Source organism: Drosophila pseudoobscura, chromosome 4 (assembly GCF_009870125.1).
Source record: "Drosophila pseudoobscura strain MV-25-SWS-2005 chromosome 4, UCI_Dpse_MV25, whole genome shotgun sequence".
In the NCBI taxonomy this organism is placed as follows: domain Eukaryota; kingdom Metazoa; phylum Arthropoda; class Insecta; order Diptera; family Drosophilidae; genus Drosophila; species Drosophila pseudoobscura.
Window position 1 is genome coordinate 879,739 of NC_046681.1, and position 535,181 is coordinate 1,414,919.

Here is a 535,181-nt window from a genome sequence, read left to right on the forward strand (position 1 = left end):
AATCATGTAATTGGATGATTCGTTGGACTCCATGCACCTCTTCCCGACAGCTGACAGAATTTAATGCTTCTACTGAGACAACCGTACAGTCCCACAGTCTGACAACGCTATGCCCTGGAGTTATGCTCGGACAGCAAGGAGCTTCGTAAAAAATCTAGACCTTAAGTCTCCGAGTATTAGGCGACAAGACAGTGTGACAGAATTGGCTATATCGACTAATAATGTTTATCAAGAATTTAGTATATAGACTGTATGGGGTCGGTAACGTGTGTCCTCATGTTCATTAAATAAATCTACACGGATTTAATATCCCCCTGTACTCGTTCAGTACAAGGAATATATAAAATTTCAACTATAGAACCAGAAGCGGATAGTGTGGATGGTGAGTAGCACAGACTAATAGGATAACATTGAGGTTTTGGGTTTTTATTATAAGTTTTATTTAGACTCCATTTGGCTTTTAAAATTATCAGAGTCGTTATAAATATTATTTGTAAATTGGTTTGGTGTTATGTCCTGATGAGTGGAAATTAATTGGACTAAAATAGAGTTGTCAGTTATAATGTTCCTTACTAATTCTTCAATTTTTGAGGACGTGTTCCCCAGATTAGCCAGGGTCGTATTTTCTAAGTTTACAAGATATAGTGGGTTATCAGAGCTCATTGCCATATCCATTCCATTTTTATTAAAAAGATCCATTATCCAGGAAACCACAAAAAAGCAAGCAGCGTTCATTGGAAAAGCTCTTATCAGAGTAGAGTTCAATCCTCTAAAGAAAAAGAGAGTACCCTCTTTTTCAAAGCCTTTTTTCGCACAGTCTATGAATCCATTGTATTTAGCATTTTTTCCTAGGGCGTCCGCTTGCATATGCGTTTTAATTACATCAATTGGATAGCAGGCTAGCCATGAGGCTATTCCAGCACAGCCTCCGGCCATAAGAGTATATGGGATATTAGGACTATCCCTTTGCCGCATCAAATACTCATAAGATACAAAGTAGCTGGAAAATCCTAAGATAATATGAAAAAAGACAAAAAATAGTATAAGTGCTATATTCAGAACCAACTATCCCATTGATATTTACTCCAAGAGGAACTATGTATTTTATCTTTCAAAACATTTCTTAAAGTTGAAAAAAATAATATATTGTTCATAACTTTTTTTTGTGTTATATCTACAGTGGCGAGCACGTATGGATACATGTTTATCACTTTTCACTTTAAGCGCCTGTAAAATCTTTAAAAATCAATCAATCCTTGTGATTTTTTTTTAAAGATTCATTAATTTATTGAGAATGAAAAAAAAACAACAATTTCAATTCAAAGAGATCCTTTTCCTCAAGACATTTTAATTTGTTCAAAAAATGAGCATGTATCAACTTTTGCACGTTTCGTACTTTTCCAATGTTTTTTAAACAGAGCCCATTGATTTTCAATGGGATTTAGATCTGGACTATTCAGCAGGCCACTGGATTAAGTGAAAACTCGAATTATTGGGACGATTTTTCACGAATTTAGCCGGGCTACCGTCTGGCTGGAAAGTGATCTCGGATATGGGGAAGTCACATTTCTCTATAAAATTTGACAAAATGGGTTCCTAAATAATAAGATAATATTCTTTCTTCATTATTCCATCGATTTTAACCAATTGGAGAACGTCCCATGAGTGGAAGCTCTGCGTACGATCGGCCTGACACCGGCAGATAGCCAGAAAAAACCTGCCCTCTCTCACAAAAAGTGGCTGCGCATCTTATATTTACCGAGGAGCATAGGAACTGGACCAGGGAAAATTTTAAGAAGGTAATTGGGTTAGATATACCAAAATAAACCGTTTTAAGTCTGATCGAAACGAAAACTACTGATACCGCTCATGTGGAAAGCTAAAAAATCATCAGGTCAAGGAAACAATAAAGCATGGACGAGGAAGACTGACGGTGTAGGGCTGCTACACTGCTATGATAAATACTAAGGCCCTTTGGAACAAATATTTTTAAAAAATTATTAAAGTAAAAAAATTTGAAACGTGCAAAAGTTGTTACATGCTAATTTTTTGAACAAATTAAAATCTCTTGAGGAAAAGGATATCTTTGAATTCAAATTGTTGTCTTTTCTCATTCTCAATAAATTAATGAATCTTTAAAAAAAAAATGACAAGGATTGATTGATTTTTAAAGACTTTACAGGCGCTTAAAGTGAAAAGTGATAAACATGTATCCACACGTGCTCGCCACTGTAGATTAAAAGCTTTGTAAGTTTATGAATACAGCTATCAATCCGTCTGTTGCGTGACCTTCATCTAATCGTCATACTACTTGAATTGTTTATTTTTATCGGGAGCGCAATAAAAGCTCGCTCTCTTGCTCTTGGCGATTTCGTCCCGCTTTGCCACCGTAGGTTAGCTAGAGTCAGAGATTTGAATTATGAAGAAAATATAGTTGTTTGCTAATATTGAAGGAGATCGAGCATATTCATTTTCGCCCCGCCTATAAATAATTAAATTACAGCCACCCAAAGTTCTCGGTGATCTTCATTTAGAAAAACTCTTCTAATTTTTCAAGGCGCCCCCGGATGGACTGTAAAGTTAATTGTAGGCAACAACAAAGTGTGACAGTAACACAAGAAATTGCAGTATATGCAAACACAATCGTTGCCCGCGTCGTGGTGTTTGTGTCCTACCAATCCATTTGCATAATCATCGCGTCGGTCGCGCCAATATTAATTTTTGTGCAAATTTCTGCTACCGCCGAGGGATGCCCTGCGATAAAGCCAGGAAAGTAGCAATTGGAGTAGTAGCAAGTAGCAATCCAAAAGAGGAATCAGAGGTATTTGCACATCGATTTCAATTCAAGGCACAGACGTATGATACATAGTGGAGCTAGATTGCATGGAATTTATTAATGATTTCTTATAAATATAGCAAAATACACATAAATACATACAAATCGACACATACAGACATATGTGAACCGCTATTTGGACGCAACAGTTATATGTCGATAATCGATACTGTTTCGTCGATTTACGGATCGTTACTGTCGATCGGAGACGATACAAAAATTTCGAATGTGTTCAGAGCAGAAGCTGTAACAGGGCAACCGAGCTGTTAGCACACCAGGCTAACAGCCTGTTATCGCTGCTGGGTGCCGCGCTCAGTTAACAGCCAGTTACATAGCCCTCTGCCTCGCTCTCGAGCTTTCGGTTCGGTGCGCTCCTACGATCCACACGACGCTCACGGTAGTCTTAGCATGTAAGCTACAAGGAGTTACGTTTCCCACCCCGCTACAAGCTGCCGTCGTGCACATACGCGCACCTACAATCTACATATATACATAAATACATGGAACATATTTATTGGAAACACTCTGACTTCTTCATTTGGAGAATGCAAACAGAATGCAATGCTTATTCATCTCGTTTTGAGACTTTGAGAAAGTCTTGAATCGTCGATACCAGCATCTGTCTGCTGAAGAATCGACGAAGCCAAGGCGGGACAAAGTCAAGCAACATAATTGCAGTTCATTTGCTTGTTCTTCCACTTCCACCAACAGTAGAACTCAGCGAACTTGTAGCTACTGCAATTCAGGAGACCATGTAGTGTCAAATTTCCCTCCATTTTCGCGTCTCTCGGTGATGCAAAGGTTTGAGTTTGCCAAGTCAGCATCCTTATGCATTAACTGTCTGCGAAAAGGCCACGCTGTTGTAAAATGCAAAGCCAATAAATGTCGAGTGTGTAGCCGCTCACATTATACATTATTGCATCGATACACAGTGTCTCGCGTTGCCACCACCCCAAGAGAGTCCTTCTCCTCCATCAAATCAGAATCAAACTTCCACGTCACATGTTCTGCATGCGACAGCGTTGGACAGGGTAATTCTGGCTACGTCGATTGTAAGCGTCCAAACTAAGAGCGATGAACACATTCTGGCCAGAGCTCTGCTCGACTCTGGATCACAAACAAATTTCATTACCGAGGACCTCGCTAATTGCTTACAGATCCGTAGAGAGGAGTCCTGTATTAACTTGCTTGGAATTGGTGAATCTAATTCTCAAGTAAAGGATAAAATACACACAGTGGTGAAGTCGCGAATAAATGGTAGTGAGTTCTCCTTTGATTTTTGGATCCTGAAATCAATTTCAGGTTATCACCCTGACCAGTCAGTGAATGTGACTGACTGGCGAATCCCAGAGAACCTACCTGGCAGACCCTTATTTCTACAAGCCACAAAGAATATATATGTTAAATGGAGCAGAATCGTTCTTTGAATTATTAGCTGTTGGTCAAATTAAACAAGGTCCTGACTTTCCAACTCTTCAGAAAACCCTTCTTGGTTGGGTTGTGTCGGGAAAATAAGTTTCCAGGAGTTCTGCTCCTCAAATTACAAACAGTTTGAGTTGCAGTAAGGAGTTGCTAGTATCCATCGATAGGACCTTGAAAAAGTTTTGGTCACTGGAAGAAATGTCATCTACCAAGAAAATTGCCACACCTGCGCACAAGCTATGTGAAGAACACTATCGTAAGACGACTCAGGTACTATCTTCAGGTCGGTTTGAAGTAAGGCTCCCGTTTAAATCAGATCCAAATTGTTTAGGCAACTCCTTTGAGGTTGCGAAACGGCGGTTTTTGTCGCTTGAAAGACGATTGCATCGTGACCCTGAGTTGAAGAAAATGTACTTGGAATTCATGGAAGAGTACCTCCCCTTAGGTCATATGTCTCCTACTGACAATACGATTCCTTCTACTCCACACTACGTAATCCCTCATCAGTGTGTTCTGAGGCCCCAAAGTACGTCTACCAAGCTCCGAGTCGTGTTCGATGCTTCGTCCAAGACGTCCTCACAGGTGGCCTTAAATGACATTCTGATGGTGGGACCTACCATTCAAGAGGAATTATACTCGACACTGCTCCGTTTCCGTCTGCACAGGTTTGCCCTGACTGCTGATGTTAAAAAGATGTATCGCCAAGTGATGGTGAACGAAGCGGATCGGCAGTTTCAGCTCATAGTGTGGAGAAGAGACCCGTCTGAGTCCTTGAGAATATACCAGCTCAACACCGTAACATATGGGACTGGACCAGCCCCATTTTTGGCAATTCGGTGTTTGAAGAGGTTGAGTGAGTCTGCGAAGCTCTCATTCCCTAGAGCTGCTAACGTTATTGGGTCCGACTTTTACGTCTATGACTTGTTGACTGGTGCTGCATGCGTAGAGGAGCTAAGGGCAATTAAGTCCGAAGTGTCTCAGGTTCTTCAGACCGCAGGGTTTGAGTTGACTAAGTGGTTTTCAAACTCACCCGAGATCACCGCATCTGAGAGCACAGCCAAACCCATAACAATCTCGGATTCTGAGTCGACAAAGGCGTTAGGAATCTCATGGTAACCTACTGACGATGCCTTTAAGTTCAAAATTGACAATTCAGCTATGGGTCTCCGAGCGACAAAACGTAACATACTATCGGTGACATCAAAGTTGTTTGACCCCCTTGGTTTATTAAGTCCTATCGTTATAAAAGGCAAGATCCTATTGCAGGAGCTTTGGCTTAACAAACTAGATTGGGATGAGTCGATCCCGCTGCATTTGGAAACAGCGTGGAATAAGTTGAAAAATACACTATCTCAATTGGAAGACATATCCATATCTCGGTTTGTGTATTCCGATCCGATGTCACCGGTTCAAATACATGCCTTTGCTGACGCCTCCATGAGAGCGTATGGAGCGTGCGTCTATATACGTAGCAGAACTGCAGAAGGTTTAAAAGTATCATTGTTGACTTCGAAATCCAAAGTAGCGCCGCTCAAGACCAAAACGCTCCCAAGGCTTGAGTTATGTGCCGCTCACCTTCTCGCAGATCTCTGTCACAGAATCAAGCCCCTATTAAACGTGCCCATTGAACGAGTCGTTTATTGGTCGGATTCAGAGGTAACTATTCATTGGATTTCGTCTCATCCATCGTCGTTGTCGACTTTCGTTTGGAATAGAGTGGCTGTTATTCAAGAGTGGTCAGATGATGCTACGTGGCGTCATGTACCCACGAAACAGAACCCAGCAGATATTGTCTCAAGAGGTTCTGACGTCGACGAAATCGTTGTCAATTTGGTTCGAGGAACCATCATTTCTGAAAGAGGATGCACAAAACTGGCCCAAGAACGCTTATTTCGAACCTCTCGAAGATCTTCAACTGGAAAAGAGGAAGACTGCGGTTGGACTGACCACTTCTACGTCAGACAGTTCGATCGTGTATGCGCTGTTTTAAATGCAAACCTCGATTGTTGACGCAAATTATGGAGAATTTACCCACAGATCGATTCCGTGCTCTCCGCCCATTTTCAATTCACGGGGTTGATTTTTGTGGACCAGTGCACACGACATTGAAAACTCGCGGAAGGCCCCCATACAAGTCATACATTGCGCTTTTTGTTTGTTTTGCGTCCAAGGCGGTTCACATACAAATAGCTTCATCTAACCTCTGATAGTTTTTTTATTGGCTTTCCAAAGGTTCGTCGGGCGCCGAGGATATACCCAAGTCGTCTATTCCGACAGCGGGACGAACTTTGTCAGAGCGAGCCGCCACCTCAGCGATCTGCGGATTTGGCTCAGGGAGCAAGGGGACGTACATACCGCCGCGAACAGGTGAAAAGCTGCCAGGAGCCTACTCCTACGGGCGGTAGGCAGCGCGCTCCTAACCGCCGAAGAGCTCGCCACAGTCCTTGTCGGTATCGAGGCAATAATGAACTCGAGGCCGCTGGGAGCCGTCAGCCAAGATCCAAGCGACGGCCAGGCCCTTACACCAAGGCACCTGCTAACAGGCGGGTCGCTTATCGCCCCCACAGCACTGTGGGCTCCGTACCAGGAGAATCTCAGTTGCTTGCGGCGATGGTGACTTGTCTCGTCAGTCAGGCAAGTGTTTTGGTAGCTATGGTCCCGCGAGTATGTGCTGGGGTTGCGAATTCGGGGCAAATGGCACCAGCGGCAACCGAACCTCGAGGAAGGAGACCTGGTCATCGTGGCCAAGGACAATCTGCCGCCTCAGGAGTGGCTCGTGGGGAGGGTCATCGCCAAGCACGAAGGATAGGACGCCATGGTCCGGGTGGTCGAAATAAGAACTAGCACTGGAGCGGTTTTTCGGCGGACCATACACAAGCTTCCGTCGCTGCCAATGTGTTGAAGCCGTGCAGGCTTTCAACGAGGCCGGTGTTTCGTGACCTTCATCTAATCGCTTGAATTGTTTATTTTTATCGTAATTATGAAGTCTAGTTACAGTTAGGCTAGGGCAAAGCGGGAGCGCAATTAAAGCTCGCTCTCTCGCTCTTGCTACCGTAGATTAGCTAAAATAAGAAATTTAATTGTGAAGGATATAGTCTATCTTTAATATTGAAACAGATCGAGCGCAATAATTTTCGCCCCGCCAAATACACATAATTAAATTACAGCCACCCAAAGTTTTCGGCGATTTTAATTAATAATTTAATAATTATAATTATAAATTTGTTGCCCAAGCTTACCGACTGGGAAATATTACGTTTTTATACGCAAAGTTTATGATTTATTGTGTTACTCCTTGCTCAAATCTTTGCAACGAAGGAGTTAGGGTGTTATGGATCACAATACTGTATCGAAAACGAGCTAGAACATTTTGAATGGCAAGGCCCGTAGCTTTTCTTCTTTACCCGATACGAATTTATTCGTACGCGCCAGAATTGGTATCGGAGACGATGATTGCCGCATGGTTTTTCTCTCTCAAACTTTTGGTATCGCTGCTTGGAAAACGGAAGAATTTTGTAACAGTGAGATCTAACAGAAGTTTGGATACCAAATTTGGTTGCTCTAGCGCTCACTTTTAGCAATAGGCAAGGCCGACCATGAAACGTGTGTGTTAGAGGGAGATAGAGCCAGAAAGAATGAAATTGTTTTCTTCATTCGGACTATAATATTAATACGATCAGGTTCCGATTTTGCAGTCTAGAAGGTATGTTCATTCTTTACGATTTTGCGTTTTTGGCTTTCTCGTCTCTTTGAAATTGTGAATGCCACAGATTTTCGTCCGTTGTGGGGGCGGGGCGAAGTTTTGAAATACACTTGTAACAGTGACATATCACAGAAGTCTGGATACAAAATATCGTTGCTATAGTTCTTATAGTCTCTGAGCACTAGGCGCTCATAGGGACGTACGGACGGACGGACAGACAGACAGACATGGCTCAATCGACTCATCTATTGATGCTGATCAAAAATATATACACTTTATGGGGTCGAAAAAGCTTCCTTCTGAAGATTACACACATCCACTTTAACCACAAATCTAATATACCCATATACTCATTTTGAGTATTGGGTATAAAATGAGGTCCTTGACGAACTAAAGTGTTCAAGACGCGTCTTTGGAGATACTCGATACTCACATGTACTGAGATTCCTGATCACGAAGCCGATCTAGACCTACATGATGGCGTAATTGCAAATATGATTCACAGACCGAGAGGCGTCATCAATCCCCAATCATCTAGCTTGGTCGACGACCAGTTTTCCAAACGATATCCGCAGAGATTAATGGCGGAGACCTTCACTGGGAACGACGGTTATCCACTGCATCGGCGCAGATAACCCGACGATAACGGTCGAACTATCGCTTTACTCGGAGATGTCACGCTATTACACTTGGAATGCTGCATCGAAGATATTTAAACGACGAAAGTATGGCGATGCAGTTCCTGGTTATCCGAATGTGCGTTCTACTGATGGTCTTGGTCGTATGTATACATTTGCTTCTACAGCTTATATTTTGCGGTTTTTGCTGGTTAATGTGCGTGGGTCAACGTAATTTGAGTCACTACCCACTGTGAATGGAACAATATTCCCAACATATTAAAAACTCCCTCTTTTCACCAGTCAAGGTTTCTTCGGGTGTACTACAGGGCAGCCATCTAAGCCATATATGTAAGAGCCTTTACACTATTTATTAATGACTTGCCTTCGGTGTTAAAATACTCTCGTATTTGGATGCGGATGACATTTCACTTCATTCTCGCTTGAAATCCGATCTCAATAGCTTTCAGTACAAGGTATTTGACGACCATAACGAAGACTCTCTATACCTCGCTAGTTCGTTCGATCATAGATTACGGCTCCTCTGTACGGCCCTCAGTACAAAATACACCAGGACCATATAGAATCAGTCCAGAAAAACTTTTTACTCTTTGCTCTGCGGAGCCTTAACTGGGATGCCATCTTACTCTAGTATACTGCTATTAGTAAACATGCCATCTGCCAACTTGATCAAGAGTGTCGCATAAACGTCGTAATTTCTATTAGATTCATTAGAAACTATATATTGTTGTCCCTTCCACTTTTTAGATCGAATTATTCCTTGCATAAACCTTTTAGGGTCTTATGCTCGGATTATAATTCCGTCTACCACATTATATCCACCACTAATTCCCTTCCTCTTATTAATTTACTAATACTCACATACCTTTCTCGTTAGAATTAATTATAGTGGTATTTGTACTTAAAATGCATGCTTAGTTTTCTTAGCAAGTTAATACTTGCGCCCCTCGGTCGGTTGGCCGGGAGGAGGGCTGCGCTTTGCCTGGGACCGGCGCGTCACACGGGTCACTTGATGGTGCAGTAAGTGCATCGCATCTTAAAAGATGCAGTTATGGAAAGATACGTCCAAGATCGTGCAGCATGTGAAGAACTCAATTTACTAGAAAACGATACACATTGGGATACGACATTAAAACTGCCGTTAAATCTTTAAAATATTCAAGACCCTATTTATAATATTGCAAAAAACTCCGCAGTGGCAATAGTTTTGTCAGCATCGAAAATCATAAACTGCGACGAATGCATAATGGCGCAGTCAAAAGCAGTTAACGGCGCATTAAAAGATATACGCAATAACTCGAGATATTTTGCAGGCACTATGATTCTACTGTCTTGCTATTTTCGCTAAACACACATTACAAGATCAACGCCTACCAATAAAATAAACGCATGCCTAAAATCATCGAATCTATGTGAAGAAACTTCAGTTGACAATTTTGCATTGCAAAATTATACATCTGCTGAAGATTTCTGAGTCGATGAATCGAGCGAATTGATTTCATTTCCTCAGAATTTCTCAAGCTTTGTCAAAAGACATAATCCGAGCATAAGACCCAAAACGGTTCATGCAAGGAATAATTCGATATACAAAGTGGAAGGAACAACGGTATAAAATTTATAGTCAGTCTAATAGGAATCGTGAAGCTTATGCGGCTCAACAGATCAGGGCTGTCTATGTCACCCCTGATCAAGTTGTGGCCCAGTTAAGGCCCCGCAGAGCAAAGAGTAAAAAGTTTTTCTGTACTGATTCTATACGGTCCTGGTATACTTTGTACTGAGGGCACCATACACAGGAGCCGTATTCTAAGATCGGACGAACAAGCGAGGTATAGAGAGTCTTTGTTATATAGGGATCGTCAAATTCCTTTGACCACCTCTTTATAAACCCAAGCACGCCCATGGCCTTATTTACCATGGTAGAAATGTGTTCGGAAAACTTTAACTTGGGGTCTAACATAACACCCAGATCATCCACCAGGGTAATTCTCTCAAGAGAACCACCAAATAGGGTGTAGGGAGCCAACAAAGGGTTAGAACGATGAAATGTCATAACTTTGCATTTCGAGGCATTAAGGTGTAACAAGTTTGCACTACACCATGACTGGAAGCTATTGAGATCGGATTGCAAGCGAGAATGAAATGAAATGTCCTTGTACTGGACACAGAGTTTAACATCATCCGCATACATAAGTACTCGAGAGTATGTTAATACTGAAGGCAAGTCATTAATAAAGAGTGTGAAGAGTAAGGGGCCTAGATGGCTGCCCTGTGGTACTCCCGAAGAAACCTTTATTGATGAAGAGAGGGAGTTTGTGTAGAGGACTCTTTGAGACCTAGAACAAAGATAGCTAGAAATCCATCTCAGGAGGTTAGGCGGAAAACCTAAAAGGTCAAGTTTATGCGCTAAGTGGGAATCGTTTACAGAGTCGAATGCTTTACTGAAGTCGGTGTAAATAACATCCGTCTGTAAGTTACCTTGAAAGCCTTTAATAATGAAAGAGGTAAACTCTAACAAGTTCGTGGTTGTTGATCGCCGCCTTATAAATCCATGCTGAGTTGGAGATATAAGTGACTTGCAGAGATGTTGCAAGTGCGGAGTTAAAACCTTCTCAAACATTTTGGGGATAGCGGATAACTTTGCTATTCCCTACAAGTGAGTAAGAATCCGCTCCAGAAACTCCATCAAATATAAGCCACTCATCGTTGTATTGTCTTTATTTTAATAAATGGTTACAATAAGTTTCTTTTTCTTAACACGTTCTTCTCTGCACGTCTACTCGCTCCCGCAGTCGAACTCTTACTTACTATCGATATATCTTCCTCTACCCTTGACTATCCCTAGCGATAGATCGATACTCATTAAAGGGCTGCCAACCCTACATTCGGCCGTCCTGACTCATCATTCGACCCGAATGATTGAGACCACATCTTCATATACTCTGCCACCGTATTGGTCTTCAAAGGCCCTTCACCATCACCCACTTTCTCAACAATGTACCGTCCATGTCTTAGTTTACGCGTCACAATATAAGGACCCAAGAATCTTCCCTTTAGCTTCAATCCGGTTCCAAATTGGGTACGCTTAATAGCTACCATATCATTAACTTGGTACTCTTTTTCTGGTTTCCTGGACTTGTTGAACGACTTGCAATTTTCATTTTGTATCTGCACTATGTTATCTCTGGCTATCTTGCGAATTTCTTCTTTCTCCTGCTGCAGCTCTAAAATATACTCTTCCTCTACAAGCTTTTCTAAGTCACTGTCATACTTTGTCCTCATTTTTATGCCTGTCAAAATCTTAAATGGATATCTTGGTACTTCTCGGAGGAGTGGAGTTTATAAACGATTGTACCCTACCAATATGCTTGTACCAGGCTTTCGGATCTTCTGCGCAAAGCTTTGTTAACATAGTAGTAACGACCTTATTAATTCGCTCTACCTGTCCATTACCACGCGGCACTCCTGTCGCTATCAGCAAATGTTTGATATCCTGTTCCTTACAATATTCCTCGAAAACATTAGCAGTAAATGCAGTGCCTCTATCCGTGATCACACGCTTCGGGTTTCCAAAAACTTCGCCCTGTTTCTGCAACCTATCAACCACATCATCAGCGCCTGTACTCTTTGTTGGATAAAGCCAGACAAATTTAGAAAAAGAGTACCAAGTTAATGATATGGTAGCTATTAAGCGTACCCAATTTGGAACCGGATTGAGTTTCTGGAGCGGATTCTTACTCACTTGTAGGGAGCCCACCAAGGATCCCTACAATTTGCTATACCTCTATAATTTTTTGCATCAGACTTGCTACCTTTTTTAAGGAGAGGAATTATAAACAATTCCTTCCAGATTGGGGGGAAGCAAGAGGAATCAATGGACAGGGTGAATAGTTTAAGCAAAGGTCCACACAGAGCCTCGGCGCAGTACCTGAGTACACAACCTGGAACCCCGTCTGGACCCGGTAAAAACACCGGCTTAACTAGTCGAAGATCATGAAGTAGGGAACATTCATTTAACAAGGGACTGAAAATGCCGTTCGACCTCGGTAATCCGTATGGGTACGGTTGACCAGAGTAGCTTTCCTCAGAATAGGAGGTTTGGAAGAACTGGGAAAAACTTTATTTACGATTATTTGCAAAACAAATTGGTATCAGACCAATGTGCCAGACAACGCTCAAAGCAGAATTGGTAAAAAAGAGAGCAGAGTGGAGAGAGGTTATAGCGAGAGCTACTAAGCAGAGAGCGCTATTGCTCAGAAAGTTTAAAGAACGAGAGAGAAAGAACAGTTATTGAAATTGAGGTGATAGCGAGAGAGTGATAAAAAAACAAAAGCTACCAGACGAGAGTGGACTGCAATGCAATGTAATGCGTACTCACTCACTGCAACAACACAATCACAAGCACAAGCCGACGCCGAAAAATAAAAAGTTAAATAATGTTTTAACACAAATCAAAAGGCATGCACTCGCGTAATAGAATATGTTTCCAGATTGTTGTCTGGTTAGGAAGTATAATTAAAATTTAGTTAGGAAAACACCGGCTGTTTATTCAAAAGAAAAGGAAAAAATGCGGAGCGCAAAACAAAAACACGTCTTATCACTACGAAAGAGAACGGATTTTTTTCAGATTTTTATAGTGAGATCTAACAGAAGTGTGGATACCAAATTTGGTTACGCTAGTCTTAATAGTCTCTGAGATTTGTGGATGCCCCAGATTTTCGTCCTTTGCGGGGGCGGAAGGGGGTGTGGCGAAATTTTGAAACTAGCTCGTTAAGGTCCGATATCACAGGAGTGTCCATCAAAATATTGGTTGCTCTAGCTCTTATAGTCTCTGAGATCTAGGAACTCATATTTTGCAAAAAGGGCAAAACCGACTATGAAACCTGTGTGTTAGAGAATGAAATTGTTTTCTTGATTCTGGCTATACTAGTAGTACGATCTGGTTCAGATTTTGCATCTTAGAATATATAATCATTTCCTACGATTCAGAGTTTTCTGTTTTCTCGTATCTTTAAAATTGTGGATGCCACAGATTTTCGCTCTTTGTGGGGGCGGAAGAGGGCGGGGCAAAGTTTTGAAATATTCTTGTAACAGTGACACATATCACAGAAGTCTGCTTATGAAATACCGTTGCTCTAGCTCTTATAGTCTTTGAGCACTAGGGGCTAATAGGGCTAATAGACAGACAGGGCTCAATCGACTCGGCTATTGATGCTGATTCCTTCTGGACGTTACGTACATCCATTTTCACCACAAATCCAATATACCCCAATACTCATTTTGAGTATCGCGTATAAAAACACTGAAAACACAGACTCATAGAGAATAATCCTTTAATAAATGTGGATAATTTATACCGAAAAATGTTTAGATGAACCGGTGAACTTTTGAGTTTTATGTGTCTATTTTTGTAATTTTACGATTCTTTAATGGGTTTTTTTTATACCCGATATTCAAAATGAGTATTGGGGTATATTAGATTTGTGGTGAAAATGGATGAGTGTAACGACCAGAAGGAAGCGTTCCGACCCCATAAAGTATATATTTTCTTGATCAGCATCAATAGCCGAGTCCATTGGGCCCTGTCTGGCTCTCCGTCTGTCCGTACTTATCAGTGCCTAGTGCTCAAAGACTATAAGAGCTAGAGCAACGACATTTCAAATCCGGATTTCTGTGATATGTATCTGATACAAGAATGTTTCAAAACCTTGCACTGCCCACTTTCGCCCCCACAAAGGGCGAAAATCTGTTGCATCCACAATATTGCAGATTGGAGAAAACTAAAAACGCACAATCAGAGAGAATGACCATATCTATCCGGTTGCTGAATCTGCACCAGATCGAATTATTATTATGGCCAGAATCAAGAAAACAATTTCATTTTTTCTCGCTCTGTCTCTCTCTAACACACAGGTTTCATGGTCGGTTTTGCCAATTGCAAAATGTGAGTTCAAGGATCTCAGAACCTATAAGAGCCAGAGCAACCAAATTTGGTGCTGCGGACACCGCAACTCAACATTTATACCCGATACTTAGTCAGTATGGCTCTCCTCCGGCAGACGCAGCTAATATTGAACGTGGCCACTGCAAATTGATTTGTTGCTTTTGGATTTGATCTGATCTGATCCAGATTCAGCAATCTGATAGATATGATCATTATCTATGATTCTGCGTTTTTAGTTTTCTCGAATCTGCAATATTGTGGATGCAAAAGATTTTCGTCCTTTGTGGGGGAGGAAGGGGGTGGGGCGAAATTTCGAGATATACGTTTTGTAGTGAGATCTAACAAAAGTGCTTATACCAAATTTGGTTGCTCTAGCCTTAATAGTCTCTAAGATTTGTGGATGCCCCAGATTTTCGTCCTTTGCGGGGGCGGAAAGGGGTGTGGCGAAATTTTGACACAAAACGGTCAAGGTCCGATATCAGAGGAGTGTGGATACCAAATTTGGTTGCTCTGGCTCTTATAGGTTCTGAGATCCTTGAACTCATATTTTGAAATTGGCAAAACCGACCATGAAACCTGTGTGTTAGAGAGAGACAGAGCGAGAAAGAATGAAATTGTTTTCTTGATTCTGGCTATGATAATGTTACGATCTGGTTTAGATTTTACACTTAAGAACATATAGACATCCTCTACGATTCTGCGTTTTCAGTTTTCTCGTATCGTCGAAATTATGGATGCCACAGATTTTCGCCCTTTGTGGGGGCGGAAGTGGGCGGGGCAAAGCTCTGAAATATACTTGTAGCAGTGACGTATCACAGAAATCCGGATTTGAAATGTCGTTGCTCTAGACAGACGAACGGACAGACGAACAGACGGACGGACGGACAGACAGACAGGGCTCAATCGACTCGGCTGTTGATGCTGATCAAGAATATATATACTTTATGGGGTCGGAATCGATTATTTCTGGATCGTCCAGAGGATCCATTTTCACCACAAATCTAATATACCCCAATACTAATTTTGAGTATCGGGTATAAAAATGTGAAATGAATAAATCCCAAAAAAGTCTATCTGGTCTACCTAAGCATGTATTTATCCACAACACGACGCATGACCTCTACCAAGTAGTTGCTGTAGCAGGAATTCATATTAATGCCCATAGTTTATTTTATTTGATCTATCAATTGTATCCATCGAATTGGCAATTCTAATTCGCAAGTCACGATCACGGCAGACGCCACTGGCTGTTCAAGGTCGGTAAACCAACAACGACAACGACGCAGCAGTGGCCGAAGAAATACGAGGAAACACCGAGAACCAAAAAACCCATCAACAACGAAGCAGCTGCAGCGGCAGAAGAGAGACGAGGAAAACACCGAGAACCAAAAACTCAACGACAACGACGCAGCAGCGGCAGAAGAGGAACGCCAAAAACGATAAGCCAACGACAACGACGCAGCAGCGGCAGAAGAGAAACGCCGAGAACAGCGAGCCGACCGCACCGATGCAGCAACGGCAGAGGAGAAGAGCGGAAAACGATAAGCAAACAGCATCGATGCAGCAGCGGCAGAAGAGAAACGCCGAGAACAGCAAGCTGTCAGCATCGACGTAGCAGCAGTAAGCAAACAGCATCAACGCAGCAACAGCGGAAGAGAAACGCCGAAAACTAAAACCCAGCAAGCAGCGACGCGCCAGCAGCGGAAAAGAGAGCGGAAACAACGGCGCCAGCCGCCAGGCGACGCTGGCCTCCCACGGTGACGCTGTATCAGCAGAGCCAGCAGAACGCCTGTTCTGAGCTGGGAAAACGTGGAGAAAGGAGAGTGGATCAGAGAGTGCCGAATTGAATAGAAGTGTTCGCGGAGAAAATTATTAAGACCGAGTGGCTGCTGAAAAGAATCAGAGTGTAACGGGAAGATTGCAACCAGTGGAGGAAAAGGAAGGATCCTGTACTGACTACTGAGGAGAGGAAGCTGCCGGAAACTATAAGCGTGGGAATTCACGGTAAGCGAGTCTCTAGTCATGTAGCGGGCTGCTAAGCGGTGCGATAGGTAGGGCAATAAGAGAATAAAGTGAAAAATAATGGATATAACGAAAACATAGCTTGGTCACCAACAATCTATACACTAGGGAAACTGGATGTCCGGGGCTTCGCCTTCTCTGTACATCCTTACGCCTCTTGCCCGAGTCGCTTCTTGCCCCACCCACGTGGTGATCCGTATTCGTTACAGATGTCCGTCGCTACCCCGCATGACTCCCTCCAGCAGTTCGTAGCCTGGCAGGATCCCGAGGCCGCTGTCCGGCGATTGCCTAGGCGCTCTCGATGCCCCCTGTCGGCGCTCCCGCATGTCATCGCCTCCCGTAGTTTGTAGCCCAGAAGGATCCCGAGGCCGCTGACCAACGGCAAAGGAAGTTTCTCGGCTTCGGCGATTATAATTTCACTCATTTCTTATGCGTTGCTGTTGCATAGACTGTTTGCTTTTCAGCGAATCAAGTCGAATGAATCTTCCCTATTGAACCGCACGGTTCGATCTTCCAAGAGCTCTAAATTGCGCAAAAGATCGAATTCGGATCCACTATAATTCTTTGCTTCAGACTTGCTACCTTTTTAATGGAGAGGAATTATAAACGATTCCGTCCAGATCGGGTGGGAAGCAAGAAAAATCGATGTACAGGGTGAATAGTTTAAGCAAGGGTCCATACAGAGCCTCGGCACAGTACCTGAGTACGCAACCTGGAACCCCGTCTGTACTCGGTGAAAACACCGGCTTAACTAGTCGAAGATCATGAAGTAAAGAACATTCATTTAACAAGGGACTGAAAATGCCCTTCGACTTCAGTAAACCGTATGGGTAGGGGTGGCCAGAGTAGCTTACAGTAGTAGATCGCGTGATCATTATTTGCCGACGTATTACAAAATGATAGCGAGGATGGATGTGCGGACGTTTTACGCTTACTGTTTACGAAGCAGTAAAACTGGTTAGGATCCTGGGAAAAACGTATCTTACATCAAGATACGTCGTTTTTATAGCATTGAGCCATAAGAACTGAAAAGTTTGACCGAGCTATTACATAGCGAGAGTGAGAAGTAGGACAAGCAACTTCTTGAAATTTTTTAAAAAGTCTTGATTTGAGGTTTTTATGCTAAATAACTCTTTGGTAAACCAAGAGTTCCAGATCTAATCGGATAAGAAAGCGGGATACAAAAATCAAAAAATTTGCCAAGAGCATTGTAAAAAATGTTTGTGCCCTTTATGACATCAGTGCACAAGTACAAAGCTGACGAAACAAAATCCCTAATGAGGTTATTAAGATTCGCAAACTGGGCTTTACGAAAGCAGTGGACACGTTCAGGTAGCATACTCGGCCGATCCAATACAGTTGGACCTATATCTAGCGACTCTTCGAAAGTAGGATGGTAGGGGTCTCCAGGTATAGTGAGCGGAAGTGGTCGGGTTAACAACACTAAGGTAGGATCCGATACAAAGCACAGATCAAGCAATCGACACAAGGAATTTTTCACATGGTTGACTTGAGACAGGGACAGATCATGCAAGCCGTCAACAAATTCATGTCGTGACATGGGCACTAGGTTACTAGACTCGTTTACCGCAGACCAAAAAGTTCCTGGCAAGTTGAAGTCACCTAGAACTATCATATGATCCTTATCTGATAGCGAGGAAGAAACAGCAGCTAAAGAGGACAAGTGCTGCTCATAAATTGAAATATCCGAAAAAAGTGGGATATACTTGCAAGCAATGAATATAGCGAAAGCGGAAAGAATCAGTTTTACACACAGGAATTCCAGTTCCGGTTGAACTTGGACTGTGAAGTGTTCCGACGTGAAGTAAGAGTTCACTGCAATCAGAAACCCTCCTGCACGTCGAGACGAACGGTCTTTTCTAAAAGTTGTTTACCGGCCTGCCAAAACCTCCGAACTAAGAATGTCGGGCACATTGGGATGATTTTTAAGAGTTATGGTGGCCCTTAGCCTTGGACTCCTTCACCATCAAATGGTGCACAGTCTTGCTCTCGCAAGAATTTGTCAGAGAAAATGGTGTTAAGAGAAATTAAATTTCTCCACCTTTAAGCCGACGGCTTTTATTTTGCTTTGCTTTATTTTGCCACAGGCCTAGTACCTGTGGTGGCAATATCCGGAGGTCCGGAACGTCTATTTACTGGTGGGATCGGAATATACGGGACAACTAGCGAACTTGCGGACACCACGGACACGGACGCTGCAGACGCACTTGGCTGCACATTCTCCGAGGCGATGAATTCGGCTACTGAATCTGCATCGCCAGCAGCTGTCGTTGCCCTTGAAGTGGCAAACGAGATAAACTGCTGCATACTTGGATTGGTCGGAGTCAATTTTTCGACTGAGTGACGGTTGGCACTTGCAGATCCCGCGGAGTGACCCTTTTACGCCTCGGAGACTCAATCAGCAGTTGCAGACTGCCAAATTGAGACTCCGAGCTAGGAGCCGATCGTATTGCTTTTTAAAGCCAACGGTCAGCTCCTTAAAGCCCTTCCGCGTCTGCCTCATAAATATTACCATGTCAGTCTCAACCGCACGACATGCTTCGCAACTGTAGTGCAAGCCATTACGATTTGACATGGCATTGCCCACGAGGCCCGTTAACCCAGCGCATTTTTCGTGCACTACGCTATCGCAGAGCCATCAGGAGATACTCGGCTGATCTGCTTCCGACAGAATTTTTTGGCACAATAGAAAACTCTCTAATAAAAAATTTGAACAAAATTAAAATCAAATTATTTTTCAAAACAAATGGCTATCAAACCAGCGAGCCAGACAAATGCTAATAGGAGGAGAGGAGAACAGTTGCAGCAGCAGCTAATGAGAGAGAGAGAGAGCTACTCTCTCCTCTTTGTTCCAGGTCTCAAAGAGTCCTCTACACAAACTCCCTCTCTTCATCAATAAAGGTTTCTTCGGGAGTACCACAGGGCAGCCATCTAAGCCCCTTACTCTTCACACTCTTTATTAATGACTCGGCTTCGGTATTATCATACGCTCGAGTACTTATGTAAGCGGATGATGTTAAACTGTGTGTCCACACATTTCTGAACACATTTCTACCATGGTAAATAAGGCCATGGGCGTGCTTGGGTTTATAAAGAGGTGGTCAAAGGAATTTGACGACCCCTATATAACAAAGACTCTCTATACCTCGCTTGTTCGTCCGATCTTAGAATACGGCTCCTGTGTATGGTGCCCTCAGTACAAAGTACACCAGGACCGTATAGAATCAGTAAAGAAAAACTTTTTACTCTTTGCTCTGCGGGGCCTTAACTGGGATGTGGGTGTGAGACGCCCATCTTACTCTAGTAGACTACTATTAGTAAACCTCCCATCCCTAGTTAACCGTAGAAAAATGCTTAGTGTGATTTTTATGCACATAAACTTCACGATTCCTATAAGACTCACTAGAAAAATTTCTACTGTTTACACTGTTGTTCCTTCCTCCTTGTAGATCGAATTATTCTTTGCATGAACCGTGTAGGGTCTTATGCTGGGATTATTATTGCCTCTACCATATTATATCCACCACTAATTCTCTTCCTCTTATTAAATTACTAATCTGTACACACCTTTCTAGTAATTAGTAACTGTAGTGGTATTTGTATTTTGAATGCATGCTTAGTTCTCTTAGTAAGTTTAACGCTAATTTACCTCGAATATTTGTCTAACTGCTATCTTTCCTGCATGCAGACTTCTGCTGGTTTCAGACGGGCCACTTGACGGTGTAGTAATTGCATAGCCTCTTGCAAGATGCAGTCATTCCATGTCAACGTCCAAGAATAGAGGTACAAGGTACCGATATGGACCCCCCCGAAAATTGACCAAACTGGGCTTAACCCAGGAGCACAGGTGAAGTACCTAGGCACAGTACTGAACAGCAAGTTGGCATGTAGACCTAATGTAGTGGAAAGGGTGAAGACGGCCACCATTGCGCTTTATGCATCCAAGAAGATGCTCAGCAGCACATGGGGTCTGTCACCTGCTCTAATGCTCTCGGTGGTGCGAGCAACTCTGCTGTATGGAGCCTTAGTGTGGTGGCAGGCTACTGAAAAGAAGACATACCATAAGCTTATGGAAAAGACTCAGCGACAGGCTCTGCTGTGTATTACAGGGGCGCTGAGGTCAACCCCAACAAAAGCACTCGAAACTGTACTCGGAATCGACCCCTTGGCAACACAGCACCTAATCGCACCAGGAAATATGTCGCCACAGATATACGGGCACAGTTCAATTGGCAGGGACATAAGCAGATCGACTGATTACATGATCCCCCAAACTTGCCTCGACATCAAAACTATCTCATCTCTGGGACCCGAAGACTGGAAAAAGGAAGGGACCAAGTTAAACACCTCAACATATATACGGACGGCTCCAAGATGGACGGAGGAATAGGAGAGGACTTATTCTGCACACACCCTGAGATATGGGTCAAACTACCAGACCGATGCAGCACATTTCAGGCGGACGTTTTCATGAGTCCTCCTACTTCGCCAAAGGTTTAATTTGATGCGATCTAGCTCCTGGGTCCCGATCTAGTTCCCACAATCATATATAGCTGTCTGTAAATAATATTCCTACCTCTTCCAGCTACCAGCTGAGCTTTCGTTGCTGCTGTATATGTTACAGCTGCATACAAACATACATATATGTAAGCAACGCAATACAAGCGGCTGGCAACAAACATAAAGCCATATTCTTGCAATTACTTTGTAGTTTAGTCCGGGCATGCTCAGCGTTCCATAGTTTGTCTGGGTTTTATAAAGATGTGATAGACCTATTTCAGGCTGAGGTAAGCTCAGTCACGTCCAGGGGTCAATGCACAATAAATTTGTAGAAATAGATGGAACCTTAATCCTAGAGAGGTGGATCGGGGCTAGAGTGGGCGTCGATCGTCGTGTATACGAAACGGCGAACGTGGACTCGGGGTGGGGTAGTGTCGGTGCCTCGGCTAGTTGTAATGAACTTACGCGATTGGGTGTTACTCTGATAATTTGGCACTTTATTATAATTCTTAGTACTTTTAAATGAATTTAGTTTAATTGGTCGTCTTTTCATAGGCCCGTATTGCTGGGTCCGCGGGCTTGAAAGTGCACTTCCGCGTCGGGGTGCACTTCGCCGTTGGTGACCGTCGCAGACTTTCGCGGTGTCATCTTTGTGCAGTTGATGAGCCCGGAAGACCGCACTTGGCCGATGGCTTGGCCTGGAGTGGGGGAAGTCCGCGTGACCTGATGTCTTTGGTCAGCGTTATGGAGTCGCGGCGTGTTGATCGGTGGCTGCGTGTGGAGAGGAGGCGTTGGTTGCGGGGTGTGGTGCGATACGCTCATTATAAGTCGGGGGACGGATTGTATCAAACCCTTTTGGGTTCGTTACACCCTTCCCTTTCTTTGCCGGCGAGAGTTACGAGGACTCGTGGGTTCTCTTCGCTTCGTCAGCGGATTTGTGGGGTGCGCGGGTTTCTGCGGTGCCGTGGTTGGGGCGTCGGGTTAATGTCTTGTTGCTTTCCTCGTCGATGTCAGCATTCTCAGGTAGGTCAGTGGATTTTTCGGATTCGTGATCGTGGAACTCTCTCAGGTCATTGATATTTGCGGTCTTCTGTTTCCGGCTTTCGCAATGTTGCAATTTGGCGATGGGAAACTTTTGACCAGGTTGGGGCCGTTGAACTTCAGGGCTAGCTTTGCTGCAAAGCCCTCGGCGGTGTTTGAGAGGTGGTGTTGTCGTAGTAGTACCATAGTCCCGTATTTTCGGCGCGATGTCGGAAGGCCATGGGTCGGAGATTCGTTCCGAACCGTCCTCGGGTGGGTCGTCGATTCCTGGGTCGCAAGTGTGGTCGGGGCTCTCGGGGAGGATCGTTGTGTCGAAGGACACAGGAGGACGCGGGAGGACGCGGGAGGACGCGGGAGTAGCGGGTCGGTCGGTGTCGTAGGGGTCGTTTTCGCGTCGAGGGCGGTGTCGACGTGTTCGTGGGCCAGGGTGGCGGTCGGGGGTGGTACCTCGAGCGCCTGGCTGCTGCGTGGCGGCCGTCGTTGCTGGGGCCGGGTTGTCTTCTGGAGGGGCGTCCTGGGTTCCTTTTCTCTTCGTTGGTAGAACCGCGTCGGTGCCCTCGGGAGACCGGCTAGCTTTCTCCGTTGCTTTGCTTAGTTTTGGTTTTCTCGGAGTGGCTAGTGTGGCTAGTGTGCCTCGTCGTGTCCATGGGCTATGTATTCCTTGTTCCTTGTGCTCTTCTCTCGTGTCGTGGAGGGGAATTCGTTGGCGGCGGAGGTCTCGAGTTCGTGGGTCCGGGGGCGTGTATTTGGCTGGCGGTGATCATCGGCGTGTTTGGGATGGGGCGTTGGGAGCCTTGGAGATGAAGGCGCGTGGTGCCACATTGTATTGTGGTTTCAATGGTGCTCAGGAAATCCATCCCTATGATGGCTTGCTCTAGTACCAGGGTAGTATCAGGAGTGGCATCTGTACCTCTTGCTCGATGGCAACAGCCCACGGTGCGCGTTTCGCGCTTGCCGCACTCCCAACAGAAGAGGATCGATGGGTTGGTGCAGTCGCGAGAAACATGTCCAGCCTCTCCGCAGTGTCGAGAAGCTGCGTGTGGGTTGGGGATGGGTGTGGTGATCATTCGATGTGCCGTTTCCTGTGCTGGAGCGCCGGCCTGGTGCGGCTTCCTTGCGGGTTCCGAGGTGTTCTAATGAGGTTTTCGGAATTGGGCCCGATTCGTCCTGCTTTCGTTTTTACAGTTGTTGCGCCGTTGGCCGCTTGTACCTGGGTGGTTGTCGAGGGGGGATGAGGGTCGCCGGTACGTTTCGTTCCTGGATACTCTCGAACTCTGTGGCCAACATTGTTAATTGCGTCAGACTTCTCAGTTCGTGTCTTCGCACGTACAGCTGGTACGCCGGGAGGGTGTTGTCATAGATCCGACTAAGTTCCTTGGCGTGGTGCATGAGCAACTGGAGCTCGATGACGAAGTCCTTGAACGCTTGTTTGCGGTCCCTGATTTGGTCTTCCATTTGCTCGAAGTATCGGAGAGGCAGGAAAAAGGCTAGGAATTCCTGGCGGAAATCGGCCCATGAGGCGCTCTGGAGTCGGCTGGTGCGGAACCAATGGATTGTTCTCGTTCTTGGTGACCGTCGCAGACTTTCGCGGTGTCATCTCTCCGCAGTTGATGAACCCGGAAGACCGCACTTGGCTAATGGTTTGGCCTGGAGTGGGGAAAGTCCGCGTGTTGATCGGTGGCTGCGTCCGGAGAGGGGGCGTTGGTTGCGGGGTGTGGTGCGATATGCTCATTATGAGTCGGGGGTTGGATTGTATCGAACCCTTTTAGGTTAGTTACAAAGATATAAAATAACACATCACTGCGTTTTTTTTATTTAACTAATTATATTGCCAATAACAATAACACACGATTCCATCCATACGGCACATATGTATTTATCTTACATATACGTACGCATTTTATATTAGCATATTCTGGACATCCGTATATATGTATATATGATGTATATGAAACGGTTATACACCGTTTTAAGCGTTGTTTTAAATCTCGCCAAAATGGTAGTTCGTTACACAGCACTTGCAGCTATACACACATACAAGCAGCAGGAGCGATTCATTCTTTTCGTTTTTCTTTTCGCTTTTGCTTCTCCACCGTTTGCTTGCACTTTAGTTGTTTGGAGGCCGTCAGCCATCGGGTGCTACAGGGGGACAAACGGATGACGGGTCGGCTCGCACAACTGTGAACACGGAACTGAGGCGCAGCCGCTCCAGTTAGTAATACCCGGTGCGACCTGCGTCCCACACCCCTAGGACACGGAGGGTTGCGAGCGAACCGTCACCCGCCGTAACTGTACACACCGGTGGAAGTGCGACTATAATCTCCCCGTGAGGGCGGCTGGAAACAGGTCCTGGCACGGTCATGTCTCTGCCAGGATGCTGGCGAATGGTAGTCGGGCGGAGAGAAGAAAACTCTCAGTGAAATTACCCCAATCCAAGGTGACAATGCCCGGTCGCTAATATGCGGACTCTGGATACCTGCCGACCTCCAGTTTAAATTAGGCTTCCCGGGGCAAGCGGGCTATGCCTCGGGTGACCAACCCCTTCCCGCCTACTCGTGGGAACAACAATGCCAAATAAATAAGATATAAAAAACAAAAACACCGCAAAGGAGCTCGGTACTCTGTCCGGAGGGACAAGCCAATCCCTCTGCACCAGCGCCTGGGAAACCAGTTCCAAAGAAGACGGGGAAGGAGAGGGGGGGGCGAAAAGCCAATCGGGTTCTTTCAAGTCGAGTGGCTCCAAGGGCGAATCGGATACCGGTGTGGCTGCCAAGCAGAGCGTAATCGCGGCTGGAACCCATGGAAGCCCCGGCGAGCAGCGTCTCTGCACCACGGGGAGGAAAGCCGTCGTACCAGGACCAGAGACGAGCGGCTTTCATCCTGTCCAACGAGGACCCGAACTACAGTTCGTCGGCCGAAGGAAAGGAGCAGAGGCTGTGGGCCTCCTCAATCCTGCCACTGTTCCAGCAAGCAAAAGCCGGAAAGAGCGCAGCCAAGGCCCCCAACAAGCGGCAACGCTCAGCGGAGGACCCCACTAATCAGCCAGTCCAAGCCCAGCAAGCCAAGCGGGTGAAGACCCACCTCACAACCGGTCGTTCGCTGAGGTGGCGAGGAGCAAAACCCTGATCGGTGTCTTGGACAGGGGCGCCGAAGACGGTCATGTCCTTCGCGACAAATGGCCCCTGGTGGAGAACGAGCTCCAGGACCGGTTCCTACTGGAACTGGAGGAGAACGGTGGACCACCGCCAAAGTGTGAGGATGCAGGATGGCATCAAGGCAAGGTGAAAGCCATAGCCTGCCAAGACGCTCGCTCTGCGGCCCTCTACATGAAGGCGGTGGCTGCTCTAAAAGAGGTCTATGCAGGGGCGAAACTGGAGGTCGTGAGATGGTAGGATGTCCCCAGTAGTCCGAGAGCCAGAGCATGGGTCTCGGCTAAACCTGCAGACCCTGTGAAAATCCTCAGGCTACTGCAGGTCTGCAACCCCCATCTTCCCACAGCCAACTGGAAGGTGGCCAAGGTAGAGGATATCCAGGGGCAGAGGCGCCAGATTATCCTAAAGGAGTATCCTGAGGAGTCGCTAGAGCCCCTCGCTAAGACGGACGGTGTGGTCTTCTACGGGTACAAAAAGGTCACCATATCCACCTATAAGTCGGATCGCAAGGGCAGGCAAGCGGAGGGGGCCTCGTGCGAGGAAGACAACCCGGCGTCGGATGCGGCGTCCATGATATCGGACGACATCCTGGACGACTACGCGTTCGACTAGAGCGACCTAGCCAGAGGTCTCAGCCACATCGTTGTCGGGGAGGAGCCGGAGTCTCCTGACAGCGATCTAGAAGCAACAATGGTGGAGGCGAGCCTCAGGAATGTCGCTGACGCTCCTGCAGATAGATCTCCGCCATTGTAAGGCGGCATGCGCTGCTCTACTGCTCCACCTGACCAAGGGTGGAGCCGATATAGTCCTCATTCAGGAGCCCTGGATCCTCGGAAACAGGGTCTCCGGTCTGAGGACTTCTGACTACAAGCTATACGTAGCTGAAACCGCAGGTAAAATTCGTACCTGCATTCTGACTACAAGCTATACGTAGTTGAAACCGCAGGTGAAACCGTGCCTGCATTCTTGCAAAAAGAGAGTAGCACTTATGTTTGCTCCCAAATTTCAGCAATGAAGACCACACCGCAGTGTGCCTCGAAGGCCAGGAGCGCTCACTGAGGATCTGCTCCGCATACATGGGGCATGATCACCCAGCCCCCTCCACACGCGCCTCTCCGGGCTCTAATCGCAGACTGTTCGGCCAAGGACATCGGCCTAATTGTGGGGTGCGACGCCAATGCACATCACATCACTGTCAGTGGGGAAGCACTGACACAAACGAAAGGGGTGAGTACCTTTTCAGTTACTTACTGAACACTCAGATGGTCTTATTAAACCGGGGTAGTGATCCCACCTTTCTTATTAAAAACCGCAAGGAGGTCCTGCACCTCACGCTTGCCTCTCATGAGATACAGAGTAACATTGTATCCTGGAGGATCCGGAAAGAGCACTCCTACTCGGACCACAGGTACGTGGAAACTGTTTTTTCCTTCTCAGTACCTAGGCCAGTTCGATTCCGGAACATCAGGCGGACAAACTGGACTCGGTACTCTGATTACCTCTGTCGTGTTCTCACTGAGCCCCCGTCTGAGGAGGAGTTCTCCACGGAGGCCACGACCCGACTTTTTAAGATCTTTACCGACGCCTGCAATAAGGCGCTCCACAAAGCATGCCGTTCTGGCAAGAACAGAGGCCGGTGGTATCCGAAACTGGGTGAACTCCGGAAAGCCTCCCGGAGACTCTTCAATAAAGCTAAGGCTGAGAACGTTGAGCAAAACTGGGCCCAATACAAGGCCAGTCTGTCAACCTACAACAAAGAACTTAGAAGCGACTAAACGCACCTCCTGCCATAAGTTCTGCAGCGAAATCGAGAGTAACTCTGAAGCCTCGCGCTTGCGCAGAGTTCTCTCGAAGACAACACACACCCTGGGCTACTTGAAGAACACCGACCAGTCGTGGACTACGTCCAGCGATGAGTAGCTCCTTCAGCAGCGCCTCCTTCTGTCGTCTCAAATGCCCTCCTGAGCCTGCTAAGCCAGGAGAACATTTCCTGGGCGATCAGAAGCTTTAAACCTTACAAGTCCGCGGGGAGAAACGGCATTTTCCCGGCCCAACTGATTCACGCGGGAGATAGAGCCATTAATTGGCTGAAAATAATTTACGAGGGAATTTTCTCACCTGACACCTGGCCTCAGACCAAAGCCGTATTCATACCCAAGGCAGGCAATCCCTCGCACACTGCCCCAAAAGATTTCAAGCCCATTAGTCTATCTTCTTTTCTTCTAAAGGCGATGGAACGGCTCCTGGGGCTGCATCTCACGGCGTGCATTCCGTCCAGTCTGATCTCAGACTCCCAGCATGACTATCGATTACATCGTTAACTATCGAAGCGTCCCTTAACTTGAAGGAGTACACCCTAGTAGCCTTCCTCGATATAGAAGGCGCCTTTAACAACATCCTTCCGACCGACATCACGGGCGCACTGACGGATCTGGGGGTTGACTCCAGGACGGTGACCCTGATCGATCAGATGGTACAATGCAGGACCGTTGAGGCATCATTGGGGACGTCAACGTTCACCTGATTTGTCAGCAGAGGCACACCGCAGGGCAGAGTCCTCTCGCCTATCCTATGGAACGTGGCAGTGAACACACTGCTGCGGGAGATAGAGGGGGGCGGCTGCCGTGTGGTGGCGTATGCGAACGATGTTGCTATAGTACTCGCCGGAAAATTTCCGCAGACCTTATGTGAGTGCATGACCAGTACTCTCACGAAAATGTCGAAATGGGTAGAAAAATGCGGGTTAGGCGTCAACCCGTCTAAAACGGAACTGGTGCTTTTCACTAGGAAGTACAAAGTTCCGGCACTGATTCCCCCAAGACTATGTGGGAAAACGCTAGTCTTCAGCAACAACGCCAAGTATCTTGGCCTAATCCTCGATAGAAAGCTCGATTGGAAATTGAGCATAGAGGATAGAGTAAAGCGGTTGGGCACTCGGGAATCCTGATGAGACTCCCGCAATTACCAGAGAGGACAGATTACTGTATCCCCAGTGATCACCTCTCGACGCCCTTCCAGGTATCAATCCCATCTAGGGAGGACTGGGAGATGGGCGAACTAGACCTGCAAATGCGGTCCACGTCTACACTGATGGCTCAAAGCTAGACGGCAGCGTGGGAGGCGGAGTCTACTGCAGCGAGCTGAACATCAGTCATTGCTTCAGGCTCCCGGATCAGTGTAGTGTGTTCCAAGTAGAGATGGAAGCCATCAAGGAGGCCATTTCTATCGTCTCCAAACTACGTCTAGACACGCACTTAGTGTGCGTCTTCTCGGACAGCCAAGCAGCTATTAAAGCTCTAGGCTCAATATCGTCGAACTCAGCGACTGTAAATGACTGCCGCAGGTCTCTGCATGAGATGCCAGAGCAGTTAGATCTCTTCCTTATATGGGTCCCCAGCCACAAGGAAATCGAGGGGAACCACGCCGCCGACGAGCTAGCCAGGCAGGGTACTACGATTCCTCTCCTATCGGAGAGGGAGCAAGTAGCGATGCCCTTGGCTACAAACCGTTTCCTGTAAAGTCTCAAGATTGATATGGCCATATCGATCGAAGAAGCGCTCAGCAGAGCTGTATAAACTCAGCAGAGCATAGTACTCTGCAGTTACTCGAGCAATTACGGGACACTGGCAGATCGGCACTCATGCCTCCAGACTGTCAATACCTCATAACGACTTCTGCAGGAGTTGTCTCGACGAGGAGGAGGAGGAATCCCCACTTCTTCTGCCACTGCCCAGCCCTTGGAAATCGTCGTCTTCGTATTCTCGGGGCCGCTTTCCTCACGGACATTTCGGACCTGTCCGAAATCAAACCAGGCACCTTGTCCAAATACATCCAAGCCTCCGGATGGGACTGCCCTTAACCTGTGGTAGTCTGCTCTCACGGTTCAGGCAACGAGAAGGGGAACATGCGCATGCGGAAACACATCGGACCTTTTATATGTCCAAGTGAGCTCGGGGGCGGGAGGCTCACATTCCCCCTCCCGGTTACCGCCTTAACCTAACCTAACCTAGTTGTTGGTAGAATATTTTGCGGTGCCGCGCTTGACCGTAACGGAACGTCACGCTACCCTGCATTTCGGAGTATATTTTTTTTTTTTGAACGGCCGTTTGACTATTATTATATATATAATTGCACACAAAACTGCATTGGAAAAAACGTAGCGTGAGTGACCCAGAAGAATCCTTCGCAAAAAAAGGACAGGCCAAATTTTGAAAAATCATATAACTACTAATAAAGCTTCATATTTCGTATTTATGTCAAAAATAATTCAAGTTCAAAATTTGCACACAATTCGCAGAGTTTGAAGTATTTGAAGTCGCGTGAGTGACCGCTCTTTTGTGGCTTTTACCTCAAAAGAAAAAAAACGGAGGATATAGTTCAGTTCTATGCTAACCCCTCTGCGCATTGGTTGCATATCGATCTCACATAAATTTTATCTGGCAATAGCAAGCAATCGGCTTACGCTAAGCCACCAAGATTAAATACGAATTATAAAGATTAACCCAAAACCTCTTTTCATTTTTGAAACACATAGGTGCCAAAAAAGCTTGGCATCTCAAACATTGGTGACCCCCCGACGTGATATAAAACCATTTCTTAATCGCGTTCCGTTAAAACACTTATTAATTATACAATATTGTGTTGTTGGGTAGTTTAACTACCAACAAATACATTTGTGTGCACATTAAAAACAGTTTAAAGTGCAAATTCAGTGAGAGTGCGGCTGGAATATTTATAGACAAATTCCGGTTCTTTAAGCGTCGAATCTCTCATTCTCTGCGCAGCTGCAGCCGCGGTTCTTGACTTTTCGTGTCTTGCATTCTCGCTCTCGCGTCTATACATCGTCGCTTAAGCGGTATTTCATTTTCCGTTGTTGTGTCGATTGCACAACGGTTAACATGGACAACGATCCAAATACAGGCGCGGACGGAAATATTGTGGAGGCGGATTCCAGACTGAGTCTGTATAAGCGTAAAAGTCAGTCATTATATGATCGATTGCACAGGCTTGGCGAATCCTTCGCGGGGAATAAAATCGATAAGCTGACCGCCGCGGAAGTCGAGGTGCGCCTTGATATGTTGGCAGAAATTCGAGAGGAATTTAATAAGGCCCATAATGAGTTGGAGGCTCTCGATCAAAACGAGATTGGGAGTGAGCTGCGCGAAATCTTCGATACTCTTTTCATATCGTTGAAAGCTGAGTTGCTGGCTGCTGTTGAAGTAAGCCAGTCACACGCCGCTGTCCATTCTACGACTCTGCCAAGCCATTCCGGACATAGTACCATCATCATGGCTCACAAGCAGCGACTTCCTGAGCTGAAGGTGCCGAAGTTTTCTGGTGGATACATCGAGTTCTCGGATTTTATGGCAATGTTCAAATCGGTGATTGAAGTGGATGCGGATCTCAGTGACATCGAGAAATTCCAGCACCTTCGCTCTTGCCTCGCTGATGCGACTTTGGATTCGGTTCGATCGTTGGAGCTCTCCAGTGCCAATTATCGTGCGGCTCTGGATATACTTAATAAACGCTTTAATAACAAAAGACTTGTTTTCCAGGCACACATCAAGAAGATTCTTGGGCTAAAGAGGGTAGACTCGCCTTCTGCTAAAAGGCTTCGGGAGTTTTCGGATGCAGTCAATTTACACATGCGAGCGTTGCAGACATTGGGAACTGCTGAGGAGATTTCGGGACTCATAGTTATCAACATGCTGCTGCAGAAGTTGGATTCGAAGACGCAAACCAAATGGGAGGAGCACACATCGTCGGATGCTATACCTACCGCAGAGGAATTCTTCGAATTCTTGCAGCAACGCTGCCAGAAAATGGAGCGATTGGAATATGCTACAGCGACACACGCTAGTAGCGATCAGGTGGGAAAAAACCATTCCTATACGCATGTTAAGAAAACGTTTGTAGCTTCAAACTCTTCCGCCGACCCGTCTGTATGCGTCTTTTGCCACTCAGCGGGCTCTCTCACCGTTGCTGCGCCACAAAGAAGTGAAGAAGCTTTCCCTATGCTTCAATTGCCTAAAACCGGGGCACCGGACCCGCGCATGCAATAGTGGAAAATGTCGAGTATGCGGCGGTAGGCATCATAGTTTGTTGCACTTCGATAGTATACAGCCCACAACACAAGGCTGCCCAGGTATTACTCCTCCCGATCTGGCCGTTCAACCGGACACTCTTTCCGTTGCTCAAAATTCTGCTAGCAGCTCGTCTCTACCTTCGTCTACCTCTCTTGCTGCCCAAGGTCTTCACTCTGATGTCGTGCTTCTGGCTACAGCCGTGGTTCTCGTGAAGAATCGGTCTGGCTTTTTAGTTCCTTGTCGTGCCATCTTAGATTCAGGATCGCAGCTGCATCTCGTCACATCCAGGTTCGCCCAGCAGCTTCAGCTTAGGAGAACTCAATCGTCTGCACTTGTGTCTGGGCTGGGCGATATCAGCGTTTCTACTGAGGGATCCACCATAAGCATTTGTATGCATTCTCGCACCTCTGCTTACACAACTACACTTACTGCTGTCATCGCCCCCACGATTACCGATTCTCAACCAAGTATGACAGTAAATGTAACCGATTGGCGTATTCCATCTAACATTCAGCTCGCTGATCCTGCATTTTTCAATCCTCAACGGGTTGATCTCTCTGATTCTCATTGGTGCGAGCGTTTTTTATGATCTCCTCTACGTAGGGTAAATCAAACTCACCGATGGACTGCCTCTTCTGCAGAAGACCCGGCTTGGTTGGATCGTATCTGGTGGTGGACAGAAGGTATCAAGCTCGGCGCTTTTGGCCACACACAATTGTCCAGATTCGATAGCTGAGATGGAAGCAAGGTTGGATAAAACTCTTCGTATGTTTTGGGAAGTCGAGGATTGTGTGGAGGCTGGGTTGAATACCAACGAAGAAGACGATTGTAAAGCACATTTCGTAAGCAACCGGTTGCCATCCGGGGAGTATGCAGTTCGTCTGCCGCTAAATAACAATACTGATCGTTTAGGAGAATCTTACGCTCAGGCTTATCGACGGTTCATCAGTCTGGAGCAAAAACTGGAGCGTAATCCTACACTCAAGGAGCGGTATTCCGCCTTTATGAGGGAGTATATTGATTTGCATCATATGCACCAAGTCAACCCTGATTCCCGTAGCCTCTGCAAATATTTCTTGCCTCATCACTGTGTCCTAAAGGAGGACAGTACGACGACAAAACTCCGTGTCGTTTTCGATGGATCCGCAGCTACATCAACTGGATATTCTCTAAATGATGTGATGATGACAGGCCCTGTTATTCAGCCTGCATTGTTTAACATATTCAGGCAGGCTCCGTTTTTCATTTACTTTTGCGGATTACGTTTTCAGCCAAAACGTTTCGTTTTCGTTTTAAGGTGTTCCATTTTTCACATATTTTTTGTATCGATATGTTACATTTTGAAGTCCGAATTAAATTGGGCGGGAAACAGCTGTGCTCACCCAGATTTTCTGTTGAGCGCATGTTACAAGCACAGTCTGAGCTGTTACATGCACATTTGTGCTGTTATACGCAAAAATTTATTAATTGCCAACGTTCCGATAACTAAATCGGAATGCGTCAGCTGCTTACACCAAAACGAAATTTGTTGTTGCTGTGGCCAATTTTTTCCGAGTCAAATTTTAGGTTGGGTTAAAATAAAATTATTTATAAAGAAAGCACAAGTTAACTTATCCTGATATAGGTATCAAGTTTATGTTAATGTTAAGCCGTTTACTTTTCATTTCGTCAACGAAAATGTTTTCGTTTTGAAAACGAACAAATCTTGCGGAATGGGAAAAAGAGAGCCCCAATTTATGTGATTTCAAAAGTAAATCGGAAAACTTTTGTGAATGTGAAAAACGGAGCCTGGCTGTATATGTCTAATGTTTAGAGTTCAACTATTTACAGTTAAACTGTATATAAATAGGAATATACATATTATAAAATTATCACAATACAAGGAAGAAGAAAGTTAACTTAAATTATTCATTAAAGAAGATTTTACTTTAGGAGCTTAAGTATCAAACGAAAAAAACATGGAAAAATGTATTGTAGTCGCGGCAAAGGCTACGGAAAGATTAGAGTAGTTTGAAGGTCAGAGATCTGGTCTGATGAGCTTGTGAGGTAGCTCAAAGGGGGCCTAGCTGAGGCCACCGGACGGGTCGCGGGTTGCGGATAGCGAACGGCCTACCTCGGTAGGTCAGCTGCGAATAAGCGGGCATCCCTCACGGGAGAGTACCGAAATAAGCAGTCCCGGACAACCAGCGGGTGTTCGCGAAGCAGCAACACTGACGATGCGCTTGTGGTGCCGCCTCAATAAGTAGCTCACACACTCCCATCCATACACAATACCTACCCACATCCCAACCCCCACATCCACCTCACACCGGGCCGGACTAAGTGTGTTACTCGACCCGTGCCGAGAGTCAGCCTGGCTGGGGGCCCGGTATAAAAAATAGCCCAGTCTCTAACGGAGGGCTCAGGGACTTGGCAGCCCCCTGTTCTAATGATGCCTTACCCGGGCAACGTGGATCTCTGCCCGGGCTGACCTTTCCCTTTCTCTGCATCTCGTGGGAACAAGATGTATAACAATAAAAACAAAAAAACCAACAAAAAAACAAATGAGTGCGGCGCTCCCCAAATGCCAACTGGGAGCAATCCCAAGCTCGGGAAGGCAGCGGCCCAAAGGCCTGGCCCAACCGGCTCTATAGTGGGGAATACCTACAAGGTGGAAGGTGCCTGTGCGAACCCGAGGGGGTCCCATCCCGAATCCGGTGTGGGTGGCAAGGTAACTCCCGAAGCTGACACCTTGGAAGGGAAGCTAAGCAATATTGCGGCTGCCCGACCTTCTGGTAAAGCGGAGGGGGTTGACTTGCCGTCGACAAGTGCCCAAGCCAGACGATACTCATATGCCGAAAAGAGGAGTGCAGGGCACATACTCCGTCGGCAACACGCCAGCAGTGAAGCCAGCCCATCAGCCGAATGGCTGAAGAAGGTGGAATGGGCTTCGGCCGTACTTCCGGAGTTCACCTTAGAACAGAAAAAGGTGGCTCCCCAAGCCAAGAGGCAGCGCTCGCAGGAGACACCGGGACCGGTAGCAAAGCGCTCCAGAGTGCTGCCAAATGTCTCCTTTGCGCAGATTGCCAAGGAGAGGACGCTAATTGGTGTCCTCGACAAAGGCAGCGCAGAGGGGAGAATCCCAAGGAGTCAGTGAAGTGGGTGGAAGCGGCATTGGCCGACTGCTGCTTCGAGCTCCTCGACAAAGACCCTGGACCTCCGCCAGTCTGCAAGGACATGGGATGGTTCCAGGGCAATTTAAAGATAATTGCCTGCGAAGACGAGCGCTCTGTGAAGCTTTACAAAGCGGCGGTAGCGCAGGTCGGCGAGGTTTATGCTGGGGCGAAACTCGTCGCAGTCGACTGGAGCGAGGTGCCCAGCAGACCGAGGGCCAGAATTTGGGTGCCGGCTACCTTTAAGGAGCCAGAACGCATCCTCAAGATGTTGCAGAGATGCAGCCCAGGACTACCAACCTCCGATTGGAAGGTAGCCAAAGTTGAGACGACACAAGGGCCGACTAACCAGGCAGTTCTCGTTCTCAATAAAGAGTCGCTGGCCCCGATAGAGGCAGCAAAAGGAGAGCTAAACTTCGGCTTCAGCTTGGTCACCATCAAGGTGTACAAATCGGACGCGGCGGCCGCGGCGCTTCCTGTCGTCAACCCAGACGTGCAGGATGTCGTTGCGGAGATCGAAGCGCCTGACGACGAGCTGGAGCCAGACCAGGAAGGCTTCTCCTCAGAGACAGAACTGATGCTCGACTTCGAGTCAATGTGCCGAGAGAGAGTCTCAGATGACTCGGACGCGGACATCACTGTGGTGGAGAATCTTGAAGATGGTCCTAAGGATCCTTCAAATAAATCTCCACCACTGTAAAGCAGCATCGGCTGCTCTCATACTCCGCCTAGACGCAAGCGGAGCCGACGTAGTCCTGATCCAGGAGCCTTGGGTGGTAGGAGGCAAGGTCTGTGGATTGGGGACGAGGGAATACAAGATCATTGTATCCCAAAATGAAGGTAAAATCCGTACCTGCATACTTGCTAGAAAGCACCTAAATATCTTTCTGCTCCACAATTAGAGCGATGGAGATAACACGGCGGCAAGCCTAGAACTAAGAGGTCATCATCTCAGGCTGGTGGCATCCTATATGGCCCACGAGGAGGATGATCCTCCGAGCGACCTTGTTCGCAAAATAGCCAGCGACAGCGAAAGGACGGACAAAGACCTACTTATAGGTTGCGATGCCAACGCCCACCACACCCAATGGGGGAGTACGGACACGAATGTAAGGGGTGAGTCACTGTTCAGCTTCATCCTGAACTCAAATTTATTCATATGCAATCGGGGTAATGACCCCACATTTATAATTAAAAATCGGCAGGAGGTCATTGACCTCACGCTAGTGTCAAGCAAACTGCTGGACGCAATCAAGAGCTGGAGAGTCCTAGGAGACCACTCCTTCTCGGACCACAGGTATATCGAGACGATATTATCCTTCGATATTCCCAAACCAACCGACTATATCAACCCCAGAAAAGCCAACTGGGAAAAATATAGCACAACGCTGGAGGAGCTACTCCCTCCTAACGCCCCTAACTGCCCGAACACTGAAGACAACCTAAACCGTCTTGTGTACAGGTTTACGGATGCGTGCAACAAAGCCTTCAAGGCAGCATGTCCTTCTACCAGACCAAGGGGAAAAAAGAAACCCCCCCTGGTGGTCAAAGCAACTAGACACCCTTCGTAGAACTTGCAGGACTCTATTCAACAGAGCCACAAGAACTAAGGAGGATACTCACTGGGCAGACTATAAAACCAGTCTAGCACTATACCAAAAGGAAACGAGAAAGGCTAAAAGAGCCTCCTGGCAAAAATTTTGCTCCGAAATCGAGGAAACCTCGGAGGTCGCAAGACTCCGGAAAGTTCTCTCAAAAACCACCCCCTCGGTAGGGTACCTCAAAAAGAATGATGGCACGTGGACCAACTCTAGTGAGGAGTCCCTGCACATTTTGCTCGACACGCACTTCCCCGGATGCACATCCACCGAGCCGTCATACCTCCCAAGAGAGGGATCGGTAGTATCGATGGACCATATCCTTACAAAACGGAACATAAGTTGGGCAGTAAACAGCTTCAACCCGTTTAAATCGCCAGGCCCGGACCAGGTAATCCCGGCCCAGCTTCAGAGGGCCGGGGAGACGGCCATCAACTGGCTACATAGTATCTTCAGGAAGATACTGGCGGTATGTACAATAACGCAAGCGTGGCTTAAGGCTAGGATAGTTTTCATCCCTAAAGCAGGCAAAGCCTCACACTCAACCCCAAAAGACTTTAGACCAATCAGTTTATCGTCTTTCCTACTCAAAACCTTTGAGAGACTTATCGGGCTACAATTACGTACTACCATAAGTCCCCAGCTGTACTCAAGTGCGCAGCATGCCTACCGGAAAGGAAAATCCACAGAAACGGCACTTCACGAAGTGATCTCGAGTGTAGAAAAATCCCTGCATCTCAAAGAATACTCACTAATAGCTTTTCTCGATATCGAGGGAGCCTTCAATAACGTCACACCGGGCGCCATTACAGAAGCCCTGACTGACCTGGGGGTGGACCGTCACTTGGTGATGCTCATTGATCAATTGCTCATACGCAGGACGGTGACATCATCGATGGGATCGTCCACCCAGTCAAGGTATGTCAACAGAGGAACCCCGCAAGGGGGAGTTCTGTCTCCTCTTCTATGGAACACTGCAGTCAATAAGATTCTTTGCGACCTGGAAGAGGGGGGCTGTAAAGTAGTGGCATACGCGGATGACGTTGCAATTATCTTTGCTGGGAAATACCCCCAAACACTATGCGACCTAATGACTGTAAAGCTTGCTCGATTGTCCCAATGGACAGAATCGCGCGGATTGGGACTAAATCCCTCGAAAATGGAACTCGTGTTATTCACACAAAAAATACAAGGTCCCGCCCCTCAACCCACCAACACTAAACGGATACAGGCTCTCCTTCAGCGACAGTGCCAGTTACTTAGGGTTGGTAATTGACAAAAAGCTTAGCTGGAACCTGAATGTCAAGGATAGAGTGAGGAAGGCAACGACAGCACTCTATACTTGCAAAAAAGCTATCGGCCTAAAGTGGGGCATGAACCCAAGCATAGTCCGATGGATATATCTGGCAATAGTCAGACCTATAATACTCTACGGAGTTACTGTCTGGTGGCCTGCCCTAGCGAAAAGGACAATAACCAATCAGCTGGGCAAGGTTCAGCGAACAGCCGCCCTCTGCATCAGTGGAGCTCTTCGAACTACACCAAATGATGCGCTAAACGCCATGTTATGCCTTCAGAGCCTTGACTTTGCAGGAAAGGAGCGGGCAGAAATGGCAGCAATACGTCTTAGGGACTCTGAACAATGGGTACCCCAGAACATAGGTCACTCATCTATACTAAACAAAAACAACAAGGTCCCAGCAAGAACGGACTATCAAGTTCCAATGGAGCACACGGAGACTCCATTCAGCATAATCATCCCTCATAGAGACGATTGGCTCGAGGGACCCCCCGGCCCAGACGGGGCCATAAGCATCTTCACGGATGGCTCAAAACTGGACGGCAGGGTTGGAGGAGGAATCTACTCTGAACAACTTAACATAAGGCAATCTTTCAGGCTTCCGGATCACTGTAGCGTCTTCCAAGCGGAAGTTACAGCAATCAGGGAGGCTCTGTACTGCCTTCATACGGTTACCACCACGGCAACCAATCTAAACATCTACAGCGACAGCCAAGCTGCGATCAGATCACTTAACGCGATCTCCTCGAACTCGGCTACTGTGGCAAAGTGCCGCAGATCTCTTCACGAGATGGCTCAGCAATTTGCTATCAGCCTTATATGGGTCCCGGGTCACCGGGATATAGAGGGCAACTGCATAGCGGACGAGCTGGCCAGATCTGGCACTACAACCCCCCTTCTCCAAGATAAGGAGGATATCTGTATGCCTATGGCCACCTGCAAGCTCATCATAAAAGAGCAGTACACGCTACTGATAGAAAACAAGTGGCAAACAGGGCCACGTTGTCGCACAGCTCGGCAAACATGGCCGACCATAGATAAGAAGCGCACCTCAGAGCTCTGCAAACTAGGCAGGGAAAGGTGCAGCGCAGTCATACGTTCCCTCTCAGGACACTGGCTAGTAGGCACCCACGCAAACAGGCTGGGTGCCCCATACAATGATTTCTGCCGCAGCTGCAGAGACGAGGACGAGGAGGAAACTGTGGAACACCTGTTCTGTTCCTGTCCAGCCTGGCGGCCGTCTCTACCTAACCTAACCTAACCTAAGGTCAGAGAGGAAGACGGAGAGGAAAGTAATGCCTAGTCGGGCGGGATGGGACAACAATGCTGAGAAGGCTAATGAGGGACGAGGATTCAACCTCGCCTAGGAGAAGTTTGTGGAGAAAGAGAACTCCATGACAAGTCCTACGGCTTTCAAGAGCGTGCAACTTAATGAGACGCAGCCGACTCTTATAAGAAGGAAGATGACGAGAGGGGTCCCAATTAAGACCGCTCAGGGCAAAGATAAGGAATATATGAGAATTAAAACATAAGTTAGGTACAAAGATAATGTCTAAGTCATAAACTTTGTACAGGCGTTCCAAGGAAATTGTATTAATAGTGAAGTCAAAAAGGTAAGGCTTGTTGCGATGGAAGGTGATGACGTTACATTTGGAAATGTTTAGAGGAAGACCGTTAACAGTACACCAATTGTTGAGAGCGTCTAGATCCGATTGAAGAAATAACTGGGACACCGGGTTGTTGTAGGACAAACATAGCTGGACATCATCAGCATACATTAGGACTCGAGAATTAGTTAAGACTAGGGGAAGATCATTGATAAAGAGGTTAAATAATAAGGGCCCGAGATGGCTACCTTGCGGCACACCCGAAGAGATAAAAACTGGCTTAGAAAGAGAAGATTGGAAGCAGACACGCTGAGAACGATTGCAAAGGTACGCATTAGTCCAAAGAAGAAGTTTGGTCGGAAATCCTAATAAAGATAGTTTGTGGATGAGGAGACAGTGATTAACTGAGTCGAAAGCTTTACTAAAATCAGTATAAACTACGTCACTTTGGCATTGCTTTGCAAGTCCGGCAGTTACATAAGAGGAACATTTAAGGAGGTTTGACGAAACTGAGCGACGTTTTAGAAATCCGTGCTGTGATTCTGATAACAGGGAACTACAAAAGTGTTGGAGCTGAGAAGTAATGGTAGATAAATTTTAGATATAGACCCCTTTTTATGAATAGGAATTATGTATGACTCCGTCTAGACAGTGGGAAAATCACCAAACTCGAGAGAGAGGTTGAAGAGTTTTAAGAGAGGCACGCAAAGTGAATCCACACAAAGTTTAGCCACGGCACTGGGAACCAAATGTGGATCAGTGCTGAAAGAAAATTTACACGATTTTAAATTAGTTAGAGGGCCATCATAATCGATAAAGGGGGGATGGATACAACTTGCGCTATTTAAAGGGATAGGATATGAGTGCACGGCAGGATAGTCGTTAGGTGAAGCGAGAATAGAGGGCATGTTATTAGAAGGAGCAGAGCAGTAACGTTGAAAAAATTAGGCAAATAGGTTAGCGATATCGGAATTGTTATCTGCATAAGTACCATATAAGTGTAAAGAAGAGAGATATTGTGAAGAAATACGTTTAAAGTTAACAAACTTAAAGAATTGTTTGGGATCTCGTTTAAAGTTAAGCTTGCATTTAGAGAAATAACTGTTATAGCATAGGATATTACAAATGGAAAATTTGAATTTTGCAATTGAATACTTAGAAAAATCTGACTGCGAGCCAGAAAGTATAAACTTTTTATATAAAAGAGATTTTAAATTCCTTAGCTTTATTAGCCGCGGAGTGAACCAAATGGGGCCAGAAAGATTTCTGAGAGGGGAAGAGTTAACAAACTTAAAGAATTGTTTAGGATCTCGTTTAAAGTTGAGCTTGCATTTAAACAAATAACTGTTATATCATAGAATATTAAAAATGGAAAATTTAGATTTTCCAATTGATTTTGCTTCATCTCTTGATGATGGTCTCTCTTCGGATGGAGACCAGGAAATATTTGGAAGATTGAAATCTCATTAAGTTGGGACGAAACAGTTCGAAAATGGGCTGCGTGAAGTATGTAGGTTGAACATTCAGAGGACGGTGGGATGTAGGGCCACGATATAAATAGATTTATCGTGGAGAGTCGAAGTTTAACTGCTATAATTTCAATATTGTTATGAGCTTCGACAGAAAAAAAGTTGGGATGTTATGTCAGAGCAGACAGCAATCAGAACACCTTTACCGCGAGATGGACGCTCCGATCTCTAAATGTTAAATTTGTTAATAAGGATTTCGGAATCAGAGATTGAGAAATGAAGCCAGGTTTCGAAGAAAGCTATAATGTCGGCCCCAAAAGTTGCACTATCAGTATGTAACTTGTCGAGTTTGCTGCCCAAACCACGAACGTTCTGATAGGCAATCTTTAACGTACTAGGAGAAGCTAGTTTTTTGCTAGAGAGGATGTAGCAGACGGAGATGGAGTAGGCAGAATACTAGCTCGATGTTCAGGGCTAGTGGGACGATTTGTAATGGCCGCGTGCACCGGCCAGAAAGAGGAGGCAAGCAAACTATTTACATGCTTATCCGGGACGAGAATTGTAAAAGAGTCTCCTCGTTCGCTTGACCTTGAAGTTAAATTTGGTAACTACAAGACCCGAAGAACTATCTTTGTTGAGCTTAGACAATATGAAGTTCCGAACCATGACCTCCGTAGCCGATGACATTAGTCGAAAAACGAAAATAGGTTTTAGAGGAGCAACCGCAGTAAGAACAGAGGGAGGGGTCAGAGAATTATTTGTTGAGACGGGAGCAGTGGACGTAGAGGTGTTAGTTGGAAGAGTAGTAGTTACGGGAGTTGAGGTTGAGGGAACCTCGACAATCCTCCGGACGCCAGCGTTAGCGGCCACGGTGTACGATTTCCATAATATTTATATTCGCAGTTTATACTTGCAATAAATTCCAGCAAAACCACATATCTACGGTTCGTAGTTCAGAACTTCCACGTCTCATTTCCGCTCACCTGCCTGTGAGACTCTGATACGAGTTATCGTTAATCCAAGCCAAACATGCCCACTGCTGAGAAGTCTCGCAGGAAGTTTAAGCGGGTGGGTTCGCTGAGTTTGACCCATCCGCCCAGATCCAACGGCTCAGTCACTACGCCCACATCTTCCCGTCCGGCCCCAGTTTAGCGAGGCCCGACCACGTCCAGGGGTATCAGGCCAGCTGCTTTCGAGACCTTGTTGCTCGGTAGTCCCTCGCACGGTTCCTAGAACTTTGGCCCAATCGGCCGCCAGTTGAGCAGGAGCTAAGTTTGACTTGGCTGCAAGCAGACTGACCTGCTTCGACCAGAAGCTCAGAGCTCCAGAGGGCCGTTTACAAGTGCCTCACGGCACTCAACCACTCCGAGCTCTTCACAGACAGCTCTCCACTTGACACAACTCCAGAAGCAATCCTTTTCAGTTCCAAGGAAGTCCTTATCCAAGGAGGGTTCACTCGTGATCTGTGCTCCAAACAGAATCATCCAATCCTCACTTCCTTCAAATTCCCGCTGACGCTCGCTCCGACTACATTAAGCAAAAGCAGCTTTGTTTGAACTGCTCTGCAAACCAATCCAGCAATCCAGCAATCTCCAGCGTGCCGATTTCCACAACGGTACAAAATTCCCCAGCTTAGCCCGAGCTAAGTCTACGACTACCAAGCTCACAAAATCCAAGTTTGTCTGAAGCTCAGATAAACGTTCAATATTGTTTCGCCTCCGGTACAAGTGCTGTCCTTCTAGGCCCGGCAATCGTTAATATTTGTCACCGCCGTCTGATTGACTCTGGCTATGAGGAAACGTTCAATGCGGAACTTCTTGTTGAACTGATCAAATTGCCATTCCAACGTATCCAGGCAAAGGTCTCCGGCCTCAATAACGCCTCAAACTGGTAGAAGACTCGGGGTCTTACTACGAAAGTAATTTCCTTCCAGCTTCCTCCGTAGAATTTTTATACCCGATACTCAAAATAAGTATTGGGGTATATTAGATTTGTGGTGAAAGTGGATGTGTGTAACGTCCAGAAGGAATCGTTTCCGACCCCATAAAGTATATATATTCTTGATCAGCATCAATAGCCGAGTCGATTGAGCCATGTCCGTCTGTCCGTCCCCTTCAGCGCCTAATGCTCAAAGACTATAAGAGCTAGAGCAACGATGTTTTGGATCCAGACTTCTGTGATATGTCACTGCTACAAAAATATTTTAAAACTATGCCCCGACCACTTCCGCCCCCACAAAGGGCGAAAATCTGTGTCATCCACAATTTCGACGATACGAAAAAACCAAAAACGCAGAATCGTAGAGAATGACCATATCTTTTAGACTGCAGAATCTGAACCAGGTCGTATTATTGTTATAGCCAGAATCAAGAAAACAATTTCATTTTTTCTCGCCCTGTCTCTCTCTAACACACACGTAGCATAGGCGGCTTTGCTTAGAGTAAAACATTAGCGCCTAGATCTCAGAGACTATAAAAGCTAGAGCAACCAAATTTGGTATCCACACTCCTAATATATCGGAACGAGACGAGTTTGTTTCAAAACTTCGCCACGCCCACTTCCGCCCCCACAAAGGGCGAAAATCTGTGGCATCCACAATTTTAAAGATACGAGAAAACTAAAAACGCAGAACCGTAGAAGATGACTATAGCTTACAGAGTGCAAAATCTGAACCAGATCGTATAATTATTATAGCCAGAATCACGAAAACAATTTCACTCTTTCTCGCTCTGTCTCACTCTAACACACAGGTTTCATGGTCGGTTTTGCCAATTGCAAAATATGAGTTCAAGGATCTCAGAACCCATAAGAGCTAGAGCAACCAAATTTGGTATCCACACTCCTGTGATATCGGACCTTGACCGTTTTGTGTCAAAATTTTGCCGCACCCCCTTCCGCCCCCGCAAAGGACGAAAATCTGGGGCAACCACAAATCTCAGAGACTATTAAGGCTAGGGTAACCAAATTTGGTATCCGCACTCCTGTTAGATCTCACTATAAAACGTATATCTCAGAATTTTGACCCACCCCCTTCCGCCCCCACAAAGGACGAGAATCTGTTGCATCCACAATATTGCAGATTCGAGAAAACTAAAAACGCAGAATCATAGAGAATGACCATATCTATTCGGTTGCTGAATTTGGATCAGATCAGGTCATTTTTATAGCCAAAAGGAACAAACCAATTTGCACTGGCTACGCAGCGCCCGACGTCACGCTCAAACCGATTTTCTGTCTCTCTCGCACACACTCTTTGTCGTGTCGTTTAATATTAGCGGCGTCTGACGGAGGAGAGCCATACTGACTTAGTATCGGGTGTAACTGTAGAGTTGCGGTGTCCGCAGCAACTCACAACGTTCCCCCTCGTTTTTTTCTACGCTCAATTTTTTTTTCCTCCAGACATGGACCCACTTTTACGCGCCAACCGCACGACGGAGAGCCGTCGTGCTCGATGGTTTACCTTTTACCGTTTGCAGGTCTGCTGAGGAGTCCATCCCCTACGGACACCATTTTCTTCGGCTGAGCCCCGAGAAGAGACTCCGTGCCGTCCTAATTAATAAAAATTGCCGGAACTGCCTGGCTCGTACCCAAGTTTCAACGTCCAGCCCGCTCGGCTCAGGACCATCGTTGCCATCTACAGTGTCCCGCGCCAAACAACGCCCTCGTCGTCCCGTCCGCAACACCATCGTCTGTGACTCCAGCGTCCCAAGCTGAGCGCCACCCTCGTCTCTCTGTGAGCCGCCCTAGGAACCCCAGCACCATCAACAAACCCCAAACCTCAACATCCTCCAAAAACTACGAGACGGCGGCGCTCATCGACCCATGCACGCCGGTGAGCTGCATCGACGACTCCTTGGCCAGAGCCTTTAAGTTGCCCACCACTTGTGTAGGGGACGAGAAGGTGTGTACCGCGATACACCCCAAAATGGGCGACTTCCAGATGGAGACGGTGCTTAAGATCGAGCCCGCTTTGGAAATCGGCACGCCAATCCGACAGCTGAGCAATTCCGTCCGGGTGTGTTTCGGCGACCTGAGGCTTACCGATGAGCAGTTCCATGACCGGCATCAAGCTCGCTCATCTTGGGAGCGGGCGTCTACCCGGAGGTGCTCCAGCCCAGGTTCCTTGCCGATGGCCCAGAGTACCGTTTTCGGATGGATCGTGTCCGGGGCGTGCACTAAGCCATAGGTCCTCAACTACACTTTTGCAATCCCGCATGGGGGGGGGGACGATTTTCAGGGCAGCAGCAGATAATTGCCGCGCACTGTGCCAACTCCGTGCGCTCCGGACCCAACTCGCTCTCGTGCGGTCGGGGGCGCTCGGTGCACGCTATCCACGTGGCGTTCACCGCAGCGTAACGCTTAAGCTAAGTTTTAGTAACGATTTCACCCCCGTTTCAACCGGTCAACATACAACACGAATGACCAAATATGAGACATATATACATATGCATTTTTTATTACGACGAGTGCTTGGTGTTATTCTACAACACCGTCCTCTTCGTTAGATAATTACGTCTCGATCAGCCCCGCACAAACAAGTGCTTTAGACGAGTAGGACTGACAGATTGGCTGGCGGAAGGGTCTAAGCAGTAGAATATAAGAAATAGGAACGTTGCATATGTGTGTGCTTGTATGAAATGATAGCAAACATGAGATGAGCGCAATAATAGAAAGCTTAAGAGAGAGGTTCTTGACGTTACTTAAGAGCAGCCGTTAACTGCTGCTCCGAACATCATTCACCCTGTTGAAAGACGTTCAACAGGATCCTCAATTAGAAGGACGCACAGCTTGTTGACGGTTCGACGAGTGGTTCTAGATGGGGTCCGCAGGATGGCACCTCGTACAGCGCCATTTGCCGCGATAGCCTTCATCACCCATCCATTTTGTCCTTGATACCGACGACGTCATTGACCCGGATCGACGATTGTGGTGTGCGCCATTTGGTACGTTGTTGAAGCAGAGATAAGAGGACGAGAATGAATTCTGGATTTGGCAGACCAGTGTCCGCAGCTCGTCGAATCCAAAAAGTGACGATCCCAAGGCCCAATGCTGTTTGGCAGTCTTCAATGCTGCCCTACCACAAGCCGCCAAAATGCGGCGAGCGGGGCGGTATGAATCTCCAATCGAAACCATTGTTGATGCAATGATTATGAACTTCAGCACGATGGTTCTCGCCCATAAATAGTCACCGAAGGTCCTCTAGCTCGTTTCTTGCACCCACAAAATTGTTGGGATTATCCGACCAAATGCATCGGGGAATACCGCGCGTGGCAACGAAGCGTTTGAGGGCGCAAAAGAAAGCATCAGTGGTTAGGTCCTTCACCAATTCCATCCAGACGGCCTTTGTTGCAAAACAGATGAACACGCAGATGTAACATTTATTCGGCGTTCGACTGCGCCCATCTGACTTATAGTAGAAGGGACCGCAGTAATCAATTCCAGTGACGCTGAATGCCGGCGAATCCTGTACTCGATCCTTCGGTAGGTCAGCCATCATTTGTTCCACACGACGAGGACTTGACCGACAGCAGATGACGCATTTTCGCAAAGCGCGAGTCACACTTTTCATGCCGCCGATGGGCCAAAACTGTAAGCGAATCGCTCCAAGTAGCGACTGCGGACCAGCATGGTGATGATTCCTATGAAAGTGCGAAATGATTCCGAACGTCAATGGATTCAGTGGCGTGCTTCGAAGCCGAGAGTTGAGTGACGCAGGCTGCCATCAACACGAATTAGACCAAAGTCATCTATGAAAGGCGAGAGCGAGATGCTTCTGTTGGAAGTCTTTTCGCATTTCCCGCAGAGCATGGTACTCAGGACACAGGTGGGCTCGTTGAACACTGCGACAAATCAAATGCGATCCTTTGCGAAGGTGCTCAGATGAGAGATACGATGACTTCCTACTGATGAACTTCTGAATGTAGCCAAAAGTGTGCATCATGACTCCAAATGAGTTGATTGCTTAAACGAAAGCGAGATGTCAACACGCTCAGACGAAAGCAATACCCTATGTCGAATTTCGGGAAGATTGACTTCTGGCGAGCACCGTTGAGGCACCGTTCTTCCGCCGTGGAAGAAGGCAGGTCCATTTATATACAAATTAGAATTCAAGAGCTCCTGTGGCGCGACTCCCCTCAGTTGGTACATAGCGCCAATTCATGCCCCTCGTAAGTTGTTGTATGGCCGAGATCTTGTTAGAAACAAAAACGTTCAATTTGGATAGTTCCTCTCGTAGCCAAGACAGGACCACAGTTGAATCCAACCATCCGACAACAAATTGGCCAATAAGAACGCTGCCCATAGTTAAAGCATAGGCACCGTGATGTTTTTCAGTGGGGCAACCCTAGCCCCATATAGCTGGAGGCTGGCATCACAGAAGGCATATGGAGAAGTCGAAAAAATCTATTGAAAGAAACGCACGCACTCCTTTTTTCGTCGTCGTAAAATACAATAATTTGCAGTCACCCAAGTTTTTCGGTCTCTTTTATTTAGAAAAACTATTCTAAATTTTCATGGCGCCCCCGGGTGGACTTGCAAATTAAACGTATTAATTAAAAGTGGAAGGCAAAAGTGACAGTGACACAGTGGAGAATAGATCAATAGCCAAAATCTATCATACCTATGTACATGCATATGTGCTACAGCTAAATTGCCAAATTGACCGCGACATGTGTGCCAAGAATACAACAAACAAACTGAAAATCACCGCGTCGATCGTGCAATACTCTGTCTGCAGCTATATACCAAAGGAGATATACGAGTATATACCATCTACCAAAGGAGATCCAAGTGGAGCATCCAGCATCAGAAGAGGAGAGTACAGCAACTGGAATTTCCAATCTGATAAAGAGGTATCTGTGCAAAAAAATGAAAGCTCGAGTGAAGACGCAAATATTAAAAAACTCGCAATTGTGTCTTGTGCTGAAACAATTGCACCTCGCTTTCAATTCTTGGCACATACGTATGACATAGTAGAGCTAGATTGCATGCTGTAGTTAGAGTTGAGCATACATATACATATATTAATACATATGCATACACCTAACCATCTTGGACGCAATACATATATGTAACTCATTTAACTGCAATCGCTGTCACCACTTCCCTCTTTCTCGTTTTCGTTGTGTCAAATATACATATTTTTAGTTGGGTCGTTGGCCACGAACGCATACCAATACGCAGCTGCAGCGGTGAATTTTTCGATTCGCTTTCGCTCATCGCTGTTGCTTATTGCTGTTCTTTTTCTTTGGAGAGCTTGATCCAAACCAAACACCAAGTGACGCGCTACCCTGTTTGTATCCAGTTGTATCGTCTGGTATATTCGTTTGATGTCAGTAGGATCCAACTATCAATTAAGACAAAGTAGTGCTTCGCAAATCAATTTAGCGTCGATCGTCGTCGGTGCATACGTATTAACAACATCCAGTTTTCAGAACTACAGCGGTGAATTTTTCGTTTCGCTCCTCACCGTTGCTTATCGCTGCTCCTTTTGTATGGTTTTCGTTTACGCGCCAGCCAAGCGACGCTCTACCTCAAATTGGTCGGGTATATTGATTTTCAGCTCGTTGGGTACAACCACGAACTAGATACGTAAGCACTTGAGCTACGTGACGCAATACCCTAAATTTTTCGGGTATATTGGTTTTTTACCTCGTTTGGGTACAATTTCCCATTATTTCCTTGAGTGACTCGGCATTGAATACGATTATTAGAAACGACCTTTCACCTTCAGTTGCTTGTATTGAGAATCAATTTGACCTCAAAAGCCACCAATATCGCCCTTGAAAAGCGCAGATGCCGTGTCAAAGGCATTCGTTTATTAGCGGACCGCTTAGAAGCGGGGGATATTCCGCTGGTATTGACGGAGCTCGAGTGCAGACTCGAAACGCTGATGCGTAGCATTGACACGGCACGCGAACTTCAAGAGAAAATTGAATTTGACGATGAATTTGGAGTCGAGTTGGAAGAACTCTCAATTGTCACAAAGGCAAAATTAATATCTCTCATTTGCGCATTGAAGGCAGCTGATGAGACAAAACCGGCAGTACCAGCTTATGGTGGCCCAACTCGTGCTCGCCGAAGTTAGCTCTGCCGCAGTTCAGCGGCAACTTTTCGGTCTTTAAAAACTTCATGGGTTTATTTGAGACTCTAGTTCACAATGACGAAAGCATTCCAATTATCGAAAGGTTCAACCATTTGATTTCATGTCTCTCCGGTGAAGCGTTGGGAACAGTTAGGGCTTTCCAAGTAACCGAGACCAACTATGACAAAGCAATGGCTAGCTTAAAACGGGTCTTCGATAATGATTGTCTGATCTTTAAAAATCACATTGATGCCCTATTTAGTCTTCCCAAAATGAAACAGCAATCAGCATCGTCCTTAAGGAACCTTATCGATACCGCCTCATCCATATATGGTTCATGTCGATAGGCGATGATAAAAAGATCTCGAATTCGATGATTATTCATCTCGTCTTGAGCAGAGTCGATCCGGTGACCAAAGAGAAATGGGAAGAACAGCTCGATTATGACAAACTGCCACTTTGGACGGACTGTGAAAGGTTGCTTAATCGCAGACATCAGCATCTTTCGGCCGAAAATTCGGACAAACCAAAGCAGGAGCAGAAAGCTGTGCCAAGCAAGCCGCATAATCGGAGCTCATTCGCGTGTTCCACCGCGAATACTAAAAATCAACAATGCAGCTACTGCAATGCGAAAGGCCATTTGATGACAGATTGCAGTCCATTTGGTCGGCTAGCAGTAATGCAAAGGTTCGAATTCGCAAAAACTGCATCCTTGTGCATCAATTGTCTGCAGCCAGGCCACTCTGTAGTACGATGCAAAGCTAAGAAGTGTCGAGTGTGTGGCTGCTCACACCATACCTTATTGAATAGGTACACAGTGGCGAATAAAAGTCTAGCGTTACCATCACCCCCAGAGAATTCTTCTCCTCCTCCCAATCAGAATCAACCTTCTACTTCGCATGCTCTCCATGCGACAGCTATGGATAGAGTTATTCTGGCTACGTCGATCGTAAGCGTCCGAACAAATAATAGTGAACATGTTTTGGCCCGAGCTCTGCTTGACTCGGGGTCTCAAACCAATTTTATAACTGAGGACTTAGCACAGCGCTTACAGATCCGTAGGGTGGAGTCGTGTATCAACTTGCTTGGTATTGGTGAATCCAATTCACAAGTCAAGAAAAAGAGACATACGGTGGTGAAGTCGCGAATTACTGGTAGTGAGTTTTCGGTCGATTTCTGGATTTTAAGGTCCATTTCGGGGTATCACCCTGATCAAACACTAAACTTGAGTGACTGGAAAATCCCGAAGAACTTACCACTTGCAGACCCATATTTCTTCAAGCCACAGAAGATAGATATGTTGATAGGTGCAGAAACATTTTCGAACTTTTATCTGTTGGTCAAATTAGACAAGGTCCTGACTATCCAACCCTGCAGAAAACGCTTCTCGGCTGGATTGTGTCGGGCAGATACACTCCAAGGGTGACTGCCACCCAAGAAGCGAGGAATTGTTTGAGTTGTCGAGAAGAGTCAGTGATACACATCAACAGCACATTACAAACGTTTTGGTCACTGGAAGAATTGCCGTCTTCTCAAGAGTCTTTATCTCCTGAACACAAGTTATGTCGGGACTACTCAGGTCGTGCCTTCAGGTCGGTTTGAAGTAAAACTGCCGTTCAAATCAGATCCCAGTATCTTAGGCTACTCCTTTGAAGTGGCTAAACGGCGGTTTTTATCGCTTGAAAAAAGATTGTCTCGTGACCCCGAGTTACAGAAAATGTACTTGTTCATGGAAGTTCATGGAAGAGTACCTCTCCTTGGCTCACATGTCTACCACAGACAACACAATCCCTAAAACTCCACATTATTTCATTCCACATCAGTGTGTGTTGAGGCCCCAAAGCACGTCGACCAAGGTCCGTGTCGTTTTCGATGCGTCTTGTAAAACGTCCTCTCAGGTGGCCTTAAACGACATCTTGATGGTCGGTCCTACGATACAGGATGAGCTGTATTCGACATTGCTCTGATTCAGACTACACAGGTACGCCTTGACAGTTGATGTCAAGAAGATGTATCGCCAAGTCTGGGTCGCAGATGCGGATAGACAATTTCAGCTCATAGTGTGGAGAAGAAACCCGTCTGAGTCCTTGAGAATATACCAGCTCAACACCGTAACATATGGGACTGGACCAGCCCCATTTTTGGCTATTCGGTGTTTGAAGAGGTTGAGTGCGTCTGCAAAACTCTCATTCCTTAAAGCTGCTAAAGTTATTGACTCCGACTTCTATATCGATAACATGTTGACTGGTGCTGGTTGCGTAGAGGAGCTAAAGACAATTAAGTCTGATGTGGCTCAGGTTCTTTAAACTGCTGGGTTTGAATTGACTAAATGGTTTTCGAACTCACCTGAGGTCACCGCATCCGAGAGCACAGTTAAACCGATAACGATCTCTGACTCAAAATCAACTAAGGCGTTAGGAATATCGTGGCTGCCACACGAAGACGTCTTTTAGTTCCAAACTGACACGTCAGTTATGGGTCTCCGAGCGACAAAACGGAGCATATTATCGGTGACATCAAAGCTGTTTGAACCCCTTGGCTTGTTAAGTCCTTCAGTAATTAAGGGAAAGATCCTACTGTAGGAGCTTTGGCTTAACAAGCTAGATTGGGATGAGTCAATTCCAATGAACTTGGAAACAGCATGGAACTTATTAAAGGAATCCTTGGGTCAGTTGGAGAAGATTACCATACCTCGATTTGTGCATACTGATCCCATGTCACCGATTCAAGTACACGCCTTTGCCGACGCATCCATGAGAGCTTATGGAGCCTGCGTCCATATCCGTAGAATGACTGCAGAAGGTTTCGAAGTCTCCTTGTTGACTGCAAAGTCGAAAGTAGCGCCGCTCAAGGCGAAAACTCTGCCAAGGCTTGAGTTATGTGCCGCTCACCTTCTTGCATACCTTCTTGTCACCGAAGCAAATCGCTACTCAAGGGTCCAATTGATAAAATGATATACTGGTCAGATTCAGAAGTTACTCTTCATTGGATCAGATCCCACCCTTCGTCGTTGTCAACATTCGTTGCGAACTGAGTAGCGGAGAGTTAAGAGTGGTCAAGTGAAGCTACGTGGCGGCATGTGCCAACAAAACAGAACCCAGCAGACATAGTTTCGAGAGGTTGTGACGTAGAGGAAATCCTGCAGTCGATCTGGTTTGGTGGACCAGCGTTCTTAAAGTTTGAAGAAGAGAGCTGGCCCAGAAATCCACACTTCAAGCTTTCCGAAGAAGAGCTACAGATGGAAAGTCGGAAGAAATCGGTCGGACTGACCGTCGCGGCCAAGCCAAATTATTTAGTGGATGTAATCGAGGGATACTCGTCACACCTCAAACTGCTAAGAGTGTTCGTTTTCGTGTTCCGCTTCATTCGAAAATGCAAAGACAAAAGTCTCAACTTTGGAACAATTCCGTCATCCGTAGATGGCGAGGGCGACTAGTTAACGCTCCTATGTCATATAATGCCAAGTTTGCCTTTTTATTGACAAAACGCTCGCAGTTTGTGCAGACATACGTTCGCTATCTGCATCAAACGAATTTTCATGCCGGCCCACGAGCACTCGTGAGTATCCTTAGACAGCGCATTTGGATAGTGAATGCTCAGGCGGTCTGCAGGGCGACAGTTAGGTCGTGTATTCGTTGCTGTAAATGCAAGCCTCTACTCCACACCCAAATGATGGGCAACTTACCCGCAGACCGGCTCCGTGCTCTCCGCCCATTTTCAGTATGTGGCGTTGATTTTTGTGGCCCAGTCTATACGACTCTGAAAATTCGTGGAAGGCCCCCTTATAAGTCCTACATAGCGTTATTTGTCTGTTTTGCGTCCAGGGCGGTTCATTTAGAAATTGTCTCCGATTTGACGACTAATTCCTTCTTGTTGGCATTCCAAAGGTTCGTCGGTCGTCGAGGATGTCCGCAACGCGTGAACTGCGACAACGCGACAAATTTCGTCGGAGCAAGTCGCCACTTCAGCGAACTGCGGATGAAGATCGAGGCGGAAGCGGACGCGATACGCGAATTTGCGTCAAGAAGCGGGTGCGAGTTTGCCTTCACACCGCCTCGAGCACCGCACATGGGCGGACTTTGGGAGGCCGGTGTGAAGTCTGCCAAGGGCCTACTCCTACGGGCAGTCGGAAGCGCTCTCCTCACCGCACAGGAGCTGGAGACCGTGCTGGTCGGGATCGAGGCGGTACTCAACTCGCGCCCGCTAGGACCCCTAAGCCCAGACCCAAGCGACGGAGACGCGTTGACTCCCGGGCACCTGCTGACAGGCGGGCCGCTCATCGCACCCCCAGCACCCATGACCCCGGACCAGGAGGGTCTGAGCTGCTTAAAGCGATGGCAGCTTGTCTCGTCAGCCAGGCAAATGTATGGCTGCGATGGTCCCGGGAGTATGTGCTGGGATTGCAAATAAGATGCAAGTGGCACCAGGAACCAAACATCAAGGAAGGCGACCTCGTAATCGTCGCCGAGGACAACCGTCCCCCCTCAACAGTGGCTCCTCGGAAGGGTGGTCGGAACAACCGCCGGGCAGGACGGAAGGGTCAGAGTGGTCGAGCTAAGGACGAGCAGCGGAGCCACGTTCAGGAGGCCAATTCACAAGTTTGCGCTTCCGCCACTGGTTTGAAGCCTTCCAGGCCTTCAATGGGGCCGGTGTAGCGCCATTTGGCGTATAATAATTGTTATTAGGATCGAATTTTATGAAGTCTAGTGTAAGTTAGGCTAGGGCAAAGCGGGAGCGCTCGCTCTCTCGCTCTTGGCGAATTCGCCCCGCTTTGCCACCGTAGGTAAGTTAGGCGAAGACGAAATTGTTTTGAATATATGGAGAAGTCGAAAAAATCTATTGAAACGAACGCACGCACTCCTTTTTTTCGTCGTCGTAAAATACAATACAAAATACAATAATTTGCAGTCACCCAAGTTTTTCGGTCTCTTTTATTTAGAAAAACTATTCTAAATTTTCAGCATGCATTTCAAACGTTAGGTTGCCTTAGGTTGAAGTATGTACGGAGGAAATGTAGCGTAACCCTCAGTAGCGAAATCCTTGCAAAACTGAGTCCATGCCGAATCCAAAAGCTGAGGAAGGCTTTCATCACAATGCAGCTCGTCTGTCCACATGCGCTGCGTGATTATGTTCACTTTAGTCAATGTAGGTCCAATAAAAGGATCATAGCAGTAGTGACAACATCGAACGATTACTAAGCTTACCAACCCCGAAACGAGGAGCAAATATATACAAAAAGTTGTCCTTATGTGGCTGTCAAATGAGCCCAGCCGCTTCAGAAAGTGAAACCTTTCGGTCTCTGGGAACCTTTGTAGAAAACCCCCATCAGGGGAATTGGAACACCATTTTCCCAACTCAAAATTCCCTTGAGCAAGAAGATCCGTAGCTTGCCGCATAATATCCACCAATTCCCGAATTGTCTCCGATTTCACATTGTGTGAAATAGCTTGGCGTAAAATCGTTTGTTCTCTTTCGCAGTGACCAGACGTGTTTTTGTTTTGCGCTCCTCTTCTTTTCATTGAGTGTTGCCCGCTCTTATCCCGGAGCCTTTGCTGTAGCTATCACTCTCTCCCTATTATCCAAACTCAAACAACTGTTCTTTCTCTCTCGCACTTAAAACTTTCTGAGTAATAGCACTCTCTGTTCAGTAGCTCTCGCTATAGCCGCTCTCCTCCCTGCTCTCTTTTTTTTACTAATTCCGCTTTGAGCGTTGGTCTAATACCAATTTCTTTTCAAATTTGTTGTTGCAAATTTTTAAATATAACAAGGGGGAACGTTGTGAGTTGCTGCGGACACCGCAACTCTACAGTTATACCCGATACTAAGTCAGTATGGCTCTCCTCCGGCAGACGCCGCTAATATTTAACGAAACGACAAAGAGTGCGTGCGAGAGAGACAGAAAATCAGTCTGAGCGTGACGTCACGCGCTGCGTAGCCACTGTAAATTGATTTGTTTCCTTTGGCTATAAAAATGATCTGATCTGATCCAGATTCTGCAATCGGATAGATATGATCATTATCTATGATTCTGTTAGTTTTCTCAAATCTGCAATAATGTGGATGCAACAGATTTTCGTCCTTTGTGTGGGCAGAAGGGGGTGGGGCGAAATTTTGAGATAAAGGTTTTATAGTGAGATCTAACAGAAGTGCTGATACCAAATTTGGTTACTCTAGTTTTAATAGTCTCTGAGATTTGTGAATATCCCCAGATTTGCATCCTTTGTGGGTGTGGCGAAATTTTAAAACAAACTCGTCTCGGTCCGATATATTAGGAGTGTGGATACCAAATTTGGTTGCTCTAGCTTTTATAGTCTCTGAGATCTAGGCGCTAATGTTTTACTCTAAGCAAAGCCGCCTATGCTACCTGTGTGTTAGAGAGAGACAGGGCGAGAAAAAATGAAATTGTTTTCTTGATGCTGGCTATAATAGTAATACGATCCAATTCAGATTCTGCAGTCTATAAGATATGGTCATTCTCTACGATTCTGCGTTTTTTGTTTTCTCGTATCTTTAAAATTGTGGATGCCACAGATTTTCGCCCTTTGTGGGAGCGGAAGTGGGCGGGGCAAAGTTTTGAAATATTTTTGTAGCAGTGACATATCACAGAAGTCTGGATCCAAAACATCGTTGCTCTAGCTCTTATAGTCTTTGAGCATTAGGCGCTGAAGGGGACGGACAGACGGACGGACGGACAGACGAACAGACGGACAGACAGACATGGCTCAATCGACTCGGCTATTGATGCTGATCAAGAATATATATACTTTATGGGGTCGGAAACGATTCCTTCTGGACGTTACACACATCCACTTTTACCACAAATCTAATATACCCCAATACTCATTTTGAGTATCGGGTATAAAAATATTAAAAATGGAATTCGCTGCGGTCTGCGCCAAAAAGAAACTTGTACGAAGCAGATCACCCACGATCAGCCGAATGTCCCCTGCTAGATATAGGACCAACTGTATTGGATCGGTCGAGTAGACTACCTTACTACCTTTCGTAAAGCCGAGTTTTCGAAGCTTAATAACCTCATTAGGGATTTTGATTGGTCCGCTGTGTACTTGTGCACTGATGTCATAAAAGGCACAAACATTTTTTACAATGCTCTTGGCACATTTTTTGATTCTTGTGTCCCGCTTTCTTGTCCGATTAGATCTGGAAAAACCCCTTGGTTTACCAAAGAGCTATCCAGTCTAAAAAAATTAAAATCAAGACTTTATACAAAATTTCAAGAAGTGGGTTCTCCTACTTCTCACTCTCGCTATGTAATAGCTCGGTCAAACTTTTCAGTTCTTAATGCTCAATGCTATAAGAACTACCTATCTCTATGCAGGATGCGTTTTTCTCAGGACCCTAACAGTTTTACTGTTTCGTAAACGGTAAGCGTAGAACGTCCGCACACCCATCCTCGCTATCATTTTGTAATACGTCGGCAAATAATGATCAGGCAATCGCCGATCTTTTTGCACAATTTTTCCAAACCACCTATTCTGAGGAAAGCTACTCTGGTCATCCGTACCCATACGGTTTACCGAGGTCGAACGGCATTTTCAGTCCCTTGTTAAATGAATGTTCCTTACTTCATGATCTTCGACGAGTTAAGCCGGTGTTTTTACCGGGTTCAGACGGGGTTCCAGGTTGTGTACTCAGGTACTGCGCCGAGGCTCTGTGTGGACCTTTGCTTAAACTATTCACCCTGTCCATTGATTCTTCTTGCTTGCCCCCCGATTTGGAAGGAATCGTTTATAATTCCTCCACAAAAAAGGTAGCAAGTCTGATGCAAAAAATTATAGAGGTATAGCAAAGTTATCCGCTATTCCCAAATTGTTTGAGAAGGTTTTAACTCCGCACTTGCAACATCTCTGCAAGTCACTTATATCTCCAACTCAGCATGGATTTATAAGTCGGCGTTCAACCACCACGAACTTGTTAGAATCTACCTCTTTTATTATTAAAGGCTTTTAAAGTAGCTTACAGACAGATTTTATTTACACAGACTTTAGTAAAGCATTCGACTCTGTAAACGATTCCCACTTAGCGCATAAACTTGACCTTTTAGGTTTTCCGCCTAACCTCCTGAGATGGATTTCTAGCTATCTTTGTTCTAGGTCTCAAAGAGTCCTCTTCAAAAACTCCCTTTCTTCACCAGTCAAGATTTCTTCGGGAATAACACAGGGCAGCCATTTAGGTCCTTTACTCTTCGCACTTTATTAATGACTTGTCTTCAGTATTAACATATTCTCGAGTACTTATGTATGCGGATGATGTTAAACTCTGTGTCCAGTATAAGGACATTTCATATTATTCTCGCTTGCAATCCGATCTTAGTAACTTTCAGTCATGGTGTTGTTCAAACTTGTTACACCTTAATACCTCGAAATACCTATATAACAAAGACTCTCTATACCTCGCTTTTTCGTCTGATCTTAGAATACGGCTCCTATGTATGGTGCCCTAAGTACAAAGTACACCAGGAACGTATAGAATCAATAAAGAAAATCTTTTTACTCTTCGCCTTTCGGCCATATGGCCATATCCACCATTAATTCTCTTCATCTATTGAGTTACTTATCCTCACACACCTTTCTAGTAATTAGTAATTGTAGTGGTATTTTTATTTGTATTTTGATTGCATGCTTAGTATCTTAAGCTAGGTACACACGATGCAAACAATTTGCAGCAAGTTGATTGCTGCGATCAAATTTGCACGTTTGAACACGAGTGCAAACACTTTGCTGCAAACAAAAAATTTGCAATAACTGTTTGAGGCAACTATTTTCGTCTGTATACAGAATTTTACGGTTAACTTGGTTGCGTCAGTTGCTTGCTTTCTTGCATGTGCTGTTTGCTTTCAGTCGAAATATTGCAGCAAGCAAAGAAACATGTGGGATCGCGAGAAAACGATACAATTAATTGATTTGTACGAGAATTATTCTGTTTTATGGGATGTGTCGTCAGCAGACTATAAAAATAAGCATAAAAAGCAAAATGCTTATCGCGAAATTGCTGAAAAATTAGACAAAAGTGATGATGAAATAAAAACAAAAATTCATCATTTGTGCACTCAATTTTTGCAAGAAGTGCGCAGAGTGAAGCAAAACGAGGGGGAACGTTGTGACTAACTCTACAGTTATACCTGATACTAAGTCAGTATGGCTCTCCTTCGGCAGACGGCGCTAATATTAAGCGAAATGACAAAGAGTGCGTGCAAGAGAGACAGAAAATCTGTCTGAGCGTGACGTCGGGCGCTGCGTAGCCAGTGCAAATTGATTTGTTCCTTTTGGCTACAAACATTATCTGATCTGATCCAGCAACCGGATAGATATGGTCATTCTCTATGATTCTGCGTTTTTAGTTTTCTCGAATCTGCAATATTATGGATGCAACAGATTCTCGTCCTTTGTGGGGGCGGAAGGGGGTGGGGCGAAATTCTGAGATATACGTTTTATAGTGAGATCTAACAGGAGTGCGGATACCAAATTTGGTTACCCTAGCCTTAATAGTCTCTGAGATTTGTGGTTGCCCCAGATTTTCGTCCTTTGCGGGGGCGGAAGGGGGTGCGGCGAAATTTTGACACAAAACGGTCAAGGTCCGATATCACAGGAGTGTGGATACCAAATTTGGTTGCTCTAGCTCTTATGGGTTCTGAGATCCTTGAACTCATATTTTGCAATTGGCAAAACCGAACATGAAACCTGTGTGTTAGAGTGAGACAGAGCGAGTTAGAATGAAATTGTTTTCGTGATTCTGGCTATAAGATTTATACGATCTGGTTCAGATTTTGCACTCTGTAAGCTATAGTCATCTTCTACGGTTCTGCGTTTTTAGTTTTCTCGTATCTTTAAAATTGTGGATGCCACAGATTTTCGCCCTTTGTGGGGGCGGAAGTGGGCGGGGCGAAGTTTTGAAACAAACTCGTCTCGTTCCGATATATTAGGAGTGTGGATACCAAATTTGGTTGCTCTAGCTCTTATGGGTTCTGAGATCCTTGAACTCATATTTTGCAATTGGCAAAACCGACCATGAAACCTGTGTGTTAGAGTGAGACAGAGCGAGTTAGAATGAAATTGTTTTCGTGATTCTGGCTATAAGATTTATACGATCTGGTTCAGATTTTGCACTCTAAAAGATATAGTTATTTTCTACGATTCTGCGTTTTTAGTTTTCTCGTATCGTCGAAATTGTGGATGCCACAGATTTTCGCCCTTTGTGGGGGCGGAAGTGGGCGGGGCAAAGTTTTGAAATATTTTTGTAGTAGTGACATATCACAGAAGTCTGGATCCAAAACATCGTTGCTCTAGCTCTTATAGTCTTTGAGCACTAGGCGCTGAAGGGGACGGACAGACGGACATGGCTCAATCGACTCGGCTATTGATGCTGATCAAGAATATATATACTTTATGGGGTCGGAAACGATTCCTTCTGGACGTTACACACATCCACTTTTACCACAAATCTAATTTACCCCAACACTCATTTTGAGTATTTGAGTGTACCTAGCTTTAGTAAGTGTACAAATTTTCGTCGAATATTAGTCTAACAACTATCTTTCTAGCATGTTCGCGTACGGTTCGTCATGCGACAGCGCCCCTCGGTAGGTTGGGTGGGAGGAGGGCTGCGTTTTGCCTGGGATTCGCGCGTAACAGCCTTATGCTGGTGTCACACGGGCCAATTGAAGGCGCAGTAATTGCATAGCCTCTTGAAAGATGCAGTCAATGCATGTCAACGTCCATTTATAAAAAAAATGGTTGGATTAGACATAAGCAGATTATTTAACGAAAGACCAGATATGGTAGCTGCAGAGCCGTCGAATACGACTATCTGCTTTGTTGTGGAGTTGTCCTCTTTGATGACGCAGTGACGTGGCTAGAAATATTTGCACAGGTGCCTATCTTCCTTGGGCACCAGAGACATATGATCGAGGTACAGGTACTCCTTCATTAATGCCGAATATTTGAACTTGCGCTTTTCTTGCAAATCGCCCAAGGACTCTCAACTCGATTCATAGGCAAGTGTACAGAGTATTTTCCTGAGGGTAAGCGAGTGTGATGGTTGACGAAGTGTTCCTCGCAGTGAAGTTCCTCCTTTGTCGGCCTATCGATTGGCTCAAAGATGTGCTCCACTTCCCAAAATTGTTGAACCAAGTCATCGAGCCGAGTTCTGTGATTGGTGGCATCCAAAGATTGTGTTTCGATAAACGACGAGGAGAGGGGGCCATTTCTGCAGCATATGTAATCCAGGCGCCAGCTGAATTGGTCCCTCACACAGCAACTCAAAGAAAATTCTGGCTCTGATGAGCAGATCAATTCGCTGCGGCTTATGGAATGAAGGGTCAGCAAGCTGAATATTCACAGGTATAGGCAAATTAGCAGTGTTAATTGAGACGCAAGGTTGACTGTCTGTTATCTTCTGGGCAACGACGGCAGTGATGATAGTGCTGAAATCTGAAATCCGCGATTTTAGAACGAGATCCACCGAGATACCTTCAGTTGAGAAGCAAGCATCTCCTATGCCAGGGACTGCAGTTAGCGTTAGTTTTGCAATGCGAATTGCGAGCACGAGTCCAACAGTGCGCGACATGACATGAAAGTTACAGCGCTGTTTTTGACGAGAACGACGACGGTGAGCTTGCGGAGAGGAGGGCGACAATGCAACCATGGCGGTATGATATGGTTGTGGCTTGTTGAGCTGTGGCTGTTGAGAAACAGTATGGAATGTGTCTGTTGGACGAAGGAAATGCAGAAGAGTGTGGTGCTTCGATTGGCAAGTTCGGTTGGGAAGTGATTTACCATCTTGCACGTGATGATTTCGTAGAAAATTGACGCATTACAAGAGCCTCGCTGCTTTCTTGGGACGATCGGCGAGAGAGTTTTGAACCGTTGAAAATTGGCAATTGGTTCGTGCAAAATGCTACAGATTTTCGATTATGCGTACGCACGGTTTTCCCTGATTTGCCAACCTGACCATCTTGCCCTTGCATGTAGTGATGAATGCCTTCAAGGGTACGACATCTTTGTTCCAGAAATGCAGATAATTTCTCCCAGGATGGAAGATTGTGATTCGACGAAGCCGCTGCCCATTTAACTTGAGTCTGCCTATCCAAATTCTTCCAGAGTGCGTGGACGATGATGCAATAAGGTATTTCCACCTTAGTTGCCAGCGCATCCAACGCGCGAAGATGTGAGGTGACGCCCGCAGCGAAACAACAGATGAGTCCCCACGCGCCAGCCCAAATATTTCTCTAATGTGTGCCTATAGAATGAGACGTTTATTAGCAAATCGTTTTTTGAAAATATCTAATATTGTAATTAGCCTCGCTCATCTCCAACGAACTAATTGTGTACAACCCCGTTCCGCTCAAACAAGACCGCAAATGCTGTAACTCCTCGATAGAAGTCAGCTCAGCTTCACTATCAATCACAGCTGTGAACATGGAATAGAAGCTTTTCCATTCTGTATAGTCTCCGCTGAACTTGGGCAGCTCCAGCTGTGGCAAGCGCGATCGATTGGCCATGTACATAATGGATTGGGATTCACTTGGGTTCATGTGAAACGTGGAGCAATACGTGGGCTGTGAACGCTTGCCCAACTCATGCTCAAATATAAGATGGAGGAGTCAAATTTTCATGGCATTTCACTGGACATAGACTCAAAATCCACTTCCTCCAAACTGGTGTGTGCCACAATAAAATTAGATTTCAGTTACGTCGATGATTCCAACAATCCTCGCAGATCATATTCAACCATTTGGCGCAGTTTTTCACTATGCGTCTCTGTGCGTATGGACTCTAGCCCTTTCACCAGATTGAACATCGCCAACTGTCACAGTATCACTATCATTGCCCGTAGCCACAATCCACTCCTATTATTTTTCTTCTTGACCATGGTTTCAGTTATAGACTGTTGACGGGGAGTCGATCACAGTTAAACATAATGATGTTACGCGTGAGTTCAGACCAGTTCAAAACGTATTTGCGTTCACTTTTGCGGCACTTTTTATGTATGTATGTCTAAAATGTATGCGCCGGCAAAACAACGAAGCGACGACCGGAAAAGAACCAACAGTTATACAGAAGCGAACGATCGAGATGTTCTGTACTGTTTCGAGTTCGAATTCGAGAGAGAGATATGTGCATCCGACCACGAATGCTAGCTGAAGCAAACAACGAAAGAGGAGAAAACTAACGTACCACACAGCCCGTCTCGACTGTGCGCTATGCAGGCTGAAGATGACGGCGAAAAAGATGCGAAAACGAATAGCGGAACGCCAGAGCTGCCAATTTCTGCCACAGCGATTTCTGGCTCGCTACTTTTCGGCAATTGTTACGTTAAACCTTCGGATTTGATTTAACGAACTACATGAAACACACGACAAGCCTACGGCTATCACGTCGGGGTCACATTTTGTTTTTGTTAGACGTCGTGGTCGTGAACTTAGCTTTCATCATCAGCATACATTAGTGTAGTAGAGTATGTTATAACTTGAGGAAGCTGGCGAAAATCCTCTAGCTGAACCCTCCACGAGGGTGCCGGCTGGGCAATGGACACTGCATTACCCCGGACAAGGGTAATGCACTGTCGCTTGCTCTGTCCGGGGTAATGCAGTGTCTAGCTAAGGCTATGGTCCGGCGTCTTCCCGATTCAAAGTCGGGGGAACCGAACCAGGGCCATGGCTAGAGGTGCCTGGCGGTCAGGCCTAAAACGCTAGGGGGTGGTCCCCCCGAAAAATATTAACCAGTATGGACCCTCGGGCCAAATATGGAGGCGAAGAAGGATGAAGCACGGATTGGGATGTCAACCCAAACGTCGGTGGAAAGCGTGACTGCTACCTCCGGCGGGCACGGGGAGGAGCAGTCCTCTCTGCGTGTCGCCAGCGGTCACACCTCAGACTTGGCGGGAGCAGGCCAGGTCAGTTGTAAAGCTACTGCCACAACAACAACAACAAAAACAACTCACTCCGTGCCCTGCAAGTTGAGCCGCACAGATGCCGTAGTCGATACAGACACGGATCTGGAGAGCGTGCTCTCTCTAAGCAGGACGGACGAAGAGAGCCTTCTCCGCTCGCCGGAACCAGGCACCAGCTCCCTGCGTAGGGAAGGGCCGAAGCGTTCCAAGGAGGGGATGAAGGCCAAGGCGCAATACAAAGCGGCCCTCAACATAAAAAGCCGGCTGCAAGGCAAAGCAGACATCTCCCAGGAGGAGAAGGTCAAGCTAGCCTGGGCCGAGCAGAGAGTAGAGGAGGGTCGGCTACACTATGCCCAGATGCCACAGATGAGGGCGTCGAATGGCGAATATGCCAATAAGGTGGAGGAGATGATGGCCACCAAGAGGCAACGCTCGACTGAGAGTGCCATTAAGGACACTCCAGCGAGCAAGCGGCAACGCGGGCCCAGGAGTGCAGCCCCTCCACCGAAAGCGGCCAAGAAGCCGAAAGCGAAGGTCAGCGAGGTGACCAAACGACACCTGATCGTGGCACTCATTGACCGCAGCGAAGAAAACGGCAAGATGTCAGCGGCACAGTGGAAGCTGGTGCACGCGCGTCTTGTCGACGCACTCTTTGCACAGATGGAGGAAGACCCCGCGGCCCCAATGCCCACGTTCGATGGTGCTGGGTGGCTAAATGGGGTTAAGATCCTGAAGTGCAATGATGACCCAACCCTAAGGTGGCTGACGCGTACGGTCTGCCAACTGGAGGCGATGTGGGAGGGGGCCAAGCTGGAGGTTGTGGACCGGGAGCTTATCCCGTCCAAGCCTAAGGCGAAGGTACTCTTCCCCATCACGATCCAGGGGGACCGAGCGCTGAAGCTCCTTCAGCGGCAAAACGCGGACGTGCCAACGGCCGACTGGAGGATCCTACACATTGGTAGCCCACTACCCAACGAGGGGGGCCAGTGTGTGATCCTCCAAATAAACAAGGAAGCAGAGGATCTGCTATACCCCAAGTTCGGGAAGATGGCGTGGGGCATGGGTAGCGTCTACCTGCGCCTCAAAAAGCGCCACCCTGAGGACAAAGACGCGCATACCCTGCAGGCAGGCGAGGTGGAAAAGGACCTAGGTCTCGAGTCCATCGTGGAGGCCGCCCAGGGTCTTGCGCTTGAAGACGAAGAAGAGGAAGACGGTGACCTGACGCTGGTAGTCAACCCGTCAGGTGCAAGCGAGCCAGCCACCCATGCTGAGTGTGCTGCAGCTCAACTTGCATAAAAGCAAGGTAGCGTCGGCGGAGCTCCTCATCGCCATGGAGCAAGGGCTCGCCGACATAGCTCTAGTCCAGGAGCCCTGGATTGCGACAGGCAATTCAGTGGCCGGACTAAAGTCCTCAAATCATAACCTGTTCTACTCAACATCGGTAAGCAGGAGCAGAACCGTCGTACTCGTACGAAAGGGAATCCATGCTTACCTTATGTCTCATTACAGCACGGATGACCTGACGGTTGTGATGCTGGAAAGTGAGGAAAAGCGCCTTCTGGTGGCTTCCTGCTACATGGCTCACGACAGACCCGCACCACCCGACGAACTCAGGAGCCTGGTGACAGAAGCCGGCACCAAAAACTATCAACTCGTCATCGGAACGGACGCCAACGCCCACCATAATGTGTGGGGAAGCACCGACATCAATGACAGAGGTGAGTCACTCTTAGACTTTATACTAGCAACTAATCTATATATAGCAAACGTTGGGGAGGAGCACACCTTCGTAGGTCCGACCTCATCTAACGTGCTAGACCTAACACTTGCAATGGGAAACAGTACTACGGTATCTAGCTGGAGGGTCCTCGATAGACCATCCTTCTCAGACCATAAGTACATTCAGTTCAAGTGCGAATTCAAACACCTTTCGAAGACAACAGTCTATAGAAACCCCCGGAACACAAACTGGGCAAAGTTTAAAAAGACAGTTACTTCGAAGCTCGCGAATCCGGGCTCAGTGAAATCCGCGGAGGATATAGAGAAGTCCCTAAGGACCCTATCCAACGAGCTACTGAACGCCTACCATGCATCGTGCAAACCCTCGAGAACGAAGAGGAGGTCCAAGCCACTCTGGTGGAACCGAGATCTCTCTCTCCAAAGGAACAACCTCAAGGAATTCTTCAAGATCGCCAAACAAGCGAACGAGGAGATTGTCAATGAGGAATATAAAATCCTACTTAGGAGCTACAAGAAGGAAATACGTAAGGCACAAAGGAACTCGTGGAGAAACTTCTGCTCCAACATCGAGAAAGTGCCCGAAACCGCCAGGCTTCGGAAGCTGCTTTCAAAGCAGCCCACAGTACAGAGCCAACTAAAACTAGACAACGGACAGTGGACAGAGGGCAGCAAAGAAGCCCTAACAGCACTAATGGAGGCGCACTTCCCTGGATGCACCGAGGTCACTGACGCCAAGGAGCATCAGGACCTAGCAACCGAGGAACAACACCCTCCAATAGGTCTGTTAACCACTAAGAGAATACACTGGGCCATAGACTCCTTCGCGGGCATAAAAGCACCAGGACTGGACGGGATATTCCCAGCCATGATGCAGTTGACCAAAGAGGTTATCACCCCATGGCTCCTCGCAATATACTCAGCATGCCTAAGTACGGGCTATATCCCCATCCAATGGAGAACCTCGAGAGTTGTCTTCCTCCCTAAGGCAGGAAAGTGCAGCCACGTGAGTCCCAAGGACTACAGACCGATAAGCCTTACCTCCTTTATGCTAAAAACACTAGAAAAGCTGTTGGATTTGCACATCAGGAATGAGGTAGAGGGACTGATGTCAACAAACCAACACGCCTACACTAAAGGGAAATCAGTGGAGACGGCACTACACTCGCTAGTAGCCACCATCGAGAGCGCCCTTCACAACAAAAAGTATGCTTTGGGAGCATTTGTGGACATCTCAGGAGCATTCAACAACGTGGCCACAACCGCAATAACAAGTCGCCTAGAAGCGAATAACATACACCCTGCAATCAACGTCTGGATCAAAAACCTCCTAAGTTGCAGACGGGTGCAATCGGAGTGGGGCACTGCTTCCATGGTAAAGGGGGCACACAGAGGCACACCTCAGGGTGGAGTCCTGTCGCCACTACTGTGGAATCTGGTGGTCGACGACCTCATCAAGAGATTTGAAAGGAAGGCCCCAAAGATATCGGCTTATGCAGATGACATAAGCATACTTATTACGGGTGTATGTCCATCGACCCTCAGCTCCTTAATGGAACGTACACTCAGGGAGATACGTGAGTGGGCGGAAGAGGTAGGACTCAGTATCAACGCGGACAAGACGGACCTCATCCTCTTTACCAAGAGGTACAAGGTACCGATATGGACCCCCCCGAAAATTGACCAAACTAGGCTGACCCCAAAATCACAGGTGAAATACCTAGGCACAGTACTGGACAGCAAGCTGGCATGGAGGCCCAATGTAGTGGAAAGGGTGAAGAAGGCTACCATTGCGCTTTATGCATCCAAGAAGATGCTCAGCAGCACATGGGGCCTGTCACCTGCTCTAATGCACTGGATCTACATCTCGGTGGTGCGACCAACTCTGCTGTATGGAGCCTTAGTGTGGTGGCAGGCTACTGAAAAGAAGACATACCATAAGCTTATGGAGAAGACTCAGCGACAGGCTCTGCTCTGTATTACAGGGGCGCTGAGGTCAACCCCAACAAAAGCACTCGAAACCATACTCGGAATCGACCCCCTGGACATTCAAGCTCGCCTGATTGCGGGAAAGGCAGCACAACGCCTCATAGCATCAGGAAATCTATCGCCACAAGGATACGGGCATAGTTCAATCGGCAGGGAAATGACCAGATCAACTGACTACATGACCCCCCAAACTTGCCTTGACGTCAAAACAACCACATCTCTGGGACCTGAAGACTGGAAGATTGGAAGGGACCAAACTGAGCACCTCAATATATACACAGACGGCTCCAAGATGGACGGAGGAGTAGGAGCGGGCCTATACTGCACAGACCCCGTGATAAGGCTGTCGTATAAGCTACCCGACCCATGCAGCATATTCCAGGCAGAAGTTTTTGCCATCGGGAAAGCAGCGGAGGTCGCTCTCCGCACAGAACGAACACACGATGCGGTCAACCTATTCGTCGACAGCCAAGCGGCGATAAGATCCATGCAGTCGTCCGTGGTCAGTTCCAGAAGTGTCTTGGCGAGCAGGGAGGCATTAGACATCCTAAGCACGACAAAGACAGTGCGGATCTATTGGGTTCCCAGCCACCAGGGCATCGAAGGAAACGAAGCGGCGGACGTACTAGCTAAGGAAGGCGTCGGGCTGGAGAATAGGAGAACCGAGAACGTGCCTGTCTCCCTCAGAACGCTGCAAGGCGATCTAGAGAAGCAGGCTAGAGCACAGACTGATAGCAGGTGGAGGAGTACCACCACCTGCAGAACCTCGAAGATAATGTGCAAGGAGCGCAACGAGAAACTTAGCCACTACCTACTGCACCTACCACGAAAGGACTGCAGACTGATGGTGGGAATACTAACAGGTCACTGTCTGGCTGCTGCACATGCAGCAAAGCTAGGCATCACCAACAGAGACAGTTGCAGGAAATGTGAGGAACCTGGGGCTATCGAAACCCTGGAACATCTCATCTGCAACTGTCCGGCTCTCTCAAGGGCAAGGAGGAGATACCTGGGCGCCCCAGTGTTGGCATCACTGGAAGATGCCTCCAAAAGGACGCCTCAGGAACTGCTGGCCTATGCTAAAAACACCTCGATTCTCGGTGACTTTTTAAAACCACATTAACACTCCCGCGACGGTTCATACACCCCCCCATCCGGATAACTAAGGGCCATATTGGCCTATGCGCGGCCCCGCTGAGGGCCGTCCGGGTTAACCTAACCTAACCTATAACTTGAGGAAGGTCATTAACAAAATAAAAAAAATAAACAGACGCTGGCCCAAATGACTTCCCTGTGGCACACCTGAAGTAGGATTAACAATATTTGAAAACACATTAGAAAACAAAACACGTTGCGGACGGTTAGAGAGATAGGACAAAATGCAATCTGGAAGATTCGTTGGGAACCCTAATAAAGAGAGCTTGTGAATAAGCAGAGCATGGTTCACAGAATCGAATGCCTTGCTGAAGTCCGTAAAAACTATATCCGTCTGCAAACTACTTTGAAAACCACGGTGGATTAGGTTAGAAAACTCAAAAAGGTTAGTCGATGTTGAACGATGTCTGAAAAAACGGGTGACCAGGAACTCAAGAAGCTTCGGGATGACGGAAAGTTTTGCGATACCACAATAGTTTTCAATATTTGAACCTTGAACCTTTTTTGTGAAGCGGAATGATGTAGGACTGATTCCAAATTACTGGGAGAAAAGACTGTTCTAAGGAGAGGTTGCAGAGAAAGGTCAAGGGTTTGCAAAGGGACTAGGCACAGTGTTTTAAAATGCAACTTGGTACCCTACAGTTGCATCTATGTTCGGTAATGAATAAAGAAACGACCAATCAACACGCGAGAGATGTAGGTCTAAGTCGAAAGTAGAAACTTCTAGACGAAGCCGCCCGCACGCTTACTTTGTACCGCAGTAGAAACTTCTAGACGAAGCCGCCCGCACGCATACTTTTTACCGCCGCAGAATCGAACCCCCCGCTGTTCTTGTAATATAATTGTACTATAACCACCAATATTAAATAATCAACAAAACTAAATAAGCTCAAGATATAAACGATTATACAGTCCACTAATTCATAACCATAGCAAATTTTGGTCCTTCGAGCCGGATCTCCGCGTTTGAGTCTATTTATATACATATTGAGTGATACCGTTAACCGCTGTTTGCCATGAAGGCCCTAGTGCATCGTCTAATTCAGCAACGTGGTGCCTGCAAATCCCAATTAACTCGCGTGGCTGCGGACGCTCAAGAGTTTGTACAGTCATGTACTTCTGTGCAAACATTAGAGCATAAGTTGGACCGACTTGTTGCAACTTTCAACCGCTTTATGGAGCTGTCTGAAGAGCTGGTCCAATATAATGATGAAGATGAATACGTGGATCCGGATTTGGACATCCCCGAATATGAGAAAAGGTTCTTTAGTGCGCATAGTATTTTCACTGAAGCCATACGTGACCTGAGCAGTCACGATAATGAGCACGACAACTCAAATCTACTGCTATCGAACACTGTGGAACGCTTGTTTGAGGGACAAACTCAACTTCTGGAGAGGATTCGGGACTCATCGGGAACCACAGAGCTGCAGTTCGAGAAAATACGCATTCCGACGTTTTCGGGCAGATACGAGGATTGGTGTCAGTTTAGTGACTTGTTCTTAGGCTCAGTCAACAAGAAGAGTAGTCTGTCCAAGTGCCAAAAGTTTCATTATTTGAAATCCTATCTGGATGGTGAAGCTTTGTCTCTGATAAAACATATTCCCGTATCGGATGCCAATTACCAGGACGCATGGGAGAGGCTCGAAAATCGCTACAACAAGAAGTCACTGATTGCTCGTTCGTTCATTCAAAACTTTCTTTCGTTGCCAACCGCAAAGGGTTCAGACATCGCCGAGTTGCGTAAGATAGTCGACACCGCTGACGAAAGTATACGTGGTCTACGCTGATCTGCGACAGCCGCGATGTGTGGCTAATCCATATCTTGCTCTCAAAGTTAGACCCGGAATGCAAGGAAGCGTGGGCCACCTTCAGTGAATCGTGCAAGGAAAATGTGACCATAAATGACCTGTTCGGCTTTGTCTTCGCCCGTTGCGATGCACTTGAGTCTTGTCAAGATCCAAAGCTAATCCAGGATACACACACGGTGCTGAATAAACGTCGTGCAATTTCTCATCATGTGGACGTGCCAAATACGTCTGCTCGTGATTGTGTATATTGTCACGAGCAACACAGTCTTTATGCGTGCACTCAATTCACGGCTCTGGATGTTGTGGACCGCCGCAAGTTCGCAAGGGATGGTAATTTGTGCTTTAATTGTCTAAGCCGATCTCATCAAGTCAAGGAGTGTAATTCCACAAACACGTGCCGTCTGTGTAAGCTGAGGCACCACACTCTTGTTCATCCAGAGGACATACGCTCTGTCACGGCTTCCGCTGATGTCAATACATCCGCTGACTCACCCGTCCGCTCGTCCAGTTTCCCTGCTGATGCTGATCCTGCCGTGGTCAGCCATCATACATTGGAGAGGAAATTCGTGACCAAGAGTCAGGCCATATTGCCAACGATTTTGGCCACTATAGTCGACTCCTGGGGCAACGAGACCACCTGCAGGATACTGTTGGATACTGGTTCAACTATAACGATGGTCGCCGAATCATTTATTCAACGAATTGGATTGCCGCGCACCCATGCTCGTATACCAGTGGTTGTCTAGGCGCAAATCCTGCTGGGGTTACTAGAGGTCGCGCCACATTCACGCTGCGCTCCCGCACAAGCTCGGCCTCAGTAGTGGTAACAGGTCTGATTATGAACACTTTAACCTCCTCGATTCCAGCCCAGAGGATCGAGTCTAACACACCGATGTGGAAAAGGATTCGTGATCTACCATTAGCATTTGGTACATTTTCTAAACCAGGCGAAATCGACGTGATTTAAGGAGCTGATCAGCTTTGGAACCTCTACACTGGAGAACGCAAAGACTTTGGTTCTGACTATCCTATTGCACTTCATACTAATTTTGGTTGGGTCATTACAGGCAGCTACCATCTCAGTAGTGATGCTCACAACCACGCACTAGCACATCACGCGCACGAGGATCTGGACACTTTGGTTCGATCTTTCATGGACATGGAACGAGTAGTGATCCCGCTGAGCAACACTTCGTTCATACGCACGCCCGCAGAAACGATGGCGTGTACATCGTCCAATACCCGTTCAAGGAATCTGCCCCTCCGATGGGGTCCACACTGCCACAAGCACTACGCCGCTTTCCTTCTCTCGAGCGGAAATTTCGAAAATTTCCTGCGCTCAAACAACAGTATGTCAACTTTATGGAGGATTATATACAACGAGGACACATGGAGGTGATTCCTTCTACTACCGTAGAAAACGATCCCGCCAATCACACTTACTTAGCACATCACCCAGTTTTTAAACCACATAGCACCACCACGCAATGCCGAGTTGTATTCGATGGCTCTGGGGAGGACTGCAATGGATCTTCACTTAATTCACGACTACACATCGGACCACCTATTCAAAGGGATTTACTTGAAGTATGTCTACGTTTCCGTCAGCATCTCTATGTGTTTTGTACGGACATTGAGAAAATGTTTAGAGGCATCCTGGTTTCAGAAGATCACACGCATTACCAACGGATTGTCTGGCGAAAGGAGGAGACTGCTACACTCGATCATTATCGATTGCTGACCGTGACGTATGGTTAAGTGTCGTCACCGTTCTTGGCTGTTCGAGTTCTCAAGCCGATCGCGCAAGATCATGCCGATTTGTATCCGAAGGCTGCTGCTGTGCTTGTACGAGACGCTTACGTAGATGATATTCCTACTGATTGCGATAATATCGACGATCTCATTGCACTCAAAGATGAATTAATTTTGCTATTGAGCCAAGCTCAATTTAAACTTCGAAAATGGAGTTCAAACTGTTGGTCACTACTCAAATCGCTGCCAAAGGACATTTGTGAGTATCCACTTTAAGCCCTAGAGGGAGATAGCCAAACTCAATATACCAAGGTTCTTGGAATACGCTGGGAATACCCGGCTGTGGACGAGCTTTCCTTCAAGTTGACCATTCCTGACGCCACAAGGGTTCTGACAAAACGGATTTTGCTGTCCGAGCTTGCCAAGATCTACGATCCACTGGGGTTGCTTGCCCCCACAACTGTATTCCTAAAGGTTCTCTTTCCAGATAGTTGGCTACTATCGCAGCTATGCACACGGTGGCAACAGTTTGTAGCTGAAGTTCATTTACTGGAAAGCTGTCGCAAACCTCGCTACCTATCCTCGCCACTTCAAGCAACGGAGCTGAATGGATTCGCCGATGCTTCATCTCATGCATACGCCGCTGTAATCTACAGTCGCGTGAGATTCAATAATGACTATGCTGTAACACTGATCGCTGCAAAAACCCGTGTGGCACCCATCAAACCTATCTCCATCCAACGGCTCGAATTGAATGACGCCCATCTTCTGTCGAAATTGATGTCTCTGGTTAAGCAAGCTCTAACTATTCCTATTTCCAGTACTTCGTGTTGGTCAGACTCCGACTCAGACATTGGCTCTCATCACCCCCACGGACTTGGAACACTTATGTTTGTAATCGCACTGCTGAGATTCTAGAAGCTTGCCCACGTAGCTGCTGGCAACAAATTCGCACTGAGGACAATCCTGCGGACTATGCATCACGCGGACTTCTACCAAAGGATCTGGTAGAACATAAACTGTGGTGGAATGGACCACCGTGGCTTTCCCAATCACATCGCACCTGGCCACCTGCCAGGCCAAGTTCGCACTGTCGACTGAGGACGCTGAGCGGATGGAAGTAAAGTTAATCTACACATTTCCAATGAAGGAAATGATCTTAACTGTATGATCAACAAAGCTTCCTCCTGGTCACGTCTCTTGCGGACACGTAGCTATTGCTTTCGTTTCGTAAATCGACTTCGTTGCAAGGACCGCCTGTCATCATTTTTATCGTCATGGGAGCTTCAATATGCCCGCTCTAGGGTAATCAAACATGTCCAGATGGAGTTCTTCCAAGTGGAGTACAGACAGCTGAGCACTGGACAAGCCCTTTCTCAAAAATCCAAGTTGATTCACTACACTCCATTCGTTCAAGACCAAGGAATTCTGCGCGTAGGAGGACGCATTGGAAATTCGATGGCAACCTATGAGGCAAAACATCCCATACTTCTTCCAAAGGAATCACCAGTCGCTGTTTTATTAGCTAGACACCAGCACGTCACATCGTTACACGCTGGAGTCGTCTTTATGTTTCACACGTTGAGACAGAAGTATTGGATCCTTGGAGCCCGTAACATAGTCCGCAAAATTGTATTCAACTGCAAGATATGCTTCCTCCAGCGCAAAGGAACGAGCACACAACTCATAGCTGATCTTCCCGCCTTTCGCATTCAGCCCACCCGCTGCTTTCTGGATTGGATTACGTTGGACCAGTTATCATCAAGACGTCAGCAGGTCGGACACCGAAGTTTGGCAAAGCTTGGTTTGCCATTTTTGTTTGTCTGTCCACCAAAGCAATTCATCTCGAGCTCGTCAGTGATTTGACGACCCCTGCATTTATCGCCGCTTTCAAGCGGTTTTGGTCTCGACGGGGCCCTATATCCGACTTGTACTCGGACAATGGCACAACATCAAACTCCACCTTCGCCGAGTAATTGGTAGCAGTTCGTTGACTTTCGAGGAATATTCAACAATTTTAACTCAGATTGAAGGGTTACTCAACTCTCGCCCACTGTGCGCGCCCAACGATCACAGCTTGGATCCCCTTACCCCCGCTCATTTTCTTACAGCTCAACCTCAACCTAGACGTCAACATTAACAGACTGCAGCGTTGGAGACAACTGCAAGCCAAGGTTCAAGGATTCTGGAAACGTTGGAATCTGGAATACCTTACTTCCTTGCAACCTCACACGAAATGGCAGCAGGAGTCCAACGACATAGCCGTGGACACTCTTGTGGTACTGAAGGAGCCAAATCAACCGCCTAGCAAGTGGCTGCTTGGGCGAATCACCGAAGTTAATCCTGGCCAAGACGAGAGGGTTCGAGTGGTCACCGTCAAAACAGCCCGAGGAGTGTACAAGAGACCTATTACCAAACTTGCTGTGCTTCCCTTGTTCTGAACAGTCGTTCAGGGGGGCCGGTATGTTGAGAAATGAGCCTCGTAGTTTTTAATTCAATGTTCATGTATATTGCGATTGACCTATTCACACGCTCATGATTGTAGTACACCGCCTAAGTAACTATTTTTACGCGCATAGCTGTGTTGTTGTTTGCTCGGGTCCAGAACATAGCTGTAATGTTCTCACACGCATGGCCAGACCCGCAGCTGCGCACGCACACAGCGATGCGTTCCGTTGTTTTTGCATTGAGACCGTCGCGTCGAGTCGTATCGCGTGATCTTCCAATTCCCTTTTGCTCGACTTCTTTTCGCGGAGTTGAGTCAGTAGAAACTTGTAGACGAAGCCGCCCGCACGCTTACTTTGTACCGCAGTAGAAACTTCTAGACGAAGCTTCCCGCACGCTTACTTTGTACCGCAGTAGAAACTTCTAGACGAAGCCGCCCGCACGCTTACTTTGTACCGCAGTAGAAACTTCTAGACGAAGCCGCCCGCACGCATACTTTTTACCGCCGCAGAATCGAACCCCCCGCTGTTCTTGTAATATAATTGTACTATAACCACCAATATTAAATAATCAACAAAACTAAATAAGCTCAAGATATAAACGATTATACAGTCCACTAATTCATAACCATAGCAAATTTTGGTCCTTCGAGCCGGATCTCCGCGTTTGAGTCTATTTATATACATATTGAGTGATACCGTTAACCGCTGTTTGCCATGAAGGCCCTAGTGCATCGTCTAATTCAGCAACGTGGTGCCTGCAAATCCCAATTAACTCGCGTGGCTGCGGACGCTCAAGAGTTTGTACAGTCATGTACTTCTGTGCAAACATTAGAGCATAAGTTGGACCGACTTGTTGCAACTTTCAACCGCTTTATGGAGCTGTCTGAAGAGCTGGTCCAATATAATGATGAAGATGAATACGTGGATCCGGATTTGGACATCCCCGAATATGAGAAAAGGTTCTTTAGTGCGCATAGTATTTTCACTGAAGCCATACGTGACCTGAGCAGTCACGATAATGAGCACGACAACTCAAATCTACTGCTATCGAACACTGTGGAACGCTTGTTTGAGGGACAAACTCAACTTCTGGAGAGGATTCGGGACTCATCGGGAACCACAGAGCTGCAGTTCGAGAAAATACGCATTCCGACGTTTTCGGGCAGATACGAGGATTGGTGTCAGTTTAGTGACTTGTTCTTAGGCTCAGTCAACAAGAAGAGTAGTCTGTCCAAGTGCCAAAAGTTTCATTATTTGAAATCCTATCTGGATGGTGAAGCTTTGTCTCTGATAAAACATATTCCCGTATCGGATGCCAATTACCAGGACGCATGGGAGAGGCTCGAAAATCGCTACAACAAGAAGTCACTGATTGCTCGTTCGTTCATTCAAAACTTTCTTTCGTTGCCAACCGCAAAGGGTTCAGACATCGCCGAGTTGCGTAAGATAGTCGACACCGCTGACGAAAGTATACGTGGTCTACGCTGATCTGCGACAGCCGCGATGTGTGGCTAATCCATATCTTGCTCTCAAAGTTAGACCCGGAATGCAAGGAAGCGTGGGCCACCTTCAGTGAATCGTGCAAGGAAAATGTGACCATAAATGACCTGTTCGGCTTTGTCTTCGCCCGTTGCGATGCACTTGAGTCTTGTCAAGATCCAAAGCTAATCCAGGATACACACACGGTGCTGAATAAACGTCGTGCAATTTCTCATCATGTGGACGTGCCAAATACGTCTGCTCGTGATTGTGTATATTGTCACGAGCAACACAGTCTTTATGCGTGCACTCAATTCACGGCTCTGGATGTTGTGGACCGCCGCAAGTTCGCAAGGGATGGTAATTTGTGCTTTAATTGTCTAAGCCGATCTCATCAAGTCAAGGAGTGTAATTCCACAAACACGTGCCGTCTGTGTAAGCTGAGGCACCACACTCTTGTTCATCCAGAGGACATACGCTCTGTCACGGCTTCCGCTGATGTCAATACATCCGCTGACTCACCCGTCCGCTCGTCCAGTTTCCCTGCTGATGCTGATCCTGCCGTGGTCAGCCATCATACATTGGAGAGGAAATTCGTGACCAAGAGTCAGGCCATATTGCCAACGATTTTGGCCACTATAGTCGACTCCTGGGGCAACGAGACCACCTGCAGGATACTGTTGGATACTGGTTCAACTATAACGATGGTCGCCGAATCATTTATTCAACGAATTGGATTGCCGCGCACCCATGCTCGTATACCAGTGGTTGTCTAGGCGCAAATCCTGCTGGGGTTACTAGAGGTCGCGCCACATTCACGCTGCGCTCCCGCACAAGCTCGGCCTCAGTAGTGGTAACAGGTCTGATTATGAACACTTTAACCTCCTCGATTCCAGCCCAGAGGATCGAGTCTAACACACCGATGTGGAAAAGGATTCGTGATCTACCATTAGCATTTGGTACATTTTCTAAACCAGGCGAAATCGACGTGATTTAAGGAGCTGATCAGCTTTGGAACCTCTACACTGGAGAACGCAAAGACTTTGGTTCTGACTATCCTATTGCACTTCATACTAATTTTGGTTGGGTCATTACAGGCAGCTACCATCTCAGTAGTGATGCTCACAACCACGCACTAGCACATCACGCGCACGAGGATCTGGACACTTTGGTTCGATCTTTCATGGACATGGAACGAGTAGTGATCCCGCTGAGCAACACTTCGTTCATACGCACGCCCGCAGAAACGATGGCGTGTACATCGTCCAATACCCGTTCAAGGAATCTGCCCCTCCGATGGGGTCCACACTGCCACAAGCACTACGCCGCTTTCCTTCTCTCGAGCGGAAATTTCGAAAATTTCCTGCGCTCAAACAACAGTATGTCAACTTTATGGAGGATTATATACAACGAGGACACATGGAGGTGATTCCTTCTACTACCGTAGAAAACGATCCCTCCAATCACACTTACTTAGCACATCACCCAGTTTTTAAACCACATAGCACCACCACGCAATGCCGAGTTGTATTCGATGGCTCTGGGGAGGACTGCAATGGATCTTCACTTAATTCACGACTACACATCGGACCACCTATTCAAAGGGAATTACTTGAAGTATGTCTACGTTTCCGTCAGCATCTCTATGTGTTTTGTACGGACATTGAGAAAATGTTTAGAGGCATCCTGGTTTCAGAAGATCACACGCATTACCAACGGATTGTCTGGCGAAAGGAGGAGACTGCTACACTCGATCATTATCGATTGCTGACCGTGACGTATGGTTAAGTGTCGTCACCGTTCTTGGCTGTTCGAGTTCTCAAGCCGATCGCGCAAGATCATGCCGATTTGTATCCGAAGGCTGCTGCTGTGCTTGTACGAGACGCTTACGTAGATGATATTCCTACTGATTGCGATAATATCGACGATCTCATTGCACTCAAAGATGAATTAATTTTGCTATTGAGCCAAGCTCAATTTAAACTTCGAAAATGGAGTTCAAACTGTTGGTCACTACTCAAATCGCTGCCAAAGGACATTTGTGAGTATCCACTTGAAGCCCTAGAGGGAGATAGCCAAACTCAATATACCAAGGTTCTTGGAATACGCTGGGAATACCCGGCTGTGGACGAGCTTTCCTTCAAGTTGACCATTCCTGACGCCACAAGGGTTCTGACAAAACGGATTTTGCTGTCCGAGCTTGCCAAGATCTACGATCCACTGGGGTTGCTTGCCCCCACAACTGTATTCCTAAAGGTTCTCTTTCCAGATAGTTGGCTACTATCGCAGCTATGCACACGGTGGCAACAGTTTGTAGCTGAAGTTCATTTACTGGAAAGCTGTCGCAAACCTCGCTACCTATCCTCGCCACTTCAAGCAACGGAGCTGAATGGATTCGCCGATGCTTCATCTCATGCATACGCCGCTGTAATCTACAGTCGCGTGAGATTCAATAATGACTATGCTGTAACACTGATCGCTGCAAAAACCCGTGTGGCACCCATCAAACCTATCTCCATCCAACGGCTCGAATTGAATGACGCCCATCTTCTGTCGAAATTGATGTCTCTGGTTAAGCAAGCTCTAACTATTCCTATTTCCAGTACTTCGTGTTGGTCAGACTCCGACTCAGACATTGGCTCTCATCACCCCCACGGACTTGGAACACTTATGTTTGAATCTGCTGAGATTCTAGAAGCTTGCCCACGTAGCTGCTGGCAACAAATTCGCACTGAGGACAATCCTGCGGACTATGCATCACGCGGACTTCTACCAAAGGATCTGGTAGAACATAAACTGTGGTGGAATGGACCACCGTGGCTTTCCCAATCACATCGCACCTGGCCACCTGCTAAGGCCAAGTTCGCACTGTCGACTGAGGACGCTGAGCGGATGGAAGTAAAGTTAATCTACACATTTCCAATGAAGGAAATGATCTTAACTGTATGATCAACAAAGCTTCCTCCTGGTCACGTCTCTTGCGGACACGTAGCTATTGCTTTCGTTTCGTAAATCGACTTCGTTGCAAGGACCGCCTGTCATCATTTTTATCGTCATGGGAGCTTCAATATGCCCGCTCTAGGGTAATCAAACATGACCAGATGGAGTTCTTCCAAGTGGAGTACAGACAGCTGAGCACTGGACAAGCCCTTTCTCAAAAATCCAAGTTGATTCACTACACTCCATTCGTTCAAGACCAAGGAATTCTGCGCGTAGGAGGACGCATTGGAAATTCGATGGCAACCTATGAGGCAAAACATCCCATACTTCTTCCAAAGGAATCACCAGTCGCTGTTTTATTAGCTAGACACCAGCACGTCACATCGTTACACGCTGGAGTCGTCTTTATGTTTCACACGTTGAGACAGAAGTATTGGATCCTTGAAGCCCGTAACATAGTCCGCAAAATTGTATTCAACTGCAAGATATGCTTCCTCCAGCGCAAAGGAACGAGCACACAACTCATAGCTGATCTTCCCGCCTTTCGCATTCAGCCCACCCGCTGCTTTCTGGATTGGATTACGTTGGACCAGTTACCATCAAGACGTCAGCAGGTCGGACACCGAAGTTTGGCAAAGCTTGGTTTGCCATTTTTGTTTGTCTGTCCACCAAAGCAATTCATCTCGAGCTCGTCAGTGATTTGACGACCCCTGCATTTATCGCCGCTTTCAAGCGGTTTTGGTCTCGACGGGGCCCTATATCCGACTTGTACTCGGACAATGGCACAACATCAAACTCCACCTTCGCCGAGTAATTGGTAGCAGTTCGTTGACTTTCGAGGAATATTCAACAATTTTAACTCAGATTGAAGGGTTACTCAACTCTCGCCCACTGTGCGCGCCCAACGATCACAGCTTGGATCCCCTTACCCCCGCTCATTTTCTTACAGCTCAACCTCAACCTAGACGTCAACATTAACAGACTGCAGCGTTGGAGACAACTGCAAGCCAAGGTTCAAGGATTCTGGAAACGTTGGAATCTGGAATACCTTACTTCCTTGCAACCTCACAGGAAATGGCAGCAGGAGTCCAACGACATAGCCGTGGACACTCTTGTGGTACTGAAGGAGCCAAATCAACCGCCTAGCAAGTGGCTGCTTGGGCGAATCACCGAAGTTAATCCTGGCCAAGACGAGAGGGTTCGAGTGGTCACCGTCAAAACAGCCCGAGGAGTGTACAAGAGACCTATTACCAAACTTGCTGTGCTTCCCTTGTTCTGAACAGTCGTTCAGGGGGGCCGGTATGTTGAGAAATGAGCCTCGTAGTTTTTAATTCAATGTTCATGTATATTGCGATTGACCTATTCACACGCTCATGATTGTAGTACACCGCCTAAGTAACTATTTTTACGCGCATAGCTGTGTTGTTGTTTGCTCGGGTCCAGAACATAGCTGTAATGTTCTCACACGCATGGCCAGACCCGCAGCTGCGCACGCACACAGCGATGCGTTCCGTTGTTTTTGCATTGAGACCGTCGCGTCGAGTCGTATCGCGTGATCTTCCAATTCCCTTTTGCTCGACTTCTTTTCGCGGAGTTGAGTCAGTAGAAACTTGTAGACGAAGCCGCCCGCACGCTTACTTTGTACCGCAGTAGAAACTTCTAGACGAAGCTTCCCGCACGCTTACTTTGTACCGCAGTAGAAACTTCTAGACGAAGCCGCCCGCACGCTTACTTTGTACCGCAGTAGAAACTTCTAGACGAAGCCGCCCGCACGCATACTTTTTACCGCCGCAGAATCGAACCCCCCGCTGTTCTTGTAATATAATTGTACTATAACCACCAATATTAAATAATCAACAAAACTAAATAAGCTCAAGATATAAACGATTATACAGTCCACTAATTCATAACCATAGCAAATTTTGGTCCTTCGAGCCGGATCTCCGCGTTTGAGTCTATTTATATACATATTGAGTGATACCGTTAACCGCTGTTTGCCATGAAGGCCCTAGTGCATCGTCTAATTCAGCAACGTGGTGCCTGCAAATCCCAATTAACTCGCGTGGCTGCGGACGCTCAAGAGTTTGTACAGTCATGTACTTCTGTGCAAACATTAGAGCATAAGTTGGACCGACTTGTTGCAACTTTCAACCGCTTTATGGAGCTGTCTGAAGAGCTGGTCCAATATAATGATGAAGATGAATACGTGGATCCGGATTTGGACATCCCCGAATATGAGAAAAGGTTCTTTAGTGCGCATAGTATTTTCACTGAAGCCATACGTGACCGGAGCAGTCACGATAATGAGCACGACAACTCAAATCTACTGCTATCGAACACTGTGGAACGCTTGTTTGAGGGACAAACTCAACTTCTGGAGAGGATTCGGGACTCATCGGGAACCACAGAGCTGCAGTTCGAGAAAATACGCATTCCGACGTTTTCGGGCAGATACGAGGATTGGTGTCAGTTTAGTGACTTGTTCTTAGGCTCAGTCAACAAGAAGAGTAGTCTGTCCAAGTGCCAAAAGTTTCATTATTTGAAATCCTATCTGGATGGTGAAGCTTTGTCTCTGATAAAACATATTCCCGTATCGGATGCCAATTACCAGGACGCATGGGAGAGGCTCGAAAATCGCTACAACAAGAAGTCACTGATTGCTCGTTCGTTCATTCAAAACTTTCTTTCGTTGCCAACCGCAAAGGGTTCAGACATCGCCGAGTTGCGTAAGATAGTCGACACCGCTGACGAAAGTATACGTGGTCTACATGCGCTGATCTGCGACAGCCGCGATGTGTGGCTAATCCATATCTTGCTCTCAAAGTTAGACCCGGAATGCAAGGAAGCGTGGGCCACCTTCAGTGAATCGTGCAAGGAAAATGTGACCATAAATGACCTGTTCGGCTTTGTCTTCGCCCGTTGCGATGCACTTGAGTCTTGTCAAGATCCAAAGCTAATCCAGGATACACACACGGTGCTGAATAAACGTCGTGCAATTTCTCATCATGTGGACGTGCCAAATACGTCTGCTCGTGATTGTGTATATTGTCACGAGCAACACAGTCTTTATGCGTGCACTCAATTCACGGCTCTGGATGTTGTGGACCGCCGCAAGTTCGCAAGGGATGGTAATTTGTGCTTTAATTGTCTAAGCCGATCTCATCAAGTCAAGGAGTGTAATTCCACAAACACGTGCCGTCTGTGTAAGCTGAGGCACCACACTCTTGTTCATCCAGAGGACATACGCTCTGTCACGGCTTCCGCTGATGTCAATACATCCGCTGACTCACCCGTCCGCTCGTCCAGTTTCCCTGCTGATGCTGATCCTGCCGTGGTCAGCCATCATACATTGGAGAGGAAATTCGTGACCAAGAGTCAGGCCATATTGCCAACGATTTTGGCCACTATAGTCGACTCCTGGGGCAACGAGACCACCTGCAGGATACTGTTGGATACTGGTTCAACTATAACGATGGTCGCCGAATCATTTATTCAACGAATTGGATTGCCGCGCACCCATGCTCGTATACCAGTGGTTGTCTAGGCGCAAATCCTGCTGGGGTTACTAGAGGTCGCGCCACATTCACGCTGCGCTCCCGCACAAGCTCGGCCTCAGTAGTGGTAACAGGTCTGATTATGAACACTTTAACCTCCTCGATTCCAGCCCAGAGGATCGAGTCTAACACACCGATGTGGAAAAGGATTCGTGATCTACCATTAGCATTTGGTACATTTTCTAAACCAGGCGAAATCGACGTGATTTAAGGAGCTGATCAGCTTTGGAACCTCTACACTGGAGAACGCAAAGAGTTTGGTTCTGACTATCCTATTGCACTTCATACTAATTTTGGTTGGGTCATTACAGGCAGCTACCATCTCAGTAGTGATGCTCACAACCACGCACTAGCACATCACGCGCACGAGGATCTGGACACTTTGGTTCGATCTTTCATGGACATGGAACGAGTAGTGATCCCGCTGAGCAACACTTCGTTCATACGCACGCCCGCAGAAACGATGGCGTGTACATCGTCCAATACCCGTTCAAGGAATCTGCCCCTCCGATGGGGTCCACACTGCCACAAGCACTACGCCGCTTTCCTTCTCTCGAGCGGAAATTTCGAAAATTTCCTGCGCTCAAACAACAGTATGTCAACTTTATGGAGGATTATATACAACGAGGACACATGGAGGTGATTCCTTCTACTACCGTAGAAAACGATCCCGCCAATCACACTTACTTAGCACATCACCCAGTTTTTAAACCACATAGCACCACCACGCAATGCCGAGTTGTATTCGATGGCTCTGGGGAGGACTGCAATGGATCTTCACTTAATTCACGACTACACATCGGACCACCTATTCAAAGGGATTTACTTGAAGTATGTCTACGTTTCCGTCAGCATCTCTATGTGTTTTGTACGGACATTGAGAAAATGTTTAGAGGCATCCTGGTTTCAGAAGATCACACGCATTACCAACGGATTGTCTGGCGAAAGGAGGAGACTGCTACACTCGATCATTATCGATTGCTGACCGTGACGTATGGTTAAGTGTCGTCACCGTTCTTGGCTGTTCGAGTTCTCAAGCCGATCGCGCAAGATCATGCCGATTTGTATCCGAAGGCTGCTGCTGTGCTTGTACGAGACGCTTACGTAGATGATATTCCTACTGATTGCGATAATATCGACGATCTCATTGCACTCAAAGATGAATTAATTTTGCTATTGAGCCAAGCTCAATTTAAACTTCGAAAATGGAGTTCAAACTGTTGGTCACTACTCAAATCGCTGCCAAAGGACATTTGTGAGTATCCACTTGAAGCCCTAGAGGGAGATAGCCAAACTCAATATACCAAGGTTCTTGGAATACGCTGGGAATACCCGGCTGTGGACGAGCTTTCCTTCAAGTTGACCATTCCTGACGCCACAAGGGTTCTGACAAAACGGATTTTGCTGTCCGAGCTTGCCAAGATCTACGATCCACTGGGGTTGCTTGCCCCCACAACTGTATTCCTAAAGGTTCTCTTTCCAGATAGTTGGCTACTATCGCAGCTATGCACACGGTGGCAACAGTTTGTAGCTGAAGTTCATTTACTGGAAAGCTGTCGCAAACCTCGCTACCTATCCTCGCCACTTCAAGCAACGGAGCTGAATGGATTCGCCGATGCTTCATCTCATGCATACGCCGCTGAGATTCAATAATGACTATGCTGTAACACTGATCGCTGCAAAAACCCGTGTGGCACCCATCAAACCTATCTCCATCCAACGGCTCGAATTGAATGACGCCCATCTTCTGTCGAAATTGATGTCTCTGGTTAAGCAAGCTCTAACTATTCCTATTTCCAGTACTTCGTGTTGGTCAGACTCCGACTCAGACATTGGCTCTCATCACCCCCACGGACTTGGAACACTTATGTTTGTAATCGCACTGCTGAGATTCTAGAAGCTTGCCCACGTAGCTGCTGGCAACAAATTCGCACTGAGGACAATCCTGCGGACTATGCATCACGCGGACTTCTACCAAAGGATCTGGTAGAACATAAACTGTGGTGGAATGGACCACCGTGGCTTTCCCAATCACATCGCACCTGGCCACCTGCTAAGGCCAAGTTCGCACTGTCGACTGAGGACGCTGAGCGGATGGAAGTAAAGTTAATCTACACATTTCCAATGAAGGAAATGATCTTAACTGTATGATCAACAAAGCTTCCTCCTGGTCACGTCTCTTGCGGACACGTAGCTATTGCTTTCGTTTCGTAAATCGACTTCGTTGCAAGGACCGCCTGTCATCATTTTTATCGTCATGGGAGCTTCAATCTGCCCGCTCTAGGGTAATCAAACATGACCAGATGGAGTTCTTCCAAGTGGAGTACAGACAGCTGAGCACTGGACAAGCCCTTTCTCAAAAATCCAAGTTGATTCACTACACTCCATTCGTTCAAGACCAAGGAATTCTGCGCGTAGGAGGACGCATTGGAAATTCGATGGCAACCTATGAGGCAAAACATCCCATACTTCTTCCAAAGGAATCACCAGTCGCTGTTTTATTAGCTAGACACCAGCTTTATGTTTCACACGTTGAGACAGAAGTATTGGATCCTTGGAGCCCGTAACATAGTCCGCAAAATTGTATTCAACTGCAAGATATGCTTCCTCCAGCGCAAAGGAACGAGCACACAACTCATAGCTGATCTTTCCGCCTTTCGCATTCAGCCCACCCGCTGCTTTCTGGATTGGATTACGTTGGACCAGTTACCATCAAGACGTCAGCAGGTCGGACACCGAAGTTTGGCAAAGCTTGGTTTGCCATTTTTGTTTGTCTGTCCACCAAAGCAATTCATCTCGAGCTCGTCAGTGATTTGACGACCCCTGCATTTATCGCCGCTTTCAAGCGGTTTTGGTCTCGACGGGGCCCTATATCCGACTTGTACTCGGACAATGGCACAACATCAAACTCCACCTTCGCCGAGTAATTGGTAGCAGTTCGTTGACTTTCTAGGAATATTCAACAATTTTAACTCAGATTGAAGGGTTACTCAACTCTCGCCCACTGTGCGCGCCCAACGATCACAGCTTGGATCCCCTTACCCCCGCTCATTTTCTTACAGCTCAACCTCAACCTAGACGTCAACATTAACAGACTGCAGCGTTGGAGACAACTGCAAGCCAAGGTTCAAGGATTCTGGAAACGTTGGAATCTGGAATACCTTACTTCCTTGCAACCTCACACGAAATGGCAGCAGGAGTCCAACGACATAGCCGTGGACACTCTTGTGGTACTGAAGGAGCCAAATCAACCGCCTAGCAAGTGGCTGCTTGGGCGAATCACCGAAGTTAATCCTGGCCAAGACGAGAGGGTTCGAGTGGTCACCGTCAAAACAGCCCGAGGAGTGTACAAGAGACCTATTACCAAACTTGCTGTGCTTCCCTTGTTCTGAACAGTCGTTCAGGGGGACCGGTATGTTGAGAAATGAGCCTCGTAGTTTTTAATTCAATGTTCATGTATATTGCGATTGACCTATTCACACGCTCATGATTGTAGTACACCGCCTAAGTAACTATTTTTACGCGCATAGCTGTGTTGTTGTTTGCTCGGGTCCAGAACATAGCTGTAATGTTCTCACACGCATGGCCAGACCCGCAGCTGCGCACGCACACAGCGATGCGTTCCGTTGTTTTTGCATTGAGACCGTCGCGTCGAGTCGTATCGCGTGATCTTCCAATTCCCTTTTGCTCGACTTCTTTTCGCGGAGTTGAGTCAGTAGAAACTTGTAGACGAAGCCGCCCGCACGCTTACTTTGTACCGCAGTAGAAACTTCTAGACGAAGCCGCCCGCACGCATACTTTGTACCGCCGCAGAATCGAACCCCCCGCTGTTCTTGTAATATAATTGTACTATAACCACCAATATTAAATAATCAATAAAACTAAATAAGCTCAAGATATAAACGATTATACAGTCCACTAATTCATAACCACCCCTATGAATATAATTTGATCATTGCAACCTAAGATATTACAATATTAATTGCTGAGAGGTGTTTTAAGTACACCTCAGCATCAGAACTGGGAGGAATGTAGGAGCAGGCTAAATAGAAAAATGTAGAACCAACACGAGCTTTGACTGCAACAAATTCAAGTCCATGGATGTTATTGAATGGGTATAACACAGATGAGAAATCAGATTTGACTGTAATTATCAAAAAAAAATTCCATGATCATTGATAGATAAAAGCGATGGCATCGAAATCAAAAGACGCACTATTTGTATGAATTTGACGCAATGAGCCCAAGTGCATAGAAAAACGGTACATCAGTTTTTTTGGAGCAGAAGGTTCAGTAATTCTGGGACTCGGGTTTGAATCTTTGTGAAGGAACTCATGCATAATTGTATGCATATGCATATAATTGTATATTTAGAACTTGTAACAGATTGTTTTCTAATTCTTTTCTTTTTTCGCTTAAACGCTTCAGACGCAAATCAGCAAATGATTTCTTCAATGGGACCAGCTTCGTCTGAGACCGAAACGAGCTAAGGGGACTGCAGGAAGCGTTCAAGGAGCAGCTCCCGCCGCGGAGAAAGGAGTGGAATAGAAATTCATTAAATTGGAAATTCAATGGAAATTCACTCCAGGCCACTCACTCCGGCCAGCACAGATCCCAACGACGGATAGGTGCTCACGCCAGGCCATTTTTTTATCGGCCTTCCCTCACTGCCTCAAGGGTCCAAGCCAGATGCACTGAGCAGCGCTACCATATTTACCAAGAGGTGGCAACTACTCTCAGAGCTCAAAAATTGAGGTTTGGGCCATGCTGGTGATCCACGAAGACCACACGCCGTCGCAGCAGTAGATACCCGGCAGAGTGATCAGCGTCGTCGAAGGAGCGGAAGGAAATGTCAGGGTGGCCGAGGTGCGGACAGTTGGTGGCGTAATTAAGTGCGCAATTAAAAAATTGCACAGCTGCCGGTGATTTGAAGACCGACTTGCGGTCGTTCAAGGCGGCCGGAATGTCGGTACAGCGGTCGATGCAGAAGTTAGAATTAAATAGATAAAGCAGAAATTCGTTCGTTCTCTTTCGTAGATCAGACGCGTTTTTGTTTTGCGCTCTGCATATTTTCCCTTTGTTTTACATAAACAACCGGTGTTTTCTTAAATAAACATTAAATACCTTCCTAATCCACCTACTATCTGGAAACATATTCTATTCCGCGAGTGCATGCCTTTTGATTTGTGTTTAATTATTATTTATTAAACTTAAAATTTTTCGGCGTCGGGTTGTTGTGTTTGTGTTGTTGACGTGAGTAAATTACATTGCATTACAGCTCTCGTCTCTAGTCTTCTAGCTTTTGTTGTTTTATCACTCTCTCGCTATCACCTCAACTTCAATAACTGTTCTTTCTCTCTCTCTCTTTAAACTTTCCGAGCAATAGCGCTCTCTACTCAGTACCGCTCGCTAAAACCGCTCTCCACTCTGCTCTCATTTTTTACCAATTCCACTTTGAGCGTTGTGTGGCACATTGGTCTGATACCAATTTTTTGTGGAAATTTTCTTTTTTTCTTTTTCGTAAATTTTCTTGAGCAAATAATAAATAAATAATAAAAATGGAATACGCTGTGGTCTGCGCCAAAAAAACCCTGTAAGAAGCACATCACTCACGATCAGCCGAATGCCCCTGCTGTTTCTGCGACAGCGTAGTGCACGCAAAGTGCGCTGGATTTTCTGGCCTCGTGAGTGAAGCTACAGCTAAATGTAATGGGTTCCATTACAGTTGCGAGGCATGCCGTGCGGTGGAGAAAGACATGGTGGCTTTCATGAGGCAGACGCAGAAGGTCTTTAAGAAACTGACCGTTGGCTTTAAAAAGCAATACGATCGGCTCCTAACCATGGAGTCTCAATTTGGCAGTCTGCAACTGCTGATCTCGTTTGCCACTCCAAGGGCAACGACAGCTGCTGGCGATGCAGATTCGGTAGCCTAGATTGTGCAGCCAAGTACGTCTGCAGCGTCCGTGTCCGTGGCGTTCGCAAGTTCGCTAGTTGTCCCGTCCATCCCGATCCCACCAGTAAATAGACGTTCCGGACCTCCGGATATTGCCACCACAGGTACTAGGCCTGTGGTGACTAAACCACTGGTGGGAGTCCCACCAAAACGACAAGTTTTTGTTTCACGGCTGGCCCTGACCTCACATCTAATGATGTAATTGCTTTTATTCAAAGCAAAATAAAAGCCGTGGGTTTAAAGGTGGAGAAATTTAACTTCACTTATGCCAGGTAGATAGCCTCGTTAAAGATAAGCATCTCCCCAACTCAATTGGGGAAAATTTTGGCCGGAGCATTTGGTGGTGAAGGAGTTTCAGGCTAAGAAGAAGAATAGGCCCCCCATATCCCTTAAAAATCTTTCCAGTGTGCCAACCTCAACCTCAACTTCCTCTTCCTCAACTTCCCGTCTTGCTTCCACCTTTCCAAAAAACTAACTTCTCTTTTAGTAACCTATCAGAATGTAAGAGGCTTGCGTAGTAAGCTCAGCATTCTTTTCCGGGATAGTGTTGCATTTGCTTCCCACGTTATTGTGCTTACCGAAACCTGGTTAAAGCCGGACATTCTTAGTTCCGAGGTTTTAACAGGACACAACTTTTAGGAACGATAGTTCGTCTCGACGTGCAGGAAGGGGTTCTAATTGCAGTGCACTCTTACTTCACGTCGGAACTCTTCGCAGTATAAGTTCAACAGGAACTGGAATTCCTGTGTGTAAAACTGATTCTTCCCGCTTTCGCTATATTCATTACTTGCTCGTATATCCCACCTTCTTCGGATATTTCAATTTATGAGCAGCACTTGTCCGCTTTAACCGCTGTTGCTTCCTCGCTATCTGATAAAGATCGTATGATAGTTCTTGGTGACTTCAACTTGCCAGGAACTGTTTGGTCTTCGGTAAACGAGTCTAGTATCCTAGTGCCCATGTCACGACATGACTTTGTTGACGGCTTGCTTGACCTGTCCCTGTCTCAAGTCAATCATGTGAAAAATTCCTTGGGTCGATTGCTTGATCTATGCTTTGTATCGGATCCGACCATAGTGTTGTTAGCCCGAGCCCTTCCGCTCACTATACCTGAAGACGCCTACCACCCTACTTTCGAGGTGTCGCTAGACATAGGACCAACTGTATTGGATCGGTCGAGTATGCTACCTGCGTGTCCGCTGATTTCGTAAAGCCGAGTTTGTGAAGCTAAATAACCTCATTAGGGATTTTGATTGGTCCGCTTTTTTTGCACTGATTTTTTGCACTAAAAGGCACAAACATTTTTATACCCGATACTCAAAATGAGTATTGGGGTATATTAGATTTGTGGTAAAAGTGGACGTTACAGAACGTCCAGAAGGAATCGTTTCCGACCCCATAAAGTATATATATTCTTGATCAGCATCAATAGCCGAGTCGATTGAGCCATGTCTGTCTGTCCGTCCGTCCGTCTGTTCGTCTGTCCGTCCGTCCGTCTGTCCGTCCCCTTCAGCGCCTAATGCTCAAAGACTATAAGAGCTAGAGCAACGATGTTTTGGATCCAGACTTCTGTGATATGTCACTGCTACAAAAATATTTCAAAACTTCGCCCCGCCCACTTCCGCCCCCACAAAGGACGAAAATCTGTGGCATCCACATTTTTAAAGATACGATAAAACCAAAAACGCAGAATCGTAGAGAATAACCATATCTTTTAGACTGCAGAATCTGAATTGGATCGTATTATTATTATAGCCAGCATCAAGAAAACAATTTCATTTTTTCTCGCCCTGTCTCTCTCTAACACACACGTAGCATAGGCGGCTTTGCTTAGAGTAAAACATTAGCGCCTAGATCTCAGAGACTATAAAAGCTAGAGCAACCAAATTTGGTATCCACACTCCTAATATATCAGACCGAGACGAGTTTGTTTCAAAATTTCGCCACACCCTCTTCCGCCCCCGCAAAGGATGCAAATCTGGGGATATTCACAAATCTCAGAGAGTATTAAGGCTAGAGTAACCAAATTTAGTGTCCGTAACAGGATTAGATCTCACTATAAAACGTATATCTCAAAATTTCGCCCCACCCCCTTCCGCCCCCACAAAGGACGAAAATCTGTTGCATCCACAATATTGCACATTCGAGAAAACTAAAAACGCAGAATCATAAATAATGACCATATATATCAGATTGCTGAATCTGGATCAGATCGGATCATTTTTATAGCCAAAGGAAACAAATCAATTTGCAGTGGCTACGCAGCGCCCGACGTCACGCGCAGACTGATTTTCTGTCTCTCTCGCACGCACAATTATAATAACAATTATTCAAAAAAATCAAAAATAACAATTATAATAACAATTATTCAAAAAAATCAAGAATAACAGTTATAATAACAATTATTCAATAAAAATCAAGAATAACAATTATAATAACGATTATTCAATAAAAATCAAGAATAACAATTATAATAACGATTATTCAATAAAAATCAAGAATAACAATTATAATAACGATTATTCAATAAAAATCAAGAATAACAATTATAATAACGATTATTCAATAAAAATCAAGAATAACAATTATTCAAAAAAATCAAGAATAACAGTTATAATAACAATTATTCAATAAAAATCAAGAATAACAGTTATAATAACAATTATTAAAAAAAAATCAAAAATAATAATTATTCAATAAAAATCAAGATACTTAAAATGAGTGTAGGCGTACATACATATATTAGATTTGTGGTGAAAATGGAGGTGTGTAACGTCCAGAGGGATAAAGTATATATATTCTTGATCAGCATCAATAGCCGAGTCGATTGAACCCCGTCTGTCTGTCCGTCCCTATAAGCGCCTAGGGCTCAAAGATTATAAGAGCTAGAGCAACGACATTTTGTATCCAGACTTCTGTAATATGTCACTATTACACATACATTTCAAAATTTCGCCCCACAGGAGGCGGAAGGGACTTTGTCTTTGTCGTGCCGTTTAATATTAGCGGCGTCTGCCGGAGAAGAGCCATACTGACTAAGTATCGGGTATAAATGTAGAGTTGCGGTGTCCGCAGCAACTCACAACGTTCCCCCTCGTTTACAATACTCTTAGCACATTTTTTGATTCTTGTGTCCCACTTTCTTGTCCGATTAGATCTGGAAAACCCCCTTGGTTTACCAAAGAGTTATCCAGTTTTAAAAACTTAAAATCAAGACTTTATAAAAAATTTCAGGAAGTTGGTTCTTCTACTTCTCACTCTCGTTATGTAATAGCTCGGTCAAACTTTTCAGTTCTTAATGCTCAATGCTATAAGAACTACCTATCTCGTTGCAGGATACGTTTTTCTCAGGACCCTAAACAGTTTTACTGCTTCGTAAACAGTAAGCGTAGAACGTCCGCACACCCATCCTCGCTATCATTTTGTAATACGTCCGCAAATAATGATCAGGCAGTTGCCGATCTTTTTGCCCAATTTTTCCAAACCACCTGTTCTGAGGAAAGCTACTCTGGTGACCCGTACCCATACGGTTTACCGAAGTCAAACGGCATTTTCAGTCCCTTGTTAAATGAATGTTCCTTACTTCATGATCTTCGACTAGTTAAGCCGGTGTTTTCACCGGGTCCAGACGGGGTTCCAGGTTGTGTACTCAGGTACTGCGCCGAGGCACTGTGTGGACAATTGCTTAAACTATTCACCATGTCCATTGATTTTTCTTGCTTCCCACCGATCTGGTAGGAATCGTTTATAATTCCTCCACAAAAAAGGTAGCAAGTCTGATGCAAAAAATTATAGAGGTATAGCAAAGTGATCCGCTATTACTAAAATGATTGAGAAGGTTTTATCTCTGCACTTGCAAAATCTCTGCAAGACACTTATATCTCCAACTCAGCATAGACTTATAAGGCGGCGATCAACCACCAAGAACTTGTTAGAGTTTACCTCTTTCATTATTAAAAGCTCTCAAGGTAATTTACAAACGGATGTTATTTACACCGACTTCAGTAAAGCATTCGACTCTGTAAACCATTCCCTTCTAGCACATAAACTTGGCCTTTTAGCGTTTCCGCCCAACCTCCTGAGATGGATTTTTTGCTATCTTTGTTCCAGGTCTCAAAGAGTCCTTTTCAAATCTCCCTTTCTTCACCAGTCAAGGTTTCTTCGGGAGTACTACAGGGCAGCCATCTAGGCCCCTTAATTTTCACACTCTTTATTAATGACTTGCCTTCAGTATTAACATACTCTCGAGTACTTATGTATGCGGATGATGTTAAACTCTGTGTCCAGTACAAGGACATTTCATTTCATTCTCGCTTGAAATCCGATCTCAATAGCTTTAAGTCATGGAGTTGTGCAAACTTGTTACACCTTAATGCCTCGAAAAGTTAAAGTTTTCCGAACACATTTCTACCATGGTAGATAAGGCCATAGGAGTGCTTGGGTTTATAAAGAGGTGGTCAAAGGAATTTGACGAAATAATTTAAAATTAAAGAAGTGAATTCGTTACCGCCTAAGATTTACCGCCTAACATCTGTACATATGAATTCACACTTGAAGCACCATAACGATGTTGAGCAACATAAAATATCGAATTGATCAGAAACGGTCGTGTTGGGTTGGCCACAGCTCTGGTTTACCACGAGAGTCCCTAGTATCCGAAGCCTGATTAAAATCAACTAACATAAAAATTACCGCAAAATTTTACAAAAGCCAAGGCCAAGCAATATAGCAGTATACATCGTACTGATAAGCTCCAGTGCGGTAGCTAAAAATTTTATTGAACTTATTGAAAACAACGTAATTCGCCAATAAGGTGTTGGAGATGATGGCCACCAAGAGCGAAAGATCGACTGAGATTGCCATGATGAAAACTCGGCGAGCAAGCGACGACGCGGGCGCAAGATTGCAGCCCCTCCACCCAAAACGGCCAAGAAGGCAACAACAAAGCTCACAGCGGAGCTCAGTGATGTGACCAAACGACATTTGATCGTGGCACTCATCGACCGTAGCGTTGAGAATGGCAAGATGACACAGTGCAAGCTGTAGGGGCCGAATTCAGGGAAAGAGTATGTAACATCACGGATAAGTACAGTTTTCTTTTGGTAATGCTTAAAAGTGCAGATACATAGTAACTCCGAAAGTGGATCGTAAGCTGCAAGCTTTCCGAAAAGCTTTCTAAAAAGAGTCGGCGCGCAGCGCACGCATTTAAGCGAAAGACGTCACGTTTACCTTGACCCAAGAGAGTAGCGTAGCGTAGGGAGAGCATATATTAAAAGCTTGATCAAAATCTCGCTCAATTGGGCGAAAGATCATCCGATTATGCAGGTAAAGTTCCTAAGATCATCCGATTATGCAAATATTATGGAAATATATTTCCAAATTTTATCCGATCTTCGAGCTTTTGGTTCGGTACCGCTTAGCTGAACTTGCAGAAGTTGGGCTGGAGTTATTGACTGAGAATCGATTGATTAAAGCGGACGTGTTTGTGCTATATTCGGGAATAAATAAATATATATATATATATATATTTAGCCAACGAACAGTTCTGGCATCTACGCCATACCTCGTGAGCTGAGTTTCAATTAAGACCGAGAACCAGGAGATTTACCCAGATAAGCGGTATAAAGAAATCCCAGCTGGTATGTCCGTGATTAATTTGGAATGTGTTCGTGGTAATATATATATATAAGAATTTGTGTTATAGGACGGCGGCCCGTAGCCACGGTACTGCTCGTGCGATCATCAGTTGCATAGGACTGCATATACGGTGTGGTTTACGAGAGTTGTGGGGCGGATCGAAAAGACAAGTAGTGAACCCGCGGGAAAACACCGAACAGCGAGACCTGCAGCTTGACGTCGTCTGTCGAAAGCCTCAACAACCGTGTGGATGCACGGCGAAAACCAAGAGGTTCCTCCGAAACTTTTTTTTTGGCGTCATTGATGCCACCCGTTATCTAGCCTCCAATGAAAGTGTAGTCCGCAGACCGACGTCGAATCAGATCGGCAACCTGAAGTCAAGCTAAGGGGCTAATGTACCCCATCGTCAACTGATTTAGCTGTGCCAGCGACACCCAATAATGAACTCGAATTGAATAAGCGGTACTAGCCTACCAAAAGCGCTGTGAGTTTGTAAATAAAAACAAGTACATATATGCACTGAGCTGGGAAGTAACCTGCGTGTTACATATATTTTTCTATTGATATCACCTTTATATATCCGTAACCATAATGTATTGGTACCACTCACCCCTTTAGAATCTGTTACCCATATATGATGGACATTTTTTAAATATTTATTTTTCCTAATATTTCTTCTAAATTTGTTTACTAATATATTAACCTATCGAGACACAGCAAAAATGAATTTAATTATAAGTTAAGAAACTTCCCGCTCCAAGAATTTAATTATATGATTAGGGATTTATTGAAATATATATATAATGATATTGATTTTGAGGTACAACCATAATATGAACTAAATTCAGGAGTCCGTCCTCAGAAAGGCATGATCGAAGTGGTGGGATGATAACTGCTTAACGTTATTCAAGGGTCTATACGGTCAGGTTACCTGTATAGCATAGGTTGGGAGGGTAGAGAAGATAGAGATTCTCACTAACACCGGAGTTTCTCATCATTTGAGTAGAGTAATTGATAAGTATGTCCACATTTTCCACAACCAACTTGTTAGTCCCATAACCAATTCCTTGCTCCGGTTAAACCTGGATTCTGTTGTTAGTTTTATGTTTGTTTCTTGATTCTTCTTTTTTTTATTTTTAAATGTGCACCTAAAACATTATGCGAGTGTGTGTCTGTATGTGATAGGAGAGAGTAGAACGAACCCCGACAATCCGGCGAGCTTAGTCAGAGCATAGCTAGAGATGCACACAAAATCTCTTCATACTAGTATGGGTAAACGACAGCTATCCCACACCTGCACGCTACAAAGCAGGTGCATGGGCGCCTCGCCAACTGTTCGCTCGGATGAATGAAGACCCCGCGGCCCCTATGCTCACCTTCGATGGTACTGGGTGGGGTACAAATCTTAAAGTTCAACGACGACAAAACACTTAGGCTGCTGATGCGTACGGTTTGCCAACTGGAAATGCTGAGGGAGGGGGGCAAGCTTCCCCACCATAATGTGTTGGGAAGCCCAGACATCAATGACAGAGGTGAGACACTCTTTTAGCCTTCTGTTAGACGATTCATTATACATGACATTATACATATGTATATTTGTTGAAAATTTTAGTGCTTTAGAAATTATTTTTTTGCAATTTTCACAACATTTTTACTAATTTTTCCCAAATCTAGCAATTTTTGCTTAGAAGATTCTGGCAGCACTGATTCAAAGGAACAAACTCAATCAATTCCTTAAGATCGCCAACCAACCGAATGGATATACACATCAGGAATGAGGTAGAGGGACTGATGTCAACTAACCAACATGCCTGTACCAAAGGGGAATCGGTGGAGGCGGCACTACACTCGGCAATAGTTACCGTTGAGAACGACCTTCCCAATAAAAAGTATGCGCTGGGAGTATTTATTAACATCTCCGGAGCATTTAATAACGTCGCTACGAACGCAATAAAAATTCGCCTGGAAGCGACTAACATACACCCAGCAATCAACCTGTGGATAAAGAGCCTCCTAAGTTATGGAAGTGTGCACACCACAGTGAGGAGTCCTGTCGCCCCTCCTGTTGAATCTTGTGGTCGATGACCTTAGAAAGAGATATGAAATGAAAACCCCAATAATAAATGCTTATGCAGATGACATATTTATTACGGGTGTATTTCCATCGACAATCAGCTACATAATGTAACCAACACTCAGGGAGATAGGTGAGTGGGCGAAAGTAGTAGGACGCAGCAGCAGCCAGGTCATTATTTGGTCCCGCAAACACCTTGAAAGTAGTCTCCTTTGCAACTGCACTAAAAACAGGACTAGAAAAGCCTACCCAGCCGAATATTGTAAACTCTCAGCAGCCCAAGGAGAAGCAACAAATACCTATTGAAGTGATGATATTTACAAAGTATGAAGGACTTTATATCATTCATGAGAACAACTATGTAAAGTCTTATTCAAAACCAAACCTAATTCCTCTACGACAAATATATCGAATTAGTACTTCTTTCAGAGACGCACTTCACCTTTAAAGCAAATACAACTTTCAAATAAGGGGTTATTTGTACTACAGATCATTCGTGGAAAAGCAGAGGCTGGAACAGGCATCTTAATTAAGACCTGCCACCGTGATTTGCAGTAATTTCGACTTAGTCTATGAAATTCGATACACGTTAAAAAACTCGCTGTCTAGATAGAACATGTTTCGAAATAAGTCAGCCAGGAGGCTGGACTTTAAGAACGAAAAGTCGTTTTTGAATTTTGGCGCCCTTAGATCCCTTGATCCAGCTTATCAGAAGTTCTCGATCGACTGAACTTGGACCGTCGAAAAAGAAGAAGAAAATACATTGAAGGAAAAGTGTAAGGAACAGGTTACGTACAAAAATAAATAAGCCGGCAAGACTTAGAGAAGATTGAGTGTTTTTCTTACGGACGGATACCCTATCGTGGCTGCCCTGCCTCATCTGTTCTACCATCCCCCCAACCTCAAAGGAACATCCACTCGGCACGCCTATTATTCTGGATCAGCGTCAATAGCCGAGGCGAAAGAGCCACGTATGTCTGTCCGTCCGTCTTGTTTGATGCATAGCTCTCAGAGACTATGAGAGCTAGACCAACGAAATTTTGTATCCAGACTCCTGTGATATCGACTTTGTTTCAACGCCCCTATCCTCCCTCAAAAAAGACAAAAATCTATGGCATCCACAATTTTAAAGATAGGAGAAAACCAAAACCGCAGACTCATAGAGAATGACTAGACTGCAGAATCGGAATCAGATCGGATAATTATTATAGCCAGACGGAACAAAAGAAATTTCAGTGGTTACGTATCGGGGCAACGCAGCTTCCTCATTTTCTGTCTCTCTCTCACACACTCTTTATCGTGCATTATGTTCGCTCTATGGCGGAGGGGAGCCCATACTGGAGCCCTTCGGTCAGGCAGTCGTTCAGTCCTCGTTGAGTCGGTCAGCACTCTTCAAGACAGTCGGTCAGTCCTCTTCGGGCGAAGGCACATAACACCAAAAAAGACAGTCGGTTTTCACCCAAATAAACGCCAAATTGTAACCTTAACAACGGAACAATTTTTAATTTATAAATGTGAAGTCAGAGTTACCGAAAAAGCTCGGCAGCTTCCAAAAGTAACGAAATACAAATTTTCAATTTTTAAGAACCATCAAATTTGTATTTCCCGGCTATCCCAAAAATTTTATTTACGAAATAATATCTGTTCAGTTGCAGAAATATGCTTAAGCAATAGTTTATAATACACGTCGGCATAACACAGTGGCACCGTGACACAGTGTTCTATTTAACATGTAATATAATACCTCACGACAACACACTGGCCACTGCAGTGAGTTCTGCTGACAATGCACTCTCTCCGCAGACGGCGAAGACAGCGGGGCAGTTGCTGACCATCAAAATATCGCAATTGCCCACCAGACACTAAAATTATCCATAATACACAAAACATATATTTTACAGACTCAGCACTTTTGTACCTTTTATTACCTATAACTAATAATCAGTTTTATCAATAAAATCAGTATCAGAAACAGTACCATAACTGGCTGTCACTCATCTGTCGCCGTTTCTTCAGACCCTCCCTTGCGCACCGTAGGATACCCACTCCGCAGTCTAACAGGTTCAAGTTCTAGTTTCGACGACCAAACTGTAGACGGTTTAGGTACCGTATGCAGCCCAGCTTCCTACACACACACACACACACATTAACATATGGTGACCCCGCCAGCCCAGCCACGCGAAGCGGGGTCGGCAAAACCAGGACGACATGCAGTTGATTCAACTCAACCTGAATCACTGCAGGGCCGCACAGGATCTCCTGACACAGACGGTGCGCGAGCTTGGCTCTGATGTGGCACTCCTCAGCGAACCACATAAGGTGGGCAGCAGCAGCGACTGGGCCACGGACCTTACTGGCAAAGCGGCCCTGTGGCTCTGTGGCGTCGACGCACCGCAATTGAGCGACACCAGGTCGGCTGACGGATTCGTCCGAGGGTATGTAGGCGGCATATGGTTCTACAGCTGCTACCTGGCACCCAGCCTCTCACTGGAGACTTTCAGCCGCATTATGGACGAGCTGAGCTGCGATCTGCGAGGACGGAACAACGTCGTAGTCGGAGGCGACTTCAACGCCTGGGTCCTGGAATGGGGGTCCTCCCGTACTAACGCCAGAGGCCGCACGGTGCTGGAGGCTTTTGCCTCTCTGGACGTCGTCCTTCTGAACGAAGGGTCCCAACAAACTTTCAGCAGGGCAGGTGTAGGGTCGGTCATCGATCTCACCTATGCCAGCAGCACGCTGGCCCGGCACGCCCGATGGAGGATCAGCGACGCATACACTGCCAGCGACCACGAGGCCATACTATGCACCCTGGGCACCCTTGCCCGATCGAGAGGTACCCCGTTCCGGCATGGGAAGGCGTACCGCCAGGACACGCTGAGGGCCCAAGTCTTCGCAAGCGCCCTTGAGGGCTACTCTGCAAACGATGCAGACGGAGCCAACGACATGGCGACCAAATTTGCGGACGCACTTGAAGGCGCCTGCGACCAGAGCATGCTACCGAGAGGGACGTTCCGGAAGCACAAGGATCCAGTTTTCTGGTGGAGCGAAGCGATCGCGGCTCTCCGTAGAACCTGCCACCGGGCCAGAAGGCTGCTCCAGCGAGCCAGAGGCACACCGCGCTTGGCGCGATGCAGCGAGTCCTATAAAGCGGCGAGGAAGGAGCTGAAGACCGCCATAAGGAACAGCAAGAGGGAATGCTTCCTTAAGCTGTGTGATGCCGCCGAAGAGGACCCCTGCGGAGGCGCGTACAGGATGGTGGTGAAGAGGCTGAACGCAGGCAGCAAAGCTCCAACGGATCCAGAGGCACTGAAGTGTATAGTCAGGGTACTGTTTCCTCGAGGACGGCAAATCCCTAGCTCCCTGCAGTTCGAGCATAGCCCAAGCGACATCTGCGAGGTTACGGAAGCCGAGGTGTTGCAGGCAGGCAGAAACCTGATACCTAGGAAGGCTCCGGGTCCGGATGCGATCCCCAACAGCGCGTTGAAGCTGGCACTTCTTCTACTCCCGAGGGAAGTTGCGGGCCTTTTCAACAAATGCCTCCAGGAGGGGACGTTCCCCGAGAGGTGGAAAAGGCAACGGCTCCTACTACTAACCAAGCCGGGCAAGCCGCCAGGGGTGGCCTCTTCCTACAGGCCCATCTGCCTTCTGGACTCCATGGGAAAAGTCTTCGAAAGGGTGATCGGTGCGAGGCTGAGCGCAGCCATCGAAGCAGCAGGCGGTCTCTCCCAGAACCAATACGGGTTCAGGAAAGGGAGGTCGACGCTGGACGCCATCTTGAGGGTCGTACAAACGGCGGAGGCAGCCATTGCTGGGACCAGGTGGAGAGGCGGAACCAAGTCCTATTGTCTGGTGGTGACACTGGACATAAGGAACGCCTTCAACTCGGCCGACTGGACCCGGACGCTGGAGGCACTGAGGTCCTTCAACATCCCGGGCTACCTACTGAATATAGCGCGCAGCTATTTCAGCAATAGGGTGCTGACAATGGACACATGTCAGGGCTCTAGGGCATACGAAGTCTCAGCCGGAGTCCCGCAGGGCTCCGTTTTGGGACCTCTGCTCTGGAACGCTATGTACGACGGGGTCCTACGGCTCCCGATGCCAGCCAACACTAACCTGGTGGGCTTCGCTGACGACGTCGCAATAGTGGCGGTAGCGAAGGAACTTGCCGCAGTGGAGGAGCTTGCCAACGTCGCCATACAAGCCGTCGAGGCGTGGCTATCCGCCGCGGGGCTGGAGCTGGCGGCCCAAAAAACGGAGGCGGTCCTGATATCCAGCCGTAAAGTGGTCGAGACCGCCAGAGTACAGGTTGGTGGGACCACGATCGAATCGTAGAGGTCCATCAAGTACCTTGGAGTCCTCATCGACACGCGCCTTTCCTTCAAAGAGCATCTGGAATACGTCCACACGAAGGCCGGTGGGACCGCGGGAGCGCTATCCAGGATGCTGCTAAACACCAGAGGGCCAAAGCAGGCAACGAGAAAACTGCTGACGAGCGTCGTGACGTCGCAGATGCTCTACGCCGCTCCGGTGTGGGCAGAAGCCGCGAAGGTGAGGAGCTACATGCGAGGAGTAGAGGCAACGTACAGACTGTGCGCCATTAGGATCGCGTGCTCGTTCCGGACCATCTCAGACGAAGCCGCGTTAGTCATTGCCGGGCAAGTCCCGCTCAGGGAGCTGATAAGGGAGAGGAAGGAGATCCATGATGCCATGACGGACAGTGCAGCCGAGGCACGGTCCAAAGCAGAAATTAAGGACGCCGCCAGAAGGACCAGCATAGACAGATGGCAGACTCGATGGGACCACTCACCCAAAGGCCGATGGACCCACACCCGCATCCCAAGCATAGCATGCTGGGTTGAAAGGAAGCACGGCCAGGTGGATTTCTACCTTACCCAGGCACTGAGCGGACATGGCTGCTTCCGCGGCTACCTCAAGCGCTTCGGCCACGAGACAGAGGACTGGTGCCCCGAGTGTGGCACAGGCATAGAGGAGGACGCTCGCCACGTCCTCTTCGACTGCCACAGGTTTGACCTCGAGCGTCAGACATTGGAGACAGTAGCAGGGTCTAGGGTCAGCACCGAGACTCTGGTGCCGCTGATGCTGGCAGACCCGAAGGTGTGGGATGCGGCCGCGGAGTTCGCCTCTAGCGTGATGCGCACGCTTAGGTCCTTGGAGAGAAGGCGGAAGGAGCAGACGGAGTAGGAGTCCACGCCACTGCGAAGCAATGCTTTGCGGCAGTACCGCAGTCCGCGGGGCCCCTAGTCCCAACACACTCTTGTCCGATAAATATAAATTGTAAATATTATAGAGCAAATAAATAAGTATATGAATATAATAAAAAAAAAATGGTGACCCCGACCTTGGTCATCCTTTCAAACTATCAGACAAGCTACAGTGAAAGGATTCGATCTGGACATCAGATTGAAGCAGTCAACAGGACATCTTCAATAAAAATTTGGCACCAGGCCATAAACTTACGGTAGCATCTCCTACCAATAAGTATCACTTTGGCAAATCTCACATATTCAGGTTATCATCCAACAGAAAAACAGCTATAGAATTCGACTACCACCAAAGTAATCAATATTTGTTGTTCCGTGCGTTACACTGATTGGAAACAGCACAAATCCCTCCATCCAACACATCACCTGTACTATTATCTTTCTGACCGACAAAGGTTGCGATTCGGAGCGTATCCAGCTGCAAAGCAAATAAAACACTCCCAACGGGTCAAAACTAATAAGTACAAACAGATATAATGGATACACATATGGAGGCAGAAGCTGCCGCTACAATATCTACATGGGATCCGATATTGATTGCCATTATCAGAAACAAACTGGATGGAACAAATAAGGCCTTTTATGAGCAATCATTGGGAAGCTCAAAGGACATTCAGGCGCAGGATACGATGCTTCAGTTCTTGGAGCAAAGAATTCGGGTTCTAGGAACCAGTAAGAAGCCACCAGCATCAAGGAGAGAGCCAAAAGGCACGACATGTGCATCAGCAAACACAGGGAGAGCGCGAGCACCCTTATGCACATTCTGCAAGAAAGCAAGCCATTGGCTCTACGGATGCGAAGAATTTCGCTCCAAATCTCCATCAGAACGACTAAATTGGGTACAAAAACAAAAAATGTGCGTTAATTGTTTTAGAACAAATCACAAAACAAACGCATGCCCTGGTCGAAACTGCTTCAAGTGTGACAAGAAGCACAACACGATGATACATTTGGAAACAGCATCAGGCGCAGCTTCAGAATCAAGAGGCCCGACGGTTGGTGCAGCAAGTAACAATAGTTACAATCTTCTGGCCACAGCAAAGGTGGCAGTAGAACCCAACAACTGGCAGGTTGCTAATTTCAGAGCACTGCTAGATTCAGGATCACAGATAAACTTGATCTCTGAACGAATGGCATCAATGTTGTCACTCAAACTAAAAGACACAACATTACGGATCGAAGGAATTGGAGGTTAATCAAAGACCAGCAGAGTACGAGTAAATGTACTCATGAAATCCCTTCACAATGGTTTTACGCAAAGAATTGAAGCTTTCGTATTACCACAGATAATAGCTGATCAGCCAGCTCAGGCACTCGATTCAGAGAGCTTAAACGTACCAAGCAAGATCTCACTGGCAGATCCAAACTTCCATAAGCCAGGCAAAATCGACATGCTAATCGGAGCCGAGCATTACTACTCGCTGCTGCTACCAGATCAAAAGCAGCTAAGGACAAGAGGCCCGTTGCTACAAAACACGAAACTGGGATGGATTGTGGCAGGAAAAGTCAAATCTGCCCACAATTCCTCACCCATTTGTGCAACGGGAGTAAACGAGCTCATGGAAAGATTCTGGACTCTGGGCAATCTAGAGACGGAAGACCAACCACGCACTCCAGTGGAAGCACGGTGCGAAGCTCATTTTACAGAAAATCTTCAGACAGCTGGTCCTTTGAGCCGAAGCGTTGCGAAGATCCATTTATTTGGATGCTGAGTTTTTAGCCACACCGTATCAGCCTTTGTGTGTGTTACCTGTCACAGTGTTTCTGTTTTATTGTAAAGCTCCCATTTTCCGAACACCCTTCAACCCTGAAGGAGTCGTTGAAAGCCGCAACAAAAAGATTCCTAGCGTTGAAGCGGCGAAGCTCAACAGAAACTTGGAAGAGTTATGTGAACTTCATAGAAGAGTATGAAGGACTAGGACATATGAAGATTGTGCCAGCATCAAAAGTTCCCAAAAGGCACTACTTCATTCCACATCATTGTGTACTCAAACCTGAGAGCACCACCACAAAGCTTCGGGTAGTATTCGATGCCTCATGCAAATCAACAAGCGGGAAATCTTTGAACGACATTCTGCAGGCTGGACCCACCGTTCAGAGCGAACTTATGTCCATTCTGCTACGATTTCGAATTCATAAGTACGTATTCACTGCGGACATAGAAAAGATGTACCGGCAAGTGTGGATCAATCCGGAGGATCAATTCCATAGTACTTCTTTCAGAGACGCACTTCACCTTTAAAGCAAATACAACTTTCAAATAAGGGGTTATTTGTACTACAGATCATTCGTGGAAAAGCAGAGGCTGGAACAGGCATCTTAATTAAAACCTGCCACCGTGATTTGCAGTAATTCCGACTTAGTCTATGAAATTCGATACACGTTAAAAGACTCGCTGTCTACATAGAACATGTTTCGAAATAAGTCAGTCAGGAGGCTGGACTTTAAGAACGAAAAGTCGTTTTTGAAGTTTGGCGCCCTTAGATCCCTTGATCCAGCTTATCAGAAGTTCTCGATCGACTGAACTTGGACCGTCGAAAAAGAAGAAGAAAATACATTGAAGGAAAAGTGTAAGGAACAGGTTACGTACAAAAATAAATAAGCCGGCAAGACTTAGAGAAGTGTTTTTCTTACGGACGGATACCCTATCGTGGTTGCCCTGCCTCATCTGTTCTACCATCCCCCCAACCTCAAAGGAACATCCACTCGGCACGCCTATTATTCTGGATCAGCGTCAATAGCCGAGGCGAAAGAGCCACGTATGTCTGTCCGTCCGTCTTGTTTGATGCATAGCTCTCAGAGACTATGAGAGCTAGACCAACGAAATTTTGTATCCTCCCTCAAAAAAGACAAAAATCTATGGCATCCACAATTTTAAAGATAGGAGAAAACCAAAACCGCAGACTCATAGAGAATGACTAGACTGCAGAATCGGAATCAGATCGGATAATTATTATAGCCAGACGGAACAAAAGAAATTTCAGTGGTTACGTATCGGGGCAACGCAGCTTCCTCATTTTCTGTCTCTCTCTCACACACTCTTTATCGTGCATTATGTTCGCTCTATGGCGGAGGGGAGCCCATACTGGAGCCCTTCGGTCAGGCAGTCGTTCAGTCCTCGTTGAGTCGGTCAGCACTCTTCAAGACAGTCGGTCAGTCCTCTTCGGGCGAAGGCACATAACACCAAAAAAGACAGTCGGTTTTCACCCAAATAAACGCCAAATTGTAACCTTAACAACGGAACAATTTTTAATTTATAAATGTGAAGTCAGAGTTACCGAAAAAGCTCGGCAGCTTCCAAAAGTAACGAAATACAAATTTTCAATTTTTAAGAACCATCAAATTTGTATTTCCCGGCTATCCCAAAAATTTTATTTACGAAATAATATCTGTTCAGTTGCAGAAATATGCTTAAGCAATAGTTTATAATACACGTCGGCATAACACAGTGGCACCGTGACACAGTGTTCTATTTAACATGTAATATAATACCTCACGACAACACACTGGCCACTGCAGTGAGTTCTGCTGACAATGCACTCTCTCCGCAGACGGCGAAGACAGCGGGGCAGTTGCTGACCATCAAAATATCGCAATTGCCCACCAGACACTAAAATTATCCATAATACACAAAACATATATTTTACAGACTCAGCACTTTTGTACCTTTTATTACCTATAACTAATAATCAGTTTTATCAATAAAATCAGTATCAGAAACAGTACCATAACTGCCGAACACGACATATGCATAAGCACACCTTTATTTCGACGGACCGTCGACCTGGCAAAGTTCCATTCGTTGCCTTGCATGTGTATTACATATAGGTAATCGGCTACCAATTTAAAAGTTTAGACAGAAGCATAGTTGTTCAACGAAAGACAGCTATCCAAGACAGGTTCAGGGCTTTCAATGCAATCATACGACTTCCTAAGCCAGGAAAAGACAAAACGCAGCCATCGTCGTCCAGACCAATAAGCCTGCTTAAGTAAGCAGGTAAGTATCTTTCAAAGCTATTTGAAAAAGTCATCCTGCTGCGCATCAGCTCAGACATCCAACATAGCAACATAGCAACAACTAGCAACATAGTTCCATCTCACCAATTCGATTTTCGAGAGAAGTAAGGAACAATTGCGCATGTCAACCGCATCACGTCAGAGATACCTACAGCGTTTGAACAACGGGATTATTTATTTATTTATTATTTACCGGCACTATTTCTATTCGTCGCCCAAGAATTCGACCGATAATGGGTAACAAAATTGAAGTACTTATTTTCTCTTTGAACCAAACCGACTTATAAGGAGGGGGAACGTTGTGAGTTACTGCTGCGACCTCAACTCTACATTTATACCAGATACTTAGTCAGCATTGAGCGAAAAAGTGTGCGCGCGGGAGAGACTGAAAACGTGCCTGAATGTGTCGTCGGGCGCTAGCAACTAGTACAGTATTGTCATTCTCTATGATTGTACATTTTCATTTTTCCCGTATCTTCTAAATTGTGGATGCCACAAATTTTCGTCCTTTAAGAGGGCGGAGCTGGGCGGGACGGACAGACATGACAGACAGAATATATATATACTTTATGGGTAACGCTTTCTTCTGTACGTTACACACATCTACATTCACCACAAATCTAATATACCTATACTCATTTTTAATACCGTGTATAAAAGTTCAAACCGACAAAACATGACAATGCTTGTTGTAATAATTATCCGATTATCTTGTGCTTGTTAAATACATACTTCTCTCAATCTACGAGTAACTGGTACACAGTCTTACCTGGAATATCTCTGAAAATGGTGGCCGTTAAGCCCTTAAACGCTCCACGTACACCTTCTGTTTTTATTATATATCTAATGCAGTTGATGGGCCCAGTGAATTTAATTCCACTGTCAATCTGTGACGATAATTGAAGCCTTGTTTTCGCCAGCTCCATCGGTGCACATACAAAGCTTTGCGCTAGTCCGGCAATGGAACCAGCATAAAAGTGTGAAAGGAGTGAATTGGGGTCATCTGACAAACGTTGAATATTTCCATATACTCCGAAAACGATTGAGTTTACTAATCCAATTCCTGACATTGGACTGCTTATTCCTCTATATAAACCTTGAATATTATCTTTTTTTATTATTTTTTTTAAGCAATGAAATGTTCCTTTATATTTCGGATTCTTAGGGTCATCAGTTTGCAAATGAACTTTCACAGTATCCAATGGGTGGCCAACAAGTACTCCAGCAGCACCTTTAAATAAAAAAATGCAAATTGTATTTATTCCTACACTATAAAGTCCTAATCAATAAATAAACTATGCATATAAATAAACCATATTAACTCTGAGTGTGGATACAAAATTTCGTTGGTCTAGCTCTTATAGTCTTTGGGAATTAGGCGCTCATAGCGACAGACGGAAGGACGGACAGAAGGACAGACAGACATGGCACTATCGACTCGGCTATTGATGCTGATTAAGAATATATATACTTTATGGGGTCGGAAACGCTTCCTTCTGGTCGTTACACTCATCAATTTTCACCAAAAATCTAATATACCCCTATACTCATGTTGAGTATCTGGTATAAAAATACATAACCAGTGCAGTCCTAAAATAGCACTAATATAAACATGCACTCAAATTACTGCTTAAACCACTTATACAACAGTCAAAGGAAAACAATTTATTATTATTACCAACAAGATGGACGTTAAGGTCCTTGGCGATGTCCCGGTTACGGATATACCACTCAGCTCTTTCCTCTGGAATGTCATGATCCTCGCAAGGTTAGTTTTGGCGGCAATCCCATACACCTGAATGTCGTACTTCCAGGCAGGGGGTAGTATGGCTTTGTAGATTAGGACGTTGTTATACCGGATACTCAAAATGAGTATTGGGGTATATTAGATTTGTGGTGAAAATGGATGTGTGTAACGTCCAGAAGGAATCGGTTCCGACCCCTTAAAGTATATATATTCTTTATCAGCATCAATAGCCGAGTCGATTGAGCCCTGTCTGTCTGTCTGTCCGTCCGTCCGTCTGTCCGTCTGTCTGTCCGTCCGTATCAGCGCCTAGTGCTCAAAGACTATAAGAGCTAGAGCAACGACGTTTTATATCCGGACTTCTGTGATATGTCACTGCTACAAGTATATTTCAAAACTTTGCCCTGCCCACTTCCGCCCCCACAAAGGGCGAAAATCTGTGGACCACAAATTCAGAGATACGAGAAAACTGAAAACGCAGAATCGTAGAGGATGTCTATATGTTCTTGAGTGTAAAATCTAAACCAGATCGTAACATTATCATAGCCAGAATCAAGAAAACAATTTCATTCTTTCTCGCTCTGTCTCTATCTAACACACAGGTTTCATGGTCGGTTTTGCCAATTGCAAAATATGAGTTCAAGGATCTCAGAACCTATAAGAGCCAGAGCAACCAAATTTGGTATCCACACTCCTGTGATATCGGACCTTGACCGTTTCGTGTCAAAATTTCGCCACACCCCCTTCCGCCCCCACAAAGGACGAAAATCTGGGGCATCCACAAATCTCAGAGACTATTAACGCTAGAGTAACCAAATTTGGTATCCGCACTTCTGTTAGATCTCACTATAAAACGTATATCTCAGAATTTCGTGTGTGTGATTCCTACGCTGCTCCACGATATTCCCAAGCAGGAAGACACCAGAGCTAGAGCCCATTCCTAAAGTGTGCGTCACCACTGAACACTTATCAGGGTTTATGGAGATGTTCCATCGACAGGCCTAGTTTTCAAACAGCTTGATGTATTGCTGTAGGTTGTCTGTGGCATCATAGACACAGCTATGCAATAAACTCAAACTTTTTTAAACAAAACCGACTTAAACAAATTTTTTATTTATGGATTTATTTGAAAATTAAAAACAAACAATTTTGTTGTTTTGTATGTATTTGAATGTAATGTCTTTGCAGACGTAAGCTTCCATTTTTCCATATAACATAAGAATTCTGGTGAAATACTGAGCTTCTTCAGCAGCGAAATATTTTCTGTCTGAATAGGGGAACCCGATTACGGCCTGTGGTTAAGCGATAAGAAACCGAGTTTTAATTTAGTTTATGACCGTTTGGAATATGAGACAGACAGGCCACTATTCCAGACGACGAAACATGTAATTCCGGTGATGATCGATCTTGATGTGTTTACTGCTATGCAGACGATCCTCCCTCGCAGCTTTTGTCGGACAACGAACGTCGAGAAAGGGCGATACAACAACTAAAATCTGAGGGAGAAGCAAACAAGCAAAAAAATGCTACACCATCTGGGTGTTTAAGAACTTCAATTCTGTAGAGCTAATGAATCGGCCCTTAAAGCGTTGTAGCTTCGGTTTTAGCGTTGTAGGTTACCATCCGGGAAAACTCTAAGCTTGAAAATCCAAGCCGATACCTTTTGACTATTTTATTTGACGGAATTTACATTAGTGTCTTGTTGTTTTATATTTTATTCATACATCTATATCTATTTTAGGCTGGCAAAAACCCTCTAGCTGAACCCTCCACGAGGGTGCCGGCTGGGCAATGGACACTGCATTATCCCGGGCGAGGATAATGCACTTGCCTTGCCCGGGGTAATGCAGTGTCTAGCTAAGGCTATGGTCCATCGTCTTCCCGATCTAAAGTCGGGGGAACTGAACCAAGACCATGGCTAGAGGTGCCTGGCGGCCAGGCATAAAACGCTAGGGGGTGGTCCCCTCGATAAACATTAACCGGTATGCACCTTCGGGCCAAATATGGAGGTAGATAAGGAGCAAACACGGGTTGGGATGTCAACCCAAACGTCGGTGGAAAGCGTGACTGCTACCACCGGCGGACACGGGGAGGAGCAATCCTCTCTGCGTGTCGCCAGCGGTCAGACCTCGGGCATGGCGGGAGCAGGTCATGTCAGTTGTAAAACTGACCACAAAAACGACGCGTTGCAGGGTGAGCCGCGCGGGTGCCGTTGTCGATGCAGACTCGGACCTGGAGAGCGTGCTATCCCTTAGCAAGACCGAAGAGGAAAGCCTTCTCCGCTCGCCGGAACCAGGTACCAGCTCCCTGCGTAGGGAAGGGCCGAAGCGTTCCAGGGAGGGGATGAAGGCAAAAGCTCAGTATAAGGCGGCCCTCAAGTTACTGAGCCGGCTACAGGGCAAGGCGGATATCTCCCAAGAGGAGAAGTCCAAGCTAGCCTGGGCTGAGCAACGGGTACAGGAGGGCCGCGAATACTACGCGCAGTTGCCGCAGATGAAGGCAACAAACGGTGGATTCGCCAACAAGGTGGAGGAGATGTTGGCCACCAAGAGGCAACGCTCGATCGAGATTGCTGCCAAAGACACTCCGGCGAGCAAGCGGCAACGCGGGCCCAAGGTGGCCACCCCCCAGCCGAAGACGAGGAAGCCGAGGCAGAAGGCCATGAGCGAGGTGTCCAAGAGACATCTCATTGTAGCCTTGATCGATCGCAGCGATGAGAACGGGAAGATGACGGCGGTGCAGTGGAAGTTAGTCCACGCGCAGCTCGTCGAGGCACTGTTCTCGCGAATGGAGGAGGACCCTAGCGCTCCCATGCCCACGTTCGATGGAGCGGGATGGCTGAACGGGGTCAAAATCCTCAGGTGCAACGACGACCTAACGCGGCAGTGGCTGGTGCAGAAGGTTTCCCTACTGTAAGCTCTGTGGGAGGGGGCCAAGCTGGAGGTGGTAGACAGGGAGCTGATCCCATCCATACCAAAGGCAAAGGTGCTCTTCCCCATTGCTGTCCAGGGGGAGCGAGCATTGAAGCTGCTGCAGAGGCAAAATCCGGACGTGCCAACGTCTGATTGGAAGGTTCTGCATGCCGGTAGCCCACTACCCAACGAGGGGGGCCAGCACGTGATCCTCCAGATCAGCAAGGTGGCGAAGGACATCCAGTATCCCAAGTTCGGGAAGATGGCGTGAGGCGTAGGTAGCGTATACCTACGGCTGAAAAAGCGCCACCCCGAGGATAAAGATGCGCACACCCTCCAGGCAGGCGAGGTCGAGAAGGACCTAGGTCTGGAGACCATAGTCCCAGGGTCTTGCACTGGACGACTCGGAGAAGGAGGAAGACGGTGACGGTGACCTGACAATCAAAGTCAACCCGTCATGCGAGGTTGAGTTAGCCACCCATGACACTAAGGGTGCTGCAACTCAATCTCCATAAAAGCAAGGTAGCGTTGGCGGAGCTCCTCATTGCCATGGAGCAAGGGCCCGCCGACATAGCTTTAGTCCAGGAGCCGTGGATTGCGTCAGGCAACTCTGTGGCCGGACTAAAGTCCTCAAATTACAGCCTTCTCTACTCAACATCGGTAAGCAGGAACAGAACCGCCGTACTCGTACGGAAGGGAATCCATGCTCATCTTATGTTTCATTACAGCACGGATGACCTGACGGTGGTGATGCTGGAGAGCGAGGAAAAGCGCCTAATGGCAGCTTCCTGCTACATGGCACACGACAGGCCCGCCCCGCCGGAAGAACTTAGGAGTCTGGTGACAGAAGCCGGCTCCAAAAATCTCCAACTCCTCATCGGTGCTGACGCCAACGCCCATCACAATGTGTGGGGAAGCCCTGACACCAGCGATAGAGGTGAGTCCCTCCTAGACTTTATCTTATCCACTAACTTAGATGTAGCAAACGTGGGGGAGGAACACACCTTCGTGGGTCCCACTTCGTCAAAAGTGCTAGACCTAACTCTTGTCACGGGAAAGAGTACCTTGGTATCTGACTGGAGAGTCCTCGAAAGACCATCCTTCTCAGACCATCAGTTCAAGTGCAAATTCAAACACTCTTCGAAGATAACAGTCTATAGAAACCCCCGAAACACAAACTGGGTAAAGTTTAAAAAGACTGTTACTACGAAGCTCGCGAATCTGGAATCTGGCTCAGTGAAATCCGCGGAGGATATAGAGAAGTCCCTAAAGACCCTATCCAACGAGTTACTGAACGCCTACCATGCGTCATGCAAACCCTCGAAAACGAAGAGGAGGTCCAAGCCACTCTGGTGGAACCGAGATCTCTCTCTCCAAAGGAACAACCTCAAGGAATTCTTCAAGATCGCCAAACAAGCGAACGAAGAGATTGTCAATGAGGAATATAAAATCCTACTTAGGAGCTACAAGAAGGAAATACGTAAGGCACAAAGGAACTCGTGGAGACACTTCTGCTCCAACATTGAGAAAGTGCCCGAAACCGCTAGGCTCCAGAAGCTGTTCTCAAAGCAGCCCACAGTACAGAGCCAACTAAAACTAGACAACGGACGGCACTACACTCGCTAGTAGCCACCATCGAGAGCGCCCTTCACAACAAAAAGTATGCTTTGGGAGCATTTGTGGACATCTCAGGATCATTCAACAACGTGGCAACAACCGCAATAACAAGTCGCCTAGAAGCGCATAACATACACCCTGCAATCAACGTCTGGATCAAAAACCTCCTAAGTTGTAGACGGGTGCAATCGGAGTGGGTCACCGCTTCCTTGGTAAAGGGGGCACACAGAGGCACACCTCAAGGTGGAGTCCTATCGCCACTACTGTGGAATCTGGTGGTCGACGACCTCATTAAGAGATTTGAACGGAAGGTATCAGTAGACTGGCTATGACAATTAGTAAACGGAAGATAGTACCAAGTTATCTTTTTCTTTAAAGATTATTTATGTATTTCTTGATTACTTTTTGCTGCAACACCGGTCCACACACTTGAGATCACAAAAGAAGAGAGAGAGTCGACACTTCAAGTGTGACCAGACTAACTCATAATAATAATACCTAACATATCGATAATATTATTTAATGTTATTATTTGAATGTGGGAATAGGCGTATTCCAACACGCCCCCCTCAAAAATAACATTAATTATCAAAATCATAAAAATAAAAAATATAAAAATAAAGTTTTCATCCTTAAATCAAAAAGGTAACATTCAATTGTTATTCTAATGTGGTTGGTGTGCATTCTGGGAAGAGTTATGTGATCTAGAATTTGCTATAAGGATACGGGGAAAACCCAGAAAAACCCGATCAGATCACTTTAAAATTAAATTACTTTAACAATTCATTGGTTCTTTTGGTTCAAATCAAAAAAAAAAAATAATAATTAAATATGAATTAATGTAATAAATTCGTTAATAAAGCTTCATGTTCATGTTTTCATTAAATTGGAATCATTCTTCTTGTAGTAGTCCTAATTTGTTCCGCAGTTCCGCAAATTTTCCAGCAGGTAGTGGCTTCGTGAAGTTGGTTGTCTGTATTAATATACTCAAGAGAAATCTCATTAGTTTCTATCTGTTCTCTTGAAAAATGATATTTTATATCAATATGCTTTGCTCTTTTATGACATGAGGGATTATTTGCAATGCTAATACAGCCTTGGTTGTCTTCATAAATTTTAATGGGTCTGTCGAGTTTAAGATTAATACTATTTAGAAGAGACTTTAGCCATAAAGCTTCTCTTACAGCTTCAAATAGGGCCATATATTCAGCTTCAGTTGATGAAGCTGCCACTGAATTCTGTCTTTTTATATTCCAACAAATTAAATTGGAATCGAACATTTTAAACAAATAACCCGTTGTACTTTTTCTATCAATCTCATTACTACCCCAATCGGAGTCTACATAGCCAACTAATGTATATATATACATACAAGCTATACAATATAAGCTTCATATCAATAGTTTCCTTTAAATATCTAATAACCCTTTTTAAACATTGCCATAACTCAGCATTGTTCTTGCTACTATATCTACTCAAGATATTTACAGCGGTAGCTAAATCTGGTCGTGTACACAGCATTATGTACATTAAACAGCCAATAAGGTTACGACATGGAACATTCAGTCTTCATCTGAGTTAAGTAACTCATAATTTAGTTTATTTAGTAATGGAGTACTGACTGAATTGCAACTATCCATGTTAAATTTATTTAAAATTCTTTTTACATATGCAGCTTGACTCAAATATATTTTGTCTTCAAACATTTCTACTCTGATACCGATAAAATGTTTTATCTCATTTAAGTCAGTCATTCTAAATCTTTCGCTTAAATAATTTTTGAAATTATTCATTCTATCCATATCTTTTGTCGCTATTACTACATAATCAACATATAATAATACATATATGTTTTTCTTGATGTCACCTCTATCAAGAATATATATGCAACGATCCACGGGAGAGTTTACAAAATCGAATTCTTTCAATGCTTGCTCAAATACTTGAAACCAGCATCTAGCTGCTTGTTTGAGCCCATAAATGGCTTTGTTCAGTTTGCATACATGCCCAGCACCGCATAATACGCCCTGAGGAGGCCGCATATATATCTCCTCACTTAATGTACCATTGAGGAAAGCTGTTTTAACATCCATCTGATGGACTTTCAAATTAAACTGGACTGCCAATGATAGTACGAACCTAAAACTGGCAATTCTAGCACCGGGAGCAAATGTTTCTTCATAGTCTACTTGGTACTTTTGAGTAAATCCTCTTGCAACCAGTCTAGCTTTGTATTTTATTGGGACTCCTAGTTCATTATATTTAATGGAAAATACCCATCTACTGTCTACAATATTTTTGTTTTCTGCCTTCTTTATAATTGTCCAGGTGTTATTAATTTCATGGGCATTTAACTCTGTATTTATTGCCTCCTCCCAATCAGATTTATCATTCCTAAAATTTATTTCATTAAAAGAATTTGGATTGCCTCCTCCCAATCAGATTTATTTTTTTTATTTTTATTTTTGGACGTTGACATGCAATGACTGCATCTAACAAGAGGCGATGCAATTACTGCACCGTCAAGTGGCCCGTGTGACACCAGCAGAAGGCTGTTACGCGCGGATCCCAGGCAAAACGCAGCCCTCCTCCCGCCCAACCGACCGAGGGGCGCTGCCGCATGACGCGCAGTGCGTAGCCGAACCAAACGCGAGCATGCAAGAAAGATAGATATTAGACTAACCTTCGAGGAAAATTAGCACTAAACTTATTAAGAAATTAAGCATGCAATAAAATACAAAATACAAATACCACTACAATTACTAATTACTAGAAAGGTGTGTAAGGATTAGTAATTTAATAAGAGGAAGAGAATTAGTGGAGGATATAATATGGTAGAGGGAATTATAATCCGAGCATAAGACCCTAAACGGTTCATGCAAGGAATAATTCGATCTACAAAGTGGAAGGAACAACGGTATAAAGTTTCTAGTCAGTCTAATAGGAATCGTGAAGTTTATGCGGCTCAACAGATCAGGGCTGTCTATGTCACCCCTGATCAAGTTGTGCATAAATATCACACCAAGCATTTTTGTACGGTTAACTAAGGATGGGAGGTTTACTAATAATAGTCTACTAGAGTAAGATGGGAGTCTTACACCCGCATCCCAGTTAAGGCCCCGCAGAGCAAAGAGTAAAAAGTTTTTCTGTACTGATTCTATACGGTCCTGGTGTACTTTGTACTGAGGGCACCATACACAGGAGCCGTATTCTAAGATCGGACGAACAAGCGAGGTATAGAGAGTCTTTGTTATATAGGGGTCGTCAAATTCCTTTGACCACCTCTTTATAAACCCAAGCACGCCCATGGCCTTATTTACCATGGTAGAAATGTGTTCGGAAAACTTTAACTTGGGATCTAACATAACACCCAGATCATCCACCAGGGTAATTCTCTCAAGAGAACCCCCAAATAGGGTGTAGGGAGCCAACAAAGGGTTAGAACGATGAAATGTCATAACTTTGCATTTCGAGGCATTAAGGTGTAACAAGTTTGCACAACACCATGACTGAAAGCTATTGAGATCGGATTGCAAGCGAGAATGAAATGAAATGTCCTTGTACTGGACACAGAGTTTAACATCATCCGCATACATAAGTACTCGAGAGTATGTTATTACTGAAGGCAGGTCATTAATAAAGAGTGTGAAGAGTAAGGGGCCTAGATGGCTGCCCTGTGGTACTCCCGAAGAAACCTTTACTGGTAAAGAGAGGGAGTTTTTGAAGAGGACTCTTTGAGACCTAGAACAAAGATAGCTAGAAATCCATCTCAGGAGGTTGGGCGGAAACCCTAAAAGGTCAAGTTTATGTGCTAAAAGGGAATGGTTTACAGAGTCGAATGCTTTACTAAAGTCGGTGTAAATAACATCCGTCTGTAAGTTACCTTGAAAGCCTTTAATAATGAAAGAGGTAAACTCTAACAAGTTCGTGGTGGTTGATCGCCGCCTTATAAATCCATGCTGAGTTGGAGATATAAGTGACTTGCAGAGATGTTGCAAGTGCGGAGTTAAAACCTTCTCAAACAATTTGGGAATAGCGGATAACTTTGCTATACCTCTATAATTTTTTGCTTCAGACTTGCTACCTTTTTTATGGAGAGGAATTATAAACGATTCCTTCCAGATTGGGGGGAAGCAAGAGGAATCAATGGACAGGGTGAATAGTTTAAGCAATGGTCCACACAGAGCCTCGGCGCAGTACCTGAGTACACAACCTGGAACCCCGTCTGGACCCGGTGAAAACACCGGCTTAACTAGTCGAAGATCTTGAAGTAGGGAATATTCATTTAACAAGGGACTGAAAATGCCGTTCGACCTCGGTAATCCGTATGGGTACGGTTGACCAGAGTAGCGTTCCTCAGAATAGGTGGTTTGGAAAAACTGGGCAAAAAGATCGGCAATTGCCTGATCATTATTTGCCGACGTATTACAAAATGATAGCGAGGATGGGTGTGCGGACGTTCTACGCTTACTGTTTACGAAGCAGTAAAACTGTTTAGGGTCCTGAGAAAAACGTATCCTGCAACGAGATAGGTAGTTCTTATAGCATTGAGCATTAAGAACTGAAAAGTTTGACCGAGCTATTACATAACGAGAGTGAGAAGTAGGAGAACCCACTTCTTGAAATTTTTTATAAAGTCTTGATTTTAAGTTTTTTAGACTGGATAACTCTTTGGTAAACCAAGGGGGTTTTCCAGATCTAATCGGACAAGAAAGCGGGACACAAGAATCAAAAAATGTGCCAAGAGCATTGTAAAAAATGTTTGTGCCTTTTGTGACATCAGTGCACAAGTACAAAGCGGACCAATCAAAATCCCTAATTAGGTTATTAAGCTTCGCAAACTCGGCTTTACGAAAGCAACGGACACGTTCAGGTAGTCTACTCGACCGATCCAATACAGTTGGTCCTATGTCTAGCGACACCTCGAAAGTAGGGTGGTAGGCGTCTTCAGGTATAGTGAGCGGAAGGGCTCGGGTTAACAACACTATGGTCGGATCCGATACAAAGCATAGATCAAGCAATCGACCCAAGGAATTTTTCACATGATTGACTTGAGACAGGGACAGGTCAAGCAAGCCGTCAACAAAGTCATGTCGTGACATGGGCACTAGGATACTAGACTCGTTTACCGAAGACCAAACAGTTCCTGGCAAGTTGAAGTCACCAAGAACTATCATACGATCTTTATCAGATAGCGAGGAAGCAACAGCGGTTAAAGCGGACAAGTGCTGCTCATAAATTGAAATATCCGAAGAAGGTGGGATATACGAGCAAGTAATGAATATAGCGAAAGCGGGAAGAATCAGTTTTACACACAGGAATTCCAGTTCCTGTTGAACTTGGACTGTGAAGTGTTCTGACGTGAAGTAAGAGTCCACTGCAATTAGAACCCCTCCTGCACGTCGAGACGAACGGTCCTTTCTAAAAGTTGTGTACCGACCTGCCAAAACCTCGGAACTAAGAATGTCCGGCTTTAACCAGGTTTCAGTAAACACAATAACGTGGGAAGCAAATGCAACACTATCCCGGAAAAGAATGCTGAGCTTACTACGCAAGCCTCTTACATTCTGATAGGTTACTAAAAGAGAAGTTAGTTTTTTGGAAAGGTGGAAGCAAGACGGGAAGTTGAGGAAGAGGAAGTTGAGGTTGTTGAGGTTGAGGTTATCATTCCTAAAATTTATTTCATCAAAAGAATTTGGAACTTCATCAAACATTATATGGACATTTAATATAAATTTGTTAAAGCTTTTATCATGTTCTTTATAAGACACCATCGGCTTAGACTTTAACCTCTCACTTTTTCTACTAATTATATTAGTATCCTTATTTTCTTCATGACAATTATCTGATCAGCCAGTCTTTTTCACAATCCTTACTCTCATTCGGGATATATAATTGCTTACTATCATTCAGGAAATCAGTTTTTCTTTTCCTACTATCATTCGGGAAATTAAGCTGATCAGATTCCTTACTCTCTTTCAGGAATTCTTGTTGACTTCTTTCCTTACTCTCTTTCGGGAAATCTGTTTCAAATTTTACTTCTCTAGAATAAAGCATATTAGTCTCGTCTACGACAACATCTCTTTCAACAATAACTTTTCCTTTAATGACATCCCACAATTTGAGTCCATTTTGTTCATACCCTATCAAGATAGCTTTGAATGATTTTCATCAAATTTAGGTTTTTTAATTTTGTTGTGCACATACACGGTTCAACCGAACACTCTTAAAAATTTTAAATTGGGCTTTCTATTGTGGCACAGCTCATATGGGGTCATTTTACAATCACCAAGTGCTTTGCTTGGAATTCTGTTGATTAGATATGTTGCAGTTAGCACAGCTTCACCCCAAAAACTTTTGTCTAATTTTGCACCATTTACCATAGCACGAGCTTTCTCTGTAATGGTTCTTATCATTCGCTCCGAAACACCATTCAACTGAGGTGTATGTGGCACTGTCAAATGATAACTTATTCCTTTATTAACGCAGAACTCACGCATTTCATTCGACAAGTATTCTCTACCGTTGTCAATGTACAAATTGACAATCTTGAAATTAAAATAAGCCTCGCTCTTTGCTACAAAATCTTTAAATACATTGAATACATCTGATTTATATTTTAACAAATAGGTTACACAATAATGTGTAAATTGATCTACGAAGATCACAAAATAATTTTTATCGTCTAGTGTAACTGGTTTAATGGGGCCACATACATCTGAATGTATTACAAACAAGGGTCGTTTTATATAACTTTTATCTTTAGATTGCTTAAATGGCAACCTAGCCTGTTTCCCATTTAAACATGACTCACAAACTTCATCTGATATTTTTAAATTAACAAGAAGATTACTGTCATTAAATAAATTATTATTCTTTATTTCAAGCAATTTTGCATTGCTTATATGCCCCAACCTCTCATGCCATAATCGATAATTATTTTTGTTCCTAGCATCTACACTGTATGCTTGGAATTTGACTACAGGTATATCCAACATACCTGTATGTTTAACAACAATTACTCCATTTTTATACCCGATACTCAAAATGAGTATTGGGGTATATTAGATTTGTGGTAAAAGTGGATGTGTGTAACGTCCAGAAGGAATCGTTTCCGACCCCATAAAGTATATATATTCTTGATCAGCATCAATAGCCGAGTAGATTGAGCCATGTCTGTCTGTCCGTCCGTCCGTCTGTCCGTCCCCTTCAGCGCCTAATGCTCAAAGACGATAAGAGCCAGAGCAACGATGTTTTGGATCCAGACTTCTGTGATATGTCACTGCTACAAAAATATTTCAAAACTTTGCCCCGCCCACTTCCGCCCCCACAAAGGGCGAAAATCTGTGGCATCCACAATTTTAAAGATAAGATAAAACAAAAAACGCATAATCGTAGAGAATGACCATATCTTATAGACTGCAGAATCTGAATTGGATCGTATTATTATTATAGCCAGCATCAAGAAAACAATTTCATTTTTTCTCGCCCTGTCTCTCTCTAACACACAGGTAGCATAGGCGGCTTTGCTTAGAGACTATAAAAGCTAGAGCAACCAAATTTGGTATCCACACTCCTAATACATCGGACCTTGACCGTTTCGTGTCCAAATTTCGCCACACCCCCTTCCGCCCCCGCAAAGGATGAAAATCTGGGGATATTCACAAATATCAGAAACTATTAAGGCTAGAGTAACCAACTTTAGTATCCGCACTCCTGTTAGATCTCACTATAAAACGTATATCTCAGAATTTCGCCCCACCCCCTTCCGCCCCCACAAAGGACGAAAATCTGTTGCATCCACAATATTGCAGATTTGAGAAAACTAAAAACGCAGAATCATAGATAATGACCATATCTATCAGATTGCTGAATCTGGATCAGATCAGATCATTTTTATAGCCAAAGGAAACAAATCAATTTGCAGTGGCTACGCAGCGCGTGACGTCACGCTCAGACTGATTTTCTGTCTCTCTCGCACGCACTCTTTGCCGTGTCGTTTAATATTAACGGCGTCTGCCGGAGGAGAGCCATACTGACTTAGTATCGGGTATAACTGTAGAGTTGCGGTGTCCGCAGCAACTCACAACGTTCCCCCTCGTTTGATATGGAGACACCACCACAGTCAAACTTAATTGACATCCCTGCCTGTTGCAGACGCTTGACAGACATGAGGTTTCCTGCTGCCTCCTTGCAGTAGAGCACATCCTCCAGTGTGATATTGTGTCCATTGTGCAGCCGCAGAATACCACGCTTAGTGGCATATAAAAACTCGCCTTCTTTTGCCACAGCGATTTTAATTGGCTGCTCCAATTCGATGCAATCGGCGTACAGCGAGTTATCATTGATCAAATGATCCGTTGCACCAGAATCGAGTATAAAACCGAGTTCATTATTTATTTGATCACTCTTTTTCATTTTCCGCATCATAAATGCGAACCCGTGGCCCGATGCTGCAAGCTGAGCTTGTTTATTATGTTTATAATTTTCTTTGTTTTGATTTAACCTTATAAACTGGTAACAGTCTTTTTTCATGTGCCCTTCTTTGCCACAGTGATGGCATTTAATATTACTTCTAGCTTTTCCCTTAAATAATATCTTTTGCCCTGTGTTTCTAGATCCAAACGTTTAACGATTATTAAAATTGTTATTATTTCTTATAACTGCCTTTATGACTTTACTACTTGTATCAGTACTTTCATTTCTTAATTTGGTCTCGTAGTCGAACAATTTATTTTTTACAAACGCTAATGATAGTTTCATCTGACAAAGTTTCGATTGCCGTGATGACACCATTATAGGTTGAAGGTAGAGTCTGCAGCAAATGTGCCACTTTGTCCATCTCATCCATTTTAGCGCCCCCCCCCCCCCCCCCCAACAACTCACTCACTGTTTCATCAAAAATAACAAAATGACTCGAAAGTGTCATTTCACTTGAGAGTTTGAGTGTTATTAAACGTTTACGGGCAGCTAATTGCGACGCAAGGCTTCTACGCTCATATATGGCGTCTAAATTCTTCAGAATATCACGTGCCGAAATGTCGCCTGCCGCGAAGTTTAGAAATGCGTCGCCTAAATATTGAATTAAAATGCTCTTCGCACATCGCTCTGCCTTTTTCCAATTATCATCTACTTCGTTAGGCATTATGTTATCGAATACTTGGAGCACCTCTAATTCAGCAAATAAGGCTCTGATTCTAAATTTCCATATAGAATATTTCTCGCCACAAAAAGGCTTAATATGTTGCTCATTTCTTTCCATTTTCAATGTATGTATATATTATATACACACACACTGTTCGGGCCAGCCGCTGAGGAATAACCGTAACTTTAGCATTATTATTATATGAGCATAGAGAGCCGCCTACATATGTTGTAAAACGTTGACTTTCTGCAGAGCTGCTGCGCTCTCTCGCTAAAGGGGCTCTCTGCCGCCGCCACTTCGGCAACTACTTTGATCTGCTGCCGCCACTTCGGAAGTCACTTTGATCTGACGCCGTCGTCTATAGTTTAGTTCTATGCTAACCCCTCTGCGCATTGGTGGCATATCGATCTCGCATAAAGTACATCTGGCAATAGCAAGCAATCGGCTTCCGCTAAGCCACCAAGATTAAATATATTATATATTATAAAGTTTAACCCAAATCTCTTTTTATTGTGAAATACATAGGTGCCAAAAAAGCTTGGCATCTCAAACATTGGTGACCCCCCGACGTGATATAAAACCATTGCTTAATCGCGTTCCGTTAAAACACTTATTAATTATACAATATTGTGTTGTTGGGTAGTTTAACTACCAACAAATATATTTGTGTGCACATTAAAAACAGTTTAAAGTGCAAATTCAGTGAGAGTGCGGCTGGAATATTTATAGACAAATTCCGGTACTTTAAGCGTCGAATCTCTCATTCTCTGCGCAGCTGCAGCCGCGGTTCTTGACTTTTCGTGTCTTGCATTCTCGCTCTCGCGTCTATACATCGTCGCTTAAGCGGTATTTCATTTTCCGTTGTTGTGTCGATTGCACAACGGTTAACATGGACAACGATCCAAATACAGGCGCGGGCGGAAATATTGTGGTGGCTGATTCCAGACTGAGTCTGTATAAACGTAAAAGTCAGTCATTATATGATCGATTGCACAGGCTTGGCGAATCCTTCGCTGGGAATAAAATCGACAAGCTGACCGCCGCGGAAGTCGAGGTGCGCCTTGATATGTTGGCAGAAATTCGAGCGGAATTTAATAAGGCCCATAATGAGTTGGAGGCTCTCGATCAAAACGAGATTGGGAGTGAGCTGCGCGAAATCTTCGATACTCTTTTCATATCGTTGAAAGCTGAGTTGCTGGCTGCTGTTGAAGTAGGCCAGTCACACGCCGCTGCCAATTCTACGACTCTGCCAAGCCATTCCGGACATAGTACCATCATCATGGCTCACAAGCAGCGACTTCCTGAGCTGAAGGTGCCGAAGTTTTCTGGTGGATACGTCGAGTTCTCGGATTTTATGGCAATGTTCAAATCGGTGATTGAAGCGGATGCGGATCTCAGTGACATCGAGAAATTCCAGCACCTTCGCTCTTGCCTCGCTGATGCGACTTTGGATTCGGTTCGATCGTTGGAGCTCTCCAGTGCCAATTATCGTGCGGCTCTGGATATACTAAATAAACGCTTTAATAACAAAAGACTTGTTTTCCAGGCACACATCAAGAAGATTCTTGGGCTAAAGAGGGTAGACTCGCCTTCTGCTAAAAGGCTTCGGGAGTTTTCGGATGCAGTCAATTTACACATGCGAGCGTTGCAGACATTGGGAACTGCTGAGGAGATTTCGGGATTCATGGTTATCAACATGCTGCTGCAGAAGTTGGATTCGAAGACGCAAACCAAATGGGAGGAGCACACATCGTCGGATGCTATACCTACCGCAGAGGAATTCTTCGAATTCTTGCAGCAACGCTGCCAGAAAATGGAGCGATTGGAATATGCTACAGCGACACACGCTAGTAGCGATCAGGTGGGAAAAAACCATTCATATACGCATGTTAAGAAAACGTTTGTAGCTTCCAACTCTTCCGCCGACCCGTCTGTATGCGTCTTTTGCCACTCAGCGGGCCATGGAATATACTCGTGCAAGATATTCGAAAATCTCTCACCGTTGCTGCGCCACCAAGAAGTGAAGAAGCTTTCCCTATGCTTCAATTGCCTAAAACCGGGGCACCGGACCCGCGCATGCAATAGTGGAAAATGTCGAGTATGCGGCGGTAGGCATCATAGTTTGCTGCACTTCGTTAGTATGCAGCCCACAACACAAGGCTGCCCAGGTATTACTCCTCCCGATCTGGCCGTTCAACCGGACACTCTTTCCGTTGCTCAAAATTCTGCTAGCAGCTCGTCTCTACCTTCGTCTACCTCTCTTGCTGCCCAAGGTCTTCACTCTGATGTCGTGCTTCTGGCTACAGCCGTGGTTCTCGTGAAGAATCGGTCTGGCGTTTTAGTTCCTTGTCGTGCCATCTTAGATTCAGGATCGCAGCTGCATCTCGTCACATCCAGGTTCGCCCAGCAGCTTCAGCTTAGGAGAACTCAATCGTCTGCACTTGTGTCTGGGCTGGGCGATACCAGCGTTTCTACTGAGGGATCCACCATAAGCATTTGTATGCATTCTCGCACCTCTGCTTACACAACTACACTTACTGCTCTCATCGCCCCCACGATTACCGATTCTCAACCAAGTATGGCAGTAAATGTATCCGATTGGCGTATTCCATCTAACATTCAGCTCGCTGATCCTGCATTTTTCAATCCTCAACGGGTTGATCTTCTCATTGGTGCGAGCGTTTTTTATGATCTCCTCTGCGTAGGGCAAATCAAACTCACCGATGGACTGCCTCTTCTGCAGAAGACCCGGCTTGGGTGGATCGTATCTGGTGGTGGACAGAAGGTATCAAGCTCGGCGCTTTTGGCCACGCACAATTGTCCAGATTCGATAGCTGAGATGGAAGCAAGGTTGGATAAAACTCTTCGTATGTTTTGGGAAGTCGAGGATTGTGTGGAGGCTGGGTTGAATACCAAAGAAGAAGACGATTGTGAAGCACATTTCGTAAGCCACCTTTCACGGTTGCCATCCGGGGAGTATGCAGTTCGTCTACTGCTAAATAACAATTCTGATCGTTTGGGAGAATCTTATACTCAGGCTTACCGACGGTTCATCAGTCTGGAGCGAAAACTGGAGCGTAATCCTACACTCAAGGAGCGGTATTCCGCCTTTATGAGGGAGTATATTGATTTGCATCATATGCACCAAGTCAACCCTGATTCCCGTAGCCTCTGCAAATATTTCTTGCCTCATCACTGTGTCCTAAAGGAGGACAGTACGACGACAAAACTCCGTGTCGTTTTCGATGGTTCCGCAGCTACATCAACTGGATATTCTCTAAATGATGTGATGATGACAGGCCCTGTTATTCAGCCTGCATTGTTCAACATATTGATTCGCTTTCGAACATATCCAGTCGCACTCACTGGGGACATTTGTAAAATGTACCGCTGCGTACGAGTGTCTCCACCCGACAATTTGTATCAATGCATCCTATGGCGAGATTCCATCGAGTCCGAGGTTCAAGTCTACACATTAGACACCGTCACATACGGGACGAGGGCTGCATCATTTCTAGCGGTCCGCGCAATGCACCAGCTGGCCATCGACGAGGGTGAATCCTACCCTCTTGGCTCAGCTGCTCTGCGGCAGGAGTTTTACGTGGATGACCTCATTTCGGGCGGTAATTCGGTCGCACAGGTCATGGAAAAGATGCACCAAACATCAGCTTTACTGTCCCGTGGTAACTTTAGACTTAGGAAATGGTGCTCCAGTCACCAGGAAGTACTTGAGGGAACCCCTGAAGATGACATAGAGAAGTTCCTAAAGTTTAATGATGGAAGCGACATAGCCAAAACTCTCGGCTTAGCGTGGGACCCTGCTTCGGATCAGCTGCTTTTTGCCTTGTCCGCACTGGACACAACCTCAAAGCCATCAAAGCGGTCGGTTTTATCTACGATTGCGCGGTTCTACGACCCTCTTGGATTGATAAATCCAGTCATTGTCAGGTGCAAAATCTTCCTTCAGCAGCTTTGGAGAGAAAATTTGGATTGGGATGAAAGCCTACCCTCAGCATTGCATTCAACTTGGATGGACTTGAGAAATAGTTTGGCAAGCATTTCTCGGATCTCATTTCCTCGCTTGGTTCTTCATTCTAGTGTGGCTACAGAAGTTCACGGATTCTGTGATGCCAGCTTAGAAGCATATGGCGCTTGCGTGTATGTCGTGTCCAGGGAAGCCCAGTCTTCGAGCCACGTTTTGTGCTCAAAGTCGCGAGTGGCGCCGCTAAAGACTATATCGATTCCTAAGCTGGAATTAAGTGGAGCCCATTTGCTTGCAAAAATCATGCAAAATGTAAAGGACATGGGAATCTTTACAGGTCGGTTCTATTGCTGGTCGGATTCGTCAACAGCATTATCTTGGATTAGGGACGAGCCAGCTAAATTTCAAGTTTTCGTGGCAAATCGAGTGGCATCAATTCAGGAGTTGACGGCAGACATGGAATGGCGCTATGTTCCCACACCTTTAAATCCTGCTGATATTCTCTCGAGAGGCTCGCTTCCCAACCATCTTATCCAGTCAGAGCTATGGTTTCACGGCCCATCCTTTTTGCTATGCTCCAAGGATAAGTGGCCTGTATCTCCTACTAACAACATAGCAACTTTGGAGCTTCGCAAGAGAGGATTGCTAATCACGTCTCCACATGCCGATCTCACGTCCGGATGCAAATTTGCGAATTCATTCTTTCGCATGCAGCGCACATTCGCCTACATGCATAAATTTATACATCGTCTTAGGCATCCAGGACTCACCGTTTCTGATATTCGGCAAGGAACGCATCTTCTAATTCGACACATTCAGCTGGCAAATTTGTGGATGGACATAAAGGAGATTCGGCGCAATGGTCAAGTCATTAAATCCAGTTCTATTAGTTCGCTCAACCCGTTCATCGATCATTCTGGACTACTTAGAGTTGGAGGTCGTCTTGGCAACTCATCGCTAGGATTTAATGCTCAGCACCCGCTCATTCTGCCAAAGGGACATTCCATTACCTTTGCGCTGATAAGATATTACCATGAAAGAAACCTCCATGCCGGACCTCGCGCCTTGCTATCCAAAATTCGGCTGGAATATTGGCCCATTGGAGGTGTTAAGGCAGTGTCAAGGGTCGTCAGCAGATGTGTGAGATGCTTCAGGACTAGGCCGCGCATGGTCGAACACATCATGGGAGACCTACCTAAGGAACGATTGGAAGGATCTCGAGCTTTTGAAGTCACTGGAGTAGATTACTGTGGACCTTTTTTCTACCGATCAGAAATCCGCACAAGGCCTCCGATCAAGTGCTACATTAGCGTATTCATCTGCTTCACTTCCAAGGCTATACACATGGAGCTCGTAAAGGATTTGACCACTGCATCGTTTCTAGGCGCACTAAAGCGTTTTACTTCCACTCGAGGAAGGCCAAGTCAAATTTGGTCGGACAATGCGACAAACTTCGTTGGCGCCAAGAACGAGCTTCTGGAGCTAAAGAAGCTCTGTCTGAGCGAACCGCATATGAAGGAGGTCCACGAATCCTGCTTGGCTGACTCGATCGACTGGCGTTTCATCCCACCTCGCTCTCCGCATTTTGGCGGGTTGTGGGAAGCGGCCGTGAAGACCGCAAAATATCACCTGTACCGCTCAGTTGGACCATCTGTGCTTAGCTTTGACGAGCTGCGCACTCTGATCTGTCAGATCACTGTAATTGTTAACTCTCGCCCTTTGCTCTCGCTTTCAGAAAATCCTGATGATTTAGACGTTTTGACTCCTGCTCATCTGCTTTTAGGCGGCCCCCATGAGCAAATCCTCGAGCCTGACCTAACGAAGCTGAACTACAATCGTCTGGATGGCTGGCAGCGGGTCACCCAACTACAGCATATATTTTGGAGCCGTTGGCGCGAAGAGTATCTCACTCTTTTGCAAGAGCGCGCGAATTGGCGTACCCCCGCGCAAAACATCTGCAAGAACGACCTCGTTCTGGTGAAGGACGAAAATCTTCCTCCAATGCGTTGGCCACTGGCTAGAGTGGTCGATGTCGTTTTGGGCAAGGACGGAGTGTGTCGCGTCGCTGACCTGAAGACATCCTCAGGAAACATCAGGAGGGCCGTCACTCGGCTATGTTTGCTGCCCCTTAAGGAATCTGTTGAGAGACTAGCTCCCAACGGGGGGAGTATGTTCGGGCCAGCCGCTGAGGAATAACCGTAACTTTAGCATTATTATTGTATGAGCATAGAGAGCCGCCTACATATGTTGTAAAACGTTGACTTTCTGCAGAGCTGCTGCGCTCTCTCGCTAAAGGGGCTCTCTGCCGCCGCCACTTCGGCAACTACTTTGATCTGCTGCCGCCACTTCGGCAGTCACTTTGATCTAACGCCGTCGTCTATAGTTTAGTTCTATGCTAACCCCTCTGCGCATTGGTTGCATATCGATCTCGCATAAAGTACATCTGGCAATAGCAAGCAATCGGCTTCCGCTAAGCCACCAAGATTAAATATATTATATATTATAAAGTTTAACCCAAATCTCTTTTTATTGTGAAATACATAGGTGCCAAAAAAGCTTGGCATCTCAAACACACACTACAAAACAAAACTACACAAGAACGCACGCGGAACTAATTTCACAACTATTTGTTATTAATTTAATTTATTTAAATTGGCGTGGACTGGGCCCATAACCTATCAGTAGACTGGCTATGACAATTAGTAAACGGAAGACAGTACCAAGTTATGTTTTTCTTTAAAGATTATTTATGTATTTCTTGATTACTTTTTGCTGCAACACCGGTCCACACAATTGAGATCACAAAAGAAGAGAGAGAGTCGACACTTCAAGTGTGACCAGACTAACTCATAATAATAATACCTAACATATCGATAATATTATTTAATGTTATTATTTGAATGTGGGAATAGGCGTATTCCAACAGAAGGCCCCAAAAATAACAGCCTATGCAGATGACATAAGCATTCTTATTACGGGTGTATGTCCATCGACCCTCAGCTCCATAATGGAACGTACACTCAGGGAGATACGTGAGTGGGCGGAAGAGGTAGCACTCAGTATCAACGCGGACAAGACGGACCTCATCCTCTTTACCAAGAGGTACAAGGTACCGATATGGACCCCCCCGAAAATTGACCAAACTAGGCTGACTCCAAAATCACAGGTGAAATACCTAGACACAGTACTGGACAGCAAGCTGGAATGGAGGCCCAATGTAGTGGAAAGGGTGAAGAAGGCTACCATTGCGCTTTATGCATCCAAGAAGATGCTCAGCAGCACATGGGGCCTGTCACCTGCTCTAATGCACTGGATCTACATCTCGGTGTTGCGACCAACTCTGCTGTATGGAGCCTTAGTGAGGTGGCAGGCTATTGAAAAGAAGACATACCATAAGCTTATGGACAAGACTCAGCGACAGGCTCTGCTCTGTATTACAGGGGCGCTGAGGTCAACCCCAACAAAAGCACTCGAAACTATACTCGGAATAGACCCCCTGGTCATTCATGCTCGCCTGATTGCGGGAAAGCCAGCACAACGCCTTATAGCATCAGGAAACCTATCCATACAAGGATACGGGCACAGTTTAATTGGCCGGGACATGACCAGATCAACTGATTACATGACCCCCCAAACTTGCCTTGACGTCAAAACAACTACATCATTGGGACCTGAAGACTGGAAAATTGGAAGGGACCAAACTGAGCACCTCAATATATACACAGACGGCTCCAAGATGGAAGGAGGAGTAGGCACGGGCCTATACTGTACAGACCCTGAGATAAGGCTGTCCTATAAGCTACCGGACTAATGCAGCATATTAAAGGCAGAAGTTTTTGCCATCGGGAAGGCAGCGGTGGTCGCTCTCCTAACAGAACGAGCACACGATGCGGTCAACCTATTCGTCGACAGCCAAGCGGCGATAAGATCCATGCAGTCGTCCGCGGTCAGTTCCAGAAGTGTCTTGGCGAGCAGGGAGGCATTAGACATCCTAAGCACGAGAAAGACAGTGCGGATCTATTGGGTTCCCAGCCACCAGGGCATCGAAGGAAACGAAGCGGCGGAAGTACTAGCTAAGGAAGGCGTCGGGCTGGAGAATAGGAGAACCGAGAACGTGCCTGTCTCCCTTAGAACGCTGCAATGCGATCTCGAGAAGCAGGCTAGAGCACAGACTGATAACAGGTGGAACAGTACCACCACCTACAAAACCTCGAAGATAATGTGCAAGGAACGCAACGAGAAACATAGCCACTACCTACTGCACCTACCACGAAAAGACTGTAGACTGCTAGTGGGAATACTTGCTGCTGCACATGCAGCTAAGCTAGGCATCACCAGAGACAGTTGTAGACATCTGCTACTGCTGCCCCCCATTATCCCCCATCGGACCATTATTATCGCCAGAATAAAGAAAACATTTTCTCTCACTCTGTCTCTCTATAACAGACACGTTTCATGGTCGGCTTTGCCTATCGCTAAATATAGATCTCAGAGACTATAAAAGCTGGAGCAACCAAATTTGATATCCACACTCCTGTAATATCGAACCTACACAAGTATATTTTCAAAATTACGCCCCATCCCGCAAAGTACGAAAATCTGTGGCATCCGCAGATCCCAGGGACTATTAAAGCTAGAGCAACCAAATTCTGTATCCACACCCCTGTTAGATCTTACTATTACAAGTGTATTTTTAAATGAGCAAAGCCTCCTTCCGCCCCCAAAAGGGACAAAAACCTGTGGTATCCACAATTTAGAAGATACGATAAAATTAAAAACGCACAACTTTATAAAATGATCATATCTATCTTGATTGCCGAGTCTGAATCAGATCGGATCATTATTGTAATGATCGACGCACGACTCGAACATGCAGGAAAGACAGCTGTTTCAATATCATTCGAGGAATATTAGAACAACACTTGCTAAAAGAACTAAGCATGCATTCAAAAAGTATAACTACTGATTCTAACTACGGGAAAGGCATGCTACGGGACAAGGGTATATAGTTTCAAGTGAGTCTAAAAGGAATCGTGAAGTTGTGCATAAAAATCATACCAAACATTTTTAAACGGCTAACTAAGAATGGGAGGTTTACTAATAGTAGTTTACTAGCGTAAGATGGGAGTCTCACGCCCGCATTCCAGAGCAAAGAATAACAAGTTTTTCTGTATTGATTCTATACGGTCCTGTTTTACTTTTTACTGAGGGCACCATACACCATACACCGTATTCTAAGATCAGACGAACAAGCGAGGTATAGAGATATAGGTATTTCGAGGTATTAAGGTGTAACAAGTTTGCACAACACCATGACTGAAAGTTATTGAGATCGGATTGCAAAAGAATGAAATAAAATGTCCTTATACTGGACAGAGAGTTTAACATCATCCGCATACATAAGTACTCGAGAGTACGATAATACCGAAGGCAAGTCATTAATAAAGAGCTTGAAAAGGAAGGGGCATAGATGGCTGCCCTGTGGTACTCCCGAAGAAACCTTTACTGGTGAAGAGAGGGAGTTTTTGAATAGGACTCTTTGAGACCTGGAACAAAGATCGCTAGCGAAAACCCTAAAAGGTTAAGTTTATGCGCTAAAAGGGAATGATTTACAGAGTCGAAGCCGGTTGTAAATTACCTTGAAAACCTTTAATTAGGATAGCGGTAGAATCTGACAAATTAAAACTTTTTCCAACATTTTAGGAATATCGGATAACTATTATATACCACTATAATTTTTTGCATCAGACTTGCTACCTCTTTTATGGAGATGAATTATAAGCGATTCCTTCCAGAACGGGGGGCAACAAGAAGAATCAATGGACAGGGTGAAAATTTTTAGCAAGGATCCACACAGAGCCTCGGTGCAATAACTGATTATGCAGACGGAAGCTTCCTAAGGAACTGGTGAAAACACCGTATTAAGAAGATGACAAGCATAGAGCTTTCATCTACGCTTACTGTTTACGAAGCTTTAAAACTGTTTAGAATCAAAATCAAAGAATCAAAAATGTGCCAAGTGCATACTAAACGAGGGGGAACGTTGTGAGTTGCTGCGGACACCGCAACTCTACGGTTATACCCGATACTAAGTCAGTATGGCTCTCCTCCGGCAGACGCCGCTAATATTTAACGACACGACAAAGAGTGCGTGCGAGAGAGACAGAAAATCAGTATGAGCGTGACGTCGGGCGCTGCGTAGCCACTGCAAATTGATTTGTTCCTTTTGGCTATAAAAATGATCTGATCTGATCCAGATTCAGCAACCGGATAGATATGGTCATTATCTATGATTCTGCGTTTTTAGTTTTCTCAAATCTGCAATATTGTGGATGCAACAGATTTTCGTCCTTTGTGGGGGCGTATGGGGGTGGGGCGAAATTCTGAGATATACGTTTTATAGTGACATCTTAAAGGAGTGTGTGAACCAAATTTGGTTACTCTAGCCTTAATAGTTTCTGATATTTGTGAATATCCCCAGATTTTCATCCTTTGCGGGGGCGGAAGGGGGTGTGGCGAAATTTGGACACGAAACGGTCAAGGTCCGATATCACAGGAGTGTGGATACCAAATTTGGTTGCTCTAGCTCTTATGGGTTCTCAGATCCTTGAACTCATATTTTGCAATTGGCAAAACCGACCATGAAACCTGTGTGTTAGAGTGAGACAGAGCGAGAAAGAGTGAAATTGTTTTCGTGATTCTGGCTATAATAATTATACGATCTGGTTCAGATTTTGCACTCTGTAAGATATAGTCATCTTCTACGATTCTGCGTTTTTAGTTTTCTCGTATCTTTAAAATTGTGGATGCCACAGATTTTCGCCCTTTGTGGGGGCAGAAGTGGGCGGGGCAAAGTTTTGAAATATTTTTGTAGCAGTGACATATCACAGAAGTCTGGATGCAAAACATCGTTGCTCTAGCTCTTATAGTCTTTGAGCATTAGGCGCTGAAGGGGACGGACAGACGGACAGACGGACAGACGGACGGACGGACAGACAGACAGGGCTCAATCGACTCGGCTATTGATGCTGATCAAGAATATATATACTTTATAGGGTCGGAAACGATTCCTTCTGGACGTTACACACATCCACTTTCACCACAAATCTAATATACCCCAATACTCATTTTGAGTATCGGGTATAAAAATGTTTGTGCATTTTATAACAGCAATGCACAATTACAAGGCCGACCAATCAAAATCCCTAATGAAGCTATAAAGATTCGCAAGCTTGGCTTTACGAAAGCAGCGTACACATTCAGATAATCTTCTCGACCGATCCAATACAGTTGATCTTATATCTAGCGACATTTCGAAAGTAGGACGGTACGCGTCTTCAGGTATAGTGAGCAGAAGGGCTCGGGTTAACAATATAATGGTCGGATCCGATAAAAAGCACAGATCCAGCAATCGACCCAAGGAATTTTTCACATAATTGACATGAGACAGGGATAAGACAAGGCCCTCCATTTTTTCCTATTGTTGAAACATGAACATATTAACGTCAAAACCATGCCTTTTTTGATCCTCTTGCAGAATGTACACATTTACCCATGCAACCAAAAAACAGAGCTCTAAAGAAACCACATAAAGTAGACAAGTTATGACTGCTTGGGTGTAAACAGCGATCTGTAAAGATAATTATAGATTGGAAAAATTTGGAAAAAGAAAAATATGTTCGTGACGTTCGAAAAACGCCACGTTTTCGAGTCAAAAAAATCGAAAGAATAATATATATAACTCGCAATATCGAAAATTCTTAATAGCCGGAAATTGATGAAAATTAAATCGGCAATAACTGTGACTGTGGAAAAAAAAAAATGGTTTGTAGTGTGCCCACTATGCCAGCGACAATATTTGCAGCGACCCTAGCAGCAGCGACAATAATTGCAGTGACCCCAGCGACGGCATCGATATCAGTAGCATAGACAATAACAGCAGCGATATAAGCAGCAGCAACCCCAGCAGTAGCAGCAGCAGCGGTAACAACTACAGAAGCAGAATTCATCATCTAAGTCAGATATTTCATATTGTTGTTTAAGCTTAATTAAATAAATGGCTGGCAAAAAACCTCTAGCGGAACCCTCCACGACGATCGGGAAGACGATGCATCATTACCTTAGCTGGACACTGCATTACCCCGGACAGGTAATAGGCATTACACCGGACAGGTAATAGACATTACCCCGGACAGGTAATGCAGTGTCCAGCTAAGGTAATGATGCATCGTCTTCCCGATCTAAAGTCGGGGGAACTGAACTAGGGCCACGGCTAGAGGTGCCTGGCGGCCAGGCATAAAACGCTAGGGGTGGTCCCTCCGAAAAATATTAGCCGGGATGGACCTTCGGGCCAAACATGGAGGCTGAAAAGGAGCAAGCACGGGTTGGGATGTCAACCCAAACGTCGGTGGAAAGCGTGACTGCTACCACCGGCGGGCACGGGGAGGTGCAGTCCTCTCTGTGTGTCGCCAGCGGTCACACCTCGGGCATGGCGGGAGCAGGCCATGTCAGTTGTAATACTACTGCCACAAAAATTACGCGTTTGTAGTGGCGCCTGTCCAACCAAAAATATCGGATAACCGTCCCGCGGTTTCCCCTTCCCTTAGACATGCACCTTGCACCTTTTGGCAGTTACGCGCAAGAAAAAAATGACATAAGTTAACAGCGGCTACTGTCAAGGTGTGGTGAAAAAAGGGGAATGAGAGAACCAAGGGCTCAAGCGGAAGGTGAGTGGCTTGGGCATGTTCTTTCCAATTTTACTCACGATCCCGACGTCTGAGGAAAATACTCAAGTAGTGCAGTGAAAGAAAAAAATTCTAACCTCGACCGCAATTACCGCGTGTCCATCGTGGCTAAGATCTAGTCAAAAGATCAGCCGACCATTCCTACGTTTATTAAGCGAAGGCCGAACCCATCGGGTGAGTGAAAATTGTATCCCAACTGCCGGCCAATAGAAAATTAAAGTTCGTTTTTTTATACCCGATACTCAAAATTATAGTATATTAGATTTGTGGTAAAAGTGGATGTGTGTAACGTCCAGAAGGAATCGTTTCCGACCCCATAAAATATATATATTCTTGATCAGCATCAATAGCCGAGTCGATTGAGCCATGTCTGTCTGTCCGTCTGTCCGTTGGTCCGTCTGTCCGTCCGTCCGTCTGTCCGTCCCCTTCAGCGCCTAGTGCTCAAAGACTATAAGAGCTAGAGCAGAAAACGACTATATCTTCTAGAGTTCAAAATCTGAACCAGATCGTATAATTATTATAGCAGAATCACGAAAACAATTTCACTCTTTCTCGCTCTGTCTCACTCTAACACACAGGTTTCATGGTCGGTTTTGCCAATTGCAAAATATGAGTTCAAGGATCTCAGAACCCATATGAGCTAGAGCAACCAAATTTGGTATCCACACTCCTGTGATATCAGACGTTGACTGTTTTGTGTCAAAATTTCGCCACACCCCCTTCTGCCCCCACAAAAGACGAAAATCTGTTGCATCCACAATATTGCAGATTTGAGAAAACTGAAAACGCAGAATCATAGATAATGACCATATCTATCAGATTGCTGAATCTGGATCAGATCAGATAGTTTTTGTAGCCAAAAGGAACAAATCAATTTGCACTGGCTACGCAGGGCCCGACGTCACGCTTAGACTGATTTTCTGTCTCTCTCGCACGCACTCTTTGTCGTTTCGTTTAATATTAGCGCCGTCTGCCGGAGGAGAGCCATACTGACTTAGTATGGGGTATAACTGTAGAGTTGCGGTGTACGCAGCAACTCACAACGTTCCCCCTCGTTTTTTCTTAAAAACCTAACCATAGGTTTGGACGTACGTAATACCGTACTAAACGCTTGTCGTAGTACCGTAAGCCGTACCCACTACAGTCTCGTCACCTTACCACACATATAAGTATCCATCGTACCGATCGACTACTGTATGTGTTAGCCGTCTTCGACCCCAAATCTGCTTTCGGCGTGGCGTCTGCATACATGTGAGCATCACTGTATTTACCGCAGCGTGTACCGGCGTGGGTCCACACACATACCAGCCTTGCTCGGCCTACCCCAGTGAAAAACGGTCGATGGGCTTTTATCTACGAGTGCAGTGACATACATATGTACATATGTGTGAAATTGACTATTCCCTCTTCGGTGAATTTCGTCATTGCTACGTCGCTTACGCCGCCCGCATACGAACAGTAACGCTAAAGGAGAAGACAATTACCGGTGCCGTTATACTGTTTGCGTTGCTGATGAAGTCATTCGGTGTCTCGAACATGATGGCTATGCCCATGCATTTCTTCATATTAGAATAATACTTTGGAACCCCACTATTGTACTGACCCTAGGATTAACATTAAAAGTTAATTTCGTGTGATTCGGTTTGGTTGGATTATCATAAAGAAATGTGCAGTTAGAAGGAAAGGAACTAAAACTAATACTCGCGCATATCGCTTATCTACTCTGACACACTGATATTTACAAGTTTTCAGCCTCCCTCATCGACCACATGGAAGCGCTTTCATCGTTGGATTTGATCGTAATGTGAGTGATAACCTGTGAACGTCTGCTATATGTGAATTCAAAATTTTACGCAAGTCGAAGCAACATTAAAGATTCCATGCCTCGACCGTAAACTTCCCAGCCGTACTGTAACGCTGACCAATCTAATTGTTCACGTGTTTGTTTTGTTCTGCTCTTTCGCAAGCAATGTAACTTTCTGCAATTCCGAATCTATCGACAACCGAACTTATGGTTGGGATTACCCCACAAGCAATTACTGTGCACTTTAAAGATGCATCCATCCGTCCCTTGTTTTTGCATTTAAACTGAAAACCATTCGAATATATTTCTATTTGTGTAACGTAATTACCATTATTCCTGAATATACTCTTTATAATTAGTTGACCCTAGTCTAATAAGATCTTTTATCATGATATTTTTATACCCGATACTCAAAATGAGTATTGGGGTATATTAGATTTGTGGTAAAAGCGTATGTGTGTAACGTCCAGAAGGAATCGTTTCCGACCTCATAAAGTATATATATTCTTGATCAGCATCAATATCCGAGTCAATTGAGCCATGTCTGTCTGTCCGTCTGTCCGTCCCCTTCTGCGCCTAATGCTCAAAGACTATAAAAGCTAGAGCAACGATGTTTTGGATCCAGACTTCTGTGATATGTCACTGCTACAAAAATATTTCAAAACTTTGCCCCGCCCACTTCCGCCCCCACAAAGGGCGAAAATCTGTGGCATCCACAATTTCGACGATACGAGAAAACTAAAACGAGAAAACGCAGAATCGTAGAAGATGACTATATCTTCTAGAGTGCAAAATCTGAACCAGATCGTATAATTATTATAGCCAGAATCACGAAAACAATTTCACTCTTTCTCGCTCTGTCTCACTCTAACACACAGGTTTCATGGTCGGTTTTGCCAATTGCAAAATATGAGTTCAAGGATCTCAGAACCCATAAGAGCTAGAGCAACCAAATTTGGTATCCACACTCCTGTGATATCGGACCTTGACCGTTTCGTGTCCAAATTTCGCCACACCCCCTTCCGCCCCCGCAAAGGATGAAAATCTGGGGATATTCACAAATATCAGAAACTATTAAGGCTAGAGTAAAAAAATTTAGTATCCGCACTCCTGTTAGATCTCACTATAAAACGTATATCTCAGAATTTCGCCCCACCCCCTTCCGCCCCCACAAAGGACGAAAATCTGTTGCATCCACAATATTGCAGATTTGAGAAAACTGAAAACGCAGAATCATAGATAATGACCATATCTATCAGACTGCTGAATCTGGATCAGATCAGATCATTTTTATAGTCAAAAGGAACAAATCAAGTTGCACTGGCTACGCAGCGCCCGACGTCACGCTCAGACTGATTTTCTGTCTCTCTCGCACGCACTCTTTGTCGTGTCGCTTAATATTAGCGCCATCTGCCGGAGGAGAGCCATACTGACTTAGTATCGGGTATAACTGTAGAGTTGCGGTGTCCGCAGCAACTCACAACGTTCCCCCTCGTTCAGTCGTAGGTATACGCTACCTACGCCCCACGCCATCTTCTCGAACTTGGGATACAAGACATCCTCTGCCTCCTTGCTGATCTGGAGGATAACATGCTGGCCCCCCTCGTTGGGTATTGGGCTACGCATACAACACCTTCCAGTCAGCCGTTGGCACGTCCGGATTTTGCCTCTGCAACAGCTTCAATGCTTGCTCCCCCTGGACAGCTATGGGGAAGAGCACCTTCGCCTTTGGTATGGACGGGATCAGCTCCCTGTTTACCATCTCCAGCTTGGCCCCCTCCCACAGAGCTTCCAGTAGGGAAACCTTCTGCACCAGACACTGCCGCGTTGGGTCGTCGTTGAATTTAAGGACCTTGACCCCGTTCAGCCATACCGCTCCATTAAACGTGGGCATGGGAGCGCTGGGGTCTTCCTATATTCGCGAGAAGAGCGATTCGACAAGCTGCTCGTGGACTAGCTTTCACTGCGCCGCCGTCATCTTTCCGTTCTGGTCATTGGGCCAATCAAAGCGACAATGAGGTGTCTCTTGGACTCCTCGCTAATGCCCTTCTTCCTATGCTTCTTAGGCTGTGGCACCTTGGGCCCGTGTTCTCGATGGAGCATTGCCTCTTGGTGGCCAACATCTCCTCCACCTTGTTGGCGAATCCACCGTTTGTTGCCTTCAGCTGGGGCAGCTGCGCGTAGTGTTCGCGGCCCTCCTGTACCCGTTGATCAGCCCAGGCTAGCTTAGACTTTTCCTCTTGGGAGATATCCGCCTTGCCCTGGAGCCAGAACAGTAATTGAGGGCCGCCTTATACAGAGCTTTTGCCTTCATCCCCTCCCTGGAACGCTTCAGCCCTTCCCTACGCAGGGAGCTGGTACCTGGTTCCGGCGAGCGGAGAAGGCTTACCTCTTCTGTCATGCTAATGGATAGCACGCCCTCCGGGTCCGAGTCTTTGTCGACAACGGCACCCACGCGGCGCCCCCTGCAACGTGTAACAGATAACGAAGAAAGAGGCTAGGATCTGAAACGGTAGACGAGCAGATGGAGGGTATGATCGAGATCCATGCACGCGTTGCTGCCGGTCTCATGGTTAGTCGGGTAGAGTGGGGGTGGGGTAGGGAGAGATCGCGTCACGAGCTCGAGCATTAGGAGCAAAGACAATAAAAATATTCAAGGTTCAGACGGAAGAAATTTACAGAGAAATGACAGTCTAGGGAGATGAGTCAGCGGAACGAATTCGAGCGGGAGTTGCTTGCGGTGTCTTGCAATTCGGTATGCCCACCCTTCCTTGATCGCACCAGTCCAAATAGGCTGAGTAATGGGTAACGATCCCTAAAATAAACGCTCTACTTCTGCTAGGTTACGTCATCTCGGCGCCACATGATCCTTTAATAACGGCAACAATCAACGGGAATTCATTACAAACAGTTTATTCATTAAACTTTCCTACAAGCTCTCATGGCTGCTAAGAGGGTAGATATATATATATAAAAGCTATTAAAGTAATAAGGATAATATGTTCAAATAAGCTGCAACACCGCAACTCTACAGTTATACCCGATACTAAGTCAGTATGGCTCTCCTCCGTCAGACGCCGCTAATATTAAACGACACGACAAAGAGTGTGTGCGAGAGAGACAGAAAATCGGTTTGAGCGTGACGTCGGGCGCTGCGTAGCCAGTGCAACTTGATTTGTTCCTTTTGGCTATAAAAATGATCTGATCTGATCCAGATTCAGCAATCTGATAGATATGGTCATTATCTATGATTCTGCGTTTTCAGTTTTCTCAAATCTGCAATATTGTGGATGCAACAGATTTTCGTCCTTTGTGGGGGCGGAAGGGGGTGGGGCGAAATTCTGAGATATACGTTTTATAGTGAGATCTAACAGGAGTGCGGATACTAAATTTTTTTACTCTAGCCTTAATAGTTTCTGATATTTGTGAATATCCCCAGATCCTTCCTTTGCGGGGGCGGAAGGGGGTGTGGCGAAATTTGGACACGAAACGGTCAAGGTCCGATATCACAGGAGTGTGGATACCAAATTTGGTTGCTCTAGCTCTTATGGGTTCTGAGATCCTTGAACTCATATTTTGCAATTGGCAAAACCGACCATGAAACCTGTGTGTTAGAGTGAGACAGAGCGAGAAAGAGTGAAATTGTTTTCGTGATTCTGGCTATAATAATTATACGATCTGGTTCAGATTTTGCACTCTAGAAGATATAGTCATCTTCTACGATTCTGCGTTTTTAGTTTTCTCGTATCGTCGAAATTGTGGATGCCACAGATTTTCACCCTTTGTGGGGGCGGAAGTGGGTGGGGCAAAGTTTTGAAATATTTTTGGAGCATTGACATATCACAGAAGTCTGGATCCAAATCATCGTTGCTCTAGCTCTTATAGTCTTTGAGCCCTAGGCGCTGAAGGGGACGGGCAGACGGACGGACGGACAGACGGACAGATAGACATGGCTCAATCGACTCGGCTATTGATGCTGATCAAGAATATATATACTTTATGGGGTCGGAAACGATTCCTTCTGAACGTTACACACATCCACTTTTACCACAAATCTAATATACCCCAATACTCATTTTGAGTATAGGGTATAAAAAGCGCCACCCCGAGGACAAAGATGCGCACACCCTCCAGGCAGGCGAAGTCGAAAAAGACCTAGGTCTCGAGACCATAGTGGAGGCCGCCTAGGGTCTTGCGCTGGACGACTCGGAGGAGGAGGAGGACGGTGACCTGACAATCATAGTCAACCTGTCGTGTGAGGTTGAGTTAGCCACCCATGACGCTAAGGGTGCTGCAGCTCAACCTCCATAAAAGCAAAATAGCGTCGGCGGAGCTCCTCATTGCCATGGGGCAAGGGACCGCTGACATAGCTTTAGTCCAGGAGCCGTGGATTGCGTCAGGCAACTCTGTGGCCGGGCTAAAGTCCTCAAATTACAACCTGTTCTACTCAACATCGGTAAGCAGGAACAGAACCGCCGTACTCATTCGGAAGGGGATCCATGCTCATCTTATGTCTTATTACAGCACGGTTGACCTGACGGTAGTGATGCTGGAGAGCGAGGAAAAGCGCCTTATGGTATCTTCCTGCTACATGGCACACGTCAGGCCCGCCCCACCGGAAGAACTTAGGAGTCTGGTGACAGAAGCCGGCTCCAAAAATCTCCAACTCCTCATCGGTGCAGACGCCAACGCCCATCACAATGTGTGGGAAAGCCCCGACATCAATGATAGAAGTGAGTCACTCCTAGACTTCATCTTATCCACTAACTTAGACGTAGCAAACGTGGAGAAGGAACACACCTTCGCAGGTTCCACCTCGGCAAACGTGCTAGACCTAACTCTCGTCCCGGGAAGGAGTACTTTGGTGTCTGACTGGAGAGTCCTCGAAAGACCATCCTTCTCAGACCATAAGTACATTCAGTTCAAGTGCGAATTCGAACACTCTTCGAATATAACAGTCTACCGAAACCACCGAAACACAAACTGGTTAAAGTTTAAAAAGACAGTTACTTCGAAGCTCGCGAATCCGGGCTATAGAGAACTTATTAAAGACCCTATCGGAGATCTCTCTCTCTCCAAAGGCACAATCACAATGAATTCTTCAAGATCACCAAGAAGGAAATACCCAAGGCACAAAGGATCTCGTGGAGGAACTTCTGCTCCAACATCGAGAAAGTGTTCGAAACCGCTAGGCTCCGGAAGCGGCTTTCAAAGCAGCCCACAGTACAGAGCCAAGGAAGACTAAACAACGGACAATGGACAGAGGGCAGTAAAGAAGCCCTAACAGCACTAATGGAGGCGCATTTCCCTGGATGCACCGAGGTCACTGACGCCAAGGAGCATCAAGACCTAGCAACCGAGGAACAGAGAATCCACTGGGCCATAGACTCCTTCGCGGGCGTAAAAACACCAGGACTGGATGGGATATTCCCAGCAATGATGCAGTTGACCAAAAAGGTTATCACCCCATGGCTCTTAGCAATATTCTTAGCATGCCTAAGTACGGGCTATATCCCTATCCAATGGAGAACCTCGAGAGTTGTCTTCCTCCCAAAGGCAGGAATGTGCAGCCACGTGAGTCCCAAGGATTTCAGACCGATAAGCCTTACCTGAGGAAGGGGGACTGATGTCACTAAAGGGAAATCAGTGGAGACGGCACTACACTTGCTAGTAGCCACCATCGAGAGCGCCCTTCACAATAAAAAGTATGCACTGAGAGCATTCGTTGACATAGACGTAGACGGGTGCATTCGGAATGGGGCACCGCTTCCATGGTTAAGGGGGCACTCAGAGCACACCTCAGGGTGGAGCCCTGTCGCCGCAGCCGTGGAATCTGGTGGTCGACGACCTCATCAAGAGATTTGAATGGAAGGCCCCAAAGATAACAGCCTATGCAGATGACATAAGCATATTTATTACGGATGTGTGTGTCCATCGACCCTCAGCTCCTTAATGGAACGTATACTCAGGGAGATACGCGAGTGGGCGGAAAAAGTAGGACTCAGTATCAACGCGGACAAGACGGACCTCATCCTCTTTCAGAAGAGGTATAAGGTGACCAAACTAGGCTGAACCCAAGAGCACAGGTGAAGTACCTAGGCATAGTACTGGACAGCAAGTTGGCATGTAGACATAATGTAGTGAAAAGGGTGAAGAAGGCCACCATTGCGCTTTATGCATCAAAGAAGATGCTCATGGGGCCTCCCATCTCAGTGGTGCGACCAACTCTGCTGTATGGAGCCTTAGTGTGGCGGCAAGCTACTGAAAAGAAGACATACCATAAGCTTATGGAAAAGATTCAGCAATAGGCTCTGCTCTGTATTACAGGGGCGCTGAGGTCACCCCAACAAAAGAACTCGAAACTGTACTCGGAATCGACCCCTTGGCAACACAGCGCCTAATCGCACCAGGAAATATGTCGCCACAGATATACGGGCACAGTTCAATTGGCAAGGACATAAGCAGATCGACTGATTACATGATCCCCCAAACTTGCCTCGACATCAAAACTATCTCATCTCTGGGACCCGAAGAGTGGAAAAGGGAAGGGACCAAGTTAAACACCTCAACATATATACGGACGGCTCCAAGATCGACGGAGGAGTAGGAGCGGGCTTATTCTGCACAGACCCTGAGATATGGCTGTCATATAAGCTACCGAGCCGATGCAGCATATTTCAGGCAGAAGATTTCACCAGGACGAAAGCAGCAGATGTCGCTCAGCTTATAGAGCGAGCATACAATGCGGTTAATCTATTCGTCGACAGCCAAGCGGTAATCAGATCTATGCAAGCGTCCGCGGTCAGTTCCAGAAGTGTCTTGGCGAGGAGGGAGCCACTAGATACCCTAAGCACTACAACGTCAGTGCGAAACGAGGCGGTGGACGTACTACCTAAAGAAGGCGTCGGGCTGGAGAATAGGAGAGCCGAAAATGTGCCTGTCTCCCTTAGAACGCAGCAAAGCGATGTAGAGAAGCGCACTAGATCGCAAACCGAAAGCAGGTGGAGGAGTAGCATCACCTGCAGAACCTCGAAAATAATGTGCAAGGAACGCAACGAGAAACTTAGCGACTACCTACTGCAGCTACCACGAAAGGACTGTAGATTGTTAGTGGGACTACTGCTGCCCATATTAGCCTATGCGTGGCCCCGCTGAGGGCCGTCCGGGTTAACCTAACCTAATTAAACGAGGGGGAACGCTGTGAGTTGCTGCGCACACCGCAATTCTAGAATTATACCCGATACTAAGTCAGTATGGCTCTCCTCCGGCAGACGGCGCTAATATTAAACGACACGACAAAGAGTGCGTGCGAGAGAGACAGAAAATCAGTCTGAGCGTGACGTCACGCGCTGCGTAGCCAGTGCAAATTGATTTGTTCCTTTTGGCTACAAAAATGATCTGATCTGATCGCACTAACAGAAGTGCGGATACCAAATTTGGTTACTCTAGCTTTAATAGTCTCTGAGATTTGTGAATATCCCCAGATTTGCATCCTTTGCGGGGGCGGAAGGGGGTGTGGCGAAATTTTGAAACAAACTCGTCTCGGTCCGATATATTAGGAGTGTGGATACTAAATTTGGTTGCTCTAGCTTTTATAGTCTCTAAGATCTAAGCGCTAATGTTTTACTCTAAGCAAAGCCGCCTATGCTACGTTAGAGAGAGACAGGGCGAGAAAAAATGAAATTGTTTTCTTGATGCTGGCTATAATAATAATACGATCCAGTTCAGAGTCTGCAGTCTAAAAGATATGGTCATTCTCTACGATTTTGCGTTTTTGGTTTTCTCGTATCGTCGAAATTGTGGATGCCACAGATTTTGCTCTAGCTCTTATAGTCTTTGAGCATTAGGCGCTGAAGGGGACGGACAGACGGACAGACGGACGGACGGACAGACGAACAAACAGACATGGCTCAATCGACTCGGCTATTGATGCTGATCAAGAATATATATACTTTATGGGGTCGGAACTTCGGAAGGAAGGACTTCGGTCCTTCTGGACGTTACACACACATCCACTTTTACCACAAATCTAATATACCCCAATACTAATTTTGAGTATCGGGTATAATAAATAATTAACGCAACATGCTATCGGAAAAACCATTAAGCTATTAAAAGCTCAGGCCACGATAGCGAAAGAAATTAAAAAGATTAAAGCTGATCATTTGACGGGGTTAATCCAAAGGTGATTAAAAAACCTTAAGAAAAATGTTGCAGGCAATAATTTTGCACTGGTAGCATATGGAGGATTCAATCTACTATAAGAATAAGCAGTACGAAAAAAACTATAGAGGACACACAAAATTATTTACACCGACTTTAGTAAAGCATTCGACTCTGTAAACCATTCCCTTTTAGCGCATAAAATTGACCTTTTAAAGTTTCCACCCAACCTCCTGAGATGGATTTCAAGCTATCTTTGTTCCAGGTCTCAAAGAGTCCTCTTCAAAAACTCCCCCTCTTTACCAGTAAAGGTTTTTTCGGGAGTACCACAGGGCAGCCATCTAGGCCCCATACTCTTCACACTCTTTATTAATGACTTACCTTCAGTATTAACATACTCTCGAGTACTTATGTATGCGGATGATGTTAAACTCTGTATAGAGTATAAGGACATTTCATTTAATTCTCGTTTACAATCCGATCTCAATAACTTTCAGTCCTGATGTTGTGCAAACTTGTTACACCTTAATGCCTCGAAATGCAAAGTTATGACATTTCATCGTTCTAGCCCTTTGTTGGCTCCCTATACCCTATTTGGTGGTTCTCTTGAGAGAATTACCCTGGTGGAGGTTCTGGGTGTTATGTTAGACCCCAAGTTAAAGTTTTCCGAACACATTTCTACCATGGTAAATAAGGCCTTGGGCGTGCTTGGGTTTATAAAGAGGTGGTCAAAGAATTTGACGACCCCTATATAACAAAGACTCTCTATATCTCGTTTGTTCGTCCGATCTTAGAATAAAATCTCCTATGTAAGGTGCCCTCAGTACACAGCACACCAGGACCGTATTGAATCAGTCCAGAAAAACTTTTTACTCTTTGCTCTGCGGGGCCTTACTCTAGTAGACTGCTATTAGTAATCCTCCCATCCTTAGTTAACCGTAGAAAAATGCTTGGTGTGATTTTTATGCACAACTTGATCAGGGGTGATATACTATACTATAGACTTACTATAAATTTTATACCGTTGTTCCTTACACTTTGTAGATCGAATTATTCGTTGAATGAACTGGACGGTTTTCTAAGGGCTAAACTACAAAGAGAGTGAGAGCGCTCTAACTGCGATTGCCCACTCGGAGAACGGCGTCGTTTCATGCTAGGGCGGCGTAACCTCGTCTCCGATCACCAAGAAGAGTCTTCGTTTGCGTGTCGACGAAATCACAATGACAATTAGCAGTTTGCAGCCGGCCGCGCTTAAACCCGTATTACCCATTACATTGTACTCTATACGCGATTACGATTAAAGTTTAAGTTGATTGAAGTCCAAATGAATAAATCTCGAATTGTCTATATCGTGTAGTACCTTATTAAATGCAAAGATTCCCCAGAGCATTTCTGCTCAACATTGAAATCTCGTATCGAGGATTTCACAACATTTTTGGTGGCCCATGGGAGGAACGCGTTTAATTCGTACTATCCGCATATGATTCTACCTCGTTCCGCGTTCAGTTAAATGTACAAATAAAATCATATTTTATCGGCTGCAACTGTAAACGGCAAACACACCGCAAACCAATGGTTTATCCAACAGCCGCTATCTCTCGCACGAAGCAGGGACAAAGAAGACCAGACGATAGCTCTGCGCCTGGACAGTAGCCTCACTGCAGCACACAAAAGGCAACTCAAGCCGACGGTTAGACAGCAGCCTCTCTCTCGTGCAAAGCAGAAACCAAGAGACCAACGAGCGTTCTGTTGCTGCACATCATCTCTAGACACAAGGCCTCAACTCAACGCTCACAGTAGCACAGTTTCTCCGTTCCGCTCGGACAACACCAACAACAACGACTCGCAAGTTCTCTTAAGCTACGCTTTAAGCAAAGAGAAGCACTCCCGAGTACCAGAGTAAGTGTTTCGTTGTGGGTATTTTGTACAAGGTCAAAGAGAGTGCAACTAAGGATGAGAAAGTACATACACATATAACAGCAACATGTCAACAGCCGAGTCCCACGATCTCGAAGCCGATCCTCAGGTAGAGATCGACAATCTCAGTGTTATTCAGACAAATCTCATTGCGAGGGTTAATCAAACGGTGCGTAATTTCAGAAAGGATGGCGCAGATCGGAAAACAAAAGCTTATTTTCAAACGCGCTTACAAACTTTGCAACGGTTCTTAGGTGAATTTGAGCAAAATCATCAACGTTTACTAATACTTCGATGTCCAAGTACGCATAGTTATGTGTCCAGCGAAGTGGCCTTTCGCTTTGATGAAGACTATACAACGGCATTCAGCATCATATCAGAGGCCTACGAAAATGTATGTCCAAGAGCACCACCGGTACAGCAGAATCCAGAGCCAGCAAATCCATCGGTATCATCAGTGCAATTGCCCAAGCTACCTGTACCGACATTTACAGGCAAGTTTGTGGATTGGCCGGCATTTCACGATGCATTTGTTCAACTCATCCATAACAACCAGAAACTGTCCGACGTCCAAAGGTTTCATTTCCTGAAGCAAGCTCTTCCTTCGGATCGCGACGAGGATATTCAGCAGATGGCGCTTGCGGGAAATAACTATGCAACAGCTTAGAGTCTCGTCCTCAAGCGATACGACAACAAACGGCTGCAGTTTATGTACCATAGGAACGGTTTGCATGACTTGCCACAGTTGACAAAGGAGCAGTCTGCTGATATAAAACATATGCTTAATGTTGCGACGGTTTGTCTCAATGCTTTCAAGAATCTAGATGTTCAGCATTGGATAGCTCATCATCTCACTTCCAGACTGCCAAGCCCGACCCTGCAAGCTTGGGAGCTCCATCTCGGTAGCTCTGCCGAACTTGCCACATTTTCTCAGCTACAATCATTTCTCAACGACCGTCTCGTCAGCATCGATGTGTTCGAAAATCGAGGCCACTCCACGACGCGGACACCTATGCCGGAGCCTGTCAATCAAAGGCACCCGAAGAAGTCAGTTGGCAACGTAACATACAAGGGCAACAGTTTCCACGCCAAGGCTGCGGTTGCCGAACACACTCGCTGCCCTCACTGTAGCGACAGTCACAATCTTCGGCATTGCCCGGACCTTTTGTCCAAGGACTGCTTTGCAAGGAAAGCCATCGTCGATCATGCAAAGGCATGCCTCAACTGTCTGAGCCGTTCCCATGCACTTTTAAAATGTACCAGTAAAAGGAACTGCACGCAGTGTGGTCAAAAACACCATACACTGCTGCGATTCCCAACTCCTGCTCAGATGGCAACACAGCCTCACGCAGCCTCCCATAGCGCTCGTTCCGGTAACTCCTGGCAGTATACAACGAGCGACTCATCTGGCAGGGCTACACCTACGCAACTCTACGCTAGGACCCCACTTCCTACTCAGAGCACTGCACAGCCTCTCCCAGCTGTTCCCAACACTAGTTCCGGTGGTCATCCACAGTCTGCAGCGACCGATTCGTCTGTGAGAACACACTCTGCGCAACTAGTCTCCGCTACGGCAACGCATCGCGGACCCAGCACTGTCCTTCTGGCCACTGCCCTGGTCACAATCCACAACCCCCACACTGGCCAATCAGCCGTGGTACGCGCGTTAGTGGATTCAGGCTCGGAAGGAACACTCATTACAGAGCACACAGTGCAGGCTCTCAACCTCAAGCGGCATCCAATTTCAGCAGAAATTGCTGGAGTTGGGACCACCTCCAAGAACAGGTGTACCTACACTACAGAATTGTCATTAAGTTCTTGTACTTCGCAGTTTTGTACTACCATTGATACTGCGTTTATACTTAAAACGGACGTAATCCCACAGATCCTGCTTTCAGATATTCGCAGAGGAAAGGAGAACCAACCAATTGCACAGCACACCCAGCTTGGCTGGATAGTCTTTGGTCGAGCCACTTCCACACGCTCACACGCTGTCACCATTAGATGTCACCACAACAGGCTAGAGAATCTCGTCCAGAAATTCTTCGAAATAGAGCATCTCGGTTCTGCAAAACAGCTCACACCAGAAGAGCGATGGTGCGAGGAGCATTTTAAACGAACTCACATCCGTCAACGAAACGGCAAGTACTTGGTACGGTTACCACTTAAGCGTTTGTTTGACCCTTCGCAGGTGCTAGGCAAATCACGTAAAACGTCAAACGGAAAATCGCTCAATGACGTCCTTTGCACCGGACCAGCGCTCCAAAACGATCTAGCCGGCGTGGTCCTGAATTGGCGTTTCCATCGTTTTGTTTTTGCTGCCGACATTCAGAAGATGTATAGATGCATTGACATGAATGCAGAGGATTCGCAATATCAACGCATCTTTTGGCATGACGAACACAACCAAGTAGCTGAGTATTATCTCAACACAGTTACGTTTGGAACCGCTTCAGTTCCTTACACAGCCATTCGCGTCATACATCAACTGGCGCAGGATGAACGCGACCGATATCCACTCGCGGAAAGGGTCCTTCGACACGAAATATACGTTGATGACGTACAAAGCGGAGCTTCCACTCGCGAAGGAGCATTAGAAATTCAAAATCAATTGATCGGAGCCTTACGATCAGCAGGAATGGAACTTCGAAAGTGGTCTGCGAATGACGCTTCTCTGCTACAAGACATACCTCCAGACCATTTATCTCATAAGACACTATTAGAGTTTGAATACCAAGATCCCGTTAAAACCTTAGGCCTCTATTGGCATCCACATCAAGACTATTTTGGGTTCAAGATAAATTTTGAAATCAGTCACGCACATACTAAACGTTCTTTACTTTCCACAGTCGCCCGACTGTACGACCCATTAGGTTTCATCACGCCCTGTGTCATGACCGCGAAGGCGATACTCAAGGACTCATGGATGGCCCGCATCAAACGCAACGATGGCAGCCTAGCACAACTGGACTGGGATGAACCGCTGCCAACCGAACTGCTTGATAGATGGCAGGGATTCATACAGAACTTGCCATATGTCGAGCAAATTCAAGTACCACGATGGCTGCGCTTCAACATCCACGAGCTTGCGTCATTACAGCTAAATGTTTTCTGCGATGGATCATCACTGGCGTATGCAGCATGTGCATATATTCGTGCAGAGCTACCAAACGGAATGATTCAAACTCATTTGCTAGCTGCACGCAGTCGAGTCACACCCACGAAACCGATCACAATTCCACGAGTCGAACTTTCGGGTGCGCTGCTGGCAGTTAAACTGGCAAAATGGATCCGGGACCAACTTCGCACTGCAGGACCACCTATGTCAACCTTCTATTGGTCAGATGCTACTATCGTTTTGTTTTGGATAAATGGAGATCCACACCGATGGCAAACCTTTGTGTCAAATCGCGTTGGACAGATTTTGGAGCATAGTATATCAACTCAGTGGAGATATGTACCTACTGCGGTTAACCCAGCGGACTGCGCAACTCGTGGCTTAACACCACAAGAGTTAGCAGTACATCCATTATGGTGGTCTGGACCATCATGGCTACAGCAGCCGGAAAGCCAATGGCCGGCAAACGGAGTTCCCAGTCAGGACATCGACAGGACTATAATCGAGGAGATTGCTCGTATATCCCACCTTCTTCGGATATTTCAATTTATGAGCAGCACTTGTCCGCTTTAACCGCTGTTGCTTCCTCGCTATCTGATAAAGATCGTATGATAGTTCTTGGTGACTTCAACTTGCCAGGAACTGTTTGGTCTTCGGTAAACGAGTCTAGTATCCTAGTGCCCATGTCACGACATGACTTTGTTGACGGCTTGCTTGACCTGTCCCTGTCTCAAGTCAATCATGTGAAAAATTCCTTGGGTCGATTGCTTGATCTATGCTTTGTATCGGATCCGACCATAGTGTTGTTAACCCGAGCCCTTCCGCTCACTATACCTGAAGACGCCTACCACCCTACTTTCGAGGTGTCGCTAGATATAGGACCAACTGTATTGGATCGGTCGAGTAGACTACCTGAACGTGTCCGTTGCTTTCGTAAAGCCGAGTTTGCGAAGCTTAATAACCTAATCAGGGATTTTGATTGGTCCGCTTTGTACTTGTGCACTGATGTCACAAAAGGCACAAACATTTTTTACAATGCTCTTGGCACATTTTTTGATTCTTGTGTCCCGCTTTCTTGTCCGATTAGATCTGGAAAACCCCCTTGGTTTACCAAAGAGTTATCCAGTCTAAAAAACTTAAAATCAAGACTTTATAAAAAATTTCAAGAAGTGGGTTCTCCTACTTCTCACTCTCGTTATGTAATAGCTCGGTCAAACTTTTCAGTTCTTAATGCTCAATGCTATAAGAACTACCTATCTCGTTGCAGGATACGTTTTTCTCAGGACCCTAAACAGTTTTACTGCTTCGTAAACAGTAAGCGTAGAACGTCCGCACACCCATCCTCGCTATCATTTTGTAATACGTCGGCAAATAATGATCAGGCAATTGCCGATCTTTTTGCCCAGTTTTTCCAAACCACCTATTCTGAGGAACGCTACTCTGGTCAACCGTACCCATACGGATTACCGAGGTCGAACGGCATTTTCAGTCCCTTGTTAAATGAATATTCCCTACTTCAAGATCTTCGACTAGTTAAGCCGGTGTTTTCACCGGGTCCAGACGGGGTTCCAGGTTGTGTACTCAGGTACTGCGCCGAGGCTCTGTGTGGACCATTGCTTAAACTATTCACCCTGTCCATTGATTCCTCTTGCTTCCCCCCAATCTGGAAGGAATCGTTTATAATTCCTCTCCATAAAAGGGTAGCAAGTCTGATGCAAAAAATTATAGAGGTATAGCAAAGTTATCCGCTATTCCCAAATTGTTTGAGAAGGTTTTAACTCCGCACTTGCAACATCTCTGCAAGTCACTTATATCTCCAACTCAGCATGGATTTATAAGGCGGCGATCAACCACCATGAACTTGTTAGAGTTTACCTCTTTCATTATTAAAGGCTTTCAAGGTAACTTACAGACGGATGTTATTTACACCGACTTTAGTAAAGCATTCGACTCTGTAAACCATTCCATTTTAGCACATAAACTTGACCTTTTAGGGTTTCCGCCCAACCTCCTGAGATGGATTTCTAGCTATCTTTGTTCTAGGTCTCAAAGAGTCCTCTTCAAAAACTCCCTCTCTTTACCAGTAAAGGTTTCTTCGGGAGTACCACAGGGCAGCCATCTAGGCCCCTTACTCTTCACACTCTTTATTAATGACTTGCCTTCAGTAATAACATACTCTCGAGTACTTATGTATGCGGATGATGTTAAACTCTGTGTCCAGTACAAGGACATTTCATTTCATTCTCGCTTGCAATCCGATCTCAATAGCTTTCAGTCATGGTGTTGTGCAAACTTGTTACACCTTAATGCCTCGAAATGCAAAGTTATGACATTTCATCGTTCTAACCCTTTGTTGGCTCCCTACACCCTATTTGGGGGTTCTCTTGAGAGAATTACCCTGGTGGATGATCTGGGTGTTATGTTAGATCCCAAGTTAAAGTTTTCCGAACACATTTCTACCATGGTAAATAAGGCCATGGGCGTGCTTGGGTTTATAAAGAGGTGGTCAAAGGAATTTGACGACCCCTATATAACAAAGACTCTCTATACCTCGCTTGTTCGTCCGATCTTAGAATACGGCTCCTGTGTATGGTGCCCTCAGTACAAAGTACACCAGGACCGTATAGAATCAGTACAGAAAAACTTTTTACTCTTTGCTCTGCGGGGCCTTAACTGGGATGCGGGTGTAAGACTCCCATCTTACTCTAGTAGACTATTATTAGTAAACCTCCCATCCTTAGTTAACCGTAGAAAAATGCTTGGTGTGATATTTATGCACAACTTGATCAGGGGTGACATAGACAGCCCTGATCTGTTGAGCCGCATAAACTTCACGATTCCTATTAGACTGACTAGAAACTTTATACCGTTGTTCCTTCCACTTTGTAGATCGAATTATTCCTTGCATGAACCGTTTAGGGTCTTATGCTCGGATTATAATTCCCTCTACCATATTATATCCTTCACTAATTCTCTTCCTCTTATTAAATTACTAATCCTTACACACCTTTCTAGTAATTAGTAATTGTAGTGGTATTTGTATTTTGTATTTTATTGCATGCTTAATTTCTTAATAAGTTTAGTGCTAATTTTCCTCGAAGGTTAGTCTAATATCTATCTTTCTTGCATGCTCGCGTTTGGTTCGGCTACGCACCGCGCGTCATGCGGCAGCGCCCCTCGGTCGGTTGGGCGGGAGGAGGGCTGCGTTTTGCCTGGGATCCGCGCGTAAGAGCCTTCTGCTGGTGTCATACGGGCCACTTGACGGTGCAGTAATTGCATCGCCTCTTGTTAGATGCAGTCATTGCATGTCAACGTCCAATATAAAACCATCAGTTTTGTTCCAAAATGCTGTGCAAGTGTCGGAGGCTCCAGACGCCTTCATCCAAAACTCGTCCTCATACGACAGGTTAATATCAGTCATGGCATATGTTCTACGGCTTATACATAACATTCAATCCAAAGGGGGCAAACTGTCTGGACCACTGAGTGTGCAAAAGCTCGACAACGCTTTAATTCATCTCGTTCGCAGCATTCAACAGGAGGTCTACGCGACAGAAATATTGAGGTTGAAGGGAAACAAGGCGCTATCGGGCACACACAAGCTGTGTCAATTATCCCCATTTCTAGATGACCAACAAATTCTACGAGTCAGAGGTCGACTGCGAAATACAATGCACCTTCCAATAAGCCAGCGACAACCAATGATCATTCCCAATCATCATCATTTTACCGATCTCGTCGTGCGTAATGCCCACCGTCTCGCACTCCACGGCGGCACCGAATTAACGCTGGCCACTATTCGACACAAATTCTGGATAGTCAACGGAAAACAAACTGTCAAACGCATTCTTCGACAATGCGTCCGATGTTTTCGTCACCGACCGAAACCAGCAGCACAATTGATGGCCGATCTTCCCCTACATAGAGTCAATCCGCCAACTCGTGCATTCATCGCCACCGGAGTGGACTATACAGGCGCGTTCGAAATTTAAGCATCCTGATTCCGTGGACACACAAACTACAAGGCGTATATCGCAGTTTTCATCTGTTTGGCTACAAAAGCAATTCATCTTGAAGCGGTCACGGTCTTAACCACCGAACACTTTCTCATGGCCCTACAACGTTTCATCACGCGTCGGGGCTATTGTCAACACATGTATAGCGACTGCGGCACGAACTTCATTGGTGCCGACCGGGCTCTTCAAACCTGGCAAATACATTTGAAACGAGAGCTCCCCACAACTGTAATACCTGCTTTAGCGGCCCGAAACGTCCAATGACATTTTAATCCACCGCATAGTCCTAATTTCGGAGGCCTTTGGGAGGCAAATGTAAAGTCTGTCAAAACACATCTCTATCGAGCTTTTTCAGGATATAAAATGACCTACGAACAACTTGCTACCGTGCTAACACAAATTGAAGCCTAAGCGCGGAGCCGGAGGACCTAGCTGTCCTCACCCCGGCACATTTTCTTATTGGAGATTCATTATTAGCTCCGCCGGATGCAACGACAAGGGATGTTCCACTCACAGTCCAATTTCTGGAAGGACAGAAAATGATCCGGCAATTTTGGAAGCGTTGGAGTTCGGATTGGCTATCACATCTTCAAGCCCGTCCAAAGTGGCGACATGAAACCGACAATCTACAAGTCAGCGATCTAGTAATTGTCAAGGATGACCGACTGCCACCCAACGAGTGGAAACTGGGAAGGATAATAGAAGTTCACCTGCTGACAGTTTAGTCAGAGTCGCAACTGTTAAAACAGCATCAGGCGTATACAAACGATCGGTCTCTAAACTATGTCGGCTACCGTTGCCACAGACCTCAGAATAATCCTTCCACCGTTGCTAGCTCCATTCGACCATACATGTACCATAACGAACACTTTATTTATTCACAGAGCATTCACATGTGACATCCTTTGGTTTCTAATACTGGTCCCAGTATTGGGGGCGGCATGGACGGTTTTCTAAGGGCTAAACTACAAAGAGAGTGAGAGCGCTCTAACTGCGATTGCCCACTCGGAGAACGGCGTCGTTTCATGCTAGGGCGGCGTAACCTCGTCTCCGATCACCAAGAAGAGTCTTCGTTTGCGTGTCGACGAAATCACAATGACAATTAGCAGTTTGCAGCCGGCCGCGCTTAAACCCGTATTACCCATTACATTGTACTCTATACGCGATTACGATTAAAGTTTAAGTTGATTGAAGTCCAAATGAATAAATCTCGAATTGTCTATATCGTGTAGTACCTTATTAAACGCAAAGATTCCCCAGAGAATTTCTGCTCAACATTGAAATCTCGTATCGAGGATTTCACAACATGAACCGTTAAGGGTCTTATGCTCAGATTATAATTCCCTCTACCATCCACCACTAATTCTCTTCCTCTTATTAAATTACTAATTTTTACACACCTTTCTAGTAATTAGTATTTTTATGTGAATTTTTAATGCATGTCAAGTTCTCTTAGAAACTTTCGTTCTAATCTTCCTCGAATAATAGTCTAACAGCTATCTTTGTAACATGTAACAGCCTTCTGCTGTTGTCAGACGAACCACTTGACGGTGCAGTAATTGCATCGCCTCTTGAAAGATGCACTCATTGCATGTCAACATCCACAGAAAGAGAAGGTAGAAATAGCAAAGTTACAAGCAGTGGAGACTGGAACTTTAAATGAAGACATAGAACCTAAAATTTAACATAGCTTGGAAAAAGTATCTGAAGGAATCGGCAGAATAGTGGAAAACCTGAAAAAGTGCTTAGAGCAAATCAAGCAGAGTTTAGATCAGGCTAAACAAGGAGAGTGTAGAATGAGAAAGGGAAAAATTGAGTTCCTCAGTAGCTGAGGAAAACAGCGAGGATAGTAAAGCGGCAACGATAAAAAAGAAGTAAGCACATTCTCGGGAGAAGAAAATGAGGGGGAAGGCTTTTCACGGACGCTGCTCCAAGGAATTCGACTTAGTTCCTTGGAGAACGTGCAGCCATGTACGTCTGCAGCGTCCGCGTCCATGGTGACCGCAAGCTCACACTAGCTGCCCAGTCTATTCCGATCCCACCAGTAAATAGAAGTTCCGCACCTCCGGATATTACCACCACAGGTACTTGGCCTGTGGTGCCCGAACCACTGGTGGGGATCCTACCAAATCGACAAGTTTGGGTCTCATAGCTGGCCCCAGACCTCACATCTAATGATGTAACTGCTTTTATACAAAGCTAAATAAAAGTCTTCGGATTAAAGGTGGAGAAGATTAATTCCTCTTATGCCAGGGAGATAGCTTTTAGCATTTAAAATAAGTATCTCTCCAACTCTCTAAAACAATTTGCTCTGTCAAATTTTGCCCAGAGCATTTGGTGGTGAAAGAGTTTAAGGCTAAGAAGAAGAAAAGCCCCCCCCCCCCCCCCCCTCAAGAGTTATGACTCTTGAAATCATCCCAATGTGCCACCCTCAATCTCAACTTCCTCATCTTCCCGTCCTGCTTCCACCCTTCTAAAAAAACAAACTTCTCTTTTAGTTAGAGAAGAATGTTAAAGGCTTACGTAGTGAGCTCAGCATTATTTACCGGGATAGTTTTGCATTTTCTTTCCACGTTATCGTGTTTACTGAAACCCGGTTAAAGACGGATATTTTTAGTTCCGAGGCTTTAACAGGTCGGTACACAACTTTTAGAAAGGACTGTTCGTCTCAAAGTGCAGGACGGGTGCTGATTGCAGTGGATTCTAACTTCACGTTGGAACACTTCACAGTCCAAGTTCTCTAGAATGACCCCTGGACGTGACTGAGCTTACCTCAGCCTGAAATAGGTCCATCACAAGTGGCGCCCGAGCAGGGACCGAAGGGAACGTCAGTGAGGGTATGTGGAATGAAACCCCACGGCCACTAGAGCAAGAACACAAAAGAACAACCCGAAGAAAACCCCGACCTCGCGCAATACCAACGGCAAGAGTTGCGCAACGAGCGGACGAAAGTACGACACAGCGACAGAGAAACGCGTACAGTGCCGGCACCCCGAGAAGAAATTCGAAGAGTCAGCCGCGAAGCTCGACACAGTGCCCTAGTGAAGGAAAAGCGCAAGCCCAGCGAAACAGCCAACTCAAGTAACGATCGGAGCGATGGAATCCCATACAGAGGAACAGCCCAGTGGGTATTACCCTGGAGAATTCGTCGCCAACCCAGGGGTGAGTACCGGCTGGATACACAAACGCCGCGGAAACGAGCTGGAGTCCTTCGCGGAGGAATTCGGATTCAGCCGAGAGGGTAACGTGGAAGATTTGCGGAGAAATTTCGCCGAACTAGTCGCCGGGCCCCGCCAGGACGAGCCAGATCGCCCCAGCCCGACATCTCAGCACGAACAGAGAAGCGGAAAACGGACCCCAAACTCAGCCTACAAGTTCCAGGAGTCATGGATGGCAAAGCCAGCACCTCACCGACATCGATAACCGTCGAAGATCTACCGAAGCCCCTGCCACCGGAGCCAAGGCCTTCGCCCATGAGAAGGATCTTGCCAACAGCAGGAAGGGATGGCCCCATAGACGGTCATTACTACAGTCACGCCGCACAGATGGCGGAACGGATCCGAAAGTGGCGAATGCAGTTCGCCGGACAGGACGACCCACTGTCGTTCGTCGAAATACTGGAAGAGCGTACCCTCTCGTAGTGGGTAGACGTGAACTACGTTCCGCGAGCCATGGCAGAGCTCCTCACCGACCGAGCCAACCGTTGGTTCCGCACCAGCCGACTCCAGACCGCCTCTTGGGCCGATTTCCGCAATGAATTCCTAACCTTTTTCCTGCCTCCCCGGTACTTCGAGCAATTGGAAGACCAGATCAGGGACCGCAAACAAGCGTTCAAGGACTTCGTCATCGAGCTCCAGTTGCTCATGCACCACGCCAAGGAACTTAGTCGGATCTATGACAACACCCTCCCGGCGTACCAGCTGTACGTGCGAAGACACGAACTGAGAAGTCTGACGCAATTAACAATGTTGGCCACAGAGTTCGAGAGCATCCAGGAACGAAACGTACCAGCGACCCTCATCCCCCCTCGACAACCACCCAGGTACACGCAGCCAACGGCATAACAAAACGAAAGCGGGACGAATCGGGCCCAATTCCGAAAGCCTCACTGGAACACCTCGGAACCCGCAAGGAAGCCGCACCAGGCCGGCGCTCCAGCACAGGAAACGGCACATAGAATGATCACCATCCCCATCGCCAACCCACACGCAGCCTGTCGACGCTGCGGCGAAGCTGGACATGTTTCTCGCGACTGCACCAACCCATCGATCCTCTTCTGTTGGGAATGTGGTAGGCGCGGAACGCGCACCGTGGGATGTTGCCGCCGGGACCCGTCCGTCCCGACCCGTCCCCAGCTGACACGGGAACAGCCGGGCACGATGCTCCCTCAACCAACTAAGAAACCCGCTACAAGTACACGAAGGCCGGATAATGGCGAGAGTGACCATCGGAGGACGGCGCGCGGAAGCCACGGTCGACACCGGGGCGTCCCGAAGCTTCATCAACGCCGACCTCGCCCGCAAACTCGGCCGCGACAACGACCTGCTACCCGCATGCGTCCCGATACGCCTAGCTGATGGCTCAGCTCGCGAGATAACTCAGATCTTGCTAGCGCGCGTCAAACTAGACGAACAAGAGGTACAGATGCCACTCCTGGTACTACCTAATTTGGTAGAGCAAGCCATCATAGGGATGGATTTCCTGTGCGCCATTGAAACCACAATATAATGTGGCGCCACACGCCTCCATCTCCAAGGCTCCCGACGCCCAACCCCAAATACGTCGACGATCACCGCTAGCCAAGTACACGCCCCCGGACCCACGAACTCGAGACCTCCGCCGCCAACGAAGCCCCCGCCACGACACGAAACAAGTGCACAAGGAACAAGGAACACAGAACCCATCGCCACGACGAGGCACACCAGCCCCAGGCCCACTCCGAGAGACCAAAAACGAAGTAGAGCCACGAAGAAAGCGAGCCGGTCTCCCGAGGGCACCGGGAGGGAAAGGAACCCGCCACGCAGCAGCCAGACGCTTGAGGTACCACCCCCGACCGCCACCCTAGCCCACGAACGCGTCGACACCGTCCTCGACGCGAAAACGACCCCTACGACACCGACCGACCCGCTACTCCCGCGTCCTCTCAGGCAGGAACCGGGAAAGGCGATCACTGCCACACGAGGCACCCATCGGAACCCCGACACACCTGGAGCCGACACACCATCGATCGTCCCCGACATCATTAAACGCCTTCCGGGCAACACCTCGTACGGCGCCGGCATGCGGCCCAGCACCACGCCTGGAGCCATGTCGGTGAACTTCGTCGCCCAAACTAGCCGTTGGTCAAACGCTACGATCGGCACCGATTACGCTGAGTATAACGTCCGGCTAGCACCCCCCAGGACACACACGAGCCCCCTACTCATGATCGAGGCACCCGCCGTCGTCGCCAGCATAAGCGAATACACTCGCGAAGTCGAGCGCATTCGGCACAACGATCCTCCCCGAGAGCCCCGACCACACTTGCGACCCAGGAATCGACGACCCACCCGAGGACGGCTCGGAACGAATCTCCGACCCATGGCCTTCCGACATCGCGCCAAAATAATACGGGAATTTTTAGACGAGGAACTGCCAACACTCGCGAGCCTCCGAGGGACGACGGGCCTAACGGAACACACCATCGTCATGAGAGACAACCGACCCATAAAACAGCGGTACTACCCGAAAAATCCAGCCATGCGGCGGATCATCGATGAACAGGTCGACCAACTGATAGCAGAGGACCTAATCGAACCATCCCGGAGCCCCCACAGCGCGCCAATCGTACTGGTCCGCAAAAAGGACGGGAGATGGCGCATGTGTGTAGATTATCGGCAGCTAAACGAGCGTTCCATCCCGGACGCGTACCCGCTACCCAGGATCAACTACATACTAGAGCGACTCCGAAATGCCCACTTCATCACGACCCTAGACCTGAAAAACGGGTATTGGCAGATACCAATGGCCCGCGACAGCCGGGAAGCCACGGCATTCACGATACCCGGCCGAGGATTATACCAATGGAAAGTAGTGCCTGTTCAGACACAGACATGTATTTAATGAATATTAGGAATATACAGTTCAATCTCATACACAAATACTCATAAATAAAATTGTTCATGTCATTTCATGTAACTGAATATGACGACACGAAAAATACATTAGCAACTAAGAATAGACAATAGCACTTGTAAACTCGAACACACCAAAAGGGATCAAGTAATAAACTATCTACTTTATTGCTGCCAAGTACCTAAGTAAATACACTGAAATATAACCCCCGCACAGAGTAAGTGTACCCAATCTAAAAATACACTCACAAGGAGCCTGTGCGGTCCTTCCCATAGAATAAGAATTCCACTGTTAGCTATATAAGGAGATGCATTTGTTCAATAAAGTCAGTATCAGAAACAGTACCATAGCTGCCTGTCACTCATCTTCCATCGCAATCAACAGAGGCTGTCGCTGTGTCTTCAGATCCTCACTTGCGCACCGTAGGATACCCTCTCCGCAGTCCAACTGGTTCAAGTTCTAGTTGCGACGACCAAACTGTAGACGGTTTATGTACCGTATGCAACCCAGCTTCCTACACACACACACATACACATTAACATTTGATCTGAATGCCTGGATAAGCTATCACAGACTACGAGTGCTCGTGGGGAACGTCAAATCATCTTTAAAGAAAAGCATGAGAATCCTCCAGTAGATCCCAGGAAAGCGGTCTGATCCAGCAGCCTTCAAAGGATTACAGCAAACTGCTTTCACTATGTCGCCGACAAAAGGCCATAGTAGAGTCCGTTAAACTCAATCTGGAACAACTTTCAGAGGCGGATGGACGCACATCAAATGATTTGATAAAATCACTATGGACTCAAGCAAAGGAAGTCCACTTCACAATTCATGAGGAATATGAGGATCCAGTGGAAGGAGGGTATGATATGGAATCCTACCTAACACTGGAAAGTAAGGTCCAAAGAGCATTGGCAAAATCAGCCACACCAAACACGGATAACGTGCATCTTCCACGCATCAGCATCCCAAAGTTTGATGGGGATCTATTAAAATGGACCCAGCTCTTCGATCTGTTTTCATGCATGGTGCATGAGACCAACATGCCTACGGTGAAAAAGATGTGGTATCTTAAAACCACCGTTACCGGCGAGGCAGAAAGATTGATTCGACATATCGATCTAAAGGAAGAAAATTATGAAGCCGCTTGGGAAAGCCTAGTTGACGCATACAACAATCCCAGAGATGTTTCGAACACGGTACTGAACCGCTTCCTCAATCACCAAACAATTAATGACGATCCAAAGTCATTAAAAGAATTGTATATAACAACCATAGAATCCCTTGCATCACTAAAGGGATTGGGCATCAATATATCTACATGGGATCCGATATTGAGTGCCATTATCAGAAGCAAACTGGATGTAACAAATAAGGCCTTGTATGAGCAATCATTGGGAAGCTCAAAGAACATTCAGGCGCTGGATACGATGCTTCAGTTCTTGGAGCAAAGAATTCGGGTTCTAGGAACCAGTAAGAAGCCACCAGCTTCAAGGAGAGAGCCAAAAGGCACGACATGTGCATCAGCAAACACAGGGAGAACGCGAGCACCCTTATGCACATTCTGCAAAAAAGCAAGCCATTGGCTCTACGGATGCGAAGAATTTCGCTCCAAATCTCCATCAGAACGACTAAATTGGGTACAAAAACAAAAAATGTGCGTTAATTGTTTTAGAACAAATCACAAAACAAACGCATGCCCTGGTCGAAACTGCTTCAAGTGTGACAAGAAGCACAACACGATGATACATTTGGAAACAGCATCAGGCGCAGCTTCAGAATCAAGAGGCCCGACGGTTGGTGCAGCAAGTAACAATAGTTACAATCTTCTGGCCACAGCAAAGGTGGCAGTAGAACCCAACAACTGGCAGGTTGCTAATTTCAGAGCACTGCTAGATTCAGGATCACAGATAAACTTGATCTCTGAACGAATGGCATCAATGTTGTCACTCAAACTAAAAGACACAACATTACGGATCGAAGGAATTGGAGGTCAATCAAAGACCAGCAGAGCACGAGTAAATGTGCTCATGAAATCCCTTCACAATGGTTTTACGCAAAGAATTGAAGCTTTCGTATTACCACAGATAATAGCTGATCAACCAGCTCAGGCACTCGATTCAGATAGCTTAAACATACCAAGCAAGATCTCACTGGCAGATCCAAACTTCCATAAGCCAGGCAAAATCGACATGCTAATCGGAGCCGAGCATTACTACTCCCTGCTGCTACCAAATCAACAGCAGCTAAGGACAGGAGGCCCGTTGCTACAAAACACGGAACTGGGATGGATTGTGGCAGGAAAAGTCAAATCTGCCCACAACTCCTCACCCATTTGTGCCACGGGAGTAAACGAGCTCATGGAAAGATTCTGGACTCTGGACAATCTATAGACGGAAGACAAACCACGCACTCCAGTGGAAGCACGGTGTGAAGCTCATTTTATAGAAAATCTTCAGACAGCTTCAGACGGCCGTTTTATTGTAAAGCTCCCATTTTCCGAACACCCTTCAGCCCTGGGGGAGTCTTTGGAAACCGCAACAAAAAGATTCCTAGCGCTGGAGCGGCGAAGCTCAACAGAAACTTGGAAGAGTTATGTGGACTTCATGGAAAGTATGAACGACTAGGACATATGAAGATTGTCCCAGCATCAAAAGTTCCCAAAAGGCACTACTTCATTCCACATCATTGTGTACTCAAACCTGAGAGCACCACCACAAAGCTTCGGGTAGTATTCGATGCATCATGCAAGTCAACAAGCGGGAAATCCTTGAACGACATTCTGCAGGCTGGACCCACCGTTCAGAGCGAACTTATGTCCATTCTGCTACGATTTCGAATTCATAAGTACGTATTCACAGCGGACATAGAAAAGATGTACCGGCAAGTGTGGATGAATCCGGAGGATCAATTCCATCAGATGATAGTCTGGAGAAACAATCCATCCGAAGAGATCAGGTACTATCGCCTGAAAACAGTAACGTATGGAACAACAGCTGCTCCTTTCCTAGCAACGAAATGTCTGGATCATTTGGCAATACAATACAAAGACAGACTACCAGTAGGATCAACAACATTAAAAACAGATTTCTATGTTGACGACTGTCTAACTGGAGCAAACACGATTCCAGAAGCAATTCATGTTCGACAAGAACTAAATAAGATATTGCTACCGTCCGGTTTCAAATTGCGCAAGTGGTGCTCCAACAATGAGCAACTTCTCCAAGGAATCCCCAAAGAGGATATTGTAACCGATGTAAAATTAGGAGAGACACTAGAGCACTACAGCGTGAAAACTCTGGGTCTCATCTGGATGCCGAAGAAGGATACATTGTGTGGACGAACACAGAAAAGCCAGGCTACACGCATCACCAAACGGGTGGTATGTTCCGAACTGGCCCAAATCTTTGACCCACTAGGACTCTTTGCACCGGTGGTAGTAAAGGCAAAAATCTTCATGCAACAACTTTGGGAGCTCAAACTGGATTGGGATGACGAATTACCATTACAACACCAAATCGAATGGAAAGAATACCGGGACGACTTACAAACATTGAACAAAATGCAAATTCTCCGGCATATCTACGATGGTAAAATTCCAGTTACCCAAGAACTCCATACGTTTGTAGATGCATCAGAACGAGCATATGGCGCAGCTGTATATGTACGCGCTACATACAAAAACAACCAAGTGTCAGTAAGACTGCTCTGTTCGAAATCACGTGTGGCACCGACAGCCAAACAATCGCTACCACGGTTAGAACTTTGTGCTGCAGTCCTCGGTGCCGAGCTCACAAACCGAGTCCGACAGGATCTGCACATGGACATTAACACGGTTTCAGGATGGTTTTGGAGTGATTCTACCGTTGTGTTATCCTGGATAAACGCATCGTCATCAACATACCATACCTTTGTGGTAAATCGAATAGCCAAAATCCAGGCATTAACAAACCAGTCACAATGGCGTCACGTGTCATCGGCCAACAACGCAGCCGATGTCCTGTCGAGAGGAATCGCAGCAAGCAGACTGGCAGATCACAATCTGTGGTTATATGGACCATTATTCCTGCACGGATCTCGAGACAACTGGACGAAGGCACCCAACATAGAACCCAGCAATCTTGAGAGAAAAGCTAAACATGTAAGCTTGCCAATCACACCCAGCGCACTTGGGGATGAATTATATACAGCAACAAGCTGCAACGCATTGTGGCATATATGTTACGCTTCTGCTACAAAACCAACAGAGCGAACACCACGACGCTCTGCGCAGAAGAACTGACTCACGCCCGCACTATAATCCTGCGAACCATACAACAAGTCGAGTTTACAGCAGAGCTAAAACAGTTCCAACGATATAAGACTGTGGATAAAAAGAGCTCGATCATATCGTTATCTCCCTTCCTAGGAGACGATGAGCTCATCCGAGTTGGTGGTAGACTTGAAGAAGCTCTACTTCCATACAACGCAAAACACCCAGTCTTGCTGCCTTACAATGACCCAATCGTCAAAATGATTTTGCGGGAGCTACATGAGGAGAACATGCATTGTGGTGCTCAAGCATTAAGGGCAATCGCAAGACAACAATATTGGATTATCAATGACAAGACAATGGCTAGAAGCATCATCCACAGCTGTGTTAGATGCACCAAAGCTAGGCCAAAGCTGATGCACCAAATCATGGGCAATCTCCCAGCACAACGAGTCACACAAGCACGCCCGTTTCTTAATGCAGGCGTCGACTACTGTGGACCAATCTCGATCCACCATAAGATCCGAGGCAAAAGACCAGATAAGGCGTACATCGCCGTGTTCTGCTGCTTTTCCACAAAGGCAGTACACCTGGAGCTGGTAAGCGACCTGACCACAGATGCATTCTTGGCCGCCCTGCGTCGATTCTTAAGCAGACGTGGGAAGTGCCAAACTATTCATTGCGACAATGCAACGAACTTTGTGGGTGCAAACAATCAGCTTAAAGAATTAGAAGACTCTATATTCAGCTCAAAGGCAAGTGCTCTGATCACGAATCATTGCAACAAAAAGCAAGTGGATTTTAAATTCATTCCTCAAAGGGCTCCATCGTTTGGCGGTCTCTGGGAAGCGGCGGTAAAATCAGCAAAAAAGTTGTTGATAACAACCACCAACACAGCCTCATTGACATTTGAAGAACTAAACACAGTAATAATCGAAATTGAAACAATTCTCAATTCTCGACCCATCACTCCAATGTCAAATGATCCCACTGATACAACAGCGCTCACCCCAGGACACTTCCTGATTGGTGAACCATTAACAACGCCTCCTGACGTCAATACTGATCATCAAGGAAGAACATTGGTCAAGCGCTGGGAATTGGTATCGCGCCTAAAGCATTCATTCTGGAAACAATGGTCTACAGAATACCTCCAAGAATTGCAAGCTCGGCATAAATGGAAGACCGCTTCACCAAACGTACCTGAAGGATTATTAGTTTTGGTTAAAGAAGACAACCTTCCTGTAATGAAGTGGCCAATGGGTCGCATCATTAAGACATATCTTGGACAGGACAACCACGTACGAGTGGTTGACGTTAAGACAGCATCTGGCGTATACAAGCGCCCGATCACTCGTCTAGCGCCGCTCTTTCCAGAAGATGTGGCAGTCAAACGTTCCCACAACATGATCAGTGACACCACGGAGATTGATGAGCCACCCACACAGCGAACAACAAAAATTTCACCTACATTAACGTCAACATTAGTGGTGCTGTTGCTCATGCTTCCATTAGCATTGTCACAGTCAATAAATGTGACACAATTCGCAAACAAGCCAGGAATATTCTATGAGAAACTTGGAACATCAAGAATAGCAACGTCTGAGTGGACCATGATCGTATACTATGACTTGGACCCATATTGGAAGGATATGCAACTAATGTCTGCTGGAATTTCAGAGTTACGATACATGTGCCCTGAATTAAAAAATGTTTCGGCATGTAACTCCATAGTTCAACACTTTCAACATGTGCATAACGAGCTACAAGCAGGAAGCGTTTTAATGAAAACCTCTCGAAAGTAATTGAGAAAGTGAAAACCAATGAAGACTTTCTACTACATCTGCTCCAAAACCAAACATCAATTATCGACGCGACAATAAACGTAGTCAGAAAAGACAAAGTAACAACTGATAATCGCCTAAAAATTTTGGAACAGCATATGGCTACCATCAACCGAGAAAGAGGGTCATATCACAGCGATCATCTGACTCAAGCGTACTTAGGACTAATAGCACAATTAACCCTGCTCACAACAACTCTCCAACGAATGCAGTCCGACATATCTGATGTCCTAATCGGTATTCATCATCGGAGAATAAGCTCCACGCTGGTGTCTCCCGAGCAACTAATAGATCAACTAGACCAGATACGGGATCATTTGCCACAAGATCAAATGCTGCCGGTCACAACGAAGGAGGTGATTCAGCTATACAGAATCATGCGAGCCGAAGGAACCCCGACTGCAAAACACGTCATCTTCAAACTGACGCTACCGCTGGTTTCAACAGCTTAGTTCGAAGTTTTCAGCATCATCCCAATTCCGTTTTGGGATTCAACAAGCTGGAGTCTATTTGACCTCAGAACCACCATAATAACGGTGAACATCCACCGAGACCAGTTCATGGGCACTACCCAAGAGGAATTCCGACGTTGTCTTAAAGTACACAACGATGAGTTCATCTGCTTTGACCATCAGACGATCTTCAATGTGGACAATCGCTGTGAGTTTCAACTGTTTAACAATAAAACAGAAACACTGTGTCAGGTAACACACACAAAGGCTGACACGGTGTGGCTAAAAACTCAGCATCCAAATAAGTGGATCTTCGCAACGCATTCTACAACCAAACTTCAAGCAGTATGCAACGGAGTTCCGTCAACCATAACACTGGAAGGAACTGGTCTACTCTCCATGTCCCCTGGTTGCACTGCTCGCAATACTGAAGTAAGCATCAGCACCTTCAGCACCACAATCAGCGAAGTAAAATCGACTTACAATCGGTAAGTCTTGCTGCTCTACTTTATTGCTGCCAAGTACCTAAGTAAATACACTGAAATATAACCCCCGCACAGAGTAAGTGTACCCAATCTAAAAATACACTCACAAGGAGCCTGTGCGGTCCTTCCCATAGAATAAGAATTCCACTGTTAGCTATATAAGGAGATGCATTTGTTCAATAAAGTCAGTATCAGAAACAGTACCATAGCTGCCTGTCACTCATCTTCCATCGCAATCAACAGAGGCTGTCGCTGTGTCTTCAGATCCTCACTTGCGCACCGTAGGATACCCTCTCCGCAGTCCAACTGGTTCAAGTTCTAGTTGCGACGACCAAACTGTAGACGGTTTATGTACCGTATGCAACCCAGCTTCCTACACACACACACATACACATTAACATTTGATCTGAATGCCTGGATAAGCTATCACAGACTACGAGTGCTCGTGGGGAACGTCAAATCATCTTTAAAGAAAAGCATGAGAATCCTCCAGTAGATCCCAGGAAAGCGGTCTGATCCAGCAGCCTTCAAAGGATTACAGCAAACTGCTTTCACTATGTCGCCGACAAAAGGCCATAGTAGAGTCCGTTAAACTCAATCTGGAACAACTTTCAGAGGCGGATGGACGCACATCAAATGATTTGATAAAATCACTATGGACTCAAGCAAAGGAAGTCCACTTCACAATTCATGAGGAATATGAGGATCCAGTGGAAGGAGGGTATGATATGGAATCCTACCTAACACTGGAAAGTAAGGTCCAAAGAGCATTGGCAAAATCAGCCACACCAAACACGGATAACGTGCATCTTCCACGCATCAGCATCCCAAAGTTTGATGGGGATCTATTAAAATGGACCCAGCTCTTCGATCTGTTTTCATGCATGGTGCATGAGACCAACATGCCTACGGTGAAAAAGATGTGGTATCTTAAAACCACCGTTACCGGCGAGGCAGAAAGATTGATTCGACATATCGATCTAAAGGAAGAAAATTATGAAGCCGCTTGGGAAAGCCTAGTTGACGCATACAACAATCCCAGAGATGTTTCGAACACGGTACTGAACCGCTTCCTCAATCACCAAACAATTAATGACGATCCAAAGTCATTAAAAGAATTGTATATAACAACCATAGAATCCCTTGCATCACTAAAGGGATTGGGCATCAATATATCTACATGGGATCCGATATTGAGTGCCATTATCAGAAGCAAACTGGATGTAACAAATAAGGCCTTGTATGAGCAATCATTGGGAAGCTCAAAGAACATTCAGGCGCTGGATACGATGCTTCAGTTCTTGGAGCAAAGAATTCGGGTTCTAGGAACCAGTAAGAAGCCACCAGCTTCAAGGAGAGAGCCAAAAGGCACGACATGTGCATCAGCAAACACAGGGAGAACGCGAGCACCCTTATGCACATTCTGCAAAAAAGCAAGCCATTGGCTCTACGGATGCGAAGAATTTCGCTCCAAATCTCCATCAGAACGACTAAATTGGGTACAAAAACAAAAAATGTGCGTTAATTGTTTTAGAACAAATCACAAAACAAACGCATGCCCTGGTCGAAACTGCTTCAAGTGTGACAAGAAGCACAACACGATGATACATTTGGAAACAGCATCAGGCGCAGCTTCAGAATCAAGAGGCCCGACGGTTGGTGCAGCAAGTAACAATAGTTACAATCTTCTGGCCACAGCAAAGGTGGCAGTAGAACCCAACAACTGGCAGGTTGCTAATTTCAGAGCACTGCTAGATTCAGGATCACAGATAAACTTGATCTCTGAACGAATGGCATCAATGTTGTCACTCAAACTAAAAGACACAACATTACGGATCGAAGGAATTGGAGGTCAATCAAAGACCAGCAGAGCACGAGTAAATGTGCTCATGAAATCCCTTCACAATGGTTTTACGCAAAGAATTGAAGCTTTCGTATTACCACAGATAATAGCTGATCAACCAGCTCAGGCACTCGATTCAGATAGCTTAAACATACCAAGCAAGATCTCACTGGCAGATCCAAACTTCCATAAGCCAGGCAAAATCGACATGCTAATCGGAGCCGAGCATTACTACTCCCTGCTGCTACCAAATCAACAGCAGCTAAGGACAGGAGGCCCGTTGCTACAAAACACGGAACTGGGATGGATTGTGGCAGGAAAAGTCAAATCTGCCCACAACTCCTCACCCATTTGTGCCACGGGAGTAAACGAGCTCATGGAAAGATTCTGGACTCTGGACAATCTATAGACGGAAGACAAACCACGCACTCCAGTGGAAGCACGGTGTGAAGCTCATTTTATAGAAAATCTTCAGACAGCTTCAGACGGCCGTTTTATTGTAAAGCTCCCATTTTCCGAACACCCTTCAGCCCTGGGGGAGTCTTTGGAAACCGCAACAAAAAGATTCCTAGCGCTGGAGCGGCGAAGCTCAACAGAAACTTGGAAGAGTTATGTGGACTTCATGGAAAGTATGAACGACTAGGACATATGAAGATTGTCCCAGCATCAAAAGTTCCCAAAAGGCACTACTTCATTCCACATCATTGTGTACTCAAACCTGAGAGCACCACCACAAAGCTTCGGGTAGTATTCGATGCATCATGCAAGTCAACAAGCGGGAAATCCTTGAACGACATTCTGCAGGCTGGACCCACCGTTCAGAGCGAACTTATGTCCATTCTGCTACGATTTCGAATTCATAAGTACGTATTCACAGCGGACATAGAAAAGATGTACCGGCAAGTGTGGATGAATCCGGAGGATCAATTCCATCAGATGATAGTCTGGAGAAACAATCCATCCGAAGAGATCAGGTACTATCGCCTGAAAACAGTAACGTATGGAACAACAGCTGCTCCTTTCCTAGCAACGAAATGTCTGGATCATTTGGCAATACAATACAAAGACAGACTACCAGTAGGATCAACAACATTAAAAACAGATTTCTATGTTGACGACTGTCTAACTGGAGCAAACACGATTCCAGAAGCAATTCATGTTCGACAAGAACTAAATAAGATATTGCTACCGTCCGGTTTCAAATTGCGCAAGTGGTGCTCCAACAATGAGCAACTTCTCCAAGGAATCCCCAAAGAGGATATTGTAACCGATGTAAAATTAGGAGAGACACTAGAGCACTACAGCGTGAAAACTCTGGGTCTCATCTGGATGCCGAAGAAGGATACATTGTGTGGACGAACACAGAAAAGCCAGGCTACACGCATCACCAAACGGGTGGTATGTTCCGAACTGGCCCAAATCTTTGACCCACTAGGACTCTTTGCACCGGTGGTAGTAAAGGCAAAAATCTTCATGCAACAACTTTGGGAGCTCAAACTGGATTGGGATGACGAATTACCATTACAACACCAAATCGAATGGAAAGAATACCGGGACGACTTACAAACATTGAACAAAATGCAAATTCTCCGGCATATCTACGATGGTAAAATTCCAGTTACCCAAGAACTCCATACGTTTGTAGATGCATCAGAACGAGCATATGGCGCAGCTGTATATGTACGCGCTACATACAAAAACAACCAAGTGTCAGTAAGACTGCTCTGTTCGAAATCACGTGTGGCACCGACAGCCAAACAATCGCTACCACGGTTAGAACTTTGTGCTGCAGTCCTCGGTGCCGAGCTCACAAACCGAGTCCGACAGGATCTGCACATGGACATTAACACGGTTTCAGGATGGTTTTGGAGTGATTCTACCGTTGTGTTATCCTGGATAAACGCATCGTCATCAACATACCATACCTTTGTGGTAAATCGAATAGCCAAAATCCAGGCATTAACAAACCAGTCACAATGGCGTCACGTGTCATCGGCCAACAACGCAGCCGATGTCCTGTCGAGAGGAATCGCAGCAAGCAGACTGGCAGATCACAATCTGTGGTTATATGGACCATTATTCCTGCACGGATCTCGAGACAACTGGACGAAGGCACCCAACATAGAACCCAGCAATCTTGAGAGAAAAGCTAAACATGTAAGCTTGCCAATCACACCCAGCGCACTTGGGGATGAATTATATACTTGCAGACATAGCAACTCGTTTCACAAGCTGCAACGCATTGTGGCATATATGTTACGCTTCTGCTACAAAACCAACAGAGCGAACACCACGACGCTCTGCGCAGAAGAACTGACTCACGCCCGCACTATAATCCTGCGAACCATACAACAAGTCGAGTTTACAGCAGAGCTAAAACAGTTCCAACGATATAAGACTGTGGATAAAAAGAGCTCGATCATATCGTTATCTCCCTTCCTAGGAGACGATGAGCTCATCCGAGTTGGTGGTAGACTTGAAGAAGCTCTACTTCCATACAACGCAAAACACCCAGTCTTGCTGCCTTACAATGACCCAATCGTCAAAATGATTTTGCGGGAGCTACATGAGGAGAACATGCATTGTGGTGCTCAAGCATTAAGGGCAATCGCAAGACAACAATATTGGATTATCAATGACAAGACAATGGCTAGAAGCATCATCCACAGCTGTGTTAGATGCACCAAAGCTAGGCCAAAGCTGATGCACCAAATCATGGGCAATCTCCCAGCACAACGAGTCACACAAGCACGCCCGTTTCTTAATGCAGGCGTCGACTACTGTGGACCAATCTCGATCCACCATAAGATCCGAGGCAAAAGACCAGATAAGGCGTACATCGCCGTGTTCTGCTGCTTTTCCACAAAGGCAGTACACCTGGAGCTGGTAAGCGACCTGACCACAGATGCATTCTTGGCCGCCCTGCGTCGATTCTTAAGCAGACGTGGGAAGTGCCAAACTATTCATTGCGACAATGCAACGAACTTTGTGGGTGCAAACAATCAGCTTAAAGAATTAGAAGACTCTATATTCAGCTCAAAGGCAAGTGCTCTGATCACGAATCATTGCAACAAAAAGCAAGTGGATTTTAAATTCATTCCTCAAAGGGCTCCATCGTTTGGCGGTCTCTGGGAAGCGGCGGTAAAATCAGCAAAAAAGTTGTTGATAACAACCACCAACACAGCCTCATTGACATTTGAAGAACTAAACACAGTAATAATCGAAATTGAAACAATTCTCAATTCTCGACCCATCACTCCAATGTCAAATGATCCCACTGATACAACAGCGCTCACCCCAGGACACTTCCTGATTGGTGAACCATTAACAACGCCTCCTGACGTCAATACTGATCATCAAGGAAGAACATTGGTCAAGCGCTGGGAATTGGTATCGCGCCTAAAGCATTCATTCTGGAAACAATGGTCTACAGAATACCTCCAAGAATTGCAAGCTCGGCATAAATGGAAGACCGCTTCACCAAACGTACCTGAAGGATTATTAGTTTTGGTTAAAGAAGACAACCTTCCTGTAATGAAGTGGCCAATGGGTCGCATCATTAAGACATATCTTGGACAGGACAACCACGTACGAGTGGTTGACGTTAAGACAGCATCTGGCGTATACAAGCGCCCGATCACTCGTCTAGCGCCGCTCTTTCCAGAAGATGTGGCAGTCAAACGTTCCCACAACATGATCAGTGACACCACGGAGATTGATGAGCCACCCACACAGCGAACAACAAAAATTTCACCTACATTAACGTCAACATTAGTGGTGCTGTTGCTCATGCTTCCATTAGCATTGTCACAGTCAATAAATGTGACACAATTCGCAAACAAGCCAGGAATATTCTATGAGAAACTTGGAACATCAAGAATAGCAACGTCTGAGTGGACCATGATCGTATACTATGACTTGGACCCATATTGGAAGGATATGCAACTAATGTCTGCTGGAATTTCAGAGTTACGATACATGTGCCCTGAATTAAAAAATGTTTCGGCATGTAACTCCATAGTTCAACACTTTCAACATGTGCATAACGAGCTACAAGCAGGAAGCGTTTTAATGAAAACCTCTCGAAAGTAATTGAGAAAGTGAAAACCAATGAAGACTTTCTACTACATCTGCTCCAAAACCAAACATCAATTATCGACGCGACAATAAACGTAGTCAGAAAAGACAAAGTAACAACTGATAATCGCCTAAAAATTTTGGAACAGCATATGGCTACCATCAACCGAGAAAGAGGGTCATATCACAGCGATCATCTGACTCAAGCGTACTTAGGACTAATAGCACAATTAACCCTGCTCACAACAACTCTCCAACGAATGCAGTCCGACATATCTGATGTCCTAATCGGTATTCATCATCGGAGAATAAGCTCCACGCTGGTGTCTCCCGAGCAACTAATAGATCAACTAGACCAGATACGGGATCATTTGCCACAAGATCAAATGCTGCCGGTCACAACGAAGGAGGTGATTCAGCTATACAGAATCATGCGAGCCGAAGGAACCCCGACTGCAAAACACGTCATCTTCAAACTGACGCTACCGCTGGTTTCAACAGCTTAGTTCGAAGTTTTCAGCATCATCCCAATTCCGTTTTGGGATTCAACAAGCTGGAGTCTATTTGACCTCAGAACCACCATAATAACGGTGAACATCCACCGAGACCAGTTCATGGGCACTACCCAAGAGGAATTCCGACGTTGTCTTAAAGTACACAACGATGAGTTCATCTGCTTTGACCATCAGACGATCTTCAATGTGGACAATCGCTGTGAGTTTCAACTGTTTAACAATAAAACAGAAACACTGTGTCAGGTAAAACACACAAAGGCTGACACGGTGTGGCTAAAAACTCAGCATCCAAATAAGTGGATCTTCGCAACGCATTCTACAACCAAACTTCAAGCAGTATGCAACGGAGTTCCGTCAACCATAACACTGGAAGGAACTGGTCTACTCTCCATGTCCCCTGGTTGCACTGCTCGCAATACTGAAGTAAGCATCAGCACCTTCAGCACCACAATCAGCGAAGTAAAATCGACTTACAATCGGTAAGTCTTGCTGCTCTACTTTATTGCTGCCAAGTACCTAAGTAAATACACTGAAATATAACCCCCGCACAGAGTAAGTGTACCCAATCTAAAAATACACTCACAAGGAGCCTGTGCGGTCCTTCCCATAGAATAAGAATTCCACTGTTAGCTATATAAGGAGATGCATTTGTTCAATAAAGTCAGTATCAGAAACAGTACCATAGCTGCCTGTCACTCATCTTCCATCGCAATCAACAGAGGCTGTCGCTGTGTCTTCAGATCCTCACTTGCGCACCGTAGGATACCCTCTCCGCAGTCCAACTGGTTCAAGTTCTAGTTGCGACGACCAAACTGTAGACGGTTTATGTACCGTATGCAACCCAGCTTCCTACACACACACACATACACATTAACAGTGCCTTTCGGCTTACACTCCGCGGGAGCCACATGGAACATGGAACCATTCGCGTTCTAACCAATGTCACTGCTGCTGAAGAAAGGGAAAGCATGGACATGAGGCCAAGAACAAAACGCCTTCGACGAGTTGAAAACACTACTCACCACCGCACCGGTACTCGCCTACCCAGACTTTAACGTCAAATTTTCCCTGCAGACGGACGCTAGCAACCTTGGAGTAGGCGCGGTCCTCACCCAAGAGATCGAAGGGAAAGAGCGGGTCATCGCATACGTCAGTCGACGCCTCAACAAGGCAGAAGAAAACTACTCGGCCACCGACAAGGAATGCCTCGCCGTCATCTGGGCGATCCGAAAACTGCGATGCTATCTCGAAGGCTACCGATTCGACGTCATAACCGATCATTTCGCACTAAAGTGGCTGAATACCCTCGAGAGCCCTTACGGTAGAGTAGCAAGATGGGCGCTCGAACTACAGCAATACCAATACGACGTGCACTATCGGGCCGGCAACCAGAACGTAGTCGCTGACGCGCTGTCAAGACAACCATTGGAGACCCTCTCCCGCATCGAGGGAGACGACACAGCATGCACCTGGCTCAAACACAGGATCCAACAATTCCAAGACGAACCCCAGAAGTACCCGGACTACACGCACGAAAATGGACAGCTATACCGCTATCTGGGACACGGAGCCGACGACGACGACCACATACCGTGGAAACTATGCGTGCCTAAAAACGGCCGGACGAGAGTACTCCGCGAATGCCATGACGAACCAACGGCAGGACACCTTGGCGTCCGGAAAACCATCCTGAGGACAACACAACCATACTACTAACCAGGACTACACAGAGACGTGCGACGGTACGTGCAGGGCTGCGTAAGCTGTCAGAAATTCAAAGCCACGCAGCGCAAGGCCGTGGGCAGGATGCTCACACGTAAACCCGAAGAACCCTTCGCCACCCTATGTGCCGACTTCGTCGAACCATTACCACGGTCGAAGCACGGGTACACCATCTTACTGGTATTCTGCGACACTTTCTCCAAGTGGGTGGAACTGGTACCCCTCAAGAAAGCGACAACAGCAAACCTCGAAGGAGTTCAGAGAACGAATACTGAGCAGCTTCGGCGTGCCAAAACCATTCGTCTGCGACAGCGGAACAAAGTTCACCAGCCGATCATTTAGAACATTCATGTGCAAGTTGACTGTGAAAACGATGATCGCCCAGTTCGTCGACGACCACCAGAATACCAGCCCCGACTTCCTCCTGCAAGGAAAAGAGCCCCGACTCCCCGGCGCCCTCTACGATGAGGCTGAAAGAAGTATTCGCAATCGTCCGGAATAACATCCAGAGAGCCAGTCAAGAACAAGGGAGACATTAGAACCTCCGTCGGCGACTATGGCGCCCCGCCGTCGGGTCACTGGTACTACTACGCCAACACCACCTCTCGAACGCCGCCGAGGGCTTTGCGGCAAAACTAGTCCCGAAGTTCGACGGCCCCTACCGGGTCAAGAGTTTTCCATCGACAAACATCGCCAAATTACAACATTGCGAAAGCCGGAAACACAAAACCGCAAATATCAACTACCTGAGAGAGTTCCACGATCACGAGGCCGAAGAACCCACTGACCTACTCGAGAATGCTAACATCGACGAAGAAAGCAACGAGACATTAACCCGACGCCCCAACCACGGCAGCGCAGAGTCAGCAAAACCCGGAACACCCGGCCAAAAGACAGCACCGGCGAAAAACGAGCCCGATGGCATAATACCGCCGAGAATGCAAGCGCGTCGAACCGCGCGACCACCAATTAATCGAACAGCGCTGACGCCAGCGAGAGAAGTAACGTAACGCTCACGACTGCGCGCCCCACAACTCCGTTGACGAAGCGAAGAGAACGCGGAAACCCCAACGCAGACCACAGAAGAAACCACAAGAGCCCGACCCACGAGTCCTCGTCAGACGGCGACGAGAGCCAAAGAGTAACTTAGGCAGAAATCCGGCTCACAGTACGGTCGTTGTACCAAAACTCACGCAGAAAACCTAGCTCGGAGTACAGACGTTGTACCCGGAACTTACAAGAAACACCGGCGATCAATTAAACTAAGTTTATTTAAAGTGCTAAGAATTATAATAAAGTGTCATATTATCCAAGTAAACACCCGATTGCGTAAGTTCACTCCAACTAGCCGAGGCACCGACACTACCCCACTCCGAGTCCACGCACGCCGTTTCGTATGCACGACGAGCGACGTTCACTCCAGCCCCGATCTACCTCTCTACGATAGGCCGCCCCCCCGACGCCACATTTAAGGTTCCATCCATTTCTACAAATTTCTTGTGGATTGACCCCTGGACCCTTACCTAAGCCTGAAATAGGTCCATCACACAGTCATGCTGTTGTGCAAACTTGTTAGACCTTAATGCCTCGAAATGCAATGTTATGACACTTCATCGTTCTAGCCCCTTGTTGGCACCCTATACCCTATGTGGTAGATGATCTTGGTGTTATGTTATTGGTGTTTGAAGACGCCTTTATAACAAAGACTCTCTATACCTCGCTAATTCGACCGATCTTAGATAATTCCTTGCACGGCAGAGGAGCCCTCGGTCACAAAGGAATGGCCACGGCCAATATAAGGCGGAGCAGGAACACGAGTCAGAGAGTTACCACCGGACAGTCAGACAGTTAATACCGAGCAGTCAGAGAGAGTTATTACCGAGCTTCCACAGGGAACCGTTCCCTGTACCATGCCACGTATCCTTCGACAAGATCATCCAACCCAGTGCTGAGTATCCTAGTACAGGATCAACGATCGAGTACCGTGCCGCGTGTCCTTCGAACAGGACCCCCCACCTCAGTGCCGTGTATCCTAGCATATGAGCCCTGACCCAGTACCGTGTTGATAACGACTCGCACCGGTGCCCCGATTAGTCGAACAGGATCAGGATGAACATCCGCTGGATAGCGTCCCGCAGGAAGCACGAGCTGCAGAGCCTGGCTAGTGAGCTTGGACTAGGAGAAACTGGGACTGTAGAGGATCTACGGAGCCGGATCACCGCATTCATCGCACGCCGAAGCCGTGCAGGCAAGGCTGGACGTCCAGCAAGAACCACGAGCCAGGACCCACTGCCACTGAACCCCTGGCCACGCCTAGCCACCAGACAACCACGGAAGGAGAACAGCCACGTTTTCCTCAGGGACATCGGGTCTCACGCCCCGAAGGGGGTAAGATCTCGTTACTGGCGGACAAACTCCGGAAATGGGGATTTACTTTCGACGGCCACGCGGACCCACTAGCGTTCATCGAAAGGCTCGAGGAGCGATTGGAATCATACGGCGGGAGCCCACAGCAGTTTCCGCGAGCCATCTCCGGTCTCCTTACAGGTAAGGCCGAAGGATGGTTCCGAACTTTTCAGATGCAGGAACAGAATTGGACAGATTTTCGGAAAGAATTACTAGAATTCTTCCTGCCCCCAGATACTTCCAGCGACCGGAAGACACCATACGAAGTCGGGAACAGAAGCCCAAGGAATACTTCCGAGACTACCTTATCGAATTACGTCTGCTGATGCAGCGAGCCCAGTACACTCGGGAACAGGAACTCGAGCGGATCTACGAAAATCTCCGCCCGGAGTATCAAATGTACAAATTTTCGATCCCTCACAGAATTGACCCAGCTTGTCTCTGCCTACGAAATCGCGCGGGACCGAGAAGCACTTCGCAGCATCGGGACTGCGCAGAACCATCGACCCCGTGCCGCCTTCACCGGCAAACCAACAGGCGAGAGGTGAGGACCAGGATCCGCCTGGCAGATGGAACCAGGAAGGAGATTAACCAAGCGATAGCAGTCACCGTGCGCCTGGATCAACAAGAAACACAGGTATCTCTTCTTATACTCCCCACGGTATTAGACGACTCCATCTTGGGACTCGACTTCCTCTGTGGCATCCGCGCAAGGATCCACTGTGGACGGGCATATCTACAGCTGAAGTTGCAGCAGAAACCCGCCGGGACGATACCATCATGTACCGCCCAGCCACGCCCACGGGCCGTCACGTTTGCGGACTCCACTGCCATCCGAGACCAGCCCAGACCAACACCCCACAGCCAACCACGAACCATCCAACCGCCGCGACAACAAGACCTTACCCGACAAGATCAAGCAACAACCCCAGGACTACGCCACCACAACAGGACACGAAGAAAGCTACGACGGAAAGAACTGCGACACCGATGGATCCAACCATGGCCAGTTCCCCGGCACGAATCCCGACACCAACAGGACAACGCAACACAACAAGAACTTTGGCAGAGACAGTTACGGCTGCACTGGATCAATCCAGGGCCAGCTCGTCGAACCAGGAGTCACCAACAGGACACAGCAGGAAGCAAGGGACTTTGGCAGAGACAGCTACGGCTCCACTGGATCAATCCAGGGCCAGCTCGTCGAACCAGGAGTCACCAACAGGACACAGCAGGAAGCAAACGACTTTGGCAGAGACAGCTACGGCTCCGCTGGATCAATCCAGGGCCAGCTCGTCGAACCAGGAGTCACCAACAGGACACCGCAGAAAGCAGAAGACTTCGGCAGAGATAGCTGCGGCTCTGCTGGATCAATCCAGGGCCAGCTCGTCGAACCAGGAGTCACCAACAGGACACCGCAGAAAGCAGAAGACTTCGGCAGAGATAGCTGCGGTTCCGCTGGACCAACCCAAGGCCAGCTCATCGAACCGGGAGTCAGCAACAGGACCATGGAATCACCAGGATACTCCAGCAAAGATAGCTGCGGCCCCGCGGGATCAATCCAGGGCCAGCTCATCGAACCGGGAGTCACCACGTAGTAACCCAACACTGCAGACATCACGCAAGCCACGAACCCCGATACCACAGGACGAGATCACAGAAACTCCAACGACGGACTACCAACTGGAGCCATTAGCCGACGCCGAGATAGCTCGGTAACGCAACCCGTTTCGCCCAGCCGACTCGGACGACTACGAGAACGCGATCTATGCCGCCATTACCGCCCTGGACCTGGAGGACCTTTCGCCGTGGCAGCAAGATCCCGAACCGCCCCCCACGCCGTGGGCAGGCAAGTTTCTGCAAGAAGAATTGGCGAAATTCTACGGACTAGCTGGAGTCTCCCCCATCGCGGAACCCCACGGAAATTCGTATGCGACAACGGGACCCAATTCACAAATCGCTATTTCCGAAAGTTTTGCAAACTAGCAGGCATGGAATTGGAGTATACGGCGCCCTATACCCCACAACAAAACCCCACGGAACGAGCCAACAGGACGATCAAAACCATGACCGCCCAGTACATCGATGGAAACCAACTGACATGGGACGAGCTGCTGCCCGAACTCAGCCTAGCCATCAACAGCAGCACATCGGACACCACAGGCTCAAGCCCAGCATTCATCGTACTCGGCCGGGAACCTAGGGTGCCTGGAGCCTTGTACGAAGAGGCGACCCCAGGACTAGGCGAAGTGACAGAGATCCCAACCGACAAAGCCAAGCGACTCAAGGAAATCTTCGCCATCGTACAGGAAAATACCCAGCAGGCATCACAGACGCAGAGCAGGACCTACAACCTACGTTAACGCGAATGGAGACCCACGATCGGGACGCTCGTGATGCTACGCCAACATCACCTGTCCTAAGCGGCGGACAACTTCGCTGCCAAACTGGCTCCCAAATATGAGGGGCCTTACAAAGTAATTAAATTTATTTCCCCCACCAAAGAACGACTCCAGAAGCATCCGGGAAGACAACGACGAACGGCCGGACAAGCCGACCTCAATGCCTACCACGACCACGAGCACACCCTCACCAGCGACGAAAACGAGCACACCCTCACCAGCGAAGACGAAGAAGACAACGATGAGGACGATCCCAGCACCAGGAAAACCGCAAGTTCATGAGGACCACTTATGGTAGTGCACTGCCATAATGTCCTCGCCCCATAAGGGGCAACCGCGTACACACGCAGTAAGATAGCTTAACTCCCCTTAAGGGATTAGAGTAGGGAATAGCCAGAAACTAGAAAACGCACCGATCAGGGAAACCCAGGGCCCAGGGCACACCAGTGTCACAGGTCAGGTTCTAACCAAACAAGGTTTCTTCCCCCCACCAGATCCGACATGGACAACCCAAGGACGAGCGACACACAGCCTCTAGAGGCAGAGGATGGCACGGAGGGGCATCCTAGGGGTGCGTCGCCGCCCAGCTCAGGGCAACCACGGTCCACGACCAGCCAAACACAAACGAGACACCGCTCCCCGACCCCGCAAGCAGAACCGGGCAACACCACGCAGCAGGGCCCATCAACTGAAGCGATACCGCGACCACCCAGGCCGGCCTAGGCCATCCCGACGTCGGGCCCGCCCCTAAGGCCCACCGTCGCCCCGCCGTGCGACAACCATGACCTGCGCATTGCTCAACGACATCGTCCATCCGAGCACGTCGCGAGACAACCCGTCTGGGATCATCACAATGGAGGCGATGCGAACATCGGACTCAGACGAGGAGGTCCGAGCAGGCCGGGCTCAGCAAGAGCCCCCAGACGCCCACGCCGCCGCAAGCATCCAGGCCAAGGAGCAGGCACCGCCGTCACCCCACGCGCGACTCGAAGACGCTTCGAGCCAGGACACGTCGACCTGGACCCCAACTCCGAGGAGCAGAACAGCTCCCCAGTCGCGCACAAACTGCGGCTGCGGTCCCCACCACCACCGCCCTATTACCTGTACCGCATGGGAAACCCGCAGACCCCACGACCAAACTACGACAGCAGCTCCGACGAGGGGTTCACCAGCCCGACTATGGAGGCCGATAAGCACTGGGAGCCGACCCACCTGGCAATCACCGATGAAGAGGTCTTGCATGACCAACGTTTCGGAAAAGCGGGTGGCCGCCCATGGGTCAAGCACTCCGTCCTGGACCTAAACCGCCAACTGGAGGCCGAGCGGGCCACGACGGGCCCATACTGGGCCGTTTGCGAGGACGAAGATGGACCGACCGATTGCCAGAAGAGCGCTCTAGCCAACATCGCGGTTGACGTGGCACCCTGGACCACCTGGAAGAACGCCAACAAGACCCTGCAGCTGCTGCTCGCCCATCCACGACCCATCACCCCACCCAGGCCCGACAGGGAGGTCATCCCTGCGTCGGACCACGACACAGCAAGCAGCGACGAGGTACAGCTCCTAGGAGAGGACGACACCACTCCGCTACGGATCCGCGACAGCAGTCTGGACGAAGCCTGGCCCCGACGGCTCCGGAACATCGCCCTTCAGGGCGAGGACGAGCCACCGAGACGCGTAACCGGCAATGAGCTGCCCCAGCTACTCTAGGAACTCGGCCTGGAGGACGGACCCGTGTCCCCGATACCCAGGGATGACGGGGACGAGGAGATAGCCCGCATTCTGGGAGGGCAGGAGAACCCAAACGGCCCGATCCCGGACACCAGCTGGGACGACGGTTGGCACACCCAACTGCAGGAGTAGGACGCGCAGGAGGAGGCGGCAGCCCCGGAAAGAAAGGAGAATAGCGATTGAAAGCCGCTGGACTACGCACCAATGAATTGGCTATTGCCAGCTCCCACCGACCACGACGCCCCGAACCCGGACCCGACGAACTGCACGGCCCGAGAGGCCGAACCAGGAAACCCGAGTCACCCAAAGGAAGACAGCGACCTGTCATTGGGCTTGGAAGAGGCAAAGGCGGGCGTACTGCTCACAGCGTTCGAGGAGATGCCCGAGCTGAACGTGTTGCAGGAGGAACAGGCATGGCCAATCGCCCCAGGCGCCTGGCGGGTAAGCACGCCTGACCGCCGCATCCCGCAAAGCCTGCTGGAAGGCGCCAGCGCTCAGGCAAACGCGGCGCGACATAGGCGCAGCCGAATCCGCAGCCTAGAATACCACGACGGCCAACGCTTCCGCGTATCCATTAGCGGAAATTTGGTGCGCATTTCACCGCGCCCACCCCGAATTAGGAAGGGAGTGTGAAGGCATAAGCCTCCACAAAAGAAAAACCTGACCACAACACCTTCTCCTGAAGGGACAGCCCCGGGGGGCTTATTATCTCATTATTACTTCATTTTTAGTACTACTATGATTATCATTATAACAAAGACAACGCTGAAAATCTTTATTTTCCCCAAATTAAAGTAAGAAATAGGCTAAGAGGACCCCAAATAGTGAGGCCTTTTTTTTATACCCGATACTCAAAATGAGTATTGGGGTATATTAGATTTGTGGTAAAAGTGGATGTGTGTAACGTCCAGAAGGAATCGTTTCCGACCCCATAAAGTATGTATATTCTTGATCAGCATCAATAGCCGAGTCGATTGAGCCATGTCTGTCTGTCCGTCCGTCCGTCTGTCCGTCTGTCCGTCCGTCCGTCTGTCCGTCTGTCCGTCCCCTTCAGCGCCTAGTGCTCAAAGACTATAAGAGCCAGAGCAACGATGTTTTGGATCCAGACTTCTGTGATATGTCACTGCTACAAAAATATTTCAAAACTTTTCCCCGCCCACTTCCGCCCCCACAAAGGGCGAAAATCTGTGGCATCTACAATTTTAAAGATAAGATAAAACTAAAAACGCAGAATCGTAGAGAATGACCATATCTTATAGACTGCAGAATCTGAATTGGATCGTATTATTATTATAGCCAGCATCAAGAAAACAATTTCATTTTTTCTCGCCCTGTCTCTCTCTAACACACAGGTAGCATAGGCGGCTTTGCTTAGAGTAAAACATTAGCGCCTAGATCTCAGAGACTATAAAAGCTAGAGCAACCGAATTTGGTATCCACACTCCTAATATATCGGACCGAGACGACAACCGAATTTGGTATCCACACTCCTAATATATCGGACCGCAAAGAATGCAAATCTGGGGATATTCACAAATCTCAGAGACTATTAAAGCTCGAGTAACCAAATTTATTATCCGCACTTCTGTTAGATCTCACTATAAAACGTATATCTCAAAATTTCGCCCCACCGGCATCCGCCCACACAAAGGACGAAAATCTGTTGCATCCACAATATTGCAGATTTGAGAAAACTAAAAACGCAGAATCATAGATAATGACCATATCTATCAGATTGCTGAATCTGGATCAGATCAGATCATTTTTATAGCCAAAGGAAACAAATCAATTTGCAGTGGCTACGCAGCGCGTGACGTCACGCTCAGACTGATTTTCTGTCTCTCTCGCACGCACTCTTTGTCGTGTCGTTTCATTTTAGCAGGCGTCTGCCGGAGCAGAGCCATACTGACTTAGTATCGGGTATAACTGTAGAGTTGCGGTGTCCGCAGCAACTCACAACGTTCCCCCTCGTTTCTTAGTAGTATAGTTAAGAGAACCAACACGAAAGAGAGACGCATACTACGCAGCAAAGAGAGCCAGCATGGAAGAGAGCGAAGCGGCAGAGAAGCCGTCGATCGGTCTTACGCCCACGCAGCCGAGGGAGAGAGCCGACGGCGAACCATGCAGACACTCCCGAGCCGAGGCCGGCAGCCGAAAGCTGCGCAGCATCGAAGCGGCAGAGAAGCTGCGAAAACGAAAAGCAGAGGCCTGGCACGGTCCAGCGCGGGCCAGGCTCGGGAGTGATCTCCGAGCGCTGAGCCAGAACGGTTGTAAAAAATAAACAGTGCCCCGACCCCGCGAGAAGTGGAAAAAATAAGTCGTGACCACCGTGACGAGGATCCGCCGCAGGACCCAACGAAGGGAAAACAAGGGTGAGCCACCTCCCGTATGTGAGCTCTGGGGGGATAGATCGGTGCAGAAGTTTCCCAAAATGTTAAATGAAAGCGATATCCACATGGTTTTTATGATATTTTTGACGTATTCCCTCAGAATAAAGACACCCACCTCAACCCACCGGTTTCCGAACTTTCGACCGTAGGAGTCCCTCACCCCCTCCCCCTCTCTTCCCTATTCCCTGGGGGCCCGGCGAAGTGGATGTGAGTCGTAGATCATGCGGCATCCACCAAGCTGGGCTTCCCTTTCCCATACCTTTCTCCCCTGGAGACCCGGCGATGCTGGATGTGAGTCGTGGATTCACGCGGCATCCGCAAAACTGGGTTCCCTCTCCTACACCCTCGCCCTGGGGACCCGGCGACGCAGATGTGAGTCGTGGAACATGCGGCATCTGCAAAGCTGGGCTCCCCTCTCCCGTACCCTTCCGACCCCTGACCCAAACGCCCTCCTCCCGCCACGCATGAACACCAACGCGCGTCCCTGCAGCTCCCCAAGCACGGGTTCACCCACGCCTCGATCCACCCCACGGGTGCGCTTTCGCCACGAACGGCTCTCCCCTTAGGTCCTCACCCAACAAATTTTGCTGTGTGGAAGGACCGGGCCCTGGACAGACGAAGAAGCTGTACCTCGGCCTGAGAACTTCCTTACACATGTTATATCCACCACTAATTCTCTTCCTCTTATTAAGTTACTAATTAGTGCGCTTCCGCACTTTTCAAGTAATTAGTAATTGTAGTGGTATTTGTATTTTGAATGCATGCTTAGTTCCTTAATAAAGTTAGTGCTCATTTTCCTCGCATATTAGTCTAAAAGCTATCTTTCCTGCATGTTCGCGTTGGATTCGGCTACGCGCCGCGCGTCATTCGGCAGCGACCCCCCGGTTGGTTGGGCGGGAGCTGGGCTGCGATTTGCTTGCGAGCCGCGCGTAGTCATTAGGTTTATTAGAATTATCGAACTCATCAGTTGTCCCAAAATATCCACCTCCGATACATATAGTCTGCAAATATTGATCACCGAGGGAATAACGTTTAGGACAACGATACTATGCCAAGCTGCGTATGGATCAAAATTTGAGCTAAAAAGAAGCAAAAAGGTTTGCTATACCACTATCCGTATTAGCGCTCAAGCTACCCAGGTTCCTCTTATGCTGCGAGGGAGTTTGCTTTTTTAAGCAAGTTTTTGTATAACCAGTCTTTGCCGACGTAGAAAGGGGACTTAAAATCAATCCCAGGTTGTTTTAGTATTTCGTAAATTCTGAAAGGTCGACGAGGTTTCTTCCCTCAGTTATGAATGGGGAATGAATATAGTTCGGTGGCTATACACCGCCTTCATACGACCAATCATGCTCTATGGAGTGGTAGTACTTTGGCCAGCACTATTGAACTTGTCTCAACAGAGTCAGTATAGTTCAACGCTTGGCAGAGCTATGCATAACTGGCGAGCTACGAAGTTGTTTGGAGACAATATAAATGGCCTCCTTGATGGCCACAACCTCCGCTTGGAACACATTATAGTGATTCGGGAGCCTGAAGCAATGACTGCTGTTCAGCTCGCTACACACTCCGCCCCCCAAGTGGCCGTCTAACTTTGAGCCATCAGTGTAGAAGTGGACCGCATTTGCAGGTCCTGGTTCGCCCATCTCCCAGTGCTTTCTAGGTGGGATTGATACGTGGTGTAATCAACGTACAATCCTTTCTCTGATCTTTGGGAGTCAACCCTCCGATCTGTTTTATTGGTTTTTATATTCTGAATTTGACAATTGTGTTTTGGGCTTTTGTAAGCCAAAAGCCGCGGAGCTACGCTGCCAGTGACGCCGGCAGCGGAGCGGCAGAACTATGTGTTCTTATCTCTTATATGTTAGTATGTATATGTGTGAATATGCTCAGCGCTGTTGGCAGCGAGAGCGCGAGGGAAGATATATGTGTGTATGCATGTATATTAGTGCCGTCAAGTCATGGGAACATGCTGACGCTGCACTTGGGTCGCTCGAGGCATTCTTGAGTGAATCGTAATACGATCACCCAGAATGTCTGGGACTTTATTGTTACGTAAACACTGACACAAAGTGTTACAGTGTGTATTCTTTAAGTACCGTCGGTACCGTGGTTATTCGAAACAATGAATACTTTACGTGAATGTGTATATTATATTTAATTTAATATGAGCATACTAGAGTGGAGTGGTGACGAGAGGTGATCACTAGGGATACAATAAAATGTCCTCTGCGGTAGTTGCGGGAGTCTCGTCAGGATTCCCGAGTGCCAAAGCGCGGACGCTTTCCACAGTTTGGCCTCTCTCATTCTAAGGGCGGAAAGTGTTGCCACCTTCTTTCCGATGACATCCACGGGGAGGAGGTCCAGCACGGTATGCAGGGCATCCCCTGGAGTAGTCGTAGCCCGCCAGTTATGCATAGCTCTGCCAAGCGTTGAAATCTACTTAATCTACTCAGTTGCAAATATGAGCAATAGCTGCCAGATCGCAAAATTACCTTTGAGGAGTGAAATTGCGCAAAAAGTGAGTAGAGAACAAGTGAACAAAAATGAACAAGTGAACAACAAAGAACAAGTGAGCAAAAAAGAACAAGTGAACAACAAAGAACAAGTGAACAAAAAAGAACAGCTTGGAAGGAACATGTTCAGTTGCTCACTTAAGTGAACAACTCTTTTTTGTTCACTCACTAATGAGCAACACAACACTAGAGTCTGTTCAGACAAGTTCAATAGGGCTGGCCACGATACTACCACTCCATAGAGCATGATTGGTCGTATGATGGCGGTGTATAGACACCGAACTATATTCATTCCCCATTTTAGTCCGATTGCTTTCTTGCATATATAGAGGGCCACTGTGGCCTTCCTTACTCTATGTTTAGTTTCTAATCGAGCTTTCTGTCGAGGATTAGGCCAATGCACTTCAGACTTTAACCTCTTCTATTCCGTTGCATCTCTCCTCTCTCGAGGTTCGAAGGACCATTGCGGCTCAGATCTTTATTAATGACCTTCTAGTAGGTATCGATTGTCCCGACCTGCCAAGTAGGATTAGCTTCAGAGCGGCTAACAGGAGCCTAAGGATCCAAGCACCCTTTAAAGGGTGATCTCCATCGGACCAATTATGGCCTTGACGACCCCATTTGTAGGGCGCTTCGGCGGCACAATGCGCTGCCAGCTGGGATGCCAGGGAAAGGGAGCCGTCAGACGGTTGTTTGTAGATTTCTTCCTTTTCTTTAATTAATTTTGTTATTTTCTGTTACTTAAGTTCTCTGTTTTCTGTTCTCTTAAGTTTAAAATAAGTTAGTCTAGCCAGATAAGGATTTTTTGATTCCGTTGGCTCCAGAGGACAAGCGAAGTGGTCAATCGAAAACATGAACAGTTCCACTTCGATATATTTGGATCCGATGGGCGACGTTGAGATAGTCGTGTCTCATCTTGAGATCTAATTGTTTATTAGAACATGGACCCGTGCTTTTAAATGATAAGAAAGTGAAAGGAAATCGTTTGGGATAAAGGAAAGTATTTCAAATTGCGTTAATAGAAAGATAGCAGAGACAGAGTCGAATTAGAAAGGCAGGGTAGTTAGGCCTTCAAAGTTCTTCTAAACACTAACGCTAGAATTCAATGTAGTAACTCAAATAAAGAACTAATTGATCTTCCGCAACAAAGAATTTTAACAATAATACATGGTTTACTGTGCGAACCGATGATAAAATACTAGAACCTCATCACAGCATTCAAATGGAAAGCTACCAGAAAATTGTATCCTACCCGAACAGCCTACTTTATGTGATTACTGTAGAGCTCGGTTTAGAGCTCTTGCTTACAGCAGTTTCTTCCTAAATTTTTCTCCATTGTGCTTTCTTCCTCTTCTTCGTCGGTCTAAGCTCAGCCGATCGCAACACACGAACGCATATTTAACGCTCCAACAATAGATGAAGTTGCCATCCTGACTGTTGGTGAAAACATGGAAAGACGCGATATTGTAATTGCACGTCGTGATAATGGGCCACTGCAAAAAATATCTAAACCCCATTGTTCGGAGAAGCAGCCGTTAATAACTCTTAAGTCACGTCTCTCTTAAGATTTCTGCTATCGCGTTCATCCTATGTACGCTCTCAGTGCATACACGCACACACCTATGTAAAGTTATTACTTGTTATAAGCCAGTGCTTCGACCCTTTCTTCTGTCTAGTCGGTCGTTCCTCTTCGACGCAGTCGGTCAGCAGTACTCTTTGTCGCCCAAAACGCCTAACACCTAAATCTAAGTCCACGGCCACTGCCTCGAACAAAAAAACACACAAACAATAAACAATAAACACACAATAAATAAACAATAAATAAACGCCAAATTGTAACCTTAAAAACGGAGCAATTTTTTTCTTGTAAATTTTGGAGTCAGAGTTGCCGAAAAAGCTCGGCAGCTTCCAACATTTTGGTGACCCCGACGTGCTCGCCGTGGACTTGTCGTGTGTTAGTAGTGTTTCAAATAGTTCGTTAAATCAAATTCGAAGGTTTAACGTAACATTTGTCGAAAAGTAGTGAACCAAAGAGCGTTGTCGCCGACAGTTCTAGCGACCCACTGTCAAGACTTGCAGCATAGAGTTCCAAGCGTGGTCCGTTAGTTTTCTTCGTCTCCTCTTTCGTCGTTTTGCTTCAGCCAGCTCTCGAATTCGAACTTGAAACAGTGCAAATCATCTCGGTCGTTCTCTTGTGCATAGCATAACTTTTGGTTCTTATTCGGTCGTCGCTTCATTGCTTTGCCGGCGCATACATTTTGGACATACACAAATACACAAAAGTGCGGCAAAAGTGATCGCAAAAACATTTTGAACTTCTCTGAACTCTCGCATTGCATCATTTTTATTCAACTGTGATCGACTCACAGAATTCGCGTCAACAATTTATAGCCAAAACCATGGGAAAAACGAAATATAATAGAAGGAGTGGAACGTTGGCTATGGCAGTGATACAGTGACAGCTGCAGCTGCCCAAGTTTAGCGGAGCCTATACAGAATGGACAAGCTTCTATTCCATGTTCACAGCTGTGATTGATAGTGAAGCTGAGCTGACTTCTATCGAGAGTTACAGCATTTGCGGTCTTGTTTGAGCGGAACGGCGTTGTACACAATTAGTTCGTTGGAGATGAGCGAGGCTAATTACAATATTAGATATTTTCAAAAAACGATTTGCTAATAAACGTCTCTGTTTGACATGCCTAGCTTTTTTGGCACCTATGTGTTTCAAAAATGAAAAGAGATTTTTGGCTAAAGTTTATAATTCGTATTTAATCTTAGTGGCTTAGCGGAAGCCGATTGCTTGCTATTGCCAGATAAACTTTATGCGAGATCGATATGCAATCAAAGCGCAGAGGGGTTAGCATAGAACTAAACTATAGACGACGCCGTTAGATCAAAGTGATTGCCGAAGTGGCGGCAGCAGATCAAAGTAGTTGCCGAAGTGGCAGCGGCAGAGAGCCCCTTTAGCGGGAGAGCGCAGCAGCTCTGCAGAACGTCAACGTTTTACAACATAGGCGGCTCTCTCTGCTCATACAATAATAATGTTAAAATTACGTTTATTCTTCAGCGGCTGACCCGAACAGTCTCATTCTATAGGCACACATTAGAGAAATATTTGGGCTGGCGCGTGGGGACTCCTGTAATTTTTTTTTTTTTTTTTCCTGTAATTGGACGTTGACATGCAATGACTGCATCTAACAAGAGGCGATGCAATTACTGCACCGTCAAGTGGCCCGTGTGACACCAGCAGAAGGCTGTTACGCGCGGATCCCAGGCAAAACGCAGCCCTCCTCCCGCCCAACCGACCGAGGGGCGCTGCCGCATGACGCGCGGTGCGTAGCCGAACCAAACGCGAGCATGCAAGAAAGATAGATATTAGACTAACCTTCGAGGAAAATTAGCACTAAACTTATTAAGAAATTAAGCATGCAATAAAATACAAAATACAAATACCACTACAATTACTAATTACTAGAAAGGTGTGTAAGGATTAGTAATTTAATAAGAGGAAGAGAATTAGTGGAGGATATAATATGGTAGAGGGAATTATAGTCCGAGCATAAGACCCTAAACGGTTCATGCAAGGAATAATTCGATCTACAAAGTGGAAGGAACAACGGTATAAAGTTTCTAGTCAGTCTAATAGGAATCGTGAAGTTTATGCGGCTCAACAGATCAGGGCTGTCTATGTCACCCCTGATCAAGTTGTGCATAAATATCACACCAAGCATTTTTCTACGGTTAACTAAGGATGGGAGGTTTACTAATAATAGTCTACTAGAGTAAGATGGGAGTCTTACACCCGCATCCCAGTTAAGGCCCCGCAGAGCAAAGAGTAAAAAGTTTTTCTGTACTGATTCTATACGGTCCTGGTGTACTTTGTACTGAGGGCACCATACACAGGAGCCGTATTCTAAGATCGGACGAACAAGCGAGGTATAGAGAGTCTTTGTTATATAGGGGTCGTCAAATTCCTTTGACCACCTCTTTATAAACCCAAGCACGCCCATGGCCTTATTTACCATGGTAGAAATGTGTTCGGAAAACTTTAACTTGGGATCTAACATAACACCCAGATCATCCACCAGGGTAATTCTCTCAAGAGAACCCCCAAATAGGGTGTAGGGAGCCAACAAAGGGTTAGAACGATGAAATGTCATAACTTTGCATTTCGAGGCATTAAGGTGTAACAAGTTTGCACAACACCATGACTGAAAGCTATTGAGATCGGATTGCAAGCGAGAATGAAATGAAATGTCCTTGTACTGGACACAGAGTTTAACATCATCCGCATACATAAGTACTCGAGAGTATGTTATTACTGAAGGCAAGTCATTAATAAAGAGTGTGAAGAGTAAGGGGCCTAGATGGCTGCCCTGTGGTACTCCCGAAGAAACCTTTACTGGTAAAGAGAGGGAGTTTTTGAAGAGGACTCTTTGAGACCTAGAACAAAGATAGCTAGAAATCCATCTCAGGAGGTTGGGCGGAAACCCTAAAAGGTCAAGTTTATGTGCTAAAAGGGAATGGTTTACAGAGTCGAATGCTTTACTAAAGTCGGTGTAAATAACATCCGTCTGTAAGTTACCTTGAAAGCCTTTAATAATGAAAGAGGTAAACTCTAACAAGTTCGTGGTGGTTGATCGCCGCCTTATAAATCCATGCTGAGTTGGAGATATAAGTGACTTGCAGAGATGTTGCAAGTGCGGAGTTAAAACCTTCTCAAACAATTTGGGAATAGCGGATAACTTTGCTATACCTCTATAATTTTTTACATCAGACTTACTACCTTTTTTATGGAGAGGAATTATAAACGATTCCTTCCAGATTGGGGGGAAGCAAGATGAATCAATGGACATGGTGAATAGTTTAAGCAATGGTCCACACAGAGCCTCGGCGCAGTACCTGAGTACACAACCTGGAACCCCGTCTGGACCCGGTGAAAACACCGGCTTAACTAGTCGAAGATCTTGAAGTAGGGAATACTCATTTAACAAGGGACTGAAAATGCCGTTCGACCTCGGTAATCCGTATGGGTACGGTTGACCAGAGTAGCGTTCCTCAGAATAGGTAGTTTGGAAAAACTGGGCAAAAAGATCGGCAATTGCCTGATCATTATTTGCCGACGTATTACAAAATGATAGCGAGGATGGGTGTGCGGACTCATCTGTTGTTTCGCTGCGGGCGTCACCTCACATCTTCGCGCGTTGGATGCGCTGGCAACTAAGGAGGAAAAACCTTATTGCATCATCGTCCACGCACTCTGGAAGAATTTGGATATGCAGACTCAAGTTAAATGGGCAGCGGCTTCGTCGAATCACAATCTTCCATCTTGGGAGAAATTATCTGCATTTCTGGAACAAAGATGTCGTACCCTTGAAGGCATTCACCACTCCATGCAAGGGCAAGATGGTCAGGTTGGCAAGTCAGGGAAAACCGTGAGTACGCATCATCGAAAGTCGTTTGTAGCATCGTGTGCTCCTGTTTCCTGTGTGTTTTGTGAGGACGCGAACCATATGATTGCCAATTGTCAACGGTTCAAAACTCTATCGCTGAATGTTCGTTACAAGGAAGCACAAGGAAGAACAAGAGCACCCTTGTTATGCGTCAATTGCCTACGAAAATGGTCATCACTTGAAAGATTGTAAATCAAGTCCCTGCCGTACTAGCCAATCGAAGCACCACACTCTTCTGCATTTCCTTCGTCCAACAGAGCCCTTCCCTACTATATCTTCAATTGAGCCGCAGCCAAATCATACCGCCATGGTAACATTGTCGCCCTCCTCGACGCCATCTCATATATCCCAGCGTCCGTCTGAGCCTGTTCTATTAGCCACCGTAGTCGTTCCCGTCAATAAGAGCGCTGGAACTTTCATGCCATGTCGCGCATTGTTGGACTCGGGCTCGCAATTGCATTTCGTAACTACTCGTCTAGCTAATCAGCTTTAACTGCGAAAAACCAACCAAGAGATGCTAGCTTCTCAACTGAAGGTATCTCGGTGGATCTCGTTCTGAAATCGCGGTACTAGCATCACTGCCGTCCGTCGCCCAAAAGGTTGCGGACAGTCAACCTCGGGTCTCAATTAGTATTGCTAAATGGCGTATATCTTTGAATATCCAGCTTGCTGACCCGTCGTTCCATAAGCCGGAGCGAATAGATCTGCTCATCGGAGACGGACTTTTCTTTGAGTTGCTCTGTGTGGGACAAATTCAGCTGGATTGCCCTTGCTGCAGAAGACACATCTCGGATGGATTCTATCTGGTGGTGCGCACTCGGCCTCCAACTGCTCGTCGTTTATCGCAACCCAATCTTCGGATAACACCAATCGCAGCACTCAGCTCGATGACTTGGCTCGTCAATTTTGGGAAGTGGAGCACATCTTTGAGCCGATAGCTAGGGCAACAAAGGAGGAACTTTTCGTCAACCATCACACTCGCTTACCCTCTGTCCGCTTGCCATTGAAGCGAAGTTTAAAGTCCTTGGGACATTCCTATTTGCAAGCAAAGCGGCGCTTGGAAAACTTGGAGCGCAAGTTCGTGCGTAATCTGCTCGTGCTCTTCATGAAAAATATTCGGCATTAATGAAGGAGTACCTGTCCCTCGATCATATGTCTCTGGTGCCCTAGGAAGATAGGCACAAGTGCAAATATTTCTTGCCACATCATTGCGTCTGCAAAGAGGACAGCTCCACAATAAAGCTGAGGGTTGTATTCGCCGGCTCTGCAGCAACCACATCTGGTGTTTCGTTAGACCAAGTCAATCTTCCGGAAATTCGACATCGGGTATTGCTTTCGTATGAGCGACATTTCAATTTCGTTTAAGCACATCAACTCATTTGGAGTCAGGATGCAAATTTTTGGTTACGTTCAGAAGTTCATCAGTAGGACGAAGTCACCGGATCTCTCAATAATTTTGGCCAAGGATCATCCAATGACGTTCGCCATCATTACGCACTTTCATCGAAATCATCACTATACTGGTCCGCAGTCGCTACTTGGAGCAATTCCCTTACAGTTTTGGCCCAACGGTGGCATAAAACTGTGGCTTGCGCCTTGCGAAAAAGCGTCATCTGCTGCCGGTCCAGACCGCGTCTTGTGGAACACATCATTGCTGACCTACTGAAGGATCGAGTACAGGATTCGTCTGCCTTCAGCGGTCCCTTCTACTATAAGCCAGATGGGCGCAGTCGAGCACCGATGTGGATGTGTGTAACGTCCAGAAGGAATCGTTTCCGACCCCATAAAGTATATACAAATATTCTTGATCAGCATCAATAGCCGAGTCGATTGAGCCCTGTCTCTCTGTCCGTCCGTCCCTCCGTCCGGTCGTGACACTATTACGAGAATATTTCAAACTTTGCCCCGCCCACTTCCGCCCCACAAAGGGCGAAAATCTGTGGCATCCACAATTTCGACGATACGAGAAAACAAAAAACGCAGAATCGTAGACGATGACTATATGTTCTGGAGTGAAAAATCTGAATCAGATCGTTTAATTATTATAGCCAGAACCAAGAAAACAATTTCATTCTTTCTCGCTCTGTCTCTCTCTTACACACAGGTTTCATGGTCGGTTTTGCCAATTACAAAATGTGAGTTCAAGGATCTCAGAACCTATAAGAGCTAGAGCAACCAAATGTGTTATGCACACTCCTGTGATATCGGACCTGCACAAGTGTATTTCAAATGACCAAAAAGTAGACTTAGACGAATCGGATAACATTTGGAGAAACTCCTATCAGAAAATTGTACATAATCAAAGGGAGCTATCGGATGTTTCATATTGCCGTTGTGTTTCCAACATACATATCTGCCATTCCTAAACTTTTTGAAATAATTATTACTTCTAATCTTCATAACTTCCGTAGTTCATTCTTTTCGCAATTTTAGCCCGTATTTGTGAAACGTCCCTCTGTCTCTACACACCTGGTTGACTTTTCCATCCTTTTAACTTCTGGATTCCTAAAACAGTGTAAACCTGATAAAGTACATTTTTTAGATTTTAGTAAAGCTTAACCCATAATCATTATATCCATAAACTATCTCTTCTTTAGTTTCCGACTAAACTACTTTTTTGGATTTATGCTTATTTATGCAATTGTTCTCAGGGTGTCTGCTTTAATTTCTCTCTTCGGAGAAGAGAGAGAGTGGAGAGGACATGGCCAAGGCTATGATCCCGAAATTTTGTATAGCAGTAGCCGTGCGATCGAAACTAGAAAGCTTAAAGCGAAATATACAAATCTTACTTAACGGATTGTACTAAGCTCTGTAATGTAATTTTATTATTCTACGTTATCTATGACTTTATTGTATATTCATATCTATTACTAATAATGACGATTTGCAAATCTTTTCTCTCTAACTATGTTTCGAAATTCTACGTAACTACGTTAATTCGAAACTGAAATTATTTCCCTTACAATTCCTTGTTGTGAGAAAACAAAGATCTGTCCAAATTTTTGGGCGACAGGGAGGCAAACTAAGGCTTCGGAGGCAAAAAACGCTGGCAGAGGTGGTAGAGGAGACAGCGAGCATATGCGCGACGCCAGCAACGAAGCTTAGCGACGATTACCGATGAGAGGAGAGCGGATGCTCTCGGTCAAAAGCAAGGAGTATCGACGGGTCATAGGTCAGATGAGCGGTCAGGTCCGTGAAAGCATGTGGGCGGGTCTAGTCGGCGGAATCCTGGGCGTTTGCTCGAAGTTCCGAAGGCATGGAAGGCTAGCGCAGCGCTAAGGCGCTAAGATTGAAAGGAGAAGCAAAAGGCCATTGATCAACCCATCCTAGCACACTAATTGAGTGAGGAAACGATCACGGAGCCTTTCCAAGTTTGCCAAGTTTGGATCAACGCAAGCGTCACGATCAATGGATCCTTAGCAATCTGATGATACGAATAAATGTGCAGTTAACCACGACCGTGTACTTAATTGTCGCCGAGGAAACATTATAAATTGATTGAATCGAGCCGAAAAGGGCCACACAAAATTTCCATAACATTAAGAATTAAATTTATACAAACAAGTGAATACTTACCTCCCATGAGGCCAGCAATAAAATCCACAAACATTCTTTGTGTCCAGACTTCAACCAAAGATTGAATTTATTATCAGTCCTCGGGGGTTTTTTGTTAAATATATTCTGAAAATTTGTTGAAAAATATTTAAAATAATTAAACGAGTGACATAATAATAAGTATTCAGATTACGACACCAAAACGAGTTGGTACATTGTGTAGCATAGTAATCATTTTTAACTACTGGCTATTGTGAAGAGTTGTACATAATCGATTTCTCTGATTTGTCTGATAATGTGTTTTGTTTAAAATTAATTTCGACCTAGGCAAAAACGCCGCACTCCTCCCGCCCAACCGACCGAGTGGCGCTCTGCATGACGCGCCAGGCATTAAGCGAATCAAATGCGAACATGCAGGGAAGATAGGTGCTAGACTAATATTCGAATAAAGTTAAAACTAACATTACAAAAATAACTAAGAGCGCATTCAAAGTACAAATACAATTACTAATTGCGAGAAATTTGAGTATTAGGAATTTAAGAAAAGGAATGGAATTAGTGGTGGATATAATATGGCAGAGAGAATTATAACCAGATCATAAGACCCTAAAGGTTCATGGAAGGAATAATTCGATCTAGAAAAAGGAAGTGACAGTGATATGTAGTTTCAATCGTATCTAAATGAAATCGATTCGTTAATGCGGATCAAGAAACTAAGGCTATCTACGTTACTTTGATAAAGTTTTGCACAAAAATCGCACGAAAAATTTTAAGATTAACTTTACGATTAACTAAGGATTCAAGGTTTATTAATAGCAATCTACTAGAGTAAGATGTCAATCTCACACATGCATCCCAGTTGAGTCCCCGCATCCGGTTTGATGAGCTGGTGAGGTGGCTCAAAGGGGGCCTAGCAGAGGCCACCGGACGGGTCGCAGGTTGCGGATAGCGAACGACCTACCTATACTTATATAGATCATATAGGTAGGTCAGCTGCGAATAAGTGGACATCCCTAGGGAGAGTATCGAAAACAAGCAGACCCGGACAGCCACGGGTGTTCGCGAAGTAGCAACACTGACGATGCGCTTGTGGTGCCGCTTACACACTACCTACCCACATCCCAACCCCCACATTCAGCTCACACCGGGCCGGACTAAAAGTGTTATTCGACCCGTGCCGAGAGTCAGCCTGGCTGGGGGCCCGGTATATAAAACTAGCCCAGTCGATAACGGAGAGCTCAGGGACTTGGCAGCCACCTGTTCTAAGTATGCCTTATCCGGGCAACGTGGATCTCTGCCCGGACGGACCGTACCCCTTCTCTGCAGCTCGTGGGAAAGAATGGAAGATTTTAAAAACAAAACAAAGGAGGGGGAACGTTGTGAGTTGCTGCGGACACCGCAACTATACAGTTATACCCGATACTAAGTCAGTATGGCTCTTCTCCGGCAGACGCCGCTAATATTAAACGACGAGCGAGACGTCGGGCGCTGCGTAGCCACTGCAAATTGATTTGTTCCCTTTGGCTATAAAAATGATCTGATCTGATTCAGATTCAGAAATCTGATAGATATGATCATTATCCATGATTCTGCGTTTTTAGTTTTCTTGTATCCTCAATATTATGGATGCAACAGTTTTTTGTCCTTTGTGGGGGCGGAAGGGGGTGGGGCGAAATTTTGAGATATGCGTTTTATAGTGAGATCTAACAGGAGTGCGGATACTAAATTTGGTTACTCTAGCGTTAATAGTCTCTGAGATTTGTGGATAGATTTTCCCCAGATTTTCGTCTTTTACGCGGGCGGAAGGGGGTGTGGCGAAATTCTGACATAAAACGGTGAAGGTCCGATATCACACGAGTGTGGATACCAAATTTGGTTGCTCTGGCTAATATAGGTTCTGAGATCCTTGAACTCATATTTTGCAATTGGCAAAGCCGACTGTCGGGTCAAGCAGCTTAAATATTTTAAATTATTGCCAGTGGTGCGGCCCAAAGGAAATGCATTTTGGTGTTGTCGTTTCCAATGCCCCCACTGCAAAGATCATTTGGTACCGCATATGCGCATGCAGCGGAATTTGGGCACTTGGGTTTGGGCACCACTGAGCAGATCGCAGGATGCATCATCGTGCAGGAGCTTCTCCGAAAACTGGATCCAGCGAGCCAAGAGAAGTGGGAAGAACGACCACGCATTCGCAAACTTAATTCCGTCGTGGGAATCTATGGCCTCGTTCTTGGAGCAGCGATGCAGATCATTGGAGACGATGGACTTTTCTATGGCAATCTATGCGTTGAGCAATCAGGTGGGCAGAAGTAGAAAGCATAATAATTCTAGGTCCACATTGGTTACAACGAACCAAACCGTAGCACGCTGCGCGCTGTGCAACGATGGTGCTCACGAGGTCCAGCACTGTCAGAAGTTTAAAGCGCCCACAAATCGCCATAAAGAAGCCAAGCGGCTTTCGTTGTGTATAAATTGTCTCAGAACAGGGCATTGATTACTTCAGTGCACCTCGAGCAACTATCGTACCTGCGGGGGTAGACACCATAACCTCCTTCATTTTGATAGCCCTGAAGATACCGCAGTCTAAGGGAAATCAGCGCCGTATACTCCATCTCAGTCTGCGCTGTCTGAGTCTACGCCGTCTGAGCATACCACTGAGCCCTCTACTTCAGCGGCTACCTCGTCTGCCCTTATTGCCCAAGATCTCAGGAATGGTGTTGTTCTACTTGCCACGGCCACGGTCTTAGTCAAAAATCGTTCCGGAGTTTTAGTTCCCTGCCGAGCGTTGCTGGATTCCGGCTCCCAGTTGCATCTAATAACTTCTCGTTTCGCGAATCAGCTTCAGCTTCGAAAAATGAAATCATCGACTGCAGTCTCGGGAAAAGGCGACTCTAGCTTCGTCACGGATGGATTTTCGGTCAACGTTAGCCTGCACTCTCGCTCATCGGATTATCTCAACTCTCATCACTGCCATTGTAGCCTCTAGCATAACCGATCGACAGCCAAGCTTTGGAATTTACACTCAAAACTGGAACATTCCATCTAACATACCACTAGCTGATCCGGAGTTTTATAAGCCGCAGCGCGTCGATCTGCTAATTGGCGCAAGTCTGTTTTTCGAGATCCTGTGTGTTGGTCAGGTCAAGCTACTGCCAGGATTGCCTTCAATTCAGAAAACGCGCTTGGGATGGGTCGTGTCTGGAAGTTGTTCGCGTTTAAAAGGTTCCTCGTTAATGGTCTCTCGCGCTCGGGCCGTAGCTGCTGAGGATAATAGTCCAGAGGATCGGCTTGAGGTGCTACTTCGGAGGTTTTGGGAGGTAGAAAATTTCATCGAAACAATAATAAAGTCTACCAAAGAAGAGCTAGATTGTGAAGCACACTTTGTGCAGCATTTCCGTCGACTACATAAAGGCGATTATTGTGTTCGGCTGCCAGCAAAATATTATTTGGATCTCCTTGGAGAATCTTACAATCAAGCGCTTCGTAGATTCCTGACCCTTGAGAGAAAGTTAGATCGTCGCCCTGATGTTAAATCTCAGTATGCAGCATTTATAAAGGAGTACCTTGATTTAGGCCATATGTCTCAGGTTCCTACCCAGTCAATCAGCAACTGCCGATATTTTTTGCCACACCATTGCGTCATGAAGGAAGATAGTTCTACGACCAAGCTTCGCGTCGTTTTTGATGGATCCGCTTCAACCTCATCTGGATATTCCCTGAACAACGTTTTAATGGCTGGTCCCGTAATCCAACCCAAACTGTTTCATATTCTTGCTCGATTTCGGTCATACGCCGTTGCGGTTACGGGAGATATCTGTAAGATGTATCGTTGTGTAAGAGTCTTGACCGAGGATAGAAACTTGCAGTGTATTCTGTGGAGACACTCCAGGGAAGAAGACTTGCGTGTGTTTCAATTGGACACCGTTACTTATGGGACGAAGCCTGCCTCCTATTTATCTGTGCGAGCAATGCATCAGTTGGCAATGGACGAGCAGATGGCGTTTCCAGTTAGAGCTGAAATCCTTCGCCGTGACTTCTACGTGGATTACTTGATATCTGGAGCCAGCTCTTAGGAGGAGGCTATCCGAATTCGTGAGCAAACTACTGGAATTTTGTCTAGAGGTCAGTTCAGATTGAGGAAATGGTGTTCGAACGTCCCTGCTGTGCTGGATGGAGTTCCGGAAGAGGACAAGGAAACATTTTTGAAGTTCGACGATGGCAGCCATGTCACTAAAACTTTAGGACTTGCGTGGGATCCGGTTTCTGATCTACTATTATTTTCGTTGTCGGCCCTTCAATCTTCTTTGAATTCTTGCAGGCGCTCTGTTTTGTCATCCATAGCGCGATTCTACGATCCTCTCGGACTAGCTGGTCCCGTAATTACTAAATCCAAAATCTTTCTCCAGCGTTTGTGCCAAGAGAAGTTGTCCTGGGATGAAAGCCTTCCAGTCGCACTGAACACCGAGTGGCAAGAAATATGCACCAGTTTTGGTCAGATTCGTCGACTTGAATTTCTTCGGCTTGTACTCCTTCCAGACTCTACGCTGGAAATTCACGGATTTTGCGATGCCAGCATCGAGGCTTATGGTGCATGCATTTATGTCGTGCCCAAGGGTCAGCATTCCAGCAGTCACTTACTGTGTGCCAAATCTCATGTGGCTCCTTTGAAGACACTTACAGTACCAAAGTTGGAGCTTTGGGCTCATCCCTTTGGGCTCATGGTCCTCCATTTCTTTGCGGCTCCTCAGATGACTGGCCACCCACTGTGCTACCTGATAAGCCAGCCCTTGAACTTCGTCGGAAGGCTCTTCTGGTTAAATCGCCCTACATGGACGTTATTGCTGATTTCAAGTATGCGAATTCAGTTGCTTCTTTGCAGCGCGTTTTCGGATACATTCACAAGTTTTGCAATCGAACTCGGCGCCCCGGACTCACTGTCTCAGACATTGAACATGGAACCCAGGTATTGCTACGACTAGTCCAGCGTACTCAGCTATGGGAGGACATGAAGTCACTGCGGGCAAGGGGAGCAGTCTCCTCATCGAGCTCAATCGCATCGTTATCGCCATTCATGGATCAGTTTGGACTTCTCAGGGTAGATGGTCGACTGAAAAACTCTTCGTTGAATTTTGATGGCCGTCATCCAATCATCTTGCCCAGCAGCCACCCACTTACTCTTGCAATAATCTCCCATTTTCATGAGCGGAATCTGCACGCTGGTCCTCGAGCTTTGCTTGGACTAATTCGATACCAATATTGGCCTATTGGGGGGAGGAAGACGGTAAACAAGGCAGTAAACAAGTGCGTAAGATGCTTTCGACTGAAGCCCAGGGTATTGGAGCATATTATGGAGAATCTTCCAAAGGAGCGGCTCGATGGTTCTCATGCCTTTGAGATCACAGGCGTGGACTTCTGTGGGCCGTTTTTCTACAAACCGGAGGCACGCAACAAGGCTCCAATCAAGTGCTACGTCTGCATCTTCATTTGTTTCGCTACCAAGGCTGTTCATCTGGAGCTTATAAAGGACTGTAACGAACCCAAAAGGGTTCGCTACAACGCCTCTCAACGCCAAACATAAAAACCCGTCTACTAAATTGCAACACCTCTCCCAACGTAAATTGATTTACTACACGAACACCCCCCCCCCCCCTCCACACATAGCCGCCGATTGACACGCGCCGTCTTCATAACGCTGACCAAACACTCCAGGTCACGCGGACTTCCACCACTCCAGACCAAGCAACCGGCCAGGCGCAGTCTTCCGGGTTCATCAACTACAAAACGATGACACCGCGGAAGCCCACGACAAGCCCCCAACGGCAAACCCGCCGGCTCGCCAAAAACACGAAGAGACAGAACTAGTTCAACCCGCGATCGCCAGAACGGCGAAGTGCACCCCGACGCGGAAGTGCACTTCTGAACCCGCTGACACAGCGCCCATTGGCGTATAAATAGATGCCGACTGAAAACCAGAAGGCAACTTACGCAGAGATCCGGCTCACAGTACGGTCGTTGTACCAAAACTTACGCAGAGACCCAGTCCGGAGTACAGACGCGGTACCCGGAACCCACCAGAAGACATCGGCGCCCAATTAAAAATAAGTCATTTAAACCGCTAAGAAATACAATAAAGTGTCAAATTTGCAAAGTAAAAACACCCGATTGCGTAAGTTCACTCCAATCAGCCGAGGCACCGACGTCGCCCCACACCGAGTCCACACGGTCGTTTCGTATACACGACGAGCGACGCCCATTCTAGCCCCGATCCACCTCTATACGACAGGCCGCCCCCCTGACGCCGTCCTTAAGGTTCCATCACCTTTCTGCAAATTTCTTGTGAACTGACCCCTGGACGTGACTGAGCTTACCTCAGCCTGAAATAGGTCCATCACAAGTGGCGCCCGAGCAGGGACCCAAGGGAACGTCAGCTAGGGTTTATCAACGGCAAGAGTTGCGCAACGAGCAGACGAAAGCGCGACACAGCGACAGAGAAACGCGAACAGTGCCGTCACCCCGAGAAGAAATTCGAAGCGTCAGCCGCGAAGCTCGACACAGTGCCCTAGTGAAGGAAAAGCGCAAGCTCAGCGAAACAGCCAACTCAAGTAACGATCGGAGCGATGGAATCCCACACAGAGGAACAGGCCAGCGGGTATTACCCTGGAGAATTCATCGCCAACCCAGGGGTGAGTACCGGCTGGATACACAAACGTCGCCGAGAGGAGCTGGAGTCCTTCGCGGAGGAATTCGGATTCAGCCGCGAGGGGAACGTGGAAGATTTTCGGAGGAGTTTCGCCAAACTAGTCGCCGGGCCCCTCGAACACGATGCCTGGGTCAGGTTGGCGGAGCTCGAGCGGCAGTACGCCAGATCGCCCCAGCCCGACACCTCAGCCTACAAGTTCCAGGAATCATGGAAGGCAAAGCCAGCACCTCACCGACTTCGATAACCACCGAAGATCTACCGAAGCCCCCGCCCGCGGAGCCAAGGCCTTCGCCCATGAGAAGGATCTTGCCGACAGCAGTAGGAAATGGCCCCACAGACGGCCATTACTACAGTCACGCCGCACAGATGGCGGAACGGATCCGAAAGTGGGGAATCCAGTTTGACGGGCAGGACGACCCACTGTCGAACTACTGGAGGAGCGTGCCCCAGAGCGCCTCATGGGCCGATTTCCGCCAGGAATTCCTAGCCTTTTTCCTGCCTCCCCGGTACTTCGAGCAATTGGAAGACCAGATCGGGGACCGCAAACAAGCGGTGGGCGAACCATTCAAGGACTTCGTCATCGAGCTCCGGTTGCTCATGCACCACGCCGGGTACGACGAAGCCAAGGAACTTAGCCGGATCTATGACAACACCCTCCCGGCGTACCAGCTGTATGTGCGAAGGCACGAACTGAGAAGTCTGACGCAATTAACGATGTTGGCCACAGAGTTCGAGAGCATCCAGGAACGGAACATACCGGCGACCCTCATCCCCCCTCGACAACCACCTAGGTACACACGGCCAGCGGCACAACAAGTGCATAACGAAAACGGGGTGAATCGGGCCCAATTCCGAAAGCCCTACTGGAACACCTCGGAACCCGCAAGGAAGCCGCACCAAGCCGGCGCTTCAGCACAGGAAGCGACACATCGAATGATCACCACCCCCATCGCCAACCCGCACGCAGCCTGTCGACGCTACGGAGAAGTGGGACATGTATCTCGCGACTGCACCAACCCATCGATCCTCTTCTGTTGGGAATGCGGCAAGCGCGGAACGCGCACCGTGGGCTGTTGCCGCCAGGACCCGTCGGGAAACGACTCGCGTCCCCAGCTGACACGGGAACAGCCGGGCACGACGCTTCCTCAGACTAAGACTAAGAAAACTAAGAAACCCGCTACAAGTACACGACGGCCGGATAGTGGCGAGAGTGACCATCGGAGGGCGGCGCGCGGAAGCCACGGTCGACACCGGGGCGTCCCGAAGTTTCATCAACGCCGACCTCGCCCGCCAACTCGGCCACGACAACGACCTGCGCGACGCGTGCGTCCCGATACGCCTAGCCGACGGCTCGGCACGCGAGATAACTCAGATCTTGCTAGCGCGCGTCAAACTAGACGAGCAAGAGGTACAGATGCCACTCTTGGTACTACCCAACATGTTAGAGCAAGCCATCATAGGGATGGATTTCCTGTGCGCCATCGAAACCACAATAAAATGTGGCGCCACACGCCTCCATCTTCAAGGGTCCCGACGCCCCCTCCCAAACCCGCCGATGATCACCGCCAGCCAAGTACACGCCCACGGACCCCAGAACTTGAAACCCCCACCGCCAACGAACCCTCCGACACGACACGAGACACGAGCACAAGGAACAAGGTACAAGGAACACAGAACCTATGGCCACAACGAGGCACACCAGCCCCAGGCTCACTCCGAGAAACCCAAAACCAAGCAAAGCAACGAAGAAAGCGAACCGGTCTCCCGAGGGCACCGACGCGGTTCCAGCAACAATGGGAAAAGAACCCAGGACGCCCCTCCAGAAGACAACCCGGCCCCAGCAACGACAGCCGCCACGCAGCAGCCAGGCGTTCGAGGTACCAACTCCACCCGCCACCCTGGCCCACGAACGTGTCGACGCCGCCCTCGACGCGAAAACTACCCCCACGACACCGACCGACCCGCTACTCCCGCGTCCTCTCAGGCAGGAACCGGGAGGGGCGATCACCGCCGCACGAGGCATCAATCGGAACCCCGCCGCACCTGGAGCCGACACACCATCGATCGTCACCGACATCATGGAACGCCTCCCGGGCAACACCTCGTACGGCGCCGGCATGCGGCCCAGAACCACGCCTAGAGCCATGTCGGTAACCTTCATCGCCCAAACTAGCCGTTGGTCAAACGCTAGCATCGAGCACGTTCGTACATCTAGCTGAGTACAACGTCGCGCAAGCACCCCCAGGACACACACGAGCACCCCACACCTGAGCGACGCACGCGCCGTCGTCGCCGGCATAAGCGAATACACTCGCGAAGTCGAACCACCAAGCGCATTCGACACAACGATCCTCCCCGAGAACCCCGACTACACTTGCGACCCAGGAATCGACGAACCACCGGAGGACGATTCGGAACGAGTCTCAGACCCATGGCCTCCCGACATCGCGCCGAGAATACAGGAATTTCTAGACGAAGAACTTCCGACACTCGCAGGCCTCCGAGGGACGACGGATCTAACGGAACACACCATCGTCATGAGAGACAATCGACCCATAAAACAGCGGTACTACCCGAAAAATCCAGCCATGCGGCGGATCATCGATGAACAGGTCGACCAACTGATAGCAGAGGACCTAATCGAACCATCTCGGAGCCCCCACAGCGCGCCAATCGTCCTGGTCCGCAAAAAGGACGGGAGATGGCGTATGTGTGTAGATTATCAGCAGCTAAACGAGCGTTCTATCCCGGACGCGTACCCGCTACCCAGGATCAACTACATACGAGAGCGACTCCGAAATGCCCACTTCATTATGACCCTGGACCTGAAAAACGGGTACTGGCAGATACCAATGGCCCGGGACAGCCGGGAAGCCACGGCATTCACGCTACCCGGCAGAGGATTATACCAATGGAAAGTAATGCCTTTCGGTTTACACTCCGCGGGAGCCACGTTTCAACGGACCCTCGACGCCGTTATCGGCGCAGACATGGAACCATTCGCGTTCGCATATCTCGACGACATCTTAATCGTCGGGAAAAGCGTAAAAGAACGTAAACGTAAAAGAAGTTTTCGCACGACTTCGAAAGGCAAACCTACGGGTCACGGACAAAAGTGCCTTCTTCCAGCGCCGGATAAAATACCTGGGCCACGTGATCAGCGAAGAAGGTATCCACACGGACCCCGACAAAATCGCAGCCGTAAAGGATCTGAGGCCGCCGTCCAACCTGAAGGAGCTACGACAATGCGTAGGCATGGCCGGTTGGTACCGCAGATTTGTCCCAAACTTTGCCACCGTAGTCCAACCAATGTCACTGCTGCTGAAGAAAGGGAAAGCACGGACATGGGGTCAAGAACAACAAGACGCCTTCGACGAGCTGAAAACACTGCTCACCACCGCACCGGTACTCGCCTGCCCAGACTTTAACGTCACATTTTCCCTGCAGACGGACGCAAGCAACCTTAGAGTAGGCGCGGTCCTCAGCCAAGAGATCGAAGGGAAAGAGCATACGTCAGTCGACGCCTCAACAAGGCAGAAGAAAACTACTCGGCCACCGACAAGGAATGCCTCGCCGTCATCTGGGCGATCCGAAAACTGCGATGCTATCTCGAAGGCTACCGATTCGACGTCATAACCGATCATCTCGCACTAAAGTGGCTGAATACCCTCGAGAGCCCTTACGGTAGAGTAGCAAGATGGGCGCTCGAACTACAGCAATACCAATACGACGTGCACTATCGGGCCGGCAACTAGAACGTAGTCGCGAGACACTGTCGAGACAACCACTAGAGACCCTCTCCCGCATCGAGGGAGACGACACAGCATGGACCTGGCTCAAACACAGGATCCAACAAGTCCAAGACGAACCCCAGAAGTACCCGGACTACACGCACGAAAATGGACAGCTATACCGCTATCTGGGACACGGAGCCGACGACGACGACCACATACCGTGGAAACTATGCGTGCCTAAAAACGGCCGGATGAGAGTACTCCGCGAATGCCATGACGAACCAACAGCAGGACACCTCGGCGTCCGGAAAACCATCCTGAGGACAACGCAACGATATCACTGGCCAGGACTACACCGAGACGTGCGACGGTACGTGCAGGGCTGCATAAGCTGCCAGAAGTTCAAGGCCACACAGCGCAAGGCCGTGGGCAGGATGCTCACGCGCAAAGCCAAAGAACCCTTCGCCACCCTGTGTGCCGATTTCGTCGGACCATTACCACGGTCGAGCGACGAGACTAAAAGAAGTATTCGCCATCGTCCGACACAACATCCAGAGAGCCAGCCAAGAGCAAGGGAGACATAACAACCTCCGCCGTCGACTATGGCGCCCCGCCATCGGATCATTGGTACTACTACGCCAACACCACCTCTCAAACGCCGCCGAGGGCTTCGCGGCAAAGTTAGCTCCGAAGTTCGACGGCCCCTACCGAGTCAACAGTTTTCCATCGCCAAACATCGCCAAATTACAACATTGCGAAAGCCGGAAACGGAAGACCGCGAATATCAACGACCTGAGAGAGTTCCACGACGCGGAAGTGCACTTCTGAACCCGCTGACACAGCGCCCATTGGCGCATAAATAGATGCCGACTGAAGACCAGAAGGCAACTTACGCAGAGATCCGGCTCACAGTACGGTCGTTGTACCAAAACTTACGCAGAGACCCAGTCCGGAGTACAGACGCGGTACCTGGAACCCACCAGAAGACATCGGCGCCCAATTAAAAATAAGTCATTTAAACCGCTAAGAAATACAATAAAGTGTCAAATTTGCAAAGTAAAAACACCCGATTGCGTAAGTTCACCCCAATCAGCAGAGGCACCGACGTCGCCCCATCCCGAGTCCACACGGTCGTTTCGTATACACGACGAGCTACCCCCATTCTAGCCCCGATCCACCTCTCTACGACAGGCCGCCCCCCTGACGCCGCCCTTAAGGTTCCATCACCTTTCTACAAATTTCTTGTGAACTGACCCCTGGACGTGACTGAGCTTACCTCAGCCTGAAATAGGTCCATCACAGGACTAATACACAGTTGCTTTTCTACATGGACTAAAGCGCTTCATATGTACCAGACGAAAGCCTCGGCAAATTTGGTCAGACAACGCAACCAATTTTGTCGGCGCTAAGAATGAGCTGATGGAATTAAAGCGCCTGGTCCTCAGCGATGACCATCAGAAGGTGCTGCTGAATTTTTGCTTGGTCGAGGCTATAGACTGGCATTTCATTCCTCCGCGCTCCCCTCATTTTGGTGTTCTATGGGAGGCTGCAGTGAAGACGGCCAAGTACCACTTCTACCGTGCGATAGGCAACTCGGTTCTTGGATTTGACGAGCTGCGGACGCTGTTGTGCCACATCACGGCAGTGATTAATTCAAGACCTTTAGTTTCAATTTCAGAGAGCCCTGCCGATCTAGATGTTCTAACTCCAGCGCATTTCTTGAATGGTGGCCCTCCTGCTTCGTTCGCTGAGCCTGACGTCACGCAGCTAAACTTCGATCGCCTGGACGGCTGGCAGCGCGTTTCGTACCTGCAGCAGCTCTTTTGGTCCCGGTGGGAGGAGGAGTACATAACTTCACTGCAGCAGCGCTCAAAGTGGCGCACTGCGAAGCCTAGTTTAGCTGTCGCAGATTTGGTTCTTGTCAAGGAAGAGAATCTTCCTCCCATGAAGTGGCCACTGGCGAGAGTGGTCGAGCTTTTGCCTGGACGAGATGGCGTTTCCCGAGTTGCTGTGCTGAAGACGTCATCTGGAATCACCAAGCGCGCCGTTAACAAGCTGTGCCTGCTGCCCCTTAAAGATGCTGTTGAAAGTCAGGCTTCCAACGGGGGGAGTATGTCGGGTCAAGCAGCTTAAATATTTTAAATTATTGCCAGTGGTGCGGCCCAAAGGAAATGCATTTTGGTGTTGTCGTTTCCAATGCCCCCACTGCAAAGATCATTTGGTACCGCATATGCGCATGCAGCGGAATTCTTTCGTCTCCTTATGTCGCAATCTCTCGTACTCGGCTTAACAGCGTCCCCGAGCAGCTCTAACGCTCTCGAGCTATCATACGCTATCGCTCGCGTCTAAGCTTGCTGCATAGGGCCCGGCAATTTGGCCCGTCAGCCCTTGCATGGGCAGTCTTGAGCTAATCGTCGCAGCTATTAGACTAACATCCTCGCATCAATCGTTCGCCCCAATCATTCCCATATGTACATACGCGATAAGTTGGTTTATATATACACAAATAAATTGTGAATTATAAACAGCCTCTAGACTTTCATTAACTTCAAATTGCAACAGTTGTTAAAAACGCTTATTAGCTTAACACCGACTATGAAACCAGTGTGTTAGACAGAGACAGAGCGAGAAAGAATGAAATTGTTTTCTTGATTCTGGCTATAATAATTATACGATCTGATTCAGATTTTGCACTCTAGAACATATAGTCATCTTCTACGATTCTGCGTTTTTAGTTTTCTCGTATCGTCGAAATTGTAGATGCCACAGATTTTCGCCCTTTGTGGGGACGGAAGTGGGCTGGGCAAAGTTTTGAAATACTTGTAGCAGTGACATATCACAGAAGTCTGGATCCAAAACATCGTTGCTCTAGCTCTTATAGTCTTTGAGCACTACGCACTGAAGGGGACGGACAGACGGACAAACAGACATGGCTCAATCGATTCGGCTATTGATCAAGAATATATATACTTTATGGGGTCGGAAACGATTCCTTCTGGACGTTACACACATCCACTTTTACCACAAATCTAAAATACCCCAATACTCATTTTGAGTACCGGGTATAAAAAACAAAATGAGTCTGGCACTACCCAAATGCCAACAGGGAGCAATCTCAAACAGGGGAAGGCAGCGGCCCAAAGGCCTGGCCCAACCCGCAAATCAGCAGGGAAATCATGCACTGCGGAAGTCGCTAGTGAGATCCCAAAAAGGTTCCATCCCAGATTCGGGGTGGGTGGTGAATCAGCTCCCAAAACCGATACCTTGGCAGAGTGGCTATACATTGCTGCGGCTGCTCTGCCTGCTGGTAAAGTGGCGGGGGACGAGTTACCATCTACAAGCGTCCAAGCCAAGACATTCACATATGCCGACAGAAGGAGTGCTGGCAACATACTCCGTCGGCAGAACGCAAGCCAGATGTCCAACCCTACGCATAAATGGCTAAAGAAGGTGGAGTGGGCCTCGAAGGTGCTGCCGAACTTTGGCAAGGAAGCACCGAAAAAGGAAGCCCCTCAGCCAAAGAGGCAGCGCTCGCAGGAGACTCCTGGACCAACACCGAAGCGCTCCAGAGTACTGCCGAATACATCGTTCGCGCAGATTGCCAGAGAAAGCACGCTGATTGGCGTCCTGGACAAAGGCAGCGCGGACTCCCGAATTCCCAAGAACCAGTGGAAGTGGGTGGAAGCGGAATTGGCCGACCGGTGCTTCGAGCGGCTGGAAAAGCTGTCTGGAAACCCGCACCTGCATTCTGGCCAGAAAGCACCTTAATATCTTTCTGCTCCATAATTATAGCGATAGCGATAACACGGCGGCAAGCCTAGAGCTGAAAGGGACACATCTAAGGCTGGTGTCGTCCTACATGGCCCATGAGGAAAACGATCCTTCCAACGACCTTGTTAGCAAACTAGTCAGCAACAGCGATAAGTCGGACATAGACCTACTAATAGATTGCGACGCCAACGTTCACCACACTCAATGGGGGAGCTCGAACACAAATGTAAGGGGTGAGTCACTTTTCAGCTTCATCCTTAATTCAAATCTAATTATTTGTAATCGGGGCAACGATCCCACTTTTATAATTAAAAATCGACAGGAGGTTATTGTCCTCACCTTAGTGTCTCACAAACTGTTGGACATAGTCAAGAGTTGGCAAGTCCTTGATGACCACTCTTTCTCTGACCACAGGTACATCGAGACCACACTATCCCTCGTCCAAAACATAAGGACTATATTAATCCCAGGAAAGCCAACGGGGAAAGATATATCTCAGCCCTGGAGGGCCCACACCCCTCCAAAGCACCAATATGCCCGGACACAAAAGACGACCTAGATCGTTAACAGGTTAACAGATACATGCAACAAAGCCTTCGCGGCAGCATACCCCTCTAGCAAACTTAGGAGGAAAAAGAAACCCCCCTTGTGGTCAAAACAAATAGACATCCTACGTAAAAGCTGCAGGACCCTCTTCAACAGGGCCAAAAGCGCGAACGAGGAGAACCACTGGGCAGACTTCAAAATCAGTCTGTCACTATATAAAAAGGAAACAAGGAAAGCAAAAAGGGCCTCTTGGCAAAAATATTGCTCGGAAATCAAGCAAACGTCAGAGGCCTCAAGGCTTCGCAAGATTCTTTCAAAAACTAACACCTCGGTAGGGTATATTAAAAGGAATGACTGCACGTGGACCAACTCCAGTGAGGAGTCCCTGCACATTCTACTAGACACACATTTCCCAGGATGCACAACCATCGAGACGGTAACATCTCCCAGAAGAGGGACCGGTAACCTCGATCGATCACATCCTCACAAAACGTAACATAAGCTGGGCAATAAACAGCTTCAACCCGTTCAAATCGCCAGGCCCAGACCATGTAATCCCGGCCCAACTTCAGAAGGCCGGGGATACGGCCCACAACTGGCTACAAGGTACCTTCAGGAAGATACTGGCTGTGGGTACAATCCCGCGAGCATGGCTTAAGGCAAAGACAGTCTTCATTCCCAAAGCAGGGAAAGCCTCGCACTCAACTGCAAAAGACTTTACCCCAATCACCCTATCGTCCTTCCTCCTCAAAACCTTTGAGAGACTCGTCGGGCTGCAACTGAGGACAACTATACACCCTCAGTTGCTGTCAGGCGCACAGCATGCTTACCGGAAAGGAAAATCCACGGAAACGGCTCTTCATGAATTGATCTCAGCGGTAGAGAAATCTCTGCATCACAAAGAGTACTCACTCATAGCCTTTCTCGATATTGAGGGAGCTTTCAACAACGTTGTACCGGGTGCCATTACAGAAGCCCTGACTGACCTGGGGGTGGACCGTCACTTGGTGATGCTCATTGATCAATTGCTCACATGCAGGACGGTGACATCATCGATGGGATCGTCCGCCCAGTCAAGGTATGTCAACAGAGGCACCCCGCAAAGTGGTGTCCTGTCTCCTCTTCTGTGGAACATGGCAGTCAACAAGATTCTATGTGAACTTGAAGGGGGGGGGGGGGGGGGGGCTGCAAAGTCGTGGCATATGCGGACGACGTTGCGATTATCTTCTCAGGGAAATACCCCCAAACACTATGCGACTTAATGACTGCGTGAGCCCGGCAGCCACCTCAACCTAACCTAACCTAACCTAAGTCCTCGCAGAGCAATAAAGAAATATAAAGTAATATATAAAAAATTTTTTGTGGACTGATTCTATACAGTCCTGGTGTACTTTTTTAGGCAAGAATTAAAGCTCTACTTATCCATATACGCAATAATCAGTCAGTATATATGTGGAGCAAGTGTTCCGCTGTGACGCTGTTTTTCTTTTGCCTCATAACATATATGCCTATTATGGAAACATATGTGTAGGACTTAAAAACTAGAGGTCTAGAGGTTTCACTGTCAGTGAAAATAATATGTTGATTCTGTTAAGACCTTAAAGAAAAATCTAGACATTTGCGAATTGAATTGTAAATTCTGACCAAAATGTTATTATTAAAATCAGAACCTTATATGTGATTTGACAGTGAAACATGCGATACAATTCTATTCTATTATTATCGTTAGACCTGCATAAAGGATACATTTTTACTGCGGGCGGCAATTTGAGTGCATGTTTATATTAGTGCTATTTTAGGACTGCACTGGTTAAGTATTTTTATACCCGATACTCAAAATGAGTATTGGGGTATATTAGATTTGTGGTAAAAGTGGATGTGTGTAACGTCCAGAAGGTATCGTTTCCGACCCCATGAAGTATATATATTCTTGATCAGCATCAATAGCCGAGTCGATTGAGCCCTGTCTGTCTGTCCGTCCGTCCGTCCGTCTGTACATATCAGCGCCTAGTGCTCAAAGACTATAAGAGCTAGAGCAACGACGTTTTATATCCGGAATTCTGTGCTATGTCACTGCTACAAGTATATTTCAGAACTTTACGTCCCCTCCGGCCACAAAAAGGGCGAAAATCTGTGGCATCCACAATTTCGACGATACGAGAAAACTAAAAACGCAGAATCGTAGAAGATGACTATATGTTCTAGAGTGAAAAATCTGAATCAGATCGTATAATTATTATAGCCAGAATCAAGAAAACAATTTCATTCTTTCTCGCTCTGTCTCTCTCTAACACATAGGTTTCATGGTCGTTTTTTCCAATTGCAAAATATGAGTTCAAGGATCTCAGAACCTCTAAGAGCCAGAGCAACTAAATTTGGTATCCGCACTCCTGTTAGATCCCACTATAAAACGTATATCTCAAAATTTTACCCCACCCCCTTCCGCCCTCACAAAGAACGAAAATCTATTGCATCCACAATATTGCAGATTCTAAAAAACTAAAAACGCACAATCATAGACAATGACCATATCTATCCGGTTGCGGAATCTCTATGAGATCGGATAATTTGTATGGCCAAAAGGAGCAAATCAATTTGCACTGGCTACGCAGCGCCCGAAGTCACGCTCTCTTTGTCGTGTCGCTTAATATTAGCTGCGTATGCCGGAGGAGAGCCATACTGACTAAGTATCGGGTATAAACGTAGAGTTTCGGTGTCCGCAGCAACTCACAACGTTCCCTCTCGTTTCCACTTGTATTTGTTGACGTATTTTGTAATGCCTTTTAAGATCTCTGCTGAAGGCTGAGCAGTCATAGCTTATCTACTTTATTTGAATACTTAAGAGATCGGTTTTTTTTTTTGGTTCCCTGAGATTCCATGGTTCGTGTACAATTATATGTTAATGTTCGAAAATTCTGGAAGTGGGCCGAAAGTAGCATGGTTTCGACGATAATATGTTCATATTTGAACACTTTGCAAGGGGCCGAAAGTGGTATGGTTTTGTATTTAGAATATTCTGAATCTTTTTATGTACATTTTCTTATAGCTATAATTACAAGTACGGAAAATCGTTTACAGTCAATTACAGTGGATAGGAAAGCAACGAGCTACTTTTATTATTCCTGTAGCGCCATTTGGCGTCCGATCTGGATTATAATTTTTATTAGGGTTGAATATTATGAAGTCTAGTTTAAGTTAGGCTATAGCAAAGCGGGAGCGCAATAAAAGCTCGCTCTCTCGCTCTTGGCGAATTCGCCCGCTTTGCCAGTGTAGGTAAGCTAGGCTAAGAAGAAATTGTTTGAATACATTGGAGGGAAAACGAACGCACGCACCATTCTTTTTTCGTCGTTAAATACAATAATTTTCAGCCACCCAAGTTTTCGGTCTTTTCATATTTAGAAAAACTATTCTAAAATTTCCATTCCTATGGCATAGATTATTAATATTATTATTTTTATGATTCCGATAATAAAGGCCGCATGTCCACATATATAATGGAACTTAAGTCCATTTAAATCATGATGACCTTCTTTTAATAATTTACTTTTAGTAATTTACTTATATAAAATGATGAAATTGGCTCGTGGCTTTGTTTTGGAATACTGTGATCAGGTACTAGTATTTTACCATCGGTTTGCACAGTAAAACCATGTATTATTGTTAAAATTCCTTGTTTATGATGATCAATTAGTCTTTGATTGAGCTAATACATTGAATTCTAGCATTAGTGTATACATGAAATTTGAAGAGCTAACTGGTAGTTATTTTCTATTTCGAAACAAACTAACCTTGTCTTTGATATCTTTCTATAAACGCAATTTGAATGACTCTTTGGTTTGAAAGGAGCTTTCTCACAAGCATTATCATTGGGTTTGCTCCAATGCCAAGGATTATTCCACGGAATATTTCACGTTAACTCTACCACTGATGTTTGATTCTTAATTAATTCTAAATCTAGAAAACTTCCTTAGCTTACCAAAGAGTTATCCAGTCTAAAAATTTAAAATCAAGATTTATTCAAAATGCTACAGGTCTCAATGAGGCGTCTTCAAAAACTCCCTCTGCTCGCCAGTAAAGGTTTCTTCGGGAGTACTACAGGACAGCCAACAGGCCCCTTGCTTTTCACACTCTATATTAATGACTTGCCTCCGGTATTATCATACTCTCGAGTACTCATATATGCGGATGATTTTAAAATCTGTGTCCAGTATAAGGACATTTCATTTCATTTTCGCTTGGAATCAGATTTCAATAACTTTCAGTCATGATGTTGAGCAAACTTGTCACACCTTAATACCTCGAAATGCAAAGTTATGACATTTCATCGTTCTAGCCCTTTGTTGGCTCCATATACCCTATGTGATGGTTCTCTTGACAGAAATACCCTGGTGGATGATCTGGGTGCTATGTTAGACCCCAAGTTAAAGTTTTCTGAACACATTTCTACCATTTTAAATAAGGCCATGGGCGTGCTTTGGTTTTATAAAGAGGTGGTCAAGAGGTGACGACCCCTTTATAACAAAGACTCTTTATACCTCGCTAATTCGTCCGATCTGAGATAATTCCTTGCATGAACCGTTTAGGATCTTATGCTCGGATTATAATTCCCTCTACCATATTATATACACCACAAATTCCCTTCCTGCTGATAAATTACTAATACTCACATACCTTTTTCGTAATTAGTAATTGTAGTGGTGTTTGTATTTGGAGTGCATGCTTAGTTCTCTTAGTAAGTTTTGTGTAAATTTTCCTCGCATATAAGAATAATAGCTAACTTTCCTGCATGTTCGCGTTGGTTCGGGTTGGTTCGGCTACGCGCTGCCCGTCTTGCCTCAGCGTTCCTTGGTCGGCTGAGCGGGAGGAGGGCTGCGTTTTGCCTGGGATCCACGCTTAACAGCCTTCTGCTGGTGTCACATGGGCCACTTGATGGTGCAGTAATTTCATCGCCACTTGGAAGATGCAGTCATTGCATTATCATTACAGTCATTGTATCTTTTGGAGTCATTTCTGAGTCTTGCTCTTCTGACTCAATTCCAGCTAATGGACAAATTTTAGTTATAGGTCGTTTTATCACCCCCTTTTGATGTTTTTTTTTGGTTACTACTCGGACTCTACCGTCCCTACCTTTATGTATTTCTTATATTTTTCCTGTGGGCCATCTAGATGGGTGACAGGTTTTATCTTTTATTAATACAATCTGTCGCTTTTTAATATTCTGCATTCCTATTATCCATTTATTTCGTTGTTTCAGAGTGTGTAATTAATCTTTCCATTTGATCCAAAATTCTCTTTTTGTTTTCTGAATTAATCTTCAACTATCCAGATTCCCCATTTGTTCCTCTGAAATTGTCTCAATCGGGCCAAATAGTGGCCATCCAATAATAAAATCACCTGGTGTTAATACATCCAGATCGTCCATATCTTCAACTGTTTACAAAGGCCGTGAATTTAGTACCGCTTCAATTTGACATAATAGAGTTGCCATTTCCTCATATGTTAAATTATTGTCCCCAATTACTCTTTTTAAGTGGTAATTTACTGATTTTACCCCAGCTTCCCAAATACCTACGAAATGAGGTACTGCCGGGGAATGAAATGCCACTCGATCTGTTCTCTTTCTAATATTGACACCACTTTTATGTTGTCCTTAAGGGCTGTATGGTATTCCATATAATTGGTATGGTATTCCGTCTAATTTGTGCGAAGCTCCCACACCCACACACATAAAGTTGCACACTCTTTAAGTTTTTTCTTTAAGCAATTTCTTATCCCACATATCCAAAACTTTCGCTGGATATAGTTTCGCATCAGATTAATTCCACCGTGCAATGTTTCTTTATGTGCATTCTTGATAATTGAAGACGTCAAGTGACACTTATCTAAGCTCAACTGATGTTTAACTTCAAATTCCGCGTTGGAGTTTTGCAATCTACTTTCAACTCGTAAAAATCCATCTTTATCTAAGAACGGATTTAAGCTTAATAGTTTATTTTCTGTTTCTATGTGCTTTTTATTAATTAAGCTAGCTATTTGGGAACTGAATTGGATAGCTTGTTCTTTTTTTACATGTAACACTTTGGCGTTCTTAATATCCTTCACTCTCAAAAATGGGGAAACTCTATCTTTTTGGTTTTGATTTCGAATAAACCTCAATACACATTCAATGAGACTATTTCTCAGAGACTATAAAAGCTAGAGCAACGACATTTTGTATTCAAGCTTCTGTAATATGTCACTGTCACAAATGTATTTCAGAATTTCGCCACGCCCCCTTCCGCCCCCACAAAGAACGAAAATCTGTGGCATCCACAATTTTGAAGATACGAGAAAACTAAAAACGCAGAATCATAGATAATGATCATATCTATTAGGTTGCGGAATCTGGATCAGATCAGATCATTTTTATAGCCAAAGGAAACAAATCAATTTGCACTGGCTACGCAGTGCCCGACGTCACGCTCAGACTGATTTTCTGTCTCTCTCGCACGCACTCTTTGTCGTGTCGCTTAATATTAGCGGCGTCTGCCGGAGGAGAGCCATGCTGACTAAGTATCGGGTATAAATGTAGAGTTGCGGTCTCCGCAGCAACTCACAACGTTCCCCCTCGTTCTTTATTGGTTCAAAATTGAATCTAAAGTAGTCTCTAACCGATTTCCACTGGAGTCCTCTTGTTTTGACGGATTCATTCTCCTCAATGATTAATTCTTTAGTTTCTTGGTCTCTAACGCCTTCTATAATTTCTGGGATATTTGTTATCCACTTTTTTAGGTTAAACCCAACTGTTGTGAAATTTATTCTTGGACGTTGACATGCAATGACTGCATCTTTCAAGAGGCGATGCAGTTACTGCACCGTCAAGTGGCCCGTGTGACACCAGCAGAAGGCTGTTACGCGCGGATCTCAGGCAAAACGCAGCCCTCCTCCCGACCAACCGACCGAGGGGCGCTGCCGCATGACGCACGGCGCGTAGCCGAACCGAACGCGAACATTCAAGATGGATAGCTGTTAGACTAGCATTCGGAGAAAATTAGCACTAATCTTACTAAGAAACTAAGCATGCAATCAAAATACAAATACCACTACAATTACTAATTACTAGAAAGGTGTGTAAGGATTAGTAATTTAATAAGAGGAAGAGAATGAGTTGTGGATTTAATATGGTAGAGGGAATTATAATCCAAGCATAAGGCCCTAAACGGTTCATGCAAGGAATAATTCGATCTACAAAGTGGAAGGAACAACGGTATAAAGTTTAAAGTAAGTCTAATCGTGAAGTTTATGCGGCTCAACAGATCAGAGCGGTCTATGTCACCCCTGATAAAGTTGTGCATAAAAATCACACCAAGCATTTTTCTACGGTTGACTAAGGATGGGAGGTTTACTAATGGTAGTCTACTAGAGTAAGATGGGCGTCTCACACCTTCATCACAGCTAAGGCCCCGCAGAGCAAAGAGTAAAAAGTTTTTCTGTACTGATTCTATACGGTCCTGGTGTACTTTGTACTGAGGGCACCGTATACAGGAGCCGTACTCTGAGATCGGACGAACAAGCGAGGTATAGAGAGTCTTTGTTATATAGGGGTCGTCAATTTCCTTTGACCACCTATTTATAAACCCAACACACCCATGGCCTTATTTACCATGGGAGAAATGTGTTCGGAAAACTTTAATTTGGGGTCTAACATAACACCCAGATCATCCACCAGGGTAATTCTCTCAAGAGAACCGCCAAATGGAATATAGGGAGCCAACAAGAGCTAGAACGATGAAATGTCATAACTTTGCATTTCGAGGCATTAAGGTGTAACAAGTTTGCACAACTCCATGACTCAAAGCTATTGAGATCGGATTGCAAGCGAGAATGAAATGAAATGTCCTTGTACTGGACACAGAGTTTAACATCATCCGCATACATAAGTACTCGAGAGTATGTTAATACTGAAGGCAAGTCATTAATAAAAAGTGTGAAGATTAAGGGGCCTAGATGGCTGCCCTGTAGTACTTCCGAAGAAACTTTTACTGGTAAAGAGAGGGAGTTTTTGAAGATGACTCTTTGAGACCTGGAATAAAAATAGCTAGAAATCCATCTCAGGAGGTTGGGCGGAAACTGTAAGAGGTCAAGTTTGTGCGCTAAATGGAAATGGTTTACAGAGTCGAATGCTTTACTAAAGTCGGTGTAAATAACATCTGTCTTCAAGTTATCTTGAAAGCCTTTAATAATGAAAGAGGTAAACTCGAACCAGTTCGTGGTGGTTGATCGCCGCCTTATAAATCCATGCTGAGTTGGAGATATAAGTGACTTGCAGAGATGTTGCAAGTGCGGAGTTAAAATCTTCTCAAATATTTTAGGAATAGCGGATAGCTTCGCTATACCTCTATAATTTTTTGCTTCAGACTTGCTACCTTTTTTATGGCGAGGAATTACAAACGATTCCTTCCAGATCGGGGAGAAGCAAGAAGAATCAATGAACAGGGTGAATAGTTTAAGCAAGGGACCACACAGCGCCTCGGCGCAGTACCTGAGTTCAAAACCTGGAACCCCGTCTGGACCCCCTGAAAACACCGGCTTAACTAGTCGAAGATCATGAAGTAAAAAACAAAAACACTTAACAAGGGACTGAAAATTCCGTTCGACCTCGGTAAACCGTATGGGTACGGATGAAAAATTGGGCAAAAATATCGGCAATTGCCTGATCATTATTTTCCTGCGTATTACAAAATGATAGCGAGGATGGGTGTGCGGACGTTCTACGCTTACTGTTTACGAAGCAGTAAAACTGTTTAGGGTCCTGAGAAAAACGTATCCTGCATCGAGATACGTAGTTCTTATAACATTGAGCGTTAAGAACTGAAAAGTTTGACCGAGCTATTACATAGCGAGAGTGAGAAGTAGGAGAACCCACTTCTTGACATTTTTTATAAAGTATTGATTGTACATTTTTTAGACTGGGGTTTTTCCAATGCCAAGAGCATTGTAAAATATGTTTGTGCCTTTTATGACATCAGTGCACAAGTACAAAGCGGACCAATCAAAATCCCTAATGAGGTTATTACGAAAGCAGCGGACACGTTCAGGTAGTCCACTCGACCGATCCAATACTGTTGGTCCTATATCTAGCGAAACGTCGAAAGTAGGGTGGTAGGCGTCTTCAGGTATAGTGAGCGGAAGGGTTCGGGTTAACAACACTATGGTCGGATCCGATACAAAGCATAGATCAAGCAATCGACCCAAGGAATTTTTCACATGATTGACTTGAGACAGGGACAGGTCAAGCAAGCCGTCAACAAAGTCATGTCGTGATATGGGCCCTAGGATACTAGACTCATTTACCGAAGACCAAACAGTTCCTAGCAAGTTGAAGTCACCAAAAACTATCATACGATCTTTATCAGATAGCGAGGAAGAAACAGCGGTTAAAGCGGACAAGTGCTGCTCATAAATTGAAATATCCGAAGAAAGTGGGATATACGAGCAAGTAATGAAAATAGCGAAAGCGGGAAGAATCAGTTTTACACACAGGAATTCCATTCCTGTTGAACTTGGACTGTGAAGTGTTCTGACGTGAAGTAAGTGTCCACTGCAATTAGAACCCCTCCTGCACGTCGAGACGAACGGTCCTTTCTAAAAGTTGTGTACCGACATGCCAAAACCTCGGAAACAGGAAGCTTTAACCAGCTTTCAGTAAACACAATAACGTGGGAAGCAAATGCAACACTATCCCGGAAAAGAATGCTGAGCTTACTACGCAAGCCTCTTACATTCTGATAGGTTACTAAAAGAGAAGTTAGTTTTTTGGAAAGGTGGAAGCAAGACGGGATGTTGAGGAAGAGGAAGTTGAGGTTGAGGGTGGCACACTGGAAAGATTTGGAAGGGATATGGGGGCCTATTCTTCTTCTTAGCTTAAACTCCTTTACCACCAAATGCTCCTGCCAAAATTTGGCGGAGCAAAAGGTGTCAAATTGAGTTGGGGAGATGCTTATCTTAAACGAGGCTATCTCCCTGGCATTAGAGAAGTTAAATTTCTCCACCTTTAAACCCACGGCTTTTATTTTGCTTTGAATAAAAGCAATTACATCATTAGATGTGAGGTCAGGGGCCAGCCGTGAAACAAAAACTTGTCGTTTTGGTGGGACTCCCACCAGTGGTTTAGTCACCACAGGTCTAGTACCTGTGGTGGCAATATCCGGAGGTCCGGAACGTCTATTTACTGGTGTGATCGGGATAGACGGGACAACTAGCGAACTTGCGGACACCACGGCACGGACGCTGCAGACGTACTTGGCTGCACATTCTCCGAAGCGATGAATTCGGCTACCGAACCTATTAATACTGACAGCTAAAAAATCTTTTTATTCTGTAAGGTTTCAAAGTGCAATATTAACAAGAAGGACATGGAGGGAGCTCAAAGACTTGGGAATAGGGAAGAGGACAAATAACACCAAAATTGATGTAGACATAGATGAATTAAATAGAAAATTTGTGATAAACGGGGTACCTGAAGTAGCACATAATCATTATCTTGACAATATACCGAATAGTTCCTGTGATAATAACTTTAGCTTCATGTGTGCCAGTCAGTGTGATGTCCTTGAATCTGTGCTTAAAATTAAGTCAAATGCAATCGGACTGGATGAAATACATCCAAAATTTCTAAAAATCTTACTTCCAAAAATATTACCACATGTGACTTATATTTGCAATACTGTCTTAACAAAATCAATATTTCCAAGTACATGGAAGCTTGCGAAAATAACACCGGTCCCTAAAGGAAAAAATGAATATAGACCTATATCAATTCTATCGTTTTTATCAAAAGTCCTTGAACAAGTAATGTCACAACAAATTCGAACTTTTCTAGATAACAATGCACTACTAAGTGACAAACAGTCAGGTTACAGAAGACAAAGAAGCTGTACTACGGCAATAGTAAATATAACGGAAGACATTAGATTAACACAAGATGAAGGAAATGTGACGCTATTAGTACTACTTGACTTCAGTAAAGCATTTGACACGGTTAACCACGAAAACTTATTAAGTAAATTAGTTAACTTTTTCAATTTTAGTAAGGTAGCTATAAAGCTATTAAAATCGTATTTAACGGATAGAAGACAGGTAGTGGTAAGTGGAAGTAGAATTTCTTCAATGATGAGCACTGCACGTGGTGTGCCTCAAGGTTCAGTTCTTGGGCCGCTTTGTTCTCATTATATGTGAATGACCTGCCAGACGTCCTGTTAAATTGTAAGTCATATGTATGCGGATGACGTCCAAATGTATGTTAGTCGTCCATTGAGTAAAATTGATGAGTGTATAAGTGTGTGTAACAGTGATTTGCTCAATGTGAGTAGCTGGGCGAAGCGTAATGGTCTGGCACTTAATCCAGATAAATGTAAATGTGTAATTATATACAAGAAGCAATTAAATACGATGGCCTATCCAAAACTTGAAATTGAAGGAAAACAAATTAATTACGTAGATCAGGTGGAAAACTTAGGATTAACATTTAACAATACGCTTTCTTGGAGTAGCCAAGTAGTGAAAGCTACTGGTAGAACATATAGTCTACTAAGAAAACTCGCACCAACACAAAAATACCTGCCAGATAAACTCAAACTAATGATAGCTAAGACATATTTGACACCCACCTTATTCTATGGTATTGAAATATTTGGAAATTGTGACGCTGAATCTCAAAAAAAACTAAAAGTAACATTTAACAACATTGCCCGCTACATATATAATAAGAGACGAACCGATCATATCTCAATCTTAGCAAGACAAATATTCAAAATGGATTTAAAGACATGGATACGGTACAGAACACTTATTTTTCTACATCGAATAATCTATACCAGACAGCCGAGCTACTTATATGATAAATTAACCTTTGCTTCATCAAATAGAACGTTGAATCTGGTAACCATAAGGTACAAACTTGCCAATTCAGGAAAACAATTTTTAACAAATGCTATTCGGTTATGGAATGAGTTACCTTTCAATATTAAAAATATTAGTAGAGCAACGCAATTTAGGGATAAACTAGAAAAACACTTGATAAACCCATAAAAAAAAAAAAAATAAATAAATAAGTAAATAAAAATAAATAATAAAAATAATAATTAAAAAAAAAAATAAAATAAATAAATAAAAAAAAAAAAAAAATAGGAAAAAAAACAAAAAAAAAATTAGAATTAGTATTAGTATTAATAATACAAATATTAGTCATAATAATAAAAATATTAGTCATACCAAAAATGTTAGAATAAGAAAATCATTCTGCTTAAAGCATACAACTACATACATATGTGAACTCCATGTGACTAGCGCTTTAACATAAAGTAGGAATACTGTTGCGTTAGGAATATATATACAAATAAATACAAATCTGCATCGCCAGCAGATGTCATTGCCCTTGGAGTGGCAAACGAGATCAACTGCTGCACACTTGGAGTGGACGGAGTCAGTTTTTCGGCGGCGCACGGCTGAGTGACGGTTGGCACTTGCAGATCCCGCGGAGTGATCTTTTTGCGCCTCGGAGACTCATTCAGCAGTTTTAAACCACTAAACTGAGCCTCCATGGCTAGGAGCCGATCGTATTGGTTTTTAAAACCAACGATCAGCTCCTTAAAGACACTCCGCGTCTGCCTCATAAAATCTACCATGTCTTTCTCCACCGCACGGCATGCCTCGCAACTGTAATGCAAGCCATTACGTTTGGCTATAGCATCACACACGAGGCCAGCAAATCCAGCGCATTTTGCGTGCACTACGCTGTCGCAGAGCCAGCAGGGGACATTCGGCTGATCGTGGGAGATCTGCTTCGTACAAGTTTTTTTTTTGGAGCAGACCAAAGCGTATTTCATTTTTATTATTTATTTAGTTTAAAATTTGCCAGGCAACGCTCAAAGCGGAATTAGTTAAAAAAGAGAGCAGGTTGGAGAGCGGTTATAGCGAGAGCTACTAAACAGAGAGTGCTATTGCTCAGAAAGTTTGAAGAGCGAGAGAGAAAGAACAGTTGTTTGAGTTAGGGAGAGATAATAGGGAGAGAGTGATAGCTACAGCACAAGCTACGGGATAAGAGCGGGCTAAACTCAGCTTGAGCGTACTTACAGAAAGCAAGAAGGCCCTGGTCCCCCTGGTCACATCTTTTGCGGACAATTAGCTTTTGCTTTCGCTTTGTACATCGACTTCGTTGGAAAGACTGCCTGTCATCGTTTTTATCGTAATGGGAGCTTCAATAAGCCCGCTCTAGGGTAATCAAACATTTCCAGATGCTGTTCTATTCTAAGTGGAGTAAAAGCAGCTGAGCACTGGACAACCACATTCAAAAAATTCAAGTGGATTCGCTACACTCCATTTGTTGACGACCCAGGATTTATGCGCGTAGGAGGACGCATGGGCAATGCCCAAACTCCTTCCAAGGGAATCACCAGTCGCCATTTTACTAGCTAGACACCAGCAAGTCACATCGCTACACACTGAGACAGAAGTATTGGATCCTTGTAGTCCGTTACATAGTCCGCAAAATTGTATTCAACCGCAAGATGTTTCCTCCAGCGCAAAGTTACGAGCACACAACTCATAGCTGATCTTCCCGCCTTTCGCGCACCTTTTGCCCACCCGCTGGTTTCTACATACTGGATTAGCTTACGCTTGACCAGTTACCATCAAGACATCAGCATGTCGGACACCGAAGTTTGGCAAAGCTTGGTTTGCTATCTTTGTTTGTCTGTCCACAAAAGGCATTCATATCGAGCTCGTCAGTGATTTGACGACCCCTGCATTTATCGCCGCTTTCAAGCGGTTTTGGTCTCGACGGGGCCCTATATCCGATTTGTACTCAGACAATGGCACAACATTCCATGGATCCAGAAAGGAACTAACGGAGAAGCAACGGAGAGCTGTATCTCAAAGTCAGGACGAGGAAATTGCTAATTTTCTTTACGAGTCAGGAAATACACTGGCACTTCATTCCGCCGTCTGCCCCGCATTTTGGAAGTATTTGGGAGACCGGCGTATGATCTATCAAGCTCCACCTTGCCGAGTAATTGGTAGCAGTGCGTTGACTTTCGCTTGGATCCCCTTACCCCTGCTCATTTTCTTACAGGTCAACCTCACATGTCGGTGCCGGAGCCGTCATTGTTAAGCGTCAACATTTACAGACTGCAGCGTTGGAGACTGTTCAGGCTAGCCGTAAACAATTTCCGCGCACTGTGCCAACTCCGTGCGCCCCGGTCCCAACTCGCTCTCGCGCGCTCGGAGGGCCGCTCGGATCCATAATCCATGATCCACACGGCGCTCACGGCAGAAAAAGCACCATAAGGCATAGAGTTAAGCAGTTACGATTTCACACCCGCTTCAGACGGCCGATCTACCGCGCGACCGTCCAACCAAATACACACTCATAATTATATATATACCACGAAACATAACGGTTTTCATTTCTTATGACGGCTACATCAATTGCGTTGTGGGAGAGTTGAGCTTCGATCCGCCCCTTGCAAGCCAAGGTTCAAGGATACTGGAAACTTTGGAGTCTTGAATACCTTGCTTCCTTGCAAAATCCCACGAAATGACAACAGGAGTCCAACAACATAACTGTGGACACTCTTGTGGTGAAGGAGCCTTATCAACCGCCTACCAAGTGGCTGCTTGGACGTATCACCGAAGTTCATCCTGGCCAAGACGAGAGGGTTCGAGTGGTCACCATAAAAACAGCCCGAGGAGTTTAGAGAAGACCTATTACCAAACTTTCTGTGTTTCCCTTGCTCTGAACAGTCGTTCAGGGGGGTCGGTATGTTGAGAAATTAGTCACGTTTTAGTGCAATGTTCATTTATATTACAACTGCCCTATTCATATGCTCATGATTGTATTGCACCACTTAAGTAATTATTTTTACGGGCATAGCTGTGTTGTTATTGCTTGTGTCCAAAACATAGCTGTAACGTTCTCACACGTATAGCTAAAGCCCGCAGCTGCACACGCATACATCGATGTGTACCGTTTTACATTGGACTGTCGCATCGCATGATCTTTCAATTCCCTTTTGCTCGACTTTTTTGTGGAGTGGAAGTTAGTAGGAAAATATAATCATAATCAACTGCTCGCATATCGCTGTACCGCCGCAAATCAATTCCCGCTATTCACACATAACTAATCGCCGATATTATATAATCATTAAATATATTAAATAAAACCTAGTAATATGTATACCTCATTCATAGCCACCAACCCTAGAAAGCTCCCGGGTAACTTCCTTTACATGTCGTCCATATAAAAGTCATTCTTTATGATTTTCATAATTGCGTGATTTTTGCTAAGTAGAGGGCTGAAGCTGGCTGTGTCGTACGCAACAGTTGTGCGTTTATACTCTTATGCAAATATTGTTGATCGTCTTTATCAATATTAATTTGCGGGTACATTTTTTCAATGTCCGCAGATATTACAAATGGCCGAAGATATCTTTTTGGACTCTTGGCCAAACCCACATGATATCATTTTTAATTTTGTTTGCTCTGTAGTTTTTGCTGAAGCACCGAAAACCACCCTCAGCTTTGTCGTTAGACTGGAATCTTTTATGACTCCTTGATTGGGCAATAATCTTTCCTATCTTCTTTGGACTCTAGCATGTGTCCTAAATTTTTGAATTCAAACTTTATGTACTTTTCTTTTAAAATGTTATTATTGCTGAGCTTTCTTTCTAAGTTTAATATTTGCGTTTTTGTTTTTTGCAAACTGGCCTCTATCTATCGGACTTGTTCTCTTAAACTTATAGCAGTGAATTATGGTATGTCCTGCCATTTTATATACCGGACAATTTTCTTTTATGCCGACATATTGCACTACTTTTTCTACGGTTTTCCCTCTTTATTCTGCGAGGTGTAAAGAGAAGTACCGTTATTCTAAAAATTCCATTACATCTGGTAAGTACATCCAAGTACTGATCTCTTTTGTTCAACACTACATGCGCGACATGTGACTTTAATTTGATTACATGTATTGCCTCATTTATTTTTTTCCTCAGCTACGGTTTGCATCCTAACTAGTCGAAGGTGTCGTTTGTTTCATAGCTCCTCAATTTTTGAGCTCACTTTTTTACTGAGGAACTCAATTTTTCCCTTTCTCATTCTACACTCTCCTAGATTAGCCTGATCTAAACAATTGTTACCCAATTTACATTTAGACATAAGCGCAACATCTCCTCCATTAAGATTCGAACCGAAAACGATCATCAACGGCAGACTTGTTATACCCGATACTCAAAATGAGTATAGAGGTATAATAGATTTGTGGTGAAAGTGGTTTTGTGTAACTTCCAGAAAGAAGCATTTCCGACCCCATACAGTATATATATTCTTAATCAGCATCAATAGCCGAGTAGATTGAGCCCTGTCTGTCTGTCCGTCCCTATCAGCGCCTAGTGCTTAAAGACTATAAGAGCTAGAGCAACGACATTTTTTATACAGACTTCTATGATATGTTCGCCCCGCCCCCACAAAGGAAGAAAATCTGTGGCATCCACAGTTTCAAAGATACAAGAAAACCAAAAACCGAACCAGAGCGTATTATTATTATAGCCGGAATGAAGAAAACAAACAAAAAATGTGGCAATTTTGGGGAATACCACACTGGCAACTGTAGAGATTTCCCTGTCTATAAAGTGGGTAAAAAAACGCCAAACCAACAGTCTTCCAACAAAACTTGTATACCAAACCGTGTATACCATCAACTACGACCCCAGGAGTTTCTTCTGCTAAGACGTTAAGCTATACAAGCGAGCCTACGCCTCAGTCTATAAACCAACAGTGGCTAATTGGAATTGAATCAATGCTGGTAACTATAACAAATAAAATGGGTAGCAATACAACAAACGATACAGAAACTTATGCCCAATCAAAATCTCCTCTTGGAGCTCCTAATCAAACAGAAATCTGCTTAACTGGTTTTTCGCATAACATCTTTCTGAAATGCCATCCGTATTTCACAGTTGCAGTTCCTCAATCGACATGACATTGAAGCCATATACGAGACTCACCTCAAAAACAAAAATTAAATGCCAAGCAGACCCATTGGTGATCTCGACTCAGCAACCCAGGAAAATTGTGGACCTATTTCAGGCTGAGATAAGCTCAGTCACGTCCAGAGGTCAACCCACAAGAAATTTGTGGAAGTAGATGGAACTTTGAGGGAGACGTCGGGGTTGGCTTATCGTAGAGAGGGTGGTTCGGGGCTAGGGCGAGTGCTGCTCGTCGTGTGTATTAAGTGGTGTGTGTAGACATGGAGCGGGGTAGTGTCGGTGTCTCGGCTAGTTGTATTGAACTTACGCAGTTGGATATTGTTCTGATCATTAGCCACTTTATTACGGATATTTCAGCACTTTTTAATTCATAGATTAGTACGATGGTTTTTTGTACAACGTCTGCACTCGAGGCCGGGTTTCTGCGCAAGCCGCTCTTCTGGTTCTGGCTGGCACCTATATATATGCCTGTCGTTGCTGTGTCAGCGGAGGTCACGAAAATGCATTTCCGCTTAGGGCTTGCTTTTTGCCAGTTTGGCGATTGAGGTTTGACCCGGTTTCGCTTCTGGTGTTGGCGTTCGTCGGGTGTCGAGTAGTTATGTGTGGAAGGGCGGTGTTCGTGTGGTATATAATACATGCAATCAATTTACGTTTGGCGGGGCGCTGTAATTTAGTAGCCGGTTTTATGCATATAATACTTCGGTGGAAGGATTGTATCGAACCTTTTTAGGTTCGTTACACTATATTATGCTATAATCACATCATGATCCCACAAGCTATACTTTTTTTCCCCGATTAAGCCTACATATTGGCCCACAGATCCAAAGAAACAACGACTTGATTTATTTTTCTGTTAAAAGAAGAGTGCCGCAGGCACCAATTTTCTAATTTCTTGCAAAAGCCCAATATGGTAGATAAGGTTGTTCTTTACGATTCCACGTTCTTTGTTTTCTCTTATCTTCAAAATTATGGGTGACACAGTTAAACGGATTTGTGGGGTAAGCGGGTGGGGCGAAATTTCGAAATATACTTACATACACGTATAATAGTTTAGAATGACAGGAGTCTGGATATAAAATTTGGTTGCTCTTGTAGTCCTGAGATCTAATGGTCATCGGGATGGACGGCCGGGCAGGCGGACAGGCAGACGTTGCTATATCTTGATGCTGGTCAAGAATATATATACTTTACGGGGTTGGAAACGCTTCCTTCTGGGTTTTACACACATCCCCTTTCACCACAAATCTAATCTACCTAATATACTAAAATGAAAATTTTTGATTGCAAGTTAGGCAGCACGGACGCCATCGTCGACTTAGCCTTAGACTTGACTTAAATAAATAAATAAAATAAACGGCAGATCCGCCAATAAGGTAGCGGAAATGCTGGCCACCAAAAGGAAAGTCTCGACCGAGAGTGCTGCAAAAGATTCTCAAGCGAGAAAGCGGCAACGCGGGCCATATTTGGCAGCCTGTCAGGCGAAGACGACGAATACACGAAAGATATATAGACTTCCCTAGAGACTCTATCCAAAAAAAATACAGGACGCTTACCACGCATCTTCTTCACCCACGAGATCAAAAAATAAGATAAACACACTCTGATTGATCCGGGACCTACATATCTCTCCAAATTAAAAACCCCAAGGAATTCTTTAAGATCGCCAAGCAAGCGATGGAAGAATTATCAACGAGGAATAAGAAGTCCTACTCAGGAGTTTCAAGACGTAATACAGAAAGTGGACTGAAGCAAAAAGTCCTAAGAGCATCAATACCTAGATATCAAGAAAGAGCATCGACAAAAAGATCTGATAACCTCTGTGAGAATCCAGTGGCTTATATACTATATCGTGGGTGTTAGAGCAACTGGATTAGACGTGCTTAAGCACACGGTAATGTTCTCGCCAACAACAAAAACAAAAAAAAGATACAATCACATGTTTTTGTGAGAACAAACACATGCAAAACGGGCTGGCTGGCCCATGATGATGCGGCGGCCCATGAATACGAATGCCAGAGCCGATTACCCTCGGATCTAATCCAGAAAGTTCGTTTGAGACATGTTCGCTGTATGAACTGGCACACTTATATACTGTATGGTTAGTGCTAAGACTCATAATTTAAATATGCACACACCTGCAACGAATCCATCCGCGCTTATCGTCTTATCTTTATATCGTCTCCTTTTTATACACTTTTTTAAATTTTTGAATCTTCTTCCTAACATTTGTCTCACTGCTAGTTTTCGTACCACGTTCAACGTGTCCAGCAGTGTTTTTTCAATAGCTGATTTTGTATCAAATCAGTACGATTTTTCCGTAAAATTAAAACAATGTACATTAACTAGTGGTAGTTTTTCCATGATATTTCATGACATTCCAATAAATTTCCAGTGTTTATACATACATCTAAAAATTAAGTAATAATAAATGAACCTTAAAATTTTGAAATCAGCTATTTGCTATTTCTAAAACTCACAATCCTTACATTAAATTCATGGGAGAATAAACAATAAGAATACGATACAAGCAAGGTTAAAAAAATCATATTTTGTAGTAAGTTACACCATTTATAACTCAAGAGAGGCTGAACCGATTTGACTGAAAATTGGTGGGTAACTAGATTAGATTCAGTAGACTGCTTTTCATCCCATTCGATCACGTTCCTGTGTGGCATGACATAAACGTCAGCACAGTAAGCTGTGTGTCACAAGTCACAGATACGGAACCATCTCAAAAATTCATAAAATTGTTTTGAATTGATTTTGAATCAAAACTAAAACATGTCATTTGTTGTTTTTATTTTTTTTAAATTCATCTTTAAAAATGCCACTACCAAGACGATCAAATCTTTACCGAAAAGGCCGCAATTCAAGAAGGTTACGATATATAGCGAATGAAACTACTGAAGAAAAACAAAGTGACCGCAGAGCGCAGAGTTGGTATGGCTCGAAATCGTGCTTCTCAAACACAAGAGCAAAGGGAGCCCTTGCAACGCCTTGGTTGGCAATGCGAAATCGTCGAGCGAAGAACAGAAATCAACAAGTAGATAATTTTCGACGCATAAGAAGCGATTTATCATGGGCTGATTTGAATCGAACAGCGGTTCGATACAATTGCAGCAATTGCAACAATTGCTGCTATTGCTTGCATCCTAACGTTGGCATTGGGAAAATGGATGTTGTTTGGGAATATTGTGGAACATTGAAGTTTTGAAGTGAAATTTGCATTATTGACTTCGCCACCTGAGCCACTGCGATCATTTCTTTCAGGCGAAACAGCACTCAAAACACTCGAAATACTGAAAAATACAATGGTAGTTTACAAGGACAGATTCACTATCGAATTGGATCATTGCAAAATACTACTTCATGAGAAACATGGAAGAAAAACTTAATCGATGTCAAGAGATAAATGCAGCAATAAAAATATCAATTTTAAAAGATCTGCAGCAACTACTTATGAACATCATGCTTTGGTCAGGATGTTCAAGAGTGCATAGGAGCGTATGCCAAATGATGACTACAAAGCAGTGATCAAAGCGGATAAATGACCATTTGAAACACACGAGCGCACATTTAACTCTCCAACAATAGATGAAGTTGCGTGAAGTTCCATGAAAACATGGGAAGACGTGATATAGTGAATGCACGTCGCGATACTGGTCAACTTCAAATAATATCTGAAACATATCGTTTATATAACACGTTACAGTTCCCGCTGTTTTGGCAAGGAGAAGATTAATATTATTATACTCGATACTCAAAATAAGTAAAGGGGTATATAAGATATGTGGTGAAAACGGATGTGTGTAACGTCAAAAATGAAGCGTTTCCGACCCCATAATGTATATGTCTACTTTGTACTGAGGGCACCATACACAGGAGCCGAATTCCTAGATCGGACGAACTAGCGAGGTATAGAGAGTCTTTGTTATATAGAGGTCGTCAAGTTTCTTTAGCCACTACTTTATTAACCCAAGCACGCCCATGACGTTTTTTGACGTGGTAGAAATGTGCTCAGAAAACTTTAACTTGGCGTCTAATATAGCACCAAGATCATCCACCAGGGTAATCCTCTCAAGAGAACCACCACATTTGGAACTGTAGCGTCATTTGAATATTAATAATTGTTATTAGGATAGTATTTCATGAAGTCTAGTGTAAGTTAGGCTAGGGCAAAGCGGGAGCGCAATAAAAGCTCGTTCTCTCGCTCTTGGCGAATTCGCCCCGCTTTGCCACCGTAGGTAAGGTAGGCTTAGAAGAAATTGTTGGAATATATTGAAAAGAAGTCGAGAAAAACCCTTGAAATCGAACGCACGCACCCCTTTTCTTTTCGTCGTATTAAATAAAAAATTGCAGTCACCCAAGAACTTTCGGTATTGTTATTTAGAAAAACTATTCTAAAATTTCATGGCGCCCCCGGGTGGACCCGCAATTTAAACGTACATATTAATTCAAGTGGAAAGGCAAAAAGTGACAGTGACACAGTGAAGATACATAAATAGCCAAAATCTATTGTACATACATACATACATGTATATAGCATATGTGCTGCAGCTAAATTGCCAAAGTGACCGCGACGTGTGTGCAAATAACTAAACAAACCAAACTAAAAATCACCGCGTCGGTCGTGCAATACCCTGTCTGCAGCTACATATACAAGAGGAGAGTACAGCACCTGGAATTTCCTATCTTCCCAAGAGGTATTTGTGCAAAAAATTGAAAGCTCGAGTGAAGACGAAAGATTAAAAAACTCGCAATTATTGTCCTGTGCTGAAACAATTGCACCTCGCTTTCAATTCTTGGCACATACGTATGACATAGTAGAGCTAGATTGCATGCTGTAGTTAGAGTTGAGCATATATATTAATACATGTATACATACATATGTACATCTAACCCTCTTGGACGCAATAACTACACATATACATAACTCATTTTTACTGCAATCGCTGTCGCCCCTTTCCCCTTTCTCGTTTTCGTTGTGTCAAATATATGTATAGTTGGGTCGTTGGCCAAGCACGCATACCAATACGCAGCTGCAGCGGTGAATTTTTTCGTCTCGCTTTCGCTCTTCACCGTTGCTTATCGTTGTTCTTTTGTTTGGCGCGCTTGATCCAAACCAAACACCAAGTGACGCGCTACCCTGTTTTCGTCGGGTATATTCGTTTGGTGTCAGTAGGATCCAACTATCAATTAAGACAAAGTCGTGCCTCGTAAATCAATTTAGCGTCGATCGTTGTCGGTGCATACGCATACACAACATTAATTCTTCTGAACTGCAGCGGTGAAATTTTTCGTTTTCGCTTGTCACCAGTACAGTTCGTTGGTATTCTTGTGTGGTTTTCGTGTACGCGCCAGCCAAGCGACGCTCTACCCTAAATTTTTCGGGTATATTGGTTTTTCACCTCGTTTGGGTACAATTACCCATTATTTCATTGAGTGCCTCGGCATTAAATAAGATTATTAGAAACGATCTTTCGCCTTCAGTTGTTTGTATTGAGAATCAATATGACCTCAAAAGCCAACAATATCGTCCTTGAAGAGCTGAAGAAAAAGCGCAGTTGCCGTGTCAAAGGCATTCGTTTATTAGCGGACCGTTTAGAAGCGGGGGATATTCCGCTGGTATTGACGGAGCTCGAGTGCAGACTCGAAACGCTGATGCGTAGCATTGACACGGCACGCGAACTTCAAGAGAAGATTGAAGATATAGACATTGACGATGAATTTGGAGTCGAGTTGGAAGAACTCTCAATTGTCACAAAGGCAAAATTAATGTCTCTCATTTGCGCATTAAAGACAGCTGATGAGACAATACAGGCAGTACCAGCTTATGGTGGCCCAACTCGTGCTCGCCTTCCGAAGTTAGCTCTGCCGCAGTTCAGCGGCAACTTTTCGGACTTTAAAAACTTCATAGGTTTATTTGAGACTCTAGTTCATAATGACCAAAGCATTCCAATTATCGAAAAGTTCAACCATTTGCTTTCGTGTCTCTCCGGTGAAGCGTTGGGAACAGTTAGGGCTTTCCAAGTAACCGAGACCAACTACGAGAAAGCAATGGCTAGCTTAAAACGGGTCTACGATAATGATTGTCTGATCTTTAAAAATCACATTGATGCTCTATTTAATCTTCCCAAAATGACCCAATCAGCATCGTCCTTAAGGAACCTTATCGATACCGCCTCATCCATATATGGTTCGTTGTTGTCGATAGGCGATGATAAAAAGATCTCGAATGCGATGATTATTTATCTCGTCTTGAGCAGAGTCGATCCGGTGACCAAAGAGAAATGGGAAGAACAGCTCGATTATGACAAACTGCCACTTTGGACGGACTGTGAAAGGTTGCTTAATCGCAGACATCAGCATCTTTCGGCCGAAAATTCGGACAAACCAAAGCAGGAGCAGAAAGCTGTGCCAAGCAAGCAGCATAATCGGAGCTCATTCGCGTGTTCCACCGCGAATACTAAAAATCAACAATGCAGCTACTGCAATGCGAAAGGCCATTTGTTGACAGAGTGCAGTCCATTTGGTCGGCTAGCAGTAATGCAAAGGTTCGAATTCGCAAAAACTGCATCCTTGTGCATCAATTGTCTGCAGCCAGGCCACTCTGTAGTACGATGCAAAGCTAAGAAGTGTCGAGTGTGTGGCTGCTCACACCATACCTTATTGCATAGGTACACAGTGGCGAATAAAAGTCTAGCGTTACCATCACCCCCAGAGAATTCTTCTTTTCCTCCCAATCAGAATCAACCTTCCACTTCGCATGCTCTCCATGCGACAGCTATGGATAGAGTTATTCTGGCTACGTCGATCGTAAGCGTCCGAACAAATAATGGTGAACATGTTTTGGCCCGAGCTCTGCTTGACTCGGGGTCTCAAACCAATTTTATAACTGAGGACTTAGCACAGCGCTTACAGATCCGTAGGGAGGAGTCGTGTATCAACTTGCTTGGTATTGGTGAATCCAATTCACAAGTCAAGAAAAAGAGACATACGGTGGTGAAGTCGCGAATAACTGGTAGTGAGTTTTCGGTTGATTTCTGGATTCTAAGGTCCATTTCGGGGTATCACCCTGATCAGACACTTAACGTGAGTGACTGGAAAATCCCAAAGAACTTACCACTTGCAGACCCATATTTCTTCAAGCCACAGAAGATAGATATGTTGATAGGTGCAGAAACATTTTTCGAACTTTTATCTGTTGGTCAGATTCGACAAGGTCCTGACTATCCAACTCTGCAGAAAACGCTTCTCGGCTGGATTGTGTCGGGCAGATACACTCCAAAGGTGACTGCCACCCAAGAAGCGAGGAATTGTTTGAGTTATCGAGAAGAGTCAGTGATACACATCGACAACACATTACAAAAGTTTTGGTCACTGGAAGAATTGCCGTCTTCTAAAAAGTCTTTATCTCCTGAACACAAGTTATGTGAAAAGCATTATAGAAGGACTACTCAGGTCGTGCCTTCGGGTCGGTTTGAAGTAAGACTGCCGTTCAAATCAGATCCCAGTATCTTAGGCAACTCCTTTGAAGTGGCTAAACGGCGGTTTTTATCGCTTGAAAAAAGATTGTCTCGTGACCCCGAGTTGCAGAAAATGTACTTGGAGTTCATGGAAGAGTACCTCTCTTTGGGTCACATGTCTACCACAGACAACACAATCCCCAAAACTCCACATTATTTCATTCCACATCAGTGTGTGTTGAGGCCTCAAAGCACGTCGACCAAGCTCCGCGTCGTTTTCGATGCGTCTTGTAAAACGTCCTCTCAGGTGGCCTTGAACGACATATTGATGGTCGGTCCTACGATACAGGATGAGCTGTATTCGACATTGCTCCGATTCAGACTACACAGGTACGCCTTGACAGCCGATGTTAAGAAGATGTATCGCCAAGTCTGGGTCGCTGATGCGGATAGACAATTCCAGCTCATAGTGTGGAGAAGAGACCCGTCTGAGTCCTTGAGAATAAACCAGCTCAACACCGTAACATATGGGACTGGACCAGCCCCATTTTTGGCAATTCGGTGTTTGAAGAGGTTGAGTGAGTCTGCAAAACTCTCATTCCCTAAAGCTGCTGAAGTTATCGACTCCGACTTTTATGTCGATGACATGTTGACTGGTGCTGGTTGCGTAGAGGAGTTAAAGACAATTAAGTCTGATGTGGCTCAGGTTCTTCAAACCGCTGGGTTTGAATTGACTAAATGGTTTTCGAACTCACCTGAGGTCACCGCATCCGAGAGCACAGTTAAACCGATAACGATCTCGGACTCAGAGTCAACTAAGGCGTTAGGAATATCGTGGCTGCCACACGAAGACGTCTTTTAGTTCCAAATTGACACGTCAGTTATGGGTCTCCGAGCGACAAAACGGAACATATTATCGGTGACATCAAAGCTGTTTGACCCCCTTAGCTTGTTAAGTCGTTTAGTACTTAAGGGAAAGATCCTACTGTAGGAGCTTTGGCTCAACAAGCTAGATTGGGATGAGTCAATTCCAATGAACTTGGAAACAGCATGGAACTTATTAAAAGAATCCTTGGGTCAGTTGGAGAAGATTACCATACCTCGATTTGTGCATACTGATCCCATGTCACCGATTCAAGTACATGCCTTTGCCGACGCATCCATGAGAGCTTATGGAGCCTGCGTCTATATCCGTAGAAAGACTGCAGAAGGTTTCAAGGTCTCCTTGTTTACTGCAAAGTCGAAAGTAGCGCCACTCAAGGCGAAAACGCTCCCAAGGCTTGAGTTATGTGCCGCTCACCTTCTAGCAGACCTTTGTCACCGAATCAAATCCCTGCTCAAGGTTCCAATTGATAAAATGATATTCTGGTCAGATTCAGAAGTTACTCTTCATTGGATCAGATCCCACCCTTCGTCGTTGTCAACATTCGTTGCGAACCGAGTAGCGGAGATTCAAGAGTGGTCAAGTGAAGCTACGTGGCGGCATGTGCCAAAAAACAGAACCCAGCAGACATAGTTTCGAGAGGTTGTGACGTAGAGGAAATCGTGCAGTCGATCTGGTTTGGAGGACCAGAGTTCTTAAAGTTTGAAGAAGAGAGCTGGCCCAGAAATCCACACTTCTAGCTTTCCGAAGAAGAGATACAGATGGAAAGTCGGAAGAAATCGGTCGGACTGACCGTCGCGGCCAAGCCAAATAACTTAGTGGATGTAATCGAGGGATACTCGTCACACCTCAAACTGCTAAGAGTGTTCGTTTTCGTGTTCCGCTTCATCCGAAAATGCAAAGACAAAAGTCTCAACTTTGGAAAAATTCCGTCATCCGTAGAATACGACGAGGCGTTTCTAAAAATAGTCGAAATAACACAAAAAAATGAGTCTCAAGAAGATATTGAAAGGGTTCGTAAAGGCACCAAGTTAGGCCCCAGTCTTCAGCGCTTGAATCCCTTCATCCATGAAGAGGCTGGGACATGGTGCTCGTTTTCGTTGTTGCGAGTTGGGGGGCGACTAGTTAACGCTCCTATGTCATATAATGCCAAGTTTCCTTTGTTATTGACAAAACGCTCGCAGTTTGTGCAGACATATGTTCGCTATCTGCATCAAACGAATTTTCATGCCGGCCCACGAGCACTCGTGAGTATCCTTAGACAGCGCATTTGGATAGTGAATGCTCAGGCGGTCTGCAGGGCGACAGTTAGGTCGTGTATTCGTTGCTTTAAATGCAAGCCGCTACTCCAGACCCAAATGATGGGCAACTTACCCGCAGACCGGCTCCGTGCTCTCCGCCCATTTTCAGTATGTGGCGTTGATTTTTGTGGCCCTGTCTATACGACTCTGAAAATTCGTGGAAGGCCCCCTTATAAGTCCTACATAGCGTTATTTGTCTGTTTTGCGTCCAAGGCGGTTCATTTAGAAATTGTCTCCGATTTGACGACTAATTCCTTCTTGTTGGCATTCCAAAGGTTCGTCGGTCGTCGAGGATGTCCGCAACGCGTGAACTGCGACAACGCGACAAATTTCGTCGGAGCAAGTCGCCACTTCAGCGAACTGCGGAGGAAGATGGAGGCGGAAGCGGACGCGATACGCGAATTTGCGTCAAGAAGCGGGTGCGAGTTTGCCTTCATACCGCCTCGAGCACCGCACATGGGCGGACTTTGGGAGGCCGGTGTGAAGTCTGCCAAGGGCCTACTCCTACGCGCCATCGGAAGCGCTCTCCTCACCGCAGAGGAGCTGGAGACCGTGCTGGTCGGGATCGAGGCAGTGCTCAACTCGCGCCCGCTAGGACCCCTAAGCCCAGACCCAAGCGACGGAGACGCGCTGACTCCCGGGCACCTGCTGACAGGCGGGCCGCTCATCGCACCCCCAGCACCCAGGACCCCGGACCAGGAGGGTCTGAGCTGCTTAAAGCGATGGCGGCTTGTCTCGTCAGCCAGGCAAATGTTCTGGCAGCGATGGTCCCGGGAGTATGTGCTGGGATTACAAATCAGATGCAAGTGGCACCAGGAGGAGCCAAACATAAAGGAAGGCGACCTAGTAATCGTCGCCGAGGACAACCTGCCCCCTCAACAGTGGCTCCTAGGAAGGGTGGTCGGCACAACCGCCGGGCAGGACGGAAGGGTCAGAGTGGTCGAGCTAAGGACAAGCAGCGGAGCCACGTTCAGGAGGCCGATACACAAATTGGCGCTTCTGCCAATGGTTTGAAGCCTTCCAGGCCTTCAACGGGGCCGGTGTAGCGTCATTTGAATATTAATAATTGTTATTAGGATAGTATTTCATGAAGTCTAGTGTAAGTTAGGCTAGGGCAAAGCGGGAGCGCAATAAAAGCTCGTTCTCTCGCTCTTGGCGAATTCGCCCCGCTTTGCCACCGTAGGTAAGGTAGGCTTAGAAGAAATTGTTGGAATATATTGAAAAGAAGTCGAGAAAAACCCTTGAAATCGAACGCACGCACCCCTTTTCTTTTCGTCGTATTAAATAAAAAATTGCAGTCACCCAAGAACTTTCGGTATTGTTATTTAGAAAAACTATTCTAAACCAACAAGGGGCTAGAACGATGAAATGATATTACTTTTCATTTCGAGGCACAAAGTTCGCACTTTGTATTACAAAATCGTTCGTTCTCTTTCGTAGATCAGACGCGTTTTTGTTTTGCGCTCCGCATATTTTCCCTTTGTTTTACATAAACAACCGGTGTTTTCTTAAATAAACATTAAATACCTTCCTAATCCACCTACTATCTGGAAACCTATTCTATTCCGCGAGTGCATGCCTTTTAATTTGTGTTTAATTAGTATTTATTGAACTTAAAATTGTTCGGCGTCGGGTTATTGTGTTTGTGTTGTTGACGTGAGTAAATTACATTGCATTACAGCTCTCGTCTTTCGTCTTGTAGCTTTTGTTGTTTTATCACTCTCTCGCTATCACCTCAACTTCAATAAGTGTTCTTTCTCTCTGAGCAATAGCGCTCTCTACTCAGTACCGCTCGCTATAACCGCTCTCCACTCTGCTCTCATTTTTTACCCATTCCACTTTGAGCGTTGTCTGGCACATTGGTCTGATACCAATTTGTTTTGGAAATTTTCTTTTTTTTCGTAAATTTTCTTGAGCAAATAAATAATAAAAATGGAATACGCTATGGTCTGTGCCAAAAAAAACCTGTAAGAAGCCGATCACTCACGATCAGCCGAATGTGCCCTGCTGGCTCTGCGACAGCGTAGTGCACACAAAATGCGCTGGATTTTCTGGCCTCGTGAGTGATGCTACAGCTAAATGTAATGGGTTGCATTACAGTTGCGAGGCATGCCGTGCGGTGGAGAGTGACATGGTGGCTTTTATGAGGCAGACGCGGAAGGGCTTTAAGGAGCTGACCGTTGGCTGAATGAGTCTCCGAGGCGTAAAAAGGTCACTCCGCGGGATCTGCAAGTGCCAACCGTCACTCAGCCGTGCGCACCACTGGTGGGAGTAACACCAAAACGACAAGTTTTTGTTTCACGGCTGGCCCCTGACCTCACATCTAATGATGTAATTGCTTTTATTCAAAGCAAAATAAAAGCTGTGTGTTTAAAGGTGGGGAAATTCAACTTCTCTTATGCCAGGGAGATAGCCTCGTTTAAGATAAGCATCTCCTCAACTCAATTTGACACCATTTGCTCCGCCAAATTTTGGCCAGAGCATTTGGTGGTGCAGAAGTTCAAGGCCAAGAAAAACGAGGGGGAACGTTGTGAGTTGCTGCGGACACCGCAACTCTACAGTTATACCCGATACTAAGTCAGTATGGCTCTCCTCCGGCAGACGCCGCTAATATTAAGCGACACGACAAAAAGTGCGTGCGAGAGAGACAGAAAATCAGTCTGAGCGTGACGTCACGCGCTGCGTAGCCACTGCAAATTGATTTGTTTCCTTTGGCTATAAAAATGATCTGATCTGATCCAGATTCAGGAATCTGATAGATATGGTTGTTATCTATGATTCTGCGTTTTTAGTTTTCTCAAATCTGCAATATTGTGGATGCAACAGATTTTCGTCCTTTGTGGAGGCGGAAGGGGGTGGGGCGAAATTTTGAGATAAAGGTTTTATAGTGAGATCTAACAGAAGTGCTGATACCAAATTTGGTTACTCTAGCTTTAATAGTCTCTGAGATTTGTGAATATCCCCAGATTTGCATCCTTTGTGGGTGTGGCGAAATTTTGAAACAAACTCGTCTCGGTCCGATATATTAGGAGTGTGGATACCAAATTTGGTTGCTCTAGCTTTTATAGTCTCTGAGATCTAGGCGCTAATGTTTTACTCTAAGCAAAGCCGCCTATGCTACCTGTGTGTTAGAGAGAGACAGGGCGAGAAAAAATGAAATTGTTTTCTTGATGCTGGCTATAATAGTAATACGATCCAATTCAGATTCTGCAGTCTATAAGATATGGTCATTCTCTACGATTCTGCGTTTTTTGTTTTCTCGTATCTTTAAAATTGTGGATGCCACAGATTTTCGCCCTTTGTGGGAGCGGAAGTGGGCGGGGCAAAGTTTTGAAATATTTTTGTAGCAGTGACATATCACAGAAGTCTGGATCCAAAACATCGTTGCTCTAGCTCTTATAGTCTTTGAGCATTAGGCGCTGAAGGGGACGGACAGACGGACGGACGGACAGACGAACAGACGGACAGACAGACATGGCTCAATCGACTCGGCTATTGATGCTGATCAAGAATATATATACTTTATGGGGTCGGAAACGATTCCTTCTGGACGTTACACACATCCACTTTTACCACAAATCTAATATACCCCAATACTCATTTTGAGTATCGGGTATAAAAATAGGCCCCCCATAACACTTACAAATCATCCCAATGCGCCATCCTCATCTTCCCGTCCTGCTTCCACCCTTCCCAAAAACTAACATCTCTTAGTAACCTATCAGAATGTAAGAGGCTTGCGTAGTAAGCTCAGCATTCTTTACCGGGATAGTGTTGCATTTGCTTCCCACGTTATTGTGTTTACTGAAACCTGGTTAAAGCCAGACATTCTTAGTTCCGAGGTTTCGGCAGGTCGGTACACAACTTTTAGAAAGGACTGTTCGTCTCGACGTGCAGGGGGGTTCTAATTGCAGTGGACTCTTACTTCACGTCGGAACACATCACAGTCCAAGTTCAACAGGAACTGGAATTCCTGTGTGTAAATCTGATTCTTCCCGCTTTCGCTAAATACATTACTTGCTCGTATATCCCACCTTCTTCGGATATTTCAATTTATGAGCAGCACTTGTCCGCTTTAGCCGCTGTTTCTTCCTCGCTATCTGATAAAGATCGCATGATAGTTTTTGGTGACTTCAACTTGCCAGGAACTGTTTGGTCTTCGGTAAACGAGTCTAGTATCCTAGTGCCCATATCACGACATGACTTTGTTGACGGCTTGCTTGACCTGTCCCTGTCTCAAGTCAATCATGTGAAAAATTCCTTGGGTCGATTGCTTGATCTGTGCTTTTTATCGGATCCAACCATAGTGTTGTTAACCCGAACCCTTCCACGCACTATACCTGAAGACGCCTACCACCCTACTTTCGACGTTTCGCTAGATATAGGACCAACAGTATTGGATCGGTCGAGTGGACTACCTGAACGTGTCCGCTGCTTTCGTAATAACCTCATTAGGGATTTTGATTGGTCCGCTTTGTACTTGTGTACTGATGTGTGATGGACCTATTTCAGGCTGAGGTAAGCTCAGTCATGTCCAGGGGTCAATTCACAAGAAATTTTTAGAAATGTGATGGAACCTTAAGGGCGTCGTCAGGGGTCGGCCTGTCGTAGAGAGGTCGATCGGGGCTAGAATGGGGGTCGCTCGTCGTGTAAACGAAACGACCGTGGGGGCTTGGAGTGGGGTGACGTCGGTGCATCGGCTGATTGGGGTGAACTTACGCAATCGGGTGTTTTTACTTTGCAAATTTGACACTTTATTGTATTTCTTAGCGGTTTAAATGACTTATTTTTAATTGGGCGCCGATGTCTTCTGGTGGGTTCCGGGTACCGCGTCTGTACTCCGGACTGGGTCTCTGCGTAAGTTTTGGTACAACGGCCGTACTGCGAGCCGGATCTCTGCGTAAGTTGCCTTCTGGTTTTCAGTCGGAGTGTATTTATACGCCAATGGGCGCTGTGTCAGCGGGTTCGGAAGTGCACTTCCGCGTCGGGGTGCACTTCGCCGTTCTGGCGATCGCGGGTTGACCTAGTTCCGTCCCTTCGTGTTTTTGGCGAGCTGGCGGGTTTGCCGTTGGGTGCTTGTCGTGGGCTTCCGCGGTGTCATCGTTTTGTAGTTGATGAACCCGGAAGACTGCGCCTGGCCGGTTGCTTAGTCTGGAGTGGTGGAAGTCCGCGCGACCTGGTGTGTTTGGTCAGCGTTATGAAGACGGCGCGTGTCAATCGGTGGTTATGTGTGGAGGGGGGGTGTTCGTGTAGTACGTTGGGCGAGGTGTCGCAATTTAGTAGCCGGGTTTTTATTGGGAGAGGCGTTGTAGCGAACCCTTTTGGGTTCGTTACAGATGTCATAAAATGCACAAACATTTTTTACAATGCTCTTGGCATTGGAAAAACCCCTTGGCTTACCAAAGAGTTATCCAGTCTAAAAAACTTAAAATCAAGACTTTATAAAAAATGTCAAGAAGTGGGTTCTCCTACTTCTCACTCTCGCTATGTAATAGCTCGGACAAACTTTTCAGATCTTAATGCTCAATGTTATAAGAACTACGTATCTCGATGCAGGATACGTTTTTCTCAGGACCATAAATAGTTTTACTGCTTCGTAAACAGTAAGCGTAGAACGTGCGCACACCCATCCTCGCTATCATTTTGTAATACGTCGGCAAATAATGATCAGGCAATTGCCGATCTTTTTGCCCAATTTTTCAAAGCCACCTATTCTGAGGAAACCTACTCTGGTCAACCGTACCCATACGGATTACTGAGGTCGAACGGCATTTTCAGTCCCTTGTAAAGTGAATGTTCCCTACTTCATGATCTTCGACTAGTTAAGCCGGTGTTTTCACCGGGTCCAGACGGGGTTTCAGGTTGTGTACTCAGGTACTGCACCGAGGTTCTATGTGGACCCTTGCTTAAACTATTCACCCTGTCCATTGATTCTTCTTGCTTCCGCCCGATCTGGAAGGAATCGTTTATAATTCCTCTCCATAAAAAAGGTAGCAAGTGTGATGCAAAAAATTGTAGAGGTATAGCAAAGTTATCCGCTATTCCCAAATTGTATGAGAAGGTTTTAACTCCGCACTTGCAACATCTCTGCAAGTCCCCAACTCAGCATGGACTTATAAGGCGGCGATCAACCACCAAGAACGTGTTCGAGTTTACCTCTTTTATTATTAAAGGCTTTCAAGGTAACTTACAGACGGATGTTATTTACACCGACTTCAATAAAGCATTCGACTCTGTAAACCATTCCCTTTTAGCACATAAACTTGACCTTATAGGGTTTCCGCCCAACCTCCTGAGCTGGATTTCTAGCTATCTCTGTTGTAAGTCTCAAAGAGTCCTCTTCAAAAACTCCCTCTCTTTACCAGTAAAAGTGTCTTCGGGAGTACCACAGGGCAGCCCCTTACTCTTCACACTCTTTATTAATTACTTGCCTTCAGTATTAATAATTTAGTTTAAAATGAAATGGAATGGCAAAATATTAATGCCGCATTAGTTAAAATAAAAGAAAATTTTGATAAATCATACAAGTGTCTAGCACAAAATAGGAATATTTCAAACGAAACTATAAGTAGGCACGCGACAATATTAGTTGCATATTTTAACCAAGCTCGTTCCCTGATACACGACAATAAAGAAAAGTTAAATACTCAGCATTGGTCGTATGTATCAAGATTTTTGAATAGATTAAAAACAAATTTAAATAGCATTAAATCAAAATATTCACTAGACATAACTATACCTTCGATTTTGAATACTGTCACAACTAGAATTTCTTAAGCTAACCGCTTCACTCATACCTGAGTTTAATAGAAAGCCTGAGAATCTACAAAGTTTCATTGATGCTCTTAGCTTAGTGGATTCACTTAAAGGAACACATGAAACTACAGCAGTAAACCTAATAAAAACTAAACTCAAAGGCCATATTCGAAACTTAATCAGCACTGAACAAACAATAGTGTCCATAATAGACAAACTTAAAAGCGGTATAAAATGCGAATCAGCCAAAGCACTATCAGCTAAATTGTTCAATCTGCAGCAAAAACAAAAGACAGCAAGTCAATATATTCAAGAAGTTGAACAGTTGACAAGGGCTTTGCAATCGGCACATATGATAAACGGTGTATCGCAAGAATATGCTGAAGAACTAAGCCTACAAGTTGCTGTAAAATCAATCATAGTAAACAGCACAATTGACGAAGTTAGGTCTGTAATGAAATCACGAAATTTCAATACAATGAGTGAGATTACAACTGTGTTCGTCGATAGTTGCACAGACGCAGTAGGACACCCAAATACAGTCCTATATGCTGCACAACAGAGATATAACACTAACCGAGCGTATAACCGCGGAAACTACCGGGGAAACTACCAAAATAATAATTATGGCAACAACAGAGGTAGAGGCCAATATAGAGGAAACTATAGAGGCCGCGGTAACTCATACAGAGGCCATAACAATAATAATGGCAATAACAACAATGTGAGAATTGCCCAGAATGAATCGGGAAACTCACAACAGCCCTTAGGTACACAGCAATAGACAGTAAAAAGGTTCATTCGATTAATCTTAGTATAAATATATTCGTAACATTCACAAACGTAGCTACAGGCAAGAAATTAATATTTTTGATAGATACTGGTGCCGACATATCTCTGTTAAAAGACAATTCAGACACTTTTAATGACATAAACAAAAACAACAAAATAAATATTCAGGGAATTAATCAAGGATTAATTCAATCTAAAGGAATGACATCCTTAGAAATACAAACAACTAAATATATAATTCCACACAACTTCCATATTGTCGAATCAACTTTGTCTATACCGTGTGAACTAGATTTCACACATTCAAAAGATCTGCTCATAATAAGACCAGACAATCTAACCTATCCTATTCATGTCCCCATAAATTACAGCTCTGGTACAATACAATAGTGTTACCAGCACGATCTGAAGTTGTCCGTAAAATTGAGTTAACTTCAAATGAAGATAGCATTTTAATTCCGAACCAGGAAATTCAACCTGGTATATATGCAGCAAACACAGCCGTAACAACTGCAAATGCATTATTCCATTTACTTAATACAAATAGTACCGCCCAAATTATTAATATAAATAATTTGAATTATGAACCATTAGCAAATTATGATATATCCGAAATAAATAATGAAACTAGAATGAACGATGTTATATCAAAGTTATCTAAAAATTTTCCAAAACTATTTAATAAACAATTAAAAGAACTTTGTTGTAACTACGCAGACATATTCGGACTTGATACCGAATCAATAATAACCAATAATTTTTACAAGCAGAAACTAAGATTAAAAAATAATGAACCTGTATATATAAAAAATTATAGAAATCCTCATAGTCAAAAAGACGAAATCCAAGCTCAAGTCGATAAACTAATCAAAGATAGAATAGTTGAACCGTCAGCCTCAGAATACAACAGTCCATTTTTACTAGTACCACAGAAATCCATAGATAACAAAAAGAAAAAATGGCGATTAGTAGTTGACTATCGCCAAATTAATAAAAAATTACTATCCGATAAATTTCCACTTCCTAGGATCGATCAACTAGGATCTTGGATCAACTAGGAAGAGCAAAATATTTCTCTTGCCTTGACTTAATGTCAGGATTCCATCAGATTGAGCTAGACGAAAACTCTAGAGATATAACATCCTTTTCAACGAGCAATGGCTCTTATCGCTTCACGCGATTACCATTTGGTTTGAAAATAGCTCCCAATTCATTCCAAAGAATGATGACTATCGCATTCTCTGGACTTGAACCATCACAAGCATTCCTCTATATGGATGACTTAATAGTAATCGGTTGTTCCGAAAAACACATGCTTAACAATTTAATTAGTGTTTTTGACATGTGTAGGAAACACAACTTGAAGCTACATCCTAAAAAATGTTCATTTTTCATGCATGAAGTCACATTTTTGGTCCACAAATGCACAGATAAGGGAATCTTACCAGATGAAAAAAAGTTTGACATCATATTAAATTATCCAGTTCCACATGATTCTGATAGCGTTAGACGTTTTATAGCATTTTGTAATTACAACAGACGATTCATCAAAAATTTCGCCGATTATTCTAGGCATATAACAAGATTAAATAAAAAGAATGTTCCATTTGAATGGACTGATGAATGTCAAAATGCATTTGAACACCTTAAAGCTCAATTAATAAAGCCTACTCTGTTACAATATCGAGATTTTACGAAAGAATTTTGTATAATCACAGATGCTAGTAAGCAAGCCTGTGGTGCAGTGCTTACACAAGCCCACAAAGGAACTCAACTCCCAATAGCTTACGCATCGAGAGCATTTACCAAAGGAGAAATTAACAAAAGTACGATGGAACAAGAGTTAACAGGTATTTATTGGGCAATCACCAAATTTAGACCGTATGTCTACGGAACTCATTTCATAGTAAAAACAGACCATAGACCACTAACATTTTTGTTTTCAACGACAAACCCCAGTTCTAAATTAACGCGTATGAGACTTGAATTAGAAGAGTATAATTTTACTGTAGAGTACCTAAGAGGCAAAGATAATTTTGTAGCCGATGCATTGTCACGGATAACAATATCTGAACTAAAAGACATACAAGATAAAGTCCTGAAAGTCACTACCAGGTATCAAAGTAGTAAAAAATTCTGCGCAGAAAAAAACAAAAAAACAACAACAAACAAAACAAAACATTACTAATAATGGAAATATTGACTTAGGACAACTATTTCCAAGGCTAGAAAAAGAAGCCGGTAGCCAATTGAAAATGGCACCGTGGGAAAATATCTTTGAGAAAGTTTCAATAGATAATTTCAAAATTATGGGCAATAAAATATTGAAAACATTGATAGTAGCGCTACTCAACCCGGTGACCACATTAACAAATGTTAAAGAGAAAGAAGCTATATTGTCTACACTACATGATGATCCAGTACAAGGAGGTCACACAGGCATTGCAAAAACCTTGGCCAAGGTCAAAAGACATTATTACTGGAAAGGTATGACTCGTGATACATATAACAGAGCACATCCGGAAATGTCAGGAATGTCAAAAAGCAAAAACAACAACAAATATAAAGACCCCTTTAACAATTACTGAAACCCCGATGAAGGCTTTTGACAGAGTGATAGTGGATACAATTGGTCCACTACCATAGTCAGAAAAAAGGCAATGAATATGCAGTCACGCTCATATGTGACTTGACTAAATATCTAGTTGCTATACCTGTCGGAAATAAAAGCTCAGCAACTGTTGCAACGGCAATATTTGAATCATTTATTTTCAAGTACGGTCCAATGAAGACGTTCATTTCGGACATGGGAACGGAATATAAAAATTCAATTATAAACGATTTGTGCAAATATTTAAAAATAAAAAATATAACAGAAACTGCACACCATTATCGAACTGTTGGAACAATAGAAAGAAGCCAAAGAACATTTAACGAATATATACGATCCTATATATCAGTAAATAAAACTGATTGGGACGTATGGCTTCCATATTTTGTTTATTGTTTCAATACAACCCCCTCTATGGCACATAATTATTGTCCATATGAGTTAGTATTTGGTAAGTCTAATAATCTACCAAAGTATTTTGACAGCATAAGTAATATAGAACCTATATATAACATAGAAGACTACGCTAAAGAAAGTAGATATAGATTAGAAGTAGCATACAAAGGAGCAAGAAATATGCTCGAGTTAAATAAACAGAAAAATAAGGAATTATTTGACTTAAAAACTAGGAACATAACGCTATCAATAGGAGATAAAGTTGTACTAAAAAATGAAGTAGGCCATAAGCTAGATCTTAAATACACAGGGCCCTATATAGTTGAAAAATCGAAGATAATGATAATATAGTTATTACCGGAAATAAGAATAAAAAACAAACAGTTCATAAAGATAGGTTAAAAATTTGTAATTCATAACATACACAAAATAGTGTAAAAAAAAATAAAAATAAAATTTTTGTATATATATAAAATAAATTTAAGTAAAATAACTCCATTTAATTACGTTATTTTTCAAAAGGAGGGAGATGTAGTATGTGCATATATTGAGTGTACACTGTACCCAATCGTTAACAATAAACATTGTTGCTGTACATAAACAAAACCATTTCAAGTAAGCGTGCAATATGATCGCCGCTTATGCGCTAAGCTAAGTCAGCATTCCCACTTGAAGCATATATATAGTGACATATCCATAATTCCCCACATCCCATACACATTATGTTTATGTACAATTCATCCACCCCATCCACACAAGTAACAGGACCCCACTCAAGAATCAATAACTGTTTCTTCCCATACTCCAAGCTAGGGCCCCCCATAATATAAACAATGGACCACATTGTTTCAGCAACATTAGAATCACGCCACTCTCGAGAAATCGATTCTTTAGAATCACGCCACTCATGAGGACCAATCAAAGCTAGACATAAAACCAAGGAGTATCACATTCCTAGCTCCGTCATTTAATGCAACACCGATCGCCAGCAGTGGATGCCTTTCATCAAAGCCGACGCATCCCCAAATATCGATCCAGGCACGTACGCCACCGACACGAAGATGCAGCCGAGGAAAGCAATGCCCGAAGCCAGAGTCGGGAGTTCCAAGAGAAGGGCTCATGGAAACTAGCCAGCAGCAGAGAGATCAGTTCCGTTTGAGACAAGCAAACCGAAAGTCAAGTCGGGGAATTTATTTAAATCTTGTGACATAAAGATATTTAAGTTGTAAAATAAAAGTCTTTGTTAAAAACTTAAAATCGAGTTGCGGATATTTAACTGGCGCAGTCGGTAGGATTTCGTTTAAAATTAACACCTATATTTCGGTAATGGTCAGCTTGTGTAATTTATAATTACTGTGATCACGTAATCCCGGAATCGTTAATAAAATTGTGAAATCCGCCAAAGAACCTATGTGCTGCAAGCACATACGATTTGCAAAACTAATTTAAGTGAACTGAAGTAAGCGGAGATAGTGAATCACCAAGGACAGTGAAACACTTAATACAAAATCAAAAAAACTTACAAGTGAACCAAAATAAAGTTAAAAACTACAACAAAACAAAACCCAATCAACACCAACAACATGGCGTTACCACAACTATCATTGAGCGAAATCCACTTGAACCAGGCACTGCTGTCGATCCTATGCCAGCCTATGACGGTTCATCTGGACAGCTAAGCTCATTTATCAAACGAATCGAATATGTATGCGGATTATATCCAACTGAAGATCTTCGCCAACAAAGGATCCTATTTGGAGCGACCGAGATCCAACTGTCAGGAGAGGCACAACGCATATCGCAAATGATACAACCCAACACGTGGCTCGAACTGAAGACGGCGCTGATCAACGAGTTCAAAAATCACACACCATATAAAGAACTCTTACGACAACTATACACCACCAGATTCAACGGCAGTCGTCGTAAGTTTATAGAAGAATTAGAGATAAAAGCATTATTAATAAACAATAAGCTAAACTTAGAAAACATACCAGAAAATAATGTCATTTATAAAAACGCTTTGAACAAACAATTAAAGATGTCATTACTCGAAAACTTCCTGACAGAATGTTCATGACCTTAGCAAGAAAAGATATTACCACATTGTCTAATCTTAAGAAGGCAGCACAAGAAGAAGGATTGTACGAAGCTAGTACAACAGATTCAGGTACAAATAAAGATCAATCGAAATCGTCTCAATCAAATCGAAAGAATGTTGGAAACTATTATCCAAAATATAATACTACTAACTATCACAATCAAACTCAGAGTTCATCTGGAACAGGTCAGACTAATCGAACAAATCAAAATCAAAATTTCCAAAATCCTGGATTATACAATGAGTTCAAAAATGCCTTGAATCAAGGTAGGGCTCAGAATCCATTCAATCAGCAAATATCTCAAAACCAAGCTAGTGGGAGTGGACCCAACCAACCTACTAAAAGAGGGAGGGAGAGCCAGAGTGGCCAAACGAAGATGGAAGAAAAAGAATATTAAGGTGTATCGCTGACTCGGGATCATCGATCAACATCATGAAAGAAAATTATACAGATTCCGAGATAAAAGACGATAACCTTACGGTCCATACCATCAATGGACCTGTCCGTTTAACTAAGAGTATAATGAGGAATGCGAACAAAACATGTCCGTCCGAACAAAAGTTCTACATACATAAGTTTTCCGAAAATTATGAGATCAATACTTCGCTTCCGCTCTAGACAGTGAATTAAGGGAATGTAATCAATTAAGATTGGAACACTTAAGCGACGAAGAGAGGGAAGAGTTAAAGAAGGTCTTATATGAGTTTAAGGATGTGCAGTACAGAGAAGGTGACAATTTGACTTTCACAAGTACAATCAAGCACGAGATCAAAACTCAACATGAAGACCCGGTCTACAGACGACCATACAAATATGCCCAGATACATGATCAGGAGGTAAACCAGCAAATCAGGGATATTATCAGGCAGGGAATAATTCGAAAGTCGAATTCTCCTTACTGCTCGCCCATATCTATGATTCCGAAGAAGATAGATGCTTCAGGAAAGCAAAAATATCGAGTGGTAGTAGGCTATAGAAGTCTAAATGAAATAACAGTTAAGGACAAATTCCCAACTCCACGAATGGATGAAATCCTAGACAAACTAGGTAAATGTCAGTATTTTACGACAATCGATTTAGCAAAGGGTTTCCATCCAATACCCATGGAACCTAGCTCAATCCCCAAAACTGCGTTCTCCACTAAGCATGGACATTACGAGTTCACTCGTATGCCCTTTGGGCTAACCACTGCCCCAGCTACCTTCCAAAGATGTATGAACAATCTGCTAGAAGAGTTAATCTTCAAAGATTGCTTTGTATACTTAGATGACATCATTATATTTTCCACTTCATTGGAAGAACACTTGTTGTCACTAAGGAGAGTATTTGGAAAGTTGAGAGACGCCAACTTGAAGCTACAAATGGATAAATGTGAATTCATGAAAAAGGAAACTGGATTCCTAGGTCATGTAGTCACTACTGAAGGAATAGTACCAAATCCAGGCAAAATCTCTGCCATTGTCAAATTTCCAATACCAGAAACGACTAGACAAATAAAGTCATTCTTAGGTCTGTGCGGGTTCTACAGGAAATTCATTCCTAATTTTGCAAACATAGCAAAACCCATGACACTCAAACTAAAGAAAGGAGCTGTCATAGACCGCAAGGAAGACAAGTACGTCGAGGCATTTGAGAGACTAAAAGTACTCATCACCTCAGACCCTATCATAGCGTTCCCAGACTTTGAGAAAATGTTCACGGTAACAACCGACGCTAGCAACATAGCATTGGGAGCGGTTTTGTCACAAGAACACAAACCGATCTGCTACGCTAGCAGAACCCTAAATGAACATGAAATAAACTATTCAGCCATCGAAAAGGAATTATTAGCGATCGTATGGGCAACCAAGTATTTCCGTTCATATCTGTTCGGTAGAACATTCGAGATACAAAGCGATCATAAACCCTTGATTTGGTTGAACAACCTCAAGGAGCCAAACATGAAATTACAAAGGTGGAAAATAAAACTGAATGAGTTTGATTTTAAAATGAAATATCTACCAGGCAAAGAAAATCATGTAGCTGATGCCTTATCAAGGGTAAAGATTAATGAAAATCTCCTTGGAGAAGCTTCCAAGAGCGTTGGTGCAACTGTACATAGCGCACAGGAAGACAATCTAAATCACATTGATATCACGGAAAGACCAATTAACTATTACAATCGGCAAATTGAGCTAATAAAAGGCAATGAAGATAAGGTAGAAACAATTCGTTATTTTCACAAGCTAATCATCAAGATCACGTATAAGGAAATGACTAACACCTTAGCGAAGGATATAATAAAGGAATATCTATGCACCAAAAAGAGCGCATTATATTTCCATAACGAAACAGATTTTCCTCCATTCCAAAAAGCGTATTTAGAAATCATTAATTCTAACAATATAACCAAAGCTATTAAATCAAGCACGAAACTCCTAGATATTCAGAATTACGCTGAATTTAAAGAAACCATATTAAAGAATCATAAAGGCTTACTCCATCCAGGGATAGAGAAAACCGTCAATTGGTTTAGGGGAAAATACTATTACCCGGATTATCAAAAACTAATCCAAAACATCATAAACGAATGTCCTACTTGTAATATTGCCAAAACAGAGCATAGAAATACGAAGTTGGCATTCGAAACTACACCGGAAATACTGAACATCAGAGAGAAATACGTCATGGATTTCTATATGGTTGGTAACCAACAGTTCCTATCATGTATTGACGTATACTCGAAGTTTGCCACTCTTGTAGAAGTAAAAAGTCGTGACTGGTTAGAAGCAAAAAGAGCCATCATGAAAGTTTTTAACGAGATGGGCAAACCAATTGAAATCAAAGCCGATAAAGATTCAGCTTTTATGTGCACAGCATTGCAAGCATGGCTGAATGCGGAAAACGTCAAAATAGAGATCACTTCCAGCAAAAATGGAATATCTGACGTAGAAAGATTTCATAAAACAGTAAATGAAAAATTAAGAATAATATCTAGCGAGGATAACACAGAAGATAGATTCACGAAGTTTGAATTAATTCTTTATACTTATTGTTCGGGCCAGCCGCTGAGGAATAACCGTAACTTTAGCATTATTATTGTATGAGCATAGAGAGCCGCCTACATATGTTGTAAAACGTTGACTTTCTGCAGAGCTGCTGCGCTCTCTCGCTAAAGGGGCTCTCTGCCGCCGCCACTTCGGCAACTACTTTGATCTGCTGCCGCCACTTCGGCAGTCACTTTGATCTAACGCCGTCGTCTATAGTTTAGTTCTATGCTAACCCCTCTGCGCATTGGTTGCATATCGATCTCGCATAAAGTACATCTGGCAATAGCAAGCAATCGGCTTCCGCTAAGCCACCAAGATTAAATATATTATTTATTATAAAGTTTAACCCAAATCTCTTTTTATTGTGAAATAAATAGGTGCCAAAAAAGCTTGGCATCTCAAACATTGGTAACCCCCCGACGTGATATAAAACCATTGCTTAATCGCGTTCCGTTAAAACACTTATTAATTATACAATATTGTGTTGTTGGGTAGTTTAACTACCAACAAATACATTTGTGTGCACATTAAAAACAGTTTAAAGTGCAAATTCAGTGAGAGTGCGGCTGGAATATTTATAGACAAATTCCGGTACTTTAAGCGTCGAATCTCTCATTCTCTGCGCAGCTGCAGCCGCGGTTCTTGACTTTTCGTGTCTTGCATTCTCGCTCTCGCGTCTATACATCGTCGCTTAAGCGGTATTTCATTTTCCGTTGTTGTGTCGATTGCACAACGGTTAACATGGACAACGATCCAAATACAGGCGCGGGCGGAAATATTGTGGTGGCTGATTCCAGACTGAGTCTGTATAAACGTAAAAGTCAGTCATTATATGATCGATTGCACAGGCTTGGCGAATCCTTCGCGGGGAATAAAATCGACAAGCTGACCGCCGCGGAAGTCGAGGTGCGCCTTGATATGTTGGCAGAAATTCGAGCGGAATTTAATAAGGCCCATAATGAGTTGGAGGCTCTCGATCAAAACGAGATTGGGAGTGAGCTGCGCGAAATCTTCGATACTCTTTTCATATCGTTGAAAGCTGAGTTGCTGGCTGCTGTTGAAGTAGGCCAGTCACACGCCGCTGCCAATTCTACGACTCTGCCAAGCCATTCCGGACATAGTACCATCATCATGGCTCACAAGCAGCGACTTCCTGAGCTGAAGGTGCCGAAGTTTTCTGGTGGATACGTCGAGTTCTCGGATTTTATGGCAATGTTCAAATCGGTGATTGAAGCGGATGCGGATCTCAGTGACATCGAGAAATTCCAGCACCTTCGCTCTTGCCTCGCTGATGCGGCTTTGGATTCGGTTCGATCGTTGGAGCTCTCCAGTGCCAATTATCGTGCGGCTCTGGATATACTTAATAAACGCTTTAATAACAAAAGACTTGTTTTCCAGGCACACATCAAGAAGATTCTTGGGCTAAAGAGGGTAGACTCGCCTTCTGCTAAAAGGCTTCGGGAGTTTTCGGATGCAGTCAATTTACACATGCGAGCGTTGCAGACATTGGGAACTGCTGAGGAGATTTCGGGATTCATGGTTATCAACATGCTGCTGCAGAAGTTGGATTCGAAGACGCAAACCAAATGGGAGGAGCACACATCGTCGGATGCTATACCTACCGCAGAGGAATTCTTCGAATTCTTGCAGCAACGCTGCCAGAAAATGGAGCGATTGGAATATGCTACAGCGACACACGCTAGTAGCGATCAGGTGGGAAAAAACCATTCATATACGCATGATAAGAAAACGTTTGTAGCTTCCAACTCTTCCGCCGACCCGTCTGTATGCGTCTTTTGCCACTCAGCGGGCCATGGAATATACTCGTGCAAGATATTCGAAAATCTCTCACCGTTGCTGCGCCACCAAGAAGTGAAGAAGCTTTCCCTATGCTTCAATTGCCTAAAACCGGGGCACCGGACCCGCGCATGCAATAGTGGAAAATGTCGAGTATGCGGCGGTAGGCATCATAGTTTGCTGCACTTCGTTAGTATGCAGCCCACAACACAAGGCTGCCCAGGTATTACTCCTCCCGATCTGGCCGTTCAACCGGACACTCTTTCCGTTGCTCAAAATTCTGCTAGCAGCTCGTCTCTACCTTCGTCTACCTCTCTTGCTGCCCAAGGTCTTCACTCTGATGTCGTGCTTCTGGCTACAGCCGTGGTTCTCGTGAAGAATCGGTCTGGCGTTTTAGTTCCTTGTCGTGCCATCTTAGATTCAGGATCGCAGCTGCATCTCGTCACATCCAGGTTCGCCCAGCAGCTTCAGCTTAGGAGAACTCAATCGTCTGCACTTGTGTCTGGGCTGGGCGATACCAGCGTTTCTACTGAGGGATCCACCATAAGCATTTGTATGCATTCTCGCACCTCTGCTTACACAACTACACTTACTGCTCTCATCGCCCCCACGATTACCGATTCTCAACCAAGTATGGCAGTAAATGTATCCGATTGGCGTATTCCATCTAACATTCAGCTCGCTGATCCTGCATTTTTCAATCCTCAACGGGTTGATCTTCTCATTGGTGCGAGCGTTTTTTATGATCTCCTCTGCGTAGGGCAAATCAAACTCACCGATGGACTGCCTCTTCTGCAGAAGACCCGGCTTGGGTGGATCGTATCTGGTGGTGGACAGAAGGTATCAAGCTCGGCGCTTTTGGCCACGCACAATTGTCCAGATTCGATAGCTGAGATGGAAGCAAGGTTGGATAAAACTCTTCGTATGTTTTGGGAAGTCGAGGATTGTGTGGAGGCTGGGTTGAATACCAAAGAAGAAGACGATTGTGAAGCACATTTCGTAAGCCACCTTTCACGGTTGCCATCCGGGGAGTATGCAGTTCGTCTACCGCTAAATAACAATTCTGATCGTTTGGGAGAATCTTATGCTCAGGCTTATCGACGGTTCATCAGTCTGGAGCGAAAGTCTTTAGCGGTCCGCGCAATGCACCAGCTGGCCATCGACGAGGGTGAATCCTACCCTCTTGGCTCAGCTGCTCTGCGGCAGGAGTTTTACGTGGATGACCTTATTTCGGGCGGTAATTCGGTCGCACAGGTCATGGAAAAGATGCACCAAACATCAGCTTTACTGTCCCGTGGTAACTTTAGACTTAGGAAATGGTGCTCCAGTCACCAGGAAGTACTTGAGGGAACCCCTGAAGATGACATAGAGAAGTTCCTAAAGTTTAATGATGGAAGCGACATAGCCAAAACTCTCGGCTTAGCGTGGGACCCTGCTTCGGATCAGCTGCTTTTTGCCTTGTCCGCACTGGACACAACCTCAAAGCCATCAAAGCGGTCGGTTTTATCTACGATTGCGCGGTTCTACGACCCTCTTGGATTGATAAATCCAGTCATTGTCAGGTGCAAAATCTTCCTTCAGCAGCTTTGGAGAGAAAATTTGGATTGGGATGAAAGCTTACCCTCAGCGTTGCATTCAACTTGGATGGACTTGAGAAATAGTTTGGCAAGCATTTCTCGGATCTCATTTCCTCGCTTGGTTCTTCGTTCTAGTGTGGCTACAGAAGTTCACGGATTCTGTGATGCCAGCTTAGAAGCATATGGCGCTTGCGTGTATATCGTGTCCAGGGAAGCCCAGTCTTCGAGCCACGTTTTGTGCTCAAAGTCGCGAGTGGCGCCGCTAAAGACTATATCGATTCCTAAGCTGGAATTAAGTGGAGCCCATTTGCTTGCGAAAATCATGCAGAATGTAAAGGACATGGGAATCTTTACAGGTCGGTTCTATTGCTGGTCGGATTCGTCAACAGCATTATCTTGGATTAGGGACGAGCCAGCTAAATTTCAAGTTTTCGTGGCAAATCGAGTGGCATCAATTCAGGAGTTGACGGCAGACATGGAATGGCGCTATGTTCCCACATCTTTAAATCCTGCTGATATTCTCTCGAGAGGCTCGCTTCCCAACCATCTTATCCAGTCAGAGCTATGGTTTCACGGCCCATCCTTTTTGCTGTGCTCCAAGGATAAGTGGCCTGTATCTCCTACTAACAACATAGCAACTTTGGAGCTTCGCAAGAGAGGATTGCTAATCACGTCTCCACATGCCGATCTCACGTCCGGATGCAAATTTGCGAATTCATTCTTTCGCATGCAGCGCACATTCGCCTACATGCATAAATTTATACATCGTCTTAGGCATCCAGGACTCACCGTTTCTGATATTCGGCAAGGAACGCATCTTCTAATTCGACACATTCAGCTGGCAAGTTTGTGGATGGACATAAAGGAGATTCGGCGCAATGGTCAAGTCATGAAATCCAGTTCTATTAGTTCGCTCAACCCGTTCATCGATCATTCTGGACTACTTAGAGTTGGAGGTCGTCTTGGCAACTCATCGCTAGGATTTGACGCTCAGCACCCGCTCATTTTGCCAAAGGGACATTCCATTACCTTTGCGCTGATAAGATATTATCATGAAAGAAACCTCCATGCCGGACCTCGCGCCTTGCTATCCAAAATTCGGCTGGAATATTGGCCCATTGGAGGTGTTAAGGCAGTGTCAAGAGTCGTCAGCAGATGTGTGAGATGCTTCAGGACTAGGCCGCGCATGGTCGAACACATCATGGGAGACCTACCTAAGGAGCGTTTGGAAGGATCTCGAGCTTTTGAAGTCACTGGAGTAGATTACTGTGGACCTTTTTTCTACCGATCAGAAATCCGCACAAGGCCTCCGATCAAGTGCTACATTAGCGTATTCATCTGCTTCACTTCCAAGGCTATACACATGGAGCTCGTAAAGGATTTGACCACTGCATCATTTCTAGGCGCACTAAAGCGTTTTACTTCCACTCGAGGAAGGCCAAGTCAAATTTGGTCGGACAATGCGACAAACTTCGTTGGCGCCAAGAACGAGCTTCTGGAGCTAAAGAAGCTCTGTCTGAGCGAACCGCATATGAAGGAGGTCCACGAATCCTGCTTGGCTGACTCGATCGACTGGCGATTCATTCCACCTCGCTCTCCGCATTTTGGCGGGTTGTGGGAAGCGGCCGTGAAGACCGCAAAATATCACCTGTACCGCTCAGTTGGACCATCTGTGCTTAGCTTCGACGAGCTGCGCACTCTGATCTGTCAGATCACTGCAATTGTTAACTCTCGCCCTTTGCTCTCGCTTCCAGAAAATCCTGATGATTTAGACGTTTTGACTCCTGCTCATCTGCTTTTAGGCGGCCCCCATGAGCAAATCCTCGAGCCTGACCTAACGAAGCTGAACTACAATCGTCTGGATGGCTGGCAGCGGGTCACCCAACTACAACAAATATTTTGGAGCCGTTGGCGCGAAGAGTATCTCACTCTTTTGCAAGAGCGCGCGAAGTGGCGCACCCCCGCGCAAAACATCTGCAAGAACGACCTCGTTCTGGTGAAGGACGAAAATCTTCCTCCAATGCGTTGGCCACTGGCTAGAGTGGTCGATGTCGTTTTGGGCAAGGACGGAGTGTGTCGCGTCGCTGACCTGAAGACATCCTCAGGAAACATCAGGAGGGCCGTCACTCGGCTATGTTTGCTGCCCCTTAAGGAATCTGTTGAGAGACTAGCTCCCAACGGGGGGAGTATGTTCGGGCCAGCCGCTGAAGAATAACCGTAACTTTAGCATTATTATTGTATGAGCATAGAGAGCCGCCTACATATGTTGTAAAACGTTGACTTTCTGCAGAGCTGCTGCGCTCTCTCGCTAAAGGGGCTCTCTGCCGCCGCCACTTCGGCAACTACTTTGATCTGCTGCCGCCACTTCGGCAGTCACTTTGATCTAACGCCGTCGTCTATAGTTTAGTTCTATGCTAACCCCTCTGCGCATTGGTTGCATATCGATCTCGCATAAAGTACATCTGGCAATAGCAAGCAATCGGCTTCCGCTAAGCCACCAAGATTAAATATATTATTTATTATAAAGTTTAACCCAAATCTCTTTTTATTGTGAAATAAATAGGTGCCAAAAAAGTTTGGCATCTCAAACACTTATAATCATAAAACCAAACATAATACCACAAACAGGACTCCAGCTGATATATTCATTTATGCAGGCTCTCCTGATTATGACACCCAACTAAATAAAGTGAATAAAATCACTCAATTAAATAAAAACCGCATAGAGTATGAAGTAGATACCCGCTATAAACTATCACCTCTAGTTAAGTCTAAGGTAACAAATCCTTTCAAAAGGACGGGCGAAAATAGACAGGTACACGAAAAACATTATGAAGAAAAGAATAGGGGTAGGAAAATAACTCATTATAAATCAAAATTCAAGAAAAAGAAGAATGTGGAGGTAATGTTTTTTATCCCCAATCGGCCGACTAATTATTTCAATTAAATAAAACTCGGCGCAGAAATAAAATTGCGATATGTTCTTTAATGCGTGACATCCAAATTGCAAGTGTGGCTTGCCTGCCCTTTACATTGCCGCTCCGATCGCTAAGCGCAGCTTCGCTCGGCCGACGTCGGTAGGCAGACGCAAAGCGGAGATAGCGAAGAGCGAGCTGGCAGAGAGCGTTTAGCAGGGCAAGCAAGCGCAAAGCTTTAACAAACAAATGAGTGACATAGACATAAGTAACAAACAAAATAAGCGGCTGAGGGCCAAGAATTAGGTGCTATTTGGTAAGCAGCTAATCGGCTGCGTTCTGCTCCGAACATTCACCCCCCGTTGGAAGGCAAAGACTTTCAACAGATCCATCCTGAAGGGGCAGAACCGCTATTTTTCCAACGGCCCTCTTGAAGATGCTTGCTTGGGCGCAGCTGGCGGCTACGCTGGGATGATCGTCGAACGCAGCAATCGGCGCTTCTTTACGAAGGCGGCTTGTCGTGATTACGTCTTGATCATCGGGAACCTCTGTAATTGCATAGAATGGCAGGAAATTTGGCAATGTAGAAATTGTTGAAAGTTGAATTTCATTTAGCGTGGATATGTAGGTTTTTAATATATCGAAAAGTTCGCGCTGCAGTTCCTGATTCTCCGATCGCAGTTTTTCCACTTGCACCTGGCACTCGAGCAGCTGCTTCCTGCATTGCTGCTCTAAGTTTTGGTACTCCAGCGTTGTGGGCCGAAAATCGTTATTAGAGATGGAGGAGGAATTTTCAAAAGCGGCTAAAACTGCACGCTTATTCTCCGAGCTATCAATGCTTCCTGACACTATCCAACCAAGTTTTGTCTCCTGCAATGTTGGCAATTGGTCTGATAGTCGAATCTGTCCGACGCACATTAAATCGAAGAACAAACCACCACCTATCAACAGATCGATACGTTGGGGCTTGGAGAAATTAGGATCAGCTAGTTTTAGATTATTCGGCATGGGCCAATCCTTTGCGTCTAGGCCGAAGTTAGGCTGCATTTCCGTAATTGAGTTGGTGACAATTGCAGCGAAGGAAGCTCGATAGCTTGCGTCCTGGGATTGTACAACTATATGTACAGACTTGCTCGAAGGTAGAATGGAATCTCCGATTCCAGAGATGTGAACATAAGACGAGCGATGATCCAACTGCAACTGATCAGCAAGTCTAGATGTTACAAAGTTTGCCTGTGACGCAGAATCCAAAATGGCACGACATGGGATAAGTGCTCCATAACGATCTGTTACATGGACGAGGGCAGTAGGTAGCAACACGTTCTGGCTAGGCTGAGATTTCTGGATCGAGGGGGGAGGGCTAGAACACCCGCTTGCTAGAAGCACAGTCGCGGCCTCTTGCTGGATCGATTCCTCGGCCGGTGAAGAGGAAGATGAAGCACCAGTTCCCGATGGAATGTGGAGTAGCGTGTGATGTTTGGCCTGGCAATGCCTGCAAAGTCCTGACCTGCACCTCTGCAATTCATGGCCTTTGTTGAGGCAGTTCAAACACAAGCGGCTCTTCTTTGCTTCTTTGTACCTTTCAAACGCAGAGAGATTCAGGAATGCCTGACATCTAGATATGTAATGCTCGGAGGAATTGCAATGGTTACATATGGGGTTAGGATGGTCGTTACTGGAGGTGATAAGGGTGACAGGTTTGTCTTCTCCCACCTGTTGACTAGGACTTGTTGCCATGGCTGATCCCAAATTCTCCAGCATCCGACATCTCGCTTCCAAAAATGAGGCCATGCTTGACCACCGAGGCAATCCTGACGTCGGCAAGTTCTCTTCCCATTTCTCTTTTGTTTTGTGGTCCAGTTTCGAGCCTATGATGAAGATCAGCAACCCATCCGAAATCTCCTGCGGGGTCGCCAAGGTCTGAAGTGCACGCAAGTGCGAATTGATTTTGTCGCTGAGCGCGCGCAAGCCGATAGCCGAGCCCTTCTCCACCCCTTGCAGTCCGAAAATAGCCTTGACGTGTGCCTGAAAATGCAACAGTTTATTATCGAATCGCAACATTAGTAAATTCAACGCCTTGTCGTAATTCTCCTCAGAAAGTTCCAAGGAACGAATCGTATCCAGCGCAGCACCATTTAGACATCCACGCAGATATTGGAATTTTTCGATGATTGGGATACGATGGTCTTTGTGCACCATTGTCGAGAACATCGAGTGGAATTCTGGCCAATCCATGTAGTTCCCACCGAATCGCGGAAGCTGCAACTCGGGCATTCGAGAACGGCCTATACTATTATAGGCGAACAACGACGAATTCCCCTCGAGAGTATGCCGAGCTGTTGAATTGGCAACATTTACCGTGCGAGCAGCCATCAACTCCCGCGACAGCCTGGACCTAACTTTGACATAAACATTCGCAAAGTCCAGCCGGGCATCATGGGCTAACTGCAGGAAATCCAACCTTTCAAGGCTCGTTTGAGCGGCATCGAAATCCGCATTCATTCGCTCGATTTGCTCTAAGCGAGCTTGAAGTTCTGCCTCATCTAACTCGGCAAGCTCTTCCTTGGTGAGAAAGCGATCCATGGCCTTTAGTTGGCGCGCGACGGACTCGGCCTTGTGCTTGTAGAAATCAACATCACTCGGCATTGCTGCGTTCGCGACATTGGTAGGCTCAGGTGCTGCCATGTTGAGGTTTTAAAAGAGTCACTCAGCACGACCGAAAAAGACACCCTGTATACGTATAAACGTGCGAACCGAAAGCAAAGGGATTACAGCTAATGCCTCTAGCTGTGCGGCTGTGCGAGCTGTCCGATTCCGCTTTGTACTCCGCTTGTGTGTATTAGTGAGTTCGCTGCACTGCACTGACCGAATTGTCGCGACAGAGAAATTAATAGCCAGCAATGCGTGTATGTAGGTGTATGTAAGTATGTTTTAGCACCGAATTGTGCTTAACCGCCGAAAATTTGTTAAGGCTAACGAATGTCGATCGCGAATGATAATTAATTGACACTGCAACTCAGAGATCACGTCGGGGTCACCAAATTTTATGTGGAGGTAATGTTTTTTATCCCCAATCGGCCGACTAATTATTTCAATTAAATAAAACTCGGCGCAGAAATAAAATTGCGATATGTTCTTTAATGCGTGACATCCAAATTGCAAGTGTGGCTTGCCTGCCCTTTACATTGCCGCTCCGATCGCTAAGCGCAGCTTCGCTCGGCCGACGTCGGTAGGCAGACGCAAAGCGGAGATAGCGAAGAGCGAGCTGGCAGAGAGCGTTTAGCAGGGCAAGCAAGCGCAAAGCTTTAACAAACAAATGAGTGACATAGACATAAGTAACAAACAAAATAAGCGGCTGAGGGCCAAGAATTAGGTGCTATTTGGTAAGCAGCTAATCGACTGCGTTCTGCTCCGAACAAAGAAATCTAATACAAGCAAATATAATAATTCCAGAGAAACCGAGGAAGTTAATGGAATCACCAAACATAAATTTTGATATTCAATCTACAACATTTCACAGAATATATCGAAGATATAGAACTAGGTATGCAATTAACTAGGCTCGGTATATTTAATCCAAAATTATTAAAACAAGACTACCTGGAACAAATAAATTCTGAGAAAATACTAAATATAAAAACCTCCACATGGCTAAAATCCGATACCAACGAAGTTCTAATAATTTCCAACATTCCCAAAGACATTACAAAAGTACCAATCTATAAAATCGTTCCGTATCCAGACGAATTAAATAACATGTTAACAGATATGACATACGACAAGTACTACATAAAAAATGAAGAAGTATTTGTTAAAGAAACTAGATTGAAAACCAATGACAATTGTATAAAAGGAATTTTAATGCAAACTCCCACTAAATGTCCATATTCCAAAACTTTTCAAAACTTTCAAATAAACTTTATTGAACCCAATATACTAATCACGTGGAATCTTCCAAAAACAACGCTAAATCAGAATTGTGTAAACCAAGAAATCATAGCGGAAGGAAATACCATTATAAAAATCTACAACTGTTCAATCCAATTAAATGAATTTACAATATCAAACACAATGTTAGATTTAGCCCAGAATGTTTATGTCAACAACAACATAACTAAAATAAAACCACTGTCGTATGTCCAAACTAATGAAATAATTATGCAATACACCACATATAGTAACCTATTACAAATAAGTCTACTAATTTCATTTGTCATAATTATATTAGTACTACTAAGTTATGTAGCTGTTAAATTTACGAAAACTTCTAAAAGAGTCACGGTTAAATGTATTAACCCTATAATAGAAGCAGAAGAGGAACCAACCTCAGCCACCGCACTTGACACCCCGTCACTATACCCGAGGGTAATCGCCTAGGGACAGGCTAAGAACAAACGTTGGGGGAGTGACATATCCATAATTCCCCACATCCCATACACATTATGTTTATGTACAATTCATCCACCCCATCCACACAAGTAACAGGACCCCACTCAAGAATCAATAACTGTTTCTTCCCATACTCCAAGCTAGGGCCCCCATAATATAAACAATGGACCACATTGTTTCAGCAACATTAGAATCACGCCACTCTCGAGAAATCGATTCTTTAGAATCACGCCACTCATGAGGACCAATCAAAGCTAGACATAAAACCAAGGAGTATCACATTCCTAGCTCCGTCATGTAATGCAACACCGATCGCCAGCAGTGGATGCCTTTCATCAAAGCCGACGCATCCCCAAATATCGATTCAGGCACGTACGCCACCGACACGAAGATGCAGCCGAGGAAAGCAATGCCCGAAGCCAGAGTCGGGAGTTCCAAGAGAAGGGCTCATGGAAACTAGCCAGCAGCAGAGAGATCAGTTCCGTTTGAGACAAGCAGACCGAAAGTCAAGTCGGGGAATTCATTTAAATCTTGTGACATAAAGATATTTAAGTTGTAAAATAAAAGTATTTGTTAAAAAACTTAAAATCGAGTTGCGGATATTTAAGTATATATATACACATACATGTGTACATAAACGTCGAACGGCATTTTCAGTCCCTTGTTAAATGAATATTCCCTACTTCAAGATCTTCGACTAGTTAAGCCGGTGTTTTCACCGGGTCCAGACGGGGTTCCAGGTTGTGTACTCAGGTACTGAGCCGAGGCTCTGTGTGGACCATTGCTTAAACTATTCACCCTGTCCATTGATTCCTCTTGCTTCCCCCCAATCTGGAAGGAATCGTTTATAATTCCTCTCCATAAAAAAGGTAGCAAGTCTGATGCAAAAAATTATAGAGGTATAGCAAAGTTATCCGCTATTCCCAAATTGTATGAGAAGGTTTTAACTCCGCACTTGCAACATCTCTGCAAGTCACTTATATCTCCAACTCAGTATGGATTTATAAGGCGGCGATCAACCACCACGAACTTGTTAGAGTTTACCTCTTTCATTATTAAAGGCTTTCAAGGTAACTTACAGACGGATGTTATTTACACCGACTTCAATAAAGCATTCGACTCTGTAAACCATTCCCTTTTAGCGTATAAACTTGACCTTATAGGGTTTCCGCCCAACCTCCTGAGCTGGATTTCTAGCTATCTCTGTTGTAAGTCTCAAAGAGTCCTCTTCAAAAACTCCCTCTCTTTACCAGTAAAGGTTTCTTCGGGAGTACCACAGGGCAGCCATCTAGGCCCCTTACTCTTCACACTCTTTATTAATGACTTGCCTTCAGTAATAACATACTCTCGAGTACTTATGTATGCGGATGATGTTAAACTCTGTGTCCAGTACAAGGACATTTCATTTCATTCTCGCTTGCAATCCGATCTCAGTAGCTTTCAGTCATGGTGTTGTGCAAACTTGTTACACCTTAATGCCTCGAAATGCAAAGTTATGACATTTCATCGTTCTAACCCTTTGTTGGCTCCCTACACCCTATTTGGGGGTTCTCTTGAGAGAATTACCCTGGTGGATGATCTGGGTGTTATGTTAGATCCCAAGTTAAAGTTTTCCGAACACATTTCTACCATGGTAAATAAGGCCATGGGCGTGCTTGGGTTTATAAAGAGGTGGTCAAAGGAATTTGACGACCCCTATATAACAAAGACTCTCTATACCTCGCTTGTTCGTCCGATCTAAGAATACGGCTCCTGTGTATGGTGCCCTCAGTACAAAGTACACCAGGACCGTATAGAATCAGTACAGAAAAACTTTTTACTATTTGCTCTGCGGGGCCTTAACTGGGATGCGGGTGTAAGACTCCCATCTTACTCTAGTAGACTATTATTAGTAAACTTCCCATCCTTAGTTAACCGTAGAAAAATGCTTGGTGTGATATTTATGCACAACTTGATCAGGGGTGACATAGACAGCCCTGATCTGTTGAGCCGCATAAACTTCACGATTCCTATTAGACTGACCAGAAACTTTATACCGTTGTTCCTTCCACTTTGTAGATCGAATTATTCCTAGCATGAACCGTTTAGGGTCTTATGCTCGGATTATAATTCCCTCTACCATATTATATCCTCCACTAATTCTCTTCCTCTTATTAAATTACTAATCCTTACACACCTTTCTAGTAATTAGTAATTGTAGTGGTATTTGTATTTTGTATTTTATTGCATGCTTAATTTCTTAATAAGTTTAGTGCTAATTTTCCTCGATTGTTAGTCTAATATCTATCTTTCTTGCATGCTCGCGTTTGGTTCGGCTACGCACCGCGCGTCATGCGGCAGCGCCCCTCGGTCGGTTGGGCGGGAGGAGGGCTGCGTTTTGCCTGGGATCCGCGCGTAACAGCCTTCTGCTGGTGTCACACGGGCCACTTGACGAAAGGCCACTCTGTTATTGTTTTTTGATCAGTCTGCTTTTCGTCATCGCTTCTTCGGTGTGCACTGTTCTCGCGCATCAGCGTTTGCATCGCCCACACTCTCTCGTGAGCATTAGCGGGCTGCTCGCATTGTTGCTCTCACTCTCATTTCTTTTGTGTCTCTGCTTTGTTGAGTTTACTGCTCGTTTTCTGCACTTCGTTGGATCATCTGCTTTGAATTATTGACGCTGCAGCTGATTGTCTGGCTCGCTCTGCTGTCTGCTCTCCCATTTTACCTGCGCTCTCACTCTGTACTTTTATTATTGGTGCACAGTGATTGTACTGCTGTCAATAATGGCAATTGTTTACAGTGCGAAGAAATGCGAATTCGTGATTCATTCCTTAGCTGTTGGCTGTGCGACAATTTTGCCCACATAAAATGTGCTGGTGACGGAAATTTCAGCCGGCTAAACGATCTGATCTCGAAACGTATGGGCCTGTCTTTGTCTTGTCTGGCTTGTCGGGAGATTGACGCCGAAATGCGCACATTCATGACACAGACTCGAACTGGGTTTCTGGATGTCCGGATGGAATTTGTGGCTCTCAATGAGAAATTTCTAGCCCTTGGAATCACAGTTTCTTGGGCTCAAATGAGAAATTTCTAGCCCTTGGAATCACAGTTTCTTGGGCTCAAACTCTTGAGCGAATCGCCTAGACGGAAAGTTCCGTATAATGTTACCAATCTCTTGTACCCTAATCCGATTGGTACGCCTGCCTCCCACCTTCATCCATCGGAAGTATTTGGTACTCCGTGTGGTCATGCCTCGCCGTTATCTGGAAATCCGCCAACGGTGGCTCCGGTGTTCTTTACACTGAGCAATGTGCTTCCTTCAAGCATCCAAGTTCCCAACAACATCAATCCGATCCCTGCAGTTTCTGCTGCCATCACTTCTGACGTGGTGGGTGCTCGTAGTGCGGGTGTGTTGGTTGCTGCTGATGTCTTGCCAATTCCTGCTCCAGCCGTTGTTGCCAAGTCTTCTGCCCCAGGACCGAGATCTCTTTTAGGAGAGGCCCCACCATCACGATCTCGCTCGGGACTTAATTTGTTTCTCGTCTGATTCCTGAGGCTTCAACGAAGGGCGTTAAATAACATATTTCCTCTAAACTTAACGCTTCGCCTGATGATATAGTTGTGACTAAATTTACATTTAAACATAAGCGCAACATATCATCTTTTCAAATTCTTCTTCCTGATTCTTTACTATCCAATTCTCTAGAACCGTCCATATGGCCGGAGCAAACAATTATGCATGAGTTCCTTCTCAAAGATTCGAACTCGAATCCCAGAATTACCGAATTACCAAATTTATACTAATAGTGAGACTTTTGATTTCGATGCCATCGCGTTTACCGAAACCTGGCTTAACTCTTCTATCAATGATCATGAAATTTTCATTGATAGTTACACTATTTATAGAATGGACCGCAAACTTTCCCCCATACGATCTTTTGCAGGTTGGGTTCTGATTGCAGTCAAATCTGTTTTCTCATCTGAGTTACTCCCATTCAATCCATGGAATAATATCCATGGAATTGAATTTGTTGCAGTCAAAGTTCGTATTAGTTCGACATTTTCTATTTAACCTGCTCCTACATTCCCCCCACGTCTGATGCTAAGATTTACTTAAACCACCTCAAAGCAATTAATACTGTCCTATCTGCATTAGGTTGCAATGATCAAATTATTGTCATGGGGGACTTTAACCTCCCATTTCTTTCATGGCTGCCTTGCGATGATGCTAACCTGTTGTTTTCCAATTGCCACAATGACTTTATCAATGGGTTAGCCCATATTTCCCTTATCCAAATTAATGCCGTTAAAAACATTAGGGACAGACTTCTTGACCTCATGTTTGTTAACGACGCTTCTCTTGCTACGGTACCCAGAGCAAGCCCAATATATTTGTCGATACCCGATCTGGTTGTGTTGACAGTTCCATGGGTCCTTGCCACATAAAGTGTTTTCGCAAAACAAACTTTATCGATTTAGATCTACATCTCTCGCGTGTTGATTGGTCGTTTTTTTCTTCATTACCGAGCATAGATGTTACTGTTAACTCCTTTTATAGCTCTATTTACTTCGCCTTTAACACATTTGTTCCAGACATCACTGTACCTGTATCGTCCAAGCCTCCCCTGTTCTCCCTACTTAAAAAATAATAAATCCCGGCTCTATAAAAAGAACCAGAAGTCGGGCTCCACGTCGCTCTATACTCCTCCGCTCGCTTTCTGTTCCTTGTCGTCAATAGTCAGTGTTATAATCATTACCTTTCACAAAGTAGTAGTAACTTCCGTAGAGATCCTAAAAAATTCTATTCGTTCGTTAACTCTAAGCGTAAGTCAAATGCTTTTCCTCCGTCCCTTCATTATTAGAACAAAACAGAAGCTTCTGCGGATGGTATTGCAAATTTATTCGCTACCTTTTTCCAAACAACGTACTCGTCTCATATTTACAACATATCCACTCCGTAGCCGTACCAGCTACCTCAAGCTAGCAGCATTTTTCTGCCCATTTTCGAGGAAAGCGTTGTTCTGAAAGGTTTGTCATCTATGGACATATCGTTTTTCTGCGGGTCCAGATAAGGTACCTTTGCAACCCTTGACCTTTCTCTTGAACCTCTCTTTGGAACAGTCTTGTTTCCCAGTAATTTGGAATGAGTCCTACATCATTCCGCTTCACAAAAAAGGTTCAAGATCAAATATTGAAAACTATCGTGGTATCGAAAAGCTTTCCGCCATCCCGAAGCTTCTTGAGTTCCTGGCCACCCGGCAACTGCAACATCTTTGTTTCAGCTTGATATCTCCGTCGCAACACGGTTTTTTTCAGAAATCGTTTAACATCGACTAACCTTCTTGAGTTTTCTAACCTAATCCACCGTGGTTTTCAAATTGGTTTGCAGACGGATGTAGTTTTTACGGACTTCAGCAAGGCATTCGATTCTGTGAACTATGCTCTGCTTATTCACAAGCACTCTTTATTAGGGTTCCCGACGAATCTTCTAGATTGTATTCTGTCCTATCTCTCTAACCGTACTCAACCTGTTTTACTGGTGAAGAGTGAGTTTTTGAAGTCGACTCTTTGAGACCTGTATCAAAGATAGCTAGAAATCCATCTCAGGATGTTGGGCGGCAACTTTAAAAGGCAACTCTTACAGAGATGTTAAAAGTGCGGAGTCAATACCTTCTCAAACATTTTGGGAATAGCGGATAACTTTGCTATACCCCTATAATTTTTTGCTTCAGTTTTGCTTGGGTTTATAAATAGGTTTATAAATAAATATAAATAACAAAGACTCTCTATACCTCGCTTGTTCGTCCAATCTTAGAGTACGGCTCCTGTATACGGTGCCCTCAGTACAAAGTACACCAGGACCGTATAGAATCAGTACAGAAAAACTTCTTACTCTTTGCTCTGCGGGGCCTTAACTGGGATGAGGGTGTGAGACTCCCATCTTACTCTAGTAGACTATTATTAGTAAACTTCCCATCCTTAGTTAACCGTAGAAAAATGCTTGGTGTGATATTTATGCACATCTTGATCAGGGGTGACATAGACAGCCCTGATCTGTTGAGCCGCATAAACTTCACGATTCCTATTAGACTGACCAGAAACTTTATACCGTTGTTCCTTCCACTTTGTAGATCGAATTATTCCTTGCATGAACCGTTTAGGGTCTTATGCTCGGATAATAATTCCCTCTACCATATTATATCCTCCACTAATTCTCTTCCTCTTATTAAATTACTAATCCTTACACACCTTTCTAGTAATTAGTAATTGTAGTGGTATTTGTATTTTGTATTTTATTGCATGCTTAATTTCTTAATAAGTTTAGTGCTAATTGTCCTCGATTGTTAGTCTAATATCTATCTTTCTTGCGTGCTCGCGTTTGGTTCGGCTACGCACCGCGCGTCATGCGGCAGCGCCCCTCGGTCGGTTGGGCGGGAGGAGGGCTGCGTTTTGCCTGGGATCCGCGCGTAACAGCCTTCTGCTGGTGTCACACGGGCCACTTGACGGTGCAGTAATTGCATCGCCTCTTGATAGATGCAGTCATTGCATGTCAACATCCAAACATACGACTCTTGCCCTCTCGATTTTGCTGATAAGACAAACATGTATGAAGCCGCTCCGCTGTTGGCGTAACCGGCAGCGCAGCTATGCGGTTTGAGTTATAAGAAAAAATTCAATAAAGATATTCTAAAAACCGAAGTCAAACGGCACAGAAGTGCCCTTGTTATAATTGAAAAAGTGACATATTACAATACTCTCGAGTACTTATGTATGCGGATGATGCTAAACTCTATGTCCGGTACAAGGACATTTCATTTCATTCTCGCTTGCAATCCGATCTCAATAGCTTTCAGTCATGGTGTTGTGCAAACTTGTTACACCTTAATGCCTCGAAATGCAAAGTTATGACATTTCATCGTTCTAGCTCTTGTTGGCTCCCTATACCCTATTTGGTGGTTCTCTTGAGAGAATTACCCTGGTGGATGATATAGGTGTTATGTTAGACCCCAAGTTAAAGTTTTCCGAACACATTTCTACCATGGTAAATAAGGCCATGGGCGTGCTTGGGTTTATAAATAGGTTTATAAATAAATATAAATAACAAAGACTCTCTATACCTCGCTTGTTCGTCCAATCTTAGAGTACGGCTCCTGTATACGGTGCCCTCAGTACAAAGTACACCAGGACCGTATAGAATCAGTACAGAAAAACTTCTTACTCTTTGCTCTGCGGGGCCTTAACTGGGATGAGGGTGTGAGACTCCCATCTTACTCTAGTAGACTGCTATTAGTAAACCTCCCATCCTTAGTGAACCGTAGAAAATGCTTGGTGTGATTTTTATGCACAACTTGATCAGGGGTGACATAGACAACCCTGATCTATTGAGCCGCATAAACTTCACGATTCCCATAAGACTTACTAGAAATTTAATACCGTTGTTCCTTCCATTTTGTAGATCGAATTATTCCTTGCTTGAACCGTTTTGAATCTTATGCTCGGATTATAATTCCCTCTACCATATTATATCCACCACTAATTCTCTTCCTCTCATGAATTACTAATCCTTGCACACCTTTCTAGTAATTAGTAATTGTAGTGGTATTTGAATTTTTATTTCACGCTTAGTTTCTTAGTAAGTTTAGTGCTAATTTTTCTCAAATGTTAGTCTAATAACTATCTTTCTTTCATGTTCGCGTTCGGTTCGGCTACGCACCGTGCGTCGTGCGGCAGCGCCACTCAGTCGGTTGGGCGGGAGGAGGGCTGCGTTTTGCCTGGAATCCGCGCGTAACAGCCTTTTGCTGGTTTCACACGGGCCACTTGACGGTGCAGTAATTGCATCGCCTCTTGAAAGACGCAGCCATTGCATGTCAACGTCCAAGAAAAGAAAAAAGGTGTAACAACACCATGACTGAAAGTTATTGAGAACGGATTGAAAGCGAGAATGAAATAAAATGTCCTTATACTGTACACAGAGTTTAACAACATCCAAAGTCAAGTCTTCCCAATCCAAATGGCATCCCAGGTTGCTTCTAGCTCTTGCTTAAGCCGGATGTGTTTTTTCTTGGTCCTGCATTCTCCGCCCTTTGCTTAAATAACATACAACATTGCCGTCAGTTGGTTTTGATATATCATCGGATCTCTTTACTTTGAGTTTACTATGTATTAATCTCCAGTGTTTCGATTGTAAACAAGTGTTTAATATTAATTCAATATTCGCAACGTAACGCATTGGACTCGTGCAGGCAATTTGTTATTGTTTTTTGATCAGTCTGCTTTTCGTCATCGCTTCTTCGGTGTGCACTGTTCTCGCGCATCAGCGTTTGCATCGCCCACACTCTCTCGTGAGCATTAGCGGGCTGCTCGCATTGTTGCTCTCACTCTCATTTCTTTTGTGTCTCTGCTTTGTTGAGTTTACTGCTCGTTTTCTGCACTTCGTTGGATCATCTGCTTTGAATTATTGCCGCTGCAGCTGATTGTCTGGCTCGCTCTGCTGTCTGCTCTCCCATTTTACCTGCGCTCTCACTCTGTACTTTTATTATTGGTGCACAGTGATTGTACTGCTGTCAATAATGGCAATTGTTTACAGTGCGAAGAAATGCGAATTCGTGATTCATTCCTTAGCTGTTGGCTGTGCGACAATTTTGCCCACATAAAATGTGCTGGTGACGGAAATTTCAGCCGGCTAAACGATCTGATCTCGAAACGTATGGGCCTGTCTTTGTCTTGTCTGGCTTGTCGGGAGATTGACGCCGAAATGCGCACATTCATGACACAGACTCGAACTGGGTTTCTGGATGTCCGGATGGAATTTGTGGCTCTCAATGAGAAATTTCTAGCCCTTGGAATCACAGTTTCTTGGGCTCAAATGAGAAATTTCTAGCCCTTGGAATCACAGTTTCTTGGGCTCAAACTCTTGAGCGAATCGCCTAGACGGAAAATTCCGTATAATGTTACCAATCTCTTGTACCCTAATCCGATTGGTACGCCTGCCTCCCACCTTCATCCATCGGAAGTATTTGGTACTCCGTGTGGTCATGCCTCGCCGTTATCTGGAAATCCGCCAACGGTGGCTCCGGTGTTCTTTACACTGAGCAATGTGCTTCCTTCAAGCATCCAAGTTCCCAACAACATCAATCCGATCCCTGCAGTTTCTGCTGCCATCACTTCTGACGTGGTGGGTGCTCGTAGTGCGGGTGTGTTGGTTGCTGCTGATGTCTTGCCAATTCCTGCTCCAGCCGTTGTTGCCAAGTCTTCTGCCCCAGGACCGAGATCTCTTTTAGGAGAGGCCCCACCATCACGATCTCGCTCGGGACTTAATTTGTTTCTCGTCTGATTCCTGAGGCTTCAACGAAGGGCGTTAAATAACATATTTCCTCTAAACTTAACGCTTCGCCTGATGATATAGTTGTGACTAAATTTACATTTAAACATAAGCGCAACATATCATCTTTTCAAATTCTTCTTCCTGATTCTTTACTATCCAATTCTCTAGAACCGTCCATATGGCCGGAGCAAACAATTATGCATGAGTTCCTTCTCAAAGATTCGAACTCGAATCCCAGAATTACCGAATTACCAAATTTATACTAATAGTGAGACTTTTGATTTCGATGCCATCGCGTTTACCGAAACCTGGCTTAACTCTTCTATCAATGATCATGAAATTTTCATTGATAGTTACACTATTTATAGAATAGACCGCAAACTTTCCCCCATACGATCTTTTGCAGGTTGGGTTCTGATTGCAGTCAAATCTGTTTTCTCATCTGAGTTACTCCCATTCAATAATATCCATGGAATTGAATTTGTTGCAGTCAAAGTTCGTATTAGTTCGACATTTTCTATTTAACCTGCTCCTACATTCCCCCCACGTCTGATGCTAAGATTTACTTAAACCACCTCAAAGCAATTAATACTGTCCTATCTGCATTAGGTTGCAATGATCAAATTATTGTCATGGGGGACTTTAACCTCCCATTTCTTTCTTGGCTGCCTTGCGATGATGCTAACCTGTTGTTTTCCAATTGCCACAATGACTTTATCAATGGGTTAGCCCATATTTCCCTTATCCAAATTAATGCCGTTAAAAACATTAGGGACAGACTTCTTGACCTCATGTTTGTTAACGACGCTTCTCTTGCTACGGTACCCAGAGCAAGCCCAATATATTTGTCGATACCCGATCTGGTTGTGTTGACAGTTCCATGGGTCCTTGCCACATAAAGTGTTTTCGCAAAACAAACTTTATCGATTTAGATCTACATCTCTCGCGTGTTGATTGGTCGTTTTTTTCTTCATTACCGAGCATAGATGTTACTGTTAACTCCTTTTATAGCTCTATTTACTTCGCCTTTAACACATTTGTTCCAGACATCACTGTACCTGTATCGTCCAAGCCTCCCCTGTTCTCCCTACTTAAAAAATAATAAATCCCGGCTCTATAAAAAGTACCAGAAGTCGGGCTCCACGTCGCTCTATACTCCTCCGCTCGCTTTCTGTTCCTTGTCGTCAATAGTCAGTGTTATAATCATTACCTTTCACAAAGTAGTAGTAACTTCCGTAGAGATCCTAAAAAATTCTATTCGTTCGTTAACTCTAAGCGTAAGTCAAATGCTTTTCCTCCGTCCCTTCATTATTAGAACAAAACAGAAGCTTCTGCGGATGGTATTGCAAATTTATTCGCTACCTTTTTCCAAACAACGTACTCGTCTCATATTTACAACATATCCACTTCGTAGCCGTACCAGCTACCTCAAGCTAGCAGCATTTTTCTGCCCATTTTCGAGGAAAGCGTTGTTCTGAAAGGTTTGTCATCTATGGACATATCGTTTTTCTGCGGGTCCAGATAAGGTACCTTTGCAACCCTTGACCTTTCTCTTGAACCTCTCTTTGGAACAGTCTTGTTTCCCAGTAATTTGGAATGAGTCCTACATCATTCCGCTTCACAAAAAAGGTTCAAGATCAAATATTGAAAACTATCGTGGTATCGAAAAGCTTTCCGCCATCCCGAAGCTTCTTGAGTTCCTGGCCACCCGGCAACTGCAACATCTTTGTTTCAGCTTGATATCTCCGTCGCAACACGGTTTTTTTCAGAAATCGTTTAACATCGACTAACCTTCTTGAGTTTTCTAACCTAATCCACCGTGGTTTTCAAATTGGTTTGCAGACGGATGTAGTTTTTACGGACTTCAGCAAGGCATTCGATTCTGTGAACTATGCTCTGCTTATTCACAAGCACTCTTTATTAGGGTTCCCGACGAATCTTCTAGATTGTATTCTGTCCTATCTCTCTAACCGTACTCAACCTGTTTTACTGGTGAAGAGTGAGTTTTTGAAGTCGACTCTTTGAGACCTGTATCAAAGATAGCTAGAAATCCATCTCAGGATGTTGGGCGGCAACTTTAAAAGGCAACTCTTACAGAGATGTTAAAAGTGCGGAGTCAATACCTTCTCAAACATTTTGGGAATAGCGGATAACTTTGCTATACCTCTTTAATTTTTTGCTTCAGACTTGCTACCTTTTTTATGGCGAGGAATTATAAACGATTCCTTCCAGATCGGGGGGAAACAAGAGAATCAAAGAACAGGGTGAATAGTTTGAGCAAGGGTCCACACAGCGCCTCGGCGCAGTACCTGAGTACACAACCTGGAAATCCGTCTGGACCCGGGGAAAACTGATAGCGAGAATGGGTGTGCGGACGTTCTACGCTTACTGTTTACGAAGCAGTAAAACTGTTTAGGGTCCTGAGAAAAACGGCGTTACTGTTCGTATGCGGGCGGCGTAAGCGACTTAGCAATGACGAAAGTCACTGAAGAGGAAATAGTCAACTTCACACATATCTTTTGACTAGATCTTAGCCAAGATGGACACGCGGTAATTACGGTCGAGGTTAGAATTGTTTCTTTCACTGCACTAACTTGAGTATTTTCTTCAGACGTCCGTCTGGGATCGCGAGTACAATTGGAAAGAACATGTCCAAGCCACTCTCCTTCCGCTTGAGCCCTTGGTTCTCTCATTCCCCTTTTCTCACCACACCTTGACAGTAGCCGCTGTTAACTTATGTCATTTTTTTTTTCCTGCGCGTAACTTCCCAAAAGGTGCAAGGTGCTTGTCTAAGGGAAGGGGAAACCGTGAACGGTTTTCCGATATTTTTGGTTGGACAGGCGCCACTACAACTAATCTAAAAAAATGTACCCAGTAACAGCTTTGCAGTCTTCGAGGCATATTCACCAAACTTGCGGGTATTTATGTTTTCTTTGCAGTGTAAAACATTAAAAATGACACCTAATATTTTGATACCCTGATTATCTCTGCACTAATTTAGTTTTTTTCGAAGAATGTCCGTGATGAGTTTCCATCGATTGTGTTTCCAAATACTTATTTAGGGCAGTCCACCTTCAGTAATAGTTTGCATACGAATTTTTCTTGAACGATTTTTTTCCTAGTCTTTTGCATTTCCTTGACTGGCGTGCTCAAAAGATTCTGCCTCTCCCGGAATGGTATGTGGTTTACAATCAGCTCCATACATCTAATTCTTGCATGCAAAACCTGGTCAAAAAGACAGGTTAAGGTACAAATACTAGCCTGCATATTCATCCAAAATCCAACAACATAATTGAGATGGCGTGAAATTGATTCATTCGTACCTAACTTTTGTGCAGTTTTTCAATTTTGACTGGACTTTACAAAAATATATCCCTAAATTTTTCCGAGATTTTTTTTCTATATGTTCTTTGAACTATTTAATACCAAAGTCTACAAGCGCATTCGGCTCTCCGAGCCGTTTGGCCTCTATACTGATTTATCTGCTACAATCTCGCTCGAAAAACGGTTTGCGTAATTGTATCCAAAGCGTTAAAAAATTCGCCACTGTGCGGCGCTTGGCCGAGCACTCTGTTGCATTTGTTTGGTTCAGCAGAGGCAATTCAATCTGTTTCTGATGCCTCACAAGCGCAATAAAGTCCATCTGATGTTGTGCTATTAGCTACCGTCGTCGTTGTCGTCAAAAATAGCGCTGGGGCTTTTACGACTCGTATACCATGTCACGCACTATTGGACCCCGGACCGTAATTTCACTTTCGTAACTCATCGTCTAGCTGATCAGCTTCAATTACTTTAAACAAAATCTCTAAAATACAATATGCCAGATTCTAAGCTGAAAGCTTCTCATTGGTTCTCGTTCAAAAATCGCGGATTTCAGATTTCAGCACTAGAATCAGTGCCGTCGTTGCCCAGAGAATACAGACAATCTATCGTGCGTCTTGATTAGCTTGCTGACCGTTCGTACCATAAGCCGCGTCGGAGTCGGAGTCTGGAGTCGGAGTTTGGAGTCGTTGGGCGATTCTTATTTGCCAGCTAAGTAGCACTTGAAAAATTTGCAGTTCACGTAAAATCCAGTTCGTATTCAAAATTTTTGGCATTTATGAAGAAAAAAAATTAGACTGAGAATTTCAAATTATATTTTTGACCATTTGCAATTTTATTTTCAATATACATACTGTTATTCACACTTGGTTAGACATGTTAAATACACAGGTGTTGCATCTAAAAGGTCTAGATCTTCTTAAATCGCGTAATAGAAAAAAATACAAAATAAATTAAACTGAATAAAGAAAAGGTTTTATCACGCTGTTTGTTGACGAAGCAATAAGTCAGCTATTTTTGTTTGCCAAAATTGATGAGAAAATACAACATATCAATACAAAAATTTTGTGAAAACGGGAGCACCTAAAAACGAAAACGAAACATTTTGGCTGAAACGTAATCCGCAAAAGTAAAGAAATCCCGGAGCCTGACTGAATAACTTATCAAATCTTCCAACATAGATAAAATTACCTTTAAAATTACCAGGCAACGCCTCCAAATCTGGGGCCGTACGTTTGTCAAGTCTCCCACTTTTAATAGGCCTGCCGTGGTTTATTCTTCAATTTTTGCTTTTATTCAGGTGTTTTCAGTTACAAAGATCGGGGCAGGGTATTCGATTAAGGGGCTAAAAAACTTTTTCCGCTTCAGTTTTACTTTTCGCCGCTGTCTTTCTTTTCGTTCTTGTTCTTCCTTGCCCTTCTTATGTCTGCCATTCGCGCTGATTAACACTTTTCTGAGTGCTATAATGTCTGTGCTCTTAGCCGCAGTGATATTTAGAGCTGCCTATGCGGTTTCTGCCGTAACAGCTTTACTATGTTTGTCGATGTTGCTTTGTACGCTTTATTTTTAATTAAAATTTGATTTGTCAGGCTTATGTATATGAACTTTACACTGAATAACCTTATATTCGGTGGCCGAATTTGTTCAGGCTATGACATATATTTTTATTAATATTATTAAAAAATAATACATATTTAGGTAAAATACGCGTAACTAAAATAAAAATAAAAAAAAAAAACAAATTAATAAACAACTTTTTTAGTTTTAATTATATATAAGAAAAATTTTGTTCGAAACTCCCCCATGAATCTGATGGATAAATATTCTAGAATAAAAAAAAATATATGTATATATTAGGATTTGGATTTTTCTTGGCTCGAAAGTAGTATAAAACAATAAAATATAAAGTTATATATTTGAGCTGAAAGTTAAAAATACAATTTTTCTATGATTGTCCTATTATAGTAGAGCTCAATCTGTTCCGATAGAATTTATTTTATGTTCTCAAATATTAAAAAATACAAAGACCAGTCAAATTTAATTTTGTCACACAAACACAATAATGTTTCTTTGTAATTCTTTGATTAAGAATCATTAATGAAATATATTGACGGCCATGGTAATATTTAATGGGCATTACTAACTGGTAAAATTAACATTGGTTAAAATAAAGTATTCTATTTAATTTAATATAATTCATAATTCGAATTGGCTACGCAATTGCGTATAATAAGAATCCGATCTGATCTTGTTTCGGCAATCTGGTGCATATTGTAATTTTCTATGATTCTGGATGTTTTGTATCTTCCAAATTGTGGATGCCACAGATTTTCGTCTTTTGTGGAGTGGGCAGGGCATAATTCCGAAATAATCTTGTAACAGTGTGATGTCAGAAGAGTTCGGATACACAATTTGTTTTCTCTAGCTATTGTAGTCCGTAACATCTAGGAGCTCATCGAGACGGACGGACAATTTTGATTAAGAATATTGTCAATTTAAAGTTTACAATAAAATAAAAAAGAATCGTACTTCAAATTTATTGTAATAAAACTGATTCTTCCCGCTTTCGCTATATTCATTACTTGCTCGTATATTCCACCTTCTTCGGAAATCTCAATTTATGAGCAGAATTTGTCCGCTTTAACCGCTGGTTCTTCCTCGCTATCAGATAAAGATCGTATGATCCAAGTACTAGGTGACTTGCCAGGAGCTGTTTGGTCTTCGGTAAAAGAGTCTAGTATCCTAGTGGCCATGACAAGACATGGCTTTGTTGACGGCTTGATTGAGCTATCCCTGTCTCAAGTCAATCACGTGAAAAATTCCTTGGGTCGATTGCTTGATCTATGCTTTGTATCGGATCCGACCACTATACCTGAAGACACCATCCTACTGTCGCTAGATATAGGACCAACGGTATTGGATCGGTCGAGTAGGCTACCTGAACGCTGCTTTCGTAAAGCCGAGTTTGCGAAGCTTAATAACTTCATTAGGGATTTTGATTGGTACGCCTTGTACTTGTGCACTGATGTTATAAGAGGCACAAACGATTTGTACAATGCACTTGGCCAACTGGAACTGGAAAACCCCCTTGCCTTACCAAAGAGTTATCCAGTCTTAAAAATGTAAAATCAAGACTATAAAGATGTTTAAGAAGTTCGTTTTCCTACTTCTCACTCTCGCTATATAATAGCTCGGTCAAACTTTTTAAGTTCTTAATGCTCAATGCTATAACAACTACATATCTCGATGCAGGATACGTTTTTCTCAGGACCCTAAACAGTTTTACTGCTTCATAAACAGTAAGCGTAGAACGAGCGCATACACATCCTCCCCATGATTTTGTAATACGTAGGAAAATAATGATCAGGCAATTGCCGATCTTTTTGCCCAATTTTTCCAAATTTTTGCCAAATTTTTCATCCGTAACCATACACATAGACAACCCTGATCTGTTGAGCCGCATAAACTTCACGATTCCCATAAAAGTTACTAGAAATTTAATACCGTTGTTCCTTCCATTTTGTAGATCGAATTATTCCTTGCATGAACCGTTTAGGGTCTTATGCTCGGATTATGATTCCCTCTACCATATTATATCTACCACTAATTCTTTTCCTCTTATTAAATTACTAATCCTTACACACCTTTCTAGTAATTAGTAATTTTAGTGGCATTTGTATTTTAAATGCATGCCAAGCTTAGTGCTAATTTTCCTCGAAAATTTGTCTAACAGCTATCTTGCCTGCATGCTCGCGTAACAGCATTCTGCTGGTTTGAGACGGGCCACTTGACGGTGCAGTAATTGCATCGCCTCTTGCAAGATGCAGTCATTGCATGTCAAGGTCTAAGAAAATTCAAAACATTTTAAGCGCTGATAGGTTATATATTTATGACAACATTATGACCCTAGAACGCAAGGGCTAGATTTTAAGTCGAGTAATTTTTATATGCAAATCAATCTTATGTACTTACATTTGTAAATATGTGCATCCAAATCACCATCTGCCGTTTATACCCGTCTGACAAATAATAGAATTATAATTAGAATGATGTAATATAACAACTAATCTTATCTTCCAATTTTGATATATATACATGATATAAAACAGAGGTATATTAGTTATGTGGGGAAAGTGGATGTGTGTAACGCCCAGAAGGAAGCGTTTCCGACCCCATAGTGTATGTCTATTCTAGATCAGCATCAATAGCCAAGTCGGTGTAGCCATGTCTGTCTCTTTGTCTTTCGTCGGTCCAAATGAGTGCCTAGATGTCGGAGACCATAAGAGCAAGAGAAAACAAATATTTTATTCAGATTCCTGTGATATCACACTGTTACAAGTAACAAGTAACCCTTCAACCTCCACAAAAGATGAAAATCTGGGACCTCTTTGAAGGTACGAAAAATCTATAAACGCAGAAATATAGAGACTGCGAATGTCTATCATGTTGCTTGATCTAGATAATATCGGATTATTATTATAGCCAGAAGGAACCAATGAATCTCCAGTGGTTACGCAACGCCTTCCACGCGATTACTTATACTCTATCTTTCTATCTCTCACACACACTCTATTTCGTTTAGTGTACGGACTCTGACGGAGGAGAAGCATACTGACTGAGTATCGGGTATAAATGTAGAGCCCTGACCGTAGCGGCGACTTACGACGTTCTCCCTCGTTTTATAACTTTTAAACTTTTAAACTGTGGGTGCAACAGGTTTTCGTCTTTTATAAGGGCGGAAGGGTCGTGGAAAAATTTTGAACAAACTTGTTTCAGTGTGATACCACAGGAATCTCTACACCTAATTTGGTTGCTCTAGTTTTTATAGTTTCTGAGAACTAGGTGTCAAACAAGACGTCAATAACAAACATTTGTGAAAGCTGGAGCACCTTGAAACTAAGCTTTTTGGCTGAAAACGTAAATCGCAAAAAGTAAGCGACCCGGAGCCTGCTTGTACATACAAAATTTGGTTGCTCCAGCTCTTATAGTCTCTCTCATCGGGACGGGCAGACAAACATGGCTATATCGACACGGCTATTGAAGCTGATCAAGAATATGTATATTTTATGGGGTCGAAAAACATTTTGTGTGGGTGTTTTACACATTTACACAGTTCCACCACAAGTCTAAAAAAAGCCATATAACAGAAAATTATTTAGTTTTTCGAAAAACATTATCTTTCCTTTAAAAATCGCGATGAAAAAGCTTTTAAGTCAGAAGTTTACTGAAAAGTTGTTGCTGTGCTAACACTTTTGTCTGGCACGGAATGTATTTACTGCGTACGTATTAAATTAAAAAATTTGTATAAATTTCAAGTGCAATTTTATAACCTGACGCACGATATTATCGTCTTTTTCGATAAAGATCGATGACACTTAAACGTCTTCTATAAAATAAAGAAGAGAAATACAATATTGACTATTATTTTACTTTACTTCACTTATCGCTTCTTTAACTTTGTTTCACTTTTTTAAAAAACATTCCCGTCGTTGCAAAGCCACATTCAATGTCTATATTTAAAACGATTTCGTAAGCGCTGATAAGCGTCTATGTACAGGTTTACATATGTATATATGTATCAAAGCCTACGATTTATCAATTAATGAGCGAGAAAATATAGTTGAGGAGTAGCCGAGGAATTCATACCCTGTTAACTATTTTTGCTATGAAAACATTTAAAACACATATTGCACATTGTCAGTTCGATGGGTTTTTACTTTGGGTTGAACTAAAGCGCACTATTCTCCTCTTTTTAATTTTAGTTAGTTTTAATTAATTTTGTCTCTTTAAATATGACATTATTAGGGATACCTAGCTAAGTCTGTCAAAAATATACCGTTGTTTGTTATTCGTCAACGTTAAAATTAATCCTCGAATCTAGAATGTTTTAATATACACAGTATGCATTATTTTCGAAAAGTATATATTTACTTTGATACCAAAGGGTATTTGTATTTTATATAAAAAAAAAAAAGAAAATTCTATCTTTTTGATCACCAAAAGCTGACCTAGCCATTTATTCCGTCTGGTGCGAATCATTAATTGAATATAAATACTATACATTCTTGTTAAGGCAATGTCTAACAAACGATCTTGGATTAAAGATTCTACCAATTCGAGACACAAAATACTTATTACACCCGATACTCAAAATTAGTATTGTGGTATATTAGATTTGTGGTGACATTGGATGTGTGTAACGTCCAGAGGAAAGTGTTTTCGACCCCATAAAGTATATATATTCTTGATCAGCATCAATAGCCGTGCCAAAGGGCGGAAATCTGTGGCATCCACAATATTGAAGATACGAGAAAACTAAAAACGCACAATCATAGAAAATATCATATCATATCTACCAGATTGCCGAATCTGGATCAGATCGGATCATTTTTATAGCCAAAGGAACAAATCAATTTTCTACGCAGTCTACGTGTCTCTCCCGCACGAACTCTTTATCGCTCAATGTAGCCATACTACCTATGTATCGGGTATAAATGTAGAGCATAACGTTCCACCTCGTTTTTATACTCTGTACTCGAAGAGTATATTGGTATATTGATTAGTGGTAATAATGGATGTGTGTAACGTCCAGATGGAATCGTTTTCGACCCCATAAAGTATATATATTCTTAATCAGCATCAATAGCCGAGTTTATTTAGCCCTGTCTGTCTGTCCGTCTATATGAGAGCATAGTGCTCAAAGGCTATAAAAGCTAGAGCAACGACATTTTATGTCCGGAGTTTTTTGATATGTTACTCTTACAAGTATGTTTCAAAACTTTGCCCCGCCCACTTTCGCCCCCACAAAGTGCGCAAGTCTCTGACATCCAAAATTTCAAGGATACGAGAAAACAGAAAACGCTGAATCGTAGAGGATGATTAAATCTTCTAGAATGCAAAATCTGATCTAGATCGTATAATTATTATAGCCAGAATCAAGAAAACAATTTCGTTCTCTCTCGCTCTGTCTCTCTCTAACACACAGGCTTCATGGTCAGTTTTGCCTATTGCAAAATATGAGTTGAAGGATCTCAGTGACTATAAAAGCTAGAGCAACCAAATTTGGTATCCAGACTCCTGTTAAATCTCACTATAAAATGTATATCTAAAATTTCGCCTCACCCCCTTCCGCCTCACAAAGGACGAAATTCTGTGGCATCCACAATTTGGAGATACAAGAAAACTAAAAACTCACAATCATAGAGAATGACTCTATCTATGAGATTGCTGAATCTGGATCAGATCGGATCATTTTTATAGCCAAAAGGAGCAAAACAATTGGCAGTGGCTGCGCAGCTATGCGTTCGCGCTTTCTACCCCCTCTTTCACCCCCTCCCACATTAACAAATAATTTGTCTACAAAGAGATTAAATAGAGAGAGAGACACAGCATGCCCAGAAATATCACTTGTCCAAAACAAAACGATTACCGCACACCGCCCGTTACGACAAGAGCTATGTGCATACATATATATGGATGTAAATGTAAAATAATAATCATAAATATGTAAATAAATAAACATTACATAGTATGTATAAAATTTATAATTTATACATGTGTATATGTATATATGTTTCTGACAATCTGTTTGTTACTCGCGTCAAATTTAATTTGTATTCCTTATTTGACTAAATAAAATATATAAAACATATATATACATTTAAAAGTATATATTTTAAATATATATAACATACATATAGTGACATATCCATAATTCTCCACATCCCATACTCATTATGTTTATGTCCAATTCATCCACACAAGTACCCCATCCTCACAAGTAACAGGACACCACTGAAGAATCAATAACTGATTCTTCCCACACTCCAGCTAGAGTCCACTAATCTAAACAATGGACCCTATTGATTCATCAACGCCAGAATCACGCCACCCTCAAGAAATCGATCCGTTAGAATCATGCTACTCATGAGGACCAATCAGAGCTAGTCATAAAACCAAGGAGTATCACATACCTAGCTCACTCATGTAATGCAACACCGATCGCTAGCAGCGGATGCCTTTGATCAAAAGCCGACGCATCCCCAAACATCGGTCCAGGCACGTACGCCACCGACACGAAGATGCAGCCAAGGAAAGCAGCACCCGAAGCCAGAGTCGAGAGAAGGAAACTAGCAAACAATAGAGAAGTCTGTCCGTTTGAGACAAGCAGACGTAAAGTTAGGTCGGGGAATTCAACCAATCTTGTGACATAAAGAAATTAAGTAAAAAAAAAAAACTTTTTTTAAAAATTAAATTTCGAGTTGCGGATTTTTAACTGGCGCAGTCGTTAGGATTTCGTTTAAAATTAACACCTATATTTCGGTAATTGTCAGCTTGTGTAATTTATAATTACTGTGATCACGTAATCCCGGAATCGTTAATAAAATTGTGAAATCCGCCAAAGAACCTATGTATGTGTTACGAGCACTTACGATTTGCAAAACTAAATTTAAGCGAACTAAAGTAAGAGGAGATAGTGAATCACCAAGGACAGTGAAACACTAAATACAAAATCAAAAAACTTACAAGTGAACCAAAATAAAGTTTAAAACTGCAACAAAACAAAACCCAATCAACACCAACAAATACAACATGGCGTTACCATCACCAACATTGAGCGAAATCCACTTGAACCAGGCACTGCTGTCGATCCGACAAATACCTGCTTTTGATGGTTCATCTGGACAGTTGAGTTCGTTCATCAACCGAATCGGATATGTATGCAGTTTATATCCAACTGAAGATCTTCGACAACAAAGGATCCTATTTGGAGCGACCGAGATCCAACTGACAGGAGAGGCACAACGCATATCGCAGATGATACAACCCAACACATGGCACGAACTGAAGACGGCGCTAATCAACGAGTTCAAAAATAAAACACCATATGAAGAACTCTTACGACAACTATACACCACCAGATTCAACGGCAGTCTTCGTAAGTTTATAGAAGAATTAGAGATAAAAGCATTTTTAATAAACAATAAGCTAAACTTAGAAAACATACCAGAAAATAATGTCATTTATAAAAACGCTTTGAACAACACAATTAAAGTCGAATTCTCCTTACTGCTCGCCCATATCTATGATTCCGAAGAAGATAGATGCTTCAGGAAAGCAGAAATATCGAATGGTAGTAGACTATAGAAGTCTAAACGAAATAACAGTTAAGGACAAATTCCCAACTCCACGAATGGATGAAATCCTAGATAAACTAGGTAAATGTCAGTATTTCACGACAATCGATTTAGCAAAGGGTTTCCATCCAATACCCATGGAACCTAGCTCAATCCCCAAAACTGCGTTCTCCACTAAGCATGGACATTACGAGTTCACTCGTATGCCTTTTGGGCTAACCACTGCCCCCGCCACATTTCAAAGATGCAAGAACAATCTGTTAGAAGATTTAATTTTCAAAGATTTCCTTGTGTATCTGGACGACATCATTATCTATTCCACATCGTTGGAAGAGCATCTGTTGTCTCTTAAAAGGGTCTTTGGAAAGTTGAGAGATGCAAACCTCAAACTTCAAATGGATAAGTGTGAATTCCTGAAGAAAGAAACGGAATTCCTAGGCCATGTAGTAAAAACTAACGGCATAGTTCCTAATCCGAAGAAAATATCCGCCATAATAAACTTCCCAATAACCAATACAACCACAAAAATAAAATCATTCATGGGTCTATGTGGATTTTATAGGAAATAAATTCCCAATTTCGCTAATATAGCAAAACCAATGACACTCAAATTAAAGAAACGAGCAGTGGATTTTATAGGAAATAAATTCCCAATTTCGCTAATATAGCAAAACCAATGACACTCAAATTAAAGAAACGAGCAGTCATAGACCCAACCGAGGAAAATACGTCGAGGCCTTCGAAAAGTGTAAAGTACTTATCACCTTAGACCCCATCCTCGCATTCCCAGATTTCAACAAAATGTTCACGGTAACAACCGATTCAAGTAACATTGCATTAGGAGCAGTGTTGTCGCAAGACCACAAACCAATTTGCTATGCAAGTAGAACATTAAACGAACATGAAATCAATTATTCAGCAATAGAAAAGGAATTACTAGCTATAGTTTGGGCAACTAAGTATTTCAGATGATACCTGTTTGGTAGAACGTTTGAGATATTAAATGATCATAAACCCTTGATTTGGTTGAATAACCTCAAGGAACCAAATATGAAGCTACAACGATGGAAGATCAAATTAAATGAATTTGACTTCAAAATAAAATATTTACCAGGAAAGAACCATGTAGCCGATGCGCTATCAAGAGTAAAGATTAACGAAAACCTACTCGGGGAAACCATTAATAGTGATTGTGCAACGGTCCATAGCGCACAAGAAGATAATACAAATTATATTCCACTTTCAGAGCGACCAATCAATTACTATAATAGGCAAATAAAACTGATTAAAGGAAATGAGGATAAGGTAGAAACATCCCACTATTTTCACAAGATACTGATAAAAATCACATATACTGAAATGACAGAGTAATTAGCAAAAGATATAATAAAGGAATATGTGTGTACCAAAAAGAGTGCACTATATTTCCATAATGAAGTAGACTTCCCACTGTTCCAAAGGGCATTCCTGGAGATAATCAGTCCAAATCACTTCACTAAACTGATTAAATCCAGTACCAAACTCATAGATATTCAGAATACTCCGAATTTAAAGAACAAATATTAAGAATCATAAAGAGCTACTTCACCCAGGTATCGAAAAGACCACTAATTCTTTTGGAAAATTCTACTACCCCAATTATCAAAAGTTAATCAAAAATATCATCAATGAATGTCCTACGTGCAACGTTGCTAAAACAGAGCATCGTAACACCAATCTAACCTTCGAAATCACCCCTGAAATAAAAAATATCAGAGAAAAGTATGTCATGGATTTCTATTTGGTAGGCAATCAACAATTCCTATCATGCATTGATGTATATTCTAAATTCGCTACCCTTGTAGAAGTTAAGAGTCGTGACTGGTTAGAAACAAAGAGAGCCATCATAAAAGTCTTTAACGAAATGGACAAGCCACAGGGAATTAAAGCCGACAAAGATTCAGCCTTTATGTGCGCAGCATTGCAAGCATGGTTGAATGCGGAAAATGTGAAAATCGAAATCACTACCAGTAAAAACGGAGTTTCTGATGTAGAACGGCTACATAAAACGATCAATGAAAAATTAAGGATCATTTCAAGCGAGGATAACATAGAAAAGAAGCTCCCAAAATTCGAGTTAATTCTATACACTTATAACCATAAAACGGTTAATAATACTACAAAAAGATCCCCAGCTGATATCTTCCTGTATGCCGGACTACCAGATTATAACACCCAACTGAATAAAGTTAGGAAGATCAATCATTTGAATAACGATCGAATTGACTTTGAAGTAGACACACGCTACAAGAATGCACCCCTAGTTAAAACAAAAACAACCAACCCGTTCAAAAGAACAGGGGAAATTAGGCAGGTAGACGAAAAACACTTTGAAGAGAAAAATAGAGGGAGGAAAATCACCCACTATAAAACGAAATTCAAAAGAAAGAAAAAATCTAATAAAAGTAAATACGATAATTGCAGAGTACCCGAAGAGAGTACTGGGAATCCGGAGCTACAACATGATTAAGATTATAATCTTACTAATGTTCACCGTCCTACAGTCTACCGGACAGAATATAGAGATAGATCCCATCAACTCAAGGAATGGATGTCTCATATTCAAAACAAATACGATTAACATACCCATTAATTATGAGTACCATTATCTAACAATAAATATATAAAGAACAGATGAAACATATCAGAGTTTACTAGAACAGGCAACCCAATTTAATAACGAAATCCAAGTTCAATATTTAGTCGAGAAATTGCAACGTAAATTCAACGGCATAAAAATAGCCAAAAGAAACAAAAGACGCCTTATAAATGCAGTAGGCACAATATATAAATATCTATTTGGAACGTTAGATCAAGATGATAAAGTCGAATTAGAAGGGAAAATAGACAATCTGGCTAGCCACAGTGTTCAAGCTAACGAATTAAACTTATCAATTCACGTAGTAAATTCTGGCATAGAAGTTGTCAACAAATTAAACAAGGATATATTAATATTAATATTAATATTAATATATTAATATTTAACCTTCAACATTTTACTGAGTACATAGAGGATATTGAATTAGGCTGATTAGGATCTTTAGGGATCTTTAATCCAAAATCATTGAGGCAGGATTACCTGAAACACATCGATTCAGAGAAATTATTAAATATGAAAACATCTACCTGTTTGAAATCAGACACTAACGAAATACTAATAATTTCCAACATCCCACGAGAGATCAGAAATATTCCTATACTTCAAATTGTCCCATATCCAGATGAAGATAATAACATCCTCACTGACCTAAGGCAAAACAATTATTACGTTCCAGAAAACGAGGTATATGAAAAAGAATCAAAACGAAAAATAAATGACGAATGTATTTCAGGAATAGTCAAACAAGTAGAAACAAAATGTCTATACACCAAAGCACACCAAAACTTTCAAATAAGTTTCATAGAGCCCAATATATTGTTAACTTGGAAATTACCAAAAACCATATTAAACCAAGATTGCCTAAACCAATAAATAAAAGTAGAAGGTAACGCATTAATAAAAATACATAATTGCAGTGTACAATTAAATGAATTCTTAATATCCAACTCAATACCAGAATTTGCACAAAGCATATACATCAACAATAACGTAACAAAAATTAAACCACTGTCTTATTTACAAACCAAAGAAATCGTAATAGAAAATACGCGATTAAATAATGTATTACATGTAAGCTTAATACTACTATTTGTCATAATCATAATAGGGTTAAGCTACAAATTGTTTAATCTAAGTAAAAGCAATAAGCCTAAAACCGACCCGCACATAGAAACATCCTTAGACGAAGACGAGGAATGTGCCCCAGCAGGCACAGTTTTAGACGCACCTGAACTATATCCAAGGATAATCGCCTGAGGACAGGCTTAAATCTAACAATTGGGGAGTGACATACCCTTATCTATGTATATGTCTTAATACTACTATTTGTCATAATCATAATAGGATTAAGCTACAAATTGTTTAATCTAAGTAAAAGCAATAAGCCTAAAACCGACCCGCATATAGAAACATCCTTAGACGAAGACGAGGAATCCCCAGCAGGCACAGTTTTTGACGCATCTGAACTATATCCAAGGATAATCGCCTGAGGACAGGCGATCTAATTTAATCTAACAATGGCGGAGTGACATATCTATAGTCCATGCTCCGCATACCCTTGTCTATGTCTATTACCCTGCACCCACAATACTATTCACAATCCGACACCCTCAGCTTCGAACCCCCATAAACAATCTCACGCTCGAAGTGGATCACGCGTAGCCGATAGCAGGCAATGTAAACAAACACCCTAAGCTAGAAGTTAAACATAAAACAATAGATGCCGCGTATCCAGCCGCACTAGAATTACGCCACTCTCCAGAGATCAATTACTAATCGATTCTCAAGAACCGCACCATCCTAACTCACCAATCAGAGGTCCTATTCTCAGCCACCCCCAAGTAATGCAACACCGATTATACGAATCCTCCGAATCCAAATCCGAATCCCAATCCGAGCATCATAATATAAATAGTCTGCATCTAAGAAGGCAAGTCAGTTCTGTTCAAGACTAACGTCAATCGCGACACCGTCGGAGAATTCACCCAAGTTATTCCATTCAAGACATCGGGCCTCAGTCATCTTCGGGGAACTAACTAACCATTGTACGCTAAGTTTAAGTGAAAGAATAAAACCTTTTTTAAAACTTAAACTCAAGTGTCGCATATTTTACATACATATGTTTATAATATAATAATATAATATTAAAGTAAATTAAATTATTACTCCCCAAAGAGTCAGCAATCGGTGGCAACGATGAGAGCGAGAGCAGTAGCGACGTCCGTCCTCTGCCGCTATGCAGGCAGCGACGTCCCTGCCGAGCGCAGCAGCGACGCCCGCCTCAGCCTCCAGCGACACCAGCAGAGGCATCGAAAACCGCGCGAAGCAACGACGAAAGTTAGCAACTGTTATTAGTTTCTAACTAACTAACGAACTAAGCAAGCACCACTTGAATGGGATTAATATAAATCGCTTATCAAAAAGTCTCTATCGCTCTCGCTGGCTAGATATCGACTGGTCCCACTGGACCCGGTTTTTTTACGAAAGAATTTGGTGCAAGGGAGAACGAACGAAGTCAAAGCATGCGGAAAGAGACTTACAAGGTGAATTCACCAATAAAATTGCGTATGATAATCGCCGAAAGACAGCAAGTGTGGTGATGACGTCATCTTGTTAATAAAGCCATTTGTAACCATATGTAAATGTGTAAGGATGTAAACAGACAGTTGAGAGAACTCTTGTCTGAGTGGGGCAGAGAAGCATGCGGAACAAACGGACAATTCAACTCATGTTCTCAAAATAGACATACAAGGTGAATTCACCAATAAGGTGCCGTATGATAATCGTTGAAAGAGAGCAGCTGTGGTGACGACGTCACCTTGTTAGACATTTGCAAATGAAGTATGTATGGACATTTGCTCTGTTAAGAGAACACTTGTCTGAGAGACAATTCTCATTCTTTCTATGGGCATTTATAACACTTTAACACTTGCATTCGCTGGCCCCCCTCCCACTTCCTAACCATAACGGCTCATTCAAACAGCTGCATATACACTAGAGTGTCCCTTATATGGGGGAACATTTTTTTTTTCGAATTTAATCACACATACCCTCTTATTTTTTTCTTTTTGCCTTAAAGTATGTGTGTCTGAAATATTATTTGAAAATTTTGTCATTAACCAAGTCACACTCAAAGATTTACATATGTAATAATAGCCCTAATAGCCCTAATCAGTAAATTCAACAACCACACTCCATACGAGACGCTACTACAACAATTACACGATACCAAATTCAATGGGAGTATTCGTAAGTTCATAGAAGAACTAGAAATTAAATCAAATGTTATAGTAAGTAAACTTAATCTGGAAACTAGCGCAGAAAATAAGACAATCTTTAAAAACGCTCTGGAAAATGCCACCAGACATACCATACAAGATGCTCTACCCAATAGACTGTTCATTATCTTAGCAAAGAAAGACATTTCTACTATGGCTAAACTAGAAAAATCAGCTCAAGGGTTAGGAACCTACGAAAATTTCGTAAATGATAACAAGAATCACGAACACTCAAGAAACGGAAATAACAACCGTAGGAACGTTGGAACTAATTACCCTCGCTATAGTAGTAACGATTATAACAATCAAAACCCAAGTACTTCCAGAAATAATCATGGATCGAATCGAAATAGTTCAGAAAATAATGCCGTAAATAATAAAGGATTATTTAACGAATTTAGAAATTCCTTAAACCAGGGCAGAGTACAGAATCCCTAACTATAAAATCAATCAGACTCAGGCACGTAGTAGTGCACCGAATCAGCCAGTCAAACGATCTAGGGAAAGGCAAAGTGGACATATGAAAATGGATGTAAATTTTCAGCAGAGTGTAGTATAGAAATAATCGTAAATAATAAAAAATTAAGAGGTATCGCGGACTCGGGATCGTCAATAAAAATAATAAAAGAAAACTATACAGATTCCAAAGTCGATAGCGACAACCTCACCGTCCATACCATCAATGGACCCGTCCGTCTGACTCAGAGCATTACACGTAATGCAACCAAATCTGTCCGACAAAACAAAAATTGTATATTCATAATTTTTCTGAAAATTATGACATACTCTTAGGCAGAGAATATTTGATAGCCAGCAAAGCCGTCATCGATTACCGAAATGAAACGGTAACGTTGGGAGAAAGGTCATACCCAATCATCCAAAGTGGAGAAGCAATTGCCGACGGCAAGACCGCACACAAAGGTGATAAGCCATCTCCAAAGGAAGATAAAACTACACCTAAGTGCCTTGACCCATCTCCTGAAGGAGAGCAATACTTCGCTTCCGCGTTAGAGAATGAATTAAGGGAATGTAACCAGCTAAGGTTGGAACATTTAAATGACGATGATGGAACATTTAAAAAAGGAGAAACTAAAGAAAGTTCTCTATGAATTTAAGGACGTGCAGTATAAAGAAGGTGACATTTTGACCTTCACTAGTACTATAAAGAACCAAATTAAAACCCATCACGAAGATCCTGTATATCGTCGACCATATAAATATGCTCAAATACACGGTCAAGAAGTGACTCAACAAATCAAAGCTATGATCAGACAGGGAATCATTCGTAAGTCGAATTCTCCCTATTGTGAACACATTGCTATGATACCAAAGAAAATATATGCTTCAGGAAAGCAGAAATATCGTATGGTAGTAGATTATAGAAGTCTAAACGAGGTTACAATCAAGGATAAATTTCCTACACCCAGAATGGACGAAATACTAGATAAACTAGGTAGGTGCCAATATTTCACAACAATCGATTTAGCTAAGGGATTCCATCAAATTCCTATGGAACCTAGCTCAATCCCAAAAACAGCTTTCTCCACTAAGCATGGTCATTACGAGTTCACTCGTATGCCTTTTGGGCTAACCACAGCCCCCGCCACATTTCAAAGATGCATGAAAAATCTGTTAGAAGATTTAATTTTCAAAGATTTCCTTGTGTATCTAGACGACATCATTATCTATTTCACATCATTGGAAGAACATCTGTTGTCTCTTAAAAGGGTCTTTGGAAAGTTGTGAGATGCAAACCTCAAACTTCAAATGGATAAGTGTAAATTCCTGAAGAAAGAAACGGAATTCCTAGGCCATGTAGTAAAAACTAACGGCATAGTTCCTAGTCCGAAGAAAATATCCGCCATAATAAACTTCCCAATACCCAATACAACCACAAAAATAAAATCATTTATAGGTTTATGTGGATTTTATAGGAAATAAATTCCCAATTTCGCTAATATAGCAAAACCAATGACACTCAAATTAAAGAAACGAGCAGTCATAGACCCAACCGAGGAAAAATACGTCGAGGCCTTCGAAAAGTGTAAAGTTCTTATCACCTTAGACCCCATCCTCGCATTCCCAGATTTCAACAAAATGTTCACGGTAACAACCGATTCAAGTAACATTGCATTAGGAGCAGTGTTGTCGCAAGACCACAAACCAATTTGCTATGCAAGTAGAACCTTAAACGAACATGAAATCAATTATGCAGCAATAGAAAAGGAATTACTAGCTATAGTTTGGGCAACTAAGTATTTAAGATCATACCTGTTTGGTAGAACGTTTGAGATATTAAATGATCATAAACCCTTGATTTGGTTGAATAACCTCAAGGAACCAAATATGAAGCTACAACGATGGAAGATCAAATTAAATGAATTTGACTTCAAAATAAAATACCAGGAAAGAACCATGTAGCCGATGCGCTATCAAGAGTAAAGATTAACGAAAACCTACTCGGGGAAACCATTAATAGTGATTGTGCAACGGTCCATAGCGCACAAGAAGATAATACAAATTATATTCCACTTTCAGAGCGACCAATCAATTACTATAATAGGCAAATAGAACTGATTAAAGGAAATGAGGATAAGGTAGAAACATCCCACTATTTTCACAAGATACTGATAAAAATCACATATACTGAAATGACAGAGTAATTAGCAAAAGATATAATAAAGGAATATGTGTGTACCAAAAAGAGTGCACTATATTTCCATAATGAAGTAGACTTCCCACTGTTCCAAAGGGCATTCCTGGAGATAATCAGTCCAAATCACTTCACTAAACTGATTAAATCCAGTACCAAACTCATAGATATTCAGAACTACTCCGAATTCAAAGAACAAATATTGAAGAATCATAAAGAGCTACTTCACCCAGGTATCGAAAAGACCACTAATTGGTTTAAAGGAAAATTCTACTATCCCGATTACCAAAAGTTGATCCAAAATATTACCCCTGAAATACAAAATATCAGAGAAAAGTATGTCATGGATTTCTATTTGGTAGGCAATCAACAATTCCTATCATGCATTGATGTATATTCTAAATTCACTACCCTTGTAGAAATTAAGAGTCGTGACTGGTTAGAAACAAAGAGAGCCATCATAAAAGTCTTTAACGAAATGGGCAAGCCACAGGGAATTAAAGCCGACAAAGATTCAGCCTTTATGTGCGCAGCATTGCAAGCATGGTTGAATGCGGAAAATGTGAAAATCGAAATCACTACCAGTAAAAACGGAGTTTCTGATGTAGAACGGCTACATAAAACGATCAATGAAAAATTAAGGATCATTTCAAGCGAGGATAACATAGAAAAGAAGCTCCCAAAATTCGAGTTAATTCTATACACTTATAACCATAAAACGGTTAATAATACTACAAAAAGATCCCCAGCTGATATCTTCCTGTACGCCGGACTACCAGATTATAACACCCAACTGAATAAAGTTAGGAAGATCAATCATTTGAATAACGATCGAATTGACTTTGAAGTAGACACACGCTACAAGAATGCACCCCTAGTTAAAACAAAAACAACCAACCCGTTCAAAAGAACAGGGGAAATTAGGCAGGTAGACGAAAAACACTTTGAAGAGAAAAATAGAGGGAGGAAAATCACCCACTATAAAACGAAATTCAAAAGAAAGAAAAAATCTAATAAAAGTAAATACGATAATTGCAGAGTACCCGAAGAGAGTACTGGGAATCCGGAGCTACAACATGATTAAGATTATAATCTTACTAATGTTCACCGTCCTACAGTCTACCGGACAGAATATAGAGATAGATCCCATCAACTCAAGGAATGGATGTCTCATATTCAAAACAAATACCATTAACATACCCATTAATTATGAGTACCATTATCTAACAATAAATATATAAAGAACAGATGAAACATATCAGAGTTTACTAGAACAGGCAACCCAATTTAATAACGAAATCCAAGTTCAATATTTAGTCGAGAAATTGCAACGTGAATTCAACGGCATAAAAATAGCCAAAAGAAACAAAAGACGCCTTATAAATGCAGTAGGCACAATATATAAATATCTATTTGGAACGTTAGATCAAGATGATAAAGTCGAATTAGAAGGGGAAATAGACAATCTGGCTAGCCACAGTGTTCAAGCTAACGAATTAAACTTATCAATTCACGCAGTAAATTCTGGCATAGAAGTTGTCAACAAATTAAACAAGGATATATTAATATTAATATTAATATTAATATATTAATATTTAACCTTCAACATTTTACTGAGTACATAGAGGATATTGAATTAGGCTGATTAGGATCTTTAGGGATCTTTAATCCAAAATCATTGAGGCAGGATTACCTGAAACACATCGATTCAGAGAAATTATTAAATATCAAAACATCTACCTGGTTGAAATCAGACACTAACGAAATACTAATAATTTCCAACATCCCACGAGAGATCAGAAATATTCCTATACTTATAATTGTCCCATATCCAGATGAAGATAATAACATCCTCACTGACCTAACGCAAAACAATTATTACGTTCTAGAAAACGAGGTATATGAAAAAGAATCAAAACGAAATATAAATGATAAATAGAAGCAAAATGTCCATACACCAAAGCACACCAAAACTTTCAAATAGGTTTCATAGAACCCAATATATTGTTAGCTTGGAAATTACCAAAAACCATATTAAGCCAAGATTGCCTAAACCAAGAAATAAAAGTAGAAGGTAACGCATTAATAACGAGGGGGAACGTTGTGAGTTGCTACGGACACCGCAACTCTACAGTTATACCCGATACTAAGTCAGTATGGCTCTCCTCCGGCAGACGCCGCCTATATTAATCGACACGACAAAGAGTGCGTGCGAGAGAGACAGAAAATCAGTCTGAGCGTGACTTCGGGCGCTGCGTAGCCAGTGCAAATTGATTTGTTTCCTTTCGCTATAAAAATGATCTGATCTGATCCAGATTCAGCAATCTGATAGATATGGTCGTTATCTATGATTCTACGTTTTTAGTTTTCTCAAATCTGCAATATTGTGGATGCAACAGATTTTCGTCCTTTTTGTGGGCGGAAGGGGGTGGGGCGAAATTTTGAGATATACGTTTTATAGTGAGATTTAACAGAAGTGCGGATACCAAATTTGGTTACTCTAGCTTTAATAGTCTCTGCGATTTGTGTATATCCCCAGATTTGCATTCTTTGCGGGGGCGGAAGGGGGTGTGGCGAAATTTTGAAACAAACTCGTCTCGGTCCGATATATTAGGAGTGTGGATACCAAATTTGGTTGCTCTTGCTTTTATAGTCTCTGAGATCTAGGCGCTAATGTTTTACTCTAAGCAAAGCCGCCTATGCTACCTGTGTGTTAGAGAGAGACAGGGCGAGAAAAAATGAAATTGTTTTCTTGATGCTGGCTATAATAATAATACGATCCAATTCAGATTCTGCAGTCTAAAAGATATGGTCATTCTCTACGATTCTGCGTTTTTGGTTTTCTCGTATCCTTGAAATTGTGGATGCCACAGATTTTCGCACTTTGTGGGGGCGGAAGTGGGCGGGGCAAAGTTTTGAAATATTTTTGTAGCAGTGACATATCACAGAAGTCTGGATCCAAAACATCGTTGCTCTAGCTCTTATAGTCTTTGAGCATTAGGCGCTGAAGGGGACGGACAGACGGACAGACGGACGGACGGACAGACGGACAGACAGACATGGCTCAATCGACTCGGCTATTGATGCTGATCAAGAATATATATACTTTATGGGGTCGGAAACGATTCCTTCTGGACGTTACACACATCCACTTTTACCACAAATCTAATATACCCCAATACTCATTTTGAGTATCGGGTATAAAAATACATAATTGCAGTGTACAATTAAATGAATTCTTAATATCCAACTCAATACCAGAATTTGCACAAAGCATATACATCAACAATAACGTAACAAAAATTAAACCACTTTCTTATTTGCAAACCAAAGAAATCGTAATAGAAAATACGCGATAATGTATTACATGGAAGCTTAATACTACTATTTGTCATAATCATAATAGGATTAAGCTACAAATTGTTTAATCTAAGTAAAAGCAATAAGCCTAAAACCGAATCCCCAGCAGGCACAGTTTTAGACGCACCTGAACTATATCCAAGGATAATCGCCTGAGGACAGGCTTAAATCTAACAATTGGGAAGTGACATATCTATAGTCCATGCTCCGCAAACCCTTGTCTATGTCTATTACCCTGCACCCACAATACTATAAACAATCCGACACCATCAGCTTCGAACCCCCATAAACAATCTCACGCTCGAAATGGACCACGCGTAGCCGATTGCAGGCAATGTGAACAAACACCCTAAGCTAGAAGTTGAACATAAAACAATAGATGCCGCACTAGAATCCAGCCGCACTAAAATCACGCCACTCTTCAGAGATCAATTACTAATCGATTCTTAAGAACCACGCCATCGTAGCTGACCAATCAGAGGCCCTATTCTCAGCCACCCCCAAGTAATGCAACACCGATCATACGCAGCGGAAGCCCTTCATCAAAAGCCGCCTTTCCCACATATCGATCGAGTCACGTACTCCAAATCCGAATCCCAATCCGAGCATCATAATATAAATAGTCTGCATCTAAGAAGGCAAGTCAGTTCTGTTCAAGATAAACGTCAATCGCGACACCGTCGGAGAATTCAACAAAAGTTAATTCCATTCAAGACATCGGACATCAGTCATCGTCGGGGAAATAACTAATCAATGTGTACTAAGTTTAAGTGAAAGAATAAAATCTTTTTTAAAACGTAAACTGCAGTGTCGCATATTTAACTATATATATGTAAGATATTATTTAGAGTATTGTTTATTCGTATTATTATCGCGGTGGCCTGGTATGTGTGCTTACAAAAGCTCTTAATGTTACGGCTCATTTCTGCTGATTTTCTGCTGCTGCTTGAGTCCCGTCCGTATGCTGTTCTCTCCTTTTCACTGCTTCGCTCGTTTCCTCTTCTTCTCTGTCCGCTTTTGATCTGCTGCTGTTACTACTGCTGTTGCTGCTGCTGTTGCTGCTCATCAGAGGAACCTCTGCTGCTGTTATTACTGCTGTTGCTTATCAGCTGGCCCACTCATTCTTACACTCGGTCATCCTGATTAGTCATCAGTCCCTGATGACCATGCGTCCTCGTTTTCTTCAGAAAAGCTCCATAGTTTCATGTTATCATTGCTTGTGGTCGTATTGCTTGGTCCTTCGACGTCTGTTGCCTTCCGAACATTATAGCGTCCGCCTCGTTTCACGTTGGTCATTTCGTATGGTCCTAAGAATTCGCTGGCCATCTTTCTTCCGGTTACAAATTGTGTTCTACGTATGGCTACGAGATCTCCGACCTTGTATCCGTATTCGCATTTCCGCTTTTTTTCGAATTGTTCCTTGTATCTGTCCTGGGCCTGCTGAATATTTTCATTTGCCTCTTGTCGCATCTTTTGTCTCTCGTCTTCAAAATTATCAACCATCTCTTTTTTTATTAGCTGAAGTATGTCGCTATCCGGTCCACAACGCATTTTTACCCCGATCATCAGCTCAAATGGACAACGCTTTGTAGACAGATGAACAGTGCCCTCTGAACTCGCGGTACGAACTTATACCATCTTCAAGGTTCCTCCGACGACAATTTGGAAATGATGCTCAGAATAGATCGGCTTACGCGTTCAATTTGTCCGTTTCCTCTTGGTACCCCTGTGGTTCTCCATATGTGTTCGATGTTCTTTTCCTTGACAAACTCCTCAAAGCTTGAAGATGTAAATGCTGCTCCACGATCGCTTACTATGCGTGCCGGATTACCAAATACATCAGACCACTCCCTTCGTCTTCTCCTATTGTTTTTGTGGGATACATCCATATGATCATACTGAAGCTATCAACCATTGCAAAGATGTACTTGTACTGCTTTGAAGTAGCATCCATAGGCCCAAGGTGATCCACGTGTATAGTATACAGCGGCTGTGATCCTTTGTCGAATTGATGCAGAAATCCCTCTTTTTTGCCAATCTTTTTGTAGTAGATTATACATTTCATACAGTTTCCTATGATCTGCATTACTTTTCCTTCCAGATGTGGAATCCAATAGCTCTGCTGTACGGTATGCATTGTTTTTTGAGCGGCAAAGTGTCCTGCGTTGTGAGCGTCGGTTATTATTTCTTTTTCTAATGACTTCGGTATTGCCAGCAAGTCCGTGCCTTGTACCACTTTGTATACGAGACCAGCTTTCAACTTAAAGTTGTCATATGGTTTACTTTTCAAAATTTCGGAAACTGCTTTGATCATCGTATCCTCCTGCTGGGCTTTCTTAATTCTTTCTGTGACTTCCGAAGATATAATCATGACATCAATTGGGTACCTACTCAGGCAATCCACATGCTTCAGCCGTTCTCCTGGTCTGTGTTCCACTTCGAAGTCGTAGTCCTGCAAGTACAGGACCCATTGGTCCTCCCGCGGAACGTCCTTCTTGTTTAACGTTTGCTTGAAAGCAGCGCAATCCGTTACGAGCTTAAAGTTGGTTGACGAGTATGTACTGACGAAATTTTTTGCACGCTAGGAAAATTGCTTTGGCTTCCTGTATATAGCTATGCTGTCGTGCTCGGAGACCTAGACCTCGGAGTCTGAACCGGGGTTTTCTTACTCCAGAATAAGATCGGATGCAATTGTCCTTCGTGCCATTGTAACAACGCCGCTGCAAACCCGTCCTTTGACGCATCAGTGTGTACCTCGGTTTTTGCATTCCTGCGAGAAAGTTTCAAGACCGGCTCTTTCACCAATGCTTCCTTTAATGTAGCGACCGCCTGCTGCTCCTCCAGACTAATTTTAAATGGGACATCTTTTTGCAGCAGATTGGTCAGTGGTTTGGCGATTAGCGAATAGTTTCTTATGAATTTACGGAAAAACCCAGTTAATCCTAAAAACGACTGCAAAGCCTTTATGTTTTTCGGCATCGGGAACTTGCTGACGGCTTTGGTTTTCTCCAATCCAGGCTTGATTTCACCTCCTCCAACTTGATGACCCAAAATGTAATGGACGACTTCAGAAATCTGCACTTCTTCCACTTCATCTTCAGCCCGTATTCAGCTGCAGAATCAAAAACCTTCAGCTTTCCCAGGCATTCGTCGGCGGTTTCAGCGTGTAAACCGAAAGGCGCACGGTTGAACTCAAAGAGGCCTTCCTTCGTTATAAACGCCGTATATTTTTTGCTGCTTTTTTCCACAGGAACGTGGAAAAACCCATTTTCTAAGTCCATGATGGTGAACACCTTAGCATTTTCCAGTTTTTCCAGCACCTCTTCAACGATTGGAATGGGAAAGCAATCTTTCAAGACCATCTTGTTCAACTTATGATAGTCCGCGCAGACCCTGCTGCTCCCATCCTTTTTCTTGAAAATTACAGTCCAACTGGCGAAATTTGATGATTATCCCATCGTTGGCCCATTCATCGATCTGCTGCTTGACAACGTCGGCTTCGCTGATGGCCACTCGACTTGGCGAACGTCAAAACGGCGCTATTTTCTCGTCCGGTACGATCTTCAGCATGATCGGGCACACTGCAGTCTGCTTCTTTTCAGTCCTGAATCATTGATTGGACGGCATCTCTGAACTGCGATGGAATGTTTATGTCAGTATTTGCTTCCACCACGTTGTAAATAATATCTGTTTGGTGTCCTCTGTTTCCTGCCCCGGCAGGGGAGAAAACTTATATCCTCCTGGCGTTGTTGTCATTGTGAACTTGGATATAAAGTCGTGTCCAAGCAACAATTCGCATCCGACGGCATGATCGGCCACCACAAGGAATTTGTGTGCCAATCGCATTCCGTCGATCTCCACTTCTGCCGTAAACTGCCCAGCGGAGCGTGTGATGTTGTTTCCAAGTCCCCTCAAAGTTGACGAACTGGCTTGCAGATGGATACCACTCATTATGCCGAACACTGACATCTTTAATAGGGAAACATCTGCACCGGTGTCTATGAGCCCCTTGACTTGCACGTCGTTAATTTTAAGAGACTTCAGGCGTTTTTCCTCGTATGCAACGTTTACGGCAGCAGCACTCGGGCAATCCTTAGACATGTGTCCAGTCTGATTGCAGCGGAAACACTTTAATGCAGCTCGGCAATCCTTGCGTAGATGCTCCAGGGATCCACAATTGTAGCAGTGTTGCTTCCTTTCATATTTGGTGAAATTGGACTTCTTTCCGAACGGCTGTGAGTCTTTTTGTTTCGGGGCAAAACCCCCATCAACCGCGAGCGTTCTTTCGTAGATTTCGTACTTCTCTCGCAGCTGCTTGTATGAGCTGCATCCATACAAGGTGTACTTATGGACGTTGACATGCAATGACTGCATCTAAACTCATTCCATAGCCGAATAGCATTTGTTAAAAATTGTTTTCCTGAATTGGCAAGTTTGTACCTTATGGTTACCAGATTCAACGTTCTATTTGATGAAGCAAAGGTTATGTTGAGACAACGAGCTTTTTCGCTGACTATGATTGTTCAATAATTTCACAAATTATTAATTTCCGAAAACGTTATAAATTTTATTATAGGTATTTTGTGTGTTGAGGGTGGCCGAAGATGCCAGAGCCTTTTACAATAGTATTAGAGTGACACACTTGGATGAGGCAAGCGAGCCGATCTCGAGCCAAAGTAATAGATTGGGGACAAAAAGGGTCTGTTCTCCAACTATATCAAGCGGTAACTGCTAGAGCAGGCGCAGCTGCTGACGGCTTAGCGACGGCATAGGAAAGAAAAGATAACAAGAGCGAGCATAGATAAGAATAGATGATTAAATGAGAGCATGTTGCTGAGCGAGCATAGATAAAGCTGCGCTTACGTTACGTTAGTTTAGTATAATGACCAAAATAGAAAAGAAAGTGAATTGATAGGCAATAAAACAATGGTATAAAATTTACACTCGGGCTTCGCCCGAACATACTCCCCCCGTGGAAGGATCCATGCCTTTCACCTCATCTCGTAGAGGCAATAGACATAGTTTTGCAAGTGCTCTTCGGCTAACACCTGTAGCCATCCTGATCAAGGCGACTCGAGATACGCCATCAGCTCCTGGGATGAGCTCGAGGATTCTCGCTAGAGGCCACTTCAGAGGAGGGAAGTTCTCGTCCTTAACAAGAACGACATCATTGACGTGAAGCTCAGGATTCCGGGTGCGCCACTTCGTTCTTTCTTGAAGACTGGTTAAATACGATTGGCGCCAGCGAGACCAAAAGATTTGCTGAAGCTGTGTGACCTTCTGCCAACGGTCCAAGCGATCGACGTTTAAATGAACCAAGTCAGGCTCCAAGAAGGTTGTGATAGGGGCGCCAACTAGAAAATGGCTGGGCGTGAGTACATCGAGATCTGCAGGGTTCTCTGAAAGAGGAAACAATGGCCTTGAATTAATGATTGCACAGATATTGCACGCGAGAGTGCGCAGCTCATCAAATCCAAGAAGCGAGGATCCGAGGGCACGTCGAAGATGATGCTTAGCAAGCTTGACTGACGCCTCCCACAATCCTCCAAAATGTGGCGATCTAGGAGGAATGAAACGCCAATCGATACAATCGTTGAGAAAAGCTTGATGCACGGCTTCTTGATGACTGTCGCTTAGGAATAGCGACTTAAGTTCCGCCAGTTCGTTCCGCGCTCCAACAAAATTTGTGGCATTATCTGACCAAATACGAATCGGTCTTCCACGGGTGCAAATGAAACGGCGAAGAGCAGAGAGGAACGCAGATGTTGTAAGATCCTTCACAAGCTCGATGTGAACCGCCTTGGTGGAGAAGCATATAAAAATGCTCATGTAGCACTTTAGTGGGGGCCGGTTTCGAACTTCTGATTTATACAGGAACGGACCGCAATAGTCCACGCCGGTAACTAAAAATGCACGAGATTCGCTGACTCTGTCCACCGGAAGATCTGCCATTATTTGCTCGAGAGTTCGAGGCTTCACTCTAAAGCATCTGACACACTTTTGGATTACGTGTGCTACGGTCTTTCGGCCACCGATTGGCCAGTACGTTTGACGAATGATGGCTAATAGCGACTGGGGTCCAGCGTGAAGGTGCTTTTCGTGTAAGTGCCGTATCAGAGCAGAAGTGATGGAATGATTCTTGGGCAATATTATGGGATGCCGTGCTTCAAAGTCCAAGGTAGAGTTTTTAAGACGCCCTCCAACTCGAAGCAAACCGCAATCATCTAAAAATGGCGAAAGAGAGGCGATCGAGCTTGAAGCCTTGATGTCCTTTCGCGTTTCCAGGGCTCTTATTTCAGTGGATAGACGAGATTGTTGAGTAAGACGAATAAGCAGTTCGGTTCCCAAACGCAAGTCCTCCACAGTTATTCCAGACTTTCGTCGATGAATGAATTTGCATACAAGTTATCCGATCCAGCCGGATACCCCTCCCTCTGCATTTGGTTCTCGACCCTACAGCGGGTCAATGAGCTTAAACACCTTCATATGAACCAAATACAGCACATGCCTCGTCGCGTAATAGAACACGAGAGTTGCAGCGTTGACGGAAACACTTGCCCAGACGGCCCAACAACAACCATGGGGCCGTGGAACGTGGGAAACTGCCGCTGCTCAACATAACACCGGCGCGTGTGCCATGTCAGCAGATTAATGCACCGGCGACTGCGCAGCCGGCGGCCGGGGACTTAATATTAAGACTTTCATTTTTATGTAAATTTAGATTCTCTTAGACCTCCAACGAGGAACAATAAATCTCGCTTCGACGAGTAAATAATAAATAATAAATACTACAGTAAACGTCGATTCTACTTAACTGGCGCCCAACGGAATTTTATCCAACGCGAGTAATTATTTAGTAAAAATTCGTAAGCTAACGCTTCGGGCTTAACGAAAATAAAAGAAACATAAAAAGTGCTTACCCAACTCGAGGTTCTACTACTAAATTAGCGAGCTAACGCCGCAAGTGTAATAAACAACAAGTGAGGTGAAATAAATAATTAAACCTACATTTAAAGGAGCTGAAGGGCAATCCCTCGCTCCCGGCATCAACATCTACGAAGGAAAAATAGGCTGAAGGGCAATCCCTCGCCTCAAAAAACCAAACAACAAGCTGAAGGGCAATCCCTCGCTGAAGGTGAAAAAAAAACCACACCCGGAAGAAGCTGAAGGGCAATCCCTCGCTCCCGGCATCAACGTCTACGAAAGAAAAAGCAGGCTGAAGGGCAATCCCTCGCCTCAAAAATTAAAACCAACAAGCTGAAGGGTGATCCCTCGCTTCCCTCATCGCCACCCACAAAGGAAACTAATAATTAAGTCAAATAAAACACGGTATAAACCGCAGGAAACCATGTAAGTGAGCTCTTTTTATAAAATTTTATTCAAGCATTTTGGGTAATCGCGACCCAATAAAAATAAAATAATACTGAGTTGTCAGCTGAGATATTTAAAATCAAAATCAAATTCATTAAAAAAAAAAAAAAATACAATAAAATAAGAAGTGGCTAATGGGCGATAGCCCTAACAGTTCCAATAGTGACCTCAAGTCCTTTAAGCGGTCTGATAGCTTAGTTTCACTGTGTGGGGACCTGCAAGACCCAGGGGATAGCAAGCAAGAACAATCCGATAGCGACGATAGTTTACGTTTGTGTCTTAGTGGCCTCCGTTTGACTGAAAGCCACGAACGTTCCCCGGACATCATGGATCCGGCAACTTTCGCAGCAGCTATAGAGGCCGCACTGCAAAATCAGGCCTCGCGGTTCGAGACCAGGTTACAGCAATTACAAGCCGAGATTGCTCAGTTGAGCACAGGTACGCCTGCCCCGAAAGTTGAAGCGTATAAGGAGATAGAAATAAGTCCCGATGTCCAGTGTGATCAGCCATTGGACATGGTTAAGTCCGTCCCCGAGTTCGACGGCAAACAGGAAAATTATGTGGCTTGGCGCCAGGCAGCGCTGGCGGCCTATAAAACTTTCGAGCCCTATGAGGGCAGCGCTAGACATTACATGGCGACAGGCATCATCAGGAATAAAATAAAAGGTGCCGCAAATAACGTCCTGTCATCCTTCAATACAGTCCTAAATTTCAAGGCAATTTTGAATAGATTGGATAGTTCGTATTCCGACAAAACTCCAGTGAGCGTGATACAACAAAAACTGGCCACCATGCGGCAGGGAAACCTGTCCTTGGCGGAATACTATGACGAGATTGAGAAGCAGCTCTCTCTCATTACCAACAAAAACATAATGGTCCATAATGCGGTCGCAGCGGGCATTCTAAACGAGAAAGCTAGGGACGACGCTTTAGACGTATTCGTTTCAGGCTTAAGAAGAACATTGAAAACAGCAGTATTTCCGGCAAGACCGAAAGATCTGCAGACCGCTCTGGCCCTTGCCGAAGCGGCGGAATCCAGCGAGGATCGCAGCGTTTTGGCTGCAAATTACGCTAGGGCCATGGAGGAAAAGGCCCAAAAAACGGGCCAGCGCCAAACTCAAGCGCAACTCCAGGGCAATTTTAGGCAAACTAGAGCTGTGGACTCCTATAAATGTCCTCATTACGACAAAAGGCAAGACGCGTCGATCGCCCAGCAGGGAAGATCCAACCAACGATCCAATAGCGGCAGGACTCGGGCCCAGGGCCCGGAGCCCATGGATGTAGATCCTTCTTCTTCCAAACTCAGACTGCCCACTGCTTACCAAAAACCTTTCGGGTCGGGTGGACGCAATCAAAATTTTACGAGGAAAACAAACGCGTCAGAGCGCACCTCGAGAAATTGGCAGCAGAGGATAGAGCACACTACAACCGGGGACAACCAGACCGACACGGCCTACAATGGGGCTGCGGCCGAAGCTGTCGCTGAGATAGAAGCGGAGGGCGAATTAGAGTACGAGAGCGACTCAGTGAATTTTTTAGGGGAAGATCCCTGCTGCCATTGGTTTGGCGGAAAATAGGCTTCGCGGCGTCATCCCTGTCGAGACACCCTTTCCCGTCTACTCAATCAACGGGACAAATGAAATTTCGAAGAAATGCCTTCTGTCAATATTCGGCAAGACCTCCCCATTTTTTTTGTTAAAATCATTATCATCATTTGACGGCATCATTGGCCTTGACCTGCTATCGCAGGTAGGGGCGACATTGTGCTTAAAGAGCGGTACACTCAGATTCGGTAACACGACTGAGGTAATCAAATTCCACAAGTGCATAGACGTCAACCACACAAACGTTATTGACGTCGATGCTCCCCCAGCCATAAGGGCGGACTTTATAAAAATGTTAAATAAGAGGAGTAAGGCATTTGCCGACCCTAACGGGGCTCTGCCTTATAATACTTCGGTCGTGGCCACTATCCGCACTGTGGACGACGAACCAATTTACTCCAAGCTGTACCCGTACCCTATGGGTGTAGCTGATTTTGTCGAATCAGAGGTCAAGAGCCTTTTGAAAGACAAAATCATTCGCAAATCCAGATCGCCATATAATAATCCTATATGGGTGGTCGACAAAAAAGGCACTGATGAAGCGGGCAATAAGAAGAAACGTCTCGTAATGGACTTTCGGAAGCTCAATCAAAAAACAGTGGCCGACAAATACCCGATGCCAAGCATCTCAATGATCTTAGCAAACTTGGGTACTGCCAGATACTTCACAACACTGGACTTGAAGTCTGGATACCACCAAATAACCTTGGCGGAGCGCGACCGAGAAAAGACTTCCTTTTCCGTAAATGGAGGGAAGTACGAGTTTTGCCGACTGCCCTTTGGTCTACGAAATGCAGGTAGCATTTTCCAGAGAGCAATCGATGATGTTTTGCGCGAACAAATCGGCAAAACATGCTACGTCTATGTCGATGACGTAATTATTTTCTCCAAGTCTCAAGACGACCATGTTAAACACGTCGACTGGGTGCTGAAAAGCCTCTATGACGCCAACATGAGAGTCGCTCGAGAGAAGTCCAATTTTTTTAAGACGAGCGTGGAATACCTCGGCTTTATTGTAACTAACGAAGGCACGAGGACGGACCCTGAGAAGGTGAAGGCCATCCAGGAGTACGTCGAGCCAACAACGTTGTTCGGCCTAAGGTCGTTCTTGGGCCTGGCAAGTTACTACAGATGCTTCGTGAAAGATTTCGCGTCAATTGCCCGACCGCTTTCTGATATTTTAAAAGGGGAAAATGGGTCCATCAGCAAATACAAATCAAAAAAAAACACTATAAATTTGAGCGAGGTCCAACGACACGCCTTTCAGAAATTAAGGAACATTCTGGCATCAGAAAACGTAATATTGATGTACCCAGATTACAAAAAACCGTTCGACCTAACGACCGACGCCTCTGCCTATGGCATCGGGGCGGTCCTTTCACAAGGCGGCCGCCCAATAACTATGATTTCAAGGACACTAAAGAAAGGCGAGCGTCACTAGGCTACCAATGAACGCGAGCTTTTAGCAATTGTGTGGGCCTTGGGGAAGCTTCGTCACTACATTTACGGAGTCAGGGACATTAATGTGTTCACTGACCACCAGCCACTCACGTTTGCGGTTTCCGAAGGAAACCCTAACTCTAAAATAAAACGCTGGAAGGCACGCATTGACGAGCTCGGTGCCAAGCTTTTCTATAAGCCAGGCAAAGAAAACCATGTCGCAGACGCATTGTCTCGACAAAACATCAATGCATTGGAAGACAGCGCGCCACCATCTGACGCAGCGACAATACACAGCGAAGCGTCTTTGACTTACACGATAGAAACGACAGACAAACCTGTCAATTGTTTTAGGAATCAAATCGTCCTAGAAGCGGCGCGTTTTCCTCTAAAGCAGATGTTCATTCTTTTCGGGGAAAAAACGCGACACATAATAAATTTTACGGACAAAAATGCGCTCACTGGGGTCGTGAAGACCTCAGTAAACCCTACGGTTGTAAACGCAATCCACTGTGATTTCCCGACTCTAGCCTGCATTCAGCATGAGCTAGTACGCGCCTTTCCGTCGACCAAGTTCTGGCATTGCAAGAATCTGGTCACAGACATTTTCAATGAAAATGAAAGAAAGGAGATTGTCACAATCGAACACAATCGAGCACATAGAGCTGCTCAGGAAAACGTAAAACAGGTCTTGGCCGATTACTATTTCCCAAAAATGACTAAACTCGCAAGCGAGGTAGTCATGAATTGCAGGATTTGTTCTAGAGCAAAGTACGATAGGCATCCAAAAAAACAGGAGCTGGGACCAACGCCAGTCCCTTCATTCACTGGAGAAATGCTTCACGTCGACATTTTTTCAACAGATAGGAAGTACTTCCTTACATGCGTGGACAAATTCTCGAAATTTGCCATCGTACAACCGATAGCTTCCCGCACGATTGCGGATATAAAGGCTCCACTCTTGCAACTTATGAACATTTTCCCCAACACTAGACAAATATATTGCGACAATGAACCATCGCTGAATTCAGAAACCATCAGGTCACTTCTGCGAGACAATTTCGGAGCCCACATTGTGAATGCTCCTCCCCTCCACAGCACTTCAAACGGCCAAGTTGAAAGATTCCATAGTACTCTGTTGGAATTCGCGAGATGCCTCAAGATAGCGAAGGGAATCGTCGACACAGTCGACCTTTTCCTCCAGGCAACAGTGGAGTACAACAGGTCGGTACACTCGGTAACCAACAAGAAGCCGATCGATATTTTAAACGCCGCTGCAGCAGACTTTCACAGCGAGGTACAGAACAGGGTACGAAAAGCTCAGATTGTGCAGAACAATCGAGTCAACCGATCGCGTCAGAACAGAGTTTTTAGAGTAGGTGATAAGGTATTAATGAAAACCAACAGACGCCTCGGAAATAAACTAACCCCGTTGTACGTGGAAGAAACGGTAGAAGCGGACTTGGGGACAACGGTCCTAATTAGGGGGAGGGTTGTGCACAAAGACAATCTTAGGTAATGCCCCTATGCCCATACGTGAGCGTTCCACTCAGCCGACTATTTTTTACGCTCCCTTTACATTCATACTTAGAGACTCGATCACAGATTACCAAGCAACCTTTTCTTTCATTCCTTAGGTTGTTTCACATGATAATCCTTCTGGTGGCCTTGGTAAACGCTCGCATAACAGACTACTCACATTCTGACTACGTACCGATATTGGACGGCGACATACTCGTATGGGACGAAATAAATTACCTTAGGCATTCGACAAACTTAACGGATTACGAACGAATGGCGGACGAGACCGCAAATTTGACCGAGATGTTTCCACAGTCGCACATGCGAAAACTACTAGTGGTGGATACCGACCATATCCGAAATATGTTAGCCACGATTAGCGTGCACCACAGAGTTGCTAGGAGCCTAAACATCCTGGGCTCGGTCTTAAAGGTGGTAGCCGGAACTCCGGACGCGGACGACTTAGAAAAGATACGAATAAACGAGGCCCAACTTATTGAATCGAATAACAGGCAGATAAGCATAAATTCTAAGTCTCAGGAGCAAATCAACCGCTTAACAGACTCAGTCAATAAATTGCTAGAGGCAGCAAAGGGAAAGCAAATTGACTCGGCTCACCTGTACGAGACCTTGCTGGCTAGGAACAGAATGTTGGCATCCGAACTAAGTAATCTCATGCTCACCATTTCCCTCGCAAAAGTTAACGTAATCAATCCGGTCATATTAGACCATGATGACTTGAATTCTATTTTCTCTAATCAGCTCACCAATGTTATCGTAACTAACATTTTAGAAGTATCTAAAATCAAAGTTTTTCAATCAAATAGCATAATACACTTTGTCATTCAATTCCCTAAGATTAAGTACATTTGCAAAAAGATAACTATTTTCCCGGTCGCCCACAACGGCACCGTCCTTCGACTTGACGATAACATCGTCGCCGACTGCAACGACCAGATAGTAAGAGTGTCGGACTGCAAACAGACGACCACGACAACATTCTGCGAAACGTCGACAAAGGACTCCTGTGCCCAAGGATTATATTCTGGTGGCGTGGCCCACTGCCAGTGGGCCACCCAGCCACCTCAGCGCCATCACACTGGTCGACGACGGGATCATTATCATCAACGATCACCCAGCAGCAGTAAGTTTCGACGGCAGCGCGGCGCTCAACATTTCAGGGACGCATCTAATCACATTCAACGATTATGCCGTCATAAATGGTTCACGCTATCAGAATCGCAAAAACGTTCAGAGCCGATACCCAGGAGTTGCATCTTCACCCTTGCTAAATGTTACCGAGCATAAAAGGGTGCTGAGCCTGCCATTCCTCCACCAGTTGAGCGAGGAGAACCTCAACTTCATCAAGGAGATAAAGGAAGAGGTGTCCTCACGTTCCAGACCAATCTTTGCATTCTGCCTAGGACTAGGTATTTGTGGCCTAGTATGTGGCATGGCCATGCTCAGACTATATTTGACGAAGAAGCGCGACGCCCGGCAAATCAATGGATTAATGGCAAGACTAAGTGCGCCGGGGACGGCGACTGCTCAAGGGGGGGAGTAGTTATCCGATCCAGCCGGATACCCCTCCCTCTGCATTTGGTTCTCGACCCTACAGCGGGTCAATGAGCTTAAACACCTTCATATGAACCAAATACAGCACATGCCTCGTCGCGTAATAGAACACGAGAGTTGCAGCGTTGACGGAAACACTTGCCCAGACGGCCCAACAACAACCATGGGGCCGTGGAACGTGGGAAACTGCCGCTGCTCAACATAACACCGGCGCGTGTGCCATGTCAGCAGATTAATGCACCGGCGACTGCGCAGCCGGCGGCCGGGGACTTAATATTAAGACTTTCATTTTTATGTAAATTTAGATTCTCTTAGACCTCCAACGAGGAACAATAAATCTCGCTTCGACGAGTAAATAATAAATAATAAATACTACAGTAAACGTCGATTCTACTTAACTTACATACGCAAAAATTCGTTGCATTTTGGGGAAGGAATTTACAAACTTTGATTCTTCCACCAAATATCTTGACGCGCAGTTTGTAATTAGTATGGTTTTTCGTGCCTCCAAACCCGGCTCTGGAAGAGCAGGTGTACTTGGCCATTGATCCTTACTGGCTGTCAAGTATGTAGGTCCATACTTCCAAAGATGAGAATTGATGAGCTCAGCTGGTAATGATCCTCGAGAAAGCATAACAGGCAGGCTCCATTGTCGCCTTGCGAAACAGCGTAGATGCAAGCTCCATAAGCACTCATGCTGGCATCACAAAATCCATGCATTTCAAGGTTGCTGCTTCGAAGGAAAGATAGGCGCGGGAAAGAAATTTGTTGCATAGAGTCAAACTGCTGAATAAAGTTGATCCAAGTTGTGCGTAAGGAGACTGGCAGACTTTCATCCCAATGAAGCTTTTCTTTCCACAGCTGCTGTAGAAATATTTTTGCTTTAGTAATAACTGGCCCTATAAGTCCGAGTGGATCATAAAATCGTGCAATAGTTGACAATACAACTCGCTTAGTTGGTTTCGAAGGGACTTGATTGGGACAGAATGAAAATAATAGCTCATCCGAAGTGGGATTCCATGCTAAACCTAGCGTCTTGGTTACATCGCTGCCATCAGTAAATTTAACAAATGTTTCCCTATCTTCATGGGGTGTTTGATCGAGTACATATGTATCTGTGGAACACCATTTTCTGATCTTGAAATTTCCTTTGGCTAATAGTCCTGACACCTGGCGAATTATTTCCAGCACCTCATTTGTAGTATCTCCCCCCGTTAGCAAATCATCCACGTAAAAGTCCCGCAGCACAACTTCAGAGCCAATTGGATATGACGAACTCTCGTCTGCCGCTAGTTGGTGCATAGAACGGACGGCCAGAAATGCTGCTGGTTTCGTTCCATAGGTCACGGTATCCAGCTTGAATGTCCTTAGCTCCTCGAGGGGTGAGTCACGCCACAGTATGCACTGCAGAAAACTATCTTGGGGCGAGACACGGACGCATCTATACATTTTACAAATGTCACCAGTCAATGCTATACGAAAGGTACGAAATCGAAGAAGAGTCGTAACTAACTTTGGCTGAATTGTTGGGCCTGACATCAATATATCGTTGAGGGAATATCCTGTAGATGTACAAGCGGATCCGTCGAAAACTACTCGGAGTTTTGTGGTGGTTTTGTCTTCTCTTAAGACGCAGTGATGAGGAAGAAAAAATTTGCATTGTTTAAGTGCGTCACTTTTGACAGGGGACATGTGATTCAAATCGACGTATTCCTTTATAAATGCGGCGTATTGGGCCTTGAGAAGCGGTTTGCGAACCAACTTGCGCTCTAGATTGAGAAATCTGCGATAGGCTTGTTGATAAGAATCTCCAAGAAGACTGTCACTCAGCTTTAAAGGCAATTGAACGCAATATTCGCCACTTGGAAGCCGACCGCAATGTTTTTTGAAATGTTCCTCGCAAGCAATTTCCTCCTTTGTTGCTTCTGTAGCGGGACCGTGGCAGTTTTCCACTTCCCAGAACCTTCGCACTAGCTCATCCAAACCAACGGTAGGCGTTTGACTCAATTCCGTCGAACTAGAGGCAGCTAGGAGCACTGAGCTGCGGGAGTACTGACCTCCACCTGTGACAACCCAGCCGAGACGGGTTTTTTGTATTATAGGAAGTCCCCTCTCCAATTTGATCTGTCCAACGCATAAAATGTCGTAAAATAAGCTGGCTCCAATAAGTACATCGATGCGCTGAGATTTGTTAAAGTGTGGGTCAGCAAGGCTGATATTGGATGGCATTTCTCATTTGGATACATCAAATGAAGAAGCAGGCTGGTTTCCTGTAATACGTGGAGCAACGAGAGCTGTGAGACTCGTGAAGTAATCGGAAGTCCTGGATTGAATGACCAAATTAACTGAACCTTCCGTGTGAAATGCAGAATCAGCGCCGATACCCGATACTGATACCGACCCTTTGGCTCGTTTCAGCTGAAGCCTCTGAGCAAAGCGAGAGGTTATTAAATTAATCTGAGAGCCTGAATCCAGAAGAGCCCGGCAAGGAAGAAGATCACCAACTCGACTCTTTATCATAATGACTGTCGTGGCTAGAAGCACTACGTCTGAGCTAAGATTCTGAGCAGGAGGCGAGCATGGTGATGAAGCGGCAACAAGAGAACTTGAAAGATTGGGGCCTGGGCATAAGTCTGTCTGAATAGGAGACGTAGTAGCGTTTGCAGGTTCCGTGTTAACTGACGTAGGCAGCGGATTGTTGATATGTAAAAGGGTATGATGCTTTTCACCGCATGTGCGACAAGAGCCTGAACTGCAGGAGGTATTCCGATGTCCCTTCTTCAAACAGTTGAAGCAAACTCTAAGCTTCCTTGCCTCTCTAAGACGCAAAGATGGCGAAAGGTTTCCAAAGCGAGTGCAGCTGTAAATGTTATGCCCTTTATTATCACAGAACACGCATTCCAATACGATTGTATTTGTAGCAACAAGACTGTGTTTTGAATGAGTGATTCGTTTATGTTTTCCAACCTGACTGCTATGGATTTGAATCAACATAGCTTGATCCATGGTCTCCATGGCTTGACATCTCCTCTCCAAAAAAGCCGAAAAATGGTCCCATGTTGGTATGACGTTAGGGGGCGACAGCTCCTCCCATTTGGTCCTGGTATCAGAGTCGAGATACTTGTATGTGGAGTGAACGATGATGCATCCAGCTATTTCCTCCATGGTACCCATCGATCTAAGCGCTCTCATGTGAGAATGAAGCTTGTCCGATAAAGTACGTAGCTTTGTAGTTGACCCATCTTCAACCTTCTCATGCCTCAGAATCTCAGCGACGTGTGCCTGAAAGATTAAACGTTTATTATTGAAACGATTGTTTAAAATGTCCAATGCATTATCATAATTGCTCTCCGATACTTCCAAAGAGCGAACAGCCTCCAGGGCAGGTCCATCCAAACATGAGCGCAGGTGCTGGAACTTCTCAATCTTTGATAGAAAGGGCTCCTGATCTATTACTGTGCTAAACATCGAGTAAAAGTCTGCCCACTCAGTATAACCTCCACGGAAAGTGGGAAGTTTAATGTCAGGAATATGATATCGTGACCGTACATTTCCGGAGGCAGTAACGTTGAGCTCGGGTCGTATCGTTGAGTGATGCGGCATGTTCTGGGTAGTCCTGCGGAGTGCTGAGCGAATACGAACTTCGATTTCCATCGCCAAATCCTCAAAATTGTTGCTTAAGTCGCTGCCAATTTCGCTTACATCAAGCTCTTCTAAATTAGAATGAGTAACATTAAATGAGTCGGACATTTTTTCCAAGAATTTTAAATGAACACTTAGCGCATCTTCACTGATTGGGTTGTTTTCATCATTCAATATCGTCTCTCGAAGTGAAACGGCTTTGTTGTATATTGAGAGTGCCTTTAGTTTGTAAAAAGACACCCTGTTTTCCGGCACGTCATTAGACTCATCCATTTTCGACAGGCAGCAGCGAGCAAAGCACAAAGAAGAATCGAAGAACCAACCGTTTGATTTTTTTTGGTATGCAAGCGCAAGTGCAGCGAACCCGAAGCCGCTAATGCACGTAGCTGTATTAGTGCTTGTAAGCAAGCGCGCGACGAAATGGGAACTAACCGCTTCGCGTTCGAACAGTTATGTTTAGCGGATAATTTTCACTGTTTATAATTGTTTATTTCCAAATTGTTACTGACGATCACGTCGGGGTCACCAAATGTTGAGACAACGAGCTTTTTCGCTGACTATGATTGTTCAATAATTTCACAAATTATTAATTTCCGAAAACGTTATAAATTTTATTATAGGTATTTTGTGTGTTGAGGGTGGCCGAAGATGCCAGAGCCTTTTACAATAGTATTAGAGTGACACACTTGGATGAGGCAAGCGAGCCGATCTCGAGCCAAAGTAATAGATTGGGGACAAAAAGGGTCTGTTCTCCAACTATATCAAGCGGTAACTGCTAGAGCAGGCGCAGCTGCTGACGGCTTAGCGACGGCATAGGAAAGAAAAGATAACAAGAGCGAGCATAGATAAGAATAGATGATTAAATGAGAGCATGTTGCTGAGCGAGCATAGATAAAGCTACGCTTACGTTACGTTAGTTTAGTATAATGACCAAAATAGAAATGAAAGTGAATTGATAGGCAATAAAACAATGGTATAAAATTTACACTCGGGCTTCGCCCGAACAGGTTAATTTATCATATAAGTAGCTCGGCTGTCTGGTATAGATTATTCGATGTAGAAAAATAATTGTTCTGTACCCTATCCATGTCTTTAAATCCATTTTGAATATTTGTCTTGCTAAGATTGAGATATGATCGGTTCGTCTCTTATGATATATGTAGCGGGCAATGTTGTTAAATGTTACTTTTAGTTTTTTTGAGATTCAGCGTCACAATTTCCAAATATTTCAATACCATAGAATAAGGTGGGTATCAAATATGTCTTAGCTATCATTAGTTTGAGTTTATCTGGCAGGTATTTTTGTGTTGGTGCGAGTTTTCTTAGTAGACTATATGTTCTACCAGTAGCTTTCACAACTTGGCTACTCCAAGAAAGCGTATTGTTAAATGTTAATCCTAAGTTTTCCACCTGATCTACGTAATTAATTTGTTTTCCTTCAATTTCAAGTTTTGGATAGGTCATCGTATTTAATTGCTTCTTGTATATAATTACACATTTACATTTATCTGGATTAAGTGCCAGACCATTACGCTTCGCCCAGCTACTCACATTGAGCAAATCACTGTTACACACACTTATACACTCATCAATTTTACTCAATGGACGACTAACATACATTTGGACGTCATCCGCATACATATGACTTTTACAATTTAACAGGACGTCTGGCAGGTCATTCACATATAATGAGAACAAAAGCGGCCCAAGAACTGAACCTTGAGGCACACCACGTGCAGTGCTCATCATTGAAGAAATTCTACTTCCACTTACCACTACCTGTCTTCTATCCGTTAAATACGATTTTAATAGCTTTATAGCTACCTTACTAAAATTGAAAAAGTTAACTAATTTACTTAATAAGATTTCGTGGTTAACCGTGTCAAATGCTTTTCTGAAGTCAAGTAGTACTAATAGCGTCACATTTCCTTCATCTTGTGTTAATCTAATGTCTTCCGTTATATTTACTATTGCCGTAGTACAGCTTCTTTGTCTTCTGTAACCTGACTGTTTGTCACTTAGTAGTGCATTGTTATCTAGAAAAGTTCGAATTTGTTGTGACATTAATTGTTCAAGGACTTTTGACAAAAACGATAGAATTGATATAGGTCTATATTCATTTTTTCCTTTAGGGACCGGTGTTATTTTCGCAAGCTTCCATGTACTTGGAAATATTGATTTTGTTAAGACAGTATTGCAAATATAAGTCACATGTGGTAATATTTTTGGAAGTAAGATTTTTAGAAATTTTGGATGTATTTCATCCAGTCCGATTGCATTTGACTTAATTTTAAGCACAGATTCAAGGACATCACACTGACTGGCACACATGAAGCTAAAGTTATTATCACAGGAACTATTCGGTATATTGTCAAGATAATGATTATATGCTACTTTAGGTACCCCGTTTATCACAAATTTTCTATTTAATTCATCTATGTCTACATCAATTTTGGTGTTATTTGTCCTCTTCCCTATTCCCAAGTCTTTGAGCTCCCTCCATGTCCTTCTTGTTAATATTGCACTTTGAAACCTTACAGAATAAAAAGATTTTTTAGCTGTCAGTATTAATAGGTTGGTTTTTTTCCTTAAAGTTTTAAATTCTTGATACTGAACAGACGTTCTGTAGCGTTTCCATTTGTTATATGCTTTGTCCCTTAATGATATATTGTGTGCAATACATTGATTGAACCATGGATTTTTCTTTTGTGCAATCTTTAATTTACGCAGTGGTACGAATTTTTCATAAAGACATGTTATGTGAGCTCGTAGTTGTTCTACTTGAAAATTAACATCATCCATGCCAAATATTATATTCCAGTCATATGTATTGAATTCGTCATTAAGTTTGGTAATGTCAATACTCTTAAAATTTCGGTACCATATGTCGTCGTCAATCTTTTTACAATTAAAATCATAAGTCAGGAAAAGTAGGTCGTGTCTGGAAAATGTTGTCAATGTTATCATTGACAAAAAAAAGGTCCAATAATGTACTTGCAGTGTTTGAGAAATGTGTTGGTCTACTATTATTGACTAGATGCAAGCCTAACGATGCCATCGCTGACTCCATATGTCGTTCCTTCAGTATATTGCTGTTTAGATCCCCGATTATAGTTACGTCAGTATAGCTTACAGATAGGTCTGAAATTGCATCAATTACTTGTTGGTAGATTGTATTGCGGTGTGGTCTGTACAGAGGCCGATAATTCTATAAAAAGGTATTCTATTGCACTTTCTGGAGGGTGCTTGCATATTAATTTGGATTTGAGTTTCTTGTTTATGTATACAGCAACACCCCCACCATTTCCTTCCCGATCAGATCGGTATAGATCAAATCCGGTACACAAAATAACATTATCACATAGATGCGGCATGAACCACGTTTCCGAAACACAAACTACATCAACATTCGATTGTTCAAACAAGTCATTCAAGTCATTAATAAAGAGTGTGAAGAGTAAGGGGCCTAGATGGCTGCCCTGTGGTACTCCCGAACAAACCTTTACTGGTAAAGAGAGGGAGTTTTTGAAGAGGACTCTTATAATCCGTTTTTAAATTCAGTCCGTCGACAATGTATCGAATCACCGACTCCGTGTCTGTTGTCCCACGTGCAGCAATGCGTTTCATCTGTAGTATATATTCGTGAAAACTTTCGCCGGCAATCTTCACTCGCATAGACAATTTATTGTGAATTTGCGCACTGCATAAACGCTCACACTCGAACTCCTGTAAAAGTTGTTGACGCAATTGGCCGTACTCATACACTGCTGTGGACTCGAGAAAAAGAGCTGCTGTACCTGTAATTTTTGCTCGGGCTTGCACGTATTTTTGTTTGTCATTTAGTCCGTATGCTTCAGCGTTTAGCTCGAAGTTAATAAACCACTGCTGTACCGACATATTTTCTCCGTTGAATTCTGGAATAATTTTGGCAAAATTTTCCACTACCAGCCTTGCATCATTTTTCTTGTCTATTTCATCAGCATTTATTTTCATCGAGAGCAGTTGAACCAGCTGTTGGAGCGTCTGTGTGTTTTCTTCTAGGAGTGTTGACCTCATCGCTTCCTCGTTTTTCTGGCGATTGATCCTGTTTGCTTCTGATCCACTTGGGCCTTCGTTTTGCTGCATATTGCCGGATGGTGGTCCACTTGTATTTTCCATTATAATTATACTGCGCAATACTCCTGTGGTCAGTCGGCTTGAAACAACCCTTTTTCTCGGTTCTTCTTTTCACCCACTCGCTGTCTCGCTTCCTCTGCTTGCGGCTTCTGAGAGTCTAATGCGCAGTTTTTTTGCACCGAATTTTTGCTTTTCCGTCTCGCTTCGTCTGCTGCCGGCTTCTGAGACATGAGACACACAATTTTTGATTTTTTCCATTTTACACAGGCAGTACGACTGGTTGAGCCCCCAAATGTAAGATATTATTTAGAGTATTGTTTATTCGTATTATTATCGCGGTGGCCTGGTATGTGTGCTTACAAAAGTTCTTAATGTTACGGCTTATTTCTGCTGATTTTCTTTTGCTGCTTGAGTCGCGTCCTTATGCTGCTGTTCTCTCCTTTTCACTGCTTCGCTCGGCTCCTCTTCTTCTCTGCCCGCTGTTAATCTGCTGCTGTTACTACTGCTGTTGCTGCTGCTGTTGCTGCTCATCAGCTGTTCCTCTGCTGCTGTTATTACTGCTGTTGCTTATCACCGCTGCTCCCTCAATAGGCCAGCTGGCACACTCCTTCTTACATATATATAATAACAATTCCAATGTTGAAGTTTGGTTTAAAAAAAAGAGGTTTTTAATTAAGCCAAACTTATATTTAGTACAATGGATGTTTAACGAGTTATCTTAGGCTGCAGCTTTCTTCTTCGGCTGCACTTTGGCTGATCGCGGCTTTGGCTCTCGGTGCGCTGACCTACGTGAGTTGGCCAACGTATGGAAATTGTCGGCTTCGATTAAAGGGTTGCTGCAGCTGGTGATCTGTATCATCTTTCATCTGGGCTGGTCACTTGTTTATATGATCGGAGTGTGGGAGCCGAATTTGTTTACTTGGGTATCTATGACTCAATTTGGTTGTAGGAATCAAATTGTTTATTCTATTATCTTGGAATTTGTGTGATTTCCTGTGAACAGCTTATGATCTCTAGTTTTGGGGATCTTATTATTTGTTTATTCTAACTTGGTAAGGTTAGTGCTGGGCATATGTCCAGGGTTTAACGTATACATAATATGTATGTGGGTGTAGGGTATTATGGATATGTTACTCCCTCGGCATTTCTCATTAGCCTGTCACCAGGCGTCTACCTTTGGGTATAGGGATGGAGTTTCTGCTATAACGATTGGGGAGTCTAATATTTCTACTCTTTCTTCTACCTCTTGGGGTTTTACATGCTTAATAATTATGTTTTTGGGTATTTTTCTAAATTTAATGGTTAAATATGCAACTATAATTATTATTGTTATAATAAATGCAATTATAATTATTGTTTGTACCACAGTATACAATTTTGTGTGTTCTATGAATATTTCTTTTGCCTGTACATAGGACAATGGCTTTAATCTAGTTATTTTATTACTAATGTAGACATTCTGTGTAAAATCAAGCATTGAATTGGTTACTATTAACTCATTTACTTGGATTGAGCAATTATAAATTTTGATGATATTATTTCTTTCTATAATGATCTCTTTATTTAGAAAGTTTTGGTTTCATTTGGTACTCGGGAGGTTCCATGTTATTAAAATGTTTGGTTCTGTATAATTTACTTGAATGTTCTTATATGTTTTTGTATAGGTGCATTTTGTAGGTTTTTGTTGTATGATGCCATTTATGCATTCGTCATTTGTTACTTGTCTAGTGTCCTTTTTGAACACTTTATCTTCAACAACATAATATTCTTAGGATGTTATTTCTGTTGAGATATTATTGTTCTCATCTGGATAGGGAATTATCTTGAATATTGGGGTGCTAATGCTTTTGCTTGGAATACTGGAAACTATTAATATTTCATTAGAATCTACTTTTAGCCATGTCGATGTTTTAATGTGTAGTATTTTCGCAGAATTTACATGTTTCAAATTTTCTTGCTTTAATAATTTTGGGTTAAATATACTAAGTCTAGATAGCTGCATACCCAACTCTATATCCTCAACGTATTCTGTAAAGTGCTAGAGGTTAAATATCAAAATTTCTAATTTTTCGTTTTTATTTCTTTCTTTTTTAAAATTATTTATGGCCTCAATATTTTGTCCACTTGCCAATAGAATCGCGAACATGAGGATGATCATTGATCTAATCAGGTTGCGGTTCATTATTCCTGTCATTATCTTTCGATTCTCTGTAATTATTGTATTTACTATTATTAGTTTTCTTTTTCTTTTTGAATTTTGATTTATAATGTGTTATTTTCCTGCCTCAATTTTTCTCCTCATAATGATTGTTTGAGATGCCAAGCTTTTTTGGCACCTATGTGTTTCAAAAATGAAAAGAGAATTTGGGTTAAACTTTATAATTCGTATTTAATCTTGGTGGCTTAGCGGAAGCCGATTGCTTGCTATTGCCAGATAAACTTTATGCGAGATCGATATGCAACCAATGCGCAGAGGGGTTAGCATAGAACTAAACTATAGACGACGGCGTTAGATCAAAGTGATTGCCGAAGTGGCGGCAGCAGATCAAAGTAATTGCCGAAGTGGCGGCGGCAGAGAGCCCCTTTAGCGGGAGAGCGCAGCAGCTCTGCACAACGTCAACGTCTTACAACATAGGCGGCTCTCTCTGCTCATACAATAATAATGTTAAAGTTACGGTTATTCCTTAGGGAGCTTCCTTATTGGGAGCTAGTCTCTCAACAGATTCCTTAAGGGGCAGCAAACATAGCCGAGTGACGGCCCTCCTGATGTTTCCTGAGGATGTCTTCAGGTCAGCGACGCGACACACTCCGTCCTTGCCCATAACGACATCGACCACGCCACTTCGCGCGCTCTTGCAAAAGAGTGAGATACTCTTCGCGCCAACGGCTCCAAAATATTTGTTGTAGTTGGGTGACCCGCTGCCAGCCATCCAGACGATTGTAGTTCAGCTTCGTTAGGTCAGGCTCGATGATTTGCTCATGGGGGCCGCCTAAAAGCAGATGAGCAGGAATCAAAACGTCTAAATCATCAGGATTTTCTGAAAGCGAGAGCACAGGGTGAGAGTTAACAATTGCAGTGATCTGACAGATCAGAGTGCGCAGCTCGTCGAAGCTAAGCACAGATGGTCCAACTGAGCGGTACAGGTGATATTTTGCGGTCTTCACGGCCGCTTCCCACAACCCGCCAAAATGCGGAGAGCGAGGTGGGATGAAACGCCAGTCGATCGAGTCAGCCAAGCAGGATTCGTGGACCTCCTTCATATGCGGTTCGCTCAGACAAAGCTTCTTTAGCTCCAGAAGCTCGTTCTTGGCCCCAACGAAGTTTGTCGCATTGTCCGACCAAATTTGACTTGGCCTTCCTCGAGGGATAGTAAAACGCTTTAGTGCGCCTAGAAACGATGCGGTGGTCAAATCCTTTACGAGCTCCATGTCTATAGCCTTAGAAGGGAAGCAGATGAATACGCTAATGTAACACTTGATCGGAGGCCTCGTGCGGATTTCTGATCGGTAGAAAGAAGGTCTACTCCAGTGACTTCAAGAGCTCGAGATCCTTCCAAACGTTCCTTAGGTAGGGCTCCTATGATGTGTTCAACCATGCGCGGCCTAGTCCTGAAGCATCTCACACACTTGCTGACGACCCTTGACACTGCCTTAACACCTCAAATGGGCCAATATTCCAGCCGAATTTTGGATAGCATGGAGGTTTCTTTCATGATAAAATCTTATCAGCGCAAAGGCAATGTCCCTTTGGCAGAATGAGCGGGTACTGAGCGTCAAATCCTAGTGATGAGTTTCCAAGACGACCTCCAACTCTAAGTAGTTTAGAATGATCGATGAACGGGTTGAGCGAGCTAATAGAACTGGATTTCATGACTTGACCATTGCGCCGAATCTCCTTTATCTCCATCCACAAATTTGCCAGCTGAATGTGTCGAATTGCGCGCTGCATGCGAAAGAATGAATTCGGAAATTTGCATCCGGACGTGAGATCGGGATGTGGAGACATGAAGCTCTTGCGAAGCTCCAAAGTTGCTATGTTGTTAGCAGGAGATACAGGCCACTTATCCTTGGAGCCTAGCAAAAAGGATGGGCCGTGAAACCATAGCTCTGACTGGATAAGATGGTTGGGAAGCGAGCCTCTCGAGAGAATATCAGCAGGATTTAAAGATGTGGGAACATAGCGCCATTCCATGGCTGCCGTCAACTCCTGAATTGATGCCACTCGATTTGCCACGAAAACTTGAAATTTAGCTGGCTCGTCCCTAATCCAAGATAATGCTGTTGACGAATCCGACCAGCAATAGAACCGACCTGTAAAGATTCCCATGTCCTTTACATTCTGCATGATTTTCGCAAGCAAATGGGCTCCACTTAATTCCAGCTTAGGAATCGATATAGTCTTTAGCGGCGCCACTCGCGACTTTGAGCACAAAACGTGGCTCGAAGACTGGGCTTCCCTGGACACGACATACACGCAAGCGCCATATGCTTCTAAGCTGGCATCACAGAATCCGTGCACTTCTGTAGCCACACTAGAACGAAGAACCAAGCGAGGAAATGAGATCCGAGAAATGCTTGCCAAACTAATTCTCAAGTCCATCCAAGTTGAATGCAACGCTGAGGGTAGGCTTTCATCCAAAATTTTCTCTCCAAAGCTGCTGAAGGAAGATTTTGCACCTGACAATAACTGGATTTATCAATCCAAGAGGGTCGTAAAACCGCGCAATCGTAGATAAAACCGACCGCTTTGATGGCTTTGAGTTTGTGTCCAGTGCGGACAAGGCAAAAAGCTAAGCCGAGAGTTTTGGCTATGTCGCTTCCATCATTAAACTTTAGGAACTTCTCTATGTCATCTTCAGGGGTTCCCTCAAGTACTTCCTGGTGACTGGAGCACCATTTCCTAAGTCTAAGGAAAGTCTATTTGGAGGAAACTTAGATGTTGGTTGTCCCTCTCTTTTGTACTCACCCTACCATGAAAATGCGTTCTAGTTCTTGCATTGTCCCTTGATCAATCATTTACTAAGATTTACCACATTTTATAAGATCCTGGCACGGATACTCGACAGACCATTATTATGATTTTAAAGATTCATTTCAATTCAAAACGATTAATATTTTAATATAAGGCGAGACTTCAATTTCAATATTCATTACGTTGCAGTTGTAGAAACACAACAATTGACGAAGGTTCTAATTTGTGGGTTATATTTCCTTAATTCTAATTAGTATATGTCGGAGCATGAAGACCCTGATGCGGCACATCGTTCTCTTGATTTTCATCCGCCATTTTGTTTCACCGCTGTAGCACAGCAAGTCACTTGCGTCGCGTTATTTTCGTAGTCCAATCTCGACTGACTTTCAACAACAACAACACTAGCAATATGCTCATCTGAGACGCACTCTCTCTCGCTTAGACTATGATCTAAGCAACATTGAATATCATTGAATATATCGATACAGCTATCGTAGTAACTAATTTTATTTTATTATATAATTATTTTATTTAAAAATACTGGAATTATTTCATAATCTCCGACACGGCCTTCTGACGCTCACACGTCCTCGTGGGACTGGCCATACCAATTAACGAAAAAAAAACATAGTAGTCCCTGCCTTGCTCAAGTAACTTAACATTTTATTTAGATTCGCTTTTATTTGTTTTTAATCAATTGCTTATTTCAACTTAAACTTATTTTCCAATCAATTGCAATTTTCAATTCCTCATTTAAATTTAAATTTATTCTTCAATCTTTATCTTTTAATTTTTACAATATACCAAAGCCACATTCTCTTCTTTTAAATTGTGCTCTTAAATTTTTGCTTCGTTTACATCTATAGTACCATTGTGCTATTGTACCATCGTACCATCATTCTCTCACTATTCTCTCATGATTCTCAATCACATATCCTTCATACCACGTTCTCAGGCTCTTCCTGTCTCAATACAATGCTCTCACGCACATTTTGCGTCCTGGTCTCTCTCTAGACCCTCATGACCCCCGCCACGCGACATCAACCGCGCCGCACGCCATGTTGGACTCTCTATTAGCCCACACTTGTTCCATCGGTTGACTATCGTGGTGCAGTCGTAGCCTTCGTGTATGATTCATCTCAACACACCCACTGGTGCCGAAGTGTATGGTACTTCTTCATCATCCATGCCCTCTAGCAGGTAATCCACTTCAGCCGCAACTAGCTCACTTGGCATAGCTCGTAACTGTTCATGAGCATACTTAAATGTTCTCTTACTTGATAAAGATTTTTACATATAACGATCACCTTCAAGAACTTCAATTATCGCAAATGGACCTTTAAATTTAGGATCCAACTTCGTTTGGTGACGTTCCTCAGACTTGAGCAAGACATGGTCGCCTACGCCAAATCTCACAATTTTGGCCTTATTTTTATCAAATCTTTGTTTGTCACATTCTGCATTTTCTATCATGTTTCGTCGCGCTCGATTTCTAACACCTTCTACATCTACCTTTTCTTCTTCTATCAATGGCATCATACCCAATGGCCTTGCCTCTTTCCCAATCAACATTTCCAATGGACTAGCCTTAGTGACTCGATTCGTTGTACAATTCAAAGCCAACTGAACATCTTTCAACGCATCCTGCCAAGATTGTTTACTTGTTTCCACAGCCGTCAACATTGCCTTCATGGTACTCATAACGCGCTCTACCTGTCCATTCGCGCCAGTTGCTATTAGATGAAAATCAATCTTTTGTGCAAAGCAAAACTGTCGGAAATCACTACTCGCAAAACTACGGGAACACCAAATAAGGATATGGCAGATTTCACTGCCTCAATGCAGCTGCCTGCATCGAGATTCAAAGTGTGATAAAAATACACGTACTTGGTGAATGCATCGACTTGCACTATCACGTATTCTTTGAGGTCACTCTTGCCACTGAGCTTGCCGCTGATATCTATGTGTACCGTATGCCATGGTATATTGATCTTAGGTATGGAATGCAGTTCTATTTGTGTTTTGTCCGTTGCCGGTTTTGACAATTTACATGTAATGCAATTTTCCACAAACTTTCTCACATATTTTGACATATTTTCGCACCAATACTGTGTGTAAACCTTATCTAAAGTCTTCTCCCAGCCCAAATGCATTATAGCGTCGTGTACGTGATTGATGGCTGACCATCTGAACGCCCTAGGTATTACAGGTAGGCATCTGGCTCGACCATCTCTTTATATTTTCCTATACAGCATACCCGCTCTCAATTCATATGTCCTTGTAATCTCATCCTGTAATTCATTATTTTGCAATTTCGAAACTACGTCTGCTAACTCTTGATCTCGCTGCTGTTCTGCTAAGAGCCAATTATCCGTTATTGCCGCTCGTTCTACACGAAATTCATTTATATTCGCAGCATTCGCATGTTTTTCAACCGACAATGGATTGCGTGAAAGAAAGTCAGCATGTGCCATATGTTTCCTTTCCACACTAAAATCAAATGATTGCAGATAAGCCCACCAGCGATGTACCTGAGGCAACAAATCTATCTTATGGCGGCTAGCTTTTACGGAATTGCAATCGGTGTACACTACAAAAGCACGGCCATGTAGGTAATGGCAAAAATGTTTCACGGCATTAAACACGGCTAGTGTTTCCAGCTCATACGAGTGGTTTTTGATTCGGCTGCTGTAGTGCATTTGCTGTAATATTCAATCACTGTCGGTTTGCCATTTACCTTGTGCATCAATATGGCGTCATAGCCAATCGAACTAGCATCGGTATGCAACTCAACAGGGTATTGTGGATCGAAGATTATCAGAACGGAGTCGCTAACTAGCGTTGATATAATTTTCTGTCGCACCTGGCCATGTTTTGGTTCCCACTCAAATTTGCTGTTCTTAGTGGTAAGAAAATATAATGGCTTCATTTCCTCGGGGAATCTGGGAACAAATTGCCGAAAGTAGGATGACAGCCCTATAAACTGTCTCAGTTGGGTCACAGATTGTGGTGGCGACAGAGCAGCCAACGCTTCTATCTTACGCGGATTCGGCCTTAATTCGCCATTTTCAACTTGGAACCCCAGATATTCTATGCTTGTTTTCAGAAATGTACACTTGACCATATTAAATGAGAATCCGGCATCAATTAGTACGTTCAACACCTTTTCAAGTCTTTCATACGCCTCCTCCCTCGTGCCGGCAACAACCAGAACATCATCGATGTAAACTATGGCATACGAATAGGCCAGTCCTCCCAAAGCTCGTGTTATTGCTCGTTGAAAAACAGATGATGCGTTTTTCAAGCCAAACGGTTTCTGTCCATACAGAAGCTCGTACTGACCCTCAGGTGTTACAACTGCTGTGCGTTCTATCGAGTCCGAATGTATGGGTACCTGATAGAAACCACTCGCCATATCCAAGCTTGAAAAGCATTTGCTGCAACGCAGTCTGTTGATCTGGTCATATATCAAGGGCAGCGGGTACTTATCCGCAATCGTATTCGCGTTCAATTCTCTATAATCTACACACAGTCGATCATTTCCGTCTTTCTTCTTTACTAGCTGCATTGGACTGGCGAATGGGGAACAGCTCGGGCGGATGGCATCAGTCGCTATGAGTTCCTGTATTTTGCCTCTCACTAACGTTTTCTCTTCTGAGCTAAGTCTATACGGACGCCTCATTACAGTTTTATTTGCATCCATCAAACGGAATTCTAGCTCACCAGTTGTTACTCGACTATTTGGGATACCCTTTATGAATCTGTGCGCCTATGGCTCCAATAATTTGACTAGTTTGGCCTTGTCTGAGTCATGCAACTCTGGATCATAATTTATGAGCATTGCAAAATCCACTTTGGCAATGTCGGACAGCGTGTTGACAGTTTTGATCTTATATATCTCAAATTTGTTGACATCTATGGAAACATTAAAACCCTGACTCAGAATCTCGCGGCCGATTAACACATCATGCTTTATACATTCATTCATTACCGCGTGAAATAAGATTTCTACGGAATATTCACAAATTTGGACTGTTGATAAGATTTGCAAATTACATGATATAGAATTTTCCCCAATTCCTTTTAAAACTACCTTATTGTTCAATCTCTTGCCTGCAAACTTTTCAGCCAGTTTTTCTTTCAATAATGAACACTCAGCACCTGAGTCAAAGAAGAATGGAACGGGCTCATCAAACTGATACAGGGTTCCTCTCGGCTCCATCACGGTACAGACATCTAACAGCTTCACGTATGTGCTGCTCCTACTTGACGCTGAGGTACATACAGACGCAATATGTCCAGGGTTGCCACACTTAAAACATATCACTGCTGCTCGTTCCTTGCCCTGTGACGTGTTGCCGTGCGTCTGATGACCCTTGAACGCATTCCACTCTCCAGCTCTCCTGTCTCGGCACTCTGCAATTTTGTGTCCAACTTTGCCACAAGAATGGCACCGTATATGCTATGTCAATTTTTGCTTCTTTCGTTCAGTGCCATGACCTCGATCTGCCGTATCAGTACACTCCGTTTACCAAACGCAAACGCTCGTAACTACTGCTCCAATTCGCTACGTGTTCTGATATTGAATATTCAAGCGCTGCAATCTGTTGTCTATTTTAGACGTATGAGCGAGCACATCAGACACTGCTATTTCCTCCAGAGTCATCATTTTCCATTTGGATAGTAGTGACGTCACCAAGCGGCTGCCATATACCGACAAACACTCGCTCGGCTTCGGGCTGCTTTTATGTATAGCAAAATGGCTGCCGGCGTCTCTATTCCTTCGTAGCGCTGAACAAATAGATCTCGAAACGCAGGCCATTTGATTCCAGTGTAACAGATCTGTGATAGCCACTGTGATGCTCCTCCCTCCAGCGAGTCACTGAGTGCCATCACAAGTGCGCTGCCCTCTAGCGGATCCTCTGCCATGATTATATACACCGTTTTGCACCAAGCAGCGGCATCTGCACCTACAGCGTCGGCGTTGTACTTTGGCAAGGTTACAACTTTGGCTTTTTCCTCCGAATTTTTTGAGGCCTGCATTGATTTAATAAGCTCCATGAAATTTCGGTTCTGGGCCTCGAAAAGTGTACGCCAGTATTTGTCAGAGTGGTCTGGTGGCGAGGCCGATCCCACTTCTGATGTCGGAGCATGAAGACCCTGATGCGGCACATCGTTCTCTTGATTTTCATCCGCCATTTTGTTTCACCGCTGTAGCACAGAAAGTGCTCAGATGAGACGCTAGACTATGCTCTCAGCAACATTGAATATCATTGAATATATCGATACAGCTATCGTAGTAACTAATTTTATTGTAAGTCGATTACTTATTTTATTTCAAAATACTGGAATTATTTCATAATCTCCGACACATATATAGTGACATATCCATAATTCCCCACATCCCATACACATTATGTTTATGTACAATTCATCCACCCCATCCACACAAGTAACAGGACCCCACTCAAGAATCAATAACTGTTTCTTCCCATACTCCAAGCTAGGGCCCCCCCATAATATAAACAATGGACCCCATTGTTTCATCAACATTAGAATCACGCCACTCTCGAGAAATCGATTCTTTAGAATCACGCCACTCATGAGGACCAATCAAAGCTAGACATAAAACCAAGGAGTATCACATTCCTAGCTCCGTCATTTAATGCAACACCGATCGCCAGCAGTGGATGCCTTTCATCAAAGCCGACGCATCCCCAAATATCGATCCAGGCACGTACGCCACCGACACGAAGATGCAGCCGAGGAAAGCAATGCCCGAAGCCAGAGTCGGGAGTTCCAAGAGAAGGGCTCATGGAAACTAGCCAGCAGCAGAGAGATCAGTTCCGTTTGAGACAAGCAGACCCAAAGTCAAGTCGGGGAATTCATTTAAATCTTGTGACATAAAGATATTTAAGTTTGTAAAATAAAAGTCGTTTTAAAAAACTTAAAATCGAGTTGCGGATATTTAGCTGGCGCAGTCGGTAGGATTTCGTTTAAAATTAACACCTATATTTCGGTAATGGTCAGCTTGTGTAATTTATAATTACTGTGATCATGTAATCCCGGAATCGTTAATAAAATTGTGAAATCCGCCGAAGAACCTATGTATGTGTTACGAGCACTTACGATTTGCAAAACTAAATTTAAGTGAACTGAAGTAAGCGGAGATAGTGAATCACCAAGGACAGTGAAACACTTAATACAAAATCAAAAAACTTACAAGTGAACCAAAATAAAGTTAAAAACTACAACAAAACAAAACCCAATCAACACCAACAACATGGCGTTACCACCACTATCATTGAGCGAAATCCATTTGAACCAGGCACTGCTGTCGATCCGACAAATACCTGCCTATGACGGTTCATCTGGACAGCTAAGCTCATTTATCAAACGAATCGAATATGTATGCGGATTATATCCAACTGAAGATCTTCGCCAACAAAGGATCCTATTTGGAGCGACCGAGATCCAACTGTCAGGAGAGGCACAACGCATATCGCAAATGATACAACCCAACACGTGGCTCGAACTGAAGACGGCGCTGATCAACGAGTTCAAAAATCACACACCATATGAAGAACTCTTACGACAACTATACACCACCAGATTCAACGGCAGTCTTCGTAAGTTTATAGAAGAATTAGAGATAAAAGCATTATTAATAAACAATAAGCTAAACTTAGAAAACATACCAGAAAATAATGTCATTTATAAAAACGCTTTGAACAACACAATTAAAGATGTCATTACTCGAAAACTTCCTGACAGAATGTTCATGACCTTAGCAAGAAAAGATATTACCACATTGTCTAATCTTAAGAAGGCAGCACAAGAAGAAGGATTGTACGAAGCTAGTACAACAGATTCAGGTACAAATAAAGATCAATCGAAATCGTCTCAATCAAATCGAAAGAATGTTGGAAACTATTATCCAAAATATAATACTACTAACTATCACAATCAAACTCAGAGTTCATCTGGACTAAGAGTTCAGGTCAGACTAATCGAACAAATCAAAATCAAAATTCCCAAAATCCTGGATTATACAATGAGTTCAAAAATGCCTTGAATCAAGGTAGGGCTCAGAATCCATTCAATCAGCAAATATCTCAAAACCAAGCTAGTGGGAGTGGACCCAACCAACCTACTAAAAGAGGGAGGGAGAGCCAGAGTGGCCAAATGAAGATGGACGTAAATTTTCATCAAGCCGCCTCGGAAGAAACCGAGGAGGACCCTATATAAACATTACCATTAATAAAAGAATATTAAGGTGTATCGCTGACTCATCGATCAACATCATGAAAGAAAATTATACAGATTGCGAGATAAAAGACGATAACCTTACGGTCCATACCATCAATGGACCTGTCCGTTTAACTAAGAGTATAATGAGGAATGCGAACAAAACATGTCCGTCCGAACAAAAGTTCTACATACATAAGTTTTCCGAAAATTATGATATTTTATTAGGAAGAGAATACTTGATGGCAAGTAAAGCCGTCATCAATTACAGAAATGACACTGTAACACTAGGAGCTAGGTCGTACCCAATCATTCAGAGTGGAGAAGCTATTGAAGCCGGCAAGACCGCACAGAAGTGCACTGATCCCTCTACAAAAGAAGAGAAGATCGCACCTAAGTGCCTTGACCCATCTCCAGGGGGAGATCAATACTTCGCTTCCGCTCTAGACAGTGAATTAAGGGAATGTAGTCAATTAAGATTGGAACACTTAAACGACGAAGAGAGGGAAGAGTTAAAGAAGGTCTTATATGAGTTTAAGGATGTGCAGTACAGAGGAGGTGACAATTTGATTTTCACAAGTACAATCAAGCACGAGATCAAAACTCAACATGAAGACCCGGTCTACAGACGACCATACAAATATGCCCAGATACATGATCAGGAGGTAAACCAGCAAATCAAAGATATGATCAGGCAGGGAATAATTCGAAAGTCGAATTCTCCTTACTGCTCGCCCATATCTATGATTCCGAAGAAGATAGATGCTTCAGGAAAGCAAAAATATCGAATGGTAGTAGGCTATAGAAGTCTAAATGAAATAACAGTTAAGGACAAATTCCCAACTCCAAGCATGGATGAAATCCTAGACAAACTAGGTAAATGTCAGTATTTTACGACAATCGATTTAGCAAAAGGTTTCCATCAAATACCCATGGAACCTAGCGTAATCCCCAAAACTGCGTTCTCCACTAAGCATGGACATTACGAGTTCACTCGTATGCCTTTTGGGCTAACCACTGCCCCCGCCACATTTCAAAGATGTATGAACAATCTGCTAGAAGAGTTAATCTTCAAAGATTGCTTTGTATACTTAGATGACATCATTATATTTTCCACTTCATTGGAAGAACACTTGTTGTCACTAAGGAGAGTATTTGGAAAGTTGAGAGACGCCAACTTGAAGCTACAAATGGATAAATGTGAATTCATGAAAAAGGAAACTGAATTCCTAGGTCATGTAGTCACTACTGAAGGAATAGTACCAAATCCAGGCAAGATCTCTGCCATCGTCAAATTTCCAATACCGGAAACGACTAAGCAAATAAAGTCATTCTTAGGTCTGTGCGGGCTCTACAGGAAATTCATTCCAAATTTTGCAAACATAGCAAAACCCATGACACTCAAACTAAAGAAAGGAGCTGTCTTAGACCCCAAGGAAGAAAAGTACGTCGAGGCATTTGAGAGACTAAAAGTACTCATCACCTCAGACCCTATCCTTACATTCCCAGACTTCGACAAAATTTTCACGGTTACAACCGACGCTAGTAATATAGCATTGGGAGCGGTTTTGTCACAAGAACACAAACCGATCGGAACACGAAATAAACTATTCAGCCATCGAAAAGGAATTATTGGCGATCGTATGGGCAACCAAGTATTTTCGTTCATACCTGTTCGGTAGAACATTCGAGATACAAAGCGATCATAAACCCTTGATTTGGTTGAACAACCTCAAGGAGCCAAATATGAAATTACAAAGATGGAAAATAAAACTGAATGAGTTCGACTTTAAGATAAAATATCTACCAGGCAAAGAAAATCATGTAGCGGATGCCTTATCAAGGGTAAAGATTAACGAAAATCTCCTTGGAGAAGCTTCCAATAGCGTTGGTGCAACTGTACATAGCGCACAGGAAGACAATCTCAATCACATTGCCATCACGGATAGACCGATTAACTATTACAACCGGCAAATCGAGTTAATAAAGGGCACTGAAGATAATGTAGAAACAATTCGTTACTTTCACAAGCTTATCATCAAGATTACGTATAAAGAAATGACTAACACCTTAGCGAACGATTTAATAAAGGAATATCTATGCACTCTTTTGGTGCATTATATTTCCATAACGAAATAGATTTTCCTCCATTCCAAAAATCCTATTTAGAAATCATTAATGCTAACAATATAACCAAAGCCGTCAAATCAAGCACGAATCTTCTAGATATTCAAAATAACGCTGAATTTAAAGAATCCATTTTAAAAAATCATAAATGCTTACTCCACCCAGGGATGGAGAAAACCGTCAATTGGTTTAGGGGAAAATACTATTACCCGGACTATCAAAAACTAAACATCATAAACGAAGTAAAACTTGTAAACAAGTAAACAACAAAACAGAGCATAGAAATACAAAGTTGGCATTCGAAACCACACTTGAAATACTGAACATCAGAGAGAAATACGTCATGGACTTCTATATGATTGGTAACCAACAGTTCCTATCATGTATTGACGTATACTCGAAGTTTGCCACTCTTGTAGAAGTAAAAAGTCGTGACTGGTTAGAAGCAAAAAGAGCCATCATGAAAGTTTTTAACGAGATGGACAAAACTATTGAAATCAAAGTCGACAAGGATTCAGCTTTTATGTGCACAGCATTGCAAGCATGGCTGAATGCGGAAAACGTCAAAATAGAGATCACTTCCAGCAAAAATGGAATATCCGACGTAGAAAGATTTCAGAAAACAATAAATGAAAAATTACGAATAATATCGAGGATATAATATAATTTAATATCGAGGATAACCCAGAAGATAGATTCACGAAATTTGAATTAATTCTTTACACGTATAATCATAAAACCAAACATAATACCACAAACAGGACTCCAGCTGATATATTCATTTATGCAGGCTCACCTGATTATGACACCCAACTAAATAAAGTGAATAAAATCACTCAATTAAATAAAAACCGCAGAGAGTGTGAAGTAGATACCCGCTATAAACTATCACCTCTAGTTAAGTCTAAGGTAACAAATCCTTTCAAAAGGACGGGCGAAATTAGACAGGTAGACGAAAAACATTATGAAGAAAAGAATAGGGGTAGGAAAATAACTCATTATAAATCAAAGTTCAACAAAAAGAAGAAATCTAATACAAGCTAATATAATAATTCCGGAGAAACTGAGGAAGCTAATGGAACCGGCCAACCTCAACACAGTTAAAATCCTCATCTTACTTATAATAACCATCGATAAACTGGATCGATGAACATACCTATCAATTATGAATACCATTATCTAACTGTTAATGTAACTAAAACTGAAGAACTATACCAAAATTTGTTATTGCAAGTCACTAAATTCCAGGACATAATCCAAATAAAATATCTAGTAAACAAATTGCACAGAGAAATGAACGGGCTAAAAATAACCAAAAGAAATAAAAGAGGTCTAATCAATATAGTAGGAACCTGCAGATGGCTAAAAACCGATACTTACGAAATTTTAATAATTTCCAACTTTCCCAAAGACATTACAAAAGTACCAATCTATAAAATCGTTCCGTATCCAGACGAATTAAATTACATGTTAACAGATATGACATACGACAAGTACTACATACAAAATGAAGAAGTATTTGTTAAAGAAACTAAACTGAAAACCAATGACAATTGTATAAAAGGAATTTTAATGCAAACTCCTACTAAATGTCCATATTCAAAAACTTTTCAAAACTTTCAAATAAACTTTATAGAACCCAATACACTAATCACAAAGAATATAATGTATCGCATCACACCCCGCAACCAACGCCCCCTCTCCACACGCAGATACCGAACAACACACGCCGACTCTATAACGCTGACCAAAGACTTCAGGTCAAGCGGACTTCCCCCACTCCAGGCCAAGCCATCGGCCAAGTGCGGTCTTCCGGGTTCATCAACTGCGGAAAGATGACGCCGCGAAAATCTGCGACGATCACCAAGAACGGCAAAGTGCACCCCGACGCGGAAGTGCACTTTCAAACCCGCGGACCCAGCAATACGGGCCTATAAAAAGACGACGACGAGAACCAAGAAGCAGCTTAGAGTACAGATGTTGTACCAGAGACTTGCGCAGAAACTTGGTTCGGAGTACAGACGTTGTACCAAAAACTTGCGCAGAAATTTGGTTCGGAGTACAGACGTTGTACCAGGAACTTACAAGAAACACCGGCGACCAATTAAGTTCATTTAAAGTGCTAAGAATTATAATAAAGTGTAAAATTATCAAAGTAACACCCAATCGCGTAAGTTCATTCCAACTAGCCGAGGCACCGACACTACCCCACCCCGAGTCCACGCACGCCGTTTCGTATACACGACTAGCGACGCCCAATCTAGCCCCGATCCACCTCTCTACGATAGGCCACCCCCGACGCCGCCCTTAAGTTTCCATCAATTTCTACAAATTTCTTGTGGATTAACCCCGGACGTGACTGAGCTTACCTCAGCCTGAAATAGGTCCATCACAAACTAAATGAATTTACAATATCAAACACAATGTTAGATTTTACCCAGAACTTTTATGTCAACAACAACATAACTAAAATAAAACCACTGTCGTATGTCCAAACTAATTAAAAAATCATGCAATACACCAAATATAGTAACCTATTACAAATAAGTCTACTAATTTCATGTGTCATAATTATATTAGTACTACTAGCTGTTAAATTTAAGAAAACTACTAAAAGAGTCACGGTTAAATGTATTAAACCCATAATAGAAACAGAAGAGAAACCCAGCTCAGCCACCGCACTTGACCGCCCCCTCACTATACCCGAGGGTAGTCGCCTAGGGACAGGCTAATAACAAACGTTTGGGGAGTGACATATCCATAACTCTCCACATCCCATACTCATTATGTTTATGTCCAATTCATCCACACAAGTACCCCATCCACACAAGTAACAGGACACCACTGACGAATCAATAACTGATTCTTCCCACACTCCAGCTAGAGTCCACTAATCTAAACAATGGACCCTTTTGATTCATCAACGCCAGAATCACGCCACCCTCAAGAAATCGATCCGTTAGAATCATGCCACTCATGAGGACCAATCAGAGCTAGTCATAAAACCAAGGAGTATCACATTCCTAGCTCATTCATGTAATGCAACACCGATCGCCAGCAGCGGATGCCTTTGATCAAAAGCCGACGCATCCCCAAACATCGGTCCAGGCACGTACGCCACCGACACGAAGATGCAGCCAAGAAAAGCAGCACCCGAAGCCAGAGTCGAGAGAAGGGCTCATGGAAGATAGCAAACAATAGAGAAGTCTGTTCCGTTTGAGACAAGCAGACGTAAAGTTAGGTCGGGGAATTCAACCAATCTTGTGACATAAAGAAATTAAGTACTAAAAATAAAATCTGTTTTTAAAAACTAAATTTCGAGTTGCGGATATTTAACTATTTATAAAAAAAGGTTAAACTTGGGTTTTATAAAGCGATGTGGCATCTCTGTTCGCTGTTCATTAAACATATGGCAGACCCCGTTACTTTTGTGTTTTTGGCGGCAAAGCGTTTACCAAGTAATAAAACACAATATAATATTTTTAACAATGGCTCAAGTGTTATGCAGCGCAAATTTTTCTAGTTGGTGATATAAATCATCAAATAGTTGTCGCAAAACTTCCGACGAATTGCCAAGTGCTTGCGGTTCTGTTTTATAATACGCGTGAAGTAAAAAATGACAACAAATGAAAGTGGCGCTTCGCAAATGCATTATCTTTTAGGAAAAAGCAAGAATACCCACAAAATCTTTGCCTAACTGTGTAAAGCAGCTATAATGCTTACATCAAGCTTGGAGAGACCTTCAAAAAGATGCTAAAAAAGTATCAGAAAATTATAGTTCCGGTAGAGAGAATTTGGTTCAAACTTTGGACAATTTGTTTGATATTGCCCATTCCGAAGCAATGGAAATAATCAAAATTGAAGAGGATAAAAAGTTTCTGCAGTTCCAAAGAAAAGCAGGGAGACCCGGCTGCTTGGGTGGAGTGAATAAAGAATTGGACAGTAAGGAAGAACGCTCTCAAACAAGGCGTTTGAAAGAAGAAACCCGGCAAAGAAAGCATGATTCTTCATTGAGTGCGCCTTCTTCGAATTTTGATCTTCACACACAGTTAATTTATATGAAATCATTCTTCATGATTTTTAGAACTTTACTATTTAACTTTGTAGGATGATTCACTGTCAAGCTTGGAAGATATAGCAGAAAGCTCTCATAACTCCATGATAATCGAAAGTGGTCAAAACATAAAAAGACGTGGTAGCAAAAACTTAATCACTCCGAAGCTCGTGGCTGCCTTAGATAGGTGCCAGCTTAGTGTAAGGTACTCTGTTTACGTTCTTCAAGCTAAGCTGTAAAGGCACTTGGTTACAATTTTGATGAGCTTATTATTAACAATTCTACCATTCAACGAATTCGTACGGAAAGTCGGAAGAAATGCACGTTAGCGATAAAAGAGGATTTCAACAATAATATTCCACAAGTTGTAAGTCTGCACTGGGATGGAAAGCTTTTACCAGCTCTAGATGCTCGAAGCTGTAAGGAGGAACGTCTTCCAATTGTAATCGCATATGAAAGTAACGAACAACTCATTGCAGTGCCACATCTGCAAAATTCGACAGGTAAAGTGAAAGCACAAGATGTTTGGAATGCGGTTCTCAAATGAAATCCTGAAGATTGCGTACAAATTCTTTGTTTTGATACAACAGCTTCAAACACAGGTCGGTTTAACGGCACGTGCTTATTGTTACAGCAAAAATTTTATAGAGATTTGCTATATTTTGCATGTTGCCATCACATCAACGAGCTTGTACAAAAAAGAGTATTGCGGAAATAGCAAGAAGTCCAGATATTACCCTTTTTAAAAAGGGGGACACTTGGAAAAATCTGGACCTTTCAAAAATACAATCTGGTCTACAAACTGTGGAAGCGCACTTTAGCCGTTCTAAATATAATGAGTGGATGGAGTTTTTTCAAACGAAACTGAAAAAAAATTATGCTAGAGGAGACTTTTGGGAGTTAATTGAACTCTCCATAATATTCCTAGGTGGCGACATTGGACGGGAACAGAGAGTAAGACCTCCTGGCGCGATGCCTCAAGCTCTTTGGATGGCACGAGCCATTTACACTTTAAAACTGGCAATTTTAAGCTCTCAGCTGAAGCTCACTAAAAAAGAAATCGCAGCAATATACGACCTGTCATTATTCATAGTCTCTACCTATGTGAAACCATGGCTTGAAAGTTCCTCGGCTGTGAAAGCACCGTGTCAGGATTTTAAAAAAATAACTAAAATTAAAAAGAAAAATATGAAACTTTTGATGAAGCTATAGCAAAAGCAGCTTTAAAGATATTTTGTAATCATTTATGGTATCTATATGATGAAATATCGGTAGTCTCACTTTTTGATGACGATGATACATTTGGAAAGAATGGTCACAAATTTTTTTTTATTTTTTTTTTTTTATTAAATTAACAAATTATCTGTTAATAATGGTACTTAGTTACTAAAGGCGGAAAAAGTGAAGTTAAAAGTTAGCTAAATTTAAGTGATTATAAATATTGCATGCCATTAGTTTAAGAGACAGTTCAGGGGATAGGGTTTGGCAGAGGGAGTTATAATTATGGCATACAACCCTAAAAGGTTCATGATCAGCATAATTAGACCTACATATGGGATAGACGGATACGCCTAAAAGTACGGGTAGGTCTAGATGGAACGGCCAAGTCAATCTGACCCAAGAGAGTTTGGGAGTCAACAGTCCCAAGAAGGAGCTTGTGCACGAACATTACGCCATTGCATATTCTGCGATGGTGCAACGACGGCAGGTCAATAAGATTTAGCCTAGACCGGTAGGGTGGCAAGATTCTACCCGAGTCCCAGTTTAAGTTCCGAAGGGCAAAAATTAAAAATTGCTTTTGCACGGATTAAATAACAGCCTGCTGCTCTTTATACTGCGGGCTCCACACACAAGAACAATACTCCAATATAGGACGTACTAACGAGATGTACAGTTGTTTCGTAACGTAAGGGTCGTCAAACTCCTTGGACCAACGCTTGATGAACGCTAAAACACCCATAGCTTTATTTACAGTTGCAGCTATATGGCTGTTAAAACACATCTTATGATCAAAAAGGGACTCCGAGGTCATTTGAACTCGAAATTCGCTCAAGGACATGATTTCCTAGAACATATGAGACAAAATGAGGAGCACGACGGTAAAATGTCATAAGTTTGCATTTGGAAAGGTTCAGAAAAAAAAGATTAGTTGAACACCACAATAGTAGTTCACTTAGATCAAGTTGAAGGCGTGTGTGCAAATACCAATCAGAGTAAGACAGAAAGATTTTAACATCATCAGCATACATTAGTGTAGTAGAGTAGAGTAACTTGTAACTTGTAGTGTAACTTGAGGAAGGTCATTCACAAATAAAATAAACAGAAGCGGGCCCAGATGACTTCCCTGTGGCACACCTGAAGTAACATAAACAGTATTTGACAACAAGTTAGAAAACAAAACACGTTGCGTACGGTTAGAGAGATAGGACAAAATCCAATCTAGAAGATTCGTTGGGAAGCCTAATAAAGAGAGCTTGTGAATAAGCAGAGCATGGTTCACAGAATCGAATGTCTTGCTGAAGTCCGTAAAAACTACATCCGTCTGCAAACCAATTTGAAAACCACGGTGGATTAGGTTAGAAAACTCAAGAAGGTTAGTCGATGTTGAACGATGTCTGAAAAAACCGTGTTGCGACGGAGATATCAAGCTGCAACAAAGATGTTGCAGTTGCCGGGTTACCAGGAACTCAAGAAGCTTCGGTATGGCGGAAAGCTTTGCGATACCACAATAGTTTTCAATGTTTGATCTTGAACCTTTTTTGTGAAGCGGAATGATGTAGGACTCATTCCAAATTACTGGGAGACAAGACTGTTCCAAGGAGAGGTTGAAGAGAAAGGTCAAGGGTTTGCAAAGGTACTGGGCACAGTGTTTTAAAATGCAACTTGGTACCTTATCTGGACCCGCAAAAAACGATATGTCCATAGATGACAAACCTTCCAGAACAACGTTTTCCTCGAAAAAAGGCAGAAAAATGCTTGAGGTAGCTGGTACGGATACGGAGTGGAAGCGTTATAAATTTGAGACGAGTACGTTGTTTGGAAAAAGGTAGCGAATAAATTTGCAATACCATCCGCAGAAGCTTCTGTTTTGTTCTGGTAATGAAGGGACGAAGAAAAAGCGTTTCACTTGCGCTTAGAGTTAACGAACGAATTTTTTAGGATCACTACGAAAGTTACTACTACATTGTGAAAGGTAATGATTATAACACTGACTATTGACGGCAAGGAACAGAGAGCGAGCGGAGGAGTATAGAGCTAAGGCCGACGTGGAGCCCGACTTCTGGTACTTTTTATAGAGCCGGGATTTATTATTTTTTAAGTATGACAAATACTTGGAGAACCAGGGAGGCTTGGACGATACAGGTACAGTGATATCTGGAACAAAAGTATTAAGGGCGGAGTAAATAGAACTATAAAACGAGTTAACAGTTGCATCTATGTTCGGTAATGAATAAAGAAACGATCAATCAACACGCGAGAGATGTAGATCTAAATCGATAAAGTTTGTTTTGCGAAATGTGACTTTATGTGACAAGGAGCCATGGAACTGTCAGCACCTCCAGATTGTGTACACTCCATGGATATCAACAAAGTTGGATGGTAAGGATCTTCAGGGAGTGATATTGGGCTTGCTCTAGATACCGTAGCAAGAGAAGCATCGTTAACAAAAACGAGGTCAAGAAGTCTGTCCTTAATGTTTTTAACGGCATTTATTTGGCCAAGGGAAATATCCGTTAGCCCATTGATAAAGTCATTATGGCAATTGGGAAACAACAGGTTTAACTACAATCAGAACCACACCTGCAAAAGATGGGCGGTCCATTCTATAAATAGTGTAACTATCAATGAAAATTTCATGATCATTGACAGGGGAGTTAAGCGAGGTTTCGGTAAACGCGATGGCATCGAAATCAAAAGACTCACTATTAGTATGAATTTGACGGAATTCGCCCAACAAACTGCGAACGTTCTGATAGTGCATAGATACATCTATGTACATAGGTACATCTGTTTTTTGCTGCAGCAGGTTCGGTAATTCTGGGATTTGAGTTCGAATCTTTGAGATGGAACTCATGCATAATTGTATGCTCCGGCCATATTGACGGTTCTAGAGAATTGGATAGTAAAGAATCAGGAAGAAGAATTTGAAAAGATGATATGTTGCGCTTATGTTTAAATGTAAATTTAGTCACAACTATATTATCAGGCGAAGCGTTAAGTTTAGAGGAAATATGTTATTTAACGTCCTTCGTTGAAGCCTCAGGAATAAGACGAGAAACAAATATTGCTTTCCGAGGGACCACTGCTATAAGTTGAAGTCTCGAGCGAGATCGTGATGGTGGAGCCACTCCTAAAAGAGATCTCGGTCCTGGGGCAGAAGAATTGGCAGCAACGGCTGGATCAGGAATTGGCAAGACATCACCAGCAACTAACACACCCGCACTAGGAGCACTCACCGCGTCAGAAGTGACGGCAACAGAAACTGCAGGGATGGGATTGATGCTGTTGGGAACTTGGATGCTCGAAGAAACAATTGCTCGGTGTAAAGAACACCGGAGCCACCGTTGGCGGATTTACAGATAACGGCGTGGTATGACTACACGGAGTAACAAATGCTTCCGATGGATGAAGGTGGGAGGCAGGCGTACCAATCGGATTAGGGTACAAGAGATTGGTATCATTATACGGAATTTTCCGTTTAGGCGATTCGCTCAAGAGTTTGAGCCCAAGAAACTGTGATTTCAAGGGCTAGAAATTTCTCATTGAGAGCCACAAAATGTTTCCGAACATCCAGAAACCCAGTTCGAGTCTGTCTCATGTCGCATTTTGGCCTCAATCTCCCGACAAGCCAGACATGACCAAGACAGGACCATACGTTTCGAGATCAGATCGTTTAGCCGGCTGAAATTTCCGTCACCAGCACATTTTATGTGGGCAAAATTGTCGCACAGCCAACAGCTAAGGAATGAATCACAAATGATTAAACCACCGAATTCGCATTTCTTCGCACTGTAAACAATTGCAATTATTGACAGCAGTAGAATCATTGTGCACGAATAATAAAAGAACAGAGTGAGAGCGCAGGTAAAATGGGAGAGCAGACAGCAGAGCGGGCCAGACAATCAGCTGCAGCGGCAATAATTCAAAGCAGATGATCCAACGAAGTGCAGAAAACGAGCAGTAAACTCAACAAAGCAGAGACACAAAAGAAATGTCCAGAGAGAGTGAGTGAAACAATGCGAGCAGCCCGCTTATGCTCACGAGAGAGTGTGAGCGATGCAAACGCTGATGCGCGAGAACAGTGCACACCGAAGAAGCGATAACGAAAAGCAGACTGGGCAAAAAACAATAACAAATTGCCTGCACGAGTCCGATGCGTTACGTTGCGAATATTGAATTTATATTAAACACTTGTTTACAAACAAAACACTGGTGATTAACACAAAGTAGAATCAAATTAAAGAGATGCGATGATATATCAATTATGATATTTATGCAAAGGGCGGAGAATGCAGGAGCAAGAAAAAAACACAACCGGCTGAAGCAAGAGCTAGAAGCGAATTATTTGACTAAACAAAATAGAACCAGCTTAGAAAAACGATATGTACCATTGATGGAAGATCTTAACGGTGCACTTTTTGGAAAGTAATATTAGAAACTTCAATTATTAACTCAAATATGCAATTTCTTGTTTTATTACCATTTTAGAAAAACATATGGACGATTTTATATCTAAACAAAGTAGGACATCATTTGATGACAGTTTTTTGAGTCTGCGCCCTTCATCATGGAACAGTAACCCATCTTACTTAAAAAGCAAGATTTTACTTCGCTGATTGTGGTGCTGAAGGTGCTGATGCTTACTTCAGTATTGCGAGCAGTGCAACCAGGGGACATGGAGAGTAGACCAGTTCCTTCCAGTGTTATGGTTGACGGAACTCCGTTGCATACTGCTTGAAGTTTGGTTGTAGAATGCGTTGTGAAGATCCAATTATTTGGATGCTGAGTTTTTAGCCACACCGTGTCAGCCTTTGTGTGTGTTACCTGACACAGTGTTTCTGTTTTATTGTTAAACAGTTGAAACTCACAGCGATTGTCCACATTGAAGATCGTCTGATGGTCAAAGCAGATGAACTCCTCGTTGTGTACTTTAAGACAACGTCGGAATTCCTCTTGGGTAGTGCCCATGAACTGGTCTCGGTGGATGTTCACCGTTATTATGGTGGTTCTGAGGTCAAATAGACTCCAGCTTGTTGAATCCCAAAACGGAATTGGGATGATGCTGAAAACTTCGAACTGAGCTGTTGAAACCAGCGGTAGCGTCAGTTTGAAGATGACGTGTTTTGCAGTCGGGGTTCCTTCGGCTCGCATGATTCTGTATAGCTGAATCACCTCCTTCGTTGTGACCGGCAGCATTTGATCTTGTGGCAAATGATCCCGTATCTGGTCTAGTTGGTCTATTAGTTGCTCGGGAGACACCAGCGTGGAGCTTATTCTCCGATGATGAAAACCGATTAGGACATCAGATATGTCGGACTGCATTCGTTGGAGAGTTGTTGTGAGCAGGGTTAATTGTGCTATTAGTCCTAAGTACGCTTGAGTTAGATAATCGCTGTGATATGACCCTCTTTCTCGGTTGATGGTAGCCATATGCTGTTCCAAAATTTTTAGGCGATTATCAGTTGTTACTTTGTCTTTTCTGACTACGTTTATTGTCGCGTCGACAATTGATGTTTGGTTTTGGAGCAGATGTAGTAGAAAGTCTTCGTTGGTTTTCACTTTCTCAATTACTTGAGTCATCTCTTCTGCGTATTTTGCGTCGAGAACACCAAAAAGGCTGCTTGCTACGTTTCCTATGATGTCCAGCGGCGATCTGCGTTTTCGAGAGGTTTTCATTAAAACGCTTCCTGCTTGTAGCTCGTTATGCACATGTTGAAAGTGTTGAACTATGGAGTTACATGCCGGAACATTTTTTAATTCAGGGCACATGTATCGTAACTCTGAAATTCCAGCAGACATTAGTTGCATATTCTGGTCTGATGAGCTTGTGAGGTAGCTCAAAGGGGGCCTAGCTGAGGCCACCGGACGGGTCGCGGGTTGCGGATAGCGAACGGCCTACCTCGGTAGGTCAGCTGCGAATAAGCGGGCATCCCTCACGGGAGAGTACCGAAATAAGCAGTCCCGGACAGCCAGCGGGTGTTCGCGAAGCAGCAACACTGACGATGCGCTTGTGGTGCCGCCTCAATAAGTAGCTCACACACTCCCATCCATACACAATACCTACCCATATCCCAACCCCCACATCCACCTCACACCGGGCCGGACTAAGTGTGTTACTCGACCCGTGCCGAGAGTCAGCCTGGCTGGGGGCCCGGTATAAAAAATAGCCCAGTCTCTAACGGAGGGCTCAGGGACTTGGCAGCCCCCTGTTCTAATGATGCCTTACCCGGGCAACGTGGATCTCTGCCCGGGCTGATCTTTCCCTTTCTCTGCATCTCGTGGGAACAAGATGTATAACAATAAAAACAAAACCAACAAAAAAACAAATGAGTGCGGCGCTCCCCAAATGCCAACTGGGAGCAATCCCAAGCTCGGGAAGGCAGCGGCCCAAAGGCCTGGCCCAACCGGCTCTATAGTGGGGAATACCCACAAGGTGGAAGGTGCCTGTGCGAACCCGAGGGGGTCCCATCCCGAATCCGGTGTGGGTGGCAAGGTAACTCCCGAAGCTGACACCTTGGAAGGGAAGCTAAGCAATATTGCGGCTGCCCGACCTTCTGGTAAAGCGGAGGGGGTTGACTTGCCGTCGACAAGTGCCCAAGCCAGACGATACTCATATGCCGAAAAGAGGAGTGCAGGGCACATACTCCGTCGGCAACACGCCAGCAGTGAAGCCAGCCCATCAGCCGAATGGCTGAAGAAGGTGGAATGGGCTTCGGCCGTACTTCCGGAGTTCACCTTAGAACAGAAAAAGGTGGCTCCCCAAGCCAAGAGGCAGCGCTCGCAGGAGACACCGGGACCGGTAGCAAAGCGCTCCAGAGTGCTGCCAAATGTCTCCTTTGCGCAGATTGCCAAGGAGAGGACGCTAATTGGTGTCCTCGACAAAGGCAGCGCAGAGGGGAGAATCCCAAGGAGTCAGTGGAAGTGGGTGGAAGCGGCATTGGCCGACCGCTGCTTCGAACTCCTCGACAAAGACCCTGGACCTCCGCCAGTCTGCAAGGACATGGGGTGGTTCCAGGGCAATGTAAAGATAATTGCCTGCGAAGACGAGCGCTCTGTGAAGCTGTACAAAGCGGCGGTAGCGCAGGTCGGCGAGGTGTATGCTGGGGCGAAACTCGTCGCAGTCGACTGGAGCGAGGTGCCCAGCAGACCAAGGGCCAGAATTTGGGTGCCGGCTACCTTTAAGGAGCCAGAACGCATCCTCAAGATGTTGCAGAGGTGCAACCCAGGACTACCAACCTCCGATTGGAAGGTAGCCAAAGTTGAGACGACACAAGGGCCGACTAACCAGGCAGTTCTCGTTCTCAATAAAGAGTCGCTGGCCCCGATAGAGGCAGCAAAAGGAGAGCTCAACTTCGGCTTCAGCTCGGTCACCATCAAGGTGTACAAATCGGACGCGGCGGCCGCGGCGCTTCCTGTCGTCAACCCAGACGTGCAGGATGTCGTTGCGGAGATCGAAGCGCCTGACGACGAGCTGGAGCCAGACCAGGAAGGCTTCTCCTCAGATACGGAATTGATGCTCGACTTCGAGTCAATGTGCCGAGAGAGAGTCTCAGACGACTCGGACGCGGACATCACGGTGGTGGAGAATCTTGAAGATGGTCCTAAGGGTCCTTCAAATAAATCTCCACCACTGTAAAGCAGCATCGGCTGCTCTCATACTCCGCCTAGACGCAAGCGGAGCCGACGTAGTCCTGATCCAGGAGCCTTGGGTGGTAGGAGGCAAGGTCTGTGGATTGGGGACGAGGGAATACAAGATCATTGTATCCCAAAATGAAGGTAAAATCCGTACCTGCATACTTGCTAGAAAGCACCTAAATATCTTTCTGCTCCACAATTATAGCGATGGAGATAACACGGCGGCAAGCCTAGAACTAGGAGGTCATCATCTCAGGCTGGTGGCATCCTATATGGCCCACGAGGAGGATGATCCTCCGAGCGACCTTGTTCGCAAAATAGCCAGCGACAGCGAAAGGACGGACAAAGACCTACTTATAGGTTGCGATGCCAACGCCCACCACACCCAATGGGGGAGTTCGGACACGAATGTAAGGGGTGAGTCACTGTTCAGCTTCATCCTGAACTCAAATTTATTCATATGCAATCGGGGTAATGACCCCACTTTTATAATTAAAAATCGGCAGGAGGTCATTGACCTCACGCTAGTGTCAAGCAAACTGCTGGACACAATCAAGAGCTGGAGAGTCCTAGGAGACCACTCCTTCTCGGACCACAGGTATATCGAGACGATATTATCCTTCGATATTCCCAAACCAACAGACTATATCAACCCCAGAAAAGCCAACTGGGAAAAATATAGCACAACGCTGGAGGAGCTACTCCCTCCTAACGCCCCTACCTGCCCGAACACTGAAGACAACCTAAACCGTCTTGTGTACAGGTTTACGGATGCGTGCAACAAAGCCTTCAAGGCAGCATGTCCCTCTACCAGACCAAGGGGAAAAAATAAACCCCCCTGGTGGTCCAAGCAACTAGACACCCTTCGTAGAACTTGCAGGACTCTATTCAACAGAGCCACAAGAACTAAGGAGGATACTCACTGGGCAGACTATAAAACCAGTCTAGCACTATACAAAAAGGAAACGAGGAAGGCTAAAAGAGCCTCCTGGCAAAAATTTTGCTCCGAAATCGAGGAAACCTCGGAGGCCGCAAGACTCCGGAAAGTTCTCTCAAAAACCACCCCCTCGGTAGGGTACCTCAAAAAGAATGATGGCACGTGGACCAACTCTAGTGAGGAGTCCCTGCACATTTTACTCGACACGCACTTCCCCGGATGCACATCCACCGAGCCGTCTCACCTCCCAAGAGAGGGATCGGTAGAATCGATGGACCATATCCTTACAAAACGGAACATAAGTTGGGCAGTAAACAGCTTCAACCCGTTTAAATCGCCAGGCCCGGACCAGGTAATCCCGGCCCAGCTTCAGAGGGCCGGGGAGACGGACATCAACTGGCTACATAGTATCTTCAGGAAGATACTGGCGGTATGTACAATACCGCAAGCGTGGCTTAAGGCTAGGATAGTTTTCATCCCTAAAGCAGGCAAAGCCTCACACTCAACCCCAAAAGACTTTAGACCAATCAGTTTATCGTCTTTCCTACTCAAAACCTTTGAGAGACTTATCGGGTTACAATTACGGACCACCATAAGTCCCCAGCTGTACTCAAGTGCGCAGCATGCCTACCGGAAAGGAAAATCCACGGAAACGGCACTTCACGAAGTGATCTCGAGTGTAGAAAAATCCCTGCATCTCAAAGAATACTCACTAATAGCTTTTCTCGATATCGAGGGAGCCTTCAACAACGTCACACCGGGCGCCATTACAGAAGCCCTGACTGACCTGGGGGTGGACCGTCACTTGGTGATGCTCATTGATCAATTGCTCATACGCAGGACGGTGACATCATCGATGGGATCGTCCACCCAGTCAAGGTATGTCAACAGAGGAACCCCGCAAGGGGGAGTTCTGTCTCCTCTTCTATGGAACATTGCAGTCAATAAGATTCTTTGCGACCTGGAAGAGGGGGGCTGTAAAGTAGTGGCATACGCGGATGACGTTGCAATTATCTTTGCGGGGAAATACCCCCAAACACTATGCGACCTAATGACCGCAAAGCTTGCTCGATTGTCCCAATGGACAGAATCGCGCGGATTGGGACTAAATCCCTCGAAAACGGAACTAGTGTTATTCACAAAAAAATACAAGGTCCCGCCCCTCAACCCACCAACACTAAACGGATACAGGCTCTCCTTCAGCGACAGTGCCAGTTACTTAGGGTTGGTAATTGACAAAAAGCTTAGCTGGAACCTGAATGTCAAGGATAGAGTGAGGAAGGCAACGACAGCACTCTATACTTGCAAAAAAGCTATCGGCCTAAAGTGGGGCATGAACCCAAGCATAGTCCGATGGATATATCTGGCAATAGTCAGACCTATAATACTCTACGGAGTTACTGTCTGGTGGCCTGCCCTAGCGAAAAGGACAATAACCAATCAGCTGGGCAAGGTTCAGCGAACAGCCGCCCTCTGCATCAGTGGAGCTCTTCGAACTACACCAAATGATGCGCTAAACGCCATGTTATGCCTTCAGAGCCTTGCCTTTGCAGGAAAGGAGCGGGCAGAAATGGCAGCAATACGTCTTAGGGACTCTGAACAATGGGTACCCCAGAACATAGGTCACTCATCTATACTAAACAAAAACAACAAGGTCCCTGCAAGAACGGACTATCAAGTTCCAATGGAGCACACGGAGACTCCATTCAGCATAATCATCCCTCATAGAGACGATTGGCTCGAGGGACCCCCCGGCCCAGACGGGGCCATAAGCATCTTCACGGATGGCTCAAAACTGGACGGCAGGGTTGGAGGAGGAATCTACTCTGAACAACTTAACATAAGGCAATCCTTCAGGCTTCCGGATCACTGTAGCGTCTTCCAAGCGGAAGTTACAGCAATCAGGGAGGCTCTGTACTGCCTTCATACGGTTACCACCACGGCAACCAATCTAAACATCTACAGCGACAGCCAAGCTGCGATCAGATCACTTAACGCGATCTCCTCGAACTCGGCTACTGTGGCGAAGTGCCGCAGATCTCTTCACGAGATGGCTCAGCAATTTGCTATCAGCCTTATATGGGTCCCGGGTCACCGGGATATCGAGGGCAACTGCATAGCGGACGAGCTGGCCAGATCTGGCACTACAACCCCCCTTCTCCAAGATAAGGAGGATATTTGTATGCCTATGGCCACCTGCAAGCTCATCATAAAAGAGCAGTACACGCTACTGATAGACAACAAGTGGCAAACAGGGCCACGTTGTCGCACAGCTCGGCAAACATGGCCGACCATAGACAAGAAGCGCACCTCAGAGCTCTGCAAACTAGGCAGGGAAAGGTGCAGCGCAGTCATACGTTCCCTCACAGGACACTGGCTAGTAGGCACCCACGCAAACAGGCTGGGTGCCCCATACAATGATTTCTGCCGCAGCTGCAGAGACGAGGACGAGGAGGAAACAGTGGAACACCTGTTCTGTTCCTGTCCAGCTCTCAGCAGAAGGAGGCTGCATTACTTGGGCTCTGCCTTTCTGAACGACATCTCGGAGATGTCCACGCTATGTCCCAGAAAGATCGTCAACTTTATAAGGGCATCTGGATGGGACAACTGTTGACATGAAGTCTCATCTGCAGGGAGGGAATGATCCCAAACGGTATCACAACGGGCCGAAACCGGCCTATGTGTGCTGGGCTCCGAGCGAGCTTGGCGGCCGTCTCTACCTAACCTAACCTAACCTTAGTTGCATATCCTTCCAATATGGGTCCAAGTCATAGTATACGATCATGGTCCACTCAGACGTTGCTATTCTTGATGTTCCAAGTTTCTCATAGAATATTCCTGGCTTGTTTGCGAATTGTGTCACATTTATTGACTGTGACAATGCTAATGGAAGCATGAGCAACAGCACCACTAATGTTGACGTTAATGAAGGTGAAATTTTTGTTGTTCGCTGTGTGGGTGGCTCATCAATCTCCGTGATGTCACTGATCATGTTGTGGGAACGTTTGACTGCCACATCTTCTGGAAAGAGCGGCGCTAGACGACTGATCGGGCGCTTGTATACGCCAGATGCTGTCTTAACGTCAACCACTCGTACGTGGTTGTCCTGTCCAAGATATGTCTTAATGATGCGACCCATTGGCCACTTCATTACAGGAAGGTTGTCTTCTTTAACCAAAACTAATAATCCTTCAGGTACGTTTGGTGAAGCGGTCTTCCATTTATGCCGAGCTTGCAATTCTTGGAGGTATTCTGTAGACCATTGTTTCCAGAATGAATGCTTTAGGCGCGATACCAATTCCCAGCGCTTGATCAATGTTCTTCCTTGATGATCAGTATTGACGTCAGGAGGCGTTGTTAATGGTTCACCAATCAGGAAGTGTCCTGGGGTGAGCGCTGTTGTATCAGTGGGATCATTTGACATTGGAGTGATGGGTCGAGAATTGAGAATTGCTTCAATTTCGATTATTACTGTGTTTAGTTCTTCAAATGTCAATGAGGCTGTGTTGGTGGTTGTTATCAACAGCTTTTTTGCTGATTTTACCGCCGCTTCCCAGAGACCGCCAAACGATGGAGCCCTTTGAGGAATGAATTTAAAATCCACTTGCTTTTTGTTGCAATGATTCGTGATCAGAGCACTTGCCTTTGAGCTGAATATAGAGTCTTCTAATTCTTTAAGCTGATTGTTTGCACCCACAAAGTTCGTTGCATTGTCGCAATGAATAGTTTGGCACTTCCCACGTCTGCTTAAGAATCGACGCAGGGCGGCCAAGAATGCATCTGTGGTCAGGTCGCTTACCAGCTCCAGGTGTACTGCCTTTGTGGAAAAGCAGCAGAACACGGCGATGTACGCCTTATCTGGTCTTTTGCCTCGGATCTTATGGTGGATCGAGATTGGTCCACAGTAGTCGACGCCTGCATTAAGAAACGGGCGTGCTTGTGTGACTCGTTGTGCTGGGAGATTGCCCATGATTTGGTGCATCAGCTTTGGCCTAGCTTTGGTGCATCTAACACAGCTGTGGATGATGCTTCTAGACATTGTCTTGTCATTGATAATCCAATATTGTTGTCTTGCGATTGCCCTTAATGCTTGAGCACCACAATGCATGTTCTCCTCATGTAGCTCCCGCAAAATCATTTTGACGATTGGGTCATTGTAAGGCAGCAAGACTGGGTGTTTTGCGTTGTATGGAAGTAGAGCTTCTTCAATTCTACCACCAACTCGGATGAGCTCATCGTCTCCTAGGAAGGGAGATAACGATATGATCGAGCTCTTTTTATCCACAGTCTTATATCGTTGGAACTGTTTTAGCTCTGCTGTAAACTCGACTTGTTGTATGGTTCGCAGGATTATAGTGCGGGCGTGAGTCAGTTCTTCTGCGCAGAGCGTCGTGGTGTTCGCTCTGTTGGTTTTGTAGCAGAAGCGTAACATATATGCCACAATGCGTTGCAGCTTGTGAAACGAGTTGCTATGTCTGCAAGTATATAATTCATCCCCAAGTGCGCTGGGTGTGATTGGCAAGCTTACATGTTTAGCTTTTCTCTCAAGATTGCTGGGTTCTATGTTGGGTGCCTTCGTCCAGTTGTCTCGAGATCCGTGCAGGAATAATGGTCCATATAACCACAGATTGTGATCTGCCAGTCTGCTTGCTGCGATTCCTCTCGACAGGACATCGGCTGCGTTGTTGGCCGATGACACGTGACGCCATTGTGACTGGTTTGTTAATGCCTGGATTTTGGCTATTCGATTTGCCACAAAGGTATGGTATGTTGATGACGATGCGTTTATCCAGGATAACACAACGGTAGAATCACTCCAAAACCATCCTGAAACCGTGTTAATGTCCATGTGCAGATCCTGTCGGACTCGGTTTGTGAGCTCGGCACCGAGGACTGCAGCACAAAGTTCTAACCGTGGTAGCGATTGTTTGGCTGTCGGTGCCACACGTGATTTCGAACAGAGCAGTCTTACTGACACTTGGTTGTTTTTGTATGTAGCGCGTACATATACAGCTGCGCCATATGCTCGTTCTGATGCATCTACAAACGTATGGAGTTCTTGGGTAACTGGAATTTTACCATCGTAGATATGCCGGGGAATTTGCATTTTGTTCAATGTTTGTAAGTCGTCCCGGTATTCTTTCCATTCGATTTGGTGTTGTAATGGTAATTCGTCATCCCAATCCAGTTTGAGCTCCCAAAGTTGTTGCATGAAGATTTTTAGTTAGACAGCCGTCAACATAGAAATCTGTTTTTAATGTTGTTGATCCTACTGGTAGTCTGTCTTTGTATTGTATTGCCAAATGATCCAGACATTTCGTTGCTAGGAACGGAGTAGCTGTTGTTCCATATGTTACTGTTTTCAGGCGATAGTACCTGATCTCTTCGGATGGATTGTTTCTCCAGACGCTATCTGATGGAATTGATCCTCCGGATTCATCCACACTTGCCGGTACATCTTTTCTATGTATGCTGTGAATACGTACTTATGAATTCGAAATCGTAGCAGAATGGACATAAGTTCGCTCTGAACGGTGGGTCCAGCCTGCAGAATGTCGTTCAAGGATTTCCCGCTTGTTGACTTGCATGATGCATCGAATACTACCCGAAGCTTTGTGGTGGTGCTCTCTGGTTTGAGTACACAATGATGTGGAATGAAGTAGTGCCTTTTGGGAACTTTTGATGCTGGCACAATCTTCATATGTCCTAGTCGTTCATACTCTTCCATGAAGTCCACATAACTCTTCCAAGTTTCTGTTGAGCTTCGCCGCTCCAGCGCTAGGAATCTTTTTGTTGCGGTTTCCAAAGACTCCCCCAGGGCTGAAGGGTGTTCGGAAAATGGGAGCTTTACAATAAAACGGCCGTCTGAAGCTGTCTGGAGATTTTCTATAAAATGAGCTTCACACCGTGCTTCCACTGGAGTGCGTGGTTTGTCTTCCGTCTCTAGATTGTCCAGAGTCCAGAATCTTTCCATGAGCTCGTTTACTCCCGTGGCACAAATGGGTGAGGAATTGTGGGCAGATTTGACTTTTCCTGCCACAATCCATCCCAGTTTCGTGTTTTGTAGCAACGGGCCTCCTGTCCTCAGCTGATGTTGATCTGGTAGCAGCAGCGAGTAGTAATGCTCGGCTCCGATTAGCATGTCGATTTTGCCTGGCTTATGGAAGTTTGGATCTGCCAGTGAGATCTTGCTTGGTATGTTTATGCTATCTGAATCGAGTGCCTGAGCTGGTTGATCAGCTATTATCTGTGGTAATACGAAAGCTTCAATTCTTTGCGTAAAACCATTGTGAAGGGATTTCATGAGCACATTTACTCGTGCTCTGCTGGTCTTTGATTGACCTCCAATTCCTTCGATCCGTAATGTTGTGTCTTTTAGTTTGAGTGACAACATTGATGCCATTCGTTCAGATATCAAGTTTATCTGTGATCCTGAATCTAGCAGTGCTCTAAAATTAGCAACCTGCCCGTCGTTGGCTTCTACTGCCACCTTTGCTGTGGCCAAAAGATTGTAACTATTGTTACTTGCTGCACCAACCGTCGGGCCTCTTGATTCTGAAGCTGCGCCTGATGCTGTTTCCAAATGTATCATCGTGTTGTGCTTCTTGTCACACTTGAAGCAGTTTCGACCAGGGCATGCGTTTGTTTTGTGATTTGTTCTAAAACAATTAACGCACATTTTTTGTTTTTGTACCCAATTTAGTCGTTCTGATGGAGATTTGGAGCGAAATTCTTCGCATCCGTAGAGCCATTGGCTTGCTTTTTTGCAGAATGTGCATAAGGGTGCTCGCGTTCTCCCTGTGTTTGCTGATGCACATGTCGTGCCTTTTGGCTCTTTCCTTGATGCTGGTGGCTTCTTACTGGTTCCTAGAACCCGGATTCTTTGCTCCAAGAACTGAAGCATCGTATCCAGCGCCTGAATGTTCTTTGAGCTTCCCAATGATTGCTCATACAAGGCCTTATTTGTTACATCCAGTTTGTTTCTGATAATGGCAATCAATATCGGATCCCATGTAGATATATTGATGCCCAATCCCTTTAGTGATGCAAGGGATTCTATGGTTGTTATATACAATTCTTTTAATGACTTTGGATCGTCATTAATTGTTTGGTGATTGAGGAAGCGGTTCAGTACCGTGTTCGAAACATCTCTGGGATTGTTGTATGCGTCAACTAGTATTTCCCAAGCGGCTTCATAATTTTCTTCCTTTAGATCGATATGTCGAATCAATCTTTCTGCCTCGCCGGTAACGGTGGTTTTAAGATACCACATCTTTTTCACCGTAGGCATGTTGGTCTCATGCACCATGCATGAGAACAGATCGAAGAACTGGGTCCATTTTAATAGATCCCCATCAAACTTTGGGATGCTGATGCGTGGAAGATGGACGTTATCCGTGTTTGGTGTGGCTGATTTTGCCAATGCTCTTTGGACCTTACTTTCAAGTGTTAGGTAGGATTCCATGTCATACCCTCCTTCCACTGGATCCTCATATTCCTCATGAATTGTGAAGTGGACTTCCTGTGCTTGAGTCCATAGTGATTTTATCAAATCATTTGATGTGCGTCCATCCGCCTCTGAAAAATGTTCCAGATTGCGTTTAACGGACTCTACTATGGCCTTTTGTCGGCGATATAGTGAAAGCAATTTGCTGTAATCATTTGAGGGCTGCTGGATCAGACCGCTTTCTCTGGGATCTACTGGAGGATTCTCATGCTTTTCTTTAAAAACGATTTGACGTTCCCCACGAGCACTAGTAGTCTGTGATAGCTTATCCAGGCATTCGGTTAAGATCGTAATGTGTTGCTTACAGGTTGTAGTTCGAGTGCTGATATTTTGTCTTGAAAATAAGAGGCCGTTTGCTTTCGTTCTTGGGAATCTTTTTTAATCTTTACACCGAGCAATGTGGCCGTCATTTCTGACGCGGTGAGTGCTCCTAGTGCGGGTGTGCTGGTTGCTGACGACGTCTTGCCAACTCCTGCTCCAATTCCTGCTCCAATTCCTGTTCCAATTCCTGCTCCAATTCCTGCTCCAATTTCTGCTCCAATTCCTGCTACAACCATTGCTGCCAATTCCTCTGCCCTTGGACCGAGATCTCTTTTAGGAGTGGCTCCACCATCTCGATCTCGCTCGGGACTTCAACTTAGAGCAGTGGTCCCTCGGAAAGCAATATTTGTTTCTCGTCTTATTCCTGAGGCTACAACAGAGGATGTTAAACAACATCTCTCCTCTAAACTTAACACCTCGCCTGTTGATATAGTTGTGACTAAATTTACATTTAAGCATAAGCGCAACATATCATCATTTAAAATTCTTCTCCCTGATTCTTTACTATCCAGTTCTCTAAAACCGTCAATATGGCCTGAGCATACAATTGTGCATGAGTTCCTTCTCAAAGATTCGAACTCGAATCCTAGAATAACTGAACATGCTCCAAAAAACTGAAGTACTATTTTTCCATGCACTATCAGAACGTTCGCAGTTTGCTGGGAAAATTGCGTCAAATTCATACTAATAGCGCGTCCTTTGATTTCGATGCCATCGCGTTTACCGAAACCTGGCTTAACTCCTCTGTCAATGATCATGAAATTTTCATTGATAGTTACACTATTTATAGAATGGACCGCCCATCTTTTGCAGTTGGGGTTCTGATTGCAGTTAAATCTGTTTTCTCATCTGAGTTATTCCCATTTAATAACATTCACGGAATTGAATTTGTTGCAGTCAAAGTTCGTGTTGGCTCCGCATTTTTCTATTTAACCTGCTCTTACATTCCTCCCAGGTCTGATGCTGAGCTTTACTTACACCACCTCTCAGCAATTAATATTGTTGTTTCTGCATTAGGGTGCCATGATCGAATTATTGTCATGGGGGACTTTAACCTCCCATTTCTTTCTTGGCTGCCTTGTGATGACGCTAACCTATTGTTTCCCAATTGCCATAATGACTTTATCAATGGGCTAACGGATAGTTCCCTTGTCCAAATTAATGCCGTTAAAAACATGAGGGACAGACTTCTTGACCTCGTTTTTGTTAACGATGGTTCTCTTGCTACGGTATCTAGAGCAAGTCCAATATCTCTCCCTGAAGATCCTTACCATCCAACTTTGTTGATATCACTGGAGTGTACACAATCTGGATGTGTTGACAGTTCCATGGCTCCTTGTCACATAAAGTGTTTTCGCAAAACAAACTTTATCGATTTAGATCTACATCTCTCGCGTGTTGATTGGTCGTTTCTTTATTCATTACCGAACATAGATGCAACTGTTGACTCGTTTTATAGTTCTATTTACTCCGCCATAAATACGTTTGTTCCTGATATCACTGTACCTGTATCGTCCAAGCCTCCTTGGTTCTCCAAGTATTTATCATACTTAAAAAATAATAAATCCCGGCTCTATAAAAAGTACCAGAAGTCGGGCTCCACGTTGGCTTTAGCTCTATACTCCTCCGCTCGCTCTCTGTTCCTTGCCGTCAATAGTCAGTGTTATAATCATTACCTTTCACAATGTAGTAGAAACTTTCGTAGTGATCCTAAAAAATTCTATTCGTTCGTTAACTCTAAGCGCAAGTCAAACGTTTTTCCTCCGTCCCTTCATTACCAGAACAAAACAGAAGCTTCTGCTGTTGGTATTGCAAATTTATTCGCTAACTTTTTCCAAACAACGTACTCGTCTCATATTTACAACGCATCCACTCCGTATCCGTACCAGCTACCTCAAGCTAACAGCATTTTTCTGCCCTTTTTCGAGGAAAGCGTTGTTCTGGAAGGTTTGTCATCTATGGACATATCGTTTTCTGCGGGTCCAGATAAGGTACCAAGTTGCATCTTAAAACACTGTGCCCAGTCCCTTTATAAACCCTTGACCTTTCTCTTCAACCTCTCTTTGGAACAGTCTTGTCTCCCAGTAATTTGGAATGAGTCCTATATCATTCCGCTTCACAAAAAAGGTTCAAGATCAAACATTGAAAACTATCGTGGTATCGCAAAGCTTTCCGCCATCCCGAAGCTTCTTGAGTTCCTGGTCACCCGGCAACTGCAACATCTTTGTTGCAGCCTGATATCTCCGTCGCAACACGGTTTTTTCAGACATCGTTCAACATCGACTAACCTTCTTGAGTTTTCTAACCTAATCCACCGTGGTTTTCAAATTGGTTCGCAGACGGATGTAGTTTTTACTGACTTCAGCAAGGCATTCGATTCTGTGAACCATGCTCTGCTTATTCACAAGCTCTCTTTATTAGGGTTCCCAACGAATCTTCTAGATTGGATTTTGTCCTATCTCTCTAACCGCACTCAACGTGTTTTGTTTTCTAACGTGTTGTCAAATACTGTAAATGTTACTTCAGGTGTGCCACAGGGAAGTCATCTGGGCCCGCTTCTGTTCATTTTATTTGTGAATGACCTTCCTCAAGTCATAACATACTCTACTGCACTAATGTATGCTGATGATGTCAAAATCTGTCTTTCTTACTCTGATTGGTATTTGCACACACGCCTTCAACTTGATCTAAGTGAACTACTATTGTGGTGTTCAACTAATCTTCTTTTTCTGAACCTTTCCAAATGCAAACTTATGACATTTTATCGTCGCGCTCCTCATTTTGTCCCATATGTTCTAGGAAATCATGTCCTTGAACGAATTTCGAGTTCAAATGACCTCGGAGTCCTTTTTGATCATAAGATGTGTTTTAACGCCCATATAGCTGCAACTGTAAATAAAGCTAAGGGTGTTTTAGCGTTCATCAAGCGTTGGTCCAAGGAGTTTGACGACCCGTACGTTACAAAACAACTGTACATCTCGTTAGTACGTCCTATATTGGAGTATTGTTCTTGTGTGTGGAGCCCGCAGTATAAAGAACAGCAGGCTGTTATTGAATCCGTGCAAAAGCAATTTTTAATTTTTGCCCTTCGGAACTTTAACTGGGACTCAGGTAGAATCTTGCCACCCTACCGGTCTAGGCTAAATCTTATTGACCTGCCGTCGTTGCACCATCGCAGAATATGCAATGGCGTAATGTTCGTGCACAAGCTCCTTCTTGGGACTGTTGACTCCCAAACTCTCTTGGGTCAGATTGACTTGGCCGTTCCATCTAGACCTACCCGTACTTTTAGGCCTATCCGTCTACCCATATGTAGATCTAATTATGCTGATCATGAACCTTTTAGGGTTTTATGCCATAATTATAACTCCCTCTGTCAAACCCTATCCCCTGAACTGTCTCTTAAACTAATTGCATGCAATATTTATAATCATTTAAATTTAGCTAACTTTTAACTTATCTTTTTCCGCCTTTAGTAACTAAGTACCATTATTAACAGATAATTGTTAATTAAATAAATAAATAAATAAATAAAAAAAGTTCCGAATGCACCTCGATATTTCCTTACCAATCTCTTGTTGCACATCCATTGCCATTGTAGCGGCAGCTTCTGCCTCCATATGTGTATCCATTCTATCTGTTTGTACTTATTACTTTTTGACCCGTTGGGAGTGTTTTATTTGCTTTGCAGCTGGATACGCTCCGAATCGCAACCGTTGTTGGTCAGAAAGGTAATAGTACAGGTGATGTGTTGGATGGAGGGATTTGTGCTGTTTCCAATCTATGGAACGCACGAAAAAACAAAAATTGATTGCCTCGGTGGTAATCGAATTCTATAGCTGTTTTTCTGTTGGCTGATAACCTGAACATGTCAGATTTGCCAAAGTGATACTTATTGGTAGGAGATGCTACCGTAAGTGTATGGCCTGATGCCAATTTTTTATTGAAGATGTCCTGTTGACTGCTTCAATCTGATGTCCAGATCGAATCCTTTCACTGTAGCTTGTTATACAGTTTGCAAGGATGACCAAGGTCGTGGTCACCATCACGTCGGGGTCACCAAATGTTAATGTGTATGTGTGTGTGTGTAGGAAGCTGGGTTGCATACGGTACATAAACCGTCTACAGTTTGGTCGTCGCAACTAGCACTTGAACCAGTTGGACTGCGGAGAGGGTATCCTACGGTGCGCAAGTGAGGATCTAAAGACACAGCGACAGCCTCTGTTGATTGCGATGGAAGATGAGTGACAGGCAGCTATGGTACTGTTTCTGATACTGACTTTATTGAACAAATGCATCTCCTTATATAGCTAACAGTGGAATTCTTATTCTATGGGAAGGACCGCACAGGCTCCTTGTGAGTGTATTTTTAGATTGGGTACACTTACTCTGTGCGGGGGTTATATTTCAGTGTATTTACTTAGGTACTTGGCAGCAATAAAGTAGATAGTTTATTGCTTGATCCCTTTTGGTGGGTTCGAGTTTACAAGTGCTATTGTCTATTCTTAGTTGCTAATGTATTTTTCGTGTCGTCATATTCAGTTACATGAAATGACATGAACAATTTTATTTATGAGTATTTGTGTATGAGATTGAACTGTATATTCCTAATATTCATTAAATACATGTCTGCGTCTGAACAACTTTAAAAAGAAAATATTCCCAATAAAATGTTAGAACTGCGTTCATTGATTAAAATTGTACCTATAATTTATTTTATATGAAAAATCGGTGACTAAGTAAAATATCTCAAAAGCCTTTTACATATGTAAATCTTTGAGTGTGACTTAGTTAATGACAAAATTTTCAAATAATATTTAAGACACACATACTTTAAGGCAAAAAGAAAAAAATAAGGTACATATGTGTGATTAAATTCGAAAAAAAAAATGTTCCCCCAAGGGACACTCTAGTGTATATGCAGCTGTTTGAATGAGCCATTATGGTTAGGGAGTGGGAGGGGGCCCAGCGAATGCAAGTGTTAAAGTGTTATAAATGCCCATAGAAAGAATGAGAATTGTCTCTCAGACAAGTGTTCTCTCAACAGAGCAAATGTCCATACATACTTCATTTGCAAATGTCTAACAAGGTGACGTCGTCACCACAGCTGCTCTCTTTCAACGATTATAATACGGCACCTTATTGGTGAATTCACCTTGTATGTCTATTTTGAAAACATGAGTTGAATTGTCCGTTTGTTCCGCATGCTTCTCTGCCCCACTCAGACAAGAGTTCTCTCAACTGTCTGTTTACATCCTTACACATTTACATATGGTTACAAATGGCTTTATTAACAAGATGACGTCAACACCACACTTGCTGTCTTTCGGCGATTATCATACGCAACCTTATTGGTGAATTCACCTTGTAAGTCTCTTTCCGCTTACTTTGACTTCGTTCGTTCTCCCTTGCACCAAATTCTTTCGTAAAAAAAACCGGGTCCAGTGGGACCAGTCGATATCTAGCCAGCGAGAGCGATAGAGACTTTTTGATAAGCGATTTATATTAATCCCATTCAAGTTGTGCTTGCTTAGTTCGTTAGTTAGTTAGAAACTAATAACAGTTGCTAACTTTCGTCGTTGCTTCGCGCGGTTTTCGAATCCACTACGAACGTGAGATTGTTTATGGGGGTTCGAAGCTGAGGGTGTCGGATTGTTTATAGTATTGTGGGTGCAGGGTAATAGACATAGACAAGGGTATGCGGAGCATGGACTATAGATATGTCACTCCCCCATTGTTAGATTTACTTTTATTATTATTTAGTTGCGTATTTTCTATTACGATTTCTTTGGTTTGCTAATAAGACAGTGGTTTAATTTTTGTTACGTTATTGTTGATGTATATGCTTTGTGCAAATTCTGGTATTGAGTTGGATATTAAGAATTCATTTAATTGTACACTGCAATTATGTATTTTTATTAATGCGTTACCTTCTACTTTTATTTATTGGTTTAGGCAATCTTGGTTTAATATGGTTTTTGGTAATTTCCAAGTTAACAATATATTGGGTTCTATGAAACTTATTTGAAAGTTTTGGTGTGCTTTGGTGTATGGACATTTTGTTTCTACTTGTTTGACTATTCCTGAAATACATTCGTCATTTATTTTTCGTTTTGATTCTTTTTCATATACCTCGTTTTCTAGAACGTAATAATTGTTTTGCCTTAGGTTAGTGAGGATGTTATTATCTTCATCTGGATATGGGACAATTTTAAGTATAGGAATATTTCTGATCTCTCTCGGGATGTTCGAAATTATTAGTATTTCGTTAGTGTCTGATTTCAACCAGGTAGATGTTTTGATATTTAATAATTTCTCTGAATCGATGTGTTTCAGGTAATCCTGCTTCAATAATTTTGGATTAAAGATCCCTAAAGATCCTAATCTTGTTAGCTGCATGCCTTATTCAATATCCTCTATGTACTCAGTAAAATGTTGAAGGTTAAATATTAATATTTCTAGTTGCTTATTACTATCATTATCCTTGTTTAATTTATTGACAACTTTGAAGTGGTTTGAAAGAGTAACGTATAAAAAAAAAGGTATAAATACTGGGATCCACAAAGAGGGAACATTTGGAAAAGTACCAAGAAGGAATATTGGTCTCCCTATGTTACTCAACTTTGCCGCCTCAATTCAAGTTAAAAGGTAAACGTTGAAACTTGTAAAATAATTACGGCGTCAATTCGAAAATGGAGGATTCTCAAGTTTAACGCTGTACTGGGGGGTCTCAGACTGTGCAGATCTAGCCTCGGTCTCGGAAGAAAAACTGTTGGCGAAGACGGACGTGTTTTTTTGTCCAGTCCAAGTATAAAGAAAAAAAAGAGCAATAAAAAAAAACCGGGAAAAGATCTTAACAGCTGAATACAGCAAAAAGAAAGAAACATTGTGCGTTTATAAAGTAAAAGTGTGTGAAGTGCCAATTTCAATTGGTATGTATTGCAGCGTCGCTAATATACACCACATACACTCGTGGCGTAGGGTAGTGCTTTTTTTTATTGTTTGGGTACCTGTTTGAACCCCAATACGAAAGCTCGCAACAACAATTTCCCCGATATTACCCATATGTAGATCTAATTATGCTGATCATGAACCTTTTAGGGTTTTATGCCATAATTATAACTCCCTCTGTCAAACCCTATCCCCTGAACTGTCTCTTAAACTAATTGCATGCAATATTTATAATCATTTAAATTTAGCTAACTTTTAACTTATCTTTTTCCGCCTTTAGTAACTAAGTACCATTATTAACAGATAATTGTTAATTAAATAAATAAATAAATAAATAAATAGGGCCTCCGCCCGCGACAAGGGACTTATGCTCCTCGCCCAACTACAGCTCCGTACCAAAAATTCCCAGCGCTAGGCCGAGCAGCACAAAGCGGGAGGAGTAAAAGATCGGCTCATCAGTCGCTTTCCGGGCGCGAGCCACTTATGTGTCACGGACCCGCGATATATTGGAGGCCGTCCAATTCTGCGGAAATTATTAAAGCTATGTAAACGGTCAACCAATTTCTCCCGAAATATAGATCTGGGTCTAGACCTATTTTCGTTTCCCCATACGAAGTGCCGAGGAGTGCCCAGATGTGAAGCCGGCGGCAACGACTGTCGTTTTTTTTATATCCATCAGTGTAACCGCTGATTATTATTTTATGTTATAGTGTCATTAGTGTAATTAGCTTAGTAAATTTCTTTTGGTTGTGTTTTAAATTCTGTTCGGAAGAAATAGCAAGTGGAATGTGTGACAGGGCGAAAGTGAACAACGGTTAACCGGCAGAGGAGAGCGTGAGTTTTTTTTTTGTAAAATTATTTCTCCAGCTTTCGTTTTAGGAACGTTGCCGCAGTCCATGGAAGCGCTTTCATCGCTGTTTCAACGCATTTATTAAAACAAATCAAGGAAGGCCGTAAGTGATCCCAAAACATAAAGATAAAATATTGGAGTTTGTTTGTTATTAGCAACTATTTATTGCATAACCGAAAAAGAAAAAACCATACGGATTACCGAGGTCGAACGGCATTTTCAGTCCCTTGTTAAATGAATATTCCCTACTTCAAGATCTTCGACTAGTTAAGCCGGTGTTTTCACCGGGTCCAGACGGGGTTCCAGGTTGTGTACTCAGGTACTGCGCCGAGGCTCTGTGTGGACCATTGCTTAAACTATTCACCCTGTCCATTGATTCCTCTTGCTTCCCCCCAATCTGGAAGGAATCGTTTATAATTCCTCTCCATAAAAAAGGTAGCAAGTCTGATGCAAAAAATTATAGAGGTATAGCAAAGTTATCCGCTATTCCCAAATTGTTTGAGAAGGTTTTAACTCCGCACTTGCAACATCTCTGCAAGTCACTTATATCTCCAACTCAGCATGGATTTATAAGGCGGCGATCAACCACCACGAACTTGTTAGAGTTTACCTCTTTCATTATTAAAGGCTTTCAAGGTAACTTACAGACGGATGTTATTTACACCGACTTTAGTAAAGCATTCGACTCTGTAAACCATTCCCTTTTAGCACATAAACTTGACCTTTTAGGGTTTCCGCCAACCTCCTGAGATGGATTTCTAGCTATCTTTGTTCTAGGTCTCAAAGAGTCCTCTTCAAAAACTCCCTCTCTTTACCAGTAAAGGTTTCTTCGGGAGTACCACAGGGCAGCCATCTAGGCCCCTTACTCTTCACACTCTTTATTAATGACTTGCCTTCAGTAATAACATACTCTCGAGTACTTATGTATGCGGATGATGTTAAACTCTGTGTCCAGTACAAGGACATTTCATTTCATTCTCGCTTGCAATCCGATCTCAATAGCTTTCAGTCATGGTGTTGTGCAAACTTGTTACACCTTTAGCCTCGAAATGCAAAGTTATGACATTTCATCGTTCTAACCCTTTGTTGGCTCCCTACACCCTATTTGGGGGTTCTCTTGAGAGAATTACCCTGGTGGATGATCTGAGTGTTATGTTAGATCCCAAGTTAAAGTTTTCCGAACACATTTCTACCATGGCAAATAAGGCCATGGGCGTGCTTGGGTTTATAAAGAGGTGGTCAAAGGAATTTGACGACCCCTATATAACAAAGACTCTCTATACCTCGCTTGTTCGTCCGATCCTAGAATACGGCTCCTGTGTATGGTGCCCTCAGTACAAAGTACACCAGGACCGTATAGAATCAGTACAGAAAAACTTTTTACTCTTTGCTCTGCGGGGCCTTAACTGGGATGCGGGTGTAAGACTCCCATCTTACTCTAGTAGACTATTATTAGTAAACCTCCCATCCTTAGTTAACCGTAGCAAAATGCTTGGTGTGATTTTTATGCACAACTTGATCAGGGGTGACATAGACAGCCCTGATCTGTTGAGCCGCATAAACTTCACGATTCCTATTAGACTGACTAGAAACTTTATACCGTTGTTCCTTCCACTTTGTAGATCGAATTATTCCTTGCATGAACCGTTTAGGGTCTTATGCTCGGATTATAATTCCCTCTACCATATTATATCCTCCACTAATTCTCTTCCTCTTATTAAATTACTAATCCTTACACACCTTTCTAGTAATTAGTAATTGTAGTGGTATTTGTATTTTGTATTTTATGGCATGCTTAATTTCTTAATAAGTTTAGTGCTAATTTTCCTCGAAGGTTAGTCTAATATCTATCTTTCTTGCATGCTCGCGTTTGGTTCGGCTACGCACCGCGCGTCATGCGGCAGCGCCCCTCGGTCGGTTGGGCGGGAGGAGGGCTGCGTTTTGCCTGGGATCCGCGCGTAACAGCCTTCTGCTGGTGTCACACGGGCCACTTGACGGTGCAGTAATTGCATCGCCTCTTGATAGATGCAGTCATTGCATGTCAACGTCCAATAAAAAAAACGTGGGGCCCGAGTAGTCGCAACTGACAACAAACCGGCAAGGCCCAAATGATTGTGAAAATTGTGGAATGTAGATGTGACCTTACATTCCCAACCAGTATCGGGACAGATGTGTCTTTCTAGTTGTCATTCTGTTTTGTTTGTTTTGGCTTTATCACTTTATGATGGATCAGCGCAGTGGGTTATTAAACTATTGCCACCGTTGTAAGTGACCAAGCGGGCTCCTATTATGCAGGCCGGAATGATGAGTACATATAACACCGGTACCACCCCGATGCATCGAGCTTATTACTATTCGTTTCGTTCTTTCTTTCTTTATTCGTTTGTCTTCCTTTCCTTCCTGTTCCTTCTGGCCAATGCTGGAGGAATGCTCCTTTTTTTCCCGGTCTGGATTATCCGATCAGGAACGGTGGGTGAAAGGCCTCAATTTGCAACTCCAATTTGAAGGAGTTGTGAATGGACTCATACTCATCGGGCTGGGTATCTGGTATCGTTGGATGGAAACGTGGTATAAAACTATTACCCACCGCGAAAGACCCGGACCGCCTATAGCTACGAGTTGTGGGTTATTATTAATTTCTTTATGCATGTAGTTGAGTAAATGTAGTACATGGGAAACATCATACCCATACACACACATAGATATACCCTATTATTCCCTTTGACTTAAGCATGGTCCTAGCAGATTGTTTTTTTTGTTTGATACTGTATCTTTTTTTTTATTAATTTCTTAAATTTTATTTATCTATTTAATTACGTTATTATTATATTTTATATTTTATATTATGCCTGTATTTGGCAGTTGCGAGAATTTAGCAGACGAAGAATTACAAGAAAGTGTTTGCTTGATCTGCCAGGCTCAGGTGGAATATTTGGCTCAGCTCCTTACCACGTCTTGTGGTCACACTTTCCATAGGGCCTGTTTTGGCGCACGAGTGGGTTCTAAGAAGGTTTGTCCTGTCTGCAAAACGTCTTTTCAGTCATCGACGTTGAATTTATTAGACGAAACTGCTGGGGATACCGTCGGAACCTTATTGGTACCAAAAATGCCTGATACAAGGAGTAAAGCCCATGTGGGGGCTCCACAGGGAGCTTCGACGTCTGCTTCGGCCAATCAGCCGCAAACTAGGGAAGCTGGTCCGGCAGTGGTGGTAGCTCCGCCGCCTAGTAACGAGCTTCAGCGAATGATAGCCGAAGCCATGGCTGAAGCCTCGTTGACACAAACCGAGATGCTAAGCAATGCGATCGCCAATGGTTTTCAAGGTATTCTCAGCTCTCTCATGGGCCAATTGGAAAATACAGCGGATGTTCCCTAGAGGGATATCCAAGCTGGAGAAGGATCGGCACGACGGCCGACACCTTTGCCCGGGTTTCAGGGTTTCGAAACAGCCAGCAGGAATTCCCCCATGAATGTGGATATTCGACCAGAGCGTGTTAGTCAAATTTTAGTCAATTGAATGCTTAGGTTCTCTTGGCGGACTGGAATTTCCGTCGACGATTTCATTTATCGGATAGAAGCGCTCACGATCCAAACATTGGACGGGAATTTCGAGTTGCTTTCGAGATACGTGAGCAATCTCTTTGAGGGAAGTGCCAGTGACTGGTATTGGCGCTACCATAAGAGTGTTAGGACGGTCGTTTGGGCCGACCCAAAATCTTCATTGTTAGTACGATTCAAGGATGCGAGGACAGACGTCAACATTCGAGCTGCAATAGACCGAAGGAAGCAGAAGGAGAACGAATCATTTGATGAGTTCTACGAAGCGATTGTCCGACTGGCAGATACCCTGACAACGCCCTTGTCAGAAGGTTCCCTGATGGAGTCACTCCGATCCAATTTATTGACGGAGATACAGCATGAACTGCTATATGAAAAGATCTTTAGCATTGCACAGTTAAGACACTTGGTGAAGACTCGGGAACTGTTCATGCAAACTGTTGGTAAAGATCCGGTAGATCCGGACCACGACCAGCACCAAGACGGTTGGTTCACGCGGTAGAAAGCCCAGGGCAAGAGGAGTCAGACGAAAGTGAGGGGGAGATAGCAGCGTTCAACTTAGTCTGTTGGAACTGCCGTGGTAATGGTCATCGCTACCAGGTTTGCGTAGCAGAGCGAGTAGTTTTTTGCTATGGGTGTGGCCAGCCTGACACTTACAAGCCATCGTGCCAAAAATGCCAATTTTTGACAATTTAACCATAGTTAATAAGAAAATAACACAGGAAGAAAAAGAGGATAGGGAGTCTAAACGGAAGGCACGAGCTAAACTACGTCGGGAAGAATTTGCCAGAAATCCAAGGTTAGAGAAAAAAGCTCTGGTATCGTCAATAATATCAGAAGATCTCAAGCCATATGCAGAGGTCACATTATTAGACAGAAAGCTTGTTGGATTAATAGATACAGGGGCATCTATTAGTTGCATTGGTGGAGATGTGGCCAGCGAGCTGCTTGAAAGCCAATTTCAATTTAAGCCCATGACATCCACAGTTCGGACAGCGGGTGGGCAGTCTCAGAGAGTGGTTGGGAAGCTTAAAGCGGAAGTGGGCTATAAAGGTGTTACCGAGCTGTTACCCTATACATCGTTCCAACCCTAACGCAGCCTCTGTATCTGGGCATTAACTCTTGGACCAAATTTGGCTTATTGCCAGCCGATTTGTATCCACAAGGAAGTGCTAATGACACGGTGAACCATTGCGATGAGGTGTGGAAGCCAGAAAACCAACGTCCTTTATCGGAGGTGCAACGAGAACAACTGAATAGAACCATTCAGTGTCTTCCGTCTTTCGCGGATAATGGTTTAGGAAAAACCACGTTGTTGTCCCATGTAATAGATGTAGGTGAGGCAAAGCCCACAAAACAACGACACTATGCAGTGTCCCCAGCTATCGAGAAATTAATGTATGAGGAGTTGGATCGCATGTTAGCGCTAGGGGTCATCGAAGAATCCAACAGTGCGTGGTCTTGTCCGGTAGTACTCGTCCGAAAGCCGGAGAAGGTTCGTCTTTGTATAGACAGCCTCAAGGTGAACGAGGTGTCTCGGAAGGACGCGTATCACATGCCGCTCATAGATGGGATCTTAAGCCGGTTACCAAAGGCAGAATACATAACTAGCCTCGACCTGAAAGATGCCTACTGGCAAATACCGCTAGAAGAAGGTTCTAGGGATAAAACATCATTCACAGTGCCTGGACGGCCGCTTTACCAGTTTAAAGTTATGCCGTTTGGGCTTACCAATGCGCCGTCTACTATGTCCAAACTTATGGACCGCATTATTCCAGCCAATCTTCGAAACGAAGTGTTTATATACTTGGATGACCTGCTTATAGTGTCAGACACCTTTGAAAGGCATCTGAGTGTGTTAAAAGTATTAGCAGAGAAGCTGTCTGCAGCGGGGCTTACAATTAATATACAGAAGAGCAAGTTCTGTGTGCCTGAGGTCCGCTATCTGGGGCATGTAGTGGGTCACGGTATTATAGGCATGGACTTGGACAAAATAGAGGCCATTAAGGAATATCCTGCTCCGAAGTCGGTGAAACAGTTGCGTCGATTCTTGGGTATGACGGGATGGTACCACAAATTTATAAAGAATTTTGCGGCTATTGCGGCGCCTCTGACGAACGCCCTGAAGCAGAAACGCCAGTTCATTTGGTCCGAAGAAGCAGAAGCTGCATTCACAGCTCTGAAGAACTCAATGTGTGAAGCGCCCGTCTTACACACACCGAATTTTGAAAAGCCTTTCTTTATCCACTGCGACGCTAGTCACTCAGGAGTAGGAGGGGTACTGATGCAGATAAACGAAGAGGGCGATGAAGTACCAATTGCGTTTATGTCACGAAAATTGAATAAGTGCCAACGTGCTAACTCGGTGACGGAAAAGGAATGCTTAGCTGCCATTCTGAGCATCAAGAAATTTCGCGCTTATGTAGAGGGACATCAATTTACGGTGATAACCGACCATGCCTCCTTGAAGTGATGTCCCAATCAGATCTGAGTAGCAGACTGGCCAGATGGGCTTTGAAGCTTCAGGGGTATTCCTTTAATATTAGCCACCGAAAAGGGTCTCGAAACATCGTTCCAGACGCCTTGTCTCGGGTCTTTTCCCCAGATTTGTCAGAGATCGAACCAGAAGAAAGGATCGATTTGGAGTCGGAGCACTTTAGTTCGACGGATTACGTTTCCCTTAGGGCTAAAGTAGCGAGTAGTCAGGCTCAGATGCCAGATGTAAAGGTGGTAGGCAGGCATATATATCGTCGCAACGAGCACGCAACAGGCGAAAGGGTAGCGGATGAACTCTGTTGGAAAATTTGGATACCCAAGGGGCTCATAGATTCGGTCCTGAAAATGGCCCACGAGCACGCCCTATCTGCACACGGAGGCATAAATAAAACGCTCGAAAAGGTTCCGCGCTACTATTATTGGCCGACGTTGTTAAGAGATGTCAACGAGTTCATAAACCGGTGTGAAATTTGTAAGTGTACTAAGCATCCAAATAGACCTTTAAGACCGCCACTAGCAAAAACGGGGGAAACAGAACGGTTCTTTCAGAAGCTCTACGTAGATTTTCTGGGACCGTATCCTAGAAGTCGTAGTGGGAATGTCGGGATATTTGTGGTGTTAGATCATTTTTCCAAATTTCCGTTTATTAAACCCGTAAGAAAATTTACCGCCGACGCCATCGTACCATACATTGAGGAACAATTATTTCACTGCTTTGGAGTGCCGGAAAAGCTAGTCTCGGACAACGGCGTCCAATTTAAGTCCCATGCATTCAACTCCTTGCTTCAGCAGTATGGCATAGAGCACGCTTACACCGCCGTTTACGCTCCGCAGGCTAACGCGTCCGAGCGAGTTAACAGATCTATCTTGGCAGCAATCAAAGCCTACATAAATACTGACCAAGGTAACTGGGATGAGCAGCTCAGCAGTGTAGCCTGTGCGTTGAGATCGGCTGTGCAAAGTGCCGTAAAGGCGAGTCCATACCAGTTGGCGTTTGGGCAACAGCTGATCACGAATGGTACCACGTATCAGTTGTTGAGGCAGCTAGAGATGTTAGAAGATCGTTGGGTGCATTTTTCTAGGGACGGCTCATTTGACCTGATGCGTGGCACGGCAAAGGAGGCAATGAGGGCTCAACACGAACGAAATGAAAAGACGTATAGCCTTCGAAGTAAGGAGGTATCATTCAGAGTGGGACAGGAGATTTACCGTCGAAATTTCCAGCAAAGTAATTTCGTGAAAGGATTTAATGCCAAGTTGGCTCCCGTTTTTGTGAAGTCCCGGGTAAGGCGACAGTTGGGTCAAGCCTATTACGAGCTAGAGGATCTGCAAGGACGTCTGATCGGCAAATTCCATGCCAAAGATATCAAACAGTAGCACCATGGTTAAAAATCGCTCTAAGTGGGAATCATCATTTTGGTCCTTCTTCCCCAAAGTATGATTTTGGTAGGGGGGATTTGAAGTGGTTTGAAAGAGTAACGTATAAAAAAAAGGTATAAATACTGGGATCCACAAAGAAGGAACATTTGGAAAAGTACCAAGAAGGGATATTGGTCTCCCTATCTTACTCAACTTTGCCGCCTCAATTCAAGTTAAAAGGTAAACGAAGGAAAGCGGTTTTTTTCTGTTTTTTGAGTTGAAACTTGTAAAATAATTACGGCGTCAATTCGAAAATGGAGGATTCTCAAGTTTAACGCTGTATTGTGGGGTCTCAGACTGTGCAGATCTAGCCTCGGTCTCTTGGAAGAAAAACTGTTGGCGAAGACAGACGTGCTATTTTTGTCCAGTCCAAGTATAAAGAAAAAAAAAAGAGGAAAAAAAACCGGGAAAAGATCTTAACAGCTGAAACCAGCAAAAAGAAAGAAATATTGTGCGTTTATAAAGTAAAAGTGTGTTAAGCGCCAATTTCAATTGGTATGTATTTCAGCGTCGCTAATATACACCACATACACTCGTGGCGTAGGGTAGTACTTTTTTTTATTGTTTGGGTACCTGTTTGAACCCCAATACGAAAGCTCGCAACAACAATTTCCCCGATATTACCCATATGTAGATCTAATTATGCTGATCATGAACCTTTTAGGGTTTTATGCCATAATTATAACTCCCTCTGTCAAACCCTATCCCCTGAACTGTCTCTTAAACTAATTGCATGCAATATTTATAATCATTTAAATTTAGCTAACTTTTAACTTATCTTTTTCCGCCTTTAGTAACTAAGTACCATTATTAACAGATAATTGTTAATTAAATAAATAAATAAATAAATAAATAGGGCCTCCGCCCGCGACAAGGGACTTATGCTCCTCGCCCAACTACAGCTCCGTACCAAAAATTCCCAGCGCTAGGCCGAGCAGCACAAAGCGGGAGGAGTAAAAGATCGGCTCATCAGTCGCTTTCCGGGCGCGAGCCACTTATGTGTCACGGACCCGCGATATATTGGAGGCCGTCCAATTCTGCGGAAATTATTAAAGCTATGTAAACGGTCAACCAATTTCTCCCGAAATATAGATCTGGGTCTAGACCTATTTTCGTTTCCCCATACGAAGTGCCGAGGAGTGCCCAGATGTGAAGCCGGCGGCAACGACTGTCGTTTTTTTTATATCCATCAGTGTAACCGCTGATTATTATTTTATGTTATAGTGTCATTAGTGTAATTAGCTTAGTAAATTTCTTTTGGTTGTGTTTTAAATTCTGTTCGGAAGAAAAAGCAAGTGGAATGTGTGACAGGGCGAAAGTGAACAACGGTTACGGGCAGAGGAGAGCGTGAGTTTTTTTTTGTAAAATTATTTCTCCAGCTTTCGTTTTAGGAACGTTGCCGCAGTCCATGGAAGCGCTTTCATCGCTGTTTCAACGCATTTATTAAAACAAATCAAGGAAGGCCGTAAGTGATCCCAAAACATAAAGATAAAATATTGGAGTTTGTTTGTTATTAGCAACTATTTATTGCATAACCGAAAAAGAAAAAAACCTCACGTAGTCAGGGGCTTCTTCGCTTAAGAGAGGCTGTGCGCTCTCCCTTATGCCTTGCTGGCAACCATAAGCGCTTACGCCGCGCATAAGAAACAGCCCTCTTAAGAACAAGGCACAAAAGGGAAGCTGCGAGGCTGGTCGCTCTGACGTTCTTTTATGCTTTCTACTTGCGGTTGCTTTCGCTAATGCACTTGAATAACTGACCTGCCATAACGATCGCTGCGCACAGTTTTTACATTCTATTTGCCTAACATAAAAGCTATAAATATGTACCCTTCCCTTCCTTCAATTTGTAAGTTAAATTTCAATCTAAATTGTATTATTAAGAGTTAAGCATTTATTAGTTTACGAGTTGCGATGCATGTGCTATTGCTCAATATGAAATATAGGATTTAACATGAATCGGGGCTAGAGTTCTATATGCGGGAACCATGCTGGGCAAATGAGGGTAATGGGGTTGGATAGGAGGCTGTAAGAGCCTTCTTTATGGGATCACCGGATGAACTGGGAGCGGTGATCATGGTAGGGTGGGCATGAGGGGTCACAACAACACCGTGGCACGACTTGTAAGTGTGTATGTGTCCGTGTGCGTAGTTAGGTGTATTTGCTCTTGTACATATTTGTGTCGATACTTCGCTTGCACGTGAAATTTTTAATGAATGTTACTGTGTCAGTATTATGATTGTTGGAGTAGAGCTGTGTTCCGTCCGTTCTGGGAAATAAAAAAACCCCCCCATTTCTTGTCGATGAGACGGAAGCCGGAAAAATCACGTGCCCGGACGGGAGACGAACCATCACCTGCTCAGCCTTCCGTGAAGGTTTGGTAATATCCAATATGCTACAACTTCTATGCCAGAATTTACTGCGTGAATTACTAAGTTTAATTCGCTTGAACACTGTGGCTAGCCAGATTGTCTACTTTCCCTTCTAATTCGACTTTATCATCTTGATCTAACGTTCAAAATAGATATTTATATATTGTGCCTACTGCATTTATAAGGCTTTCTTATAAGGCTTCTTTTGTTTCTTTTTGCTATTTTTATGCCGTTGAATTCACGTTGCAATTTCTCGACTAAATATTGAACTTGGATTTCGTTATTAAATTGGGTTACCTGTTCTAGTAAACTCTGATATGTTTCATCTGTTCTTGTTATATTAATTGTTAGATAATGGTATTCATAATTAATGGGTATGTTAATGGTATTTGTTTTGAATATGAGATATCCATTCCTTGAGTTGATGGGATCTATCTCTATATTCTGTCCGGTAGACTGTAGGACGGTTAACATTAGTATGATTATAATCTTAATCATGTTGTAGCTCCGGATTCCTAGTACTCTATTCGTGTACTCTGCAATTATCATATTTACTTTTATTAGATTTTTTCTTTCTTTTGAATTTCGTTTTATAGTGGGTGATTTTCCTCCCTCTATTTTTCTCTTCGAAGTGCTTTTCGTCTACCTGCCTTCCCTTGTTCTTTTGAACGGGTTGGTTGTTTTTGTTTTAACTAGGGGTGCATTCTTGTAGCGTGTGTCTACTTTAAAGTCGATTCGATCGTTATTCAAATGATTGATCTTCCTAACTTTATTCAATTGGGTGTTATAATCTGGTAGTCCGGCATACAGGAAGATATCAGCTGGGGATCTTTTTGTAGTATTATGAACCGTTTTATGGTTATAATTGTATAGAATTAACTCGAATTAACTCGCTTGAAATGATCGTTAATTTTTCATTGATCGTTTTATGTAGCCGTTCTACATCAGAAACTCCGTTTCGATTTTCACATTTTTCGCATTCAACCATGCTTGCAAAGCTGCGCACATAAAGGCTGAATCTTTGTCGGCTTTAATTCCCTGTGGCTTGCCCATTTCGTTAAAGACTTTTATGATGGCTCTCTTTGTTTGTAACCAGTCACGACTCTTAACTTCTACAAGGGTAGCGAATTTAGAATATACATCAATGCATGATAGGAATTGTTGATTGCCTACCAAATAGAAATCCATGACATACTTTTCTCTGATATTTTTTATTTCAGGTGTGATTTCGAAGGTTACATTGGTGTTATGATGCTCTGTTTTAGCAAAGTTGCACGTAGGACATTCATTGATGATATTGTAAAGAGTTTTATTTTCCGTTGTGGTTGAGTTCTGATAAGTGAATGTTTATTGGAATATTTTTGAGTCTTAGCCTAGGTTATTGTTCTTATGTTTATCGGAGAGCGGGAGTTCTCCCATGCATCCTATGAAGAGAGTACCACTGCATTATTATTAGTGCGAGCGGTCTCCGCCTGAGTCTATATTAATGCATGATCAGCATTAAGTGGATTATTGAAAGAGACCCTTAGCCTCAGTATGAGTGCGTTGGGGTTCTGCCTGTGTTTTAGGGAAAAGATTGATCAGCAGTTTTAAATTGTCGTTCTCTTTCGTAGTGTTCAGACGTGTTTTTGTTTTGCGCTCCTCATTTTTTCCTTTTGTTTGGAATAAACAGCCGGTGTTTTCCTAACTAAATTCTAATTATACTTCCTAACCAGACAATAATCTGGAAACCTATTCTATTACGCGAGTGCATGCCTTTTGAGTTGTGTTAAAACATTATTAAACTTTTTATTTTTCGGCGTCGGCTTGTGCTTGTGTTTGTGTTGTTGCAGTGTTTTTACCAATTCCGCTTTGAGCGTTCTCTGGCACATTGGAATTTTTTTTTTTTTTTTTTTTTTTAGAGGAATTTATTTATTAAGCGTTGAATCCTTACATTGCATATATCGTATCTTAACAACACAGGTAAATAGTATTAAGGAGACCAAACCTATTGCTTTATGCAAGAGGACTTATAGAGATATAATATAGTATAGTATATAGTAATAATAAAAAAAAAGTAATATTATAATATTGGGAGGGAAACTTAGAGTTGGCCAATAGTTTTGGCAAAACCCAATCTCTTCAACCGCCTCAAAGGCCTGGCAGGTAGTAATCGTCTGGCGAGCATACTATGGTGTCTAATTAGCCTGTCACTGTATCTGCTGGTGTGCCTTCCAATCTGCTCCTCTACTGTATGCAGATTCAAATCCCGATGTAGGGTGGAGCCGCGCACGTACCAAGGGCAGTTCGTTATTTGCCTCATGGCGCGATTCTGCAAGACCTGTATCCGTTTATAGTTCGATTTGGCAGCTATACCCCAAATCTGCACACCGTATAGCCAGATCGGGGCTACACAGTGTACATAAACTGCTCTTTTGGCTCTCAGTGACATGGTGCTTCTTCTGTTAATCAGCCACCGCAATTGCTGCATTCTTTGCCCACATTTACGAGCCGTAGCTTTCAAGTGTGGACCAAAAGTAAGACGCTTATCAAGGGTGATACCGAGATACTTTGCTTGCTTTGGTTGGTCCAAAGTTACGCCTTCAAGCTTTATGGGTGGGGTGTGGTCTATGAGCGCTTTCAGGGTGAAGCATGGATTGGTGGTCTTCAGTGGGTTGACTTTTAAATTCCATCTTTTGCACCAAGCTGCCAGAGAGTAGAGGTACTCTTGGAGACCATCTGCTGCCTCAAGGCGGCACTTGGAGCTGTAGAGCAGTGCTATATCGTCCACACTGAAAGCACTAAGCAGTGGAAGATAGCAACAATCCTGATGATCCATAAGCCTGGAAAACCGGAGGACGACCCTGAGTCGTATCGGCCAATAAGTCTCTTGTCTTCCTTATCGAAGGTCTGGGAAAGGCTTCTTGACAATCGTCTTGGTGGGATCATCAAGGAATGCGGTATCTTGCCGGATCATCAGTTTGGCTTTCGGGAGGGCACATTGGACTGATACCAATTTGTTTTGCAAATAATAGTAAATAAATAATAATAAAATGGAACACGCTGTGGTCTGTGCCAAAAAAACCTGTAAGAAGCAGATCACCCACGATCAGCCGAATGTCACCTGCTGGCTCTGCGACAGCGTAGTGCACGCAAAATGCGCTGGATTTTCTGGCCTCGTGAGTGATGCTATAGCCAAACGTAATGGCTTGCATTACCGTTGCGAGGCATGCCGTTCGGTGAAGAAAGACATGGTATCTTTTATGAGGCAGACGCGGAGTGGCTTTAAGGAGCTGACCGTTGGTTTTAAAAACCAATACGATCGGCTCCTAGCCCTGGAGGCTCAGTTTAGTCTCCGAGACGAAAAAGGTCACTCCGCTGGATCTGCAAGTGCCAACCGTCACTCAGCCGTGCGCCGCCGAAAAACTGACTCCGACCACTCAAAGTGTGCAGCAGTTGATTTCATTTGCCACTCCAAGGGCAACGACAGCTGCTGGCGATGCAGATTCGGTAGCCGAATTCATCGCTTCGGAGAATGTGCAGCCAAGTACGTCTGCAGCGTCCGTGTCCGTGGTGTCCGCAAGTTCGCTAGTTGTCCCGTCTATCCCGATCCCACCAGTAAATAGACGTTCCGGACCTCCGGATATTGCCACCACAGGTACTAGGCCTGTGGTGACTAAACCACTGGTGGGAGTCACACCAAAACGACAAGTTTTTGTTTCACGGCTGGCCCCTGACCTCACATCTAATGATGTAATTGCTTTTATTCAAAGCAAAATAAAAGCCGTGGGTTTAAAGGTGGAGAAATTTAACTTCTCTAATGCCAGGGAGATAGCCTCGTTTAAGATAAGCATCTCCACAACTCAATTTGACACCATTTGCTCCGCCAAATGTTGGCCGGAGCATTTGGTGGTGAAGGAGTTTAAGGCTAAGAAGAAGACTAGGCCCGCCCATATCCCTTCCAAATCTTTCCAGTGTGCCACCCTCAACCTCAACTTCCTCTTCCTCAACATTCCGTCTTGCTTACACCTTTCCAAAAAACTAACTTCTCTTTTAGTAACCTATCAGAATGTAAGAGGCTTGCGTAGTAAGCTCAGCATTCTTTTCCGGGATAGTGTTGCATCGTATATCCCACCTTCTTCGGATATTTCAATTTATGAGCAGCATTTGTCCGCTTTAACCGCTGTTTCTTCCTCGCTATCTGATAAAGATCGTATGATAGTTTTTGGTGACTTCAACTTGCCAGGAACTGTTTGGTCTTCGGTAAACGAGTCTAGTATCCTAGTGCCCATGGCACGACATGACTTTGTTGACGGCTTGCTTGACCTGTCCCTGTCTCAAGTCAATCATGTGAAAAATTCCTTGGGTCGATTGCTTGATCTATGCTTTGTATCGGATCCGACCATAGTGTTGTTAACCCGAACCCTTCCGCTCACTATACCTGAAGACGCCTACCACCCTACTTTCGAGCTGTCATATAGGACCAACTGTATTGGATCGGTCGAGTAGACTACCTGAACGTGTCCGCTGCTTTCGTAAAGCCGAGTTTGCGAAGCTTAATAACCTAATTAGGGATTTTGATTGGTCCGCTTTGTACTTGTGCACTGATGTCACAAAAGGCACAAACATTTTTTACAATGCTCTTGGCACATTTTTTGATTCTTGTGTCCCGCTTTCTTGTCCGATTAGATCTAGAAAAGCCCCTTGGTTTACCAAAGAGTTATCCAGTCTAAAAAACTTTAAATCAAGACTTTATAATAAATTTCAAGAAGTATGCTCTCCTACTTCTCACTCTCTTTATGTAATAGCGCGGTCAAACTTTTCAGTTCTTAATGCACAAAGCTATAAGAACTACCTATCTCGTTGCAGGATACGTTTTTCTCAGGACCCTAAACAGTTTTACTGCTTCGTAAACAGTAAGCGTAGAACGTCCGCACACCCATCCTCGCTATCATTTTGTAATACGCAGGAAAATAATGATCAGGCAATTGCCGATCTTTTTGCCCAATTTTTCCAAATTTTTCATCCGTACCCATACGGATTGCGGCATTTTCAGTCCCTTGTTAAATGAATATTCCCTTCTTCATGATCTTCGACTAGTTAAGCCGGTGTTTTCACCGGGTCCAGACGGGGTTCCAGGTTGTGTACTCATTTCACCCTGTCCATTGATTCCTCTTGCTTCCCCCCAATCTGGAAGGAATCGTTTATAATTCCTCTCCATAAAAAAGTTAGCAAGTCTGATGCAAAAAATTATAGAGGTATAGCAAAGTTATCCGCTTTTCCCAAATTGTTTGAGAAGGTTTTAACTCCGCACTTGCAATACCTCTGCAAGTCACTTATATCTCCAACTCAGCATGGATTTATAACGAACTGGTTCGAGTTTACCTCTTTCATTATTAAAGGCTTTCAAGTTAACTTGAAGACAGATGTCATTTACACCGACCGACTTTAGTAAAGCATTCGACTCTGTAAACTATTCCCTTCTAGCACATAAACTTGACCTTTTTGGGTTGCCGCCCAACCTCCTGAGAAGGATTTCTAGCTATCTTTGTTTCAGGTCTCAAAGAGTCTTCTCCCTGTCTTTACCAGTTAAGGTTTCTTCGGGAGTACCACAGGGCAGCCATCTAGGCCTCTTACTCTTCACACTCTTTATTAATTACTTGCCTTCGGTATTAACATACTCTCGAGTACTTATGTATGCGGATGATGTTAAACTCTGTGTCCACACATTTCAGAACACATTTCTAGCATGGTAAATAAGGCCATGGGCGTGCTTGGGTTTATAAAGAGGTGGTCAAAGGAATTTGACGACCCCTATATATCAAAGACTCGCTATACCTCGCTTGTTCGTCCGATCTTAGAATACGGCTCCTGTGTATGGTGCCCTCAGTACAAAGTACACCAGGACCGTATAGAATTAGTACAGAAAAACCTTTTACTCTTTGCTCTGCGGGGCCTTAACTGGGATGCGGGTGTAAGACTCCCATCTTACTCTAGTAGACTACTATTAGTAAACCTCCCATCCTTAGTTAACCGTAGAAAAATGCTTGGTGTGATTTTTATGCACAACTTGATCAGGGGTGACATAGACAGCCCTGATCTGTTGAGCCGCATAAACTTCACGATTCCTATTAGACTGACTAGAAATTGTATACCGTTGTTCCTTCCACTTTGTAGATCGAAGTATTCCTTGCATGAACCATTTTGGGTCTTATGCTCGGATTATAATTCCCTCTACCATATTATATCCAACACTAATTCTCTTAATCTTATTAAATTATTAATCCTTACACACCTTTCTAGTAATTAGTAATTGTAGTGGTATTTGTATTTTGATTGCATGCTTAGTTTCTTAGTAAGATTAGTGCTTATTTTCCTCGAATGTTAGTCTAACAGCTAATCATCTTGAATTTTCACGTTCGGTTCGGCTACGCGCCGTGCGTCATGTGGCAGCGCCCCTCGGTCGGTTGGTCGGGAGGAGGGCTGCGTTTTGCCTGGGATCCGCGCGTAACAGCCTTCCGCTGGTTTCACACGGGCCACTTGACGGTGCAGTAATTGCATCGCCTCTTGATAGATGCAGTCATTGCATGTCAACGTCCAGATAAAAAAAAAGTCCGTGGGGGTGATGAAAGTCAATGTAGAACACATAGCGATGCTGACAGAAACGTAGACATACTCAAAGTAAATCCCTTTGAATTGGTGTTCCGATGTGTAGTTGTGAATTAAGTGAAGATCCATTGCTGTCGTCCCCGGAGCCATCGAATACAACTCGGCATCGCGTGGTGGTTCTATTTGGTTTAAATACTGCGCACAGTATTTTCTGCAGGTGCTCTCTAAAGGTACCTCTCCCAGGTACCTTATCGCTCGTTTAGAAGTAATTGCGGCTCCTCCTACTGTTAACCTCGCTGTCTCCACATGTTTCCTACTACTGATGAGGACCGCTTTTGTCTTGTGCTCGGCAAGTTTGAGCCCTGCCAGGTTTAGCCAGCCCCTTATGTTTTCGATTGCCTCGTTCATGCAGCTCTCCGTCTCCGCTAGGTTTTTCTTCGTGACCGTTACCGCGACATCGTCAGCGAATCCCACGATTTCGACTCCTTGCTGGAAGTTGAGGCGAAGGAGTCCATCGTACATGGTATTCCACAATAGCGGTCCCAGTATAGAGTCCTTGTGGGACTCCTCCCGTGATGGAGTGTGCGCGAGGGCCATCATCCTTTGGCGCATTGGCCAATGTACGCTTCAGTTCTTATTATGGATCTTTGTTAATTATTATTTAAACTACATTTATTGTGCTTCGCATCGAAGTAAGATATCAAGATGCCAGACCGCTTGTCAGAGTATTGCCACACCAGCGAAGGACTCTAAAATCAGTGTTACTGAGGCGCTGCGATCCGGGCTGCCACAATCCGTGTCGTACATCAGCCATCTGTTGTCCAGGTAGTCACTGACCATCGCCTGCAGGTATCCGGGGATTTCGAGTATGCGCAGGGAGGACATTATCTTGCTTCACGATGCTGAGTTAAAGGTATTTTTCACGTCCAGTGCTGCCACCACACAGTATTTTTTGGCCCCGCCGAGCCATCGTGTGCCTTCCAAGGTCTTTCACATCTTATCTAGCGCATCCAGGGTGGAGTGGGCCTTCGTAAAGCCGTACTGGCTGTCGGAGAGTCCACCAGCGGACTCAATTGCCTCCGCTAACCTTGCGCTGATAATGCTTTTCAGCATCTTGCCTGCACCGTCCAGGAGGCAGATAGGCCTGTATGCCGATCGGTCCACCGTGTCTTTCCCAGGTTTTGGTATCAGCACTAGCTTTTGCTTTTTCCATCTTCCAAGAAAGCACCCATCTGTAAGGCATTTGGTGTAGGCCTGCGCAAAAGTCGTCGGGTGCAGGCTAATAGCCAGCTTTTGGGCCCGATTTTGATGCGGTCTGGTCCTGGTGTCTTGCAGTTTGGCACCCTCTTGCCAACTCTGGGGGTACTTGGTGTCCCGTACTCGTGACCCTGTCAACCGCCGTGTCCTGCGCCGGGAATAGGTGCTCGACAATCGCCTTAATTTTTTCCGCTCCTGTTGGTGCCGCGTGCTTTAATGCGCCGGTCTTCTTCATGACCTTGTAAACCTTACCCCAGAGATCGTTTTCGGCTTCTTTGCAAAGATCTAAAAAGAATCGTTGTTTACGACTTTTAATTTCCTTCTTCAGTGCCTTCCTTCTTCGGGTATAGCTTTCCTTGAGAGACTGAAAGTCTTTCGTTCCGCGGGATCTGTGGTATGCCCTTCTGGCGCCTATGCATGCGTGGCGGGCCTCCTCGATTGCTGCGGCCTATGCCCTTTAAACGGTTTGCTGCGCTCCATGCTAGCTTTGCACGCCCTTTCGAGTTCCACCATTTTTTGTTGTTGACTGCCATTCCGTTGCCCAGGCGTTGAAGTCCCCAGCTACTAGCGACGGCGAGTGTGCTCTGATGTCTTCTGCCAATTTGTCGATTGTGTCGCTGAACTCTTGGAGTGATCAGCTGGGTGGTAGGTAGCAGCTGTATACCCAAAGGTCTTTCAGCCTCCCTCGTACGTATCCTTTGGTTCTTTTTATTCCGTCTAGGTGCCTTTCCGGTTTGCCGCACATCCAGATTGCCGCTTTCCTCGATTGATCCGTGACCAAAGTGTTGGATCTCACGGTCTTGTAGGGCTCGCTCAGCAGTGCCAGGTCCGTGCTGAGATCTGTAACGGATTGGGTGAGAGGGTCTTCGGCCCCCTGCATTGGTTAAGATGGCACCAATGGTAACGTAATGACCCAACCAAAATTAGTATGAAGTGCAATAAGATATTCAAAACCAAACTCTTTGTGTTGTCAATGTAAATGTTCCAAAGCTGATCAGCTCCTACACTCACGTCGATTTCGCCTGGTATACCAAATTTAGGGTCCGCTAAGTGTAGATCACGAATCTTTTTCCACATCGCACTGTGGGCCAGCGACCCCATTTTTCGACGTTAATTCGAAAAAATGCATGTCAATGAAACTTAATATTAATTTAACATTTAATTAGTATATACATTAATTTAAAAAAAATCAAAAATCTTTTTTGTTTTAATGCATCCCTGGCCTTGTTGCAACGTTTTAAAGTCAGCTGTTTGATAAGCTGCAATCGATAGTAAAAAACGCTGGAAACTGTTTGTTTACTTTTAGAGCTTACCAAATTGAAACTAAATTCAAAAACTGAAATCAAAGTAATGGAAAAAAAAGGCCAGGGTATGTAGAGTTATTATATTAAACAAATTTGTGATCATGTTTTTGAATATGTTTTTGTGTGTATTGATTTGTGTCGTCCAAAGGTAGAGAATACTTAACCAATCTGCCCGTCTCTTTTTCATTAACTAAAAGCCAATATAACAACTTTCGCGATCCCAGCAATAGCAAATCGTGTGATCTTCTTCCAGCTTACAACAATGCAAGAGAAGCTAAATCAAAATGTAGGCCTCTGGATATTACTGTAACCGAAACAGTTGCTCAAGTCCCATTACAAAAACTTCTAGATCACACTAGTTGTCGCATAATTCAAATGCAAGAAGACATATTCGAAATTATTTAATTGCGATTTCCTGCCAGCTGTCAATTGATGCAAAACTATTTAAAAAATATTGTAAAGAAATATTTACACTATATATGTCCTTGTACTCATGGTTTCCGATGTCGGCAACAGTTCATAAAGTTTTAATTCACGGTTTCCAAATAATAGAAGCATCAGTACTGCCAGCTCTGCCATAAAGCAATAGGTTTGGTCTCCTTAATACTATTTACCTGTGTTGTTAAGATACGATATATGCAATGTACGGATTCAACGCTTAATAATTAAAAAAAAATTTAAAAAAAAAAAAAAAAAAATCAGTACTGCCAGCATGTGTTCTTGGAGAAAACGCAATAAATACTATGAGAGAGACAGACGATTACATGCTCGAAAGGATTCACGACGCAACAATATGACAGATGTTTTCCAAAGAGCAATGGATTGCTCTGATCCTCTTGTATCGAGCATCTATCTGACAAAAAGATTGGGTGGAAATAAAAAGGAACCATTGTCGAAAGCTGTTATTGAACTTTTAGAAACACCATGTTTTGAAAATATTTTTTATAACAATAATGCTTCCCTAGAAACTGATTCTGGTATGTGTGAAAGTGACGAATCGGATTCCGGTAATGAAAATTCATCATCAATAGAAATAGATGTAGAAGAAGATTAATAATAAATTCGTTGTACTTTGAAAAACTTCAACATTCATCCCACTCTAAGTATTAAGTTTAAGTGTAAAAATATTAATTTTTAAGAATTTTAATAACGTATTCTATCATGATGGACTACGTGTTAAAAATCAATATTAGCGAATCTTTTCTTTTATGGGCGTTTGGTGTGGGCGTGGTCGGATCGGTCTACAATTAAGATATATATATATATATACACGTCGATAATATTTTGTGTACAAAATTTTAAGTCTCTAGCTTTATTATTTTAATTTACGTCAAAAAATGGGATCGCTGGCCCACGGTGTGTTAGACTCGATCCTCTGGGCTGGAATCGAGGAGGTTAAATTGTTCACAATCAGACCTGTTACCACTACTGAGGCTGAGCTTGTGCGGAAGAGCAGCGTGAATGTGGCGCAACCTCTAGTAACCCCAGCAGAATTTGCGCGGCAATCCAATTCGTTAAATAAATGATTCGGCGACCATCGTAATAGTTGAACCAGTATCCAGCAGTATCTTGCAGGTTGTCTTGTTGCCCCAGGAGTCGACTATAGTGGCCAAAATCGTTGGCAATATGGCCTGACTCTTGGCCACGAATTTCCTCTCCTCTGTTTGACCACGGCAGTATCAGCATTAGCAGAGAAATTGGACGAAACCGTGGCAGAGCGTATATCCTCTGGAAGAACAAGAGTGTAGTGGAATTACACTGCTTTACTTGATGATATCGGCTTAGACAATTGAATCACAAATTACCATCCATTGCGAACTTGCAACAATCCACTACATCTAGAGCCCTGAATGCATTGAGTGCACGCATAAAGACTGTGTTGATTATGACAATATACACAATCCCGAACAGGCGTATTTGGCACGTCAACATGATGAGAAACTGCACGACGTTTACTTAGAACCGTGTGTGTATCATGGATTAGCTATGGATCTTGACAAGACTCAAGGGCAAAGACAAAGCCGAACAGGTCATTTATGGTAAAATTGCGGTTGGCATCGAAAGAAAGTTTTGACTGAACGAACGAGCAATCAGTGATTTTTTGTTATAAGGGTTTTCGAGCATCTCCCATGCTTCCTGGTAATTGACAACCGAAATGGGAGTACGTTTTATCAGAGACAACTCACCATCCAGATAGGAATACAAACGAGGGGGACCGTTGTTTGTTGCTGCGGACACCGCAACTCTATATTTATACCCGATACTTAGTCAGTATGGCTCTCCTCCGGCAGACGCCGCAAATATTGAACGACACGACAAAGAGTGCGTGCGAGAGAGACAGAAAATCAGTCTGAGCGCAAATTGTGCAAATTGATTTGTTCCTTTTGGCTATAAAAATGATCTGATCTGATCCAGATTCAGCAATCTCATAAATTTTTTTAGTTTTCTCGTATCCTCAATATTGTGGATGAATGGGGCGAAATTTTGAGATAAACGTTTTATAGTGAGATCTAACAGGAGTGCGGATACTAAATTTGGTTACTCTAGCGGTAATAGTCTCTGAGATTTGTGGTGTGGGGTGGCGGCGAAATTTTGAAACAAAGTCGTCTCGGTCCGATATTAGGAGTGTGGATGCCAAATTTGGTTGCTCTAGCTTTTATAGTCTCTGAGATCTAGACGCTAATGTTTTACTTTAAGCAAAGCCGGCTGTTCGGAGCAGAACCCAGCCGATTAGCTGCTTGCCAAATAGCACCTAATTCTTGGCCCTCAGCCGCTTATTTTGTTTGTTACTTATGTCTATGTCACTCATTTGTTTGTTAAAGCTTTGCGCTTGCTTGCCCTGCTAAACGCTCTCTGCCAGCTCGCTCTTCGCTATCTCCGCTTTGCGTCTGCCTACCGAAGTCGGTCGAGCGAAGCTGCGCTTAGCGATCGGAGCGGCAATGTAAAGGGCAGGAAAGCCACACTTGCAATTTGGATGTCACGCATTAAAGAACATATCGCAATTTTATTTCTGCGCCGAGTTTTATTTAATTGAAATAATTAGTCGGACGATTGGGGATAAAAAACATTATCTCCACATAAAATTTTGTGACCCCGACGTGATCTCTGAGTTGCAGTGTCAATTAATTATCATTCGCGATCGACATTCGTTAGCCTTAACAAATTTTCGGCGGTTAAGCACAATTCGGTGCTAAAACATACTTACATACACCTACATACACGCATTGCTGGCTATTAATTTCTCTGTCGCTACAATTCGGTCAGTGCAGTGCAGCGAACTCACGAATACACACAAGCTGAGTACAAAGCGGAATCGGACAGCTCGCACAGCCGCACAGCTAGAGGCATTAGCTGTAATCCCTTTGCTTTCGGTTCCCACGTTTATACGTATACAGGGTGTTTTTTTCGGTCGTGCTGAGTGACTCTTTTAAAACCACAACATGGCAGCACCTGAGCCTACCAATGTCGCGAACGCAGCAATGCCGAGTGATGTTGATTTCTACAAGCACAAGGCCGAGTCCGTCGCGCGCCAACTAAAGGCCATGGATCGCTTTCTCACCAAGGAAGAGCTTGCCGAGTTAGATGAGGCAGAACTTCAAGCTCGCTTAGAGCAAATCGAGCGAATGAATGCGGATTTCGATGCCGCTCAAACGAGCCTTGAAAGGTTGGATTTCCTGCAGTTAGCCCATGATGCCCGGCTGGACTTTGCGAATGTTTATGTCAAAGTTAGGTCCAGGCTGTCGCGGGAGTTGATGGCTGCTCGCACGGTAAATGTTGCCAATTCAACAGCTCGGCATACTCTCGAGGGGAATTCGTCGTTGTTCGCCTATAATAGTATAGGCCGTTCTCGAATGCCCGAGTTGCAGCTTCCGCGATTCGGTGGGAACTACATGGATTGGCCAGAATTCCACTCGATGTTCTCGACAATGGTGCACAAAGACCATCGTATCCCAATCATCGAAAAATTCCAATATCTGCGTGGATGTCTAAATGGTGCTGCGCTGGATACGATTCGTTCCTTGGAACTTTCTGAGGAGAATTACGACAAGGCGTTGAATTTACTAATGTTGCGATTCGATAATAAACTGTTGCATTTTCAGGCACACGTCAAGGCTATTTTCGGACTGCAAGGGGTGGAGAAGGGCTCGGCTATCGGCTTGCGCGCGCTCAGCGACAAAATCAATTCGCACTTGCGTGCACTTCAGACCTTGGCGACCCCGCAGGAGATTTCGGATGGGTTGCTGATCTTCATCATAGGCTCGAAACTGGACCACAAAACAAAAGAGAAATGGGAAGAGAACTTGCCGACGTCAGGATTGCCTCGGTGGTCAAGCATGGCCTCATTTTTGGAAGCGAGATGTCGGATGCTGGAGAATTTGGGATCAGCCATGGCAACAAGTCCTAGTCAACAGGTGGGAGAAGACAAACCTGTCACCCTTATCACCTCCAGTAACGACCATCCTAACCCCATATGTAACCATTGCAATTCCTCCGAGCATTACATATCTAGATGTCAGGCATTCCTGAATCTCTCTGCGTTTGAAAGGTACAAAGAAGCAAAGAAGAGCCGCTTGTGTTTGAACTGCCTCAACAAAGGCCATGAATTGCAGAGGTGCAGGTCAGGACTTTGCAGGCATTGCCAGGCCAAACCTCACACGCTACTCCACATTCCATCGGGAACTGGTGCTTCATCTTCCTCTTCACCGGCCGAGGAATCGATCCAGCAAGAGGCCGCGACTGTGCTTGTAGCAAGCGGGTGTTCTAGCCCTCCCCCCTCGATCCAGAAATCTCAGCCCAGCCAGAACGTGTTGCTACCTACTGCCCTCGTCCATGTAACAGATCGTTATGGAGCACTTATCCCATGTCGTGCCATTTTGGATTCTGCGTCACAGGCAAACTTTGTAACATCTAGACTTGCTGATCAGTTGCAGTTGGATCATCGCTCGTCTTATGTTCACATCTCTGGAATCGTAGATTCCATTTTACCTTCGAGCAAGTCTGTACATATAGTTGTACAATCCCAGGACGCAAGCTATCGAGCTTCCTTCGCTGCAATTGTCACCAACTCAATTACGGAAATGCAGCCTAACTTCGGCCTAGACGCAAAGGATTGGCCGATGCCGAATAATCTAAAACTAGCTGATCCTAATTTCTCCAAGCCCCAACGTATCGATCTGTTGATAGGTGGTGGTTTGTTCTTCGATTTAATTTGCGTCGGACAGATTCGACTATCAGACCAATTGCCAACATTGTAGGAGACAAAACTTGGTTGGATAGTGTCAGGAAGCATTGATAGCTCGGAGAATAAGCGTGCAGTTTTAGCCGCTTTTGAAAATTCCTCCTCCATCTCTAATGACGATTTTCGGCCCACAACGCTGGAGTACCAAAACTTAGAGCAGCAATGCAGGAAGCAGCTGCTCGAGTGCCAGGTGCAAGTGGAAAAACTGCGATCGGAGAATCAGGAACTGCAGCGCGAACTTTTCGATATATTAAAAACCTACATATCCACGCTAAATGAAATTCAACTTTCAACAATTTCTACATTGCCAAATTTCCTGCCATTCTATGCAATTACAGAGGTTCCCGATGATCAAGACGTAATCACGACAAGCCGCCTTCGTAAAGAAGCGCCGATTGCTGCATTCGACGATCATCCCAGCGTAGCCGCCAGCTGCGCCCAAGCAAGCATCTTCAAGAGGGCCGTTGGAAAAATCGTTGGAAAGTTCTGCCCCTTCAGGATGGATCTGTTGAAAGCCTTTGCCTTCCAACGGGGGGTGAATGTTCGGAGCTGAACCCAGCCGATTAGCTGCTTGCCAAATAGCACCTAATTCTTGGCCCTCAGCCGCTTATTTTGTTTGTTACTTATGTCTATGTCACTCATTTGTTTGTTAAAGCTTTGCGCTTGCTTGCCCTGCTAAACGCTCTCTGCCAGCTCGCTCTTCGCTATCTCCGCTTTGCGTCTGCCTACCGAAGTCGGTCGAGCGAAGCTGCGCTTAGCGATCGGAGCGGCAATGTAAAGGGCAGGAAAGCCACACTTGCAATTTGGATGTCACGCATTAAAGAACATATCGCAATTTTATTTCTGCGCCGAAATAATTAGTCGGCCGATTGGGGATAAAAAACATTATCTCCACACCGGCTATGCTACGTGTGTGTTAGAGAGAGAGAGGGCGAGAAAAAATGAAAAAGTTTTCTTGATGCTGGCTATAATAATAATATGATCCAATTCAGATTCTGCAGTCTAAAAGATATGGTCGTTCTCAACGATTCTCGTTCGTTCTCTTTCGTAGTGATCAGACGCGTTTTTGTTTTGCGCTCCGCATTTTTTCCTTTTGTTTTGAATAAACAGCCGGTGTTTTCCTAAATAAACTTTAATTAACTTCCTAACCAGCCTACAATCTGGAAACCTATTCTATTCCGCGAGTGCATGGCTTTTGATTTGTGAGTGAGTACGCATTACATTGCATTACAGTCCGCTCTCATCTTGTAGCTTTTTTTGTATTATCACGCTCTCCCTATCACCTAAACTTAAATAACTGTTCTTTCTCTCTCGCTCTCGTAACTTTATGTTCAGTAGCTCTCTCTCTCTCTCATTAGCTGCTGCTGCAACTGTTCTCCTCTCCCCCTATTAGCGTTTGTCTGGCACACTGGTTTGATAACCTTTTGTTTTGAAATATTATTTGATCTTAATTTTGTTAAAATTTTTTAATGTGGAGTTTTCTGTTGTACGTGCCAAAAAATCATGCAATAAGCAGATCATCCACGATCAGCCGATTATCTGCGACAGCGTATTGCACGGCGAATTCGTTGGATTTTCTGGCCTTGTGGGTGATGCCATATCAAATCGTAATGGTTTGCAGTACAGTTGCGAGGCATGCCGTGCGGTGGAGAAAGACATGGTAGCTTTTATGTGGCATACGCGGAGTGGCTTTAAGGAGCTGACCGTTGGTTTTAAAAACCAATACGATCGGCTCCTAGCCATGGAAGCTCAGTTTAGCGGTTTAAAAATGCTGAATGAGTCTCCGAGGCGCAAAAAGGTCACTCCGCGGGATCTGCAAGTGCCAACCGTCACTCAGCCGTGCGCCGCCGAAAAACTGACTCCGACCAATCCAAGTGTGCAGCAGTTGATCTCGTTTGCCACTCCAAGGGCAACGACAGCTCCTGGCGATGCAGATTCGGTTGCCGAATTCATCGCCTCGGATAATATGCAGCCAAGTACGTCTGCAGCGTCCGTGTCCGTAGTGCCCGCAAGCTCACTAGTTGTCCCGTCCATCCCGATCCCACCAGTAAATAGACGTTCCGTACCTCCGGATATTGCCACCACAGGTACTAGGCCTGTGGTAACTAAACCACTGGTGGGAGTCCCACCAAAACGACAAGTTTTTGTTTCACGGCTGGCCCCTGACCTCACATCTAATAATGTAATTGCTTTTATTCAAAGCAAAATAAAAGCCGTGGGTTTAAAGGTGGGGAAATTCAACTTCTCTTATGCCAGGGAGATAGCCTCGTTTAAGATAAGCATCTCCTCAACTCAATTTGACACCATTTGCTCCGCCAAATTTTGGCCAGAGCATTTGGTGGTGATGAAGTTCAAGGCCAAGAAGAAAAATAGGCCCCCCATAGCACTAACAAATCATCCCAATGCGCCATCCTCATCTTCCCGTCCTGCTTCCACCCTTCCAAAAAACTAGCTTCTCTTAGTAACCTATCAGAATGTAAGAGGCTTGCGTAGTAAGCTCAGCATTCTTTACCGGGATAATGTTGCATTTGCTTCCCACGTTATTGTGTTTACTGAAACCTGGTTAAAGCCAGACATTCTTAGTTCCGAGGCTTTGGCAGGTCGGTACACAACTTTTAGAAAGGACCGTTCGTCTCGACGTGCAGGAGGGGTTCTAATTGCAGTGGACTCTTACTTCACGTCGGATCACATCACAGTCCAAGTTCAACAGGAACTGGAATTCCTGTGTGTAAATCTGATTCTTCCCGCTTTCGCTAAATTCATTACTTGCTCGTATATCCCACCTTCTTCGGATATTTCAATTTATGAGCAGCACTTGTCCGCTTTAACCGCTGTTTCTTCCTCGCTATCTGATAAAGATCGTATGATAGTTTTTGGTGACTTCAACTTGCCAGGAACTGTTTGGTCTTCGGTAAACGAGTCTAGTATCCTAGTGCCCATGGCACGACATGACTTTGTTGACGGCTTGCTTGACCTGTCCCTGTCTCAAGTCAATCATGTGAAAAATTCCTTGGGTCGATTGCTTGATCTATGCTTTGTATCGGATCCGACCATAGTGTTGTTAACCCGAACTCTTCCGCTCACTATACCTGAAGACGCCTACCACCCTACTTTCGACGTTTCGCTAGATATAGGACCAACAGTATTGGATCGGTCGAGTGGACTACCTGAACGTGTCCGCTGCTTTCGTAATAACCTCATTAGGGATTTTGATTGGTCCGCTTTGTACTTGTGCACTGATGTCATAAAAGGCACAAACATTTTTTACAGTGCTCTTGGCATTGGAAAAACCCCTTGGCTTACCAAAGAGTTATCCAGTCTAAAAAACTTAAAATCAAGACTTTATAAAAAATGTCAAGAAGTGGGTTCTCCTACTTCTCACTCTCGCTATGTAATAGCTCGGACAAACTTTTCAGTTCTTAATGCTCAATGTTATAAGGACTACCTATCTCGATGCAGGATACGTTTTTCTCAGGACCCTAAACAGTTTTACTGCTTCGTAAACAGTAAGCGTAGAACGTCCGCACACCCATCCTCGCTATCATTTTGTAATACGCAGGAAAATAATGATCAGGCAATTGCCGATCTTTTTGCCCAGTTTTTCCAAACCACCTAGGAAAGCTACTCTGGTCAACCGTACCCATACGGATTACCGAGGTCGAACGGCATTTTCAGTCCCTTGTTAAATGAATATTCCCTACTTCATGACCTTCGACTAGTGAAGCCGGTGTTTTCACCGGGTCCAGACGGGGTTGTGTACTCAGGTACTGCGCCGAGGCTCTGATGCAAAAAATTATAGAGGTATAGCAAAGTTATCCGCTATTCTCAAATTGTTTGAGAAGGTTTTAACTCCGCACTTGCAACATCTCTGCATGTCACTTATATCTCCAACTCAGCATGGATTTATAAAGCTTTCAGTCATGGTGTTGTGCAAACTTGTTTCACCTTAATGCCTCGAAATGCAAAGTTATGACATTTCATCGTTCTAGCCCTTTGTTGGCTCCCTACACCCTATTTGGTGGTTCTCTTGAGAGAATTACCCTGGTGGATGATCTGGGTGTTATGTTAGACCCCAAGTTAAAGTTTTCCGAACACATTTCTACCATGGTAAATAAGGCCATGGGCGTGCTTGGGTTTATAAAGAGGTGGTCAAAGGAATTTGACGACCCCTATACAACAAAGACTCTCTATACCTCGCTTGTTCGTCCGATCCTAGAATACGGCTCCTGTGTATGGTGCCCTCAGTACAAAGTACACCAGGACCGTATAGAATTAGTACAGAAAAACTTTTTACTCTTTGCTCTGCGGGGCCTTAACTGGGATGCGGGTGTAAGACTCCCATCTTACTCTAGTAGACTACTATTAGTAAACCTCCCATCCTTAGTTAACCGTAGAAAAATGCTTGGTGTGATATTTATGCACAACTTGATCAGGGGTGACATAGACAGCCCTGATCTGTTGAGCCGCATAAACTTCACGATTCCTATTAGACTGACTAGAAATTGTATACCGTTGTTCCTTCCACTTTGTAGATCGAAATATTCCTTGCATGAACCGTTTAGGGTCTTATGCTCGGATTATAATTCCCTCTACCATATTATATCCAACACTAATTCTCTTCCTCTTATTAAATTATTAATCCTTACACACCTTTCTATTAATTAGTAACGGTAGTGGTATTTGTATTTTGATTGCATGCTTAGTTTCTTAGTAAGATTAGTGCTAATTTTCCTCGAATGTTAGTCTAATAGCTATCTTTCTTGTATGTTCGCGTTTGGTTCGGCTACGCACGGCACGTCATGCGGCAGCGCCCCTCGGTCGGTTGGGTGGGAGGAGGGCTGCGTTTTGCCTGGGATCCGCGCGTAACAGCCTTCTGCTGGTGTCACACGGGCCACTTGACGGTGCAGTAACTGCATCGCCTCTTGAAAGATGCAGTCAATGCCTGTCAACGTCCAAATTAGTTTGGGCAGCTAGCTGATCCGCGTTCAAGAGGCAGATCATGTTGCTGTTCAGATGGATTGTGTAACATAAACAATAGTTGTTACGCGCTTATATATGAGTTTATATATATAACAGAGTATTACATATGTATATGCATAGGTTCGCTACACCTCCCTTTTTAAAAAAATAACGTAATATATGAAGTTATTTATAGCAAAAAATGTATGATAAAATTGATGCTTGTATATGTGTATATAAATATATATATATAGTGACATATCCATAATTCCCCACATCCCATACACATTATGTTTATGTACAATTCATCCACCCCATCCACACAAGTAACAGGACCCCACTCAAGAATCAATAACTGTTTTTTCCCATACTCCAAGCTAGGGCCCCCCATAATATAAACAATGGACCACATTGTTTCAGCAACATTAGAATCACGCCACTCTCGAGAAATCGATTCTTTAGAATCACGCCACTCATGAGGACCAATCAAAGCTAGACATAAAACCAAGGAGTATCACATTCCTAGCTCCGTCATGTAACATGCAACACCGATCGCCAGCAGTGGATGCCTTTCATCAAAGCCGACGCATCCCCAAATATCGATCCAGGCACGTACGCCACCGACACGAAGATGCAGCCGAGGAAAGCAACGCCCGAAGCCAGAGTCGGGAGTTCCAAGAGAAGGGCTCATGGAAACTAGCCAGCAGCAGAGAGATCAGTTCCGTTTGAGACAAGCAGACCGAAAGTCAAGTCGGGGAATTCATTTAAATCTTGTGACATAAAGATATTTAAGTTGTAAAATAAAAGTCTTTGTTAAAAACTTAAAATCGAGTTGCGGATATTTAACTATATGTATATATTTTTTTTATTTTTTTTTTATTTTTTTATTTATTAATTAAGTAATATCCGATTAACTATTTGTGTATGGCCATACAATAAAGTAAAATGATTATGTAATAAAAAGTTTTAATCTATCCTTATGTACTTTTTGTTTTTTATCTTTTATATCTGATATTGTAATGTTATCATTATCTCCTATACCGTCTACTGTATACGGTCCGGTGTATTTGAAATCTAACTTATGACCTGTTTAATTTTTTAATAAAACCTGATCTCCTGTTTTTAACTTGAAATTGAAGGCTTGATTGTCATATTTAGTTTTTTGTTTTTGTTTATTTGATTCTAACATTAATCTGGCTTAGCGTAATCATCTATATTGTATAGGGGGTCTATTCTATCTATACTATTAAAATGTGTTGGCAAGTTTGAAGTCTTACCGAAAATTAACTCATATGGACAATAATCATGTGCCATAGAGGGTGTCGTGTTGAAACAATATACGAAGTATTGTAGCCATACATCCCAATCTGTTTTATCGGTTGAGATGTATGTATGAGCGTATGAACTCATTGAATGTTCTGTGGCTTCGCTCCACGGTTCCTACGGTTTGGTGATGATGTGCAGTCGATGTTATGTTTTGAATATTTAAGTATTTACATAAATTTTAAATTATTGAATTTTTATATTCTGTTCCCATGTCCGTAATGAACGTCTTCATTGGACCATACTTTAGAATGAAATCTTCAAATATAGCTTTAGCTACGTCTTTAGTATTTTATTGCCCTTATTTTTAAAAGAATCTATTGAAATGTTCTCAAAGATTTCTTCGCTCGGTGCCATTTTAAGTTGGCTGATTTTATTTATACCGGCTTCTTTTTCAAGCCTTTGGAAGAATTGACCTAAGTCGAAAGTTCCATTGGTATATAGATCGCTAACTTCAATTCTTACAATTATCTTCTTTCCATGCTTGAGGAAACATTTAGTCGAAGTTAAATGTAAGGTCACTACTTTTTAACATCATCATTTTGTATGACATTGTATATATTGGGCTCTGAAGAGATCGAATGCTTTTGCAATTCTTTGTTTGGACCTGCGCAGGTTTTTTGTCTACTTTGATTTCTTGTAGTGACTTTCATTACTTTGTTGGTTGTCTGAATATTTTTTAGGTCTGTAATGGTTATTCTTGATAACGCATCTGCTATATGATTGTCCTTTCCCTTGAGATACTCCACAGTGAAATCATATTCCTCTAGATCTAGTCTCATACGTGTTAGTGTAGAGCTGGGGTTAACCATTGAAAATAAATATGTAAGTGGCCTGTGGTCAGTTTTGACAGTGAAGTGTTTGGTCGAAAATGATTTATTGCCCAATGTATTGCCGCTAATTCTTGTTCTGTTGTGTTTTTATTACTTTCGCCTTTCGTAAAAGATCTTGATGCATACGCTACTGGTAGCTGAGTTCCGTTATAGTTTTGTGTTAGAACAGCTCCACATGTTTGTTTACTTGCATCCGTTGTTATACAAAATTCTTTGTTAAAATCTGGATATTGCAATAAGGTTGGCTTCATCAATTGTATTTTTAAATATTCGAATGCTTTCTGACATTTATCTGTCCATTCGAAGTTAACATTCTTTTTACATAATCTTGTTATGTGGCATGAATGATCGGATAGCGTCTAGCGCTATCTGCGTCCGTTGGGACTGGGTATTTCTCTATGACGTCATATTTCTTGTCGTCTGGTAAAATACCTTTGTCAGTACACTTATGACCTAGAAAGGATACTTCGTGTTTGAAGAATGAGCACTTTTCAGGGTGCCACTTAAGGTTGTGTTTCCTGCACAAATCAAAAACTTTTGTAAGGATTTCAATCATATGTTTCTCGGAACAACCAATGACAACTAGGTCATCCATATACAAGAATGCCTGAGAAGGTTCGATACCTGAAAATGCAATTGTCATCATTCTTTGAAAAGAATTGGGCAATTTTTAAACGCTATGGTAATCGCGTGAAGCGATAGGAGCCATTGCTCGTTGAAAAGGACGTTATATTTCTTGAACTTTCTTCAAGCTCTATTTGATGAAAGCCTGACATCAGATCTAGACATGAAAAGTAATGGCTCTACCTAATTGATCAAGAATATCATCTATTCTGGGCAGTGGGAATTTGTCTGATAATACTTTTTTGTTTATTTGGCGGTAGTCAATCACTAGGCGCCATCTTTTACAATCTGAATTTGGTAATGATTCTTTCGGTACGATTAATAATGGACTGTTATATTCTGAGACTGAGGGTTCTATTTTGTCTTTAATTAGTTTGTCCACTTGTTTTATTGCTTCCTCTTTTTGACTGTGCGGAATTCTATAATTTTTAATATGTACCGGTTCATCATCTTTCATTCTTATATTTTGTTTATACAAATTATTAGTTGATATCGATTCGGTTTCTGTTCCGAATATGTCACTGTATTTGGTGCATAGTTCTGTGAGAATGGTTTTGAACTGTGGGGGAAAATTTTTATTTAGTTTGTTTAAAATTTCGGTGTGTTTAGGATTGTTGCTGTTATTTACAATGTCGTAATCATCTAATGACTTGAATTGGATGGCATCTAGTTTAATAATTGCATTTTTGTTTGTTGTATTTAAGATTCGGATGAAGGTGTTTCGAGAATCTGAAATAGAGTTTCCTACGTATACTCCATTTTGGATCTCTTGGTTTGGTATGACTATGTATTTGGTTGCTGTATTTATAGCAATCTTTCGGAAAACTTCGGAGCGGGCTGGTAAAATTATAAAGTTGTTATGTAGAGTGTGTTGAATTGGAATGTTGATAGGGAAACGAAGATTATTTGGTCTCAGTATGAGCCAATCATTTTTATGTTTTAAGTCTATTTGCCAATTAAATTTTTTCATGAAGTCTATACCTATTATTCCATCACATGGTATGGGGAAAGTCTGAATCTACTATATGAAAACTATGGGGAACAGCATATTTTCCTGAAAGAAGTTCTATGAATGCCAATCCTTTAGTATTGGTATTGCCTTCACCAATGCCTGATATTTTTGTGATATTGTTGTAATTTAAGTTACGAAATGTGTCTGAACTTTCTTTAAGTAAAGGTATGTCTTCACCAGTATCAACTAATAATATGTATGTTTTGCGTGTTTTTTCATTTTGTAATGAAACAAATAGATTGAAATTGAGGTTTATCGTGTGAACCGCTGTTATGACTGTTGTTGTTTTCTCAAGGGTGCCTCCTAGTTTTCCGGCATGGTTTTCATTTTGTAATGAAACAAATAGATTGAAATTGAGGTTTATCGTGTGAACCGCTGTTATGACTGTTGTTGTTTTCTCAAGGGTGCCTCCTAGTTTTCCGGCATGGTTTGAACCTGTCGGACATTGTTGGTCTGTTTATTGTTGTTACTGTTATAGGTACTACCGTTTTGACGGTTGTTCCCTCTATAAGTTCCACGTCCCCTTCCGTAGTTGTTGTACTTATTCTGGCTATTATTTCGGTAATAATTGTTTCTATTATTATTATTACCACTCTGGTCTGATGAGCTTGTGAGGTAGCTCAAAGGGGGCCTAGCTGAGGCCACCGGACGGGTCGCGGGTTGCGGATAGCGAACGGCCTACCTCGGTAGGTCAGCTGCGAATAAGCGGGCATCCCTCACGGGAGAGTACCGAAATAAGCAGTCCCGGACAGCCAGCGGGTGTTCGCGAAGCAGCAACACTGACGATGCGCTTGTGGTGCCGCCTCAATAAGTAGCTCACACACTCCCATCCATACACAATACCTACCCATATCCCAACCCCCACATCCACCTCACACCGGGCCGGACTAAGTGTGTTACTCGACCCGTGCCGAGAGTCAGCCTGGCTGGGGGCCCGGTATAAAAAATAGCCCAGTCTCTAACGGAGGGCTCAGGGACTTGGCAGCCCCCTGTTCTAATGATGCCTTACCCGGGCAACGTGGATCTCTGCCCGGGCTGATCTTTCCCTTTCTCTGCATCTCGTGGGAACAAGATGTATAACAATAAAAACAAAACCAACAAAAAAACAAATGAGTGCGGCGCTCCCCAAATGCCAACTGGGAGCAATCCCAAGCTCGGGAAGGCAGCGGCCCAAAGGCCTGGCCCAACCGGCTCTATAGTGGGGAATACCCACAAGGTGGAAGGTGCCTGTGCGAACCCGAGGGGGTCCCATCCCGAATCCGGTGTGGGTGGCAAGGTAACTCCCGAAGCTGACACCTTGGAAGGGAAGCTAAGCAATATTGCGGCTGCCCGACCTTCTGGTAAAGCGGAGGGGGTTGACTTGCCGTCGACAAGTGCCCAAGCCAGACGATACTCATATGCCGAAAAGAGGAGTGCAGGGCACATACTCCGTCGGCAACACGCCAGCAGTGAAGCCAGCCCATCAGCCGAATGGCTGAAGAAGGTGGAATGGGCTTCGGCCGTACTTCCGGAGTTCACCTTTGAACAGAAAAAGGTGGCTCCCCAAGCCAAGAGGCAGCGCTCGCAGGAGACACCGGGACCGGTAGCAAAGCGCTCCAGAGTGCTGCCAAACGTCTCCTTTGCGCAGATTGCCAAGGAGAGGACGCTAATTGGTGTCCTCGACAAAGGCAGCGCAGAGGGGAGAATCCCAAGGAGTCAGTGGAAGTGGGTGGAAGCGGCATTGGCCGACCGCTGCTTCGAACTCCTCGACAAAGACCCTGGACCTCCGCCAGTCTGCAAGGACATGGGGTGGTTCCAGGGCAACGTAAAGATAATTGCCTGCGAAGACGAGCGCTCTGTGAAGCTGTACAAAGCGGCGGTAGCGCAGGTCGGCGAGGTTTATGCTGGGGCGAAACTCGTCGCAGTCGACTGGAGCGAGGTGCCCAGCAGACCGAGGGCCAGAATTTGGCTACCTTTAAGGAGCCAGAACGCATCCTAAGATGTTGCAGAGGTGCAACCCAGGACTACCAACCTCCGATTGGAAGGTAGCCAAAGTTGAGACGACACAAGGGCCGACTAACCAGACAGTTCTCGTTCTCAATAAAGAGTCGCTGGCCCCGATAGAGGCAGCAAAAGGAGAGCTCAACTTCGGCTTCAGCTCGGTCACCATCAAGGTGTACAAATCGGACGCGGCGGCCGCGGCGCTTCCTGTCGTCAACCCAGACGTGCAGGATGTCGTTGCGGAGATCGAAGCGCCTGACGACGAGCTGGAGCCAGACCAGGAAGGCTTCTCCTCAGACACAGAACTGATGCTCGACTTCGAGTCAATGTGCCGAGAGAGAGTCTCAGATGACTCGGACGCGGGCATCACGGTGGTGGAGAATCTTGAAGATGGTCCTAAGGATCCTTCAAATAAATCTCCACCACTGTAAAGCAGCATCGGCTGCTCTCATACTCCGCCTAGACGCAAGCGGAGCCGACGTAGTCCTGATCCAGGAGCCTTGGGTGGTAGGAGGCAAGGTCTGTGGATTGGGGACGAGGGAATACAAGATCATTGTATCCCAAAATGAAGGTAAAATCCGTACCTGCATACTTGCTAGAAAGCACCTAAATATCTTTCTGCTCCACAATTATAGCGATGGAGATAACACGGCGGCAAGCCTAGAACTAAGAGGTCATCATCTCAGGCTGGTGGCATCCTATATGGCCCACGAGGAGGATGATCCTCCGAGCGACCTTGTTCGCAAAATAGCCAGCGACAGCGAAAGGACGGACAAAGACCTACTTATAGGTTGCGATGCCAACGCCCACCACACCCAATGGGGGAGTACGGACACGAATGTAAGGGGTGAGTCACTGTTCAGCTTCATCCTGAACTCAAATTTATTCATATGCAATCGGGGTAATGACCCCACATTTATAATTAAAAATCGGCAGGAGGTCATTGACCTCACGCTAGTGTCAAGCAAACTGCTGGACACAATCAAGAGCTGGAGAGTCCTAGGAGACCACTCCTTCTCGGACCACAGGTATATCGAGACGATATTATCCTTCGATATTCCCAAACCAACAGACTATATCAACCCCAGAAAAGCCAACTGGGAAAAATATAGCACAACGCTGGAGGAGCTACTCCCTCCTAACGCCCCTAACTGCCCGAACACTGAAGACAACCTAAACCGTCTTGTGTACAGGTTTACGGATGCGTGCAACAAAGCCTTCAAGGCAGCATGTCCCTCTACCAGACCAAGGGGAAAAAAGAAACCCCCCTGGTGGTCCAAGCAACTAGACACCCTTCGTAGAACTTGCAGGACTCTATTCAACAGAGCCACAAGAACTAAGGAGGATACTCACTGGGCAGACTATAAAACCAGTCTAGCACTATACAAAAAGGAAACGAGGAAGGCTAAAAGAGCCTCCTGGCAAAAATTTTGCTCCGAAATCGAGGAAACCTCGGAGGCCGCAAGACTCCGGAAAGTTCTCTCAAAAACCACCCCCTCGGTAGGGTACCTCAAAAAGAATGATGGCACGTGGACCAACTCTAGTGAGGAGTCCCTGCACATTTTGCTCGACACGCACTTCCCCGGATGCACATCCACCGAGCCGTCTCACCTCCCAAGAGAGGGATCGGTAGAATCGATGGACCACATCCTTACAAAACGGAACATAAGTTGGGCAGTAAACAGCTTCAACCCGTTTAAATCGCCAGGCCCGGACCAGGTAATCCCGGCCCAGCTCCAGAGGGCCGGGGAGACGGCCATCAACTGGCTACATAGTATCTTCAGGAAGATACTGGCGGTATGTACAATACCGCAAGCGTGGCTTAAGGCTAGGATAGTTTTCATCCCTAAAGCAGGCAAAGCATCACACTCAACCCCAAAAGACTTTAGACCAATCAGTTTATCGTCTTTCCTACTCAAAACCTTTGAGAGACTTATCGGGTTACAATTACGGACCACCATAAGTCCCCAGCTGTACTCAAGTGCGCAGCATGCCTACCGGAAAGGAAAATCCACGGAAACGGCACTTCACGAAGTGATTTCGAGTGTAGAAAAATCCCTGCATCTCAAAGAATACTCACTAATAGCTTTTCTCGATATCGAGGGAGCCTTCAACAACGTCACACCGGGCGCCATTACAGAAGCCCTGACTGACCTGGGGGTGGACCGTCACTTGGTGATGCTCATTGATCAATTGCTCATACGCAGGACGGTGACATCATCGATGGGATCGTCCACCCAGTCAAGGTATGTCAACAGAGGAACCCCGCAAGGGGGAGTTCTGTCTCCTCTTCTATGGAACATTGCAGTCAATAAGATTCTTTGCGACCTGGAAGAGGGGGGCTGTAAAGTAGTGGCATACGCGGATGACGTTGCAATTATCTTTGCGGGGAAATACCCCCAAACACTATGCGACCTAATGACCGCAAAGCTTGCTCGATTGTCCCAATGGACAGAATCGCGCGGATTGGGACTAAATCCCTCGAAAACGGAACTAGTGTTATTCACAAAAAAATACAAGGTCCCGCCCCTCAACCCACCAACACTAAACGGATACAGGCTCTCCTTCAGCGACAGTGCCAGTTACTTAGGGTTGGTAATTGACAAAAAGCTTAGCTGGAACCTGAATGTCAAGGATAGAGTGAGGAAGGCAACGACAGCACTCTATACTTGCAAAAAAGCTATCGGCCTAAAGTGGGGCATGAACCCAAGCATAGCAAGAACGGACTATCAAGTTCCAATGGAGCACACGGAGACTCCATTCAGCATAATCATCCCTCATAGAGACGATTGGCTCGAGGGACCCCCCGGCCCAGACGGGGCCATAAGCATCTTCACGGATGGCTCAAAACTGGACGGCAGGGTTGGAGGAGAAATCTACTCTGAACAACTTAACATAAGGCAATCTTTCAGGCTTCCGGATCACTGTAGCGTCTTCCAAGCGGAAGTTACAGCAATCAGGGAGGCTCTGTACTGCCTTCATACGGTTACCACCACGGCAACCAATCTAAACATCTACAGCGACAGCCAAGCTGCGATCAGATCACTTAACGCGATCTCCTCGAACTCGGCTACTGTGGCGAAGTGCCGCAGATCTCTTCACGAGATGGCTCAGCAATTTGCTATCAGCCTTATATGGGTCCCGGGTCACCGGGATATCGAGGGCAACTGCATAGCGGACGAGCTGGCCAGATCTGGCACTACAACCCCCCTTCTCCAAGATAAGGAGGATATTTGTATGCCTATGGCCACCTGCAAGCTCATCATAAAAGAGCAGTACACGCTACTGATAGACAACAAGTGGCAAACAGGGCCACGTTGTCGCACAGCTCGGCAAACATGGCCGACCATAGATAAGAAGCGCACCTCAGAGCTCTGCAAACTAGGCAGGGAAAGGTGCAGCGCAGTCATACGTTCCCTCACAGGACACTGGCTAGTAGGCACCCACGCAAACAGGCTGGGTGCCCCATACAATGATTTCTGCCGCAGCTGCAGAGACGAGGACGAGGAGGAAACAGTGGAACACCTGTTCTGTTCCTGTCCAGCTCTCAGCAGAAGGAGGCTGCATTACTTGGGCTCTGCCTTTCTGAACGACATCTCGGAGATGTCCACGCTATGTCCCAGAAAGATCGTCAACTTTATAAGGGCATCTGGATGGGACAACTGTTGACATGAAGTCTCATCTGCAGGGAGGGAATGATCCCAAACGGTATCACAACGGGCCGAAACCGGCTTATGTGTGCTGGGCTCCGAGCGAGCTTGGCGGCCATCTCTACCTAACCTAACCTAACCTATTATTACCACGACCATTGCCTCTACCGCGGTAATAGCCTCTATTATAATTGCCCTTTGTGAGTACAAAATGGAACTTGCCTTTCCCGTCATCTCAGTGCTGCAATGTATATACTTAGAGACGGCTTCATTCATGGTTCTGAATGTAGCTGCCTCTTGTATTGTTTTCAACTTGCAATGCTCCCACTTTTTGTCATGATGCGGTTTTCTAAGGGTTAAACTACAAAGAGAGTGACAGCGCTCTAACTGCAATTGCCCACTCGGAGAACGGCATCGTTTCATGCTAGGGCGGCGTAACCTCGTCTCCGATCACCAATGAGTCTTCGTTTGCGTGTCGACGAAATCACAACGACAATTAGCAGTTGCAGCCGGCCGTGCTTATACCCGTATTACCCATTACATTGTACTCTATACGCGAATTACGATTGAAGTTTAAGTTGATTGAAGTCCAAATGAATAAATCTCGAATTGTCTATATCGTGTAGTACATTATTAAACGCAAAGATTCCCCAGAGCATTTCTGCTCAACATTGAAATCTCGTATCGAGGATTTCACAACATTTTTGGTGGCCCATGGGGGGAACGCGTTTAATTCGTACTATCCGCATATGATTCTACCTCGTTCCGCGTTCAGTTAAATGTACAAATAAAATCATATTTTATCGGCTGCAACTGTAAACGGCAAACACACCGCAAACCAATGGTTTATCCAACAGCCGCTATCTCTCGCACGAAGCAGGGACAAAGAAGACCAGACGATAGCTCTGCGCCTGGACAGTAGCCTCACTGCAGCACACAAAAGGCAACTCAAGCCGACGGTTAGACAGCAGCCTCTCTCTCGTGCAAAGCAGAAACCAAGAGACCAACGAGCGTTCTGTTGCTGCACATCATCTCTAGACACAAGGCCTCAACTCAACGCTCACAGTCGCACAGTTTCTGCTCTCCGCTCGGACAACACCAACAACAACGACTCGCAAGTTCTCTTAAGCTACGCTTTAAGCAAAGAGAAGCACTCCCGAGTACCAGAGTAAGTGTTTCGTTGTGGGTATTTTGTACAAGGTCAAAGAGAGTGCAACTAAGGGTGAGAAAGGTACATACACATATAACAGCAACATGTCAACAGCCGAGTCCCACGATCTCGAAGCCGATCCTCAGGTGGAGATCGACAATCTCAGTGTTATTCAGACAAATCTCATTGCGAGGGTTAATCAAACGGTGCGTAATTTCAGAAAGGATGGCGCAGATCGGAAAACAAAAGCTTATTTTCAAACGCGCTTACAAACTTTGCAACGGTTCTTAGGTGAATTTGAGCAAAATCATCAATGTTTACTAATACTTCGTTGTCCAAGTACGCATAGTTATGTGTCCAGCGAAGTGGCCTTTCGCTTTGATGAAGACTATACAACGGCATTCAGCATCATATCAGAGGCCTACGAAAATGTATGTCCAAGAGCACCACCGGTACAGCAGAATCCAGAGCCAGCAAATCCATCGGTATCATCAATGCAATTGCCCAAGCTACCTGTACCGACATTTACAGGCAAGTTTGTGGATTGGCCGGCATTTCACGATGCATTTGTTCAACTCATCCATAACAACCAGAAACTGTCCGACGTCCAAAGGTTTCATTTCCTGAAGCAAGCTCTTCCCTCGGATCGCGACGAGGATATTCAGCAGATGGCGCTTGCGGGAAATAACTATGCAACAGCTTGGAGTCTCGTCCTCAAGCGATACGACAACAAACGGCTGCAGTTTATGTACCATATGAACGGTTTGTATGACTTGCCACAGTTGACAAAGGAGCAGTCTGCTGATATAAAACATATGCTTAATGTTGCGACGGTTTGTCTCAATGCTTTCAAGAATCTAGATGTTCAGCATTGGATGGCTCATCATCTCACTTCCAGACTGCCAAGCCCGACCCTGCAAGCTTGGGAGCTCCATCTCGGGAGCTCTGCCGAACTTGCCACGTTTTCTCAGCTACAATCATTTCTCAACGACCGTCTCGTCAGCATCGATGTGTTCGAAAATCGAGGCCACTCCACGACGCGGACACCTGTGCCGCAGCCTGTCAATCAAAGGCACCCGAAGAAGGCAGTTGGCAACGTAACATACAAGGGCAACAGTTTCCACGCCAAGACTGCGGTTGCCGAACACACTCGCTGCCCTCACTGTAGCGACAGTCACAATCTTCGACATTGCCCGGACCTTTTGTCCAAGGACTGCTTTGCAAGGAAGGCCATCGTCGATCATGCAAAGGCATGCCTCAACTGTCTGAGCCGTTCCCATGCACTTTCAAAATGTACCAGTAAAAGGAACTGCACGCAGTGTGGTCAAAGACACCATACACTGCTGCACTTCCCAACTCCTGCTCAGGTGGCAACACAGCCTCACTCAGCCTCCCACAGCGCTCGTTCCGGTAACTCCTGGCAGTATACAACGAGCGACTCATCTGGCAGGGCTACACCTACGCAACTCTACGCAAGGACCCAACTTCCTACTCAGAGCGCGGCACAGCCTCTCCCAGGGGTTCCCAACACTAGTTCCGGTGGTCATCCACAGTCTGCAGCGACCGACTCGTCTGTGAGAACACACTCTGCGCAACTAGTCTCCGCTACGGCCACGCATCACGGACCCAGCACTGTCCTTCTGGCCACTGCCCTGGTCACAATCCACAACCCCCACACTGGCCAATCAGCTGTGGTACGTGCGTTAGTGGATTCAGGCTCGGAAGGAACCCTCATTACAGAGCACACAGTGCAGGCTCTCAACCTCAAGCGGCATCCAATTTCGGCAGAAATCGCTGGAGTTGGGACCACCTCCAAGAACAGGTGTACCTACACCACAGAATTGTCATTAAGTTCTTGTACTTCGCAGTTTTGTACTACCATTGATACTGCGTTTATACTTAAAACGCTTACATCGCAATTACCTTCAAAATCCATCAAATTGCAGCAATGTCCTCATTTGAACGGAATAGAACTCGCCGATCCCGGGTTCTACAAACCACGACGGATTGATCTTCTGCTAGGAGCGGACGTAATCCCACAGATCCTGCTTTCAGATATCCGCAGAGTAAAGGAGAACCAACCAATTGCACAGCACACCCAGCTTGGCTCGATAGTCTTTGGTCGAGCCACTTCCACACGCTCACACGCTGTCACCATTAGATGTCACCACAACAGGCTAGAGAATCTCGTCCAGAAATTCTTCGAAATGGAGCATCTCGGTTCTGTAAAACAGCTCACACCAGAAGAGCGATGGTGCGAGGAGCATTTTAAACGAACTCACATCCGTCAACGAAACGGCAAGTATTTGGTACGGCTACCACTTAAGCGTTTGTTTGACCCTTCGCAGGTGCTAGGCAAATCACGTCAAATCGCGATGAATCGATTCCAAATGCTTCAACGAAGATTCCAAAGGCAGCCGGAGCTGCAAGCCAAATATTCGGAGGTCATGAATGAGTACTTTCAACTAGGCCAGGTGACCAAAGTAACAACCAAGGAGCAGCAGCATTGCATCATTAGCAAGGAGAATGGAATCGAGTCCACATGTTGCACCTTGCCTCATCACGCAGTATTCAAAGAGGAAAGTGTCACTACGAAGGTTAGAGTAGTATATGACGCCTCCTGTAAAACGTCAAACGGAAAATCGCTCAATGACGTCCTATGCACCGGACCAGCGCTCCAAAACGATCTAGCCGGCGTGGTCCTGAATTGGCGTTTCCATCGTTTTGTTTTTGCTGCCGACATTCAGAAGATGTATAGATGCATTGACATGAACGCAGAGGATTGTTCTTTGTATTTTGTATTTTTATATTATACATAAGTTTAACTTGTTTGTTTTTGTTTGTGTTGCTTATACAAAAAACTTTTCTTTTATACATATGGATACAAAAGATGTTCTATTAATACACACTTTTTGTATGACTTAAACAATGACTATTGTATAGGTGAGGTTAAAAGCAATCACAAAATTTTTAATTAGTTTAAAAATATATTTTTAATTTATATAGTAATTGAAAACAATATCAATCATTCTAACAAAGTAACTACATACATATATGGCAAAGTAGTCCAGCTGGAATGACTGAGCTATGAAGAAACATTAAGTTTATGCAATGTTGATTTATTATCATACAAAAATAGTACAAATAAAATATATTTTAGCATGATTTTCATGCTTATGATATTTTAATTCAATCGTGATCTGATGTGGCAAACTTTTTATGGAACATATAAATTAGCAGTTTTTAATTTTTTGGATTATTATTAGAAATATTAAAAAACCAAGATATGGATATAAATAAAGAAAATATCTACTTTAAAGGATCGCATCTCTTTTATTTTGTCGTGTAAGATAATAATATAAACGTATAACAACGAAGTTTATTTCTTGCCCACGATTCAGTTAATTAATTTAAAGTTAACCACTGCAAATTAAAGGATTACCGCTTTTCTAACCACTTTCTGGCAACGACAAGACAAGAGATATCAAGGATATCAGAGAAATTTTATTGGTTGGATCTTGGTTATTTCGTTTTTTAATAATTATCCGACCTCAAATATTTTGAAAGACTGGTAGATTGCATCAATGTATGTACATATGTATGTTATTGTGAGCAGTAAAAGTTTCATATCTTTGAAGTTGATACCACAGAGTTTTCAAAAATTTCAATGTCAAAGAATATTATCACCATATTTGGTTATTTTAGCCTTTATAGTCTCCGAGAGTCCGATAACAGAAGGTCGGAAGTTGAGTGTCGGAAACAAATAAAAGTGAGGAACAATTATTAAACAATTTTAATGAGTTATCGATTTGATTTAAAGAACCACTGTTTTCATATTTTTGTAACTAGGTGGTGGTTTGTATGCAAAATAAGCGTAATACCCTTTAATTGTTTTCCTGTGAATTTACAAAAGTTTCCGTGTTTCATTGTTTAGCAATTTTGTCATTTAAGGTATTCAAAGTATTTATCTTATATTAAAAATAAACTTCGCGCATAAATTTGTTCTTTACTATTTGTTTTTTTTTTATAAAAAAAAACGTTTTTGTTAGCTTTCTAATGCTGTTTGTACTTCAACATTTTTTACATTTTTTTCCAAACAAAATTGTATTTAATTGCAAAAAAATTTAACATGGCAAGCATTCCGACATTAAGGTTCTGTAGATAAATATAAGAAATACCATCTTTGTATTTTACAAAAAACCCGAATTTATTTATTTCAACTTTTTTAAAAACCAAAAACTATACCTGATGAGCGCTCAACTAGATTAAGTGTTTTATAAAGTTATACATAACACATTTACATAATTACATTTTAGATTAATTTGTAACTAATTTAATTTTCCGAATTTAAGATTAACAAAATAACTTATATAAATGAAGTTTTTTGTGTTTGTAAATACTCTTGTAAATACCATTAAAGTATTAAGCAATATCAACGCATCTTTTGGCATGACGAACACAACCAAGTAGCTGAGTATTATCTCAACACAGTTACGTTTGGAACTGCTTCAGCTCCTTACACCGCCATTCGCGTCATACATCAACTGGCGCAGGATGAACGCGACCGATATCCACTCGCGGAAAGGGTCCTTCGACACGAAATATACGTTGATGACGTACAAAGCGGAGCTTCCACTCGCGAAGGAGCATTAGAAATTCAAAATCAATTGATCGGAGCCTTACGATCAGCAGGAATGGAACTTCGAAAGTGGTCTGCGAATGACGCTTCTCTGCTACAAGACATACCTCCAGACCATTTATCTCATAAGACACTATTAGAGTTTGAATACCAAGATCCCGTTAAAACCTTAGGCCTCTATTGGCATCCACATCAAGACTATTTTGGGTTCAAGATAAATTTTGAAATCAGTCACGCACATACTAAACGTTCTTTACTTTCCACAGTCGCCCGACTGTACGACCCATTAGGTTTCATCACGCCCTGTGTCATGACCGCGAAGGCGATACTCAAGGACTCCTGGATGGCCCGCATCAAACGCAACGATGGCAGCCTAGCACAACTGGACTGGGATGAACCGCTGCCAATCGAACTCCTTGATAGATGGCAGGGATTCATCCAGAACTTGCCATATGTCGAGCAAATTCAAGTACCACGATGGCTGCGCTTCAACATCCACGAGCTTACGTCATTACATGTTTTCTGCGATGGATCATCACTGGCGTGTGCAGCATATGCATATATTCGTGCGGAGCTACCAAACGGAATGATTCAAACTCATTTGCTAGCTGCACGCAGTCGAGTCACACCCACGAAACCGATCACAATTCCACGAGTCGAGCTTTCGGGTGCGCTGCTGGCAGTTAAACTGGCAAAATGGATCCGGGACCAACTGCGCACTGCAGGACCACCTATGGCAATCTTCTATTGGTCAGATGCTACTATCGTTTTGTTTTGGATAAATGGAGATCCCCACCGATGGCAAACCTTTGTGTCAAATCGCGTTGGACAGATTTTGGAGCATAGTACATCAACTCAGTGGAGACACGTCCCTACTGCGGTAAACCCAGCGGACTGCGCAACTCGTGGCTTAACACCACAAGAGTTAGCAGTACATCCATTATGGTGGGCTGGACCATCATGGCTACAGCAGCCGGAAAGCCAATGGCCGGCAAACGGAGTTCCCAGTCAGGACATCGACAGGACTATAATCGAGGAGAAACCATCAGTTTTGTTCCAAAATGCTGTGCAAGTCTCGGAGGCTCCAGAAGCCTTCATCCAAAACTCGTCCTCATACGACAAGTTAATATCAGTCATGGCATATATTCTACGGTTTATACATAACATTCAAGCCAAAGGGGACAAACTGTCTGGACCACTGAGTGTGCAGGAGCTCGATAACGCTTTAATTCATCTCGTTCGCAGCATTCAACAGGAGATCTACGCGACAGAAATATTGAGGTTGAAGGGAAACAAGACACTATCGGGCACACACAAGCTGTGTCAATTATCCCCATTTCTAGATGACCAACAAATTCTACGAGTCAGAGGTCGACTGCGAAATGCAATGCACCTTCCAATAAGCCAGCGACAACCAATGATCATTCCCAATCATCATCATTTTACCGATCTCGTCGTGCGTAATGCCCACCGTCTCGCACTCCACGGCGGCACCGAATTAACGCTGGCCACTATTCGACACAAATTCTGGATAGTCAACGGAAAACAAACTGTCAAACGCATTCTTCGACAATGCGTCCGATGTTTTCGTCACCGACCGAAACCAGCAGCACAATTGATGGCCGATCTTCCCCTACATAGAGTCAATCCGCCAACTCGTGCATTCATCGCCACCGGAGTGGACTATACAGGCGCGTTCGAAATTCAAGCATCCAGATTCCGTGGACACACAAACTACAAGGCGTATATCGCAGTTTTCATCTGTTTGGCTACCAAGGCAATTCATCTTGAAGCGGTCACGGGCTTAACCACCGAACACTTTCTCATGGCCCTACAACGTTTCATCACGCGTCGGGGTTACTGTCAACACATGTATAGCGATTGCGGCACGAACTTCATTGGTGCCCACCGTGCTCTTCAAACCTGGCAAATACATTTGAAACGAGAGCTACCCACAACTGTAATACCTGCTTTAGCGGCCCGAAACGTCCAATGGCATTTTAATCCACCGCATAGTCCTAATTTCGGAGGCCTTTGGGAGGCAAATGTAAAGTCTATCAAAACACATCTCTATCGAGCTTTTTCAGGATATAAAATGACTTACGAACAACTTGCTACCGTGCTAACACAAATTGAAGCCTGTTTAAATTCCAAGCCTTTATGTCCACTAAGCGCGGAGCCGGAGGACCTAGCTGTCCTCACCCCGGCACATTTTCTTATTGGAGATTCATTATTAGCTCCGCCGGATGTAACGACAAGGGATGTTCCACTCACAGTCCAATTTCTGGAAGGACAGAAAATGATCCGGCAATTTTGGAAGCGTTGGAGTTCGGATTGGCTATCACATCTTCAAGCCCGTCCAAAGTGGCGACATGAAACCGACAATCTACAAGTCAGCGATCTAGTAATTGTCAAGGATGACCGACTGCCACCCAACGAGTGGAAACTGGGAAGGATAATAGAAGTTCACCCTGGAGCTGACAGTTTAGTCAGAGTCGCAACTGTTAAAACAGCATCAGGCGTATACAAACGATCGGTCTCTAAACTATGTCGGCTACCGTTGCCAAAGACCTCAGAATAATCCTACCTCCGTTGCTAGCTCCATTCGACCATACATGTACCATAACGAACACTTTCTTTATTCACAGAGCATTCACATGTGACATCCTTTGGTTTCTAATACTGGTCCCAGTATTGGGGGCGGCATGGACGGTTTTCTAAGGGTTAAACTACAAAGAGAGTGAGAGCGCTCTAACTGCAATTGCCCACTCGGAGAACGGCATCGTTTCATGCTAGGGCGGCGTAACCTCGTCTCCGATCACCAATGAGTCTTCGTTTGCGTGTCGACGAAATCACAACGACAATTAGCAGTTGCAGCCGGCCGTGCTTAAACCCGTATTACCCATTACATTGTACTCTATACGCGAATTACGATGGAAGTTTAAGTTGATTGAAGTCCAAATGAATAAATCTCGAATTGTCTATATCGTGTAGTACATTATTAAACGCAAAGATTCCCCAGAGCATTTCTGCTCAACATTGAAATCTCGTATCGAGGATTTCACAACAATGCCAATTGCTTCCTTAGTGCTGAAACTATCAGCATGCTCTGGTGGCAATCCCTCATCGATATACGAAGATTCGAGTAACTTTCGTAAACTGTCGATTTCATTGGTAAATTGAGTGGCTGATTTGCCTTTTTGATAGACATTTGCCATTTTTGCTTTTACAACGTCGGATGTTTCACCGACAATTGTGTCTTGCAATATCTTTATTACTGCACTAATCGTTGTCTCGTTTTGAACTTTATAGAGGGTTGAGCCAATTATTTTAGACTTTATTACCTCTATTGCTATGGCTTCATATGAGCCTTTTGTGATATCAACCAATTTTATTGCCGTTGTGAATCTTTGTAAATGGAGTTTTTTCCATCAAATTCTGGCACTGCATGCGAAATTTCTTTTATATACGCCCTTTGGGCGGCTGATTCATCGGCCATGGTGCTAAGTTTTTGTTATATTTTAACAGATTTTGATTATAATTCTGGTTCTGATTCTACTTCCGATAAGGTTTGGTCTTTTATATACTTAGTTTGTGGCAAGAAATTGGTCAAAAACAGCTAGTTTGGTGTAATCGTTTGTGATGGAATCCCTTTGCTAAATGGATTGTTGTGAAATATTGGCACCTACCTAGTTTATCTAGTATTTCGTCCATTCTGTGTGTAGGAAATTTATCCTTGATTGTCACCTCGTTTAGACTTCTATAAACTACTACCATACGATATTTCTGCTTTCCTGAAGCATCTATTTTCTTTGGTATCATAGCAATGGGTGCACAATATGGAGAATTCGACTTACGAATGATTCCCTGTCTAATCATGTCTTTGATTTGTTGAGTCACTTCTTGATCGTGTACTTATATGGTCGACGATATACAGGATCTTCGTGATGGGTTTTAATTTCGTGCTTTATAGTACTAGTGAAGGTCAAAATGTCACCTTCTTTATACTGCATGTCCTTAAATTCATAGAGAACTTTCTTTAGTTTCTTCTTTTCTTCGTCATTTAAATGTTACATTCCCTTAATTCATTCTCTAACGCGGAAGCGAAGTATTGCTCTCCTTCAGGAGATGGCTCAAGGAACTTAGGTGTAGTTCTTCCTTTGACGATGGCCTATCACCTTTGTGTGCGGTCTTGCCGTCGGCAATTGCTTCTCCACTTTGGATGATTGGGTATGACCTTTCTCCTAACGTTACCGTTTCATTTCGGTAATCGAAGACGCCTTTGCTGGCCATCAAATATTCTCTGCCTAAGAGTATATCATAATTTTCAGAAAAATTATGAATATACAATTTTTGTTTTGTCGGACAGTTCTTGGTTGCATTACGTGTAATCAGACGGACGGGTTCATTGATGGTATGGACGGTGAGGTTGTCGCTATCGACTTTGGAATCTGTATAGTTTTCTTTTATTATATTTACTGACGATCCCGAGTCCGCGATACCTCTTAATTTTTTATTATTTACTTTTATTTCTATATTATTTCTCTGCTGAAAATTTACATCCATTTTCATTTGCCCACTTTGGCTTTCCCTAGATCGTTTGACTGACTGATTCGGTGCACTGCTACCTGCCTGAGTCTGATAGATTTGATAGTTAGTGGGATTCTGTACTCTGCCCTGGTTTAAGGAATTTCTAAATTCGTTAAATAATCCTTTATTATTTACGGCATTATTTCCTGAATTATTTCGATTCGATCCATGATTATTTCTTGAAGTTTTGATTGTGTAAAGAACCTTAAAGGTTTCGATACAATCCGTCCCCCGACTTATAATGAGCGCATCGCACCACACCCCACAACCAACGCCCCGTCTCCGCACGCAACCACCGATCAACACGCGTCAACTCCATAACGCTGACCAAAGACATCAGATCACGCGGACTTTCCCCACTCCAGGCCAAGCCATCGGCCAATTGCGGTCTTCCGGGTCTTCATCAACTGCGGAAAGATGACGCCGCGAAAATCTGCGACGATCACCAAGAACGGAAAAGTGCACTCCGACGCGGAAGTGCATTTTCAAACCTGCAGACCCAGCAATACGGGCCTATAAAAAGACGACGACGAGAACCAAGAAGCAACTTACGCAGAAACCCGGCTCAGAGTACAGACGTTGTACCAAAACTTACGCAGAAAACCTGGTTCGGAGTACAGACGTTGTACCCGGGACTTACAAGAAACACCGGCGATCAATTAAACTAAGTTCATTTAAAGTGCTAAGAATTATAATAAAGTGTCGAATCATCAAAGTAACACCCGATTGCGTAAGTTCACTCCAACTAGCCGAGGCACCGACACTACCCCACCCCGAGTCCACGCACGCCGTTTCGTATGCACGACGAGCGACGTTCACTCCAGCCCCGATCCACCTCTCTACGATAGGCCGCCCCCCGACGCCGCCCTTAAGGTTCCATCCATTTCTACAAATTTCTTGTGGATTGACCCCTGGACGTGACTGAGCTTACCTCAGCCTGAAATAGGTACATCACAGTGGCGCTCGAGCAGGGACCCAAAGGAACGTCAGCGAGGGTTTGAAGAAGACCACAAGAGAACAACCCAAAGAAAACCCCGACCTCGCGCAATATCAACGGCAAGAGTTGCGCAACGAGCAGACGAAAGCGCGACACAGCGACAGAGAAACGCGAACAGTGAAGTCACCCCGAGAAGAAATTCGAAGCGTCAGCCGCGAAGGAAAATCGCAAGCCCATCGAAACAGCCAACTCGAGCAACAATCGGAGCGATGGAATCCCATACAGAGGAACAGCCCAGTGGGTATTACCCTGGAGAATTCGTCGCCGAGACGAGCTGGAGTCCTTCGCGGAGGAATTCGGATTCAGCCGAGAGGGTAACGTGGAAGATTTGCGGAGAAATTTCGCCGAACTAGTCGCCGGGCCCCGCCAGTACGAGCCAGATCGCCCCAGCCCGACATCTCAGCACTACCAGAGAAGCAGAAGACGGACGCCAAACTCAGCCTACAAGTTCTAGGAGTCATGGAGGGCAAAGCAAGCACCTCACTGACATCGATAACCGTCGAAGATCTACCGAAGCCCCTGCCCCCGGAGCCAAGGCCTTCGCCCATGAGAAGGATCTTGCAGGAATAGCAGGAAGGGATGGCCCCTTAGACGGTCATTACTACAGTCACGCCGCACAGATGGCGGAACGGATCCGAAAGTGGCTCCTCACCGACCGAGCCAACCGTTGGTTCTGCACCAGCCGACTCCAGAGCGCCTCATGGGCCGATTTCCGCCAGGAATTCCTAGCCTTTTTCCTGCCTCCCCGGTACTTCGAACAATTGGAAGACCAGATCAGGGACCGCAAACAAGCGGTGGGCGAACCATTCAAGGACTTCGTCATCGAGCTCCGGTTGCTCATGCACCACGCCGGGTACGACGAAGCCAAGGAACTTAGCCGGATCTATGACAACACCCTCCCGGCGTACCAGCTGTACGTGCGAAGACACGAACTGAGAAGTCTGACGCAATTAACAATATTGGCCACAGAGTTCGAGAGTATCCAGGAACGAAACGTACCAGCGACCCTCATCCGCCCTCGACAACCCCCCAGGTACACGCGGCCAACGGCACAACAAAACGAAAGCGGGACGAATCGGGCCCAATCCCGAAAGCCTCACTGGAACACCTCGGAACCTGCAAGGAAGCCGCACCAGGCCAGCACAGGAAACGGCACATCGAATGATCACCACCCCCATCGCCAACCCGCACGCAGCCTGTCGACGCTGCGGAGAAGCTCCGGAGAAGCCCCCTCTTCTGGTGGGAATGTGGCAGAAGCGTCATCAACGCCGACCTCGCCCGCAAACTCGACCTACGAGCCGCATGCGTCCCGATACGCCTAGCTGACGGCTCAGCTCGCGAGGTAACTCAGATCTTGTTAGCGCGTCAAACTAGACGAACCAGAAGTACAGATGCCACTCCTGGTACTACCCAATATGGTAGACACAAGCCATCATAGGGATGGATTTCCTGTGCGCCATTGAAACCACAATACAATCGCCACACGCCTCCATCTCCAAGGCTCTCGACGCCCCACCCCAAACATGCCGATGATCACCGCCGAAGTACACGCCCCGGACCCACGAACTCGCCACGACACGAGAGAAGAGCACAAGGAACAAGGAACACAGAACCCTTGGCCACGACGAGGCACACCAGCCCCAAGCCCACTCCGAGAAACCCAAAACTAAGCAGAGCCACGAAGAAAGCGAGCCGGTCTCGCGAGGGCACTGACGCGGTTCTACCAACGAAGGAAAAGGAACCCAGGACGCACCTCTAGAAGATAACCCGGCCCCAGCAACGACGGCCGCCACGCAACACCCAGGCTCTCGAGGTACCACCTCCGATCGCCACCATGGCCCACGAACGCGTCGACACCGCCCTCGACGCGAAAACGACCCCTACGACACCGACCGACCGCTACTCCCGCGTCCTCTCAGGCAGGAACCGGGAAAGGCGATCACTGCCACACGAGGCACCCATCGGAACCCCGACGCACCTGGAGCCGACGCACCATCGATCGTCCCAGAGATCATGGAACGCCTCCCGAGCAACACCTCGTACGGCGCCGGCATGCGGCCCAGCACCACGCCTGGAGCCATGTCGTTGAACGTCATCGCCCAAACTAGCCGTTGGTCAAACGCTACGATCGCCATCGAGACCCGCACGTTCGTACATCACGCTGGGTACAACGTCGCGCTAGCACCCCCCAGGACACACACGAGCCCCCTACTCATGATCGAGGCACCCGCCGTCGTCGAACCACCAAGCGCATTCGACACAACGATCCTCCCCGAGAGCCCCGACCACACTTGCCACCCAGGAATCGACGACCCACCTTAGGACGGTTCGGAACGAATCTCCGACCCATGGCCTTCCGACATCGCGCCGAAAATACAGGAATTTCTAGACGAGGAACTGCCAACACTCGCGGGCCTCCGAGGGACGACGGGCCTAACGGAATACACCATCGTCATGAGGGACAACCGACCCATAAAACAGCGGTACTACCCGAAAAAATCCAGCCATGCGGCGGATCATCGATGAACAGGTCGACCAACTGATAGCTGAGGACCTAATCGAACCATCCCGGAGCCCCCACAGCGCGCCAATCGTCCTGGTCTGCAAAAAGAACAGGAGATGGCGCATGTGTGTAGATTATCGGCAGCTAATCGAGCGTTCTATCCCGGACGCGTACCCGCTACCCAGGATCAACTACATACTAGAGCGACTCCGAAATGCCCACTTCATCACGACCCTAGACCTGAAAAACGGGTATTGGCAGATACCAATGGCCCGCGACAGCCGGGAAGCCACGGCATTCACGATACCCGGCCGAGGATTATACCAATGGAAAGTAGTGCCTTTCGGTTTACACTCCGCGGGAGCCACGTTTCAACGGACCCTCGACGACGTTATCGGCGCAGACATGGAACCATTCGTGTTCGCATATCTCGACGACATCGTCATCGTCGGGAAAAGCTTCCAGGAACACCTGAACAACGTAAAAGAAGTTTTCGCACGACTGCGAAAGGCAAACCTACGGGTCGACTGCAACCTTGGAGTAGGCGCGGTCCTCACCCAAGAGATCCAATCGCATACGCCAGTCGACGCCTCAACAAGGCAGAAGAAAATTACTCGGCCACCGACAAGGAATGCCTCGCCGTCATCTGGGCGATCCGAAAACTGCGATGCTATCTCGAAGGCTACCGATTCGACGTCATAACCGATCATCTCGAGAGCCCTTACGGTAGAGTAGCAAGATGGGCGCTCGAACTACAGCAATACCAATACGACGTGCACTATCGGGCCGGCAACCAGAACGTAGTCGCTGACGCGCTGTCAAGACAACCATTGGAGACCCTCTCCCGCATCGAGGAGGAAGACAACACAGCATGCACCTGGCTTAAACAAAGGATCCAGCAAGTCCAAGACGAACCCCAGAAATACCCGGACTATACGCACGAAAACGGGCAGCTATACCGCTATCTAGGACACGGAGCCGACGACGACGACCACATACCGTGGAAACTATGCGTGCCTAAAAACGGCCGAACGAGAGTACTCCGCGAATGCCATGACGAACCAACAGCTGGACACCTCGGCGTCCGGAAAACCATCCTGAGGACAACACAACCATACTACTAACCAGGACTACACAGAGACGTGCGACGGTACGTGCAGGGCTGCGTAAGCTGTCAGAAATTCAAAGCCACGCAGCGCAAGGCCGTGGGCAGGATGCTCACACGTAAACCCGAAGAACCCTTCGCCACCCTGTGTGCCGATTTCGTCGGACCATTACCACGGTCCAAGCACGGGAACACCATCTTACTGGTATTCTTCGACAATTTTTCCAAGTCGGTCGAACTGGTACCCCTCAAGAAACCGACAACAGCAAACCTCGAACGAGCCTTCAGAGAACGAATACTGAGCAGCTTCGGCGTGCCGAAACTATTCGTCTGCGACAACGGAATCCAGTTCACCAGCCGATCGTTCAGGACATTCATGCGAAGCGCAGGCGTGGAGCTGCAACACACAGCCCCGTATTGGCCCCAAGAAAACCCGACGGAGAGAGCCAATCGGACTGTGAAAACGATGATCACCCAGTTCGTCGACGACCACCAGAATACATGGGACGAACTCCTACCCGAGATGACATTGGCGATCAACTCCAGCGTCTCCGAGACGACCGGATTCAGCCCCGCCTTCCTCCTGCAAGGAAGAGAGCCCCGACTCCCCGCCGCCGTCTACGACGAAGTCACGCCCGGGACAGGGAGTACGCCAGAGACAGCCACCAGCAAAGCGACGAGGCTGAAAGAAGAATTCGCCATCGTCCGGAATAACATACAGCGAGCCAGTCAAGAGCAAGGGAGACATTACAACATCCGCCGGCGACTATGGCGCCCCGCCGTCGGATCACTAGTACTACTACGCCAACACCACCTCTCAAACGCCGCCGAGGGCTTTGCGGCAAAGTTAGCCCCGAAGATCGACGGCGCCTACCGGGTCAAGAGTTTTCCATCGCCAAACATCGCCAATTACAACATTGCGAAAGCCGGAAACACAAAACCGCAAATATCAACGACCTGAGAGAGTTCCACGACCACGAGTCCGAAGAATCCACTGATCTACCTGAGAATGCTGACATCGACGAGGAAAGCAACGAGACATTAACCCGACGCCCCAACCACGGCACCACAGAGTCAGCAAATCCCGGGATACCCGACCAAAAGACAGCAACGGCAAAAAGCGAGCCCGATGGCATAATACCACCGAAAATGCAAGCGCAGCGAACCGCGCGACCCCACTTAATCGAACAGCGCTGACGCCACGACCGCGCGCCCCACAAATCCGTTGACGAGGCGAAGAAAACGCGGAAACCCCAACGCAGACCACAGAAGAAACCACACGAGCCCGGCCCACTAGTCCTCGTAACTCTCGCCGGGGAAGAAAGGGGAGGGTGTAACGAACCTAAAAGGTTTCGATACAATCCGTCCCCCGACTTATAATGAGCGCATCGCACCACACCCCACAACCAACGCCCCGTCTCCGCACGCAACCACCGATCAACACGCGCCAACTCTATAACGCTGACTTTCCCCACTCCAAGCCAAGCCATCGGCCAAGTGCGGTCTTCCGGGTACATCAACTGCGGAAAGATGACGCCGCGAAAATCAGCGACGATCACCAAGAACGGAAAAGTGCACTCCGACGCGGAAGTGCATTTTTAATCCCGCAGACCCAGCAATACGGGCCTATAAAAAGACGACGACGAGAACCAAGAAGCAACTTACGCAGAAATCCGGCTCAGAGTACAGACGTTGTACCAAAACTTACGCAGAAAACCTGGTTCGAAGTACAGACGTTGTACCCGGGACTTACAAGAAACACCGGCGATCAATTAAACTAAGTTCATTTAAAGTGCTAAGAATTATAATAAAGTGTCGAATTATCAAAGTAACACCCGATTGCGTAAGTTCACTCCAACTAGCCGAGTCCACCCCGAGTCCACGCACGCCGTTTCGTATGCACGACGAGCGACGTTCACTCCAGCCCCGATCCACCTCTCTACGATAGGCCGCCCCCCGACGCCGCCCTTAAGGTTCCATCCATTTCTACAAATTTCTTGTGGATTGACCCCTGGACGTGACTGAGCTTACCTCAGCCTGAAATAGGTCCATCACAATTGTTATAATCGTTACTACTATAGCGAGGGTAATAAGTTCCAACATTCCTACGATTGTTATTTCCGTTTCGTGGGTGTTCGTGATTCTTGTTATCATTTACGAAATTTTCGTAGATTCCTCACTTTTGAGCTGATTTTTCTAGTTTAGCCATAGTAGAAATGTCTTTCTTTTCTAAAAGGATGAACAGTTTATTGGGTAGAGCATCTTCTATGGTATGTCTGGTGGCATTTGCCAGAGCGTTTTTAAATATTGTCTTATTTTCTGCGCTAGTTTCTAGATTTAGTTTACTTACTATAACATTTGACTTAATTTCTAGTTCTTCTATGAACTTACGAATACTCCCATTGAATTTGGTGTCGTGTAATTGTTGTAGTAGCGTCTCGTATGGAGTGTGGTTGTTGAATTTGCTGATTAGGGCTGCCTTTAGATCACTCCAGGTGTTGGGATGAAGGCATTGTGATAAAAGTTGTGCTCGGCCGCACAGTTGACCCTCAGTGGCTGCGTACATGATGCTTTGTTGCCGGATGTCTTCTGTTGGGTACAATTCGGAGATGTACTCAATCCTGCTTATGAACGAGCTTAGACGTTCTTGGCATCCGTCGTATGGTGGAATTCGCCTGATTGACTTCAAGGCTTGGTTCAGGTGTGTTTCTGTTAGCGGCATGTTGATTTCTTTCTATTTATTTATTTTTTTCTAATATTAATTGAGTTTGAATCGTGTGTAGATTCTTTGGCGGATCTCTTTAGTATTAGCGTTCCTTTTCTCTGATCACTGTAGGTTATTACGCACTGTAACTGTCACTACGCCAATTGATCGTCTTAAAAAAAGGATTCACTTTTAACTGAGATCCTACCGACTGCGCCAGTAAAATATGCGACACTTGAGTTTAAGTTTTAAAAAAGGTTTTATTCTTTCACTTAAACTTAGCGTACAATGGTTAGTTCAGGGAACTGACGATGACTGAGGTCCGATGTCTTGAATGGAATAACTTGGGTGAATTCTCCGACGGTGTCGCGATTGACGTTTGTCTTGAACAGAACTGACTTGCCTTCTTAGATGTAGAGTATTTATATTATAATGCTCGGATTGGGATTCGGAGGCGTTGGCTTCGACTTCGGCTTCGGTGATGGAGTACGTGACTCGATCGATATGTGGGAAAGGCGGCTTTTGATGAAGGCCTCCGCTGCGTATGATCGGTGTTGCATTACTTGGGGGTGGCTGAGAATAGGGCCTCTGATTGGTGAGCTAGGATGTTGCGGTTCTTGAGAATCGATTAGTAATTGATCTCTGGAGAGTGGCGTGATTCTAGTGCGGCTGGATACGCCTTGTTTGAGATGCCAAGCTTTTTTGGCACCTATGTGTTTCAAAATGAAAAGAGATTTTGGGTTAAACTTTATAATTCGTATTTAATCTTGGTGGCTAGTGGAAGCCGATTGCTTGCTATTGCCAGATAAACTTTATGCGAGATCGATATGCAACCAATGCGCAAAGGGGTTAGCATAGAACTAAACTATAGACGACGGCGTTAGATCAAAGTGATTGCCGAAGTGGCGGCAGCAAATCAAAGTAGTTGCCGAAGTGGCGGCGGCAGAGAGCCCCTTTACGTCAACGTTTTACAACATAGGCGGCTCTCTCTGCTCATACAATAATAATGTTAAAGTTACGGTTATTCTTCAGCGGCTGGCCCGAACATACTCCCCCCGTTGGGAGCTAGTCTCTCAACAGATTCCTTAAGGGGCAGCAAACATAGCCGAGTGACGGCCCTCCTGATGTTTCCTGAGGATGTCTTCAGGTCAGCGACGCGACACACTCCGTCCTTGCCCAAAACGACATCGACCACTCTAGCCAGTGCTGGGCTCCACTTAATTCCAGCTTAGGAATCGATATAGTCTTTAGCGGCGCCACTCGCGACTTTGAGCACAAAACGTGGCTCGAAGACTGGGCTTCCCTGGACACGACATACACGCAAGCGCCATATGCTTCTAAGCTGGCATCACAGAATCCGTGAACTTCTATAGCCACACTAGAACGAAGAACCAAGCGAGGAAATGAGATCCGAGAAATGCTTGCCAAACTATTTCTCAAGTCCATCCAAGTTTAATGTAACGCTGAGGGTAGGGTTTCATCCCAATCCAAATTTTCTCTCCAAAGCTGCTGAAGGAAGATTTTGCACCTGACAATGACTGGATTTATTAATCCAAGAGGGTCGTAGAACCGCGCAATCGTAGATAAAACCGACCGCTTTGATGGTTTTGAGGTTGTGTCCAGTGCGGACAAGGCAAAAAGCACCTGATCCGAAGCAGGGTCCCACGCTAAGCCGAGAGTTTTGGCTATGTCGCTTCCATCATTAAACTTTAGGAACTTCTCTATGTCATCTTCAGGGGTTCCCTCAAGGTCTTCCTGGTGACTGGTGCACCATTTCCTAAGTCTAAAGTTACCACGGGACAGTAAAGCTGATGTTTGGTGCATCTTGTCCATGACCTGTGCGACCGAATTACCGCCCGAAATAAGGTCATCCACGTAAAACTCCTGCCGCAGAGCAGCTGAGCCAAGAGGGTAGGATTCACCCTCGTCGATGGCCAAATGGTGCATTGCGCGGACCGCTAAAAATGATGCAGCCTTCGTCCCGTATGTGACGGTGTCTAATGTGTAGACTTGAACCTCGGACTCGATGGAATCTCGCCATAGGATGCACTGATACAAATTGTCGGGTGGAGACACTCGTACGCAGCGGTACATTTTACAAATGTCCCCAGTGAGAGCGACTGGATATATTCGAAAGCGAATCAATATGTTAAACAATGCAGGCTGAATAACAGGGCCTGTCATCATCACATCATTTAGAGAATATCCAGTTGATGTAGCTGCGGATCCATCGAAAACGACACGGAGTTTTGTCGTCTTGCAGAGACTACGGGAATCAGGGTTGACTTGGTGCATATGATGCAAATCAATGTACTCCCTCATAAAGGCGGAATACCGCTCCTTGAGTGTAGGATTACGCTCCAGTTTTCGCTCCAGACTGATGAACCGTCGATAAGCCTGAGCATAAGATTCTCCTAAACGATCAGTATTGTTATTTAGCGGCAGACGAACTGCATACTCCCCGGATGGCAACCGTGAAAGGTGGCTTACGAAATGTGCTTCACAATCGTCTTCTTCTTTGGTATTTAACCCAGCCTCCACACAATTCTCGACTTCCCAAAACATACGAAGAGTTTTATCCATCCTTGCTTCCATCTCAGCTATCGAATCTGGACAAGTTCTGCCCACCGCCAGATACGATCCACCCAAGTCGGGTCTTCTGCAGAAGAGGCAGTCCATCGGTGAGTTTGATTTGCCCTACGCAGAGGAGATCATAAAAAACGCTCGCACCAATGAGAAGATCAACCCGTTGAGGATTGAAAAATGCAGGATCAGCGAGCTCAATGTTAGATGGAATACGCCAATCGGATACATTTACTGTCATACTTGGTTGAGAATCGGTAATCGTGGGGGCGATGAGAGCAGTAAGCGTAGTTGTGTAAGCAGAGGTGCGAGAATGCATACAAATGCTTATGGTGGATCCCTCAGTAGAAACGCTGGTATCGCCCAGCCCAGACACAAGTGCAGACGATTGAGTTCTCCTAAGCTGAAGCTGCTGGGCGAACCTGGATGTGACGAGATGCAGCTGCGATCCTGAATCTAAGATGGCACGACAAGGGACTAAAACGCCAGACCGATTCTTCACGAGAAGCACGGCTGTAGCCAGAAGCACGACATCAGAGTGAAGACTTTGGGCAGCAAGAGAGTTAGACGAAGGTAGAGACGAGCTGCTAGCAGAATTTTGAGAAACGGAAAGAGTGTCCGATTGAACGGCCAGATCGGGATTAGTAATACCTGGGAAGCTTTGTGTTGTGGGCTGTATACTATCGAAGTGCAACAAACTATGATGCCTACCGCCGCATACTCGACATTTTCCACTATTGCATGCACGGGTCCGGTGCCCCGGTTTTAGGCAATTGAAGCATAGGGAAAGCTTCTTCACTTCTTTGTGGCGCAGCAACGGTGAGAGATTTCCGAATATCTTGCAAGAATTCCAAGGCCCGCTGAAAGGCAAAAGACGCATACAGACGGGTCGGCGGAAGAGTTGGAAACTACAAACGTTTTCTTAACCTGCGTATAGGAATGGTTTTTTCCCACCTGATCGCTACTAGCGTGTGTCGCTGTAGCATATTCTAATCGCTCCATTTTCTGGCAGCGTTGCTGCAAGAATTCGAAGAATTCCTCTGCGGTAGGTATAGCATCCGACGATGTGTGCTCCTCCCATTTGGTTTGCGTCTTCGAATCCAACTTCTGCAGCAGCATGTTGATGACCATGAATCCTGAAATCTCCTCAGCAGTTCCCAATGTCTGCAACGCTCGCATGTGTAAATTGACTGCATCCGAAAACTCCCGAAGCCTTTTAGCAGAAGGCGAGTCTACCCTCTTTAGCCCAAAAATCTTCTTGATGTGTGCCTGGAAAACAAGTCTTTTGTTATTAAAGCGTTTATTAAGTATATCCAGAGCCGCATAATTGGCACTGGAGAGCTCCAACGATCGAACCGAATCCAAAGCCGCATCAGCGAGGCAAGAGCGAAGGTGTTGGAATTTCTCGATGTCACTGAGATCCGCATCCGCTTCAATCACCGATTTGAACATTGCCATAAAATCCGAGAACTCGACGTATCCACCAGAAAACTTCGGCACCTTCAGCTCAGGAAGTCGCTGCTTGTGAGCCATGATGATGGTACTATGTCCGAAATGGCTTGGCAGAGTCGTAGAATGGGCAGCGGCGTGTGACTGGCTTACTTCAACAGCAGCCAGCAACTCAGCTTTCACTCCCAATCTCGTTTTGATCGAGAGCCTCCAACTCATTATGGGCCTTATTAAATTCCTCTCGAATTTCTGCCAACATATCAAGGCGCACCTCGACTTCCGCGGCGGTCAGCTTATCGATTTTATTGCCCGCGAAGGATTCGCCAAGCCTGTGCAATCGATCATATAATGACTGACTTTTACGCTTATACAGACTCAGTCTGGAATCAGCCACCACAATATTTCCGCCCGCGCCTGTATTCGGATCGTTGTCCATGTTAGCCGTTGTGCAATTCGACACAACAACGGAAAATGAAATACCGCTTAAGCGACGATGTATAGACGCGAGAGCGAGAATGCAAGACAAAAAAGTCAAGAACCGCGGCTACAGCTGCGCAGAGAATGAGAGATTCGACGCTTAAGTACCGGAATTTGTCTATAAATATTCCAGCAGCACTCTCACTGAATTTGCACTTTAAACTGTTTTTAATGTGCACACAAATGTATTTGTTGGTAGTTAAACTACCCAACAACACAATATTGTATAATTAATAAGTGTTTTAACGGAACGCGATTAAGAAATGGTTTTATATCACGTCGGGGGGTCACCAATGTTTGAGATGCCAAGCTTTTTTGGCACCTATGTGTTTCAAAAATGAAAAGAGGTTTTGGGTTAATCTTTATAATTCGTATTTAATCTTGGTGGCTTAGCGGAAGCCGATTGCTTGCTATTGCCAGATAAACTTTTTGCGAGATCGATATGCAACCAATGCGCAGAGGGGTTAGCATAGAACTAAACTATAGACGACGGCAGATCAAAGTGACTGCCGAAGTGGCGGCAGCAGATCAAAGTAGTTGCCGAAGTGGCGGCGGCAGAGAGCCCTTTAGCAGGAGAGTGCAGCAGCTCTGCAGAACGTCAACGTTTTACAACATAGGCGGCTCTCTCTGCTCATACAATAATAATGTTAAAGTTACGGTTATTCCTCAGCGGCTGGCCCGAACACGCGGCATCTATTGTTTTACGTTCAACTTCTAGCTTAGGGTGTTTGTTTACATTGCCTGCTATCGGCTACGCGTAATCCACTTCGAGCGTGAGATTGTTTATGGGGGTTTGAAGCTGAGGGTGTCGGATTGTTTATAGTATTGTGGGTGCAGGGTAATAGACATAGAAAAGGGTATGCGGAGCATGGACTATAGATATGTCATTATATATATATATATATGTATATATATTTACAAAAGCTATTAGGCTTTTATTTTTATTTAATTTTACTAAATGTATGGCAGTTTCATGGCTTCAAGGCCGATAAACATGATCGCGTAACAAAACAATTCGAAAATTCCTAAAGGAGAGTTTAATGGCTTCCGCCGAAACAAGTCGTTTCAGAACCAGTACGACCTCTTCGGATATTGGAGGCGGCACAAACATTGATTACTACTTTCACGACCACAATTTACCAACACACTTTTTATATCCGTGATTCCAGCGGCGAAAGATCGATATCCCGACGCAGGCGGCTGGAAGGCAATTCATAAAGGGCGTGCCCTAACAATATTCACAGTGGATGTCAATGAGTTTTTCTTTCCTATCCCAAGAAGCAAGGTGTGACGTCTGTTTCAAAAGAATCGGAATCTCATCTCATGGTTATACGCAGAAGGGGTGCTCTTTACAAACATGTTTAACATTAGTTTCCTGTCCTTTTCTTTTCCACTAACAAACACTTAATCGATTGTGCAGGAGTCTGTCTCTGTCACTACAACACTCTTGGCTACACTTCGTTCTTGACGAAATTCCACTACGGGATTGGATTATTTCCTGACCCATCCGAAGATAAGTGGGTGTACAGCTTAAAAAGTATAGGGAAAACGACTGCTGCCTCATATAGGCTCGCTACAGCTTTAAACGTATGGGAGGTTCGACGAGGGTGAGCGTGTAGCCTAACACATACAGGAAGACACATAAAGTTGCTGGTCCTTTGAGGGCTTGATTTAATATCGCTTTGGACGCTTATTCCTCATCTGTCTGCCACTCCCAGGCAGCTTCGTATATCAGCCTACTTTGGCCGCGGCGTCGCTCTTGCGGAGAATTCACTGGCCTCTATCCATCGGCTGACGCTATGGCGTGCTGCGACTTCCAGCGAAACCTCCAGGGGATTACTCCACCACTGGGGGTCGATCTCGCGGAGGACGTTGGGGCTAGGAACCAACTAGGAACAAACCTTCTACGGATCTCTCCACTCACTCACCAAATCTGTGTTCTCCCTGAGCTACAATAGAATATCCCGACTGCACGTGGATGTTTTCCGATATATTTCCGAGAGCTGAACAAAAAGCGACTTATTCGGCGGTTGGTCGTAGCGGAAGAGGAAATGCTTGGCCTGTCAAACTCTTTGGTCCCGAGGACCTCACGTTTTTGTATTTCTATACCCTGAACTATCTTAGAAACCTTGTGCGGGGCCCTACCTGAAGCCTCCTATGTTGTGATCTGTCAAATCCAGACCTCGCAAATAATGGTTGACATTTTCGGTGTGTCTGATGAAAACCTCTCAATAACGGACTCATTCAGAAAAGGGACAGAAAAGACCCGATCAAATCTGTTTTTGCTCAACTCGCTCTTCGCTCAAGCAAAGACCGATTTTTTCACTTCTCTTTTGTTCCTGTTTTTCACTGAGCATCTTGTCACAAGCGAACGAAAAAAGTGTCTTTTGCGTATGTATGAGTAGCTTGTACGAGTGGTGCATATGGCAACGATCAATTGCATTTGTGAATTGTATGCGTTTTGACTATTGGAGCTTAAAATGAATCGTGAAAAGCAAAACAAAAATGTTCGTTTGCAAATTTTGCAAGTAAATATACATATTACAATACAATAGCCCAAAAGATGCGGAAAACATGAATAAATAAACATAAACACGAAAAAAACTAAAAGCACTTTTGGTTATGAATTAGTGGACTGTATAATCTTTTTAATATATTGAGCTTATTTATTTATATTGGTTATTGAATATTGGTGGTTATATTACAAGTATATGAACAGCGGGGGTATCGATGATGCGGTGCTACAAAGTATGCGTGCGTGCGGTTTCGTCTAGAAATTTCTACTAACTGAACTCTGCGAAAAGAAGTCGAGCAAAAGGGAATTGGAAGATCACGCGATACGAATCGACGCGATGGTCTCAATGCAAAAACGGAACGCATCGCGGTGTGCGTGTGCAGCTGCGGGTCTAGCCATGCGTGTGAGAACATTACAGCTATGTTCTGGACCCGAGCAATAACAACACAGCTATGCGCGTAAAACTAGCTTCTTAAGCGGTGCAATACACTCATGAGCGTATGAATATGTCAATCGCAATATACATGAACATTGAACCAAAAAACTACGAGGCTCATTTCTCAACATACCGGCCCCCCTGAACGACTGTTCAGAACAAGGGAAGCACAGCAAGTTTGGTAGTAGGTCTCTTGTAAACTCCTCGGGCTGTTTTGACGGTGACAACTCGAACCCTCTCGTCTTGGCCAGGATGAACTTCGATGTTTCGCCCAAGCAGTCACTTGCTAGGTGGTTGATTCGGCTCCTTCAGTACCACAAGAGTGTCCACGGTTATGTTGTTGGGCTCCTGCTGCCATTTCGTGCGAGGTTGCAAGGAAGTAAGATATTCCAGATTCCAACGTTTCCAGAATCCTTGAACCTGGGCTTGCAGTTGTCTCCAACGCTGCAGTCTGTTAATGATGTCTAACAAGGACGGCGCCGGCACCGACATGTGAGGTTGACCTGTAAGAAAATGAGCGGGGGTAAGGGGATCCAAGCTGTGATCGCTGGGCGCGCACAGTGGGCGAGAGTTGAGTAACCCTTCAATCTGAGTTAAAATTGTTGAATATTTCTCGAAAGTCAACGCACTGCTACCAATTACTCAGCGAAGGTGGAGTTTGATAGATCGTACGCCTGCTTCCCAAAGACCTCCAAAATGCGGGGCAGACGGCGGAATGAAGTGCCAGTTGATGACCTGACTCGTCAGAAAATTAGCAATTTCCTCGTCTTGACTTTGAGATACAGCTATCCGTTGTATCTCCGTTAATTCCTTTCTGGCTCCATAGAATGTTGTGCCATTGTCCGAGTACAAGTCGGATATAGGGCCACGTCGAGACCAAAACCGCTTGAAAGCGGTGATAAATGCAGGGGTCGTCAAATCACCGACGAGCTCGAGATGAATTACTTTGGTGGACAGACAAACAAAGATGGCAAACCAAGCTTTGCCAAACTTCGGTGTCCGACCTGCTGACGTCTTGATGGTAACTGGTCCAGCGTAGTCCAATCCAGAATGTTGAAAGCAGCGGGTGGGCTGAATGCGAAAGGCGGAAAGATCAGCTATGAGTTGTGTGCTCGTTCCTTTGCGCTGTAGGAAGCATATCTTGCAGTGGAATACAATTTTGCGGACTATGTTACGGGCTCCAAGGATCCAATACTTCTGTCTCAACGTGTGAAACATAAAGACGACTCCAGCGTGTAACGATGTGACGTGCTGGTGTCTAGCTAATAAAACAGCGACTGGTGATTCCTTTGGAAGAAGTATGGGATGTTTTGCCTCATAGGTTGCCATCGAATTTCCATCGATTTCCAATCGAATTTCCTCCTACGCGCAGAATTCCTTGGCCGTCAACAAATGGAGTGTAGTGAATCAACTTGGATTTTTAAGAAAGGGCTTGTCCAGTGCTCAGCTGTCTGTACTTTACTTGGAAGAACACCATCTGGACATGTCTGATTACCCTAGAGCGGGCATATTGAAGCTCCCATGACGATAAAAATGATGACAGGCGGTCCTTGCAACGAAGTCGATGTACAAAACGAAAGCAATAGCTAAGTGTCCGCAAGAGATGTGACCAGGAGGAAGCTTTGTTGATCATACAGTTAAGATCATTTCCTTCATCGGAAATGTGTAGATTAACTTTGGGCTTGACCTTTACTTCCATCCGCTCAGAATCTCAGCAGTGCGATTACAAACATAAGTGTTCCAAGTCCGGGGGGGTGATGAGAGCCAATGTAATACGATTACGGAGTCTGACCAACACGAAGTACTGGAAATAGAAATAGTTAGAGCTTGCTTAACCAGAGACATCAATTTCGACAGAAGATGGGCGGCATTCAATTCGAGCCGTGGGATGGAGATAGGTTTGATGGGTGCCACACGGGTTTTTGCAGCGATCAGTGTTACAGCATAGTCATTATTGAATCTCACGCGACTGTAGATTACAGCGGCGTAAGCATGAGATGAAGCATCGGCGAATCCATTCAGCTCCGTTGCTTGAAGTGGCGAGGATAGGTAGCGAGGTATGCGACAGCTTTCCAGTAAATGAACTTCAGCTACAAACTGTTGCCACCGTGCGCATAGCTGCGATAGTAGCCAACTATCTGGAAAGAGAACCTTTAGGAATACAGTTGTGGGGGCAAGCAACCCCAGTGGATCGTAGATCTTGGCAAGCTCGGACAGCAAAATCCGTTTTGTCAGAACCCTTGTGGCGTCAGGAATGGTCAACTTGAAGGAAAGCTCGTCCACAGCCGGGTATTCCCAGCGTATTCCAAGAACCTTGGTATATTGAGTTTGGCTATCTCCCTCTAGGGCTTCAAGTGGATACTCACAAATGTCCTTTGGCAGCGATTTGAGTAGTGACCAACAGTTTGAACTCCATTTTCGAAGTTTAAATTGAGCTTGGCTCAATAGCAAAATTAATTCATCTTTGAGTGCAATGAGATCGTCGATATTATCGCAATCAGTAGGAATATCATCTACGTAAGCGTCTCGTACAAGCACAGCAGCAGCCTTCGGATACAAATCGGCATGATCTTGCGCGATCGGCTTGAGAACTCGAACAGCCAAGAACGGTGACGACACTTAACCATACGTCACGGTCAGCAATCGATAATGATCGAGTGTAGCAGTCTCCTCCTTTCGCCAGACAATCCGTTGGTAATGCGTGTGATCTTCTGAAACCAGGATGCCTCTAAACATTTTCTCAATGTCCGTACAAAACACATAGAGATGCTGACGGAAACGTAGACATACTTCAAGTAAATCCCTTTGAATAGGTGGTCCGATGTGTAGTCGTGAATTAAGTGAAGATCCATTGCAGTCCTCCCCAGAGCCATCGAATACAACTCGGCATTGCGTGGTGGTGCTATGTGGTTTAAAAACTGGGTGATGTGCTAAGTAAGTGTGATTGGCGGGATCGTTTTCTACGGTAGTAGAAGGAATCACCTCCATGTGTCCTCGTTGTATATAATCCTCCATAAAGTTGACATACTGTTGTTTGAGCGCAGGAAATTTTCGAAATTTCCGCTCGAGAGAAGGAAAGCGGCGTAGTGCTTGTGGCAGTGTGGACCCCATCGGAGGGGCAGATTCCTTGAACGGGTATTGGACGATGTACACGCCATCGTTTCTGCGGGCGTGCGTATGAACGAAGTGTTGCTCAGCGGGATCACTACTCGTTCCATGTCCATGAAAGATCGAACCAAAGTGTCCAGATCCTCGTGCGCGTGATGTGCTAGTGCGTGGTTGTGAGCATCACTACTGAGATGGTAGCTGCCTGTAATGACCCAACCAAAATTAGTATGAAGTGCAATAGGATAGTCAGAACCAAACTCTTTGCGTTCTCCAGTGTAGAGGTTCCAAAGCTGATCAGCTCCTTAAATCACGTCGATTTCGCCTGGTTTAGAAAATGTACCAAATGCTAATGGTAGATCACGAATCCTTTTCCACATCGGTGTGTTAGACTCGATCCTCTGGGCTGGAATCGAGGAGGTTAAAGTGTTCATAATCAGACCTGTTACCACTACTGAGGCCGAGCTTGTGCGGGAGCGCAGCGTGAATGTGGCGCGACCTCTAGTAACCCCAGCAGGATTTGCGCCTAGACAACCACTGGTATACGAGCATGGGTGCGCGGCAATCCAATTCGTTGAATAAATGATTCGGCGACCATCGTTATAGTTGAACCAGTATCCAACAGTATCCTGCAGGTGGTCTCGTTGCCCCAGGAGTCGACTATAGTGGCCAAAATCGTTGGCAATATGGCCTGACTCTTGGTCACGAATTTCCTCTCCAATGTATGATGGCTGACCACGGCAGGATCAGCATCAGCAGGGAAACTGGACGAGCGGACGGGTGAGTCAGCGGATGTATTGACATCAGCGGAAGCCGTGACAGAGCGTATGTCCTCTGGATGAACAAGAGTGTGGTGCCTCAGCTTACACAGACGGCACGTGTTTGTGGAATTACACTCCTTGACTTGATGAGATCGGCTTAGACAATTAAAGCACAAATTACCATCCCTTGCGAACTTGCGGCGGTCCACAACATCCAGAGCCGTGAATTGAGTGCACGCATAAAGACTGTGTTGCTCGTGACAATATACACAATCACGAGCAGACGTATTTGGCACGTCCACATGATGAGAAATTGCACGACGTTTATTCAGCACCGTGTGTGTATCCTGGATTAGCTTTGGATCTTGACAAGACTCAAGTGCATCGCAACGGGCGAAGACAAAGCCGAACAGGTCATTTATGGTCACATTTTCCTTGCACGATTCACTGAAGGTGGCCCACGCTTCCTTGCATTCCGGGTCTAACTTTGAGAGCAAGATATGGATTAGCCACACATCGCGGCTGTCGCAGATCAGCGCATGTAGACCACGTATACTTTCGTCAGCGGTGTCGACTATCTTACGCAACTCGGCGATGTCTGAACCCTTTGCGGTTGGCAACGAAAGAAAGTTTTGAATGAACGAACGAGCAATCAGTGACTTCTTGTTGTAGCGATTTTCGAGCCTCTCCCATGCGTCCTGGTAATTGGCATCCGATACGGGAATATGTTTTATCAGAGACAAAGCTTCACCATCCAGATAGGATTTCAAATAATGAAACTTTTGGCACTTGGACAGACTACTCTTCTTGTTGACTGAGCCTAAGAACAAGTCACTAAACTGACACCAATCCTCGTATCTGCCCGAAAACGTCGGAATGCGTATTTTCTCGAACTGCAGCTCTGTGGTTCCCGATGAGTCCCGAATCCTCTCCAGAAGTTGAGTTTGTCCCTCAAATAAGCGTTCCACAGTGTTCGACAGCAGTAGATTTGAGTTGTCGTGCTCATTATCTTGACTGCTCCGGTCACGAATGGTTTCAGTGAAAATACTATGCGAACTAAAGAACCTTTTCTCATATTCGGGGATATCCAAATCCGGATCTACGTATTCATCTTCATCATTATATTGGACCAGCTCTTCAGACAGCTCCATAAAGCGGTTGAAAGTTCCAACCAGTCGGTCTAACTTGTGCTCTAATGTTTGCACAGAAGTACATGACTGTACAAACTCTTGAGCCACCGTAGCCACGCGAGTTAGTTGGGATTTGCAGGCACCACGTTGCTGAATTAGACGATGCACTAGGGCCTTCATGGCAAAAAACGGTTAACGATATCACTCAATATGTATATAAAATAAACTCAAACGCGGTGATCCGTCTCGAAGGACCAAAATTTGCTATGGTTATGAATAAGTGGACTGTATAATCTTTTTAATATATTGAGCTTATTTATTTATATTAGTTATTGAATATTGGTTGTTATGTTACAAGTATATGAACAGCGGGGGAGTCGATGATGCGGCGGTACAAAGTATACGTGCGGGCGGCTTCGTCTAGAAATTTCTACTAACTAAACTCCGCGAAAAGAAGTCGAGCAAAAGGGAATTGGAAGATCACGCAATACGAATCGACGCGACGGTCTCAATGCAAAAACGGAACGCATCGCTGTGTGCATGTGCAGCTGCGGGTCTAGCCATGCGTGTGAGAACATTACAGCTATGTTCTGGACCCGAGCAATAACAACACAGCTATGCGCGTAAAACTAGCTTCTTAAGCGGTGCAATACACTCATGAGCGTATGAATATGTCAATCGCAATATACATACCAAAAAACTACGAGGCTCATTTCTCAACAACTTTACTCACGCACTTTTTTTGGTTCTGCTAGTCTAAAGACACTTTGTCTGTGAGCGCTTGATCAAAAGTGTCTCTCTAAGTTGTTATTGTGAGACACGATCGTGATTCGGCATAATCGAAAACCAGAAACACATAACACAAGCGAAGAGACAAAAAGAGTTCTGCGCAGTGAGACACCGTGTCTGTGTCATTTCAGATCGCTTCGGGCGCCATTACAATTCCCCCCTTCCAAATTTAATGATCCCTCATGAAGCGATGTTACTGCTTTATATCTTTAGCGTGGTAATTCTCCAAAAATCTTCCTTGCAAGTCTTCTAAAGCATAATATACATTACCGATCTGTTTCCGCACTCGAGCATTTATGAAGGTGGGTCTAAATTTGGCGGTATAACCTGTTTGGAAGCAACACCGCTTGACGTTTCGCTGGTAGAACTCCTAACTTTCTGCCAGTAGGTGCGGAATCTCTTGCTACTTCTCGATGGAGTAGCTTCTCCTGAACCTAGGCGGTCTCAGTCTCTCGGTCGATTCTAAGTCCGTGTCTACTTCATGATGGGACAGCGTATTGTGCTCGCTCGATTCTACGTCCTGTAAAATTGTAGGTGCACCAGAAGGTCTCCTGATGACGAAGCACTTGTGGTCTTCGGTTTACCCCCGACTTCAGTGTACTGCCGAGGTTTGGAGTTTTTTGAACATATGTCACAGCTGGGTTTGTACGTGTTGGCCGCCCGCAGCCTTAACAAAATACCCTCCGGTCTAATACACAGTCCTGGTATCTATGCCCAACCTGATGACAGTTCCAACAAATGTAATAGAACGGCTGGCTAAGTATTGTTTGCATTGCAGCTTCGGCAGGAAAGGGAGTCGGGTTTAGTGCACTATACTGCGCTCTGGGCTCAGCTCGCCGGATAGGGTCGGGGTCTTTCCTATCCCTATATTTCCTTGTGCTCGCCGTATTATAAAAATTTAAACAAAATTATTATAAAAATGTAATCAAAACAATCTCCGATCTGCATAGATGTCAAGAAGAAATCCGGCAGTCGCGTACTTCAATTTTAATTTCGTGATCATAGCTGTAGGAGATCACCCTAACGTAACTACAGCTTCATTATTACACTCTAATTGGCATTGGCATTATCATTGTCATTATGTACTTAGACAGAATCGTGGTTATTTATTTATAATGCATGTTCTTTCAAAATGGTTCGATTAATCAAAATTCCAGAGGTTAATTATACAAACGGTTAATTTAACCTAAGAATATAGGATACAATTCATAAAAAAAAACTGAGCCTTTTTACTCACGAATGACAACATTTCAATTCAATACTAACATTGTAACATTCAACGTTATATATATACGTCAGTAGGGAATGGATTGGAGGGGATGTCGAGGTGAATGCCGTTGGGGATTCTCTGATTCCGTGCTCATTCGGTAACTTGTGGAGTTTGTTTGATCGCGTCTCGACTCCTACTACATAAACTTTAAAATTGTAGAATCCCGTGGATCTACAGGGAGCGGACTCCGAAAATCACAATATGCCTATTCCGAGCATAACCTAAGCTAAACGGCACAATCATACTTAGGGGGTACCCGAAAGTACTAGGGGCTTTCATCTGTGTGTTCCAAAAATATCACGGGCGTGAGGTCTTGAGATGGAAGTCGACCCACACGATTCTGTACCCACCCTGCCATGATTTTCAGTGGTGCGAAGGTTCTGGAAATCCCTAGACTTCTCCCCCTACCCCATTACGTCACCATGTCACTAGAAAATTATATGTCTAATTCGATATTCACGGCTAACAAAATTCAATATATTAATACTCGGTACTTAATACTAGACATTTTTCTACATAATCAAAAAACCAGCAAACACAAGTTTCCCTACCGAAAATAACACAATTCTTTAATTACAACCAGTAGGCAAATCAACGATAAAATAATTAATTGAATGGAAAATAATGTTGCTTAATCACTGAAGGAGAAAGAGAAAAGTTATAGATATAGGTATAGGTATATATAAACGATAGAGTATATGAATATTATATATGATATTAGAAAATAAAAAAGTTAAATATACATAAGGAAAAAGAAAAAGCAGCGGGGGGTCAGACCAGCGATCCGCAATGGTGATCAAAAACAACATTTACATTTAAACATTTATTTCAAAAACAACATTTAATTAAAAATTATACAATTTTGTTTCTTTTTTTGTGGTTTGGGGAGGTTTTTTTTCTTTGTTGGTTAGTGTATAAACCCCATAAAGTATGGTTGTAGGAGGGCGGATCACCGGAGCGAGTTGCCAGCGATGAGTGGGAAAATATCCAAAGGAAAAGACAGATTCGGTTTCAATAAATGTATTCCATGTATTTGCGTATAGGTGTGTGAATTGTAGACGCGAGTATGTGCGACGGCAGCTTGTAACGGGGTGGAAAACGTAACTGACTCTCTATGCCTTATGATCTATGCTTTATGCTGCCTTTATGCTGCGGTGAGCGCCGTGTGGATCGTGGATTGTGGATCCGAACGCCCCTCCGAGCGCGCGAGCGCGAGCCGGGACCGAGGCGCGCGGAGCCGGCACAGTGCGCGGAAACTGTCTATTGCTGGCCGGAACATCCTCCCCCCCCCTTGCAGGATTGCAAAGTATAATGGGGTGGCCTATGGCTGGGTACACGCCACCGACACGATCCATCCAAAAACGGTGCTCTGGGCAGGCCGTCCTCACGCGCAAGGAACCCGGGCTGGATCACCTTCGGGTAGACATCTGCTCCCAAGATGAGCGATGAGATGTAGCCGGTCGATGGAACTGTTCATCGGCAAGCCTCAGGTCACCGAAACGCGCCCGGACGGAATCGCTCAGCTGTCGGGTAGGCGTGCGGATGCGCCAACGGGGCTGGACCTTGAGCATCGTCTCCAACTGGAAGTCGCCCATTTTGGCGCGGATCACCGCCGTACACACTTTCTCGTCCCCCACACAAGTGGTGGGCAACTTGAAGACGCTGGCCAAAGATTCGTCAATACAGCTCACCGGCGTGCATAGGTCGATGAGCGCCGCCGTTTTGAAGTTTTTGGAACCCGTATCCAAGACCACCAGCGCCGTCGGGAGGATGATGAGGCTTCGATGTTGTAGAAGTGAGTCGACGGATGGTGCCGGGGAACTTGCCACGGGGCGGCTCACGGGGAGACGAGGGCGGCGGTCGGCGTGGGCCGACGTGGATGGCGACGATGCAGCCGAGGCTGAGCGGGCTGGACGCCGAGGTCGGCGTTTGACGTGGGGCACTGTAGATGGCGACGATGTTCGTGAGGCCGAGCGGGCTGGACTCCGAGGACGGCGTCTGACGTGGGGCGCTGTAGGTGGCGACGATGCTCCGGAGGCCGAGCGGACTGGACGACGAGACGAGGGTATGTGAAGTAGAGTGTGGTGGTTTTTGCCACACACCCGGCACAGCCCGCCACTGCGACAATCCTGGCCGGAGTGTTGGTGGGCCAGGCAGTTCCCGCAATATTTGTTAACGAGGACAGCTCGGAGTCTTTTCTCAGGGCTCAGGCGAAGGAAATGGATGAACTCCTCGGCAGACCCGGCAACGGTACGAGTTGATCCCTCGATCACGACGGCTCTCCGTGGTGCGGCTGGCGCGGATCCGTGGGGTCATGTCTGGATGAGGATGGAACTAGGATGGAATAGAGAAGTCGAAGAAGTATTAGTGCGGAGCTGTGAATGGGACAAGTGCACATTCACGTTATTGTTGGATGGAACTACGGGGTTCTCCTGGCAGGAGAGCGACATTTACAACCGGTCTCTTGAGAGTACCGCGGGCAGTAAGGATATCCACCATACGGACCCTGTCGTCGGCACCGGGATACACGGAAGTTATCCTTCCGAGCCGCCATTCGTTGGACGGCAGGTTATCCTCTTTGATGAACACCATATCGCCAACCTGCAGATTTGGCGTCGGCGTCTGCCACTTATTCCGCTTGTGGAGCTCCTTGAGGTATTCCTCCTTCCACCTTTGACAGAACTGTTGGTTGAGGGCCTTCAAATGCTGCCACCGATTGATGATCGAATTAAGGTTCCCCTTTATTTCGGGCTCGGCCGTACTCATTAAGGGCCCCCCAATAAGGAAGTGCCCGGGAGTGAGGGCTAGCAGCTCCGTCGGATCATCGGACATCGGTGAGAGCGGCCTGGAATTGAGGCACGCTTCAATCTTCGCGAGCAGCGTAGTAAGCTCCTCAAACGTATACCTCCGAGTGGACGTGGCCTTGTAGAAGAGAGTTTTGAAACTCTTCACTCCGGCTTCCCATAGACCTCCCATATGTGGAGCTCCTGATGGAATGAAGCGCCACGAAAACCGCTGATGGCTATACGCATCAGTAACCGAGTCCTTAAACGCGTCTAGGAAGTCACTGGAAAGCAGGGTTGCTGCACCAACGAAAGTTCTTCCAGTATCTGAATGGATACGCTGTGGACATCTGCGCCTTGCGACGAACCGAGCGAAAGCGGCGAAAAATTTTTCGGTCGTGAGGTCGGACGTGGGTTCTAAATGTATCGCCTTTGTGGAAAAGCACACGAATACGCACACATACCCCTTCGTGATCAGACATGCTCTCCCTGTATAGTTCCGTATTTCGAAAGGACCCGCGTAATCAATCCCTGTATGCGTAAACGGTCTGGAAAAGGACGACCGCTCAGTTGGAAGATCTACCATCATTTGGGTTTGCAACCTTCTTTTGTGAATAACGCAGACCTTGCAGGAGTTCACAACCCCCTTCATAAGCCTTTGAACCTTTGGAATCCAATACTTTGATCGAATGAGGCGCACCATCAATTGGTTGCCGCCATGAAGAGTTATCCGGTGTGTAAATTGCGCGAGAAGGCGAGACAATCGACAATTATATGGGAGAATGATTGGATGTCGTTCGTCGTATCTTAGCACTTCAGAGCCTGCGACACGGCCGCATGCTCTGATCAACCCATGGCGGTCTAGGAAAGGGTTCATGTTCAGGATAGAACTTGACCTTGGCGTTGGCCGCTTACCACTTAGGCAGCGATACTCCTCGGGGTATTCTCTACGCTGCGTCTCTCGGATAAGAGTTTTTTCAGCTTCGGTAATTTCGCCGCTCGTAAGATGGCCCTTTTGGGCGGTGGCTAACTTCCGGCAGCGCTTGGTGAAGCGCAGGATATATGCACGGACTCGTAGAGCTCTCTCCAGATTGGAGAATCGTTCGAGGAAGTCTTCGGCTGGGTTGAGTGCGAAATGGGCTTTAACAGTTCGCTGCTCTAAGGTCATAACGGGGGAGTTATTAACTGGTGCCGGCCATTGATCTCGGCCCTTCTGCAGCCAAGTTGGTCCGTGCCACCAGAGTTGGTTCCTCACCAACTCCTGTAACGGCACGCCTCTGCTGGCTAAGTCCGCGGGGTTCTGTTCGGATGGAACGTGGCACCATATCGGTCGCTTGAGATATCCTAGTCACTCGGTTGGCCACGAACGTGGTCCAGTGACACGCGGGCTTTGCCAGCCAGGCGAGGACTATGGTGGAATCGGTCCAGCAATAGCAGCTCGTACTTGCTGTTGGCATATTCGGCAGGATAGCCGCCGCCATTTCGGACAAAAGCACTGCCCCGCAAAGCTCTAACCGGGGGAGCGACACGGTTTTCACGGGTACGACTCGCGTTTTCGCTGTGAGAAGCTGCACCTCGACCAAACGGTCAACCTCAATGCGGACGTAGATGGCGGCACCGTAAGCCCTCTCGGATGCATCGCAGAACCCATGATCGACTTTTACCGCTGGCCGGGAGCCGACCCATCTTGGAATATGGATTTGGTCGAGAGCGGAGTAGCTCCGCAGGAAACTTTGCCAGCGCTGGCGCATCTCGCTTGGAAGCTCATCGTCCCATCCCAGGTCCTGCAACCAGATTTCTTGCATGAAGATCTTGGACCGAACAATGAATGGGGCCAACCACCCCGCGGGGTCGAACAGCCTTGCGATCTGGGACAGAACTGCTCGCTTGGTGTATGACGACTCAGGCGCTAACTCGGGAGGGACAAAAAAAAACTCGTCTGAAGTCGCTTTCCAGCGAATCCCGAGAGTCTTAGCCGTGCTCTCTTCCTCCATCTCCAGAAAATCTGTGTGGAGACGATGAGCACTCGGAATTCCTGCCAGAATAGCTTTGTGGTTTGAAGTCCACTTCCGCAGCGGAAAACCTGCAGAGCTAAGTGCGGCCTGCATGAATCATCGTCATGCGTGACATCGTCGACATACATGAATGATCGGATAATGCGACTTGCCTTCGGAAATCTGGACTGGACGTCGCTTGCTAGCTGTTGCAACACTCGGATGGCAAGAAAAGGAGCGCAATTGACTCCGAAGGTTACGGTCTTAAGTTCATAGTCGCGGATGAGTCCCTCCTTGTTTCGAAATAATATTCGCTGGAAAGGGGTGTGTTTCGGGTCAACCCAAATTTGGCGATACATCTTGGTGATGTCCGCGTTGAAAACGTACCGGAAATAACGCCACTTCAGGATCTGGAGGGTCAAGTCAGATTGGAGGACCGGGCCGGCGGGCAGAAGATCATTCAAACTCACACCGTTGGTCGACGGGCTGGATGCGTTAAATACCACGCGGACCTTCGTGGTAGTGCTCTCAGGCTTGAAGACAGCGTGGTGTTCAAGCTCTAGGTATTCTTGGATTACGGTGTCGTAATGCTCTTGTAGGGGACCGTTTCTTTTCAAGCGATTTTCGTTTCTTAGGAACTGGGCCAGCGCGGCTGCCCTTGAATACCCCAGATCTGATACGAGATGATCTGGGTCGCGAAACGGTAACGTGACGACGTATTTCCCGCTTGGCGTTCTTGACGTAGTTCGGAGGAAATTTCATTCGCAGTACGAATCCGACTCGCTTTCTATTTTAGTAGGAATGTCCTCCACCTCCCAAAACTTTGTGAGGAGTTTGTCGAACGGAGCCTCTAGCTCGGTGGAAATTTGCGTGGAGAAGGATGCGACCCGGCCTTGTACCGTGTTTGGCACTGGGCCTGTAAGAACCCACCCGAAAATGGTTTCCTGTCCGAGGAGAGATCCACAGATGTTCGTCTGTGAGCCGCTCAAGAGGATGGATGGAAGGATGTCGGCACCAATCAGGACATCTATTTGTGAGCTTTCGTAAAATGTCGGGTCTGCCCATGGCAGGTTCGGCAAGTCTCGCAACGAGTGTTGCGGGATCGGATGGGAGGGAAGGCTGCCTGATAGTTCCGGCAGGACATAGGCTGTGGCGTCCAATTGTAAGCCCGGCTTAGTCGGGGAACGGATGGAAAAATGGCAGAGTTTCTTGGACTGAGCGGATATTGTCTGATTGAGGCCCGAGACCTGTGCCTGGGCGAGTCGGAATGGCAACTTAATGATCTGGAAGAGACGTTCCGTAATGAACGTCGCCTCGGAGCCCGGGTCGATTAGAGCGCGGGCGCGAAAATTTGTCCCCAAGTGGCAAATATTAATAATAGCCGTGCCTAGGAGTACCGCCCTCTTGCCGGAGGCGAAATAGTTCTGAACGCTAGGCTGAGCTTCGGCAGGAGTCGGAAGTGGTACGGAATTGGGCACGGATTGGCTGGAAACTGGAGTGCCACGGTGCAGCAGCGTATGATGCCGGTCTCCACACGTGTTGCAGTTGTGGGCGCTTTGGCATTCACGAATCTGGTGACCTCTTGCGAAACAGTTTAAGCAAAGCATTTTTTGCTTAATATAGCTGGAGCGAGCATCAGGTCTCATCTGAAGGAATTGAGGGCATACCCGGATCGGATGGTTCTCTTTGGAGCAAAGATCACACGCTCTCCGCTTCGGATCCACAGTTGTTCCGAAAGAGTGAACCCACCTTGCAACAGGGCTCTCTTGGGAACGGAAAGGGTTGGGATTGCCCTTTGACCTCTCTGACATGGGTAGACTTGCCCTGGAGTGGGCCTGAGTCTCCATGCCTGGATGGCCGTCCTCGGTCACCTCGAGAGACAGGTACCGCTCCGCCAGGAACTTGTCCATAGCGTGCCAGGTGGGAATTTCGGACTTGTGTGTCACGGACTGCTCCCAAAGCTCCAAAGTCGTTTTCGGCAACTTCGCGGATATGAGGTACACTAACACTCCGTCAGCGAAAATGCTGTCTGTGGAGACCTCGGAGTGGTTGAGTGTCGTAAGGCACTTGTGGACGGCCCTCTGAAGCTCTTTTAGCGCTGCAGCTGACTCGGTGCGGATTTGGGGCAGACTGAAAAGGATCTTCAGCTGGGCTTTAAGTATCAGCCTCTTGTTCTGGAAACGCTCACGGAGGGCGCTCCATGCGGATGCGAACCCTTCGTTCGTGAGTGGAGCCTGTGACACTATGTCGTGGGCCTCACCGCTTGTTATACCCGATACTCAAAATGAGTATTGGGGTATATTAGATTTGTGGTAAAAGTGGATGTGTGTAACGTCCAGAAGGAATCGTTTCCGACCCCATAAAGTATATATATTCTTGATCAGCATCAATAGCCGAGTCGATTGAGCCATGTCTGTCTGTCCGTCTGTCCGTCCGTCCGTCTGTCCGTCTGTCCGTCCCCTTCAGCGCCTAATGCTCAAAGACTATAAGAGCTAGAGCAACGATGTTTTGGATACAGACTTCTGTGATATGTCACTGCTACAAAAATATTTCAAAACTTTGCCCCGCCCACTTCCGCCCCCACAAAGGGCGAAAATCTGTGGCATCCACAATTTTCAAGATACGATAAAACCAAAAACGCAGAATCGTAGAGAATGACCATATCTTTTAGACACCAGAATCTGAATTGGATCGTATTATTATTATAGCCAGCATCAAGAAAACAATTTCATTTTTTCTCGCCCTGTCTCTCTCTAACACACACGTAGCATAGGCGGCTTTCCTTAGAGTAAAACATTAGCGCCTAGATCTCAGAGACTATAAAAGCTAGAGCAACCAAATTTGGTATCCACACTCCTAATATATCAGACCAAGACGAGTTTGTTTCAAAATTTCGCCACACCCCCTTCCGCCCCCGCAAAGGATGCAAATCTGGGGATATTCACAAATCTCAGAGACTATTAACGCTAAAGTAACCAAATTTGGAATCCGCACTCCTCTTAGATCTCACTATAAAACGTGTATCTCAAAATTTCGCCCCACCCCCTTCCGCCCACACAAAGGACGAAAATCTGTTGCATCCACAATATTGAAGATTTGAGAAAACTAAAAACGCAGAATCATAGATAACGACCATATCTATCAGATTGCTGAATCTGGATCAGATCAGATAATTTTTGTAGCCAAAAGGAACAAGTCAATTTGCAGCTACGCAGCGCCCGACGTCACGCTCAGACTGATTTTCTGTCTCTCTCGCACGCACTCTTTGTCGTGTCGTTAAATATTAGCGGCGTCTGCTGGAGGAGAGCCATACTGACTTAGTATCGGGTATAACCGTAGAGTTGCGGTGTCCGCAGCAACTCACAACGTTCCCCCTCGTTTTTTTGTTGAGGTGGAACAGTTTTTCTACTGGAGCCAACCTCGGGTTCTCTATATATATGGCGGTGAACAGGTCTCGGAATGTGGGCCACTGCTGATAGTCCCCACTGAAAACTTCAGTGTCACATGGAGGAAGACGGCAACCGCCGGACGTCGGCACTTGAACGGCCAGTTGAGGCGTGTGAGGGACAGTCGGGGGTTCGAGCTGATCGTTCAGTTCGGCAAGGCATTGCGCGTAGACCGCGTAGCAGTCATCGTACATCCCCTGGACGTCAGCTACCCCCTCTGGATCTACTTCCGTTATCGCCTCCACACAGGCCTCGAACTCCGCGTCCACCTTCGCCCACAGGCTTCGGAGTTGATCTCGATGGACTTGGGAGAGCGAGCGGGTTGGTGTGCTAGCATCTGGAACGCTGAGCTTCTGGTCGAAGCGTGTCAGTCTGCTTGCAGCCAAGGCAAACTTAGACCGTGCGGAACTGGCGGCCGATTGGGCCATAGTGCTCGGAACCGTGCGAGGGACGACCGAGGGGAGCAACAAGGCCTCAAAGGCATGTGGTGTGTGAGCCCTGGACGTGGTCGGACCTCGCTCAGTTGGGGCCGGACGGGAAGATGTGGGCGTAGCGATTGAGCCGTTGGAGCTGGATGGATGGGTTAAACTCAGCGAACTCACCCGCTTAAACTTCTTGCGAGATTTCTTCTCACCAGTGGGCATGGTTGGCTGATGGATTTGCGATAACGCGTATCAGAGTCGCAAAGCAGGTGAGCGGAAATGGAGAAGTGGAAGTTTTGAACGACGAACCGTGGATACGATTCCGCCTTGGCGGAATTTATCGCGAGTATTTATATAGTAGAAGTCGGGCACCGTGGCAGGAATATAAATATAAAATACTACGATCAAATACAAAAAAATGTCCAACCAAGAGCGACTAATGGATGAGCAATGATATTGATGCACAAGGTCCCCCTATATAGAGTCGGTTGCAAACCGAATGTTCAAAACAATATACCCTTGAAAAGCAGGGTAGCGCGTCACTTGGCGTTCCGTTACGGTCAAGCGCGGCACCGAAAAATATTCTCCCACCAACAACAACGCAAGCAAACGGTGGAGAAGCGAAAGCGAAAGGAAAAACGAAAAGAATGCATCGCTGCTGTTGCTTGTATGTGTGTGTGTGTATGGGTGTAAGTGCTAGGTACCGTGGCTTGGATTAACGACCCCCCCTTTTGACGAGATTGAAACAACGGGTAAAAAAAAAACGGAGTAACCGTTTTATATACAATACAATACAATATATGTATGTATATACAGATGTGCAAGAGTTGTTAGTTGAAAATGCGTGCGCATATGTAAGATGATATGTATGGATTCGTGTTCTATTTTTATTGGCAATATAATGAGTTAAATAAAGATTTGTTGTGATTTGTGATTTGTTATTCTATATTCTTTAAAACAAACGAAAGAACTATAACCCGTTGAGCATGCACGGAATGAACAACAAATTAATTGCAAGAATATGTCTTTTTGTTTGCTGCCAGCCGCTTGGATTGCGTTGCTTACACATATGTACATATGTATGTATGTTGGTGTGCATGTGCATTTGTCAGCAACGAAAGCTCAGCTGGTACCTGGGGGCGGTAGGAATATGATTTACAGACAGCTATATATTAATGTGGGCACTGGATCGGAGGAGGAACGCAGGAGCTAGCTCGGATCAAATTAAACCTTTGGAGAAATAGGAGGCCACAACCGTTGGCAGAACGAAGTATGGTTTAATTTGGAGCTAGAGCGAGAAAGGCATATATGTACATATGCCGCGGGAACTCGGACTGGGATGGGAAACTCGCACAAAATCACTGCACTGGTGTTGGGCACAATTGAAGGGTTGTACTTATCTTACACTTGGAGCGATCCGCCGATGCTGGCTGGGGTGAGCTTCTCCTTATGGGGAAGGCGAAGATCCGGCTCGAAGGACCAATGGTTGTAGGAGGGCGGATCACCGGAGCGAGTTGCCAGCGATGAGTGGGAAAATATCCAAAGGAAAAGACAGATTCGGTTTCAATAAATGTATTCCATGTATTTGCGTATAGGTGTGTGAATTGTAGACGCGAGTATGTGCGACGGCAGCTTGTAACGGGGTGGAAAACGTAACTGACTCTCTATGCCTTATGATCTATGCTTTATGCTGCCTTTATGCTGCGGTGAGCGCCGTGTGGATCGTGGATTGTGGATCCGAGCGCCCCTCCGAGCGCGCAAGCGCGAGCCGGGACCGAGGCGCGGAGCCGGCACAGTGCGCGGAAACTGTCTATTGCTGGCCTGAACAAAGTATATAGTGACATATCTATAGTCCATGCTCCGCATACCCTTGTCTATGTCTATTACCCTGCACCCACAATACTATAAACAATCCGACACCCTCAGCTTCGAACCCCCATAAACAATCTCACGCTCGAAGTGGACCACGCGTAACCGATTGCAGGCAATGTAAACAAACACCCTAAGCTAGAAGTTAAACATAAAACAATAGATGCCGCGTATCCAGCCGCACTAGAATCAGGCCACTCTCCAGAGATCAATTACTAATCGATTCTCAAGAACCGCGCCATCCTAGCTCACCAATCAGAGGCCCTATTCTCAGCCACCCTCAAGTAATGCAACACCGATTATACGCAGCGGAAGCCTTTCATCAAAAGCCGCCTTTCCCACATATCGATCGAGTCACGTACTCCATCTCCGAAGCCGAAGTCGAAGCCAACGCCTCCGAATCCAAATCCGAATCCCAATCCGAGCATCATAATATAAATAGTCTACATCTAAGAAGGCGAGTCAGATCTGTTCAAGACAAACGTCAATCGCGACACCGTCGGAACATTCAACCAAGTTAATTCCATTCAAGACATCGGACCTCAGTCATCGTCGGGGAAATAACTAACCATTGTACGCTAAGTTTAAGTGAAAGAATAAAACCTTTTTTTAAACTTAAACTGAAGTGTCGCATATTTAACTGGCGCAGACGGTAGGATCTCAGTTAAAAGTGAAGCCTTTTTTTAAGACGATCAATTGGCGTAGTGACAGTTACAGTGCGTAATAACCTACAGTGATCAGAGAAAAGGAACGCTAATACTAAAGAGATCCGCCAAAGAATCTACACACGATTCAAACTCAATTAATATTAGAAAAAAATAAATAAATAGAAAGAAATCAACATGCCGCTAACAGAAACACACCTGAACCAAGCCTTGAAGTCAATCAGGCAAATTTCACCATACGACGGATGCCAAGAACGTCTAAGTTCGTTCATAAGCAGGATTGAGTACATATCCGGATTGTACCCAACAGAAGACCTCCGGCAACAAAGCATCATGTACGAAGCCACTGAGGGTCAACTGTGCGGACGAGCACAACTTTTATCACAATGCCTTCAACCCAACACCTGGAGTGATCTAAGACAGCCCTAATCAGCAAATTCAACAACCACACTCCATACGAGACGCTACTACAACAATTACACGACACCAAATTCAATGGGAGTATTCGTAAGTTCATAGAAGAACTAGAAATTAAGTCAAATGTTATAGTAAGTAAACTAAATCTAGAAACTAGCGCAGAAAATAAGACAATCTTTAAAAACGCTCTGGAAAATACCACCAGACATACCATAGAAGATGCTCTACCCAATAGACTGTTCATCATTTTAGCAAAAAAAGACATTTCTACTATGGCTAAACTAGAAAAATCAGCTCAAGAGTTAGGAATCTACGAAAATTTCGTAAATGATAACAAGAATCACGAACACTCAAGAAACGGAAATAACAATCGTAGGAACGTTGGAACTTATTACCCTCGCTATAGTAGTAACGATTATAACAATCAAAACCCAAGTACTTCCAGAAATAATCATGGATCGAATCGAAATAGTTCAGGAAATAATGCCGTAAATAATAAAGGATTATTTAACGAATTTAGAAATTCCTTAAACCAGGGCAGAGTACAGAATCCCACTAACTATCAAATCAATCAGACTCAGGCACGTAGTAGTGCACCGAATCAGCCAGTCAAACGATCTAGGGAAAGCCAAAGTGGACATATGAAAATGGATGTAAATTTTCAGCAGAGTGTAGTATAGAAATAATCGTAAATAATAAAAAATTAAGAGGTATCGCGGACTCGGGATCGTCAATAAAAATAATAAAAGAAAACTATACAGATTCCAAAGTCGATAGCGACAACCTCACCGTCCATACCATCAATGGACCCGTCCGTCTGACTCAGAGCATTACACGTAATGCAACCAAATCTGTCCGACAAAACAAAAATTGTATATTCATAATTTTTCTGAAAATTATGACATACTCTTAGGCAGAGAATATTTGATGGCCAGCAAAGCCGTCATCGATTACCGAAATGAAACGGTAACGTTAGGAGAAAGGTCATACCCAATCATCCAAAGTGGAGAAGCAATTGCCGACGGCAAGACCGCACACAAAGGTGATAAGCCATCTTCAAAGGAAGATGGAGAGCCATCTCCTGAAGGAGAGCAATACTTCGCTTCCGCGTTAGAAAATGAATTAAGGGAATGTAACCAGCTAAGGTTGGAACATTTAACTGACGAAGAAAAGAAGAAACTAAAGAAAGTTCTCTATGAATTTAAGGACGTGCAGTATAAAGAAGGTGACATTTTGACCTTCACTTGTAAAGCACGAAATTAAAACCCATCACGAAGATCCTGTATATCTTCGACCATATAAATATGCTCAAATACACGATCAAGAAGTGACTCAACAAATCAAAGATATGATTAGACAGGGAATCATTCGTAAGTCGAATTCTCCCTATTGTAAACTCATTGCTATGATACCAAAAAAAATAGATGCTTCAGGAAAGCAGAAATATCGTATTGTAGTAGATTATAGAAGTCTAAACGAGGTGACAATCAAGGATAAATTTGCTACACCCAGAATGAACAAATACTAGATAAACTAGGTAGGTGCCAATATTTCACAACAATCGATTTAGCTAAGGGATTCCATCAAATTCCTATGGAACCTAGCTCAATCCCAAAAACAGCTTTCTCCACTAAGCATGGTCATTACGAGTTCACTCGTATACCTTTTGGGCTAACCACTGCCCCCGCCACATTTCAAAGATGCATGAACAATCTGTTAGAAGATTTAATTTTCAAAGATTTCCTTGTGTATCTAGACGATATCATTATCTATTCCACATCATTGGAAGAACATCTGTTGTCTCTTAAAAGGGTCCTTGGAAAGTTGAGAGATGCAAACCTCAAACTTCAAATGGATAAGTGTGACCATGTGGCCATGTAGTAACAACTAACGGCATAGTTCCTAATCCAAAGAAAATATCCGCCATAATAATTAATTTGAGATATTAAGTGATCATAAACCCTTGATTTGGTTGAATAACCTCAAGGAACCAAATATGAAGCTACAACGATGGAAGATCAAATTAAATGAATTTGACTTCAAAATAAAATATTTACCAGGAAAGGAGAACCATGTAGCCGAAGCGCTATCAAGAGTAAAGATTAACGAAAACCTACTCGGGGAAACCATTAATAGTGATTGTGCAACGGTCCATAGCGCGCAGAAAGATAATACAAATTATATTCCACTTACAGAGCGACCAATCAGTTACTATAATAAGCAAATAGAACTGATTAAAGGAAATGAGGATAAGGTAGAAACATCCCACTATTTTCACAAGATACTGATAAAAATCACATAAACTGAAATGACAGAGTAATTAGCAAAAGATATAATAAAGGAATATGTGTGTACCAAAAAGAGTGCACTATATTTCCATAATGAAGTAGACTTCCCACTGTTCCAAAGGGCATTCCTGGAGATAATCAGTCCAAATCACTTCACTAAACTGATTAAATCCAGTACCAAACTTATAGATATTCCGAACTACTCCAAATTCAAAGAACAAATATTGAAGAATCATAAAGAGCTACTTCACCCAGGTATCGAAAAGACCACTAATTGGTTTAAAGGAAAATTCTACTATCCCGATTACCAAAAGTTAATCCAAAATATTACCCCTGAAATACAAAATATCAGAGAAAAGTATGTCATGGATTTCTATTTGGTAGGCAATCAACAATTCCTATCATGCATTGATGTATATTCTACATTCACTACCCTTGTAGAAATTAAGAGTCGTGACTGGTTACAAACAAAGAGAGCCATCATAAAAGTCTTTAACGAAATGGGCAAGCCACAGGGAATTAAAGCCGACAAAGATTCAGCCTTTATGTGCGCAGCATTGCAAGCATGGTTGAATGCGGAAAATGTGAAAATCGAAATCACTACCAGTAAAAACGGAGTTTCTGATGTAGAACGGCTACATAAAACGATCAATGAAAAATTAAGGATCTTTTCAAGCGAGGATGACATAGAAAACAAGCTCACAAAATTCGAGTTAATTCTATACACTTATAACCATAAAACGGTTCATAATACTACAAAAAGGTCCCCAGCTGATATCTTCCTGTACGCCGGACCACCAGATTATAACACCCAACTGAATAAAGTTAGGAAGATCAATCATTTGAATAACGATAGAATCGACTTTAAAGTAGACACACGCTACAAGAATGCACCCCTAGTTAAAACAAAAACAACCAACCCGTTCAAAAGAACAAGGGAAAAGGCAGGTAGACGAAAAGCACTTCGAAGAGAAAAATAGAGGGAGGAAAATCACCCACTATAAAACGAAATTCAAAAGAAAGAAAAAATCTAATAAAAGTAAATATGATAATTGCAGAGTACACGAATAGAGTACTAGGAATCCGGAGCTACAACATGATTAAGATTATAATCATACTAATGTTCACCGTCCTACAGTCTACCGGACAGAATATAGAGATAGATCCCATCAACTCAAGGAATGGATGTCTCATATTCAAAACAAATACCATTAACATACCCATTAATTATGAGTACCATTATCTAACAATAAATATATAAAGAACAGATGAAACATATCAGAGTTTACTAGAACAGGTAACCCAATTTAATAACGAAATCCAAGTTCAATATTTAGTCGAGAAATTGCAACGTGAATTCAACGGCATAAAAATAGCCAAAAGAAACAAAAGAAGCCTTATAAGAAAGCCTTATAAATGCAGTAGGCACAATATATAAATATCTATTTTGAACGTTAGATCAAGATGATAAAGTCGAATTAGAAGGGAAAGTAGACAATCTGGCTAGCCACAGTGTTCAAGCGAATTAAACTTAGTAATTCACGCAGTAAATTCTGGCATAGAAGTTGTAGCATATTGGATATTACCAAACCTTCACGGAAGGCTGAGCAGGTGATGGTTCGTCTCCCGTCCGGGCACGTGATTTTTCCGGCTTCCGTCTCATCGACAAGAAATGGGGGGGTTTTTTTATTTCCCAGAACGGACGGAACACAGCTCTACTCCAACAATCATAATACTGACACAGTAACATTCATTAAAAATTTCACGTGCAAGCGAAGTATCGACACAAATATGTACAAGAGCAAATACACCTAACTACGCACACGGACACATACACACTTACAAGTCGTGCCACGGTGTTGTTGTGACCCCTCATGCCCACCCTACCATGATCACCGCTCCCAGTTCATCCGGTGATCCCATAAAGAAGGCTCTTACAGCCTCCTATCCAACCCCATTACCCTCATTTGCCCAGCATGGTCCCCGCATATAGAACTCTAGCCCCGATTCATGTTAAATCCTATATTTCATATTGAGCAATAGCACATGCATCGCAACTCGTAAACTAATAAATGCTTAACTCTTAATAATACAATTTAGATTGAAATTTAACTTACAAATTGAAGGAAGGGAAGGGTACATATTTATAGCTTTTATGTTAGGCAAATAGAATGTAAAAACTGTGCGCAGCGATCGTTATGGCAGGTCAGTTATTCAAGTGCATTAGCGAAAGCAACCGCAAGTAGAAAGCATAAAAGAACGTCAGAGCGACCAGCCTCGCAGCTTCCCTTTTGTGCCTTGTTCTTAAGAGGGCTGTTTCTTATGCGCGGCGTAAGCGCTTATGGTTGCCAGCAAGGCATAAGGGAGAGCGCACAGCCTCTCTTAAGCGAAGAAGCCCCTGACTACGTGAGGTTTTTTTCTTTTTCGGTTATGCAATAAATAGTTGCTAATAACAAACAAACTCCAATATTTTATCTTTATGTTTTGGGATCACTTACGGCCTTCCTTGATTTGTTTTAATAAATGCGTTGAAACAGCGATGAAAGCGCTTCCATGGACTGCGGCAACGTTCCTAAAACGAAAGCTGGAGAAATAATTTTACAAAAAAAAACTCACGCTCTCCTCTGCCGGTTAACCGTTGTTCACTTTCGCCCTGTCACACATTCCACTTGCTATTTCTTCCGAACAGAATTTAAAACACAACCAAAAGAAATTTACTAAGCTAATTACACTAATGACACTATAACATAAAAGAGGAATCAGCGGTTACACTGATGGATATAAAAAAAACGGCAGTCGTTGCCGCCGGCTTCACATCTGGGCACTCCTCGGCACTTCGTATGGGGAAACGAAAATAGGTCTAGACCCAGATCTATATTTCGGGTAGAAATTGGTTGACCGTTTACATAGCTTTAATAATTTCCGCAGAATTGGACGGCCTCCAATATATCGCGGGTCCGTGACACATAAGTGGCTCGCGCCCCGAAAGCGACTGATGAGCCGATCTTTTACGCCTCCCGCTTTGTGCTGCTCGGCCTAGCGCTGGGAATTTTTGGTACGGAACTGTAGTTGGGCGAGGAGCATAAGTCCCTTGTCGCGGCCGGAGGCCCTAATATCGGGGATATTGTTGTTGTGAGCTTTCGTCTTGGGGTTCAGACAGGTACCCAAACGATTGCCCGAAGTTTAGGCCGGTACTAACCGCCAATCTGAAAAATTAATTTCCTACAATAAAAAAAAACACTACCCTACGCCACGAGTGTATGTGGTGTATATTAGCGACGCTGCAATACATACCAATTGAAATTGGCACTTCACACACTTTTACTTTATAAACGCACAATGTTTCTTTCTTTTTGCTGTATTCAGCTGTTAAGATCTTTTCCCGGTTTTTTTTTATTGCTCTTTTTTTTCTTTATACTTGGACTGGACAAAAAAACACGTCCGTCTTCGCCAACAGTTTTTCTTCCGAGACCGAGGCTAGATCTGCACAGTCTGAGACCCCCCAGTACAGCGTTAAACTTGAGAATCCTCCATTTTCGAATTGACGCCGTAATTATTTTACAAGTTTCAACGTTTACCTTTTAACTTGAATTGAGGCGGCAAAGTTGAGTAACATAGGGAGACCAATATTCCTTCTTGGTACTTTTCCAAATGTTCCCTCTTTGTGGATCCCAGTATTTATACCTTTTTTTTTATACGTTACTCTTTCAAACCACTTCAAAGTTGTCAATAAATTAAACAAGGATAATGATAGTAATAAGCAACTAGAAATATTAATATTTAACCTTCAACATTTTACTGAGTACATAGAGGATATTGAATAAGGCATGCAGCTAACAAGATTAGGATCTTTAGGGATCTTTAATCCAAAATTATTGAAGCAGGATTACCTGAAACACATCGATTCAGAGAAATTATTAAATATCAAAACATCTACCTGGTTGAAATCAGACACTAACGAAATACTAATAATTTCGAACATCCCGAGAGAGATCAGAAATATTCCTATACTTAAAATTGTCCCATATCCAGATGAAGATAATAACATCCTCACTAACCTAAGGCAAAACAATTATTACGTTCTAGAAAACGAGGTATATGAAAAAGAATCAAAACGAAAAATAAATGACGAATGTATTTCAGGAATAGTCAAACAAGTAGAAACAAAATGTCCATACACCAAAGCACACCAAAACTTTCAAATAAGTTTCATAGAACCCAATATATTGTTAACTTGGAAATTACCAAAAACCATATTAAACCAAGATTGCCTAAACCAATAAATAAAAGTAGAAGGTAACGCATTAATAAAAATACATAATTGCAGTGTACAATTAAATGAATTCTTAATATCCAACTCAATACCAGAATTTGCACAAAGCATATACATCAACAATAACGTAACAAAAATTAAACCACTGTCTTATTTGCAAACTATTTTGGGAGCATTTGTGGACATCTCAGGAGCATTCAACAACGTGGCCACAACCGCAATAACAAGTCGCCTAGAAGCGAATAACATACACCCTGCAATCAACGTCTGGATCAAAAACCTCCTAAGTTGCAGACGGGTGCAATCGGAGTGGGGCACTGCTTCCATGGTAAAGGGGGCACACAGAGGCACACCTCAGGGTGGAGTCCTGTCGCCACTACTGTGGAATCTGGTGGTCGACGACCTCATCAAGAGATTTGAAAGGAAGGCCCCAAAGATAACGGCTTATGCAGATGACATAAGCATACTTATTACGGGTGTATGTCCATCGACCCTCAGCTCCTTAATGGAACGTACACTCAGGGAGATACGTGAGTGGGCGGAAGAGGTAGGACTCAGTATCAACGCGGACAAGACGGACCTCATCCTCTTTGCCAAGAGGTACAAGGTACCGATATGGACCCCCCCGAAAATTGACCAAACTAGGCTGACCCCAAAATCACAGGTGAAATACCTAGGCACAGTACTGGACAGCAAGCTGGCATGGAGGCCCAATGTAGTGGAAAGGGTGAAGAAGGCTACCATTGCGCTTTATGCATCCAAGAAGATGCTCAGCAGCACATGGGGCCTGTCACCTGCTCTAATGCACTGGATCTACATCTCGGTGGTGCGACCAACTCTGCTGTATGGAGCCTTAGTGTGGTGGCAGGCTACTGAAAAGAAGACATACCATAAGCTTATGGAGAAGACTCAGCGACAGGCTCTGCTCTGTATTACAGGGGCGCTGAGGTCAACCCCAACAAAAGCACTCGAAACCATACTCGGAATCGACCCCCTGGACATTCAAGCTCGCCTGATTGCGGGAAAGGCAGCACAACGCCTCATAGCATCAGGAAATCTATCGCCACAAAGATACGGGCATAGTTCAATCGGCAGGGAAATGACCAGATCAACTGACTACATGACCCCCCAAACTTGCCTTGACGTCAAAACAACCACATCTCTGGGACCTGAAGACTGGAAGATTGGAAGGGACCAAACTGAGCACCTCAATATATACAGAGACGGCTCCAAGATGGACGGAGGAGTAGGAGCGGGCCTATACTGCACAGACCCCGTGATAAGGCTGTCGTATAAGCTACCCGACCCATGCAGCATATTCCAGGCAGAAGTTTTTGCCATCGGGAAAGCAGCGGAGGTCGCTCTCCGCACAGAACGAACACACGATGCGGTCAACCTATTCGTCGACAGCCAAGCGGCGATAAGATCCATGCAGTCGTCCGTGGTCAGTTCCAGAAGTGTCTTGGCGAGCAGGGAGGCATTAGACATCCTAAGCACGACAAAGACAGTGCGGATCTATTGGGTTCCCAGCCACCAGGGCATCGAAGGAAACGAAGCGGCGGACGTACTAGCTAAGGAAGGCGTCGGGCTGGAGAATAGGAGAACCGAGAACGTGCCTGTCTCCCTCAGAACGCTGCAAGGCGATCTAGAGAAGCAGGCTAGAGCACAGACTGATAGCAGGTGGAGGAGTACCACCACCTGCAGAACCTCGAAGATAATGTGCAAGGAGCGCAACGAGAAACTTAGCCACTACCTACTGCACCTACCACGAAAGGACTGCAGACTGATGGTGGGAATACTAACAGGTCACTGTCTGGCTGCTGCACATGCAGCAAAGCTAGGCATCACCAACAGAGACAGTTGCAGGAAATGTGAGGAACCTGGGGCTATCGAAACCCTGGAACATCTCATCTGCAACTGTCCGGCTCTCTCAAGGGCAAGGAGGAGATACCTGGGCGCCCCAGTGTTGGCATCACTGGAAGATGCCTCCAAAAGGACGCCTCAGGAACTGCTGGCCTATGCTAAAAACACCTCGATTCTCGGGGACTTTTTTAAAACCACATTAACACTCCCGCGACGGTTCATACACCCCCCCATCCGGATAACTAAGGGCCATATTGGCCTATGCGCGGCCCCGCTGAGGGCCGTCCGGGTTAACCTAACCTAACCTAACCTATTTGCAAACCAAAGAAATCGTAATAGAAAATACGCAACTAAATAATAATAAAAGTAAATCTAACAATGGGGGAGTGACATATCTATAGTCCATGCTCCGCATACCCTTGTCTATGTCTATTACCCTGCACCCACAATACTATAAACAATCCGACACCCTCAGCTTCGAACCCCCATAAACACGCGTAGCCGATAGCAGGCAATGTAAACAAACACCCTAAGCTAGAAGTTAAACATAAAACAATAGATGCCGCGTATCCAGCCGCACTAGAATTACGCCACTCTCCAGAGATCAATTACTAATCGATTCTCAAGAACCGCGCCATCCTAACTCACCAATCAGAGGCCCTATTCTCAGCCACCCCCAAGTAATGCAACACCGATTATACGCAGCGGAAGCCTTTCATCAAAAGCCGCCTTTCCCACATATCGATCGAGTCACGTACTCCATCACCGAAGCCGAAGTCGAAGCCAACGCCTCCGAATCCAAATCCGAATCCCAATCCGAGCATCATAATATAAATAGTCTGCATCTAAAAAGCAAGTCAGTTCTGTTCAAGACAAACGTCAATCGCGACACCGTCGGAGAATTCACCCAAGTTATTCCATTCAAGACATCGGGCCTCAGTCATCTTCGGGGAACTAACTAACCATTGTACGCTAAGTTTAAGTGAAAGAATAAAACCTTTTTTAAAACTTAAACTCAAGTGTCGCATATTTTACATACATATAATAACATAATAATAATAATATTAAATTAAAGTAAATTAAATTATTACTCCCAAAAGCGTCAGCAATCAGTGGCAACGATGAGAGCGAGAGCAGTAGCGACGTCCGTCCTCTGCCGCTATGCAGGCAGCGACGTCCCTGCCGAGCGCAGCAGCGACGCCCGCCTCAGCCTCCAGCGACACCAGCAGAGGCATCGAAAACCGCGCGAAGCAACGACGAAAGTTAGCAACTGTTATTAGTTTCTAACTAACTAACGAACTAAGCAAGCACAACTTGAATGGGATTAATATAAATCGCTTATCAAAAAGTCTCTATCGCTCTCGCTGGCTAGATATCGACTGGTCCCACTGGACCCGGTTTTTTTACGAAAGAATTTGGTGCAAGGGAGAACGAACGAAGTCAAAGCATGCGGAAAGAGACTTACAAGGTGAATTCACCAATAAAATTGCGTATGATAATCGCCGAAAGACAGCAAGTGTGGTGATGACGTCATCTTGTTAATAAAGCCATTTGTAACCATATGTAAATGTGTAAGGATGTAAACAGACAGTTGAGAGAACTCTTGTCTGAGTGGGGCAGAGAAGCATGCGGAACAAACGGACAATTCAACTCATGTTCTCAAAATAGACATACAAGGTGAATTCACCAATAAGGTGCCGTATGATAATCGTTGAAAGAGAGCAGCTGTGGTGACGACGTCACCTTGTTAGACATTTGCAAATGAAGTATGTATGGACATTTGCTCTGTTAAGAGAACACTTGTCTGAGAGACAATTCTCATTCTTTCTATGGGCATTTATAACACTTTAACACTTGCATTCGCTGGCCCCCCTCCCACTTCCTAACCATAACGGCTCATTCAAACAGCTGCATATACACTAGAGTGTCCCTTATATGGGGGAACATTTTTTTTTTCGAATTTAATCACACATACCCTCTTATTTTTTTCTTTTTGCCTTAAAGTATGTGTGTCTGAAATATTATTTGAAAATTTTGTCATTAACCAAGTCACACTCAAAGATTTACATATGTAATAATAGCCCTAATAGCCCTAATCAGTAAATTCAACAACCACACTCCATACGAGACGCTACTACAACAATTACACGATACCAAATTCAATGGGAGTATTCGTAAGTTCATAGAAGAACTAGAAATTAAATCAAATGTTATAGTAAGTAAACTTAATCTGGAAACTAGCGCAGAAAATAAGACAATCTTTAAAAACGCTCTGGAAAATACCACCAGACATACCATAGAAGATGCTCTACCCAATAGACTGTTCATCATTTTAGCAAAGAAAGACATTTCTAATATGGCTAAACTAGAAAAATCAGCTCAAGAGTTAGGAATCTACGAAAATTTCGTAAATGATAACAAGAATCACGAACACTCAAGAAACGGAAATAACAATCGTAGGAACGTTGGAACTTATTACCCTCGCTATAGTAGTAACGATTATAACAATCAAAACCCAAGTACTTCCAGAAATAATCATGGATCGAATCGAAATAGTTCAGAAAATAATGCCGTAAATAATAAAGGATTATTTAACGAATTTAGAAATTCCTTAAACCAGGGCAGAGTACAGAATCCCTAACTATAAAATCAATCAGACTCAGGCACGTAGTAGTGCACCGAATCAGCCAGTCAAACGATCTAGGGAAAGCCAAAGTGGACATATGAAAATGGATGTAAATTTTCAGCAGAGTGTAGTATAGAAATAATCGTAAATAATAAAAAATTAAGAGGTATCGCGGACTCGGGATCGTCAATAAAAATAAAAAAAGAAAACTATACAGATTCCAAAGTCGATAGCGACAACCTCACCGTCCATACCATCAATGGACCCGTCCGTCTGACTCAGAGCATTACACGTAATGCAACCAAATCTGTCCGACAAAACAAAAATTGTATATTCATAATTTTTCTGAAAATTATGACATACTCTTAGGCAGAGAATATTTGATAGCCAGCAAAGCCGTCATCGATTACCGAAATGAAACGGTAACGTTGGGAGAAAGGTCATACCCAATCATCCAAAGTGGAGAAGCAATTGCCGACGGCAAGACCGCACACAAAGGTGATAAGCCATCTCCAAAGGAAGATAAAACTACACCTAAGTGCCTTGACCCATCTCCTGAAGGAGAGCAATACTTCGCTTCCGCGTTAGAGAATGAATTAAGGGAATGTAACCAGCTAAGGTTGGAACATTTAAATGACGATGATGGAACATTTAAAAAAGGAGAAACTAAAGAAAGTTCTCTATGAATTTAAGGACGTGCAGTATAAAGAAGGTGACATTTTGACCTTCACTAGTACTATAAAGAACCAAATTAAAACCCATCACGAAGATCCTGTATATCGTCGACCATATAAATATGCTCAAATACACGGTCAAGAAGTGACTCAACAAATCAAAGCTATGATCAGACAGGGAATCATTCGTAAGTCGAATTCTCCCTATTGTGAACACATTGCTATGATACCAAAGAAAATATATGCTTCAGGAAAGCAGAAATATCGTATGGTAGTAGATTATAGAAGTCTAAACGAGGTTACAATCAAGGATAAATTTCCTACACCCAGAATAGACGAAATACTAGATAAACTAGGTAGGTGCCAATATTTCACAACAATCGATTTAGCTAAGGGATTCCATCAAATTCCTATGGAACCTAGCTCAATCCCAAAAACAGCTTTCTCCACTAAGCATGGTCATTACGAGTTCACTCGTATGCCTTTTGGGCTAACCACAGCCCCCGCCACATTTCAAAGATGCATGAAAAATCTGTTAGAAGATTTAATTTTCAAAGATTTCCTTGTGTATCTAGACGACATCATTATCTATTTCACATCATTGGAAGAACATCTGTTGTCTCTTAAAAGGGTCTTTGGAAAGTTGTGAGATGCAAACCTCAAACTTCAAATGGATAAGTGTAAATTCCTGAAGAAAGAAACGGAATTCCTAGGCCATGTAGTAAAAACTAACGGCATAGTTCCTAGTCCGAAGAAAATATCCGCCATAATAAACTTCCCAATACCCAATACAACCACAAAAATAAAATCATTTATAGGTTTATGTGGATTTTATAGGAAATAAATTCCCAATTTCGCTAATATAGCAAAACCAATGACACTCAAATTAAAGAAACGAGCAGTCATAGACCCAACCGAGGAAAAATACGTCGAGGCCTTCGAAAAGTGTAAAGTTCTTATCACCTTAGACCCCATCCTCGCATTCCCAGATTTCAACAAAATGTTCACGGTAACAACCGATTCAAGTAACATTGCATTAGGAGCAGTGTTGTCGCAAGACCACAAACCAATTTGCTATGCAAGTAGAACCTTAAACGAACATGAAATCAATTATGCAGCAATAGAAAAGGAATTACTAGCTATAGTTTGGGCAACTAAGTATTTAAGATCATACCTGTTTGGTAGAACGTTTGAGATATTAAATGATCATAAACCCTTGATTAACCCTTGAATAACCTCAAGGAACCAAATATGAAGCTACAACGATGGAAGATCAAATTAAATGAATTTGACTTCAAAATAAAATACCAGGAAAGAACCATGTAGCCGATGCGCTATCAAGAGTAAAGATTAACGAAAACCTACTCGGGGAAACCATTAATAGTGATTGTGCAACGGTCCATAGCGCACAAGAAGATAATACAAATTATATTCCACTTTCAGAGCGACCAATCAATTACTATAATAGGCAAATAGAACTGATTAAAGGAAATGAGGATAAGGTAGAAACATCCCACTATTTTCACAAGATACTGATAAAAATCACATATACTGAAATGACAGAGTAATTAGCAAAAGATATAATAAAGGAATATGTGTGTACCAAAAAGAGTGCACTATATTTCCATAATGAAGTAGACTTCCCACTGTTCCAAAGGGCATTCCTGGAGATAATCAGTCCAAATCACTTCACTAAACTGATTAAATCCAGTACCAAACTCATAGATATTCAGAACTACTCCGAATTCAAAGAACAAATATTGAAGAATCATAAAGAGCTACTTCACCCAGGTATCGAAAAGACCACTAATTGGTTTAAAGGAAAATTCTACTATCCCGATTACCAAAAGTTAATCCAAAATATTACCCCTAAAATACAAAATATCAGAGAAAAGTATGTCATGGATTTCTATTTGGTAGGCAATCAACAATTCCTATCATGCATTGATGTATATTCTAAATTCACTACCCTTGTAGAAATTAAGAGTCGTGACTGGTTACAAACAAAGAGAGCCATCATAAAAGTCTTTAACGAAATGGGCAAGCCACAGGGAATTAAAGCCGACAAAGATTCAGCCTTTATGTGCGCAGCATTGCAAGCATGGTTGAATGCGGAAAATGTGAAAATCGAAATCACTACCAGTAAAAACGGAGTTTCTGATGTAGAACGGCTACATAAAACGATCAATGAAAAATTAAGGATCATTTCAAGCGAGGATAACATAGAAAAGAAGCTCCCAAAATTCGAGTTAATTCTATACACTTATAACCATAAAACGGTTAATAATACTACAAAAAGATCCCCAGCTGATATCTTCCTGTACGCCGGACTACCAGATTATAACACCCAACTGAATAAAGTTAGGAAGATCAATCATTTGAATAACGATCGAATTGACTTTGAAGTAGACACACGCTACAAGAATGCACCCCTAGTTAAAACAAAAACAACCAACCCGTTCAAAAGAACAGGGGAAATTAGGCATGTAGACGAAAAACACTTTGAAGAGATAAATAGAGGGAGGAAAATCACCCACTATAAAACGAAATTCAAAAGAAAGAAAAAATCTAATAAAAGTAAATACGATAATTGCAGAGTACCCGAAGAGAGTACTGGGAATCCGGAGCTACAACATGATTAAGATTATAATCTTACTAATGTTCACCGTCCTACAGTCTACCGGACAGAATATAGAGATAGATCCCATCAACTCAAGGAATGGATGTCTCATATTCAAAACAAATACCATTAACATACCCATTAATTATGAGTACCATTATCTAACAATAAATATATAAAGAACAGATGAAACATATCAGAGTTTACTAGAACAGGCAACCCAATTTAATAACGAAATCCAAGTTCAATATTTAGTCGAGAAATTGCAACGTGAATTCAACGGCATAAAAATAGCCAAAAGAAACAAAAGACGCCTTATAAATGCAGTAGGCACAATATATAAATATCTATTTGGAACGTTAGATCAAGATGATAAAGTCGAATTAGAAGGGGAAATAGACAATCTGGCTAGCCACAGTGTTCAAGCTAACGAATTAAACTTATCAATTCACGCAGTAAATTCTGGCATAGAAGTTGTCAACAAATTAAACAAGGATATATTAATATTAATATTAATATATTAATATTTAACCTTCAACATTTTACTGAGTACATAGAGGATATTGAATTAGGCTGATTAGGATCTTTAGGGATCTTTAATCCAAAATCATTGAGGCAGGATTACCTGAAACACATCGATTCAGAGAAATTATTAAATATCAAAACATCTACCTGGTTGAAATCAGACACTAACGAAATACTAATAATTTCCAACATCCCACGAGAGATCAGAAATATTCCTATACTTATAATTGTCCCATATCCAGATGAAGATAATAACATCCTCACTGACCTAACGCAAAACAATTATTACGTTCTAGAAAACGAGGTATATGAAAAAGAATCAAAACGAAATATAAATGATAAATAGAAGCAAAATGTCCATACACCAAAGCACACCAAAACTTTCAAATAGGTTTCATAGAACCCAATATATTGTTAGCTTGGAAATTACCAAAAACCATATTAAGCCAAGATTGCCTAAACCAAGAAATAAAAGTAGAAGGTAACGCATTAATAACGAGGGGGAACGTTGTGAGTTGCTGCGGACACCGCAACTCTACAGTTATACCCGATACTAAGTCAGTATGGCTCTCCTCCGGCAGACGCCGCCTATATTAATCGACACGACAAAGAGTGCGTGCGAGAGAGACAGAAAATCAGTCTGAGCGTGACGTCGGGCGCTGCGTAGCCAGTGCAAATTGATTTGTTTCCTTTCGCTATAAAAATGATCTGATCTGATCCAGATTCAGCAATCTGATAGATATGGTCGTTATCTATGATTCTACGTTTTTAGTTTTCTCAAATCTGCAATATTGTGGATGCAACAGATTTTCGTCCTTTGTGGGGGCGGAAGGGGGTGGGCCGAAATTTTGAGATAAACGTTTTATAGTGAGATCTAACAGGAGTGCGAATACCAAATTTGGTTACTCTAGCGTACTCTAGTCTCTGAGATTTGTGAATATCCCCAGATTTTCGTCCTTTGCGGGGGCGGAAGGTTGTGTGGCGAAATTTTGAAACAAACTCGTCTCGGTGCAATATCTCAGGAGTGTGGATACCAAATTCGTTGGCTCTAGCTTTTATAGTCTCTGATATCTAGGCGCTAATGTTTTACTCTAAGCAAAGCCGCCTATGCTATGTGTGTGTTAGAGAGAGACAGGGCGAGAAAAAATGAAATTGTTTTTTTGATGCTGTCTATAATAATAATACGATCCAATTCAGATTCCGCAGTCTAAAAGATATCGTCATTCTCTACGATTCTGCGTTTTTGGTTTTCTCGTATCTTTAAAATTTTGGATGTTACAGAATTTCGCCCTTTGTGGGAGCGGAAGTGGGCGGGGCAAAGTTTTGAAATATTTTTGTAGCAGTGACATATCACAGAAGTCTGGATCCAAAACATCGTTGCTCTAGCTCTTATAGTCTTTGAGCATTAGGCGCTGAAGGGGACGGACAGACGGACGGACGGACAGACGGACAGACAGACATGGCTCAATCGACTCGGCTATTGATGCTGATCAAGAATATATATACTTTATGGGGTCGGAAACGATTCCTTCTGGACGTTACACACATCCATTTTTACCACAAATCTAATATACCCCAATACTCATTTTGAGTATCGGGTATAAAAAGAATTTGTTCCTCATGCAACATCTTGGTATTGTATAGTCTTTGCCTGTAGTCAACAAGTCCATTCCTATTCACAGCTCATCGAACGCTAGAGACCCCCGCCGACGGAGAACCACGACAAAAGCCAAGTCCGAGCCCCCAGTCGACTGGGAGATCATCGAGGAACTGATTCTTCGCCCCACTCCACGAGAATGCCAAGTCCACCCAGAGGTCCTCAGCTGGGAAAATCTATGCGGCGACGTCGTAAGCTGGCCACGCGTGGACCAGATCCCCGAGGTGCACGATTCAGACCCCAATCACGTCAATATTACGGGAGACGTGGCCGCCAACGCCCCAACGTCAAAGCCACGTTCACCCACGCTCAGGGCACCAGCCGAGTCAACCCCGACCAGGTCGTCGAAGAGCACGCGCAGGGCCCTGGACACGCCACCGCAGGAGAAGCCGCCGACTTCACCGCTCCGGGTCCGAGCCCCGACGAGGGGGCAGAGGCCATCAATATTCCTGACGGGCTGCCAGGTGCCCCCGCACGCGGATACCACCAGCAATTCGAGCCGACGGAGTTCGAAAAAGAGGTATTCCGCTGGGAAGAGCCACTGCTTCCGGCACTCTTCGAGGCCCTTGATATGCCCAACCTTCTCGAACGGATAGACGGGTCAGACATCGCCCCCGAAGATGCAGGACCGCCGGCCGTCAGCGACTTTGACGCCATCTCGCGTCCCGAAGATATCGCCCCCGAAGATGCAGGACCACCGGCCGTCAGCGACTTTGACGCCATCTCGCGTCCCGAAGACATCCCCCCGAAGATGCAGGACCACCGGCCGTTGGCGACGTTGACGCCATCCTGCGTCCCGAAGACATCGCCACCGAAGACACAGAGCTACCAGACGCCAGCGATCTGGATGCCATCCTACATCCCGAAGGCGGTAGTCCGGAGATACCAGAAACGTCGACCACCACCACAGCTGTTCGTTGGGTGACTGGAGAGCCGAAATCCCGCCAAACGGCCAGCTCACACAGAATAGACGCAAAGAGAACAGCGAAGAGAGAGAGCCACGCTCAGCCGGCAACAGAGCAGATCTCTTTCGAGAAAGTCCCGTTGGCCCGAAAACGAGCGCCAGGTGTGGTGAGAGCGTCGAGCGACCGTGGCGAGAGCGGGAGTCGATTTTGGGGAGCGAGCGAAGACGGAACGCCGCGGAGTGACTAGAAAAGCAAGAAAAAGTGTTGAACGGCCGGGCGCCCGAGAATGCATAGCATATGACTAAGAATTCTACTGCTTCCATTTCCTTTCCCCGGTCGGACCACCGGCTGCAGTCATCTCTCCCCCCTTCCCCCTCCGTTTTCCTGGCTGTTTTCGGTCCCTACGCTCCCGCTCTGACTCTGGCAACATGGCCGTTGGCTCTGAAGTTTCCCGGGGATGGGTGTCTCGTGCTCGGTTCGCGCAGCCCGTGAGTTCCGACGGGCCCTTGTTACGCGTCACCTCGAAGTTCACAGCCAGTTGCGTTAGTTCGGTGAGAGAATCAAAATCTTTTCGCCTCGTAAACAACTTGTATTCCGGGAGCATGTTATCGTATATCCTTTCCAATTCCTGAGCCTCGGTATACCCCGCGCGCTGAATCATTAGTCGAATGTCCACGAGGTACGTTTTAAACGCTTCTTTTGGTCGTTGAAAATGGGTTCGGATCTCGTCCTCTAGCCGTTGAAAGTACCGGGGAGGCAAAAAAAAAACTCTGAAAACTCTTTTCGGAAGGTCTCCCATGGTTCTCCACTGAGGCGGCTCGTTCGAATCCAACTCTCGGCTCGACCGGTCAACAACACGAGGATTGTGATCGTAGATCTATCCTATAAGTGGCTGCCCTCTCTTACACGTGCTCAAGGAAACTTAACGGATCGCCGGACCCATCAAACACGATTCCCCAGCGGACCATTTTCTCGGTGATCGCAGCGTTAAAATGCTCCTCGTTCCAGGTAGGCCCCTTCGTTGATGGGTCCTTGCTACCGTGAAGGTTTCTCTGCGCGGCACCGACGTCGATGCCGTGGAGTAGGCTCTCTACCGGCACAGAGGATCCCCACGCCACGATACTACGGCTACTGGCGGGTACGACGTCATACGCAGCCGGGGGATGGGTTTGTAGGCTAAGAGGCGCGAGTGTAGAAGGGCGGGGAGAAAGTGGTTTAACCTCTGGAGTCACGGCGACTCCGAACTGGGCCTCCAATTCCTCCAAACGAGAGCGCACCGTACTTGGTAAATCGGCCGAGTTTGTGAAGGTGGCGAGTCGACGTCTCAACTCTTCGACAGTTCCAGCACTGTCTAACCCAAGCTCCGCGGTAATCGTCTCCAACTCGTTTCTGCGCCTAACCGAAATCTACTTGACTCCCATGCTGAGTTGGTCCGGGTCACTGCTGCTGCACGTGGTCTACGATCGAATGTCTGGGGCGTCGCCCGAAGAATCGAAAAGCTGAAAAGCTACTCGCCCAACTCTCGAAGAAATGATGCGGCGAAAAACGGGGCTCTGAATCCTTAAACGGCGAAGACGCGTGCGAGACTATACGGTGGTGAATTACCGGTGGGCCGTCCTGGTCGGGGACCTGGACACTAGGCTGGCAACCCAATTAAAACGCGCTTGTTCAGGGATACTTTAGTCGTGGTTTCTGCAGGATCGTTCCGATGAGGATCCGTTGGTTCGTGTTCAGCTACGGAGGGAGCGCGGGATGGACAGAAGACGCGGGATCGCTGTCTTTCGCACATTTTATGCTGCAGGATATGGACCACTGTATTGCCCGTTGTGTTCCGATCGAAGGCAGGGGATCACTCTGTTTCACACGTTGTATGTTGACCGATGGCTGAAGACTACTGTCTTTTCGCGCGTTGTATACTGATCGAAGGCTGAGGACTACTGTGTTTCACACGTTGTATGTTGACCGAAGGCTGAGGACTACTGTCTTTTCGCGCGTTGTATACTGATCGAAGGCTGAGGACTACTGTGTTTCACACGTTGTATGTTGACCGAAGGCTGAGGACTACCGTTTCCTTGCGTTGTGTACAACCCGTCGACGTCGACGTCTCGGAATCGGCCGAGAACACCACGCGAGAGAGCCGCGGGCGAATGGTTAGGTAAATAGTCGAAGATCGGGGGGTGCGGGTAGTATGAGGAAGGGATAATTGCATGTATTATACTCGTGGGTCGTTCGGCACATCCCCGCCGCCGACGCCCAGAAGTGTTCTCCGGTCTTCACACCCTCTCTCCCCACTGAAATGTAACAGAGGTCTGGCTGCCCTTGGCTCTTTCTCCACTGTACCGGGCGCTATGATCCCGCATGGTTTTGCCCGAGTATAACGGGGACCACGGAATTTTCGTTCTGCTTTGCGTGCTGCTTCGTCGCTGGTTCTTCACTTGGATTTTTTTTTTCTCGTTCTGCTGGACATGGGAAGAACATCGCTATGCTTTGCTTGGCTGCGGGCTGTACTTTCATTCTGTCGTTTTCCTCTCTCCTTTCCTCTCTCCCGTTCTCTCCTCTCCATTTGCCGACGGCTAACGGGGTGTAGTACACATTTTCGGCCACGCTTTGCTCGCTGCTGGCCTGTACCTTCGTATCGTATTTTCCTTTTGATACCCAATAAATTTCTCCTCGGTTTGATGCGGCGCTACCTACGCGATCTACTTGTGGGTCTTTCGGCCACGAAGGGTGAAATCCCCCAGAAAACTATCGTTTGAATTGTCTCAACAGTCCCTGCTCGGGCGCCATCTGTAAAGTAGTGATCCTAGGCCGGGGACAGTATCAGTCTGCCCAGGGTCACCTACAGTTTATTTGTAAGTCGCTGAGACGTTGAGACTGGGGGAAGGCGGGTCGTTGGCGCAGGGATCGCCGAGCCGTCGTCAACGACGGGGCCTTTGGGAGAAATTATGGGGGGGGCTGAGGAGAGGGGATCGGGCGTTGGGCCGGGCGGCGCGAAACTCACCAGGGACGCTGCACACCCCGACCTCAGCAGGGTAAAAACTCCCGTTGCCGAGGTCGAGGTGAGCCGCGGACCGGTGTGGAGGAGGAAAGGGAGAGAACGTATACCGCTTCTCACTCCAGCAAGGTAAAACCCTGTTGCCAGAGTAAGGGCGGGAGCGTACGGACCAAGCATGTCTAGAAAAAAAGGAAGGGGGCGTACCCGCCGAAACGCGTATCACTTCTCACTCCAGCAGGGTAAAACCCTGTTGCCAGAGTCAGAGCGGGAGCGTAGGGACCGAAAACAGCCAGGAAAACGGAGGGGGAAGGGGGGAGAGATGACTGCAGCCGGTGGTCCGACCGGGGAAAGGAAATGGAAGCAGTAGAATTCTTAGTCATATGCTACTTCTACTACTACCTGGGCCATCGGCCAGCTCACCCGCGGATCCGGCGTCTCGTCCATTCTTCCGCTCTTCTCGGGCGCCCGGCCGTTCAACACTTTTTCTTGCTTTTCTAGTCACTCCGCGGCGTTCCGTCTTCGCTCGCTCCCCAAAATCGACTCCCGCTCTCGCCACGGTCGCTCGACGCTCTCACCACACCTGGCGCTCGTTTTCGGGCCAACGGGACTTTCTCGAAAGAAATCTGCTCTGTTGCCGGCTGAGCGTGGCTCTCTCTCTTCGCTGTTCTCTTTGCGTCTATTCTGTGTGAGCTGGCCGTTTGGCGGGATTTCGGCTATGCAAAAATGAACTAGCTTATTACTATGTGAGGCTCCCAGTATGGGTCCTCACAATACTGGCTGACCTTCTCGGAACGACTCGTAAGTCTGGGTTTTCGAGCACTAGAGCAGAAGTCAACACGGTTTTTAAAGAGTCCATTGCGACTTGTGCTTCCGGGGTCCACTGCACTTCTAGATGGGAATCGAAATCTGCAGATACGATGCAAAGATCATCCAAGTATCCAGTACGCAAATCCGGGGGAATGATCTCATCCATCAAACGACACATAGTGGATGGAGCGTTACACAGGCCAAAAGGCATCACCTTAAACTGATATAAACGCCTTCACGGGTCAGTAAAAGCAGTTAGTGACTTAGAATCCTCAGAGAGTTCGATCTGCCAATAAGCATCTGTTAGGTCCAGCTTAGTTATGAAATTTGCCTTGGGCAACCGGGCAAAAATACCATCGATACTTGGTAATGGGTAGGCATCCTTACGGGTGACTTCATTTAGTCGTCGTGCATCGAGACACAGACTGACTTTGTTGGGCTTGAGTACCAGTCGCATTGGCGAACTGCAAGCACTAGTTGGAGCATGCGATCTACCTCTGTATAAAGCAACTTTTCCACTGCTTGGCTAACCGGGTAAAGGCGTTGTTTTACGAGGGCGGCCTGACCTACTTCATCCCTTGTCACTCCGTCGCGTTGGGAAATACCTTTTTAACAACCTCGAGTTGTTGGTTATTAGATTAGATTAGATTTTGTTTCAGGAATGGCATTATACATATATAACTTGGGTTTCTCGATAGTTCGATACCGCATGATGACATTCAACAGCCCCAGTATCAGATGACTTTGGCCATCTGCAGTTTTTACAGTGGCTTTTATGAGTTTATATTCAGAAAAGGATGATAAATCAATCTGAGCTACTTCAGCACCTGTACAGCTGATACTTGCGCCGATGTCTAACAGACCCTGTTCTGTTCGACACAGAAAGGATACTTCGGCATAGCTGCGCATATCCTTGGGTCTACTTATAATACCAAAAAATTCACAGTCTACGGTTATTTTTAGCATTATCATAATATTATGATAATATTATCATAATAATTCGGTCGCACAGGTCATGGACAAGATGCACCAAACATCAGCTTTACTGTCCCGTGGTAATTTTAGACTTAGGAAATGGTTCTCCAGTCACCAGGAAGTACTTGAGGGAACCCCTGAAGTTGACATAGAGAAGTTCCTAAAGTTTAATGATGGAAGCGACATAGCCAAAACTCTCGGCTTAGCGTGGGACCCTGCTTCGGATCAGCTGCTTTTTGCCTTGTCCGCACTGGACACAAACTCAAAGCCATCAAAGCGGTCGGTTTTATCTTTTGCGCGGTTCTACGACCCTCTTGGATTGATAAATCCAGTCATTGTCAGGTGCAAAATCTTCCTTCAGCAGCTTTGGAGAGAAAATTTGGATTGGGATGAAAGCCTACCCTCAGCTTTGCATTCAACTTGGATGGACTTGAGAAATAGTTTGGCAAGCATTTCTCGGATCTCATTTCCTCGCTTGGTTCTTCGTTCTAGTGTGGCTACAGAAGTTCACGGATTCTGTGATGCCAGCTTAGAAGCATATGGCGCTTGCGTGTATGTCGTGTCTAGGGAAGCCCAGTCTTCGAGCCACGTTTTGTGCTCAAAGTCGCGAGTGGCGCCGCTAAAGACTATATCGATTCCTAAGCTGGAATTAAGTGGAGCCCATTTGCTTGCGAAAATCATGCAGAATGTAAAGGACATGGGAATCTTTACAGGTCGGTTCTATTGCTGGTCGGATTCGTCAACAGCATTATCTTGGATTAGGGACGAGCCAGCTAAATTTCAAGTTTTCGTGGCAAATCGAGTGGCATCAATTCAGGAGTTGACGGCAGCCATGGAATGGCGCTATGTTCCCACATCTTTAAATCCTGCTGATATTCTCTCGAGAGGCTCGCTTCCCAACCATCTTATCCAGTCAGAGCTCTCTAGCTTTTGAAGTCACTAGAGTAGATTACTGTGGACCTTTTTTTCTACCGATCAGAAATCCGCACGAGGCCTCCGATCAAGTGCTACATTAGCGTATTCATCTGCTTCACTTCTAGGGCTATACACATGGAGCTCGTAAAGGATTTGACCACCGCATCGTTTCTAGGCGCACTAAAGCGTTTTACTTCCACTCGAGGAAGGCCAAGTCAAATTTGGTCGGACAATGCGACAAACTTCGTTGGGGCCAAGAACGAGCTTCTGGAGCTAAAGAAGCTTTTTCTGAGCGAACCGCATATGAAGGAGGTCCACGAATCCTGCTTGGCTGACTCGATCGACTGGCGTTTCATCCCACCTCGCTCTCCGCATTTTGGCGGGTTGTGGGAAGCGGCCGTGAAGACCGCAAAATATCACCTGTACCGCTCAGTTGGACCATCTGTGCTTAGCTTCGACGAGCTGCGCACTCTGATCTGTCAGATAACTGCAATTGTTAACTCTCGCCCTTTGCTCTCGCTTTCAGAAAATCCTGATGATTTAGACGTTTTGACTCCTGCTCATATGCTTTTAGGCGGCCCCCATGAGCAAATCCTCGAGCCTGACCTAACGAAGCTGAATCGTCTGGATGGCTGGCAGCGGGTCACCCAACTACAACAAATATTTTGGAGCCGTTGGCGCGAAGAGTATCTCACTCTTTTGCAAGAGCGCGCGAAGTGGCGTACCCCCGCGCAAAACATCTGCAAGAACGACATCGTTCTGGTGAAGGACGAAAATCTTCCTCCAATGCGTTGGCCACTGGCTAGAGTGGTCGATGTCGTTTTGGGCAAGGACGGAGTGTGTCGCGTCGCTGACCTGAAGACATCCTCAGGAAACATCAGGAGGGCCGTCACTCGGCTATGTTTGCTGCCCCTTAAGGAATCTGTTGAGAGACTAGCTCCCAACGGGTGGAGTATGTTCGTCGCACGAACAACAAAAAATGTATTGCCTCGGTGGTATTCGAATTCTATAGCTGTTTTTCTGTTGGCTGATAGCCTGAATATGTCAGATTTGCCAAAGTGATACTAATTGGTAGGAGATGCTACCGTAAGTGTATGGCTTGTTGCCAATTTCTATTGATGATGTCCTGTTGATCAAATCCTTTCACTGTAGTTTGTCTGACAGTTTGAAAGGATGACCAAGGTCGGGGTCACCAAATGTTAATATATGTGTGTGTGTAGGAATACGGTACATAAACCGTCTACAGTTTGTTCGTCGCAACTAGAACTTGAACCAGTTAGACTGCGGAGTGGGTATCCTACGGTGCGCAAGGGAGGGTCTGAAGACACGTCGACAACCTCTGATGATCGCAATGGAAGATGAGTGACAGGCAGTTATGGTACTGTTTCTGATACTGACTTTATTGATAAAATGTATTCTTATTTATAGGTAACAAAAGTTACAAGTCTGTAAAAACATATGTATTATGTATTATGAATAATTTTATTGTCTGGGGAACAATTGTGACATTAGATGGTCAGCAATTGCACCGCTGTTTTCGCCCTCTGCGGAGAGAGTGCATTATCAGGAGAACTCACTGCAGTGGCTTGTGCTTTGGCGTGAGGTATTATATTACATGTTAAAAATAGTATTATTTCTCCAACTGAACAAAAGTAATTTTTATCACGCCGTATATTTTCAAATATGTGAAAACTGCAACACCTAAAAACTGAAACGGAACAATTTGGTTGAAAACAAACGCAAAAGTAAGTGAAAGCCGGAGCCTGCCTGATAGGATGTTTATAATAGAGCTGCGTCATGCGTCTAGCCTTATGACATTATTTACTGACTTACTTTAAAACAAAGCTAGCCCTATGGGGAAAAGCATGCAGTGACAGCATGAGATATATAAAAAAGTGCGTGTTGAAAAACATCATGTGAGTTGGCTTACTGGTGACTGGTGGCAAAAAGTTGCGTCTTTTTCGAACGCAGGTGAGTCTAATTGAAATATTCGATTATTTCTTTACTGTTCTACCTATCAGCGCAACTATCACCACTAATAACAACAAAATATAGCAGATCCAAAATGACATTTTAACGATACAAATTTAAATATAATCCTTTAAATATAATACTTTAAACTAATTGAATCATTATATAAAACATTTTGTTAGCCCGTGAGGCCATAATTACACTGCTGGGTACATGGGAGGAGAACATCGTTGGTGTGAGGAATATGTCCAACAAACTCTAAAAAAAAGTCTGAAAATCTAAATACATATGTATGTATATGTACATATAAAAAGCTCCACTCCAGGGACCGCAAATAAGAATTAAGAATATACATTTTTACTAAATAAATCAATGTGAAGGAAATATTTTACGGAAAGTTGGAACACACCAAAAATACAAAATCTGTTCAAATAAACATTTGATTTTTTCAATAAAAATAAAAAATTATTTTTGATGTTTATTTTAAAAACTATGAATAAGAGCTACACCATGACTTTCATTTTAAAAACTAAATATAAAAGATAAGCTTAATATCCTTTGAACCAAGTGGTGTACTATCACCATACAAAATATTCTTCATCTATGATTCAATGAATAATAAGGATACAACTATTTTCTTTTATATTCCATTTTTTCTTCTACCTTCTGTTGCAGTAATATGTGCACATAGGTACATATGTAGTAATTATTGGCAAAAAACGTGTCACGTATATACTAAAAGAACCAACAACAAAAATACAAAATTTAAAAAAAAAATGCTGAAAAAGATAAGTTGTGTTTTGTAAGTCTAGTTTTTAACTCCTATTTTGTTTAATTAAATTGGCTTCCGAGATGAAGTGTTAAAGGTAGCTTCTCCGGCGAAATGATGCGGCATGGTACATAGTTGAGTTTGCCTTGCTTCACTGCTTAACGCGCGCACTATACGAAATTATGTCATTCTGATCAGAAAAGTATATAAAAAAAAGTAGATTTGATGCTACAGTTTTATTGGCTGTTGCATAGTGTTTTTTATTTTATTTTAGTTGAAACCTACGATAACAAAAAATTAACATTATGTTACAGACTTAATTTAAAAGGATATAGCTCAACTTAATTTGGATACAGTATATCATAGTGACCAGGTCTATATATTAGGTAAATCGTCGGCTCCGTTCCTTCAGGGAAATCATGGGCTTTAACAATGCAACCTTCTCCTCTGTCCAGGTATTCCACACGTACACCAGCGCCAAGAGCTGCACATAGTGCAATTATATGGATATGATCGGATTCTTTGAACATAGGTTCAACTTCTTGATGACGAAACTCTTCAATTGTGAAATCACCCTCAATAAAATTTTGATAAAACTCTGCCTCTTCCTGCAGTTTTCCAGATGTTATTAAACGTAAATAAACAACCACGTAATCTGAATAACCCTGTTCATTGAGTATTTTGTGCAGTTCATTTTGAACTTTATTGTAACCTCCTGGATTATCTGGACTAACGCGTCTGATAACTTCCATAAACTAAAAACATAAAATTTCATTTATTGGATTATTTAGTTTAAATTTAATAAGTTTAACTTACAGTTTCATGAAAGTCTTCTAATGTAAAACTAGGAAAGCCGAGCTCAACAAGCTTATCTTTAGAATCTTCTGCCAACTTTTGGAACTCTTTATATGCACTGCTATTTGATATTAAATACTCCATATATGAGTACGCAAAGGCTCGAAAGAAGCAATTTCCATCAGGGCGAGTGCGTCTGATAAACTTATACTTTTTTGCTAAATCTTGAATTTTTGCAGTAAAAACGTCATCGCCATTATACTCGGTCCAAAGACACGTTAATGGTAATAATTCACCGACTAAGGGAGTCGAATCACTTATCTGTGGTTCAATCATATTAGATTATAGAAAATATATTCTGCAAATTTGTACCTACTTCCTTTTCAATATCCCGTTGTTGTTGTATGATTAACTCGTCACGGTTACCGTCATTTTGTTTAAAGGATTCCATTTTTCTAAAATTAGTATGATCGGATTTTATTAATGTACATATCAAAAGGTCAGAAGTTAAATTTCATAGAAATTTTTGCGTTTCCATTTATAAGCCGATTCAAATATTACACACACACATTGGAAAAGAAACGTATAGACATATTGATCCTAGGGTTGTCACAGATAGCTTAGATCGATTTAGCTCTAAAAACACATAAGTCAAACTAACGTAATAAAGAAAGCTTTCATTATGGAACGGTGAAAAACGAAACATGGATTATGTAAATAAAACCAGTCAGCAGCGAACACAAGTACCCCCGGAGCACAACGACTTTTCCAGATGGAGCTTCAATGTTTTACTGAATGACGGTGTTAAACAAATTTTAATTTTCAATGTAGCCTCAGGGGCTATTCCATATTTTGTGAGTATGCTACATCTCGCTCTATAGTCTGTTCTCACAAGCGACCATATACCATACCGACTAGGATCCACCATCTATTTCTGGGATGGTCCGTACGGTTTTGCCGTTCCAAAAATTTCCCAGTTATTCGACCATACATATGGGGTGTTCTTAAGCCGCACGTTTCAACCCTGAGCACATCCCGGGGGAGCGGAGGGATTTTTTGACAGATGTGAAGTTTCGATTCACACTGGCACCAGCCACCGTCCCTCAAAAACAGCTGATGCCAATAACAAATTCATAATATTTTCGCGGAATATGTATTTTTTGTCTCAAAATGGAGACTTAGCAAATAGACTTAGCACCAAAATATATTCTTGCACCAACTAATAATGTTGCTGCAAATTAATAATGATGATGACTATAACTTTGACGAGGTTGACATGCTTGGCTAGGTATCTGCCCTAAAAAAAACAAAAGCCAGGAAAGTTAATCACTCAGAATTGTAACCACCCTAAAAGGGTTCTATACAATCCGTCCCCCGACTTATAATGAGCGTATCGCACCACACCCCGCAACCAACGCCCCCTCTCCGCACGCAGGCGCCGATCAACACGCGCCAACTCCATAACGCTCACCAAAGACATCAGGTCACGGAGACTTCCCCCACTCCAGGCCAAACCATCGCCAAGTGCGGTCTTCCGGGTTCATCAACTGCGGAAAGATGACACCGCGAAAGTCTGCGACGGTCACCAAGAACGGCGAAGTGCACCCCGACGCGGAAGTGCACTTTCAAACCCGCGGACCCAGCAATACGGGCCCATAAAAAGACGACGACGAGCACCAAGAAGCAGCTTACGCAGAAACCCGGCTCAGAGTACAGACGTTGTACCAAAAGCTTGCACAGAAACTTGGTTCGGAGTACAGACAAGAACAGGAACCTACAAGAAACACCGGCGACCAATTAAACTAAGTTCATTTAAAGTGCTAAGAATTATAGTAAAGTGTCAAATTATCAAAGTAACATCAAATTGCGTAAGTTTATTTGACTAGCTAACTATTTAACTTACTGTGGTTATCCAATATGTTCTGCTGCATGTTGTGGATACGGAAATATTCCAGGAACGAGATTAGCTTGTACTGCTGCCATCCAGATGGAGCACCCCCGCTTGGTTCTTGTTTTAGGTCTTTTGATGAACTGACCAACCGCCACAAAATAAATGAGGAATGTGCAGTTGGTAGGGATGTGATTCACTAGGGTATGATACCTGCGATAACCTTTAGAGCCGTACCAAGAATATTTAGACTTCTAGTCTGTCTGTGGCGAACTCCTAACGCAGCCGTTAGCGTCTGTAGATGCTTTGTAACTGTCTCGAGTATCTTCCTCATGTGTGTTTGAGTGAATACGTCCGTCAACTCTATTTTTTGTTGAAAGTACTGCTCGTACTCCGTCAGGTTCGTCGAGTGGTGTATTTGCCTTTTGACATATCCTGCAGTTTGTTACTACTTCTGCAGCGATTCTTTCTTGCGCCCGATTATATTCGGTGAATACTTTTTCCCTTCGCTCTCCTTCATTGGTGATATCCGTCACCAACGCCGTGCAATACCGGAATTTTGTGGCCGGGAAGGCTTTATCCAGGTCATTTTGCACAAACGCCAGTATTCGCAGGGTGCAGTGGACGGATTTAACGACCCCAGGCTTTACTACTTCCTTGATGGAATCTAGAAGCGTATCGTAATTGACAAAGTCAATTTTGGGACGTGTTTTTTCGGAGAAGAGGGGGTGAAGCTGCTTTGAAGGGGTACTTGATTCTTCCAGGATTATTTGGTTCCTGAAGCAGTTCAAAGGTTTATCAATAGCTTTGAATGTTCCTCAGCTTGTCAAAGGCTTGTTTTTGTACCTCGTCAAATTGAACATGAACGGATTTTGATCGCTGTTTGCTGATCTTACAATTTTCTGCCTTTTAAATGCTGGGGATAAGTCTTGCTATCTAAACAAAGTTCTCTATAAAGCACGGGTAGTAGCTGGCTAAAACCAAGAATTATTTCACCTCAAACAAGGTGGATGGTTGTCTAAATTCTTGAATGGTCTTGACCTTATCAGGGCTCGTTCTTTTAACCGCGACAAATCCTAGAAATTCAAACTTTTCTTTGAAGAATTGGGATTTCTCTTTCGACACCTTCATGTTTGCGTCATGGAGGCTGCCGAGTCAATGTCCTTGCTCTGCCTCGCTCCTCAAAAATGCAATGACGTCATCGATCGAAATGACAGACAGAAAAATTCATTCATTCAATTCATTTACCGAAAATTAGGTCTTCTCATGATCGCGTTCAGCTAGAGTGATTTGGCCCAGCTCAGATTTCAGATCCAGGGTAGTAAAGTATCTTGCTTTTCCCAGATTCGAAAGTATCATGGAGATACTAGGCATTGGGTATTTCTCTGGTTTTTGAGTTTAGCTTTTTTTGTTTTTTGTTTGAGCCTGAGTCGTCGGTTTCTTTCTTTCCAACAACCCATATGGGGTTGTTGTACAGACACCTAGATGTCGTTCCTGATTTCGTTCCGCAATAAGTCCTTCACTTGAGATTTTTGAGTAAATTCATCCTCGGTCCTGATAGTGGCTACCACAGCCGTGTTAAAGGGCAGGTTTTCGTTTGGATTCGTCTCTTATAGCTGGTGTGACCTCGATGTCGTCCACTTTTGTGCAGTTGACACAGGGGCACTTGTGGAACAGGATCTTTTCAGATTTATTACCAAAGTAGTATCTTTTAGTACCCAGGTTAATATTGGCACCAGCTTCAGTTAATGTATCAAGTCCTATGATGCCATCGAAGGTTGAAAGATCTGGAAAGATGAGAAACGGGCTTTTTATGCCGAAAAAGGTAAGGAAGCCATGCAGTGATTTCACGATGAATGGGGCCTGAACCGGAAAATTTGCTGAAGATCGATTAGCGCTTTGATGTAGTTCTTTGCAGCCCCGGTGTCTATCATAAAATTTAATGTTCTCCCCGCTACTGTTCTTTTGATGAAAAAAATTGACCTTATCACTATCGTACCCTGCGTTATTTTCCTCATCAATCTCAGCCAGTGCCTTCTGTGCTAGCTGCTCATACTGTGGTTCGTATTAGTCTGGATCCTCCTGAGCGAGGGGATTAACCCTTTGCCTGCGCTGGTCAGAGAAACTGTGGGATCCAGCCGGCCTCTTGAGTGCACCAACGTTCACCAAAAGACCGTTAGCTAGGGTTGCCGTGGCTGGTGGGCCTGCATTTTTTCGACCCTATCCAGGCCTTGGTGACAATTTGTCAGTGGGTTGCCCTGGTCGCGCATATAAAATGGATGATTTCTTTGTTTTTTATAATGGTCGGACTCTGTCTGTAAGCTATTCGTTTCTGACCTTTGTCTTCTGGGGCTCTTGCGTAATGTGCCGCAAAAGCATGACTATCGTTGTTGGCTTAAATTTCTTGAGCCGCAGCCAAGGCCGATGGCAAGTCTTGAGGTTGAGCTGAAAATAATACGTCTGTAAGGTTCCGTCTGAGGCCTGAGATGAAGACACGGACGGCGTCTACTTTATGTTAACATGCTGTGCCTGTGTGGCTTTTTGGGTCATAATGGTTTTGTTTTTATGAAGGGTGAGTTTTTTCTCAACCTTTTCACTCAGCTTCCTTTTCATAAAATTGCACGACGGACAAGCCCAAAAGCTGCCCAAAGCCGTCCGCTTTGGTGTAACGGATTTTGGATTGGTTTGCTGCCACTAAAATTTGTGTGGGTTTGTTTTTTAAGGTACGTGTGCAGCGATCTATTTGTGGACCGGCTGCAGGGACTAATTTTTTTCGTCACTTTAATCACTTCCACCTGTACTTTTCTTCGGCTTTTGGGCTTTATCTCTAAGCTCAAAGATCCTCGAGATTACTAGATTTTTCTTTGTTTTTACACGTTGCCAATCTTTGAGAGGGCGTTCTCTCCGCTCTCATTTGTTTCAGATTATTTTGTTTCACTTCTTGTTTTTTTTTTGGTTTTTACACGTTGACCGAATTTTTTCTTTAACTTTGTTGAGCGGGCTTTGTCCCCGCACTCATTTGTTTCACATTTCAGATCTTTCGATCTAACTTTACTACTTTCCGGTTTTATTTGTCTTTTTTGACCGGGCGTTGTCTCTGCACTCAATACTTTTACCGATGAACATTACAGCGAGCGTTGTCTCCGCACTATAATTATCTTCTGGGCGGTTCATATTTTAAAACCCGCCAAAAGAAGGCCAGCAGGGACCTTCCCCTACAAAAGTTACTGAGTCACTCTCGTACTCTAATTCTCAGCGACAGCTTCGGCCGCAGTCCCATTGTAGGCCGTCTCGGTCTGGTTGTCCCCTTGCTGTGCTGTGTCTATCCTCTGGTGCGCTCTGACGTGTTTGTTTTCCTCGCGAAATTGTGATGCGCCCACCAGACCCAAAAAGCAGTGGGCAGTCTGAGTTTGGAAGAAGAAGGATCTGCATCCATGGGCTCCGGGCCCTAGGCCCGAGTCCTGCCACTATTGAATCGTTGGTTGGATCTTCCCTGCTGGGCGATCGACGCGTCTTGCCTTTTATCGTAATGAGGACTTTTATAGGAGTCCACAATTCTATACTGACTAAAATTGCCCTGGAGTTGCGCTTGAGTTTGGCGCTGACCAGTTTTTTGGGCCTTTTACTCCATGGCCCTGGCATAATTTGCAGCCAAAACGCTGCGATCCTCGCTTGGTTCTGCAGCTTCGGCAAGGGCCAGTGCGGACTACAGATCTTTCGGTCTTGCCGGAAATACTGCTATTTTCAATGTTCTCCTTAAGCCTAAAACGCGTCGTCCATGGCTTTTTCGTTTAGAATGTCCGTTACGACCGCATTATGGACCATTATGTTTCGGTTGGTAATGAGAGAGAAGTGCTTCTCAATCTCGTCATAGTGTTCCGTCAAAGACAGGTTTCCCTGTTCCTGTCCCCCGAACTATCAATCTATTTACTGCCTTGCAATTTAAGACTGTATTGAAAGATGACAGGACGCTCTTTGCGGCACCTTTTATTTCATTCCTAATGATCCCTGTCGCCAGGTAATGTCTAGCACTCCCCTATAGGGCTCGAAAGTTTTATAGGCCACCAGCGCTGCCTGGCGCCAAGCGACATTATTTTCCTGTTTCCTGTTTGCCGTCGAACTCGGGGACGGACTTAACCATATCCAATGGCTAGTCACACTGGATATCGGGATTTATTGCTATCTCCTTAAACGCTTGAACTTTTGTGGCAGGCGTGCTTGTGCTCAACTGAGCAATCGCGGCTTGTAATTACAGTAACCTGGACTCAAACCACGAGGCCTGATTTTGCAGTGCGGCCCCTATAGCCGATGCGAAAGTTGCCCGATCCATGATGTCAGGGGAACGTTCGTTGCTTCCAGTCAAACGGATGCCCCTAAGACACAAACGTAATCTATCGTCGCTATCGCATTGTTCTTGCTTGCTATACCCTGGGTCTTGCAGGTTCCCACACAGTGAAACTAAGCTATCGGACCGCTTAAAGGACTTGAGGTCACTATTGGAATTGTTTGGGCTATCGCCCATTAGCAATTTCTTAACCCTGTAGAGCCCAGAGAGGAGCACACGGCGTGTCCCACCTGTGTGGGGGGGTCGAGCGTTGGTTGGATTTGGGGGGGGAGGCAGGTGGCTGTCGGATAGTCGCTCGGGACTCCGCGTAAGTTGTACCAACCGTGCTGACTGAGGGACCGAATCTACACAAAATAAGCGCTATACTTTTTTTTTATTTATTATATTTATATATATATATTTATTTTTTAAAATTTATTTTTAATGAATTTTGATTTTAGATGTCTTAGTCACACTTACTCAGTATTTTATTTTTTTTTTTGATCGCGATCACTAAAATGCTTGAATACAATTTTACAAAAAGAGCTCACTTGAATGGTTTGCGGCTTATACCGTGTTTTATTTGATCTAATTATTAGTTTCTGTTAGACCATAAAAGAAACGTCTAGACATTTGCGAGTTGAGTTTTAAATTCAAACTAAATTTAAATCGTAAAATCAGAGCCATATATGTGATTTGACAATGAGGTAGGAGGTACTATTTTGTATTTTATAATTATTGTGGAGATAATGTTTTTTATCCCCAATCGGCCGACTAAATATTTAGAATTAAATAAAATGTTAAAATAAATATGTTCTTTAATGCGTGACATCCAAATTGCAATTGTGGCTTGCCTGCCCTTTACATTGCCGCTCCGATCGCTGAGCGCAGCTTCGCTCGGCCGACGTCAGTAGGCAGACGCAAAGCAGAGATAGCGAAGAGCGAGCTGACAGAGAGCGTTTAGAAGGGCAAGCACGCGCAAAGCTTTAACAAACAAATGAGTGACATAGACATAAGTAACAAACAAAATAAGCGGCTGAGGGCCAAGAATTAGGTGCTATTTGGCAAGCAACTAAACGGCTGGGTTCTGCTCCGAACATTCACCCCCCGTTGGAAGGCAAAGGCTTTCAACAGATCCATCCTGAAGGGGCAAAACCGCTATTTTTCCAACGGCCCTCTTGAAGATGCTTGCTTGGGCGCAGCTGGCGGCTACGCTGGGATGATCGTCGAATGCAGAAATCGGCGCTTCTTTACGAAGGCGCCTTGTCGTGGATACATCTTGATCATCGCGAACCTCTGTAATTGCATAGAATGACAGGAAATTTGGCAATGTAGAAATTGTTGAAAGTTGAATTTCATTTAGCGTGGATATGTAAGTTTTGAATTCATCGAAAAGTTCGCGCTGCAGGTCCTGATTCTCCGATCGCAGTTTTTCCACTTGCACCTGGCACTCGAGCAGCTGCTTCCTGCATTGCTGCTCTAAATTTTGGTAGTCCGGCGTTGTGGGCCGAAATCGTCATTAGAGATGCAAGAGGAATTTTCCAAAGCAGCTAAAACTGCACGCTTATTCTCCGAGCTATCAATGCTTCCTGACACTATCCAACCAAGTTTTGTCTCCTGCAATGTTGGCAACTGGTCTGATAGTCGAATCTGTCCGACGCACATTAAATCGAAGAACAAACCACAACCTATCAACAGATCGATACGTTGGGGCTTGGAGAAATTAGGATCAGCTAGTTTTAGATTATTCGGCATCGGCCAATCCTTTGCGTCTAGGCCGAAGTTAGGCTGCATTTCCGTAATTGAGTTGGTGACAATTGCAGCGAAGGAAGCTCGATAGCTTGCGTCCTGGGATTGTACAACTATATGTACAGACTTGCTCGAAGGTAGAATGGAATCTCCGATACCGGAGATGTTAACATAAGACATAACATAATTTCGTGCCTATGATGAAGATCAGCAACCCATGGGAAATCTCCTGCGGGGTCGCCAAGGTCTGAAGTGCACGCAAGTGCGAATTGATTTTGTCGCTGAGCGCGCAAGCCGAAAGCCGAGCCCTTCTCCACCCCTTGCAGCCCGAAAATAGCCTTGACGTGTGCCTGAAAATGTAACAGTTTATTATCGAATCGCAACATTAGTAAATTCAACGACTTGTCGTAATTCTCCCCAGAAAGATCTAAGGAACGAATCGTATCCAGCGCACCACTATTTGGACATCCACGAAGAAATTGGAATTTTTCGATGATTGGTATACGATGGTCTTTGTGCACCATTGTCGAGAACATCGAGTGGAATTCCGGCCAATCCATGTAGTTCCCACCGAATCGCGGAAGCTGCAACTCGGGCATTCGAGAACGGCCTATACTATTATAGGCGAACAACAACGAATTCCCCTCGAGAGTATGCCGAGCCGTTGAATTGGCAACATTTACCATCAACTCCCGCGACAGCCTGGACCTAACCTTGACATAAACATCCGAAAAGTCCAGCCGGGCATCATGGGCTAACTGCAGGAAATCCAGCCTTTCAAGGCTCGTTTAAGTGGCATCGAAATCCGCATTCATTCGCTCGATTTGCTCTAAGCGAGCTTGAAGTTCTGCCTCATCTAACTCGGCAAGCTCTTCCTTGGTGAGAAAGCGATCCATGGCCTTTAATTGACGCGCGATGGACTCGGCCTTGTGCTTGTAGAAATCTACATCACTCGGCATTGCTGCGTTCGCGACATTGGTAGGCTTAGGTGCTGCCATGTTGAGGTTTTAAAAGAGTCACTCATCACGACCGAAAAAGACACCCTGTATACGTATAAACGTGGGAACTGAAAGCAAAGGGATTACAGCTAACGCCTTTAGCTGTGCGGCTGTGCGAGCTGTCTGATTCGGCTGTGTACTCCGCTTGTGTGTATTAGTGAGTTCGCTGCACTGCCTACCGCACTGCACTGACCGAATTGTTGCGACAGAGAAATTAATAGCCAGCAATGCCAGCAATGTAGGTGTATGTAAGTATGTTTTAGCACCGAATTGTGCTTAAACGCCGAAAATTTGCTAAGGCTAACGAATGTCGATAGCGAACGATTATTAATTGACACTGCAACTCAGAGATTACGCCGGGGTCACCAAATTTTATGTGGAGATAATGTTTTTTATCCACAATCGGCCGACTAATTATTCCAATTAAATAAAACTCGGCGCAGAAATAAAATTACGATATGTTCTTTAGTGCGTGACATTCAAATTGCAATTGTGGCTTGCCTGCCCCTTACATTGCCGCTCCGATCGCTGAGCGCAGCTTCGCTCGGCCGACGTCGGTAGGCAGACGCAAAGCGGAGATAGCGAAGAGCGAGCTGACAGAGAGCGTTTAGCAGGGCAAGCACGCGCAAAGCTTTAACAAACAAATGAGTGACATAGACATAAGTAACAAACAAAATAAGCGGCTGAGGGCCAAGAACTAGGTGCTATTTCGCAAGCAACTAATCGGCTGGGTTCTGCTCCGAACAATTATCGTTAGACGTTAGAGCATGCTTACATTAGTGGCGCCCGAGCAGGTTTTGGTAGCATAAGAAGCATAATCTCAAAGGTCAAGATGGCAAAACAATGGATAAACCAAGCAACGAAACTGGAGTTACAAAACTATTGCGAGGAATTCGGATTGGAGAAACAGGACGGACTAGAGACCCAAAAGAAACAACTACTACTATTTTCGGAGAGAACAGACCTCCCAATACATATTCAAGAGAGGCTAGAACAACTAGAAAATACCCAAACACGAGAAAAAAGCCCGAGAACCAAGAGCCCAAGGCAACAATCACCAAAAGGAGTACCACAAAAAGCAACAATGGAAGAGAGCCAAGGGGAGACCATGACAGGCAGGAAGAAATCGTTATTCCCAAAACAGATAAAGAAAGGATCACCAGAAGCAGTAGCGATAATAGAAAAAATACGTAAGTGGGACCTGATCTTTTCAGGAAAAGGAGGGCTGCCAGAATTCCTGAGCAGGATGGGGGAATTTCTTTGGACGTTCACATGCAATGACTGCATCTTTCAACAGGCGATGCAGTTACTGCACCGTCAAGTGGCCCGTGTGACACCAGCAGAAGGCTGTTACGCGCGGATCCCAGGCAAAACGCAGCCCTCCTCCCGCCCAACCGACCGAGGGGCGCTGCCGCATGACGCGCGGTGCGTAGCCGAACCAAACGCGAACATGCAAGAAAGATAGATATTAGACTAACATTCGAGGAAAATTAGCACTAAACTCACTAAGAAACTAAGCATGCAATCAAAATACAAATACCACTACAGTTACTAATTAATACAAAGGTGTGTAAGGATTAATAATTTAATAAGAGGAAGAGAATTAGTGTTGGATATAATATGGTAGAGGGAATTATAATCCGAGCATAAGACCCTAAACGGTTCATGCAAGGATTAATTCGATCTACAAAGTGGAAGGAACAACGGTATAAAATTTCTAGTCAGTCTAACAGGAATCGTGAAGTTTATGCGGCTCAACAGATCAGGGCTGTCTATGTCACCCCTGATCAAGTTGTGCATAAATATCACACCAAGCATTTTTCTACGGTTAACTAAGGATGGGAGGTTTACTAATAATAGTCTACTAGAGTAAGATGGGAGTCTTACACGCATCCCCGTTAAGGCCCCGCAGAGCAAAGAGTAAAAAGTTTTTCTGTATTGATTCTATACGGTCCTGGTGTACTTTGTACTGAGGGCACCATACACTGGAGCCGTATTCTAAGATCGGACGAACAAGCGAGGTAAAGAGAGTCTTTGTTATATAGTAATATATATAGTAATATATATAGTAATGTTATAATTGTAATTCTCTCAAGAGAATCCCCAAATAGGGTGTATGGAGCCAACAAAGGGCTAGGACGATGAAATGTCATAACTTTGCATTTCGAGGCATTAAGGTGTAACAATTTTGCACAACACCATGACTGAAAGCTATTGAGATCGGATTGCAAGCGAGAATGAAATGAAGTGTCCTTGTACTGGACACAGAGTTTAAGATCATCCGCATACATAAGTTCTCGAGAGTATGTTAATACTGAAGGCAAGTCATTAATAAAGAGTGTGAAGAGTAAGGGGCCTAGATGGCTGCCCTGTGGTACTCCCGAAGAAACCTTTACTGGTAAAGAGAGGGAGTTTTTGAAGAGGACTCTTTGAGACCTAGAACAAAGATAGCTAGAAATCCATCTCAGGAGGTTGGGCGGAAACCCTAAAAGGTCAAGTTTATGTGCTAAAAGGGAATGGTTTACAGAGTCTAATGCTTTACTAAAGTCGGTGTAAATAACATCCGTCTGTAAGTTACCTTGAAAGCCTTTAATAATGAAAGAGGTAAACTCTAACAAGTTCGTGGTGGTTGATCGCCGCCTTATAAATCCATGCTGAGTTGGAGATATAAGTGACTTGCAGAGATGTTGCAAGTGCGGAGTTAAAACCTTCTCAAACCATTTTGGGAATAGCGGATAACTTTGCTATACCTCTATAATTTTTTGCATCAGACTTGCTACCTTTTTTATGGAGAGGAATTATAAACGATTCCTTCCAGATTGGGGGGAAGCAAGAGGGATCAATGGACAGGGTGAATAGTTTAAGCAATGGTCCACACAGAGCCTCGGCGCAGCACCTGAGTACACAACCTGGAACCCCGTCTGGACCCGGTGAAAACACCGGCTTAACTAGTCGAAGATCATGAAGTAGGGAATATTCATTTAACAAGGGACTGAAAATGCCGTTCGACCTCGGTAATCCGTATGGGTACGGTTGACCAGAGTAGCGTTCTCAGTAGGGTCCTGAGAAAAACGTATCCTGCAACGAGATATGTAGTTCTTATAGCATTGAGCATTAAGAACTGAAAAGTTTGACCGAGCTATTACATAACGAGAGTAAGAAGTATGAGAGCCCACTTCTTGAAATACTTTATAAAGTCTTGATTTTAAGTTTTTTACACTGGATAACTCTTTGGTAAACCAAGGGGTTTTCCAGATCTAATCGGACAAGAAAGCGGGACACAAGAATCAAAAAATATGCCAAGAGCATTGTAAAAAATGTTTGTGCCTTTTGTCACATCAGTGCACAAGTACAAAGCGGACCAATCAAAATCCCTAATTAGGTTATTAAGCTTCGCAAACTCGGCTTTACGAAAGCAGCGGACACGTTCAGGTAGTCTACTCGACCGATCCAATACAGTTGGTCCTATATCTAGCGACACCTCGAAAGTAGGGTGGTAGGCGTCTTCAGGTATAGTGAGCGGAAGGGCTCGGGTTAACAACACTATGGTCGGATCCGATACAAAGCATACATCAAGCAATCGACCCAAGGAATTTTTCACATGATTGACTTGAGACAGGGACAGGTCAAGCAAGCCGTCAACAAAGTCATGTCATGACATGGGCACTAGGATACTAGACTCGTTTACCGAAGACCAAACAGTTCCTGGCAAGTTGAAGTCACCAAGAACTATCATACGATCTTTATCAGATAGCGAGGAAGAAGCAGCGGTCAAAGCGGACAAGTGCTGCTCATAAATTGAAATATCCGAAGAAGGTGGGATATACGAGCAAGTAATGAATATAGCGAAAGCGGGAAGAATCAGTTTTACACACAGGAATTCCAGTTCCTGTTGAACTTGGACTGTGAAGTGTTCTGACGTGAAGTAAGAGTCCACTGCAATTAGAACCCCTCCTGCACGTCAAGACGAACGGTCCTTTCTAAAAGTTGTGTACCGACCTGCCAAAACCTCGGAACTAAGAATGTCCGGCTTTAACCAGGTTTCAGTAATCACAATAACGTGGGAAGCAAATGCAACACTATCCCGGAAAAGAATGCTGAGCTTACTACGCAAGCCTCTTACATTCTGATAGGTTACTAAAAGAAAAGTTAGTTTTTTGGAAAGGTTGGAGCAAGACGGGAGAAATTTAACTTCTCTTATGCCAGGGAGATAGCGTCGTTTAAGATAAGCATCTCCCCAACTCAATTTGACACCATTTGCTCCACCAAATTTTGGCCGGAGCATTTGGTGGTGAAGGAGTTTAAGGCTAAGAAGAAGAATAGGCCCACCAAATCGCTTCCAAATCTTTCCAGCGTGCCACCCTCAACCTCAACTTCCTCTTCCTCAACTTCCCGTCTTGCTCCAACCTCCAACCTCCGGCTTGCTTGACCTGTCCCTGTCTCAAGTCAATCATGTGAAAAATTCCTTGGGTCGATTGCTTGATGTATGCTTTGTATCGGATCCGACCATAGTGTTGTTAACCCGAGCCCTTCCGCTCACTATACCTGAAGACGCCTACTACCCTACTTTCGAGGTGTCGCTAGATATAGGATCAACTGTATTGGATCGGTCGAGTAGACTACCTGAACGTGTCCGCTGCTTTCGTAAAGCCGAGTTTGCGAAGCTTAATAACCTAATTAGGGATTTTGATTGGTCCGCTTTGTACTTGTGCACTGATGTGACAAAAGGCACAAACATTTTTTACAATGCTCTTGGCACATTTTTTGATTCTTGTGTCCCGCTTTCTTGTCCGATTAGATCTGGAAAACCCCCTTGGTTTACCAAAGAGTTATCCAGTCTAAAAAACTTAAAATCAAGACTTTATAAAAAATTTCAAGAAGTGGGTTCTCCTACTTCTCACTCTCGTTATGTAATAGCTCGGTCAAACTTTTCAGTTCTTAATGCTCAATGCTATAAGAACTACCCTTCTCGTTGCAGGATACGTTTTTCTCAGGACCCTAAACAGTTTTACTGCTTCGTAAACAGTAAGCGTAGAACGTCCGCACACCCATCCTCGGAATCATTTTGTAATACGTCGGCAAATAATGATCAGGCAATTGCCGATCTTTTTGCCCAGTTTTTCCAAACCACCTATTCTGAGGAACGCTACTCTGGTCAACCGTACCCATACGGATTACCGAGGTCGAACGGCATTTTCAGACCCTTGTTAAATGAATATTCCCTACTTCAAGATCTTCGACTAGTTAAGCCGGTGTTTTCACCGGGTCCAGACGGGGTTCCAGGTTGTGTACTCAGGTACTGCGCCGAGGCTCTGTGTGGACCATTGCTTAAACTATTCACCCTGTCCATTGATCCCTCTTGCTTGCCCCCAATCTGGAAGGAATCGTTTATAATTCCTCTCCATAAAAAAGGTAGCAAGTCTGATGCAAAAAATTATAGAGGTATAGCAAAGTTATCCGCTATTCCCAAATTGTTTGAGAAGGTTTTAACTCCGCACTTGCAACATCTCTGCAAGTCACTTATATCTCCAACTCAGCATGGATTTATAAGGCGGCGATCAACCACCACGAACTTGTTAGAGTTTACCTCTTTCATTATTAAAGGCTTTCAAGGTAACTTACAGACGGATGTTATTTACACCGACTTTAGTAAAGCATTAGACTCTGTAAACCATTCCCTTTTAGCACATAAACTTGACCTTTTAGGGTTTCCGCCCAACCTCCTGAGATGGATTTCTAGCTATCTTTGTTCTAGGTCTCAAAGAGTCCTCTTCAAAAACTCCCTCTCTTTACCAGTAAAGGTTTCTTCGGGAGTACCACAGGGCAGCCATCTAGGCCCCTTACTCTTCACACTCTTTATTAATGACTTGCCTTCAGTATTAACATACTCTCGAGAACTTATGTATGCGGATGATCTTAAACTCTGTGTCCAGTACAAGGACACTTCATTTCATTCTCGCTTGCAATCCGATCTCAATAGCTTTCAGTCATGGTGTTGTGCAAAATTGTTACACCTTAATGCCTCGAAATGCAAAGTTATGACATTTCATCGTCCTAGCCCTTTGTTGGCTCCATACACCCTATTTGGGGATTCTCTTGAGAGAATTACCCTGGTGGATGATCTGGGTGTTATGTTAGACCCCAAGTTAAAGTTTTCCGAACACATTTCTACCATGGTAAATAAGGCCATGGGCGTGCTTGGGTTTATAAAGAGGTGGTCAAAGGAATTTGACGACCCCTATATAACAAAGACTCTCTATACCTCGCTTGTTCGTCCGATCTTAGAATACGGCTCCAGTGTATGGTGCCCTCAGTACAAAGTACACCAGGACCGTATAGAATCAATACAGAAAAACTTTTTACTCTTTGCTCTGCGGGGCCTTAACGGGGATGCGTGTAAGACTCCCATCTTACTCTAGTAGACTATTATTAGTAAACCTCCCATCCTTAGTTAACCGTAGAAAAATGCTTGGTGTGATATTTATGCACAACTTGATCAGGGGTGACATAGACAGCCCTGATCTGTTGAGCCGCATAAACTTCACGATTCCTGTTAGACTGACTAGAAATTTTATACCGTTGTTCCTTCCACTTTGTAGATCGAATTAATCCTTGCATGAACCGTTTAAGGTCTTATGCTCGGATTATAATTCCCTCTACCATATTATATCCAACACTAATTCTCTTCCTCTTATTAAATTATTAATCCTTACACACCTTTCGATTAATTAGTAACTGTAGTGGTATTTGTATTTTGATTGCATGCTTAGTTTCTTAGTGAGTTTAGTGCTAATTTTCCTCGAATGTTAGTGTAATATCTATCTTTCTTGCATGTTCGCGTTTGGTTCGGCTACGCACCGCGCGTCATGCGGCAGCGCCCCTCGGTCGGTTGGTCGGGAGGAGGGCTGCGTTTTGCCTGGGATCCGCGCGTAACAGCCTTCTGCTGGTGTCACACGGGCCACTTGACGGTGCAGTAACTGCATCGCCCCTTGAAAGATGCAGTCATTGCATGTCAACGTCCAAGATGCTTATCTTAAACGACGCTATCTCCCTGGCATAAGAGAAGTTAAATTTCTCTACCTTTAAACCCACGGCTTTTATTTTGCTTTGAATAAAAGCAGTTACATCATTAGATGTGAGGTCAGGGGCCAGCCGTGAAACAAAAATTTGTCGTTTTGGTGGGACACCCACCAGTGGTTTAGTCACCACAGGTCTAGTATGGTGGCAATATCCGGAGGTCCGGAACGTCTATATACTGGTGGGATCGGGATGGACGGGACAACTAGTGAACTTGCGGACACCACGGACACGGACGCTGCAGACGTACTTGGCTGCACATTCTCCGAGGCGATGAATTCGGCTACCGAATCTGCATCGCCAGCAGCTGTCGTTGCCCTTGGAGTGGCAAACGAGATCAACCGCTGCACACTTGGAGTGGTCGGAGTCAGTTTTTCGGCGGCGCACGGCTGAGTGACGGTTGGCACTTGCAGGTCCCGCGGAGTGACCTTTTTGCCCCTCGGAGACTCATTCAGCAGTTTTAAACCACTAAACTGAACCTCCATGGCTAGGAGCCGATCGTATTGGTTTTTAAAACCAACGATCAGCTCCTTAAAGCCACTCCGCGTCTGCCTCATAAAAGATACCATTTCCTTCTCCACCGCACGGCATGCCTCGCAACTGTAATGCAAGCCATTACGTTTGGCTATAGCATCACACACGAGGCCAGAAAATCCAGCGCATTTTGCGTGGACTACGCTGTCGCAGAGCCAGCAGGGGACATTCGGCTGATCGTGAGTGATCTGCTTCTTACAGATTTTTTTGGCGCAGACCACAGCGAATTCCATTTTTATTATTTAAATATTTTCTTAAGAAAATTTACGAAGAAAAATTAAAATTTCCAAAAAAATTGGTATCAGACCAATGTGCCAGACAACGCTCAAAGCGGAATTGGTAAGAAAAAAAAAAGAGAGCAGAGTGGAGAGCGGTTATAGCGAGAGCTACTAAACAGAGAGCGCTATTGCTCAGAAAGTTTAAAGAGCGAGAGAGAAAGAACAGTTTTTGAAGTTGAGGTGATAGCGAGAGAGTGATAAAACAAAAGCTACCAGACGAGAGCGGACTGCAATGCAATACTCACTCACTGCAACAACACAACACAACACAAGCCGACGCCGAAAAATAAAAAGTTAAATAATGTTTTAACACAAATCAAAAGGCATGCACTCGCGTAATAGAATAGGATTCCAGATTGTTGTCTGGTTATTAAGTATAATTAGAATTTAGTTAGGAAAACACCGGCTGTTTATTCAAAACAAAAGGAAAAAATGCGGAGCGCAAAACAAAAACACGTCTGATCACTACGAAAGAGAACGGACTATTTATTAGCAGAAACCTACGGGGTAGAACCGGACCACCTCGTATTCGCAATGCCGGTAATCTTGGAAGAAAGCGCGCTAGACTGGTGGCACACAAAGCCAGCGCCAGTCACATCATGGGAGGAAGCAAAGGTCGGACTAAAAGAAAACTTCATATCCCCCTGATACCAAGAGGAGCTTGCAAAACAAGTGGCAGAGCGTAAACAAGCGGAAACAGAATCAGTTCGGGTCTGGCCAGTGGAGAGGTAAGCATCAGTGGCAGCCACCAGCAGCCCCAGCGATCCTCCCATCCTCCTCGGAGCGCATTAACCCTCCGCAACCTTTCTTCTCCTCGGAGCCCATTTACCCTCCGCAACATTTATTCTCCTCGGAGCGCATTCACCCTCCGCAACATTATTTCTCCTCGGAGCACATTTACCCTCCGCAACATTTATTCTCCTCGGAGCGCATTTACCCTCCGCAACATTTATTCTCCTCGAAGCGCAGTCACCCTCCGCAACATTATTTCTCCTCGGAGCGCATTCCCCCTCCGCAACATTTATTATCCTCGGAGTGCATTCACCCTCCGCAACATTTATTCTCTTCGGAGCGCATTTACCCTCCGCAACATTCTTCTCCTCGGAGCGCATTAGACCTCCTCGCCCTCAACCGACACCGACCAGAAGACTACCAGGACCCGCACGCAACCATCCGCCACGTGCAGCCAACCCGAAGGACGACCTCGGCAGCCGACCCCGAAGGAAGAGCCAGAAGAAAAAAAACCCGCGCACCTACCAAACTTTGTACCTTTTAAGAACAATAAAAATAACTCTATCTCTTCTATTACCGCTCAAGCCCCGCCTTATTCTTGAACCACGAGACTCTCTTTCAGCTACCACACCCAGAGATCAAACAAATTTCTGCGGCCGAAGCGTCGTCACAGTGGCCACCTATTGCGAGGAATTCGGATTGGAGAAAATGGACGGACTAGATACCCAAAAGAAACAACTACTACAATTTTCGGAGAGAACAGACATCACAATACATATTCGAGAGAGGTTAGAACAACTAGCAAATACCGAAACACGAGGAAAAAGCCCGAGAACCAAGAGCCCAAGGCAACAATCACCAAAAGGAGTACCACAAAAATCAACAATAGAAGAGAGCCAAGGGGAGACCAGGACAGGCAGGAAGAAATCGCTATTTCGATACCAAGAGGAGCTTGCAAAACAAGTGGCAGAGCGTTAACAAGCGAAAACAGAACAAGTTAGAGACTATATCCAAGAAATAAGGAAATTAATGAGGTTCGGAACTTACACAGAGCAGGAAAAACTGGAAATAATATACCAGAACTGCCGGCTGCCGCTGAAAATATTCGTGAAGAGGAGAGAATTCCAAACGCTGTCTGAATTCATTATCATCGCAGAAGAATTCGAAAAAATAGAGACAGATGCAGGACTCTCCAAGGTTACAGGTCGCCAATGGAATTAACCACAAAACGACCAACCAGCATGGCAAAGAACGCAATACCGACAAAGGAGATGTCAAAGATGTGGAAACTATGGGCACGAGGCCCGAACATGTAGCAGGGAACCCGTACTGTACTGCTAGACCTGCAACAAACAAGGAGTACGCACAATAGACTGCTGCAGAAAACAACCGGAAACACACACAGGGCGCAGGACCAACCCGCGAATCTCCTGTGGCCCAGAACCAGCTGAGCGGGACAACACACAACTAATATTTAACAAGAACCAACTTTTAGGACGGGCCAGGATTGGATCAAAACTGATGGAAGTAATCATCGATACAGGGGCAACAAGATGCATGATAAACGAATGGGCGGCCGAAAAACTAAAAGGAGAAGGTATCGAAGGAGTGGAAAACAGATTAATCCGTCTCGCGGATGGAAGCACTCGGAGAACAACACGAAGAATACAACTAACAGTAGAACTAGGGGGAAAAGAAACCACCCAATCAGGGGTAGCAAGATCTAATATACAGCTCACCGATTTTCCTCATAAAAAAGAAAACTGGAGATTGGAGGGTCTGCGTGGACTACCGACGGTTAAACGAAAAAACAGAGAATGCATACCCATTACCACGGATGGACTTTATTCTAAATCAGGTTAAAGAGGCTAAATACATTAGCACGCTCGACTTAAAGTCAGGGTATTGGCAAATACCAATGGAAAAACAGAGACGACACTACACAGCCTTTACAGCTCCCGGGCGAGGATTGTACCAATGAAAGGTCATGCCATTCGGGCTCACAACAGCACCTGCTACGTTCCAAAGAGCCCTAGACTCGGTAATCGGACCGGACATGGAACCATTCGCTTTCGCATACCTAGACGACATAATCGTAATTGGGCCGACGACAGTTGAACACATGCAGAAACTACAAACGGTATTCGAACGACTACGGACAGCAAACCTACGCATTAACGAAGCAAAATGCCACTTTTTCCAAAAGAAACTTAAAAACCTAGGACACATGGTGAGCGAGGAAGGAATACACACAGACCCAGACAAAGTGGCGGCCATTAAAGAACTCACCGCACCAACTATACTGAAACAGCTGCATAGTATTTTGGGCCTGGCATCTTGGTACCGCAGATTGGTACCAGCGTACACCGAACGAGCAAAAGCTCTACAAGACCTATTAAAAAGGGACAACAATTTGAGTGGAGCGAAGCACAAGAGAATAGCTTCAGAGACTTAAAGCTGTGTCTAACGGAAGCACCAATATTGGCATGCCCAGACTTCAGAAAAACATTCATACTCCAAACAGACGCAAGTGACTGCGGCCTAGGAGCGGTGTTGACCCAAAATGATGCGGACGGAGAACATGTAATTTCCTACGCAAGCCGCAAGCTCAAAAGCGAGGAAACCAAATACTCCCCAACGGAAAAAGAATGCCTAGCCATCTACTGGGGTATACACAAGATGAGGATGTACCTAGAAGGCTATCAATTTATCGTAACTACAGACCACCTAGCCCTCAAATGGTTAAATTCCACCGAAAGCCCATCCGGACGAGTAGCAAGATGGGCATTGGGACTGCAACCATATTCATTCGAAATACGATATCGAAAATTCAAGTTGAACGCAGTGGCGGACGGACTCTCCCGCTTACCACGCGAAGAAACCCGAATAGCAGAAATCGTAGAATGCGCTCGGTATCAAACGAAATGGAACCAAGTAGAGATGACACCAAAAGAAGCTACGGATTATACCATAAAACACGGAAGATTATACCGACACATACCAAGCCAAACCGACGAAGACGATCAACCCTGGAAACTGTGCGTGCCAAAACAAGAGAGACAGAGAGTACTAACCGAAAATCACACAAACCCAGCAGCCGGACATCTCGGGATCAGACGCACAAAAATCAGAATAAGGCAGCGATACTTTTGGCCAGGGCTAAGCAGAGACGTAACACGATTCGTACGAACATGCGAAAGCTGCCAAAATTTTAAGGTATCGCAACAAGCAGCGGCAGGCAAAATGCTGACCAAAATCGCAAACGCTCCATGGGAAACAATATGCGTCGATTTCGTGGGACCACTTCCAAGATCGCCGCACGGCAACACCGCAATAATCGTGTTTATCGATACATTTTCGAAATGGGTGGAGGTCACACCGGCGAGAAGCGCAACAGCTGACGCATTCCTAAAGGCGCTCAGAGAAAAAATACTGGCGAGGGGATGTGCACCAAAGCGATTGATCTCAGACAACGGCGTACAATTTACAAGCAGAAAAACGAAACAGGTAATGAAAACGTGGGGCATCACCCAACAATTCACGGCACCATACACACCACAAGAAAACCCAACCGAACGAGCGAACCGAACACTAAAGACGATGATCGCACAATTCGCGGGAGGAAAACACAACAAATGGGACGAACAACTACCAGAACTAACCCTAGCGATAAATAGCAGCAAGTCAGAGGCAACAGGGTTTAGTCCAGCATACGTGATATTCGGGAGAGAACTTAGATTGCCGGGCAACCTATTCGACGAGGTAACCCTAGGGTCAGGGTTCAACAATCAAACAAACCAAGAAAGCACCGACAAACGAAAACAAACAGAAACATTAGCTAGGCAAAACATGGAAGAAGCAGCAGCAAAACAGGCAAGACATTACAATTTGCGAATGCGAGCATGGAAGCCAAAAAAAGGGGACCTGGACTAACCTCACCAGTGATTACAACAGTACAAGATACGACAACGAACAAAAAACTACGGGAACACGTCTCACAACTAAAACCAGCAAAAATAGAGGAAGCAAACAAAATAACGATGCCATCTCTCTACCTTTTCAAAAAGATGGAAAATAATGAAAATAAATTCAACATTTCGGCCCGGAAATTTAAGGAAAGGATGGCACAGGCCAGCCACAAAAACCGAACGGCAATACTACTATACTACTAGAGTATCAGGAACAAAAGTGTCAGCACCCATGAAGACAGCAACAAACAAAACGATGGAAACCACGGCAGCGCGAGACACAAGGAGAGCCAGAAGAAACACAAGGAAGTAATCCCCACAAAGTACAGGATCAGCTGTGCGAACCAGGCCAACCAACAGGAACAAAGGGCACGAAGAGTCAGCAAACAACAAGGCACGGAACTTTCCTGGGCAGAACAAGTAGAAGACGAAGAATCAGACAGGGACGTGCTGGACCTAAACCCCGAGTGGCAAACACCAGAACCGGAACCATGCAAGCCCAGCCAGAGGGGTAGCATCCCGAGGGAATGGAACGTTCCGCATAGCGTCGAGCTATCGGACGCATCAATAAAAAAATCAAAGCGAAACTCGAAGACCGCCCGAAACACACGCAAAGACGGTTCAAACTATGGAACGAGGAACAGGAGGTGTGCTGGGTCAAGGTCGGCCGAACGGGAGATGTCCGCATCGGCACCTGGTTCCGAGCGACCCAAGGAAAGACAATCGAAAACACCACAGAAATAAACAGAAAAAGAACAAACAATAAGAAAAAACCGAAAGAAACATAAAACCAACCACAGCTGACCAGCCCAAGTGTGACCATACCCCAAACACCAACGGGCACACTATCAGCCGATCCGTACAAACGCGTTAGGGACACACCAGCACGAAATCCGCCGATCAGCACAACGCGCTAGGAACATGCCGTAAGGATCAGCTGCGTTTCAGAAATAAAAGGGGCTCCGCCAGAGCGATCAGCATCAGTTCGGCTCCGGCCAGTGGAGAGGTAAGCATCAGTAGCAGCCACCTGCAGCCCCAGTGACCATCCGCAACATTTATTCTCCTCGGAGCGCATTTATTCTTCTCGGAGCGCAGTTACCCTCCGCAACATTATTTCTTCTCGGAGCGCATTTACCCTCCGCAACATTTATTCTCCTCGGAGCGCATTTACCCTCCGCAACAGTTATTCTCCTCGGAGCGCATTCACCCTCCGCAACATTATTTCTCCTCGGAGCGCATTTATCCTCCGCAACATTCTTCTCCTCGTTGTGTATTTATGTATGTATTTATTTCTCGCTCTAGCTCCAAATTAAACCATACTTCGTTCTGCCAACGGTTGTGGCCTCCTGCTTCTCCAAAGGTTTAATTTGATCCGAGCTAGCTCCTGCGCTCAGCTTCCGATCCAGTGTAAATATTATTCCTACCTCTCCCAGCTACCAGCTGAGCTTTCGTTGCTAACATACATACACGCAACGCAACCAAAGTGGCTGGCAACAAACATAAAGGCATATTCTTGCAATTATTTTTGTTATTTATTCCGTGCATGCTCAACGTTCCATAGTTTGTCGGTTTTATAAGGAAATAAAATAACAAATCACTGCTCCTCCTCATTTAACTAATTATATTACCAACAAAATAACACACGATCCATACATACGGCACATACTGTATGTATTTATCTTACATATCTATACGTACGCATTTTAAATTAGCACATTCTTGCACATCTATATAATATACATATTGTATATAAAACGGTTATCCACCGTTTTACCCGTTCTTTGACAAGCCGCGGTACATAGCACTTACAGCTATACATACACACATGCAAGCAGTAGCAGCGGTGTAGTTGTTGGGAGAATATTTTTCGGTGTCGCACGTGACCGTAACGGAACGCCAAGTGACGCGCAACCCTGCATTTCGAGAGTATATTGTTTCCAACCGACTCTATACATTGGTATATTGGTAGCTCGTGCCTCAATATTATCGTCCATCCTCAATTTTTGTTCTTGGTTGGACATTTGTTTGTTGATCGTAGTATTTATATCTATATATTCCGGCCACGGTGTACTATTTCCATAATATAAATACTCGCAATAAATTCCACCAAAACCACATATCCACGGTTCGTAGTTCTGAATTTCCACGTCGCCATTTCCGCTCACCGACTCTAATACGCGTTATCGCAAATCCATCAGCAAAACATGCCCACTGTTAAGAAGAAATCTCGCAAGAAGTTTATGCGGGTGAGTTCGCTGAGTTTGATCCATCCACCCAGCTCCAACGGCTCAGTCACTACGCCGACATCTCCCCGTCCGGCCCCAGCTGAGCGAGTTCCGACCACGTCCAGGGCTCACGCACCACATGCGTCCTCCCCGTCCTCTGAATTTTCAACAACATGCTTCACGCAGCCCTTTTTCAAACTGTTTCGTCCCAACTTAATGAGTCCGATTTTCTTATCGTCCTCGGAGATTTCAATCTTCCAAATATTTCCTGGTCTCCATCCAAAGACTCCAACCAGATGTTCCCAATCATACAGCACGATTTCGTTGATTCTCTGTCCGACTCATCATTGGGTCAGATAAACGGCATATGCAATAGCATTGGTAGGATTTTAGACCTTGTCTTTACTACCGACTCTACGAACACTTTAGTACTCCCGAAGACCTTTACCATCCTACCCTGGAAATAGATGTCCAGCTGCCTTCACCTGGTCCCACCAAATCCTGCATAAAGCCTTCAGCTATATTTTGCTTCAAGAGGTCTGATTTTACCTCTTTGAACAGCGCACTTTCTCTGTTAGATTGGTCATTCCTCGACGACTTTCGCGAGATCGAGCCCGCCACTAACGCATTCTACAGCACTGTTTTTTCCATCTTTCCAACCTTTGTTCCATTAGTTTCCCCTCTCAGAATCTTTCTGGCCCCATTTGGTTCACTCTGCGGCTAATAAACCTAAGGAATATAAAATCTCGTTTAGACAAGAAGTTTAAACTGTCTGGCTCTCAGTCAGATTTTTCTAAGTATTCAATTGCTAAAACTAAATTTTCCATTTGTAATATCCTATGCTATAACAGTTATTTGTCTAAATGCAAGCTCAACTTTAAACGAGATCCTAAACAATTCTTTAAGATTGTTAACTCTAAACATAATTCTTCACAATATCCCTCTTCTTTACACTTAAATGGTACTTAAGCAGATAACAATTCCGATATTGCTAACCTATTTCCTTAATTTTTCAACGTTGCTACTCTGCTCCTTCTAATAACATGGCCTCTATTCTCGCTTCACCTAACGACTATCCTGACGCGCACTCATATTATCCCTTTAAATGGCACAAGTTGTATCCATCCCCCCTTTATCGATTATGATGGCCTTCTAACTAATTGAAAATCGTGTACATTTTCTTTCTCCACTGGTCCAGATTTGGTTCCCAGTGCCGTGCTTAAACTTAGTGCGGATTCACTTTGCGTGCCTCTCTTAAAACTGTTCAACCTCTCTCTCGAGCTTGCTGATTTTCCCACCATCTGGACGGAATCATACATAATTCCTATTCATAAAAAGGGGTCTAAATCAGACGTCTCAAACAACCGTTGTATTTCCAATCCATCTGCCATTCCTAAACTCTTCGAAAAAATTATTACTTCTCAGCTCCAACACTTCTGTAGTTCCCTGTTATCAGAATCACAGCACGGATTTGTAAAACGTCGCTCCGTTTCATCTAACCTCCTTGAATTTTCCTCCTTCGTAACTGCCGGATTTGCAAAGCAATGTCAAACTGACGTAGTTTATACTGATTTTAGTAAAGCTTTCGATTCAGTTAATCACAACCTCCTCATCCACAAACTATCCCTACTAGGATTTCCGACTAAACTTCTTCACTGGACTAATGCGTACCTTTGCAATCGTTCTCAGCGTGTCTGCTTCCAATCTTCTCTTTCTAAACCAGTTTTTGTCTCTTCGGGTGTGCTGCAAGGTAGCCATCTCGGGCTCTTATTATTTAACCTCTTTATCAACGATCTTCCCCAAGTTTTAACGAATTCACGAGTCCTAATGTATGCTGACGATGTCAAGCTATGTTTTTTCTACAGCGATCCGGTGTCCCCGTTATTTCTTCAATCAGATCTCGACGCTCTCATCAATTGGTGTATTATTAACGCTCTTCCTCTTAACATTTCCAAATGTAACGTCATGACCTTCCATCGCAACAAGCCTTACCTTTTTGACTTTACAATTAATAACATTTCCTTGGAACGCCTGTACAATGATAATGACTTAGGCATTATCTTCGTTCCGAACTTATGTTTAATTCTCATATATCCGCTATTTCGAATAAAGCCAAAGGAGTCCTTGGCTTTATCAAAAGATAGTCGAAGGAATTTTCTGACCCCTATACCACTAAACTACTCTACGTTTCTCTTGTACGGCCTATCTTGGAATATGGTTCCTGTATCTGGTCCCCCCATTACCAAAAATATCAAGATATGCTTGAGTCCGTTCAAAAACAATTCCTTATCTTTGCCCTGCGCGGACTTAATTGGGACCCCTCTCATCATCTTCCTTTTTATGAGAGTCGGCTGCGCCTCATTAACTTGCACTCTCTTGAAAGATGTAGAACTTTTTAATATTGGGAACCTCTTAGACGATTCCATCTTCAAATAGAATATTGTAGGTTTGCTCATGTCACGAAAACAAAAAAAAACACATCGCGGGACGCGTTCCTTTGGAGTTTACTTGGCATGGGTCTGAGCCTTCCTAAGCTGGGTGAGGATGTTGGACAGCTCCTCACGCTTCCTCTTGGCACGGATGTGTGTGCCCAGACGGCGCTTCAAGAACTTCAGAGCGCGCTTGTCCTTGGACACCTTCAGCAACTCCATGGTGGGGGCATGGCCCACCACTTCGCGGACCAGGTCGCGCATGAACTTGGTGTGACGGGTTTGGATGTTCTTCAAGCGAGATCCACGCAGACCCTTCACCTTCTTGTCTCCGGTGTACTTGACATTCTTGACTTTGGTGGTCTTGTGGCCTTTGTTCAAGCCAATGCACAGCTCGTAGCGGACAGCTTTGGACAGCATTACTTTGCTCTCCGTCTTCCTCTCTGTCCTTCAAACTACTCTGACCATGAATCTTTCCGTAGCCTTTGCCGCGATTACAATACATTTTTCCATCTTTTTTCGTTTGATACTTGCGCTTCCAAAGTAAAATCTTCTTTAATGAATAATTTAATTTAACTTCTTTCGGCCTTGCATTGTGTTACCGTACTTTCCAGTAGCAGATAATCTTATGTTTTGTACATTCCTATTTTTACACAGTTTAACTGTCCATAGTTGAACTCTAAACATTAAACATTAAACATGCCTTCGAGGCCTTGTTGCTCCCCTCGGGAGTCCCTCGCACGGCTCCTAGCACTATGGCCGCCAGTTCCGCACAGTCTAAGTTTGCCTTGGCTGCAAGCAGACTGACCCGCATCGACCAGAAGCTTAGAGCTCCAGATGCTAGCACACCAACCCGCTCGCTCTCCCAAGTCCATCGAGAACAACTTCGAAGCCTGTGGGCAAAGGTGTACGCGGAGTTCGAGGCCTGTTCGGTGACGATGGCGGAAGAGGATCCAGAGGGTGTAACTGATGTCCAAAAGATGTACGATGACTGCTACGCGGTCTACGCGCAATACCGAACTGAACAGTCAGCTCGAGCCCCCGACTGTCCCTCACACACCACACCTGGCCGTTCAAGTGTCGACTTCCGGCGGTTGCCGCCTCCCTCCATGTGACACTGAAGTTTTCAGTGGAGACTACCACCAGTGACCCACGTTCCGAGACCTGTTCACCGCCATCTACATAGAAAACCCAAGGTTGGCTCCAGTGGAAAAACTGTTTCACCTCAACAAAAAGACCAGCGCTGAAGCCCACGACATAGTGTCACAGGCTACACTTACGAACGAGGGTTTCGCGTCCGCATGGAACGCCCTCCGTGAGCGTTTCCAAAACAAGAGGCTGATACTCAAGGCTCAGCTGAAGATCCTTTTCAGTCTGCCCCAAATCCGTACCGAGTCAGCAGCAGCGCTAAAAGAGCTCCAGTGGGCCGTCCACTAGTAGCTCACGACACTCACCCACCCAGGGCGAGCCACAAGCCATGCGTTTCGGACTCAAGGAAGTCCTTATCCTAGAACTGCCCACTCGTTCGGGACCACAGTGAATCAAACGAGGAGCACGTGTGTGGAGACCGGCACCATACGCTTCTACACCGTAGCAATCCAGCAAACAAAATTCCTCAGCGTGGCCCGAGCTACATCTACGAGAACCAAGCGTATAAAATCCAAGTTCGTCCGAAGCCCAGCCAAACGTTCAGTCAGGCCTAAATAATGCCGTATCCGCTCAGTCAAAGAATCTCTGCAGTTTTTCCATCCGTTCTCCGACTAAGCCGGATATCCCCGGATAACGGCCGATAGCTCTTAACCCTGTACCGCCCCCTGCGTGTGGGAATACCTTTCCTCACAGTTGGTCCGTGAGCCACTTAACTGAATGGACGGACAGATATCCGCTCCAATCAGGACATCTTTTTGTGAACTCTTGAGAACTTTTGAGTCGAGTGAGAGCGAACGCGTCAGGCGCCGACTGAGAGGCGGATTTGGGCCTCGTGCCAAGAATCGCTGGTCCCAGTCAGTAGAGCCGGCTGTGCCACGCTTGGAGACGCCTTGGGGGGTCCAGGGTAAGTCACGCTCACCAAAAACGCAGAGGAGAACGGTAGAACCAGCACCGGAGTCGGAATAGCGTAAGATAGCTCTAAGATACCAATAAAGCGCAATTGTCATAACAGTACAAAACCCAACCCGTGCCTTCTTACTTGTCGTCGTGGCAACATACAAATATTGTTGCAGCGAGCCCACCGACCGCTGAGTCCAGCTGAATCAGACGGAAAAGAACGGTTCGTTACAACTGGCGCCCAACGTGGGGCCTCACGACAAGTAAAAGACAAAGTGCGTTTGGGAAGGGCGGTACTGAGTTTGGTATTGCGAGGGCGCAAAAATGAGGAGCCGGCGATGGGTTTATTCGTTGAGGAAAGAGGACTTGGTCCAGTGTGCGCGGGCGTGCGGTCTTCGATTGGAAGGCACGCTGGCCGAGATGCTCCGAATCTTCAAGGCGTGGATAGAGAAGCACGGAGAGGACGCGGACGCGCTCGAAGCCTGGGTGATGAAGCCGTGACCTGGGCCCAGATGGAGGACGGGACGGATCCATATGAGCGCCTGACGCTGCCGGCGAGCGGGGAGCAGGCAACGCTGTGGAGACGGCCGTCCGAGACCCAAGAGGAGCTTATCGCGAGCCTGACGGTCCCGGTGAAAAGGCGGTCGCCCAGCCGACCACGGGCAGAGAGTGGGGAGAGGCCAACCAGGCCAGCACAGCCAGAGCAAGGGAGCGCGAGAAACCCACATGGGTTGGAAGAGGGGAGAGCAGGGGAGGATCGTCAGCGGGGACTCGATGAACAGACCACGAGACCGCCCACTTCGAGCTCTGCCCACGTCGCCAAGCAGGTCAGAGAGTGGTCAATCGAGTGGTCAGCCAACATGTACGGCTTGGATTGGAATTTAATTCCACGAGCAATGCCTGAACTGCTAAAGGGTCGGGCGCTCATGTGGGTAGTAGCCAACAACAGGCAGTGTCAGACGTGGAACGCATTTGCGCGTAGCTTCCAAGCGTACTTCCTGCCGAGGGGGTATTTTGAAAAATTACTCCAGGAGCAAAGGTGGGGAGAGCCATTCAAAGACTGCATAGTGGAGATGCAGACCCTCATGCGGCCACTAAAATGCACGCCCGAAGAGCAGTTGCAGCTCATCAGAGACAACAGCATGCCCGATTTGTTCATCCGGCCGCATAGGTGCAGAGACCTGGAGCACATCATGACACTGGCCGACGAATTCGAGGCTCTGGAGAGGGACCGGCTGGAGTTCCAGCGGGAGTGTCCGGCGAGTAAGTACTCAGTAAAGAGTCGGATGACAGCAGACCCGGTGTTGGCATGCCGGAATTTCTCAAAGACGTTCGTGCTCCAGACGGACGCCAGCGACTACGGACTGGGGGCGATCCTGAAAGGGGGCATCGAAAGCCCAACGGGGAGGATCGCCAGGTGGGCGCTGGAGCTACAACAATACGACTTCGAAGTGGCATATAGGAAAGGGCAGCTGAACGTGGTGGCGGACGCACTGTCCCGACAGCCATTGGCGGAGCGATGGCTGAGAACCATCGAGGAGGAAACAGAGAGTGGACACGAAGCTGAGGCAGAGTGCGAATGGATTAAAATGGTCAAAGAGAGGATGAGGACGGAACCGATGAAATATCCTGATTACGTGGAGGAAGCAAGTCAGATAATACCGGCACATCCCGCACCGAGCCGGAGAAGAGGAGATAGCATCATGGAAGTTATGCGTCCCAAAGGATCTAAGAGAAAGAGTCATAAGAGAGAACAACGACTCGCCGGAGGCGGGGCCCGCGGGAGGCAGAAGGACGATTGCAAGAGTAGCCGCCCGGTACTACTGGCCGGGGATGCACCGAGATGTGAGGACATATGTGAGAAAGTGTGAAGTCTGCATACGTTACAAACCGAGTCAACTGCAGACGGCCGGGAAAATGCTGACGCAAGTGCCAGAGGAGCCGTGGGTGACGGTGTGTGCCGACTTCGTAGGCCCTCTGCCCAGGTCAAAGCATGGGAATGCCATGTTATTGGTGATGGTGGATCGGTTCTCGAAATGGACCGAATCGGTCCCCTTGAGAAAGGCCACTGCGGAAGCACTAACAAAAGCGTTCCGAGAGCGCATCGTGTCCCGGTTTGGCGTGCCAAAGGTGGTGATCACGGATAATGGAGTCCAGTTCACCAGTAGAGTTTTTAAGAGGTTTTTGGAGCAGATGGGCGTACGGCATCAGTTCACGGCCCCTTACACGCCGCAGGAGAACCCGACGGAGCGAACTAACCGGACAGTGAAAACTATGATAGCTCAGTTCACCGAAGGGAACCAGAGGAACTGGGATGAGAAATGGTCAGAGATAATGTTGGCCGTAAATTCAGGGATGACCGAGTCCACCGGGTACTCGCCGGCGTTTATTGTCTTTTATTCTTTTCTTTTAGTATTGTCTTTTATTTATAGAGCCAAGGCTACCAAACGCTCTATACGATGAAGAAGTGCTTGGCACAGGGCAGGGCACGCCCACACCGGACGAGAACGCGGCCAAGTTGAGAGAATTATTTCAATTTCAATTATTTCAGTGGCAGTGTGCTCTCCGGTGCAGCGCTGTGGAGCAGAGGCAGATGGCGCGTCTGCGTAAGGAGACGGAGGAGGCGATGGCGAAGCGGACGGAGAGCGCGGCAGACGGTCCGAGGTCGGAGCGAGGTCCCTGGCAATGGCCGGAACCCGGCCCGAGCTGCAGCGTCAGGCATCGTGCCCCCAGACGGGGCCGGCGGACAACCCACGGTGGCAGCACATCAAACGCGAGGAGTGGCCGACCGTCGTCACGCGCTCTCTCGCGCGGATGAGGCAAACGTCGATGAGGGTGAAGCGCCTGGTCAACGACGGTGGCGTCCGGTACCGTCTATCGGTGTCCACCGATCGGCAGGAGGTGTTCCGGGCAACACACTGAATAGAAGAGAAGAGTAAAAAGAATTAGAAACAAAAACGAATAAAAAAAAAAATAAAGAAGAAGACCTTGGTATTTACCTTTCAGCAGAAGAACAGAGGGGCATCGCTAGAAATAATCGGTAAAGTATGAATGAATGCGGCGGAAGGCACCAGCGAAGGGCAGAAAGGGAAACCGGGCACGCACAAGAAAAAAAAAAAAAAACCAGGAACAACGAGAAGATAGCACTTTTCCCAGTCCATTGAGGAATTCGCGATGCGGAATTAGAATACGCACGCTGCGAGATATCGAGTATATCACAAAAGCGCCCCTATGCTTTATCGAGTGGATCGTAAAGGCAACTCTACGCCATATCGAGTAGGTCAGAATAGCGACCCTACCCTATATCGAGCGGATCACAAGAGCTCCTATGCGAACTATCGACAAGGTGAAAACGAATCGATCGCTCACATTGGAGAGATACGGCAACACCGCACTGGGCGAGGCCGAGGAAGGGCGCCAGGGTGCACCCGGTTCGGGAACAAAGCGCGCGCGCGCCGTTCGCGCGGGTTTTTTTTTAAACGTCCCAAACATGGGACGCGGAAAGCCAATGCCAATGAAAGAAAGGGGGAAGTGTGAGGAGAAGCGGTACAGGGTTAAGAGCTATCGGCCGTTATCCGGGGATATCCGGAGGCGGCGAATTCCCAAGGAGAGCTCTCCCGGAGACCCAAGATGAGAGGGGAGGCCCCCGGAGAGAGAACAGCGGGATGACGGGATCGGGCCGGCAGTGGCCCAGCGCATCAGCGCGAGCAGAGAATGAAGGAAACACCAATGGAAAAGTACGGGCACCGCATGGCGGAAAGTGCCGTTAGCGCCAGGCGGAGTCGGCGGCGCCGACGCAGAAGCGAGCCTATAAGAGGGGGGCCGCGTCCAGGAAAAGGGACAGTCAGCGAGCGGAGCTATCGAGTGTGAAGTGAATAGTGAGCAACAAGAGACCGAGCAAAGGGCAAAAAACTTTGGAATTAACGCGTTGTGTGAGGATTGAGAGGCGGACTCGAGCATACAGCCAAGAGCCAAAAGGTCCCAATCCCTTGAACCAACGGTGCCACGCTTGGAGTGCATCCCACAGGGAGTGAGACACCTTCGGGCCGAAAAGCCAAGTGAGTCGAGTGAGAGCGAACGCGTCAGGCGCCGACTGAGAGGCGGATTTGGGCCTCGTGCCAAGAATCGCTGGTCCCAGTCAGTAGAGCCGGCTGTGCCACGCTTGGAGACGCCTTGGGGGGTCCAGGGTAAGTCACGCTCACCAAAAACGCAGAGGAGAACGGTAGAACCAGCACCGGAGTCGGAATAGCGTAAGATAGCTCTAAGATACCAATAAAGCGCAATTGTCATAACAGTACAAAACCCAACCCGTGCCTTCTTACTTGTCGTCGTGGCAACATACAAATATTGTTGCAGCGAGCCCACCGACCGCTGAGTCCAGCTGAATCAGACGGAAAAGAACGGTTCGTTACAACTGGCGCCCAACGTGGGGCCTCACGACAAGTAAAAGACAAAGTGCGTTTGGGAAGGGCGGTACTGAGTTTGGTATTGCGAGGGCGCAAAAATGAGGAGCCGGCGATGGGTTTATTCGTTGAGGAAAGAGGACTTGGTCCAGTGTGCGCGGGCGTGCGGTCTTCGATTGGAAGGCACGCTGGCCGAGATGCTCCGAATCTTCAAGGCGTGGATAGAGAAGCACGGAGAGGACGCGGACGCGCTCGAAGCCTGGGTGATGAAGCCGTGACCTGGGCCCAGATGGAGGACGGGACGGATCCATATGAGCGCCTAAAGCTGCCGGCGAGCGCGGAGCAGGCAACGCTGTGGAGACGGCCGTCCGAGACCCAAGAGGAGCTTATCGCGAGCCTGACGGTCCCGGTGAAAAGGCGGTCGCCCAGCCGACCACGGGCAGAGAGTGGGGAGAGGCCAACCAGGCCAGCACAGCCAGAGCAAGGGAGCGCGAGAAACCCACATGGGTTGGAAGAGGGGAGAGCAGGGGAGGATCGTCAGCGGGGACTCGATGAACAGACCACGAGACCGCCCACTTCGAGCTCTGCCCACGTCGCCAAGCAGGTCAGAGAGTGGTCAATCGAGTGGTCAGCCAACATGTACGGCTTGGATTGGAATTTAATTCCACGAGCAATGCCTGAACTGCTAAAGGGTCGGGCGCTCATGTGGGTAGTAGCCAACAACAGGCAGTGTCAGACGTGGAACGCATTTGCGCGTAGCTTCCAAGCGTACTTCCTGCCGAGGGGGTATTTTGAAAAATTACTCCAGGAGCAAAGGTGGGGAGAGCCATTCAAAGACTGCATAGTGGAGATGCAGACCCTCATGCGGCCACTAAAATGCACGCCCGAAGAGCAGTTGCAGCTCATCAGAGACAACAGCATGCCCGATTTGTTCATCCGGCCGCATAGGTGCAGAGACCTGGAGCACATCATGACACTGGCCGACGAATTCGAGGCTCTGGAGAGGGACCGGCTGGAGTTCCAGCGGGAGTGTCCGGCGAGTAAGTACTCAGTAAAGAGTCGGATGACAGCAGACCCGGTGTTGGCATGCCGGAATTTCTCAAAGACGTTCGTGCTCCAGACGGACGCCAGCGACTACGGACTGGGGGCGATCCTGAAAGGGGGCATCGAAAGCCCAACGGGGAGGATCGCCAGGTGGGCGCTGGAGCTACAACAATACGACTTCGAAGTGGCATATAGGAAAGGGCAGCTGAACGTGGTGGCGGACGCACTGTCCCGACAGCCATTGGCGGAGCGATGGCTGAGAACCATCGAGGAGGAAACAGAGAGTGGACACGAAGCTGAGGCAGAGTGCGAATGGATTAAAAAGGTCAAAGAGAGGATGAGGACGGAACCGATGAAATATCCTGATTACGTGGAGGAAGCAAGTCAGATAATACCGGCACATCCCGCACCGAGCCGGAGAAGAGGAGATAGCATCATGGAAGTTATGCGTCCCAAAGGATCTAAGAGAAAGAGTCATAAGAGAGAACAACGACTCGCCGGAGGCGGGGCCCGCGGGCGGCAGAAGGACGATTGCAAGAGTAGCCGCCCGGTACTACTGGCCGGGGATGCACCGAGATGTGAGGACATATGTGAGAAAGTGTGAAGTCTGCATACGCTACAAACCGAGTCAACTGCAGACGGCCGGGAAAATGCTGACGCAAGTGCCAGAGGAGCCGTGGGTGACGGTGTGTGCCGACTTCGTAGGCCCTCTGCCCAGGTCAAAGCATGGGAATGCCATGTTATTGGTGATGGTGGATCGGTTCTCGAAATGGACCGAATTGGTCCCCTTGAGAAAGGCCACTGCGGAAGCACTAACAAAAGCGTTCCGAGAGCGCATCGTGTCCCGGTTTGGCGTGCCAAAGGTGGTGATCACGGATAATGGAGTCCAGTTCACCAGTAGAGTTTTTAAGAGGTTTTTGGAGAAGATGGGCGTACGGCATCAGTTCACGGCCCCTTACACGCCGCAAGAGAACCCGACGGAGCGAACTAACCGGACAGTGAAAACTATGACAGCTCAGTTCACCGAAGGGAACCAGAGGAACTGGGATGAGAAATGGTCAGAGATAATGTTGGCCGTAAATTAAGGGGTGACCGATTCCACCGGGTACTCGCCGGCGTTTATTGTCTTTTATTCTTTTCTTTTAGTATTGTCTTTTATTTATAGAGCCAAGGCTACCAAACGCTCTATACGATGAAGAAGTGCTTGGCACAGGGCAGGGCACGCCCACACCGGACGAGAACGCGGCCAAGTTGAGAGAATTATTTCCATTTCAATTATTTCAGTGGCAGTGTGCTCTCCGGTGCAGCGCTGTGGAGCAGAGGGAGATGGCGCGTCTGCGCAAGGAGACGGAGGAGGCGATGGCGAAGCGGACGGAGAGCGCGGCAGACGGTCCGAGGGCGGAGCGAGGTCCCTGGCAATGGCCGGAACCCGGCCCGAGCTGCAGCGTCAGGCATCGTGCCTCCAGACGGGGCCGGCGGACAACCCACGGTGGCAGCACATCAAACGCGAGGAGTGGCCGACCGTCGTCACGCGCTCTCTCGCGCGGATGAGGCAAACGTCGATGAGGGTGAAGCGCCTGGTCAACGACGGTGGCGTCCGGTACCGTCTATCGGTGTCCACCGATCGGCAGGAGGTGTTCCGGGCAACACACTGAATAGAAGAGAAGAGTAAAAAGAATTAGAAACAAAAACGAATAAAAAAAAAATAAAGAAGAAGACCTTGGTTGTTCGGAGCAGAACCCAGCCGATTAGCTGCTTACCAAATAGCACCTAATTCTTGGCCCTCAGCCGCTTATTTTGTTTGTTACTTATGTCTATGTCACTCATTTGTTTGTTAAAGCTTTGCGCTTGCTTGCCCTGCTAAACGCTCTCTGCCAGCTCGCTCTTCGCTATCTCCGCTTTGCGTCTGCCTACCGACGTCGGCCGAGCGAAGCTGCGCTTAGCGATCGGAGCGGCAATGTAAAGGGCAGGCAAGCCACACTTGCAATTTGGATGTCACGCATTAAAGAACATATCGCAATTTTATTTCTGCGCCGAGTTTTATTTAATTGAAATAATTAGTCGGCCGATTGGGGATAAAAACCATTATCTCCACATAAAATTTGGTGGTTCCCGACGTGATCTCTGAGTTGCAGTGTCAATTAATTATCATTCGCGATCGAAGTTCGTTAGCCTTAACAAATTTTCGGCGGTTAAGCACAATTCGGTGCTAAAACATACTTACATACACCTACATACACGCATTGCTGGCTATTAATTTCTCTGTCGCGACAATTCGGTCAGTGCAGTGCAGCGAACTCACTAATACACACAAGCTGAGTACAAAGCGGAATCGGACAGATCACACAGCCGCACAGCTAAAGGCATTAGCTGTAATCCCTTTACTTTCGGTTCGCACGTTTATACGTATACAGGGTGTCTTTTTCGGTCGTGCTGAGTGACTCTTTTAAAACCTCAACATGGCAGCACCTGAGCCTACCAATGTCGCGAACGCAGCAATGCCGATTGATGTTGATTTCTACAAGCACAAGGCCGAGTCCGTCGCGCGCCAACTAAAGGCCATGGATCGCTTTCTCACCAAGGAAGAGCTTGCCGAGTTAGATGAGGCAGAACTTCAAGCTCGCTTAGAGCAAATCGAGCGAATGAATGCGGATTTCGATGCCGCTCAAACGAGCCTTGAAAGGTTGGATTTCCTGCAATTAGCCCATGATGCCCGGCTGGACTTTGCGAATGTTTATGTCAAGGTTAGGTCCAGGCTGTCGCGGGAGTTGATGGCTGCTCGCACGGTAAATGTTGCCAATTCAACAGCTCGGCATACTCTCGAGGGAAATTCGTCGTTGTTCGCCTATAATAGTATAGGCCGTTCTCGAATGCCCGAGTTGCAGCTTCCGCGATTCGGTGGGAACTACATGGATTGGCCAGAATTCCACTCGATGTTCTCGACAATGGTGCACAAAGACCATCGTATCCCAATCATCGAAAAATTCCAATATCTTCGTGGATGTCTAGATGGTGCTGCGCTGGATACGATTCGTTCCTTGGAACTTTCTGAGGAGAATTACGACAAGGCGTTGAATTTGCTAATGTTGCGATTCGATAATAAACTGTTACATTTTCAGGCACACGTCAAGGCTATTTTCGGGCTGCAAGGGGTGGAGAAGGGCTCAGCTATCGGCTTGCGCGCGCTCAGCGACAAAATCAATTCGCACTTGCGTGCACTTCAGACCTTGGCGACCCCGCAGGAGATTTCGGATGGGTTGCTGATCTACATCATAGGCACGAAACTGGACCACAAAACAAAGGAGAAATGGGAAGAGAACTTGCCGACGTCAGGATTGCCTCGGTGGTCAAGCATGGCCTCATTTTTGGAAGCGAGATGTCGGATGCTGGAGAATTTGGGATCAGCCATGGCAACAAGTCCTAGTCAACAGGTGGGAGAAGACAAACCTGTCACCCTTATCACCTCCAGTAACGACCATCCTAACCCCATATGTAACCATTGCAATTCCTCCGAGCATTACATATCTAGATGTCAGGCATTCCTGAATCTCTCTGCGTTTGAAAGGTACAAAGAAGCAAAGAAGAGCCGCTTGTGTTTGAACTGTCTCAACAAAGGCCATGAATTGCAGAGGTGCAGGTCAGGACTTTGCAGGCATTGCCAGGCCAAACATCACACGCTACTCCACATTCAATCGGGAACTGGTGCTTCATCTTCCTCTTCACCGGCCGAGGAATCGATCCAGCAAGAGGCCGCGACTGTGCTTGTAGCAAGCGGGTGTTCTAGCCCTCCCCCCTCGATCCAGAAATCTCAGCCCAGCCAGAACGTGTTGCTACCTACTGCCCTCGTCCATGTAACAGATCGTTATGGAGCACTTATCCCATGTCGTGCCATTTTGGATTCTGCGTCACAGGCAAACTTTGTAACATCTAGACTTGCTGATCAGTTGCAGTTGGATCATCGCTCGTCTTATGTTCACATCTCTGGAATCGGAGATTCCATTCTACCTTCGAGCAAGTCTGTACATATAGTTGTACAATCCCAGGACGCAAGCTATCGAGCTTCCTTCGCTGCAATTGTCACCAACTCAATTACGGAAATGCAGCCTAACTTCGGCCTAGACGCAAAGGATTGGCCCATGCCGAATAATCTAAAACTAGCTGATCCTAATTTCTCCAAGCCCCAACGTATCGATCTGTTGATAGGTGGTGGTTTGTTCTTCGATTTAATGTGCGTCGGACAGATTCGACTATCAGACCAATTGCCAACATTGCAGGAGACAAAACTTGGTTGGATAGTGTCAGGAAGCATTGATAGCTCGGAGAATAAGCGTGCAGTTTTAGCCGCTTTTGAAAATTCCTCCTCCATCTCTAATGACGATTTTCGGGCCACAACGCTGGAGTACCAAAACTTAGAGCAGCAATGCAGGAAGCAGCTGCTCGAGTGCCAGGTGCAAGTGGAAAAACTGCGATCGGAGAATCAGGAACTGCAGCGCGAACTTTTCAATATATTAAAAACCTACATATCCACGCTAAATGAAATTCAACTTCCAACAATTTCTACTTTGCCAAATTACCTGCCATTCTATGCAATTACAGAGGTTCCCGATGATCAAGACGTAATCACGACAAGCCGCCTTCGTAAAGAAGCGCCGATTGCTGCGTTCGACGAGCATCCCAGCGTAGCCGCCAGCTGCGCCCAAGCAAGCATCTTCAAGAGGGCCGTTGGAAAAATAGCGGTTCTGCCCCTTCAGGATGGATCTGTTGAAAGCCTTTGCCTTCCAACGGGGGGTGAATGTTCGGAGCAGAACCCAGCCGATTAGCTGCTTACCAAATAGCACCTAATTCTTGGCCCTCAGCCGCTTATTTTGTTTGTTACTTATGTCTATGTCACTCATTTGTTTGTTAAAGCTTTGCGCTTGCTTGCCCTGCTAAACGCTCTCTGCCAGCTCGCTCTTCGCTATCTCCGCTTTGCGTCTGCCTACCGACGTCGGCCGAGCGAAGCTGCGCTTAGCGATCGGAGCGGCAATGTAAAGGGCAGGCAAGCCACACTTGCAATTTGGATGTCACGCATTAAAGAACATATCGCAATTTTATTTCTGCGCCGAGTTTTATTTAATTGAAATAATTAGTCGGCCGATTGGGGATAAAAACCATTATACCTTTCAGCAGAAGAACAGAGGGGCATCGCTAGAAATAATCGGTAAAGTATGAATGAATGCGGCGGAAGGCACCAGCGAAGGGCAGAAAGGGAAACCGGGCACGCACAAGAAAAAAAAAAAAAAAACCAGGAACAACGAGAAGATAGCACTTTTCCCAGTCCATTGAGGAATTCGCGATGCGGAATTAGAATACGCACGCTGCGAGATATCGAGTATATCACAAAAGCGCCCCTATGCTTTATCGAGTGGATCGTAAAGGCAACTCTACGCCATATCGAGTAGGTCAGAATAGCGACCCTACCCTATATCGAGCGGATCACAAGAGCTCCTATGCGAACTATCGACAAGGTGAAAACGAATCGATCGCTCACATTGGAGAGATACGGCAACACCGCACTGGGCGAGGCCGAGGAAGGGCGCCAGGGTGCACCCGGTTCGGGAACAAAGCGCGCGCGCGCCGTTCGCGCGGGTTTTTTTTTAAACGTCCCAAACATGGGACGCGGAAAGCCAATGCCAATGAAAGAAAGGGGGAAGTGTGAGGAGAAGCGGTACAGGGTTAAGAGCTATCGGCCGTTATCCGGGGATATCCGGAGGCGGCGAATTCCCAAGGAGAGCTCTCCCGGAGACCCAAGATGAGAGGGGAGGCCCCCGGAGAGAGAACAGCGGGATGACGAGATCGGGCCGGTAGTGGCCCAGCGCATCCGGTCAGGTCCCGTTGTAAAGCGAGCAGAGAATGAAGGAAACACCGATGGAAAAGTACGGGCACCGCATGGCGGAAAGTGCCGTTAGCGCCAGGCGGAGTCGGCGGCGCCGACGCAGAAGCGAGCCTATAAGAGGGGGGCCGCGTCCAGGAAAAGGGACAGTCAGCGAGCGGAGCTATCGAGTGTGAAGTGAATAGTGAGAAAAGATCGGTTCGTTACACAACATCTGTTGCGTGACCTTCCATCCATGGCCACAATTATTAGTTATTGATCTGAATTATGAAGTCTAGTGTAAGTTAGGCTAGGGCAAAGCAGGAGCGCAATAAAAGCTCGCTCTCTCGCTCTTGGCGAATTCGCCCCGCTTTGCCACCGTAGGTTAGCTAGAGTAAGAGATTTGAATTGTGAAGAAAATATAGTTGTTCGCCAACCTTGAATTAGATCGAGCGTATCAAGTTTTTCGCCCCGCCAAATAAATAATTTAAATTACAGCCACCCAAAGTTTTCGGTAATTGATTAGAAAAACTCTTCTAATTTTTCATGGCGCCCCCGGGTGGACCTTAAAGTGAATTATAGGCAACAACAATAAGTGACAGTGACACAAGAAATTGCAGTATACATATGCAAACATATTCGTTGCCCGCGTCGTGTGTGTGTGCAATCGGAAATCAATTTGTAAAATATATCATCGCGTCGGTCGCGCCAACAATAATTTCTGTGCAAATTTCTGCAACCGCCTAGGGATGCCCTGCGATAAAGACAGGAAAGTAGCAGTTGGATTCAAAGATCCAAAAGAGGAATCAGAGGTATTTGTGCAGAAAATTGAAGGCTGAGCAAAAGACATTCAGATCTCTCTTTGAGGTGTCTTGTGCTGAAAACATTGCACATCGCCTTCAATTCTAGGCACAGACGTATGATATACATATAGTAGAGCTTGATTGCATGCATTTTATTAATATAACTAAAAACACATAAATACATACATATCGACACATACAGACATATGTGAACCGCTATTTGGACGCAACAGTTATATGTACATACATACATCTTTCGTTTACTGCAATCACTGTCGCCCCCCCCCCCCCCTTTATTTTGTTCTACCTTTCTCGTCGTTAGAACCTCACAAATGTTGTTCGTTCGTTCACCCAAGCCACGGCGCATAGAAAATATCCACACATACATACAAGCAGCAGCACCGGAGCATTATTTCGTTTTCGCTTCTCCACTGCTGCTTGCGTTGTATTTGTTGGGAGAATTTTCGTTGCCGCTCTTGAGGTTAATGGTGCGCCAAGTGACGCGCTACCCTGTATCTAACGGGTATATTGTTTTCGGCTGTTACTTGCCAAGTGACGCGCTACCATGTATCTAACGGGTATATTGTTTTCGGCTGTTACTTGCCAAGTGACGCGCTACCCTGTATCTAACGGGTATATTGTTTTCGGCTGTTACTTGCAACAACTCTTTCCCTTGATACCTCGTGCCTCGACATTCAATTAAAATTCGTTTTCGTTCTCGTTCAAAAATTAAAAAAAAAAATAATAATAATAAATAAATAAATAGAAACACAACCATTATGGCAGAAAAAAGTAAATCCACTCTTGAAGACTTAAAGATCAAGCTCAAAAGTCGAGTAAAAAGCATTCGCCGCTTAGAGGATCGATTAGATCAAGGGTCGATTCCTTTGCAATTACCGGAATTAAAATGTAGATTAGATTGTTTGAATGCTTCAATTGAAAACGCTAATCATTTGCAGGAGCAAATCGAGGACATAACAGGTGATGATGCATATGCAGCCGAGTTGGAAGAGCTGATAATTGTCACCAAAGGAAAGATAATGTCGCTTATCGCCGCCTTTGATGCAGCAAGCGAGACGAAGCCAGTGTCTTCTTCAGCCCCAACTCATGCTAGACTTCCGAAATTGGCATTACCCAAATTTAGTGGTAAACACTCGGAACTCAAAAATTTCATTAGCCTTTTTGAGAGGCTAGTCCATAGCGACAACAGCATACCGGTGATCGAAAAATTTAATCATTTGATTTCGTGCCTCTCTGATGAAGCATTAGGAACAATAAAGGCGTTCCAAGTCACCGAGGAAAATTATGAAAAGGCCATGGCTGGCCTAAAACGAGTATATGACAACGATTAATTGATTTTCACGAATAATATTTCCACATTGTTCAATCTGCCGAGAATGTCGCATCAATCTGCATCATCTCTAAGAACTCTAATCGATACTGTTTCGTCGATTTACGGATCGTTACTGTCGATCGGAGATGATACAAAAATTTCGAATGCAATGCTCATTCATCTCGTTTTAAACAGAGTCGACCCAGTGACGAAACAAAAGTGGGATGAACAGCTTACTTATGAGAAGTTGCCGCTTTGGTCCGACTTTGAGAAAGTCTTGAATCGTCGATACCAGCATCTGTCTGCTGAAGAATCGACCAAGCCAAGGCAAGACAAAGTCATGCCAAGCAAGCAACATAATCGCAGTTCATTTGCTTGTTCTTCCACTTCCACCAACAGTAGAACTCAGAAAACTTGTAGCTACTGCAATTCAGGAGACCATTTAGTGTCAAATTGCCCTTCATTTTCGCGTCTCTCGGTGATGCAAAGGTTTGAGTTTGCTAAGTCGGCATCCCTATGCATTAATTGTCTGCGAAAAGGCCACGCTGTTGTAAAATGCAAAGCCAATAAATGTCGAGTGTGTAGCCGCTCACATCATACATTATTGCATCGATACACAGTGTCGGCTAATAGTCTCGCGCTGCCACCACCCCAAGAGAGTCCTTCTCCTCCATCAAATCAGAATCAACCTTCCACGTCACATGTTTTGCATGCGACAGCGTTGGACAGGGTAATTCTGGCTACGTCGATCGTAAGCGTCCGAACTAAGAGCGGTGAACACATTCTGACCAGAGCTCTGCTCGACTCTGGATCACAAACAAATTTCATTACCGAGGACCTCGCTAATCGCTTACAGATCCGTAGAGAGGAGTCCTGTATTAACTTGCTTAAGTCGCGAATAAATGGTAGTGAGTTCTTCTTTGATTTTTGGATCCTGAAATCAATTTCAGGTTATCACCCTGACCAGTCAGTGAATGTGACTGACTGGCGAATACCAGAGAACCTACCACTGGCAGACCCTTATTTCTACAAGCCACAAAGAATAGATATGTTAATTGGAGCAGAATCGTTCTTTGAATTATTAGCTGTTGGTCAAATTAAACAAGGTCCTGACTTTCCAACTCTTCAGAAAACCCTTGGTTGGGTTGTGTCGGGAAAATATGTTTCCAGGAGTTCTGCTCCTCAAATTACAAACAGTTTGAGTTGCAGTGAAGAGTTGCTAGTATCCATCGATAGGACCTTGAAAAAGTTTTGGTCACTGGAGGAAATGCCATCTACCAAGAAAATTGCCACACCTGAGCACAAGCTATGTGAAGAACACTATCGTAAGACGACTCAGGTACTATCATCAGGTCGGTTCGAAGTAAGGCTCCCGTTTAAATCAGATTCAAATTGTTTAGGCAACTCCTTTGAGGTTGCGAAACGGCGGTTTTTGTCGCTTGAAAGACGATTGCATCGTGACCCTGAGTTGAAGAAAATGTACTTGGAATTCATGGAAGAGTACCTCTCCTTAGGTCATATGTCTCCTACTGACAATACGATTCCTTCTACTCCACACTACGTAATCCCTCATCAGTGTGTTCTGAGGCCCCAAAGTACGTCTTCGTCCAAGACGTCCTCACAGGTGGCCTTAAATGACATTCTGATGGTGGGACCTACCATTCAAGAGGAATTATACTCGACACTGCTCCGTTTCCGTCTGCACAGGTTTGCCCTGACTGCTGATGTTAAAAAGATGTATCGCCAAGTGATGGTGAACGAAGCGGATCGGCAGTTTCAGCTCATAGTGTGGAGAAGAGACTGCAGTATGCTGTATGCCAAATAAGCATATGCTCACCGTATTGTAGTGTATACAATATGTCAAGTGGTCATATGCCCAAAGTTAATGTAGAGTATCACGCTCATTAACATAAAGACACTTTGTCGCAATGTTTACGTAACATAGCCACAATCAAGAGCCGTAATACGATCAGTCCCTTATATGTGGACTGGCCTGCAGCGTGAGAACTACAGTGTCGGCAATATATTCCAAGTGGCCGAATGAGCATTCCAATGTATATGCCTTCTGCATATATGTACATTCTTACAAACATAAATATACACATACATATGGCATGCTACATGATCCCGTTCAGCCGCTGCCCTTAGCGACAGAACTCAACCAAGAACATTATGTACTTTAGGCTAAATAAGTTTATGAAGAATAAATTGAATTCATTCCGAATACAACCCGAAGAAAGAATAGAAGTGTTTTCGCTGCTTCTATTCTATTACGATTCCATTTCTACATGGCGACCGTGACAGGACCCTTTGTGAAAAATAAATTAGTGAAAAAATTATAAATACGCAACCGGAAGGAGCACACGCCGATAACCATTCTTTAACTACAATGGAACAATTAACCAATGAACAATCAAAATTAAAAGTGAATTAAAAGTGCGACAAAAGAAAACGGAAGAAGATAAAGAACTCAAAAAGGCACCGACAACGCTACAAAGAGCGTGTGTCACTAGAAGCACCTGTGCGATGACCAGCACCGGCACCGCCTGAGCTCATAGGCCTAAAAGAAGAAAATAAACTACAAACATAACATACTTACAAATATATAACTTGACCTGTGCGATGACCGGCACCGGCACCGCCTGAGCCCATAGGCCCATGGAAAAGGAACCAATGAAAAATGCTGTTCCTATTGTACAAAGGGACGCACCGACGCTGAAAGAGGCGCTTGAGGTGTGTCCAGCTGATGGACCACGCCCACTCACAATAGCTGAGTACAGGGCTCGCCAGCAAAAGAAGCTGAAACCCAAAACCCAACGAGGAGGAGAAGTAAGGAAACTTCTAACCCAAAAACATTTAGAAGAGGACATCCTGAAGTCGTTAACTGAAGAAGGGGACCGACAACGCTGCATAGAGCGTATTGCAAATATAAAGGCAACACTTCGCCAAAGAGCGAAGAAACGCAAAGGGGCCGCAGAAATGCGCAAGCCTTAACTTGCCTTAATATAAGTCCTACCACAAAGCAAGCTGATGCATGCAAATGCAGCTTGCAAAATACTATTTCTGTTAGGCTTTAACTAACAAACGTGCTGTTAGCATTTTTTTTTTTTAAATGATTGTAAACAATTATGTAAGCTAACAGCCGTTCACTAAAACTACTCACATTTCATTTCTCAGAATAGGGTAACAAATCCTCACAAAAAAAATAAAAATTTTTTATATATACATACATATATATACATATACATATATATGTACATACATGCAGAGAAAAAAAAATTAATAAAGAAAGAACCAAACAGATCCATTTCATGAGTAGATTTCAATTTAGATATCAAGATGGGTAACCATGACTCTAAAGTTCAGGATAGCACAGCCAATGTGATCAATGTTGTCGATGTAGTAGACAACACACCACATCTAAAATCCCAAATAGTACTTCTGACCATTCTAACAATAATAGCAGCATTGAATATGCTCCTAAAACTTTACCTCCTATATAAATTGACCTTGAAAAAGAGGTACCTTAGTAGGGCTATGGACCTTGATAAAGCTTAGAAAAAAAGAGGTTTTTTTTGTCACATAACAAAAAAAAAATATTTTTTTTCATCATTAAATTCATTTAATACTTGTTTATTGTACCACTAACCATACAGTATATGTTATACTGTATGGTTAGTGATTGTACGCAGAAAACGAATAAAATATTATGGAATGGCCAGTATTAGCGAAAAAACTTATAGAAAGTAAACAACTTTTTGAAAAGTCGTATAAATTTATCAACAAGAATTCAGTAATAAAAACAGAAACGCTAATACACCATGTCAATAACATATTAGCACAATATAATAGAATCACACAATTAGTAAGTTCTGCAGATAACAAGCTAACTAGTGAAAACCAGCATCAATGCCAAAGGCTATTACGATCTTTGAATACAAGGTTGACAACCATTGCAGAAAGAAGAGGTATTGAGATACATGTCCGAAAAAGTCTAGGTTCATTGGCTCATTTTGATGAAAGTTAACTAGACAATATAGATGAATCAAAGCCGATAATAGACACTGAAGTCGAAAGCGACACAGAATTAAATCCTCAATTAGAAACATCCTCAAACACCGACGTCGGAAGCGACTCGGAACTAAAAACCGAAATAACAATATCAGACAAAATGAACCAAGTAAAAAAAGATCGGCAGTACGTGAAACTAGTCTCATCCTCTATCCCAGAGTTTGACGGCAGTAAACAGTCTCTTCAACGTTTCTTAACAGCGTTAAAAATCACGGATAGGACTAACGGAGATCAAGAAGATCTAGCCATTGAAGTTATCAAATCAAAGATAACGGGCTCTATCCTTTATAAAGTCCAAAGTGAACAAACGATCAATGGCATAATCCAAAAGCTTAATGATAACGTCAAGAGAGAATCCTCTGACGTTATTAAAGCAAAAATATCTAATATTAAACAAAAAGGAAAAACGGCATCTCAATATACCACCGATATTGACAATCTGCGCAAGCAGCTCGAAGCATCATATATTGATGAAGGGCTAGACGCAGATAACGCCAACAAATTTTCGACGAAAGAGTCCATAGCAGCCATGACTCGCAATTGTGAGCATGACAAGCTGCGCCTACTACTTGAAGCAGGCAACTTCAATACTTTCAACGACGCAATGGGTAAATACATACATACAATGCAGCACCGAAATAACTGGAAATGCCAGCACAGTATTTCATTACAGAGGCAACAGTGGTCGCGGCTATCGAAGAAGTTACAATAACCGCGGCAATAATAGATCGAACAGAGGTAATTACCAAAACAGAGTTAATTACTATAGTAACAATAACCAAAATAATTACAGGGGCAATTATAGAGGCCAAAATAGAGGAAACTCTAGGGGCCAGGGCAACTCAAACAGAGGCCAAAACAATGCCAACAATGTAAATGTACGAGCTACTGAAAGTAGTTCGGAAAACCAATAAACCCCTTAAGATATTCAAATTGTGCGACAGTATACAACATCAATCTTAGTTCAGGAATATTTATAAAGCTTAAAAATTTGAAAACAGGTAATACATTTACCTTATTAATGGATACTGGTGCAGACATTTCAATACTAAAAGAAACGAGGGGGAACGTTGTGAGTTGCTGCGGACACCGCAACTCTACGGTTATACCCGATACTAAGTCAGTATGGCCACTAACCATACAGTACCCAGCAGTACTGGGAACTAGTTCGGAGGTGGTGATATCACCACTCCCTAACAGACCAGGGGTACTTTCTTTACTAACCCTTAACTATGCTTTTCATCATTTCCATTTTTACCCACAATGTCCTACGACATGGGAACCAGCGACACTACATCGTTTACCCCCGAACTAGTAATATGGGTACTCGTCTAGTAGCTAGTGAAATGAATACCCATGAAGTAGGTTATCAATCTTCATTTAATTTCATATTTAAATTTTTATTTTATTATATACATATTTCATTTAAGTTTTTAAATTTACTAATTAAGGTCTGCTGTTCGCGGTGGTACTCTTTTTGAAAAAACGTTTTTTTTGCAGTAGGGCTTTCCTAATCTGGACTTTAGCTGATCCAGTCCCCGTACCTACAGTTATGGCATCTATAAATATAAAATACATATATAATAGGAATACAAAAAAACCAAAAGCATATAAGCTTACCAATCAAAACTCTAAAGAAGTTTCATTTGTTTCATTTTCGTCGATTGTCTCTCCTATTTCGCGGCCTTCAACTTTTTCTATTTCACTGCACGACACTGTTTCCTCGCTAGCACGATTATGTTTGGCTGCATATTTGTCTTATATTTCTTTATTGAGCCTACGCAAATGCCGTTTGCTATACATTTGCTTTGAATAACTGTTTAAAATTGAATACTTATAATCACTTGGACAGCCGCACTGATTTGCACAAACGCCAAACGCAAAGAACATTCTAGCAATGAAATTACCGAAAACAGAAAAGGGAAAGGAGAAGAGCAGATCAGCATCATTTTTAGCTACCTGCTCTCTTCATTTTCCTCTCATGCTTTTTCGTTTTTTCGTCTACTGGTGAGACGTTGCATCCCAACCGAACTAGTTCGGTGGCTGGTGCGCGGTGGGTTGTAGAGTATACAGAGTAAAATTTTTTGTCTCTTCTTTGAGTGGTTCGGCGTTCGTTTACCATAGGGTTAGTCCGGAAAGTACCCATGTAGGAACCAGCCAAATCAGTAGTTCGGGCATGGTCAATCGCCACCGCCAGTACTAGAGGGTAATTTCAGTTCTACCGGCCAGCAATAGTAAACACAGACACGCAAAGTACGTGAGAATGCATATGCACCCATACACTAAAACATGCTGGTGGCAAAACAGAACCAGACCTGAGAGAGTTCAAAAAATCTGAAAAAAACATACAATCACATATTTTTGTCGAAACATATTGCGTGTGTACTAACACATGCAAAGATGTTCTCTCTGCGCTCTCTCTCTCATGATAACGTCGCTCTGGGGTATTGATCGCGCAAGCCAGTGTGTGACGCTTTCGTTGTATGAACTGGCACATCTACATACTGTATGGTTAGTGGTATGGCTCTCCTCCGGCAGACGCCGCTAATATTAAATGACACGACAAAGAGTGCGTGCGAGAGAGACAGAAAATCAGTCTGAGCGTGACGTCGGGCGCTGCGTAGCCACTGCAAATTGATTTGTTCCTTTTGGCTATAAAAATGATCTGATCTGATCTAGATTCAGCAACCTGATAGATATGGTCATTATCTATGATTCTGCGTTTTTAGTTTTCTCGAATGTGCAATATTGTGGATGCAACAGATTTTCGTCCTTTGTGTGGGCGGAAGGGGGTGGGGCGAAATTTTGAGATATACGTTTTATAGTGAGATCTAACAGGAGTACGGACACTACATTTTTTTATTCTAGCCTTAATACTCTCTGAGATTTGTGAATATCCCCAGATTTGCATACTTTACGGGGGCGCAAGGGGGTGTGGCGAAATTTTGAAACAAACTCGTCTCGGTCTGATATATTAGGAGTGTGGATACCAAATTTGGTGGCTCTAGCTTTTATAGTCTCTGATATCTAGGCGCTAATGTTTTACTCTAAGCAAAGCCGCCTATGCTACGTGTGTGTTAGAGAGAGACAGGGCGAGAAAAAATGAAATTGTTTTCTTGATGCTGGCTATAATAATAATACGATCCAATTCAGATTCTGCAGTCTAAAAGATATCGTCATTCTCTACGATTCTGCGTTTTTGGTTTTATCGTATCTTTAAAAATGTGGATGCCACAGATTTTCGTCTTTTGTGGGGGCGGAAGTGGGCGGGGCAAAGTTTTGAAATATTTTTGTAGCAGTGACATATCACAGAAGTCTGGATCCAAAACATCGTTGCTCCAGCTCTTATAGTCTTTGAGCACTAGGCGCTGAAGGGGACGGACAGACGGACGGACAGACGGACGGACGGACAGACAGACAGGGCTCAATCGACTCGGCTATTGATGCTGATCAAGAATATATATACTTTATAGGGTCGGAAACGATTCCTTCTGGACGTTACACACATCCACTTTTACCACAAATCTAATATACCCCAATACTCATTTTGAGTATTGATATTTTTGATAATGTTAATGTTAACATATCAACCAAATATCAGGAATCGGCGAAGGTTCAGTTTTTTCAAAAGGTTTAGCATTCGTAGAATTATCTACAGGAAAGTATATAATCCCACACGATTATCATTAAGTTGAACAAAACTTTCCAATCCCTAGCGATGGCATTATAGGTATAGACTTCATTAAAAAATTCAATTCAATAGATTGTACACATACTAGTGACACTCTAATACTACGGCCAAACAATCTTAACTTCCCAATAAACATACCTATGCCACAATTCTTCCAGCACGCGCTGAAGTTGTCCGACAAATTAAATTAGCGTCAACAGAACATACCGTTCTAATCCCGAATCAAGAAATTGAGGACGGAATATTCATTGGAAATACAATTTCCAATAAAAACAACATTTTTGTCCGAGTGTTGAATACAGCAAATTCAACCAAAATCCTAAATATTAATAAAATAAAAACCGAAATGCTAAGTGACTATGATATAGTCCAAGAAATTAGCAAGGATAGACACGAAGATGTCATGAAAAAGCTAACTAAAAACTTTCCGCCACTATTTAAAACAAAACTAAAAGATCTATGCACACAGTATACAGACATATTCGGACTTGAAACCGAATCAATAACAACTAATAATTTTTATAGGCAAGAGCTAAGATTGAAGGATAACAACCCGGTATACACAAAAAATTATAGAATTCCACACGCACACAAAGACGAAATCAATAAACAGGTAGAAAAACTCATTCTGGACAAAATAGTAGAACCATCAGTTTCGGAGTACAATAGTCCAATACTACTTGTACCCAAAAAAGGTCTCCCAGGATCTGAAAATAAAAGATGGCGTTTAGTCATTGACTATCGTCAAATAAACAAAAAATGATTGTCCGATAAATTTCCACTTCCAAGAATAGATGATATTCTTGATCAGTTGGGTAGAGCCAAATATTTTTCATGTCTAGACTTAATGTCTGGATTTCATCAAATAGAGCTGAAACAACACTCTAGAGATTTAACGTCCTTTTCAACGAGCAATGGCTCGTACCAATTCACTAGACTACCTTATGGTCTTAAAATAGCGCCAAATTCCTTTCAAAGAATGATGACAATTGCTTTTTCTGGACTTAATACTTCACAAGTATTCTTGTATATGGATGACCTAATAGTCATCGGTTGTTCCGAAAACCACATGATCAAAAACTTAACAGACGTTTTTGATTTGTGTAGGAAAAACAGCCTTAAGCTACATCCAGAAAAATGCGCTTTCTTCATGCACGAAGTGACTTTTCTAGGCCACAAGTGCACTGATTTTGCCCGACGATAAAAAATATGACGTCATCGAAAAATATCCAGTCCCTACAGACGCAGATAGCGCTAGAAGATTCGTTGCATTTTGCAATTACTATAGACGTTTCATCAAAAATTTCGACGGCACATAACTCGATTATGTAAAAAGAATGTCACCTTTCAATGCCAAAATGCATTCGATCACTTAAAGAAGGCTTTAATTAAACCCACATTATTAAAATATCCAGATTTCAATAAAGAATTTTGCATAATTACAGATGCAAGTAAACACGCATGTGGAGCTGTTCTAACACAAAAATATGGAGATAAACATCTCCAGTTGCATATGCTTCACGCTCATTTACCAAAGGTGAAAGCAAAAAAACTACTACAGAACAAGAGTTAGCAGCAATTCACTGGGCAATTACACATTACAGACCATATATTTATGGAAAACATTTTACAGTAAAGACAGACCACAGACCACTAACTTATTTGTTCTCAATGACAAATCCAAGTTCAAAACTAACCAGAATGAGATTAGATCTAGAAGAATATGATTTCACAGTCGAATATCTCAAGGGTAAAGACAATTTCGTGGCAGACGCCCTATCCAGGATTACAATATCCGACCTAAAAGACATGCACAACAAAGTCCTGAAAGTCACTACCAGGCAACAAAATAGACAGAAAAATTCCTGCGCAGGAAATGTACAAGAAGATTTGCCTATGCAAACTCTTGACAACGCTTCTAAGCCCAACGTATATGAAGTCATTTGTAATGACGAAGTACAAAAAGTAGTGGCCTTGCACATACAAAATCAGATATGTTTTTTAAAACATGGAAGAAAAGTTGTAGCAAGAATTGATGTTAGCGATCTGTATACCAATGGAACCCTTGACTTAGGTCAGTTCTTCCAAAGGCTTGAAATGCAAGCCGGTATACTTGCGATCAGCCAGCTCAAAATGGCACCGAGCGAAAAGATCTTTGAATTAAGTTCAATTGAATCTTTTAAGAATATGGGCAATAAAATATTAAAATCATTACGAGTAGCGCTACTCAAGCCGGTGACCCAAATAGAAAATGAAAAAGATCAAGAAGCGATACTGTCTAAATTTCACGACGATCCAACTCAAGGAGGTCATAATGGCATTTCGAAAACGCTAGCGAAAATAAAAAGACATTACTATTGGAAAAACATGACTCGTCATATCAAAGAATACATACGTAAATGTCAAAAATGCCAGAAATCTAAAATAACAACTCATATTAGGACCCCAATGACACTAACGGAAATAACAACCATGGCTTTTGATAGAGCGATAGTGGATACTATAGGTCCACTACCATGCTCAGAAAATGGCAATGAATATGCAGTTACGCTAATATGCGATTTAACAAAGTATTTAGTATCCATACCAATTCCAAATAAAAGCGCAACAACCGTTGCCAAAGCAATATGAAGACGATGAAGACGTTCATTACGGACATGGGAACAGAATATTAGAATTCAATCATAAATGATTTGTGCAAATATCTTAAGATAGACAACATAACGTCCACTGCACACCACCACCAAACCTTAGGGACAATAGAACGAAGTCATAGAACATTCAATGAATACGTTCGTTCATACATATCTGCAGACAAAACCGATTGGGATGTTTGGATACAATATTTTACTTATTGTTTCAACACAACACCCTCGGCATCGCATGAATATTATCCATATGAACTAGTCTTTGGCAGATTACCAAGACAGTTTATAGATTTTAATAAAGTAACTAGAATAGACCCATTATAAAACATAGATGACTATGCAAAAGAAATACAGTTTAGACTAGAAATAGCATATCAAAGAGCTAGGATATCGCTAGAAAATAATAAAGCCAGAAATAAAAAATATTATGATAATAAAGCATCAGATGTAAGCATAGAAATAGTAAACAAAGTACTATTAAAAAACGAAGTACGACACAATTTAGACCCTAGGTATATAGGACCATTTGAGGTCATATGCATAGATGATAAAGATAACATTACCATTAAAGATAGTAAAAATAAGAGACAAACAGTTCATAAAGATATGCTAAAAATACAGGTATAAAATTTGAAATACCTCATGAAACGGTCTGATCAACCATTGAGAATGATAATCGAAAAAAATAAAAATATTTGTTTTAAATTATTGAGATATATACACATATATATATAAATATATAAAAAAAAGAGATAATCAACACACAAGATATCCAAAAAACAAAAGGATTTAAATACGAGGGGGAACGTTGTGAGTTGCTGCGGACACCGCAACTCTACAGTTATACCCGATACTAAGTCAGTATGGCTCTCCTCCGGCAGACGCCGCTAATATTAAACGAAACGACAACGAGTGCGTGCGAGAGAGACAGAAAATCAGTCTGAGCGTGACGTCGGGCGCTGCGTTGCCACTAAAAATTGATTTCTTGCTTTTGGCTACAAAAATGATCCGATCTGATCCAGATTCGGCAACCGGATAGATATGGTCATTCTCTATGATTCTGCGTTTTTAGTTTACTCGAATTTGCAATATTGTGGATGCAACAGATTTTCGTCCTTTGTGTGGGCGGAAGGGGGTGGGGCGAAATTTTGATATACGTTTTATAGTGAGATCTAACAGGAGTGCGGATACCAAATTTGGTTACTCTAGCCTTAATAGTCTCCGAGATTTATGAATATCCCCAGATCTGCATCCTTTGCGGGGGCGGAAGGGGGTGTGGCGAAATTTTGAAACAAACTCGTCTCGGTCCGATATATAAGGAGTGTGGATACCAAATTTGGTTGCTCTGGCTTTTATAGTCTCTGAGATCTAGGCGCTAATGTTTTACTCTAAGCAAAGCCGCCTATGCTACGTGTGTGTTAGAGAGAGACAGGACGAGAAAAAATTAAATTGTTTTCGTGATGCTGGCTATAATAATAATACGATCCAATTCAGATTCTGCAGTCTAAAAGATATGGTCATTCTCTACGATTCTGCGTTTTTGGTTTTCTTGTATCTTTGTATCTTCGCCCTTTGTGGGGGCGGAAGTGGGCGGGGCAAAGTTTTGAAATATTTTTGGAGCAGTGACATATCACAGAAGTCTGGATCCAAAACATCGTTGCTCTAGCTCTTATAGTCTTTGAGCATTAGGCGCTGAAGGGGACGGACAGACGGACGGACGGACAGACGGACGGACGGACAGACAGACATGGCTCAATCGACTCGGCTATTGATGCTGATCAAGAATATATATACTTTATGGGGTCGAAAACGATTCCTTCTGGACGTTACACACATCCACTTTTACCACAAATCTAATATACCCCAATACTCATTTTGAGTATCGGGTATAAAAATAGCTACATAATTATATTACGTTATTTCTCTAAAAAGGGAGGTGTAGTATGCTGTATGCCAAATAAGCATATGCTCACCGTATTGTAGTGTATACAATATGTCAAGTGGTCATATGCCCAAAGTTAATGTAGAGTATCACGCTCATAAACATAAAGACACTTTGTCGCAATGTTTACGTAACATAGCCACACTCAAGAGCCGTAATACGATCAGTCCCTTATATGTGGACTGGCCTGCAGCGTGAGAACTACAGTGTCGGCAATATATTCCAAGTGGCCGAATGAGCATTCCAATGTATATGCCTTCTGCATATACATTCTTACAAACATAAATATACACATACATATGGCATGCTACATGATCCCGTTCTGCCGCTGCCCTTAGCGACAGAACTCAACTAAGAACATTATGTCCTTTAGGCTAAATAAGTTTATGAAGAATAAATTGAATTCATTCCGAATACAACCCGAAGAAAGAACAGAAGTGTTTTCGCTGCTTCTATTATATTACGATTCCATTTCTACAAGACCCTTCTGAATCCTTGAGATTATACAAGCTCAACACTGTATCCTATGGGACTGGACAACCCCCATTCTTAGCTATCCGGTGTTTGAAAAGGTTGAGTGAGTCTGCGAAGCTCTCATTCCCTAGAGCTGCTAACGTTATTGGGTCCGACTTTTACGTCGATGACTTGTTGACTGGTGCTGCATGCGTAGAGGAGCTAAGGGCAATTAAGTCCGAAGTGTCTCAGGTTCTTCAGACCGCAGGGTTTGAGTTGACTAAGTGGTTTTCAAACTCACCCGAGATCACCGCATCTGAGAGCACAGCCAAACCCATAACAATCTCGGATTCAGAGTCGACAAAGGCGTTAGTAATCTCATGGTTACCTACTGACGATGCCTTTAAGTTTAAAATTGATAATTCAGTTATGGGTCTCCGAGCGACAAAACGGAACATACTATCGGTGACATCAAAGTTGTTTGACCCCCTTGGTTTATTAAGTCCTATCGTTATAAAAGCCAAGATCGTATTGCAGGAGCTTTGGCTTAACAAACTAGATTGGGATGAGTCGATCCCGCTGCATTTGGAAACAGCGTGGAATAACTTGAAAAATACACTATCTCAATTGGAAGACATATCCATATCTCGGTTTGTGTATTCCGATCCGATGTCACCGGTTCAAATACATGCCTTTGCTGACGCCTCCATGAGAGCGTATGGAGCGTGCGTCTATATACGTAGCAGAACTGCAGAAGGTTTAAAAATATCATTGTTGACTTCGAAATCCAAAGTAGCGCCGCTCAAGGCCAAAACGCTCCCAAGGCTTGAGTTATGTGCCGCTTACCTTCTCGCAGATCTCTGTCACAGAATCAAGCCCCTATTAAACGTGCCCATTGAACGAGTCGTTTATTGGTCGGATTCAGAGGTAGCTCTCCATTGGATCCGGTCTCATCCATCGTCGTTGTCGGCTTTCGTTTCAAATAGAGTGGCTGAGATTCAAGAGTGGTCAGATGATGTCACGTGGCGGCATGTACCCACGAAACAGAACCCAGCAGATATTGTCTCAAGAGGTTGTGACGTCGACGAAATCGTTCAGTCAATTTGGTTCGAAGGACCATCATTTCTGAAAGAGGAAGAAGAAAACTGGCCCAAGAACGCTCATTTCGAACACTCCGATGATCTTCAGCTGGAAAAGAGGAAGACTGCGGTCGGGTTGACCGCGGCTGTGCGAAGTTCGGAGTTGTTAGATGTCATCGAGGGATTCTCGTCACACCTCAAACTGCTTAGAGTGTTCGTGTATGTGTTCCGCTTTATAAGAAAATGTAAAGACCCAAGCCTAAATTTCGAAAAAACTATCTCACCGACCGAATACAATGAAGCTTTTTATAAAATTGTCGAAATCGTCCAGCATCACGAGTATCAAGGAGAAATTGAACTCTGGATCACAAACAAATTTCATTACCAAGGACCTCGCTAATCGCTTACAGATCCGTAGAGAGGAGTCCTGTATTAACTTGCTTGGAATTGGCGAATCTAATTCTCAAGTAAAGGATAAAATACACACAGTGGTGAAGTCGCGAAAACTCTTCAGAAAACCCTTCTTGGTTGGGTTGTGTCGGGAAAATATGTTTCCAGGAGTTCTGCTCCTCAAATTACAAACAGTTTGAGTTGCAGTGAAGAGTGGCTAGTAGCCATCGATAGGACCTTGAAAAAGTTTTGGTCACTGGAAGAAATGCCATCTACCAAGAAAATTGCCATACCTGAGCACAAGCTATGTGAAGAACACTATCGTAAGACTCAGGTACTATCATTAGGTCGGTTCGAAGTAAGGCTCCCATTTAAATCGGATTCAAATTGTTTAGGCAACTCCTTTGAGGTTGCGAAACGGCGGTTTTTGTCGCTTGAAAGACGATTGCATCGTGACCCTGAGTTGAAGAAAATGTACTTGGAATTCATGGAAGAGTACCTCTCCTTAGGTCATATGTCTCCTACTGACAATACGATTCCTTCTACTCCACACTACGTAATCCCTCATCAGTCTGTTCTGAGGCCCCAAAGTACGTCTACCAAGCTCCGAGTCGTGTTCGATGCTTCGTCCAAGACGTCCTCACAGGTGGCCTTAAATGACATTCTGATGGTGGGACCTACCATTCAAGAGGAATTATACTCGACACTTCTCCGTTTCCGTCTGCACAGGTTTGCCCTGACTGCTGATGTTAAAAATATGTATCGCCAAGTGATGGTGAACGAAGCGGATCGGCAGTTTCAGCTCATAGTGTGGAGAAGAGACCCTTCTGAATCCTTGAGATTATACAAGCTCAATACTGTAACCTATGGGACTGGACCACCCCCATTCTTAGCTATCCGGTGTTTGAAAAGGTTGAGTGAGTCTGCGAAGCTCTCATTCCCTAGAGCTGCTAACCTTATTGGGTCCGACTTTTACGTCGATGACTTGTTGACTGGTGCTGCATGCGTAGAGGAGCTAAGGGCAATTAAGTCCGAAGTGTCTCAGGTTCTTCAGACCGCAGGGTTTGAGTTGACTAAGTGGTTTTCAAACTCACCCGAGATCACCGCATCTGAGAGCACAGCCAAAGCCATAACAATCTCGGATTCAGAGTCGACAAAGGCGTTAGGAATCTCATGGTTACCTACTGACGATGCCTTTAAGTTTAAAATTGACAATTCAGTTATGGGTCTCCGAGCGACAAAACGGAACATACTATCGGTGACATCAAAGTTGTTTGACCCCCTTGGTTTATTAAGTCCTATCGTTATAAAAGCCAAGATCCTATTGCAGGAGCTTTGGCTTAACAAACTAGATTGGGATGAGTCGATCCCGCTGCATTTGGAAACAGCGTGGAATAAGTTGAAAAATTCACTATCTCAATTGGAAGACATATCCATATCTCGGTTTGTGTATTCCAATCCGATGTCAACGGTTCAAATACATGCCTTTGCTGACGCCTCCATGAGAGCGTATGGAGCGTGCGTCTATATACGTAGAAGAACTGCAGAAGGTTTAAAAATATCATTGTTGACTTCGAAATCCAAAGTAGCGTCGCTCAAGGCCAAAACGCTCCCAAGGCTTGAGTTATGTGCCGCTCACCTTCTCGCAGATCTCTGTCACAGAATCAAGCCCCTATTAAACGTGCCCATTGAACGAGTCGTTTATTGGTCGGATTCAGAGGTAGCTCTCCATTGGATCCGGTCTCATCCATCGTCGTTGTCGGCTTTCGTTTTAAATAGAGTGGCTGAGATTCAAGAGTGGTCAGATGATGTCACGTGACGGCATGTACCCACGAAACAGAACCCAGCAGATATTGTCTCAAGAGGTTGTGACGTCGACGAAATCGTTCAGTCAATTTGGTTCGAAGGACCATCATTTCTGAAAGAGGAAGAAGAAAACTGGCCCAAGAACGCTCATTTCGAACACTCCGATGATCTTCAGCTGGAAAAGAGGAAGACTGCGGTCGGGTTGACCGCGGCTGTGCGAAGTTCGGAGTTGTTAGATGTCATCGAGGGATTCTCGTCACACCTCAAACTGCTTAGAGTGTTCGTGTATGTGTTCCGCTTTATAAGAAAATGTAAAGACCCAAGCCTAAATTTCGAAAAAACTATCTCACCGACCGAATACAATGAAGCTTTTTATAAAATTGTCGAAATCGTCCAGCATCACGAGTATCAAGGAGAAATTGAAAAGGTTAGGAAAGGATCTACAATTGGTCCTTGTCTTCAGCGGTTGAACCCATTCATCCATGAAGACACAGGGACTTGGTGCAACTTTTCGTTGTTGCGAGTGGGGGGGCGACTAGCCAAAGCTCCTATATCATACGATGCCAAGTTTCCTCTGCTTTTGACTAAGCGCTCGCAATTCGTGCGAAGCTATATTCTTCATCTGCACCATTCGAATTTTCATGTCGGCCCACGAGCACTTGTGAGCATCCTTCGACAGAGCGTGTGGATAGTGAACGCTCAGGAGGTCTGCCGTCAGACAGTTCGATCGTGTATGCGCTGTTTTAAATGCAAGCCTCGAATGCTGACGCAACTCATGGGGAATTTACCCGCAGATCGACTCCGTGCTCTCCGCCCATTTTCAATTTGCGGCGTTGATTTTTGTGGACCAGTGCACACGACATTGAAAATTCGCGGAAGGCCGCCATACAAGTCATACATTGCGCTTTTTGTTTGTTTTGCGTCCAAGGCGGTTCACATAGAAATAGTTTCCGATCTAACCACTGATTTGTTTTTTGTTGGCTTTCCAAAGGTTCGTCGATCGCCGAGGATATCCCCAAGTCGTCCATTGCAACAACGGGACGAACTTCGTCGGAGCGAACCGCCATCTCAGCGCTCTGCGTATCAGGATCAAGTAGCAAGGAGACGCAATTCGCGACTTCGCGTCAAAGAACGGATGCGAATTTGCGTTCATACCGCCGCGAGCTCCTCACATGGGAGGGCTATTGGAGGCAGGTGTAAAAACTGCCAAGAGCCTACTCCTACGGGCGGGAGGAAGCGCGCTCCTAACCGCCGAGGAGCTCGCCACAGTCCTCGTCGGCATCGAGGCCATAATGAACTCGAGGCCGCTGGGAGCCATCAGCCAAGATCCGAGCGACGGCCAGGCCCTAACACCCGGGCACCTGCTGACAGGCGGGTCGCTCATCGCCCCCCAGCACTGCGGACTCCGGACCAGGAGAGTCTCAGTTGCTTGCGGCGATGGCGACTTGTCTCGTCAGTCAGGCAAGCGTTTTGGCGGCGATGGTCCCGCGAATATGTCCTGGGGCTGCAAATTCCGGGCAAATGGCACCAGCGGCAAACCGAACCTCAAGGAAGGAGACCTCGTCATCGTGGCCAAGGACAATCTGCCGCCTCAGGAGTGGCTCGTGGGGAGGGTCATCGCCACGCACGCAGGAGAGAACGGCATGGTCAGGGTCGTCGAAATAAGGACTAGCACTGGAGCGGTTTTTCGGCCGCCCATACACAAATTAGCGCCGCTCCCAATGTGTTGAAGCCGATGCAGGCGTTCAACGGGGCCGGTGTTGCGTGACCTTCCCTCTATGCGGCGATTATTGTTTATTTGGTCGTAATTATGTGTAAGTTAGGCTAGGGCAAAGCGGGAGCGCTCTTGGCGAATTCGCCCCGCTTTGCCACCGTAGGTTAGCTAGAGTAAGAGATTTGAATTGTGAAGAAAATATAGTTGTTCGCCAACCTTGAATTAGATCGAGCGTATCAAGTTTTTCGCCCCGCCAAATAAATAATTTAAATTACAGCCACCCAAAGTTTTCGGTAATTGATTAGAAAAACTCTTCTAATTTTTCAACATCTGTGGCTCTCTCCTCGGGCAGGAGACCACTTTCGGCTGGGTACTCACAGGTCCAGTGCCTCAGGTGATGAATCAAATCTCATCGTTCTCGAGTCAAATTTTCAGACGACCTATCACACAGGTAGAAGACTCGGGATCTTTTTACGACAGCAATTTCCTTCCAGCTCCCTCCGCAGAAGTTCTCAAACGGTCTCCTGACGGAAATATTTTTCAAAATATGCACTGTATAAAATCTCTACGCTCCGGTCCGAATTCAAGCATGAACTCGAAGGTGAATCCAGGGAGAACCGACGTGCTCGGGAAATTGGCTCCTACCGTTGCCGAATCTGCAAAGGAGTCCATCCGGTACGGACCTACCACCAATTTCTTCTCCTGAGCCCCGAAGAGAGACTCCGAGCTGTCCTTATCAACTAGAATTGCGGGAACTGCCTGGCTCACCAACACTCTGGCAAGAACAACCACACGCTACTCCACGTACCCACGTCTCGTCGTCCAGCCCGCTCAGCTTCGAGAGCATCGTCGCCATCTAAATCGAACCATGCCAAACGCCGCCCTCGTCGTCCAGCCCGCTCAGCCGCGACTGTACCGTCGCCATCTACATCGGCTCACGACGAACGACACACTCGTCTCCCCGAGAGCCGCCCCGTCGTAGGACCCACGGCGCCATCCACAGATTCCTCAAGAGCAAGGCCCGTTTTGGGCATCCGCACGCCTTTCCGACCGTGGAGCGACACTGAGTCGACGTCCTTGTCAAGTCCTGAGCGTTGCTTTTGGATGAATCGGGTCCGGGGCGTACGCCCAGCCATAGGCCACCCCATTATACTTTGCAATCCTGCAAGGGGGGGGGATGTTCAGGCCAGCAGTAAACAATTTCCGCGCACTGTGCCAACTCCGTGCGCCCCGGTCCCAACTCGCTCTCGCGCGCTCGTAGGGGGCGCTCGGATCCACAATCCACGATCGACACGGCGCTCACGGCAGCAAAAGCATCATAAGGCATTGAGTTAGTTAGTTACGTTTCCACCCCCGATTCAAACGGTCGAACTACCGCGCCCCAGAAGCAATCACGAAACACAGCTGCTTTTTAAGAGGTTCTACGGCTTCTAAGAGGTTCACTTGATCAACGATTTTGACGTTTGGAGCAGAACCCAGCCGATTAGCTGCTTGCCAAATAGCACCTAATTCTTGGCCCTCAGCCGCTTATTTTGTTTGTTACTTATGTCTATGTCACTCATTTGTTTGTTAAAGCTTTGCGCTTGCTTACCCTGCTAAACGCTCTCTGCCAGCTCGCTCTTCGCTATCTCCGCTTTGCGTCTGCCTACCGACGTCGGCCGAGCGAAGCTGCGCTTAGCGATCGGAGCGGCAATGTAAAGGGCAGGCAAGCCACACTTGCAATTTGGATGTCACTCATTAAAGAACATATCGCAATTTTATTTCTGCGCCGAGTTTTATTTAATTGGAATAATTAGTCGGCCGATTGGGGATAAAAAACATTATCTCCACATAAAATTTGGTGACCCCGACGTGATCTCTGAGTTGCAGTGTCAATTAATTATCATTCGCAATCGACATTCGTTAGCCTTAACAAATTTTCGGCGGTTAAGCACAATTCGGTGCTAAAACATACTTACATACACCTACTAATTTCTCTGTCGCGACAATTCGGTCAGTGCAGTGCAGCGAACTCACTAATACACACAAGCGGAGTACAAAGCGGAATCGGACAGCTCGCACAGCCGCACAGCTAAAGGCATTAGCTGTAATCCCTTTGCTTTCGGTTCGCACGTTTATACGTATACAGGGTGTCTTTTTCGGTCGTGCTGAGTGACTCTTTTAAAACCTCAACATGGCAGCACCTGAGCCTACCAATGTCGCGAACGCAGCAATGCCGAGTGATGTAGATTTCTACAGGCACAAGGCCGAGTCCATCGCGCGCCAACTAAAGGCCATGGATCGCTTTCTCACCAAGGAAGAGCTTGCCGAGTTAGATGAGGCAGAACTTCAAGCTCGCTTAGAGCAAATCGAGCGAATGAATGCGGATTTCGATGCCGCTCAAACGAGCCTTGAAAGGTTGGATTTCCTGCAATTAGCCCATGATGCCCGGCTGGACTTTGCGAATGTTTATGTCAAGGTTAGGTCCAGGCTGTCGGGGGAGTTGATGGCTGCTCGCACGGTAAATGTTGCCAATTCAACAGCTCGGCATACTCTCGAGGGAAATTCGTCGTTGTTCGCCTATAATAGTATAGGCCGTTCTCGAATGCCCTAGTTGCAGCTTCCGCGATTCGGTGGGAACTACATGGATTGGCCAGAATTCCACTCGATGTTCTCGACAATGGTGCACAAAGACCATCGTATCCCAATCATCGAAAAATTCCAATATCTTCGTGGATGTCTAGATGGTGCTGCGCTGGATACGATTCGTTCCTTGGAACTTTCTGAGGAGAATTACGACAAGGCGTTGAATTTGCTAATGTTGCGATTCGATAATAAACTGTTACATTTTCAGGCACACGTCAAGGCTATTTTCGGGCTGCAAGGGGTGGAGAAGGGCTCAGCTATCGACTTGCGCGCGCTCAGCGACAAAATCAATTCGCACTTGCGTGCACTTCAGACCTTGGCGACCCCGCAGGAGATTTCGGTTGGGTTGCTGATCTTCATCATAGGCACGAAACTGGACCACAAAACAAAAGAGAAATGGGAAGAGAACTTGCCGACGTCAGGATTGCCTCGGTGGTCAAGCATGGCCTCATTTTTGGAAGCGAGATGTCGGATGCTGGAGAATTTGGGATCAGCCATGGCAACAAGTCCTAGTCAACAGGTGGGAGAAGACAAACCTGTCACCCTTATCACCTCCAGTAACGACCATCCTAACCCCATATGTAACCATTGCAATTCCTCCGAGCATTACATATCTAGATGTCAGGCATTCCTGAATCTCTCTGCGTTTGAAAGGTACAAAGAAGCAAAGAAGAGCCGCTTGTGTTTGAACTGTCTCAACAAAGGCCATGAATTGCAGAGGTGCAGGTCAGGACTTTGCAGGCATTGCCAGGCCAAACATCACACGCTACTCCACATTCAATCGGGAACTGGTGCTTCATCTTCCTCTTCACCGGCCGAGGAATCGATCCAGCAAGAGGCCGCGACTGTGCTTGTAGCAAGCGGGTGTTCTAGCCCTCCCCCCTCGATCCAGAAATCTCAGCCCAGCCAGAACGTGTTTCTACCTACTGCCCTCGTCCATGTAACAGATCGTTATGGAGCACTTATCCCATGTCGTGCCATTTTGGATTCTGCGTCACAGGCAAACTTTGTAACATCTAGACTTGCTGATCAGTTGCAGTTGGATCATCGCTCGTCTTATGTTCACATCTCTGGAATCGGAGATTCCATTCTACCTTCCAGCAAGTCTGTACATATAGTTGTACAATCCCAGGACGCAAGCTATCGAGCTTCCTTCGCTGCAATTGTTACCAACTCAATTACGGAAATGCAGCCTAACTTCGGCCTAGACGCAAAGGATTGGCCCATGCCGAATAATCTAAAACTAGCTGATCCTAATTTCTCCAAGCCCCAACGTATCGATCTGTTGATAGGTCATAGGTGGTGATAGGTGGTGGTTTGTTCTTCGATTTAATGTGCGTCGGACAGATTCGACTATCAGACCAATTGCCAACATTGCAGGAGACAAAACTTGGTTGGATAGTGTCAGGAAGCATTGATAGCTCGGAGAATAAGCGTGCAGTTTTAGCCGCTTTTGAAAATTCCTCCTCCATCTCTAATGACGATTTTCGGCCCACAACGCTGGAGTACCAAAACTTAGAGCAGCAATGCAGGAAGCAGCTGCTCGAGTGCCAGGTGCAAGTGGAAAAACTGCGATCGGAGAATCAGGACCTGCAGCGCGAACTTTTCGATATATTAAAAACCTACATATCCACGCTAAATGAAATTCAACTTCCAACAATTTCTACTTTGCCAAATTACCTGCCATTCTATGCAATTACAGAGGTTCCCGATGATCAAGACGTAATCACGACAAGCCGCCTTCGTAAAGAAGCGCCGATTGCTGCGTTCGACGATCATCCCAGCGTAGCCGCCAGCTGCGCCCAAGCAAGCATCTTCAAGAGGGCCGTTGGAAAAATAGCGGTTCTGCCCCTTCAGGATGGATCTGTTGAAAGCCTTTGCCTTCCAACGGGGGGTGAATGTTCGGAGCAGAACCCAGCCGATTAGCTGCTTGCCAAATAGCACCTAATTCTTGGCCCTCAGCCGCTTATTTTGTTTGTTACTTATGTCTATGTCACTCATTTGTTTATTAAAGCTTTGCGCTTGCTTGCCCTGCTAAACGCTCTCTGCCAGCTCGCTCTTCGCTTTCTCCGCTTTGCGTCTGCCTACCGACGTCGGCCGAGCGAAGCTGCGCTTAGCGATCGGAGCGGCAATGTAAAGGGCAGGCAAGCCACACTTGCAATTTGGATGTCACTCATTAAAGAACATATCGCAATTTTATTTCTGCGCCGAGTTTTATTTAATTGGAATAATTAGTCGGCCGATTGGGGATAAAAAACATTATCTCCACAGAGAATTGATCTTCGATCCGCCCCACTACAAACAAGGAACAAAAGTTCGTTCCTGGTAGAGGTGGGGGTTTGAAAAAAAAAACACTTGGTGGCGAGGCGAGGTAAAAAAAGGCACTTTATGCCAGGGTAGTAGTCTTGCCAGTTTTCTCGGCGCACAGTTATTACTTTCGCCCGATTTTTGCGAAGCGCACACCGAACGGGATTTTTCCAGTTCCCTTTTATTCGTTTTCGGTTTTTTCGTTGTGGGAAGTTTTTTAGTTTGTTGCACGTGGTCGATTAAAATTATATAATTTTTTCCCGAGGCGGAAATAGTTTTAGCTGCACCGATTCAAATTTTCAAAATATAACTAGCTGGTGCTTTTGGACTGCTTAAATATGAGCCTGCAGATCTCCACGCTCCGCTTTGAAAGTTCCGTTGCGATGCGCCGCACAGCACTTACGAGAGCTTTGATCAGCTGTGCCCTAAATGGAGCTTGCGTGCACCCACCCCAACTATGCTATGACATGCATCGATAATTGGCCCAAGGTTATTGCATGCGATATGCCCGAGCACCAAAGCAATAACCTAAACTGGGTCTGTATTATCCAACCGCAACCGTTACCAAATAATGGATCTTTACCGAATGAACTGCATATTAATTATATAAAAATAGTAAGAAATTAAAGAAGGATATTGGGCCGACATTACACATAAATTGGGGCTCCCGTTGTCACATTCCGCAAGATTTTTCGTTTTCAAAACGAAAACATTTTCGTTGACGAAATGAAAAGTAAACGGCTTTTTATACAACGAAACGACGAAAACGAAAAAAATAGATGACTTATTGATGCATTAACATAAACTTGAGACCTATATCAGAGTAATTTATCTTTTGCTTTTTTTATAAATAATTTTATTTAAACCCAACCTCAAATTATGCTCGAAAAAAATTGGCCAGGGTAACAATAATGTTAATGTATGTGTGTGTGTAGGAAGCTGGGTTGCATACGGTACATAAGCCGTCTACAGTTTGGTCGTCGCAACTAGAACTTGAACCAGTTGGACTGCGGAGTTGGTATCCTACGTTTCGCAAAGGAGGATCTGAACACACGGCGACAGCCTCTGATGATTGCGATGGGAAATGAGTGACAGGCAGTTGGGGTACTATTTCTGATACAGAAGTTTATGAAACAAATGCATATCCATATATAGCTAGCAGTGGTACTCTTATTGTATGGGAAGGAACGCAGATGTTTCTTGTGAGTGTTTTTATACCCGATACTCAAAATGAGTATTTGGGTATATTAGATTTCTGGTAAAAGTGTATGTGTGTAACGTCCAGAAGGAATCGTTTCCGACCCCATAAAGTATATATATTCTTGATCAGCATCAATAGCCGAGTCGATTGAGCCATGTCTGTCTGTCCGTCTGTCCGTCCCCTTCAGCGCCTAGTGCTCAAAGACTATAAGAGCTAGAGCATCGATGTTTTGGATTCAGACTTCTGTGATATGTCACTGCTACAAAAATATTTCAAAACTTTGCCCCGCCCACTTCCGCCCCCACAAAAGACGAAAATCTGTGGCATCCACATTTTTAAAGATACGAGAAAACCAAAAACGCAGATTCGTAGAAGATGACTATAGCTTCTAGAGTGCAAAATCTGAACCAGATCGTATAATTATTATAGCCAGAATCAAAAAAACAATTTCATTCTTTCTCGCTCTGTCTCTCTCTAACACACAGGTTTCATGGTCGGTTTTGCCAATTGCAAAATGTTCAAGGATCTCAGAACCTATAAGAACTAGAGCAACCAAATTTGGTATCCCCACTCCTGTGATATCGGACCTTGACCGTTTCGTGTCAAAATTTCGCCACACCCCCTTCCGCCCCCGCAAAGGACCAAAATCTGGGGTATCCACAAATCTCAGAGACTATTAACGCTAGAGTAACCAAATTTAGTAT

At 44.7% G+C, this 535,181-nt stretch overlaps 7 protein-coding genes and 5 long non-coding RNA genes across 23 annotated transcripts; 6 read left to right on the forward strand and 6 right to left on the reverse strand.

The window, feature by feature from the left end:
- Window positions 1–405: 405 nt before the first annotated feature.
- LOC26534138 (mitochondrial basic amino acids transporter) lies at window positions 406–279,181 on the reverse strand. 8 transcript variants are annotated; one of them, XM_033379339.1, is made up of 5 exons: window positions 279,078–279,096; window positions 277,615–277,661; window positions 193,250–193,354; window positions 105,082–105,543; window positions 406–1,010 (listed from the first exon to the last, which is right to left on the reverse strand). In XM_033379339.1, the coding sequence occupies exons 3-5, from the start codon at window positions 193,281–193,283 to the stop codon at window positions 439–441; spliced, it is 1,068 nt and encodes a 355-aa protein (XP_033235230.1). In that variant the 5' UTR covers window positions 193,284–193,354; window positions 277,615–277,661; window positions 279,078–279,096; the 3' UTR covers window positions 406–438. The 8 variants fall into 8 exon arrangements, with proteins under 8 accessions (XP_033235230.1, XP_033235227.1, XP_033235228.1 ...); XM_033379336.1 differs by lacking the exons at window positions 277,615–277,661; window positions 279,078–279,096 and adding exons at window positions 227,136–227,407; window positions 227,478–227,594; XM_033379337.1 differs by lacking the exons at window positions 277,615–277,661; window positions 279,078–279,096 and adding exons at window positions 227,136–227,407; window positions 227,487–227,577.
- LOC6899580 (uncharacterized) lies at window positions 145,267–147,161 on the forward strand. The gene is made up of 2 exons (XM_033379335.1): window positions 145,267–146,750; window positions 146,809–147,161. The coding sequence occupies exons 1-2, from the start codon at window positions 145,353–145,355 to the stop codon at window positions 146,935–146,937; spliced, it is 1,527 nt and encodes a 508-aa protein (XP_033235226.1). The 5' UTR covers window positions 145,267–145,352; the 3' UTR covers window positions 146,938–147,161.
- On the reverse strand, window positions 225,317–227,123 carry LOC117183908 (uncharacterized). The gene is made up of 2 exons (XR_004469032.1): window positions 226,035–227,123; window positions 225,317–225,958 (listed from the first exon to the last, which is right to left on the reverse strand). It is a non-coding gene; the product is annotated as an uncharacterized lncRNA (long non-coding RNA).
- Window positions 279,182–308,625: 29,444 nt separating the features above from the next.
- On the reverse strand, window positions 308,626–312,419 carry LOC117184038 (uncharacterized). Of its 2 annotated transcripts, none has more exons than XM_033380047.1 (2): window positions 311,577–312,419; window positions 308,626–311,501 (listed from the first exon to the last, which is right to left on the reverse strand). In XM_033380047.1, the coding sequence occupies exon 2, from the start codon at window positions 310,446–310,448 to the stop codon at window positions 308,781–308,783; it is 1,668 nt and encodes a 555-aa protein (XP_033235938.1). In that variant the 5' UTR covers window positions 310,449–311,501; window positions 311,577–312,419; the 3' UTR covers window positions 308,626–308,780. The 2 variants fall into 2 exon arrangements, with proteins under 2 accessions (XP_033235938.1, XP_033235939.1); XM_033380048.1 differs by having other exon boundaries at window positions 309,369–311,501; window positions 311,577–312,417.
- Window positions 312,420–378,727: 66,308 nt separating this feature from the next.
- Window positions 378,728–379,871, forward strand: LOC117184210 (uncharacterized). 3 transcript variants are annotated; one of them, XR_004469488.1, is made up of 2 exons: window positions 378,728–378,856; window positions 378,940–379,871. It is a non-coding gene; the product is annotated as an uncharacterized lncRNA (long non-coding RNA). The 3 variants fall into 3 exon arrangements; XR_004469489.1 differs by having other exon boundaries at window positions 379,016–379,871; XR_004469490.1 differs by having other exon boundaries at window positions 379,045–379,871.
- Window positions 379,872–399,238: 19,367 nt separating this feature from the next.
- On the forward strand, window positions 399,239–402,392 carry LOC117184075 (uncharacterized). Its single transcript, XM_033380172.1, has 2 exons — window positions 399,239–399,579; window positions 399,782–402,392. Exon 2 carries the CDS (start codon window positions 400,056–400,058, stop codon window positions 402,378–402,380), a length of 2,325 nt encoding a protein of 774 aa, XP_033236063.1. The 5' UTR covers window positions 399,239–399,579; window positions 399,782–400,055; the 3' UTR covers window positions 402,381–402,392.
- A 28,183-nt stretch (window positions 402,393–430,575) lies between these two features.
- LOC117184090 (uncharacterized) lies at window positions 430,576–431,112 on the forward strand. Its single transcript, XR_004469292.1, has 2 exons — window positions 430,576–430,711; window positions 430,774–431,112. It is a non-coding gene; the product is annotated as an uncharacterized lncRNA (long non-coding RNA).
- A 37,190-nt stretch (window positions 431,113–468,302) lies between these two features.
- Window positions 468,303–469,493, reverse strand: LOC4811769 (ubiquitin thioesterase otubain-like). Of its 2 annotated transcripts, XM_033380096.1 has the most exons (4): window positions 469,438–469,493; window positions 469,245–469,323; window positions 468,890–469,189; window positions 468,303–468,828 (listed from the first exon to the last, which is right to left on the reverse strand). In XM_033380096.1, the coding sequence occupies exons 2-4, from the start codon at window positions 469,317–469,319 to the stop codon at window positions 468,415–468,417; spliced, it is 789 nt and encodes a 262-aa protein (XP_033235987.1). In that variant the 5' UTR covers window positions 469,320–469,323; window positions 469,438–469,493; the 3' UTR covers window positions 468,303–468,414. The 2 variants fall into 2 exon arrangements, with proteins under 2 accessions (XP_033235987.1, XP_001352338.1); XM_001352302.4 differs by having other exon boundaries at window positions 469,245–469,461.
- Window positions 469,494–469,585: 92 nt separating this feature from the next.
- On the forward strand, window positions 469,586–470,725 carry LOC117184051 (uncharacterized). The gene is made up of 2 exons (XR_004469221.1): window positions 469,586–469,722; window positions 469,787–470,725. It is a non-coding gene; the product is annotated as an uncharacterized lncRNA (long non-coding RNA).
- A 24,308-nt stretch (window positions 470,726–495,033) lies between these two features.
- On the reverse strand, window positions 495,034–495,505 carry LOC6899448 (60S ribosomal protein L36-like). The gene has a single exon (XM_002136049.3). It carries the CDS (start codon window positions 495,488–495,490, stop codon window positions 495,146–495,148), a length of 345 nt encoding a protein of 114 aa, XP_002136085.1. The 5' UTR covers window positions 495,491–495,505; the 3' UTR covers window positions 495,034–495,145.
- An 18,752-nt stretch (window positions 495,506–514,257) lies between these two features.
- On the forward strand, window positions 514,258–515,656 carry LOC117184180 (uncharacterized). The gene is made up of 3 exons (XM_033380694.1): window positions 514,258–515,229; window positions 515,295–515,359; window positions 515,415–515,656. Exons 1-3 carry the CDS (start codon window positions 514,722–514,724, stop codon window positions 515,424–515,426), a joined length of 585 nt encoding a protein of 194 aa, XP_033236585.1. The 5' UTR covers window positions 514,258–514,721; the 3' UTR covers window positions 515,427–515,656.
- A 344-nt stretch (window positions 515,657–516,000) lies between these two features.
- On the reverse strand, window positions 516,001–516,969 carry LOC117184181 (uncharacterized). The gene is made up of 2 exons (XR_004469423.1): window positions 516,242–516,969; window positions 516,001–516,180 (listed from the first exon to the last, which is right to left on the reverse strand). It is a non-coding gene; the product is annotated as an uncharacterized lncRNA (long non-coding RNA).
- Between the last annotated feature and the right edge of the window lie 18,212 nt (window positions 516,970–535,181).

What these genes read in the sequence shown, in the direction of transcription:
- LOC6899580 (XM_033379335.1), top strand. Translation starts at nt 145,353, where the DNA reads ATGCCGGAGCCTGTCAATCAAAGGCACCCGAAGAAGTCAGTTGGCAAC. An exon ending in GGCATGACGAACACAACCAA is followed by an intron (nt 146,751 to 146,808) that starts GTAGCTGAGTAT and finishes TTCCTTACACAG; the next exon opens with CCATTCGCGTCATACATCAA.
- LOC26534138 (XM_033379339.1), bottom strand. Translation starts at nt 193,283, where the DNA reads ATGTTTGTGGATTTTATTGCTGGCCTCATGGGAG. An exon ending in TATTGCTGGCCTCATGGGAG is followed by an intron (nt 105,544 to 193,249) that starts GTAAGTATTCAC and finishes TTTTATTTAAAG; the next exon opens with GTGCTGCTGGAGTACTTGTT. An exon ending in CATTTTCAGAGATATTCCAG is followed by an intron (nt 1,011 to 105,081) that starts GTAAGACTGTGT and finishes ATATTATCTTAG; the next exon opens with GATTTTCCAGCTACTTTGTA.
- LOC117184038 (XM_033380047.1), bottom strand. Translation starts at nt 310,448, where the DNA reads ATGCCATCCAATATCAGCCTTGCTGACCCACACTTTAACAAATCTCAG.
- LOC117184075 (XM_033380172.1), top strand. Translation starts at nt 400,056, where the DNA reads ATGCAATTGCCCAAGCTACCTGTACCGACATTTACAGGCAAGTTTGTG.
- LOC4811769 (XM_033380096.1), bottom strand. Translation starts at nt 469,319, where the DNA reads ATGGAATCCTTTAAACAAAATGACGGTAACCGTGACGAGTTAATCATA. An exon ending in AACGGGATATTGAAAAGGAA is followed by an intron (nt 469,190 to 469,244) that starts GTAGGTACAAAT and finishes ATTGAACCACAG; the next exon opens with ATAAGTGATTCGACTCCCTT. An exon ending in TAGAAGACTTTCATGAAACT is followed by an intron (nt 468,829 to 468,889) that starts GTAAGTTAAACT and finishes TTATGTTTTTAG; the next exon opens with TTTATGGAAGTTATCAGACG.
- LOC6899448 (XM_002136049.3), bottom strand. Translation starts at nt 495,490, where the DNA reads ATGCTGTCCAAAGCTGTCCGCTACGAGCTGTGCATTGGCTTGAACAAA.
- LOC117184180 (XM_033380694.1), top strand. Translation starts at nt 514,722, where the DNA reads ATGAACCAAGTAAAAAAAGATCGGCAGTACGTGAAACTAGTCTCATCC. An exon ending in TACTTTCAACGACGCAATGG is followed by an intron (nt 515,230 to 515,294) that starts GTAAATACATAC and finishes ATTTCATTACAG; the next exon opens with AGGCAACAGTGGTCGCGGCT.